Source organism: Tympanuchus pallidicinctus, unplaced genomic scaffold (genome assembly GCF_026119805.1).
Source record: "Tympanuchus pallidicinctus isolate F22 unplaced genomic scaffold, pur_lepc_1.0 scaffold5, whole genome shotgun sequence".
Taxonomy (NCBI): domain Eukaryota; kingdom Metazoa; phylum Chordata; class Aves; order Galliformes; family Phasianidae; genus Tympanuchus; species Tympanuchus pallidicinctus.
This window is the reverse complement of record NW_026294769.1, coordinates 28,466,105-28,969,079: the sequence shown is the minus strand read 5'-3', so window position 1 is coordinate 28,969,079 and position 502,975 is coordinate 28,466,105. Positions and strand designations below refer to the sequence as shown.

At 38.7% G+C, this 502,975-nt stretch overlaps 4 protein-coding genes and 2 long non-coding RNA genes across 10 annotated transcripts; 4 read left to right on the top strand and 2 right to left on the bottom strand.

Annotated features, from left to right (window-relative positions):
- The first annotated feature begins 18,357 nt into the window (after nucleotides 1–18,357).
- Nucleotides 18,358–26,590, top strand: LOC128090813 (myosin regulatory light chain 2, smooth muscle minor isoform). Of its 2 annotated transcripts, none has more exons than XM_052703480.1 (4): nucleotides 18,358–18,491; nucleotides 23,528–23,725; nucleotides 23,901–24,062; nucleotides 24,673–26,590. In XM_052703480.1, the coding sequence occupies exons 2-4, from the start codon at nucleotides 23,542–23,544 to the stop codon at nucleotides 24,843–24,845; spliced, it is 519 nt and encodes a 172-aa protein (XP_052559440.1). In that variant the 5' UTR covers nucleotides 18,358–18,491; nucleotides 23,528–23,541; the 3' UTR covers nucleotides 24,846–26,590. The 2 variants fall into 2 exon arrangements, with proteins under 2 accessions (XP_052559440.1, XP_052559439.1); XM_052703479.1 differs by lacking the exon at nucleotides 18,358–18,491 and adding an exon at nucleotides 21,850–21,934.
- A 97-nt stretch (nucleotides 26,591–26,687) lies between these two features.
- On the bottom strand, nucleotides 26,688–35,086 carry LOC128090817 (uncharacterized). Its single transcript, XR_008211098.1, has 2 exons — nucleotides 34,757–35,086; nucleotides 26,688–34,146 (listed from the first exon to the last, which is right to left on the bottom strand). It is a non-coding gene; the product is annotated as an uncharacterized LOC128090817 (long non-coding RNA).
- Nucleotides 35,087–35,265: 179 nt separating this feature from the next.
- Nucleotides 35,266–40,442, top strand: LOC128090814 (myosin regulatory light chain 2, smooth muscle minor isoform-like). The gene is made up of 5 exons (XM_052703481.1): nucleotides 35,266–35,402; nucleotides 35,751–35,830; nucleotides 36,047–36,245; nucleotides 36,421–36,582; nucleotides 39,505–40,442. Exons 3-5 carry the CDS (start codon nucleotides 36,062–36,064, stop codon nucleotides 39,675–39,677), a joined length of 519 nt encoding a protein of 172 aa, XP_052559441.1. The 5' UTR covers nucleotides 35,266–35,402; nucleotides 35,751–35,830; nucleotides 36,047–36,061; the 3' UTR covers nucleotides 39,678–40,442.
- Nucleotides 40,443–80,358: 39,916 nt separating this feature from the next.
- On the top strand, nucleotides 80,359–88,972 carry TGIF1 (TGFB induced factor homeobox 1). Of its 2 annotated transcripts, none has more exons than XM_052703477.1 (3): nucleotides 80,359–80,777; nucleotides 86,243–86,469; nucleotides 87,855–88,972. In XM_052703477.1, exons 1-3 carry the CDS (start codon nucleotides 80,762–80,764, stop codon nucleotides 88,419–88,421), a joined length of 810 nt encoding a protein of 269 aa, XP_052559437.1. In that variant the 5' UTR covers nucleotides 80,359–80,761; the 3' UTR covers nucleotides 88,422–88,972. The 2 variants fall into 2 exon arrangements, with proteins under 2 accessions (XP_052559437.1, XP_052559438.1); XM_052703478.1 differs by lacking the exon at nucleotides 80,359–80,777 and adding an exon at nucleotides 81,463–81,727.
- A 7,718-nt stretch (nucleotides 88,973–96,690) lies between these two features.
- On the top strand, nucleotides 96,691–104,408 carry LOC128090824 (uncharacterized). The gene is made up of 2 exons (XR_008211106.1): nucleotides 96,691–99,254; nucleotides 99,398–104,408. It is a non-coding gene; the product is annotated as an uncharacterized LOC128090824 (long non-coding RNA).
- Nucleotides 104,409–106,879: 2,471 nt separating this feature from the next.
- Nucleotides 106,880–475,670, bottom strand: DLGAP1 (DLG associated protein 1). Of its 3 annotated transcripts, none has more exons than XM_052703449.1 (13): nucleotides 475,397–475,670; nucleotides 403,707–403,856; nucleotides 335,757–335,867; nucleotides 236,496–237,518; nucleotides 222,700–222,914; nucleotides 194,003–194,180; nucleotides 191,531–191,771; nucleotides 130,505–130,878; nucleotides 127,865–127,956; nucleotides 119,856–120,274; nucleotides 112,896–112,987; nucleotides 110,445–110,597; nucleotides 106,880–107,656 (listed from the first exon to the last, which is right to left on the bottom strand). In XM_052703449.1, the coding sequence occupies exons 4-13, from the start codon at nucleotides 237,444–237,446 to the stop codon at nucleotides 107,447–107,449; spliced, it is 2,925 nt and encodes a 974-aa protein (XP_052559409.1). In that variant the 5' UTR covers nucleotides 237,447–237,518; nucleotides 335,757–335,867; nucleotides 403,707–403,856; nucleotides 475,397–475,670; the 3' UTR covers nucleotides 106,880–107,446. The 3 variants fall into 3 exon arrangements, with proteins under 3 accessions (XP_052559409.1, XP_052559410.1, XP_052559411.1); XM_052703450.1 differs by having other exon boundaries at nucleotides 335,757–335,862; XM_052703451.1 differs by lacking the exon at nucleotides 403,707–403,856.
- Between the last annotated feature and the right edge of the window lie 27,305 nt (nucleotides 475,671–502,975).

Below are 502,975 nucleotides of genomic sequence, written 5' to 3'. Positions count from 1 at the left end.
AGCTTTTAGGTAGTCTGGTTAAATTTTAAGGGCTCCAGCATCTTGTAGCTGTGAGTATTTACCTGAATTTCATAACATCTAAGCTCATCACTTTCAACAGAGTAGAGTTGTGAACAAAACTAGCAAAGCAGTTTTTCAGAAGGCAGAGTTTTGGAGCTTGCATATTGTCTTCTGGGATTCATTTTCAGACTGTTGCCCCCAAAAGACATTTCTCTCCAGAAAAAGAAAAAAATCCCTTCCAGAAGATGCATTATTCTCCTTTATAGAATTGTTAAGGTTGGAAAAGACCTCTGAGATCATCCAGTCCAACCATGCACATACCACCAATATTGCCCACTAAGCCATGCTCCTTAATACCACATCTGCACATTTCTTGAACACTAGCAGGGAGAGTGACACCACCACCTCTATAAGCATCTCATTCCAGCACCTGATCACTCTTTCAGAGAAGTTTTTCCTAATATATATCCTGAACTTCTGCTGGTGCCACTTGAGGCCATCTCCTCTCACCCTATCACTATTACTCAGGAGAAGAGGCTGACCCCCACCTCACCACAACCTCCCTTCAGATCACTGTAAAGAGCAATAAGTTCTCCGCAAGCCTCCTTTTCATCAGACTGAATAATCCCAGTTCTCTCAGCCACTTCTCATAAGACTTGTGCTCCTGACCCTCCAGAGATTCACTGCTCATCTCTGGACATGTTCCAGGGCCTCAGTGTCTTTCTTGCAGTGAAAGGCCTAAAACTGAATACGTTACTCAAGGTGTAGCCTCACCAGTGCTGAGTACGGGGGGATTATCATATCCCTGCTCCAGTTTGCTACACTATCTCTGATACAAGCCAGGATATTACCAGCCATCTTGGCTATCTGGGCACACTGGTGGCTCACATTCAGCCAAGTGTCAACCAACATCCCCTTTCCCTCCATGCATTGTACCCTAACTAGTGATCTTCATAACTGTAATGCAACGGAAAGCACAGCAATGATAGCAGGGCAGCAAAGCCCCAGGCTGAAGCAAGCAAGCTTTTGCTCAAGCATTAACAGCTTTACACACAACAGCTTTACAACGCACAAGCATTAACAGCTGGGCACAGAAATAAAGGAAAGAAGCTACTTATCTTCAGACTACCAGTATGCAAGGATCTCCAGCAAGATAACCTTGCTTCCACTGCCAGTCCTTAAATGAGGTCTGGGAAGGGGTGGATCCTGGCTCCACCTCTTCCAGTCATTCAGGGGCATTCCTTGCACCTGAGCTCCCCTGAGTTGGTCCTGCCTTCCCACCAGATACTCAATCACTGCCACAAGGCATGGCTTAGCGTTTCCTCTACAGTAACACACTGAGGACAAGGGATATCTGTGTTCATTTACCTTTAGCCATGAGAAGGTCTTAATCTCCAAGTAAAGTAAATTTCTGTTTCTGCTTATTCTCTGCATTATGCCTAGTTCATGCATTTCACACAGAATCAGACCTGCAACAGAAGGAAATAAGGCAGCTTGCTGCAGCTTGAGGATCTAGCATCACACCTGGAAACCCAAGTGCAAGACAGTTTCTTCTTGATGAAGATAGAAGTTAAAGCCAAAGTTTCCCATTGTGCTGATTTGAGTTTCCTCTCATATACCTCAAGACCAGACTGGACAGAGAGGAGAACATTGCTGTTTCCTCCACTCCTGAACAGTCTTGGACAGACTTGGACACATGACCATTAAAAGATCACTTTGACACGGGACATGAAGGACCAGAGAGACATTTCAAACACAGATAACCCAAACCCAGAAACTCAACTCAAGTGAGATATTTGAATTCTTGCCATTCAGTTACAGCTTTTTGTAGGTAATATATTTTAAAATATGAGCTAAGTAGCTTGGTTGGGATATTGGCCAAGCAGAGGGGCAGCAGGATGGAGGCTGACAGCCAGGATCCAGGTACCATGGCCCCAGGGAAAATCCAGCCCCCATAGCACCCTAACACTTAGACTTCAAACTGATCATCTTCCCCTTTCTTGTGATAAAAAGTCCTTATGGCCACCCAATTTCATTACAAAGAAAATGAATTGCAGATAATATGTTACTCAGGTTTAAGCCACTATTACAATCTTGTGTAGCAATTGCCTCAAGTATTAGAATGATTGCCACACTAGTTCAGCCATAGATAACAAAGATTTAACACCCAGCAGCATCAACTTTCATTTCTTCTGTCCTCACACTGATTGATGAAATAGCTTTGAATCAATCAAGTGTTCCCTGTAAAGGAAAGGATAGTGGCAGAGTCTTAACAGAAAAATAATGGTTTTATCTATCAACTTGGAAATAATTTCCAACATACTAACCAAGCTGAGCAAAATTTCAAGGAAAATTTGCATCAGAAGTTTACAAATTGTTTTATTCAGTGCTCCCTGAGGAACAGAGATGTGATTTAAAACGCCAAAATTAATTATGAATGAAAAAATCCTTTAGAAATTGAGAATGCAGTGGAAAAAGATGTAGTGAAGACAAAGAGAGTAAAATAGACTGGAGTATTTGAAGAACAGAGGATGAAAATTTCCTAAGAAAAGAAACTGAAATTATAAAGATTCACTGGGTGAAAGCACAAATCAGAAATAATTCTAGAAGTAATTTGCTTTGTGTAATCTAGTTTAGGATCAATATAATAAGTTGTAGAACAAAATGATTTTGAGACAACTGCCAAACCTAGTAGGCCTTTTTATAAATATTTAGACGGTTAATCAAATGATTAGAATTATTATTATTTTTTTTCAGTTGCAGAAATGGATCAATTCTGCTTTTAGCGTAATAGGCTCGTCTTGTTTCTCAACCCATGCTGTGGGATAGATTTCCTATATTTAAACAAGCTCAGGATTGGAGAATTAACGAAAGGTGTCCACATCAACTAAAATACAATACTTTGAAGACTGGAAAACGTATGAACTTTCTAGACAAGATTATTCCAGTTTTCCCACTGACAGTGGCCAGCACTACAGTTCAGGAAAAGATGCAGGATACCACATGCTGGAGAGTTTTGCAATATCCTTTCCAAGAGGATGTTTCTTCTCAGCATTTGTTGCTTAACAGAAGTTTTATGATCTTGTAATCATGGCCCCAAGGGATGAGGTTCAGTGACAGGCCTTGGTAGGTCAAGCTGACAACTGGACTCGATCTTGAAGGTCTTTTGCGACCTACATGAAGCTACAATTCTATGACCTACAGGAGAAATTGCAGTGTCTTAACAAAGTCCTTTATTAAAAATGTTAAGATTTGGAACAGCACTCTATGGTTTAGAGTAACACTTCAGCATGTGGTATAATGTTAGTGTTAAAATGAGAGTTTAAATTTTATTGGCCTTCTGAAAATCAGTCTGCATTTGATTACTTTATAAGCTGTCAAAAGTTACCAGTTCCCATCTGTGTCTTTCTTGCTAATGTTTTTCTTGCTCCTGGCTTTCTACCAGAGGCCTATGGCCTACTAGCACGTATGTGCCCGTTCCTTGGAAATATGCTCCAACAGAGCATGTCAGCCAGATGACAGCAGTCTTCCTCCAGAGTGTTTGAAAAGGAGCAGAGAACCACAGCCTCATCTCTAAGAACTGGGATTCAGAATTCAGCATTTTATAACTGAAGCAAGCCATAAGGCTGAACAACAAATTGGAATCCTAATCTAACAAATACAAGTCTTCCAAGTCATTTAGACACATTAAATTTTCAAAGTACTCCTCCAAAATACTGGACTTGTGGTGAAAAATAATTACTTCTGGATATGTGATCTACACCTCTTTTCCAACATCCGAGTTGCAGTGAGGTTGGGTGGAAGACATGCACCATACGGGTAGCAGATGTGCCCAAACCCCATGGGCTGCTGTGGCTCCTAAGGGAAGGACAGTGGAAAAAAAGAAAGAAATCTCTGTCACTAAAGGTGAGAGAAGTAGGAGGAGATACCAAAAAGCCCATATGGAAGGGAGCCTCAGCCTTCACAAGCAGCTGGCTTAGAAAGAACAATATCTCTTTTTTCTCATAATAGCTATCACAGAGTATAGATTAATTGAGGCAGGTTTCACTAACTAAATCCAGCATCAGTGATGGTGTAGCCCTAGCAACACACAGCTCAGCATAAGAACTTTTTACCCACTATGTACTGATCTAATCACTGTGGGGTGAATTTTTCAATCAGCACTTATCTCTATGATGCTACAGGCAGACAGCTAGCAGGTGAACCGGTTGCTCTAAGGCTCTTGCAGACATATTTCCAGATGATGGCCATGTGGATATAACCTTGACTAACCTGGTCAGCAAGTTGAGGGAGGTGATTCTGTCCCTCTACTCTGCTCTCATGAGACCCCATCTGGAGTTCTGCATCCAGTTGTGGGCCCTCAGTACAAGAAGAACATTGAGCTGATGGAGAAGGTCCAGAGGAGGGCCACAAAGATGACCTGAGGGCTGAAGCACCTCTACTGTGGGGACAGGCTGGGAGAGTTGGGGCTCTTCAGCGTGGAGAAGGCTCCAGGGGTACCTTCTAGTGGCCTTCCAGTACCTGAAGAAGGCCTACAGGAAAGATGGAGAGGGACTTTTTGGAAGGGCAGGTAATGACACAAGGGGAAATGCCTTTAAACTGGAAGAGGGAAAATTTAGACTAGATGTGAAGATCAAGTTACTTAGTGTGAGAGTGGTGAGAGATGAGCTCTGCAGAGAAGGACCTAGGGGTCCTGGTGGACAACAGGATGGCCATGAGCCAGAAGTGTGCTCTTGTGGCCAAGAAGGCCAATGGTATCCTGGGGTGCATTAAAAAGAGTGTGGCCAGCAGGTCGATGGAGGTGATCCTCTCCCTCTACTCTGCCCTCAGGAGGCCACATTTAGACTACTGTGTCCAGTTCTGAGCTCCCCAGTTCAAAAATGACAGGGCTCCCCTAGGAGGAGTTTAGTGGAAAGCCACAAAGATGATTAAGGACCTGGAGCATCTCCCATATGAGGAAAAGCTGAGTAACCTGGATCTGTTCAGTCTGAAGAAGACTGAGAGGGAATCTGATAACTGTTTTCAAATATCTAAAGGCAGATGGGATGCAAATGGATGAGGCCAGGCTCTCAATGGTGGTGTGTAGCAATAGGCCAAGGAGTAATGGCCTAAAACTTGAACATAGGAAATTCCATACTAACATGCAGAAGAGCTTCTTTACAGTAAGGGTGACAGAGCACTGGAACAGGTTTCCCAGAGAGGCTGCGGAGTCTCCTTCTATGGAGATATTCAAGACCCATCTGGATGACTACCTGTGCAACCTATCGCAGGGTACCTGCTTTAGCAGGGGGTTGGACTCAACGATCTCTTTAGTTCCCTTCCAAACCCTGTGATTCTGTGATTCTGTGGTGAGATGTTCCCCAGAGAGGTAGTGATTTCCTCTCCCTGGAAGTGTTTGAGGATAGGCTGGATGGGGCTTTGAGAACATGGTCTAGTGGGTGGTGTCCCCACCTATAGCAGGGGAGTTGGAACTAGATGATCTTAAAGGTCCTTTCCAACTCAAACTATTCTATGATTTTATGATTTTTCCAGTACAAGAGCTTGAGGTCATACTGCCAAACAGGTAAATGTTTCCTAGGGGCTCAATTTCTGAGACCTTAAAGAAGGTCTGAGATAGATCACAATACGACAAAAACAAGATACATAGCAACAGTTTTTGTTCTGCAAAGTACTGCTGAATGTACAGCCTGGCTCACCTAGTGTACTCAAATTCTCATCTACATTATATTTCATTTAGTATTTCAGTCACTTTAAATGGATGTTAAAAACAAGTTGTTGTCCAGTTAAAACAAAAATCTTTATGTTTAAAATCATTGGCCCATTGTACACCAATTATTTTGGTTCTTTTCTCCTCTTTATCACTACTGAACCTTTGTGTGGAGATATTTAAAGATTGCAAGCACATGCTTGTAATTTGAAAAGCACCTTTAATAAAATTGAATCAGAGTATGCAAATTGTTAAGTGGAAATATTCTCTTGCTCAGCCTCTTTCTTTTTCCCCTATCTCCGATGATGATTACTATTGCTTTGCATAAACCACTGCATAGTTGTAGGAGCTGTAGAAATAGAATACTCAAGTTCCTGTGTGAAGTCAATCAAAAATATGTCATATGCTGATGTGATATCAAAGAAGAACCACTTTAAGATATAAACATTTCCCAGTTGTGAATGTTTTAAACATTACCTATTTTCCCCTTTATTTATGATTCTGGATATTTCATTAATTGTATTTTCCTCTGTCAAAACTTTCCCAGGTATCATCTGTCACGGCCATCTCAGCTGAACTGGAATTCCTTGTATGTTTTAAATTGGAATCCTTTGCATTTGTACAGTCCTTTCCTTCCTTCCTTCCTTCCTCCCTCCCTCCCTGCCTCCCTCCCTCCCTTCTTCCCTTCTTCCCTTCTTTTTTTAACCCATCTTATGGTATTTTTACATTAAAAAGCCTGAATATTGGGCCATAATTTTTTTTTCTCCATGGGAGAACATGAAGGAAGGCTACAAATATAAATCAAGTTTATTTTGTATAATTTTTATTTTAAACAATCTTTTCTTCACAAACATCAAAGGTCAGTCCAGCAGACAAAGAAAACAACTTAATACGGAATCTAAAAGAAAACTCAGCTGGAACATGATGGCTTGCAAAAGGAAAAAAGGTATTCTTCATGCCTGTGGATCAAGCTCTTGCTGACTTTTCTGAAGTACTAAGTAAACATGGGTTGGAGGAGCCCTGCTGGCAGCTCTCACAGATGAGAAACTCAAGTACAGCTGGAGGGCTGAAGAAAGAGCATCCTGAGCATCAGATAAAAAATTGACCTTTGAGGATGTGGTTAACTTCCCAATCTTTCCTGCTTTCCAAAAATAAAATAAACTCACCTAATGACACCCCCATTTTGCTGCCCAGCTTGGTAATTCAGTACTGCTCCCATTGCCAAACCATAGGAATTATGGAAATATTCCCAGTCTGTAACCATCATCCCTCAATCAACCTGCTCTATTAGAATTCAACATTGTAATCAAAACACCTCAATTCATATTTCTTCTCTTTTTAGAGAGGTTTTTGTCATTATTCTGTGCTCTTCCTTTACTCTTGTTTCTCTTTTTCCTCTTTTCCAACAGTATTTTGCTCCTCAGGGGAATGTTGTGCTCTATTGCACAAAACACTGATTTCTAAATACTCCTTATACCACAGGGATCTCCTATTTAAAACAATGCACCACCAGTGGCAGAATTTCTAAATCCATCTCCGCTTCACTTGTGGTTTTCAATCACACTTGGCTCTACTGAGTCTGAATTGTGTGCTGTATAAGATCAGTCTTTCAAGTTACTCCAACTGGTTTGCTTTCCTGAACTAAAATAAAAGTGGTCACTACTTTTGTTGGACTACACTTAACATATTTGGAACAACAGACAGTTGCTGAGAAATTCATCACTTGTCTTAAGCAGAGAAAGTCTCTTTTGGAAGAAAAAGAAACCTAGCTTGCTTATAAGCAAAGAACTGCAGAAATTGGTCACGTATTTAATTAAGATGGGATTGCTTTTGCTAGACTGAGCATATGTCTCCTCATTCTATTGTGTTCTTTCTATTTGCCATTATTTCTGTATAATTAGACTTTTGTTTGTACAAATTTGCATACAGTAGAACACATCTGAATGGCAATTTAAATCTACAGTGATTTCAAAGGATCACAAAACAGTTCTTGTTGGAAGCACTCTTTGAGGTCTCTTGTTGAAGCTCCAGCCCAAAGCAGTGTTGGCTGTGAGATTTGGCTGTGAATGTGCAGGGCTTTGTTGAGTTGGATCTTGAAGCCCTTCAGCAATGAAGACCACACAATCTCCATGCACAGCGTGCCCTGGTCTTCGGCTGTTCTGGGAGGCAGCATCCAGAGGTGCTGTCTGACAGAATCTTTACTTAATGGTATCTGCAATTATCTTGGCCCAGCTAAAGACTGTTTAATACAGGCAGGGTGCTAGCAGCACAGACCACTTAGCAGCTGTTTAAGGGCAAGCTTGTACTTCTCAGATCTAAAAATTTGCATGTAATTATTTCTACCCCATTTCCAACCTCATTATTGGCCACAGATGTAGTTCCAGACTAGCCACGAGCCATTGCATCCCTTCCTTTGGCATCTGTCTGCTTCCCTGCAGCTCCACAAATCCTTTCTTGCCTTTGAGAATCCCACAAAAAGTCTGCAAGCTCTCTCAAGCTATAGGGGAAAGTCACATCTAACAGATTTTTACCCACCTTACTCTTCTTTCCCCTCCCAAGTCTACTACCACAAGATCTGAGGTAAACAGCCCCAGTCCGCCCTGCAGGAAACAGAAGGAGATCAGCACTGCTCTTTCATGCCTTAGTACCAGCTACGCAAACATCATGTCTGCATTCCTCTCACCTGCTGCTCCCATAGAACATCATCTGACATCATCTGTGAGTTCAGCTTGGCTGCTACTGCCAGAGGGGGGGCTTTCCTATGGCAAAAACTAACATCTGGGTTGCCGCCAGGAAGGAGGCCTGCTAGGCTGTCATGAGGCTCACAGAGTTACAAACACTGAATATTAGCAGGCATAGATGATGCCTGGAACCATGAGTAGGTCTTCAACTGCATGTCCAGATGGAGGATGAGGACGTGAGAAGGTGGCACTAATCATTCCATTAATTTTCAGAGTACTGCATCTCCTAATTATGTCTATAATTAATAGATCAGTATTCTGAATGTAAGCTAGCAAATGAAGCATGTTTATTTCCATATCTCAGTGAAAACTGCTGAAAGCAGTATCATTATTCACAGTCTTTAGCAAACACAGCAATGCCTTGTTTGTTTTTCTTTCCAAGTATCATATACAACTGTAATTTTATCGAAAATAACTTTACAGTAATGAGCAAACAGAAACCAACTATTCACAAAGCTGTTTAGTTTCAGTTCTTAGCACAAATTATTAAAACAAGCTTGCAATGTCAAAATTGATCTTGAAATTTAAGTAATTTTACCTAGGAGAAGCAATTACTCAGAAAAGACACCTCTTAAGAATCCCAAAATGTTTCAAGGAAGAAAGACTACAGATCAGTGTATTATTATTCAAGATATACTGTTATCATTTCTGTCCTTCAGCTTCACTGGCGAAGGTGGAGAGTGACAAGGAGATGCAATGTAAGAGGCAAGTATGTACAAGATTGACTCAAGAATATAATGAAGAAAATATATTTCAAACTCCAGTCGTCTGGTTTAGGGCAATTTTTCAAACCTTAAAATCCTGCCTCATTAATGATTTTGTAACTTTTCCTTTCTTTTGTCTTTCCTTTCCCTGTAAAAGAGTTAAGCTGAAACGTCTCCAAAGTGCATTTGCAAACTGTTTGGTGCTTAATGCTTTCAAGTCATGACCAATCTCCTGCTGCACACCTACTTTTTCTGGAAAGGCTTTTCTGGTAGTGTGTTCAATAGAACAGCTCTGTCCCTACTCAGTGCCAATGCTATTCTGATAGGGTAACACTGGACTGCAGCTGTTGCAGTCTAACCCTCTGCAACAAGTGGAAGGTTGGTAACCCCCTTGCTTTGTCTGAGTTGCTCCTGCTCAGCTAGCACATTCCTGCTTCTTGGATACAAAACGCCTTTGATTCCTTTATTCTAGTGTCTTCTCTTATGATTAGCACTAGCTGTCTCCAGTTTAAGAAGCTGGATAGATACCAGCGTCATGACTTTACTCTCTGAGTCCCTGAAATGTTCAGATAATTGCATTATAAATTCTCTGCCCGCATACGCCCTTACTATTTGAACTCCACTGCTGGAAGTAAGCTGGCAATGGGGCGGAAAACTCCCTTCTGCCCAAGTGTTTTCTGCTTTTGAACTGCTTACAATAACAGTTCTTCCAGCGCTCATATCCCCTGAATTAAAACAGGCTGGATAAGTAATTCCCTTCCAGAGATCGACACATGGAAGGCTGCGTCCTTTGTAGATAGGCACGCACAGTACATGATCCTAAAATGCCTGCTAACATAATTGCAACACAATCTCTTCACAAGAGATGCCTCACTCTGTGGTCTGTTAGGCTGCTAACTCTGACAGATACAATTCCTAATCTGTATATCTCTCCTGAGAAAAACAATGGAAGGGAGATAGTCTCTCAATTATTATCTCTCCGTACACACACTCTTAAGATGAATTAGAAACACTCTTATAGATAAAGGCATAATTATTGTAGGAATAATTAGAACGGTGATACAGACACACAATATGCAAAGTTATGAGGTAAAGTTAGAAGAATGTGGATCTGTTTTTGTTCGCGTGATTCACTGTTTTATAAAGCTGATGCTAACCCAAGGACTAAATGTGCATGGCAGAAAATGTAGGGTGTCTTTGTTTGCTATTCATAGCCACATGGAAAAATAGAGGAAGCATTTGTACGCTCGATGGGCTTTATTTCCTATGAGATGGTCCAAACTGGAGCCCATCTGTTGACCATCCATCACCTACTACCAGTTCTTTGAAGTTCAGCCACAGTTACTATATTTGCTCTTGCAAAAAGACTTCTTTTATACAAATGTCACTTTAGCTCTGGCCAAAGTCCAAAGAAAGTTAAAGTTAGACACAATGGAGAGTTCAAATGGAGTGGTTCAAGCACATTTCCATAATATGTGGTTTTAGGAACTAAAGCTTGGAGTTACTTAACTTGCAGAGCCTGCACAGTTTCAGTTCCTGTTGGAATTTTGGGAAAGATCTTTGCAATTAATCCACACTGAGAGGGAAATGGTGGTATTTTAGGACCAGGAAAATACTATTCTTACAGACTTTTACCATAATTTATTTGTATTCATCTATGTTTCATGCGGAAATAGTTTTTATCAAGCCATACAGAGGCACTTTGGAATTTTTAATACATTTATTGTCATTACCCCTGCATTATTGAAATAAAAAGCCTACGGAAAAATGTTAATTTATTAAGTGTATCACACCCCAATACGGTTTCCATCAAAAAGCAAAAAAAAAATGCCACCTAAAACCATGTGCTTGGGGTTGCTCCATGGAAATGTGCATGCTGCTCCAACAGCAGCAAGCTGAATCCTCAGCTGTAGGCTGGAGAAAAGCACTGGGCTTACCCAGGAACAGCCCTGCAAAATGTATTAGCAGCTTCCTGATTCAGGGACGATTTTCTGCTACCTTTCTGCATCTGCTTAAAATTTAACTCATTTGTAATGATTCTCTGGGGACTATTGTACTGGGTAAATGCAGTGAAAATATTCTCTCCCTTCATGCTAGCAGGGATTTGCAATCAAGTACAGCTGTGTAATGTCTGCTTGAGGGTTAATAGCAGCTGATGATGAGTCCCAGAAATTCCTAGTGGAGCAATTCAGTTTTTTGCTGCCATCTGGCCTCTTCAACCCACTGTTTGTCCCAGCAAGAAGGTACCTCTCCAGTCCAGTGTGGAGGAAACCCAGCCTTTCTAATTGTTCAACAAGGAAGAAGGAATTCCATGTTTCTCCCTGTAGCTGTTCATGCTGTGCAGCTAAGGCTGGGCTACAGGGGCTGATGGGAAGAGCCAGACAAAGCTTTCAGTGGGAAAAAGAGAGTCTGTCCTTTTCCATTCCTCAAAATGGTTATGGGGGAGGAAAAGGGAAAAGAAAAGAAAGAAATTAATTACTATCAGATATTCCAATGAAGCTTTTTTGGGGGTGTGATCTCAAGGGAGGATGATCTATTATTAGCTATTCTGCAATACCATAGAACCATTGAACAATCCAGGTTGGAATGGAGCTCAGAAAATCACCAGGTCTACCTTTTTGTGGGAGAAGGGAGCCTAGGTGAGGCTATCTAGCACCCTGTCCAACTGCATCTTGAGAACCTTGAGTAATGGGAGGCCTCACATCTCCGAGGAGGTTTTTCCCATCAACTGCTCTCACCGCAAAAAAAAACTTGTTTCAGGATGAAACACCCTGGTGGCACTTGTACTCATTGTCCCTTATCCTCTCTATGTAGCCTCTCGAGAAGAGAGAGTCTCTGTCCTTTTTGTAGCCACCATTTAAATACCGTATACTGTGGTGAGGTTCCCCCTGCACCCTGACACAACTCTTTCAGGCTTTCCTCACAGGGAAGTTCTCCAGCCTTTGAGCACTTTCCTGGCCTTTCTTTGGGCCCTCTCCAGTCTGTTTGGACACAGTACTCCACATGTGCTGAGTACAGCGGGATGATCATGTTTCCATCTGCTAGTAATGGATGCTTAGTGGATGCCGCCCAGGATCTGATTTGCCTTCCTTGCTGCAGAGGTACACAGCTCATTCAAGTTCGGAAACGAATGATACAAGAGCACTAAATTTCAATATCTGCATTTCTAGAGTGAATGCAAAGCAGTTTTTTTGATTTTGCTCTCCATTTGCAACCAGCTCCTGCTCATCACTATCACTCCAGAGCCACGGTGCACTGCGTCAGATTACAGTTTGGGGGGAGTGTTTGGAAAACGATTATCACTTACCCTCACATTCAGTTGGAACAGTTGGGTCATGTTACACATGCCATTTCACCTTATCACTTGGCTGCTGGTCCTAAGGCTGTGTTCAAGCATAAAATGGCCAGAGACTTAATACTTTGTTTTCTAAAGTGAGATTTCCTTTTAAAAGGCACAAAGCTGGTTCTCTAAATAATGGCTTTTGAGACGTTCTTCCAGCTCATCAATGGAAAAATCACATTTCATTTAACACTTGGCTATGGGCAGCTCAGTACCCTGGGCACAGGCAAAAATCCGGATCATGTTCATCAGGACAGGCTTACAAACACGATAATTTAAAAGTGCAAAAACATTTATGTCTTCCATCAACTTTTCACTGAAGCACAGTTATAACACAGTCTTTCAGGAACATATGTTAAATGAATGGGACAAAAATGAACAGAAGCTAGCCTGTTGGGAACAGGTAACACAGGAAGCAGGTTCTTTCTGAGGAGGACTTTTTAGTGCAGTGCTACTGTAAGAACAGTAACTGTGATGGCAGTGCCAATTAACAAAGTGAGATCCTAAAATGGCTCCTGCATGAACCATCTGCTTACTTTGCCTGCACCACACAAGAGAGAGGTGCAGATAGTCGTAACCCTAACATGAAAATTCACATGCACCTGCAGGGTATTCAGGTAGACATCAACTAGCAAGCAAGGCTTCAGAAAGAAGGTGAACCTAGAGCTTTGTGAAGCTGAGTTTAGTTGATGATGTTCATCTGCTCATTCTTTTCACTGTGGTTTTTTCATTTGTTTAATGCTGTCCATGTGTTCATTTCATCAATGCTTGCTGAAAAGGGTTCATAAACTATAATTCTCCTTTGGCCTTCAGTTTTAAATGAAACTCACCCCAAATCTCATTTTTTTCTCATGGTTTTTTCGTGTTTTGTTTTTTTTTTTTTTTCTTTTTTTTTTTCTTACTCTAGACTATTTGTTTTCATATACTTTCCAAGCACTTGGGCATTTTATTCAACCCAGATTTATTCAAAATTTCCTTCTGGCCAGCTCTAAATTCAACCCAGACTCACAGGAAGATTTGCAAACCTCATTTGAGTTGTAGGCCAGCTCTGACACATTGCACTTCCCTCCAGAAAACAACTAGATTAATTTTGTTAAACAAGAATAAAATATAATTAACAGAAGTGTTGTTGATTGCCACGATGTTGCTGCTGTATTTGTTTGAAATATCATAAAATCCATCCCAGAGAAAATACTGAGCAGTTCATAAAATCAAAATGTACTGACTCACCCAGCCCTTACTGAAACCAGAGATGTTGCTTAATGTTTCATTACAGATGAAAATGCGATGCCATGCTTCACACAGTGTTATAAAAACTGAGTTCTCAGAGAAGCTTCTGAGACATCCAGAGCTTGGAGACACTAGCTGTTTTTACTAAAAATTTGTTAACAGCACTGAAGCAGACCAAGGAGGCCCTACTACAATAAGGTAGATTATCATTTTGAGGAATTTATGGGGAAAAAAATGGTTGTTTCAGACATGTGAAGAACTCAGAAGCATTCTAAGCATCATTTCCAGGAGTCCACATAGGATCTTTCCCACTTACTTCAATAGAATCATAGAACCAGATTATGGTTTGGGTTGGACAGACCCAGAAGCCCACCCAGCCTCAACCCCCTGCAGGGCTGCCCCCCAGCAGCTCAGCTGCCCAGGGCCCCATCCAACCTGGCCCTGAGCCCTCCAGTGATGGGGCACCACAGCTTCTCTGGGCAGCTGTGCCAGCACCTCACTGCCCTCTGTGTGAAGAATTTCTTCCTAATATTTAGAATCATAGAATCACCAAGGTTGGAAAAGACCTCCAAGATCATCCCGTCCAACCGTCCAGCATATTTAAACAAAGTTTCCCTTCTTTTAGTTTATATCAATTCCCCCTCGTCCTATCGCTATTAGACCATGCAAAAAGTCGTCAGTCTCTTCTGTTTATAGGCTTCCTTTATGTACTTGAACATTGCAAAGAGCCTTCTCTTCTCCAGGCTGAACAAGCCCAGCTGCCTCAACCTCTCCTCGTAGCAGAGGTGCTCCAGCCCTGCACCGCAATACAATTTAGCCTAACGTGGACTAATTCCATTTCACCGTGTCCCTTCCCGTGTGCGTTCCAGCAGTTCCAGCAGTTCCAGCCTCCCGGCCTCCTGACCAACGCCGGGGCTCCCCTTGGTGGCGGCAGCCGGTATCGGCCGGAGCCCTGCAGAGAGGCAGACTGCCAGCACCAGGTTCTCTGCCGCCAGGTGTTCGGTGTGCGCACGGTGCTGCGTTTGCTGTGGTCTTTCCGTCCTGGGCTAGGCAAGGAGCAGAAAAGTAGCAGGCAGCTGCTTGAAGTAAAACACACATCCACCTCCTCCTTCAGTTACTTGCAGTTCTCAGGACATCGCTTGACGCATTAGGCTCAGCAACAGAACCAGGCCTTGTCCCCAGACAGAAAGACAAACCTCGTTCATGTGTAACGCAAGGGAAGAAAGTGAGAATGAGATGCCTTTGTGAGGTTGGAAAGAAACAAGCAGAGTCGCTCAAACTAAAAATGTTGATCATGGTGGTACGAAGGCTGCATGGTTGAATGAAGATAGAACTCAATGGAGAAAAAAACACAAGAAAGATAAATATAAGATCTGATGTTAGACATCATAACATAAATAGGCTGCATTTTTAACCACTATTTTGCAGTTACTTGCTTTTCAGCAAGATCAGAGGACTAAGGATATAGGTAGACATAGACCCAGACAAACACAGACATAGGATGCTGACGTTGTAGGAGAGAGACCAACTTTTTACATGATTTGGTAGTGATAGAACAAAGTGGAACAGTTTTATGACATAAAAGAGGAGAGACTGAGATTAGATGTTAGGTGGAATTTTCTTATTCAGAGGGTGGTGAGATGCTGGCACAGCTGCCCATGTAAGCTGTGGTGCCCCATCCCTGGAGGTGCTCAAGACCAGGTTGGATGGAGCCCTGGGCAGCTGAGCTGCTGGGTGGCAGCCCTGCCTATGGCACGGGGTGGGACTGGGCAGGCTTTAAGGTCCCTTCCAACCCAGGCTATTCTGTGATTCTATGATTCCATGTCATAGGCTGCATAAGTCTCTTTTTTGAACCCTTCTGACATCTTTCATGCTATCATTCATGGCCTCATGTTGTGCAAGAATGGCAGCTCAGGCTCAGCAGCTCTTACTCTTTCGTTTGTTTTCAAGTGCACTCATGTCACTTTCCATGTTCAAAATGTTTCTTTATTTCAGCTGTGGGATGGCAGTTGGGATGTCCCCCAAGACTGTGACTTCTAACTGAGTTGTGCAAGAAATAAGCAGGCAACAAGGACAAAGCAATCCTGCTTGCATCAAGAAAGCAGCAGTGCCTGAAGCTTCTCCACAGGCTCAGGTTCATAGGCCAGGGAGGTGGAGGGCCACGTTCTCACCTGGCCTCAGGTGGAGCTGCACTGCTTAACCACCTCATATTCTTCACTACAGTGTGCAAGATGTGCATCAATTGCTGAAATCTGTACCATGTCAGAACACATGCCTTCTTTCCTGAGCACTGGTGATTTTCAGAATGTAAGAAAGTCTAGTGTTTTTTTAGTGATTTTCTTTGTATGTAGCAAGAGACTAACTATGATACTGTTTATGTAAACTAATCCCATGCAAGCACATATTCTCCTGACCTGTGCTGCAACTGTATTCAGCTTTTTATTTACTAACTAATCTGGTAATTGTTTTGTTTCTAGACAGAGAAAAATACACTTGAGAAACTGATAAAAACAGATGATAAACTGATAAATACTAAATGCTAAATGCTTGAAGACCATGCTCAGCTTTTGTTTCTTTGAATGCCATGGATCTCACTGAATAACATTTAAATTTGCGGAGCCAGAGGTTCATTAAAGTATGCTTCTCCCCATAAAATGCATCCTCACAAGGGAGAAGACACACTGATAAGAAGATGAGAGATTCTGGCCCTTTACTTCCACAGGGCCAGAAAACTGCTGGCTGCAAACTCATCTTGATAAATTTATAGAATTCATTTAGGGCTGTAATTGCCAACCTGGACTGACACTAAGATCACTTCCATGGATGGGAATTGTGAGGCATTATTCAGTGTGAGAAGTTCCCAAAAAAGCAGCAAATGGAGACCATGTAACACTGGAGTGTGAAAAGATATGGAAGACGCAAAACATGATAGCTGTGATCAAGGAAGTCTAGGAAGCCAGAGCCTTGTCCATCAAAACCATCATGGGCATTCCCATGCTGATTGTCCACTACAGTTGTTCCATTCACACTGCACTCAGTGAGATTATTCACTGACATAGAAGTGAAAGCAACTTAGAAAGCTAAGTCTAGCACATATTCAAGACTAAGTTTACAAGCAGCCCTTGAAAACTTTCCCCTCTAGGGATCTCTAGGCTCTGAGAAAGCAGCAGATAAATAATTAGGTAGGTTTTGATGTTATTGAAGTACCCAGTACTGAAGTACAAAGATTGGAAGCTCACTGGACTTTTGCAAATGTGTAAGTTTCCAAATCTCACTGAAGTGGATTTGGGACCCTGAACTACCAACCTTAATGAAAGACTTTTTACCTTCCCACTTGCAGCTTTAGCCTTTATGCAGCACTAGCTGCCTTTCTCACTTGTTTCTGTAAAATGGAACTCATACAACCTTAGAGGCACAGAACCATTATGGTTGGAAGTGATCACTAAGATCATCTTGTCCAACTGTCCTCCTACCACCAATATTGCCCACTAACCATGCCCCTCAGTGCTTCATCCACACATTTCTTGAACACCTCCAGGGACAGCAAATCCACTACCTCCTGGGCAGCCTGTGCCATTTCCTGACCACTCTTTCTGAAAAGAAATTTTTCCTAACATCCAACTTGAATCTCCCCTGGCACCACTGGAGGTCATCACTTCTCCCCCTATCACTAATCACACAGGAGAAAAGTCCTCGCTGCAACCTCATTTCAGGTCACTATAGGGAGCAGTAAGACCTCCTATAACTTTTTATGCAGCTTCTATGCAATCTAAAGAAGTTCAGATGAGAGCTGTTGAGAATTTTACAAATAATGTATTTGTTTATAACTGGTTAATCAGTATTTGTGAAAACAATTGCCCTCCTTGAGTCAATACTGTTGCCGTCTGCATTTCTTAAAGATGTTTGAGATCTGGTGACTCTCTAAATTGCACTGTACTTGAAATTAAAGATTGCATGCATTTTCTCATTAAGATTTGTGAAAGGCCAACGGCAATGAAGCAAATATGGTTCTGGTAAGGCAGGCTACAGTCTGAAGTCCTCCGTGGTGTGTCTATTAGCTATTGCTCATGACGTTAACATTTAACGCAAGTATGAGTGCTGCATGGTGTAAGCACTACTCACACCCACACACTTTAGATATAGACCACAGGTACCCCTATATCTTTATACACGTGCTACTGCTAAGTGCAGGGTAAGCCGGTTGCCAGCCGTACCACACCACCCCGGGTATTCGGCTGAGAACATTGATTTTTTCGTCAGGAAGCAAGAACATCCGAGCTCCGCACCGCCCACGAGGCAGGCACCTCGCCTACCTCCCGCAGGAGGGGCCGCAGGGCGCGGCGGAGCGCTGTAGGGACATGGCGGCCCGCCCCGCCGGCAGGAAACTCCCGCCGTTGCCTTACAAGGGCAGGCGCTGCTCTGCCTCCGCCCCCCGCGCACTGGAATGCGGTGACCGCACCGCGCCGCACCAAGACTGCGCTCAACGTGGGGGGGTTGAGAGGATAGAGAAAGGGCTGTCGAACTTCAAAGGACCGCAGTGAGAGCGGCTAGAGGCCGAGCGGGAGAGCACAATGAGATCCCTTCGCGCTGTGCCGCGCCGCTTTGAAGCGACGAGCCTCGCGGGCCCTCTCCGCCCCGGCGGGGATGGTCTCGCCCGTTCTTTCCTTCCTGTGTACCGGTTGGGCGGCGGCCGCTCGCTGTCCGGAAGCGCCGCAGCCGCCGCTTCGCATCGCCACGCTCTGACCCGGACCTCGTGCCGTCATCGCCAGGTGAGGCCACAAGGGCGCGGGGGCTTCGGGCAGCCCGTGAGGGGCGGCTGGGAGCGGGGCCTGCCGCCAGGCTGCGGGCTGAGGCTGAACGCGGAGCAGCGGGACCTTCTGCCTGTAAGGGTGGTGAGCTGCTGCTGCTGCTGCGGGCGCGGCTGCGGGAGGACGGCGGCCTCTCTGCCCCGCAGCCCTTCTCCAGCCGTTTCCTCGTCGCTCTTGCGAGCTCGCGAAGCTGGAAAAGCTTGGGATATCTGAAGGAGGCCGTTTTTGCTTTCGTGCTTATGTTTTGGAGTAATTATGGCTATAACGAATTTGTTAAGGGCAGTCTCCCACAGCGTTCTCATAGGTGAGCTTAGGGGATGCAGGGAGAGAGCAGACAGTGAGGTGGACTGAGGAGTGGCTGCCTGGCAGAGCTCGGAGGGCTGTGATCAGCATCACAGAGTGGTTGGAGGCCATTGGTGTTCTCCAGGGGTCAGTGCTGGGGCTGGTCTCATTTAACTTCGGCTTCGTTTGTTACCTGGATGAGAAGATAAGAGTGCACTTTGCTGATGATGTGATGCTGGGAGGAGAGGCTGACACATCGGAAGGCTGTGCTGCCATTCAGCGGAGCAGAACCTGAGGAGGATCAACGAGGGCAAGCCCAAAGTCCTGTGTCTGGAGAGGAATAACTGTATGCATCAGAACAAGTTGGGGGCTGACCTGCTGGAAAGGAGCTGTGCAGAGAAGGAGCTGTGTACGTAATGGTAGACAGTGGGATGGCTGTGAGCCAGCAGTACGCTTTTGTGGATAAGAAGGACAATGGGATCCTGGGGTGCAGTAACAAGAGTGTGGCCAGCAGGTCGAGGGAAGTGATCCTCCCCCTCTCCTCTGCCCTAGTGAGGCGACATCTGGAGTGCCCTGTCTGGCTCTGGGCTCCTCAGTTCAAGAAAGACAAGGAATTTCTAGAGAGAGTCTGGTGGAAGGCCACAGGGATGATGAGGAGCCTAGAGCATCTTATGAGAAAAGGCTGAGAGCCCTGAGGCTGTTCAGCCTGGACAAGAAATGGCTAAGGTGAATCTTACCACTGCTTATAAATATCTAAAGGGTGGGAGTCAAGTGGATGGGGCCAGACTCTTTTTGGTGGTGCCCATCAACAGGACAAGAGGCAGTGGGCACAAACTGGAATACAGGAACTTCCACCTGAACGTGAGAAAAATCTCCTTTATTGTAAGAGTGACAGAGTGCTGGAACAGGCTGTCCAGAGAGACTGTGCAGTCTTCTTCTCTGGAGGTATTTAAAATCCACCTGGATGCTTTCCTTTGCAATCTGCTGTGAGGGAACCTGCTTTAATGGTGGTTCAGACTGAATGATTTCCAGAGGTCCCTTCAAACTCCTATGATTCTGTGATTTTTTTTATTTATTTTTTTTTTTATGACAGATCACTGCTGTTTTCACTCTACCCTGCAAATGGAGGGTTTGGTCAGTCATGAAATCAAAGTATCATAGCAGGTTTTACAACCTATGCAAGACGTGGTCAGGAATTCTTATTAACAAAGAAAATATTGAGATAGCCTTCAAGACTACGTGAGCTAACAAAGTGCTTTGGACAAGTGCAGTCTGGTGTGCATGGAGCTTTTACACAGAGCTGCTGTGGAGTGTGCTGGGCATTTTGGCTCTTCCAGACTCCCCCCCCCCCCAAGCCCTGAGAGCTGACAGGCTGTACCTGATGCTGTAACCAACTGCATGGTGAGAACTTGGGAGCCAGCTTCGAAGATGACTTTTGAGCTTGGTGATTGAAGAGAAGGTGGCTGTTATATCCTAGTGTAATAATGTTCTGAAATAAGTGTTACAATAAAAGTCAGCAGTAAGTTTTAAAATGAGACTTCATTAGTGACTGTGATTGGTTTTATTTTGAATGATAGGCATTCATCATTATTATAAAGAAAATGTTGAAGACACTAGGCTGTTTTCTGCAGCAAAACATTTGGTCAGTCTCTCAACAGATCCAGCCTCTGTTGCCATTAATGGGATGTCAAGTTTTATTATTGCCTGTCTCAAGCTGTTTACTTGTTCAGCTTTATCTCCTTCTGGGGTTTATCTTTTCCCCAGAGGGGAGGAGCATAAGATGAGTTCCTTTATTTCTGTAGCTTGTTATCCATTGCCTGCCTAATCATGTGCATGTGCAAGTAGCACAAAGCACCACTGTGCTGCTACTGTCTCTCTAGTCCAGTGTCTGCAATGTAGTGACTTATTTAGGAAGATTTTTACACGTGAAGAAAAGTTTTTGGAAATATCTTGTTTGAAGTATATTAGAAGTTTCTCTGTTTCCAAAACAAGGCCCAGACAGATCGATGCTCTGTATTAAACAGATGAAATTATGTGTGTCCTAAATTGTGCTATCCAGTGTGAAGTACTTCCATTCGTTTTATCTACTGATATATTTTGTTTTCAGTCTGAACTTATGCTATCTCAATTCCAGTGGTATGATTTATTTTATCTTTTATTTTTAATAAATGATCCGGTGAATTTGTCAGATGAAGTCCCATCCTCTCCCAGATTAGTGAATCCTGTGCTTGACTCCAATGAAGTTCTCATTCACTGTCATTCACTGCTGTACACACAGAGATAAGCACGAGCGCTTGGAACCTTTTCCATCGCAAGTTGATCTTTTTGGCTGGCTGAATTGGTGGCCTTGTTTTTTCTGAACATGTTCCAATTTATTGCCCTGTTTCTAATGGAATTTCCCAGAGCTGCATGCGGATCTATTTCAGGCATAGCTGCACCAGTCCTATGAGATGTTTCTCCATACACAGACTAACACTCAAAGGTCTCTGAGTGCAAGAGTTGTGTTCTCTGCATTCTCTGTGGCTGCCTCCCAAATCTGGTTTAGAGAAACTTAAAAAAATAGCATATAAGTAAAATGTGCTTTTTGTTTACTTGTTGTAGCTTTGAGGATATTGCCCACTCTTTATTTTCAGAAAACAGTCACGGGTGAATGTTGCTTTGCACAGTGGAACTTATTGGTTGTTCAGAGCTTAGCAGTAACTATAGGTGTTTTTAAAAGACTGAAGCTGCACACAGCTCTTCATTACAGCTTGAAAGTGAACTCCCTTTATTGTCAGCTGCCTTCACTGGTATCTAGATGTCAGGAGTTCATATTTATTTGCTGAAACGTTGCTGGAGGCCAGGCGTTTCAGATAGCTTGCGGTCAGCGAGTGTAATGCAGACAACCTCAGTGCTGCCGACTGATGCACAGTTGCATTTCATCAGCTATTTTTGGTTTGGGACATAATGGTTTGTTTTATACGTCAGAAGGACGTTTTTTGTATCAAGGTTTAAAAGGGTGGAAGTAGCAGAGGAGGTCAGTAACGCTCATTGTAGTCGTGTGGGGAAGGACATAACTATGGAATATCCTTTTCTGATCCAGACAGCTGGTACTGCATGCCACGTACCTGACAGGAAGCAAGGTAAAATGGCTTTCTTTTAAAAACAAAGCAAAATCCAAAGGTAACTGCATTGTGTCTATGTGTTAGATTGATTGACCACATAAGAGTGCTGCTCTGCTTATTGTACTTCTTACGGATGAAGTCAGTTTAGTGAGTTCAGGCTTGCTTTTCAGGAGTCTAGCAGGAAAATGTAGTAACTTGCGAGCAAACTCCTCGAAGCCATTAGAACTACACTGTGACTCTAATTAGAACTGCATTTCCAACAAGATAATTTTGAAAAGGAAGTTATAAAATCAATACTTCGTGGTACATTGTCACAAGAATGCCAACACTCTGAAATTTACTGGAAGTGATGCTTAAATTCCTTCTCTCTCAGGACAGCTGTTGCAAGTACTTTATGTAAAATCCAAAATCAAGGAGGGGTGGTGTCTGGTTAAGGTAAAACTTAGCTGTGTGGATTATTTGCATTAAATAAACACATGGTCTTTTATTATGCCTAAACTAAGGCCTAGATGTGTGCTGTACTTCCAGAAACAGTAGTAAACCAAGCTTACCATATTCTGGTCCCTAGCAATACTGAGGTCTTTGTGTTCACTTCTCATTGTTTGAGTCACTTTTTCATATTTGTATTATCAGTAATAGCTGGCTGCTAGATGTGTATTTTTCCACCTAAATAGAGGCAGTTAGCCTGAAAGCCTCATTTCTATCCAGATGATATGAATGCACTCAGAGGCAAGATACTACTTCTTCATTTGACAGCTCAAGGGAGACAGTGACATTCATATATTTGTGGTAGATAGAGCTGCTTAAAGATCTGTGCAAATACTGAAATGTTCCTAGATGTTGATACCTTAGAAGAAACAATCTTTGAACTTGAACTATTAAGTCATTAATTTCAAAAAGAAGAAAGTATCCTGGCATTTGCATACGTATTCTGTAATAGTTGAACTGAATAAGGGATTAGCAATGCAGGGCTTTTGAACCAAGTCAGTATCCTTTTTCCAACATGATCCTCTAGCTCATTTGGAAAGAACTCCAGTAGAACTGGCTTGGCTGATCTTTGTTTCAGCACCCTGACCCCAGTGTTGGTCAACAGCCTTCCCAAAAACATTGCTCTTTCATCAGGGTCATTCAGCATCGTGAGACCTTACTGCTCCTTCCACAGCAGTTATTTTAGAGTCTGAGTAATATTTTATTAGAATACATTTTTGCCTCCTAAATGTTAGTTTATCTTGCTTGCTTGATATATTTAACTGCTAAATACTATGTTGAGGGTAGCAGACCCCTATGTCCTTCTTTGTTGTAGGTCAGTGATACCTCCTAACCTGCTAAATAGGTCATCTTAATTTGTATAAGAGGCAGATGGGGTAGTGAACCAGAAATAGAAGCACTAGGTGAGCTTGGTTTCAATAACTACGACTTGCTTTATTTAAAATGTACCATGCTGTTGATTTGAAGTATTATCTCTCCAAGTCCTGAAATATAGCAGGAGACAGTTGCATTTCTTGTTATTTCACTACAGTGTGGGTTTCAATTTCCCTTTATTCATCTTTCTCCCTAAGATCTTTTAGTGTGATTTATTAAGTCCAAATTTTGGTTGTGTTTTCTCCCTAGAGCCAACAGCCAACATGTCCAGCAAAAGGGCAAAGACGAAGACCACCAAGAAGCGCCCTCAGCGCGCCACCTCCAATGTATTTGCCATGTTTGATCAGTCCCAGATTCAGGAATTCAAGGAAGCCTTCAACATGATTGATCAGAACAGGGATGGCTTCATTGACAAGGAGGACCTGCACGACATGCTTGCCTCCCTCGGTAATGTCTCTCTTCTGTTTACAGCTGCCAAACGTATTTGTGCTATTGTGATTAAAACGCTGAGTTTGGGATGGCTTATGAGAGGTGTCCCACTTTGTATCACAATATTCAGGTGACTTTTATCCATTCTTTTATTTTAGTTTAAAAGCTAAAGCAGCAATCCTTTTATTTGTAGGAAAGAACCCAACAGATGAATACCTGGATGCCATGATGAACGAGGCTCCAGGCCCCATCAACTTCACAATGTTCCTCACAATGTTTGGTGAGAAGCTCAACGGCACTGATCCAGAAGATGTCATCAGGAATGCTTTTGCTTGCTTTGACGAAGAAGCAACAGGTATGTGGGTGATAATTAGTGACAAATACTTGTGTTCATAAAAGCAGTGATCAATTTTTACAATGGAATTTCTGACTTCTGCCAGCTAAAAATTAAGCTGTGTTTCCTCAGCAGCTGAAATTGCCTTCTTAAGCACTGTAACACTTCAAATCCCAAACTTCTGCTTCTTCAGATTTGTTGTTCAAGACGAAGAAAATGATAGTTGGGAACCGTGGTCTTAATTTCTGAACTTCTAACTTCAGTTTAGCAGCAGCTTTTGTTAGGGGATATCCTTGTTTTCAAAGCTGGGATGCTTTTATGAAAACTGTGTTCTCTGTTAATAACATGTATCCATATTCTCCCTGTTCTCTTGCACTTAATGGAGAACAAAATTAATTCAAGAGAAAGCTGGTAAATGGAGTGTTGATAAAATAATGGAATCTCAGCTTATATGAAGCTGCTTGTTTAATAAACAGCGCCAAAGTTGTTTTCTTTGTAACCTGTCTGGTGAACGTGAGTTTGGTGTCCAGTGTTTAAAGATCAATTTGAAATGTTTCAAACATTGTCATCCAACTCTTAGGAGATAAATGTCAAAACATTCTTTCTTGTTCCCCCTTACATCACATTCTAGGGTTCATTCAAGAAGACTACCTGCGGGAGCTGCTGACCACGATGGGAGACAGGTTCACAGATGAAGAGGTAGATGAGCTCTACAGAGAGGCACCAATTGACAAAAAGGGCAATTTCAACTACATTGAATTTACACGCATCCTTAAACATGGAGCAAAAGACAAGGATGACTGAGCAAATCCCTGGACATCTGCAGATTCTCTCTATACTTACGTTTATTTTTGAGGGGGTTTTCCTGGTAGAACTTGTTGCATGCATTTAGCTTTACAACTTTTGCCTTTCTTAATGTATTTATCTATTCCAGGCCATTTAGGTTCAACTGCACCTATATAATCAGACTGGAAGTGGGGAAAATATTGTAAGGAGAAGGAGATAGGGGCAAAGATCAGTGAACTTTTAAGTCCAGGAAAATAATCTCAATGTTTCTGGTTTAGCTGGATTTTTACATTTTTTGTAATAAATGCCATTTTGAAATAAAGATTGCTATATAGATTAAAAAACAACAAAAAAAAACCCCACCTCATTCTTTTGTCAAGAGAGAAATTTCTGTTATGCATTTACAAATGCAAGTGTGTTAATCATATTTTATTTGCAGTTGCAAATCGAGCTGGAAAACCTGACAGCTTTGCTGTCGTTGCATAGTTATGAGATGTGTGCAGCAGTATATATGCTGATATTTGAAAATTCAGCTGTTTAAATGTTATCTCAGGTTTTCATAGTGGATCTGACTGATGTGAGTAGTTAATCAAAGATGTGTTTAGGGAAGACTATTACAATTGCCAGCAGAGAGCACTTGGGATTCCTAGGATCCTATTCCTTAGGATTCCTAGGAAATCAATGAGGCAGTGCCTGTGCTGGCAGTAGTAAACAGCAGTGCTTGTCCAGAAAACCTACGTAAAGCCTTATTGTTCCGCACATTAATGCCTTTGAGAATGACAGTGCTGAGAATTAACTTGGCAAAACCATATCCAAGATAAAGCCCTTTCACTTCTTAAATGATCATAAATTTTCTTCATTTACCCTGATACTGATAAAATGGCTTTCAGGCAAGCAAGATTCATTCAAACAGAAACAGCTGACTTCAATACCAAGAAAACAGAGTTCATTCTCTCAGGTCTCCAGATGACCACATCCTTTCATTTGTCTCTTTTTTTCCTGGCAACTTCAAGCTAAAAGGTGGAAGGGGAATTTATCTTGCCAACATATTTACCAATTGAAGTTAAGATCTCTTATCAAAGAAACTATTCCCTGAACTGTTTCACATTATTTAAGTGACCCAAAAGAATAGGAACTTTAGCTTAGGGGCTTGTAAAGGCTGGGCCAGCATGAAATGCCCCAGAGTGCAAATGTTTGTCCAGTTTCCCTTGTGGTATGGAAGGCTTGCCTTCTGCTCTGGTTTGCATTGGGATGGTGGCAGTTCTTGAAAATGCTCTGGCTCTGTTAGTATTCCTAACTAAATAAGTCAGTATTACAAAGTACGTTCAGTGAAAATACTTTGATGTTCATTCCTGGGTGGTTTCTTCCGCTTCTGTGCTTAATTATAATTGGTTTGTAACTACTGCTTTCCTATTTCCATTTTATCTACCTGTCACTTTGCCTCAGTTTGTTTCTTCCTCCTACCCAGACCATGTGCTTCACTATACTACCTTAGAGTGCCACAGCTGCTCTTTTCCTCAAAAGATTGTCTTTATACTATTTCCTTCCTCTTGAGTATGGTTGCTATGGTGTTTCTCCGTGGAATGCCTGAATGAGTCTACCAAAACTGACTTATTTTCAGTTTTCTTTTATTCAGAGGCAGTTTTGTGTCAAAATTTTCACCCGCAGTGCTCCTGTCACAGAGGAAGTGTTGAGATGAAGGAAACATTGTATTGTTGAAATGTTGCTATATAATATTAAACTGAGGAGCAGTTAGGCTGTCACTTTGGTCCAATCTTGTCATTCAATATTATGTGTATGTACAGAAGCTTGCATTAAGGATATACCTTCATTTTGTTGGCGTTTGTTGTTGTTTGTTTGTTTGTTTTTAATTCTGGCCAAATGGTTTAAGATTTGGAAGATGTTTTCTCTTCTATTAGAAACAGCAAGTCTCTGAGCCATTATTTTCCTCATCTCATCATCTTAGTAAATTTTAGGTGTTGGTATGCTGGGCTCAGTAAGCAGCAAACAAACCACTTGAATTTTTCTGCTGGAAATAAGTTTTGAAATAGTGATTTTACAATTCTAAATAAAATCTATGTAAAAGGGAACCTTGTATCCTCCTTGAGAGGAAGTTGTTAACCTTAAGTCTGCTGCTGTTAATTTCTCAAGAGCCAGGCTAACAGGAGAGCATAGCTGTTTAGTTCCTTGTTGCAGTGTGTGGGTGTTGTGCTGTTGGCCAGTTTCTCTGATGGGGGTGGCCACAGGAAAATGTATTGTGAGAATACTTGCTTAGGAAGACGTGTTATTGAGGGAGAATTTCCAAGCATTTTCAAGTACAGCTACTGCTGACCATCCACAGCCACATTTCCCTACAATTCTTGTTGTACTATAGGAGACCAGTCAACTTGCAACTGGGTGCAAAATTCTTAACCACTGGGAGGCCATGAATAAATCCAGCCAAGAGACCATATAAGAGCATCAGATGCATTTTGTAGTTAGGCAGCAAGGAATGTTGAGACAGCTGAGGTTGCATGCCTAGGGCTGGAGGGATGTGTCATCAATAATCCGCTTCCAAAAATAAAAATAACTTTGGTCGTTGAAGTAGCTTAAGACTCTGATGACTTAAACTTAACATTTTGCAGTCAAAATCTTGGAATCCAGTCATTTCTCCATTGTGGCTCATATATAATGTGTTTCCAACCTCTATGCCAGACTAAGCTGATGATGAAAAATTATTTTCTTAAGCTGATGCACAGAATTAATAGTCTCAAATCTAATATATGGTACCCTGTGAAGCACTACTGAAAAGCAGTGATTTCTTACGTGGTCTGTTTATACTGCTCTAAGGCTATATCCACAAGGGTCAAACGGAAGTTAAGGACTGATAGCTGCATGAGAAAAAGCCAAAAAGAACTCTGTGTGTTGGAGCTGCCTGTGCTTGCTTTTCTTCCTCTCTGTTGCTGAGATACTTGTAATATGCAGCATTTTGACCGCTCAGGATATGCTTGTTTCTGTTCTTTTATTATACTTCTAAGTAAGGTATGTATTAGCACAGTCATCACATAGCAAGCATTCCCAAAACGAAGTCAGCTGAAAAGACTAGCTTAGCAACAGACTGATGTCACAGAGGTAGTATACTTACACAGGGAGGTAAGGATCTGTTTCATTACTGATCTAAGAACTATCTTTAGATAGCATTCTCGTTTCTAGGATCACTGGTGTATGTTAAAGAATGAAATGGGCCCCGTCCTGGAACAGGCCTTTAGTGACACTATGCTTTAGTATCCTACCCATTACATTTGTTCTGAAAGCTGGAAAATACTTGAAATCTTGTAAAATGTTTCTCATGTCAACAGCCTTTTCTTGTTAGTAATGTTACTGAAGTATTATCTGATACATTCCTGCGGTGTTTCAAAAGGCAATGAGTAGCTCTTACTACACTGAAGGCATTAAGACAGTCTAAGTCCAAATAACGTGTGAGTAACAATGAAAGCAGAGGCAAGGACATTTTAGATAGCAGCAGTTAATCTGCCATTGCTACAGCTTGTGTGCCCAAGCTCCTATTTTGGTGTGCTCACTTAATTTTTCAAACTCCACTGTCATTTTTGGATATCCTCCTACTTGAGAGAAATGATTCAGCACGATGGTAGCAAACAGCGTGAACTTAGGAACAGGATTACAGGCGCCAGTGCAGAGGCAAAGAGAAACCAGTAAATTGACTCAAATAGAAATCACTGTTTTCCTGACGTTCCTTTTGATATTAGATTAGATTAGAAAACTTGTTGTGTGGACTAGAAGTAGCAGCACATGGCTATCTTCCAGTTTTCTCCTCTAGTTTGTAGGCTGTATGAGTTCCCAGTTCCCTGGGACTGCTTAGCTCTGCTAGGAGCAAGATCAGTTGCTGAGGGCAGACAAAGCACACAGCCTGCTGGGGCAGCACATCCTTTGGGAATCCCTGTGCTAAATCTTGTAAAAAATAATTACTACTGTAAATTCTAGAGCCATTTCTCTTTAGTGTTTTCATCAATGATCCGGATGCAGAATTTGAATGCACACTAAGTTGGCAGATAATGCTACATTAACAGCTGTTGACCCCTTGAGCCTGGAGAGGCCTTGACAGAGGCAGGGAGATCTTGAAAATGGGAGGGCTGGGCAATTGCCAATTACATGAAGTTCAACAAGAGCAAGTGCTGGATTCTGTACATGGGATGGATGGGGCAATCCTGGATATATATATATATATATACAAATTGGGGGATGAGAGACTGGAGAGCAACCCGGCAGGAAGGGATCTGGGGATTCTGGTTGATAAGAAGTTGAACAAAAGTCAGCAGTGTGACTCAGAAGCCAAAAGGGCTGAAACAGGTGCATCCCACCCAGCACTGCCAGCTGGGCGACGGAAAGGATTGTCCTGCTGTGCTCTGCACGCCGTGGGCCCACCTCAAGCACGTGTGCAGCTCTGGGTGCCACAGCATGAGAAGGATATGAAACTGTTAGAAAGCGTCCAAAGGAGGGCTACAAAAAGGGTCTAGAAAGGAAACGTCTATGTGGAGAGGCTGCAATCCCTGTGTTTGCTCAGCGCAGAGCAGAGGAGCTGAGGGGAAGCCTGATGGTGGCTGCAGCTCCTCATGCGGAGGGGCAGCGCTCAGCTTTGCTGTTTGAGAGCGACAGGGCCCGAGGGAATGGCATGGAGCTGTGTGAGGGGAGGGCTGCTGGGGGTTAGGGAAAGGGTCTGCACCAGAGGGCAGTGGCTACCCAGGGCTCAGACATAAGGTTTGAATTCTGACTGCTGCTTTGTGAACCAGAAGTTAAAGTCCATGGTCCTTGTGGTCCCTTCCAACTCAGGATACTCATATCCTAGCAGCTCTAGCAGATGTTCAAGTGTTTCTTTGAAGCATGTGATTAACAGCAGGATAGGAAATCAAAACGCCTCCTGGAAAATCCCAACAGTCTCCTTTACCATATGGTGGTGATTCGTTTCCTTTGTAAGTCAGTGGTGTCTTTGGATCAAGCCTGAAGTGCAGTTACAAATACTACAGGATGAAGCAAGTGAAGTCTAACTTGAATATGGACGCCTCAGGAGACAGACAGTTTGTGGCTGCAGCATTCCTTTCAGCATTCTGGTCAGCATCTCTGCTCACCTTTGCAAAACTTATTTAATCTTTATTTGTAAGTTCCTTGTTTTCACTATTTTAAGATATCAGTGTGTGCAACCTCACAAAATATTGAACTACTCCTTTTGTTGTTTTGGTTTGGGTTTTTTTGCTGGTGTTTTTTTGACTTGTGAAAGTTGCAGATTTTTCTTTGGGAATTACAGTAAGTTACAGCCTTTGTCTAAAGTTGGCAAGTGAGTGGGTGTAGAACGAGGACGGCAAGCCTGGTCTTAGTATTTGCTAAAACAGAGCTGGCATCAGACAAGAGTAACTTAAGCCTTGACTTTGCATTGTATCTAACAGGTATATTTGTTTTTTCCCTCTGTGAAATTCCTTCTCCTTAGTCATGAGCTAATCATCTCTAAAGCAACAGGTCTTACACTGTCAACACATCATCAGCCCACAAGAAGCATGTTAACTCTGAAATTGGAACACCAGCCAACAAAGCTTTATAAGCATCAGCTAATAAGAACACTTGATAACAATTTACTTTTTAAGGCAAACAGCCAACTAAATGTGCTCCTTCTTGTTTTCTGGGTGCTTTAAAATACCATTCTAGGACTTTGGCCAAGCATCGAACAAATTTCATTTTCTTCCTTATTTGTACATGCAGTTCGTCAAATAGACACGCGCTGATTTAACATGAGAAGCCACACAGGCATGTGCTTTGGTTTAGCAGAAGCCATTACACGTGTCTGAAAGACTGGAGTTGTCAATCTCTTCACACTAATACCTTAACAACACTTGTTTATTTTTGCATTTCATGTACAAACACTGTGGAATCGTGGTGCCTGGCAATACTTCTATTGATAACAAGTGCAAAAAAGCATAGAAAGAGCACAAGAATATGGCTTAATTATTGCATCTTGCCAGCTGGGATAAAAAACAAGGGACATACAGAAGAAAAAGCAATACAGAGAATTCTTTATCATAGAGAACAGGTAAGAAGGGACAATCATATACAGGCATCACAGCCCACATTGTACTTTCAACTTTTTTTTTTTTTTTTTCCTATTGCCTATACATATAAAGGACTTTGAACTTGTGAATGTAAAACTGGCAACGCATTCAGTTCTGCTGAGTTCATTCCCCCCACATTCTATCAGCTACACTTCAGTCCTCACTCATACAGTGATCAAACCACAGTCTTAATTTTTTCTCTCCTGTTTTACAACTCTTAACAAAGATTGACTGCATTTTATATATGTTCTATTACATTTCTCTGCTTTGTCCTTCGCCTTGGTGCTACACTGTCATATGATGCTCTCCAGACTTTCCATTCTCACCTTCTCCTAAGTTGGGTTCACTGAAAATTACCAGAAAATCAAAACAGAGCTATTTCTCATTCACGTTATGAAGAAATAATACAAATATATTTTTTTTTTCCTACAGGCTACAGCACATTCTCTGAGAGCCTTTATTTTTCCTGCAGCAGAATCTGTACTGATGCAGGGAACACCTGGGAAAGCAGTCGAGCATTATTTTTATTCGTGAGGTTTCTCAAAAAAGGGAATACATATCTAGAAATTGGCTAGAAGCCTTGCTGTGAAGCTCCCTGAGAGATCCAAGGAAAGTCATGTATTCAGACTCCCTTCCTTCATTTAAAACGTCTCAAATGTTTTCCCTTTAGATCACAGGACAGGATCTATTTTTGGAGATATTTCAGAACAATTCTGGGACACACTGACTGCCAAGAGAAGAATTACCATCACTCTGACCGATACAACACTGCACTTAGGACAGCTTTACATAGAGAACAGAGACCAGCTGGAATCAGGGAAAGGATAGAAAGGGAGAGGAATGAGCCAAAATACCAGGCGAAGGAACTTAGTCAAAATGCATTTGTTAAATGACTCTTTTGACCTTAGATCAAAGTTTGTGTTTATTCTTTTCATTTCACGTAAAAAGGTGTAACTTTGCAACAGAATCCCAAAACGCTCATAAAGGATATTGTGGATGCTAAATTTATATCAATTCAAGGATTACATACTAGGCAGGCTCATTACATAGATCATCAAGGGCTACTAAAGAGCACATCTGGCTCAGGGTATCTTACCTCCCCATGAACCAAAAATAGAAGAGCTTGGGAAAGGGTTCAGGGAGGATATCATATACTTCCTCAGTTCTTCACTAAATATCCGCATATGAGCATCGGTTCTGGCCCTCCCCTGAACACAGGCTAAAAACATCCCCTGCTCTCTCCCCTCCAGAGAGGAGAGTATAGAGAAAGGAATTTTAAAAACAGAAACAAAATGAACAAATGAACTGATAATTCCAATTTTCAGAGGAGGAAAAAAAAAAAAAAGAGGCATGGGGTGATGGTAAGAACAGAAAATAAAAGAAAAAGCAACAACAACAACAATAAAAAGACAAAAGTCCTTCCAAGAGACCTAGTGGGGAGACCTCACAAATGTCTATTGTTTATTGAAGGCATTCAAGGAAGCAGTAAATACATCCCAGTGGTGTTCCCCTTTAATATAGGAAGAAGCAGAAGAACACAAGCTGCAAGGCTGTCCCCTCCCCTCTTTGAGGGACAATTTTGACTTGCCAAAAAAATCAGGTTGAGACTTAGATAACCTCTTTTAATTTCAGCTTCATGGTTTTCACCCTCTTAGGAGGCAGCAAAGTCTGAATATCAAACAGAACTCCAGCCTGAGCAGTCCTAACAAGCTTGCTCTGCTGTTATGTATGGCCAACTGCAGGTCTCACATTTCCTTCTATCCTTGCAACAGGCATGTTTATCACCATTACTGTAAACAAGTGGACAGGCTCCATGGCTCCCACTAACTCGATGCAACTGCCTCCGTGGAGCAGGTAGAATCAAAGAACTGCTCAGGTTGGAAAAGATCTTAAAGATCATCGAATCCAACTACAATCTAACCATACTATCCTAACTCTAACAACCTCCACTAAATCATGTCCCTGAGCACCACAACTAGATGGTTTTTAAACACATCCAGGGATGGTGACTCAACCACCACCCTGGGGAGCCTATTCCAGTGCTTAACAACCCTTTCTGTAAAGAAGTGTTTCCTGATATCCAACCTAAACTTGAGGCCATTTCCCCTCATCCTGTCACCTGTCACCAGTGAGAAGAGACCAACTCCGCTGTAGAACACACACAGCCAAAGGATGTCCAAAACTACTCCCTGCTATCCACAGCCAGACCCTGCAGCCCTTCAAAGATAGTGCACTGAGGGACGTGGTTAGTGGGCATGGTGGTGATGGGCTGATGGTTGGACTAGATGATCTTAGAAGTCTCTTCCAATCTTAATGATTCTACGATTTTCTGGTTCTGGGGGAGACTGGAGCTTCTACAGTGAGCCAGCACAGCTGTTCCTGTAATATTCAGTAGATTTAAGAAGCAGCACCAAATAATCCTGACCGATTCATTAAGCAGAAGAGTTAGAAGAAAATTGAAGGAGCATCAAAAAAAAGTTTTAAGAAAGGGTTAATTAATTCTTCTTCTACATGCTTCTCCGGGAAAATATGCGGTACTGAGAACCAAACAAGCTGCTGGCATACTTTTTTGGAGGAGGCAGCGTTTGCGCTTTCTCTGCAGCCCACAGACACGCGGTTTGAAAGCAAAGCTGGTCACGAGGTGGCGCTGCTTCTCGGGGCCGCGCTCGGCTACACCGCCATCCTCCCATCACCAGCCCTGCTACCTCTAACTCGAGGGGAGGCCTGATGGCTGCTGCAGCTCCTCGCAGGAAGCGGAGGGGCAGCGCTGAGCTCTGCTCTGTGTGACAACGACAGGGCCCGAGGGAGCGGCATGGAGCTGTGTGAGGGGAGGGCAGCTGGGGTTGGGGACAGGTGCTGCATGGTGGGCATGGAACGGGTTGCACAGGGCCCTGAGTGCCGGAGTTCAAGGAGTGTTTGAACAAATCCAGTACAGAGCAGTACATTTGCAACTGGTTCAACTTAACCGATGGCAGGATTTTAGATTAAGATCTGAAATAACTACCTTCATAATCAAATTTCAACACACAGTTCAGTTGTTCAGGATTGTCCCGGATTACTTTAATAACTCTGGTATTGTCTTAGTGTCTCTTACCTCTTTTCTGCCCACTTGCACTTTGCATATAATTACTGTGAAACTATGAGCCATACCTGGTGAGCAAAGGGCATTTTTTCCACAATCGTGTTCTTGATTCAACAAAGTTGAGTACCACTGCATCTTCATGCTAGTTTTGGAAAAGGGATGTTAGAATTCGCCAGGGAAGTAGTCTTAGTAATTAACTAGGCAACTTCTCAGACCTCATGACCTTAGCTCTTCTGAGAAGGAGTAAAAATTTGGGCCTTCCAGCAATTAATGTCTCTGCCTCCAAATCTGGAACCATAGCTTCCAGAGGACGCATTACAGAATCACAGAATTGTTAGAGTTGGAAGGGATCCTTTAAGGCCACCCAGTCCAAATGCCCTGCAGTGAACAGGGACACCTACAGCTGCATCAGATTGCTCAGAGCCCCTCCAGCCTGACCTTGAACGCTTCCAGGGATGGGGCATCCACCACCTCTCTGGGCAACCTGTTCCAGTGCCTCACCAACCTTATTGTTAAAAACTTCTTTCTTATATCCAATCTAAATCTCCTGTTTTAGTTGGAAACCATTCCCCCTCGTCCTCTCACAACAGACCCTGGCAAAGAGCACGTCACCTTCTTTCTCATAGCCCCGTTTAGGTATTAACTTCAACATGTACAGTGCCCAAACTTAACCCATCAACATTAGGTGCAATTGGAAACTGCAGAGAAACCTGTTCATCTTATTTTTTTTCCCCCTTTTCATTTTTACTTACCATTTTACTCAGGCACTGGCTGTATACCGGTGAAGCTGACAGCAGTAGGAAAAGGGATAAAGGAGAGGCAAGCTGACAGCACAGCTCTCCAAACTGACAACATTTCAGTTTTTTATGTCTTTAAACAACGATATCACGGAGTCCAAGCGACTGCAAGGACCTCAACCCCGCAGAATGCGCCTAAGCACCCTGCTTAGGAAGGTTTAAAAACCAAAGGAGCACCTGAACCAGAGAAGCAGCTGACTCAGGTACTAGAGGTGAATTTTGAAGCCCTCAGGGTGAGCCGGCACACCAGCACGCAGGCACAACGCACCCCCACAGCCACCTCCTGCCCCGGCCGCCCCCACCCTGGAACGGCGGCGCCCCGCCCCGGCTGCACCACCGCGCCGCTCCCGGGGGGGAACGGGAGGCTGCAGAGCCGCCCCGAGGCGGCCGTCCCAGTGTCTGCGATCGCTCCGGCAACCCTGCTGCTCCGCGCTCTCCCCTGGCGGCCCCTCAGCCCCTCCCCTGGCCGCCCGGCCCCGGTCCCGGCCCGCCGCCCTCTTCCACCCACCGCCGGGAGGGCGGTGGTTTCTCCAGGAAGCGCCTGAGCTGCTGCCGCTTCCTCCACTTGCCGTCGCACCGAGGCTCCGCGGCAGCCGCTGAGGTGAGGCTGGGGATCGGGGGCGGCCGCTGGGGCAGCCGCGGTGTGAGGCGGCGGAAGCGTCGCAACTGCTGCTGTCTGCAGAACAGCCTGCACCGTTTCTCTAACGTCGCAAAATGGGGGGGTAGTTTGCTTTTTTTTTTTTTAAATAATAGAAGGCAAGGCAAAGACCCGCTGTTATATAGAACAGTAATCCTTGCTGCTGTCAGGTGCCACGCGTTGGCACTTCAGACTTTGCTCAGGTGAACCGAGCTCGAGTTCTCTTTCCACTGCTCTCGAATATTACACATATCCATAGAGTTATTTCGTGAGCTCAGCAACAGCTTTCTGAACCTCACTTTTCTCGCTTAGGGTTGAGACCGGAGTTCCGTTCTTGTAGACAGATCTAAGGAGGGAATCCAGACAAAAGCTGTGCCTTCTCAGAGTGAAAGGTACGTGCAACTTTATATGTTGATGACTTTTTTCTTTGTTTTGGTCTGTCCCGTCCTATTTCCTGCTTCTCTTTTGCCCTTCTTCATTAAGGAAATATGTTCTGATGAGAGGAAGCAGAAGGGCGGTAGAGGTGCTTTCTGACTCTGAAAGCCTAAAACTTAATACGTTCTTCTCAAGTCCTAACTCTGGCCTTATTCTATTTACTTTTCTCTCAGTATCCCAAAATCAACATGTCTAGCAAAAAAGCAAAGACGAAGACCACCAAGAAGCGCCCTCAGCGCGCCACCTCCAATGTATTTGCCATGTTTGATCAGTCCCAGATTCAGGAATTCAAGGAAGCCTTCAACATGATTGATCAGAACAGGGATGGCTTCATTGACAAGGAGGACCTGCACGACATGCTTGCCTCCCTCGGTAATGTCTCTCTTCTGTTTACAGCTGCCAAACGTATTTGTGCTATTGTGATTAAAACGCTGAGTTTGGGATGGCTTATGAGAGGTGTCCCACTTTGTATCACAATATTCAGGTGACTTTTATCCATTCTTTTATTTTAGTTTAAAAGCTAAAGCAGCAATCCTTTTATTTGTAGGAAAGAACCCAACAGATGAATACCTGGATGCCATGATGAACGAGGCTCCAGGCCCCATCAACTTCACAATGTTCCTCACAATGTTTGGTGAGAAGCTCAACGGCACTGATCCAGAAGATGTCATCAGGAATGCTTTTGCTTGCTTTGACGAAGAAGCAACAGGTATGTGGGCGAAACTCAACTGCTTTGGGGTATTTGTATTGATCGTATGGGACGTTTCTGTGGCATTTAAAAGGAGTAGATGTGAAACCTATAATGCCACTGAGTTTGTCCTTCCCCTGTGGTAGGCTTGAGATATATATGAATATGTGATGTATTCAATATTTGAAGATAGGTGATCCAGAGTATGCAAACCTTTTCTTCTGACTCTTCATCTTGCCTACCGTGTCTTAGGCTATGATAACAAATAGCCTATGTCATGCCCTCACATTCAGCTCAGTTGTTTCAAGGAGGCAGGAAGGACTGTAGTGATTTACAGATATAATCAGGGTGGGGTCTAGAAGACAGAAATGGCATTGAATAGATTGGCATAATGAGGGAGGAGGAAGAATGAAATGCAGAGTTCACTTCTACTGTATCAAGCTTTCAAGGTTGTGTCTGTAATCATGAAGTTAGAGTTTATGCTTTTATTTATTTATTAATACAGGAAAACATTCTGGAGAACTGTGTAGCAGGCAGAGATTAATCCTAAGGTTATTCTACGGAAACGCAATATCAGGGCTTTGACACGTTGTGAACCTGCCATACCAGTGTACACAGAAATCACATAGCCTCTGCACTATAGATAGCACTGCACCTATTACTTTTCTCACAGTGGTCTACCACAGTGCTGCCATCTAATTTGTGGATGTGCGCTCTGAACCTTTCAAAGGATATTAGTCCATTTCAAGCACCTGTTTTCTGTCTTTGTATTTTTAGCACCTTTTGCCTTTTCAAAGTGCTTTCCCTTCCTGTTGGGATGTAGGTAAACAGGCTTTCTGTTGGTAAAGGCTTTTCAAATGTTAATTGACTTCCTCCCTCTCAAGGGAAATCTCTTTACCATCTCCTGGAGAAGGAAGTCTTTTTAGTCGGTTATTTTCTCTCCACAGGTAGTCTGACTCACTGTGCTGCAAGGCTTTTTTTGTGTGCACCAGAACATGAGCCTGTGAATTAGGATATACAGTGACAGAGCTACCAGTTCTTTTGAACAGTTACTTTCTGTGTCTACATAGATAGTACGTTATTAGGTCAGGCCCCCATTTTCTGATAAGATTGAATTTTGTCATCTTTAAACTCAATGATGAACCTCTTAGTCTAGTCCTAGGATAATGTGAAGATAATGATTCCACAGTATTTTTTCTGCCTTATGCCATGCTCACACTTTCACCGGGAAACATGTTAAATATCTATGCTGTCCTATTTATTAACAGTAATCAAGATGCAGTTTTCAAAATAACATGCATTCTACATTACTTTTTATTTTTGCTCCTTATTCATTTTATCCTCAGGTTTAGCTCTTCCAGCTATGTTGAACCCTTGTGCTTTTATTTTCTTTTTATTTTTCCTTCTTTCAATTTTAATCATCTCCATGTGTCTGTGTTATGTGCCTGATTTCCTATTCTACTTCAGTGCAGTTCTTCTGAGGCAGAAGGATACAAATCAGACCCACTTGGTGAAGATAAAGGAGCTGGACTTGGTTTTATTTACTTTTCCTATATTTTCAATGTTGCTGTTGATATTACTTCAGCATTACTGTCCCATAAAACAGTAGTACCATGAAATTAGCATAAAGGCTTATATCTGTCTTCATTTAGTAGAACTTTTTTTCTGCTCTTTGATCCTGCTCTGTCATCTGTTTTGTGCTGTCTGCCAAACGTTATATCTTGCATTTTGCTTCACTAATTAGATTACTCCCTGTCTATACTGAAACTGTGCGAGAGCTTGTTTTAGGGGGAGTGGGACAACTATTTACTTTATGATTCTGTGCTGCTAAAACTTTTAGTGTATGCTCTTCTGGTAACCCAGTGCGGTGTTTCAACATCTAACCTACTCAGACAAAAGCAATTAAGTCCTTGAGGCTAAACTTGCTGCACCAAAGGCCTTGCATTCTTTGTATACTAATCCTTATGTCATCTCTCATCACTGTTTGGTCTCTGTGGTGCTGTTGAAGTACAAAGACTTAATGCCTTTAGCTTTTTTGTTGTTTGTTCTTTTTCCCCTTTCTTTACTCACACCTGCAAAGAGACAACTGCAAAATCTGACCCACTAATTGAACATTCTCCTCCTGGTTTTAAAGGAGAACATTGTTGTTAGCCTTCTTCATTTGGATTCATTAATCAAGGGCTGGTCTACCTATGCTAGGATGATGCTGTTTTAACATATTTAACATGTGTTGTAATGTGTTTGTGTTGTTTTTTTCCTGTGCTGCTTCCCCACGGCACGGACCAGCCTCATAGCAATTTATCATGCTCACTGACTGCCTTTTGATTCCTTGACTCCCTATTTGGTTTGCTCTCTAAAGAACTTTGTTTGCTTAAGTTTTATGACTCTGTTTCCAAAGCAGAATTTATTTTTATCACATCCCAACTGATTCTAAATAAGTCCTTGTTGATGTCTACTAATGATTTCCAACAGTACTGCCTAGTTTACTTTTTCTTGGTATATTCCTCTATCTCTCTTCTTTTACTGCTTTGACAAGGCATGGGAGGTCTTATTTCTGCTCCTGCCTCTCCACGGTACACATTCTTCCTCTTTCCTAGATTAATTTACTCAATCCTGCCTTAAAGTCTGTTCTGTTATAAACTCCTTCCTTGGACGCTTGCCTGCAGCACGCTGATCCACACATGTCAGCTCCAGTGACATCATCATAGAATGGCATGGGTTGAAAAGGACCATAATGCTCATGCGGCACTGAAGAGCCAACCAGTGGTTGTTTGGTCCCCACGGGAAACTAGTTAATAAAGGCTGCACGAATCTATCTAAGTCCATCAAGAAAAAATATTATTCAATTAAAAGAATTGGGCTGTTTTAATGTTCAGCGCACTGCTTTCGAAGACCTGCTGGAGACAACTTCCATTTTGTGTTTCTCTTTACATTGCATTCTAGGGTTCATTCAAGAAGACTACCTGCGGGAGCTGCTGACCACGATGGGAGACAGGTTCACAGATGAAGAGGTAGATGAGCTCTACAGAGAGGCACCAATTGACAAAAAGGGCAATTTCAACTACATTGAATTTACACGCATCCTTAAACATGGAGCAAAAGACAAGGATGACTGAGCAAATCCCTGAACACCTGTAGCTTTTATTTCCCCCCCCCCTTTTTTTTTTTTTTTCCTTTCTTTCCCTTCAGATTCTTTCTTTTTTCTTGTTGGGACCCTTTGCATACATTTTTGGCATTTCTGCTTTTGCCTCTGAAGACTCTGGGGCTGCTCAGGCACGCCTGCGCTTTTGCATTAAGACTGAAAATGTGTAGGGAGAGAGGATGGCTTAGAGTGACAGAGGTTTAGGAACAAAGATTTGGGGTGGGGAGGCACTTGAAAGTGTCAGTGTTACTCATTCTTACTAGATTTTTGCAACTTATGGTAACTTTTTCAATAAAACACCGCTTTATTAAATACGTCATTAAACAGTTTCATACTAGAGGTAGGCTGCTTATCTAATCATTTCTGTAAATACTTTTGCAGCTTATGCAGTCATGGTATTACCTATTTTTGCCTTAATGAAGCATAAGTCACTTATGCATACTGAATTTGTACGTCAGTGACTGAGCGCTTCCCAGTGGCTGAGTACTTCATTTCCTACTGTGAGCATATACAATGAAGAAATTCACATCCTTCACATGTTAGCACATTAGAAATTAATGAGTTTTGTCCTGCACTTGCACGCTAAGATTTTAAAATCCTATGGGTGTAATGGAGGTGGTATTTCACTCTTATCGTAACTGCTTTATTTCTGGATGCTGAGTACAACGTTAATACTGCTTTTCTAAACTTACATGGTAAATCCTAGTGCTTTCTGTAAAATAAAAAAGGCTGTGTATGAGCAGAGTGTTTGAGTGATGCCTCTTACCACACCCACAGCACCGACAGTATAGAATCCATTTTATTTAATTGCAACCATTTTTTTTTTCCTTCTTCCTTCTATCTTTTCTCAAATAGGGGTGGAGGAAGAAGGAATGTGTGCTGCTTCTGTGCTTTTTCTACGTTATTCTTGCATTCCAAATGAAACAATATATATTTTTATGGCTTCTTCTGACCATAGTACTTTGTGTGAAGCAAAGGCATTATTTTCTGTTCCATTTCTCATACCCTATAGGTCATAGCAGACTTAGCACAACACTCTGAAGCAGCTTTGCCATAATCTAAGAATTGTGGTTCTGGATTTTTTTGATCTTGAGAGGAGTTGTGACCGAAGAGATCACATGACAGTGCATCTGTTACTTCTAGGAGTTCACTTGTTATCCCTTTTGAATTTAGGTTACAAACTCAAGAAATATCATTTGGCTGGGAGCGTTTTGCCGTTTCGTCGTAGGCTGCTTTTGTAAAGTGAATTTCATTAGAGGGCAATGACTGGGTAGGCTGCTTTTGTAAAGTGAAGAGGACAATGACTGGGTTAGAAATACGCTGTACTTCCACAAATAACCTGCCAGAATCATCTTCACCTTTTAGCTTATCCTGGTGAAATTATGAATGTAAAAGACAGGATGGAAACGATGTTCCCATAGCATGTTTGATTCATTATGGCTTATTAAAGATATTTACTAGCCTTGTTCCTTGTACAATTCCAGCACAATTAAGGAAAAGTCTCTTGGTGTTATAAAGCCATGTGAAAACCTGTGTGCTTATGCATGTATTTTTATTACAATAAATACATCTTGAACTAGTCAAAACTTTACTAGTAGGAATGCAGCTGCGATATGGGGTTTGTCCAAAGACATGTGCTGCCCTCATGTGGCTTGAGGTGCCTTGAGTTCAGACTTAGTAGTTTTCCAACCTATTTTCCCCAAGAGCACTGGAAGGTCTGTGTAGCTCCAGGACTTCTGTCAGCAGTGTTACAACAAATGCGTTGCCTCTCACAATGCTTACTTGTTCACTTGATCAGTTTTAAGTGGGATTCCTTTAATAACCTTTGAGTGGTTATTAAAATGATAGCTCTTCCTTTACTGATGTTTTTGGTCATTTAAAATGGTGGTGGCTGTAGATCCACAGCACAAGGAGGACATTGTAGAAACAATGTTGTTTCCACATTTTCTATGCTTGGCTGTTAAAAAGTGCACTGGTAGAATGACTGTGTCCTTGGCACAGCTCTTGGTGTAAAAGGGCAGATAAAATACTATGAGAGAGGACTTTGTGGGGTTTTGTGGGGTTTTGGGGTTTTTTGCTTTTTTTCAGAAAATGACTTTGTAACTTTGTAGATGGGTGGGTTTATTTTGACCTAAAACATCATTCGTTATCATACCAGTATCTTCTTCTAATCTATGAACTACAAATAATGTGTTCAGCATTATGAAATGCCCTGGCTTCGGTTCTGTCTAGAAGAAACTGTTCTATGGATGTGTATCGATTTGCATGGAGATAGGAAACCTGGGATTCATCATTCTCTGCAGGTATGAGAAAGGTGTGCTCCTTTTGCCACATATTTTTTAATGGACCTTGCAACCCCTTTGAGAAGATGCTTCAGAGCTTCTTCTACCTTCGTCCCAACTTTACAAATAACGGGAACTACTGGACAACACAGGGTTGCTGTCTTTCTACCGAAAATGTTTTCATTTGAATGAGCGGAGATAGCAAACTAGAGAAAGAACTTTTGTAAATGATGAGCGCAACCAACGTGCCGGGCGTGCAGCTGCCCCCGGCTGCGAACAGCTGCATCCCCCGCGCTCCTCAGGGAAGGAGGCGGGCCGGGAACTTGCGGCCAATATCCAAATCCATCAGTAGGTGGCATTGCAGCCCCTAGCACCGGCTCAGCTAAAGGCCGAGCGGCCCGTGGGACAATTTCTTTTAATTGGTTTGGGTTTCGTTTGTTTGTTTTTCTGTCCTAAACAGCTTTTACATTCAAAAGAAAACATGGTCAGTTCCCGCAGAAGCTCTGCTCCTAGCACGAGAAGGACTGACGCTGCTGGGGTCCCATATTCCACTTGGTCCTGCAACAATGAACTACAAATCACTAGTGCTATTGTTTATAGCCTTTACAAGAATCTTTTTAGGCTCTTAAGGGAGCATATGAACAGAAGGAAGAATGGCTGCTTACAAGGGTGGATAGTGATAAGACAAGGGAGAATGGTTTTAAACTGAGACAGGGAAGGTTTAGGTTAGATATTAGGAGGAAGTTTTTCACACAGAGGTTGGTCATGCACTGGAACAGGTTGCCCAAGGAGGTTGTGGATGCCCCATCCCTGGAGGCATTCAAGGCCAGGCTGGATGTGGCTCTGGGCAGCCTGGTCTGGAGGTTGGCGACCCTGCACATAGCAGGGGGTTGAAACTGGATGATCATTGTGGTCCTTTTTAACCCAGGCCATTCTGTGAAGTTTTATGGCATTTAACTCTCTGATCAAACAAGTCCCAGAGCTGGCAAAATGAACTTTGGTGGGTAATTCAGACACCTGGGATTTCTCTTGCAAAGAAATTCTAAACCCCCCCACTCATCTCTGATGCAGAAGGAGCCTTCAAGTCTGTGTCTGCTGGAACTAGTCACTCTGGTTTTGTAGAATACCTGTAGTTTTCAATCGTGGCAAACTCATTCTCAGTAAGAGCCACAGAATCTCCCAGTATCTTTACCAGAGGACACAGAGGTGTTTATGCCTTTCCCCATTTGTCTATTTTATTTTTTTTAATTCAGTTGTTTCTAGTTAGGTCGCTTGAGCGGAGAGCTGGAACAATGTGGCCTCGCACTGTCCCAGCTAGAAGAAACAATTAAAAGTAAGCCTACAACATTCACACTGAGTAGAAAACCACTGAACCATTGAATAAGGGAGGGTTGAACCATCACAAGCTGCCTTTCATATTGTGCTGGTTTTTGTTTTTTTTTTTTCTGGCAACGAAGGAGCTTAGGCAACTATTTCAGCTGAAAGGATTACGGAGATCAATTGTACCTGAAGACAGACTCTTTCTGCTCTCCAAGGTGAAGCTCCCAAAAGCTGTGATTCACAAGTGGGGTTGGTACGCTTGTTTCCTGTGGTTGCAAGGGCAACAGGCAACGGAGCTGAACACTAAATGAGTTTTAGCTTATAAACTGTTTCCTTTTCAGGACTGTTTGTGAGAAGCTGTGCCTCACCAGGGAACCGTCTCACACATCCTGTATCTGGCCTAACGCCCACCCCCTCCTTCCCATGAACGTAGGTAATAACTTTCGCAGGTCGTCACTGACCTTACCCTTTAAAGCTGTGTGCTGTTCGCTGCTGTGCTCAGCTCCTGATGCCCTCCTGCAACTCCCTGTGTACTGGGGACAGGGATTTTGTATGCTGTCCAGAGCTGTGCTGTCCCTCCTTGTGAATTACAGCCCTAACTCCTGTAGAAAGAGCAATCATGACTCCTTCCTTTCCCTTTAGTATTTCTGTTGATGAGATTCAGCAGACGCTTGTTTTGATAGTTACTAATTTTAGTGCCTAACTCCCCTAGACATAGAGAAGCATCTGCCAGTGCGACAGGCATAGTACAAACGATGCCAAGCATTCTTCCCTGTCATCCAGACACCGAGTGGCAAGTATTTAGTATGCCAACAACCAAATGTCAGCTAGAATGATGACTGGTCTAAGAAGCATGAGAGTTTGAAGAGAATTCGTATCATCGGGGTGATTGAATCTAAATACTAGGCACTCAGTATGACCTTTGCCGACTATCTCCTAGCGGCAGGCACGGTTTGTATTGCTATTCAAACAACCTTAGCTGGCTGCTGACTCATCGCTGCTTCCACTCCACGCATCCTGGGGCTTAAGTACAAAAATTGTTTTAGTGGCGCTCATTAGCTGGGAAAAGCAAACCTAACTGGAATTCCTATGTAATCACCATGAGATCAGAGGGGTCACATGAAGTGAGTATTTAAAAATATACGTTTGGAGAAGGAAAAAAAAAAAATCATTCACACAACTTTACCAGGGACGCATACCAGTCCCAGCAGGCTTCTTTCAGTGAGCAGATGAGAGCTGCAAATTAAAGATACTTGCAGCTGAGATTTTCCTTTTCAAATAACTGCAGGTCACTATGACATTTGAAATGGTTGCAAGAAGCTACAATGAGCCCACAATCACTGCATGTTGCCCTCCCCCACCTCCCGACCACATACACAGTATTTCCTTGAGAAATCTGCACAGCTTTATGCCCCACAGCCCTAGCAAGCTTCAAAGCTCCAGGGCTGGAGTCAGTTAAAAGAGGCGCTGCGAAGTTTTACTTTAGCAAGATAAACTTGTGAACTTTGTGATACATTTTTGGAAGAGAATGAAATGGAATGGAATCACTTGTAGTTAGCGCTTGCCTGATTCTACTGATTTAATGGCTAAGATATTGCATATTTATTAGAACTTGAGATCTATGTTGTGCAAAACAAGTTATAAGACTGACTGTTATTGCTATTTTACTGGCAAAATGGGGAATTCAGCCATGAATCTAAACTCTACTACTTTGCCTGTCCCTACCCTCTGATTCTTATATGAAAATTAAAACGGTAGCATTGCTATTTCCAACTGACAGAAGGCAGCATTTCTTTCAGATTTTCTCTGACTTTTTTCACAACTAATTGAACACACTCTTATGATTTAAATACATTAACTAGTTCTTCTGCTGTAACAAACGTAGGTGTGCCAACTGCACATCTTTCTGTTGTTTAGGATCTGAGGAAACAGTATGGAGTTGAACAGGGGAGATCAGGTTTGGGATTACGAAAAGCTTTTTCACCAGAAGAGGTCAGGCACTGGAACAGGCTGCCCAGGGCAGTGGTCATGGCCCCAAGCTGCCTGAGTGCAAGGAGCATCTGGACAAAGGTCTCAAACGTAGGATTGAAAATTGAGTGGTCCTGTGCGGAGCCAGGGGTTGGACTCGATGATCCATCTTGGTGTCTTCCAGCTGGAGATATTCTGTGATGCCACTGTTTGTTACTGGTGCTATTTAGCACATCCATCTATTCATGTCCTCTTTGTCTACGTGAGGCAGAGAACAGCGGAGCTGTTATTTATTTAGACAGAGTAGCTGTCTAAGTAAAGACTAAAATATCAGAAAGAGAAAATAGGGGCTGAGACTGAAGCCTTTCCCAGTGCAGTTGGTCAAAAAGATGTCTCCCTCCTCAAGATCCCAGTGGCCAGTCTTCTGCAAATGCTGGATACCAATGCCTCAGCAACTGTATAGGCTGCTCCTTCAGCAACCCAAAGCAACTCTGTTCCTCTCCTACCACTCCATTTCAGAGCAAGCACTCAAATGTCTTAAGTCAGTGGCCTGCACCTTTTTGTTCCATGTTTTATACATGCCTAAGGGCTGAGGCCCTCAAGCAATAAAGGTACTCCTTTTCCTATTCTGTGTACCACAGCCTGGGCCCCACCTTGAGACAAGATTCAAAGCAGCTAATGAACTGCCAGGCTTTGCAAATTTTGGAGAATAAAAATTCAAGCACTTCCAGGATTAAGTGGTAATTTACCTAATGGCAGATTAGAAAATGATGTCAGTATCTAAACGGTATGTTAGTACCACAGATATTTAAGGCTCCTGGCTGAAACATCAAATCAGATTCTTGTAGCCACCCGTGGATGCCCAGCAATGGGATAACACAACAGAAGTGTCATTTGGGGGCAGTGTGCTATGGAACTAGGAGAATACTTTGGCTGATATTTTTATTAGCAAGGTCTGAAAGATCTTATCCTATACTAGATTTTCAGAGCTGGTAATTATGCTATCCCTCATCTCAAGTATTGCTAAGAAAGAACAAATATTGGACAAGGGGGTGCTGGCTGCTTATTTTCACAGCCACTTTCAAGAATAGAAGGATAATTTACACCTATGTGGCTGATTCTGGATTATTCTTACCTGTGATAGATTCAATGCTTGCACACGCCCTTTGCAGGAATGTTTTTGTTATCGGTGGTTTTAAAAGAGACTTATAAAAGCAAGGAAAGCATTTGGGAGATACCGTAATTATGAACAGGTGAGGGTATGTTTGCTTGAGTTATTTCTTCTCCTTCCAATCCTTCCGTGCTTTCCCTAAGCATTTTTACAGGTTTTCTTTTGACAGAGAAATTGTACTGAATTTAGTGAGGATCACTTCATGAGGTCGTTTCAACAACATCATGCGAGTTTCCAATATTTATGTTTACATACTGATACGTAATTCTGACTCACTTCCTGACTTCGCTGTTCAGGTTGTTGGGCTTTTTGGGGGGGTTTTTTTGGTTTTTTTTTTTTAGTATTTGCTTTTAAAAAAGGTAGAGTTGGCTTTAGTTTCAGCCTGCAATCAATAGCAAATTATTGACTTTTCTATACAATTTCCTCCACTTTATTTCTGTGGCAGTTGAAATTTTTACCTGGTGAATCTCCTTGCATTTATCTCCTGTATGTGGCTGACATCAGATGCATATCCAGGCATGTTCTTAAACAATCCACAAAGGTTTGTTTCAACCTTTTGTCCCCAGAAGCTATGGAGAAAAGGACTCTATAAAATCTATTTAGAACAGAAGTTGGTTGGGGTGAGAAGTTTTATCCCTGTAAGTAAAAGCAGTGTGGCACAAAGGTATTTGTAACATGGGTTCTTTTAATGAATCTTAGCCACTTAGTTGACTAAAGACATGAGATTGGTCTTACTCAAAAGTAAGTAATTAACTTTCAACACAGAAAATTAAATTACTTAAAATTGTTACCCAGCTATCTGAACAATACTTACACTGTCTTGTTGCTTTTATTGCTTTTTTTTTTTTTTTTTTTTTGGCCCCTGGCATTTTGTATGTAACAATCCAGACACCATGAAACATGTTTATTAAATACACTGGGGCCCTCTGCATAGTACAATCTTGTTTTATATAATTTTATACAATACACTGTTACTGTAGCCAAGTAATAAATAAGAACAGAATTCAGAAAGAGACTTTGGGGAAAGTGGGTATGTTCCGCATCCCATACTTAAAAGTAGTTTGGACTCCTGAAATAAGCTACATCCTTACTGGGGAAGAAATGCAGGCTGCTGAGGTGACTTCAGTGGATATTTTGCTGTTGGGCTGAGGATAGTTCCTCTTGCTGTGCTGGAAAAAAAAGAAAAAAAAGCCAGCTGAAGAGCAGCTTCCATGCCAATGCTCTTAGAGCTCCAGACTTTGAGCTCCTCAGCGAGGTGACTCCCTTCCGTGTTTGTACAGTGTCTACTTAAATAGGGGTGAGGGTTGAAAACAATGTCAAATGGCATTTCCATAATAGAAGTAATAAATACTTTCTCAGCAGAGGTGATAAATGCTGTGTTTGAAAAGCTTCCCGCCTCTAATTCATCAGAACATCATTTCCACCTCTGTCTCTGCACGGGCTGATTTAACAGCTTTCTGTTAGCAGTATTCTAGATAAGAAGTAGCAACCAAAATGCTCCAAGACTTTCTTATCTCACAGCCTAACGACAAAAGGAGACAATTGTCCTTTATTTACTAACTACAGACTGTGCTTTTATCTTGCATTTTGGCTTATGTTATCATCAAGTTGCTAATCATCATTCTGTGACACTGTCTGCACAGCTCCTCCATGCAGCTCTTGGCTGCTGTACATGGGCATGGTATCATAAAGCAGCAAACGATGCACTGGCACTTCCTGATAACTGTCAGTAAGAGGGAAGATGCTCCTTTTGCCAGCCAGTGGAACATGAGATATTCAAAATAAATGCCATTATACATCATCTAGCCACCATATAGTCTGCATGTTTCTGGCTATCACTGAGCCACAAGCCCCCTTCAGTCAGGTGAGAAAGCTAGCTTCCAGTCTCAGAAACTATGTACTTTTGCAGCAGTAAGGCTTCCACATTTTGTGCTACAGAATGAAAAGAATTGGGAAAAGCCCTTCATAAAGTACTAGAAGGATTTTATTTCCTTGTTGATGTACTGAACTTTTTGCTGGTTCTTCCAAGCATGAAAGAATAAGTAATCTGCCCATTTAACTTCAGATGTCCTGCCCAGCCTACAGGCCTGCACTCTGGTAATATCTGCAGCTCTAAAGCACCCTCAGAGACCTCGTGTTGTATTCAGATGTCAGAAACTTAAATGAGCTCATTTTTTCTTATGCAGCTTTTATTATATTCTGCTACCGCACCTACAAAAGCGGTCCATTTTATCATAGAATCACAGAATATCTTGGGTTGGAAGGAATCTTAACACCCACCCAGTCCCTCCCTGTGCCATGGGCAGGGCTGCCCCTCAGCAGCTCACCTGCCCAGGGCCCCATCCAACTGGCCTTGAGCACCTCCAGGGATGGGGCACCACAGCTTACATGGGCAGCTGTGCCAGCACCTCATTGCCCTCTGAATGAAAAAATTCCACCCAACATCTAATCTAAATCTCCCCTCTTTGAGTTTAAAGCCATTCCCCCTTGTCCTATCACAATCAGACTGCACAAACAGTTGGTCTCCCTCCTGTTTATAACCTCCTCTCGAGTACTGAAAGGCCATACTGAGGTCAACCCAGAGCCTTCTCCAACCTAAATAAGCCCAACCTTTCTATGTAGGAATGGTGCTCCAGCCCTTGATCATCTTTGTGGCCCCTTCTGGATCTGCTCTATGTTTTTCCTGTGCTGGGAACCCCAGGTCTGGACACAGTATTCCAGATGGGGCCTTACAGCGACAGAGTAGAGGGGAACAATCACCTCCCTCACCTTGCTGGTCACCCCTCTTTTGATGCAGCCCAGACTGCCATTGGCCTTCCAGGCTGCAAGTGCACACTGCCAGGACCCTCAAGACCTTCTCAGCATGGCTGCTCTGAATGAGTTCATCTCCCAGTCCGCACACATACCTGGGATTGTCCTGACCAAAGTGCAACACCTCGCTGTTGGCCTTGTAGAACGTCAGTTGTAGGCCCACTTTTCAAGCCTGTCCAGGTCCCTCTGGATGGCATCCCAGCACATGCCTGCAGCAGGAGATGACTTGGTTAAATGCATCAGCAGGCTATGACCTTCCACAGGAAATAAGGTCTGCATCAATTCCTACAGCAGCACAAATAAATGAGCTGCTAAGAGCCCACAGAGAAGTTCCCAAGAAAACTTTACACTTAACCCAGATAATTACAGCTGCAGGTGGCATGTAAGCATGAATCACATGAGTGAAAGCAGTGCTGAAACGTCAGCAAGCATGGTTTTAGATGCCTATGAACCGAGTCCAACTACATTTTATTGACCTTAATGCCAAGATGCCCTTAATCCTTGCACTAACCGCTAGCTGGAGTACAGCATGTTATTATCCTTTAAAATACGCAGAGAAACAGCACTGGCCATATGCTAATTTACATCCATTCAGGTAAATGCAGCAGTAATACCAGTTTAACAGGCACATTTTGGTTCTCTGCCCACAGCTCACCTTCTAACAAGTGCAGATATATTTCCATCCTATTGTGCTTGAAAGAAACTTCTGTTTTTGAGACCATGAGGAGACATAACTAAGGTAACAAACAACAATCTGCTGATGTCCCAAAAGCAAAAGCACACAGGTTTTGCAAAGGAACTTAAAACATTCACTTTTCATTCCATATTGAGCTTAGGCTTTGAACTCTTAACAGACTGAACCATACTTTTCTTGTTCTAACTGCTTGATTGCATGCAGTGGGCTTTTTTATTTTTTACAGAAGATTGATAATATATCTAATAGTCTGGGCTGAGCTGAACAGCGTTGCTGTTATTTTCAATGTAAAACCTTGTGACAATGCCTTAGGGCCTAACTCATGTCTTACAGCTTCCTGGGCTGAATGTGTTTAGTAAGGATGAACAGCATAAAGTTAAATCCAAGCACAATGGCATCTCATGAAAAAATAATGAGTGGTAAGAATAACGTCTTTTGCATTTTAGTTTGGCACCTAGCGCTTACGTATGAGTAGAGAACTGAGAGTAACTTAATCTAGAGCCTGAGAAGGATCACGGCTATTAACTCAATGTTGCTTTAGAATGAAATCTTTTCCTATTTAAGCTAGGCTGTTAAAAGAGGCTAACATTCACAGGGGTGCAAGGGAAGACAGAAGGAGACAGCATACATGCCTGGCTCTGTAGCTCCTGAATTCCTCAAGAACTCGACATTGGGCTCCCTCACTGTGAGGTCCAACAGTCGCACATTTTCTTCAAAGCAAAGAATTCCTTAGGACAACATAGGTTTGCCTTCCCTCCTAAGAAATGTCATTGTAAAAGTGGGCTTGAATTTGCTTTTTCCTTTTTTCTCCATCTCCTATTCTACTTTATATATGCTCTTATTATTAGCATTTTGTGAATTCAATTAAGAAGTTTCTTGATATTTTGATTAGTTTAGATACCCTATTCTGCAAGGATATAGGGAGAGAAAAGCAGCTATTTTCAGTCTATACTTCCACTTAGGTCTATAATTCTAGCCTTTCTCTAGGTTTTGAGAACACATAGGCAATAAGGACTAGACTGAAAGATGTTCTTCCCTGCTCTTATCTACCATCTTCTCCACTAAACATCGAGTGCTGCTTAAGTGAAACCTCCACCTCAGCTTCAGATGAGAGTGAATGAGGCCGATGTGTGGTGCAGGCAAGGGAAGAATTCCTATACCACATAACTCAGGAAGCAACTGCACATCAAAAATTCCCCCAGCTGGGGAAAGGTTACAGGGCAAATCTGGACCTGCCATTCCTGGTAGAACAACTGAAACATACAGATATTACACATTCTTTCTCTTGACTGGCCCCCTCTTCAAACAGACCTTAAATATTCAACAGAAGGATAGCCAAAGACCTACACAGCACATATATCCTAGGCCTATATGTGTGAAACCATGGAAGAGCTACTCAAATACTTGGAATAATCTTCAGTGCCAAAGCACCTGAAGCAGTGTTTCAAGCTTTAAGCTCAACTTGAATGGCTATCATTTGTCAAGCCCAAGTAACTTGAAACAATGGTGGTAGCAGGAGGCACAGGGACATATCAATTCTGTGCTACGCATTAGCCCTGCTTCTGCTCAAGTTATTATCAAACCCTACCCGCAGACTAAAGTCTTGCCACTTCTTAGCTCCCTCTCAGCAGAGTAGTTACACCACAGCACAAACATACCAACATGCAGAACTGCAATGCCCTTAAATCATGCTGGTTTTCCATGCACAGATGTTCCCCGCCTCAGCGTCCCATCCAGAGTGCCTCTCTAATGCAGGATTAATTTGAGGTAGGGAGATCTCGAGTACAATGTACAAGCCTACCATGAAGGAGAATTATTGAGTAATGGTGGAGCACTGAGTGGGCTGGGAAGGGGGGTGTGCAAGTGCCTGCAGGAATGAAGTCATGCTGTTCAGTTTTTTCAGATGTGGTGCTTGAGATTTCTAACAGTCCAATAAGTTGTGGAGCACTGACAATGTTTTTGTAGCATGCTGTGGGAGAATTCATCTGTCCCCTCTCCAGATCCTGGCAGAACTAGCATTGGTATGGCAAGTCATGAAAGTAAACTAATTCTGGCTCCAAATTTGTCATTCTATTGGTGGCAAGGCATTAATCCAGTATTTTATTCTCTGATGTATGTCTGCGTCATGCAAGAGGCAGGCTTGTTCACAATTCTCCTTATGTTCTTTGGCGTGAGGACTCACAGCCTATTCCATTGTCCAGATATGTCTGTTTTCAGCTAACCCAGACAGCCCTCTGCCTATCTGCTGTGTCCCAAGATGTCCTATTACCTTCGGTGCTACGTAGTAGGCACATTCTGTTCTGGCATATATCTGTGCTACACACCAAGCTTGCTTCTTCTCAGCCTTCTAAACCAATTTAAGTGATGTCTGTGTAACATTCCAAGCATTTCCAGCCCCTGTTTTTTATCTATGGTCTATAAATCCACAAAGTAGCACAAGATAATTTGTTCATGGTTCCTGACCCGGTCCAAGCAGCCTGAATACAATTGAAATATCTTTTGCTGTAAGCTGACGTGATCACAGAGGAGAAAGAACTACGACTAAACATTACAGTGTGGTGTGAGTTTTCTAGGCTGCTATGGAAAAGAAACCATGGTAAGGAAGGGGAATCTCTACAGACTACGGGAAGTAGGTGTGTTATCTTAACAAGAAAGAAAAACAGATGCCTGCATAACTAGTACATAAGCGGTAATGAGCACAGAAGGCAATACCAAGCTCAAGAACACAAAAACTATCAAGAGAAAGGAAAACATTTGTAATACTGCTATTAGTTACCCACTGAGATTAACAAAGATTAAAATGAGTTTCAAACATATCTGGTGAAAAACCTAGAAAGATGAAACAAAGGTGCTTTCATGATTTCTCTGCTGAAAAAGGAGCTTTTGAGATTGAACAGGAAGCAGTTAGAATGTCAACATGAAAGGAACGATTGATCAGAGGAGAATGGAGAGGGGCTCCCGCAAAAGAGCTAGTTCAGGAAATCTTTGCGATAGGCAACAATAATAGCGACAAAGAGCTCAGACTAAATGTTACAGGGGGTTTCTTAAGTGATCAGAAGGAATAAGTACCTACTGTTAAGAGTCAGAAGGAGAAAAGCTGGTAGTTTAAGTTGGTAGGGAGTTTTTGAAGGAAGCTGGGAGTTTAGATTAATAAAAGGATCAAAATTCTTTGCATGTGGCTCAGGAAAAATGTCAAAAGGGGATGATAAACTGAGTGGAGAGATGAAAGCTGCTGGTATTGAAAAGGGAGCCATGATTATTACTGTCTTGTAGTAGTGAATGACAGAAATTAGCATGCTGCTGAGAGCACTGCATGATAGTGTAACATCAGTATATTTGATAGATGAGAAAAGCTATTGTTTTTGTCTTTGCTGTTTGAGAATCCCCAATTACTTTGTATACTGCAGTATCTCGAGGAAAAAGTTCCTGGTCTTGAAAGCAGATACCAATAGGCCAAATATGGTGAAATCTGTCTGGAACAGTATGTTTAGACAGGCCCTGGCCGGTTGTTTTCTGAGTGGTGAAATGATAGAAAAAGTACCCATGCAGAACAAAGGAGCATTAGGTAGCGTGTGTCCAGGAGCAATGTTGGCAGAAAAGCAGGAGACTCATTCCCAGTGAGAGCAAGAACAGAACTGACTATATGGAGTGCAATCCAAGTAAAACAAAAGAAACCGCAAAGGAGAAGTCGGATCAAGCCACATGTCAGTTTTGCTGATTTGCTTCTGTGATAAGTTTACTTAGTATTTCATATGGAAATCAAGAATTTGCATTTCATCAGCTCCTCTGTGGTCAGTTTTAAAAATGCAGTCCCAGGACTCTGACTGCCATTTTAAAACAAAAGTAGGAAATTTCCTGGAAATCAGAAGTCTTGCTAGGCATACAGCTGGCACAATGCATTCAGGTACATACACAATTTATATGCACAAAAAATAGTAGAATAACATCATTGAATTAAAATTGTATCAAGTTTTCCACTCCATCACTTTTTTTTTTTTTTTTTTTTTCTTCCTGAGAAAACATGAGCACATATACAGAGTGTCCTCTTTTCCAACCAGCAAAGTGCTTTCTTCATCTGCTGGCCCTAGGACAGAAGACGGAGAATGGGCAAACTAAAAGCAAAAGTTTCAGGGGGGGTAGGAAAGGGTGCGTGGGATATTAACCATAGGGTGCTTCCAAATAGAGAGAGGTATGGTTGGAAAAGCAGCCTGTGGAGCTCATGGGCCAGCACTGGAAGTGGCAACAGCTGCAATAGCAGTGGCTGCACCCAGGGCAAGTCCTGGGGAGTGAGCAGCCGGTAAGCACAGCACGTGGACTGTGGTCAGCACAGCTGCAAAATGCAGCAACTGGTTTGGTCACAGACTTAGTGGCAGGGGCAGTGCCTGTTTCCAACCTCCTCTCATTTTGCCTTGAATATTTTTGAGACAATTGCCATCCTTACTTAAGCAGATTTGTGCATGAGTTACGTTGTAAGCGACCCTACAAATTTCAATTCAGACATTAACTTTTCAGACAATTAATGTGTTACACACAGCATATAATGGTAAAATTCTGACCTAAAAGCAACATGCAGCACAAATATTTGCTACACCAAATAGTTCCTTGTATACACATTTTGTTGTCAAATACTGCGTTGTGACATCACTGCATGACTAAGACTGGTACTTTGGGCTGGCTCGGACCATTTTGCTATCCTCTGTGATCTTTCAAAGGCAGAGAGACCTATACTTCCAGCAAGGCAGCAAATGGCTACTGAGTAAACTGGCAGACCTTAGGAGATGACAAATGCTTCTACCAAGGTGGAAAATGTTCAACGTGTCTGAGATCTACTCACCATCAAGTAGATCCAGTGGAGATATTGGTGTAGAAATCCTCCCACATTCACACAATGCATAACCAAGTCCAGAATGTAGTAATGCTGAGGTAGAACCCAGATCATAGTTAGGTTCCCCCTGTCTGCATTCATTTGTAATGAACCTAACACTGAGGCTATGGCAGAGCAGTTCCTCCTCCTTTCCATATAGCTGACCAAGTACTGGACCAAGAGACATCTGCTGGTTCCCTACTCCCTTTCACCCTCTAGACAAGAACAAGGACTAATCCTAAGAAGAGTTACTTGGGCAGCTACTGCTACCCTTCAGAGAAACGAAATAAACCAAAAAGCCACACAAGGGCTGAGATTAAAACTGATGTTTCTGGCTTCATGCCCTTTGGAGGTCACTCCAAACTCTTTCTGATTAGAAAGAAAAATATTTGATTTATACAGAAATATTTCTGGTAAGAACAGTGAAGAGACATGCTATGTGATGGATATGGTTTTGATTACACTTTGAAAGTTTGCCTGAATGAAGTAGTAGTAGCTGAATAGTTTGCTATTTAACCTTCCCTTCCAAACTTACAATAGCGCTGGACTGCTTGGCCAAATATGAAAATGGGATTTCAGTACTAGTTACCTCCCTAAGTTTCCAAGAAAACTTTTGCCTTGCACATTAAAACAGTGAAAGGTACAAGTAATCTTGATCAATCATTCACGGATAATCTCTTTCAGTTCACTCAAACTGTTTACACAGTATCTTTTTCCATTACATCCCTCATTTTAACAGCTGAATTATATGAGGTCTACTCCAAAAATAATGCCTCCTATTTTTATCACATTGGCCCACGATGGCAGAGGCGAATTTTGGTGCTACAGCAGTAGAGGCTGAACCTTCCCACCAATATTCTGTTAAATGATGTTGTTGTGATGGCAGCAGAGAGGCAGTCTGACAGAACAGTGTCTGACATGGAAGTGCATATGAAGCAAAAGTGTGTCACTGAACTCTCCCATGCAGAAAAAAATTGCACCACTGATATTCATCACTGCTTGCTGAATGTTTGTGGAGACAAAACAGTGGATGTCAGCACAGTGAGGTGATGGACAGAACATTTCAACAGTGACCACAGTGGATGGTCTCCACTGGTCCAGATTTTTAGAAGCGTGGCATGCAAGCTCTTGTTTATCACTGGCAAAAATGCATATCTAATAGTGGTGACTATGTTGGGAAAAAAAAGTGTTTTGTAGCTTAGAATTTGCTCTATCAAATAGTGTTATTGTGCTCTTTGTACCTGTTGTATTTTCCATGAAAATAAATTGGAGGCATTCCTTTTGGAGCAAGCTACGTATTTTGTGTCAAAGAAGTCCCTTAATTACAACTGGTAAATAAGACCAGAGAGGTGTCTTTTCCAAGTAATCACTGCAGAGTACTACTGCTACAGTAAGCACACTGTGTTAGAATGTATGCAGCAAAAGCCATCTAGCAGAAATTATTTACAGATCTCAACTTTCAGCTGTCTAACAGCATGTACTTGGGAGACACCATTTGTGATCTAAACTGAGAAGAGAAATGTTTCTCTTCCTTTTGTTGAAAAATTATTAGCATTGCAGACTGGAGGTACTTTGTTGTTGGCAGTGTTCTTGCAGTCCTCTTATCTATGGACACTGCAGAGGACATGCCAGAACAGACCTTGGGATAACCATTTATTTCAGTGCAGACTTCTCCACATTAGGAAAAGCTCATTAGAAAAGGCAAAATGGGAATCCAGATTCTGTATCTGGACTGACTGATTTGGTTAAGATTTAGTAAAGAGTTCTCTCATTTTCATACTTAAATAGGGGTGCTGTTCATTAGCCATTTTCTTATACGGACATCACAAAAAATGCGTATCACCATATTACTCTGACTTCCTGATCTCTTCAGTACAAGGTCTCATCTATTACATATTTGGCCAGTCTTACTGGAGTCCTATTTCATGGCATAGCCCAAAGCTCTGCCTTCATTTTAAATAACGACTACGGCACTAGTGCAACAGCATAATTTGGCTATCTGGATTTCCTGATAAAATTGCTAATAGAATCTTACAGCTATGTGTACACATTTTTTTTCCAAACTGGAGAAAATCATTTTCAAGATAAATATTAATGTTGCTGGATACATTATACAGCAAAGGCCAAGGAACTGAACACAGAATTTGCTTCTCTTTCCAAAGATATCTAGTTTAACAACTACGAGCACAAAAGTGATCTTTAATGTACTGAGAAATCCTGGGCAAAATTTCTTTTAATATATTGCCATTCTTCTAAAGTAGCATTCTGACCCACAACCTCTATTTAAAATTGTTTAATCAAAATCCTGTTGGTGGTGGGCAGCTATTAAATTTTTAAGCAGACTAGATAATAAAGGACAAGTTTAATAAAGGACAAGTTCATCACATAGAACTGGAAATGAAAGTAGCCAGATCTGGTACCTGGAGAACAGATCCGATTAATTTAGAAGCCTACTTTGCAAGTGCCATTTTTTGATCTGAAAATGCCTTGCATCCATATTTCAGTACATGCCAAATCAGAAAAGGTACTCCATGTGGAGACCAAGCTCTCCCTTGCTGGGGCCCCAAGGGCCTCCTGGCTTGGTCCTTGGACCACCAAAAGCACCGTCCTTTCTGTAGCCTGATGTGGTCACAAACTTCATCTTGCACCCTGAAGACTGCTGACTCCAAGAGCAGGGAAAACCCAACTACAGAACAGGAAACTCAAGGCAATTGATTTCTTGAATTTGTTCCAGTGCCACAGTCCTGGACTCATTTCACAAGCTGAAGTGCTGACAAGATTTGCATTGGGCAGAGGGGACACACCACTCAAACAGGATGCTGTTGGATTTGTTGCCTTCCTTACCCAGGTAGAAGCTCCCACACTACAAATGCATGCATCCCACCAAGAAAGGCCAGGTTTTTCCACACTCACCAGCCCAGACATGGAACGTGGGTCTGTAGGAGCAGGTGTAAAACCATGCCCACAACACTTGTCAGGTAAGCTCTCTTCATGCGAATAAGACCTGTTGTTCAGGCCCTGTTATTCTCTCCCCTCTGCCAAGTAGAGAAAATTTTCCCTGCTGAGATACTGCCGTGCTTTACCCTTCTCACAGAGGGGGATCCACTACATCTTATGGAGGAAAGCTCAGTGTTCTAAAGAGCAGCCCTTGCTCTCCAGGTTTCTCCCCTGCCTGTTCCCTCTACTGGTAGATACAGAACCTCATCAGGCTGCATGTGAGGTATTTCCACATGCAGCCAAAGCACAGACTTCCCTTACTTCCACAGAGCAGGGCTAGCACACTTCTTTTCTGTCTTGCATGCAAGAGCTATTGTGTTGGTTCATAACATCTTTGGCCCCTGTTACCTAAATGCCTTCTCAAGGAACACCCAACCTTATTGATTTCCCTCTGGAAAACAGTCCTTGCTCAGAAACACTGATACTGAGACCCTTCTCAAAGGCTACAACTGCAAACATGACCACTACTTGCCCAGAGCACAAATCAAGGATGCTGTAGGGCCCTTTGGAAGATTTCAAGGAAAGCTCAACTGGCTTTGCACACCAATTGGGAATACTGATATATTAGAGCAGTTTGGCTGTGTAGTCACACTGAACGAAAGTGAATGTGGGGACTGCTTACGAGTCTTCATGATAAAAACAGTGATAAATTAATATGCATCAGCATATCAAGGGGCAGCATGCAGTATCTTCCCAGAAGAGTGACAGTGATTTATTTTACATCCAATTATGTATCATTATCCTGTCCTTCCTCTACTGTACTGTTGCTCAGGCAAAGGAAACTCCTGAAACTCCAATCATTAAATAAAGCCTAAGTGTCAACCATACTTATTATTATTATTAATAATAATAATAATAAAAGAAGCAGAAAAAGCTTAGAAAAAAAATTAAACTGAAATAAGCATTGAAAAGGGAACTCCAGAAAAATGTTGTACTTGGTACGGTTTGGGCCACATCCTGATTTCACATCGTGATTTAATTCAGCGTTGAGTCTGAACCGATGCCAATATATCCACTTTACATTTACCCCAGGTAACTGAGCAAACAAAGACCTGGAATGAGATTAAACTTGGTGTTAAATTAACAGTTAAGCATACTAGCAGAGATGGAAGTTTAATCCCTAAAACTGTTCTTCCTGTTTCTTCATGTCACATAGCATTTTTAACATATCCAGACACCAACTGTTGCAGACTTGATCGGTTCCTTGGTTACAGCAACAATTTTCAAAGGCATTTATGATTTGACTTTGCAAGGTTTGATTATTTAATAGCAGACTGAATTCAAGCAGTTGGTTTTGCTATAGCAAGCTCTGAGCTATCCTTGGATCTATCAGGTCACATTAGCCTTTGAAGTGAGCAGTCTGGCAGCTTTCTCCAAAAAGTTTGCTGTTTCCTACTGCCTACAGAGACTAAAATGAGCCAACAGCTTTGCTGCAAAGCCTATACATTTTCCAGATTCTACGAAAATGCTCATGGGAACAACAAAAAAAGATGTAAATGTTTCCTTTTAAATGGGAAACGGTAGGTGGTGTTCCCTAAAGCATACTATGTGTTATGTCTTCAGTTGAAATGCAGTCGTTTATTATTTTTAGTCACATTTTCAGATGTGTCAAGCAACACCTAGAAACAAGAGTAGTTATTGCCAAGGCAAAAAAAAAAAAGTTAAAAATATACAAATAGTTACTTAGATCTATTGTTCCCCAAGATATAAATTGAGATATTTCCATGAATGCTTCAAGGCTACTTTTACATTTTTATTTCTTAGTTTTCACTCTAAAATGGCAATACTGGGACATATATAAATTCTTTTCTGTATCAGTAGCGCCAACCTAAGTAAAATAAACAAGAAAAGCTCCAACATCAAGCTACTACATACTACCAGACAGCTATGAGCACAACTGATTTCTGCAGAAGCTACTCTTAATCCCTGTGAGTGGTTATACTTTTGAGACTGTGTGTCCGCAAATGCATTCTGCATCACCTAATAGGTATGTGACTGACTGACCCCTGTAGTATCAAAGCAGAATTCTTCAACCAGACTTGTCCTCTAGAGTGCTCACTAGAATAACTTGAGTGTATAGGTCAGCTCTGAACATCTCTAAGCTATATACACTGCTTGCAAAAGCCAAAACAAGATGCTTTTCTTGTGTGTTTAGTATTTATCTTATTAGTTTTTTGATTATTTACAGGTAATATGGAAGATGTGGTTTCATGTCATTAAGCTGGACTTCAACCCAGGGATTTATAATACTACGTCTATGCTGTAAGGCTGCAGGTTGTTTTGGGGTAAGTCTGTACAAGGGAAGCTGTTTAAACAACTTTATGAAATTTTGTATAAATAACTACACAGCCATTAAAGCAAAGATATGAACCATATTCAGTGATAACACAGTTCAGTAAGAGAGGAAGCAATTCTCTCTAATTTGATAAATATTTAGTTACAAGAGCCTGGAAAAGATCTCTTACAGAGCACCCTGGAATCCAGGAGCTGGAACATTCCCTTAGGATGTGTGTCACATCATGACTAAGCAGCATATGTTTGTTCTAGCTAATTCTAGCAAATGACTTGCATTACCTTTGAATGACTTGCCAGATTTAAAGATCACAGCTAAAAAAAATTTTCCACAGAAGAAGAGCTCCAGGAGAAAATGAAAACAGAAGAAACCTACAACCTCCTTAAGGAGGACTTGAACATTCATTACAGTAGGAAACCACAGCTACTGTGGTTCCTTCTGTTTGTACGGTCAAGTGAATTTAGTGATTTGCAAGAACAACAATTCTTCCAGAAGAGGTTTTAAATGCAAGAGCAATGCAAGACTAGCTACCTACTTCCCACAAGTGTAGTTACCTGATGGTCTGAGTTGAAGCTGGAATTCCGAAGAATCTCACAGCATTATGTTTGAGTAGAGGAAACCAGTAAAATGGTCTGAAAACATAAAAGCTTCTAAGAACAAAGAAGCTTTTTTTCTTCCCTGTCAGGGGAAATATAAACTAATGAAACAATGAATTCTTCCTCTGGAAAACATAAAAATCAACTTCTCCCAGTTCTGGTCCTTTCAAATATGACTCCTAGGCCTCAGATCAAGGAGAAAATAAGATACTGCACAACAGCAGGGTTGACCCAGACCTCCAGATTGTTGATTTTTGTCAACTGATCTGTGGATGAGAGTTGATCACATTATATCAGAAATGGTACTAAACACAATCTAAGTAGCTTTCAGCAAATAGACATGGGGAAATAAAAAAAATAAATAGAATGTGTATGTGTGTAAGATAGTTCAGCTGTGCTTTTAATGTGGTTGTAAACGGATAAACATTTCCAGAAAAGCTGCATAAAACTGCTCCTGAATCTTCTTTTTTTTTTTTTTTTTTTTTTTTTCTTCCCCTCCTCCTTTGAAGGTTGTGAACTTTGGAGACTATTCAGATTACTATGTGTGCTGAGGACACATTCATGGGGCACTGTGTCCTAGCAGGGCAAGATCTGACATGAATCAGCATTTACTATGCCTTTCCTTCCATGTGGGACAGTAGTGCATATACGGGCCAGACAGGAGTTTGTAAACACGCTGTCCAGTTTCCCAGCTGGTATGAATGAAGGAAGAGGACACAGAGTGCCAGCGTATCACAGCATGCATTCATTCCTTAAAGTAAATTCAGCCCAAGTTTTCCTTCGACAGTCAGTGTTAGGGATTAAGCCAAGGGCTGACTGCCTAGTCAAACAAATGCCATTTACAAAGCTAGACTTTGCACTCCAGTGAATGCAGCGCTGACCAGCGCTAAGAACTCAGATCATTAGTCCCAAAATACTTTTAAAGTTGCATAATCACTCTAATGAGGTAACTAGATCTAACTGAAACCCTTCCCACTTAATTCCCTATTTTGAAAACAAACAGTACTGGCACCAAACAAGAAACACTGCAGATACAGGTTTTAATTACTTCAGCAAAGCAATTCCACCTAAGGATGCTGATAGATGACCAAATTATGACAATTCAGAGGATGCTACAGGAATACAGTATGTGGCTGCTTTTAGCCTGTCACTAAGAGGAGATAGAATGACTTAATTAAACCTTTTCCCTGGAGGTTCATGCTAATACTTTTTACCTTAGGCTTCCTATAACCTAACAGCACATATACAGTCGCAGTTACTACAACACAGCACACAATAACTCTCTGAGAAATTTAAATGTGCCTAAGCCTTTATTGAAGGCCTTTACTTAGATCTCCAAACTTTCAGTGTGTTACACAGGACATTTCTCAGAAATACAGAAATTATTTATTCAGTAGAGATTTTTCCTTTTTATCCTCTTTTCCTACTTGGTTCATGAATTTTTATTTCACCACTTAAGAAGGGGGGAAAAGGCAAAACAAGTACTTATCTGTTGCATGATCATTATACCCTTATAATGCTTTAACACTGAGTTTATTTGGCTGGATGCGTCTGCAAAGGCATTCTGCTAATTGCAGAAAAAGGGAGTGATGAACTGAACTATGGCAACTAATTCAATGTGTTAGTAGGTGCTACTGAGGAAGCTGTATTACAGATCCAGAAGTATTTCAGTGCTGTTACTGAGAGGCAGTGGTACACAGAGCCAAGGCAGACTACATTCGACATCAAGGAATACCAACAGTTTAAGGAAATAAAGCAGCTAAATTCCTCTGCTTCTGAGAATAAGAAAAATTAAGTAGTAACTTCACTGATAGCAAAGGTAAACTTGTGATACATACTATCAGATTGGGAACAGGTCTAAGGCATTTTTAATGAATATATGTCAACTCTGGGTCAAGCACCAAGAAAGAATATATAGTAGCTAAATATAGCCTCTGTAACATACTGCTCCAACTCCCCCATAAGCATCTCCATCTTCTGTTCTTAAATGAGGATCATAGCTTACCCACAGTAGCATAGAAAATGAGGGCTTGCAAAGAACCACAGCATCACATTGTTCTCATTCCATGAATGCTACCAGACTAGAAGCGCCCAAAAACTGCCACAGAAGACAATAGCAGCTTCTTCTGCAGCTTCTGCTCTTCTGGATATCGTGATTATTCACGGCATTAAGAGCTGCAGAATCAAAGCTTACTACAACCTTTCACAGAGAACTAAGGTTCTGTCCCAAGGCCTGGAATAACAGCTGACCTTCCAGAAGAGTCAGCTGAATCCAAAGCTGACTCCCTTTAAACCGACTGTTGATTCTAGCTCTGGATCAGCTTTGCTCTCACTCAGGCCCAGATTCCTAGTATAAATCCTCCTGTGTCAGAGCTTCATGACCCAGCTATCACAGAGCTTTGAACTGCAGCTTTACATATCCAGGACTCTCATTTCTCTTTTAGTAATCTACTTATATTTTCTCAGAACTCCTCCTTCACGTTGTAATTCTAGTTTGACACCTCCTGGCACCATCTCACACACGCATTTAAAAAAAAAAAAAAAAAAAAAAAAGTTCAACCCAAAACACATGGTACTCAGGCTTAGCAAAGGAATTTCTCAACCAGTTGCTTTATTAAGTGCTGCAGAGTCACAGACTTCTGTAAAGTAACACCAGTACTGGGACTTCCTCACTTCACGGACTTGGCATTGCCTCCAAGTCAGCCTCAGTTTTGTCAGTGTTTCAAGCTGGTCAGAATTTTTTCTGCTTCCCCTCTCACCAAGCACTCTTATTTACAGGGAATCATGTTCAACCTCCACACTTTTGTTCAGCCACACATGCTCTCTCCTCCTCTTGTTACGGGCTCCTCTCACTGAGAAGCAGCAGACCTACTGGTCATGCAGGTTCCCTTGTGTAAAAGTAAAGGGAAAAAAAATAATTAAAACAAAACAACAAACAAACAAAACCCTCCAATCCAAGGCCATAGTCCAGCAGTTTTGAGATTGATCCCAAGCCTGTCCTATAGTGGATATTCTCCAAGGTGCCTAAACACTTTCTCTGGGAAGACAGCTCATAATCAAAAATGGATATCCTAATGCAGTCTCTATTTAGGAGAGTGCAAAATTCTCAAGCACAGTGATGGTAGAAATCTACTAGGTGTGGTGATGAAGAAAATGTAAATTAATAGATACTTTTTATAGAACTATCTTCATAATTTTTATGATACTTTTACCCTGGTGCACGTGACGTATTAGCACTGTTTACACTCTCTGAGGGCAAAAAGGAAATTCCAATATAATAGTTTATTTCTCCAATAATCACAAGTGGAAAAGTGCTAATTAATGAATTATTCCCTCAAGGGTCCTGTTTTCATGGTTCATATCAGGTTCTATTAAAAAAACTGACCAGTGATAGCTGCAGCAAAATAGGAAAAAAAATATAAATTCTTGCAATGCCTGATGCGTGCTTCATTTTTTCATTAAAAAAATAAATCACTCAGTGCCTACAATAATTTCAGTACAGACCATCATGAACTGAATTAAAGTTGAACAGAAACATAAGCTTTCAGGATCTAGAGGACAAACTGAGGTTATCACTTCAGATGCTTTAAAAGATGAATGTACAATTTGACCTGAATCAAACTTCAAAGTCAGCGAGGGCCAAATAAAGATAAAAAGAAAAATGAAAAAGATTTCAGCAATTACTTAGCATGGAAATTTCAGTTATAAGAAACACGTACTTAAAGTAGTTTCTACGCCCCTTATGAACAACTTGATGCTTAAAAAAAAAACAAAAACAAACAGCTAAATGTATGACTGTAAATGTAAATGTATGTAATTTGTTATTTTCATGTTATAGTATAAATAGCATTGTTGTCAAATTCTTTTAACGCAGATATACCCCAAATATATTATAGCAAGGGGAAAAATTTCTTATTCCACCCTACCACTAACCTGGAGACCTACTGAGCCAAAAAATGTGGGGGGGAGGGAGGGTGGCAGATAATTTCTTCCTTCCCCCCCCCCCCTCCCCCCCCCCCCCAAACAAACCTACTTTCCAAAGAATCCATAGCAATTTTATTGGCTCACATCCATCTCTGCAGATTTTTACTGCTTCAAAATAGTGTAACGTTTCCTAAAAGAACTGCTCAAGTTCCTCATAGTATGTTAGAGAATTCTGAGGTATCTCAAGATCATCGCTCATTGCAACAACTACAAGAGCTTGGAAACTACTGCTAAAGATATAAGTAGTACACTGGAATCCTTGCCAAAACTCCATATCAACTTACCTCCTGCCACTCCTTTCTCCAGCTGCAGTGAAGCACAGTGTGGAAAACAGACATTCAGGTGAGTAGCACATCTTCACATCTGCACTGTGTTTTTAGATGCTCATTCTACAATCAGTTTTAAATGAATTTTAGAGTAGATGCTGGTGGCACGATCAAAACATATGAATGGTTTTGGCCCAACAAATGCTCTACCAGCAAGAGCTGCCCCAGTCTCCTTGTCACATTCAAGAGGAAATTAACTAGCAATTTTTTTTGGCAGATTACTTACAACAAAGAGGTATTTCCAACTGATCATTATTTTATATGAAACATGCTCATGATCTCAGGATGGTTCTGGCTGTAAGGTGGCATTACATCATTCACAATCACTGTTGACACTGAGGCTTTTGGCACAATTAGGCAGACAACACCTGCCTTGCTAGAATTCAGATATGTAATTCATTACCAGTTCAGCTCTCCTGATACAGTAATCAGTGCAAGTGCAGCTCAGATAAGCACAGGGTTCTTTTTGTATTATTGCAGATGTTCTAGCCAGTACAAATCTGACTCACGGAAACACCAGATAGCACAATCAGAAAAAAAAAAAGTTCCACTCTTGTTTTCGCAGTGGCTGCTACTTTCACTGTCAACTGCAAATGCATTTCCGTAAGCCCTATTTTAGCCACTTCAGGGAAGGTACACTAGCAGAGAGATCAAAATTACAACTGATAGTAGGCAGCAAATCTAGAATCACAGCACACCCACATTAGCTGACCATCCATGGTAAACCCGTGCCAATACTCATTTCCTAGGGCCCACTCTATGCTGCAACCAGATATACTTTGGCCTTTTAATATTTTTTTTCCCTTTGTAGTCCATCTGAAAACCACTCAGCTTAAAGGAAGGATTTCTAATCTCTCTCTACTCCTCTCTTTGCCCACTCTTCCTGTGCTCCTCAGAGTCTGGAAAGTGCTTGATAGTTTCTTTTTTAGCCTTTAACTCTTTGCTGCCCACATGAAGAGATCACAGTGGCAAGCACAGGCATCACCATTCTATTCAATGCAGTCGCTTGTGAGACCCAACATAACCACTTGTACCACTGTGGGGTACTGAGCACCATTTCACTGCTACTGTATAAATGCACAGCTGGCTGGATGTCATCCTGTCAGAAAATATTAAACATGTACAATAGCTTTATATGAAGGCAGAAGATGCAGATCAAATATCACAAAGTAATTGTGTGAGCTTGGTCATATTTGTGACAATGCAAATGGCATCGCATAAAGAGGAAATAACCATTTCCCTGATCTTTGCCCAAGAGCAGTTCTAGTTTTACGGATACAGAAAGACCACTACTGGATTCCTTGGCTAAATCCTGCAGTATCAGACACCAGAGTCAGGTCTCCTGACTTAGTTCTCCTATTCTAATGACAGATATCCACTTACTTAAGGTGTATTTCAAGCATTTCACAAACTATCAAGTTTGCAAGCTCACAGTGCACATACCAGCCAAAGCCTAGAATCAGGTTAACATTTGAGCTCTGCACACCAGTGGTTGTGTTGTGTCTTTGAGGCTGGACGTAATCTTCTTCAAGCTCTATCTGCTGTGACAGAGCACTGCTACTGCTAAAACAGTATCACTCATCCTATAAGCTCTGATAGCAACGTGAGTATGAGTTAACAAATTGAGACCTGTTCTATTATAAAAGAATATAGAAATCATGATGTCATTGAAGACATCTAAAATAACCCTCCTGGGTTTTGTAAAGCAACATAAAAAAGTAAATTTCTTAATTACCTCCTGTGAATTTTACAATAGCTCAAAACAATCCCCTCAGCAATCTCAAGAGATGTGATTTCCTCCATTCTCAGCAGCAAGGCAAAAGGCAAACTAGGCTCCTGAATTGACAGCACCAGAGGTTCAGAAATAATCTGTGTCTTGGATATTATGGTTTAATATGGTTCTGTGCTCTGAATTTCCAGTTTGTAACGGTAAGCAGCACAATTTCGACTTTACAAACACAAAGAGTCTATCAAATCTTTGAAAAGAACAAATAGTTCCAGAGAGAGTAAAATGCTTTTCAAAGTTACCTGTAGCTTTGCAGCTCACATTTGTATCATCCCATTTCAACTAGAATGCAAACTTTGAACAAAGTTTTTCTTGTACATGGCATTCAAAATTTCCCCCTTATTGGTTTGTCACTAAGAACTTACCTGAATTCCTGTCAAACTCTTTCCTTCTGTGGGGAGATTCACCTTCACCCACTCAATTATCTTCATTAAGAACAATAAGCCTCTTCCATTCTGCAAAATGTATCTGAAGCTGGCCTATAGCTTTTAAAATTATGGAGATATTTTGCAGACCAGTAGACAAAGGCAACACAATTGTGTAAAAGTTCTTGCCCTAGGAATCTCAACTAATATCCCTGATGTGGTTCTACTACAGCATTATGGCTGCAGCATTTCATAGTTCATTCAGTGCCACCTGGTATCCCTTTACTGCCTTACTCCTTAGAGGAGAAGCATTTGTTTGTTCTTAGGATGTCTTGATGACAAAAAAGCATCTGACAGTACCAATCTCTGCCCCAACTCTCTAAAGCTTTTGCTTTGCTTTTTCATCAAATCTCAGGGGTACAGCTTCTGGAGAGAGGACATTGAGGCAGAGAGCACTAAGATTTTGGATACACCTCTGTTCAGCATAACCTCCATGAAGCTCATGATTCCTACCACTTTATTAGCTTTTACTTGCAGTACATGATACTAAAGAACAGTTGACTAGACAATCCTGAAGTAGCTCTAACTAATCTTGTCTGTAAGGATGAGTATTCCCTCATTCCTCTGCCCCACATTCACTGAAATCCCCGAGTTCCAATGACATTAGATGATCTTTCAGAACAGTATTAGGCTCACTCGAGGCCCATTCAAATAACAAAAAAAGCACAGCCATGATTTACAGTGCATCAGGCAGTGACTCGCATAACTGCCTCTCCTGAGAGCTCTTTTGAAGTGTACATGAGTCAACAGACTGACAGCAAAGCACAATATGCCATCATCAGGCATTCAAGGGCAGCCTCACTTTCTTCTGCAGCATGTCTCATTCTCCTTTCACCAGTGTATTTCTTTTATGTCTCCCTCTGGCTCCGTCAGAGCAAGTTACATTTTATTAATTTGCTGATCAGGTCAATTTACAGAAATTATATTAGTGACAAACGCAGGATCTTTGAACACTAGTGAACCACAAGTTAGAAGTTCCTGCCTAACTTATGCAGAGTTTTCCTGTAACTCTGGACCACGCCAAAGTCTTACTTCCAAACTCTGAGACATTAGACACTGAAGCGTGGGTATTTGAGTCATGCTGAATACCCCACTCAACAAAGCTTACTTGTCTACGCAGTCCTGCAACGCCAAGGTGGTCTTGTATTTATCTCTACCAACATCTGCTTGTCTTTTTGTCTGCTTTAAACTCCTCCTGACGCTGGCCTATCAGTATAAATTGGACACTAATTTCTAAAAAGCAATCAACAAATTGTTTGATCATTTCACTGCACAGCTGGAAACAATCAATAGTATGACTCTTTCTTCACAGTTGTCATGCATAACAGTTTAGAGGGGAGACTTCGGTTAGATATTAAGAAGAAATAGAAGAAGGTGATTGCCCAGAGAGGTTGTGGATGCCCCGTCTCTGAAGGTGTTCAACACCTTGGTTGGTTGGTAGGTTGAGTGGGATTCTGGGCAGCCTGATTTAGAGACTGGCAATCCTGCTCATGGCAGGGGGTTTGGATCTAGACAATCTTTAAGGTTCCCTCCAACCTACGCCATTCTATGATTCTACGATAACAGTTATACAGACATGAAAATATGAAGTTGGGTTTGAGAATAAAAAGTAATATGGTTGTAGTGTAGTGTTTCATCAAAAATAAGTACCTCAGTTAATCAATGAAGCAGGAATACCACAATGACAAGATCATACTGCTACCAGTGCTCAGAGTTAATTTAGCATGATGTGTGTCATTTGGACAAGATAAATTTTGGCTGGTCTACAAAGAAATTCTACAGAGGCGTCTCACTTCCCAGCAGATGTGGACATAACACACACACCAGAGCAGTCATTTCTGATAGGCATTTCATTCAATAAGCATTCCAAAAATAACACGATTCCCAAACTTGCAAAAGAGCACCTTCTATCAACACATATATGATTATTCTTATGGTAGTAAGACAACAAGGAACAGTGATAAAATGCCATTGTGAAAGAATAGAGATGTATAACTAACAGCACTGTGTGCATATTTACACATAGGGATATACGCATACAGTGTTAGAAGTTCAGGTCAGGACAGGTTACTATGTTTACATACAGGAGGTTTAGGTTAGACATGAGGAAAAACTTTTTCCTCTCAGAGAGTGATCAGGCACTGGAATGGCTGCCCAGGGAGGTGGTGGAGTCGCCGTCCCTGGCAGTGTTCAAGAGATGTCTGGATGACGAGCTATGAGATATGGTTTAGTTTGTGATAGCAATGGTAATGAGAAGACAGTTGGACTAGATCTTACAGGTCGTTTCCAACCTTGTGATTCTATGATAATTTGCTTTTGCATCATCCTATATAATTAATGTAACCAAGTCATTTATAAAAACAATAAAGATAAGTCATGGTCTAATTCTCTAGCATCAGTGAGACACACTGGTTTATACATGTGCTCCAGACTAAGACAGGTATGGAAATATATTTTGAACTAACATTTTACCTGATGATATTCTGAGCTCTCAGAACCTTCTGAACAGAACATACACACAGAAGCCCAGGACATATCCCTACAAATAGAACGGTGCAGCATTCTAAATAGCTCTGTTGAATGAACATGAAGCAGCAAAATAGATTAGATCAATATACTTGGCAAAAAATATATTATACACATTAAGGTGTCAATTTTTGGAAGATAACACCAGATAAATTACAAAACAACACATGATGCCTTATGTAACCCTTACCTCCATCTCTCTCAAACATATGGTTCAGCATCTGTGCTAAAGAATCAGATAAAAAGTTCTGCTTAAAGGGGAAATCTAAGGATGAAAAAAAGAGGGGTACATTCATTTCAGGAGTTTCAGACATCTGTAACACCACACAGATTGAAAGTCTATACATCGTATAAACTAACAACCCTCCTCATTCTCATCAAATCTTCCTAAGAGTCAGTGAGGGTATTTCTTGCCACTTGGGCCACAAATTTTGACACAGTTCAGTGTTTCACATGACTTACCATGTAGTGTCTATTTAGTTACCAGCTAAATATCAGCTAAATTGACTAAAAGGCTCTTTATTCTAAAACAAGTAAGATTTGTCACCAGCAGCCAATGCTCTACAGCCCTCCAGCTTAGCACTACTCAGGACAACACAGTTTCTGCTAACCACCTGAAAATCACTCGTGACTGGGCACTTACGTATTTTAGTGTGAGTGGGACACGTTAACTATGAATAGAAACAGACAGGTTGACCATTTCACAGTACAGAGGCTACTTCTTTGTGTCCAATAGGATTAACTGCAAGTATCTAGTATTAACACCAGCAGCAGTTTCTTTCCACGGAAATGAGAACACACTGCTAACACACATATTTCATAGAATCATAGAATCATTAAGGTTGTAAAAGACCTCTAAGATTATCTAGTCCAGCCATCCATCCACCAACACCATTACCCACTAAACTATGTTCCATAGTACTACATTCACACGTTTCTTGAACACCTCCAGGAGGATGGTGGCTCTACCATCTCCTTGGGCAGCCTGTGCCAGTGCCCAACCATTCTTTTAGAGAAGTTCTTCCTAATATCCAACCTGAACCTCCCTTGGCACAATCTGAGGTCATTCCCTCCTGTCCTATTCTACTTATATGAGAGAAGAAGCTGAAACCCACCCCAGCACAGCTTCCTTTCAGGTCATTGTAGGAGGCAATAAAGTTTCCCCTTAGTCTCCTCTTCTCCGGACTAAACAATCCCAGCTCCCTCAGCTTTCCCTCATAAGACTTGTGCTCCAGTCCCACCACCAGTTTTGCTGTCCTTCCCTGGACACGCTCCTGGGCCTCAATGTCTTTTTTGAAGTGAAGGATCCAAAACTGAACACAGCACTCAAGATGCAGCCTCACCACGGCTGAGTACAGGGGATGATCACCTTCCTGTTCCTGCTGGCTACGCTATTTCTGATACATGCCAGGATGCCACTGGCCTTCTGGCCACCTGGGCACACTGCTGGCTCACGTTCAGCTGAGCATCAGGTAACACACCCAGATTGTTTTCCTCTGCAATTTATTCAATACTAATTAGCTTTCAGTTATTAAGTCAGAACTAAGTATAACTTATTTATTTTTTTGCAGCTTTTAATGGTTTTAACATTTAAGGCCAAGAAGTTCTGTCTTCAAAGGGGAGATTACTCAGTCAATTAAAATATTTCAACTTAAGAAGATTTTTGCACAGAAACACTAACAAGGACCAGCAATATGCAGTTTGCTTTGATTTTGTGTCTTCAGACTCACTCGCACAAAAATTGAGAGAGATAGATGTCAATAACCTGCCTTAAGTGCACACAAGTAGAAGACAAATAGCTCCTTGAAAAGTTGTAAACAGATCAGCATATGTCACTTAAACATGTAGTCTTCCAATACACTTTTCAGGACAAACCAGTTAATCAGACAGCTCCACACCTGTGTTTCTCTCTGAACAGCTGATGTCAGATCCTCTGCCATTTGAGCATCCCACACAAAACTGTTAGCATTCAAGTGATTCAATTCCAACTCAAGAGACTAATGAACTTAGACTCGTCAGGTTTTGTCACACCTCAGTAAGTGATAGAGGGGTGGGGTAGGTATAAGAGAGCCTAATACTTGCTGCTTTTAAGATGTTTTCCTCTTACCATGCTTCTTAACTGCAAGAGATGGATGGATGACGTAGATTTCAGGATCTTAACACCTATCAGGTCAACATATGATTAACAGCTATGTAAAGATTTGCATTTGCTCAGTAAGGATACAGTTTGTTCACCCAGCTTCACTTCTTTCTTAAGGGTCCCCTTCTTATCAAGGCATGAAGTACATACACCACTAATCCAATATTCAGTCCAAGGTTGCTTTCAGTCAGGCTGAAAATGAACTCACATTGAGGATCCCAACTCAAGTGCTTACATGTTCAGTGTCTCCTAATCCATCACCATCATCTCCTTAAGTTCAGGGCAGTTACCCCACACTTCTAAAAAAAATCAGCCTGGTTCTGCCTACTGTAGGACAAAGAACACTTATCTATGGGTCTTAACACTTAACTAATTATGCAGGCCACAGAGCACCAATGAAATACCAAGAATGTCCTCTGGTATGATTTCTTGCATTTGAGATGACTGTGTCCCCAAAGAAGATCCTGATAATGAAGATTATCTTTAAAAACAATAACAACAAATCCTCAGATCACTTACATGAAGAAAGCTTGAGCACTTGCTCTCTAAAAACATCAGAAGGAACAAACCTTACACAAGTAAATGCTTAGAATATACTCGGCGCAATTCCATGGCACAATTCACTTAATGTAAATTTTCTCACACCTTATAGCGTTGTCACAAGTCTCATATGGTCCATGGGATAGATATCCATGGAATCATTGCATCTTGGGATCCATGTGACCACAAGTGCATTTTTGACACTTGCTGACAGGTTGCCCTAGAGAAAAGAAGCTATCTGTCCCAAGTTGCTTAATGACCACTGACTATACAGAATATTGCTAAATACCATGTTCCAGGAATCCAGATCCATGGATGATTCTGGCTTACAGTCTAGCCTTCACCAAATCATCACGATTAAAAAAAGACTAAACCATTTTACTTAGAACAGCGAGGCACTGGACAGAACAGGCTACCCACAGAAGTTGTGGATACCCCATCCCTGGAGGCGTTCAAGGCCAGGCTTGATGGGTTCCTGGACAGTCTGATCTAGTGGTTGGCAACTCTGCCCATGGCAGGGTGGTTGGAACTAGAAGATCTTTCAGGTCTCTCCCAACCCAAGCCATTCTATGATAGTTCAGCATTCACAAGAAATATCCTGTAAAATGCCTTCATATATATAATTTTTCCTCATAGTGTCTAGATTATTATTAGCTAAATGGGCTTATTTCACTGGGTGGTAGCCCTTCTCATCTATCAGGCTGGCCCTAGTACATCCAAAATTTGTCCTAAAAAGTGCTGGGCACTGGATTTGATGAACACACGTAGGAAGGGCACACTACATAGACCCTGTAAACACCATTCACCATGCTGGCTGTAGATAACCTACATTCCTATTTCTCTCCCCCATTCAGTCCTCCTTTATCTGCAACCCTTCAGCATTTGTGTTTTAAAGTTAAGTACAAACACCTGGCTCATTTCCTCCAGTATAAAAGTACTGAGGCTTAGTAGGAGTAGGAGCCCAGTTGCTGCAATCTTCTCTGAAAAAAGAAAAAAAGAGAGAAGAGAAAAAAGAAAAAAAATCAGCAAAGCCTTGGTCATGGTCAAATTCATTTCCTTGGACTGCAGCTCTTTCATTGTTTCCTTGCCTTGGCCACATGCAGGTTTAGACATTCTAAATCATAACTCCAGACAGGAACTGTCCCAAATCATCACGATGTGCATTTGCCTTCAGAAGACTTAGAGCCTCAGGCCATGTCTAGGATTTTACAGAAAGGTGGCCAACACCCATTACCTATCGCTTTAAAAGCCCAACACGCCCTTTCAGCACTGAAAAGAAACTCTTTTCTCTAGACATAAAATATCCTTTTCATGACTCCACCCAGCTGAAAGTAGCAGTTCATCAGTATAACCTGCAAGATAGAAGCAGTAGTACCTAATTCTATAAATTTGTTCACGTTTGCTGGGCCTCTCAAGCAGGAAATGAATCTTTTCATCAAGTACTTTGTATATAAATCGTTAGTGAACAAAATAGCTTGCTTTTATCTTAAACGGATGCCACCACGCTATAAATCTGACTGGTTGCTGAAGAGAATTTATTCTCTCTACAATATCAGTAACATTGAAAGAATATTCTGATTGCACTAAATGCATGGAAATTCTAGCTAACGATAATAATAGTATAATCGTGGTATAATAATGAATATTAATAAAATTATCACAGCAGAAAAGTAAATGCAACACCAGTAGAGGTACAAAGCTGACAACTTTGAAAGTAAAGCTTCCAGCATTCAGAGCAGGCATAGGGTAGAGACAGCAATAAAAGCTTTTCTAAGTGCAATATATAGTGTTTAATTGCAGCCTGTCATAAAGTCTCACTATTTTTTAATTAGGCTACATCCTTTCAATCCTTGTTCAGCACAAAGTAACACATCCAAATAGGTCTTTCTATACTATTGTATCCAATACAGAATATCCATGCTTATATTCTACTAAAAAGACATGGAAAATATGAAGTCTCAGGGGGTATTCTTATTTTCTCAGTAAGCCTACCACTCTAAAGATGGAATGGCAACTGTGCACCTAGCAAATAACTTTCTTTTTCCCAAGCATAAAGCTGACTTTCAAGATGTCCATCTTCTGAAGCTTTTATTCTCTAGCACTCACGTTGCTTCTATTAGATGCTGGTACCATCGCTTTGCTAATTAACAGATCATATCAAGTACTTCAAGTTAGATTTTTATTATGAAGAAAATCAATCACATTGGTTATTTTGTTATACCAAATATTTAGTATAATTCACTCATTATAACTGCAGTCTTGTGCTTATGCAAAGCAAATTTTACTTTGTTGTGTATCAGTAATGTTTCTGAAATAATTAAAATAAAAACCACGCAAAAAAAAGGCAAATTTTTAGTGCAGAAGCTAACCAAGCACTTGGCTTATCCATTAAGTTATTTTGTTAAGACTAGACAATAGTAAACAGAATGGAAGAGTGCAGAGGCAAACTTACTCAGAGTTATTTCCAATTAAATAAAGCATTCTAACCCTCCCAAAATATCAGCTACCAAGTGCAGACATCCCTTAGGCTTTGTTTTCATTGGCTTTATTGGCAGATTTTCATACAGTTAGATACAGTTTGTCGATTAAAAAACTTAAGTGGAGATAGGCATTCAAGTATTTATTTCAAAAAGGTCAGCTAAGCAAAGTCACTCCTGCTTGGGGCACTTTTGCAGAAGCATTCTGCCTGGTCCTTACTACGCACTAACCAGTTTGTGGTAAAAGCATCCTAGCTATCCACAAAATAAGAAAAAGTATTCCCAAACAACATTTTTTTTTTGGTCAGCCATACCCACTTTACTTGCTTAATATCTTACAGATAAGCAAAAACTGATCACATAAATAGCGAAATTGCACCCACAATATCAAATTTCAGGAAAGGATCTGTTTCCTTGCATGCCTCAAGTTCTTAGGCTAGCTTGAAACTGTCAATCATGTCATTTGTCATGTTGATTATGATATGCTACAAAGGAGAACACAGCATGAGCTCCATCCCACCTTAGATGAGAAGGTAAAGCAGGTGATGAGATGTGCCTGTGGTGGACAACAATGATAATTGCTTCACAGATAGTGAGAATACACACCTGAGGTCTTATTCCAAGCAAGACTGAACCTATATTTCAGTTCTAAATTTTAATCTTAAACAGTGGTCTGACTTCAAACTATACACTTACACACTAATCAAGCTTCACAGACCACTCCCCAGAGGATCTATGCAGCTTCTAGTCTCAGAGTTGAAGGGATTATGCCACTGATGAAGTTTCAGAACTGTCTCATAACTAACATTACTATAGAGGCAGCTTAAGTATGTGCAGTAATCTTGCTAATATTCTACTTTCATATGCTTCTATACTGAGGCACAGATGCTGGGGAGACTCTGCAGAGATGAGGGAGCAAGGGCTGCCACAGGGAAGAGTTTAAAGAGGCCTCAGAGAAAGTACTGCACAAAAATCTGCTACAGAAGGCACTATTCCTCTTTGCCACTCTATATCTGAAACTTGCCAGCAAGCATGGTATCACTCTAGTGGCTAATCCTCATCAAGAACTACTGCCTGTTACCTTGAATCCATACTAAAGTCCATTCTGAGAACCAAAATGTTACAAACTTGATGCCATATAAAACAGGAATCAGTGCAATTCTACATACGAGATTCTTGATTTTTTTTTTTTTCTTGTTTCATCTTTTACAAGCACAAAAGTTCACACAAAGCAAAAAGCATATTCAGGTTGCAAAGTCTACCACCTGTAAGTTCTGAAGCATTAAAGATTGTCTTCACAACTTTGACTTACCCATTTTTGCCTTTACAGAGATAGCAAAGTGCACTCCAGTTATAGGAGCATGGCTGGCTGGTATAATTGAGATTTCCAAAAGATTTTCATGAGTAGCAGCAAGCTACTGCACAAAGAAAAGGATGAGGGAAAAGGCAAATAATAGCCATGAATAAAATGTGGTTGGAGCAAGAGAAACAGTGCAAGACCAAATGGCTTATGTCTTATTACAACAAAAACTGAGTTCAGGTCCTTACTCAAAGTTTTATTTTAGTATATTAACTCTGATCAGTGAGACAGAGAAATCAGGGCAGGTAAAGAAAAGTGAAGTGCCAAAGTCTGCAACTAACAAAAATGTTTTGGGAAAAGGGAGTTTTGTGGTGATTTCAGTTGCACGAACAGTGCAATGACAAAAGCACCTCAGCGTCAAGACAAAAATAAAGCCGTGTACAAGAGAAACCTCAAACAAGCTACGTACTCTCCCAGGTTGTTAAGATCCTCTGCTTAGTGTGTAACAGAAGCCAAAAGTAAAGCCCAATTTTCTGGATAGCGTATGAAATAGGTCAAGAAGCAATTTCAAAGACATATATTGTAACCAGAGACATAACTGTGCTGCACACTGTATACTAAGCATCAGTTACTTTTACTGAAAAATGGGATACTGTAATACTAAATAGACTTGGGAAAGAACCAAGACAACAATCAAAGGTTGGGAGTAATTCTCATAGGAAAAGAGATTGAAAAGACTGAAAAAATTTTATCTCAGAAAGCAGAGATGATGAAAGCATATGTGAATGGTACAGAGAAGGTAAAAAACAGGAACTTCTGTTTTCTTTGTTTCAAAGCACAAGAGGATATTCAATGAAGTAAATAGATAAGAAAAAAAATTGAAAGTCCCTTTTATGTAATTCACATTTCAACATGGTACCCTGCCACTGACCTTCATTTCAGAGTTTAAATACTACACTATACAGATACTGAACATTTATACTACTATACAAACCATCCACCATGATACAAGTTATATTAAATGATTGCTTCAAGGCTTCTATCTATTACAGATTAGGATGGAACGTTTGTGGGAAAATATTACCTCACTTCTGCCTTCTGCAGCCTCTCCTTTTCCTCCAGAACATCTGAGATTAGTCAATGTCAAGGATAAGAAAAGGTGAAGGTTGGGTGTGCCCGATAGCAACTCCTGCTTTTTTGTACACAGGACAGATATATTCACTGAAAGAACAGTTATTTGTTGCATCATTTTATTTGCCTCGTCAATGAAATACTTGCTTAACTTACTGAATACTACTTAATTCTAATATTCTAATTTAAAGTAAAGTATAAAACTTTCTAACAAACATTACAATGGCATTTCAATGTTCCACAAAGATCTGTGGATTAATTTTCTTAAGGTCTTATGAATTGGGAAGATGTAACACCCTCCATTTTATGAATGGGAAATGGGAACAGCGATAAAAAATACCCATAAGGCTATGATGCCTAGGTCTTGGCTGTCTGTAGGAGTTTGATATCAAAACACAGTTTTGGAGACTTCAGGGGTAGTAGTTAGGCACACACAGGACCTCACAGCAAAACACTTGCAAGTCAGAAGCATGTAAGATATCACATGTGACAGCATGACATGGCAGAAACAAGCATGCATCACCACAGAACACAGATAAACCTCTGATACAGAGGGTTATTGCACAGTACAAAATCTAACCCCTCCAATTTTACTCCTCTCCTTTGAATAAGTTCTACAAATACCTACACCATGTCTACGCAGACAGATCCAGACAGAGCTGAACTTGCTCACACTAAACCAGGCTGTTCAAACCTGTTGGTACAGAGCTATCTTGACGCGTATGCATACAGCGCTGCTTACCCAAGGAGCTGCTCAGAAGCCAAAGTTGTTCAGGAAGAAGCACGAGATATGATTATTAGTGCTGATACAGCTCCAGCAGATTAAGTAATGCTAAAATCACAGCTCTGCCAACCCGTGAAGGGAAAAGAAAAACTGTAGAAAGTTATGTGTTTTCTTACGTATCAACAGCTTCTGCCTGCAAACACCGAAACCCATCATCAACTTATGGAGCACCAGCTGACTGAACTCAGAAAAAAATCAGGTTGCTCCCTCTCCTTAGATTCCAGCTCAGAACAGGCAATGATCTCACCTGCTACCTCTTTAGATACAATCTTCTTTCAGGTGTGTCAAAGCTTTACTGTCAGAAAAGGCTACAGCAGTTTGCTTCCAACCACCCTACTTATTAGCAAGCTTTACCCGCTCTATCACTTCAACACCCACCAGAGCCTTCATGTGCTAGAATAAACTAGATTCTGTAGACAAGCCCCAGCCACTGCTCCAACCTTGTCCTGGGGGCTGCAAACTGCACAGTGCCCTGGACACTATCTGTCTCTCCCTGCAGCTCCAGATACGGGCACACTCTCTCAACACTTACATCTGCAGAGCAAGTTAGAAAAAAGAAAAAGAAAAAAAAGAAAAAAAAGAAAAAAAAAGAAAAAAAAAGAAAAAAAAAAAAAGAAAAAAAAAAGAAAAAAAAAGAAGAAAAAAAAAGCCTCTCTGGGTACGTTGTACCTGGAATGGAGCTAGGAATGAGTGCTCAGTGCTCTGCTGCGTTCTACTACTAGCAGCCCGACCCTCCTAGTCTTTACAGCCTATCTGCTTCATAAGCTGCCATATGCTAAGTCAAAAATCAATTTTGCCTTTGGAGAAAATTCCAGCAGTTAGGAGTATTAACTAACACTATTAAAAACAAGCTTCAGCTCGGTGCGAGAGGAAAGCATTATTTTTCCCCTCCTAAAGACGACAGAAGAAAAAGGGAAGAGTTTGGTTCACCACTCGTCAGCAGCCCCAGGGACAGCGAGCTACGCGGGCATCTCCTGGGATCCTTGACATATCTTTTGTTCACTTCCCGTCGTTACTTTTTTGGCACGACCAAGCGTGGACGCTGAAAGCGCCGGTTTGAAGAGTCAGCTCTCACAGCTGGGGAGTCGGACTTTAAGAGAAAAAAAAAAAAAGAGAGAAACAAAAACACAAGCGGTGGCAGGGGAGCGGCGGGAGCAGGCTGCGGGGCGCGGGTACTCAGGGCGGGCGGTTGGGCGGGTAACGGCCCGGCTCGCACCGCCGCCGCTCAGTCAGCGCTCCCCCCTTTCTCTCCTCCCGCCAGGCACAGCCGCGGGCCACGCAGCCCCGCGGGCGGCGGAGAAGCGGCCTCGTTGGCCGGAATTGCTCAACAGCCGCCCGCCGCGTGCGTCCCTCGCGCAGGATGTAACAGCTGTTTTATCTCCGGCAAGGTCGCTGTAATGACGCTATGTAAAAATAGTTACGAGGTGCTTGGGAGGGTTTGCTGTTGAAACGCGGCTGCTTCCCGCTCGGAGGTGAATGCTCGTCTTTGTGGACGTACAAGCCAGGAGGCGGAGGGGAGGAGAAAGGGGGGGAAGGAGCGCTGTTTTGCCGTAGGACTCCGTGATTTCATCAGCCGCCAGCAGCGCTGCCCCGCAGCACGTGGCCCTGCAGCAGTACAACAAACACACGCGGTAGTGCAGCGCTGAGCAGCGCGTGGCTCTCCACGCGCGAACCGTCCCCCATCCCTTTCCTTCCCCCCCTCGGTTCTGCGGGCAGCCCCGGGCACCGGGAGAGCGAAGCGGAGCCGCTGGCGGGTCGCGTTTGTCTCATCTCGGGAGGAAAATAAACTGTTGCTGCACCACGTGCTTGCCCGAGAGGGATGAGTCAAGCCGAGAGACTTTTTCTCTCTCTACAAGCGTGTGTCACAGCAACATCCACCGAGGGGCGAGGGGGGGGGAACAGCCCGGTGTAAAAATAACCCCGAAAAGGACGCGCCTGCCCTGGGAGGGGGGCGGCGGTGACACCGGAGGGGCACTGCGGAGCCGGGCGGGGTGTGGGGCTCCTCGGAGGGCTCCGCACACACTCTCCTTTCTTCTCGGCGGAGGAGTGGGTGGTTCATCCGGCAGCAACAGGAGGAGGCGAGTCAAGGGCAGCTGTCAAAACCTCCCCCCTTTCGCTCGGCCCCTTCTCCTTCCAGTTTAACGATCAAACAAACGCCTGCTTGCCTGTCTGGAAGAAAGGCGGGCGGGCTGCCGAGTGAGTGAGTGTGTGTGTGTGTGTGTGTGTGTGTGTGTGCAGGAGCAGCAGCAGCGTGCCCCCCGGCCCTCCCTCCCTCTCGCCGCGCCTGGGAGGGGAGGGGAGGGGAGAGGCGGCGGGAGGAGGGAGGAGGCAGCGCCGCGAGTGCGAGCGTAGCTCCGGGTGACTCTGTCTCAGTCACTGCGGGAAGGGGGAGGGCGGCCGCGCGCACCTTTCCCTCCCGTGCTTTCTCCCACTTCCACGAGGAAGGAACAAAGGCGAAGCGAGCCCGCGGCCGTCGGAAAGCCCCCAGGGAGGCGGAATCCCGCGGCTCCCTGACAGCAACGCGGCCCCGGGCCGGCCGCCTAGCCGCTCTTCTTCGCCGTCCTCCTCCTCGTCGCCGAGTTGAGAATCCGGGGAGCAGCGTCCCGCTTCGCCTCCCGGAGCGCGGCGGTCGTCGCCGACACGATGAAAAGTAAAAAAGGTACGTGCGGGGCGCCGCTCGGATGCGGCGTGACAGCGAAGGCGGCGCGCTCTTCCCGCCCGCGTTCCCCGCAGGGCCGCAGTGGCCGTTGGCGCCGCAAGCGGCCGTTGCTCGGCGGTCGCTGTCCGCCCTCCCCGTCCCGCTGCCCCGGTGCGAGGTCGGCGCGCAGCCCCGCTCTTTGTCTGCGGCGCGGGGACCGGAACGCGATCGCTGCTAAACTGCCGCTTTCCCCTGCCCTCGTAGTTCTGAAAAGAGGAGAAGAGTCGGAAAGTTTCCCTGCGCTTAGGGTTAAAAGGAGAAGGAAGACTGCTTCCCCCCCCACCCTCCCGCCGCAGCGGGTTTTCTTTGTGTGTGGGTGTACAGACTGCAAACTTTCAGCTGGCGGCCGTGCTTGTAAGTGCTTTAAATCAGAGCGCGGCCGGAGCCGCGCGCAAGAAGTTCCCAACTTGCGCGTCCCTGCCGTTGTGAGGCGGCGGCGGAGCAGCTCCGCTCGGCGCCCCTGGGCCGTGCAGTCGTCTCGGGCTGTGCGGGCAGCCGAGCACAAAGGGACCCGGGGCACAAAGAACCAAGTTTCGGCGGTTCGCAGCCCTCGACCTCCTTCCCCCCCCCCTTCACTCCCCTGTGCAGTGATTTGAGGGCACGGCGCTGACTCCTCATGTCGCAGCCCTGAGGTAGGCTGCGATTCGTCCCCTCGTTTTAGGCACGGTGTGTTTTTCTCCTGTATGATTTCGCTGAATTAATTTAGCCCGGTTATTTTTAGGACATTCCTATGCTCCCTATTTGCACAGCAGTGGTGAGCTGGTTTCCTGTCTGCTGTTGCTTCCATTGTTCAGACCTCTCCCCGAGGGCAGCTGCTGGTTGCCGAAATACCAAACTCCCCACACTTTCGACTGTTGTTCTTGCCACCCCCCGAAATAAATGCGTGTGAAAAGTGCTGACGTCGTTTCTAGGTATGCATGTGTAGGTCTTTGTGCGAGCGAGCCGCTCCGAGGGCTGGAAGTTGTGGGCTGGAACAATGGGGACAATGGGAGGTGACGTGCCGGAGGGGCAGCTCCGCAAAGGGGCCGGGGGCTCTGCTGGCACCGAGCGGGAGGAGGGGAGAGGGACGGGGCTGTACGAAGTGTTGGGGATGGGGCCTTTGTTGTGTTCTGCCAGGGGCCGCCCGGCGTCGGAACCTCGCTCAGAAGTTTCAAAGAATGACTTTGTTTCGGATTTCTTGCTCTCAGCCCTAGAGAAGTCCCGTTTAAAGAAGGAAAACAAACGTACAGCGTAGCCAAGTGTGGCTGCTTTAAGAGCGGCGGAGCTCAAGCTGTGAAACGCGAAGGGAAGCAAACGAGCTGGTTCCTCAATTATGAAACGTACTCAAAGGAAAAGTTTTTTGTTTTTTCTTTTTTTTTTTTTTACAGTGGAAATTCCCTCGTACATCCCTCATGCAGTTCGTGGTTACTTCTGAATAATTTTAAGTTGATTTATTTTTGTTGTTGGCTTTTAAATTCACATTAAACTTTAGTTAGCTTCCTTTTTTTCCTTTTTTTCCTTTTTGTTTTTTGTTTTTGTTTTTTTTTTCTTTCCCTTTTCGCTATCGGACTACCCCGAGGACTGCTCGGTGGATGGTTTCATTTGCAAATAATAAGCTGATAGCGATCACACGGAACATACTCGGTTAGTTAATTACCTTTCGAATACACTCTTGCGAAGAGCCAGGCATGTGCTCAAGTTGATACATGTGAGGAATCCTACCGAGCTTGGTTACGACAGGACCGAAGCCGTAGATGGGACCCGTCCTGTTTATCTGCCCTCATAACAATCCCGTTTAAATTCGCTCAACCCCGCCGGGTGGGGTGGGAGGCTTTCCAGAAGGTGATTGTTTTGTCTGCTGCCTCTCTGGAGGGCAGAGATTGTTTCTTGTGGTAACTTTGTCCTGTTTTGAATAACAATTGGCCTGTGCCACTTCCTCTGCGAAGCTCTTCCTCGACACAATGGGACGGTGATGTTTTTTTTTCCTAATAGCTCGAATTTGCTTAACTCCCGCTTCATCTTTCGAATACTTCGTCCTCCCCCTCGAGTGTTTCGACGTGCCTTCTTAAGGAGCAGTGGTCCATTCTGAAATCAGCTTTAGTTATCGCTGTTCTTCTCAAGTTGTGTATCAGAGCTGTTGGCGATTAGGTGCTGAGCCCAGGGTTATCCCTGGAAGCAGTCTGCTCTGCTGTTTCCAGGCGTCTCAGGGCCCTGACAGCATTCAGTATCCAACCAGCTATATATATGGCTGCAACTGGGGAGCTGGGAGGATAAAGTAATGTGATAAGAAGAGATGGTGGTCGTGCAGCCCTTAGCCTGTTGCTGAAGCCCCTTGGTGGACACGTACTGCTCATCTGTGGGGTGGTGGTGGGGATGGAGCCCTGGGGTGTTGGGCTCGTCCCCAGCCCTCTGCCGGCATGCCCAGGCTGCTTTGGCTTAGTCATGTGAAAGCAGCGTTTCTGTTTAGTTGAACGTGTTGGAGAGAAGGCAGAAAGTAACCTGACACTGGCTTGTTTTTAAGATGGAATGAATTAGTGGGTCAGCTGGGGCTGCTCGGCATGTCCACTAGTCTTTATTCGGGGTGTAAATAGCAGTAAGCCAACGGTCTGGCAGTGGATCCCGGCCAGAAACCTTTTCAGTTTGGCCCTGTTAAAACAGGAAACCAGCAGCGAATAGCCTGATTACTAACAAGAAGGCAAAACAAAGCTGGGTTGTAATCAGCAAGAATGCTTTAATGAAAACAGAGCCTTGACAGCAACAACGTGGCTCCCGCTCTAGTAAAAAATATCAGCTGGGGCCGTGCGAGATTTCTCGCCAGGACTTCCTGTCGCCGCGCCGAGCGGAGCTATCTGCGCAAAGTTCAGAGGGCTGCTGCTCTATTTAAATGAGCTCATTTAAATGAGGAGAAGTTGTAACACACTGGGTTTCCTGCTCACCCTGACCTGCTCTGTGTCACTGACTTGCTCTGTCAATTCATATGACACGCCGAGCGAGCCGGCCAAAGGGCAGGCTCCGCGTTGACTCATTCCTTGCTAGGTAGGCTGTGGTTAGTCAGACGGCAACTTTTACTTCAGAAGTGCCATGGCAGAAGAACGGGTTTGCAAAACACAGAAGCGTTTTCACACTGCTGGCTTTTAGTGTTTTGCCGCATATATATATATATATATATATTTTTTTTCCCAGGTGAAAAAGAGCAACAGTTTTGAAACAAGTTTTGCTGCCGAGGCAGTTTTCTCAAATTCAGAGGCTCCGGTGGAGTGCTTCAGCTGTATTACTAGGTCCTGGGGAAGTTAGGCCAAGTGGGGCGGTGGTGTGTCTGGAGGACTTGTGTTATTCCATTTAAATATGGCTCACAGACTGTTAGACACCTAATTTTCTCACAGGAGTAGTTTCTTTGACTCCTTATTTCCAGCTTTCACTGTTTGCCTCTCCCTGTTTTCCAGAGTCCTGTCTTGCCTATTACATTTAAAAACAAACAAAAAACCCAACCCACTGAAGTGCTTCAAGACTTCTAGTTTCTGACAAACAAGGGCAGCACACTTGAAAACATTGTCTGAATAATGAAGACTAGTTTTAGCTAGTTTTTAAATTCAGTTTGGGAGGTGTGAGTTGCTTTGCAGAGCCATCATGCTGTCTGTGCATGATCTTTGTTCCAAGAACTGCTACTTATGGCTCCAGAGGACCCCATTGTGCAAGACATGTTCTCAGGTTAGATTGCAAGCATGACAGCACTTTGCATGAAGCTATTACAAATAGAGAAGCGATTGCTCAGAATCATTTTAAAGCAAACTTGACATACTTTCTACATGAGTTAAGAACTTGTTTACATAATTTGGGATTTATCTCTTATAGGCCATTTAAATATTATCCTATTGTTCTTGTGCCATGACTGGATAATTTATGTGGCAAATCATCCCAGGAAAAGTTTGGTATGTCAGTTGGGTGTTTGACGGTTCCATAAATCAGCAGTTTAGAGAAGGAAAACAATACTAAGTGAATTACTGAAGTAACGATGCCAGACACTTTGCAGATTGATGGTTCTCCTGGGAATGCTTGCGTCTCAAAAATATGCATTGAGATCTGAGCAACTTAAACTGAATTTAAGGATATTGAAGCTTCTCATAAATAAGAGGAAGAAAGAGAACGATTTGCAGTATCAGCTTTGGCTACGGTTTGAAGGTATGGGGGGAAATCCTACGCTCCACATGCTCTGGGAAGTAATGAGCAACAGTTGCGCACACCCTTTTCTTTTTTTCTTATTGCTTTATATAGTTTATGCTTTCACATGCACATGTATTAAATTTCAGGGCTAACTCTTTCCTTAAACAGAATCTTTGAATTATGGGTAGTAGCCCACATAATTTTTTTTTTTTTTTTTTTTTTACTTCTGACATTTAACTTGGCTTTTACTGTTCATGTTTTTAATTTTGATGTCATAAATGAGCAAGTTCCTTTTTCTTTCCCCCACCCCCAACATGACATACAAATTTCATGTTCATGGGAAGAGTTTATGGGCTTCTTTTTCTTGACTTTTTTTTTTTTTCTAGAAGACACTTCTGCAAGTCAGTATGTTTTCACTTGAAATTAGTACTGTGTTATGTTATAGTAGTTTGCTTCCTCAGTGCCTTGTATATTCTACAGAAGCAGGAAATTGTAGCCTTCCTAGTTGTTGACTATTAAATCTTTATTTATTTTTATTTACCTAACATAGCATCAAGTAGTGTGGTATATAGAAAAGGACAATTAATTGTGTTTTTTAAATGATTCTAATGATTCTCTAATACTGAAATGCAATTACATTTTAGAAGTCTATCACCTATCATGCTGATATACACGAGTAAGGCACCTGGTTCTTACCTTATCCTGCACCTTTTACTAAGTAAATGTCCACTTGAGAGTGAAGGCAGGCACAGTTTTCCCTTTTTTCTTTTCTTTCTCTGTAGATCCAAGATGAACTATTAATTTATAAAAATCTACAAGCTATCTCTCTCATGAGGGAAGCATCAGCATTTTAAGGGGTAATTAAGTAACCCATTGCTGGAGTTGGGTATATGGCTTCTCAGTTCTTGTCTATTGGCTCTTTGCCCAGCCCCTGGTTATCCTTGAAGAGTGCTGAATGCATACATACCATGGCAAGCAAATTGGGCCAATATTGGCATTAGATAGAAGCTATCTGATAACAAGCAGTAGATAAAAGGTTGTTAGGGGAACGAAAAATGAGGGTTTACAGAGAATTCCCTTAGGAACAGCTCATTGGTGCTACTTTGTGTTCAACTGACAGTAAAGCTGCAGCTTGACCAGTTACAGGACAAATCCCCCATAAAGCAGGCTGTGCCACATTCATGGTAAAAGTGCTTACTATAAAACAAGTCTGAACCATGGAGTGCTGGAGCTAAGTAGTTTCCTGAGGTGGGAGGCTGATTGTACTTGTCCTCTTGTAATTGCAGGTGTAGTTGCAATATCAGGCAGTGAAACAGAAGATGATGACACTATGGATGTCCCACTGGATCTTTCCTCATCTGCTGGCTCGGGCAAACGGAGGAGACGTGGCAACCTACCCAAAGAGTCTGTGCAGATTCTTCGGGACTGGCTTTATGAGCACCGATACAATGCTTATCCTTCAGAGCAAGAAAAAGTGCTGTTATCCCGGCAAACACACCTTTCCACACTACAGGTATGCAAATAAAGCAGTTCTTTTTGTTTAGTTTAAAGGAACTGTTTTCTGATTTCTTCTTAATTTACCTGTAGTCTAGTCACTGATGTAATGTTTGCACTGCATGTGATGTTTTTGCTTTTTTTTTCCTTTCCTGTTTTTCTTTTTTTAATCATTACTTATTCCATTTCTGATGGCAGCTTTAAAGGAAAATTCAGATGAGTGGTGTGTTATGATGATGATCTTTGTTTACTGGGAATAAAATGACATATTCAAGAGAACAGACAGTTGTGAATTTGAACATGCATGCTAATTTTTTGCAGAATTGGGGCCCAAAAGACATAAAGTATCAGTATGAGGTAATTTATTGTGAGGAGAAAGGATTCATTTGTCAACAGAAGCTTTATGGTGATAGATGCAGAGCTGAGCATATAACTGCCTCTAAAACTGCAACTTGAGGCCCATTCCCATAGAACGTGAACATCTATAATTATGTGTACGGCGAGTTCCATTAAGATCAGTGAAACAACTGATAGATATAGATAGAGCTACTCAAGTGCATTAGCATGGGTGTGATCAGGCTTTTATGTGGCTAGTTTTGGATTCCCACCCAGTAGCAGCTGCAAGGTCTCCCTGGTCTCGTCATTCTTACCTTTCTTGATCATCTTTGGTGGGAGAACTGTGAGCAATTGCTTATTCCCACTTGATGGAAGGTGGCTGCAGGAAAGCTTATGCAAAACCTGGTTTTGAGAGATGCTAAATATAGTGTTCCTGTTGGCTTCTGGGCTTTTTTTTTCTTCCCTGATTGATTCGTTAGTATAAAATCCACAATTGGCTGTAAAGTAGAATTCTCTTTGTGTAACACTGTAAAGAAAACCTTCTTCATGTAGTAAACGTAAAGAAAAAAAAAAAAAAAAGACGTTAAACTATAAACTATCGTGTATTGTCCAGGAAACTGGTTTGATATTTAAACAAGGACAAACTTAAGTGAGGTAATTCATGTTATGTCTGTCGACACAGTCAGTTGAACAAGGAAAATCAGTAACTATTTGTGGGAGGAGTGGCCCTCTTCAGAGAGAAAAGGTTTTCCTGTTGTTAATTAACCTAAGCACAGGGAACAATGGCTAATAGATTAATGTGTGTGCACAGGGTTAAAAGCTAAACCTCTGGGCTCAGGCTGGCCGACTTCAGATGTCCTGGGGCTTTCTGTAGAAGGAGCAGGAGCTGGGGGCAGAGAGAGGACAAGGGAAAAGGCCTTAGCCAGGCTTGTCAGAGCTTGTCCTGGAGTCTCTTTTGTTCGATTAAGGAAACTGCTTGGAGGGAGTCATCAATCTAACCCAACGACTCTAATGGCACATAGTTGGAAGTGAACGAAGGTAGAAATTAAGATCTTGTTGTATTCTCAGGTCTGCAATTGGTTTATCAACGCGCGCCGCAGGCTCTTACCTGATATGCTGAGGAAGGACGGCAAAGACCCAAACCAGTTCACCATCTCACGGCGGGGGACCAAGCTTCCTGAAGGCAGCATGATGGAGTCCTCCATGGGCACAAAGAACTTCCTTCCCTTGCTGGAGGAGAGCCCCTTCCTTCCCACCTCTGCCACGCTCAGCAAGACTGTGTCCTCTTCCAAGCCTGTGTCCCCGGGGTCTGTCCTGGCTCGGCCCTCGGTGATTTGCCACACGACTGTGACTGCGTTGAAAGATGCCCCTTTCCATTTTTGTCAGCCAGCTGATGTGGGCCAGACCACGGACCTGCAGCAGCCCCCGGCCAACGCCTTCACAGACAGCTCCCTCTCCTACCACGAGGATGCCTCTAAACTGGGACCTGGTGCGAATGCGCAAAGCGGGCTCTTTAACACTCCTCCTCCAACCCCACCAGACCTCAACCAGGATTTTAGTGGATTCCAGCTACTGGTGGATGTTGCACTCAAAAGGGCGGCAGAGATGGAGTTGCAGGCAAAACTCATGGCCTAAATCCCCTTCCTTCTCTTTCCCCATTTTGGTTGTTTGGGTTTTGTTTTTTTTTTTCCAGGCAGGGATCTAACAGCTGTGTGGTTATTGCCACCCACACAATATCAAAAGACTTAACTGCATTATTATTATTTTTTTTTTTATTAATCTTATTTGCACAAGGGATTGCTGAAATGAAGCTTCCTGTCACTGAGATGGTCTTCAGTGGAATATGGTCATTCCAAGAATTATAAACTTTAAAGCTACTGTAGAAAGAAAGGATTGTGTGTTTTTTTTTTTGTTGTTGTTGGTTTTTTTGTTGTTTTTTTTTTTAATATTTTCTTTGTAGGTTTTTCATAATGTGATATGGTTCCCAAGATCATGTGATTTGTTTTTTTTTCTATCAGACTGTGCAATATCTAGTAATGATATAGAGTCTTCTTATCATTCCCATGTGGAACAGAATATACCGACACGCTGTCTAAAATAAATTTTCAATTTTTTTAACAATATGAACTTTGGATGATTATGCTTTTTTTCCCACAATGTAATAAAATATTTTCTTTAAAAATGGATGCATGAGGAGTATTTTGTTGCATACAAACTTTTCAGAAAACACAGCTTTACTCTCAAAATACACTGGAGTGAGAGAAATATTTTTGACCTAATACTGGCTTTGTTTGGTTTAGAGAGCTGCACTAGCAGCTGTTGTTAACCAGATGTTCAAAGGAATGCTGAAAAGTGGACCTGAAGTACCTGACTGTGTTCTGCTGTGTTGACCTTTTCAAAGAGGCCAAAGAGAGCAGTGTAGTCAGCTTGCATTAAGTTTCGGGAGGGGTGTCTTAGGCCCCTCTCAGAGCTGGAGTATTCTGGCTCCTAGAAATACCTTAGGGCTTAGAGTAGGGGGCCATGGGGAGGTTTTTCTGAGGATGAAACAAAGAGGCCAGAAAAGGGTTGGGGTGAATATTTCTTTGTAAGTCATTGTGGTACAGCTTCTAGACGTCTTTAAAGACTAATTTTGATGGGGTCAGGAAGGGCAACACAACTTCTGATTTTCTTGGGCTAGCAATGGTAAGATTTTGGCTCTAAATCCAGTAGACTGTGAAATAGGAGAGTGTCAGGTTGAAAGCTGTGTTTTGGGAGCCAGATTATTTGTGATACTTTAAACACCAAAGGGATAGGTGACAAAGATATAGAAGAGATCTCTGCTGTATTTGTGTGTATTCTGGCCAGTGGAATTTTCTCAAAAGTTACTTTTCAGAGGAGGACTCTGGCTGTCAGAATGAATTACTACTAAAAAACACAAAGTTGCAGCTCACATTTCAACTTTTTTGGATGTCTGTCACCCACCCTCATCTTTCTAACAACAGTGAAACAGGAGACCCTCAGGGAGAAAAATCAGTTCTGGCTAATCCTTAAACCAGTTGTCTGCTTGGTGATTGGGGGAGGGTTTTGTGGAGCAGGAGGGCAGGCAGATGTAAGAGTATTCTTAGGAGTAGGCACAGTGTGTGCTGTTTTGTTTTTTTTCTCTTTTTCCTTGTGGTTTTTCTTTTTGTAGGCAACAGAAAGCTGTTTGTTCTCTGGAGTACTCTTTGAAATTTTGCTTGGTGTAGGACTTCTTTAAACCTTTAAAGTCAGTGTTAATACGCTCAAGGAAAAAAAAAAATCATAGGAGCTTGCTTATGTGAGCATCAGCTTTGGTAACAATAGAAACAATGCAGGGTTGTCCTCATATGCTGTGCGATTATAGAATCAGGTTTTTAATTTTTACAATACATTTTTAGCTGAAATAAAGCTACCAATAAAATTGTTCTGAGCATAGCCAGGTGTGGCTGTGGGTTTTATCTTCAAGTAATAGCATACAAGTCTAGAAAAGAGACTTGAGTACTGTCCCTTTGTCTGGACATACTATTCTTCATGCTCCTAGGCTATTTTCCTTTGGGATACCTTGGCACTTTTTTTTAACCTATTTAGAAGGAAGTTCTTCACTCAGAGGATGGTGACGCACTGGAACAGGTTGCCCAAGGAGGTTGTGGATGCCCCATCTCTGGATGCATTCAAGGCCAGGCTGGATGTGGCTCTCGGCAGCCTGGTCTGGTGGTTGGCAACCCTGCATATGGTGGAGGAGTTGAAACTAGATGATCACTGTGGTCCTTTTCAACACAGGCCATTGTATGATTCTGTTTCTATGATCTACTTGGAATAGGCTTTTGTGTATGAATGAGGTCAATGTTGAGCAAAAAGAGGGGGAAGTTGAAGAAAATCCCTTTGTGGCATAGATGTTTGCTCTCAACGGATGCTAGGCACCCAGAAAGAAGTCTTGTCTTTGCTAAGAGGTTCATAAGATACTTTCTTATCCACATAAGTGTTCTATTGCAACATTCCTTATGCCTGTACTTCAGGTGCTGCCCAAGAAAAAACCATCTCAGGCAAATGTTTTTTCCTTGTTTGAGTAGTTGGACTTTTTCCTTATTCTTTTTTTTTTTTTCAAAGAAGGTTGCCAGTGTGCTGAGTGGTAGAGAAAATGTAGGGGATCGTATCATCAAAGGGTACTCTCAGATCCTTACTCTCCATTAATCTGCCCTTAAAATAAAAAAAAATGTCAACAAGTTTAGGAAAAAAAAGTTTTGCTTGCTGAGCTGATCAGTTCTGTAATTCCGCCAGAGCATCTGCAGTAATTAAACGAAGAGAGGAGGAGGAGGAAGAAAACTTGTCATTCAGGTTAACAGTTTCCATTGAAAGTAAAAGCCTGTGGTCTCTGCTGTTGCCATTTGCCGCTCTGCCACACAAGGTGACACTGGCCTAACAACCAGTGCCCTGCCCTTGTGATGAGCACTGCGTTTCCATCATGCTGACACCTATCCATGAGACTTTACTTGTGACCAATTTTGCTTGAGGCTGATTATTGGTTGTTGTTGTTGTTGTTGTTTTTTTTTTTTAATTATTATTTGGGTTAAGGCTACACCTAGAAGTTCAACTGCAGCCATAAGCCGAAGGAGTAACACCTGGTGCATAGTGGAATGGCTTTCCCCTCTCTGCAGGTGTTAGTTTACTTGGAGGAATGAAAATGACTCACTGAGTATCCACTACAATAAAATCAAAGGCAGTTTCTGCTTAGTGACACTTTGGTTCCGACTGCTAAAGTTTGCCCTAATCTATTCTTTCAGAGCAAAAACTTGTAGTTAACTCCAGATAAAATTATCAAAGATACATTTCGGGCATCAAACGGAACTAGGGTCCAGAATGAGGAAGAGTCCCAATGACTAACAAGTGCAAGGCTGTTCCTGCCAGCAACTCATCCCTGTGAGAACAAAGGGAAAGTTTATTTCTGGAAGCTTGTTTGGCTGTAGAATAGGAAAAAAAGAAGAAAGCAGTGAAAAGAAACAACGAGACAACATTTTGCTGCTCTTGCTGCAGCGACAAACCTAATTGTGAGGCAGCTGTCAAAACCCAAGCTCTGCCTGCATGCACCAACTGGGATTGGCTGCTAATGCAGGACCAGCAGTGCTGTGCCGTGCCGTGCCATACGGAGAGCGTGCTGCTGGCCAGAGCCCGAGTGACCCAGGAGGAGCAACAAATATGAGACAGTTCGCCAGCAGACGTGTTTTCATGGCAGTTGTGTCTTGTAAACAACTTGTGGCAGCTGCACATGATAAATCCCAGTGCAAAGCAAGGATAATTACAATAGGGACGGGATCTTGGGACTGGCAACTGTGTGTGTGAGTGCATGGGAGGGGGCATCCCATGGGATGCTGGGGGGATGTGGCATCCCACACATTTACTGGCTTTTGCCATGAGGTCAGCGTCTGTAATGCACTCGAACAGCTGGGGCATTTGCAGTGGTGCATGTCAAGGTGTGTTTTTTCCAGCCGTTTTTCTTGTTAGCACTTGAGAGCTGCTCCCGCACTACTTCCTAACTCTTTTAAAGCTCATTTGGGTTTTCTGTTTTTTTCTTCCTCTTCTTGGCATATTGCATTTGTCAACTTTCCCTGTGCCTTTTGCCAAGTAGGGATTATTGGCGCAGACACAGCTCTTGTTTGCTGCTCAGGACACGACTTTTTTTAAGTCTTGTTCAGCAGCTGCCAGAGACCTTACGTCTGTCCCGTTTCCCTGTGTTAGCCGGCTCTTCTCTGTGAGCTCCAGTGTTCAGACTAAAGGAAAAGAGCTTAGATGAGCCACTCACTCTAGCAAAGCGTCACTTTGAGCTGTTGCTATTCCAGACGTAGTAATTGCATCCACATGTGCTGTGTGCCGTTTGGCGTCTGCTCTGCTGCCTGCCATGGCAATGAGTTCGAACACAGTCGCAAGAAGCAGACCTGGCTACACTACAGAGTCAAAATTCAGACTGTCTTCTGTGTCCAAGTTTTGCACCCATCTCTGCCGACAGCTCACAGCCATGGCATGCACTTAGCAGTTTTGCTCACCTTTCCCTCTGTGGCTTCCCTTGCTCTACAGTTCACATTCCTGAAGCTCTCTTGGCTCTGAGGAATGGGGTCTGTGACTACCACTGGCAGATCTCACGAGGCTGCACAGATTGCAGCCTGGGGCAGCTCCCCACAGCAAAGTAACCGCACACCCCTGGGCAGTGCTGCAATGTGTGATGTTAACCCCAGCTCCCACAGCTGGTGAGATATGAGTTGGTCACAACCACCTCCCAGCTCATCCCTGTTTCACTGGATAGCATGGTTTTGGCTGGAATTCATGCCAGTGTTGTACTTTCAGCTGCTTACATAAATGCGTAACGAACCTACAGATGTGCACACAGGTAGCAGCACTTTGAAATGCTGATTTAAAGGAAGGCAAGTGGTGGCTTGTGAGCATGGGCTGACTGTGTGCAGCTGGACAGCTGGCAGTTTTCTGTCCCTGATTGTGTTTGGGCAGCTTCCTTTGGACCACAGAGCAAGGCAGGGGCTGCTTCCCCTGCCTGAAAATGTGCAGTGGCATCAGCCTCATAAGGAAGAATTCTCACTTGTGCATTTACGAACTGCAAGTATTATGTTGTCAACTTCTGTCAAATTGTTTGGCAGAGAGAGCAGCTCAGCCCTGGTGCTGTGGGTTTTGCAGCACAAACTTATGTTTTTCATGGCTTCCCTGAGTCTTTTCCCCTCAGTATTTTTGCTGTGCTGCTGGATAAACACAGCCCTGTTGGTGTATTTTACCCAAGCTTCTTTGTCAGTGGCATTTCATGGGTTGGAAGGGTTCAGCTACTTTAGGACAATGTTAGTCTCTGTCATTATTAAGTAAATAACTCCCAATTGTGAGACCCCTGACTACAAAAATCACTTGACTGGTTGTGGGAAGAATGTCATATCCACCACCTTCCATCTGTATAGCTTGCCTTGGAAATAGGTCTGGATCCCAGACACAGAACTGATGGTGAAGATCACAAGAGTTTTGTAATTCAAGCGAGTAAGCATTCAGTTGTTTTGCCAGAGCCTGTAATTTCACTTCCTTTTCCAGCCTGCAATGTTCTGATTGCATGACCTTGTGCTCAATGTCTTACTTTGTTTCCTTCTGGGCTTGTGGTATCATTCCTTGTTTGAACTCTCCCTCTATCTTCTCTCTGCCTGTTAGACTGCTGAGTGCTTACATCATGCTGCACGTAGCCCCTTTAACTAGGTGAGAGATTATTTTGTCTGGTTTTATGCTGTTGGAAAAGATCCTTGCTACCCCACTAAACTAACCACAACAACAAATCTTGCTCTGATGCAAATAGACCAGCTTCTGGTCATGAGAGTAAGCACATCTTCCCTGTGTAGCGAGATTTTTTTCCTAGCTTCTGCTTTCTGTGCTGTGACAGAGATGAACCTAAAAGAGGAGCAGTGAGTAATAAAACTCAGAGGTATTTCTAAAAACCCTGTTTTCAGGGGCTGACTTCAGTTTTGGCCTTTCTGGTTGCAGCACACTGTTTTGATGGACTACCCATGCAAAGGCCTTCCCCTGCCAACCTCAAACAAGAGGTGAATTCAGGTTATCACATTAAACACTAGTTAGGCGCTTGCTGCTGTAACTCATTCTTCATGTTCAGTGCAGCTGGCTTGCGTTCAGCTGAGGTATTTTCAGTGAAATGCTGCCAACTTTCTGCAAAGGCTTCCTCAAAAGTTTTTCTTCCTTAGCTGGAGATACATGGAAAAACCTCCTGGAAATATTTCCGGTTGGTTTATAGGTTCACATCTGCGTGTACTGTCTGCAGTAAAGCTACCACCTTGACTCATTTGTCCCTACACAAGCAGCTTCAGACAGTGCCATCTCCTTGACTGCTGGCACTTGTTCCCACATTGGCTGCCTGGGCCCAGTGACTGTCCCTAACCTTCTGGAGGAATGATGTGGAAGGCTTCTTTCCTTGCCTGGTCAGTGGCATGATAGATATGTGCTGAATCTTTAGGAGACACCACCTGGCTTTGCTTCACTCCTGCTGTGTTTGGGAAACCTTGGGGCAGAGGGGAAGGGCCCAGTCACCCTCACAGCCAGTGCCATTCTCCATGCTCTCTTAGGTCATAGAATTATAGAATATCTTGTGCTGGAACGGACCTCATGCCCACCTGGTCTCATCCCGTGCTGTGGGCAGCACTGCCTCCCAGCAGCTCAGCTGCCCAGGGCCCCATCCAAGCTGGCCTTGAGTGCCTCCAAGGATGGGGCACCACAGCTTACATGGCAGCTGTGCCAGCACCTCATTGGCCTCTATGCGAAGAATTTCTGCCTAAATACAATCTAAATCTCCCCTCTTATTTTAAAACCGTTCCCTCTTGTCCTATCACTGTTTGCCAATGTAAAAGTCAGTCCTCTTGTTTATAAGTCGTCTTCGGGTATTGGAAGGACATAATGAGGTTCCCCTTCCCCCCTCAGAGCCTTCTCTTCTCCAGATTGAGCCAGACCAGCTGCCTCAGCCTTTCTTCATAGGAGAGATTCTCCAGATGCGGTGCACTGAGCAGTATCCATGGCGGCCAGTGGTGGGCATGCATCATTTTCTCTCCTGTTTATAGCTATATGTGACAGGTATTTCAGTTGTGAGGAATCTCCTTTCAACAGCAGTGATAGGCTCAGATTTCCTCCCTTGGGACTGACCAAGCGAGGTGGGCAGTGCAGCTCACTGTTACTCAGACTCTGCATCTGCCTCAGGAGTGACTCGCTTGTGACTCTGCCTAGGCAGGAAACGTGACCTCACTGGCTGCTTCATGATGCTTGCTCAGCCCAGAGGGAACTTGTCTTCAGACCCTCTGCTTCCCACAGATCTGCCTTTCATCCTTGCTTTGGCCTGGCCCTCATTCGCAAGGGAGACCTACTGTTGTTGGGAAAGCCCTGGAAAAGAGACAAACCTTTCAGCTATGACTAAGGAAAACACACTCCAGAGCTCTGTGGTTTGTCTGAACTCACTTCCTTGGGAAACATCAGGTTTTGATCTTTAAAAAGTGGTATCTTAAAAGCCCACGTGTAAATCTTAACAGTTCCGGTGATAGCAGCGTAATCTGCCTTTGATCAAGTAAAGCAACAAAGCACAGATGTATCTGCTGCCCAAAGACTGCAGGAAATGTGCCCGTGCTTGCACAAATGCACAGAGGAAGGGATGCTGGCAGGGCAGGGGGAAGATAATTTGCTGTTCTCCAAACCATCACAGAGATGGCAGGGTTCATATTTTGCCTCTACATCCCCGTGACTTTTGCCAGCTAGGGGAAATCTGCACGTAGGTCTGTGAATCTGACAGCTAGAGACAGAACAATGTGTTTGAGAATCTTGAGCAGAGCCAGAGCTGCGATGGAGCCTGGCCTATGTAGAAAGTGGAGCAGTGCAGATGACTGTCAGGCAGGGCTTCAATTCTGTGCAAAATGGGATTTTTCCTCATCCCTAGACTTGCAAAAAAATTTGCAAACCCTTCTGAGAGGCAGCTTGGGTTCAGCATGGGAGTCCTTCCATGGCTGTGTTCACAACAACTGCTCTTTACACTGGCTATGGCAAACACTTTCCCTTGCCTTTATTATTTTTGTTGTGCAGGAGGAATGAAGTGACACTGGACTTTGGTACCTCACCTGATTCTCTTTACTTTGAATGCTAAGGGACCTGCAGGAAGCTGTCAGGAGAGCAGGGTGAGCTGTCTGTCACTCAGTTACTCCTTGGGCAGACGTGCCCAGCGAAGCTGGCAGGCTCCGCCTTGCTTTCAGAGCGGGCTCCAAGACTTTCTGTAAGCTGCAGGTGCTGTGCAGGTGCAGAATGTGGGGCAGCGCTATGGAAACTGGGTGCAGGTTTGTTGTGCTGGCTTTCTTTGTTGTTTTTTTTTTTTACCTCGGCGATAATTCTTAACCAGCCTGCAATCTCTGTTCTATGTACTTTACTACTCCTCGTGATTTACTGGGATAATCGAAAACTTAAAACAGAAGCGTGGCCCTGAACCTTTTCACTACAAGGAAAACAAGACCTTTGTCCCGTCGGCTGAGCTCAGAGCCTGCAGCATGGCTCACCTGCAAAGAGTCCTGAAATCAAAGTCACACTGATGGCAGTCATAACTGGATTTGTACTGAAGTGGGTGGAGATCAAGAGCTCCGATTGACATGAGCTCTCTCGTGTAACAGAGAGGAGGCTGGTGGAAGCCAGCCTGCAAACACCAGGATCGCCAATAACGTGCTGCCCGCGGCTCAAAGTACGGGCCGTGGTGAGCCGGGGCTGAAATATTAACCAGGCTTTGGGGCAGGAAGGCTCTGTAGTTGCCGCTGTGTATGTGTGTGGTGATGGGGCTGGAATAAGGAGCTGATTGAATGAACTACGGGCTTTGGGGAGGACTGATCATTTATGGAACTGAGAGCTGTAGTGGCAGGGGAAAAAAGGATCGCAAGGAGTTCTTTTTGCCCCACACCTCAGATGGTTTGGATCCGGGTAGTGTTTTCAGTCTGTATTTGTTTATTTTCTATTTCTATCGCTGGAGATGGAGAGGAGAGATAGGACAGGGCAGCAGTGGGAGTGTTGTAATCGCGTTACTGAGCCCAGCTGACACCAGGTGCAGGTAAACATCTCTGCTTGCCCAGATGGGTGACAGCCCATAAATCCTGGGAGCAGCCTGATGAAAAACAAGGCTTTTGCAACTGTGCCTTTGTACTTGGAAGAAGTTGTGTGTGCATGACTGATGGGTGACAGCATGGCCTCGGCCTGGCTGCTGAGGGACATGGCTGAGCCAGAAAGGGCCTGACCCTCATGGCTGTAAAACTGCTGTCTTCTTCCCAAGAGCCAACACCACCAGCATGCAGCATTTTCTGAAGCTTGGTGCAGGGCCAAAAGCCATTTCCCTACTCCCTGCCCATCCCATGTATGTGTGTATTATTAGTTTACCCACTGTGGGTCGCTCCCCAGCTGCCAATGCATGTCTGCATGTTATGTATTGCATTACGTTAAGTTTAAAGAAGAGCATGTCCCTGTTTGAGGAAGAACAGTAGTGATGTTCCACCCTGCTCCTGTTGAATCACTACGACACGGTAAGGGCCTGGAGCACGGCAGGGCTCTGTTGTGTTGTCCTGTGTTGCAGCTGAGGTAAAGTGTTGGATCTGGGCTTTGTATCATAAGACTGGTTTCTGATCAGGATGATGGAATTTTAGAGACAAGACTTTGCCTTCACATCTCGTTGTGAAGTCTGGGTAAAAGGAAAAATGTGCTTGTTTATGATGCTTTAAAACACACGACTCATTTTCAAAGATGAACAATGAGACCATAGCAAGTAGATCTAGAACAGACCACAGCAGTTAATTCTGGTGCAGGGCTCTGTCTTGGATTGTAAACTCTGTGAGATGCAAACATCAACATTCACATGATGTTTAGCCTGCACAACACAGCATCTCCAACCAGGCTTTCAGATCACTCTACAGGAATGTTTATCTCACTGAATGCCTTCTTGTGACAGTCACATTTTACAACAGCCATGCACATGGGTGACCAGCATTGCAGGCAGTGTCTGTGTGGCATTGGAGCCAGTACACACCAGTGCGGCTGAGGCTGTGCCAAGCCCCTGCTTTGCTATGCTTGCTTTACAGTGGTTGGAACCCTTTTGGGTGCTGTGAATACTCATCTCAGTCATGGAATCACAGAATGGTTTGGATTGGAAGAGACCTCAAAGCCCATCCAGTCCCACCCCATGCCATGGGCAGGGCTGCCACCCAGCAGCTCAGCTGCTCAAGGCCCCATCCAACCTGGCCTTGAGTGCCTGCAGGTATGGGGCACCACAGCTTCTCTGAGCAAATCAGCTTCTTGGAAGGAGTAACGTGAGAAGAGTAAAAGTAAGTGCATTGCTGTGTGACCAGTCAGCAGACGCGCAAAGGATTTTGTATTGAAAAGGCAAAAAGAAAAAAAAAAAAAGCATTAAAATTACCATTGCCATGCTGCCCTCTGGGTTTACACAAATGCGGTGCAGGGAAGAATTAGGCTTTTGCAGTTTCATGTTTCCTTGACCTTTTGAGAGAAGAATGAAAAATCTGATCCAACTGCTGCTCCCTGTTACAATGCTGAAAGAGCAATGCAAACTTAATGTGCTGACTCCCGAGGAGCAGAATTTCAACTTGCCTATTGAAAAACCTGGGAGAGAACTGAGGTCTGTAGAGATCTGAATGAAGCTGGATAATCTGAATGCCAAACCTCTCTCCCAGGTGGGTGCAATTACTGGTGCCAAAGCAGATTCCTTCACCCCGCTCCAGTGGTGACTGGCTTAAGATAAGAGCAAGGCAGGGAGAAAACACACAGCTCCTCTGGTGCAATGTCTCCCTGCTGTACAATGGGCAGCACCTCCCCTGTGCTGCAGCTGCTGCAGCTGGGTGCAGTAGCTGTGTCGTGCTTCCACTCGCATTGCCCTCACTTGGTGCTTGGGAAACTCTCATACCATTAATGGTAAGCTCACATGTTCTGCTTGACATGAAATTGTTTCCAGTAAAAAATCATTTCAGACTATTGCTGTATTGGCTGATGCAACTGTTGACAAACAAAATCTGCATGGATTGTGTTCTAATGGCAGGCTTTGCATGCTTCAACAGGTTTGCTTTGCTTTGGCTCAGTTTCCTGGTTTTATTTTCATCCTACCAGCTTGCTGAGGACAAGCACAGAGGATGGATTGCTTCTTACTGAGTCTCAGCGCTGCCTGGGAGATGCTGGTGGACGCCAATCACTGCAGTGAAATGCTGCATAGCAATACACACGCAGCTTTTTTCCCTTTTAGAGATGAGCACGTGTCAATTGAACAAAGGGTAGAAGTGAGGGAGTACACTGCAATTTGCTAACGTGTGGCTGGCTTCCCAGTTCCCTGCGCATTCCCTCAGCCAGACTGCAGTCGTCATGATGCTATTGCCAGGAAATATGTAAACAAAAGGGAACTCTCCCTCTCAGCTGAAGCATTAGGTTGGTTGTGCAAAAAGCCACTCAGATTGATCCATGGTACCTAGTTATCAAAGGTACTATTTGTTATATGTATAGGCGTACAGCACTGTTGACAAAGATCACTTGTTATTATATCTGTATTTATTGTGTGATGAGTCAGAGCTTTAGGACCCTTTCACACATGATTGTGATTTAAAATTCAGGTGCTCAGGCATTGCTCTTCTGGAGTCACTTGGAGATTGGCAAGCAGGCATTTTTCCATGGAAATAACTGATCTTTATGTCTCAGCCAAATTACACAACTGACAGTTAATGCTGGGGTGAAGTCTCCTTTCTTTTCTAACACTGCAAATTCAACTGTGTAAACTTCACGGGGAAGATGTGATTTTGCCAGAACTATCTACAAGTTGAAGAAGTCTCCGTACTGTTGTTTTTTTGTTGTTTTTTTTTTTTTTTGTTCTTTGTTTCTTTTTTTTTTTTCCCAGATGATAGGAAAGTTTTCTTCCAAAGGCAAGCAAAACAATGAGCACAGTAAGTGATTACCACAAACACTTATTCCCCAGCCCCCTTAAAAAAGAAAAAATGGACACCCTAGGAGATGACAAATAGCATAGCCCAGCTCAGTGTTTGCTATACATTGGCATCTCAATGCTACACAATTTTTACATAACAAAAGAAGGAACAATTACCGTTCTTGTTCAAGGACCACAGCAATCCAATGCTGAACATGCAACATGCACTTGTGAAGCAATTCCAAGTGGCAGTTTTGAGCACTGATAGCCAATACAACAGGAAAAATAAGCCACACTGTATTAAGGATTTGTCTTTGATAGTCCTTTCGGTACAGCTAAGAGCTAGAGATAGCTGGTAGGCTTGGCATCCCCATGGGGATGCAGGATAGTTGCATGGAGAGGAGTTGCCTTTTAGTGGCTCACATCTGTGATCCGTTCTGTCCTCCAACACCAGCTGTGAGCCTCAGCATGCAGCTGTCTGCATTTGCAACATAGAAAGATCTTTGCTGTCAGAGTGATGGCACACTGGAACAGGTTGTCCAGAGAGGTTGTGGACCTCTTTCTCTGAAGGTATTCAAGACCTGTCTCACGCCTTTCTATGTGACCTTGCCTCCTATGGGATCCTGCTTTAGCAGGGGGTTGGACTTGATCTCTAGAGGTCCCTTCCAAACCCTACAATTCTGTGTGATTCTGTAATGTCTCACCCCCATGAAACACCTGACAGACAGAAACATCCTTCTCACTCTGCCCTACTGCTTTTCCCCTTAGCTCTGAACAAAGACTCTCCCGTTCCATGAAGCTTTGGCAGCTATAAAACATCACAGAGCAGCAGCTTCCCAGGGATGCTCTGGGACTGAGCAACCTCTGGATTTCCCAGCGGTGCTGAAGAACTCCAACATTTCTCTGCTTTGAATAGAGCTGGCAAAATTCATAATTGCTTCCATTCTGCTTGGCTGGAAAATAGCAAAATCCAGGCACACTGCCATAGGACTGCTGGGTGCAGAGTGGGTATGACAGAGAGCTCTGCACCAAGGCTTACCCAACAGAAGTGAAGGCATCCCACAGCTCGGCCTGGCTTTTGTGTATCTTTTAATATATATATATTTTTTTTTTTTTTTCCTTTTGTGTGTTTTTTTTTCTCTTCCCCTTAAGTGTAGCAGCAGCAGTGAGGTGATGACTTACCTGCTGCAGCTTGGGAGATAGCAATCTGAAAGGGATGGTTGTCACACAATGCCCAAGCAGAACTTTTCTGGCCCAAATTTCTCTGATTATGTTGTTACCTGATCAGTGAAGAGAACCATGAAAAACACAATTACCAGGAAGCACTGCTCCTTTCCTTGTCTCTTTGTCTTGCTGCAGACGGGGCACGTGACTCTCAGAGAAATAGAAGAGCTGCCATTTTCATTCACGTGACCCAAAGAGGTGCTGCATGCCAGTCACACCTAAGTGTGGGAAAGCTCAGCCACTGGCTGACAAACCTGAACACATCATGTTTGCAGCTGGAATTTAGATGTATCTGGTGGACCAGAGCATGGCATGAAGAACTGGAAAACCCCTACCCTGAAGACAGCACACGGAAGGGAGGATAAAGGTTCGAGTGAGCTTGGTGTGGTGGGACAGAAAATTTTTGGCCATTGATACAGTATCAGACTAGAAGGAAAGGGGACAAGCAATTTCTAACTGTGGGTGTTGATGCCAAACTTCCTCAGTGCAAGCCCATGTGTGCATCCTGGGCTGCACGGGAAGACCTGGCTGTGTCTTCAGGGGATGCACAAGAGCGAAGGGAAACCTCACCAGTGGAACAAAGGATAGTGTCCTAAGTGGACTGGATGATAACCTGATGGACTGAAGGAGAACCTTCTCTACTGACTGCCATTCCAAAGCCCTATTTGAAGTATACACCAAAGACTACAATGACAAATGCCACCGAGTGACCAACATTTGTATCATGAATTGCAATCAAAAAGAACTGGCTCCAAGTCAGCACAGACTCCCAGTGAACTTGATGGATAAGCATGCTTCAAAGTGATGGTTAAAATGTATTGTTTGCCTATTGCATACTGCAAATATAAGTATCCAAAACAGGAGAGAACAGACTTTGGCAAGCAAACTGATAACAAGCCATGCTCTTGAGGAAGGCTCATGATTTGGAGGGAACACTGAGCTGGAAGGGAATGCTGAATATAAATAAGAATCAAGTTTACTTTAAGCAGCACAAATGGCAGGGCTGTGAGCCACAGCTCAGACTTTATCATTCTTCTGCTGAGGGAATAGTTTGAAGCATATTTGCTGTTTTATACTCTGATGTGTTCTCATTGCAGGAAAATATCAGCCACTGCAGAAAGGTCTTTAAATATTTAAGCATGTTTTGGCCATCTCTGGTTTGTCAGTTTATGAGTGACCAGGGAGGACGTAAGTTCCAGCAGAGGAAACGAAATCCCACTGTTAGGTCTTGGTGGCTGTCAAACTGTAAGAAGTTTCCCTGCCTCTAGAACATAAATCTTCCTGATTTCTCTGTGTTGAGGGTGTAATAGTAGATAAATGGTACATGGTACAACTCTGGTGTGCAGTTCGTGTAAACTGTTGGGCTTATAAACTGAAATGTGTTAAATCTGTTACACGAACAACACCATCCAGAAAATAGAATACAGTCACAGAATCGTAGAATCATTAAGGTTGGAAAAGACCTCAAAGATCATCATGTCCAACTATCCATCTACCACCAAAATTGCACACTAACCCATGTCCCTCAGTACTACATCCACACAGCTCTTGAACACCTCTAGGGGCAGTGACTCCACCACTTTCCTGGGCAGCCTGTGCCACTCCCTCACCACTCTTTCTGAGAAGAAATTTCTCCTAATATCCAACCTGATATTACAATCTCCCCTTGTACAACTTGAGGCCATTCACTTTCATCCATTGCTGTCACCTGGGAGCAGAGGCTGATCCCCAACTTGCCACAACCTCCTTTTAGGCTGTTGTAGAGAGCGACAAGGTCTCTACATCTCTATATCTCCTCCAGATTAAACAATCCCAGTTCAAGATTTGATGGCTGTCATGATTTCCCAGACTGGGAGAAACCCTGCCTGCAGGCAGGGCCCTGGGGAAGGGAAGCTACCACTGCTGGGCCCTGCTCAGCGCTCTCTTGGAAAGAAGCACATGGGATAGTGTGCGCTGAAATGAAATAGCTCAGTGATGCCACCAGCCCAACCCCTGACACTTCTGTGGGGTCTGGCTCCTTGTAGAAGTGCCTGTGAGGGTTCTGCTGGGGATCCAGGAAGGTATCACAGAGGGGTTTGCTCCAGTGAGAAGTTCTGCAAGTGGGAGGCTCTGTGGAATCAGTCTCAAGCAACGGTTGTTCAAGAGAAACACGCTGCTGGTCATGCTTTTATCCTGGACCACATCAAGCGAAGCATTCTGGTGGTTCTGGAAGAGTGAATTTACATTGAAAACCCACAGCTCTTACAAGCAGTGCATTAATTATTTTATTAATTTGCTCTTTTTACATTATGGGAAACATTCATCTATTTACATTTTCCTGTCCACACACCCATCTAGGTAGATAATCCTATGGAAATCCAAATCGTTATGCCATAAAACCACTCTCCTCTGTCTAAAGGCTTTCAATTTTTATTTTTTTTTGCCATTTGTTTCATATTAGAAACATTTTCAAAATAACATTTGGGAATGCAGGTAGGCCATCAAATTACATCCCGATTACTTAAAACGCGCTTTTGACCTTTTTCCTTAAAAAAACAAAACCAAAAAACAAAACCAAAATGAAAAGCCCCAAAAACTTCACAAAGATTCTGTTCAAATTAAAGTGATAGTGCACATAAAAGCATTAAGGGAACATGAATAAATAAACTGAACTATATTACAAATAAGTTATTTCTATTTACCTTTTCAAATATTAAAAATCTTTAATCCATTTCTTCATCTTTCTTTACAAAAAAAGATTATGAGAATTTGATGGAAACATCTGCAAAAAATATAATAAATACTGATTTTTTTCTTTTCCTTTTTCTTTTTTTTTTTAACTTCTGAAGCAGGAGACAAAAGCAACCTTTTCTAAAATTTCTCCCAAGCCAAAAAAAAAAAAAAAAAAAAAAAAAATGAAAGAAAGAAAGAAGGAAAGAAAGAGAGAGAGAAAGAAAGACTTTAGTACCAAAGTGAAATAACATATAGGAATTCTGAATATACACCGGGCAGGTTAGACTGAAACAAGTAGTTACAAATTGTACTAAAACAGATGATACAGCAAATATACTAGTTGTATATTCGTGTCAGTAAATGAGTCAAGTGGTTAACTAGTGGCATTCTAGGGGCAGAAGTATTATCTTCTATATTTACTGGTCTTGGGCGTATTCTTAAAACTTTGCTAAAAACCAAAGCAAACATTATAATTCTCTCCCTGGAGCCAAATGTGCCAACAGGCATTCACCTAAGAATAGATTCATTTAAAATATATATGAAAATATTCTGTGATATACAAATACAATAATTCATCACGTACAAGACTAGCCAGTTTTCCCTTCTCTGCTTTGTAAGGGGGGGCTTTTGCTAGATAGGAATTTCTGTAGCCACTTGTCAACCAAAATCTTAACTCATCTTTCATAAAACATCCATGAAACTAAATAATCTGAGACACGGCTGTGAATGCAGACTCTCACCTGAATACAGCTTTGTATACTTCGGTACAAATGAGTTCCAAAAAATTAATGCTTAACGTGACGATATGCTCAAAGTGGCAGTTGGCACTATTGCATACTGCAAACACGGTGTTATTTCATTACTGCTCAAAGTCAGATGGAGTGTTTCAAAACTAGCAAACACACAGGTATTTGGGTGCTGAGAGGGTCAAGCCTTTCCAAGCTCCTATAACACAAAGCACTCTAGGGTTACACTGGATTTCCAATTACTCTAGTTAAAAGTCTTTTATATATTAAATTATTAGCCCTTATCTTGTAAACCACAGCAGTAAGTAGTTGTGCCCTGTTTATAAAGACATAGCTCAGATATCAATGGCTTTGAGAGGTAGCAAATTCTCTAGTGGTTTTAGTATGCTTTTGTGAAAATACCTGGTGCCAGAACCTATTACCTCTCTTATTTTCTTCAATAAAATTAAATTAGCACCTGGCTATGATGTCGTAGGAAAAGAAGCTGTCTGGCATGACCTCAAAGAATACTTTTAGCAAGAGCTTTGCTCATCGACGACAATTTTCAGTGCTCTGAAGCGCAAGTGGCAGAATGATGCCAGCACTATGGTGAGACCTGGTCAGGCCAGCCCAGCTGTTACAGTGAAGGGCACAGGCAGCCCGCACTGGTCTGGGGCCACCATGCACACCATGCTGCACCACCAGGGCAGCTGTCCCTAGGCCTATCCCCAGCGGGAGTGGAGAGCCACCACCTTCCTTCGTGGGTTCCCTCATGGAGGCAAAGATAGTGCAGGGTCATGAGAACTTTGCTCCTGGGACCCTGGGCACAGTTGCACTGGCCAAACCCTCTGTTACCAGCAGAAAGCAGGGAGGCACGAGTCGCACCCAGCCACCCACCCACACGTGTGCCCAACGTGCTGTGTGCAGCTTGCCTGGCTTTCCTGCTGTTGGCACAAGGCCTTCCTGGGGTGGTGTGCCCAGCGCCTGACCACCAGTATGCAGGAGCAGCAGCCCCCGCCTGGGCTGGAGGAGGCCAGGCTGACAGCCTCGCTCCTCTCCAGCCCTATTGTCTATGATTTACCCCCAGTATTAATGGACTACTTGGGATGCATATTTTTTGTGACTGTGAAACAATGGCAGAAGCAGGGGAAGGAAGGCTTGTCATGGAACAAAATTAAGTTCATACCGATCCCATAACTTGTGAAAAATACTTTATTGTTCTTGGTCGGGTGGTACTTTATACTATCAGGAGGAGACTGTTTTAGAACCTTACACCTAGATACGGACTGCATGGTGAGGAGCAGTCTGCACGGTAGCATAAACTGGCTGTGGATAATACAACGCCTCGCCTAGAAGAGCACGGCAGGCTCAGCGTACAACTGGCTGACAGGTGTTGGTGTGTGGCTGTGTGTATGTGTGAGATCGGATCATCCCACCAAGAGTAAGACATCAATGAAACAAGTTTTTTTTTTTTGTTTTTTTTTTTTTTAACCAATATAATCCATACAATACAATACAAGAGGAATTGACAATACAGTACAATTTTAAAAATTCTTAATACTTGGACAAGAAAATCCTTCTTTTATATTATCTTCAACTGTCCTTGCTTCTTATTTCCTTCCTTTTCACTCTTTTATTGCCTTTCAAAATAGATTATTTCCCTGGAAGATCGAATTTACAATCTTCTGCTGATTGAAATGTTTAAGTAGTGATTGATGAAATAAAAATGAGGCAGTTTGTGCAGCTGTGAGTGTGCAGGCATCTTTCCTTGGGATCTTTCTATCCCTCACCATCCCATCTGTGGGATACGCTTTCATTTCTCACCCCCAGGTCTGTGTTTTTACCCTCCTCCCTGCTCCCACCCCGACTGCTCTCCCCCCTTGGTGACTCCTTAAAATCAGGTGACAAGGTGTGATTTGGAGGTTTAGAATAAAGTGCGCCATCTGCTTTTTTTTTAAAAAAAAAAAAAAAAAAAAAAAGCAATAAAAAAAAGGGGAATCCGAGTCATAGCTCCTTTCATCTTTTAGAGGAAGACGGCAGAGTCCAAAAGGATCACCCTGCGTGACTGAAATTTCCAAAATCCCCTGCGGTTGGGTATTGCTGTACACTAGGTAACAGGCTAGCTTTAGATCGACTAAAGGTCATGGGTGGGTTAAATGGAGCCTACTGTACAGGTGCGCATGTGCATGGGGATCCGAGCGCCGCATTTATTCACTTCAAACAGAAAAAGGATCGTACTCGTTTACATGAGGCGAGGTGGCAGCATCAGTACATGTGACAAAGCATCATGGTGACATGGGCAAACCTTCAGGAAGCAAGGGTGGTTAGAGGACATCTCTCGGAGAACCGACAACTACGGCACGGTGGTGGGATTCATCAGGGTCACCGGGACTGCGTACAGAGAGCAGGGAGAGGGGGGGAGCAGAGGGAGGAGGAGGTACAAGTACTTGGTGGCGGTGACCTGGAGCAGGAGCCTAGAGGGGCAGATTGTACAGGAGACTTGTCTTGCCAGAGAGAGTCCTCCTGGTCGGATCCCTTCATAGCCTGGTCTGGGCTTCGGGGATGTATATCTCAATGCTCTCGGCGCTTTCGGTGGCTGAGTTCTGCCGGACGGACGCCGCGCGCTTGGCAGCCATCAGCCGCTTGCGGGCCTCCTGACGCTGCGAGCTCTCCAGAGAGCGTTCCCGGATGAGCGGCACCTGACCTTTCGATGGCTTCTTTGGCACTGGAGGAGGGACCCTTCTCTCCTGATCAAAGCAGAAGGTTAATGGCATTATAGAGCTTCTCAGGGAAAGGGGGGAAAAACTAGGACGCGTCAATAGTTAGAACACACATTTTACCTATGGTCTGTTAGCTCCTATCTGCCCTTTAGTCTTCAGTCAACTGGCTAGAAACTGAGCTAGAGAGGAGAGCATCTCAGGCGCGGCCTCGTACCACTGGCACCGCTCCACGCGGCTGAGGAATAAATCCCGCTCTCGGCAGCGTGGCCCCGGCAGCCTGGCTCCTGCGGCTGGTAACAACCTCGGCTGAGGGCCGTCCTTGGACGGGGCCGGGACGTGTGCGTCACCTCGGCCCTTAAAAACGGCACGCGTGTGGCACAAGGTGGGCCTGTGGCAGCGCTGAGATGCACTGGGCTCGGCATCCCAACCACTAGCTGCCTGCGGCTGGTGCATCGGAACAATAACCATCCAAAACATGAAACATATAGTCAGGCACATATTTCATATAGCTTAGTAACTTGCCCCCCACATCCCCCTCTTTGAGTCTGACTGTGCAAACGCATAAACCCCAGCCTCCTGCTAAATAGACATGCCACCCTACAGTCAGCTCTAGCTTGAAAAACCGGTAGGAAAAAATTAAAAGCCATGAAGAGAACATGCATTAATCATCACAGTGGCGGCTAGCTCCAGCTACGCGAGTGACAAGGAGGACTATTATGTACAGCCTGGTGTGTGCATACAAAAAAAAAAAAAATCAGAGCGGGATCTCTCCTGGAAAAGAAAAGTGTATTCAGGTCTGAATTTCAGGCAGCCACAAAGACTTTGTCAAGTTAATTAGATTGTCTTTTAAGTTACATCCCCTTCCAACTGTGAACACGGCCTCTGAGCGGAGGGATTTTATCACACTACAAAGGTCCCATTCTGCCCTTGCGTTTTCTCTTATGCTGATCACAACAGCGTCCACGGCTCGAAAGATAAAGGTGCTTAGTTACACTTATTCATACTTTGCTCTTTCTCTCCATCCAAGGATTAATCTGTGCTGCTTTAATAGGGACCAGTGGCAAAGGCCAAAGGCAACTGCAAATATCAATTCCACAGAAAGTTCTTTCTTCTTCTTCTTTTTTTTTTTTTTTTTTTAAGTATTTAAGAAAGGAGATGATCTCTTTCATTTAAAATCATAGACAAATGCTAATTGAACCAGGGACACAGTCAGTGTAATTATTTAAAAAGCAAAATCTCTACCTGCTTACCATAGGTCCATTTATTCAACACAACTTCCTTTAACCCGTTATATTCTTTTTGTTAGAAACTCCTTGAAATCTTTTTCAGAAGCAAACAAAAAGCACGTTTTTGCAAGGAAAGCTCTCATTTCTTACTCTGCAATGAAAAACACTTGGCCTTCCTGCTTGACTAGATAAACTAATGAAAGACCATACATCGGCATTTCTGTGCATGCATGTTTGACATTTATAACTTCCTTTTCTGACAGATGTTGAAAAGAAAAAAAAAAAAAAAAGAAGATAAATAATAAAATGACTTGCCTTCAGTACCTTGGTCTAGGAAAACACATTCCCACACATCCCTTTACAAAACACTAGGTGTGCACAAATGGTGTGAGCATGGCACTCCTAATGAACTAGTATTTAGTGTTGATCAGAGGAGGGACAGTTCTACCAGCATTACCTTTGCAAACTTCCTGCTGCAAGATTAATGGGATTCAATACTGTTATTATCTGCCTAAAAGAAAATGCCACTTTGGTCATCAGAAATGAGCTGACAATGAGTGTGGACACCTAGCAGAGCCACTAGAGGTTTTGTCCCCTCCTTCTTGTTTTCCTACATGCTTGCTCTACTCACTGATATCAGACTGGTCACAATCAGTCTAAAGGAGATTCAGTCATCATATTACATACCTATAGGAGCATGACAGGACATGGGACCCATGGTTCCTCTAGGAATGGGTCTGACTTTAAAGTATTGGATGAAACATTTGTGTGTTTTGGCTTACTCCGGTGCTGTTTGTCTTGATGTAGATAGTGAGGAGAAAAATAAGGCAATGGAGCCGAATGAGAGTGAAAAGTGAAAGGTGACTCACACTTGGATATGTTGTAGTTTTTCATGGTGACACAAGACTACTACATTTTTTAAGAAGCCCAACACTCGAGATGATTTTTATGCTCTCTTGGGTAAACAGCGCTACCAGCAAAGTGGACCCATTTATGAAACCACCCCATTACAAAACAAACAAACAAACAAAAAACCCACAAAACAAAACAAAAAACAACAAAAAAGGAACAACAAATGAACAACAACAACAACAAAAAAGATGTAAGAGTTCCTTCATGTGATATTTTGGAAGGCATATTTTTGATATCGCTCTGTTTGTAATACGGTTATCAAGTCAGCGATGGTTACAGTGCTTCCCTCATTTTTTTCAGTAACACAACCTAGAACTCTTGCTATATGCAATAATGTGAACCGTAAATGTGATTTATTTAATTTTAAGAATCAATATATAAGGCAGTTGCTTCCAACGATTGATCGTCTAATATGATTAAATGTAAAACTTAACAAAGTACTACATTCCCATTATCCGATTCACAAAGACAGATTTGGTTTAAAAATATGCCTGAAACATATTACAGATAATATCCCAGATGATTATTATGTAAACATTGTTATTACAATGAAATTAATTTGATATGAGCTTCATTTCACATTTTTAACGTCAACGCTGTAACACAGAGGCCTATTTAATTTGTCCAGTGTTTGTGCAGGGTTTTAAATGAAGCATACAAAATCTACAATGTTCTACCTTCTTGTCATGAGGATCCATCTGTTTCCAATTATTGGCCTTTAACTGATGAAGTTCATCAAATTTCATACTAATATTTTCTATGGATAACTGCAGCATATCCCAAAACCCTGCTAAATCCTGGGAGGTTGGCCGTGGATGTGCATTAGGATTCTGTACAAGAGAAGAAGGGAAAAAAAAAACAACAGTTTGGCTTTAGTATCTCTTAATGTAAAGCATTTGTGTAAATGATAGCAAATCTTGCTAGCAAAGCAGTTTCAGCAGATCCAAACCATCAGAGAGACACAAACAACAGAGACCTCTTGCCAGAGCCAGAGGGCAGCGCCAAGACACTGTGCCCCCATGGGTCCCAGGCACCACCAGTGGGTTCAAAGGTGGCAACCTGAAAACACTGAATTTAATTGCCAGCTTCCTCTTCTTTAATGAGGTAGGGTTCCCTGCAATATTTATGCTGGTAGGATGACTGATACCTGTGCAAGCGTATAGTTGCTGTGTATGCAGATAGTGACAAACAAGTGAATGAGCACTTTTTCCATACTCTGAATCTTAGAGCTAGAAAAACATACAATTTCAGGTAAAGTTACCTGTCAGACACGTAGGGCCAGTTTTGTGGGTTTTTTTTTTTTTTTTTTTTTTTTTTTTTTTTGACAAAAGTAATATCTACAGGGTGAAAAACTTACAATAATCCCGTTTTTTCAGGCATGTTTTTGGAAAGAGAGATGTGCTGACCCACAGCTGTCCCAGGACCACAGAGAAGCTGGATAGCTGGGTGTCTATCAAATACATCAGGAGCACTACATCAAACTGAGGGTTTTCAAGCAGATGCGGCTTATCCTCACTTTCAAACTCATGGACCTCAGCATGTAGGTTTGTCCCGCATATGCAAGGTGATAACTCAATGAAACGCAGTGCAGTGAGGCTGCTCGGCATTGTGCAAACTCAGTTCACTTCATCATAGAATCATAGAATATTCCAAGCTGGAAGAGACCCACAAGGATCATTCAATCTGAGAGTATCCTCAGAAGAACACGTCTGGGACCATCAGCATCCCTAAAGCAGCATGGCTAGAAGTCCTCTTCTGTCCTATGTCCCTTTGATGTAGCTTAGCTCTGGAAGTTTTGCGTGAGCATACATGAATTGTATAAATGCAAAAATAAATTATTATTAGGCCCTGTGTGTTGTTTTATATGGCTCGAATGTTACTCTGTGCTTAAGTCTTCTCCCTCACCTCAGGAACAACAAATCCACCAGTCAGTTGCCTTTTGTAGGACATTTCCAACTATTTGTGTTTTTCACCTCAACACTGACTTTGACTGGATGGTTATACTATAAAAGCAGCAACTGTAGAAAACAATAAAGCATTTCATTTCAGATTCATAAGGACAACAGAGATTATACATGCATTCCTATTTTTTGTTAGTGTTTGACATCAGCATGTTGCCCAGTTGCAGGATTTTATTTACAATGTTGCATGACCTGATAGCTTTTTCAATTTTTCCTATTAAGAATTGGAAGGCTCATTCAGACAGAAATGATTTCTGTTGCATTTGCCTACTGCAGGCAGATTTTGGTACGGGTCTGGATTTTCAGGAATGTATTAAGTGGAGTAGAAGATGGTCACTATGATGAGTGTCCCAGGGTGTGCCTTCCCTGCTCTGTGATGACAGAATACAACACTGTGCTTTTTGGGCTTCTAGGAACTTGGGTCAAAATTGGGAATTAAATCCATGTAATGTGCAAGGATGGATTGTTAACTTAAAGGTCTGACTTTTTTTTGTAAGCATTGCCATTTTAGAGAATACTGTTTTAGACACATAATATAAGATACATTTCTATTTATTGTAACGAATATCATTTTGATGCTGCCACTATTAACAGCATAAAAATAGTAAATATATTGATAGTAATAGTAGGGGCATACACAAATTATATATGGTTATCATGATTATAACACACTGTCTTTTTGCCTCTTTGCCTTTTTACAACTTGTGGAATTACTTTTTTCTCTTTTGCTGTTCAGGCATTGAAAGACATGGCACCAGCATTCAGGATCTGACTTCCTGCTATTTCTGTCTTGCTGAATAGAGGTGGCATTGGTATTGTGTGGGAAAGCCCCACTCATGAGACCTCTGGTCTACCTTGGAATACCCTGAGAAGGAACCCACCTATCTCTGTGCCATACAAACTGAGCTCAGATATGAAAGGATAGACAGAACTTCAGTGATATCTCACCAAGATTTTTTTTCCCTTTCTTTATTTTCAGGATCTTTAACTATTAGCAAAACTCCCATCAATGTCACCAATTCTGATAGACTTACTCCTAAGTTTCATAAGAAGGCCTCTACTGGCAAAAGTTGCTGGTCAGACAATGGTCTACTTTAAGGTAAGATTGTTCATAGCTCTTCAGTTAGTAAGAGAAACGCAACAGTATTTATCAGAAAAGTTACATACCAGGTTTTCTTCACAAAGTTCTCTGAACTGGTAAAATTTCTGGGCCATTAGGAGCTGGGCACTGCCCACTGCAGTTCGGATTTTCCCTAGAACTAAGAGAAAAAAGAAGCATAAGTCATAATGCTCTCCTTGCTGCAGGCAACCAAAAGCCTACAAAATGAGAGGTAAAGCCACACAGGAGGCAGTGCTGGTTTTCCAACACAGGTTATGGGGAAGCTGAGGAACTTGAGGATGGATCTGCATCGGGCCAAGGCAGGCTGTAAGGTTTCTCAGGGCATCACACATTGGTTAAATGTTAATCTGTTGCTACAGCTGCTTCTTGTTCTGAAATTAAGCAACTCTTAACTACCACAGGGCTCTTTCACGATAGGACAGATACAAGTAGTCACTATCTTTTGAACCCTGTGTGGAAAGCACTCAAAAAGACTACACCTCTAACTAACACTGGACACAAATTGTGAACACAAACCTAGCTTTCTGCACGATGGCACACAGCTGCAGTCTACCATCTCATGCAGCAAATGATGCTGTGTTTTCAGGCTGCTCAGTTGGAATGCGAGAAAGGGATTGGGGATTGTAGAGCACACTGATGAATCTCATCCAGGCTTTTTTTTTTTTCATGAGCACTATTGGAAGTGACTTCTGCCTTTAAATGCAGAACAGCACTGTCCAGGGCTGCTCTGTACTGAAGGCAGGTGTTTCCTTCCCAGCTGAAGCAACTTATTATCCCTTAACTCTTTGTTTAAAGAGTGATTTAAAAATTAACACCACATAATCAAAAAATAATTACCACCTCATTAGTGAAAACCATGAACAACAACAACTTTCACCATCAGTTTTACTCATCAACATCAACATTACCCACTATCCCAGGCATCATGTAACCAGAGCAGCTTCTCCAAGACAATTTTCCAGTGATGAGGGAAGGGCAGGAAAGAGAGAAATGGAGTGGACTGCTCAGGGAGGTGAATTGTTGACATAAATGGAAGATATATACTGCTCCACAGCTCTGCACCGTTCCTTGAGTAGTCAATTGTGTGCAAAACCAAATGCAAAGTTGGCAGAGCTCCACTGGGAAAGTACTGCTAAATGTTTTGACTTACTACAAAGAAAAAAAGAAAAGAAAAAAAAAGTGGGGGGGGAGTGGAAGAGGCAACTTTGACCTACTTTGACCTAGCCCTTCTAACAATATGTTAGGAGTCTCGCAGTCCTACAAGCAGCCGCAGCACGTGTTTGCAGAGTGTGATCAGAATGTGGCCATGCAATGCTTGCTAAGAGAAAGGCATCTCCAAGGGATTCACCCGCGGATCACATGCTGGGTAAGCTGGCATCAACACCCACCACCAACCCAAACCAGATGCACAGCAGTGCATCAATAGCCTTAAAGCTCCATCCTTAAGAAAAAGTGGGGTGCAGAGTTCATTTCCACTCTAGACATACAAAGGAAAGAAAAAAAAGGGGGGAGAGATTCCTTTCACATCTTTTAGAGGACTAAAGGAGAGGGCTCTGTGAACACACACAGAGCCCAGACTTTCATTTTGTTCCCAGAACTCTGCTCTGAGCTGCCAGGAAATTGCCGTGAGCTGGAAGATCCACTGTGCAGAATATTTTCAGCATATTGCGCAGGGAGTTTTGCACACAACTCTCATTATTGTTAGCAAGGCTTGCGTGTCTAATTCTATGCGCACAGTGCTGAAAATGGACCCCTTGGTGTGTCTAGTCATTTATGCAACCCAATATGCAAACCACTCAACTGAAAGGGCTCTTCAATAGTGGGAGGAGCTTCTCTGCCAGCTTTCATGTGGTTCCCATTGTTATGAAAACTCTTCCCACTGAGTATATTTGGGAACAGCTGCCTCATCTGGAGCTCCGCCACTCCGATGCTTCCCAGGACTTGAGCAGAGGAGAAAAAATGGTCTCTGGGCTTCTTGGGAGGAGAAAGCAGATGAGACGGGCTGCTCCTGGATGCCTGTGTTAACCAAGCGGCGGTCACGTCCTGAGCAGCAGTGGATATAAACACACCTTGCTGGCTCCTTTTTCTGGGGGAAGAAGAGCTTAATATTCAGAGATCTCAGCAGAGGGAGAAGGAAGCCCTTGTCCTTGGCTGCCTAGCGACTGGCTGTTTGCCGAAAAGCCATCATCCCAGCTGACTGTGGGATGCATGCTGATGCTGTTCCCTATTGTTGCCATTTCTGCTGTGGCGGCGGCTGTATCTAGTCAAGTGTCACTGATTCCTCGCCCCTCCAGTGCAAGCAGCCTGTTAATGTGCAACCAGTCAACAACCAACTCGGTCACGGGAGTTAGGGGGAAAAAAAAAAAAAAGACAAAGCATGCAAAAGACTGAAAGGAAGGAGTCCCTTCACAAGGTGCAAAGCCTTATCAAAGCCTTAGCTCTGCTTCCAAACTCGTGTTGCTTTTAGTGTTTCTCGTTTCTTTTGCTTAGTCAAAGCCTCCATCGCCAAAGAGAAAGACTAAAGAGTAGCAAAGTAACAAAGACTCAGAACAGCCCGACACTTTCTTTGCAGAAAATAATTAAAGCCATATCCTGAAAAAAATAAACGGAATTGCGAAGATAGATAATATGCATTAGAAAAGAACCAGAGAAAGCAAGGGGTACAGGACAAAAACATATAAACATTCAAATTGATGTTTTCAGCTAATGCGATGCAAACAAAATATACGAAACCAAGTAACAACAAAGCATACCAACCCATTAAGATGCAATCATAACAGAGATAAACACCTATATAATGTCATTCATGCCTGCTTTCTATTCTATACAGGGTTATACAGCACACTCAGCACTGTTGGATCTGAATGCCTTCCAGTAATGCATTAAGCAATGTTATTAACATCCATCATATGCTTTGTTGTCACCCCATCCCCGGGGGGAGAAGTGTGTACTGCAGTGTTTTTGTTTGCCTGTCTGTTGCTCTTTTTTTTTTTTTTTTTTTTTTTTTTTCTGCTTTGACTTCCTTCCATGTAAATCCAGTTATCTCCTGTAGCAACTTTTAAGAAATAGGAAGATGTATCTGTTCTGTAAGAACAGCTTTGTTACTTTGATACGGCTATTTTAACACAATTCAGTCTCCTCACCATTGTTATTCCAGATCAGGGGTCTCAGAACGTGATTCTGGGACAGACACATGCCAGGGAATTTCCTGATGTCTCTCAGTCCCTTGCCTGTTGCTCTTTGAAAGCATAATGAAGTACAAGCTCGGACTATGTGCTGTTTAAGCAACATGTGATTACTTCTCATAGTTCCAAAAATGGGATAGGACCCACTGGGGGCTTTTTGTGGGAAAAGAAATGAAATGACAGTAAAATCATTTCAGCCATAAGCAAATAAATGGTGATATTGTCACCCTCCTTACCCTGAGAGGAGACTGCATGTAATGACGGTGACAAAACACAAGAAAACAAGATAAAACTATCAGACTGATGTGATGCAATAAGCCATAACAGATAATGCAGGGAGTTTTGAGGAACAGATGCATTATTGGGTCTTAGCACACCAACTGGTAGCATTTCAGCTTTGCCAATGTGTACCAGAGCGACAAAGGAAGAGCTTTGGGCTGCAGCTTGATGATGACCTTATGTGCCAACACTTTGCCAGTAGGCAGCAAGGAGCTAAGATGTGCCAACACTTGGTTGGCAGGCAGCAAGCAGCCCAGATGTGCCAACACCTGGCCGGCAAGCATCAAGGAGCCAAGATGAGCCAGCACCTGGCTGGCAGGCTGCAAAGAGTCTAGATGTGCCAGCGGCGGGCTGGTGGGTAGCAAAGAGTCCAGATGAGCCAACAGCTGGTCGGCAGGTAGCAAGGAGCAAGGCTCCCAGCCCTGTCCCAGGACCCAGGGGCAGGAACAGAAGCAGAGTGGCAGGCGCCTGGGATGACATTTGCCTTGCAGATGTCAGCTGCACACTGTGCATATGAAGCAATCCTGCCATAGAGCTGTCACAACCCATTCCCAAGCAAGGATGGGCCAGTGTTTTAGCCTATTCATCCTGACAGATCTACATTTAAATGACTCCAAGCATGACAAAAGCCAGGAAATTCAAAGTTAAAGCTATTGCTCAGGTCTTAAGCTGAGCTATTAAGGAGAAAATAGCCATGGAACAAACTTCGGAGCAGGCAGGCTTTGCTTAGAACCATATTTACTTATAGCAGTGATCTCATTTAAATTAATAGGGCAGTCTGCATGAGTAAATGCTATTTACTGGGAGTACAGAAATTTCCATGTGTTCTCTGACTTGGCTTTTACTAGCACGCTTCACATCTTTTCCCTAACTTCTTTCACTGTTTGTGGATTTCTCTCTTTCTTTCTCCACCACCCAGCATGGCTGCCATCTCAGAGATACTTTTCCTCAGAAAAGCACTCGTGTAGGTAAGGCCCTTCCGGGAAGAAATGAAGATGGGAGTGGATGGGGACAAAGGTGCACAGCCAGTGTCTGCAGGTTGGCAGAGAGCACCCAAACAGCTTCATTTGCCAATACTGGCTGCATTTCTGGAGACACCGGTTTGGAGACTTTAACAGATTTGGGGTCCGTCTTTGTTGTCAGACCAGCCCAGAGGAGAACAACCTACACACAAGGCAGCTAGCAACACATCTGGTCAGAGCCTTGATTTCCCATTTTAACTGGTATATCATCAGCATGACTTGCTTCACAACTATCTCCATACTGCACAGATTTGTGGAGCACCAGGCCCCGCCGTCCGCTTTCAATGGATGTCTCAGAGCAGGAGTTACGTTACAACCCAGATGGGAAGCATCTGACACTGTGCAGAATGCAGTCCTGTGGCTCTTACAGCTACAAACACCCACATGTGTCAAACACAGCAGCAATAATCCAGCAAAAGGCAGAGTGAGCCATGGGGCTGATCCTTAGCTTTAGTCAGTTCTTACAGCATGTTTAGCCTCACATGTCAAATAGCATTTTTATTATCAATTTATTTTAAGGAGAGCAGTAGAGCTAGTAGCTAACACCCCCATGCCAATAAAATATGGAGAAGCCTTATCGGGTACCCCAGCCTGAAGTGTGAGTGCAATTCATCCGCCTGTTATGCATGCTACAGTTTTATCAGAAAATGATTTCAGATAAGACCAGAGCATACCAGCCAATAAATAATTCATGGCACAAGGGGAGCTATCTTCCTTTCTATATAGGCATTTCACCGGGCAGCCACCACCCCAGCACTTGTTCCCATACACAGCAGCACACTCCATTCTGGGCTCGGAGCACTGGGCCCATTGGTGGGTTCCCTCCCAGCCCAACAGCGCCTGCGACCCCCTGCAGCACACCCTTCTCCTGGCAGGCCGCGGTGGGCTGGTCCCTGGCAGCTGTTTTGCACAAGGGCTGCATTGTCTGTGGGCAACGGAATTGCTTTACGGGCAGTGCTGGGGGAGCGAGCCCTCTGTCAGCTGCTGCCGTGTCCAAGGAGCCTCACTCATCGCATGCTCTCATTACTCAGTTATCTGGCCAAACACGCGCTGCTGATGTCAGGTTGGAACAAAGGATGCACTCCTTGCTCCACTTGCACTTTTTCCAGCAAAACCAAACCACATACTTCTGTCCTCTCCCTCTCTTCAAAGTTTGTAGGTGTATAAAATGCCATAATTTGGGGCTGCCTTTGGAACGAGTGAGTTTTTGTTTGTTTGAGTGGGCAGTGTGTAGCCCTACCATATGTTTTCCCTTGGCACCAGGTAGAGCAGGACATGTCAAACCCTCACTGGAGGCAGCTGCCCTGTGCCTGAGTGGCCAGCAGCATCAGAGCCTTGATGACCCCTCTCCTCCTGCTTTCACAGGAAGAGCTGGCTTGAAAAATCCAAAGGTGAAACAACCCACATGACACACCACAAATAACCCATAGGACATGCCACGTATGCTACAAAGAGTGCTGGGGACAGCCAGCCCAGCTTCACCTGTCTCCCCCACAACTGGCTTCTCCCACCACTACCTAGAAGAAGAGCCTTCCAAACTATCATATATCAGAGAGAGAAAATTCTGCATACAGATGTACGCATTTTGCATGCACCAGCTCCATAAAATTCACACATCCTTTCTTTAAGGTGAGTGGCTGCTTTGGTGGACAAATCAAATACATATCACTTTTCACGCTGGTTGTTGCGGCAAACAGAAAGCAAGTGTGTTTTTCTGACTTAGACTTACAAATGTTTGATATTAGCTATTTATGATGTGCTCACACATCGTTTTCAATCTATACCTTTTTTTTTTTTTTTGCTTTATTTCTTGTGTATTAACAAATTGAAACCCTTGTATTCTGATACATGCTCAATGACATTTTGAATTTGTTGATGATATAAATTAAAAATGAGATTCAAATACTCTAAAACTTGGGGATTCTGGATACGCTTTGAAGGTTAATCCTTCCATATTTTCCCTCAGAGGAAATAGCTAATCAATTATATAATAGAATTTTGTAGAAATAGAAAACCTGAATGTACATGCTAATGTAAATGCTAAAGCTATCTAATATTTTCCATTATTAGTCAATTTCCAGTTACTTACAGTACTGTGTAACTGATCAAATCTCTCTACGGTCATTTCTTACTCTGGGCTGAATGGAAAGTTCCAACAGAAACAGTTTATCCATTTCTAATAAGTTTGAGAGTAGAGTTTTTTCTATTATTAATTCATTTCCTTTTTCCTTTCATTTCAAATAAATAAGAAGAGTTAAGAAATCTTCACACTGCAAGATCCCTAACCACAATCTCCTAACTGCAATCCCAAAATATCTATTGAGTTTCAGAAGCGTCAAGCATTTGCTCTATCAAATTTAATAAGTATTACTGCATATGCACACACAGTCCTTTTGAGAATGATGACCATAGCTTCACTGGGTAAATAAGAAAGGGCACTGTAATGAATTAATAGGAGTCAGTTTGACCTGTATTAAACAATTTTTTCCAAGTTGCAATATTACTGTAGTCAGTTACTTACTGTCCTCAGGTAAGTTGTTTTCCCGTTCTTCTCTCTCCATCTGTTGGCACCAGCCCTCCATACGGTCTCTCTCTGCCTGCAGTAGCTTCAGAAACCAGTGGCCATCTCGTGGGCACACTGACCTTTGAACAGCTTCCAGAGGATCTTCAGTGATAGAGTCAATCCAGGGGTCAGGAGGAGGTAAAATAGACGGGTCAAAATCTGTCTCAAAGTCATCATCCACTGCACACGCATGGTAATGGTTTCCTGACCCTTGTATGCTAACGGTAGAGGTGCTTGCATCTCGTGAAAATTGTCTTGATATTTGTCCAGAACACAAATTGTCCTCTTGAGGGTCGATTATTTCAAAGTTCTCATGGAAATCCAGGTCTGCTTGCACAGCTGTTGTTACACTATTAGATCGTGTAAACCTGCGAAAGCTTTGAAGAGCACAAACACAAAATGTTTAGAAAGCTTTTGCTAGGTGGCATGAGAAAAGTTAGGTAAGAAAGGGTCTCTTAAGATTCTGCTTCTCCTCCTAAGACTGGCAGTCATGGCTTTCAGTGCTACACTCCGTTTTTCTTTCTGAAAATGATTGCCATAAACTTTGTTTCGCATTGTGAGCCAATAGACACCTCTCTACCTTTTAATGAGGGAAGCACCAATGACAGTGTTGTTTAAAGAAGCCAGCCCATGTGGCATCTAATAGCATTGGTGTCACAGGATTTCAGGTCATCAGTTCATGAAAGGTTAAAGAGGTCCAGTTTTAGGTAATGACTGATCATAGAATCATAGAATGGCTTGGGATGGAAGGGACCTTTACGTCATCCAGCTCCAACCCCATGCCGTGGGCAGAGTTGCCACCTACCAGATCAAGCTGCCCAAGGTCTTTCAACTTTTATAACTCATACCCTATTAAAGTTGCACACTTGAACTCAGTAGTCATGTTTTAAAAATCATGTACGTGAGATTGATAAGAAACTAGTATCAATGAGTTCACTATTTCTGTAGTATTATACCTTGCACCCATGAAGAAGATAAGTATTTCAAGCCCAGCCAAGTATTTCATATTGCTTCCTTGTAACTGCTCGTCATAACAATGTATCTACTAATTTCCTGCTTTTCCAAGTACCATTGGCAGCACTCACACCTTTAGCACTCATTCCCAGCATTAAGACACGTTGTTTTACACATTCAAACCTTGGTCTCACAACAGTCTCTTTTACACAAATGTTAATGTTCTGCCTGTGTTACTCTCATCATGATGGCTGCTACAGTATAGATAACTTCCTTTCATCTTGCATTGCTTCCATATGTTTGGAGTCTCTGAGAGGAGGGAGCAAACCCTGTCAGAATGTAGGAAAGCCAGGAAGGGAGAAGATATAAGCATGGGAAAATGGAGGTTTGGGTGTTAGTCTCTTTTATCTTTAAGTAAGCAAGACTTCAAATTTTGCAGTCCATGGAAGCTGAGGTGAAGAGGAAGATACAGACGAAGCACAGAGATCTATGAGGAGTAAGAGACACCTAATGTGTTATAGGGGATAGTAAGTGAGAGCAAATATGATAGCAGTAAATTATGAAGGGAATGATTGGGAAATTTTCAGGCAAATGTACAGGTAAGGTAGCTCTAGAAACTCATGTGCTGAGAACAAAGGAAAAATACAAGTGAGGCAGATACTTGTTTTGCCCCATGACAGATGGAGAAGGTGGAAGGAGGTGAAACTATCAAGTAATTAATGTCGATGCTACTGAACTCAGTAATATTTATCACAGAATGGCCTGGCTTGAAAAGGATCACAATGATCATCTAGTTTCAACCCCCTGTTATGTGCAGAGTGGCCAACCACCAAACCAGGCTGCCCAGAGACACATCCAGCCTGGCCTTGAATGCCTCCAGGGATGGGGCATCCACAACCTCCTTGGGCAACTGTTCCAGTGTGTCACCAGCCTCTGTGTGAAAAACTTCCTCCTAATATCTAACCTAAACCTCCCCTGTCTCAGTTTAAAACCATTCCCCCTTGTCCTATCACTATCCACCCTTGTGGATTTAGCCTTCAGAATTAACATAGCTTTTAATTAAGTAGGGATTCCTTAATAATTTAAGATGCCATCACACTTAGGCAGCTGGTACTTCAGTCCTAACTTGCTCACAGTCTCATATTTACTCCTGAAACCAGTGTTAGGACCTGCTTCCCTGGGACATTTTGGCTACTTTGTCCTCAACAGTTTGGGCTTGAGCAGCAATGAAAATCTCAGTGACAATGGAGCTGGATGCCGAAGACCATTTTACTTCCCTTAATTTCTACTCCATCTTCCACTGAAAAGCAACAGCTGATCAGATAAGAGCAACTTACAGTGTCTTCAGTTTGCAGCTGGGGAAGGAGCAGATGGAAAGAAAATTTCAGGTACCCAATACAACCAGATACTTAAGGAACCATAATGCAAAACTCAAGGAGAGCTGTATCAATTCCTGCTGGTAGAAGAAATTACTGGGTGGCTGTTGTGGGACTTTGGGAGGACTGGGGCAAAGTAGTATTCGAGTCAGGAATGGTTCTCCAATTAAAAAAAACAAAAAACAAAAACAACTAATTGCTCTGCAGAAAAAAGTTTGAAGTAGTTTCACAGCCAAACCAGACCCTGAAAAACTTTAATAATAGATTGTGTAGATTTTTTTTTTAATATGGTGGGCTAGAACACAAAAAGATACAAAAAGATGGTTACAGCACTGCAGTTTTGCATGACGTGCACCAGCGAGCTGAAAAATATGGAGCTAGCAGAACTCTTCAGCTTGACAGTATTTATCCTTCAACAAACAGAGCAAAGCATTTTCCTATAGACTGATATGGCAGAAAAAATTGCAGAAGGGAGGACAAGGATAAGTGGAGAAATGGTATGGCTTCCATGGGAGGAAAGCCTTTTCTTGGTTTAGAAAGCAGATGGCTGAGGAAGGCCATGAGAATCTTATGGCATCCCGACTAGGTGACACCTCACCACACTCAGAAGGCAAGAGCTGCGGGGAGGAAGGCAGCCAGCTGTAAGCCTGAGAGGCCTACAGATTTAAATTTAGCAAAAGGAAGTGCTTCTTCACACAATGCGTAATTAAACTGCTGCAGGATCCTGGGAAAGTCAAAGGTAGAAATATGTTCAAAGAGAAGCTGAACAAATTCACAGGAGACAGATCCAGAGGATCTGGACTGTTACACTTGGGTTTCCGAAGTCCCTAACAGCCAGCAGCTGAGCAGGGAGGTCTGTGGGGAGAAGCACTGCCCTGTACGCACCCTTCACACTTTGCTTTTGCACACATTCCTTTAGACTTGTTTGGAGGATCTGCTCCTGGCCCCTGGCAGAGAAAGCAGTTCGACTGGTATCAATGGTTAGAAAGATTTTAGCTTTAGGCTGATTTGACAGTGAACATTTTTTGGGTCCAGTTTATGCTGTTTTTTTTTTTTTTGTTGTTGTTGTTTTTCTTAAACTGCTTTAATTTGGCCACCAACCTGACAAAACCTTATCTGAACTGAAATGCATTGCCTGCATACACACACCTACTGATATACAATCACTGTGCTTACACATCAGTTTTTCAGTCACTTAGGTTGGGTTCACTGAGAGCCAAAGCATCCTCCAAAGTACACAAGCATCCTCCACATCTTCCAGAATAATGGAGAAAAGCAATGCTCCTAAGCCAACCTCATTCTTCTCCATACCCCTACCTCCATATCATTCCTACTTTTGCTTTCTGCAGTGTCCTAGACTCTGATTTGCTTCTGGTTTGGATGGCCATTTACAGTTTCAGATAACACCCTCGATTTTCAGTTTACATTGAATCTCAAATGTGGAAACATCAAGGTATACTTGCCAAGAGAATGCATTGCTGGAGGCATTACATTTCAAAGCTTTCAGGACTATATTCTTACTGGGTTCAATATAGGCTAGTACCACCAAAAGCCAGACTCTGCTCAACAAATAAAACGTAATGACCTACTTTCTTTTGCTTTTGTTTTATCTATATAATAGTATGCTACAGGCTTGCTTGACAGCTTCTTGGCACTGGATTGTGTAACCTATCTGTTTTCAAAAGAAAAACAAGTTGGCAATAGAATATAGCATCAGTTCAAAATTAAAAAAATACTCCCAAGGAAATGTATGTTGAATGACACGGAAATACAGGAAGACAACCACTATCTGCCTACCTCCAGCACATCTAAAAGAGCTGCCTAATAGATGGTAATCTTAGTCTCTGACATCGCTTCCTCACTCATTTCCAGGATGTTTTACTCTTGCAAAATACCATTTGTGTTCCATGTGTCTTTTTTCTTCTTTTTTTTTTTTTTTTTTGCTCTGCTTTCATTTAAAACAGGAGAGTGGTTGAGCTTAAGTTTTCATTGTTTTCTACACACACAAAACATTCATAGCTTTACCTAAAATATAACAAAACAAGAAGAAGGTTCAGAAATCGCTGGTAATTTTTTTTAGCAGAGACTTCCTTCTTCCTCTTCTTTCAGGCTTGGCCCTTTTGTATTCAGTTGTGCCTTGAAGGCACAAGGTGTAATAATTACAGCTTCAGAGAACTACAGCAGATACCTGGCCTGCGGTGCAGAAAGCCATGAAACCTCAGACTGGATAAACCTGTATGGAGAGCAACAGTAGATGTGTTTTGAACAGCAACAACAGCATCACCTGTTAGCATTTGACTCTCTACTCCTAAACGTTCTTTTGAAAAACATGTTTACATTTCAACTCAGAGAACTTATTTCTTTCCTAAAGAAACAAACAAAAAACAAAACCCCGGAACAGATGCTGATTCCAAACCAACTGATGTCAGACTCTCATATATTAGATTAGATTAGACTTGCCTCTCTTTACCTATTGGCTGACTCTTTCTTGCTGTGTATTTCTCTGTTAAAGTTGCAGCAACCATCAGCAAAACAGAGCAAACAGGGGACTTTATATGGCAGCCCTGACATGGAGGACTTTGGATGGCAGGATCTTCTGCCATATGTCGTCAAGGTACATGATGTTAAGTTCTTTGCCCTATCCATCCCCCTCTCCCACTGACATAATCTTTTTTTTCATCACTAGGAGTCTTAACAGGGAAACTAATCCTCTATTATTGTTTCATGTCACCAAAATCCCCTAGAATTTCTCAATGGAATGGCTTCCACTGTGGAGAACACATGAAGCCAGATAATGCTGCAGACCAAAATCAAGGAAATCTCAGTCCCATCTCAGCTTAGCTAACATACAGTTTTGAAGGATACGTTCTAGGAACTGAGGAGTTCAGAAGTTTGAGTGAGAGCATACGACTGGCAGGTTGTGCAGGGGAGAACCTAAAACCTGAGTTTTCCTTTTTTTTTTTTTCTTTTGTCAGGATAAGAAGTTGTCAAACCCAAAAGACTAAATAAATAAAAAAAAAAGAAAGTGGTTGTTGTTCCTTGAAGACCATAGAAAAGTATATTTTTTCTAATATTACCACATCACCACTTCAAGCCATTTCACTTTATGTGGTACCACATACCAGACACTGCACTACGCCAAAAGGTGGGGAGAGCTTCCTTTATCACCATAGAAGCTAGAGAAGAAGGATATGAGGAATATGCATACATGTGCCTATGGCCCTACTCTCCTGTGGCAATGTCCTTAGACCATAATCTACCACTGTGTCAGCATTCAAAATTTCTTTTGATGGCAGACCAAGTACAATAACCACTTGACAGTATAACTAGGAGCAATGAGCAAGATAATTTTTGGGTGAAGATGTAAGAGGAGGAAATCCAGGGGCACACATAATAAAATGCAACAAACTGAAAGTAGTTACTGAGTTATGAGACAAAGAGCAATAAAAGACATAGCCTTTATTCAATAAAGGTGTCATAGTTGGCCTGGCACAATATATAGATTCTCCTTTTCTGGTCCAGTAGAACTGGCTAACTTCCAACAATTCAATCATCTTCTGTAGGTGAGGAAGACAAGGTGGTCCCTTGAAGAAGAATCCTTGAAGAAGGACTCAAAGGTAAAGAGAAAAGACAATCTGAAGAAGTTTAAACTGAAAATGTCAGCTGCATTAGCAATACTTTTCAAACTTGTCTCTGGAAGGAATAAGTCATGTTAAGAAAGAGGAGGAATATGTTATCTGGGGTTTTGTTATCACCATGAGGGAGATCAGATGAGAGATAAGAGAGAAACAGCAGGAAGATTATGAAGTCATTGTTGAAAGAAATGTATACTTTTTTTATTCTTCCTTCCCTAAGAGAAGGACTTGAGAATGGTACTCAGTAAAATCTAAAAATTGGAGTTAAACGTGGGGAATGGGTACGAAAGGAGTTGAGAGCAGGTGGTATAAAAAACTGAGGATAAGTGATGGATCAAGTTGTAATGTGGTCAGAGAGCGTTAGGCACGTTTATCCCTTGAGCAGTGCAAGAGGAGGAGGATTCAGAGTCATTTGTCTTGGCAGGAAGCCCAGGTTGCGGAGACTGAAGGGCTAATGAAAGGTCTAAGCCAAAGAGAAAGAAGGGATAGCTCTGCTCCTGTGATGCTCTGGTTTTGAGACACTTGGATCAACATGGAGGCAAACATTTTTTGCTCACTTGGTCCAAGTGCAGAAGCAGGAATATTTAAAAGGGTGTGTGAGGAAGTAAGACTCCTTATGGTGAGAATGGTCATCATGTGAGGTGAGGGAAAGGGAGAGGAAAGAGTAGGAAACTAAGGAGTGTAACAAATTTTGTACAGTAGGCTTTTGGTGCATTAAGCAAAGAGCTTTCCTAGTGCACACTACAGCACGCTTAATAACTTAGATTGGCACAGAAACACAATCAATTTGCTGTTATTTATATTTTTTGCTGTCTCATTCTTTTCATTTTATTTGATGTTCATTTAATATTTCTGAATCCTGAGAGGTTTTGGTTTTTTTTAACTTTCATCATGGATTCATCTCGGTAGGGCTTTTCTGAGGTTCTGCACATGTTTTGGTGCAGGGGAAGGGAAGAAGGTGTCATATTTACAGTTCTATTCCTGTAACAGATAATCAATACAGTGTACTTTGGTATGCTTAAAAAAGAAATAAATAATCATAAAAAAAAAGAATGTGAGTGCCAAATTGTGATGATAAGCCCTTTGTTTCCTGAGTACACTCATTTTCTGAGGATTAAGGGCTGTTCTTTATCAGCCTGTTCACTTCTGAAAGTCCATGATGGATTGCTGCTTGTCCATCTGCTCTCAGTAGCAGCAACCTCAACCTGATCTGCAAGAAATCCCTCAAAACACAGCTGTGATCAGGCAACGCAGAGATAATGCTTCCTCAGGGCAGATATTTGCAGGCAAATCTTACCTTTTTTTCCTGGAGCAATATGAGCAGCAATAGAAAGAGGACTTTGGAAATAAGGTATTTACAAAACAGCCATCTCTTTATTTCCTTCCCATTCCTTTTATTTTTTTTTCTCCTTTTATTTTCCATGGGAGAAGGGAGGTGAGGGAGAGTTGGCTTTTTGGGGTAGTTACTGCCTTTGTGCTCGGGCTGAAGGGACATGGCTCTTCAGCACCTATTCTAACGTGCTCATTTATCTAGAGCTAGAAGAGCTGTGGGTAAACGGGGCTGAAGTTTCAGGCATAAAGAAATGTCTGCCAGAAGGAGATGTTTTAGCAGGTTAATGGTGAACTTGGTAACAGTCTGACAGAGTCGCTGCATAACACATTTCTTTTTGCTGATATCACCTTAGCCTTTTGAAACTATAGGAAAATACAAAATGTGGTCAACTCATATTCCATACATTTTTCTCAGGAGAGGCTGTGAGGACAACCTTCTTCTTGCTGCAGAGCAATGATGTGCCCCGTGCCATGCTCTGGCCAGGTACAAACCAAAATTCAGGTCTCCTACTGCTCCTGGAAAATGCCCTCTGAGCAACAACAGCCCAATGACCTAACGACTCAGACAGGAAGCACATTTATGTTGCCATGTGAGCAGGAACTGGAATTCATAGAAATAAGTTGTAGTACAACTACTTGCTTTAGAAAAACAGTATTATCTTTTACTCACCACTTCTCCTCCTCAACTTGCACTCCTATGGACTGGAACTTACTGGTTGCTTTATTTTCACCTAGTTTGGCAGTTTCTTCAGCACCATCAACCTTAAAAAGATTAGTAGCTCATTAGAATATATTTTGGCTGAGATATCGCCTGGGTACTTAGAATTTCTATTCATGATCTCTACTAAGTGCTGCACATATGGCTTGTACCATAGCTACCTTCATCCACTTGGATGGTTTACCTCTGGTACGCCCACTGCTGATGTTATTCATGAATATTCATCATTCTTGTTAATCTCTAAGGCATCTCTGTTAAGATGACATTAAGCCTAAGACATGCAAGTGGAGTTTGTCCAGTATGTTGTAGAGGTTGGATGCTGAGATTTGCCAGAGCCTCTGAGCAGCTGCAAATCCAATTCCTGCACTGCACCATTCTGTAGGTTTTACCTGTTACTTTGTACATTGCATACATGGTTATGTTAAAATGGCATATTTACTTTTAGTAATGGTAAATTAGTAAAATTTTAGTGACTGGCTCCAGTCACTGTAGCTGTTAAGTCCCAATGCTACATAAGGGATTGTTAGTCAAAAAAAACCCAACCAACCAAACAAACAACCCAAACATGGCAGCAAACAGCATTTTTGGACCACAGTGCATCCACTCTGACCCTGGCTATACAAGAACCTTGGGTGCAGCGAGCATGTCTCCCACCAGCTTGCTATTGAGAGCAAATATAACAGCCTTGTGCAGGAAAAGTGATCAGAAAGATAGGAGTTTCAGAACAAGACAGTGAAGCAAGGTAATTACCAAACAGTAAGGTTTTAGGGTGATAATTCCACCTTAAATTACAAAACTAATAGAGAGAAGTAACTGTTTTGGCAGCTTTACTTTGCTTGTTTGTTAAACAGGTTTACAGCAAAGACTGCTGGTGATCTAGGAGCAACTGAGGGGTGCAAGGCACACAGCAGGAGTTCTTACCACATGTGCATTTCATGTTTATTATAGAAGGAAGCAAACTCCTGGCTAATATGGCTTACACTGCTCTAGGCCAAATTACAAGGAAGGTGTTCACCTGCTCTGAGCTCTGTGTAAGTCTGAACTTGGCTTCTATTGCAGTCAGTGGAGGGAGGTTGGCATATGGATGGTGATTAAGCTACTCAGCTGTAATTTTTACGGTTTCAGCAGGAGATTTTCAGGGGCTTGAGCAGCATTTGGGCCTCTGTTTTCCTCAGATTTCAGCAAACTGGGGCTCCTGTTTCTCCTAAAAGCCCTGTTCTTTACTTGCACCAATGCTACCTTCAGAAAAGAAAGATGGGAGATGGTGTCTTGGGAACCATGGTTCATGTTACTGCTATTCATATGGAATGCTGCAAACACAGACTTTATTTCTTTCTACCCATTACTTTGTCTGCAAAGGTCTTTGTTGCTTTGTTCAGTGAAAGGAGGGATCACAACAATAAAACAGCAGCACCTTAGCCTTGACTGGGTTTGGCAATAAGTAATAGGGTGTTCCTTTATCCCTGTCCAATCTGGGTCTTGCTCCTGCATTTAACACTAAATATATCCCTTCTTTCAGAATATATCCAAACCAAACAGCTGTGAAGCAGAGAAAGGGTACAAGAAAGGCAGCAGACCCACGGGCTGTAGTAACTCTTGGCCTTCAAAGAAGAAGCACAAGGTGAGTAAAGTCACTGCTTGTCTGGCAGCTGCCTCTGGGGATGGCATGCTCAGCACCTCCAATCTCGTCAGGCGGATGCAGTGATTTCACGGTAAGTTCTTAGGCTCTGCTAATCAGATAAGCCTGTCCAGGCACAGAGGAGGTTGTAAACACAACCTCCATCTGCAGGGAAAAAAAATCATGTTTTCTTGGGAAGGCAGATAAGCTGTGGATTGCTGTTCTGTTTGCTCGGGATTCATCTCCCATCAAAACTTGTGCTGATTTTCAGTTGATTGCAAGTTCAAGTACTTTGTTGCAAGAGCTAATCCTGCAAGCAGATAGTTGGCCTTCCATGCACATTCTTGTGGGGGGATATGGGAAAAATTAATTAAGATAGCAGATTAAATTGGCCTAGTTTATTTGCTCTTCTCCTTTCTGTAAATACAAGTGAACTTTGGCAGGGTTAGTTTTCTTGTTTCATTCCACTAGAGGTAACAAAATGCAAGTCAGAAGGAACTTATCCTCTGCTCTTGAGGCTGGGATGGAAACAATGCTGCCTCATTCGAGCGGCCACCAGTCATTATGAAATGCATGAATAAGCAGTGACAATTAATTCAGTGAGGCTGGATGAAAATATTTTTTGGGTGATAGTGTAATGTAAATCATTGTTTTACACATTCCCTTTCAATGATTTAATTCATGCCTTTCTGACCCCCGCTGTGTTATGATTCATAGATTAGTGCTCATGTGTGTAATTTAACAGAGCTGAATAACAAGCAGCAAGGAGACTTAAATTCTCTAATCTGATGTTTTTATGATAAATTAGTAAAACATCATTAGTACCATGTAGCATTATAAAGCTGCTGGAAATTCTAATAGGTATCTGAAAGAAAAAGAAGAAAAAAATATACAAAACATTGCATAATGAGCAGTAAAATAAACGTAGAAACCCAAAACAATGGCACACATATAACCTAAATCCTGTACTGTACCTGTATTCCGATAGATAAGCATCTGTTTTTCTTGAAGTGGTCCTTCTTTCTATCTTCTACTGCAACGGTGGCAATGGTTGTGGTGGTGGTGACAGTGGCAGTGTTGTTCCCTACATGTTGACTTGCTGGGCCGTGGATCTGTGCATTAGCAGCTTCAATAGCTGCTGTTAGTGCCTTCATACTGTCCAAACTCTCTGTGGAGTTGCTAAGTCCAGACTGACTGATGATATCTCCCCTCTGTCCATGCCCATCCATATACGCATCTTGGGCAGACTCTGTGCTGCTCTGGGCTGTGATAGAGATAAATGGTTTGGTGGTAGTTCTTGGTGGGACTGGAGGTGGTGTCTTCTTATAGGTAGTAATGCAGGATGACACTGGAAAAAACATGAAAGTTCTTGATTTATTGAAAGGAAAATGTATGTATACCATCTTAAGACACCATGAGCATGGACAGAGCAGAGGCAAGGAGAGTGCTGTTAGCCAAAGAATCCCCAAAAGCTCCGATAACTGTGCTAGGGAAATACCTTGCTTATCAGCGTCTTCTGTTCGTACTGATGTGTATGCCAGAGCAGCTTTATTGCAATTGTTTTCTCTTTCTTCGCCCTGCCCCACTCTATTAACTTATACTTTTTAAGCTGCATTTCTTTGTTCAGATAGAGATCATAAACCCATCTGAGATCCAAGACTTGATGTTCATCATGCTTCAACTTGTGTATTTCTTGTTATAAATTGTTACAATTTTTGCACAGCCTGTTCAGATATTTTAAAAAGTCTTGTAAGCTGTGGAGGGCATGTTTAAGATAACGTTTTGCTGCTCATATTTCTCACAATAAACATATATGTGTATTTTTTGAAAAATGCTTAATTTTGCACAAATAGAGTTAATGTAACGTAGTCAATGTCTAAAGCCTGGCAGCTGGTGGAACTTCTTAAAGGAAAGCGTAAGAATAAATGTTTGCAACAAGACTTCAAAAGTTTATGAGGACTCCTTTTCACATGTTGATGGCCGTGCTCTCATCATAAGTGCTTCTATATAGATGCAGAAGCTTATCTTGAGGTTCTCAGATTAGGAACTATTGGCTGATGTATACAGAATTACATGCAGAATGCAGTTCATGGAGAAAAAAAACCTCCTTTAAGGGATAGTTGGCAGCTCTGCTTTGCTGAAATCCTGGAATGCTCTCAAATGAAGGAAAAAAAGTCCATTAAGAATAAAAAACAATCATGATATGCTCTATTTTTTAAGCAAATAAATGCAGGCATTAACCTGTGCAAAGTTCAGACACAAACACGTTAACATGAATTCTTTTTAACAATAATCATATGGCAAGAAATGATTCATTTTAATTGGCAGACGTCTGTGCCACCCACATGAAAGGTAAGTCTGCTACAGCTGTTCTGCTCCCTCTTTGCACTGTATGTGCTTGTAGAGCCAGAAGCCATTCTGGCATTAATTTGACTAGCTCAGATCCACACGCCTCATATCTCCCAATAGTTGCAGGAATAGTTGCAGCGTAAAAGGTGTTTCCAGGGCATGAAATCACATGGGATTTTTTTAAGAAGTCTGGTCTGAGTTTCTGATAACATGCCTGAACCCATGTTAAACTCTTTAAATGCTAATGGAAAAAGAGCATTTTGTGAAGGTTGTGTGAGTTTTGAAACTGATTCACTTCTGAAGAATCAAACAGAAACCACAGCATCTTGGAGAGAAGAGATAGATGAAAATGAACTTGTCAAATTTTAACTCCCAGGAAGTGAAGTTTATAAGGGTTAAAGGTGCTTTTTAAAACTGCTTACGACAAGACAAACCTATGAAACTAACAGGAAAGATGACAAATTTACAAAGAGGCATGTGAATTTTGCACAGTTCTTCATTGGTTTTGATGCTGACAAAAAAGCATTTGTTGTGACTGTGGACACTCAGGGAAATTGGCTGCTCTTGCTGCAGCACAAGCAGACTTACATAGAATTCTGGAGGCTGCTGCTGAGGTGATGGGATCCCAGAAATAACCTAAGTGGCTCATGGCCTGCAGAAATGCTCTCCAAGTGGTGGAAATGCAAAATGAAATTTACCACTGAAGAATTTAAAGCATATACATTCACTCATATATCCAGGTAATGCTTTGGCAAGCCTGTTCCAAGCTCATCTAATAGAGGTTTGTGTGCCATGCTACCTTGCAATTCAGCAATGTATAAAATGCCCAATTTAAAATATGCTGAGTAAGGGCATTGTGGAACTCCTGGGCAGACAGCAGCACCTTCAGGACATCCTTGCAAGGCACACAGGTGTCACTCTTCTACTTAGCAGATAACAACACACTCCAAAAGTGCTCTTAATGAGGAGAAAAAGACTGTAAAATAAAAAGAAAGCTCCAACGTGACTGGTCTGCATGTCACTGATCATCCTTGAAGGGACAGAGAGTCAACAACAACTGTCTGTTGACAGCTACCGGCACTCTGGTCAGTGCAGGACAAATACAGAGACCCTTGATTGAGATGTCTTCCATTCTGCTGGTAAATGCACTCAACGAGGAGCCTAATCCACTCCACAGTGAAAGATGTTTGCACTCAGCTAATTAAATGTGAAGTTATTAAGAGGGGGAGAGGATTGACAAGTCATACGGTGAAATTGTAAAGAGAAACAGCAAACGTTGTTTCAGCAAGTCAAAACAAATCCTTGGTTTCCTGGAGTCATGCAGCATGCACTGTACAGCTCCGGAGAAGCAAAGCGTACAAGTCATAAAAGATCCCCAGGCGCTCCATTACTGGAAATGATGCAAGCTCCCACCACTCCTGTGCAGAAATGACAGCAAACCGTGCTCTGGCTGCAACTGTTTGCTCAGCGCTGGAGCTGCCTGAGCCCTCCCAGTGGCTGAAGTATGACAGTAAAAGGGATTTGGTGCACTGGGTTTCTCTAGGCACTTTTCAAGAACCGAGCAACGAGTGATATGGCAACCTGAAGGACCTGTCTGAATTTCACTGGGTGATTTTCAATGCAAAGGTGCTCAAAGAATAAAAGGAACACTCCCTAAGAGAAAGGAGCTGGAGCTGTTCTTGTGCAGCATTGGGTAGGTGAAGGAAGATGCTGTGTTGTGGGCAAGAGGAAATCGTGGCCACCCAGTGCTGGAGGTGGAGAACAGCACAGGTTCACAGGGTACATGGAAAAAACACAGAAATCTTCACACAGGGGACATTCAGACAGTTTTGCACTTGAGAGTTTGTTTAATTCACATCAGGAAGTGAATTTAAAAGGACTCCATAATTCCTAATAAATGCATTCTTGGATATGGATCAAGGAGTGAACTTCTATACTCAAAATGATCTGACTGGAGAGTCAAATCAAAGCAGATTCATTTGTCATTGTTTAGGCACGGAGTTAATCAGAAATAACTTTTTCTGAACATTAAGTGTGTGTATAAACGCACAGTTTGTCATAATATAGAGTAGTTTTCTGTATTACTTTACATAGCACCAAGAGCGGCCTGATCAGTGGGTGGCAGCCCTGCCCACAGCATGGGGATGGAACTGGCTGGCCTTGGAGGTCCGTTCCAAACTAAGCCATTCTGTGATTCTGATACAGCAGATAAACATTCTTGTGCTGCAGCATTATCAAGGTTTGGTTGAAGAATAAGTTAAATCATGTGCAAGGAAACCCTGGCTCCCAAAGCACCTTGAGTCAGCCCCTCATTCCCAGCCATATCCATCCTCACTGCTCTCCTCCTCGTTTTGATCTTGATTCCATTTATGTAGCTATGCCTTTGGGTTACAATTTAATCATGGATACTGAGAGAAAAAGAACTTTCCCCAACAAAAAAAATTTAACGAAAAATAGTCACGGTGTTTGTCCTCCTAGCTAGTATTTCCGAACAACTAGCTCATGGGACAGGAATTTGAAACAGGGAGTGTCAACCACCCAGTTCAGAAGGAAGTCTAATGATGAAAAAAAAATAAAAATCCGAGATTGCATAATAATAAAGACTTGAATTTGAATGTTTCATTGTAAGAGCACTTCAGTTGTTTAAACACGCTCACTAGGGAGATGAGCCCTTGGGAGCAAACATCAGCACTCAAACCCAGAGTTTTAGCTCAGTGAATGGGTGCTCAAGAGAACCCCAAGGCAGATCAACACTTGTGAAGGGATCAGTTTCACACAGTGAGCAGCTGAGCAGTTCAGGATGAGATAGGTGAGCAACATCTTCCCCTGTCTGACTTGGTAGTCCCAGGTGATCTTAGTTAACAAATGCAGGGATACATAAGGGTGCAAATTTAAAGTCAACTAAAATAATGGTGCTTCTCTTGAGAAAAAGGAGCAGCAAAATACACAGCATGTACACGATTAACTATTAATGAGGCAAGAGCTCCTCCACCCTGCACTGATGGACTTCCTCCTTATGATTTAACTCCCGTGTAAAGGTATGCTGCACCAATACTCCCACATATCTGCACAATGAGGTAGGATTGGAGTGGGGGGGATGCAGGCACATCCATGCAGAGCTGAGACTTCAGAGCTGCAGCCCCTGAGCTCTCCATGCAGAAGTGCAGGGCATGATTTGCCATGGTACGTTCCAACAGAGCTGATGTTCTCTTTACTGTGCATGTATTTCCCTGCTTTGTTGAGGTTTGGAGGGGGGTGGTGGTGGAGTAAATACTTAGAAATGGAGTTTTAGATCCTGTATTTTTGTTTTCTTGTGCAAAAAGTAGGTAAGAAAATGGAGCATGCATAAAAACAACTATTCTCAAAGCACAGATGGCTTCTGAGGAAACAGAGACCATTAAAAAAAAACCTGAAATAAAGATTTTCCTAAGAAGTTCTAGACTGCTTGAGGGAATAATACCAGAGTGAGTTATGGATGTCATTATCCCAAAAGAGAACTACAGAAATCTCTGTACTGTGCCATCAGGACTTCTGCCAATGCCATGTTTTTTCTGTGTCCCCACCACTGCCAAGTCATAAATCTCAGCCAACGAAAGCCGGAGATACACCAAAGGTAGAAACAGGCACAACTGACAACTATACAGAGTATGTAAACATAGTAACATCTAATGTACCCTGAGGTCTAAAAGCCTGTGCTGCTGTCCATTTTGCAAGTTTGGAATGGTTAGCTTGCAGCTTTCCAGCTGGATGCACTAAGGGGCTCCTGAAACCCAAGCCTGACCATGGCTTATCCTGTATCTCACATGAGAATGAGTTACAAAATCTGCATGAGTGCTGTCAATGGATGACAGGTGAGTATTTCTCTACCAGATTTATTTTTTTCTTTTAACGGCTGCTGCTGGAAGCTGCTGATGCCAGTCAGAAGTTTAATTGCAGTCCCAGGAAAGCTGAATTAGTGTACAGAGAACAAGTGAGACAGATGAAGGTGTCTTCTAAATGTTATTTATCATTGTAATATCACTGCAAATTATGGATGCGCAGAGAAAAATTCATTGCATGTAGGCTTCCTATGAGACCCACTTCACCTTTTCTACTGTGTAACCATAGCTGAACTTCTCTATATATTAAAATTTGCCCTTACACTAAGAGTGCACAGCTTCAGCTGATTCGGCCTCAAAGCAGACAAGTCTATAAGAAGCTGAAGCTCAAGGAAAATATTTCACATAAACTGATAGTTATTACCCAAGTGAATAGTTGCTAGGTTGGCTTATTACATTTTGCTCTTAAAAAAACATGATCTGCACTGGTCTTGAGCAGTCGAGGGCTTGGCTTTATATTTTCTGAAGACAGAACATGGCCATACGCACAGCCCAGATCTTATTATGCATGTGGTGATGGTGCTTTTCTGAAGGGCTTTATTCCAGCCTTGGCCCATAAGATGTGATGGTGTGCTTGTTTTTTCTTTTTTTTTTTTTTTCTGAGAAAACACCAAGAAACATTACCTGATTAATAGCTTAAATGAAGCGTACAGTACTACTCTGATGTTTTCTGCACCTAAGTGCTTCACCAATTCCCTCATGCTCCTCACTGTCAGAGCAGTGATAGAAAACAAGAAACATTAGACCTTAGATCAAAAACAGCCGTCTAAAAATATTGTGTTTCAGAACTTACATACCATCAAATCACCACAGTAAGAAATTCACAATCTTTCTGAATACCAGTGCATTCATGTTATAAAAAGCATTTATGGAAAGCAGAGCAAACAATGTGAAATATAACAGCTTATCCCACTAAGACCAAGGGAGTGTAACAGTAAATAAATGTAGTAATATCAGCATGATCCTTTTCCCATGTATTTTCCAGGAAGCAACTTCACTGGCACTTTGATATAACATTTTGTTATGTGTTGCTGCAGCACACTCAAATTCTAGAATTTGCATCCCTTTCCCTCTGGCAATACTGTTAGTAAAGCAAAAAAAAATTTTTTTTAATGTGGTGTTGCACTAACCCAAACCAGACACATAAATGTAAGCAGCTACCTAAGTAAAAACACAATGCATGACCCATTGTCTGGATTTTGGGAAGCATGGAGGGCTGAAATTCCTACAAGTACTTGGCCAGGTGAGTTAGGCAGATTCAAATCAAAAGCTTTAAACTCAAACATACCCAGAAAAACTTACCACTCTTTTTTTTTCTTTTTTATTTCTTTGACGACTGAAGAACAGTTGAATGTAAAGACTTGGGCTGCACACTGTGTGCTCTTGGGGCTAATCACATAAAAAACACTCTCTTATTTCTGAATTGGATCTGGATTCTTAAAAATTTGACCTGAGGAGCAAATGCACAATCTCATTTTCAGGCTATGCCTGTAGCTCATTCAGCACACAGTCATGCAATGAGTCTGGCAAAGTGGAGCCCATGTTTGCCATTCTGCTTGGGTATGACAGTGTAAGTGTTGCCTCTTAAAATGGTCACATAGTTGAAAAATGGTCACATACTTGAAACTTCTGGACATATTAATGTACTCTTGTATATATGATTTCCCTTTACTTACAAATCGGATATTTAATATCTGAGCAGCCAACACACTGGAGACTTGCATCCTGTCAAACCTGGAGGCGTATGGTCAGGACCAAGCCCATACAGTAATAAACCTCCCATGACTGTGTGTTTTACCCTCCTTAATTCATTTAGAAACACTGCTTTGCAGAATCATTAAGGCTGGAAAAGACCACTAGGATAATCTAGTCCAACATCAGCTCACCCCCACCATGCCCACTGACCATATCCCTCAGTGCCAGATCCACATAGCTCTTGAACACCTCCGGGGTTGGTGACTCCACCATCTCCCTGGGCAGCCTGTTAAGTCCTTATTGATCCTCTGCTTTCCATCCTCTATCTTTGACAATGGAGCCAAGTGATGACAAAGAGGTTCAGCAGTCCCTCATTTTAGGAGGAGCTTGTCATGACCTTCATGGGAAAACTGCAAGGTGCAATTGCTCAACTTTAGCCACGTAGGACATAGGACTGGAGAATAACTAGATTCTCCTTCTCTTTTCCAAATCTGTGAATCTCAGTAACTAGTCTGTGAACCTTGAGTAGATTTAAGCAGGCCAATTATCTCCAAGTAATCTGATCAAACCAAGTAATCTGATTGGCAATGAAACTGGTGAGGGGTCTGAAGCACAAATCTTATGAGGAGTGGCTGAGGGAGCTGGGATTGTTCAGCCTGGAGAACAGGAGGCTCAGAGGAGACCTCATTGCACTCTACAACTTCCTGAAGGGATGTTGTGATGAAAAAGGGTCTGGCCTCTTCTCCCAGGCAAATAGTAGGACCCGAGGAAATGGCCAGAAGTTATACCAGAGGAGGTTTAGGTTGGACATTAGGAGAAACTTCTTCTCTCAGAGGGTGGTCAGGCACTGGAATGGCTGCACAGGGAGGTGGTGGAGTCACCATCCCTGGCAGTGTTCAAGAGGCGCCTGGATGAGGAGCGACGAGATATAGTTTAGTAGCTTGTGGTACTAATAGGAATGGGAGGGTGGTTGGACTAGATGATCTTGAAGGTTGTTTCTAACCTTGCGATTCTATGATTCTATGATCATGCAGAATTTAAGCTACGTATTAATATAGCTGGATATCCCTGTTTTCAACATTACTGACACATCAACATGCGATTCCTGTCCAGTGAAAAATGACTGTAAAAGTTGTTTCCAGCTCCTCAGTCTGGAAACACACTTCTTGGTTTGATGCTGATGTTAGCATGAAAGCAAGCTTCTACTGGTTCTTACTCCCAGTGGTTTTCTGAATAGTTAATAAATGTAAGGTAGAGTAAGCAGAATTCTGTACAATTGCACACATTGGCATCAAGCTGCTCGCACAAAATTTGATTACTGATGCATCTAAATTGGCTTAGAAATCCATTAGTTTAAACTGCTGCAAATCCACTCCTGATGTGGACAAGTATAGACGTGGATATGACTGATAAGGTCTTTAAAAAAAAAAAAGCTTAAGTGAAAATGCAGTGGAAGTAATAGTGATTCATTCAAAGAGTTTATCCAAATTAACTCATCAGTTCAGTGATTTAAAACTGATTTCCTTTTATGCCACAGTGTGTGAACAAGATACACACTGTTAGCAGTTACATTTATTTGAATGCACTGGAAATTGTACAGGTAAAATTAAGTTGATGAAAATCTGTGAAGATTAAAAGTCCTCTTTAATTTTCTCAGTCAAAATCAGTTCTCAGGTCTGTTTGAATTCATTTGTGCCTGCATGGTTCACTTACTTTTATATCTGGTATTATTTTAAAAGATGCAGTAAATCACAGAACACAGTGATCAGCACTTTTACTAACAAACTTTTCTATAGTGACCCACAATGGGAAACTTCTGCACTACAAGGCAGGTTTATACATAGAGAACAGTTATATTCCTTTGGTCATTATGGGACTGGTAAATATAGCAAGTAAAAAAATGTGGGTACACCAGTTTTTCATGTTACTCAACACCAAGGCTGTTCAGAAGCTTTTAAGCAACACAGAAAGACATTGCTCTGACAAAGGCTATTCAAACAGGGTTAAAACAACCCATATGAAATAGAATTTACTATTTTGATACAGTAACCATCTCCATTATTAAGCAAACTACCTCACAGTGTGATATGTGTTGGTTTTGCTTCCTCACCATCCAGCAATTGACTTAAAGAACCCAACTTAAAAAAGTGAATACACAAACCTCTGTTGCCACCAAAGCTTCAGTGCTCTCATATTGTTTCTAAAGTCCACCTCTCAATTTGGTTCGAGAACTTTATGTTATGCTGCTTGACTCGTAAATTTGTTTTAGTTTGGCTAAGAGGTAAAATTCAGATGACATCAATGGTGAAGGGCTGCTGTGCTAAAATCAGATGTAAGTTGGAAAGAAACTGCACAAACACCAAAGACAAGAAAATAAGAGCTGCTACAAACTATAAGAAGAATGTGATTGCTAAAAGCAACATGAACAACTTTTTAGCTGCTTTAAATTTCCAGGAAGCACCATGGGAATTGATTTATACCCTTTTATTTTCTGTTGCATGCAGTTTGCTATGACTCATACAAGTCATGCAGGTTTAAGATCACACTATATTTTCTCATAAAGAATTACTAATAAACGTAAAAAAAAAAACAGAGTTCAGGAAAGAAAGTATCACGTGGGCATTGAGCAAGAACATCTGTTCACCAGGGAAATACTGAGTTGTTTTTATGTAATCAGTACTACATTCTTACTGTTCCAGTCCAAGTGGGAATGTCTAAAACAAGCAAGTTATCCAAAAACAAACGCAAAAGCTACTTGAAGCAGGAACAAGGAAGGGAAGAACTATTAGCAAAACCATGCTTCAGGCACAAGATTAATTTGCTGCTTGAGTCAGAGTTATGGCCCAGCTGAGAAATTCTGCCTGTCTGGAGGTCAAGGCATAGTTATCAGGCTGGAAGACACCTGTCTGGGACAATCCAGTCCATTCTCAAATGACAAGGAAATGTAGATAAGAAGTTTATACAAGAAATTATACCTGTCTTTGGCATAATTTCAGGTAAACTAGAAAAACTGAATCAAGCCTGTAGACATTAAGTTTTTCCAAAACCTAGGGGAAGAAAAACAATTTGGTAAACAAGGCATGTTAGGAACATATGTCAGATATGTATTCGGTGTTGATAGGAAGTAAAATTTAAACCAAAACCTCGTTCCCATCTTTCCATTCTGTGTTCAGATTAAGAAATCATGGCCTTGCTCTGGGGCAGGATTAAGGTCACTGTGGATGACCTCATTATTTTACGTTTTTCATTTTTTTTCACAAAAATAATCTTACCTATATTTCAATAAACTAGTTCAAAATACTGGATTGGCATGAGCAATTCCTGTTGATCAGGAATTGAGTGTCAACACAAAATATATTGACATCTCAGGTGCCGTGCACCTCAGTACACAGATAATTTATAGTATAGAGATGTAGAGATATGATTTAGTAGTTATGATGTTGATGGGCTGACAGTCAGACTAGATGATCTTAGTGGTATTTTCCAATCATAATGTTTCTGTGATTCAATGTATTTCAGTACATCCGAGGACAACAATCATGTCTTGTTGGGAGCCTTGAGCCAGCACCAATTCCCAGATTAAGACAGAGGAGGACAGTAATCCTGCCACACATGCATGAGGACAGAGCAAGCTTCAAGTCACAAGACTGGAGTGAGAGACACCCCCATCATTCCACATACTTTTGCACTTATTAAATGAATGCATATAAAAGAGGCCTTGAAGAAGTTCAGATTCACAATTTGCAGGGGATGTCAAGCACAACTTCCATGGAGACATCATAGAATCTTAGAATCACTCAGGTTAGAAAAGGCCTTAAAGATCAGTGAGTCCAACCACAACCTAACCATACTTCCCTAACTCTAACAACCCACCACTAAATCATGTCCCTGAGCACCACATCCAAACAGTTTTGAAACACATCCAGGGATGGTGACTCAACCAGCTTCCTGGGGAGCCTATTCCAGTGCTTAACAACCTCTTCTGTAAATAAGTGTTTCCTAATATCCAACCTAAACTTGGCGCAACTTGAGGCCATTTCCCCTCATCCTGTCACCTGTCACCAGTGAGAAGAGACCAACCCTATTCTCTCTGTAAGCACCTTTCAGATATTGGAAGAGAGCAATAAGGCCTCTCCTCAGCTTTCTTTTCCCCCAGCTGAACATTCCCAATTCCTTCAGTCTCTCCTCATAGGGCATATTCTCCAAGCCTTTCACAAGCCTCGTTGCCCTTCTTTGGACCTGCTCCAGCACCTCAATGTACTTTCTGTACTAAGTGCCTTTTTTTTTTTTCTTTTTTCTTTCTACCCTCCTCATTACAATTTATTTTAAAATAAGTCAGTTTAGTGACAGTGGGAGTTTTAAAACTTGTCAACAGGATCCCAAAACCCTGATGATGGTATTTATGTTATACTATACTAATGGAAAAAAGTCAGAGCTCATTATACATAATTTTAACAAGGACAAAGTGGCATTGCCACAGTGAAGGGTGAACGTGAGTAAAGTTTTCTCTCCCAGACATATGTAGGATTTCTCTTTCAATTACAATTTTGTTTAGCTAAAAATTTCCAAATTAGTGTTCATGATCTCAGACTGGGATAGCACTCCCTTCTCCTAGCTCCTAGATTACACAATAATTCTAGCATTTCTTACATTTACATAATTGTAAAAAATTAAAGATGCATTTTGTGCTGGCTTAGTTAAAAGGTAAACCCAGACATTTTATGCAGGCTTAGTTAAAAGGTAAATCCAGGCCACCTACTTAACACACAGAAAGAGAAATTAAACAAACTAACATGAGTTTTGACACTTCAAAGTACTCAGACCTTTTGAATCTCTCCACTACAGAAATGCTTTCTGAAGATCACAAGGCCAATACCAGATCTCTGCAAATGCCGACAAAGCTAATCCACAAATCCATACAATCTCACATGCACATAGCAAATCCTCTACAACTCTAAGTGTACAAGATGAAGGAAAGAGGCTGGGTCAAGTTTTTAACCAATGATCCAATTTTTATGTTCTCTCCCTACCATTTTCTGCCCAAGCCTAAAATGTCTTCTTTAATTATCCTCCTAATAAGTCCCATATATTGCACATACCCATTCCTCCTTTATACAACATTTCTTTTGCAATCAAAATCTCAGCCTCAGAGACTTCGCTGGCTCACTGTGAATCAGAAGGTCACCCAAATCTCTGATGGAACATGCCCCTGAAGACATATGGGATGCAAAAGAAAGGGACAGAATCAGGTCTGAATCCTCATGACCAAAGTGACTGGTGGAGAAAAGAGACGAACTGATGCAAATAACTGTGCATGTTGTGTAAAAACAAGGATGCTCAGCAGAGCAACAGGCAACCTGTTATAGAATCATAGAATTGCTCAGGTTGGAAAATACTATAATGGCTCAGTCTGCTCTGTTCAGCTATACCCCTATTACTTTGCTTGCAAAACTTTGCACAATCTCAATTTCTCTTTGCATGGATGTTTTAAGAATAGCTGTCTTAACAGTACAGTTTTATCAGAGTGGATAACTTTGTTGAGAATGTGTTTTATTCATTAACTGTTATTCACATCAAAATATTCACATCAAAATCCAAACAGAATCACTGTCAAACACCAATCACCCAGCACAAAAAAACCCCAAGTAATTAAAAGGTACAGATGATGAATTATCCACATGCCAATGTCTGCTTTTCATGAATTGTCTGTTAACAAATGATAAACACATGCATGTGCAAAAATGAAGAGTGTACATAAGCACCTTGGGAACTGGGAAAATTATATATTTGAGATTAATATCAGTTCTGGTGATAAAATCAGTCATCCCTTACTTCTAGCAATATAAATATTCTTTACTTTTTTTACCATAAGGGATCTAAGAGGCTATGCAGGCTGTGCCTAGCTGTAGGTCACAGTAGTACCATCTACAGCTAAACTGTGCCCAAAGAAACATTTCAGGTTACTTGGACATTTCTCATAAGAGCTACCATTCCACAATAATTTTGCATTTTGGAAGTGTTTTAAGCTGAATCAATGCATCCCGCTTCGATTTGGGACTAAGGTTATCCACGTTAAGAGTTATTCTGGAAAAACAACTCAGTACTTCTGTACTTCTAAGTTGGAAACTTAGAGAAAACTGGTGTAGAGAGAAGGTTGCTGCACACTGAGCCTGAAGCCTCCTTCCATGACTTTTTTTTTGCTTTGGAGTCTATCAAGGTGTCAGGTCGGTCTCTTCAGCCATTAAAGACTAGCAAGGGTGTTAAAAGACTATTCAAGGTGTTTTTGTTGAATAACTTGGTTGAAGAAAACAGCAACAAAATGTATGCATGAACTCATCTTGGCCTAACAAGTCTCAGGGCACAGCCTTCCTTTCCTGCAGAACTATTAGCAAAATGTCAACAATAAGATTTTAATAATTTCAAAGGCAGCTTATTACATCTATAATGTCATTCTTTTGTGTATAAAATTGCTGCCCAAAGTATGTACACTAGGAGTGAGATCTACTCATAAAATAAAGTCTTACAATTTTCCTAAATTTAGCACTTAGGACAGTGACTGAGTCCTATTTTCTTTGTTACCCCATTCAGTTGACTTTTCTATACACGCCTTGAACGTGCTATTTATTAACAGCCAAGTAGGCCACTGCAGCAGTTTTCTTTGAGACTGGGAACCTGCTGGCTTGACCTGTTTCTCAAGAGAGAAGTGTCATCTGAACAGGACAAAATTGTTTTTTTATTTTTCCTCCCTACTTTCCTCTTCTGAGCACTCTTCTTATAATCCCATAAAGCAAAAATGTCACTGTTCTAGAGAATCTTTTTTCCTAAAAAAAGAACTGTACATAATTAAAGAAAAGAATGTAGAAACATTTTTCTTTATATTATTACACTGCTAATGTTCTTCATTTCATACCTTGCCAGAATGGCCTCTAGTCCTTCAAGATGAAAAGCAACAGTTGTTGTAATTGCTTAGCATTTCACGCAAAGAGCTTTTGAGTTTAAAAGTGTCCTGCTCTGAAACGCTCAAGACTGCTTTTTTTCATCACTTCCATTGGTGCATGGTAAAAATAAGACCTTCTAGATCACTGTATTGAGCCTTACTAAGGAGAAGTGAGCCAGTTATATCCCTTCCCCCCTCTCTGCAAATTAGATGTTATCAAAAGAAAAAAATGATTTTAAAAAGATATTTTTCATATCCTTCAAGACTGCTGCATGCCACTTACAGATCTTCGTGGAGAACTTGGCTTGGAGTGAGCTTCCACAGCCTATCATGTGTAAAATTCATCCTACACAATGACTTAAGCATCAGTTGCATCATTAACGCATTCCTGTCTGCAGAATGTGTTTTTGCACTTTGCCAGATGAGACAGAAACAAGATGAATTGTTACTGTGCATATGCAGTTCTCTAATAAAAACAACATTGGCGTTATTATTCTTGGAAATGCATTTGGAAAATCTTACTCTACCTGTGTCGTATGCAATAGGATGACAGGTAGGCAAGGCACTGCAAAGTGTATGTGGTGTAAGAATGTGTAGTCAACAGGTACAATAAATACCTGTGTGCACATTCTTGTCTGAACACATAAATAGAGCCACCCACGCATACACATACAAAGCTATGTCTTATGAGGAGTGGCTGAGGGAACTGGGATTGTTCAGTCTGGAGAAGAGGAGGTTCCAGGGAGACCTTATTGCCCTCTACAACTGCCTGAAAGGAGGTTGTAGTGTGGTGGGGATTGGCCTCTTCTCACAGGTAACTGCAAAAGAACAAGAGGTAATAGCCTTAACTTGTGCCAGGGAGGTTCAGGTTGGATATTAAGAAAAATTTCTTCTCAGTAAGAGTGGTTGGGCACTGACACAGGCTACCCAGGGAGGTGGTGGAATCATCATCCCTGGAATGTTCAAGAATCATGTAGATGTGCCACTGAGGAACATGAATTAGTAGGTGTGGTGGGGATGGGTTGATGGTTGGACTAGGTGATCTTATTAGTCTTTCTGACCGTAATGATTCTATGATTTTATGTTCAAATGAACAGGTAGTGGAAGGAGGGATAGGTGACCAGGGAGAAGTATAGAGATGCTGCTAGGCTGTAGAGGGATGGGGTCAAGAAGGACAAGATCCAACTGAAACTCAACAGAGCGAGGGGTGAAAAGAAAGATAAGAAAGGCTTTTATAGTTAACAGCACCAGGTGTCCTACAGCTTTGTCAAAGACAAGAATCTTCAGCTTGCCTTGCTCGCACAAACCTGCTTGCTAAAAAAATCCTTCTTATGAACAAACTAATATGCATTATTTCACTGCTCATTCTAGAACCATCGTTATAATTACTTCACTCTCAGCAGCCTCCCACATCCCTCTTGAGCTGTGAATTACAAGCTTACAACATAAGGGATACTAGTCTTGTGGCATGATTAGAATACATTTCCACAGGTTGCCAATGCAGAAGAATAGCTCATCTAAGGATGAATAGGTTCATTTACTTGAAGATAATTTTCTTTACCTTTCAGACTATCATCTATGTCTAACAGATGAAAAAGAACAGAAATTCTGTGCAGGTCAGCTTCCCTTAGAAAATAAACCCAAACATCTGTTTTTTCTGCCCTGGAATTTGAAGGTATGTAGGCTTGGAGTTTAGTCTGCCTGTTCAAAAGAAAGCTGTTGTTTGCAGAGTGCAGATACAGACCTGTTCTCTGCAGAAGATTGAATGTGTTAGTCACTAAGAAGCATAATGAAAAGTAACCATTTTCTGTTCTTCATAGCGCAGTCTTGGAGAGGAGAAGCGCACCCACATATGTCATTTTTTGATGTGCTATCAAATAGAATCCAAAGATTTTAAATATTATATTAAGCAGTTAGAGATTAAAAAGGCAATTTGCATGGAGTAAATATTTCCCTTTGGAATTCAGGAGAACATAATAGCTTTGAATGGGCAGCCTAGTCTGGTGGTTGGCGACCCTGCACATAGCAGGCAGCTTGAAACTAAATGATCATTGTTCTTTTCAACCCAGGCCATTCTATGATTCTATGATTCTATGATATGTTTGTCATCTGCAGATTATGCATAGTGTGAAAACGTTAACTATGAATGTTCAGAAATGCACAGAGCTGGATCAGCAGTGCTCCAGCAACATCTGTCTTTGGTAATGCAGAGCATCCTTTGCCTGCTCAATGGGTTTCACAGTTGCCTTATGACCCACAGAAAACTCCAAAGAAGTTGGGGGAAATTCGTGATTCCTTCTGTTCTCATGTTTGTAGATGAAATTCCTACCATTCATTTGTAGCCTACTCGGTGCTCTTATCATCAGTGTTTTAACTCTCTGGTTTATGACTTCATTACTTTAATACGGTCTCTGAACCATCTGCAAACCACCTACCAGGCCTGGCAGCTCACACAGTTTGGGAAATGTACTCCTCTTTAGTTATTACATTAAAACCTTACTAAAGAGGCGAATCTAAACAACTTCGGAGATGTTCAAGGAGAACCACAGATTTCTTCTTGATATGCATCATTATGCAGTAAAAGAACATTCAGTGAAACATGGGGATATTTATTATTCAACAGATTACACTCCATTACAGCTTAAACTAGTTGAAAAGAAAAAGGACGGTGTTATTTAATTAATGATGGTTTGCAAATTGCATCTAGGGAGAGAACTGCTGCCTTTTCAGCTATTGTCAGACCACACGCCACGTGAGCACTGCTCATAGAAATGCCTCTCCCTGCTCTCACTCACACACGTCTTTCTCCTGACTTTGTACTGACTGCTCCTGAATGGTTTTGCATTCAAACAAGCATCTAGGCAAGCAAAAACATGCTGCCTGCAGAAAAAAGAAACCCTTTACCTCAAAGTGCCCACGTCTCTCTCTGCATAGGACAACTATTCACTACATCTTCTCCCACTGCTTTTCTCCAGACTTCCTGCCTACTCTCTAGTTCTGCTTCATATTGCAGCCCTTCTGATGCTCTTTCCTACTCACTCAGCATCCCACAAGCTGTACAATCACAGCTGAGTTCATCCTTCCTTACAAACTCCTGGGACACCATATTTCTGTCTGAGAGCTCAGTATATACCCCTTTCTTCCGGCTCTGATTTTCTCAGAGTTAAAAGCAGAAATTGACCTTATGGGATCACTGCAGTACGTTGTGAATGATGTATTGAATGCTATTTCCCTGTCTGCTGTGGCAAGTTCAACTGTGCTGCTTGCAACATCCATTGTCAGAGGGCTTGCACTATTTGCAGAGCCAGCCACCATGATCCAATTGACTAGAAAGAAGCTATTCAGTTTCAGTGAAAAATAATGATTTCTCATTTTTTAAAATCCCCCTGGCAAAAAGCTTATGGTAGCTCCTGTCTCACCTCCTACCGTGCCTCAAAACTTCTTAAAAGCACGTTTTATATTCCTTCGTGGGTTCAACGTGTGCTTAAAGTGCGATGCTGAGAACCAAGGGATATTCAAAAGTATGCCCAACTAGTGAGCCTACAGTCAACAAACAGACCACTATAGCCTACCTATTCTTTTTTTCCATCCACCAAAATGTACTTCATTAAAGATGACACTAAATGAGTGATCTCAGACAATAAGTACTGTCACCTGTAGGCTGGCATGTGCTGGTCCCCTGCTGGCATGCTTCTTTGCCCTCTGGCTTAGCCATCAGAGAACTGCAATGTTTATGTGCCTAGTCTCAGGGAGCAAGGTAGAATTTGAGCTGTCTGACACAGTTCTCAATGTTTTGCAGCCCACCATCAGTTCGGAAAGAATCAGGTCATTTATTGGTGTAGAAAAAAATTTTTTGGTATCCAGCTCCACTGTTATTTTTCTGAGACTCAGGGACTTTTTGGGAGGTACAAACTATGCCAATATTTGAGTTACTAACATAGGTAGAGGCAGAAAATGTAAGCAAGGTACCTTTAGTTGCTGACTGTGTGAGCAAATCAGATAGACATTCAAGCAATTAGATTTGTGTCAACAGATCCTTTTGCTGATGCAAGGGCAGTTCTCTTAGCTGCATCCAAAAACAAGCAAAGTTGGTTTTGAATGTTTACTTCTGAAAATTAATCATAAAATGGGCCAAATGCACCAAATCTTAATTTCCTTATGGATTTGAATAATTTGCACAGACAAAATGTAGAAGGCTACTTTTCTTCTGCTCTCAAGCAATTAAAAGTGAAACTTCTGATATTTGCATGCAGTGGATTCCCTGTTCCCTCACATTGTCATGTCCTGTTTATACACTACCCATCCAAGGATTATATACTTCATGCACATAATTGCTTTTGATTCTGTGGTGGAAACAAATTTCATAAGGCAGCCAAACTTCTCCTAACCAGGTATACATCTGCAGCCTACCAGAAGCTCACTGACAGTTAATTCACATATTCTGCAGCTGCACAAGGGGTACCATTCCTTGTGAGGTTACAGGCTGCTCCCACCCCACACAACTAAATCAAAGCATTCCAAGAAACCAAAGGGACAGTCAAGTCTCTGGAATTTCAAAGCAAACATTTCTGCATGTCTGGTGCTTCAGCATCAGCCAAGTAATTTCTCCTGGTAATCACATGCTTGGTTTAGCACAACTGGCTCACTTCTGCCTTCCATCTGATGATAGAACAGAGCCTTGCTCCTGGCTGACCCACATCTAGGGAAGGCTGTAGAGATCAACAGAGCTGCACAGGTACAAGTTGAAAAGGACCCAGATCTGGGTTGTGTACATAAAATCATTTCAGTTGGGAGGGACCCTTAAAGGCCATCTATTCCAACTCCCATGCAGTGAACAGGGACAACTACAGCTACATCAGGTTGCTAAGAGCCCCATCCACCGTGACCCTGAGTGTCTCCAAGGACAGGGCATCCACCACCTCTCTGTGCAACCTGGTCAGTGTCACATTACCCTGATTGTAAACAACTTCTTCCTTATATTCAATCTAAATCTTCTCTCCTTTAGTATGAAATCATAACCACGTACTAAGAAGGCACAGTTATTCTTCTAGTGAAGTTCTTCAGTCTTCTGAGGAGCGTGCCTGCCGTTTGGAGGTGCACTGCTGGCAGTGGGAAACCACTCCATGGGCCTTAAACAGCCCGGTCCACAAAATACCTGAGTACTAACAGAAGACAACTCTAATATAGATCTTTTACTCAAAGAATGCTAAAGCTCTTAGGAACATGATAATCATAATTGACATAGCCAACATTTAATTTACTAGCTGCAAAGACTCGCAAAACGCTGCCCTGTCCACAGTTTGTACCAAACCTCTGACTCACAGCTGTGACAGCTGAAGCTGCTAAGAGATAAGTAGTTAGGCCCAGCTGTTCTGCAGTTAAATGCACCTTCTCTTGGCCCTCTCAGGGAAGGCACCACCTATGATGGGCATGGGATGTATCACTGTACAGTTACAATGCAATACAATATTCTGTGGACAGCTGCCAGTTGAGATAGCAAGACATGATGGCTCTTGATGAGGCTGTTCTAATTTCCAAAGCAATGGTTCATTGGAACCTCTCCTGTGTTCCCAACCCAGTTCAGCCTGGGTTCATAGCACTTCTTTTTTTTTTTTTTTTTTTAAACAGATACAAATCTAAAAAGACTCCTTAAGAATCAATGGAAGGGGGTTTTTTTTGTTTGTTTGGTTTTGGTTTTTTAATTAATTAATTAATTAATTTAAATATGGTGTCTGCAGGACAATGACTGAGAGAAGAGGAAGGAAGGAAGGAAAGAATGAAAGCAGGTCTAAACCTGATACCAGGGTTCGCGACTCCACTCACCACAAAACCTAAGGACAGTTGTATTCCAAAGAATCAGAATGGCTTGGGTTGAAGGGACCTCAAGGATCATCGGGTTCTGTTCCTCCTGCTGTTGTCAGGGCTGCCAACCACTAGATCAAGTTCTAGATCAAGTTGCCCAGGGTCCCACGCAACCTGGCCTTGAGCAATTCCAAGGATGGGGAATCTACAGCCTCTCTGGGCAGCCCATGCATCTCACCACTCTCTCAGTGAAAAAGATCCCCCTCACATCTAATTATTCTCTCACTTTAGTCATATGAGAAAGTGAAACTGCTTTTCATGTACTGTGCTCACAGTCTTTATTTCTCTATTCCTAATGCTCTCAGATATTTCTACTCTTGGTTGGTCATCTTTATTCTAAGCTTCTTTAATTATCACCTCCCCGGTTCTGGGGAACCCTCTATTGGAGTAGTTCCTGAGGATAAAGCCACAATCCAATGACATTAAGAGATGTTAAATTAATAAAGGATTGACTAAGGATACGAGTTGTTTGTAGTAGGAATACTGTATTACTGGAAACCACTTTTAATTAAATCTGTAACAAATACATTTGCTTGTGCATCCACATTCCAGCGTCTTTTTTTTTTTTTTTTTTTTTAATTTGGTAACATTCCGAATCTGAATTTTGCAATCTGTAAATTTGGATTTAAAGGAGCACAGCTTCTGCACTTCCTGCACCCTTAGAAATCCCAAATGTGTGGGCACCATTTGAACCAATTCCCCCAACGCCACTTCATTTTTGCACTCTCTAGATGTACGTGTGGCTCCTAGACACATACAAAAACCCTTGACATAACAATATATATATCATCCTGCAGTAAATGCAAACAGGAGGCTGCTTTATCTCCTGGGTTTTCAGTCTTTTCTCTCTCTGACCTGAGCCACATCACATAACCTTATTTGCTTTAAAGAATAATCCTAAAAATACTTCTCAGGAACCTGGCTAATCTGGCATCACTTATGTTTCAGATATTTCAAGGAAGACCTTCAAACAACATTTAGCTAACAGGCAGTGTGTAGCTATGGGCATAATTATTCCTGAGGTAAAGACCTTGAACTGAACGTGGACACAGTTTACATATATATATATATATATATATTTTTTTTTTTTTTTCAGATGAGTCCCTAATGAAGCACCTTTCCCATCCCACAAGGTGTAACAGTCTGCAAAAAATGGTGAAGACTTTGGCTTCCCATTAATAATTAAGTATTTTTTCCTACCACAGCGGTAAGCATTGAGCAATTACTTTTTGTTTTCTGAGCTGTTTGCTAAGATAGATAGGTTTACAAATAACCCCCTGCTTTTGTGGGTCTGATATATTAAAAACAAACAAATAAATAAATAGCAAGCTATCTCTTGTTCTAGAAGATGCCAAGGATAACTGCAAAACATTACGGATTCTGCAACAACCATCACAGGTGTTTTGTCTGCATTTTAACCACGATATTTGATATATGTCAATAAGCAATGATATCCATTACTATTCATTTCAAAATCAAGCAGTGGATGTTCTGGGAAAAGTTTATAAACTCTGAGTCAATGCAAGAGGTTATTAAGGCCACTACCGCCCAATAGATGAAGAGCTCAGGATCACTTCTGTGCTTGAGAAGCACAGTTTATGTGGCTCAGCCAGAGTTTATATTGCACTGATAACAGGTCTTTCTAGTAGCAACAAACATGGTTCAGCATTGGGACCTCAGGCATGAGGGTCTCAGAGAAGAGGCAGAATACAGGTTTAGATATTTTGAGGATGCTGTTCCTGCCACAACCAAAGGGGAGAGAGACAACAGCTGCTGCAAAGTGCTCTCATCAAATGAGACAATCAGCTCACCAGTGCTGCCCCTTCCTTCTGACAGCATCCCTAGAAGTTTTGAGTTTTGCTTCCCAGGCTGCTGGGCCAGCTGTGGACAATCAGCTTCCACACAGATGTTTGCAGCACCTACAATTTACATTTTCACCTTTTCTCAATATTATCTCAACCCACACCAAAACCCAACAAGAATGCGCTGGTTTTCTTTTTCTGTGAGTTTTCCAAACCAGTAATATGTTCACGGTGCTGCTTCTTTTTCCTTTCTTTTTACTTACTATCATCAAAAACACATTTTTGTGGTAAGAAGGAATGAGGATGGCTCCATATTTTGGATCGTGGAAGGCTATGACTGTGCCAGTGAAACTATATGAAACTATACTAAGAAGAAGCTTGGGATAAAGTGTGTCACAGAATCACAGAATGGCCCAGGTTGGAAGAGACCTCAAAGATCATGAATCTCCAACCCCCGTGCCACATGCAGGGCCACCAACCTCCACATTTAACACTAGACCAGGCTGCCCAGGGCCCCATCCAGTCTGGTCTTGAACACCTCTAGGGATGGGGCATCCACAACTTCTCTGGGCAGCCTGTTCCAGCACCTCACCACTCTCATAGTAAAGAACTTGCTTATAATGAATTTACCCACTGCCTACTCTATGTTCAAAGTATGCAAAAAGCTGATGTGTTTTTGTGATGCAGCATCACTCTATAATAGCTCTAAGATCTAGGTCAGGTTTCAGCACCTGTTTATAAACTGCTCACCTTCAACAACATCTTGGAATATTCAGTGTTCCTGGTGCGTCGCTGAGCATTTGTACCACAGCTGCCTCTTACTGCTCTCTGTTTGCTAATGAAAACTTCTGTGAAAGGCAGAAAGATTGATGACTTCAAAACACCTGCAAAAACCATCTGAATACCTAAGAACAGAATGCTGCTCTTTGAACTCTCTATGGAAAACATTTAGAAAAAGGAGAGGATGCTGCTCAAAGAGACGTTATGTTACTTTTCAGACAAAAGAGTATGCAGTGGAGATGACATTAAAGTCCCTGTTGTCAGGTTAGAATTATAGAACTTATTCTGAAGTCAAACATTATACAAGGTGGAATTCAATGGTGAAGTTAAATATGAAATAAATCCAGCATGATTACAGAAGGGCAATATAACCCTGTCCCTGCAGTGACCCATGTAATAGCTCTGTGCTGGTGCTGTGATGACATGTCAGCAATCTCATGTTAAACATCCTTTAAGGGCACATTAGGTTCTACTTTTCTCTGTGCTTCCAGGAATTTCCCTCACTCCTTGATGAACAAATTTCAGTGCCTTCTGCCCTCTCTCCCCATGTTACCTGCAAACAGCTCTGTGCCGTCCTCATCTGACCTTCCTCCTCAGCTGACCCCTCTGGTCAGTGAAGGAACCCTTGCTATTTCAAGATATCAGTTCACTTCTTCCTGTTTTTCTTTCTCTTTTTAGCAGCAATTCCTTCACTTGTTCAATACAGTCACTGCATGCAAGTGCTTTTGGAGAGATGGAGTCCCACACTGAGGTTCGCTGCCTCCCCAACCCTCACTGCCTCCCCTGGGACTGTGGAAGTCCTTATTACGGCAATGGGGCTCAGCTGGTTTCAAAAGACAGCTGCAGCCTAATCCATGCAACAAAATTCTTTGTCCACCTTGGAAAGGAGATGCTTGGGTCTGCTGCCTATGCTCACAATTGAAGAAAATCCCACTTTTGCTCCTTTTTTTTCTTCTGGGGACATCACTGCAGCTCAGCTAGCTTTCAGCTCTATTTCAACTCCTGCAAGAAACACAGCCAAAGTGGCCACAGGAAAGAAGCCTAGCCCTGATCCTTCCCTAGATGTCATTTGTTTTAATCATGGCCAACACCAGACTCTATCTTCATGAGATAAAAAAGTAAAAGGAAGAGAAGACTCCCTCAGAGCCACAGCACGAGCAAAGATGAGTAAGTGCATGTGGAGCACATGCCTCCCTGCCCTCCTCCCCCCACCTTCTTGTCTTTAGAAGCATGTCATACTTCAGGATTTGGAGTTGATGCTGCACAGAAATAGTAGTGTGTTGTCTGGGACACGCTAGAACAGGAAAACCTTGCAACTGATGAACACAAGTTACTTTCTTTCAGAAACCATCTACTATGCTCTTAGATTTTCTGGGAATTTATGGGCTGGGAGAATAGAACTTGCACAGCTCCTCCTTTCATCTCTTTTTCCCCTTTAATATTTGCAAATCAGAAACTTTCAGACTACACCTCTGCTGTAAGCCAGCAAAGTCCATTCAATCAATTTACAAGAAATAAAATAAAATGAAAAAAAAAAAAAAACAAAACTTGTCTGTCTTTATTCATTCAAAAAAGGAAAAAAAGGTGGCGCATTGTGAATTTTTATTATGATATTTGGGATTTCTTATCAAGTATAAAAGATATAAAACACTTGAAATTAAGGTTAAATGAGAAATTAACAGCCTCACAATCCTGAACAATTCACTAAATCTTTTTTTTTTTTTCTTTTCCCTGCACAGGAAAGAGAAATTTCCAAACCCTCGCTCTGTTCAACAGCAACTGTACCACCCTGATACTACAGCCTCCTTTTTAGATCCAGAAAGCATAAACACTGACTAATATTACCTCTGGGAGACTTTACTTAGCATACTTTGTGTGGGAGTTTTCTAAAAGGTTACCCCAATAAATGATTTACTGGGACTGTAAAAAGATGAAGAAAGCACTGAGCTGGCTTCTCAAGACAAATGAATTTCTTCACCCACTCCCTGAAACCCTTTAAAAACTCCTCATAATGATTAACTTTCCAGAATTTTAAAATCCGCTCAAGATCAGGGCCAGCAACTCCCACATGCATCTCCCAGGATAAAGATCTTGTGCAGTCTGAGGCTGAATCTCACTTGGTGCATGCACGTTTGGTTTTGGGATACAGTTTTACCTGGGTTTTCCTGCAGCATCCTCATAACGCAGACTCAAAATTTTATAATGCAACATATATACTTTTTAACTAAACAAAACACAGAATAATGTTTTGCCTGCCTTTGTATATTTGTTTCATTAAAGCAGTTTATTTCAGGCAAAGCAGAGATGAAACCAGACTGGCAGTGAGGGAGAAAGAGGCAAATGCGAAGATGTCAGCATCAGCAGAGAGCAGAGATAAGGCAGACAGAAAGAAATGGCTTTGCACACCCGGAGGGTCCCTGCCTTCTTGAAATGACAGTGCCTCACTAGGACCCCCAAGGGATTTCACAATGTATGCAATAAAGGAATGGTGGTAAGGAAGGAAAACAAATGAGAACAACAAAAAGAAAAAAATATCATGGGTATCACTACACCTCGTTAGAGGTGCTTTATGGCAATAAACAATGCTATGCATTCCTGGTGATAATGATTCTTCGGTTCACTCTGTGCCTATCCTAATTTCACCTACTGTGCTGCTGCTGTCTAAAATAGGATATTTAAATGAAAGATGAGTTAGGAAATTAGATTCCATTATAACAACATCAGGTATAATAAGCAAAGCTGTGGAAAACAGCATCGTTCTTCCTTTGTTGCTTCTACATCTAGCATTCCCAGTGGTGTCCAGCACCTATCTTCAGACATCAATAAGAAGCATTCTTTCCTATTCTATTTTTTTTCCTGAAGGGGAAATTGAGGCACATAACACCTTGCCTAAAGACACAGACTAAGCAAGCAGGTGTGCCAGTCTGCACTTGCATGCTTTAACCATTTCTGATGAGTCTATACAGGACATTATTAATTAATTGCAATTTGAAGCAGACAAACCCAAACGAAGGCCTCACTTCTGTATGCACTGTATGTACACAGGAGAGTTTCTGCTCCCCTCAGCAGCTCCTGGAATGCTTGCAGCTTTAATAGCCCACAAAAGCTCACACTGGGAACCAAGGTCTTTTAAAACATTGCTCCCATAGCAATTTTAATTGTGGCAGATCATTAGTCAGTAAACCAACACTCTGGGGCCTCTTACTGAGCGGTGAAGCCCTGGTATCCTCAGCTGCAGCTGCCACTCTGGGCTGGAGCAGCTCACCATGCTCACAAAAGCAATCACAGAAACATTCTAAGAGCCGTAGCAGAGGCAGGGCATGTCCTCCACCTATTCTCAAGGGGCCAAACAGCTAGCAGCTTCCCTCCTCTGAAAGAGAAGACCTTCTGGAGTTGTGGTCACTGCCACAGGTCCCTTGTAGCACTCATTTGGTACCTCAGGGCTGCACATGACTTTGATATGCAGTATGGTCATTTTGAAAGGCTCTCATCCACCATCCCATCCTGTAGCTTATGGAGGTCTACTGTGACCTTCCAGATCCTAATGTGCCTGCCGCAGGGACTGCTGTTTCCCAGCGGGTCTCCTAGGTGTTCCTGCAGTCGCCAGTTCACACGGCTGGCGCAGAGCAGCATTAACAGGCAGCAGCTCTGAAGGAAGGGAGTCATGGCTTTGAGAAAAAAAAAAAACCTCGCCAACCAGCCTCAAAAAAGAGCCATGCTATTTATTTTCCTGGGAGGTGAGTGGGAAGGCGTTCAAAGCATGGCTGTTATGCTGTTCTGGCACAGAAAGTGCTTTTCCAAATTGAAATCTTCCATTGGAGTGTCTTGGAAAACAGTGTGTGGTTTCTAACCATGGCTCTTTCCTTTACTCTGGGAGGAGTGTGGGCCACATCCCCAAGCGTCTGTGCTGGCTGACCCCGAGGCATGCAGGTAGCAAACCCAGACACCCTCCAAAAAGGATCTCAGGGACTGGGAGAGCACAAGGAGAGGCTTTCTGAGGTGGGGAGTGAGAAGAAGTTGTTATTTGCTGGCACAGGGGGAAGGAACGAAGGATGCTGAAATGGTACTGGGCAGCTGCTTTTCCTGTTGCTGTGGGAGCCAAGAGAAGAGCCTTTGATCTACTGAGCAGGCCTGGGCTGCCTGCCAGGGCCTGTATCCTTTCTCCAGCAGCGACAGCAGGCTTCCTTGCTTGTTCATCTCCCACCGCTGAGTCAAAAAACAAGTGACGTAACTCATACAGGGACCTCACTGCAACACTGCTGTTATCACTGGATCTGCAGAAAACATATGCCACAGAAGCCTCAATCTGGAATAATCTTCTTGCCCGAGACAAGGGAAAAAAATAAAGAAATAGTCCAGAGGTCCTCTGAAATAAACCCATTGGCTCCACAGTTGTATCACTATGTCAGCATAGCACCTTGGCCAAGCAAGTCCTTCTCCAAATTTTTTTATGCTTTAACTCTAGTGACAAGGAGCTGCAAATAGGAATATGGCTTTCTGATCTTTATCTTGAAAGATGCCAACAATACAGCACTTTTTGAAGACTTATGTCCGTATAGAGTGACTAAGATCAGCCTGCATGATCTGTGGTGCTGCCTAAGAAAGGGGAACATGACAGCAGACAGGTTTTTCAACTCTGACCAGAACATAAACCATAGAATAAAAACTGAGTTTAGAAATCATTGACTACTTTTGTCTTTTGGTGAACACAACAAATTTTTTTAGAGCTCTTTTTCAACTAATGCTCCTAAAACCCTCCCTCTTTCTTCCACTACAGACGCTTCCTCAGTAGTGTATAATTACTTGGAAACACGCCAGTGTGTGTTGCGGGATCTCCTAGCTGGAGTAAACCTGTGCTGACAATGAGAACTGCCATCAATATTAGAGAAGTTGTTTTGCTCACTGCAATACTGCAGGAGCAGCCAAAACTCAATCAAGTCTCCACTGCCACCTCCGACGGTGGTGATGTCAGTGATGTCAGTCTGCTTGCTACTAGAACAAGGCAAATCACTCTCTCTCTTTTAGCTACTCTCCAACTGCCAGCGACCTCTATCTTAGCCATTTCCCTAGTCTGATATGGTGTTCTTTGGAATTAATAACCCTTAGTGAAGTTTTCTTTTCTCACTTGTACAGTTGCTTCTTGAACCAATACAGTAACATAAAAGCATCTAAGTAACTTTGCATGTGTTTTGTAAAAACAGTGAATGCTCTTCCCTAGCCATGTGCAATTCAATTTTAGTCTTCTTGGCACACAAACATGCTGCCTTGTGTGTGATTCTCTCATGGCATTTTTCTTACCTGCAAAGTGTAAGAAGTAAGGAAACACTTGCAGATGGAAAACATAGTGATGTAAAATGTTTGTCAAACAGAAAAGAGCAACGTGGATGTTTTCCATCTTTTAAGCTATCCACTTTGATAAAAGAAAGTGCAAAATTTGTTAAAAAAGACAGTTGACACTTCACTTTTTAGGGGAACCGAAAGATGAGGCTTTCCCAATACACTAATGCTGGAGGCTTCATTTTAACTTTGTCATCAGTTACACAGACACAAGCTGTAGAAACGTCAGTTGAGTTTATAGGAAATTAACACAAACATAACTAGAGATAGCTCTGAAGACCAACTGGAATGATACAGCAGACAATTCCTCTTTGCTTTCTTCACAGCTACATAGAAGGTTAAGCTGTGAGAAGTCATTGTGAAGATACATCAAGTTTATCATGTCAGAAGGTGTTAATAACCTGGAATTTGGCCCAACTGGGTAACAGAAAAACCATTTTGTTGTGACACATTTTGCTCACCATTAACATTCTGAACCTGAAGCAAGTGATGACTTGGTCTTTCCTTGCCTATGAAATGCACGGTAATGGCCTCCAACAACCACTCACCTTCTTGAAAAGGCACTGGCAAGATGTATAAGGACCTTCCTTCTAAAATACAGAGCCAAGCAGCCCAAATTTGGAGTTCAGAGGGAGACAATGCCAGCAGTTCTCCAGCTAGTAGCTCTTCTTCCTTTCCTTTTACTATGCCCATGGCTCTGGCAAATGACTTGCATGCATGGAAAAGTTCCTAAATTGGTACCAGCCAGATCTTACTTAGCATAGTGGGCTCCTGGGATGTAGAGCTGGGGCTCAGCCTGATGGAAAACCAGCTCAGGATATAATGCTTTAGCAATCTGGTGGTAATAAAAACCAGCAGCATATCTCCTAAGCCTCTTTCCTCAGACTGCTGACAGTTCTATATGTCTACATGCAACTGGCAGCAGACAAAGGGAGGTAAACCTATATAGTCTAAAGTAAAAAAAACCAAAAACCTCACTAAACCAGATGTATTGCAGCTATCATAGTTTCCACTGATTTTTTTGCACATCTTTGAGAATTGCCACTCTGAAATGCGATCAGCTGACTGGCTATAATATCTAACAAATATGTTCATGTTTATATACATCCCTAGCTTCATTTCCCACATGCATGCACTTGAAAAGCCTCATGTTTTGCAGCCTTCACCCAAACATCTGCAATCATTTAGGGAATAAAGCGGTCTGCCATCTCAGCCTAGCTTGTTCAGCACACACTACAGCTGATGTCATTTTGGTATGCTGGCTTTTCAAAAGAAACAAATAGGTTTCCAGGCAAACCACATCACAGAACATGTCACAGTTATCAGTTATAAGAGCCTCACTGGCTCAGCTGCTAGCACTGGGTTTCATCACATCTTCCTGAGGTCAGGCAGGGAAATGCTAGGCCAGCAGTACACATCTGTGTGTGTACAAATAGCCTCAGATTGTTGTTCTCGCCTCAGCTGCCCCCCAAAATAATCCTCCGCAAAACAAGAGAACTGTCAAGCAGAGGCTTGGCTGAGGACAGACTTTAATAAGAATCATGCTATGTTCTTGAGTTTTGTGTGTCATTTTGGGAGTGAAAGAAAACAGACTGAATGAAACAGAGGTTGCTGCTGCACTACCACCATATTATGAAAAGGCTCCTCAAACTTATTTACAGTAGTGCATTCAGATGCTTTTTGTCTCTACTCTGGCCCACACCAGAGCAAAGGTGGAAAATTAACTCCCAGAAGATCCTACAGAGTGAGAGTAGGACTGGATGCAGGAAGAACTGCTTAGACCTTCACTTCTCTAATCCTGCAAACAAGGCTAGACATATTTTGGGTCTCCATAAGATCCTGTATGGATCTGAGTGCCAGTGAGTGGACAGATTAGACTGGACACAACAGAGACAAAGCAGAACCACCTGCGGGGCTGCTCTCAGCTTGCCTGGATGTACTTTCGGTTAGCAGCTTTCGGTGCATCCTAGGCTGGTGCTTATGCAACTTTTCTGATGTAAATTCTGATGCAAAAATGAAATGAGAGAGTTCTAGTAGCAAGGCTGAGAGCATGCTTACAGCTCAGCATTGGAGAGTATTGATTAAACGCTTTGCTGACTAGGCCTGACAAGGCAGCAGTGATAAAATTACATCAGGCTCTAAGTCAGTCTCCAGACAAGTAAACTTTCCACCCAAACATCCTTCATTAAAATTAGAGAAACAAACTTTGGCGACATGAAGGAATGCTGAGTTTGGGATTAATATGTAAACTGTTGGGAATAAGATGCCACACTACCTTGAAAATGGTTTTGAACCTAGCTGAGTTAGGGAAAATATGGTGTAAGAGATTATTTGATGCAGATGAGAGAGGCAACATTTTTGAAAGGCCACAATATCAAATCAAGTGTCCTAAGAGCTCTATTTAAAAAGGTATGACATAAATAAAGGAAATGTTGGCTGCAGAGATACATGTGATTCGAGAGTTTCACCCTACAAGAGCAATCTTCCTTGTCTGCACTCTGTAGTCATGCCACATGCTGCTAAAACTGAGGTTTGTTCTATTGTAGAAAATGAGCTCTTAGTGTTGTTCAAAGTAGGAAATCAAAACCATGGATTTCTAAAGATCTGTTATTCAAAAGGAAATGTAAGAGCATCTCAAGCCACATTTTCACAAGAGAACTCCAACCTTTTTATCCTTGTTCTTATCGCTCTTGTCCCCATGTAAGATTTCTTTTCACAGATACAGATCCTGAAAGATCCTAGTGAAAAATGATTCTTCACATTATGAATGCCTAGCTTGCTGTCTGTACCTGCTGCCTGAAAAAACCTTCTAAGATGTAATGATCATTAATTGCGATGATTACATTTGAATGTAAGACCTTCTTGGCACTGCAAATAACTGCATGTAGTGCCTTCGTTTTAAAAAGAAACAATTGCCCCAACAGTTCAGAAGCCTTGTCCTTTCTGCAAGTATGCTTATCTGATGAATAAATTCACATATATGTGCATGTAACTTCCCTCTGCTCCTGCCTCATCCAACAGTATCATATCACTGTTCCTTTCTGACTTGAGATGCTGTCAGCTGTGGGCGAGATGGTTGTCATTGCTGAGGGCTGTGGTGATGGAGTAAGCATCAACTTTTGTATCTGTTAACAAAGAATAAAGGGAGTCTGGCTTCCTTCAAGCCTGGAAGAATCAGACAATATGAGAAAGATTTCTGTCTTGCAAATCTAAGCTGTTAATAGCACATATTTTAACCAAAAATAGTCACTCCATACTGCTCCCCCCTCCCTAGTGCCATGTCTGGAGGTTTTCTGTGCTATGTCTTTTGATTTTTTAATGTACCTATGAGCATTTCTGTTGTTTATGTCATACACCAAGGGATACAGCTTACAGACCAGTGCCCTGGCTCCTGTGTCTGCTGTTTACCACATTTTTATGTTTTGGGTGATGTCAGTATATTGCTTTCAGCTTGTTTTGAATATCAGTACCCAACATGGCTAAACCCATGATCTCCTGTGCAGATTTTCCCTATTCCTCAGCAAATTGATATCCATCAAACTGGGCAGAAGGATTCATCATAAAAGATAATTTACAAATGTATTATTTCTCTTCACCACAGTGTTACAGTACTGCTGCAGAAGAAACGCCTGCCCTATTGAGGAATTGTGGGCAAATCACACAGAATTGTTTTAATCTCACATGGAAATGTCAAATAGAAACGTTTAAATGTCGGTGGCGATGAAGTCCCCGATGAAAGATTTGTTTACTCATTTCACGCCTTCTCAGAACATGTCCTAAGGCCAAGGTTTGATGATAATTGTAATCCATGGTAGCACTAGTGCAGCTACTGGAACCACTTCCTGCCCATTCTGCACTACAACATCCCTACTGGTACCAAAGCACATCTGTGGGATGTTGCCATCAGCCAGATCAGGTACATGACTCACATGACTGATTTTACATTCAGACTGTTTTCCTTTCCCTTCCCTGATTTTTTTTTTTTTTTTTTAAAGCCAGATTAATGGCTCTGCTTTAGAGAATAGCCATATCAGCAGAACTGGAGGGAACAATAAGCTGTGAAACAGGGACATGGTATGACAGTGCTGCTTCTGAAGATAGTGTGCTGTCAGTACAAACTAACTTGAGGAGTATGGAGCAGCCCCTGTCTCTCACTGGCTACAAAAACAACCTCAGGAAATTTACTTTCCTAAGGTGAAGTTGGCCTTTATGTACAATCCTCACTTCTTTCCATATTCTGTGTAGACTGAAGTCTCTATGCTGATGTATATCTTCAGAATTAGGAGCAATGTATTACTTTATAACTAGAGAATCAGCCCCAAAGTCCCAGTAACGCCAGTATTTAAACAGATTTACATAAGCAAACCTACTTAAACATCTGGTCTGCAAAAAGGTTTCTGTGATTTTTACCAGGCATCCATCCACACCATTAATTGCCCAAATACATTTCTCCTCCTGTGTGTTTGTGTTGGTGTAATTAAGATGAGAATTTGATTATATTTCTCTCAGGGTTCTTTTTACCTATTGAAAGAAAAAGATTTACTGCCTGCTAATTTGTGTATGGGTCTGGTTTAATGAAACAACAATTAAACATCCACCTCTACTAACATCCACCGCTAATAATCTTTTAACAAGATCTCCACAGTGCAAGTCAACAACCTGAACGTATGTTCTTCTGCATTCACCGTCATAACAGTTCCAAGAGACTCTTTTTATGATGGTGAGCTCTATAAAGCTGACACACCTGAAAAGAAAATAGGTTGGTCTCTGTAACAGCTCACACAGTTGCAATAAAACTGTCAAAATTATTAACCATGTTGTGGAATCCTTCAGTGTGGCAGCATCTTGGGAGCAGGGGAATACAACTGGACTTCAGGCTCCATCTGGATTTACTTGATATTTGTTAATGAAGTATCTTCTCAAAAGCAACTTTTATAGAATACCCTTTTCAGAATAGAACGGAACTTTGAAATCTTCTCTGTTGAAGAGACAGCAGGATTGTGTAAGGAACTTCTCTTTGCTTTCTAATCTACAGGTGAAACTCGGTGTACTGGCTATGCAAAGTGAAGCACCATGTAAATAATAGAAACTGAGAGCTGCCAGTGCAGAAGCATTAATTACATGAGGAGAAAAAGCAGTGAGTGAGGCTCAGTTTTAGTCCATTGTCCTGGAAGTTTAGCTGCAAACTGCAGAAGCTTCCCATCTGCCCCAGCATTGTGCAGATTATAATGGAGTTCAGTTGGTTTGTTTACTGAAATGCTTTTCTAAAAAATACTGGCAGAGATTCACCTCGGAGCAGTCTGTTTTCTTCGTATCAATTACTGAAAATCAAGGTGCTGTGAGAGCCTCTACACGAACAGCCCAGTGGATTCATCTTTCCTGCCCTGGGCCAGCTGAGGTTTTGTGGGCTCCTGTCTTGCAGCAGTCACACAGACAGAACACAGGCTTAGCTGCTGGGAGAGCAGAGGTGTAGCCATGGCATGCTGCAGGTGAAGTGCAGGGGATGCTGACAGTCACCTGGAGGCTCACAGAGAGGTATGCGTCAGCTCTGTGCCTTCTGGGTTAAGATTTACCTGGTGTAAGGATCCTTTGAGGACATGGGACAAAGCTGAAGAACAGTGGTTGTTCCTCAACTGTTTGAGATCTACCTGTAAGATCAAGAACTGTGACTTGTTGCAGAGAACAGCTCTCCTAGCAAATTATTCTTTTTTTTTTTTTATTCCTAGGAAGAAATATATAGGATGCTTGATAGAAACATCTATGGTACCATTAAAGTCCTAAAACTTTAGAATTCCAATGAAAAGATATTCCACTGGCTTCTTTCCCACCTGCATGCCTTCCAAAGCAAGTCAAGGCAGCTGAAGAAATGGCTGCATCCTGGCCCTTTCCAGCTACAAAGAACTTCTCAGGACATGACATGGACACTGCGTATGAGGTGGGACACGTGTAGATGAATGGCAGGAAAAGACCCATTTAATAAGCTGGTGAAAATGCTAATTTCTTATTTCCTGCTCATCTGGCTCTGGGTTCTGAAACTTCGCACTGAAAAGTTATTAGGCTGTGGGTGTGGGGAAGTTGTGATATCACCGTTTCTGGAGGTGTTCGAGAAATGTGTGGATGTGGCACTGAGGGACATGGTTAGTGGTTGTGGTTGGACATGATGATCTTACTGATCTTTTCTAACCTTAATGATTCTGTGATTCTACCTGTAGGAACTTCCTGGTACAAAACGTATGTTAGAATAAACACAGAAAAAAGATGAGGAATGCAGACTCTTCCAAATATCACTAGAATTAATAGTTTCACCATTTACAATTTTGTAAGTCATATCATCTGCACTTTTTCTTCTGCTTAGGAACAGTTGTGTTATTTGAAAGCGCTGCCTCGAGAGGCATTCCTCTGGCAGCTCTGCAGTAGAGCAATAACTCCCTCTGGTGTTTGCCTGTTCTTGTTACTTCTTCAGCTACAGCATCCTGCCAGATTGCGTGTGTGCTGCATGTAGTGTTTCCTCGTTACTTCACACTGTGACCAGGAAGGATGGTGCATGCCTGCCAGGCAGACACTGGTCCCACGCCACTCCCATTTACAGGTGAATATCACCTGGATACAGAAAAGTGAACTGCCAAAGTGCTGCTGAGTGACTTGCTCTGCCAAAGGCTCGTTAACGAACTCCCTGCCTTTATTTAATTACACTAACAGTAGGCTTATTGCAACGTGTCTAGACGCTTTATTTGGTGAATACTAGAACGACACGATCCTGAGTGAGCCAGGCTGCATATAAGGAATATGGCAAATTGCTGGCTGTGAGATCAGAGTTAATGAATTACTGCACTCTGCTCTTGGGACAGACAATGTGGGACTGTCATTCAGTTGCAATGTGTTTACAGGACTGCTTTCACAGCTTCAAAGCTTAAACCTGACCTACAAGTGAGTTTCAAGCTGAATCTGCAGGCAGAGGAAGCAAAATGAGATGCAAGACAAATTCTTGTCCTTAAGGTTAAACCTCTACCCGTCCAATTCCACAGTAATTCTGATTGTTGATTTTTAATACAAAATTTAGAAGAAAATATAAACTGTTACTTTTAAAAATATCATATAATAATTTATAAATAAACTTCCAATTTTTTTTTTTTTTTTCTTTTTTTTTCCTGGAGTTTTGTTGTAATCAGCTGAAGAAAGCAAATCTACAAGATGTGAGGAAGGAAATGAAATGTTTGAGATATGCCTTTTGCAAAAAAGAAGAGGCTATTTTGTTGGGTAGTTTAATAGGAGCTATTTCTGGAGAATCATAGAATCATTCAGCTGGATGTTCCCCCAACCAACACTGAGGCTTTTTACATTTGACCTAAATGTCCAGAGGGATTTTTGTTTTCTTCAGCATATCACAGAACAGGATTCTATAAGCTGATTATTGTTGATGTTAATTCACTTCCGAATGCAAACACATCTTTGCACATTCCAAGCACAACGTGGAGCTGAGATCAGAAAAATTAAGACAGTATGTCTTTAGAAAGCTCCCACTAAATCCTGGCTGTCTGGCACCCTGATCCTTGTTACAAATAACTCTGTGGCAGAAGGCTCCCCAGCCTTGTATTACACAAAATGTATAACTATAGTACACCTTTCGTGTAAAGCAACTCCCTTTTAATGTGCAGTAATCTCTTATTCTCTTTGTCTCTCAGATAGTAATCCACTTGCACATGGTAATCCTCAAAATGACATATGCTCTTTAAAGCTCTTCTTTTGGAAATTATTCATATCCATTTTTTTTTTTTCCTTTTTTCTGGGCATTGGCAACAAAATACCCAAAGCTTTTTCATCTGTCTCAGATCAATGCAGCCAGAATTTTTTGTGTTCTGGCTCCATTGCTAGGCAAGAAGTGGGTCAACAAATAAGCAGTTTCTAGTCATCCAGCAGAACTGTAGCATGCCCACTTTTCGTTTGGCTAAGACAGAGGCACAAGACTCACTTATGAGAGAGTTAACAGGAAACAAGTGAAATAACATTTTCTATTTGGGTCAGAGAACAGAGAATTAGAGAAAAAAATAGATTTAGTTATCTAGAATGATTTAAAAATACATCCTCTTGTTCTACAGAAACAAGCTGATAACAAAGAAAATTCTCACCTCAGCAGTAACAATCCAGCCCACTTGCACCTGGACATTTACAAGCACACTAACAGCTACTCAGAGCTTCATTATTGCAAGATGAAGCCTTCTCAGATATTGCTACCTTAAGTCAGAGGCAGGGCATTTATAACAAGGTTTTAATGAGAGAAGCATGTTTATTTAAATGACTTCATCATGAAAGTAGGTGAATCTCATCAGGGTAAATGTAAGATCTTAAGTGATATAAGTTGCATTAATCACAGGACATGAAGAGTTCAAAAGATCCTCTTCTTTGCTAATAAATGTGCCATAAGCAATTGATAGCAATCTAGATAGAGTACAGCTTTCAGTGATACAGCAGCACAACTTGCTGATCTGATCATCTCATCTTGCTTGTCCAAGCCAAACTGGCTTGTGTTACTGAAAAGGCCAAGCTCTGAAATTTCTCCAAGTTTGTCTTTTACAGAGGTCAGAGTCTACTGCCAGCAGGGCAGATCCTGGATGCACTGCTGAGGCTTAAGGGTTTTGGAGTGGATCCAAAGGAGACCATGAAGGTAATCAGAGGGCTGGAGCACCTCTTCTATGAAGAAAGGCTGTGGGAGCTGGGCTTGTTCAGCCTGAAGAAAAGACTTCAGGGAGACCTCGTTGTGGCTTTCCTGTACTTGAAGGGTGCTTATACAGGGCATGGATTGACTTTTTACATGGTCTGATAGTGACAGGACAAATAATGGCTTAAAACTAAAAGAGTGGAGATTTAGATTAGATGTTAGAAGGAAATTCTTTACTCAGAGGGTGGTGAGGCACTAGCACAGCTGCCCATGTAAGCTGTGATGCCCCATCTCTGCAGGTGCTCAAGGCCAGGTTGGATGGGGCCCTGGGCAGCTGAGCTGCTGGGGGGCAGCCCTGCCCATGGCACGGGTGGGACTGGGTGGGCTTTAAGGTTCCTCCAAACTAAGCCATTCTATGATTCCATGATTATTAATTTTGCCCTTGATGGGAGGTACTCCCTGCTGATCTCAGGGAAGGGGATGACCATCCACAACACTTCTGTATTGGTCTGTCCTAGAAAGCCATGTCATCTCTCCCTCTTCTGAGTCACTGGGCAGAGCAAGGGATCAACTTTGGGCTCTAGGTCAGCTGCTGACTCGCACAGCAGCTGCACTGAAAGCGGTGGATAAATCCCAGAGCTAAGTTAATGTTTCACTATGCCATTTTAGCCACCACTAAAAGAAGCTTAAGGTTTCTCCTGAAGTTCTGTGAAGTTCATCCTCATACAAAATCAAAATTACTTTGTATTTACTTCTTTCAGATGATTCGTAAACCTGCATCTGAGCTCCCTAGTTTCAAGAATTTGAGGAAAGGGATCTTAGTGGTATCCCAGCTTAACCTGCTCTGGATGTAGTTTGAAGTTTAGGAATCCCACTGCAGCCCTCTTTGCAGTGAAGTAGGGTAGCACGTGTGCCAGAGCTCAAAGCCTGCCTCCCAGGCACAACAGGAATGATAAATGGGACTGATAAACACTCAAGCTGAAGTATGCTGCACGTGGGAATCAGGCAGTACTATTTCTAAAAGAAAGACAGGAAATTAGGCTCTCTTATGTCTTTTCAAATGTTTACAGTAAATCAGCAAAATTAATGGTTCTAGCAGAGAGAAATTCTACTCTCACTGAGAAACACACTGTACTCCAAGCAAACTAGCCAAATATTAATTTCCTTACAGCTGTTTTTGCCATTTATTTCCCTCATTTGCCAAAATTAAGCTGAATTTTCTCATGAGTGCAAACATTTGTGTTGCAAAAAAATAAGGAAGTCAGTGATTTCATCAATTTTTAGGAAATAAAGTTAACTATAAGGGCTAATCTTCCTGTCTCACATAAAGACCAGAAAGTCCAGATAGATACGAAACATTTGAATAATTTAACTGGTTGCAAGGAGTCTTAGATTCTAAACACTGGAGGCAAACACTTGCTAAAATGATCTATTTTAATTTGTTGAGCAGAAAAAAAAGTGAGGTAAACTACCAAGCTTACAAGTGAGACTGTTGGGAAGATGCTGAACCAAATTTTTCATGTAGAAGCCTCAAGCATATAAAAAAGAGGTCACCTCAGTTCCTCCATTCCCCTCTAAGGAGGATTAGAAGTCCAGCTGTCATGGGAATGTGCTTGATTCTGCTTTAGTCCTCTTCTAGTTGACAAGAAGCAACTTTTCCTTGACAAAACTTAAGTAATCACCTCGCCAAACTTCTTTAGCAGTATATTGATTAGAAAAACACAACTTTTTAATTATGAAATATATTGTCACAGTTTCTGAATATTTACAATCAGCATAATCATTCCCAAATCACTGCTTTCATATCTGTTGAATGAAAGCCAAATTATTGAGGTGTAAACTAATGTTTATAGTTAATACTGCTTCTGGTTCATCGTAATTCTTAACTGAAATGAAATTAAATTAATAGGAATTAAAATAGAAGCCAAGTAAATCCACTTCATATATATTATTAGTATGAGGGGAAGAAATGTTCAGTATTTAAACAAAAAGCTTAAAGTTATCAGCACCTACAAGACTTGAATCAGAAAGTCCAGATTAAAATTCAGGCTCTAATTCCCTTTATTTTTCAGCTTTCTCATCAGTGATGCAGAAATAATAACCTTTATTTTTTTCATTCATGGACTGCTTCAAGGATGAACAATACAATGTCAATGTTGAGTATTACCACAATTTGTTTTAAAAACACGAATGAAATCACAGTGATTTGTTATAAAAGACAGATATTTGAAAACATGAATACTGAAAAGTGAATTCAGCGGGAAATAAAAATGGTCTGATGAGGAAATGAAATGTCTTTTTTTTTTTTCCTCCAGTGAAAAGAGAACAAATATTTCAGAAATCACTGCATGACGTTTTCTTTGCATAATTTCCACTTGAAAGACCCATTCTGAAAATATTTATGGAACCTGTATAGGCGCAACCATATTTTGACTTATATGTGAGTAGATTGTCATGGACATCACCTAACTACCTCCTCCTTGCAGTGTTTTTTCCAGGATTCACTCCATTGATAAACACAGGAACAAAATGTTTTGGAAAATTTGGCACTTTAACTTCATTACTCATTACATTATTGGCAAAATTTCATGCCAACAAATAACTGTTTATCACTCATATAACGTTGCTTGGTGGACATTAGCAGATTTCCTCTCAGAAAAGACAATCAAAACTCAAGCCTCGCATTTACACCTATGACAGAAAGACAGAAATTCCAACCCACTTCACATTATGAATTTCTAAATCAATATGATGACATAAGTACTAGTGTGATTTTTCGTATAAATGCATGTATTTGACTGGCAGGACCAGGAATTGATATAGTCATCCTTGCGAAGACAAACTCAAAACCATCCTATACTAGTTTATAGAAAACCTTCAGGACCAATTAAGTGAATTAAAGATATAGCATGGATAAACCCTGGAAAGGTGTGTGCAAAGGTCCTGCTGTGTACTGTTGTTTGGTATGGATTTTTATCAATGTTTTTATGGTGAGGAATCATCTGTTTGTTGTACAGTATAGGGGGAGAAATGAAATAATTTTAAAAGTGACTGTAAAATCATCAAATTTTGCATGCTGATACACTCATCTGCATGGTCATAGGCCACTTCTATCCTGATTGATTCCACCTGGAATAGCACTGAAATGACCTCATATGACATATAGTCTGCAACACTAAGATACCATAAGTATATTCTGCAGAAAGTGAACACTTTATAAATTGCATTTGCAGTTAATATGACAGTTATTTGAAGAGAAAACAGCATAATGATAGACATTGGTCTAGGTAATTAATTTCCACAGAAAAACGAGGTAGAACATATGATATCATTTAGTTGTCATAAGATCTATGAAGATATCATCCTTTGTCACTTCAAAGTAGCTTTAAAACCTTAATTTAAGAATGTGGGTCTATCATTATATCAAATCCCAAGCTTTTAAGACCAAACACATGATTAGTGTTGTCAGACCTGTCAAAACTCAGCAACTTTGGCAGATACTAAATGCAGTAACTCCAACTTGCTTGTTGGCAACTGTGTTAGCTGCAGGTGGGTTTTCTGTGGGACATGTTGGGATGCTTCTCTGGGGCAGTTTCAGGGTCTCCTGCTCCTTCTGCTCCTGGCAGCCCATTGGGGTGACTTTCTGCGTTTTCATCTACTCTAAAAGACTCTGGGAAAGCCTGAGAATGCAAAGAGGTTTCTAGATGATGGAGGGACAGTGAAGGGATTGAACAGGTGGCTGGTTGCTTGACTTTCTGTTTAATTGGCCATCCTTAATGTTGCTGAGATCAAATTATACTGTTTACAGTATGTTATGAAACCTGACTTTGGACAGCACATTTTTCTTTATTATTGAAATCAAGTTACTGAAAGCAAAGGGCAGCTGTGCAACAAACCTGTTTTGAAGCCAACACTGTATTGTGTTACATTCTACTACAAAAGTACACGAGCAATGTCAGAGGGTGTAAGTTTTAGAGTCTATCCTGAATGTAGAAATACTTCTAAAAAACATTTTAGCTTTTCAGTTTTCAAAGACTGATTTCTTGTACAGATGTTATGTGCCCAAATCAGTATGGCTCAAGTTTTGAAACCATAAAAACAAATATATGTATAAAACTTATGAAGGCTTTTTCATGCCATAAATTGATAATTTCAACTTTGATACATCGGGTCCTTATAGGATTTGAAAGAAGCAGCTGCTCAGAACAATTAGGCAGCTGGAGATCAACCCTCTGCAGCGATAAAAAGCTCCAGTTTCTGAGCCTGCAGGGATATGAGCTATCAGATTTTAACCAGTGACGTCTTAACTTGCAGAAGAGCTGTCACTGCTGTTTTGGGTTTCAAGAAAAGGAATTATTTCTGGGGCTAAATGGAAAGTTATGAAGGAAACATTCTGGGGATGTATTAAGACTCCTTGAAATAAGACCCATTTGAAATACCTGGATGTGACTCTTTTTTAAAAGATTCATTATCAATACAATTACCTTTTCTAAAATGCTTGATTTTTAGCCTTGCCAATAGCATATTCTAGTGCATTTATGTGCAATACATCTTACAAACCAAAGGCAAAATTATAGCAGCCTCCAGGATCACTTTGTTCTGGACCTTTTTAGTTTCTGCCAGTTTATTTTTAATAGTAGCTTTTCAACTTTTCAACTGGGGAAACAGGAGGGGAATCAACTCTTTGAAAGGGTAGATAACAGCAGAACAAGGGGAAATGATTTTAAGTTGAGGGAAGGAAGATTTAAGTTGGATGTCAGGGGGAAGTTCTTTACAGAGAGAGTGGTGAAGAGCTGAAACAGGCTGCCCAGAGAGGTTGTGGATGCCCCGTCCCTGGAGGTGTTCAAGGCCAGACTGGATGGGCCCTGGGCAGCCTGGTCTAGTATTAAATGGGGAGGTTGGTGGGGGGGTTAGAGGTTCATGATCCTTGAGGTCCCTTCCCACTCAGGCCATTCTGTGATTCTGTGTGTGATTCTGGGGAAACCTCTCTCAGAGCCAGCCAGGTCCCACAGGACTCCCCAGCACTCCTTAGCTCTCCTTGCACCTTCTGCTGATGAAAGAACACTGTATGATTGCTGAAATGACTTATGCAGGAAACAGCAATTCTCATTAGGAGAAGAACTGATAACAAAATACATGTCCAGGAGGTCCTACCAAAAATGTGCACACAAGGACATGAAGCTACACTTCAAACTAAATTTGGATGGGGGAGAAAACAGCAAAAAGATTAGGTATAAAATATGCATTAAATATTTTGCTATATAATCTATATAGCTACAACATATAAGCCTCCTAGAGGATGTTATAAGAACAATGGAAGCATTGTACTCAACATTTAAAAATTTGCAGCCCCCATAAGACTAAGCTTGGCCTCCTTGGCTGTTTCCATGCAAAATGGCTACTGACTTGGTGCAAAGAATAAGCAATGCTCATCTGACCAGCAGCTATCATTTGTTGGCTTTTCCTGCTTACTCAACATACAGTCCCATCATAGATCTACTAAATACAGCTAACACTACACCCAAAAGACAGAATGACTGTTTTCCTTGGTGGCTAATGTTTACTTTCAGAATGACTGTACTTCAGAGGCATTCTTCTAAGAAAAAGGGAGGCTAGTTGCTCCCATTTCAGAGATAGGGAAATAAGAAGGAATTAAATTTAAGATTACTTAGAATTTTGACTGCTCAATGTCAGATGCTACCTAATCTTGAGCATTACATCACTCCTTATATGCAAGACAGAACTCCCTGTGACTTCAGTTCTACCTGAGAACCTCCATGAATTAAGTCTGCACCTCAAGCCAGAAACCTAAAATATAAGAACTCAAAGCAAGCAGACATCAGAGGGAAATGACTTGTTTCACATCACACAGGAGCTTTGTGCCAGAAGTGGGACAGCTTTCCATGGATTTGACTATGAGATCATCATTATTTCTGCAAGTCCCAGGTCTCCTGTAGTACGAACCTTCTGACTTCTGTAACAAATGAACCCTGGGCTCAGCAGACAGCAGATTCCTTTATTTCTTATCCCCAGACAACCTCTGATTATCTCCCGAACATGGTCCAGCCTATCCACTAAGGGAGGAAGGCAAGCACTTTCTGGGAAACATAGAACAAGACCTGTAATCAAAGACTGTGACATTGAACAGGTGTAGGACTGAATCAAAATAAATCTAAATTTAAGTCTAGGGTTTTCTACTTTAAGAATGAATCATGTGATGACTTTAACTGTGCTCTTTTAAAATCGTTTCAGTTGCATGATTTCCTCTGTTTACAAAAAGCAACATGAGAAAACAAAGAAAACAAAGAAAAACTTTCACTGTGAAGCATCACATTAAAAATTATGAGCATCCTTAAAAGACTGAAACCCACCTCACTGCTGGCTGAAGCACATGAGTAATGGATAGTTGTGGCTGTCACTCCAGGGAGACTTACATGAGATGCTTGTGAACATTTGCCAATGAAGGATGAGATACCTCAGGAAGGAGACCCAGGCTCTGAAGGCAAGTGTGCCATGAGGGAACAAACACTTCCACCTCTCCTCACCAATTAATGGCTCTTCCACTTTATTCCCATTTATTTTCCACTAGCACTTCTGTGCAACTCCAGGCTCACTCTCCTGTTCCATCAGCTGCTCCTCAGGCATCCTTCCCAAGTCAAGACACTTTCTGGCCATCCAAATCATGGTTTTCCCTCCAATGGTTCCTGCTCGCAGCATCTGCTTTTGGTCTCCGGCTCCTTAGCAGTTCCTCCAGCTTCTTATGTACCCCTGCTATGACTACCAAAGGCTTTTTCACCTTCTGTCTGCCCCATCTCCCACTTCTGTCTGATCCAACCACATTTCCTTGGCAGGGATGGTAGGCACTTGCCATGCTTGGTCCTTGTTTGGACACCACATTCCTTCCAGAGTGTGATTGCAACAGGGGATGAGGGAATGCTCTGGTGGAGGCTGCTGTGCCAGGGCTCAGGATGGATCAGAGAAAAACTGCCTGGAGGCAGAGCAGACTGAGCAACTCAATTCTATATGTTTCTATGCCACTCAGAAAGACATAAGGCTGCACAAAGTCAGGTCTGGAAGCAAGGATGCCTTGGGCAGGTGGCAATTTACTTCTCAGCATTTTTCTTTTTTTTTTTTTTTTTAAATTTGTGTTGTCTTACTAAGTCACTTTGAGATTCCTGTATTTAAAAAAACTACTTGAGATTACAGTCTGATAAAACATATCTTCCTGAATTTAAAAGCTTTTCTGGGTCTTTCTGGGAAACTCGCTATAAGGAATAGGTTGAGGCTGATCTACCTCAAATCAACAATGGACTTGAGGTCCTATCCCAGCTGATTCTCTCTCTGGCCATGGCAGGTAATCTTAGGGATCTCAATTTAACACTTTCCATTCTGTGGCTTCTCACCTCATTCATCTCACCTCACCAAGTCACCACACTCCTAACATCTACCACAGTTCTATCATCATGCTTCCTCATCCATCTCAGAGTCTGGCAGTCTATAGGTAATCTCATCTGCTTTGTCTACCTGGAATGTTGCTCCTGCAGCTCCCCAGAGTAGTTTCTCCAGGCAAAAACTTGGCCCTTTGTTTGAACATCTGTCTTCCAAGGTTTCAGAAAAGAATGGCAACTTTTATTTTTTTCTTTTTTTTTTTCTTTTTTTTTAATGAAGAACATTGTCATGGTGTAGTATTTTAAAGGTTTTTCGAGGAATCTTCGGCTTCTGAAGTAAAAACATCTTCCTGAACATGCTATGTATTAAAGATGACTGTGGAAGACAGTAAATATTTGCATTCTGCTTCAGTCTCTTCACTAGGAAGCAATGCTGGCTACAAAACAACTTTGAGGGAAGCAGATATTCATACATAGCTCCAGCATTGCATGGTAGGGCTTATTGCTGATGCTAATGCAGAATGTTGGAGGAGGAAGAATCCATTTTGGTCACTGGTCTTTAGGAAAGATATGACCTAGATTTGCATTTTCCTCCAATGCAGTCCTTGTTTATTTCAGTTTGAAATGATCCTCTGTCAAAACCACAAGCATGTATACTTCAGGGGAATTTCAATGCAGACTGGAATTTTCTGCCTGGAACTAATTTGCACCCTAAATTAGCAGTAAAAACAATGGAATTGATTGATGCAAGTAATGAAAACAGGAAAATTCATGAAAAAAAGTCTTTCAAGATTGAATAAAGCTGACAAACTAAAAATTGCCAAAACTGGGGCACAACAGCAGCATTCAAGAAAACAAACATTGCTTAGTAATAAATTTGCAAATCTCTGCAATAGAATGGGCACATTTCAAGTAGAGCACCTGTTGAAGGATTTTATTAGCCTTCTAAATCTAAAATATCATTTTACATTCCTTGTTTCCAGGATCAGATGTCAGTCTCCTTGGAAGCAGGAGGTGCAGCAGATAATGACCTCTGTTGTGTTTTCTATGCTGCTTGCTACTTTCCAGGCATGTCTTTCTCTCTCTCTAAATGTGATGAGAGCAGTTTTCATTTTAGCAAGTGAGGGGAATGATGGTATTATGGAGTTTTAGGAGCATGAAAAATAAAGGCCACCCAGATGAACTTCTCTCCTTGGGACTGCTTATTCTCAGCACTTGCTACAGCTGTGAAATTCAGAGCTGTGCCTTGGCTGCTGTGAGCTACAGCATCACACAGTCATGCATCACAGCCCGTGAAGCACTCGGGCTGTGAAGGAGGTAGCACTAAGCACACCTGCACCATTTTTTTTGTGAGTGTGATTTTCAGATATCCTTGGCTCAGCTTCAATAGACATGAAGTAATGGCCTTACTTCTGATATCCAGTCAGGATGATCTAGGAAATCTTTATTTCAGAGCAAAACTCACTTTAGATACAGCGCTGCCTTCAGTGTTCAATAAGAATTCTTAATTATTCAGTCAGAATACATAAAAAGAGAAAAAAGAATTTTTTTTTTCATAACTCTTCAGATCATCTTAACTAGGCTTAATTCATTTTTTTTAGGGTAATTGTATTTTGTTTAAACACAGTTAGCAGTTTGGTACCTTGTGCAAGATTAGATTCTCAGTCCAATTCTGACCCATTAATGAAATGAGAGTTCCCTAAAGGCAATCAAATGAGACAAATCAGCACATACACATGCTGCTATTAAAAAACTTGAGCCTGTGACACACAACCCATGCATGCGAGTGAAATACATGCCTTCCCCAATTAAATTTAGATTTTTTTTGATTTACACATTGGAAGAACACAAGATACTGTAACTGTTATTGTACTGTATTTGTAACAATTTCTGCAAAAAGAGATTTTTGTGAAAGAATAATCATGAAAGGGAACCAAACCACTCAGATTACTGGCACAGCTTCCTGCTGAGTGCGATTAGATAAAGGGAAAAAGAAGATTGGAAAAAATTGATTCCCTCAGCAGAATTTGCCATAATTATATGCGGGATAAGATTTAGCTATTATTCCACTATTAAATTCATCAAGTGGCAAGAATGAACATTCTTGAATAATCTACTTGTTCAATCTAGGCTATACAGGGTGAAGATTCCATTTAAAAAAAAAATAGGGGAGATGTGGGTGATCAGGTTATACCAACCTGTTAATTTCAACCTCCTCTCAGTCAGACAGTGGAAGGATGCTCTGCGATTGCTTTACCAGCAATTCTGCAATAGCCCAGCAACTTCTGCTTAAAAGAAGTTTTCATTTTCAAAATGTGAAGTCATTAAATTTCACACATACACACATTTGTCCTTCGCTAGTTGCAAAAACCTTCTAAATCTCAAGAATTGTGCTTGCAAGCCATACTCTCTGCAATGGTTCTTTGCTGGCACAACCTGCCCTACTGTGGCATTCCTAGTCAGGTGAAATAATTCTGAGAGGATACACATGACTTACTAACTGAAAGGAGGAATAGGCTATGTAACCTAATGAGAATGGGGGACTGTCCTTAATGCTACTGAGTGCAGTGAATCAGCAACAATGAAATGGTGAAAGCCCATGGACTAACAGCTGACCCAGGTACTGAAGTCAAACATGAGTACAGCTACATGAGTATCTCAGTGTAAAACTTCCCAGAGCTCCTGGTTTCCAAAAATCAGAAACAGTTATGCAGTTATTCTAATTATCAACACAAGCCATATGAAAAGGAAACAAAAGCAAGGCACTATGGAAAGGAACATTCTTATCTGAGAGATAACTTATACTGTTCAAAGAAGCGAGAGAAAAAAATGCTGTGTTTAGCATATGATTGGTACCCATTTTTCCTATTACAGATGTTGTAGACAGAATGATCTCACAGTTCATGCCTGGGTGGGGGATCTTAGCTGCAGTACTACCATGAGCCACACAGATCCAGTCTGCTGAGACGACCTCAACTGTTATTCTAAATGATAAAATAACTGTTAAGTGAACCAGAGAAAAGAAGGAGAAAGAAAATGATCCTGGGGTTCTGGACGACCTCTTGAGTTGGCAGAGCTGTGACACATCATCTCCACTTTGCTCCCTGACACCTTCCATGGAACATGCCCTCATGGCTGGCAATGGCACCTGAGTGAGGAAGTTGCCTAGTTTGTCCAACTGCCAATCTGATTGGAATGCACAGAAGGGTGAAATGGAGAGAAACCAGAAAATTATCATATAGGCAAAATTTAGAGGAAATAATTATTGTTGCAGCCATGATTGATTAGAACATATGTGAATAGCTGAGAGAGATGCAGTCCAGTAGTATTATGATATGAGATTGCATTTAGAAGACACAAAATATGAATGTAACAGATACGAATCCAGAGGAGGCAGCTGTATTTGAAAGGTGGCTGTAGAGATAGAAATTCACAATTAAATGTCTTGTGACAACACCATCTCCAGATATCTGTATGCTGTAATTAATTGATGTGCCTTGGGCATCTAGGTCACCATCCACGTGATGTAAAATAAATACTTTAATTTTTTCTCTACATGCCACAGAACCCAATGCAGCGAGCACTTTTATGATATGTAATTTTTATATTCTGGTTTACATCTTTTAGACAAAAGCAGATGCTAATCTGCCTCTCTCTGTAGCATTATATTACAAAAATGTTAGGAAAAAATAATTCTCTGATAGAGTGGAGAGGCAGTGGCACAGCCTCTCCAGGGAGGTGGTGGAATCACCATCTGTGGAGGTGCTCAAGAAACACTTAGATGTTGTACTGAGGGACATGGTTTAGTGGGAAAATTTTGGTGGTAGGTGGGTGGTTGGACTGGATGATCTTGGAGTTCTTTTCAACTTTAGTGATTCTGTGATTCTAAACATCCTAAATTTGCTTCATAATATATAGTTATGCACTACTGGTTGGTAGTCCCTGAGTTTTGGTGAAACTGTCAACTGCATACAGCTGGTTCAAGGAGAAGTCAGTTGTGTGCTGGAAGTGTTGCTGTCTGATAAACTCAAACATATCTGAATTTTTCATAGTCAGGAAAAGATGGAAAAATAAAAATATATGTGATAAAAATGAGTACAGATACATTACTGTTTTTTTTCCTCCAAAACAGTGTTATGTAATGGCTGGAGAACTGTTGTCTATAAAAATCAGAATAAATGGCCTGGGAGAAGTGAGGTGACTGACAAGAGTGTCATGAGGTCATCAGATATAGTTTACTAAACAGCAGTGTTTATTGAGTGAATGAGTTATCCTATTAGCTTCTGCTTGTCTCCAAACAAATCTTCATTAACCAGCCCCTTCTGCCAAGCGTAGCAAACAGCTAAGGCTTGATTACTGCAGGGAGTCAGCATGGGCTGAGCCAGAGAAACCACAATGTAAATACAAATCTAGGGGAAGACATGCCAGTTGCCTTCAACGTCAGCCAAGTACTAAAATATGGATTCAGTAGAGACAGCACCAGAAAGCTGCAGTGAGAGTAAAGAAAAATCAAAGTGCATGAAATTCAAAGTTCCTTACAGAAACATGTTTTAGGCAGACAAACTGACAAGAATCAGCAAAGCAGCTAAAGTGCAAAGTGGAAAGCTGACTGGCAGATATCTGGTGCATCAGCAGCACATGAAACATTTGCAGCCCTCATTCTACAAAGTAGTTTAACTTTTACCACTTTTGCAACGTGAGTCTTTTTTCACTTCAGCTGGTTTGAAAAATGCAAAACGTTCCCCCATGTTGAAGAAAAACCATTTCTGTGTGACTTACTGCACTCTGAGAAAGATACATGTTAATTTGTTTTTTGCAAAATCTCTATAAAATGCCCCAGTAAAAAGATGCCTGCTTCTTCCTGCTTACAGAAAGCAAACGTGCACCAGTTTTATTTCAAAAGTAAAACGTTTTTCATAACAATATGAATGAGCTAGATATTGCTGACAGCTTGAATTAATAATTTCCCTAGGCTTCTTCTCTCTCCTAAGAAGAACAATGTCATGCTCCAATAACAATAATAGATTTTTCAAGAGGAAAATGTAGATGTAAAAGATGCTGCCAGATGCTGCCAAATGAAGCCAGTACACTTCAGTGTCAGAAGTTGACAGTGCCTTGAGCCCCACAGAAGTTAACTTCACTTTGAAAGCGAGAAAAAGAAATGTGGTTTTGAAAGTGGAAATTCAGACCAATGGATATGCCTAATCCTTTACCTATAATTAATATCCTAAGTCCAGAATTACTATACTGAAGTTACTGGATAACCACACTGCTTATTTCTGGAGATTACCTATAGTTATTGGCGACAGTTTGCAATTACACAGGTTCTAACTTGGGATAAATAAAGACCTCTATGCTTCTGTTTTTGCATAGGTATTGGTCAGGATGCCAACCTGAAAGGGTCCCTGACTCCTCCCCACGCATGCTGAAGATGGAGTAAAGCTTCCTTTCCTCCTCCTCCTTCTCCTCAGCTGACAAAGGTAGCCAGTTTTTCTAAAGTGATGCAAAGGAGGTATGTGTACCAATCAACACACTGAGGAGAAGACACGGATGGCTGGTAGTTAGTGCATGTTGTTGGAGTACAAGTAGGAAGAATCTCTTTAATAGGGACCTGTTGGTTGATTGGTCACTGTTTAGCAGACATACATGAAATACGGTGTCAGTAGTCAGTTCACATCATAATTTTATGAGGAACAAATGAAAGGTACCTGGGATTGTTCCACCTCATCTTGCTAAACACAATATCCTTGCTAATTTTGGGGGTAAAAAGAAAGAGACAGAGACTCTTCCTACCTCTTCTATTTATAAGTATAGCAGAAACAATCTTGATATTAGTTAAAAATCAGTTTTTCTTGTGCTACAACTTGGTCCATTTTTATATGACAGAGAAAAGATAATATTTACACCACTGCCATTCCTTAGAATTTCATCTTTTCTAGGAAAGCAAAATCTCACCTTTTCTAATGGAAAACAAAAACCAGCACTTGAAATCATTGCTCAGAAACTATGTTTTACAAGATATTTCTACACTACTCCCTAGGATCTCTTTGCAAGATTTGAGTTTTTGTCAGAAGAAGTCTAGACATTCTTACAACTGTATCTTTAACTAAATATCATAAACTGGATTCCAACAGATTCATACCCTTGATCTGGATTCTTCCAGTTGTTAAGGCTCTTGCACTGAAACAGAAGAGCCAGATGTTTCTGAGACATCAGGCATATGGAAATTATGAGCCAATTCTATGATGCTGGCAGCTAAGGACACTCAGCACCTTTCACAATTAGACCCTCAATTAACAAAGTTTACAGTCTCACTTCTGCAGACTTATAACACACTGTTCAGATCTGCAATATTGTATTTAAAGTATTAAAAAATGTATCTAGAAAGCAGATGGAGAAAGAGTTAGCATCCACTTGATGAAATTACAACACTTGTGCTCCCGCCCCACTAATTTCCAAAGTTCTTTAAGCTGTCCAGTGCCTACTCTAATCTATCATGTTTGTTACTTTCCATTCACTGGTTACATCAGCCTTATAAAGGCACCGAAGGGATTCTGGAAGCAATTACTTCAATGACCATCTAATATTCTTCTCTATCTCCTGCCTGTAGAGGAATTGGAGACTCATCACAACCAGAAAACGTGCTCTAAAATGTATCAACAACTGGCTACTCTGGTGGATCAAATGGTACCAACATAATGTGTGGGTAGCACATCTCCATCTTGCCTACATAGTAATTAATATAGGATGAAGGAATAAAGAGAAGTAGAAGCATTTTGGAAAAACTCAAAAGAGCTGTGCAAGGAAAGATGTTACCGATTCTACATTTTGTTGAATGAGTGGTTTTTGAAATACAGGACATATTTCTGTTTTATGAAACAATTCTAGACCCTCTTTGCTGCTGAAAGTTAGTTCCTTCCTTGCTCTTCTCCCACATCTCTTTTCTTACCCTTCAGACTCATCACCTTCCAATGAAAGGAGGTCTATCCAACTAGGAAAAGATATTATGTTGAAAGATATCTCCAGCTCATATTTATTTTCAGACATGTTTTCTCCATTGGTACATGTCACCTGAAATCTGTGGGGGTAGGCTATTATATTTTATTAGATTTATTGCATTAAAAAACCACATGCTTTCAGACTCAGAACATCTTTACCCTACATCTATTACTCAACAACCTCACCAGAGATCACAAGATGCGAGACCCAGATCTACACTTAGTGTGAGCCTCCTTAACTAATTTTCAGACACTGATCATAAAAGAGACACAAATTTTCATTCTCAGCAAGCTTTGACAGAAACAGCAAACGGCTTTCAGGACTGCTGCATATATACGTGAAGTCCAGAAAAGGGAATGGCTGGGGAAGTAAGTCAGATGAGTTGAGGGCATTTTGATTTACAATGCCAGGTCTGATATGTGGAAGTATACTGCACCCAAACAGATGTCAATGGCCCACAGGTAGCTGAAGCGAGTTTAAACACAACCATTCTTTTACACTGAATGATGCTCTATACTTTATGCTAATGCAACTTGGTTCTTCAGCTGTGGATGAAGTCCGAGAGGAAGGTTTGGGAAAGGAGGATGTTGGAAATCTTAACTAATTTCTTGTCCTTATTTGTTCTCCTTTTTCTGAACAGAGAACAAATATTAGCTCTGCATTAACATCACTTTTAACATGATCTAGCTTTTCTGTAGCAGTGTCCCAAAGAAAGAAAGAGCTGGTACAAAGAGATGTGAATAAAGACAAAGGCAGCTCCCTTGGAATTAAACATCAAGATAATGGGCTTCACCTAAATGAGGGCATGCAACCTTGCAAAAGGTATTATCAGAGCTTCCGACACAGATTCAATACTTTCCCTAACTCTACCTCCTTCACTCTGAATACCTTCTTCCTCTGTTTTCATGTTTATTTGAAGGGGCAAATGATAAAAATCATGTCAGAGTTCAGAGAACTATGTGAGATAAGACAGTGTATGACTGTGGGATGGAGCAAAAGTTAATTCTTTCACTTGTGTGTAAAATACACTTTACACAAAATGGAAAGCTGCAGATTCTCTGTAGAATTCCTGAGGCAATCAGACTGGGGCTAGTCATTCCTGGATGGGTTTGAATATACTGCAGTTTGTGTATTTTTGATTTGCTAAAACCATAGCTTTGTTTCACCCACAAATGTGCTTAACTGTATTCCACTCTTAGCAAAATTCAGGATTACAGGTAACACCCTGTGCAAAGAGGGTTTAGTAAAAGCAAGCAGGAGCAAGGAATTTCAAAGCAGAAATAGCCTGCTTTGTTTAAACAAAAAGCCTGCCAGTCTTTATTTTGTTATGCTATTACAGCATTCTAACTTCCATCTAAGCCTTCCCAGAGGGATGTAGTCTACACTTTACTTTCGCTAAGCACAGAATTTATTTGAAGTCATTACAGAAAAAAAAAAATAAAAAAAATCAAGTTATCGTTGTCTTGAATGTACAGAGACGAAGAATAGGTGTCTTTTTCAGTAGAACAAGTAAGAGGTCTGTCACAGCAGAGAATTTTCTAACATTATTTATAGTTGCTTTTTCTTTTTTCCTCTCCTCCGACAGTTCAGCTCAACTCCTTGATCAGAGCACTGAGAATTGTTCTGCTCAGATGGCTTACTGCATTTTGAGTGGAATGCAATTTAGTGCTCTCCCATCTGACCACAGCCAAATTCAGTAAGGGAGGACAATTTCCAAAGACCAACAGACCTATTCTTCTCTGCTGGAGGCCAGACAAAGATTGCAGCATTAGAACAGATTACCTGCATCTGCCTACAGCTGCCTTTGATAAAAGGGACTGTTAGGCTGTAATGGCAGCTGGACTGTCATGTCTGCAAGATAACATCAGGTGCTTTCCAAATTGAGCATCTGAGTGGTGCTTTGAAATTGAGCATTGTACAAAGCAGTGCAGTAAGAACAATGTACCAGCACAAAAGAGTTCATTACATCTCTGCACACACTTCAGAGCTTCTGATTTTTTTTTTTTTTTTAATGCACAGATTTCTTCACTGCTACATTTCCTTTGAGTTTATCTATGGCATTACTAAAGAAAAAAGGCAGGGTTTGTTTCAAAAAGTGGTTAACCATATATATGCCCCATAGTCCATAATAGTTTCTCAGAGCCAATTACTGTTAGACTACTGCATAAACATGTATTTAGGAAGCATGAAATATGTAATTATTTACCCAATCTGGTACCTAATATATCTGAGCATTCAAATGGGAATTACTGACATGATGGAATACAACATTCCACGCAAATTGCTCTGGCACAAGAGGAGCCCTGCAGAATTGTACTCATTACACCTAGTTATTAAAAATTACCTGTTTCTTTTTTTTTTTTTTTTTTTTAATTCCAAAATCAGTAACTTTAAGAAGTTATCATCATCACTAATTATCTCATCTTTTTTTTTTTTATCACTTCTTGGAATACACTGTGGTCCAAGAGAACTTTGTAAATATTATCTGAGGACAACAAAAAAATATTAATTCCTAAATGAACTATTTGAAGCTTACTTCAGATGAGTGCAATGCACTCTGAGGACTGGGCAGTAGCACATGCTAAGAACAACCTGTGTTATTTTTATCCCCTAGATGGATTAATTAAGCATAGCCCCTTCAGGAAAGAGGCCTAAGTCTTGCTTTCCTAAAGAACAGCAGTTAAAACTGATCACATTCGTATTATTTTCCTAAAATAGACTAATTATTACTGAAAATGTGATTGCATTATATAAATTGGGTCATGTCTTCAGATTACTAATCCATCTCATTTCTGTCACCACCGTCACAAAAACATTGCACTTAAAATAATTCAAATCAAAGAAAAGATTCACATCTTTGTTGCTCTGTTAAGTGACAACTCAATGATTTGCCCTTCATTAGTTATTGACATTTCAGCTAAAGGACAACGTACATCTAATGCTCAGGGTTCTGTTGTTTTGGAGTGATGACCAGCCCTCCAAGCACAGCACTTTGGATAAAGGTTATATTATCTTTAAGTGGAAACAGACTGTGGGTTTATTTTATATTCTGCTCCACATTTTACCTATTATGTGTAATTATAACTCAATGCTGCTTTGGGAAATCTGCTTCCTTGCAATGTAATTCCAGGCATACTTCAAAGACATATGTAATTCCAGACATATTTCATATACCCTACTCCTGCTTGCAAGTCAGAAAACATTATCCCCCAGAACACAAGGCCACCAATGAGATCTACTGCTAGAACCACGTGCCATGAAGTCACATCAACATGGCCCAGCACCTGAGTTTCCTGGTGATAGAGATGTAGAGGGAGACATTCAGCCAGCCCAGGCTTCTCAACACAAGGCAAACAAGTCTGGCAGAAACAAGGAGAGACAGTTGATTTAACCACTGCTTTTCAGATTGTGGCAAAGTCATTAAGGTTTCATGTTTGTTTATAGGTTTAAAAAAAAGTCTCAGTTAATGAGATTTTAGACATGGGTTACTTAGACAACACAGCAACTTTCAAATTACTATATGACTTGTAATACCTTTTGGTGTGTTTTGTGAACGCTCAGACACTTCAATATACTGGGATGAGCATGGCTGCTGGCTCCAGGTCAGGTGCCTATAGCACCTACATACCAGTAGTAGTGAGGGGCAATATGGTGGGACAGAATTGTCTCTCTGGAGTCATTCAACAGAAGTCTCCATCCAACTGGGCCTCTGGACCCTTCTATGACAACCCAGATAGTCATACACCTTATAACACCCATGCAGAACTCAAACCCTTATTCAATCATCCATACTGCTAAAGGGAGAACAATGCAAATTGAGTCATGTCATCATATCATTAAGGTTGGAAAAGACCACTAAGATCATCTAGTCAAACCATCCATTTACCACCAATGCTGTCCACCAATCCAAGTCCTTCAGTGCCACATTTATAATGTTTTTTGAAGATCTTCAGGGATGGTGACTCCACCACCTCCCTGGGCAGCCTGTTCCAGTGTCCAATCATTCTTTCTGAGAAGAAATGTTTCCTCATATCCAACTGCAACCTCCCCTGGTGCAACTTAAAGCCATTAACTTTTGTCCTACTGCCCTTACCCAGGAGAAGAGGCCAACCCCCAACCTCACTACAACATCCTTTGAGGGAGTTGTAGGGTGCAACAAGGCCTCCTCTGAGCCTCCTCCTCTCCAGATAGAACAATCCCAGTTCCCTCAGCTGCTCCCCATAAGTCTCGTGCTCCAGAACTGTCACAGCTTTGTTGCCCTTCTCCGAACACACTCCAGAGCCATGATGTCTTTCTTGCAGTGAGGGGCCCAAAAATGAACACAGTTCTTGAGGTGTGCCCTCACCATTGCTGAGTAAAAGGTTGAAATGACGTGAAATGATTATCAATTTTGTGTATGCAACATAATCAAGAAATATTGATAAGTTGCAGAATATACTAGGCACTATATTTAGGCACATTCCACTCAGAAATATGCAAAGGATATCCAAAGTATTTTTCATGTTGGTACAATTGTTAAAACAATACCAATAAATAACGAAACATTTCACGTAACTAATCACTGCATTTTCCTCTATTTGTGCTGTCAATAGGTTTCCTCCTTAAAAGTTCTTTTGATCGAATGACAGATTTCTCTTAACTATCTCCTTCTTTTGAAAAAAAAAAACCACTATGCTTTTTTCAGCTTCAGTGGACACTGTCAAACCTACAAGTCTGATGGCTGTTCTATTCCCAGCATCAGAAAAAGCTGGCAGGGTCCCATAGCACAGCAGGCTGAAGGACGATCAGCATTATATCCTTGTGCAAAGGATATCTGATGTGCAATCTTGGCCAAAGCACAGCCTGCAGTCTGAGGGAGGCTGAGTGCTGGTGAGAACACATCTGTGGTCTGTGCCCAGTATGGCACTCTCAGTACAAGAGTCCCAGCACAAAGAGGACATTGACAGAGGTAGGAGGTCTGGAGCACGATGTACCCATACAGGTTGAAAGGTAGATTTGTCAGTCTGGAGGCTCTGGATGAGTGGTTATGGAGAAGGCTGAATCATGCATTTGTCAGATATGCACTAAAAATGGACAGGAGATAATGGGCACAAGTTGCACAAGGGAAATTCTAGTTATTTTTAAGAAAAAGAAATTCACACTGCAATGTAGTTCAGTGCTGGAAGAGGCAGCCTGGAAACACTGTGCAACTTTTATCTTTGGAGATACACAAGGGCAACTGGAGAAGTCAACCACATGGATGTTATCTGAACAAAAGCAGAATTGTCTTTTGCTTCTGGAGATGTCCATAAAGTAAGACCAACACAGTCCTTCATGACATTTTAAGATCACAGTTTTAAATGCTTAAGGCTGTCTTTCTAAGTCCTAGGAATGTCTCAACACAAGTCCAAGCAACTTAAGAGTTTTAAAGATTAAATTCAGTGTTTATAGTCAGAGAAAAGAGCCAAAATGAGGAAGGAAGTTGAAAAATTGGTATAATACATCCCATTATATTATAGTATACTATAGTATACTAATAGTATATATTATACATCCATTAAATGGCAAACAGCTGTAACTACCAAGCATTTCTCAAGTAGGGACCCATATAATATTTATTCCAGTAGTCCCATCTTCCAGGTCACAGAGTTCTGTATGCCCAAAAGGTAAAACAGAATTTATCAGACTTATTTCAGTTCCTAACCTCAGCATAAAATTACACAGCACACAAACCAACCTGCCAAGTGTTGAGTACAGCTAACATTTCCAGGGCTGACTCTCATATCTCAACCCTGCCCCTGTCTCAGGCAATTTTCATCAGAACAGTTTCCATGAGTGCCAGCATCATGCTTCAAGTCAGTTAGAAATTTTTCAGCACGAGCTGTGGTCTCAGCTTTTCTCATTAAAAACCTCCACCAGCTTCAAAAACATTTTGTGTGTATGCATGTATGTGCACGGGTGATGTGGATCTTAAAATTCATAAAGCCAACTTTTGGGATAGAGAAGATGAAACTTGCTCAAGCTACAGTCAGATGCCTCTGAAATTAGAAACAGTGTTCTCCTCCAAGGTCAGCTCCTCATTAGTAAAGGAAAACATTCTTAAGTGCTGGTTTAAGCAATCTGATAGTGGATCCAAAGGCACACTGCATGTCAGGATTACTCAGGGAAACAGAGGAAATGAACCGTATAAATTCTTTGTCAAACAGTTTTCTAACACTCCAAATCTATTTTTAGGTTCAGCATCTGCAGAAGGTCTTAATTTCATTGTATTTCTTCAAGCTTTCTGCAGAGATACTTTCATTTTTGGTACAAATCCAGAAAACAACCCTGGTTTCATTTGGAAACCAAATTTGAAATCCTTATTCCTTGTTTCTTTTTGGACAGAACGGTCTTTGAAAGGACAGTCCTGAAGAGTCCCAAAGAGCTTGGACACAGCTGGGGTACAATCAGTTCCAGCATCCTTCTCCACTGACTTTGATTTTATTCTTGAATTCCACCTGGCTCAAGTCTATTTTTAATGCCATTTGCTTTTTTTTCCCCAATTGGCTAGGCAGCCCCTTAGAGATTTTCCACAAAGTACCTGACCCCTCTTGGTCAGATGTTCCAGAGAACGGAAGGAGAACAGCTTGCTCAGCTGAAGCCCCATAATTAGCATAAACTGCGATAACTCTCAGTCCTTCTCTAACCTGCTGGCTGCACAGCATGATTTCCTTGGGATTTTTGTTTGCTTTGCTTTTAATATGAAGTGTAATATTACTGAGAATCACCAGATGGCATTGCTGCAGATAATTCTGATATTTCTGTTTATCTAAGTGTACGTAAGTTAGATATTGAAAAACGCCTAATGCAATCCATGCAGATTATTTCCTGATATTATTGCTTGAGCTCAGCTACAGAGGTGACATTTTCAATGTAAACATATCCAGTCTTAATCATGTATTTGCATCCACATATGCTAATGCTTGAGCCCTCACAACACCACATGATTTATCTGTGCTGCAAAGGAGAGTGCATGGCCGCACAGGCATGCTTTAGAAACAGGATATACAAGGTTTTCCTACATTGTACAAGTCAGACAGGAGATATTCTTTAGACTACCTTAAAATGTTATTGTTTCTTAATCACTATATTCTTTAGGCACACTGAAATGATTTAAAAGCATTTTAAATTCTTAAAATGTTGCCTGTTTAGTGTCTGAATCTGCTGGCCGAAGAGTTTCAGCTACAATGGTGGCATCTGTAAATAACCAGGGATCAAATTATGTACTAATTCACACCTCATTAAGCTCCTCTGAAGAGCCCAAATGATATGGGTAGTAACTTTTAGCGCAGGCTATGCTGCACAACATATGCTAGCACCCTGGGACTGCGGGAGCTTTCAGCCTGCACAGCCCAGCTCTGAGGCCAGCCAGGGTGGCTGGACCTCTTCAACCTCCTAGCCCTCCAGCATGGTAATGCTGTGATGGGGCACTTCTTTCCCAGGCATTTCTACCACCACATTAAACGGTAAACTCACATTTTCTCTTCTCATTTCGTAGTCCTTCTCTTAAAACCAAGAATAAAACAATACCTAGCCTACAAGACTGCCTTATGAATGAAGTACTCTCTTCCCAGATGCACACAGAAGCCAGGTGCAGTCACCTCACCATGCTGCTGCAGCTGCATGAAGATCAGAGCAGGCCACAGAGGTGACCAGGAACCCAAAAGATGGTGTGCCAATAATTTTAGAACCTATGTGGTAAAAGGAAATTAGAACCTAAGGCAGCTACCGCTGTAGCATACATTTATTTCAATATTTTTATTCAGATGCCCTGGAAGTCTGTGGGCCATTTCTTTGGAGGAATAGTTTTGAATGCAGTTGGCATTTTTTCTCTTCAGTTGCCACCGTGCTGGCATTTTCTTGTACTATCAGCAGCCAAACAAATTCCCACTATTAGTGTATGATCACAGCTTTGAGCATTAGTGAATGAGAAGTCAAGTCCCTGAGGAAAGATCTATTGCTGATGAAAGAAACCTCCCTCAGCTGAACAGGCAGAGGTGTTTCTGGAGCAGAAGGACAGCTCTCTCATTAGGGTATGCTAAATCCATACTTTAGATCATAGCTATCCCCTATGTCTCCCACAAAAGCATTTGAAACATCACCTTAGTAGAGGTAAGACAGTTCTCTTCCTTCTTTCTTTTTATCTGCCTCACTGCCATATCATTTGTTATTTTATTGAGGCCAGTATTATTAGAAATCAAAGAAGTCTTTCCTAGGATTGCTTTCCCAGTCAAGGCAACAGCAAGGTAGTCAATACAGATTTTTTCGGATGGAGTTAATTCAGCACTAATCCTCATTAAATGGATGAAGGAATGTAAGTAAGGTAATAAAAGATGTCTGAAATACCAACACAAAGCATGGACCTTTGGGAGTCCAAGAATTAAAAAAATGAGAAACATAACTCAGTAAAACTCCCACAACAGAAAATGTATCTGCAGCAGTCTCTTAATGCCTCAATGGATGTCCAAGGAGAGAGCTGCAAATCACTTATCTCTCTGGGTTTGAAGGGGCTGTCTACAGAAGCAGTAACGCGAGATAGACCCAGTGGATTACATTTTTCAATAACAAAGCCTTGTTCCTAAGATTTTTTAATAAAGCCAGCTACCCAGAGAAGAGATCAGAACTCTGTAATTGTGTTACAAAACAGCAGCAAGAACCAGAGACAATTTACAATAAATATTTTCGTCTTATGGGTTTTCCAAGTACATTTGGTTGGTGCATACAGCCCCCTTCTCCACTTACGCACCCCTTTTATACCACCCATGCATCCCCAAACAGGAGTACTGTTATTCTAAGTGACAGAAACAAACTCTTAAATAAAGGTTAAAGTTATTGTCTCACGGATTAATGAACAGTTATTTTATTAAAAAAAAACCCCAAAAACTAATAAAATTATTCACAAATAAATGAAGAGATGGCCATGGTGATCCACAGATAGAAATACTCAAAAATCCGCATCCTTCAGCTTTTGCCTCAAAACATTTGACACAAGCTAAAGCCCTGCAATGAAGTAACACACACCCTATGTAAATCCTGTCTTTGTAGTGTGGTGCAAACCCCTCATGCACTACTTTTGCAGAAGAAATTTTGTCAGACGAACGCTATTTCTTAATGGTGAGTGAATTAGACGAGAACTCCTCTGAGGCATTTGTTAAGAATGCTTTGATGCCTGTCATGTATTGCCAATGTATTTCCAACAGTACTTAGACTTGTTACTTTTAGAAGAATCATGAATTAAGCTGAACATTTTTGGTTAAAAGGATTGAAGGCATCCTTTGATGACATAAACCAATTGACAAGAGGCTTTATAAAAAAGACTTGAATGAGAGATTAGGAACCTGCAATGTACAAAAAACTGCAGCTGGAAGACAGGAGATAAAAAAACAAAAGTTGAGAATACCGAAAACAGAAGCTACAGAACCTGGAAGACAGATAGTGGGCACAGTGAAAAACTGTAACAGTAAATATTAGTTATAAATATGAAGAGTATGTGAATAGTAAATGAAGTTTGTGTAAAGCAGAGGAGCTGGAAGAAAGATGCCGTCCCTTATTCTCTGACAAAGAGCACATGCATGCAATGGTTCCTGCCTCTTGCTGTTCTGAATACAAGAGATGGATTAGGATTTTGGTTTCTGACTTGCATTTCTTTCCACAAAGCACTAATTCTGTCATCAGTATCTGGAATTCATCGTGGTTATTTCCAAAAGAAAAGCAACCCTGAGAAGTGCTTGTATCTCTCATATTTAGATCCAAACCTCTCCTTGAGTCATTTTTGCTGTAGAAGGAGTAACAACAATCTGTGAACATGCATGTTTTATCTTGCAGACTTCTCCTTCATTCCCAACCCTATAATACAGCTGAAGAGTTGTACCAGCTGCTAATCAGCACATCCAGTAACTTCCAACTTACAGAAAGCACAACATCTCTCAAAGCAAAATTCAGCTGAGGAATCCTCCTTTGCTGGTGAAAGCCAGCAGAGCTGCTAGCCCACAGCCTTCTTACTCAGCCTCGCTAAATTGCAATTGCTCTTCTGGGAATGAGAGCAGGAGGAGATACGACCTTGGACTTCCCTTCTGTGTGCCCTGAGCACAGAATAAATTAGCTTGGACACAGTAAACAACACAACTGCATCAGTCTGGGTCTGTGTCTAGTTTCAAGCTGATTACTCAGTCCAGCTCCCTGCTGAAATGGACTCAAGGGTTTGGGTCTGGAAGAGATCTGATGGCTGAGCTGATGGAGCTGCACAGAAAGGTACCTTCATTTTTGTCACCCCTGTGCATTTCCCATCTTGTTACTCACCAGTACTGCTCTGGATGGTCCTCACTGTAGTGGTTGTTCGCGGGGGAGAAGACGACCGCAGTGATATGCACTCATCATCTTGGGAGCAGCCCTTCTCAATGGCTCTCACATAGCTGTGGCTCCTCATACGGAAGCAGCCCGGCATTGGCAGGTCCAGGGCCTCCACTGCCTGAGACTCAAGCTCACTGAACACTGATTCGCAGACGGACTCAAACTGACCATTCACCTCCATCTCACTCACCTGTGGGCAAAGATAATCAGGTTCAGCATGCGAAAAGTAGAGGTTTTATGCAGAGATTTTTATTTCAGCCCTTGATTCCAGCTAAGACCAGTGGGAAGCTGTGAGTCTCCATAAAAGCGCCTGGTTTTCCTCACCTCAGGAAGATGAAGCTCTGACAATTACGACCATTACACTGAAAAACAAAAATCACACTTTCTTTGATGGTTGAAAAAAATAAAGGTCAGCTTAACCTTGGGACAATCAATGCAAGCCAAAGGCAGTGACAGTGACAGAGCTGAGGGGCTGGAAGCTTAAGTGCAGACACAGTAATAAACAGTGGGAAAGAGGAGGCTGGTATGGGAAGGAGCTGTGCTGCAGGGAGGAAATCTTTGTATAACTACATATTCTGGCTGACTCCTTTGAGAGCTGAAATGTGCCAGGGAAACTTTAGACCCTTTGTGGAGCATACACTAGGTGGTGACAAAGACTTCCACTCCACATAAGTTCAAGAACAGTTAAAGATATGCAGCTTTGCTGCAGATCTTGCGAACCTGAAAATCACTTATCTGTGCTTATATATGAATGGATGCTTATATTTCTAAACTCATAACTGAATCCTGAGCTTGGCATTAAAGCATAAAGATTATCACTGTAGGAAATACACACACACACAAAACATCACTTAAGGGTTTTGCTGTTTTTCAGGCATGCAAAAAGCCAACATTCTAGAACGTAAGACTTAGAGTGAAAGAAAAAAAATAGGATGGCTCTTAATAAGGAAAGCATTATGCCAAGTAATTTGTACACATAAACGAAAAAGGAAATCTTAAAAAGTAGAACATATTGTTTTATCACTGGGAAGTTGCTTAAAATAGTATGGAAAGATTGTTTTGTACAGAGAGTACATGATATGGAACAGTTCTAAAATGGTGGAGGACAGTGATATTCCTGCATAAACATTTCTGAATTAAGACTTTAAAAAATATTTTCTTATTCACACTTACAAATGGCACTAATTCTTTGGCAGACAGCTTTTTCTAAGAGCTATGTGTCTAGCTAAACAAGTAAGCTAACCTAATATTCACATAGTTTCCTTTGAGGCGTTCATTCCCATGCTGCTTCTCTTAGATACATCCTAACCCTTCTGCTAGAGCATCAACCCTTATGCAAAGTGCTTCACTATATTATACACAGGTGAATAACCTCAAGCTACAATGTCCAAAGATAGAATATCACAGAAACTCAAACTACAGATTCATACTGAATGGCTCATACATTTGTTACAGCTGAAGTCTTACTATCAATAACATCACTTGCTTTTTTTTGACATTTGGTAATCTGACATTCCAATGTTAAAGGGAATCACAGCATCACAAATCCTGTCTGCTATGCTTCTTGACCTGTTTAACAAAGTTATTTTATCCAAGAGATTGATCGGAATGATGCGCTTAAGCAAACAAGCCAGAAGTCACACCAAGGAGCTACAGGATTCAGCAGATGAACTACTGGCCCACTGCCTTGTGAAATGCTGGCACTTTTGCACTTCTTTCAGATTTGTCCCTGGCCAAATTAACTGCACAAGCATATTGTAGGCAAGGAGAGACTACTTTATGATGTAAAAATTCATAAACTGAATAAGTGGGACTTTCTGTTCTTCTAGATTAGAATGAACACAGAAGAGTCTAACAGAACTTCTAGTCAATAAGATAAGCAGACCTCTGCACTTAATATATTCTGTGATACTTGTACTATGAAGGTGAAAAGTTCAGAGGCACTCAGGATGTATACAACTCTGATGTATACAACAGGATAACAAAAGCTTTGAAAATATAGTAATATTCTTGTAAGAATTGTAAAACACAAAATACTGTGGAATTCATTTTCCTTCAGCATTACAATCAGCTTCTATATGACTTTTTGAGGGATGTTTAGAGAATTTGATTTCAGACCAGATCCTTAAGGCATACGTATAAAGACACTGCTAATGAGCACTTGCTTTTGGAAAAGGTAAATAAAAGATCAGACTGCTTCTCCTTCAAACAAACTGCATATTGTCCCACTTATCTTTTTGCAAAAGGCAGGCTATGGCATTAACAGATGTTGCATTCTCACAAACAAAACTGCGTGAAAATATTAAAAAAGAAAATAAATGTTTTGAAAGCATGTAGCATGCAATAGCTTGAGTCTATTTTAAGCAAAACAGAGTTTCTACTTGGTTTGGTGAGAATGATGCCCTGGATGCATGCACCCACCTGACTGATGGTACTCATGGCTCTCATGTAGCTCTCATTGCGTGAGCGGAACTTGGGGGATGTCAGCAACCCTGCAGGGTCCAGGCTGTCCAAGCTCCTGTTGATTGAGACTTCGCTCACTGCCCTCAGGTAACTGTGGCTCCGGATCTGAAGCTTTGGCGAGTGTTCACTGGATATCCTGAGAGGTTTGCAAGAAAAAAAAAGAAAGAGAGAAAGAGAGAAAGAGAGAAAGAAAGAGAGAAAGAGAGAAAGAGAGAAAGAGAGAGAGAAGAGAGAGAAAGAGAGAAAGAGAGAAGAGAAAGAGAGAAAGAGAGAAAGAGAGAAAGAGAGAGAAAGAGAGAAAGAGAGAAAGAGAGAGAAAGAGAGAGAAAGAGAGAAAGAGAGAAAGAGAGAAAGAGAGAAAGAGAGAAAGAGAGAAAGAGAGAAAGAGAGAGAAAGAGAGAAAGAGAGAAAGAGAGAAGAGAGAAAGAGAGAAAGAGAGAAAGAATGAATATTTCATCAAACAAAAATAGCCTCATCAGAAGTGGGTATAAGCAAGTGCTTTTCACTGGGACAGCAGTACTTGAACAGGTTGTTATCCTTATTTCATAAATATACAAATACTGTGTAATGTCAGCACTTTCATTTGGATTAATCTCTTTCATTTGGTGGAAAGAGAGAAGTAATGTGTAAACCATGCCTAAGCAGAATGGTAACATAACTTTTATTTTATTTACTGAGAGCAGCACAGCAAAATTTTATGTTGTGTTTATGGTGGCAGCTACCCATTCCAATAAAAACTTCACCACGTGAGAGGAGCAGTGACATTGAAACAACTTATGTGTAGGTTTTAAAAGACCAAATGGAGCCATTGAGGTGAGAGCAACAGAAGAAAGTGCTTAGAGGTGAATGCTGCAACCATCAAAATCAGACAGAGAGCGTGGTGAGGAAAGGAGTGGCCTGAGACTAAATCTGTGTGTAGTAACCTCAACACACCTGCAAAACACTTCTTGATGTGGCCAGAGGTTCTATTTTTTTTTTTTTAAAGTGCTTGTTCCTTTCTCAAAAAGGCTGGTATTGATCAGACCTGTCTCTGTGACTCATGCATGTTCCTGTTAAATAGGAATGGAGTCTTCAAGGGCATATGAGCAAATAGTGCAGGCAAACCATCCACAACACGCAAAATGACTTCACAGCATAGCTTAACTCATGAAATTACTCCAACAATCATGGTTGAATTTGATGTGCATAACATTTAAATACAATTTTCTATTTGTGAGATGTTTTACCCTCTGAAAATGCTCAGTAAGTGTTGTCTTTGCAATCTGAGGTACCCATAAAAATGTGAGTCACAAAAAAACTGATTTATGTCTTTTTTACGATACAAAATTTTGGGATATATCTTTTTAAACAGTGAACAGATAATGTATTGAAATGGTATTTGTACTGAAACATCTTCAATATTCTCCAAGTATTGCAAAGCCAACACACTAAATTGACAAAATTTTACATTTTGAAAGGCATATCTTACATGGATATTTGCATGTATATGAATAAAATATCTGTAACCTAATTAAAGGCTTAAACTTGGTTAACTGATGTTTAGAAATGCATACCCAGTTGACCTGAAAGAAGAGAATCCATTTTATGTTTAATTCGTCGAGCATTTGCAGATATTTTGCATTCAAGTAGCTAATGATGGCTAGAAGTATAAACAATTTCCCAGTGACATGCACACTTCTGTCAATGCATTTTTAGGAGGACAAGTCCGTTGTGTAATTGCACACCTAAGTAGTTCAGCAACTGGGCCTATTTCTGAATGGCTCAACACAGTAATAAAATCTAGGCCATCTCTGAAATACTGCATTGTCTGGCTGCTAATTACCTGCCTAATAAAAATATGTAAACTTATACTAATTACTAGGTATTTTTATCACAAAGACATATCCTTTGCTTGCCATTTTCAGTGGGTGCGCAGTGCAATACTCACAGGAGCCGTTTTCATGTGCTCTGACTCCTAAGTCATTTGATTCCACATGTAAAAAACAGAAAGCTTTTCAGATGTCAGAATTAGTAATGTTTCAAATGACTCAAAAGAACGAAGAGAAAATGATGAAAAAACGACCATTACAAAACGCTGCCAGCTACAGCATTTTTATAACTAACACTAACCATAGATCTCTTGGAAAAACAAAGAATCCTGTCTGTTGGTTGATAGAAATATAGAAATAAAAAGAATAAAGCAATTAAAAAGACAGAATGAATAATTCAACAGACATTATTTTTTCAGATGCAAGCAAGCTTCCTCACTCCTTGCAAATCTGTAAACTGATCAGCGTTGCCTGAAATGCATTTCTTAAATTAATTCAAAATGTACTTCATGAATATGTTGTGAACAGTTTGCTGCCAGTATGTGACATGCAAAATTCAAATATGCTTGATTAGCTGCCAGTTAGTCAAACGTGTCACCTGGGGCTGTTGCTGTTCACTGATTAGCTGAGCTCACAAGAATAAACTGCAGTACACTGCAAAATTCAGTGCACAGATAGTGCCAGACAGAAATTTGCAAGTGCTGAGGCAGGTGCCCTTTAAAAACTGGAAGCAGTATATCAAGGTGCAGGCATGCAGGGCAGCAAGGTTTTGCTGTTGCACCCAGGGCACAGATGCTACCACCACTGTCATGGAAATACATACCCACAAAAGTTATAGAAATTCATTTTTTACATGTATTTACATTGCTCAAGAATGTTTTCCCAACTTTGCAGAAAACAAGGGCATGCATCCATGACAGAAAACACTTTCCTGATATTTCAGATGTAGGTGGTCAGCACAGCTACCTCCTTTCTCTCGGTACTCTTCTTCCAGAATATATGACCTGCCAGTTTGGCACATATCAAGAACAATATCTAGAACAACGTTTTACAGGAGACCACTAATTTTAGCCTGTGCATACCTCCCATCTGTTGTTTAAACCTGACTAGGAACTGGCAGCTCCTGGAGGAGGTGGCTTCCTGCTTACTGATTGCTACAACCACTCCTTCACTAGATGTAGCAATGGGGAAGAGATAAAATTTAAAGCACAGACGAAGAAACATCCACAGGTTTCCATTTATGATGATTAATATTATCTTCATAGCTGTGTAATAAATTGTCACTGTAGTCTCTATAATACACTCCAATGAAAATCTGAAAGGCCACTGAATTTTGAAATCATTCTGTTCAGTCAGGAATATGGCTGTGTACAATAGGAAAACATCTGAATGTCTAATTTATTGTTTTCAGAGTTTCTATAACATGCAAATTAAAATAATCTGTATTTTCTTATGGGTTCAACTCCATATCCTGTTTATTGTGCATTACCTAAACTCTTTTTTGATGCCATCCACATTTCCACAACATAGTGTAATGGTCAAGGGACTCAGACTTTGGGATGCATTAGATATATTAATTGGCAGGAGGATGTGAGTTATTGAACCTCTTCAATGACCTCCTTTAGTGCGCTGCATCATTTCTGTGCTGCAGTGCTTGCCTGGGTAATGTGGGACAAGCATGCAAGAGTGGTCCTGAACTCAGAGCCCAGGCCCTTTCCCAGGACCTTACACTCTGCTTGTCCCTACTGTGGAGCCCAAGGGGACTGACTGAAAAAGTTGTGCTGAGGGGGGGTGGAAATGAGGTTTCACAGGATCACCAAAGTTGGAAAAGACCTCCAAGGTCATCCAGTCCAACTGTCCACCCACCACCAGTATTTCTCCACTCACCATGCCCCTCAGTGCAACATCTACATGTTTCTTGGACAGCTTCAGAGATGGTGACTCCACCACATCCCTGGGCAGCCTGTGCCACTGCCTGATTGCTATTTGGAGATGTTTTTTCTAACACCAAACCTATATGTTTACTGAGTCCTGGTGAGAAACATAGGCTCCCCTGAGCGAAGGAAGGCCAAAATCTCTGACTGACACCGTACCTCAAGAAAGTATTCCACCTGTGAAAGCAAAACACTACTGAAAGCCTGTGAGGTGGTCTCACAAGGAGAAGAGCACTAATTTAAGCAGAAAATAAGTTTTGGCGAATCATCTAAAACAGATGTGCAAAGGAAATATTTAAGCTGCCTCTGCATACTGCCCTTTGATTTCTGCTCTATACCTTTCAGACATACTGAGATTGAGTCTCTCATTTTCATTCAGGTGTAGAAATGAAAGGACTTAAAATGCACAGATAATCACCTCTAACACTGCTGCAACATACATTCTTTCAATCACCTTCTCAGATGATCACCAGGATTAGCGACGAGTGAAGAATAGCCATAAATTCTCTTTACAAACTGCCTTGTTGTTTCTGACTCATATTCTGTCTAGGATTTAGCTAATTCACATATATATTAAAAGCTATAAAATAATCTTAGCAGGTTAAAAAGGAAATGGCTTAAATGTATTCCTTGAAGAATTTCTTTGCTTTGAAAATGGCTTTGAAATGACAAAGTGGACAAGAAAGATTTCCCTGTTTACAAGAATCGGCAAGTTTAGCTTTTAATATTTTCTTTTCATTTAGGAAGGCTGTCATAGATGTGCTTTTTGAGAAAAACACTTTCATTTGCAACACTTCATTTCTGAATGAAGACAGGGAGAGACTAGACTGACAGTGGCTGCATCCCCTTAGCTTAGATGTATAACATAACAGGAAAAGTGCTGTAAAGAAAAATATTCCTGAGACCGGATTCTCTTCCCCCAGATCAGCATTCAGATTCATAGTACAAAGCACAGGGTTGTGCCAGCTGGGTATGGTGCTATGCCAACACAAAATGACAAAGCAGAATAAAGGAAAAGTCATAGAATCATAGAACAGTTTGGATTGGACAGGACTTTTAAGATCATCTAGTTCCACCCTCCCCTCCCCTTGCTATAAGCAGGGGTAGAAATATGTCCTCAATACTCCTGGAAGCCAGCAAAGGAGTGTACTAAAACCAGCCTTTAAGCAAACAAGAAGTCCCCAGAAGCACAGCACACACACCAAGCCAAACAACAAGAAAACCAGCCCAACTGTACAACCCGCCACTACTCAGTTTCTCAGCTCAATGGACAGCCTGGTTCCTGGAGGCTTGATTACCGTAGGCTGAACACCCCACCTCCAGCCTGACTACTGGGTCTGCCCAGTATACATCTCTGTGATTTGTTTCATTTGCATTTTGGTTCTGCCAGAAGGAAGAATAACTGCAGTCTGACACAGAGCAAACACTGAAGGACATCAGGGAAGAACATGTACAGAACAAAGTCATTCAAGTGCATCCGTCCGACTCCAGCCATGACATGGATCAGCAGCCTGGGGTAATTTAATCATGTTGGCACCCATGTTCTGTTGCATTTTCAGTGCAGTGTACAAAAGGCTGTCATGCTACTGACAGAGACAACAGCAGTACAAAAACACTTTTGAGCATCTTCTCCCCTCGCCAGAGATTTTTTTTTTTCTGAGTTTTGAAGATCTCTGGTTCTGTTTTTGTTTAGGATCAAGTGAATCTCCTCATGGGAATTTTCTATCTTGAAGCTACAAAAATAAGTAACCCTCTCAAGTCCTTAGTGGGTGGAGCCAAGTGGGAGAAAGAAAAGTTTAAAACTTGGAGACAACTGGAAAAAGAACATCTGCTGAAGAGCAAGTCAGCATTATCTACCCCAAACTGGCATCTGCTTCAATATTATAAGAGATGCCATTAATAAGGCATCCTTACTGCATGGACCAATATGCGCATATCACAAAGATATGTGGGACATGCAGAGGATATACCACCAGGTGAGAAGAGGTAGAAACTGTGGGACTGTGAAGTTGTCTTTCTGCCTGATTTTACAGAAGCTGGGAGGGCTAAAGAAGAAAGCAATTTAGGAAAAAAAAACAACCAACTATTCAGAAGTCCCTAAGTGTAGCATCACACAGCTCTCTAACGTGTCTATATCCAGCTGTTGCAGCTTTTTGAGTAAGCATATGGTGTTCTGCCAGAGATCTTCTGTTTGTTTCACACAGGACAGCAGGAACTGGATCCACTTTTTTTTTTTTTTTTTTTTTCTTCCTCCTCCCCCCATCAAGCACTTGCTTCTGCCAAGCACAGTTGCCTTTCAAACTCTCCATGTTGAGCTTCAGAATCAGCCATGATACCACTTCTTCTGGATTTAATGAGAGGGAAACCCATTTCTCTCAAGAGACATTGAAGCTTGGGATTCAGAATTGGTTCTTTTTTTACTGAAGATAGGGGATGATGTTGTATAACCATATTCACTCCTTTGTAAGGGCTAAAATGTTACCAAACAAAGCTGACTGCTGCATAAAAACTATCAACACACATCAAAACAAGGATCCTCCTTTAATTCAAAGGTCCTTTCAGATACTGTATAAAGTCAAAAGAACAGGCTGATGAACTGAAGGATCCTTTCACTTGCCACTGACATGCTGAATCATCCCTGTGCATTCTAGACATGGTCAAAGAGTAGAGCGTAGCACGAAAATGACACATCGTGCCATATGCAACTGAGTTGGCAAGAGCAGATGGAAGATGATGCAGACAGACATTATACAATTCTCTTTAATCAGAAATCTGGTCTACATACTGGTGTTGATTCCCATGTGGGGGTGTGTGTGGGAGTAACAGTTGCAAGTATTCTCTTCCACTCTGGAAGGTGAGAAGAGGTGCTGTAGTGTAGAAACAGCTCAACCCAATGAACCAGATCAACTCAGTGATGCCAGGGTAAGCTGCTACTGTACAACATGCAGTTTTTATTTACACTAGAGGAGATATGCCACACCTAGCATGGTAAGATTTAACAACTCTGAGAGAGCTCACCTTGACAAGAGCAGCTTTCCTCTCAGAAGACCCACAGAGAAAAGCTGTGGGCTTCATTTTCCTATTACCAACCTTACCAAATCTACGCTCAAACAGATTTTAAAGACCTTTTCTTCTGGAAAAGATCTCTGAACCTACATCAAACATAACATCAGGATCTTCTGTGGGTTTCTCAGGGATCCTTCTCTGGCGGCACAGATGCTTTATCTGCACCAGAGCCTGCTCTTCCAAATCCCCTCCAACAGCCCAGCCCCTCTTTCCATTAAACTCCTACAGCAGTATCTTGAAGAACTCTCCACTCTATTTTCTGTCACAAAAGACACTGTCATCTCCTCTCAGCTCACCCCTCTGATCCCACATCACACCATGTTCCTGGTGACTTGTGCCACCACTCCCCTCTAGTGAGATTTCAGTTATCTGCAGTCTGTGAACTCTAATTTTTTGAGTCAAGCACTTTTTTTTACCAGCCAAACCCACAAATGTATGAAGGCAGTCTCTCCAAGAAGTAGGGCAGGTGATGACACCAGGTCTGCACAGGCACAGCTTTTGGCATTGGACGTGGACCACTTCACTCTAATATTTTAATTGCAGCTATTATCATAAGTGCATCAAATCATTCTGTCATTTCTCTCCTTCTCTCAGGTGACTGCTAACACAGGCAAAACATCTTGCACACCTGTAGATCTGTACTTTGGGGCAAACAGTAAAGTTTTAATTTCTTAAGTAGTTCCTAGTTAGAACATTGATAGAAGGCTGTCCATGGTAACTGGAACCAAGATATTTCCCATCTCAATCCTTGTGTTATTCTATAAAAATCCTGGTCTCCATACGCTCAGACCATACATCCTAATTTAGTTTTTAGGTCTCTCTCATTCTTCCATTGAAAGTCTGATTAATTCTGCCACTGGGAAAACCCAAGAAGTGCAGCTCTCTGCCAAACCATAACAGGAAATCTGTTGCTTTTCAGGAATGTCACCCAGGCTCCTGCAGAGCTAGCTGCATACCCAGCCCTCTGCTTAGCACCATGGCTTCTGCATAAGGACCAGCTTGCTCCCAGGAGTGGGAGGATAGCATCCTGCTCAGCTCAGAGATCTTCTGGGCAGAATTCCCAAAACTGAACATATTCCTGTGCTGAACTGACATGATATTGGTTAGAGTTTACCTACAGGTGATGTTTTCCAGGAAAATAAAAAAAAAAAAAAAAAAAAAAAAAAAAAAAAGTATTTGCTGTTGAGTGTCAAAGTTTAGAGTATTCTTCAGTGCACATTTTCAGGGGTGATCATCCCCAGCTCCATGTGGAGCAGTAACCAGGCAATAGTCCCCTGTGTGTGGTCCCCACATGGCTTTGAGCCTGCAGGCATCTGCTCCAATACACCCTGATCAGAAAGACATTCCCCAACACCCAGGCTAGATCTGTATAAACATCTCCCACTGATAATAGAAACACATCTCAGTTTTGCAAGTCAGCACCATTTCAGCAACACCTTTACATGAATAAGCAGCCACCTGTGTTTTCCCAAAAATTCGTATTACAGAGACAGTTTTTCTCACTTCCTATTCAGTCTTCCGCTGTTTCAAAATTTTCAGATGCCTACTAAAAAAAATGCAGATTCAACACCAGCTGTACAGATGTGCTTCATAGAACAAAAGCATTGGAAAAACTCTGAAAAGCAAGGACATCTCAAAGCAACGAGGAAGGAAAAATACCAAATACAACTAAGCAATGAGGCTGAGCTAACCCTCATATATCATTGAGTAACAGCACAGTCTCCAACACAGTGTTTGAGGAAGGAAGATTCAATCCAGGGACAAGCTCACTATGTGACTATTTTGGTAACACCTGCAAACTGCTGAATTGCACTATAATATATACAGGTGCTTGTTGTGGGTTTTATCTTCACTTTTCTGTTGATGGCATTTACAAAAGTTATACGTGCACTCTCACTAAATGTCTGTTTTGGTATCCTCTATTTTAGCTGGTTTTTATTTGAAGAGCACTAAGCAGTTTAAAGTGCCTGAAGATTGCTTTTTCTTATTTTCCAAGCAAGTAATTCTGACTTACTATGTTTTGTTTCTCTGCAGACACCTGGGAAGTGTTGACTTGAAATGCCAAGTCAACTCGATGTCTGGCTCGAATGCCAGCCTCTCCTGACAGCAGAGGGGTTTGCAAGGGGGGTGAGAAGACAGAGCAGTAACCTCCTGCATAACTTCACTGCGGGTTTCTCAAGCTGTGTCTGAATGAGCACAGCTCAGAGCTCAGGTGTGACCTGCAGCTGTCTTTTCCTGTTAAAAAAGTCTGTCAGGGGAGAAACTATTCAGATGGGTGTTACCATTGCCTAAGAAAAAACCCTGCAGCTTCTCTTGTCATACCAAAGAAGCTAGAAGTATTTTTCTCTACATTTTTTACCACAAGTAATATCTAGAATGCAAGTAAATTAAAAGAATAATGGTGTGAAGTAGGGCTTCTAACAAATCCTCTGCTGATTATCTGGGCTGCAGTCTTTCCTGCTCTAGGAGATTTTCCCTTTTACTCCAATCATCACAGCCATAGCAGTACCCCAGGAGCAGGGAGACTTTCCCTCCACAGAACTTTACCAAAGCTATTCCTCAGCAAAGAGAAGCTGCTACCACTTTCCCTTCAGCTGCTTTTACTTCAAAAGAAATCCCTTGAAAGAAACCCAGATAATACAAGAAATCTAGCTGTCTATATTTATTTCATAATTCACTATTTCCATTCCAAAGTCTTTGTAGTGGCTAAGGAAAGATCCATCTGCTGTACTGAGATGCAGCATGAAGTGGTAACTGAATATTTCAGGTACATGTGAAATATATCACTATCTGGACAACTTGGTTCATAATTGTGCTTATAAACAGGCTCAAACCACTGCAAGCCTCCAGCAGGAAGTCTACAGTTTATATCCATTAGAAAAACTTTTCTTATAAGAAAAATGTTCAAAAGATTTAAAATGCTGCTTAAGATGTATTTTTATATGTATTAGTATTAAAAAAAACAACAACAAAACAGAGCCCTTATGTGTTATAAGCTATTCTTTGGCCAAGCTTTTTCCACAGTGTATCCCAAGGAAGCAGAATTAATTACATTTTGGGCTATGAGAGGAAAAAAAAGGAATAAAAATACCTTGAGAAGCTTGCATAATTATGCTAAATCCTGGAGATTGAAAGGGACTTTTCCCCACTTTTCCTCAATTATTTAAAATGGTTATCTTTTAATTCAATGAAAATTTAAATACTCTGAAACATTTATTTGTCTGAGATTAAGAAATAGAGAACCAGTTATGGCACTGCTAATCATGCTATTAATGTCAAGGGTGGTGATTCAGATGGAGTCGATGAGAATGAAAAAATATTTCTGAAAAGTGGATCCTCTTCAGGGTGGAAGATATTCAAAGGGCTTATGCACCTCATTTTAAAGGAGGAAAATATGTGAGGAAGTCAGATGGCATCTTGACCTGTAACAACTGGCATTCTGAAGTATTTCCAAATACATATTTAATTGTCAGAATTAAAAAGTGTGCCTGCTTAATTGGAACACTGCTCTTTTCCAATGAAAAGTTCAAAAAAAAATTAAGTCCTCTGAAGTCAGATAAAAGAAAAGCACACAAATTTCTGTGTTTGCTTAGGAAAAATGAATAAAATTTGTTCGTCACAAAGGACTGACAGTGTGCACTTATCCCATATAAATCAGAATCCTGTTGACCATTTGCGAAGGAGATAAACACCTTTTCCTTTCCAGTATACAATGACAGGTTACATGGTGAAGGTGAAGATGGCCCTCTACACTGATCAAGTGAAAACAAGCAGATACCTTTGCTTTTGTTTAAAACACCATAACAAAAAACTCTAAAAACTAAAATTTCCAGAATAAGTAAACTCTTCTTGGCACTTAAAACTATGGACAATGGACTATGATTCACGAGTTCAGATGTTGATGCTGACAGAAATTTGCTGTGACCTGGAGGGAAAGTCATATAAACTCCCAGGCTTAGCAAACAGGTACGGTAATACTTCCCTACAGCACCTCTCAGGTGGGTTCGTGATGTTGAATTAAAGTTAGCAAACACGACTGAGGTTCTCTGATGGAAAAAGTAGCAGCATCATGTTTTTATTGCATTACTGGAGGCAAAGGAGACAGAATGACTGAGAAAATAAAGTTCAACTCCAGAGACAGAGACAGCTACTCCATGCAAAGCAATGTAGCTGAACAATAAAGAGTAAAGAATGCTCAGTGTGATGGTCAAAAGGTACTTTAGAAGAAATGAATTTTTAAATGAGAACAATTTCTGATTTTACGACAATTTACGCACATCTCAAGTCAATGGTTTCGCTGAGAAAACACAGAACTCTTTGAAAAATCCCTGCAGCCTACTGAAGCTACAGAAAAGTTTAATGCATAAAATGCCCATTCTAAGCAAAGGAAGATGGAACCTACATTACTTTCTTGAGCCTCACAGTTCATATGAGGGGAGGCTGCAATTTTGCTGTGAAGTTACTTAATTTAATTGAGCTTCATTAGTAGGTGCTTTCTTCCTCAAACAAGCTCTTCCTTGAATGTTTGTTGTATGTACAGCAACTATTTTTACCACTCAGATTTTTTTCATCTTGATTAGGAAAAAACCTAAGTTTCAGTAATTTATACGAATCCCATTTCTTCTTGTCAGAGCAACAGGCAGAAGACCTGTCTGACAGAGTCAGAACACCATCATGTCTCTGTGTTACACTCGGGGTCCACTTCAGCAGCACTGATCAGTTACAAGTCTTGGGCTTCTCCTGTGATGCGCCAATTTGACAACCCACTCAATTTTGTTTGTTGGACTATGTAGGTAGGGCATTCCATGTCTGCAGCACCTTTCTGTTTTCCTGAACTACCCACAAGGGAATATAGGATTTTTCTTAATGACATGTATATAGTAAGCTGCCTATTGGCATACAGAAATACATAGGCACACCTTGATAGACAGAGAAAGCACTGATACCCAGCTTGTTATTTGAACAGTTCCCAGTACCAGACCATGATCGGACAAATAAAGCTGCTTCAAATTTACTTGTTCAGTTTAACATGCATCAGAGATCAGCTGTGTTAAATTGCTTGGATTTGGTGCAGTGTATCATGTGGAACCACAGAAATGCTAAAGAAGTGGGGTCATCTTCCGTACGTGACCGCTACTGGAAATCATGTGATGTACAAATGGGACTGGAAAAGCTTGAGAACACCACAGAAAAGTGGCCTTGAAAAATCGCAAGGCTGATCATGGCACACAGTCATGGCCACCTACACAGGGGCACCAACAATTACCAAGTGGGCAGGGCATTGGAGGATGTTAGTCTGAAAAACATAAGTTCCCAGTAGCTAAGCTAATGGAATAATTCAATGAGATGTTAATAAAGAGCTCTGGTTATTCTCTCTGTAGCCAGCCAGCCACTAGAGGGAGGAATAATGTAGTGCTGCCACAGATAGCAATTTATTACACTTTTGCAATACATTCTTTTTTTTTCCTTTTTTTTTTTTTTTTTTAAAGCTCCCCTCAAGAGGCTTGAAAAATCTTTTCAGTTAAAGGTAAAACCCTCTAGTTTTCACAGTTAGTGAAGAAAGCTCACAAAGTTCAAGGGCTCAAGAAACAGAAAGGATATAAAAAATGCGACACATCTATTACTCCCTAGAATATATTCTGATTTTTACAGCCCAGATGAATTGTGGACCTGACTTCCAATTAATTAGGATCCATAGAGCAATTTGCTTTCACAGCATTCGTCACATCATTACAGAAGTGGTAGGATTTAAAGCTTTTTAACGCGCTTTTCATGAAAGAAAGCACTTTCTTTGGTGACTGGAAAGGACAGGTCAGCATTGCAGTTGAAAAGAATTGTCCTTCTCTACAGCAACAGGCAACTTGCTAAAAAATAGTTACTTTCACATTTTTTAAGAGTGAAGATATTTGAAAGCAGAAAACAAAGAAAAGCCCAGCACAGTAATGCACTTACACTATACAATGCTTGTATTACCAATCTTACTTGTTTCACTACAGATAACTATGCTAAATATCCATTTATAGCAGTAAGGAAACAATTCTGGCATCAGAAGGCAGATTTTTGTGTGTACAGCTATTCACTATTCACTGGTGAGAACAACTCAGTAATGAGAAAATAATAAAAAGTTGTTTTTATCTGAAGACAGGCAAGGAAATAATTAGGCATTTGCTACACATTCAGTTGATCAGATCCTGAGTTTTGCTGAAGGTCTGTCAAGGGGAAAAATCTGAGCTGCATTTTCTCCCCTCAATTTAGGCAAATTCTGCTTACATTAATGAGCTCGTTCCCCTCCCCCCTTCTAAGTACTAGCTTTAGCCTCAGCAGGAGAAGATTAATCAATGATTACTCATAAAATACTATGGAAAACTCAGAAATTCTCTCTGTTATGAGCTCTGAGGTCTCACTAAAATCTTGGGGCTGTAAGCAGTTCCTATGGTAAGATCAGATGGGTTTTTCTGTCCATGACTCTCAGTGGATTAGGTTGCCATTAGTATAGGACTGTCAGTGCCACTGTCTCTTCTCCTCTTTAAAGGAGAGATTTAGATTGGATACAAGCAAGGTTTATTTATTTATTTATTTATTTATTTTACAGTAAGAGCAGTGAAACACAGGAACGTATTGGCTGGAGAAGTGGTGGATGCCCCATCCTTGAAGACACTCAAGGTAAGGCTGGAGAGGTCTTTGAGCTATCTGATCTAGCTGTAGGTATCCCTGATTGTTACAAGGAAGTTGGACAAGACAGCCTTTTAGGGTTCCTTCTAACTCAATCCTATTATTTGATTCTCCAAAGAGGAGAAATGAGACCTGAACAGAGACAAGTGTTCCTCACAGCCTTCCAAATGGCTTTCCATCAGCAAATTCACAGGTTTTCCAGGAATAGGCTTGCACAGAGGATGCAGTGGAAACCCCCGCTACCCAGCCAGACTGTAATTGTCAGCCTATGAGCTCACTTCTCTATGCAGCCTATTCCATGGCACCTCTGTCTCTAAGATATTAAAATATCTTTCCCTAGCCCTGAAGGCCTTCCCTATGGGATTAAAAAAAAAATAAAAAATTTTAAGATTTCCTTCTGCTATGGTGTGAAGGGTAACAAATTCCCTTTATAGAGAAGTGAGTGGGAAGCAATGTGTTAGCATGCATGGGTAGCGCACAGAGGAATGGGGAGAGGTAGGATTAGCTGGAGAGATGGCTGACTAGCTGTCATCTATCCCCTGTGAAAGCATCTGAGCCACCTCTGGGACATATGTTAGCAATGGGTGTGGGCTGGATGGCAGGAAGAGAGGGGGAGAGGTGTCAAGGAATGGGACAGTTGTAGGTATGGATTTAAACAGCAAAATGCAACATGAGTTACTGCTACTCCAAAGAGCAGCATTCACAAGTTGTGGGGAGCACCAGTGGAGAAATACATAGAAGATGCAGCTTCTGCCTTGTGCAGTGTGATGGGGCTCTCCCCAAGCACCTCGATGAGTACAGGGCAATGCACTTGCTTGACTCTTCTCACACCTACATGAACATTGCAAGCCTAGTTCTCACTCCAGGTGCACTGCTCATGCTCTTCTTGTACCCAAGCAGCCAAATAGTACCTTAGTGTGTTCCAGAACTATAATTAACCTTAGTGTATCATTTCAAGGCAGAAGCAGCTGTTAGATCTGCCTGAGTTGAAAAAAAAAAAAAAAAACCAACAAAAAACTTGGAAGAATGCTGGCAAGATAATGTTTTTAACAAGCAGCTTGATTAATTCATGGCTAAGGTTATCATCCAGTTGTGTTGGGTAGGAGGCCGACATTTAAAACTTCACATGTACTTTCTCAGAGGAAAAAAATAACAGCCAGCACACCCTCCAGAGCTCAGATTCTGTATGCTATGCTTGAGACTTGTAAATAGCACACTGAAAATTCAGATCCTAGTTGCCTAGCATTCCCAAGAACCTTAAGAGAAACAGCCTCATAATCATTTTTCTGTGCCATCTTCCTATTAAGCCTCATGCCTTAGAATATAAAAACAAACAAACAAACAAGCATCAAGCATAGTGTAGATTTGGAGGAGTCCAGGAGTGAGATGCTCTCCAAAGCTCTGTCTCAGGCCTGTGCTGGGTCATTGAGCAACACAGTCTTAGAGCAGAGGACTGGCATCCATCTCAGGTCTATTTTGTTTCACCCTACTCTTTAAAGATATTTCTTACAAATACAGATTCTTTATTTGTGTTATTTACTGTTTACTACATACATCATCTAAGAAAATACATTACAAAACAAAATCTGAAAACCTACCCCAAAGACAATTTCTGCAACATCAACATCAAAACTACTGCCCTGTTTTTTTTTTTAAAAAACAGCTTTTCAGTTGATTGATTTTTTGTATGACTTTGAAATTGATCATTTTGCTGTTCTTTGGGTTGTTGCCTTTATGGGAATTAATTACTTTAAGTAACTGGCTACCCTTCTATGGACATCCTGCTTGCAAGAACAGTGGCAGGAAATACAGCTGTAACTTGTAATTTCACTGGAACACAAGGGCTAGTGAATCTTTTGCCAAAGGCAAAACACACAGGCAGACATCATAGTCCTCACAAAGGTATAATGAATCTGAAGAAAGGAGACAATTAGAGATGATAGGAGAGAGGCATGCTGTTGTACCGGGGTCCATGCACAAGGATGGCCTGGCCATCGGTCATGAGAAGGGCAGTAGACCCAGTTACCCAAAAAATAACTCCAAAGATAGCTGACTGAGCGAAACTAATGACTGCATGTAAAGCCATGAAATAAAGACAGGCAGAGCCATTTTTTTCAGTGCAAACTGCATACTTCTGGGCAATAAATGCATGCAGTGAGAAGACCACAGGAGTGTTAGCAGCAGAGCAGCTCTGGTTGGGGCCTGGAAACTGCAGGACTTAAGACCCTTGGAAGACTATCAGTAGTGATATTAGTAACAGGACAAGTGAAAAAGGTTAATAATTAAATCACTAGTGAAGAAAATCTTAGCAGGAGTAGGACCAGAAATATAATATAATATATGGACCAGATAATATAATAATAGGACCAGAAATATATTATATGCTATGCCATTTCCAAAGGTATGAAATTCATTGAAAAAAAGAAATAATCAGTATGAAGCTGGGAATAGAGAAGTGGTTCATAGTCAGAAAGTTGTTTTCTTGTGTGAGGGGACAATGAGTCTAAATACAGTATACTTCCTGCCCACCTTGGCTCATAATTGAGAGTGGACACTTATCTCAGAACTGAGGATCATAATTCAGAATTATTAAGGAATTACTTAAAAACAGGAGTAAAGAAAAGGAGGACAACGGAAATAATATCACAATACTAACATTCATTCCAACTCTTATCAGTCTAACATGAATATGGCATCATACACTCCTTATCAGTTCAAATTCCTTTGTTATTCACAAGCAAACAGCAATCAATTTGTGCCACAAATCAAACAATCTCAGAAAAGTAAAGGAATAGGCAGAGTTATTGCTATGCCAGAAATTACATTCTATCCAGCAGTTGATGACTGAACAACTGCAGTGGCACAGCCTGACTCACCAGAATTTCAAGCAAGTCTGAGCAACAAATCTCTGCCAAAACACTGTTGTCTCACAGCTCTTAGAGCCATGTGACTGATATGAGGCCAAAAGATTCTGCAACAGTCAAATTAATGACCAGACATTTAGATTGGGCTCCTCTAACTAGTCAATGCCAACATTTCTGAAATTTTTAACATCTTTGATTATTACTTCAGGAGAATGGGGGAATGACACGTTGGCTACACATCACCAGAATAAGGAAAATGACCTTTTCAAAGTCAAAAAGTGACACCTCCACCACTGAAATTCCAGCTTTTATAAATACAATTTCTATCACCACTACAGAAATAAATACTGTAAGATGAAGTCTTGACTCTTTCAACCTCATTGTTTGACATCATTTCACCTAGAGCAGAGCAGTTTAAAAAAAAAATAAAATAAAAATCAGTGTTACCTGAGGTTTTGAGACTTATGCCATGTTTAGAAGTGATTTTTTTCTCTATGATTAAATGTGATTAAAATATAGTAGTATTTTTAAGTTTTGAAAAGCAAGGAGCATAAATAATAAATGAAGTGACACTCTTGTATTACTTTGCATTCTATTACCTTTTTAAATTTTTGTCATGTAGACCATAACAAACATTAACTATTAAAGGAATTTTAACAAACTTCTGTCTTTTCAATCTATTGATTTATGCCTATTTTGGTGTGATAAACCCATAAGTAATAACTAAGAATATTCTGGGGACTGACCCACAGAGGAGTATCTTTCGAAGGGAGATTTTCAGTTTCAACTGTAAAAGTAATGAAGGTTTAGCGCAGATTTGCAATAGCAATTGCCAGATGTAAAACAGAAGAGATTTATGGACTAGCCCTGAAAGATCCTGAGCTTGCCTTCATCATGATTCATCACTGTCACAGAGCAGAGCTGCGCAGGCACAACCCGAGCATGGCTGCCGTGGAAATGGAAGGAAGGATTTGGGTGCTCTGGATTTTGCTGCAGGCATTCATGGGTGACAGAACAAGTTAGTGCTTTCTGCAGTCTCTGGCATTGCTGCAGGCCAAGCTGCTGGCAGCTGGGGCACATGCTGCTAGGGTAGCAGAGGGGAGCTGGGAATTGCCATGCAAGTCAGCTGCCATCGTAGAAATCCCTCACAGGAACTTGCTAGCTGCTGAAAAGATGTTTTCAAGAAAAATAATTTTTCACACCAGCAAAGGGCAGTAGCAGCAATCATATGATGTTTGGTATCTTTGTGGCAAGCAATGATTAAGAGACAAGCACAACATAAGAAAGCCTTTAAGCATTTTCCCTAATTTATCCCCTCTGGAAAAGATTGGCAACTTAGTAAGGAGGAGGGATTTAAAAAGGTCACATCCCATTGGGGGAGCTTTTATTCATGTGGGAGCAGAGTGGTATTTGATAGTGCCCTGCTTCAGCACCTGGGCTGCTAGGGGCCAATGGGCTGCATCTAGCCTTTCCCCACACTGCTCCCAAACTAGCAGAACACTACTGAAATGAGCTGAAAGTTGCTTCATCCTAGCAGTAAAACAAACACAAAAAAAATGTGAGAAACAAATGGCTGGCAATTGGCATGACTTAGTTTCTTCTATTTGTGAGGACCGGACCATTACACGCTTCCATGTCTCTCTCTCACCTCAACATGATGCAAGCTGGCAGAATATACCAAAAGCATTAATCGGCAGAAGAAATATGCTACTGTTTCTCTTGCAATTTCACATGAAAACTAAACCAAAAATACACTCTTAACTTGTTCTATTTTTAATCTCAAGTGGCTCCAACATTTCGTGGTAGAAGAACAGCGCACTTCTAGCTGATCAAAACAGAAAATTATCATGAATAATTGACTTCATTATTGTTGTCTGTTTACTTGTTATGTCGGACATTAAGGACTCCACACTGAATTCTGTGCAAGTGCACATCTCTTTTTATGCCTGTGCATTTTCTGCATGGCAGGTTTAATACATCAGCTGAGCTCCCCTTAGTAAACTAAAACAGACAGTACAAGATCACATACAGAGATTCAAGCATGGTATGGCTGGCAGCATGTACAACATGATTTCAAAATGCTAACAATGAAATAACGTTTAGAATGCATTAAAGAATTGTGGAGTGCTGCTGTGGGTGGGATATCTATATTTACTATTCAACAGTAGGCCAGCAGGAATAATTTAGTCCTGATGAGAGTTTCATTTTTACGTTCAAAAATGAAGTTAGAGAAAGGAAGTAAGAATGGTTAATACTGGACATATTCAGTAGCCTGAGAAAAACAGAATGATATAAGATTGGTCTGGAGGGAACTTCTTGGGATCATTTGGTCCCTCCTCCTACCCCAGAGCAAGATTAGCAATATCTAAATTATTCCTGACAGACGTTTTCTGTCCTATTCTTCAAGGCATCCAGTGAAGCAATTTCTCTTGGCAATCCACTCCAGTTCTTAACTATCATTACCATTATAAAAATTTTTCTAACATCTAGCTTGTTTATGTCTTTGCTGTCTGAGGCAGCATTCCTTCTCCTATCCCCACTGGATATGATTTTCTTTCTGAGGCAGCTTTTTCAGTAGGTGGGCAGAAGTAGGGCGGAAAATAAACAAAACCTATTTTGTGCATCTACATGGAGTGTACATAAAAACTACACCCTGAAAGAGATGACTGAAAAGCACATCTTGGTTCACTGATTGTAATTGTTTCATAAAGTAAGCCCTCAAGGTGCCCATTATACCCATAAAGTATAGCAAGACATTGCCTTATGAAACAGATGAAGGGATAGACTTGAATCATTTGCTCTAAAATGAACAAAATCTTAGAGAAGTTAACTAAAAGAAGCTAAAAAATTGGAAGTTCTCTTTTTAACTGTAACCACACTTAGAATAAAGCAAAATGTTGCATGAAGCTGTTGTGCTCATAAAGAAGCAAAATCAGTTCTAACAGCAATACCAGGTAAAGTATTTGCAGGCAGGCTATTAGTTATACGTAGAAAAAAAGAGTAGCACTCACTCCACTGGTGAAAAAAGGCTCTCCATACAGTACTCCTTCTCAGAAAGCAGCCTGCGCCCAAGAAATGTCCTCCTTCCAGTGTCGGGTCCTTATATGAGCCCAGTATGGGTCTACCCTAGGTCCACCCCTTCTGGGCACACAGGAGCACAGGTGCAAACAATGTGCCTGTGCTCCCTAGTCCAGGCACACCCTTTCACCAGGTGCTCCGTCACCAGCTCAAGCCGTGACGTAACAGTTCCTGTACAGAAGCTGAGCCAGATGAACAGATACAGAGCAAAGATTTTTGTTTCTGTAAGTAAGGTGATCATCAGGAAAAGGCTGAGGTTATCAATACCTTCTTTACATCTATCATTAAGAGTCAGATCAGTTATCCTCAGTGACTGTTTATGAGTGGTGTTCCCCAGGGGTTAGTACTGCGTCCCATCCTGTTCAGTTTCTTTATTGATGACCTGGAAGAGGGGATCCTCAGTAAGTTTGCAGATGATATCAAGTTGAGGGGAACTGTCAATATGCCTGAGGACAGGAAGGCCGCACAGAGGGTCAGGACAGATTGCTGGGCTGAGGCCAATGGGATGATATTCAACAAGGCCAAGTGTCGGGTCCTGCACTTTGTTCACAGCAACCTCAGGCAAGCTACAGACTTGGGGCAGAGTGGCTCAAGATTGTGTGGAAGAAGCAGACCTGAAGGTATTGGTCAGTGCTCAGCTGAACATGAGCCAGCAGTGTGCCAAAGTGGCCAGGAAGGCCAAAGGCACCCTGGCTTTGCCAGAAATAGCGTGGCCAGCAATAGCAGGGAAGTGATTATTCCTCTCTACAGGGATCTGTGAGAAAGAAGCACTTTCCAACAACTGGCAACAACCATACAAGCTTTATGGTGAATCTAAACAGGGAACCAACACTTATCTTAGAAAAACAGGCTACAAAATTTCAACAGGAATTTGGATTTGAGGAAGAGTTTGAGACTTTTCCTCTCTTATTTCAACTGCTCTTAAGGCAGATGGGAATATTAAGTGATAATCCCCGAAGAAGCTGTAAGTGCCCTTTCACTAGAACTAAGTGAATAGTGTAAATTTGGTTATCCAAATGTTTACAGATATTTAATATATTTATAATTTAAATTTATTGAATATTAATTTTCTTGTTGTATGGATTAATCACAAAGCTTTTGTTTCAAATGAAAAATATTGTACACATAGGCTGTTCTCCAAAAGTAATGCTTCCTATTTATTTCCATGGAAAGTACAACAGATACAAAAAGCACAATAATGCTATTTGATAGAACAAATTCTGGGCTAAAAAACACCATTTTCCAACATAATCACTACCATTAGCTGTGCATTTTCACCAGTAATTACCAAGAGCCTGCATGCCATGCTTGTAGATATCTGAATCAGCAGAGGTGACCCATGCTGATGTTGCCACTGCTGAAATGCACCACCCACTGCCTCACTGTGCTTACATCAACTGGTTGGTCTGCGTAAATGTTCATCAAGCACTGATGAATGTCACTGGGTGCCAATTTTTCCATATGGAGGAATTCAGTGGCACTCCTTTGTTTCATGCACACTTCCATTCTGTCACACTGCCCCTCTGCTGCTATCTGTCACACAGCAATAAAATGTGATGGCATACTGGAAGATTCAACCTCAACTGCCATACTACCAAAATCCACCTGTGATGTCATGGGTCAACATAATAACATAGGAAGTGTTACTTTCACAGCAGCCCTCATATTAGTGTTGGAATTGAGGTGCTCACTAGTTTTTCAGACAAGTCAGACACTATGTGTTATGTTCTCTAATTTGAACAAGCATTCTCATAGTACATAGTTCTACACAATCCCTCATGTGTATGCACCAACTTGCTTTACACGTTTTCTGGAAGCTTGTTCAGACACTTACTGAAAGGAAATTCAAAGCCAAGATGGGAAAAAATGGAACTTATTTATTAAAAAAATTTCCACCTGATATTCTTGTAAATGATGTGACATCATTCCCTAAGCTCCTCCAGCCTGGAGAGCCATGACGACAGTAACAAAGTGACTACATCAGCCTCCTGATCGGCAATACCTTACCTGAAGCACCAGTTAAATAAATTCTATTTCTTTTGTTTCTAGGAGGTGTGGTTTGTGTGAGAGGACACAAAGCCCAGAAAGGACGCTGCTCTGGAGCACAAGCAATTTCACATACCCATCACTGATACTAAGTTTTAACCAACTGAACAGGCTTTATATATCCATCAGTTGAAAGTTATTGCTGTTGGCATTGCCAAAACTCCAACATTTCTCTGAGTTCCTTCAATAAAAGTGCAGTTTCCATCATTATCCTCTGCTTTTTAAATATACAGAAAACAGACATCAGATGCCATAAGAAAATCACTGGATCTAGAACTATGCCCACCTGCTACTTTTAAATAAGTGCATTTTTAAAAAATCATCTTACCTTCAAATTTTCTTCTGACTTATAAATTATTCAGTGATCTTAATCTTACCTGATGCATGAGCATGAAAAGCAAGAAAGCATCCCCTTAGCTTCTGGAGAGATGAGAGAAAAGATTGCAATAACACTTACAAAAAGCTAAGTAGTATTTCATACATCTGTGACAGTGGGCTGCGGATGTTGCTACCTAGAGCAACAGTATTTCCAGAATACTGTTACTTCAGCTGAGCATCCAGAGCTTGTGGAGCTCTTTCTATCACTTTCACGGGAAATCCCAAAAATTCATGCTTCAAGCAAGCAAATATAAATAACACCTGAAGGAAAACAGTTTTTTCCTAGCTAAAAGTCTGATGAAAATGAAAGAGATTGCAACATGAAACAATGAAACATACTTTACTGGAAACATATTGTAAAACACTAATAAAAACATTCATCAGTCTTATTGGACTAATTAGGAAACTCATTGTTCCCTAATTGGACATTATTCAACAGGAAAGAAAATTAACAAGCTTCCCTGTGTGTGTCTAAAAATACCAATCGTAAGGAAGATGGAGATATTGCATCCCCTCACATTTTCTCTCTTGTCTCCCTTTTCTTTGTGATCTGGACCACTGAAGTTAATGAGATATTTTCATTATTTTAGCAGAATGAGGACAGCTCCTCTGTTTAAAGAAAAAAAAAAGAAAAAAGAAAAAAGTATGCTTTTGTTTATATGACACTTATTTTTTTCCTAGGTGTATTTTTGAGTGTGTTAAAATAATACAGAAACACCCTAAAGCAAACGTGACTTAGTTCTGAAGATCAAGATGCTTGTCATACCTAAGGATGCATGTGATGCTGTATATTGTAGTGTAGTGTATGGACATGAGACACAACTTCAATTTGTTTGAATGCCAGAATAACTTAGCCAGTGTGTCAGGCTACAATTATCCTCACATTCTATTTCATTACTCTCAGTACAGACACTTCCAAAGGCAGCATTTTAGTAAAGTCGAGAAAGTGGGATAATCACCTTCAAAGTTTATGTTATTCTATAGTTTCCTGAGAGCTGTATATTTCATTTTATGAAGCCATGAAGACATCTACATTTGTTGTATTACAAGGAAAATCAAAGCTAGAATGATCTCTAGCTTTGAGCTCAACATTTAACAAAATCCTTGCCATGAGTCATTCCACTTGCAGGGTCTGTAGTATAAAAATCTTTTTGACCTTTTCTCATCCTCTCATTCAGATTAGTCCTAGTATCGTGTGTGAATACAGACATTACGCAATTTCACCTTTATTTCACCCAGTGCAGATGATGCACTCTACCTTCCCATCAGACTGAATGAATATGCCCATATGTGCATATCACCTCCCTCCTAACCTCAATAAATTACCACAGAGGCAAAAGTATCCATGAGCTTTGAGACTATAAAATGTTTTATACACACACACACAAGGGCTACTCTGAAAGTCATGCCTCTTACATTATTATGCTGGACCATCATATCAGAGGCAGATGTTGGTGGTATGGCAGTAAGGGTTGAACCTTCCTGCCAATACTGTATTACATTTTGTCATCATGTGACAGATAGCAGCAGAAAGACAGTCTGACAGAATGGTGTCTGACAAGGAAGAGTGTATGAAGCAAAAGTGTGGAATTAAACTTCTCCATGAAGAAAAAATTGCACTCATTAATTGACACTTGCTGAATGTTTTATGGAGACCAACCAGTTGGCCTGAGCACAGTGAAGCAGTGGCTGTAGTGTGTTTCAGCGGTGTGAAAGACAAGCCATATTCTGTCACATCACAAAGCAATGAACGTCTCGATCAGCTCATCTGTATGAATCAGGAGATTGAGACCAGGGTGCTGTTCAGAGCTGAACACCAGCTTCAGTGTGTTGGTTGGTCAATGATGGTGGCAGCATTGGAATATTGAAAAGTTTGCACCAAGTATGTCTCAATGTGCTCACACAAGAACAGAAAGAATGCTGTATGCAAGTTTTTCAGGTTTTATTGAACCAATACAAGGCCGAGAGTGAAGTTCCTTTGATCACATCATTATTGGTAATGACATGTGGTGTTAGTGCTATGAGCCAGAGTCAAAATAGCAATCCATGGAGAAGTGACATGTCAATTCCCCATCAAAGAAAAGGCTCAAGATGCAGCCCTCAGCAATTAAAGTGATGTACGTTGTCTTTGGAACAGGAAAGGGGTGATCATTCTGGAATTCCTGCAACCTAGACAAAATATTAATTCTGGTTAATGTTAGTCATGATGTTGACTAAGCTGAAGGCTCAAATTTATACAGTCAGGCCATCCTATTTTCCTGCAACAGGATCAGGATAACAATGTCAGCCCTATATCACTTTGAAGACCATGGAACACAGTCAGAGTCTTAGCTGGACTATTCCACCACACCCAATGTATCGTTCAGATTTGGCACCTTCTGACTTCCATCTGCTCAGGATGATGAAAGAAGGACTGTGTGGACAACGTTTTCCTAGAAATAGCACTATTTAGCAGCTGTAATACACTGGGTCACCTCCATTGGTGCAGAAATTTTGAGTGTGGCATGCAGGCTCTTGTACATTGCTGGTAAAGTGCATAGCTAATGGTGATACCTATACTGAAAAACAGCAGTTTATATCTGAGAATTTGCTCTATCAAACAATGTTATTTTGCTTTTTGTATCTATTGTAGTTTCCATGGAAACAAATATAAGACGTTACTTTCAGAGTGACCTATGCATATATGCACACTTTTTTTGTTGTATATCGGCTTTGGAAAGTTTCTGATCAGCTTTAAAGTCAGGAATTGGTTGGCTTATTCTAAGTATCACTCGTTTATGAGGGAATAAGACATAAGAAGAGAGGCAGCTACAATGGAATTTACACAGACAAGTTCTGCACCACAGGGGAAAAAAAAGGATATAGCCATAAAGACTCATAGAATCATTGAAGTTGGAAAAGACCTCTAAGAACATCAAGTCCAACCCTCCATTAACCACCAATATCACCCACTAAATCAAGTCACTAAGTACCACATCTGCCCTTTCATTCATCCCCTCCAGGGATGCTGACTCCACCACCTTCCTGCCAACTTCTCCAGAAGAATACTGTGGGAGACAGTGTCACAGTCTGCTAAAATCTAGGCAGACTACATCAATAGCCTTTCCCTCATCTATCAGATGGGTCACTCAATCATAGATGGCAGAATGAAGCAGGAAAACTATGGTAATAAGATACATCTCTTAGACCTTTTACCCTCAGAGTTTTCCAGTTCTTTACTTATCTCTCATCTTTTAATGTAAGAAAGTGCTACCATCCATCTTTGTGTTGGGCTGACTCACCAGCTACTACTAGTACCTTACACTTTTGGGTGATTCTAGGTCTTCATCTTAATCAGCTACAAATCTTTATAAAGTTTACTGAAACTTCCTATCCTCATTCTTTAGTAAACTTGACTAAGGTTAGCCAACGGATTCAAGAGGCGCTGGAAAGTGGGAAGGAGACATTGACTTGTAGAGAGGTAATGTGATTGCATATCTTTTTTTTCCCCCTGCTGAAAACTGGGCTAAACATGACCAAGGTACATAAAGATTGTGCAGCAGTAAGTCCTGAATGAAGCTCAACTGTAATAGAAAAGTCAGTTATCCACTGACTGAATCTTCTTGAGAAGTTAGCAAACTGTTCTACTTTCTATCTGCCTACAAATGCAAGATAAATTTCTGCTGTCTTTCAGGAATAGGCAAGAAAATGGCACTTTCTTTTTTTTCCCTCGCAACTGTATCAGTTTATCTGGACTGTGAAAGATTAAACTCTAGGAGGATACTGCCAGCAGAGAGAGAAAAGACTGCTTGCTTCCTGGTAGGATAATGAGAGTGCAGCAGCGGAGGTGTGCATTTCAAGATCATAGCAAGCTGTGCTTTATTCAGAATGGTACCATAGCATTTGATTTGTGCTGTAACCACATGGAAACCATGGCATGGGAAGAATATTGTAGGAGGGAGATTGGAAAGTGTAGGAAGAAAAAAACCTCAGTGAAAAACAGGAAAATAAATTTGTATTATGTAAAGGGGATATGACCTGATTGTTCTGTTCAGAAGTTATTCCTTATATAAAAAGAAACATTGGTAGTAATGAAAATCCTTTCTAAGAAGAGTAGGCACACGAGCAACGGTAGGTAGGTAGGTGGGAGGAACAGCGTGGGTTGTGAGAGCAATATTAGTCTCAGAGAGAAGTCCCACAAGATGAAAAATCCTTTCAAAAACAACAGTGAAAGCAAAAGAGGACACGTTCTTCAGTCATTTTCCTGCCAAACATGAGTGCAGCTTGCTACCTGTTATACAGGAGACTGCAATATATAGAATAGCAGAAAGAAATGCAGACAAATTATCACAATTATCACTGAAAATACTTCCAGTTTAACAAGGCAGAAGAAATGTGAAAATACTGAATACCACTCAACTTTTAATTGTTAATAACATCTTGCAGGACAAATAGAAAGTCTACTAGTGTCAATAAGTGTCTGTTCGAGTGTCTGCTGAATAGAGTAACTTTCAGCTCATTTCCATTAAGCTATAATTCAGGTGCTAATTGAGCTCTGCTCAACAGTAAGTCAAATAAGTAACTTGTTATTGCACATGATACAATTGCTTGATGCCTATATTCAGCGAATTAGGGACCCTAATTTAGACTGTGGCAGACAAGATAGCACAACTCTATCATAACTCCCAGAGTAATCAACATAGCCCTGGTATGAATAAGCAAGCCTCTCCAGGACAAGGTCAAGTCATGCAACTAGGAAGGTGTGAAGAAGTCTGCAAAAAATTAAAAAAAAAAAAATATCTAGACTTCAATTCCCAGATAGTGTTCTTGGCTACTACTCACATAAAGAAAATATAAAACAAAATAACAACAAGAACACCCTGTTCAGCAGAAAGGAATAAAAGCAATGCATAATTATATATCATACAATTTATCGCTAAAAGTAGAAAGAGTCCCAAAAAACATTTCTATAAATTATCAGATTAAAAGAAATAATTATACTTCATGCCAATTAATGTTGAAAAGTCATTGAAAAAGAGAAGTTACTTCCTGTTTTGTCCTCTTTTTTGCTTTACCACCATTTTCCATTTTCTCCTTAGCTCCACTGTCCTGAAATTTACATTGTCGTTTCTTTAAACTTACACAATTTTTACTAAGTGCAGCTTAAATTAAAGCACATTCCTAAAAGCTTTCCTGAATAGGAATGGATTAAAGTGCACAGAAGCACTTTGCAGAATTACAATGACTTCAAGCTAAATGCAAACCTGCTTGCCTAGCTAGCCCCTCTGACCTAACATCCTTTGTGGGTGAACACTGACATGCAAGACTTTTTTTTTAAATACTTGCATATAGAACAGGAACGATCAGGAGCAAATCACTCTAATTTATTGTACTACAATAAGGAACTATGGAACATATTTTTCTGCGGTCTCAGGATGGGTAAGCTCCAATCCTCATGGCATTTCTGTGTATAAAGCAAGGTTTTGTGGAGTTTGTGCTACCTAATGTTTATATTCACCTTTCTAGGTGACTCTGTGCTGGCTGCTGTAACTAATCACAGAGGGGCAATTTTGGCTCAGGAAATGGTAAGATGAAGTCTGTTGGATGATGAGAGGAATTGCTGGATTCCTTGAGCAACCTCTGGCAAGTTCATGAAAATCCCTGCAGAAAATGAGACCACATTTTCCTCTCAACACTAGTGAAAAACACAGAGCAGACAATTACCATCTTCCCCAAATAGGCAGGCTCCTGCAGGGAGTTGGAATAAGTTTGGCGTGGTCTTCTGGTCTATTCATCACTGACATTCTTAATAAGGATCAAATGTTTTCCTCTACAATCTTTTACTCAGATAAGATTTAGGAAAAAATATGGGGTAGAGGAGAACAAGGAAGGAGAGGAAATTAATGAGGGAAGTACAGAAGGAGTCTTTTGTCTGTAATCACGAATACTAGAAGAGATACAGCTCTTTTTGTTTCCATTTTAAAGATACAGCCTTAGGCATGTTGTACTAAAATTAGGTTATTTTTGGTTCAGTGAACTATGATTCACTGCAAATTTTTGCAGATGACAGACAGAAACAATTGCTGCTTTAAAACCACACTTTTTTTTAAACTGGATGTAATTTATTTTATTGCTTTAGGGTAGCTCTCCATTTTAGAATCATTTAAAAGAAAACACTAATACCAAAACTGTCGATTCATGCAATTTTCATGAGAATTTGGATTCTTTTGAAAGGATTCAATGACATAAAGTACAACATGACGTAAAACCCATAAATTATTCTTTGATGTTGACTAAAGCTTTTATAAATAATTTAAGACATTTCAGTGTTGTTTATGTTTTTCCACCAAATAAACAGTGCAATTCCAAATGGACTGAAGTGGAAACTACGGATTTATCTATTTTCAGAAAGCCATTGTTCTTTTTAATTAACTGTCAGATACCCTCTGATGAGTTGCAAAGACTAGCTTTGAGCTAATTTTACATGTGGTATTCATGTAGAGTATATATAAACACACAGTTACATAAAGCTTCTGCAGGTGTAAGCTGTAATTCAGCAACGTGTTCAAAGAACAGATCTGTTGTAAACACTTGAGCATCTTCAGTTAGCACTAACAGGCTGAAATACTTCGCAAAGTCAAAGTGCAGGCAGTTGGGTCCCTTTGCAAAATAACACTGAAATACATGGCCGAGTCTACCCTCAAACCGAAAGTAATTATGATCACATTTTTTCCTTAACTGGTGTCCAAAAGTGAATAGCAGTCAAAGATGAGCAGACAATATAGGTCTTATTGAAGAGTTTTAAATGATGTAGAAAAAGATTGACTTACTTGAGGGTGGTGAGCTCTGTAAGGGATGGCTGGGTGGCCTTGAGATAGCTCTCTCTCCGTGCAGCAATCTTTGGAGATGGCTTCGGACTTGTGTCTGAGTCTCCACTGTCATCATCCCCCATGGCTTTGATGTAACTGCCACTACGCATCCGCCGGCAGGGAATCTCATCATCTTTGCCTCGTGGAGTGTATCCAGACCATTCATCTTGAGGAACCTGCAGTTACAAACCCAATACTTTTATTAATATACTTCTCTGCGATGCGGTTTCACAGCACGATTTGATCATGCTAAGATGTCATGGAAACATCACAAAAATTCACACGGGCAGTGGCCCATCTTCAGTCCCACTTAACTGAAGAATGCCATTTGCAGTGGAGGATCCCTATTTTTCTTTGGCAACTACCATTTTCATTCAAAGGATTTACAAACTAGATCAGGGTATTCTTGACGAGGCACAAAAAGATGAAATATGAATTTAAATTGCAGTCTTTTCAGATGTGAATCCAAACATGCCACACTGATTTTTGGTTCAAGACACACTTAAAGTCACTATGTCTCAAGAATCACAAAATCAGGTTTGCAAATGTGAAGTTATAATACTATCACTTGTATAGCATAATTAGATTAACTAAACCCTCATCAGTGCGTACAGATCCTCTTTTTGAATTACTTTAGCCTGAATATCTGAGTCATAGAACTCTCTATTCTTTTCTTTACTTATATTCAATATTCCTCTTAATCTGAAGTTTGTATTGCCCATTCTTTGCTGTGGAAATCTGAAACACTGGGAATGTGTGTTCACGAGATTTAGGGACACAGCAGGGGACAACCCAAGAGTGCACTTCTCTTGCCCACCTATCTTCTCCCTTCCATTGCTTTTGGGGCTTCTGACCATCATAGACCAACACCTTTCTCTTTTCTGCAACAGCAGAAAGAACGTACTTTAGAGCAAGGCTCCTGAAAATTTGTCCTGAAGTTATTTCACAGAATCCTTTTAAAAAGAAAAGGTGAAACTGAAAAAGCACTTCTTAGGTAAATATATTTTACGTTTGATTTATATAATACCGGTTATGACTTTAAATTTGTTTGCCACTTTGCTGATAATCCATATTAAACAACCTCAAATCTGGGTTTTTAAAATTTGTCCTACAGTTTATAAATACCAGCACTTACCAAGATAATCACTAAATGTTTCCTTTCTATGAGCAGCAACATTTAACTCCTAGTGAATATCTTGTGTATCCATTGCTTCATAAACTTCAGCCATAGCATTTACACACCAGCATGTTTATAACTGGAATACTGAACTGTTTGCTAACAGCTTGGTTGTTGATACCCAATGCAAAAATAAATCCAGAGGCTGTAATTACTTTCACATTTTATTGGCAATGTAGGTCATATTTTATGGCATCAAATTCAAACTATTCTCACACAAACTATAATCCAAAAAAACTCTGTAAACAACAACAAAAAAAAGGATGGCTCTAAGTATTCATGGGCTTATTAATGATTATAATTGACCAAATAAGTTACACCATTGCTTTGTTCCCGTCTGATGACAAGCTCAAGACCTCCCCAAAATTCTTCCTTTGTTGGCTGTTTTCTGCTGCTGATATCAGGTTTTACAGCCTTCCAGAACGTCCAGAATTCTTTCAGCCCTCTTCTTTTCTGCCAAATCTCTCTTGGTCACAGCTGGCCCTGCTAAACTCACTTGAATATCTAACTTTTTCCCTTGATTCCTCAAGATTTAATCCTGAAAGTGTAATCTAGTTTATATCTTTATCAACATGATTCTGTGTTCTGTTTCAGGACTCAGACTTCTCAACTACTCCTATTTTTATTTAACCAGATATTTTCCTTGTATTTTTTTAAAACCAAAATGCCTCTTTTTTTTCCCCCTCAAATACCATTTAGTTAATTATTCTGGAAACACTACTTCTGTGAAGAATTTACATTCTTACATTCCAGCAACATGCAGTTTGTTACTATTTTTTTCCCTTTTTGTTCCTTCTGTGGATTTCTTTCCTCTCTTCTCTCCCGTATCCTCCCCTTCACCCCCTCTCCCTCCCCAAATATATTTCCATGGTCTTCAATAATATATGTTCTGTAAGGCAAGAATATATGTTCAGTCAAGCTCATTTCTTACTGAGCAAATGTATACAGAGTTCTGTATTTATAGGAAATAATTGAATAAATACACTTAAGAACATCTAAAATATCCTTCTGGTTAAGAGAAGACTGAAAACTCTAAAGTCTACAGACTGAGAGCAAGAAGTGTTTTCAGAACACATCGGAGGACTGAATATACAGCCTTGATAAATTTCCTTTTCAGGTAAAAAGACATATGCAGTGTTTTACCTCTAGGGACTTCTGAGTTTACGTCTAGGCCTCAGATCAGGAAAGCTGATGATACCCTTGTTTGATGTGCTCATCTTTGCAATGTGCAAATTGAATATAGTACTTGGTAGTGGTTTTGATTATTGACATACAAGAGCGTGGAACATTTTGCACTCCTCCTCTAGCACTGATTCTTGCATTAGTTCTAGGTCTACAGCATCAGTATACAAAGAACTTCAATCTTTATTTGTAACAGCCCCCATGTACACTCAGGAGCCTACAGCTCCTGCTTGTCAGCCTTGACTTTTCAGGTCACTCATACAAGAAATGAGTTAAGAGAGAAAAACCAAGCTTCGCTGACATTTTGATGAAATGATTGGCCTTCACTCGGGATTTGAAATCCAGTCACTTTTCAGGAAGGTATTTCATGGCCAAGTAAAAGCATAATGGAGAATCCATGACTGCTCAGAGGACATGTACTTCTATCTGTTTAAGGTTTTATTCATTATGCTTTAGGTAAAGATTTGTGCTATTTCTCATTAAAAGAAATTTTGAATCAGTGTGTTTAGCTGGCAAATAAAACATGTTAGTATGACAGTAGGATTGGTGTCCTTAACTGAGCAAAAGCCAGAGGAAGTAAAGTTGTAGTGCTCACACAGCACCCGTAATTCAGGCAAGGTGAACACTTGTAGCTGTATTACATTATAGACAACCAAATAAATTTAGTGCTGTAGTTTATAGCTGCAGTACTGAGGAGATATAGCTTCTGTGGGCACGATAACTCTGAAATTCCTAAATTCTGTTATCAATAATCCCATAGAAAAGTACATTACTTTTAATCCCAAAGCTTCTCAAACGGATTTAGATACAACAGGCCATGTTTTGAAAGCTGTTTGCAATGAATTTGCCACAAAAATTTACACATGCACACACTGGAGATAGATAGAAGTGCCCTGGGATGAGCTTTAAAGCCCCTAGCTGCACAAATTGTATGAGATGATCAGGAGGAAGTCTCCAGTTCAAGCTCTGCTTGCTCAGGGAAGTAGGGCAGCTTATAAATAACAGCACACTATCATTTCAGTAGCTCTTTTGCCTTTTAAAGGTGCAGCAAAACACAGTAATGGAAACTTGATTCCAAATGTGGAGGGAATGAGGGGGTCTGCTATGTCAGTTAAACAGTTCACCCAGTGTTACTGCAGATATGAGGATATTTAAGGTTCAGCATTTCTTGTTTATTTTCTTTTTCCCCTGATAAGGTTTCACTATTTAAAGAAATAATAGGGAAAGAAATGTGGACCCAATTCCTCTTTTATTTCGGTTTCACAAGAGCTGGAAACCCTGATTTCAGAAGATGGATTAGGAGGAAACAGTGAGCCATCGTGTAACTGTATGAGAGCACTTGCAAGGTAAAGAAATGCAAGTTTTACAAGTAGTTGATCTTTGCTTCGACTGTGCTTTGTATGAAAGGATCTTAAAGCACTATCTGCGTAGTTCATGGGTAGGACAAACAATCCTTAAAGCTCAGCATTTCTTAATATAGTTATTTCTCTGAATAGAAAATAGAGACATAAAATAACGCAAATGTTTTTATATTTGTGTCTACGTATAAATACCTTGAGCAATACCTGATGAAAGAACTGACCTGATTTTCAGAGCTGCTTTCATTGGTGGCAATATGAATGGCTGCAGCAGCTTACAGTAGGCAATGCAATTTACTGTCAACAGTAAAGCACTTGCATTATGGGAAAGAAGAAAAACATAAAACCCTCTTTAAAATACTAATTAAGAAAAATAATTGATCATATTATTTCTTGCATTCAGTTTCAGTATGTATGGTACTAAACATAGCACATTTCGTTCTGCTGAGCTAGAAAAACACTGGGGGAATTACTCATGTCAACCTCCTTTTCATTTTTTTCACTCAGGAGGTTTGCTGAGATTTTCCCACAGGCTCTTACTTCATTTGAATGGCCACAATTCTATCTTGCAAGGTCACACACTATGCTGCATGCAAGTGCATATGCATGGTAACAGCTGCCTCAGAAGATTAATGGCATTAAGATTGACACACCTGAGATAAAGCTGTTTCATGCTTTTAAGAAAATTGTGTTATCCAATTACCTTGGCAATCTCATTTTTTCAGTATCAGAATATCAAACAGAACTCACTTGTATGATTGTTTCTACTCTTATGAAAAAGGGGAAAGAACTAAACTCAGATCTAACAATGAACATCATTGTTTTTTATTAAAATAGAACTATTATTATTCACACTATTGAAGTAAAAAAGATCTTGGAAACATTTCATTCTGGTCTTTAAGATCATATACAGTTCTTTACAAATCTAAAAATCAAGAGTGTGCTTTAATTATACAAAACAGCCCAGTGAAACAGAAAAAGCGTATTACTTGAAATACACACAAAATATACAGCAATAGCCACTGAGCCAGACAACCTACTGAAAATTATGACTTCAGTTCTTCAATAGGCACTTTGAAATAAAATGGTTGTTACAAATATGAAGACTGAGTTGGACTCTATATTCTTTTAATTCAATGACATACAAGTTTTGTAAACAGAAGAGTATGCAGATAACATGCTGCCATCAGCAAATCTCATGAATCCAGCAAACCTGGATTCAGCCTCATTCAGTGTACTGGTTATCTGTCCTGCTGTTTAACTGAATTTATGGTCCTCTGGAAGTGGTCATACTTCGTCATTAGCCAGACTAGAGTGAAAAATCAACTCTGTCCCTTTGAAATCACTGACCAACTTCTTTAAGCATTTTATTTTATTTTATTTTATTTTATTTTTTCTTTCCCTAATAGCTAATCTAAGTCCCTGAATAAAGAAACTAAGCAAATAGGTACAGGGGCTTCACAGTTTTTGGACATTCATTGCAGAAGCTCGCACTTGGCAGCATGTGAAATAAACCTACCATGCAAGGACAAAGATAAAGAAAACATGTTATATTCAAGCTCTAAAGAATAAGAATACCTAGTTTCCTTTCCCCCCTTCCCCCCCAGAATTGTTATTAGCTTACCTTATTGGATGAAATAGCAAAGAGACTGTCTCTATAGCAAATTAAGTTCATTATTGATTTGTAGTTTGATTTGGTTTATTGCAGCTGAAAACATTAAGGCTTCTCCCTGTGCTATGCCAAAGCAATGGGGATGACTACAGAAGTAAACACAAGGACTGGAAGGGAGTGGCTAACAATCACTCACAGCAGTAGACTTGTAACTTTAGCTTTCTATTAGTATGCAAATACTTAATGAAATGAAATCACACGACTAAAGAACAATGCTTAATGACTGTTCAGTGCAGATTTTCAAACTCATGCAATTTAGTTTCCTTAGCTGTTATTATGCCTCTTCTGTGCCTTGTTATGGAAGTGTCAATTGCCATCTTCCTCTTACTAAGCCTATTCCCAGCACCCATGGAATTAATCAGACCAATAAAGGTAAGCAGTATTTCAGTCTATCAGTGTGCATGCATTAAAAATAACTGAAGTACACAAAATAAAAAGGAAGTCTTGCAAGCCTTAAATAACAATATGTGTTTACCGAGTTTCAAGACTTTTCCAAAAGGAAGACAGGAAGGATGCTTCCATTTAGGATAAATTTAATATTTTCAGTATCTGCAGCAGCTCTTGATTTAGTTTGTATGATTTCAGCAGTAGAGTTCTAAATTCCTGTCTTAGGAAATGTGTCTCCTGCACAAAACAACCACCACTGGACTCCAAAAATTAATTTTCTCCTCCTGTTTTACATGTAAAAATCCAATCTACAGGAAAGAGAGCCACTTGGTCACTCTGACTACAGCCAAGGACTTTCCAAGTTTGCCTGCCTCAAACAGATTCTGCAGAAAGAAAGCCAAACAACAGCTATAGACTCTATTACCTAAGGGAAACTGAAGTTCATACAGACTGAGTTTAGGTTCTGAATTAAAACTACTTCAGTGATACTCATACTTCATCTTTCTCAAAACCCCTGAAGCTTTCAGTTGCAGCTTCCAGCAGCCTTTTGAGGGCAATTGGCTATAATGAGGTATTCCTCCTCTCCCAAGGACAGCAGGAACCTGCAGAATGACTGCTAACATTAATTTCAGTCTTTGAAGGGACACTTTTCACGACTAGAACGGAGAACTGTTCTTTCATCACTAGATACCTTCTTTGGGATGAATCACTTCTCTTTCCAGTCACTTCAGCATCTGCATACACTGACTAGCTTGCATAAAAAAAAAAAAATAAAATTGTTAAATGAGATGAAATTTTACCTTTCTTTTGCAACATATGATTACAAGCCCACTATCACCTGGCAAGAAATTGGCTCATAGATGGAAGGATGTGTTGCTGAATCTGAATCCTTGGAAGAGAAACAGATGTGATAAAGAGAGTGTTTTGAGAGAAAAAGCCCTGCTGCTGTTTCTGTTGCTTGACTAGATTTGGAACATCTCTGATGCTTTGCTAACATTATGCTCTCACAAGCAACAACTGTAAGTAATGCAGTTAACCTACCATCATCAGCTGACTATTAGCTTCTGTCCCATATTAGTATACAGAGGCCAGACTTCACTGAAACTTCCACGGTGTTTTCTTTTGGATTACTGCAATGAAATATATTTGGCTAAGAAGCTGTTGATCAGTTCTAGGGAAATATTACTGGTTTCAGGTCTTAATAGTACATCTTCTAAATAACACCAAACTGTCACCTCTGCTCTGCAGCACAGTCTCGGTGGATACTGAATCAATGTCATGGCCTTGACTCATATCTGATGGGAAGTGAATTGATAGAGTCCAAGATATCTAGAAGATTTCCCCTCAAAAAATCATAAACAGGTTGAGGTTATGTCATTAAGGCAAAATTAGACAGAAATTTATTTGCATGAAATATTCAGCAACAATTTAAAGACTATCTCTGGATGCCCTGAGCTATCAAAGCTCTCACACTGTCTTATACACACTGCATATTGCTTAGCCTTTGGTAAGGCAAATATATGTATCTCTCAGAAGTCACTGTGATAGGACAAGAGGAAATGGCTTCAAACTAAAAGAGTGAAGATTTAGATAGAATATATGGAAGAAGTTTTTTTACAATAAAGGTGCTGAGGCACTGGAAGAGGTTGCCCACAGAGGTGTGGATGCCCTGTCCCAGGAGTCACACAAAGTGGGGCTGGACAGAGCTCTGAGCAACCTGATCTAACTGTGGGTGTCCTTATTCACTGTAGGAAAGTTGGACTAAATGGCCTTTGAGGGTCCCTTTCAATTCAAACAGTTCTATGATTCTACAATTTTAAGTCATAAAATCACTTTGCCCTCCGCCCAAACAAAACAGTCAATTACCTTAACCCAGGGTATGTGCATGAAAGTAGAAACAGGGTACAACAGATTCATGTTCACATTGTTTAATTCACTACTAGATAGAAGCTTAGCTGAACAACAGATACAGTGCAGGAGTCTTTGCTGAGCAGGACAGAAACCATGGCCAGCTGGCCATACATCAAACCACCCTCCTGACATGGTGGCATTCCCCACTCAAGATCTGTGCTACAAATTCCACTCTTGAAAAGGAGAAATAAACAAAATCAACAACTATATGTAGAAGAAATACGCCTTATTATTTCACACTGAATAAGGCAGGCATGTCACCACTCAGTGCTTTTTTTCCCACCCACTCAGCAAGTCCCTGCAGGAAACGTTAGGAATTTTGAATTCGGATGTAGATTGAAATGATCCTCTTTGCTTGACTGGATTTGTCTTGAAGGTTTTTGTAAACATTTTTATTTTCTTTTTATCTTTTTTTTCTTCCAGTAAAACTAATGAAAATAATCAAATTAGAACACTCCAGATATTTTGTACTACAAGAAGTCAAATCAATGACTGAATCAAATCTTATCTATGTTTATACCATGAGGAACTGAAATAGATAACAAGTGCTCACTTAGCTGAAACTGTAGCTTTCAAATATTTTCTATAATAACAGTATATATAACATGGTGTCACCCAAGTATGTTAAATCCTCTATAGTGCCAACAATATAAAAAAGGAACTGAATTATTTTCTTTGGTGAATGAGCTATGAGAACATAAGAATGCTAACAGGATGAACTGAGAATCATTCTTCAAGTTAATCTGGAAAAAATAACATTAGTGCCAGTATATTCAATATAAAGAAGTTACAGGATGAGGATAAAGCCAAGGGATAGAAAATGACAACCTAAGAAGCATGGGCAGATAAAATCACAGCTACACGTGATGTACTGACATTGTGCTCTCTTAGTACTTAGATGGCCTCCATTACCGCATTACTCAGAAGCCAAAGGTCAGTCCAGATTTTAATTAACTGAATGAGAACACAGCAGTATTTAAGGTGAAATATACAGCAATATTATTCTCTCCATTCTTTCAGCTGACACTTTTTTGGAAAGGCAAATTCATGCACTGTGAGGATGAAGAAGATAGCTGCACTGAAACATTCTCCTTACTTTATCTATCAGTATAGTAAAGGCATCTTAGCAACATTTGCAGGTAGGCTAAAACCAATGTGTTTATTGGAATTATTTTTATTAAAGTATTTTTTAAAAAATAAGCAATTTTTCCCCTTTATTTATAACCTCCAAGTGCCCCCAAATTCCGTAACTTTATTCATTAGTCATGCTTACCATCCCTTAGCATTTTTCAAAGGGAAATAAATTAGCTTTGTGTGAACAATACTTTTTTTTTTCCTCTTTTTTTTTTTTTTTTTTTTTTTTCCAGTTTTAATGTAGCTAGTTTGTAATTTGTTTAAAAATCACAGCCATTTAACAATTCCTATATGTTTATTATTCCTTTACCTGGTACATGCCCTAGACTATGTTATAACATGTGGCATTTTATTTCAAAATTGCTTGTTTAAATTGTTTCGCTCACTTTATTGCAAAAACTATGTACTATATGAGTTGAATAAAATCATCATAAAAACTTGCACCTGATATACTTTTTAAATCCAACTGGTAAATTGTAGGAGGAACCACAGACAATTTATTTTTAATTCAATGCAGATTAAGAGAGAAAAACACAGGTCTTCAGATGCATGAAAAATGGAAAATCATCATTAGTGGACATTAAAACACAACTTCCACATATATGCAAGGATATACTGAAAGATTAATTTGAATATGATAGTGGTGACAGAAATGCAGACCACACAAATGAAGCAAAAGTAGAGAACAGATGAAAATGCAGATTGACTTTCATAGATAACAGACCTAACGAACTTCTGTGTCTCAAGGACGAACACTGGAACTTAAACATGCCACATGAACAAATACTATGACAGATCCTGATCCTTATTAGTGTCCCGATTTACGATGAGGTCATACCGTATATTTGGCGACCCATGGACACAGACAGCAGAAAGAGACTCAGTACGAGCACCGTCTCCTGAGAAACAAGGGAAGTGCCTTTTCTAAGACTAGAAAGCAAGTAACTTTAACTATTTGGGTTTCTTAACACTACGGGACATCCTGCCTATTACCATCAGTCTTCTCATAGGAAACTGAGCACTGTTCCAACCAGAATCGTCCGCCACCAGATCCAGTCTTCGAAAAACCAGGAAATGGTTATCACATCCAGAAAGTTGGCTTACAGTTTTTATAGTATTTCCCATAGTCTCCCACCAAAGGATTTTGATGCAAATGCAGAGCTCAGATGATAGCACAGTCGTCCCCACCTACTGCACTTCAGCTTTCAGAAGTAAACGTCCTTGCTCAGCCCTGAATATCTGACACAACTCACTTCAGTCTCATCAAAGGGGGTCAAAAGAAAACACATGACTGACTCACATTGGAAGAAAAGAGGAATAATAAGAAAAATATAATCCTTTGAATTCTTCTCCATCTCTTAACAAATGGATCAAGGACAGAGGGAGCAGCAATCACAGGGCATAATGAATAGCAAAATTATAATTAGAGACAAACTATGCCATGTATTTGATACTCTTACTTCAATACTTCAATAATCATCAATTCATAGCGAAACAAAAGTGTCAAAAATATCTACTAGTGCATTTAGACTCTATTGTTTGCAGAAAAAGATGACTGTTATATTTTGTCTTCTTTTGCTTAATCTTAGTTATTACAAATGAGAAGCTACTAGAAAAGTGGAAGCTGTCCACTGCTTTGTATATTATTATCTCAAGTTAGGAAAACAGTTTTGAATAATAGCTAAGAGAAAAAAAAAAAGAGTTCCTTCTCACCTTACTTCAAATCAGTCCAACCTCTATTAAATAAAAACACTTTTTCTGAATTAAAAAGTAGCTCAGTAAAGGATCTCATCTTTCTACTGTACAGCTCCTCATTCTTGAAAGGAGAAATAGAGAGAAGAGAGAAAAAGTATTCCAACACTTAAACTTCACTGAGAAGAAAAATCTGTGTGAACATTTTAAACCATCCCATGAGCCAGTACCCCTTTCTGAAATCACAAAGGCACAGACTGGAGCCAAGCCTCCCTGGTTGCTCCTTCCCCTCAAACTCAGAGGCTGGACACTGCACTTCAAAAGCAAGATGGGAGCAGAGCCTGCTGGGGTAAGGGAAGGCTGCGATGCAGGAGGATGCTGCACACAGTCCAAATTCCAAGTTATGAGAAATAAGCCCATCTGTAACATGAGCAACTGCCAGCGCCTTTCACAGAATGGCTTTGTGGAAAATATCACACTAAGTGAGATAATTGTTATTGCCATGTCTTTTCACTGAGAATTCATCCAGATACTTTTGTGGTAAAAACTGTTTCAGGCAGAAACGCACGTGATTTTATCCATGACTTTTGACATAGTCAAAGCTACAGGGATCAAGAATTATTTCTGTATTTATTTATTTGTACTATGACTTTGAGAAAGCATCACTACTTCAGTGAATCCAGTTACTGTCACAAGAACAGTTTGCATGGACAAAATAGTTGCCTTCATTCAAGCATCAGAGAGTTTATGTCCTGGGCAATAAACAATGGCTTAAATTACAAGTGAGTTGATAAGAGCATCTATTTAACATAGTTAAATAACTATGAGTTAAATAAAGCAACAAAGAGGCATTATTTAATTAAAATCATTATCAGAGTTGTCCAGTACCGACATGAATTTGCAGCTAAGTTCCTTTTATCTCATTTAGTGCATTCCTCATTGTTCTAACAACACAGGACGTCAGTCCTTTGGTACAATGATTAGAAGGTCATCGGAAAAGAACAGATATTCAGAATGCTTCTAACAGCCCATGGACAGAGGGATATTCTACCATTGTTAATATATATTTACATTACAGGACAGCCAAAAGGCCTCAGTTATATTCTGCCCTCCATTGTGATGGGCACTAGGGAAACACAAAAGGAAACAGAGTCCAAGTCCCAGAGGGCTTGAAGCGTAAAAAGATGAGTGATGCAGCGAAGGCAATGGGATGAATTCAACAACACAGAATGAGTTTTCACTGTCTGTATCCATTCGTTATCTTTTTAAGCTCCCAGGGGAGAAGAATAATCCCAGTCTACTCCGTTAAATCCATCATGTTCTGTTTGAATATTTCCAATGCTAATCAGAATCTGGTAAGATTATAATTTTTTTTTTTTTTTTTTTTTTTTAGCAGTTTCAATTCAGTTATACTTCCCTGACCTTTTTTAAACAAGCACAGAATTGGAAAAAATGAAATGAAATGGAAAACCACAACAATACAGTTGTACATAACATGAGTACATAATCAGGATAAGAAACAAAGTGAGGATTTAGTTATTCTGATTTCTGCTCTTGACAGCTGTTGGACATCTATTTCATGCAGAAAAAGATAATATCCTCTAATTCCACTTCAGAGTCTATTCCCATCAGTTAAACATTGTCTGAAAGTCCCTATGGAGGTGTTCGTTTAAAGCTAATGCTGGCACAGTTTTTTGCTCTTTTCCTGCCATCTGGTCACATACTGAGTTTTCAGCTATTTTATCAAAACTGGAGAGGAAAAATTGAAAGAGTAAACAAAAACATCAATAAAAGAAATCTGAAGGTCCGAAGTAATCACAACAATCAAGTCTAAAATAACAATTTCTTTTCCTTACAGAATTCAGACAAAAGAGACTTAATGCAATAAATCTCAAAAAATTGCAACCTTATTGTAATATTCTGATGCTATTCGGAAACCTACCCAGTCCCTATTAACAGCTATAAACATACTGAGTGTTCATATTACCCCCTTTTCCCACACCCCAATCCCCCAGAGATTAACAGAAAATACACTGATCCTCTTCTTTACATTTAAAGCTTAGAATCCCAGAAGCTGGCATTTAGAATTATTTTACATGCCATTCATTAATACTTTTCATGATAATTTTTTAGAATGTGGATGCCTCAGTCCTACGCTTTCTCTGCATACTGACTTAAACAACAGAATGTGGAAGACATTAAAGGACCCATATGAGAAAACTCGTTACAGTTTCTATATAAATAGACAACAGTCCCACTACAGTAAAATGAAACCAAATTGTCTTAGCAAACCTCTTTTTTCCTCATGGTCTTCTCTCTTCTCTCTGCAACGTTGCTCCATCGTACACACACACTTAGATGTGCCATAAGTGCTCTGTTTAAAGTGCATAAAAGCTATCCACAGCTCTTCTAGGAATGAAACTGTTTTAATATTTTCTGATCCATGTTCCTGCCACAAACATTCACCAGCAGTATGATAGCTCCAAGAGCAGACATCTGATTCTTGACATTTAAAGATACAATACTGGTGAAAAATAGTGACGCTGTATTAACTGCAAACAGCTTGTGAGGGAGTAGGTGATGTACTCCTAAAATGTATAATCAGAACAAGCAATCATTTCAACCTTTTGGTTTTGTATTTTTGACTCAAAGCCATGGAAAACAGGGGTAGCCAGATAAACAAATCTGGACACTTTGCAATAAGTATTTTATGAGAATTTATATTCAGTGGCAAAAAGGAACACAGGTTTTTCCTGATGCAGAAAGTATTAAGGTTCCTCAAAGTTCCTCAAAAGGGTCTCAAAAGCTTTCATAATAAAACAAGCAGTAAATGGAGTCAAATCCTGAAATTACAGAAATCAAAGAATTTGTATCCTGGTAACATTCAGTTAATTGACATTGTAATGCTAACTACAAGCACTACAAGATCACATTCTCTGTACCCCTACTGTGACTGCTTTATAAATGCAAAAAGTACACAAAATGGTCTTATTTTTCCCACATGAAAAAAATTAAGCCTGTACCAACACAAACTGTTTCTTTGAAATGCTGAATGCTGATAAAAATAAAATGAAATAAAAAGGAGAAAGAAAAAGAAAATAATTCATTTTCAGCCATATCACCCCTTGTTTGGTGATCAGATACCTCTCAGGAAAGCTGAAATATCAGAGCTAACCTCCATCCCCCACAAACACCTGTAACATGGCAGAGCACAATTAACAGCAATCAGCTCTCCACACTGTACCTGGAGGTACTGACATGACCGTTCCTGTTGACACGTCTCTGCCTTCACCACTGTCTGATCCATGTTAACTGATGCTTTCTGGTAAACTTCACGGGCTCTGCTCACGGTTAATGTAGAGGACCAAGAGCTTTTCTTCATTAACTGGGAGTCCAAATTCACAGGCAGGTTAGCACAGGTAGAGCATTTGACATCATTATTGCTTCTGGATGACTTCACAGTATGTTCACTAATAGTGTTATAGGCTTCCATAAAGTATTGGGAAGAAGAACGATCAGGGCATCTTCCCATGGTCATTACCCCACTGGGACCATGATAAATGCAAACATCATTGTCCAAGTTGTCATCTGAACTCCACCATCCTGACGCATTGGATCTGGGCTTACCTTCTGATCGCCTTTCTTTACTCTTGCTGCGCTTCCCATACCTCATCGTTTGTGACTCCTCTGGACTCGCTTTACTCCCATTGACACTCCCCTTGGATGGTCCTTCCAGTGAATGGGACTTGGTAAAGAGCTTTTGGACAGAATGAACCAGGTGCCGGATCCTCCCTGGGCTGTCACTGCGGTGCTCCATGGCAGTCCGCTTGTACTGCAGAGTATGGTAGCCATCCCGATTCAGAGGCAGCTGCCGCTCAAACTGGTCCAAAAGGTTGGCAGGAATGCGGTTAGTCTTGTTGGCAGTGCCATGGGGAACCAGAGCACACTCGTCCTTGAGTTCGTGGTGGGAGTTATAGTGTCTCCGAGGGAACGTGCTGCTGGCAATCTGATCATTGTAGGGCACCATGCACTCTGCCTGAAAAGAGTTCCTTTGAGTGTAGTAGGGGTGGTCTGCAGGATGGGGGTCCACCGGGTTTAACAAATATGGCTTCCTGTCCGAGTGATGTGGCAGGCTGTCACACGGAGGGTCACAGGTAACCCCATGATGACTACGGCTGCTAGATAAACCCTTCATCGCTGATGTAATGCAAGTCCCAAAGTCATCTAATAAGTATGGCTATGCAGCAGGCAGATCTCAGGGAAAGGCCTAAAAGAATGAAATACAACAATGTACGTTTAGCCTTTACTGTTTTTAATTACAAAAATAATTGGAACAAATATTCTCTGATTCTTTCTACATCTTTTTTTTTTTCCCCATACCAATAGTGATATGGGATACCTAAGTAACACATAAGCAAAATGATCTTACTTCACCAGCTAGAAAACAGATGCAAGAACCTTTTCTGATATGAAACTAACCATTGCTCACTAATCCACGGCAAGATAAGTATCACTGTCCATACTCTAAGACTTCAGTCCTGAAAGCATTCATGGACAGGGACCTCTGAAGAGCCCTTAATTGCTCACCTGCTTATTTTTGTGACCAAATGAATGCACTAAGAGAGATCATCTCCTTAATGGAGTGTTTTGTGTTTACTCTGGGCTAAATACAAAGCAAGGTGCAACTTCTGGGAAATATTCTTCTGGCCCCAGTGCATATCTGTTCAGGTGCAGTTTTATATCCATGTTGCCTGCCTGTGCTGTAAATATTTACAGACAATACCAACATTTTATTTCTGCAATATCTTTTCAAATTAATTGTAAAATAATTAAACATTTCTATGCTCATCAAAATGAAGCCAAACTATCTGCTTACTTTTGGGTTAATTTGTTTTAACTACTGTTTACTTACTCCTATTTGTAAAAATACAATCTTACTCTTACAATGCATAGTTTGAGTGTATTTTCCATAATTTTTCAGAGTGCTAAGCAGTATTTAAATACCAATACACTCTCTACCATCAGGAGAATTAGTATAGACAACATGCGTACATTGCTTTAACAGTTTAAGGGATTTCAACGCTCAATACCCAGTTTCAGTTGTTTGTCCCACAGTGTTACAGACTACTGATTACAATGTGAAAAAGCAAATCTTCATCACAAGTGATATAATAAGGACTCGGTTTGAAGTCAGATGTCCTCATTCCAGCTCAACCACTAGCAAAAGGCTGTACACAAATGCTACTGAAATCTCTGAGCTATTAATGTATAAATTACAGGGTTTCAGATGTGGCAAAACATCCTTGTGGTGCTATCTCATCTCCTCACGGGCCTATGGAAGACTTTAGAGGGTGCCCTATTAGATTACACACAACTGGAATGTGAGTCACTCAGCTGTTTTATTCCCTTCCAGCATGGCTCATCAAGTCATACATCCAGAAACGTCACTCTTAAGATCTTTCCTGGAGTATGGATACATGGAGTGCAAACAGTTTTCACCTTGTTCCTTCAATGTTCTTTCAGATAAACTTCATTATTTAACAGATCGTATGCATTGTACCTACTGGCAAATTACCAACTATTAAGTTTTCTAAAATAGTTTCAGTTGATAGAAGTCTGAAAAAGCATATTCTGCATTTCATCAGAACATTTTTAAATGTTCTCCTGAAACTGTAGTGAGCTTTTTCAACATGTTTCAAAGCTAGAATGTCCTTCATTTCACTCTTCCTCACTGTATTCCTGCAATGCAGAAAATTTTCATTCTCAGGAGATCCTGAATTCCAAAATCCAGCTTTTAAAATACCACAAAAAGGCACTTCAAATACTCCAAATGGATGAGTTCACTGGCTTACTTGAAGAGAACTGTGGTCTAAGGCTCTTTTAAAGGAACAAAAATAATTTATGCAGAGAGCTGACCTTGTCAGTTTGACTATACTGACAGACTCAGTTCTAAAGAACATTTTATATCCTTACCAACTTCCTTAAAAATGTAATCTATTAGACTGTGTAACAGAGAACATCCAAAGAGATGTAGTAGCAGATCATTAAAAATGTGAATTGACCAAGAATATCCCATTAAAAAAATACCAGCAATGGATATAAAGACAAGTAGAAATAGAAGGTCTCTGTGAATAGATATCTATAACTCATACTTCGAGGATTATGAAAATAAGGCTTTAGCCAGTTAATTTTTATTTTAATCCATTAACAATCATGCATCAGTCAGAGATGATTAATCTTGATTATCTTAAGGTTAACAATAGAAAAGTGTGCTATATAAGAAGTGCAGTAAAGTGAAACATCCCCAGAACTACTGATGTATTTTCCTTTTTTTTTTTTTTTTTTAAATCTGTATGGCTATTAATTTTTCATTTTCTTTTTTTTTTTCTTTTTTCTTTTTCGCACTGTGGAAAATGAGCGTATGTAGACAAGGAATTGAAAGGATCAATAATTCACAGAATAGTGAAGTCATGACAGGTACAAGGGACGTAATAGAATAATTAAGAATACGCAATCCTAATACATTATTGGAGTAGAATGGTTGGGTTGAGGAAACACAAAGAACAATCTGATTTATGGGCGGGGGCCTGGCACATCTTGAAGGTAAAGATGAGTTTTAAAAATATGAATATGGTTTGACTTATGAGAGTAGCAATGTCACCAGCTGCGTTTTGGACAGACTGGAATATGGATGCTAAGGAGATTGGGCAAGAATTCTTAAAAATTGAAAATGTTTATGAAAAATGGCATTTGTCTGTTACAGAGAGAAAGAGATGCGCTTTCCATAAATTGTGGAGGAAGATACAACAAGCTTGGCTAAGCAGTGCTGTGTGAGCTTGGATGGCATGTAGGATGGTGGAAAAGTTTAAGAGAAAAGATAAAATTCAATTCTATGCTCATTTTGAGTCTTGGCTGTCAATAAATGACAAAGTGCTGGAGAAATAAGGAAAAAATAGATAAAATGATCTGCCCAAAAGGAATCAAGGGAACAGATAGGGAAAAACAAAGGAGGTACGCTTAGAAAGGAAAAGATCAAAAGATTACAATAAAAAAAGGGGGAAGATAAAGCTTTCCAGGAATAGCAGATTGAAAAATGAAGGAAAAAAAAGGACATTACCTGAGCCACAGAGTGATGGACAAACCAAATCAAAAAAGAAATGGGAGCCACCAATCTGTGTGAGAAGGGGTGATGGTAAAGTTTCTAAAAAGTGAGAGAAATTGTAATTCAGAGTAAAAACTATTTATTCCCAACTCTTAGACGTAGATAGTATGCATTATAAGAGCCTTTCTGCCGCAATCGCAGTAGAAACATTTACAGGGACAGACCCTGAATTTTTTTTTTATCATGTACAATTGTGATTAAAGACCATAAGAACTAGCTATTTCTTGTCCAAACTAGGAACATTAAATTACTCATGAAATTAGACAAGATAATTGATGAACATATTGCATATTAATAAACAGTGAAATAGCAGTTTTAAGACAGCAAACCAGAAACACCTATTGACATGGAATAAAGAATAAAAATTTATGCAGAAATGTAAGGTTGAAGAATGCTTATTATTTCCATCAATCACATTATATTTGCTTCTGTTTTCATGAGGATGCCTCAAGTAAGAAGTACAAAAATATATTAATCTTTGCTGCCATTACAGTGTCCCTAACACACAATAACTCATTGAATAGTGGTAGAATAAGGGGGAATGGTTTTAAACTGAGACAGGTGAGATTTAGGTTAGATATTAGGAGGAAGTTTTTTACTCAGAGGGTGGTGACACACTGAAACAGGTTGTCCAGAGAGGTTGTGGATACCCCTTCCTTGGAGGCATTCAAGGCCAGGCTAGATGTGGCTCTGGGCAGCCTGGTCTGGTGGTTAGTGACCTTGCACATAGCAGGGGGTTGAAACTGGATGATCATTGTGGTCCTTTTCAATCCAGGCCAGTCTATGATTCTATGATTTGCAGTGATATGTAAGTCAGTTTATGCAGCTTTGTAGCTTAAATAGAAAACATGCACGTGATATATAGTAATATCTGAAAAGTGATTAACATAACTACTTCATGTGCAACATGCCAACAGAAATGCCCTAATTAATGCCATTAGGATAACAGCATCTTAACCAGTGCCTGTTCAGAAACTAAGGAAATTTTTATTCAGTGAATGCAGTTCTTGTAAGACATCATTCAATGAGTTAGATGGAGCTTCTGAATCCTCAGCTTTGTACCAACTCCAGAAAATGAAGGGCTGATATGCAGTAGAATGGCACTCAGCATACAACATCCTGTATGTACGGCTCTGAGTTGAGGAATGCATTTAATCACATGCAGAAATCGAAATCTACATTTAGACCTCTAACTCAGATCACAGCAGACTCTCCAAAAAGTGCTGGGTTATTGTTTGAAGTGGGAGGATGTGAAATACCCTTTTTAGCAATACTATTTGTAGAGTTGCACCCATTTTATGAACTATAGCAAACAAAGAGATTCCCATTTCCGTATTTCCATGAGCAGCAAATTTTCCTCAGCATTTGATTATTTATTTTCTTGCACGCTAGGAGATGTTCCCAGGGAAATTCCTTTCCCATCTTCTCAGACTGTTACACACACTGGGAACATATGTTTATGCTGAGCGTCAGTCTTCCACGTGCTCCTCACTTAGCAGTACATCACTTTATCCCAAAGGTCTTGATATTTTGCAGCCATCCTGTGTGGCTTTTCTGTTAAATTACACCACAGTAATGAAAATCTAGATTCCAATAAAAGGATGCATCTTCTAAAATGCATCCATATACATTTACAGATCAGGAAGTGGGAGTAAAAAGGTAACTAAACTCTAGCTAATCTCTGAGAAGTCCCATTGGAAAGGCATGCACACACAAAAAACAAGAGATGACCCCTTTCCCCTGAACTGGATTTAATGAGAACAGATGCCTCTATTTTATTTTCCTGTCTGTATCCAAACACCCTTTTGCTTGCGTATACTTATGGTGAAAAGTTTCACATTTACATTTGATTATTCTTTTCATCCATGTGCTTTTGGTGAGCAGCTGTGGCAATCAATAACATGGTGTTACTTGCGTGGAAGGTCTAGGCTTGGGTTTCTTTTCTTCATCTCTGTGGCTAATAGTAAGTTGATTCTTCACTGGGAGTGTCACAAAAGCTATAGTCATTAAAGGAACCTAGCATGTAATTAATCTGAGTCATTTCTAAATACATCATATTGCTGCTGAAATTCTTGCAGACCTTATGTCAGTATTTTGACACACACACTTCTCCTTCCCCCCCTCCCCCCCACCCATTCCCTTAGAAGTGTGACTGGCAATGGGCAGGATTGCATACAAAAATCTTGGCTCTACAAATAGAAATCCTTAACTGTGATCATCTGCACTTCCACTCTTTTGATTTGCACACACAGTACTTAGCTTCTTAGAAATTCTGTTATGCTCCAGTGAGTACTGATATAATGTATAATTAGACTGCTCATGCATTTTCCGCATTACAGAACACAGAGCCACTCTGACACAGAAAGGTACAGCACATCACTTGGAGAACTCGTGGAGAATTTGGAACTGCTAATCAATATTTTCTTCTCTCAGAAAGAAAGTTATCAGGAGGTTGTCTGTATGACATGCATGCAAGAGAATATACTAAACCGAATCATTCAGTAAGTAGTATGCAGGCAGCATTGAAGAGTATACCACAAATACATTTAGATGTTGCATTTTATCCTTTTTATTCTGTAGGATGATTAAATTTATGACCTTAATCCCTATGGAGATTTCAGGTGTATAGATCCCTGTAAGACAACGGTCTTATAAATATTGAAGACTCAGTTCTACTAGTTGGAATGGAATACGCAGCGGATAAAACCTATATTCAATGTATGCAACGTATAGTATCTTTCTTGTTAAGATAAAGTAATTTCATGCTCTGCAATTTGGCCACATAGGGAAAATGGACACCTTGCTCTAAAAAAAGCATCTGATCCTCATGGTAAGGATGATAAGGTGTCCAAGTTAAGGAACAACTATAGAATCTAGTGTCTATTTGCCAGAGATCTAATGGAAGCTGCCAGTTATGCAGCAGAATGTTCAACAGCACGGCTCACTAACGCATTTTCTACAACATAATTAACTGCTGTGCAAGTCAGTAACACAGCACTTTGCAACAGAAATTGTAGCTAAATTATTGCCTGAGCTTTTCATGATCTCAAGAGCTTTTTTGCCTCTACGTTGAAAACGGAATAATCACTGACAAGCCAGACAAAACTTTTTTTTTTTTTTAGTCCTATGCACTACAGTCCAATCCAAGTATATGCAACCAGAAGACCCACGCCTACGGCAGCAGTGACACTAAGGTTGTGTGGCTTTACTTGTTTTGAGCAGCAAACTGTTTCTAAACTTTGCATTCCTTACTATTTAGAAACCAAGCTAAATATTTATTTCCCCACAGAAGAGCACCCAACTCATTTAATTTAATGAAGCTTCATTTTATAAGACATATTCTATAGCTGCAATCTTACTCATAGACCTTGATCCCATTTAACAGAATTAAAGATTGATTTCCTTTAAAAATATTTTTCCAAGTCTGTTGTACTCTTTTAAGAAGAGGAAAAAGTGAATTCTACAAAAACATAGAAGCATTAGAGTATCTATGTTTGCAGATGGTCACCCAGCTTGGTTTTCAATTGGTAGCTCAAAGCCTCAGAAAATACACACAATTGCAACTACCAGTAACAGTGATCAGTAGGAAGTTGTTGTAAAACTTACTTCATAGCCATATTGTTACTTTGGAACTTGTCAGTCAAGAAATGTCACCAGTATGATTACTCCAACTTGTTGTGAACATGTTTCAGGTCTTCCCAGATCAAGAATCCTCACCATCACATTTTGATACTTGCCAGCTGCATTCCCTACCCAGGTTTCTGTAGTGATGGAGTAGGGAGAGATATGAAGGAATCATCACTAAGAACATTCTGCTCATACCCAAAGCCAATGAACTTCTGTGTGGTAGAAAACATATGGAATAAACAAGAGACCTCTCTGAAGTTATGAAATAAGTCAGCTCAGAAAGTGAAGCTGAAAGCTCATTGGGTTGGAAGAAAACACACATGCTTAGATCAAAATTCAGTCCTCCTTATTTTAACCTGTCCCTTCCAACTCAGTCTAGAAAAGAAAAAAAAAAAAAAAAAAAAAAAGAAGGAAATGTTAACACAGTTAACAGTATGAAGCCTCTGACCTAAAGGCAGAGTGTAACAGGACCGTAACACTGAACAATAGAGCTACTCCATTTTCTTTTTCCTGTCACGATTTTGTGCATGTAAATTGTTTCCAATCTGCTCATGCTCTTCTGCTTCTTAAGTGGATTTTTTTAAATGACTTTTTTGGGGGGAACATAGATTCAATTAAAAAAAAAACAAAACATATCTGGAAGCAAGTTTAAAGATTAAACAATATTTCTGCAAAATTTGTTTTGAACCAGTATATTGAGGTATGTAGACAAATGCCACCTGACAAGAATTACTGTAGGAGTTATTCAATTAAGAACCAGGAAATAATTTCAGTAATATGCAGGTAAAATAAAAATAAAGCTTATTTTCTGAATACAAAATGCTTCTAATGAAGCCCTGCAAACATCCTGGAAGTAATTCATAGAAATCATTTTTTTCAGAACAATGAACATACATTAAACATTTCAGAAATTGCTTTAAGAATAACTTTTAAATCAGGAAGAAGCAAAAATCATTGAACAAGTTACCTGATGAAATTACCCATTATGTATACCTGTCTGATGTTAGATAACTGAATAAGAAAGATGAATATACATACTACAGCTTGAATTATACAGTTCAGCTTTCTAATGTCATGGAATTAAACTGTCATTTGTACATGACTGACCAAATGATCTTTACTTGATTTGTGAGTGATCTTTTGTCAATTTGGTGGAGTCACACAGGATTCTCTCTGAAGCTTCTACAATGGGATGAATATGGTGATACCCTGAATTTAGATGCCATGTATCCTGGTTGTACAGATACTTCCAGGTACTCCATGTATATAGCCATAGGAAAACCAATTCTGATATTGAGTTTATCATCACTGTATGCACTCTATCCATAATGTCATCACAATTCACTATGCTGAGACATGGAAAACAATAAAAGAACACCTGTAGCAATTAGAAAGATCAATATGACAGGGAAGGCATTACAACAAAGATATAATGACAGAAGGACCAGCATGACAGAGAGATGCTATAAAGGAAGGGAAGAAGATTGCTCACCTGTATCAGAAGATTCTAAGCTCACAAGGGAAAGCTTCACCAAGAAGGCATCTCTAGAAGAGATTCTTCTCCAGTGACAGTCACCCCTTAAATGAAGTCTAAGAGAGGTGGAGCCAGGCTGCACCCCTTCAGGTCACACAAGTGAATTGCCTTCAGCTGTGCTCCCAGGGCTGACTGAGTCCTTTCCCCAGGTGCTCAATCAGTTCAGGCCATGACTCAGTATTTACTCAATATTTCAACATCTTACTGTTGAAATATGCCTGCTTTCAATATACAAAAGTTGCTCCCAAAGTAATGACTTCTATTTTAAAGATGTTGGCCCATGACATCAGAAGCGGATATTGGTGGTATGGCTGAAGAGGCTGAGACGAGCCACCAGTATTCCATTACATTTTGTTGCTGTGTGACAGATGGCAGCAGAGGGGCAGTCTGACAAAATGGAAGTGTGCATGAGGCAAAGGAGTGTCACTGAATTTCTCTTTGAGGAAAAATGGCAGCCATTGACATTCACTGACACTTACTGAATGTTGATAGAGACTAAACAGTGAGTGTGAGCACAGGGAGGTGGTGGGTGGTACGCTCAGCGGTGGCAATGGTGACTGCAGATCACCTTCACTGGTACAGTGAAGAGATACACAGATATTTATGTGTGCAGCATGCAGGCTCATGTACATTGCTGGTGAAAATGCATAGCTAATGGTGGTGACTATGTTGAAAGATAGTGTTTTGTAGCTGAGAATTTGCTCTACCAAACAGTTATTGTGCTCTTTGTATCTGTTGTATTTTCCATGAAAATAAATAGGAGGCATTACTTTCAGAGAGACATTGTATATTACAATTGAGGGCTCAAATACCAAAGCCCTCAAACACAAGACTATGCTGTTTTGTAATAGCCTTTGCAGAACCTCAGGCACTGCTGACATTAAATGCAGTAAAAATAATTTAAATGAAAACTTTATGTATATGCATTTTGTCAGTAAGTCTAAATCAGCTAAAATATGGTCAAGAATATTTCTACCTCACTTGAACTTCTTAATATTAATAAGTTTTCCTGAAAACAGGGAATCAAAGTCAAGGAGCGAGAGAGTAGAAAGGAGCAGAGAAAATTAAAAGAAGGAAAAAGAATTGAGTTCAATTCCTTTTTATAATACTATTTTTAGCAGTGCTCCAATTGATACAACTTTATAGATCTCAGTGGGAGAATTAAACAATTACTTCTGATAATCTCATGAGCATCATGAGCATGAAAGTGAATGGAATGAACTTACTTAATCTCCACTTTTAATACATGCTAGTTTAAAGCAGTAATAAGGAATAAGTGCTTTCTCTGTTATTTAGTATGTACAGTTTAAAAACCATTGATAGTATACAACAAAAGATAATGGTATTGGCAAGTCATTGTTTTATTTATGGAACTACCATAAATGAAATGCCCAATAAGTAGCTCATGAAATTTAGTTTATAACAAATGCCAAGTGATAAACTATTCACACACTGGAATAATGTACTCTTTAAGATGAAAAGCTTTTTTTTTCCTGAGTTCTACACCAAAGAATCTTGTCATAAATATGTTAAAAAATGAGTTAGGTAAGAGATTTTAAACTATTTTTGATTTAATTAAGCTTTACATTCTGAAGAACTGCCTGCAGAATAATAGGTGTGTTAAACATTTCCAATAGTTCAGGAAAGTAGTACTTTAAAAGATATGCCACATAAGCTGACCACTATAGATATCAAGCTGTTGGTAAATATGCAGAAGATCATAATAATTCTTTGTTACTTCTGCCACCCAATTTCTTTTTTTTTTTCTTTTTTTCTTTTTTTTTTTTCATGCTTTTGGTATAAGCAGAATGGATCTATGTAGTCTACTTCAAATTGTGATAAAGAGCTGTGATCCCTTAAACCTCAACAGAAATACACAGCATTTTCACTTTACTACATTTTAGCTATTCAACAAAAATCTCATCTTTACTTTCAAAGCATGAGGTTCATTGTGTGTTAAATGTCAGCATTATTGCTCAAACTTGAAACAAGCCATGATCACTAGAGTTTGTCCCTATACATAAACAATGGCTATAAAAGGGCTATAAAAACCATCCATAACAATGGATACAATGCAACCAAAATTTGTCACTGACACAGAGCACAACCTGCAGTCATTCAGCTTTTAAAGGTATAAAGCAACAGAATTCACGCATCTCCAAGCAAATTGTTCTGGTATTTTAACCACACATACGTAGCCACATGTAAATGTATCTGGTTTCCTGGTGTGGAATTTTTGAAACACTTTTTCAGATAGACATTACTATGAGACATTTTCCCTCATCATGGTATCAAGCAGAACTATTTCATAAACTGAAATGCATTTCTTTTTCTTATGTAACAACAGAACACAAGTTTTTAGGCTTTTGGTCACTTCTGAAACTGCCTTCCATCCAGACATTGGATAATTGCCCAGAGAAGCTGTGGTGCCCCATTCCCACAGGTGCTCAAGGCCAGGTTGGATGGGGCCCTGAGCAGCTGAGCTGCTGGGTGGCAGTCCTGCCCACAGCATGGGGAGGGACCAGGTGGGCTTTGAGGTCCCTTCCAGCCCAAGCCATTATAAGATTCTATGAAAATTGAATGCTGGTAAGATATGCAAAATGTTATGTTGTGTCACTAAATACAAATTTGTTCTTACAAGTTTCTCTTCCTACAAAGAACTTGACTGAAAACATCCTGGAACCTTGTCAAAGCACGGCTTGTGTCTTTCCCTGCTTTTCCGGATGAAGTTCCTAGCTTGGACTGTAAACAGAGGACATAAAAAGTACAAGACACTTATTCACAGCTGTTTTCAGTTCACTTCAATATATATTTAACTCTCAAGTTCTTGAAATTATGCTCTCACAGAAATCCAGAATTTCATTTTACCAGTAATTATATAAATCAAAATTACTTCTCCTGAGACCAGTCCCATTAGCCTGCTTTTTCACAACTGCAACTCAGGATCATATCCAATGTCCCACTAATCCAATTTTATTTTCCATTCATATTTTGAGTCACTGCAATTTTAAATCTTTTCTACAAAGAGAAAAACAAACAAAATGACACAAGACCCCAAAAATGTCCCACCCTCAGTATGTGATGTAAAGTTTCATGTTTGTCTTCTTTCTTGAGAAGCTCACAGGAAAGCCAGACCTAGTGATTGCTATGGACTCTGACAGTCAGGCTAACCCATGCTGAAACAGCAACAGTGTGAGTACTAGCAAAGAAATGCCAGGTGCCATTGTTGCAAAACTTGCATTACTGTAAGTGTGTGTAACAAAATCCAATTTTTTTCAGAACATACTGCATAACGCACTGAGAGGAGGTCCAGTGAAGGAATTCTGGATAACTTGTGTGGTTGCAGACAGAAATGTATGGTTTCCCTAGATTGTCCTTCTGGCAGATAAATGAAGTGTTTTCAAAAACTGCCCATTTTGAAAGTCGATTTTGAGCATGTGTGATGCTGTGTGATCACAGAGAGTTTGACCATTTGCACTTTGAATTCCTGTGTTTTCTACATAAGGATAGCGATACGGAATAAGGTGGGTTCCAGTAATACTGGGATATATATCTCTTTTATCAAGTCTCTTCTTTTTTATTTCAGGTTTCAGAACAAATGCAGCTAAGCTGAGATGAGAAGGCTCATGATTTTATTTCATCATTCTTTGTATCAGATTTTTGTACAGCAGTGTGAAACAGGAAGACAAAATAAACCACTTATGTTCCACACTGAAAACACACCGAATAAGAACGCACCAGTGAATCAAGTGATGGCTGTTATTCTTTTTATGAGTGAATAAGTAGAATGCTAAGAAATGATTTATTTTAATTTTTAATTTTTAATTTTTATTTTTTTAGAATAAATAACATATAGGTTGATAGTTCAGGGTCTGAATATGTAAGGCAGTTCAGAAGAGCCTTACATATTCAAAAATCATTCCTCTCTTTTCCAGAATAGAAAGAAACTAGCAGATCTGTGACTTCTGCAGGGAAGACTCAAACTAAAACATCTGAGACAGTATGAAGTGATCTATGATCTGTCCTAAATGAAAAGGAAAAAGGTGCTGAGCTTGCTAAGGCTCTTAACATTGGGTCAGTTCTATAAGATTTGTCTAAAGAGAATTTTTTATGATCTTAATACCGCTGTTGAGTGTAATTGCAGACAATTACAGCATATATTTGAAGTCTACAGGAGATGAAGGATAGCTATAAAAACGACTTGTTAATCATTACTTGGCATGTTTCCCACAGCAATAAGGTTGATACAATCCCACCAAACTGTGTGCTGGTGCTCATTCTTTTACCCATTGCCCTGCATGCTGCATTTCAAATTTAAGGTATGAGGGACTGAAATACACAAGACTCCTGTCTCCCTGAAAATTTTGGGTAAAAAGAGGCAAACACCACCTCTTTCTTTACAGCAAGGGAAAAAAAAAACAACAACAAAACAACAAAAAACAAAAAGCCCATAAAATCTTGAATCCTAGAAATAAAAGAATCTGCAATCTTTGGGCTCCAATGAAAATGAAGCAGGGAAATCCTCCACAGACAGGACCTTTACAGGATAGTGCAGTGGCATCTGAAGATCAAAGAATAAGATAAAAAAGCACAGAGGATATCACAAACCCTCCACTCTCTCTCCTCATTTCTTCAGAAAGCACTGACTTCCCAAGTACACTGCCTGCCAAGGAAAGCCAATGAGCCCATGGACAGATCTCTCCTCATGTTTTGCACAGTCAACCTTCAAGGACTGTCTGATGCAGGAGCTTCTGTTAAGCTCAGATTGCCAGCTATTTTGTTCTCTTTGGCCCTTCAGTTTTAAACCTCTTAGATGACTGAGCATCTCCTCTTGTACTCCTCCTGTTTTTAGCAGACTTGAGATGTTTCATCTATTTGCTGAGGTTGACTTCTATTAATTCTCTCACACTGTGTAGAAAAGAGTGTATTTCTCCTTTATTGCTAAAGGGCTATGTAACAATTTGGAATGAATATGCGGCTGGTTTTTTTTGTCACTTTTTCATAAATTTTTGAACTCAGATCTGACAGAGGCAATCACAGTGGCTGCATAGATAATTGCATTCTTACAGGTTGTCATTAATAAAAAGAAAAAGAAAAAGAAAAAAAAGAAAAAAAAGAAAGAAAAAGGAACTCACACCAGTACTGAACATTTACAACTTCACTTCTTGTAACTTCTTATTCCAGTGTTTGACTACTCTTATTGAAGAAAACAGCTAGACTGCTGCTGCGAAAACAATTCTATGTGAAAGAATTAAAGATACATATAGAGTAACAAACCACCATGGCTCAGTTAGCTAGGCATTCAGTCAAGAAACACAAAGCTCTAAAAAGACACATTTTCCAATTGACACCCATGCATTATTCACACAGCTACTGGCTTTGTTATGATAAAGAACATGTTAACATCAGCATATTTAATGTTTTTTATAAACTAGACTTGATATTTATTATTTATACTCCTCTTTTTGACACAACTTCCAAGAAGGCCAAAAAAGTTAATTAAAAAAAGTAAAATTTTCAAGTCTTGTAACACTATTTTAAAGATTGGACTGGGAAAATTAATCAAAATAAAAGGTGTAAGACTCAACTTTTTTACACATAATGGGGGTAGCTTACAAGGATTCCAGCACTTGCTAGTCCAAAAGACAAGACAATCAATTTAATATGAATCAGAAATTGTTCTGCTGCTTTACATCTAACTTGGATGCACAGAGCATTTTTGAAAAAAGTAATTAAGCAGAATGATAAATAGAAAATTATGGCAATTGTAAAAACATATCTGTTTCCTTTTCTTGATGGTTCATCTGTCATAGAGCAAGAAATATGCTATAGTAGGAAGATTTTAGATTTGAATTCAGCAGTGAAGATTTTTTAATGAATGCGCTAAATCCAAAATGATATCAGTAGAAACATTTCTAATAATGTGAACAATAAGCTTCGTTATTGTAGTGAGTGTTTCTGCCTTGGCTGATGCCTCTGTTTCACAGCACAACCCCAGTCCTCTGCCTGGAGGACATGCCATCACCTTGGCACGAGGGCAGGCTTTGCAGTGGTGTCCTTCTCAGATTAGTGAGGTATGACTGTCAACTTTCAAAAGGCAGCCTGTGAAAATCTTAAAAGTAAATATTCACAGGCTTCTGCATACTCCTTCTGGCACTGCCAATGAACGTCTGGTGTTACCATATTTAGTGATCAATATTCTCCAATGGCCTGAAGCACTCAGCTATTGTTCTTCCTCAACACTAGCTCAACAGACAACAGGATGTGAACAAGAATTACAAAAAAGTTTTGGTTAAAATGTGCTGAAAAAGAAAGTTCTATTTACTTCATTTAGCTGCCAATTTTCATACCATTGGTATGAATAGCATAGCTAAAACCAAGATGTTGTGGACAAAAATTACCCAGAATACAATAACAACACAGGAACATTTAGTGATGGAGTTAACTTACGGCTTCTGTCTCAAACCTCTTCTAATGACAAACTGGATACCTTTTGTGAAGTTAGAATAATAGGCAACTTAATTGTTAGTTGTCAGTAACCAAATATTTTTTGATAAATACTTAATTGTATGATTTCTTTTCAAGCTAGTTTCAGTCCTACTGAATTCCACAATGATTTTCTTTTTTTTTTTGTTTTTTTTGTTTTGTTTTGTTTTTTTTCCTTTATAGCAAAAGGGACAATTTTCTTTCTTCTGTTTCAGTAGATAACTTCAGCACACAGCTAACTTCCCTGTGCTTTAAGGTGATTTGCCTTTAGAAATACATGCTCAGGGGCATACAAGCAGCGTTACAATACTACAGAGTAATGGTCTAGTTGAAAAAGATATAATGAAGTACGATAAAAAACATGAAAAGCAGTGAGAAATGAAATGTATGGCTAGGAGAGCTTGCCTACTTCAGAGGAAGAGGGGACAGTAATAAGGAAAGAAATTGGCTGATGTTAAAATATCAGCCTGAGAAAAGCTTTTCTGTTTCATCTCCCAGTCAGCTACACCTTGTGGTACATATTTCTTGACTTCTTGGAGTTCAGAATATGCAATGGCATTCTCTATGAAGCATGAAGAAACAGAATGTACACAACTTCCCAGAACATCATATGATACTAGAGAGATGAAGCGAAACAGGAATGTCTCAGTGACGCCCACAGGAACAGTCACAATCGCCAAACTGTCAGCATGCCTCTGCAATTCCAGACCACGGCGAGCATATGGATAGTTTAGGCTTCCTGCCATTAGACTAGATTAACTAAGTACACAGCCCATGCACATTTAGTCTAGATTTTTTCATTTTTTTATTATTTCTACTACAAGTAGCCTCCTGGACTCAGGCAAGAAAGGCAACTTCCACTAAAAAGTCCCCTGCTGCCTTGTGCACCTGTAAGGTTCTGCTACTTCCCTAGCAAAAACTTTCATGCGATCTGTGATTACACATGTAAGACCATGATGTGAGAAGCAGAATACCTTTCCCTTCTGTGAAAAAAACTGACAGTTCTAGGAAATTCCTGCAATAGATGACACTGCTGAGGCTTTTCATTCTGTTACAACTCAGGCAGGCAGCACGGCAGCAGCGCGCTCCACAACCTTCCCAGGAGAAAAGTAGATGCTGCCCTTTGCAAAAAATTGCTCTAAATCTTTTGGAAGAGAAAACTTCAGCTCTGTCTGAATTGGATCTTTCAAGTTTTGTTTTCTTTAGAGGAACATCAATCTCAAGCCCATACAAAACCCACAACAAATGATCTAACTTTACAAAGCACAACAAATGATCTAACTTTGGTCTCTTCAGAAACATTCTAGATTCTGGTATATTCTGCTCTGCCAATATCTACTTGCAAAATGACTGAGCCATGTAATGACTTATTGTGTATTTTCCTTCTGGAAAATTATTTCAGCTGCCATTTAGTATTTGCAGTTGCTGTATGTTGATGAAAATATGAAAACCAGAATACAATGTCCTGTGCTACTGACAAAGTTGCTAACTTTTGTCAGCCCTGAATGAACAAAAAATGTGGTATGTAATATATTTATGCTTTTAAAGCTGACCTGATTATTTATATCCCAATATGTAACCTATATTATAACTCTGAACGTTTCCAAATAATATGCTATGATGGCAATCAGGTACATGTACATTTGTTCCACTTTGAGAGTCAGAATATAAGATGGGACAAAAATTAAATGCCAAGTCAAACACTGTTAACATATACATACATCATTCTGCAAACACGATGAACTTTACTACCTTGAATAATACTATGCAAATTAATCTATTTGCAAATGTAAGTTCCTAAAAATAAATATTTGTGAAATAGAGGACAAAATGTTCATGCTTATCTCAAAGAACTTAAAACATTCTTCTAGTGTTTATCTTCCTTTTATTGGCAGATGAATTGAATTTTGTTTTGCACTGGCAGCACACAAGAACAATTTGATTAAGAACTTTTTCGTTATTAACAGTAAGCCAGAGGAATCTCAGAGGAAAGAATTTTGCTAGCTGCAACGTAAAGGGCAAACATATGCAATGTTTATTTCTGGCAAACTACTACTGTGGTCTGTCTTATAGGCTAAAAGCCTTATTATACAGCATGCTTTAAGTAGATATCAATTAATATAGAAAAATGTTCTTGAAAGCCCAATCATAGTCATGTCAGGTACCAAAGTAATTTTTTTGATGCTTAAATGTTCTGTAAAGATGAAAATTAGCTCTGTACAGTTTCAGTAAAAGAGTACTTCCAACTATCTTATAAACCTTCATTATACAATTTTACACCACATCACTGTATAAGCTTATTCTTAAGCAAAAATTACCATGTACAGCATTCAGCAAGACCAATCACAGTCTTTCCTACAAACATCATTCAGCGCTGACAACTGTTAATAATTTTATATAATAAAATTTTCAAAGCAAAATATCTTTCAAATATATACTGGAAACATTCTCAATATTATCTACAATTCAGAAAACAAATATTCAGGATTTAACATATTAATTATAGGAACCAAAGTGTTCTGGCAGGTCTTCACATCCCTTTTGCTTGTTCCTACACACAAAAGTTAGTCACTGCTTGCACATGGAAATATTGGAATGAAGATCACTCCAGACTGGGTACACAAAAATAGGCATGTTTAAAGAGGTCATAGCAGAACTCTGTTGGGAGCAGCTGAGCAACCACTTTTAAAAACTCTTAACTTTGGACACAGGTATTTTCTTTACAAATCTTGGTTGCACTGAGCATCATGCTCTCAAGGATAATCTTATAATTTGTAGTAAAGGTACTGTTATGATGCTTCACTAATGAAAGCAGACCTTGGAAGGAACATGATTAATACTGTCAGTATCTCTGAGGCTCACTAACACTTATCTTCAGCTGTACTGGATGAAGTTTGTAAGCCAATGACATTGACACCATGATGAATTTAGTGCATGGCAAGCTGCAAAATATCAGAAGAACTACAAAAATATTCCTGAACATCTTCTAACACTGCAATAATTAAGTTTAAGAATGCACACATACAATGTATTCCCACAAGGCAGAGATGTTTGTGATTTATGCATCACATTATCTCAAATAAGTCTGTTTGCTATATTCATGACACTGCAAACACATTCACACATGTCCTTACTCATCACCTTCATGATTATTCATGTACCTAACAGATTTGGAAGCATTGGTTTTCTAAGTATTAGATAATCCTACAGAGAATTTTGCAGTCTGAAATGGAAACATTCTTTTTACACCTTTCAGTCCTCAGTGGTTAGAAGAATTTGAAACTTGCAATTTTACCCTTCATTAAGACCACCTTAGCTTATTCCTAAGAAGAATGAAATGAAATTTGCGGTCAGCACTCTTTAATTGAAATTTAGCATTTGTTGAAGTATGTTATTGTTCGTTTATGTAGGATTTTTTTAGTAAGAAAGTACTACTCAACTAATTTGTTTCCCGATTCCCAAGTTATGTATGGAATGCGAGGTCCCTTCAATGGTTTGAAAGACAAAAAGGGACTCCTAAGTATTTAACGATGGCATGCAGACTGAAAATGATGAATCAGTTTCTCATGTGCTTTCATGGCATTCCTCCCTGCCCATCTGTCCTCCTGCTAACCTTAACTTAGCAACTTTCAAAGAGCAGTGGTGCAACACAGCCACAAGGAATTCCATATGACCTTCTGGGAATCAAATCCTGACATCCACGGGGAAACATCCACATCAGCAGGAAGTTAAATGAAACTGGCAGCTGGATTTTTAAAGGATACTTTAGAACTGCCATTTCTTACACAATAAGGAATAAAATAAGAAAAAAACCACAGTCTTAAAAGACATCCATTATTGGAGTATGACTATTTGTTCAGCAAAATGTGCCATTGCCTGTAATTTCCTATTGCATTTCAACAGTTGGAATGTGCAATAAGAATGAATTTGCAGTATAAAAAGTCAGATATAACAAAAAATTGAAAAAAGAATTGTTTTCAGCCTCTTTCCACTTCTCACAATTACAATTAGTGTGGTTTTGGGAAGGAATTCAATAGACAAATTCTTTGTCTACTGAAAAGAAAAAGAAAAAACCCACAGCTATACTTATCTAGTGAAGCAACAAAACATACTGGAAAACGCTTATATCACTAATACATTTGTATAACTGTTACCAATTGCGCTAAAAATAAATATATTTATCATCTTATAATAGTAGAATCTGTAGAAAAATTGCATTAGCATGTAAATTTCTGCAACACCTACACTTACTTACACTTTCACCGTACAGAAAATGACAGACTTCCATAAATGTATTTATAATGGCTGTAACCAGCTTAGTGTTTTACACAGAACCAAGGGCCAAATCAATACTGATACAAATCATACAAACCTCTGTCATTTTTTCTTTCTTCCCCAAGTTTTCGTTAATTCCATGGATTTAAATTGAAGGGCCAGCAGGCTTGAAGCTTCTATTTTATTATCTCATGCTGTAGCCCTTTGGTTTCCTCATTTTGGCCAAATGAATGTGGGGTCCAGAATAAACCCTTGCAAGCCCATGCTGCTCTCCTAGTTTTCATCCTTTTTCAAGAATAAGTCAATTTCTTTTTACAAAGCCTTAAGCACTGAACCTGAAGCATATGTCTGAAATTAAAAAGTAGCAAAGCAGATTAGAGCAAGATTTACTGTTACCACAGAAGTACCTATGGATTGCCACTAGCACAATAAGTACCACAAGAAAATATACATCATCAGCAGCGACCAAGGAATAAATAAAAAGGAGGGAGAACTGAAGTGTGACAGATGATAACAGCAGGTTGCTGAATTTTTCTGTTACTTGCAGACCGCTTGTGGGAAGAGTTCAAAGCGATGTGCTCTGAACTGTGCTTTATTCGCCTGGTGGCGGCATTCACAAAACATTCTCAGATTTACAGAAATAAAAGAAATCTCTTGCTAGAGCCGCCACTTTCCCTTCTCTCCTTGTCTACGCTCAGATGTATCCTTAAAAACTAAAATAAACTTGAAATTTGGTAGCTTAAATGCTGCATTTTTCACAAAGGTGAAATCAAGATCTCAGTGAGGAAGAAACCCTCTTCCATAGCATGCATTTGCTGCTGTTAGAGACATGTAATTGCTCTTAAATATATTTTAAGAATGAGAGATTCAGAATAACTTTCCAATTTAAGCAACAACTTTGTGAAAGGTGCTTGTAAGCAGAGGGCTCAGTTTTTTGATTCCTACCCATCCATTTATAGTCCCAGTTCTAGCTGTGTCTGACCAGGCGAGCACTGAGCTAAGAGCATCATTAGACTTGAAGGCATTGAATGTGGGGAGAATTGACAGGAGTCCCTGCTGTGCCCTGACTTGCACACTGCTAGAGAACTCATTGGAAATACTGGAAAAAAAAACAAACAACTTGATGACATGATCGTGTCATCATATCAAACAGGATTACAGGATTTACGAAAATTCTGTGCCGTGCAAATGTGCTTACTGTACGCATTTACCTGGGCTTACTCACACTTGCAAATGTAATGCAAATGCTTTGGACACACAAAACTATGCAACTACAGCTTTTAAAAATATGTATCTTGAATATTTGGATGCTTTATATACATTGTTGAACTTTTTCACATACACTATTTGTAAATACTGTCTATAATGTTTCAAAAATAGCCTACGTGTACAAATGAAAAACCATCTCAAGAAAGCTGCATTGCTTTATGAAAAGAATTATTCTGCTACCAGATTCTTAGACAGATAAAGAATTGCAGAAAAGATGAATGATCCTCATCTCAAAAAAGTCGAAGTGATTAATATTTACTGTGAAACAGTTTCTGGGAAGTATCTGAAAGCCATTCAGCCTTGGTAATTCTGTAAATATTTCAGAGCATCCACTAAGCGTCAGTATAAAACAAAGTGCCTACAATGTAAGTGATGGAGGGCACTCAGCAGGTATGCTACCTACCATATGGTAAAAAGGACAGTGAGCAATTGTGGAGAGTTATACTCTCCTGTCCTATTGCGGGCTGCTCTCCACAGGCTGCAGTTCTGGCCTACGCTGTGCTCTCCATGTACTGTACCTCTTTCAGGCCTCTTCTACTGCTACACTCCTCGATGGCTGCATGGGGAGATATGCTCTGCATGGTGCCTGTGAGCTGCAGAGGGATAGATTGCTTCTCTGTGGGCCTCTTCTGGGCTGCATGGAACTTCTGGAGCATGGAGCAACATTTACATCAGTAAAGGTTGAACCTTCCCACTATATGCTGTTACCTGTTGTTGCCACGTGACAGATGGAAGCAGAGAGGCAGAGTGACAGAATGGCATCTGACATGGAAGTGTGGATGAAGCAAAGGAGTGTCATTGAATTCCTCCATGAGGAAAAAAAGGCAGCCACTGACATTCATTGATGCTTTCTGAATATTTATGGAGAATGAATGTGAGCACAGTGAGTGGTTGGTGGTGTATTTCAGAAGTGGTGACAGCAGTGCAAAAGACAAACAATCTGGATGACCATGTAGACTTTTACATGCAAGGCATGCAGGCTTTTGCTCATTGCTGGTGAAAATGCATAGCTAATGATGGTGACTGTGAAAAATAGAGTTCTATAGTTGAGAATTCTATCAGTGTTTTTGTGCTCTTTGTTTTAGTTTCCATGGAAATAAAAAGATGACCTATGTACTCGTCAAAATGCAAACCACATCCCTTCTATCTCAGCATATTTCACTTCATTGTCTACTACCAAAATGCTACCTTTATATTTGGAGGCACTAAGACAATTTAGATACTCTTTCTGTATCTAAAGAGGATCTGCAGGAAAGGAGGGGATAGACTCTTTAGCAGGGTCTCTGGTGACTGGATAAGGGGAAATGGCTTCAAACTTAGCAGAGATTTAGGTTGGACATAAGGAAAAAGTGTTCTACAGTGAGGTAGCCATGCACTGGAACAAGTTGCCCAGAGAAGTGGTGGATGCCCCATCCCTGGAGGCACTCAAGACCAGTCTGGATGGGCTCTGAGCAACCTGGACTAGCTGTGGACTAGCTCAACCCTCATCTTTCTTAAATATGTTCTCAGCCTCATCTGCTCTGGGAGTGTTTACAGAAGGCAATATATTCTACTCTTAATGGAAAACTTAGAGCACTCCTTGAAAACACACATGCTAAATTTTGCCCTGCCTTGTCTCTGTCTTGCCCTCTGTGCAATTCACTAATTCAGTACTACCTGTTTCCCACAGCTTTCATCTGCACAAATGTCCCAATATTCCCATTTTTGCCATTAGACTAAACAAAAAAATAAAGCACCACCTAATACATTCTTCGTGCTATATGTTGTGAAACCACCTCCCCAGTGTCCTACATGATGATCCTTGTGCCCAAATTCTCTGATCCATTTTTCAGATTCAACGTTGTTTCAGTTTGAATTTAGTTGTTCTGGTAACTATTCCTAAACTGTAGAATGATTCAGGACAAGTTGGCAACAGAACTTTGCTCAACCTCTTTAACATCATGTGAAGGATTTATTCAGTACAGGTTTTATGATTATTTATCACAAGAACCTGACTTTACCTAACACAGAAGAATATCACTTGCTCTGCCCTTTTCTTGCAATAGGACCATGGTGTTTTAATAAAATCACCTATTAAAATGAAGATGACTACACTGTGACCACAAGGCCTGCGCAGTACTCTCTTCCTTCATTTATATAACTAAAAAGATTATAAAATGGACCAATTCATTAAATAGGGAATTGAACTCCCATTGCTGTTGTTCTCTTTTTTAATCCTGGCTTGCTTCTCAGCATTTCCCACAGAGTAACATCCTATGCTCTACCAGAAATATTCTTGTTCTCATGTCTTAGCCAATTCACTGACACTGAGTTGAGAGACTGCTCTAGTAACAGGTAGTGAAAATCACCACATGGACTTAAATACATGCAACACATTTACACAAATATTTATGTTGACTCTAATAATGTGCAGACACTTCAAGTTTTCACTTTTTGCATACAGTCACTTGATGAAATTTTCTTTGTTAACAGTCTCAAAAGTAATATGAGCATGAATACTTCTAGAAAGCATATTTTTAGAATGTGAACATATGGGGATTTGTATTAAAATTGATGTATTTTATTTAGTATTTGAGGGACAGGACCTGAAGCCTGAGCTTAGTTTTACAGAAAGGCAACTGAAAGCCATCAAACATCTAAGAACTTGGCCAAAGCTTTACCTTCTCTTTTCTTTAAAAGCCAAATTAAACACTTACCAATTCATCTCAGAAGTTGCTCTTGGCCTTCTCAGCATTTCATAAACGGGAGCCACTGTAATGGGCCGTAACATTTTCTTTGGGGATATATGGTAGTAGATATATTTGATGATCATGCCTGACTACTCTGGTGGCCTTCACTGATGGAAAGACGGCATCAATAAACAAAGGAAGAGTGACTGATGCAATCTATCCAGCCTTATGCATGGTCTTCGATGGTGTCACATCACATTCTTATTTCTAAACTGTGCCCAGTTCTGGGGCCCTCAAAATAAGAAAGATGTGGAGAAGTTGGGGCAGGTCCAGAGGACGACCACAAAGATGTTCAGATGATTGTAGCACTTCTCCTGTGAAGAAAGGCTGAGAGACCTGGGCTTCTTCAGTACAGAGAAGAGAAGGCTCCAGGGACACATCACTGCAGCCTTACAGTGAATGAAAGGAGCTTATAATCAAGAGGAAAACCAATTTTTTACACAGTCCGATAATGATAGAACAATGGAGAATGGTTTTAAAGTAAATGAGGGGGGATTTTGATTAGATATTAGGATTAATTTTTTTATTCATAGGGCAGTGAGGCACTGGCAACTGCCCAGAGAAGATGTGGTGCCCCATCCCTGCAGGCTCTCAAACCCAGGTTGGATGGGGCCCCCCTGGGCAGCTGAGCTGCTGGATGGTAGCCCTGCCCATGGTATGGGGTGGGGCTGAGTGGCCTTAATGGTCCCTTAAAACCTTTATATGGCTCCTTGACTCTGTGAATTGTATTACACTGCATACATTATTGCAGTAATCTTGGCATAGGAAGAGGTGAGGAGGAAAGAAGCAAAAATAAAAGACTTATCAAAAGCTAAGTTATGATATTAAAACACAGTAATCTCTCTTTTCATGGCAGTAAGCAATAAAACTTTTTCTCAATTCCTGATGTGCAGCACTCATCCCACAGCCCCCACAGAATGTTGCTGCTTCTCCTCCACAACTGAATGAACATTACTCTTGAATTCAAGCTTCTAACATGAATGCTCATAAAAAGCTAGTGTGAACTGCCAGAGAAACTAAAGGACAAGCACAGAACCTGAAAATAGTTTAGCTGTGTTTTTTTTTTTTTTTTTCCTTACAAATTGATTAGATTTTAAATGCCCTTTTACATCCTTTATTTTGTTGCCAGAGCATTTCTGCACGGCTACCAATGGGCAGTTATTTTTTTGCATGATTTCCAAGTTAATTCTTTGGTCTCAAAAAGAAGTGCTGTTATTTGCTTTCCTCTAGGGAAAAAAAAATCACAGTATAAGGGGTGAGATGATAGGGATAATTAGACTAAATGGTGGTATAGAATACAATGGGAAAACTATCTTTTATGGAGACCACCTGTCTACTCAGTTTTGTAGCCCAAATGATGTTTTGTTTTGTTCAGAGAAACAAATTCACTTAATAAAATCCAAAACACAGATGGCAGCTGCTAGGGAAAAAAAAAAAAAAAAAAGCAACAAAAAACAAAACCCAAGATTTTGTTGCAAAGGGTTTTGAAGTGATCTGAGCGGAAGACAGAAAAATTTCCTCTTTCTCTGTCAATGGAGCTGTTTTCCAAGAGCTCAATATGATGCAGTCTAGAATTAAGTTAGAGCAGCAATTCTAATCCTGAATGTTGGGAATAAAGCTTTCTTTTATCTCATGATAATTTTGTAAATTCTTTTAGGCACCTTCATTGTTTTACTGTAAATTATTTGAAAAACAATGCTTCTAACTACATGGCATTTATTCAGAGTGGCTTAAAATGGATAAAGAGAAAATAATTATTTTTTCATTCCTCCTATAGTTTCAAAAGCATATTTTAATGCATATATATTTAATTTAAGAAAAGATGGCAGATTTATTTACTTATTTATTTAGCAATTACTGCCCTTTATCCTAAGTTCCTAGGATGGTTTAAATATGAATCTACAACATCTACGAAAGTGTATTGTGAGCTATCTACGTAGTACCAGAACCAAGAGTCATTAAGAGAACTATTTAACAAAATGGTTATTTAATATATTCACAATATCTTCTTGGAAAGCCCACAAAACCAGGAAAATAGTAATGATTTGTTATTAATTCAGAGTCTGTCTCCGCTCAGGAGTTGAGGAAGACAGGCTGTTGACTGGGGACATATCTAGATGGCAGGTCAGAGGCATGTGCAGTGTCACATTCTGGCCTAAGTCCAACATTTTTAACCAAATATGCCGCTAAGTTGGGAGAATAAAACAAGGACTGTGAACAGCTAATGATTTTTATGCTTTAGATACCAAAATAACTCTTTCTTTAAGAATAGAATCTTCTAAGGAATGAAAAAATTAAGTTACACAGGGGACCTATTTCATCATTTCCCTGAGAAAGGGGACATCTCTCATGAGAATCTTTTCTCTGTTTATAGAGGGGAGACACATGCTGAAAGCACCACTATCCCCCCAGAAAAGTGGAATCCCATTTCCCATGCAGTTCAAATAGCATCATGATCTGTGCAGACGTCTAATATCAAATTGAGAAGTTCTCCAATGAAAAAGCCAAGAGAATAGCAATCTCTGAATAGATTAGCTTGTCTGTAGCTAGTCTTTGGATAGGACCAGTGTCTGGCACATGTATCTTGGCTCAGCATCAGAAGGGTCGCTGCTGATACAGCTTGTGGGAGTGGTTGATCTGGAAGAGTTAGTCAATTAGAACATTTCCTATTTGCTCCTCTTTCACAAATATGAGCATTACTCTGAAAGTAATGCCTCTTATTTTATGGAGACCAAACAGTGGATGTGAGCACAGTGAGATTACAGATAATGCATTTCAGCAGTGGCAATAGAGATGCTAACGACAAGCCACATTCCAGGCAGCCATTGAGATTCTATATGAGTACAGCATGCAGACTCTCGTTCATCAACTGTGAATATGCACATCTAATGGCGTCAACTATGTTGAAAAGAAGTGCTTTGTATCTGAGAAGCTGCTCTATCAAATAGCGTTAATGTGCTCTTTGTATCTGTTGTAGTTTCCATGCAAATAGATAGGAGGCATCACTTTAGAAGTGACATACGTATTATTTCAAAAGATTTTATGTTTTGTTGCCTAAGAATCTGTTAACTAACAACTTAACATAACTGCAATTTGTTTTGATATTCCCATTTTGCTAATGTCGTGAGAAACAAATTTTGCACTCTATGCAAGCCATCCTGGGAAAGATCTTGTAATAGTGTTTTTGTTGTTGTTTTTTAATAAACATACTATTGGGAAAGGAACAAGTAAGTTCATTAACCTCCTCCCAAAGTATTTGCATGTGTACTTTTCCAAAATGATTTTGCTTATTGTAAGCAATATGAAAATCAAGCATTAGGATTAAGTCTGTACAAACATATGTCATTTGAAAACTTTTAAATGAAGTCTTATGCTCCACAAAGCTTACTCTTGCTGAAGTAATGCTGGCTGCCTTGTACTTGAAATAAGCATGCAAAGAGGCTGCTTGAAGCTATAGATAAATAATAAATAAAGCTCTTCCCAATGGAAGAGAGCATTAAGTGCTTTAAAAACATAGCAAAATGAAGAAAATCTGTGCTAAGAAGTCAAAGGAAGCTAGGATTTCACATTAAAAGTAAGTGGTATTCTGTTTTTAATTTGTAAATGATCACCGGATTTCTGGGTCAGTGCTCATTCCTGAGTTAGAGTAACTTTTGACACATTTTGAAGTGTTACACTACATCAAAAAGAATGCAGGAAAAAGAAAGGAAGCTTTCAGTACATGAAAATAATAATAATAAAAAATAATTACTTTCTCAAGTTTAACATTGAATGGAAAGTCTCTGTACACTTTAAATTGTGAAAGATGTGGCAACAATATATTAACGGTTTAGATTTTACTCCATTACAGAGGAAATTATTTTATGTCCTGATTAGCTTTTAAATAAAGTCACAAAATGCAGTAACTATTCTCCCGAGTCAAGGCAAAGACTTCCTTTGTAAGCACAAGAGAAAAATCTGCCTCATCCTCAGCCTAGAGAGGCTAAAAAATGAGGCCCTAACTTTTATGGATCTCATGAATAAGAGTAAATTTTTTTGTTTGTTTTCTCTTTTCTCCAGTGCTTTCATGCTTCGTTTTTTTTAATAAAGATATCTTTGCATTCAAGAGTGGAAGGCTAGGAACCACATAGATTAGTCAAGCAGGAAATAATAAACAAAGGATTCTGGTTACTTCACCCCTCCTGGAGAGTAAGCCAGAAAGCTGTTTTGGTTTCCATCAAGAGCCCATATCAGCACACTACTGAAGAACCTCATGAGTGGTAAGGAATATTTTGTAAGAAATCCACTTCTCTCATGGTAACTGAGCTCTATCTCAGAGCAGAAAATGCTCTCTCATCAGCAGTTAAGAATGACCTAACAGAGAATTGTTTTTCTCTGAAAGAGCAACTTTCAGGAAAAGTCATGGCCAAATCTTTTCCAATTTGCTCTTCAGACAGTCTGAAAACAGGCAGCCTGTGGTCTGCTTCAAGAGGCTGTATCCATCATCTCTCACATAACTGGCTTTGCTTTTGAGAGGTTCTCTCCAATCCTGAGATTTCATGTAGAAATTTTGAACTGAAAGAGTAGATTCAGGACATACCAAGGCACTACCCGCATCCTTCCCAATCCCCTCATTTTATGCTCATACATGAGGACATGCATGTGCAGGAAACAAAGAGGAAGAAGAAGCAATCTCCCCAGTCTTATTCTACATATATGCTAACACTGCTCCTATTTCAGTCATACGGCTTTTGTTGTCTTTATTAGGAGGTGCATAATCTGGCAGATTTGGATAGGCTTAGCAGTGCTACCATGTCACAGACCACCAGGAGTGTTGCTGCAATATGGTGCTACAGCCAAACTTCTCCATGGAGCAACACTGTTGAAACTGTTCAGCGCATCACATTTTAAGTACCTGAGAACCATTTTGCATTTTACCTTTTGTTTAGCAGAATGAAGTAACTTTGAATGCCCAGCCTCTTCACTGACAGCAAAGAATGGATTATACAATTCCAAGATACTGCCTTATCCTTGAAGAAGTACTGGAATATATGGACATTGCTTCATAATTTTCAGCTCAGTACCAAAGCTGCTGTCACATTAACTTCCAGAATTTACTTTCATTGCGGTGAGCTCCATATACTAGCTACTGTTTTCACATGTAACTGGATGCATTGGAAACATTGTGTCAACTCAGGATATGAATTTATCTCAAAATGGAAAAGATTTGTAAGTTCACCTACACACTGTAATATATACATTTTAAAAAAACACTATTTCCAAATTCACGATTTCCAACAATTCATGCCATAAATATGCATTTTTCATTAAAAGTGTAGATATAGTTCTCAACACACAGGAGAATGGAAATGACATATAAACCTTAGCTTTTGTGCACTCTTACACATCAGGTACTACATTTTTTCTTCCCCAAAATTTGGAAAACACAATCTTGTGCCTGAATACTGAACTAAATGCAAACACGTGGCTTGAATATTAGACTTCCTACCCCACAGAATTTCATTGACAGCATCAAATTACTAACAGGTTCTATGAAAAATATAAACTTTTCCTTAAAAAAGCACTTTGCCCAAACCCTCAAATAACTTCATGCTGAAATGCTGATCCAGCAGGCCTTTGCATTACAAAATGTATTCCTAAAAGAGTATGACATGTTCTTATCCTCACTGAAGATTTAAATCATAATTAAATCTATATGCAAGTGGAATGTAATGGCAAAAATTATGGAGTGTACAGAAGGTTCTTACGTCTTCCAAAGGCTGATCAAACTCTCACCCTTGCACTGCTGTGATATGCTGGGAGCTTACCTAGTGCTAATAGTGTTTGAAACAATGGAAAAATGCACAGTCCAGAAAGAATAGATATTTGAAGTAGCAGAGCAACCACACCAAAATAATCCAGTAACCAGAGAATTTTTGGCATGCCTGCATGTACTTGCCCAGCATTATTTCTGCTTCAGTAGAGTTTCAATGCTGCAAAAAACCTGCATGCAGAAGGAAATTGGAGTGTCATTTTCTAGTTTCCTACCAAACTAAATTTTCTACCTACTAAATTTGTCTTATTCTCTTTAAATTAGAAACACAACTGACCAAGCCACTTGCTGGAAGAAAATAGCAAGGAATTGTATATTCACTGCCCAGTGCACACAACTGCTGCTTTTGACTCAATGCTTGCAGTTTAATTAGTTCTCAGATGAATTTTAGCTGTACTACGTAAGGCACAAGCAGGAAAATATTTCAATATGTTAAGGATTATAAATTAAAGAATTGATATAATAAAGAACCTTGAGCAATGTTTTATTTGTTCCAGTTCATTAAAAATGATGTGGTCAATCACCTGAGTCTGGATCTCCATTGAGACTGTGCTTGTTGCAAGTGGGATGCACCTTCAGCTGAACTGTTTTCATGCACGAAGGAAGCAAAGAGCTCAAAAATGAGTGGGTTCACTATTTCCATTGAAGCCAGAGCTATGAAGTGACCTGATCCACTCTTCTGCTGCTCCCAGTGATGCCTGGGATCCACTGCACAGCATTTGCTCCTGCATTCCCTTCATTTCCCTCTACAGATGGGCTCAAAGGAAGATTCTTGTTATCAAAAGATGAATATTTACAAGGGCCTTTCACTTGAATATGATATGAACTACACTCAGGCTAAAAATGGTTGAATTCTCAGTATTCCTGTATGTTGCTAGTTTTTTTTGCAACTATTTGTTACTCTCCTGCAAGTATGCAGTTTTGAACAGTGCTAATGAAGAAGCATCCTGAGATGTCAAATGCTGTTATGCATTCTACGGCTGTTAACATTCTATACTCCTTAAGGCGAAAGAAACTATTTACATATAGAATGTAAGATTTGACACATATTTAAATTTATGACTTTGAAAATTCCAGATCTGGTTTTACCTCTGTGGGAAAAACCACTTAGATAGAAATGCAGATGGAAGCTTCATTTTTCATTTGAAACTTATATTTCCTAGTGATATAAAAGATCAAGGTCTGGCCTTAACAGTCAGCTCTACAAAAGCCTGAGAAGTTTCCAGCTGAACAACTCATCATAACAGAGGAGATGAAACAGGTTGGACCTACCGTGTTTCGCTGCTTTAACTCAAGCTACGTTTGAATGCACATCAAATTCATTCTGCTGTTTTGACCCTTGAAGTCAAAGTGTGGCAACTACAGTAGAGCCAGAAGGGCTTAGACTGATGATATCTGCATGATTAAAATGGGGTTTGAAAAACTTTTGAGTGGAGTTGGAGAGAGACACCCATTAACACTTAAGAAATGCAAGATACCTTGAGGAATAACACAACAACGCTGTGTTGATTCCAAAAGTGCAATTTTCTTATCCTGGCAGATGCGACTTCATAAATAATTTAAGCAAAAATATGCGCAAGAAGATAAACATCTCATAATCTAAATTCATATTTCTTTTCATGAAAAATGACCACTTGGTAAAATACCATAGTTGAGTCTGAGTATTGCTTTTAGTAAGATTCAGTGCATTTAAAAACAAAATATGTATCCATTCCAAATTTAGAATTTTTTAAGCATTCAGGAAAAGTGAAGGTGCTTGTGCTGAAGCACTTTATTTCTCTCTGCATTAAAATGATAAATTTATTTCAAAGGCATATTTTATTTGGAAACTATAAAGTTTGTTTCTTGGCATGAACTGAGTGTATCATCTGGAGTTTTGTACAAAGCCAGAGTGTGAAATAAAGCCTAGCTATTTTCCCCAAGATATATAGTTAACTTGAATCAGACACTTAGAAACACTGCAAAATTAAATGTCAGTGAGGAACAGCACATTTTATTGTCTACTTTTTAGGCTAGATGCAATTCGTTTTCCAAGCCAGGCTGTGCACAACAAATTGTGAATAACAAAACAGGAAGCTGGAGCCTTTCCTATGCTTTTGTGCCTAATACAGGTTGCACAGGAATGGAGATGGGGTCTAATTCCACTTTTAAAATACTCCCTATGGCATTCTGGGCCACGAATTTCATGGATATACATACTAAGAAGCTAACCTTAATGACAGCTGTGGCTTGGAACCATTTATTTACCCTCTGTGACCTACATGGCAGATAGAAGCAGAAAATAAAGGCTCAATAAAAGTATAGTTACCTTCACAGTGCCCTCTGGGATAAAATTAAGAAAGTGAAATCTGCTCAGTAATACTTTTCACAAAGTCAACAAGTGGCAAATAAGGAATTGGGAAAAAAAAAAATCAACCAAATCTTCCTTTGCAACTTGCCTCAGCTAATTTAGGGAACCTTGGTAAGTCTGTTTTAGAGAAGGATAAACTGACAGGGAGGAATAAGAAACATAAAAAAAAACTCATGAAAGCTTAAGAGAAAAAACGGAGAGTTCGAAACATTTGGCTTTCTTCCCTCTTTTGAAGACAATAATACATAAAAATTCAAAAAATAAGCATTCAATTTGAAAAAGACTTAAAAAAATGCCCACTGGAAGAATTTACATGGACAAAGTATTTATATGGAAAGAAGTACCATAAGAAAAAAACAATTGTAGCAAAACTGGCCAGAGTCCATATAAAAATGCTAAATGATTATCCATGTGATGGCTTGGTCAAATTTGCAGCTAACTGCTAGAAACTTGACTTGCTAAACAGAAAAAGTACAAAACAGAGGAAGACCAATGATCTCTTGATCAGACTAAGGTAACAGAGCTGGTTTCAGCTGACTTCTCTCTATTGTACCCATGTTGTAAAGAGTAGATTGTTATCCCCTTCAACCAAAACCAAAATTTCCTTCTGGTTTTAGGACATAAGAAAGAACAGACACTAGCACTTGTGTTTATTCTATTGAGTTTTAAACTCATGAGATTTAGTTGGAGTCGCCAATGATGTGCCAACTACTTGGTGTGTTGCTCAATTTGCCAGCTCTACTTCCAGGTCTACAAAATTTTTTTTCTTTCTTTCTTAGGGTCTGAATTGTGGCCTCACGGATGTGAGTTTTAACCTTATGAACCCTAGATTGAGTTGTGGAGAATTTATCTGCTTTCTCAGGTTGGTAAGAACTTCTCTGGATTTGATGTGCTCGACTAGGAATTGCACTCACTCTACTAAGTGCACATAGGGGAATTCACCTCACAGCACCTCTTAAACTCTACTTGCATTACGGATTCATACAAATTGTGTTTCGCTCCAGTTGTGTAAGCACTGTTTTGCTCTCAGCAGCACTTGGGCTCTTTTGAGTGTTCACTCCTATGAGGGCTCTGATGGAAATCAAATGAAAGTTCTGCTCCTTTCACATGAAAAATACCAACAGTACAGAGATTACAAGGCAAAGCTAATTTTACTGTGGAAAACAAAGCAGATCATAGAATCATAGAACTGTTTGGGTTGGAAGAGACCTATAAGTTCATCTAGATCCAATTCCTTTATTACAGGCAAGGGCACCTCCCTCTAGACTTTGCTCACAGCCTCATCCAGCCTGGCCTTGAATGCTTCCAGGGAAGGGCATCCACAGCCTCTGTGGGCTGTGTCTCACCACTCTCACAGTAAAGAATTTCTTCCTAAAATCCTAATATAGATATGAAAAAGTTTTACCAGCTGCCATGTTTTAGACCATTGAGCATCCTAACTATATCAAAAGTTGTCCTTTTATCTTTAGAAGAAATAATTGAATTTACTGATATGTATAAGACATTGACATAATGATATTGACAAAAGTAAAGCTAGCAAGGCTTCAAAATCTTAGTAATACAGCCATGGCCAAAGAAACAACTTGTATTTAAGCAGTCTTTAAGGATGTGTTCTTGGAGTTCTTTGTACAGCGATGACAGTATGCCATTTGCAACACAAACAGAAAGGACACTGCAGCTTTGATTTTAGGGATAAATAAGATTATCTTTCTACTGGTTTCTTCTAAAGTGAGTTAGCTGCTTTATCCAGCACTTTTGATGAGACTTTGATTGGTCAAAACACATCTCAGTGAAAATGGTTGCTAATTTGACATGATCAAATTTCTAATGGAGAAGACCAATTTTGAAATTTGTTTATTCATTCAGAAATTCAGGAAAAGCATAAGGATATTTGTCTTTTCGTGAGATGTGTCTCTAGTCTTTTGTAAGTGATCAGTACAGTGATAGAACACTTACTAAATTTAAAACAGTATTATGGATGAATGAGTATACAATTTTTTTCCTATATCTAATTTTTCAACAAATTAGGAATTCTGTGTGTGCCATATGGAGAGAGATGTGTCCAAAATTAATTTTTAAGTTTGTTCTAATAAAATTGATTGTATGAAAAAGTAATATCTCAGACAATATCTCTGTTCAAAGGGTCTGGCCCAGCAACAGTTGAATTCAGCAATGAGTTTTCTGAATGATTTTGAAATATGTTTTATTAGCTGCTTGAATACTTCTCTTCTGGAGGCTAAAAGGCAGCACTTTAAATTCAATTAGAAAATTACCAGCAGCTTTATTTTATTCAGAATGAAATTCGTATGAGATTTGTTCTCATTTCTGTCAGATAACATGCTACATAAGAACAAGGTCATATACTTGGCAGATATTACTTAAGATGTAATAAAAGCAACGTGCTCTGCATGAGATATAATACATTCAGAGATGCTTCTACTCTTGTCAAAAATACAAAATGTACAGATTTAAGCTATACACATGCAAAACATAGTTCAACCATATCAAATGTTTTTCCTGTAGACTCACTTTCACTGTGTAGTAGATAGCTAATAACTGATTTTCTACATGTGGATATCAAATCTTCTAGGAATGGCATGGCTTTGGTTTTTTTTTTTTTTTTTTTTTTTTTTTTTTTTTTTTTTTTTTTTTTGTGAAGGTGCAGGGACTGGTGCAGGTCTCTATTTTCTTCCTCTGTCTTAGAAGAGGATTGAAAAAGACAATTAGGCACATATTTTGCACTGGAATGAATGGGCTATGATTATTTTTTCTAAAGGGAATTTTATTTCCCAAATACAGGCTTATTATTTATGTAGAACTTGGAAATCTTAGCTTAAGCATAGAACATAGATCTAGAAACATCAAAAGAGCCTGCAGCCATAGAATTCTGGAGGACCCAACTGCCATGACAAAAGAGCCTCCTGGGCTTTAGCATAATTTCATAAATGCATCAAATTCATTGTTTTTAGAGTGAATCAGCAACTCATCCAACAAAAGAAGAGCTTTCCTCCAAATAGTCTTTGAATGACACACAGGTGCATATAAGGTTGTATTTCTTCCCACAGAAAATATATTTTCTTTTTGCAAAGCAGTGCGGGAAATACTTAAACATATGATAACATATATTCACTGAGTATGACAAACAGAATCCAATGTAGACATGTGCTAAGGTCCCTACTTAACAGAAGGGACTAGTGGCCTTTTTGACTAATAGGTCCTGGCTCAGTACAAGTGCAGTTTATTCAACAAAGAAGTCAGCCTGTCTTTAAAATCTCTCTTGGCAGACCTTAACAAAACACATATGTTATCCTGCCTGCCAACCCCATCAGGCTGGGGAACCCTGAACAACTCATTTCCCACCTCCCCACAGCCTGGGTTCAAGGCTCTTTTAAATCTTCACTTCCCACTATTTGCTCTTGAACAAAAGGGAATTACTCACAGTTCATAAGCTCTAATGCTTGTTGAAATAGTACAGCCCTCTGTGCATGTTTGGGAGAGACATAACCTATTGCCAACAACGTATAATAATTTATCTTCTCAGACTGATAGTTCAGTTACAGTAGATGTCCAAAGGGGAACAAAAAAAATGCATTTAAAGTCTAAGAAAATTTGATTTTTATTCAGCAAAAGATTGCAAAAATTGTTACAATTTATTTTGAAAGGAGAAAAACGGATTTACCCTTAACATGCAGAAGCACACAACCAACGTGTAGGTTCTGCAGCAACACCTACAGGTAAGTTGTACAGAACTCACCTTCTTTTCCTATCATAAAAGTAACAGAAGGATTTAATGAAAAACAACAGAATCCAATTTTTCATATGTAGCAGAGACAAAAAGGAAACATAATCTACTCAGTTACCATTCAAGCCATGGAGATGAGACACATGTATCCCTGCAGCATTTTAAAACCTCACAAAAAATATGCTTATGGATATTTATCAAGCAAAACTATCATCATGTATTTAGATTAAAGTAAATCCTACAGTTTTGCTGGAACTTTGGCCAACAGCTTGAAATTGTGCTGCATCATTTGCTCCCAGGAATTGCTTTGAAGGTCAGTCAGAAAAGCAAATGTAACTCTTCCCATTTTGTATTTCCTTCAATTTTTCCAAGCAGGCACTAAGAGGCAATGTTGCCACTTGTATTGAAGCTTTCCTCTGGGAAGAGCCATTTCAGGTTATTGTTTACTTTCCACGTACTCACATGTGGTAAAGGTATTGAAAAGAAACAATGTGAGGCAGTCCCAGCCCCATTGATTTCTGGCAACTGGGCATTTTCAACACAGCATTCAGCTGGTAGCTCTCCAGAGTCTTTCCTCTACAGACAAGTGAAATTAAAGCTGCTTTCCATTGCAGATAACTACAAGAATAAAGCCTCTGTTACCAAACTCTTAAACCTGTGTAACAGTTCTCTCACTAATGGCAGCACTAATGGTCTGTATAACAGGAGCAATCACTGCGGGTAATCAGCACTGTTCAAATTGGTTTTTGGGAAATTATCCTTTCCTATGAAAAATTCTGCCACCTATCAGCAAAAACTTGCAGCATCTCCTTCACACATCAGAGGTGTAACAGCTCTGCCTCAAATTTCGGCAAGAGTCATGCATGCCTGCCAGCATCCTTCAAGCTGTTTTGAGATTGCCTCATGTAGACAGGCTGCATATCACCAAGAAATTTTTTCAGTTCATTTTGTCACGAATTACGCTCAGAGAGATCTGAGCACTATATTAACTGTGGTTTATATATTATGTGTGTGTGTGTGTATATATATATATATATATATATATATATATATATATATATATGTATGTATAACCTGGGATATCAGGTACATAAAAATAGTTGCTTTCTGCTTGCCTGGCATACATTGCTTCATAGCAAACCTAGTGTATCAATTACTATTCATATACTAAATATTTTTTTTCTTCTGGCCTATAAATAAATAAATAAACTTTTCCATGTCATTACACCTAGAAGACTTCTCTTCAGATCCAGTGGTGAAAGATTGGGATTCTTAAAAGCAAAGATAATGTTTCGCAGACAGGAAGCCACATGGCTTTCACCTTACTGTTTCTCAACTGAGCAATTTCACTGGAAATGGACAATTTCATGGAGTTCTTCTATAAAGAACAAGAATAACGATACTGAGGATTCATAGAATGGAATCAGTAATTTTATATTTCATTTTTATCAAATCCATTAACATCACAAAGAAAGAAGTCCAGTAGGCTTCTCAAATAATCTCTGTGTATTCAGTCTTATTATCATCCTCATTTTATTTTTATCTCATATTTAGGCTATATCTACTTATCCCAGATGTCTTTCAATTCTATCTAACAGGACACTATTTCTCCTCTTTAAATCCTTTCACCCCACATTCTCACCATCTCCTTATGTGTAAAACATCAGAATCTCAGTCTTTTGTTAGCAAAGCTACTCATCACTGTCATGTTTGTATGCTTTTTTTTTTTATTAAATCTAGGTTTACTTGCTGAACAGATGCTTTCAGTTCACCGCTAATATAAAATAAATAATAAAATAATTAGTTTAATTCCTTTTTTCCTCTTCTGAACTACTATATTTTTGGCTTTCTACTCTCACCATACTTTTTACATGGTCTGCTTGGATTCAAATCTATTTTGACAAATGGTTTTTCACAAAATATTTTTTTGTTTTTATTTTTGACAAAAAATGATATTTCAAAAGACTTGTGAACTTAAATTCATGATCTCAAATGTACCTTTTGTACTGTCTAGGTGGTTTTTATTTTGCTTGTATCAGTAAGAACATGCCTTCTAGAAACAAACAAACAAACAACAAAACAGCAATAAAGTTAACCAGCAATCACTGTGTTTGTCACAAAAAGCCAAATACCAGATATTTATTTTCAAAATAAAGTTTTTGCTGCTAAAAAAAATCTGTCCCTTAATATTTTTAGATATAGTAACGGAGCAACAGAACACAACAGCTGAAAGTACACTCCTTCCAAAACTCAATCTAGGATCATTAATAATGCAAGTTTATCAGAGAAAGCTGCTCCCCAGCACTCTGTGTGCTGCCAGCTTACCATAAATGCATACCTGAACTGCATAAAGGCAGTACAGTTGAACTAAGCTGGAAAAAATATTCCTTTTTTTCCTCTCAGTTTTATCATTTATACCTCTAGAAAAGAGCATGAAGTTATACCCATTATAAGGAATTAGGAAGAAAAAATTCTACTTCTGTGTTTTAAAGGGGATGTAGTATACCAAATTAAATTCTAGATATTTAATAAGTTTCTATTAAAAAATATGTACAGGCTATGTCAGAAAAATTTCCTGGTGAATAGAACAGGACTTTTCTGTTACTCTTATTAAAGATTGGCCACTTCTACAAGACAATGCAAGTCACCACAATATTCTGACTATATATATGAAGAAAATAATATAAAATGTGATGGGCTATTAACTACTCATCTAAGGTGCATTGATAGGACTTCAAACAAACATATCATACCATTACACTAGGAAGATATTTTGATATGTACACTCCAGTTTCAGTACTACCACAAAGTATTTTCTATCCATCGCTGTCTCGATACATATTTTCACACAAGTTTTGAATAGTTTGTTTTCCTGCAGCATTATAAATTTACTACCTACAACAGCGTTATTATATCTGCTAAGAACAGTTGACTATGGTAACTTACCTGATCATATTTCCAATTGAATTTATTTTGCATTTTTTAGTTCAACTAGTGCATAATTTCTGGTGATCTTCTAAGTCAATTCGCATTAAGAGGAATAAGACAGCAAATGTTTACTCAACTGCAACTTCAATTTTGCATTTTACATGAAGTTTCCATGGTTTTAAACTGATCTTTTATATTACCTTTTACAAGTTCCTGAGATCTTGTTCTGTATAGGATATATCTTTATACTTCAAATGTATTACAGAATAACCACTACAACAGCCATAAAGTCTTTCTCAGGGAATTGTTCCAAAGCTGTTGAGAGTTGGAGTGCTGAAAAGGGAAGTCTTAAAATACACTCAGGCTGGGGAGGTTGTTCTACTTCTGAAGACTGCTAGTTTAGCTCAAGATTTTATCTTGAAAACTACATGTGCTTCTCCAACTTTTTGCTGTTCTCTTTCTACCCTTTTATTTAGTATAAAGTAGACATTTTATATCGCAAGGTAACTAAACATAATAAAGTCAGCTATGATTGCAAATTTATAAAATAGATAGTAAAATGGGTGATAAAAGATTAACTAACCTCCAAATCTGTTACATAAACCTAAACTTGACATATTTTTCTATACCATCTTGGTTTACCTCCTGTTTCAAAAGTGTACCAGAACATATTTTTACCAGATTACTCATTACATTAAGTATATAACACTAAAGCATGGTACAGTAGTCCCAGTTTACATAGGATTGAACAGATAGGTTACAATTTCTTGGTGGTTTCTAATGATTATCAGATCAGCAGCAAATCTAGCTGAAATAGTTTTTGATGAATAAGAAAAAAATACAAATGAATCTTAAATCTTGCTATATATTAATCTAGAGTCACACCATACTGATCCAGTCCAGCTTCCTATTTAAAGACATAATCATTAAGAGAGCATCTATACTACAATGACTCTGTTCCCCTTCCTAAAGATGAGATTTAAAGACTTTAAAAGATTTTCTATTATTCCCCTCATTTATACAAGAAAGAAGACCAAACCATTTCAGAATTAGCTAAACTTTCTTGTTACTGAGCTTGAAGTATATTTTAACCATCAGCTTTTTAGAAGAACTTGAAAGCAGAGTGCAGGAGTACATTAACACAAAAATCCATATTCTTTATTCACAAAGAAAGGAAAGAAACCATTCACTAGTCTAACCTACCATAGCGCTACTATCTCAGAAATCTTGTATTTCTGGAACTGCCTAGCTTTATGAGAGGAAGAGAGAAGAAGAGCACAGAAATCGTGTCTTTTACATTTTCTCTTTGCTCAGAATAGATTTTGTATGATAACTGAACTAAAGTTCAATGACCCTAACATCTAGAGAAAAGCACACACTAAGGTAGGCAGAGTAACTGCAGAAGAGTTCTCAACAGAGAGAGAAAACAGTTGAACGCCTGGCAAAAATACCAAAAAAACCCAATCCATTCCCAAAACATGAGGATCAGGTCTTCAGTTCTGAGGCAACCAGTTCATATGGAGAAACATGGGGAAAAGGTGGTCTTCATAAGGAATACTCAAGCCATTCAATGCCAAATGCTCAAATCTATTATCACCCAAAGAAGATGAAAGATCAAAGGAAACAGCCATCTAACTGAACAAAAAAAGCTGCAGATACGATTTTTTTTTTTTAATTCTAGCAAGACTTTCAATACTGTGTCTCAGATTGTCTTTCTGGACACAATGTCCAGCATTTACCTGGGTAAATACACAATACAATGAGTGATCAGCTGGCTGATGCACTTGGAATGGGGTAACCCTGAATCTATGTACAGACTAGGGGGACAAGAGGCTGGAGAGCAGCCCTGAGGAAAGGGATCTGGGGCTTCAGTGTCTCATTAACCAGTTATTTTTACAACAGCTGTCTACTGGACTATAAAAAGTAGATGTTGCTTTAACCTCCCACGTCCAAATCGTATATTGGTGATTTCCACCAATAAGATTTCTAACACAAACTTTTTGATACTGTATATACAAGGTTATCATTAGAGTTAACCTTTTATTACTGTTTCTTACTCACAGATTTTGCAGAGCTCTATTTTAGGTCCAGTTCTCCTCTACTTTTTCACAAATCATGTGGACACAGGAGTTGAAGGCACGTGGACAAGCAGAGTGAAGAAGCAGCATTGATCTCTGCTCTCCGGTAACAGCAACAGGACCCAGGGGAATGGCATGAAACAGCATCAAGGGAGGGTCAGGTTGGTGGTTAGGAAAATGTTCTGCACCAGAGGGTGGTGGGCATGGAACAGGCTGTTCAGTAGTCACAGCCCTAAGCTGCCTGAGTTCAAGAAGTGTTTGGACAATGCTTTCAGAACTATGGTTTGGATTTTGGGTAGTCAGGGGTAGGACTTGATAATCCTTGTAGATCCCTTCCAATCCAGAATATTCTGTGGCTCTAAGTATTTTACTACTCAAATGCTATTTGAAAATGGAAGCTGTTTGATGTTCATGGGGTTCTATATTTTTCAATTTGTAGATCAACTAATTTTATAGAGAGGTGTTTTGTAATATGAAGTCAAAGAACTAAATAGGCAAGCTGCAGACTCCTGTACTCTAAATTAATCGACTCTATGCTTATCATAAACTCTGAAGCCTCTTCATGTGTTTGAGCATTCATTTTACATGTTGAATTCACACAAATACTGGAAATAAATTACACTCAAATGAATATTTTCTTTACAATGCTATCTCATTATTTTTAGAAGATATTAATTAAAAACTGGGTTATAAGTTTATCAATAAGGTCTGAGAAAAATGTCATGAAACAAAAGCAGCAGTTTTCACAGCATTTTCATGGATACTGAAGCATAAACATCTGTTTTCATGTCTTTTTTTTTTTTTTTTTTTTTTTTAAGTTTCTCCAGGCTTGAAAAATAGTTTTGCACCATAAATATCCCTCTATGAGTCATTTACTTAAGTGAACAGCTGCCTGCTAATTAGCCAAATGCTCTCCATTTTAAATCATACACTTAAATGAACACACTGCAAGAGGCACAAGAATGAAGTGCAGGAATGTTTCTAAAATGATGAAATGGCAGAAACTTGATATTTCCGCAGCAAAGAAAAACAAGTCATTGCTTTTATGTGCAACTGTGGCCTGACAGCCATAATGATCATTTGCAGTAGACTGTGGGTATGAATACAGAAACAAGGCAAGTAATGCAGTATTTTGGTTAAAGATATGAAACAATACAGCATATAGGCTACCACTATATTCTTCTAATTTAATAATACTACCTTTGTTTTGTCTCAGAGAACAGAGAAACAGCACTAACATCTGAAGAGTCAGATTAATAGCCATTAGCAAGGATGGCTGTTCACATTTACTGGAAAACTCCTCTGTTCTGCAGAGATTTAGAAACCTAATCAAATCTACACTAGTAATGAAGTAGGAATACCTTCCTGGAAGAAGTGAAAACAAGACAAAATGAAACAAAACAAAGCTTCTTTTTCTCACGACCATTCTCCTCTATCACTAATTTTTCTTTGTTGTTGTTAGCATAATTGTTGACAATGGAAAAAAAAAAAATTGTATGAATAAAGATCTCCCTTCGAGCCTGTTATCCCATAGAAGTTCTTTAGCCTTAAATACAAAAAAAACAATAACATAGATCCAAAGCTCTCAAATTAAACTCAAGCCTTACAAAAAGACCTTTTAAAAATCTCCAACAGATTACCACTACAATGTATGAATGGGAAAACTGAGAACAAAGCATCCAATCTATCTGATTCTAAGTAATGGAACACGGGTACACCTTCTAAGGCCAACAGGCTTTGGGCATGCTTTTGCAAAGTTACTTTGGGATAGGTTTTGAAAGATTTTCACAGCTATCTGCATCATTAAGCAATCAAGGTAATTCATTTGATACAGGAGCCACAGGATCCAAGACATCAAAATTTGAAATTTCTGCTCAAAGTATGTTTTTCATTAAATTTTCAATTCAGATTAAGGAGAATTAAAAAAAAAAATAATGGAAAGGGTACTCAACTATTTTTTCCCAACAATTTCTGTTTTTTCACAGAAAACTGACAGTTTAAAGAGAAGGTTATTGTACTTTGTTGGAAGCATTGGATCTGATTTCACTAGGAAGAATAATGTACACATTCCTTCCTATTCTCTATTCATTAAAATTGAGGAGTATAGATAAACAATTAATTAATCTTTAATACAACAGTGACATCCACTGAAAGATAACTGTAAAATTAATAATTCACTAATAGAAAAGATATAATGTGGAGCTTTAAAAATGGTGTTACAGTATTTCTCATTTTTCAAATTCATTTCATGAACATTCATTAGACAGACAAGCTATGAAAACTCTAAGAACAGAGTTTCAGCAATCCAGTATTCTACATCTTTGATTACACTACCAAAATCATTTCCAAAATGGGGAGAGCTACATTTAAGATATAATTTTCTGAGATGCAATTGCTTGCAATAGAAAAAGTTGACACATCAGCCCCCAAGATAATTGAAAGTCCTACATTCATTCTGATAATAAACACAGAAAAGTTCCAAGGGCTACAAATAATTTCTGTTACTGTATAATGATCCTCAATAACTCTTTTCTACTATCAGTTACCAATCAGACTCCAAGTTCTCATTTGATTGACCTTAGGTTACTGTTTTTTTTTTTAATTTATTTTATTTTCTTCATTTTCTCATAAGTCTATGACAGTTAGGGGCTTAAAGGGACATGCAATTACATACACCTATCTTCTTGATGGTCTATCAGTTCCATAGTGATCCATCCACTAATCGAGTCTCACAATCCTGTAAAGCCTGTCCAGTAAACTAGGCAAAACCAAAATAAAAAATGCATTCCCATACATAGAGGTTGGATGTCAGTCATTCAAAAGGTGACTTTTCCAAGAAGATGAGTGCCCACTGATTCTGCTGGTTTCCATTTCAAAAGCATGTCTATGAACTTTTGAATTTTGGATTTACAGTTGCTATTCTATTCTTTCATAAGATGTGAATGACTTTTCTCAAAGACCAGAGTCTATGAAATGTGGACAAACAACTTTCCCTAATCTGTGTTGCCACTTAGGCACTAATGATTTTAAAGGAAGGTGTTTTCTAATATGCTTCTTTCATTCTGTTTGCCTCTGTATTTGCAAGAAGAGGCAATATACTGCAGTAGCTAGAAATGATTTTATCTCAAATGAATTGTCAAAAATTGAAAACCTTTGCACAGAAGCCCAATTGTTTTACCAAGGAGGCAGAGGACAGAATTTGCTATTAAAAAGCTGTAGAAGCCATCTGTTAATTGGGACAATAAACTGTATCACTCACCTAGTATCTCCCTTATTCTTGCCAACATGCATGATTCAAACATAAGTCATATTTTAACCAAAATTATTCATAATGCACACTTTGCATGAATACTTCATTTTCTTAAGCATATACATTCCTTTTCCTTTCCTAGCGACTCCTCCTAGTGAAGGAGCCCTGCATTAAAAAGTGACTGAATCCTCATAAACTACATCAACCTCTCACCTAGCCAGTAATCTCCTTCCTGCTCTATTACACAGAATCACAGAATGGTCAGGGTTGGAAGGGACCTCAAGGATCGTGCATCTGCAACTCCCCTGCCACATGCAGGGCCACCAACCTCCACATTTAATACTAGACCAGGCTGCCCATGGCCCCAGTCTGATTTTGAACACCTCCAGGGATGGGGCATTCATGACCTCTCTGGGCAGCCTGTTCCAGCATCTCACCACTCTCTCTGTAAAGAATTTTCCCAACATCCAAACTAAATCTTCCCTCCCTATTGACAGTGCCATGTGCCAAATAGGCAAATATTTTAGCAGTGAAACAGCCACAGGTATAAAATCATAGAATCACCAAGGTTGGAGAAGACCTACATGATCATCCAGTCCAACTATCCACCTGTTACCAATATCTTTCACGCTACCATATCCCTCAACACAATGTGTAAATATTCCTTGCATACCTCCAGGGTCAGTGACTCCAGCACCTCTTTGGGCAGCCTATTCCAGCTGTCTTTGAAAGTATTTCCTACACCCAGCCCAAATCTCCCCTGGCACAGCTTGAAGCCGTTCCCTCTGGTCCTATCAACAGTTACATGAGAGAAGAAGCTGACCCCCAGCTCACTGCAACCTCCTTTAACGTAGTTACAGAGAGTGAGGTCATGTCTCCCTTGAGCTCCTTTTCTCCAGACTGAACAATCCCAGTTCCCTCAGCTGCTTCCCATTAGATGTGTGCTTCAGATCCCTCACCAGCTTTGTTGTCCTTCTCTGGAAAAGCTCCAGAGCCATGATGTCTTTCCTGCAGTGAGGGGCCAAAAGCTGGGGGTCACAGCTGAATGCCTTTTTAGCTTGAATTGCACAAGACTGCTGCATGCACACAGATGTATACAAGGACACCAATATCCACAGACAGATGGATACTGGAAGACTTCCTAACTAATTGCAACCAAAAACTGTAAGCCATCATCAGAAATTATGAACCTACATAGTCAATTATTTTAAATCAACAGTTTTTTACAAAGAAAAATAAATAACAAGACACAGGAAGTAGAAGTTAGACTTTAAATTGATAGCTTCATTATTTCTACAAAGTGATTACACTTCTATTTCATCTTAAATGCTCTAAAAAATGTTCTAAAATGCAGAAATTCATCTGAGATGATTGTCTCTACAGAGTTTAGTGACAATTGGATTTTTTTCTTTGTTCAGAACACTTTCAACCTGAATCAAAGTCACCCTGAACTTCTGTGCACTAGTTACACGTAAGGAAGACACATCCCAAAGCAAATGAAAATCAGACAAGATGTTTGAAAACAAAAACCCTGAAGCAGTGAAATGAAACTTATTTCTGTTCCCAGATGAAGGGGTAGAAAAATCACAAATATCTTCCCTTCCTCCTACTTTCATTTCTCACTCTCTAACATTACATATATATTCCCTGGCACAGTATCAAGCTTACTTGCCTGGAGTAAGGTGTCCATGCATGTTACTGGCAGCTTCAACTGTAGGTCGAAAGTCTGCGTACAGCTGAAACTCTTCTTAGCATAACTTGCACAACTGGATTTTGTGCCCAGAGAACAATATCCAGAGACATTCTATCTATATAATTCCAAAAGTGGTATTCACAATTTTGCAGCCTTCAGCTTTATACTTCTTCACTGTGGGTGCTTTAATATGCTTACTGGGCTGGGTGTCTCAAAAGGGTATATCAGTCATTTAAAAGTCTTTATATACGGTCTCGCAGACAGAGGTGAATAACATTTGGATAGCAGAAAAGTTACTATACTCAGCTGCTAGTTCTATTTTTTTTCCAAAAGTTTACCACCCCTACCGGGCAAATCATACACAAAATGTATCTTGAAACCATTGCAGTTAACAGCCGGATGCTTTCAAGCAAACCAAAATTGATTCTGGGCTGTAAACTGCAGCAGGAGATGCTTTAATAAAAAACTCAGTGGTTTACGTAGTACGCTCAGAACAGCTGTTTAATCAAATACCTTAAAATTTGTCCCTCTCTAGAATGGATGTAAACACTTTGAAACCCTGAAATCATGAAAACACTAAAAAGTTGTCTTTTTCTTTCTTTCTTTCTTTCTTTCTTTCTTTCTTTCTTTCTTTCTTTCTTTCTTTCTTTCTTTCTTTCTTTCTTTCTTTCTTTCTTTCTTTCTTTCTTTCTTTCTTTCTTTCTTTCTTTCTTTCTTTCTTTCTTTCTTTCTTTCTTTCTTTCTTTCTTTCTTTCTTTTTAGCAACATGGTTGCATATTTCCTTTTGCATGTAATATAGGTATTTCTGTTAATCTCTTACTTTGCTGTCTCAAAGAAAAATAAATAAATAAAAGAAAGTTCTGTCAGTATCAAACACTCATGGTGCCTAATGAGAGTGTGGAGCTCCTCCTGGGAGTGATTCATCCCCTTCTAAGAGTTACCAGAGAATGAATGAATGAATGGCCTTCTGGTAATACTCAACTCTGACCATTCCTTGACTACAAACCCACAAGATGATTGGGCAACACCAGGGAACACACCTAACATTTATACACTCTGCTGGATGTCTCCTATATGATCAAACTTCAGCTGTGATTCACATTTCTTTTTACCATGTATTTTGTCTTAGAAAAAAAAAGGCATTTCAGCCACTTCCTTTACTAGATTACTACGTCACTTCTCAATTTTGACATTAGAACATTCCCCTAGTGCTTGATATAGGTCTCTTCTCTTTTAATACTATCATATACTTTTATTCCCTCTTTCTTCTATGCCAAATGGATCAACCATTACCATTTATGGAAGTTAGAAGTGATATTTCCATGTCCATGAACTTCCAAAAAAATGTGCTATTGGATTTGATAACTGAGTAGATATACCAGAGCAGAGGAAATAACACAGCTGGGAGGACATGCTTGACTTTACTTTGTCAAATTGTCCACATGACTCACTTAAATATTAACTATTCTCTGTGGGACTGGCAGGATATTTGCCAAATCTGAGACTGAGGTTCACAAAAGGTCATTCCAGGTTGGGAAGTACTGCTCGGTATATATCACTTATTACTGATGAAAACAAGCAGCTGTGGATTGTTATTAATAATAGTAATAATGTGAGCTGAAGGATAGGAAAGATAGGACTTTGAAATACTTTGAAATCTCTGCGTGGATTCTGTTGTGAATGGTTTTTTGTTCTTTTCCCCCCCATCAAGTAACCTTACCTTATCCTTGAAAAGAGGAATAAGAGAAAGCTGTCATTCAGCCTGAATTAGATCTTTTTCTAAATTCTATCCAGACAAGGTTATTTTCTCTTTACCACCAAATACTTTACTGGATCCTAAGATCATACTCAGCAGATTCCACACACCTCAGAATATGAAAACCATCCTAAGAAACTTCAGCTAGGAATATATATCTGAAATAAATTGTTTTTGTTTATATACCATGGAATTTCTTAAGAACTTTCCTAGGACAAAGAAAATAAATTAGAAATAAAGGTTGATGTTGAAGACGAAGTGATAAATGATATTTATACAGAAAAAAATCCCAAACTGTTTTGTGGAGATGATAGATATTATAAGAAAAAATCATATAAAATCTCTGAAAGAAATTCTGGTACTAATTTCTAAGGCTAACAGAAAATATCATCTGTTACTATTTGTTTTTGTACTATTCACATGGTTAATTCATGCAACAACCTGTACTTTTTCATAATGTGACAATATTGCATCTGGACTGATTACTCTTTTTCTAAATTGCAAGGTCTTTGCAAGAGAGTCATTTGTAAAGTCCATATGTTTTTACAGTAGCTTATACAATAGAGGCCTAAATTACTAGGGCCCTGCATGCTCAAAACTTATAAATAGATATCCATACATTGTTCTTAGAAAGACTGAGATTTGATTAGAGATACATACTGAGATTGTTTTTCCTTTTTTCCTTTCTGCTTTTTTGCTGTAGTGCATATGCCTTTTTGTGGAGGGGAATATATAAAAAAAAAAGTTTGTAGATACTTAATAACATATTCTACAATATTAATTCAGTATGAAGACAAATAATAGTATGTTGTCGCAGGCATTCAACATATTGGCATTTACTTCATTAAAATCCATGAGAGTTGTTTAAAGTTGCATGGATTATTTTGTAGTCTTTGAAGAATGAAAGCAAAAAATCCATACTAAGTATACAAAAACACATACTATGATTTATGAACATATTAAAATTTCTTCTCAGAAAGAGCAGTCAGGCAGTGGCACAGGCTGCCCAGGGAGGTGATGGAGTCACCATGCCTGAAGCTGTTCCAGAAATAGTTAGATATTGTAATATGGGAGATGGGTTAATGGGCATGGTGGGGATGAGCTAACAGTTGGGTGTGATGATCTTAGAGGTCTTTTCCAACCATAATGATTCTATGATTCTATTTTCAATATGGAAGAAGAGGTTAAGAAAAAAAAAACACAAAAAACAACAAACAGAATGAAAAAGAGATTTAATTCCACTATAAATATATATCCATTACTCTATTTCTCAGCCTTAAAGAGAGGGAAGGAAGAACTACTACTGGAGAACACAACATATACTGAAACAAATTAGGTTTTAAGTCACACAAAGAAAAAAAAAAAAGCTCCAAACATGAGTCATTTGTAAGGGTTTCTTCTCTCCTAATTACAGATATTTGATCTGACATTAAATGATTAAGAGGACCAGATTGTCAGTTTTCATCAGCAGATACTTCAACAAGACGACAACAAGGATATTTTGAAGAAATTGCTGTAAGTGAGAGGGGACATATTTGCAAAAAAAATCCCTTGCTATTAGAAAATGGAAATTTTTATCTAAAATCCTCTCTAGGTCAGTGCTGTGTAATAATACTTCAGTATGATGAGAAAAATAGCAAGAAAAAGGCAAAGGCTACTTACTCTGGAAGACTACAACAAGATTTCTCATGATAAAATATTTTTAGAAGCATCTATTTAAATATCTTGATTTTGATGCCTACTCTGCGACATGGTCCTCAGGACACTGAAGGAAGACATTGTAAAAATCCCAGATCTATTCTTCTTTCTTCTGCATCATTGTGCTTCAATGAGGCACTAACAGCAATGGGGTTCTGTGTAGATTAAAGAGTCAAAGTACAAAAACACCTTTAATTTGTGAAGTGCACCTTAAAAACTTAAGTCCAGGTTGGGATAAACCCAGGTGGCTCACTGAGATGGCATCACAGCACCTGCATTCAGTTAAGCCTTTCTGAGGTGGAAAACAACCCTATAACTGCATTATTCCTTTCCTCCAGTATCTCAAAACCTTCAATTATGCTGCATTTGATGAACTTTAAATTGGTTCATGAAGTCTGCTGATAGTACCTGGTAGATTCACCTAAATAATTAGCACAAGGCCCTGTATAATCAATTCAAACATATTTGCTTATATCGAGACTGTGTAACTCTGTTACACTTCTATAATACCCACTTCCTTGGATTTTGCTCACTGTCCTTAAAACAGTGACTCAAGTAGAAGACTTACCAATGTTTTTCTATTAACTGCTCTTTTACCTTAATGAGTTACTCCACAGGTAATTTTAAACATCTCCATTAAGGTGTTATGAAAGAAAAAGTATTCAACTTCCTGCATTAAATGTCACGCCACCTAATCACTCTAGTTAAAACATCCTTCCTTTGAAGGAGCTGCAGCATTTCTGTTCACCTACACTGCTTGTTCTAGCTGCTTCTGTTTTCAATATTTAAATACGATCCTGCTGTCAGCTTTGATCACTACGACTGCATCCCAGGTTTTGTTCTCCCCTGAAATATAAACCTTAAAGTTAACTTAGATGAATTGCATTTAGTCATAATAACACCTTGACAATTTCCCTATCAGACGAAATGGACAATTTAGGCAGCATGTGGTATTTAAATCCTTTGTGCTCACTTCCCTTTTTCCAAAGGATGTCTAAGGCTTCTTGCTTGTATTTCAGAGCAGTCATTTTAAGTAGTGCTTCTTAATGAGAATACTCTATGATAGTAATCTCTCTGCCATGGAGAAATGTACTTTCAAACAAAAATAGAAGAGATTACGTGATTCAAGCTTTTGTTTGAGTGACCTGTATGTTCTATTTTTTTTTCTTCTTAAAGTTCAGGTTTGATAATTGTTGTTGTGTAATGTGAATTTAATAGGGTTTAATAGATTCACAGAGCCTTAAAAACAGGTGGAAGGAGGAGAGGGGAGTGGAAGGGAGTGAAGTGGGAAGGAGAGGAGCAAAGAGGAGAGGAAAAGAGAAGCTGGAAGTAACTCCTAGATGGTCAGCTAGCAGTTGCCTAGTTGTCATTTCTTCATGTTTCAGCTAAGATTACCCCTTACTATTTCATTCTTTCATTTCTGCAACACGTTATTCCTCCGATGCTGATAATTCTACAGACAACATCAGTCCTCACACAAATGAGGTTAACTTCAAAACAGCAAGGCATGGAAATAAATTTAGTCTGGGAGATTTACACAGTCACCCAGGAAATCTCTTGCAGGGCATGAAAAAACACCAAAGACATTCACCCAATATCTTGATGTCATTTTGATGATAAAGTGACCAAAACTAAGCACAAGGAATTGGTTTAATACCACAAATGGAAGGACCCCAGGCCCTGAATGAGCTCCATGAAATATTTATTTTGCGAGTCTTTTGTTCCGTTGGCTGTGCTAGAAATATTTTGCATAACACTGCAAGTAAGCAGCATAGAACACAGAGTATCAGAGCAGGCAGTAAGAGTGGCAGGAGAAAGCAAAGAAACAGCAAGGCTTATGATCTGTGTACTAATTCCATCTACCCAAGTGGAGTTCCCCTGTAAAGACCTCCTGCCTAGAAAATGTTCTCCACAGTCTCAGAAAACAATATTCAGTGCCTGTGATGAATAATTGTAAACCAGGAGATTGTCAGAATCTAGAGAAAGAGCACTGCTGAAGGTGAGCTACTGCAGCTTAATGTTATTGTGTGCATCATTATCACCCACACACACTATTTGATGGATGGATGAATAATTCCTGTGTGTGGGAAAGTAACACCAAGTGATGGATTTCACCAGCATAAATATCATCAGCAATTAGTTGGAACAGTAAAAAAAAAAAAAAAAAAAGAGACAATACAGTCAACACTTGTATTTGGAAATATATTAATTTTTGAATAATTCTAATTAAAACTTATTTATAGCAAGACTTATTTATAAAAGAGCTTTCAGAATGGGATGAAGTTTGCTGTTGTACCTTCATAATGACTGCACAGAGAATGCACAAATGATGAGACATCTTTCAAAGGACAATGCAAAAGTACTTCTGTTTAGTTTTCCATCTTTTCTGCTGCTATAAAATAATGAATTTTTGTGTGTATATGATCCACATATAGACAGTCTTACACAAGTCATAAAATGAAATTCTCCATGTCTGTTATTTGGCCAGCAAGTACTTAATATTATTATGAATAAAATCACTTTTGGTCATAACCAATACCGTAGATAGCTGTAATACAGGGAAGATCAATATGCGTCAACCACATGCAGAAGGCAAGGACAAGTCTGCTCTCGGAAGTGCAGCCACTTCTGAGAGACAGATAATCCTAACAACCAAATTGCACCCATTGTTATTTAAAAATATTGTCTTTTCAAGAGGATTAAGTACTGTTGTTTTCAAATTAATCACTCCAACTCTCCATCCTTGTATGCATCATGCTCTGTGAGAAAACACTAAGTAATTTCTTAAATTTTACCAATATCTTTCAGATTTATATGCATTCTGTAGCATAAGATACATGTTCAGATCACTTGCCTCTCTGTGAAGAATTGCTCTACTTGCAGATACTTGAAGATGACAAAATAAGCAGCCAGACAATAAAAGCAGAAAACTGAAATTGCCAATGGAGGATCTCCGTGTCACTGGAGCACAGGAGTGCTTTCTAGAGATAGAACATAAGAGTTGGTAAATCACGAGCAATATTAAGTGGAGCCTCCTAAGATGGATGCTAAGTAGAGCCTGCAATCAAGGGCTAAGTAATAATGCATCACAGTGGGCCAAACTGGCTTGAGGAGGACTTCAAGAGACCTACTTGAAAGATGGAATTGCCTTTAAACACATTCAGTACTTAATCCTTATGTACACACACAAGAGATTGAAGCTTTTGGAAGTAAAAATAAAGAAACGTGTTTGAAGCAAAGTTCAGCACCTGCAAGTATTTTGAAGGCCTTTTTTGGTATAAAATCAGAGAACTGGAAAAGAAAATCAAATTTTAGGAACTTCATGGGATTTAATTGATTGATGTTACATGGCATATACTTCTAAATAGTTGGAAGTTGATAGAGAGGAATAAATAAGAGCATCATATCACTGCTTAGGTTGTACAAGTTTAAGATTAAACATTCCCCATTGCCTTCAAGGCTTCATGCTCCCTCCAATGCAATCTATGTAGTGCCAAAATTCTTTAATTATAAAGAAAAATAAATAAAGAAAAAAAAAAAAACATTTCTGGGACAAAACCTAACCTGTATTCAAGTCTGCTACAAGGTCTTCATAAGACAATACACAAGAAGATATGTGTTTACTTGGTTTTATCTTAAGTACATGTGTTAGCTAGTTGTTTCAGTGGCATTAGGTATGACACTGTTAAATGAGGGCTGGGAATCCCTTAAGCAATGTACTGAAAGTTCTGAACCACATTTAGTGGGACATGTAGGAGGTACTATGCAGAGTCCAGATGGCTGCAACATGCCATCTTCTGGGAAAAGGTGCTTGAAGATACTGTTTCCACAGGCACATTAGTTTTTGACTTTTTTTAAAACTCAGGATTTTTCCTGGCTCTATTCCTGCAGTTTATATGGGACATACAGATTCTTTCCATCAGTTTTGAGAATAGCAAAACTCGAGCTCTTTAATTCCTGTTGCTTGCTCCACATCCCTTGCACTTACCTGCTGTCCTTAAAACTGTGAAGACCCTTGAGATCAAGACAGATGGCAAGGCCTATTTAGTTACCAAATGTTCTTCTGAGAAGACAAATTCAGTTGTTGAGGAGGGATTGCACACAGCCAGACCTAGATTTTAACAGACTACTAACTATAATGGTAATACTGTTTCAAATTATATTTTATGGATTTGTATTTTTAAAAGATCCATTATTTATAACTTTTGGGGCAAGGAAAGGGAAATAAATCTCTAATCTCATTATGCATTCTGACTTGTATTTTTCTGAAGGAAGCTGGACATTTTTAAGACTGTTCCTGTTATTCCAGTATGGGCTAGCAGAACCATGTTTTCAGTAGTAACTGTGCTTTTTGATGCTTCATTTATAATCCAAAATGCAATTTGGCTAGGGAAATATGCATATGCACTGATACACTCTTTGTATATTGTCTACTTACATCGTATGTGGCAAGCAGTTTGAAGCAGTACATGCAGTATTGTGACAAAAAATTGAAGCACAACTTAATATTCGGATATCAAATAGTCCTGCTATTTATTTTCAGATATGTGCTGTATTCTGTTAATTTCCTTTTGACTATACGGTTTTCTTTCTTTTCTTACTCTTAAAAGTTCACTGCCTTTATGTTCTCTTCCTTTTTTCTTAGGTGTGGAAGAAATTTGCCTCCCCTTACCTTTCTCTTCTGAGTCAGTTCCCCAAAGGTATATACTGCTTATGTATTTTTAATGATCTTATCACTACGGTAGCTAAACACCAGAATTAAACATTTATGTGCCATGCTTTGTAGATCAGAGATTCTTTTCTGTGTCTACACAATAGATGGGTTCTAAATTTAAAAGGTGAATTGGAGTAGAGCCATTTTTTTCCCAACTGTTTATGGACCTGGTCATGGAATCTGAAAGTCAGCAACATTTAAAAAGCACTTCTTTATGGTAGAATTTAGACTGGCACTTCCAGACTTGGGATTTTACATGTCATTCCAGAGCCTGGTATTTCAAATGCCAGACCCTTTCTTGCATGTTTTCATAACTTTTATTTTAAACCTGATCTAGCTGATGGAATTGCAGCCATTATATGAACTAGCTCACTGTTATCTGTCTTACAGACAAAGTTACCTCTGTTTCATTGGAAAGAAGACATATTTGTATTAAACTGCAAAAGAAGATGGTGAGCAAAAGGAAGATTCTGCATTAATGACACTGTCTCCAAAACAATGCAAGTTAAGGAAAAAGTCTCCTTTTGGAGACCAAATCTAAACCAAGTTCAGCATATCAGTATATGGTTAAGATAGAAACATCATTGCAGCAGGTGGCCACAGGTAGTTTCACCTTCATTTTCCACAATTTATTCCCAAGGAAAGAAATGAGAAAAAAAGTGAAAGTATTAGATTATGTATACTTTTGATAGCAGGACATAATCAAAATTCTTATCTCTCCATTGACCTTCATTGTCCAGAAATATCCTGAAGGACAGAAAGGAAAATATTCTTGTGTTGTCTGCCAGCTCATTCCAGAGAAAGCTGAATGACTGGGCTTTACCTTGTGCTGAGCTGCCAGGTTGCTGTGTCACTCCAAGTTCACCCTTCATGTAGCTCATCACTCAATTTATTGATCTCCTATAAATGGTATAATTACACTTATCCACTCACAAAAGGGTCTCTCAAGCAAGTTATGTATTTCTTCCACTATTCTTCAATATTCTTGAGATTTTTGGTTCCCCTTCAGGCATTTCATTATCTACATATGTTTATTTTTTTAAGAAGTGAAATTAACAGTTAAATTTCACAGAACATATTGGCTGAACTTAATGAGTCTTAAAAATTAATGAAGAGAATGGAATTTACTTTAAGAAGCAGGAAAAATAGAAAAGCAGGCTAAAGAAACAATTTGAGCCATGACTTCAGTGGGATAGTTAATGATTCAAATTACCTTGGGAAAGGAATTTGAAATAGACAATCAATGCTTTGATGTTTTTAATCACAGTAAACAGTAACCTTATCTCAAGCTGCACAGTTGAAAGGAAGCCTTAGGGAAAGTAGACCACTGGGCCCATCAGATGTGCTGGGCCAGAGAACATTTTAAAATCCCTTTAAAAATATAATTTAAACTACATTAATGGGCAAAAATAATTTATGCTATGTATTTTACAAATAGAAAGGCTATGCAGGCCTAAGTTGTGGATGGCATCTCACCTGAAAATGACACTGTATTCTACCTTAATACATACATGCTTTTCTTGATTCACAGGCTGAATGTGATTTGGGATGTATGCAGAGTGAAATCTCTTCGCACACAAATGAAAATTAACTTTAAAAACTCTTAATTCCGGGAGTTCTGCCAAACGTGAGAGACATTTGAAGTGATACAATGCTACTCATAGTTTGACTCTAAACCACGTACTTGATCTATGTCCAATAAACACTGTAAAAGCTTTCCCAGAAAGTATTCGGATAGCAATGGAAGGTATGCATAAGCATTAGTAAGAATAGCCCTGAAACTAAATTATTGTTTTTTTTCCTGTAAGTAGAAAGTAATAGAACACACTTCCTGAACTGTTTGCACCCACTAAAGATGGCAAGTGTTTCAGTGGGAATATTTCATAATGCTACAACCTAGGAACATTTAAAGTTATAGGGTGTAGTTACTCCTCTAAAGTCATTTTTTTTTTTTTTTTTTTTTTTCCATTTTGGGGAGAAAATTTATTGTTCTTCTCATTAAACATCTCTCAGTGACTTATGTTAAGAAGTGAAGTGTCATAACTTCTGGTTCTCTATATCCAGCATGCAGGAAAATGTACTAAATGCAGCAACAAAAGAAATACAAAGATTGGAGAAGAAAAAAATATTCAGAAAAGGAATGGCAGATAAAGAGAGGACCACTGAATGAGAAGTTAGGAAAATGAATGCAAGGAGTATACAGTGAGGTAAATATTCATGAAAGGAAAATATTACATTCTGTATGTTGGCGCTATCGTGACACGCATATGTATGCGTGTGTATTTGAGCAGTGACTTCAGTGGAATAATTAATAACTCAAATTACCTTCACACATTCCTCTAATGCTGTTTATAAATTCACATTGATGTGGCTTAATTTTTTATATGATAATAAATAAGGGATTCTTGGTGGTGATTTGGTGGCAGCTTATAGACTTTACAGCGATCCTGAGATTCACACCACATTTAATTCATAGTTTCACTGTAAGAATTACTCATTATTTTGGCCACAGTATATAGCAAATATTTATTGGTGCACTAAGAAGTATTAATATTTCACTGGTGACAGGTGACAGGACAGGGGGAAATAGTCTTAAGTTGCGCCAGGGTACGTGTAGGTTGGATATCAGGAAAAACTTCTCTTCAGAAAGGGTTGTTAAGTACTGTAGGGAGGTGGTTGGATGTGCTTAAAAACCATTTGGATGTGGTGCTCAGGGACATGATTTAGGGGAGGGTTGTTAGAATCAGGGTAGTATGGTCAGGTCATGGTTGGACTTGATGATCTTTAAGGTCTTTTCCAACCTGAGCAATTCTATGATTCTATAAATGAATTTAACAAAATCAGATGTCACACACTTAATAAAGATGAAAGCCATTTTAGTTACCACTGAAAAGATAAGATTTGTGCATGTATATGCATCATCACAAATGGTGACAAGCATTGCTAATAATACACTAAAAGCATTTCCATGCTTTTACTAACATTTCATTTCTTTTTACTGAAAAAAAGATGAAGTGATGTGATTTCTAATCAGAAGTTGAAAGAAATAACATAGAGGTAGATTAGAAATTTATCAAAGTAGTCAACCTTAACAAATTGAATGGCAAATTTTTGGAAGTATGAACTGCATGTTAGCAATACTATTATTCTTAATGCGTACGTTACAGCAATATTTTCAAATTTTCCTTCCTTTTTTTTTGAAAGTTTTGTTTATGAATAATATTGAGTAACAAGCAGTTTTGATGATTTAGTGATTTAATTTACCAATAGGTGTTTCAATCCTTGGTTGTTATTTAATCCTTGAAATAGCTGAAATGAAACACTGTCTTTCCAATAACTCCCATGAATTTGGAAGCCTGCAAAAGCTCAGTGACTGATTATTTCTTCATTATAACTTAAACCAAAGACAAATGCAGTATGCAGTATTGTTTTTGTATACACTGCTTTCACGGTGGTTTTCAGCACTGGATTTATCAGCAGCCGTCTAGTCTGAAGTTGCTGAGGATAACACACAAGATTCAAAACATTCTGTCAATGAAGGCATTTAAAAAAGTGTTAACACTCTACTTGCATTTGATGTGTAAGAACAGTTGCACTGAACTTTTTCATGAGAAACTGAGCAGCAGCTTTAGAATGAATCTTGTGCACTCTAACGGTACTCCTGTAGCACAGAATTGATTTCCAAGTGTTCTAATCTCCATACAGGTGCACATTTTTGACTGTTTTCATCAAATTGATCAGTTTTGACTTTTTTAATTTAAGCTGAATATCTGATATTTTATCTAGACTGAGAAACACATTTGTCTCTCTCTGTTGGTTTATTCCTCCTAGAGATGCTACAGAATCTTTCCAATTAATAAAACCTGCACACTTTGTCAGCATACATTTGAATTTCTGTCCTCAAGACTAAATTAAATCCTAATGAAATTGGATCAAATCCTACCTCTATGTTTTCTATTTAAGATACCTTCACAACATCAGTTGTTGCAATTTGAAATGGTCAATTAACAAGGTTTCAGTCTCAGGACAGAATAGGATTCTAATTCCATACAGTATATACTTAGAAATATTACAGTAGATAGTTAGTAGATAGGTCTAAAAGAAGAATATTGAACTGAAGACTACCATTTTAAATTCCCTTCCCTACAAATATGAATTATCAGATCTGCAGATCACACTCAAGTCACTCAGTGTGACTTGAATGTCAGAACGTGTACTGACTATTTGTAGATAAACCAAAGCATTTAACATTGCTGAGAACTGATCCCAAAATCCCAAATGTGGGAATATTATCCGCTCTAAGACTAATATGACTTACATTTCTACTGGTATAAAATATTCTTAGGGATTCATTTCCACTGTTTCATACACTGGAGATGCAATTATGTTCTGTTAGTATCACTGCATTTATACTTTCCAAGCAAGAGTCTGTACCCACAGTGTTGTGCTGTTTAGTAATACAAGTTACCATTGAACATTTTGGTGCATTTCAGCAGACAAAATCATTGGTACAGCTGAAGCGAGGTGAAATATAGGGGGCTTTATTCCACTTTTACAACTTGCCCTTTCAGTGCTGCTGACATCCACTCTCCCTATATTATTATACCAGTTGCAGTTAAGATCATGCAGAAGTTACTAGCCACAGAGTGAATGTGAGGAAATAATTACAGCAGTTCATTTTGTGACAAATATATGTCATAGTTTCGTCAGTGTTACACTTCCTTTGTGAGAAAACATTTTGTCCAACTCGCTGAAGGCACAAAACAGAATGGAAAAAAAAAAAAAAATCCACACATTGAAACTGAGAAGCTTTGGGTGGGCAAAACAAAAACAAAACAAATCCCCAAAGAGAAGACTTTAATGGCTTGCATTCAAATGTGCATTTTGTCTTTTTCGGTCCTGAAGAAATTACAATCTGAGCTTTGAAAAGGCATTTTGTTCAGACAATATCATAATAACGTGTACTTGCTGAGGTTTTAATTAGAAGTGACTGTATATTTAGAACTGTCTTTTCAGTGTTTTCCAGTAAGTGAATATGTAGATTCAGTGATATTTTGAAAAAGTCAGAAATGGCAACACTGGACTACTTTTGGATGGTTAATAGTGTTCCACATCCCAGTGCAACTACATTACTAATCTTTCCAAAATCATCTTCTTTGTATTATGAGAAGAGAGTAACTCACATGTAATTTTTATGTGCAGAATTCTCACATAAATTTTTCAATGCTGTTTCCCTTGTATGATGGGCTCCAGTACCATCCTGTATTTGTCTCATTTTGGAGCTGTCTGGAACCAGCAGTGTCTGCACAGAGTAGACTCTGGGCTCTTCTCATGGCTCCTCATTAGCTTTACTTATCTCATTAAAAAGTCAGTTCATTTGAACAGAAATAAGTTGAGATACTTGACAATTAATAATAATAAAAAAACCCAACCAACAACAAAAACAAAACAAACAAACAAACAAAAAAAACAAAACACAAGTTTTGAGGAAAAAAACAGACAGAAATGGTAGAAATAATGTGCACAGTTCACAACATCTACCACTCTATGATGCCATTTTATTAGATGGTATCATAATCTCAGAATTTCATTTGAATGGCAGAGAAACAGAAACCGAACAAGTGGGGCATGTAGATAGACAAGATTAAAAAGGATTCAAAAAGGCTATTAAGCATCCCCTAGACCACAAAATTAACTTCCTTACAGCTTTTCTTCCAGAGTAACTTGAAAGCAAGAATTAACTTAGACCTATCAATGAAAGGTAATTTTATTTTAATTTATTTTCAGCTGGGGTCTGTGCTGAACAATTAGAATCAACAAAGACTGAAAAATTCTGCACAGACTATAAAAACAGTTGGGTGCTGGTGGAGGCTACACATAGCGTAGCTGGAACATAATCTCAAAAGGTAAAATTTAATTTCTAGCAGGATTTCAATGATATAGGTAAGGACTGATGTGTCTAAGGCAAGAGCATGCTTCTCATGTTAGACATCTCTCTTGAGTATTATTTTCATGCTGTAAATTGATTTGGCACTAATTGGACCTGACCTTGTTTTTGATTCTTGATAAAAGTCGAATGAAAGTCAAAGTAACAATTGGTTGTCACGCTCAGCAGAACAAGCTTATATTTGTTTATTTATGTTCTAGAGAAAAGAATCTTAAGTGTTGGAAGGGATCTCTAAAGATCATCCCACCTGCTAAAGCAGGTTACTATCAGCAGGTTCCATAGAAAGCATCTTGGCAGGTCTTGAATATCTCCAGAGAAGGAGACTGCACAATCTCTCTGGACAACCTGTTCCAGTATTCTGTCTTGTGTAACTCAAATATGTTACATGCCCCACCTGGGCCAAGAAGACAGCAATGTTAATTACCTATTGGTATTTAAAGATAAATTTTGATTTATTCAAAGATATTGGTATTCTTGTTAGACACATATAGAAGTTATTTAGAAGATAATTATTTAAAATATATCTTCTGAGGAGGAATCTTCCAGAAGTCTAGGCAATACTAACATCTTAATTATGTTTGGAAGATGCAGTGATAATGTAAATCTGTCAGGGAAAAAGTCATTTATTAAATAATTTAAATTATTATAATGTAATATTAAATGTAAATGGATTTTTCTTGTTCATGATCAGGTCTATTCTGAGCTGTAAAAGAGCAAAACATTTAATTAAAATGTATTGTGAACCTTGACCCACAGCTGATGAACCGATACATGATTATATGGCGCAAGCTTTGAAGGAAATCTTAATTCAAAATGTATGGTATCTGTTGCACTTTCACATCAAATGCTTCTGTACTTATTATCATCCTAGCTTGACATATATTGTGCTACTGTTGGAAGAAAAATAAATACAGAGGCCAATAATAGCTCTCGGGCAATAACCTGATTTCCTTCTCAGCCTCCTGTAGCTCAGATCTTAACTGAAACCCCAGGTTATAAAGTATAAAATTTAGAGTAACACTGTTTTCTCTGTATGCTGAGAACTGCCTTCAATATATCTTGGATCTAATTTTGAAAAAATCTCACATCTCCCAGCAACTCGGAATCAAAAGAGTACCTTTAAAGGATTACAGTAGAATTTTAGAGGTATGTTTCTGTAGACAGAGATTCTATCTTTTATTAGACAAGCCAAATGACAACCGAGTGGAAGGAAGTAAGAGTTGTTCTCATACAAGCTCTTTTTCATCTAAATGCCATCACTCTTTATTAGTGACAGTACAGAAGCAGATGTGGACAATAAGAGAGATTTAAAGGTCTATCAGTGTGAAGCTAAGTCAGCTGAGATTTCCAGCTGTGCAGTTTCCAATAACCTTTGTGAAGACCAATTTATGTAAATATAACTGCCTCTCAACTGTAAAGGAACAAGCAGCATCCATGCTGAAAGTTCAGGGTACTTGTACCCAAATGGGTACAACTCTGCACTCTGCAAAAACTGGGTGAGCTAGGTGAAGGAGGCTGCTCTTCTCCAGTGATGCTTTGCAGTAATGCAACCTCTGAAAACAAAACATAGCAGCACTTTGACCTCAGTCAGGCACTACGAAGTTTAGAAGAAAACTCATTTAAAAATATTTGTGTGTTTCTGAGTCTAAATATAATTCAGAAGAAAATGAATGGAAGATCTAATCAAGTTGGCTTGAAGATAACACTGAACATGCACATTTAAAGAAAGTACTGAAGAGTAAGAAAGAAATAGTCCAACATAAATTTTAGATACCAAAAGATGAAAAGATGAAAAATCTGGAATCTGAAATTCATACTTTTATGAAAAAGATGAAGGATGTCAAGGAATACGAATGGTGAAACCCTTATATTAGTTTCTTTAGGTGATTATTTTCTTCAAACATCAATGATGTTGTGTACTGTTTTCCATTTCCAAGATATTATCTTTGAAAAAGCCAACAAGTTATTTCCAAATTTAACTTTTTGAAGATGGAATGAAATTTGAAAAGTAAGAATGACGTTCTCTAATTTATAAGCTACTGTACAGCTGTAAGCACTGTTATGTCTTCAATTCTATTTAATATTTTGTTACATATAGTAAGAATGTGGCATACATGAATCCCATTGTGTAACTCAGCAGAAGAAAACTAAAAAAGGAAAAAGTAATAGCAACTAGAAAAAAAAACAGGAAGTGTATTTCTACTCTCAGTTACTATTAGAAGTCATAGCTGGAGCTTCATGGTAAGCTGAGGGCCTGGCACCTTATCATAGAATTATAGAAAATTGTAGAACAGCTTGGGTTGGAAGGGACCTCAAATCACCTCATCAGCTTCTTAAGAAGTTTCACGCTGCTGTCTTTAAGGCAGTCATTTCACAGCCTTAAAAATTGAAAAAGTATCCCTGAAAAGCCAAACGTTTATTTGAGAGCATGGGAAAAGCCCTGGTTGGTGCAAAGGCCCAGACTACTCCACTCACCATTTGTAACAACATAGGTGACTACATCTGAAGAGTGCATGCTTCTACTAATCAGCAGGCCTGCAACATCTTTGCACATCAAAGAGATACTTTCCTTATAGCAGGATTTAGTGGTCTCCCAGAGATCCTAACTCTCCTGCCCCCACTCACAACGCCAAGCACACTATCAGCATCCTATTCATATGTTACTGCCTCCTGTTAAATGATGTCTGATCTCGTTTCACTTGCAACTTTCTAATATGTTGTTCTTGGCTTGAGAGATAAGAAGGATGCAGATTTGATCTGAAAAATCTATGTTCATACCTAAATTACTCTTCTGGCAAGTATGAAATGAAAAAAAAAAAAGATCAAGTGCAGGATCTCTCCACTTTCCTTCAGCTGCGTAGCTGGGCTTCTGGAACAGACTTTCATCCACTCAAATAAATTCCATTTTGAAACGTAAAAATAACATTTACTGCAAATGATCTTCCTTGTTTATCTTGTTTTAGCATTTTAACATCAGAATAAAACCAATGAGATTCCTCTGAATTAAAACTGTAAACACCTGTGTCCCAGAAAGATGAGAACTCCATCTGTGAGCAGTGTATTACTGGCATATTGATAGATTATGGTAACCTGGACAGTTCAGGAAAGCATTATTGTCCAGGGTACTTTTACCACACCACCTAGGATTAAATACTCTATCTAACAGTGGGGTTCACCATTCATGCATTAACTTGCAATCCAGAGCTTCTGTGTACCATTCTACTGCACTGTGGGCTAAAAGTATTTTCACAGCTTGTCACACTGCCATCGCACCACTGACTTACTTGACACTATAAAAGCTGCTAATGGCTATGTCAGAAGATTTGATGTTTTCAACCCTTAATCACCAAAGGCCTAGGTAAGTTTGTCCATCAGCTCTGTGGAAAGCCCAGGGAAGCAGCAGTTTGCTTTTCTCTTGGTTATGGAATGGTAGCTGCAACTACAGTGTTCTGCCTGTGGACACTGCATGCTTGCCTGAGAGCTGCTACTGTAGATTCTGCACAGCTGAAGTATCTTCACCCACACCTTCCTTCCACACTGGTTTCCACCTGTGTGGAGTAGTTTCACACATGCAAGATGACCAGAGGGCTGGAGCTCTTCTCCTATGAAGAAAAGCTGGAAAAGGCTCTGGGGAGATCTCACTGTGATTTCCAGTATTTCAGTCAGGGCCTTAAAAAAAGATGCAGACCAACTTGTATGTGGTCTGACAGTGATAGGACAAAGGGCAAAGGTTTTAAACTAAAAGATGGAAGTTTTAGGTTAGATGTTGGGAGTAAATTATTTATTCAAGAGGTGGTGAGGCACTGGCATAGCTGCCCAGAGAAGCTGTGGTGCTCCATCCCTGGAGGGATTCAAGGTCAGTTTGGATGGGGCCCTGGGCAGCTGAGCTGCTGGGGGCAGCTCTCCCACAGCACAAGGTTGGAACTAGATGTGCTTTGAGGTCCCTTCCACTCAGTGATAAGAAACTTGGTGCTCAGCTGAGCACCACAAAGGTCAAGTCCCCAGGTCCTATCTTCTCTGATTTTTAGCGAAAGGACCACAAGTGACCATTAAAAAACAGCAGCTGGATTTGTCTCATGCAGGTATTAAACTATATTAATATTTTCCAAAGGATGTAAGAATATATAAACTTAAAAGGAAATACTTTAAAAATCTGAACTGGTACTTAAGAGGGCCTTCGCAATTTAAATGGCATTTTATACATTAGCAAAATGTGAGTTTATATTTTGTATTAATTAAATACTGTCAAGTGTAATCTAAACAATTTAATGGTTGGCTGGGTTAATTAGCATTTTTAAAAGACTGATAATTAGTATTTTTTTTATAACCTCAAGGTCACAGCTCAGATCCAAGATCTTTCCAGTTAGAATACTGACATTAATTAAGAGAATGAACGTAACATTTTCATCCAAGGATCTTAGCATGCTTTACTTCTGTCTGTATTTCCTCTAAACACCAGAAGAAAAATAACAACTGATAAGTCTTAGGTTACCACGGAGTGTGCTGAGACACTGACAGAAAAAAAAAAAAAGTATTTTCTTCAATTATCGTAGTAGAACACAGGCAAAAAGATTTTGCACATAGACTTGTAAATTGTCTCAACAACTCTGCAAGGCTGATACAAATATATGTCCTCTTTTATCTTCTGAAATGGAAATACTACTGTTGAGCTGACACAAAGCGTCATACAAATACATAAAAGTACTTTCAGCAAGGGTAATATGGTCTAAATGTCCAGGATCAATAAGACCACTGAAAATTTCCTCTAAAGTTACCTTTAATAGAAATTCATGGTCTATTAAGTACAACACTACTTGTTTTGTGTTTGGCAATACTGAACCACTTTTCCTACAAAAGCAACTGATCTGTTGTTTCTAACACTATTAATATGAATTATCACATAGAACTCCTACATATGGTGTACTGTCATTTATAGTTTAGGGTAGTTTATAGGCAGGGTAAATCCCAAGACATTCATCTACAAATAGTGGAGCAAAGAGCTTCCTTCCCAAACCGTTCATCAGCTTTTCACTATTTGTGAAAAAGTTGGCATGAGACTTAGGCAGAAGAGACTCCTGTTTGAAATAATGGCTTAGTTGAGGTAAGTGCTGGCCTGAGATCTTGCCAAAGAAATCTTTGAATTGATTTATCCCAGAGCGATGAACAGGAGGAACAAAAAAAGCATGATGTCCTGTTAAGGAAATGGAGTGAGACTACAAAGATAATGAAAGGACTTTGCCTATAATCAAACAGAAACCTGAAGTTAAAACATATTTTAGTGCATTAGAAATAAGGCCCTTGAAGTGGGACCACAACAGGCAGCCTGTCTGGAGGCCCCAAACACCTGAAGTTTCTCAGGCATTTGCATGGGGCTGGAAGATACAAATTAGGAGTGGAAACTGAGCTGTTACTGCTCAGTTATAAAATACCTGCATGAGCCTATTGGAGCAATGGCTTCAAGTATCTACAATGGCAATAGATGCCTTGTTTCATGTAACTGAGTCCAACCTTTGATGGCTCATGCACGAGACAAAGCAGAAATAGGGAACTGCTAACAGATCTACATCCTCAAGTTTCAATTTTGTTTGATTTTGAGCTGTAATAAGCAATGTAAAGCTGGTATGCTGCCAGAATCAGATCATCATTAGAAATTTTTTCTTTAAATTTTTCTATTTTCTTTTATACAAAGAGCTGCAAACATAATGTAATGTTAATTATTCAATTTCTACTTTCCTGATTTTCCTTTGTAGACTGGTGACCGGTACAGTCACCTCAACTCATTATTTTTGAAATTGTAATTAATTGTAATTAATATTTAGCAAAATCTGGAAAAGGAAGCCTGTTGAAAATGAATGCAGAAAGGAAGACCTCTCTTTTTAACTATACGCCTTCATAGAAAAGATGACAAGACTTTACATTATTCTTTTCAGGTTGTCTCTCATCTATGAAACCAATCAAATAAATACATGAAATAAAAACATGAAGTAGATGAGGCATAAACTAATAATATCCCCAGGTACTGACTACTTCTGCATGTGCACTTTTAAATCTTAAACATACTGTGCTATACATCATGCGGAAAACAGTTATCAAACAAATTCTCACCCCTTCTTCAATGAGTTTCAAACTGCCATTTTCTATTGCTTTATTCCCTGATCAGGAGGGACCCACACAGTGACTTTACAACATTAAAAATACCACTGATTACAAGTATAGGACTAGAAAGAAAAACATTCCACCTTGCCAAAGTGGTTAAAGTGATAAAAAGAGTGCAGCTGTGCTCTCCTGTATGCATATATATATGTGTGTGTGTACATACTATATATATACGTGTATGCATATCTGTCCCTGTCAGCTTCAGCACCCTTTTTGTTTGGATCAAATTAAATATTTGCAATGGTGCTCAAATCCAAATCTACTGGCTTGACACTGCAACATATTTGGAGCGGAAATCAAAGTCTGCCCTGCTTTATGAAGCAGAGGTACCCTGTGATGTGTCACACAGGCCCCGCATTTCTGGGTAGAAGCCTTAAATCATTCTGCTGACAGGTGTGCTTGGGGAGAAAGAAGGGTTGTTTGTCTTAATGTCTTTCTCTATTTTCTGCAGCCTATTCACACTAAATGCAACAAAGCATCTTGGAAAACACGCTATTGACGTAATTCTCTGCTGTGGCTGAAAAACATTAAACAAAAATCATGTAGCCTTTGAAGTCCAACCTTTTTGTTCTCCATTCTAAATAGTAAAATGAAGAAAAATTGAGGCTTTCATGTTAGCTCTACCATCCTTATCTCTATTTTCTCCAGCAAACACAAAGCAAAAAAATTGTCCTACCATGTGGACAACTCTATATCACACAGAACTACACATCTTTTGTAAAATTTGATGCTGCAATAGAAAAATAAACCAGAACTTCGTGCAACTGTTTACAATTTTTTTTTCTATCCTTGCATTTTAAACTTTGCATTTTGCCAAGTTCTGCAGCTGTTCCTACTCAGTTCTCTGCAGCCCAGAATGCAGAATCCTGCTTCACACTGCAACTAGTTGTTTGACACAGAGGAACAGCTCAATACTGGAAGCATCTGTAGTTTCTCCCAGTTTTTTAAGCCTTTATGTATACTCACATAAGTAAATTGCCACGTCACATTTGAATAAAGTGAAGCATTCCTCACAAACATTCTGAATATTTCTGGTTAAGATCTACTTAATAAAGTGCATATCACCTCCTATAATAGCCTCACACAGATTAACAAACAGACTGTATGGATTTACATGCTTCTATTAATATGTGCATTTAAAAAGTGCCTGAGCACCTTCTGGCTTCTAGACTGAGCCATTTTTGTCAGGTGTTTTAAAATAAACTATCAATGTATTTTCAAGCAAAAGATCAAAGTCCCTTTGATGATTTAAAGGCATAAGGAGACAAAAGTGGCTGTGCCACAGCACTGACAGTAGCACAGGAACACAAGGGTATCGCCGTTCAAGTGGCATGTGCTCTTCTCATCCACACTTTCTAAAATATCCTGAGAGTCTAACATAAGCCAGTAGCCCAGGATGGGCAAAAGTAGGTCTGCATGGTACAGCAGCAGCTCCTCTTTGGCTGTTGTGCAGCCATGCTGTTCCGAGTCAGGCAGGCTCAAAGGACAGAGGCACCAAACAACCATGGCTGGCAGGGACCTCTGAAAGTCATGTGGTCCAATCCTTTGGTCAAAACAAGTCCAACTGCATTGCAAAAGCTTGTCTATAAAGACTGCATGTGAAACGGAAGGCACTTGGGCTCCTGAACTATCCACTTAGGATAACTGAAAGTTAACTTATCCCAAAGGTATACTGAGAGATAGATTGGTGCTTATGTAAAGCAATAGCAAATACCAGACTGAACCAAACCTGGGAAACAATGGTGTAATAAATGTCTATGGTATCAATGGCATCAAAACCTCTGTGTGAATATATATACGTTTTTTTCAAAAAAGAATAGCCAAAACAGTATTATTAAAGTGTAAGTAAAACCAAAATCTGGGGGAAAAATAATTATCAAGACTTTAAAGAAGGGCAAGCCAGATTTTTTCTAATTCTTCACCTCAATTCAGATGCAAGTATAATAACTGCCCTCCTTATATGTGCACTCCGCATACTATGTTTCTCACTCCATGAAGTCTTACTACAAAGAAAGGATTGCACTGTGAGGGGCTGTGCACCCAGCAAATGCCAGAGGATTCTGCAGCACTGAAGAGCTAAGAAAGCTGCTTGGACACTGAACTGAAACCCAAATTCACTAAAAGTTCATTACAAAGAAATGTCAAATCTGTCTCAAACGAAAACAGTAATTAAAGCCTGCTGAACTGTGCAGGATTCAAACCGAACCTGTAATGGAAAGGCTGTAAGGGTGGCTTGTAAGTAAGTATCTTGAGACACCCCATATCATTAAAGTACTTAGGTTACACCTTTAAGAGTGAGATCCATTGTCGGAAAAACAAGCTTATTAACTCAGATTCTGATATTTTTGCAGCTGACATTAGCAGATGTTTATAAGAAATAGGCAAAATACACTATAACAGTCTCTGACTGTACACATTAGAATGTGGATTAGGATAGAAAACTGTTTTCAGCGGAATAGTTTTTCTCAGCCGAAAACATAAAAATGAACATTATCACACCATCCAAATTCACTTCTAAGTGCAAATGTTTTGCAATATAAAAATTATTTTTCATAATCCTGTTGAAAGACTGGCAAAGCAGATGAGACTCAGTGCCAATGTAATGGAAATCTGAAGTCTGTTCCCAGTTCTACTTAAAGTGACCTTGAAGAAGCTGTCCAATATTTTATTTGTGAAAATGAACCACTGAGAGATACACTGAAAGGTAGAAATATGAACTACGTGCGTTGTGAAAGCAATAGAAATATTAATAACAATTAGCAGAAGAACTGGAACAGAAAATTATGGTTTCTAGGCTTTCTATCAAATGTATCTCTTAACATGGCAGGACAACAACAGGGACTGTCTGTGTCTCTTCCACAGTTGTGATGGTTCAGATAAAATCACACAATCTGGAGTTGTGTTTATCTTTAGGCTGTATGTGACATAAATGTGAGTAACTGAAAATATTCACTAGTGGAAATGTGAAGATCCATGCCACAATCATCACCACATAGTTCTTCTTTGGATACCCGACTCAGCTCTGGAAATAAAGACAAGATGTGGCATTCCATTTGTAATTCCAAGTTGTAGACTTGAGACACAACACAGAGCACAACAAAGCTAATTTCACTGCATCTTTTGAGTGTAAACTAGGCCTAAAAATAATGGTTTAGACTTTTCACAGTATCAGAATAATGACAAAAGTATTGAAATTTTCCTTCAACTAGAGTATGGAAACGTGACAATTGTCAGGACATCTGCTATTTCCTCAGACATCTAAACTTTATATCAGCATAATATTTCATTATATGGTTTGACTTCAAGTTTCATAATACTGCAATGGTTTTAAAATTTTATATGGAATCAAATTTATTAATGGTGAATTTTGTCAGAATTATGCTGAATTATTATCAGCAATAAATGTGTTTAAGAGCATGCCTTACGAGACTCCATAGAGTTGTTTAGTTAAAAGGAACTGAAAGCACTGAGAATTAAATCAAACTCTGAATTGTCATTTTCTGAAAGTAGGTTAAAGAAAGTTAGCACATATCAAAGTGATCAGTCCTATCAGCTCTCGAGTGGAATTCTCCAGGCCACATTCTGTCAACCCTATGTGCCTTTAGAGCATCATCAGAAACGATGCCTGATCCTTTCACTTGAAGGCACTTAAGTCATCAGCAGCTTGCAGGACTGACAGGAACCACTTTGATATAAAGCAAACAGAAGAAGAAAATTGTATCTAATGTTTGTAAAATCCCCCAACAGTATGACTATTGTTTGCTTATGGAGCCAAAGTACAGGTATCATAGCATTGGGCTAACATCTTCAAAGACATGGAGAAACAGCAAGAAAACAACTACTCCATACAATCATGGGAGATGGCATTTCTGTTTTCCAAACCCTTATCCTGATCTTAAGGCACGAGTCTAATTTTTTCAATTTTTCCTTTCGTCAATAACTATTTTCTTCCTGTGATATGACAGGTTCAGGTCATTGCTTGATGACATATCAAATACCACATTTCTGCCCGCAGAAAAATAATATATCCACATTCCTGTATCTGTAAAATATTGTACCTTCTGTCTACATAGACTACATGAAGAAACTTCTCCCTGTGTAATTTCTAATTTTTAAATTTTTCTTCTCTTGTTGTGGGTTAACTCTCTCCTCTTCACATATCAATTCCATTTTTCAATGTTTCCTGCACAAATGGTGCATATACTGATTTGTTTAGAGTTCTACCAAGAGTTGTTTTTTAATTATAGAGGATGGATTTGAAAAAAAAAATATTAAAGGAAATTTGTTTTTTTCTAGCTTAGAAGTATCACTCCTATCAATTTTATGAAGAATATTTTTATTGAAGAACTTGACAAAAAGACTCAATAAAAGCTCAACGAGGTAATTAATTCAGGTTTTTTAAAAGTAACATCACCTTACATATATCAATATTGCATTTGCCATTCCCTGTCATGAATCAGGCCATTAGCTCCAAGACATCTTCGAATGAACTTTACGTTTACTGTACTACAATATCACATTTCATTCACTAGACATATTTAGCTTCTCCAGGCTGCACACAGGAAAACTCCAGTTTGTGTTAGCAGTACAGCTATATTTTATAGTATGTGACAAAGAATGTGAGAAACTCTCTTGTTGCATTAAAAATAAAGTAAGTTTCTAATCCTCAGATGTGTGAAAACAAGATTCAAGGGAGCGCTAAAATCTCAGAAACCCGGAGATGAATAAAAGGAAACATAAATCAACAATTTCTGGAGCTTGATGGATGTTTTTGAACATCTGGAGCTGACATTACTGACTTTATTACACATATAAAACATGATAGGTCCACTGTGACCATCTTGTGTTGTATATACAGCTTACTTAGCTGCCTGGAAAAATTGTATGTTATGCTTAGGAGTATCAATGATGACACATATTCCTACTCTTACTAGGCAAATTAAGTTGGAAGATATATGTAGATCTCTCGGAAAGAAATGCCTCTTATTTTTTCCCATGCAAACTACAAGCTAAACGATGCTATTTGATAGAGCAAATTCTCAGCTACAAAATATTATTTTTCAACGTAGACACCACCATTATCTGTGCATTTTCACCAGTGATGAACAAGAGCGTGCATGCTGCTCCCATAACAATCTTCTGAAGAGATACAAAGTTATGCAGAAACGTGTCCTGTCCTTTGCTTTCTTACAAGAGATCCTGACTATCGCTCCTGTGAAACAGCAGCATGTCATTCACATTCACTGGAGGAAAACATATGAAGGCTCTCAAATCGTGACCTCTCATCACCCGAAAGGATTGCCAAAACATAAAAGTTTACTGTTTATTTTTGCAGAGCAAATGAAACATTGAATGATCTAGATGTATCTCTGCAGACTTAAAAGACTGCTGTTCAATGCTGCTGATAGGAGTGGCATACTTCAGTGTTGCTAAAGATTTTTTAAATATGTATTACAAGTTCATATAAAAGTTTCTATCAAAATTGTATGGCACTAACTAAACGCAAGTTACACTAAATGTTATTATTTCTTGAGCTGTGTTTTTCAGAGATGCTTGTAACAAGTAAATCTACTGACAGACACAGACAATCACATTCAAATACTTTATATCTGAGTGCACACAGAAATTTTGTCCAAATTAGCATGATTACTCTTACCGTAAGCTATTTCTTTATTGTTAGCACATAGTAGGCCTTGCCTCTTTTTCCCTCAGGAGAAAGCCACTGGCTGGAGAATGCCATATCTAGTATTGCATCTTCTATAATTATCACAGAGATTTCTAATATTAGCTGCATTTATTTCCTAATTTTGAAGGAAAGCTTTCTTGCTAGCAAAGTTATGGCTTTCAAACTAACTTCTTCCTAGATGGACTACCAACTAAGAACACCCAGTTCTCAGTAATGGTCAATTGGATTCTGCTTTATACTTTCCTCCCTCATAATCATAGGGAAGATACAGAAAGAAACCTGGGCTGAATTTAAGATGATCATTTTATCAGTCCTCCTAGCAAAACAGAGATTGAATATATCTACATACTTTTGAATATTCCCTCTGAAAACCAAATCTGTTAGTTTTTTCATACCTTTCATAGAATGGAAAAATAAATTCCCTTCCTTTCTACAATGGCCTTTTGGTTAAGTAAACACTATAGAAACATTACATTATCCTTTCTTCATATAATTCTTTTTCTTTTTCTAATTCCTAAATAACCATTTTTAATGAAGTCCTTCCTCTTAGTAATAAGTTTGCTAGATTTGTGGCATTTCAATTCCTTTTCCTGAAGTTTATCCTACAGGTCTTCATCTTTCTTTAAGTACAGTATATAAGACCAGAAACAGTACAACATCTATAAGCCTCCAATGCCACCTCTTTCTCTCTTGCTAGTAGTCCCACAAAAAAAAAAAAGTCTTTTCAAAACAGCAAATAAATCTAAGTAATTGTCATAAAAACAAATAATGCAAGTAGAATAAAGATGTGGTGAATTCTGTCCTTATTCACCAAACTTTGCTTTGTTTTCAGATCACCAAAAAGGAGGTTTCTAGTTCACATGGACTAAAAAAGATCTGAGAAACTTGGAAGGACTGTGAAATTAATGTTTCATGTCGGATGAAAGCAGAGATGAAAAACTCCTCTTCCTTTTTATGCAAATGGAAAACCATATTCTCCACAGACCCCAAAATGAACAGGAAGAAAGAACAACATTTTGGAAAGTCATGCTATCAAATCCATAGAATAATGGAATGGCCCATTGGAGAGCAATTAAAACTTCAAGAAAATAAGATGTAACATTTTATCATGTTCTTGATTTTATTACTACATCTTTCAATATCAACTCAGCAGTCACAGATAAACATAGTTGATGCAACTGCACTATAGCACCTTTTATCTTTTAAGTGTGAAAACACTCACCCATAGTTGTTTTATCTGACAAGAGCATACTTGCTTAGCACCTCTGATTTCAGTATATTTGTAGCTCAGTGGCCAGCTTCTCCTTCTAATGCACTATTTTAATGTAGCTCTCTAGTTTTCACAATAAGACTTCTACCTGTATGTGCTCCTGCAGTTCTCTTCTGATCCACTTTATTATTTCAGACAGGAAAGTTAACAACATTAATCTCTCTTATTCAAAAAGGACTTACTGTGCGATAACTTTTACAGTTATTTACAGTATTTTACATTGGTCTGTGAACTAAAGTTTAGGCAAGGCCTATAAGAAACAAGAGAAAGAGTAGATGAAAATGTTCCTACTTCACAGCACAGGTGAAGTCCAACTGCCCTTCTTACACAGCTTTTTAAAGGCTTTCATAGGACCTGTCACAGCAATTGTAGTATATCAGCATACAGTTACATAAGAAGTATAGAAGTCAATATTATTTCTAGGTGAAGCTTTCAGTATTAACTGCCTTCTATCTCAGGAATCAATATAGATGACACCTATGTAGGAAACAGCCATTTCCCAAATAGCTAATTAGAATACTCCTCAGAATAAGCAAGCACAACAACCAGTCATTATTGTAATTATTCATTCCTCTGCCAGTCACTTTGCCTCCTTTCAGTGTACATTAATGTACTTCAGAGATGGCAGGCACAGTTGAACAAACATCATATTGCACCTGAAACTGCTGAAGCACAAAAAATGAAGACAGTATATTGATGATTCTGATGTAGAGTTATGAAGTCATTACCAAATGACAACAAACTAGATGCTGTCATATGTCAATGTCTTTGGAAAGACATTCATACTGAATATAAACAGCAATTACATATCTAGAGAATAAATGCACCATTTGCTATGCAAGTTCAAACAACTGGTCCATGTGCAAATAGGCAAACACCCAAGAATTGATGACATATATATTCTAGCCAGAACAGAAACATCCGTGATTAAGCTGTTTCAAGTATTGACTGCAGCTCTACTTAATTAGCATGCCAAGTTTCTGATATGTGTAGGGTTTATGAAGAAGCACGGAAATCTAAGTTGTTTCTTTTTTTAAAGTTCTAGACTCATCAGTGTAAGAAAACCCCATCTGAGTTTTATTCATTATATTACACATTCACTATACCACTCCAGGAACAGTTTTCAGGGATCTCATTGACCAGGTATTTTTAACCACAGCTGTCTTAGGACTATAACAAATTGCTCTTGCTTGAACCTCCTACAGCCAAATCAAGTGATTACCACCAATAAGATTTCTAACTCAAATTTTTGATGTTGTATATAGAAGGACAACATTAGATCTAACCTTTTCCTACTGTTTCTTACCCCCAGGTATCCCAGGGCTCTATTTTAGGGCCAGTTCTCTTCTGATTTTTTTTTAAATCATCTGGACACAGGAATTGAAGGCTCACTGATGAAGGGAGCGGAGGGGCAGCGCTGAGCTCTGCTTTGTGTGACAGCGACAGGGCCTGAGGGAACGGCATGGAGCTGTGTCAAGAGAGGGGCAGCTGGGGGTTAGGGACAGGTGCTGCACCACAGGGCGGTGGGCACGGAATGGGCTGCACAGGGCTGTGGGTACGGCCCTGAGTGCTGGAGTTCCAGGAGCATCTGGACAGTGCTCTCAGACATAGAGGTTGGATTTTGAGTGGTCCTGTGTCAAGTCAGGAGCTGTACCTAACGATCCTTATGGATCCCTTCCAACTCAGGATGTTCTGTGATCCTATATTTGTAACACTAGAGATTTTACACCCGCTCACATAATAAACTAAGTAGATACTGCACTACCTGTGAAAATAGGGTACTGATAAATGTTAACTTCAAATCTCAGTTACTCTAGCATTTGAACAAAGTGGTATAGGCAAAAATGCACCTGCACTGAAGGATATAAAATGTGATTTGATTCCAGAAAATTGTTAGAGAATGAGGAAGAAAAGCAACATAAATGTTTTTACATTAAAGAAAGTGTCATAATAAATATTTTTCACAAGTCTTTTATCACTTCTCCTTTGACAGTGTAACTGAGAAGCAGTTGCATAACATCAGCAGATCCGTAAAAAACAAACGTGTTATGTCAACAAATGGCAGCCACCCACCAGCAAACACTGCAATAGGTCAGAAATAATACAAGAGTAGGATGAATCCCTGTGGTATTCCCAAATTAAAAAGATCAAATATTGACTGGAAGTTATTTGAAACAGTTACAGTAAGACTTTCAAATTTGATCATAGCTGATCAGTGCAATAAGTTGCACAGTGGTATCCATATTTGATAATTAAACTTCAAAAGGGATTTACTAATTCTTAACAGGAATTTTTGCAATGTTGGAAATAATGGCAGTATTACAGTAAACGTTTCACCCCTTCAATTCTGATAAGATTTTCACTGTATTCTCGTTTTCACATTAAGAAGACAATTCACTGCCTAACAGTTCATGAAAGAGGATGAATTTCAAGATCAGGGTAAAGACACTAGAGCATGAATGCAATATGACTTCAAGTTTCTGAAATTTCCAATACTCATCTGGAAATATCTCCTCTAACTCCATTAAGTACAAACTTATATATATTTGTATCAAAGGCAGTTCATGCAGTTTCATCCAAATAATAATGTAGAGGAGGAAGATGAAAATAATGTTTTTCACTTAAAACTACCAGGCAAACTATCAGGTGATCTTTCATTATGCAACTAAAAAGTAAAACGTCTGGCTTACATTGCAAGAACTGAAGCCTGGTTTGGCCTATCCTGAAATTCCAATTAGTTTCTTCTGTCTCATGCAGGAGATGGACACAAAATCCAATTAATTTCACAAGATGCTTGTTGAAAAGCATAATATTTGGCATTTTTACAACTTTGAAGGAGGCATACATCTACCTTTATCCATGACAGATCACAGGAAGCTGTCACTGAAATAAGTGGATACAAAAGCTCACCAAACATCTTGTTAATCTAATATGGAGAGGAAAGCCACTTCAGTAAGTCTCCTGCAGACCACAAAGCACCCTTCCATGAGGACAGTCCCCAGCAGCAAGGACGACTATTTCTCATCAGGAGATTAATGGGTAAGGAAGCAAATTTATGATAATAGGCTGAGGTCAGGGCTCAGCTTCACCTCCATGTCCATCCCACACTTGCACAGACATGTAGAAGAAGAAAACCTCTCACAGGCCCAGCCAAAGTAGGTGACAATATTAACAACACTGCATATCCAAAGCTTACTATATAGTTCCACTTCATACATACATGCTGTGTTTCCACTGGAAATAAATGAAAGAAGTCTTGAGAACAAGGCAGTTGTTTAGTTTGTTGCCTAATGTTTGTAATTTCTCTGAAGCTTTTTTTAGTTCCTTAAAATAAATTCCTCCACATATCCTGCCCAAGCTGCTCTGTCACTCAGGATCAAGTATGCCATTAGCTTTTCTTTACTAGTCATGAAACAGTTCAGCTAAACCTCCATGCTGGCATGGGAAGAAGAGCCTGCTCTCAGGTCTACCTGCTTGCTCCTCACTGTCACAAGCTTGTAAACCAATGCTGGTTTTCCCTTGGGAGGCAAAAGCGTTCCTACGTTGTGTGATAGGCTACTAAGCCTACCCAGGGTGCTGCAAGGAGCTGACAGAGAGTGCCAAGCTTATCAACTGGATATGTTTCCCCTTTCACACTAAATCTGCTGTGAATTCACACGTCAAACTCCAACTGAAAAGCAGGGAATGTGCAAAGCTGCGATACTTCACAGGGAAGTCCAAGCCCAAGAGATGGATGTACTAACTGATACAAAAAGTTTTTTTAATAATATAGTATTAGGCAACTATGTTAACTCTTTGTGTTAACAACCCAGCAAACAGTTACTATAGCGGTTTTACTTAATCTAAATGAGTGCTTTTCTATAAATTTGTGGTTCATACATTTTTTTAAGGAAAGAAACTGCAGACGTTTGATGTGTGGGTGTACCTTTTGACACTGACAGTTGTGCTTAATCTCTGCAAAATCACATTCTGCAGCCTATATTGCTTCTCATCCTTTGCTATCTTACAATTACTATTTCTAGGCAATCAACCATATTTCAAGATGAGCTACTGCATCTTCTGCTTGAATCAACATTCATTTGCTTAGACTGTGAAAATCTCTCCTCTTTTTTCTTCTTTGACTAAGCACTGCCAACTCCAAAATGGATTATCCAGGAACATCTTTTCATATATTTAGTCATTTATGTTGATTGCAACAGGGCTAAATTATGTTACTGGTACTCTATCTATCACTGCTTGTTGCTCAAGTAATAGAATTTCAATATTTTCTGTTGTATTGGAAGTAAAGCCTGACATTAAATGCTGGTTTTGCAGATACATGCCATGAGCACAAATCTTGAAAACATAAAAATCATTTTTAGTGTTATGAGTTTCAAAAACAAGTAATAGAAATTCTGTAAATGTCCTAATTTGCTTGTTTTATGCTTCAGTTTTATTTCCAAGAAGCACGAGTATTCTTTTGCTTTTATCCTAACATTTATGTAAGAAATTGGGTAACATCTCTGAAGTATGTTAGTATCATGTCATAAAATTAGAAGATGTGAAATAATGACAGTATAAACTCTGTGAAAATCAAGTTCCTTGATTTATTTTTTCTTATTTGTTGACTTGTATAAAGTATGGAGGAAAGACTTCAAAAATATTCTGAAATTCTTATAAAAAATATGGCAATTGGTCACAAGAAAAAAACAGAGCTACTATCTGCTAGAAGACTTGTAACCTGTATACAGAATACACTGAAATACACTAGGATCCAGGCAGTCCATTACTTTCCCCAAAAGATGCAGAGCTGAAGAATATATTTTGCAAGCAAAGCTCAGCTACATTTTTCTTTCAACAGAATAAGAGGTTGGTCATCTTCAAGCTAGATGTAAACCTTTAAACCAACCCAGATGCATGATAGTGTTCCCCAACAAGATTAGGTAAATATACAGGATTTTTTGATCCTTTATTATAGGACTTTTAATCCTGTTCTCCATTCCATCACACAATGCCACCACACTTTGCAAGGGCTTTTGTTCCAAATCCTCTATCTCAAAAAGCGACTTGAGAACATCATGTTTTTTTTTCTTGCTCACTGTAATATATGAACAGTAATCCCTCAAAACTTCATATTTGATACACATCAGAATTGTTGCCTTACTGGCAATATTTCCTCAAATGGAAAGAGCTAACACAGGCCACTGTAGTGTTTATAAACCCCAAAATAATGACTTTTGCCCAAGAGTTAAAATGGCAAATAATAATATAATTTCAAATGCAAGGTAAAGCAAAAGCTGCTTCTAGACTGATGTTTCCAATCGGGACATTTAAAAATCCTACCTTGAGAGTAGAAAAGCTTATTTGAGAATAAAAACACAGATTCCAGATGAAAAATAATCTGCTAGTACACAAGAGTGTAAAATGTCTATAGATAGGAAAAAAGATGGGGAAACCTTTCTAGAGAAGCACCATGGTGTATACCAGAGCATAGTATAACAGTAGGTACAAAGAAACCTACAATAGCATAATAGTGCTGGGATCTGCAAAGATGGAGTAAGAATGTTACCACTTAAAATCGTGTTCATGATGTGCCTCCCCCAGCAATATAATTACAGGGAAGTTTCTGGGCACCAAGATACTAATATCTTGGCTACACTATTAGTTACTAGTGGTTCAGTTTGCTTGAACCACTTAAACTTTACATACACTTCTGGATTAATGATGAGCTAATATTATAATTTGATCACAATCGTGCAATTTTATTTTTTTTAAATGTAAGACTTGACACCACCAAAACTAAATTCCCTCCTACACTGTAAAACTGCTCTAGTTCATCATACTAAGCCAAAATTAGCCTTGAATGAACTTGCACTAAACAGTAACAGCTGCTAGAAATGCAGTTTTGTAATTTGTTTTACTCACAGATTCTAATTCTACCTAAATACATTAATTCTTCAAAAGTTCAGCTATGTATATATTAAGAATTATAAAATTAATGTACAATCTATCTGTCAATTTCAAATTTAAATGCACTGAACATGCTGGAGAACCACTGTGTTCATCCGAATATCACACAGGATCAATAAAGAATTACCAGTTGTTTATGTCAGAAAAAGCCAATCTAGGTCTACTCAATAGGAACTACTTTTTTTTTTTTAAATGATAGTAGACTTTCTCATAAAACTGGTTTATATTTTCTATGTAGTAAGCAGTACACAGCTCGTACATTTTAATTATTGCAATTTCCTTTTCTTAAATGAACTTTTTTGTTTAATTCACATTTTAGTAGCACAAGCAATTAGGAAATTTCTGTTCAATAAGTCGACTCTATAGTTTTAGTGTCATAAATCTCTGAAGACCCATTTATGATACCATGGCACCCTACCTAAATATTGAAAGCCTCTAAAGCATCCAGAATGTGTAATACGTAATTTGGATCTACTTAAAAACAATTGTTCATAAAAGAGAATTCTAAGAGCTTTTCACTATCCCTTATCATTGTGTGGAGCAGTACAAGGCTTTGAACAATACTAAATCCTATAGATATCATTATTACCTACCATAGTATTCTATAAAAACAGAAATGAACAGATACCTGTGATTTGCTAGCTACTTCACTCTGCAATCCAGATATTTTTCAAGCCACTGCACATAAGCTGGTGGAAAGAGAGTATATTCTGAGAAGTCTTTTGACCCATGTTTTGTATCCACTGCTGTTATAAACACATTTATAAAATCCAAGGCAGAAATCTACTTAGTACCTTGTAATCAAGAAAATCTCTATTAAAAATGTATGGGGAGAAGAGGAAACAGCTTCCTGCCTGAAATCCACTTTGACTTCAGTCACTTGATATTTGTTCTCTGTGTGCTGTACAAAATTACTGAAGCACACAGAAATGACACTTTGCCCTTGGGTGCAATGGAATGACAGATTAAATGAGTAAATAGAAGACTTGGAGCTTTGTCCAAATGGAAAAAAAATAAGCTACTTAAATACTTTCAAAGCCTTTTCATGTGTCAGCTTTTCTCTTTTTTCTTCAAATCAAGAGTTTAATTATTTAATTAACCAACCTGAGTCTCAAAATACTAGGAAGTATGAGGGAAATAGGTGAGATGTGCAACTTGATAGTTTACCACAGCTATGACCGCCTTCTTAAGCACCTGATGTTAACCTAAAGGTACATAAATCTCTTGCTTAAGGGAGGACCAGCTGTATCACCAGCTGATACATCTGAATGTTTTTTTCTTCCTACTGCATCAAAGTTCAAACCTAATTGTGCTTCACCTCCAGAAACTAAACTTCTGATATATATTTAGACCCTTCACCGCATATCTTAAGGGATGCTTTTTAAAGCACAATGAAAAAAGAACAACATTTTGGTTAAATTTTTGGCATCTTCTTACCACTTTACGATTTCTGTAGGAACTAAGAAAAAAATTACAACAGTTCAACACTAATGCAGGTTTTTATTGCAGTCAAGTAACTTACCAGCAACAGCATAGAGACTCAGCCTCATCACTAAACTAAAGAGCCTCCTTTGAGCAATTTTAACATTTCAGAAGGGACGCTTTACAAAATCTGTAATCCTGTGGCAGTTGCCATTCCTTATGGCTGATGATAGGAAACAGCGCATGAGGCTAAACAGACTTTTAATCTTGTAAGATAGGGCTGTCATACTCACAGCAACATCAAGACACATTTAGACAATATAGAGCTCCTCCGCATTTAAGTCAACTGAAGGAGTTCCTTATCCTACCCACTCTGTCCATCTCAGGCATTCACCTCAGTGCTCTGTCACAGAGAGGTCAATTATTAGTTGCAATGAAAAACTATGGCTTCATGATGGAATAGGCAGAAATTCCTTTAACTACACCATTACTGAAGACCTTGTATTATGAAGCTTTAGAATTCACTACTTGCCAAATGCCAAGAGTCAGGCAGCAGGAAAGTAGAGGAGAAGTTGTGAATGCGTGTCCTTGCACAGAGGTTAAAAAATAAATCCATGGTACACAGGGCAGGCTAAAAAGGCAGTGATGATATTAGAGGCAAGGAAATTGTCTGCTATTTGTACTTCCTGCATTCAGAAAAAAATATGCTTTCTGTATCCTCTTTGTTAATAAACAGAAGATCATTAAAGCAGTGGTTGACTCATATAATCCATTTCACCTCTTAGCAGAAGCAGCTTGGCAAGAATCCAGATGGGGCCTGAGTAATTTTGCCAAGAGGCAGCAGAACTTTCCAGAATATGAACAGTGATTTAGATCTGGTCCTCCATTAGAAGAAAGGCCTTAACAATTTTTAATAATCATATAGTGGTGAGAAAAAAAAAAACACCATGAAGAGATCATCTTTTTTTTTTTTTTTTTTTTTTTTCCCCCCCCTTATTTTTCCTCCTCATTTTTTGAGCCATGATTTCTAATGTTTTTTAATCCTTCACAGCTTTCTGGAAAAGTACAACCCTCCAAGTAGTAAATATAAGTATACTGACAGGAAGCTTGTTTATCTGTCTCCCTTTCTAGATTCCTTGTTGTCTGTTGATTCTCAGTAACTCCTGGAAAACACAGGACTGGTTGGTTGATTTCCATCAGGCAGTAAATTACTGGAGAAACACTTAACATCACACAAAAAGATCTGAATTTAAATTACTAAGAGTCTATTACTTTTCAGATTTGTAGTTCAACTGCTAATAGAAAAGCTCACTAGCAAAACAATTGACAGAATTATTGCAGCCCTGTCTCATCATAATTAACTAATCAAATCTTTGCTCACTCATTGGTCAATATTTTTCTTCTTGCAATGATGGCATGGCTAAAACAATATGCACACAAGCTTCCTTGTCCTACCTGCTAACAAAAACATAATAAACTATGGATATTAGTTTGGACTTCAGATTCACACAAGTTCTCTGGAAGTCAGCTGAAGATTCAGAACCATTACATGAGCAACATGTAAGAACGTTTCTCGACTCCAAACACCAGAACCTAAGTGGGACACTAGAAATCCTAAACAGATAAACACTATGAGAGGATTTTGACGAATTAATTGAAGAGAAAAAAAACAAATCAACAGACAAACAAACCATATTGTAAAAATTACTGTAAAAATACAATGAAAAACAAGTTAATGGTTTGTCTTTGACAGCCTTTGTAGTATGTTATTCTCTGAGCTTGCTACAGATGTGTAACTGCACAGACATATCTGCTCAACATGAAAATGAATAACAGATCTACTACAGAAGCTTCTTCCATTCTCAACTGCACCAGCTTATGGGATAAGGTACAATTCAGCAGAAACACAGCATCAATTTGACATTTTAAGAATCTTATGTCAAGAATAGTAACAAAAGCATTTTCCTGTGATATTCCCATAGGTCATAACACGTGACAAAGCTGCATGTATTTGTAATTTTTTGAAAATTTCTGTAATTTTACAATTTTTAGTAAAAGCTTAATTCTAATATCAGAAATGATGTTTCTGGGGACTATTAATTAAAAGTATTCTATTAGAGATTCTAATTAACAGTAAAAAAAATTGAAAGCTTTTACTGCATGCAAATTTGTGGTTTTTTTTTTTTTTTTTTTTTGAAATCTAGATAATCTCTACTGAATTGTAGAGAGATTATGTATTATTGTGGTTTTCAAAACCAACTACTGTCTCAAAGATCCTTAAACACTTCAACAGAAATTATACCTATATAAGAGTACCATAAAGAGATGAACAGGGGGGGAAACAGAGCTAGCATAAAGATTAAAGAAATGAAATGATTTGGAGTTCAAAGAAAAATGAATACAGTGGACTGACTGCACAAAAATTGGTAACTGAGATATTACTGCAGGGGAAAAGACAATGTAGGAGTTTTTAAGAGTAAGGAAGAGGGGAAGTGTGTTCTATCATCAGATTATACACTTATGGAACCGATATTTTTTTGAAACCAAAGGAAATTTATCTACAGCCTCACATTTACAAAGTTCAATGGAAAGGAATCTGTTTCAGTTTCATAATGAGAATCAGGGGAAATAAAGAGGTGCGTTCTTTCAGCTATAGACAGGACCTCTGGCACAGCACCTGCACTGCAGATTAGTAGAAATGTACTGTGGCCTCAAGAATGCCTCAAGAAATACTTACATCACAGTGTGTGACAGAACAATGTTGCCAAAAGTCCCCTCAAGAGAGGTGCTCCTAGTGATTTATGAAAAATCAACTTTTCTCCTCGCGTAAGCTGGATCAAAAACTTAACAGCAAGAGCTGGCATGAGTGAGAAACATACAAAAACACCACTAATACACCCTAACAAGGGGTCAAAGCAAGATATTATCAAAATATGTGTTCTCTTGTGATACTTCAGGTGCTTTCAGGACAACTACTGATGCCATGTCATAGACACAGCTAGTTACTTCTGATGCTAAGGCAGCAGGCGTGCTTTCCAAAACAGAAGTGGCAGAGAGAAAGCGTCTTCACACTCAGCTTATTGTCCACTCACGCGCTGCAGGTGAGGAGAACAGTCCTCATTTTCAACAGAACTCTGTGCTCTACAAGAGCAGTTATGAGAGCTCTTAGAGGAATTTCCTGCAGATGGCTACTGAATGTTTCACTTTCAGGTTACCTTTTAAGGAAAGCTGGGCACAGGAAGGCAAGCTGCCATGACCAGAGATCACTGAGACCAAAAGCAAAGCAGCTATCAGTGCAGACATCTCCCCAACCTTAGGTACTTTTTCCAAAAGAGCCTAGCTTACTCCTCTCACAATACCAGTTTGTCGATGGGTTGGACACGCCAGGACAAAAGATATACTAACAGGATTGGATGGAGGGAACTGGGCTTGTTTATCTTGGAGAAGAGAAGGCTCTGGGAAGACCTCACTGTGACCTTCCAGTACTTGAAGGGAGCATATAAACAGGAGGGGGAATGGCTGTTTGTGTAGGTGGATAGCAACAGGACAAGGGGGAGTGTTTTTAAACTAAGACAGGGGAGATTTAGGTTAGATATTAGGAGGAGGGTGGTGACACACTGGAACAGGTTGCTCAAGGAAGTTGTGGATGCCCCATCACTGGAGGCATTCAAGGCCAGGCTGGATGTGGCTCTGGGCAGCCTGGTCTGGTGGTTGGTGACCCTGCACATAGCAGGGGAGTTGAAACTGGATGATATTTGAGGTCCTTCTCAACCCAGGCCTTTCTATGATTATATTCCTCTTACCACACAGGATCGTCTATTTTTTTATTATTTTAGGGCAGAAGGGAATACAAATGTAAAAGCACAAGCAGAAAAAGTGGAAAAATATTCAGAGTATTTTTAAACAGAATTTGTCATTTCTGTCAACATGTGTTGTCTTCCATTCTGAAAGAAATGAATTGAGCTCAAAGTGGTTTTCAGTTTTGTGTTTTGAAATGAAAACACTTTAGCAAAGGTAGTTTTTTTCTTGAAATTTCTGTTTCTCTCTACTGCTTTTGACAACTATACTGCATATCAAAAGCAAGTGGAAAGCCATTCACGATATTTATAAGGTTTTCACTGGTATTTCTCATTAAAAGTCAAATGTATGTTATTAATGCTTAATCCACATTACAACTGCATGGTAAGAGTACCCTTCAGTTCTTGGTTTTTTTTTTTTTTTTTTTTTTTAAATTTAAATTTAATGCAACATTTATATCCTGTTTTACTGAAGAATAAATCACTATGAAGAGAGACAATCTTAAATGTACAAAGACCAGATGGCCTTAATTCATAAATGATAAGAGCACAAGGAACTGTCGGATTCATCTCACTCAGGCTCACATGACTATGTTCTGAACAGCTTTCATTGGATTTCCCCAGGCCAGCCAGCCTTATGAAAAACAAACTATGGTTCAGAGTTTCTGTTAGAAAGTTTCTTCTAAATTATGCACAGCTTTCAGTCTTGATACACAACAATTAAAGGAGTTTCCAAAAGTTTATATAAGCAAAAACGACCTCTCACTGTGTTTCCTCCACTACTTTTCTGAAATTCTGCATCTACCTGAAAAGAGCAGAGTGGGCTGCTTGCATAGAGGGCTTTCCTCAAATTGGCAGCAGCAGGTGCTGATTAAGTGCTAAGGGACATGAAAATCACCTGCCTCTGACCTTTCAACAACTACTGAGCTTACATCATTTTAAATCCCTCAACAACACCCTACTGTGGAGGCTTTAAACAGCTGAATAGTAAAAGAAACACTAAAATGAGAGAGATCCTGAAATTAATGACAGTTTAAAAGGATGAAACATTGATACCATGTAACACCAAAAGGGATGGAAGTTGAGGAAATGAATTTTTGTGTATTTTACAATCAGAAGGGTTACTGCAATGCAAAAATTGTAAGATTTTTAAAGTGCCCAGAATTTCGTATACAATTTGTGCCTCTGTTACTGATTTCTGATGTACTAGTATTTTCCTCTTGAAAAATATCGAAGATGCACTAAATTTATCATGGCCTTCACTTACTCTTTTATTTTAGGCAATGAAAGCATAGAAAAAAATGTACTGACATGGAATGACATTCATGCCTTAGCAAAATGTCAGCACATGGCTTTTATAATGCCCAAGCAAGAGAGACTGCTATTTAAAAGCAATGTATTTAATACCCTGCTAATGAAAGTACTAAACCATGATGACTGACTATTTTATTAAGTGATCCTGATAAGGACTTGTGTCAATCAGTGTTCAGACCATACATTGGACATTTACTGCAATGATTACGCTCTTGACATGAGAATCTAGGATTGTTGTCTCATGGTTCCAGATGTTAGGATCCTTAAGTTCCTTCTTTTCTTGTTGAAATGGGCTCTCTTAACCAGTTTTCAGTTTGCAGAGATAATTATGAATAATGAAAAACTACCACCTAAATTTTGTAGACAGTAACATTAACGATCTCAAGGAAGTTAATTCTGTCAATATGTTAGCGTCCCACCTAACAAACGTTAACATTAAACAAGCCACTTTTCACTAAAACAGAAGTTGAGTGCCTAATGAGGACTAAAGGTTAAAAAACAACTTGTCAGTGAGGTAAGAAGTATTTTTATTTTTTCAACTCCCCTATTTATCCAGAGCTTTCCTATTTCTGTCTATGGTAATGTGTTACTCAACCTACTCTATTTTCACAGTGTGTTCCAGATTATGTTTCCCTATATACTGTAATTTGTAGTTAGAATAACATTATTAATTAATAATTACCCATGTAAGAAGATATTATCTAATACTTTCTTAATTGATTAATCACAATATAGGATCTATGAAGTGAAAACAAAGTAGTAGTGCTCTGGAAAAGCTCTCCATTTTCTTATAAAGCAAGGCATTCTTTACTTGCATAAATGTTTTTGATTATTAACTTTCATGACACGTGCCCACTCTGCACGTTTAGCAGCTGTAAATTTTAACAGATGCTTTAGATAGAACCTTGGTAAGGAAACGCTTTTAAAATATGAAGTCCATGAAGTGGAGGAATTGGAACTGATTCTTTGATTGAGGCATTTTATCAGAAACGTGATATGTATCAAAAAAGTCCATAAAAATTTACCTACAATTAAAATATACTTACTATTAATAACCTTCAAATAACCTTTAAATTATTATCTCTGGTTGCTCAGAGATGTGGTGGATGCCCTGGCCATGGAGACTTTCAAGCAAGACTGGACCAGGCTCTGGACGACCTGATCTAACTGTGCATATTCCTGTTCACTGCAGGGGAGTTGGACTAGGTGACCGTTAAAGGTCCCTTCCAACTCTAAGGATGCTGTGACTCTATGATTTGAAGCTTTCATAGAATGATAATAAAATATGGATGATCAATAGAATTTACCTTAATAGTTCTCAGAAGGCTTTACCCTGCAAGGGAATGTTACCAGTTTGTCCAATGAATTTCCCATAGACTACCAAAGCGTATCTTTCAATGCGTTAAAACCTAGGACTAGTTAGAAGTTCTTATTTTCACTGCCAATTGAGCAGTCAAACAATAAAGGTTACACACTTAACACATAATCTGACAGAAAGTCAATACAACAAGGCTGTGCACAACTCCTACGATTCAGTTCATTTATTCAGTTACCCAGTCACTATTTTCACTTGCTTTCTTTTTTTTTTTTTTTTTTTTAATTTAAAATAAATACATTATAAAACTACATATGTAACTTCAGACCTGTGAAAGTGCTAAATACAGCAGCAGGCATGTTGCCTCTCTTAGATATCTAAGCGATGGCAACACTGAAAATAGGAAGGATAGGATGGATTACAAAGGATTAGGTACTATAAATTAAACAGGACACTATATATAATATAGCAGTATACATTGCAGGTGTACATTGTATAATATCTGTAAATCAATGTTTTTTTTCCCTTACTATTCTGCCATTTAGGAGTTTACAAAAACAGACAAAAAACTGGGCATAAGTTGTCCTTCAAAAATAGGTGCAAACAAAATAAACAGCAAATTAAAATTGAAAATGGAGGATGCCTCTACTCATGCAGAAAAATTATTTTGGGGTGGTTATTTACTAACTGTAGTATGAGTAGCCATTTGTTGTGGTCAGAAACTATTAAGGTGTCTTGCTTTTACATCTAAATTTTATGTTACTTTGAATTTATCCTTAGTAAATACATACATGAGAGCTCAAGTATGCCGTGACATAGCTATTGCTCTTTAAGGGAACTAGAAAAAAACAACAGTGAGAAAAATCCCAGTAGAAAGAATTTTAATAATGAAATTCTCACTCTGCAGTATATTTTTCAAGTCAGAGGTGAATTTCTCTGAGACCACAGTGTAACATTTTTCAAATTAATTTGTCCAAGCATTTACATGCCTCAGCTTTCCTACAAAGAAAGTCCAGGAAGAAAGAAACCTGCTAAGCACAAGCAGGGCAAACTTCATGGACTACTACAATCGCCCAATTCCACTTCAGCTATTATCTGAATAACACATTCTGTTAAGTTGTACAATTTTCAAAACAAATCATACATCATAAACTTGAAAGTAACATTTCCTGCTAGAAATTAACGTGATTTTCAATCTTATAATTAATTACACAAATGTTATGAAAACTGGATAACAGTTTTTCAATCTGACATTATATATGAGTTATATGAATATGAAATTATGGGTTATTTCACTTCAAAAATTGAAACAGAGATTATTACTGACAACCAGAAGTGCATACACTGCTTTGCAGCTTCTCAAATAGCTGTAGAAACTATCAGTAACTATCGCACATGTTTTTCCACCAATACTTTTCAATTATTCTAATCAAGAAGGATCTCTCATGATGTATCAAAATTGTTATGAAGAACCACAATACAATAACATTTTACATACAATTAGTAAAGCAAATGGAACTGTATGTGAGGCAGAACAGCAGTAACATAGGAAATAAGTCACCTACTGAATCAATAGACTACTTTTATCATTCTTAATTTGTTTTATCATCTGGATTTTAATTACAAATCAAGTATCTAATGTAAGCTGAAAGCGGGTAATTCAATTCATGCCAGGTACGTGAGTCCAGAACGTAATCAATTTCACATTTTTGAAAGAGGAAGAAAAAGGTTTTCCTTCAGTTTGTTATGACTAATTTATTTAAATATGAAGAAAGCACTGGGAAAATAAATGTAATCAAAACAAAATAGCCACACAGAGTTGTATACTCAAGGAGAGCTACTTAATGCGTGAAACAATTGATTTAGAAGAGCTAAAAAAGTATTGATATTATCGATTTTTTCTTCTTTCCCTGGCAGCTAACCAGTTACTCAGAGAGAACATGCTACAGGCGCTCAATCTTACCATAATATCATGCAATAGAGTTTAGTAATTGAAAATACAAAACCCACCGTACTGAAGGGTCAGGCAGTCAGGAAGCGTAGGACAAATAAATTCTTGTAATACAAGGATATCAGGATGCAACACTTTTCTGTTTTCTCAGAAATTCAGGCTACTGATATCTCAAGAGATCAATCCACTATCCAAACAGATTCAATACATGAATTTCTCTAACCTTAAAACAGATGCTCTGTCACAGCTGGTAATTTCTAAAATTATGCTGTTCTATATCTGGTTCTGTCAGGCTTTTCCTACAGTCTGTGCATCTTTGTTTATTGTTGCTCTAAGACACTAACTCTTCTCATGATACTTTAAGAAATCTGACTGGTGTCACCAAATATCATGGAGTCAAAGCTAGATCAGAAATCTTGCTTCAGGATAAAGTCCATCCTTGTTATAACCTTCCACCCAAAAAAAAATGATCCAACATCTAATAATTAGCATCTGTTTGGAAGTGCTGGTTTTAGTAACACAGCCCTCTTCTACCCAGTGAACTAAAACTGTTGCATTTCCTACAAAATTTCTTAGATCTTATATTGGGCTGCTACTGATCTTAAATCTGAGAAACTCTTCTATTACTTTAGATCACATTTCAACCCAATTGTGTAATTTTCTTCTTGATGTCATACTGACTTGCCCTCAGTCCTGCCTAGCATTATTTTCCTTATGGGCAGATTCCATGTCAAATATTAAGGAAAATATGTTTTGATCTAATCAGTCCAATTTGTACCTTATGTGACAGCTAGATTCCCTCATCTTTTTGACATATTTTTGAATTACATTTTCAAATTGGATAGAAAGATAAAATTATATTTATTGTTACTTTCACAAAATATTTTAGAAAACTATATATATATGTGCAAAAATAAACATGCTTATATATAATGTAACATGTAAAGTCATTTAATGATTAGATTACTAATCATTTGCAAATATTTCTCAGAATCATTTAGCCAAACCAAGAACTATACTTACTTGGCTTATCTATGTTCAAAACTTTATCTGGGTCTACCAATATGGAAGCAGCACACCTTCCTTACCTGCTACAGATCACAGAGTATCTTCAGATAGCAATATGAAACTCAAATCATAACAGACTTACTGGAAAGACACTTCCGTGTGGCACAGGACAAAAGCAGAGTATATAGTATATATAAGAATAGCTGCATTATAAGGCTATTGAAATAAGCAAGAACGTTACCTTTTGGACTTACTCCCTTACAGAAATAACAAATACTAACATTTGTACTTACATTCTTTCTGTCAGTCAGAAATGTAAAACTACTGTAACTGGGCACCTTCAACTCAAATGTCTTTATATGGAAAACATAATATATTCTAGAACTGTCTTACATTTCTTTTTTTTTTTTTTTTTTCTTTTTTTTTTTTTTTGCCCCCAACATTAAGATACCACAAAAGCTGTGGAAAGAATACACACAGCAGTTTTGGTGAATAACTTGTCCAGAATACATACTGCTGCATCCCCTTGTTGGACTTCATCTTTCATGTGGAGGTTCTACAGGACAACGATAGGAACTGCAGCAATCTAATCAGCAGACTTTTTATTGTGATAATGACATATAGCTCATAAAATACAGGTTTTGTATACCAATACAACCCCAACAACCTAATATATGTTTGTTGTCACATTGATGTCTTGGATAAACAGATTTCCAAAATATGTTCAATATATCAACCATTATAGTCTTTGTATGTTACACTATCAACACTATTAACATGTGTTACACTATTATTGTATTATTACACAACTATATTCACTTTTATAGAAAAAAAAAATGCAACCACTTATACCCTGAGATTTTAACATTGAGCTAATATAAGCCTGTTTTCTTATGCAACAAAAAGCAAGTCTTAAAGCAGTCTAGCAATAGCAGGAAATAAAGTCATAATTTCATTAAATGTTAATAACCACAAGCAGATGAGCCTTTTTGTACTAAATTTTCTAATTGCTTCCACGTTGTTAATTTTTGCACTCTTGCAAAAACTCTCAAGGAAAAAAAAACACACTAAAACTGTAATGTTCTAGACTACTGAGTCACACTTACAGTTTATGAGGCAGAATTCAGATTACTAGGGTTTCACAAAAGCCACCTTTGTGAGTAAATCAAACTCAGGACAAAATCTAACTCTGATTCAATAGATACAGCAGTTTTTTTCATCCATAGCTGATCTTTACTTTGTTTCTAATGAGCACAATATTTCAGACGTGCATCTCTGCATCTGATAGTGAAGTAGTAGGAAACTGACTTGCAAATATTACCTGTACTGCTTACAAATCTGTCACTAATGTTTCAAGGACCACTGGCTCTTAGCCATTCAGAACCTAGTCAGTTAACTGTAAAAACTGAAGAAAATAGATCAGTTCTACTGTAACAGTTGTCATGTCCAGTGACAGTGAAATTATTACTTGTACTGGTGCGTGATTGGATGTTCACTATATCTATGTGGCCCCTAATTCAGTGCAACTCTCACTAAGGTGAAATTGAGACAACCAGACTCATTTACTGAAGATCAACGTTTTCCTGGTGGTAGTCAATAGTCTTAAATGAATTATTTCTACAGACAACATGACAGTAAAACAATAAATGCATTGTTAATTTGCTTATCTTGTCATATTTTGGCACCTACTTTGGAGGTGCTCACATCCCAGGTAGATTTTCAAAAGCCCATTTATGCTTTGGCAATCAAAGAAGATGCTTGAAAGTCCAAGAGAAAAAGAGGAACAGTTGCTAAGCTGCTGATGCTACCAGTGCACCCAGTGCACACAGACTTTTTTTTTTTTTTTTTCCTCCCTACCAGTGGCAGAAGAATGGAGATGAATTAGCATTCTGTTACTATAATGAGTGAATCAGAACCTTGTTAAACAGATGCGGTGCAAGAAAACACTTTGAAAATACAGTAGCATCAATCTCAGTAGTTTCCTATTAGGTCAAAATAGGTTTTAGCTATTTTCACTTACAAAACAAATACGCTGACTGTTGGCAGGAGATGCCATTGTCACAATGCAGTCTAACTGTCTTTGTAACATATCACAGAACACCTCGCACTACTACACAACACCTTCTGTCAAGTTCCACAGTCTGTGACTGAAAAAACAGAGCACTGCTTTCAGCTTTGCTGCATTTCTAAAAATTTCTTATGAACCCATGAGATCTTGGAGAATTTAATGAACACATTTCAAGGATGCTTGAGCATCTAATTCCCCAAACTGTTTCAGCAATCTTAGCACAAATATCAAATGAAATCTTTTAAGTTACAAGAATGTACAGAACTGCTTAGTGGATTTTTCCAATGTTTATCTACTCCTGTCTAAAAATATACTTTTTCTTCCATTTGTAGATTTAACTTCAATGCACTGGATCTCTTTTTGTAATTGGATATGAGTCCCAGAACCTTACTGGTTTGCTGTCTTCCACAGAGACAAAAGTTTTCCATCTCCCCCTCCACTGAACCTAACAGGCTGTGTATCTTTTATCTCATCACAGCAATCAAAGCCTGAACTGATCTTGAGCTTCTCCCGAAGTCTCTCTAGTTTTCAACAACTTTTTCAAATGTATGTAACATAAGAAGGGAGCCTTGGAGTGGCTGTACTTGTGAAAGGGACAATGTTCTCTTGCTCCTAAGCCCAAGCAGTGTATTAACCTTCCAGCTACAGAATTTACGGAATTTCAACTAGTAACATATGCCCTCAAAACATCTTTTACAGAATTTTTATTTATGGTACTTCACCCCCATTTTGCACTCTTTTCACACTACTTTTTATCCACTACATCTATCCATATTGATACAGAACACATAAGACAGCAGTTTAAAAACTCACAGGTTGCTCCAAAAGTAACGCTTCCCATTTTATTCCCATTGCAGCTACAACAGATACAAGAAGAGAGAAAGAAAGAACAAAATAACACTAGCTGATAGAGAAAACTCTCATCTGTGAAACAAAAGTTTTCAACACAGTCACCACCATTAGCTATACATTTTCACCAGCAATGGGCAAGAGCCTGCAGACTGCCTTTGTAAAATTTGCAACAAAGATGACCCACTGTCAATGCTACTTAAACACATCACCCACCACCTCACTGTACTCACACCCACTGTTTGGTCTTCACAAACATTCAGCAAACATCAATGAATGTAAACAGGTGCAATCTTTTCCTCATGGAGGAATGCACTTTCGTGTCAGATGCCATTCTATTAGACTGCCCCTCTGCTGCCATCTGTCATACAGCAACACGTAACAGAATATTGGTGGAAAGGTTCATCCTCTACTGCTGTACCACCACCAGCCTCTGATTTTGTGGGCAAATACCACAAAGTAGGAGGCATTGCTTTCAAAGCAGCCATCATAAAAATACATTCAAAATACTTAAGTAACTTACTCTTCCCACCACATCACCAATATTTGAACTTGCAGACTTTGATTTCTTATGATTTCTTATTTTCTTCCACTTCTTGATATTGTTCTTTTATTTCAAGATCATAATGACCCAAATTTTAGTTGCTAGAACTTCCTAGCCAGCTCTCAAACCCCTAAGCATGAATTTCATTGTGCTGACTTTATAAAACTGATTTTTTCCCCCTCTTCTAAAATGAAACAGTAAAATGAATATTTGTGGCAAAGCGCTCATGTAAATTCATGAGTTAGGAGCAAAATCAATGATGATACTTTTTTTTCTTTATGAATGCTAATTTGTTAAGAAATTGTCCTTGTTTTTTCATTTGATCTTGAGAATTTGGTCACTGCACCCAACCAAAATTGTGGTCTCTTTTGACCATTCAGCTCTTGAACAGAATAACTTTTTTCTCATTGTTATCCTGCCACTTCCTCAAATCAATAACCAGTTTTTAAAATGGTGCCTGCTATACATAAAAAGAAGCTAATGGAGCTGACAGGAAAGGGAAGAAAAGGTCTATACAAAAGAAGTAAAAGTGAATGCAGAAACAGTTTAAAATAATAACAACGTGGCAGAGAGAGTTTCACATAAAATAAGGCTTTTTTTGTATTTTGTATTACCCTATGAGTTGGAAGAGTGCTAATGTACCTTTTTCCAGACTCTAACTGCTCAATAAAGACAATTCTCTTTTCATTTTTTCATAATGTGATTTTCCTGCTTGAACACTGAACAGAAATTATTATCTGAATTGGATTTTTGCTGATGTTATCACTTTAGCTGTTACAATCATATAAAAATACAAATTCAAACAACACTTAGACAGATTTTGCTGGCTGTGATCTTTGCAGTACGAGGATGCATGAGAATCCCCCTGATTCCATCAAGGCATTACGAGGTTGTGAGATACTTACCATCATGCCTGTGACTATTTATGACATGGAATTGAAACCTAAGACATCTCTCCCAGCATCAGCAGCCTAGAAGCAGTAATAGCTATGTAGATCAGTTTGTTTCTAAGACAGGTGAATCATTTCAGAGACATGATTTTACACAATGGGAGTAAGTAGGATTTCCTGTTGTGCTCAATTTGAAATTTGTACTAGAAGAGAATGATGGGGAATAAAACAAATGTTCCCTTTCTCAAAGTTAATGGTGTCATTAGATTTACCCACTACAAACTTCTTACAGGCATCTACTTCCAGCGGTATGCACTTAAGAGAAGAACCATGCTGGGTGAATTCAAATGCCTACTGAGCTATTGACATAAACCATGGTGGAAGTAGATGCCCAAGAAAGAATATAGAAAAATATTTAAGTTGAATTTTTTACTTCCTGAGTGATGTTCTCTTACTAACCTTACAATACTGTCACATATCTGTAATACTGTGTCCCTTGGCTGTAGGACTACCTGTCATGCATTCACAAACAAGCGAGTCTTGTTAGGTTGTGCCTTTCACTCTAAGATAAGTCAAGGAAAAGCTTTTAAAACTAACATTAGCATTCCGTAGGACATAAAATAAGAAGAAAATGAGTTAAAAAAAAAAAAAAAAAAAAAAGACTAGATGGTTCCTTACTTATCTGGGTATTTTTTACCTCTTCCACAATCCCATACACACCAAGGAAATAGAGGTAGGTTGAGTAGAAGGCAACATTGCCTTGAAGTTACTTTCTCTGCCTTTTCATGGAATCATAAAGTACCCTGAATTGGAAGGGATTCACAAAGAACGTTCAGCCTAACTCATGAGCCTCCTCTGAGTTTGCCAACTTGGTTATTTTCTCATTTTTGAAATAAAATATTATGATTTTGTACCTTGACATATTTTATGCATATAAAGGTTTATATTATTAAAAATGTCTATAGATGTTAGTCTTTAATGATTGTTTCATTTCTTACTTATCATTAGAAATGTAACTTCTGATACTTTTGAGCTGTTTCTGTATCCACCTCACCCCAAAAGGTTATGGATATTCCCTGGAGTTCTAACTGTCACTGGATGCAAAAATGCATTTGGCACTTTACAACTAAATTCATGAGTACTTTTTTTTATGAAGGCTGACTGTACAACTACTATTTTTCATACGGCAAAAAAATCCAGAATCTATAGCATCTCACCACATATCTCTCATGGCCTGCATACTCTTGCTTGAAAGAATTATCTCTGTTTTTTATTTTGCTGATACATTTTACATAATTAGAGAAGGGAATGAATTATCTAGTGCATTTTCATATGAAATTTTGTATTTTATCTAATAGACAATATGATTTGCCTGTTTATAGCACTCTTTAAATTTATATTTTCTGATTCACAGGGAACTGCCATTCAAGTTATAATGGAAAGTGTTGCCTATATTTAAAAAACAACAAAAAACACAAAAACAACAACAAAAAACAACAAAACCCAACAACCATAATTAGCCCCTGAAAGCTGATTTTATTTGTACTTGATTTCATTACCTTTGCCTAATTCTAAGCTTTTCTGCCTTCTCAGTGTACTTTACCTGAAGCAGTACTTCTAATTTTTTTCCTCGTTACAGCTGTTACATTTAAACTGGCATCATTAGTAAAATACCTCATACCTTCTGTTATACTGCATCAAAGACCATCATATCTTTCAACTGGTAATTTGTTCTCAATGTCATGTGTTTCTTTTTTCCTAAGGAAGAGTATTTTGAAGAGCCTAAGACAACTGCATAATTAACAACAAAGCATCCTACACACTATCTTTCAGTAAGACAAGAAGACCTTAAGATTCACATCTTTCATGAATTCTTTCTGTAGATGATCAATTATATTCATTTTGTTCTGTCTCATTACAGTTTGTTCTGTGTTCTTCAAATATTTCATTTAAATTCTCTTCCTCTATTTTTTTTCAAAGCCTATCCATCCTCTTGCTGCTGACAAACACGTTGCCATTTAATGGTATATTTAATTCCCATTTAATTTCTTTTAAACAAATTTCACAGACGTAGAGTAACATATATCAGTAATATGTTCCTTATGAAAGTAAATGGACCACCTCCCTGTTCTTTCTAATTAATGTGTCATTAGTCAAAATACATTCTTCAGTAACTTACAGCTTTATTGCCTATTCCTCTGTTAAAGCAAAGCAAAAAGGCTTGATTCACAAAGTGCAGTGAACTGATATGCGCTCCCCAAGAAGCCCACGGGTACTAAGGTGAACTTCAAGTAAAACAGTGAGGAAAAAAAAAGTTGTTAGAAAGAAACTTGTCATGGTGTGCATGAACTGCCAACGTGTATTCTGGCATTTTCTAATTTTCACAGAGGTAACTATACAGCTTTAATACTGTTTTTAGAGCATCATTTAAAATTGTTTCACCCCTTAGAAAAGGCGTATGCTCAAATGTAGGTGCAAAGTTAAGCACAATCCTAAGAAACACTGAACAATGTGAATCACAGAATATTGAGAGTTGGAAGGGACCCATAAGAATAATCAAATCCAACTCCTGGCTCCACACACGACCACTCTAACATTAAACCCCACCCCCGAGAGCAGTATCCCAATGCTCCTTGAGTTCTGGCAGCTAAGGGCTGTACCCACTGCCCTGTTCCATGCCATACTTCTTTCACTCAATCAGTACTACAAAACAATGAAAACAGAGTGCCATCAGCCCTTCTGGCTGCCAGGGCATGTTGCTCACTAGATTCAACTTGCTGTTGATCAGAACTCCCACATCTCTTTCTGCAAGCTGCTCTCCAGCCTCTCATCCTCAAGTCTCTACACAGAGTCAGGGTTGTCAGGTACAGAATCTAGCACTTGTTTTTATTCAACTTCATACAATCGGCGATTGCAAAGTCCTTTGATTTGCCAACATCTCTTGGCAGAGCCTCTCTACTCTTGAGGAATTCAAGAACTCCTCCCAGTTTATTGGCATCTGCAAATTTATTTACTAAGTGCTCAAATTCTGTACCAAAGTAATATATGAAAACACTGAAGAGAACTGGCCCTAAAATGGGGCTCAAAGAAACCCCACCAGCTTGATGGAACCACATTTACTGTAACCCTTCGGGCCCTACTCATTGCATTATGTTCTTGACAACATGAGGAACACATCATTGTCACATACTAGATTCCAGTACTTAAAAGAACTTCAACTGGATGCAGGACTTTATTTTGTTAAAGCCACAAGGAACTAAGGGGAAAGACTTTTTTTTGAGGGTGTGTGTGTCTAATTATGTCCAGCAATTTATATAAATACATGTAAGTAATAAGTTAATGGATTATTGTAAAGAAATCCCTAAGCTAAGAATAATGCAACTTCCGCTTAAAGAAAAATCATATAATTTCAGATATTATAAAATCATTTCAACAGAATTCTAGATTTTTAGTAAGAACAAAATGAGGCAAATGTAGATCAACTGACCTAATTAGCCTAGATAGTCAGAAAAATGCATGCTAATTCCAAGTCCTATTATCCAAAGAATACGCTCAATATTCTTTAGCTTATTGACTTTTTATAAATACATGCATGTAATACAGAAATACATACATATATGCTACATATATACCATAGAATTGTATGTACATGTATATTTTTATTATGTACAATAAATCATAATGTATAGAGTTTTGTGGTTTTAGAAATGCAGCAGCATCAGTGTTTTTTCCTCTTACAGCAAGCTTACTAAAATAAAATGTAATAGTTATTGCTGCATAATTAGATTAGAAAACAGTTGTAATTTTTCTTTTCTAGGTAAGTTTCCTTTGAAATTTGTTAAATGCATGGAAAACAGTGAGTAAATATCATTCTTGAGTGAAGCAAAGGATATTTCAGAGATGTAGAACACTACGTTTAATGACTTAAATTTACTGTCCACTCAAGGAAATTAAAAAATAAGAATATCATAATATAACTAATCCTGATATATTCATAATAAAGTATATAATAAAATATGCATGAAAATAATAGTAAAATAAATTGATGTCTTAGTTTCCACTGCAACTAAATTATTTTCCTTAGAATGTCTGGTATGGTGCTATGTTTTGGTTCTAGGAGAAAGACAATGTTAGTAACACACCAATGTTCATAGCAGCTCCTCCTAAGCCTTGTAGAGCCAAGGCAATTCTTAGTGAAGAGCCCAAGGAATTGGTAAGGAACAGAGTTAGGACAGCTGACTTAAACTGGCTAAAGAGATATTCTGTAACATATCACATCAAGCAAAAGCGGTTTTGAAGGGAATGAGAGTTCATCTTTCTGTCTCCTGCTTCTGAGGGGCTATCTGAGCATCGGCGGTGGGATGGTGAGCAACTGTCTACACATCACTTGTTATACACACATTATATATTTATATATGTATGCACACACAAATATACTTGTCATAATTATTATACTCTTTTTCCTTTTCTCTATCTTTGTAAATAGTTTTATCTCAATCCACAACCCTTTTTTAAAAAAAAAAAAAAAAAAAAACACAACAAAAAAGACCAAAACAACTGTGTAGTGCTCAGCCACCTCCAGAGTTAAACCACATCTGGTAGTTACTGAAGTGCAAATAGTTAAATAGCTTCAGAATGTCTACCAGATCAGTAACGTCTAGCTTGCAGCAGGTTGTAGTGTTACAAAATAAAATAAAATAAAAAGCTGTTGAAGACATGAAAAAAAGTCTCTACTAGAGCTTCCCTAGGCCATTTCTACATTGCTTCCAAGCTGCTATAAGTCCCTATGGTGCCATTTTTTTTTTTTTTTTTTTTTGCTCTGATTCTCTTTATATTCCCCCAGACCAAATCAATCCCGCTCTTATACTCCTTAAACTCGTTCCATAACTCATACATCTATCCATATGGGGCCCTATTAAACCTTTTAGTTTGTATGTTACATTTTTCTGTTAATGTCAGACTCGCGAAAATGCAGTTTACAAAGGCACCACAACATTCCAATACACCGGATATTAACTCTGTCCAGCCTGCAGATCTCCATGTGTACAAAGGTGGGTTATCATGCATGTGGTTTTCTAAGCCAAAATATCAAGTTATGAAGCTATCTTCATCTCCATTAATACAGTTCACAATTTGCAATCATTTGGCCTCTTGTCTTTTACAAGCAAATCTGGAGAACAGTGAATAAATGATGCAGACAGATCAAGAACTATCAGAGTAAGAAGAAAAGACTCACCTCCTTTAGTCAGATTTCCATTTTCGTTTGTTTCAATAGTTAAAGAGGGAAGAGAATTTTTGCACACTCTTTAATTCAGACGTCAGTTTCAATATTTGATGCTCGACTGTTCTGAAACATAATCAAAGTGTAGCAGTTAAAACTACTAGCCTGAGACAACATGAAATTATTAACATTGCAAGAAGCTCTGCATTCAATAAAAATCACAGCAGTGTTGAGAGGCTTTTATATTGATGCACTGTGGCAAAATTTTTACTTGGCACCAATCTTCCTTACAAAGAAAAGAATGAATAAAAAGGAGTATTTACAATGCATGATGCTGCATTTGTGGTGCCATCTCGTGCTCTTTTCTCCTTGCACAACATATACATACTTCGCTGACTCTGACAGGAAAAGACAAGACTAGATACATGCGTTTGCCCTCCAAAATCTCACTCTGTAAGAATACCTCCCCCTAGTCTATCACAGCCTTTCTAACAGTATAACTACACCATGGAGTTCTGCTACCTCTATCGGGGAGAGAATGTTGTTCTAACACCCCACAGCATGCAACTATATACATGGCACTGCTTCAACAGCATTCTTTGGGTGGCTGACAAAACTGCAACAACAAATTACTGCACATTTAAATATATACATTTTTGAAAATGATATACATTGAAAATACTTATTTCCAAGCCATTTTAATTCTCTGGTAAAGAAAGTGATATAAATATTTTTCCCTTCTAAATTCTCAAGTACTACTCATTGAAACTAACAGAAATAAACGTGCTCTGTGTTTGAGTTCTATGAATGATGGCACTATTTCAAGTTTTCTCATCATTTAAAGGTCTAGCCTGTCTTAGTTTGAGCAATTCAAAAGTACAAGTCAGAATAAGAATAAATCCCTTTTATTATAAATGCAGTGAAAAGCACCAATGAAACTTTTACTGGAAAATAATCTTAAGGAGAGAATAAACATATTGCTAAGCATGCAATTGACACAAACTTCTAAGCTGAAGTTTGATCGGTATAATTTATTCAACATGCTGAAAACTCCTATGCTATTTTACACTCTATGTGCTCATTCAAAGAAACACCTTTACACACATTGGGAATGGCTGTCAGAAAAGCAAGTAAGAAAAATAACCTGTGAGTATTATAAACTCACATTTATAAATTCAGAAAAGATCAGCCCAATCAGAGCGTGTGAAGATTCACTTCCCATAGTCCATAAAATTTTCTCAAATCAACTCCTTTAGAAATGGGATGATCATCTTAGAAAATCAACTAAATTTGGACTGAAGTTCTTCCAAAAAATCACTAAGAGAATAAGATAAGTAACCTCCTTTTGACTTGCCTGGGCAACACTGTGTGAAGAGGAATTGTCTTGGGTTGCATGTAAAGTATAATTAAAGTATATAAGAAGGAAAACTTATTTCTTTAAAAACAATTTTTTTTTATTAAAACATAAAAAACCTTGTTTTTTTGTGAAACTAATGAATGTGTTAACTTATTAACTTATTTTAGAAAACTATCACGAGCCCAAGTTTAATTATTAAATAATATATCTGCAAAAACCACATCTCTTCACAGACACACACATGTAGGTGGGTTGAAAACTTACTGCTAATCACTAGATTTTACTTGCCCTGTGGTACAAGCACATGTAATGTACGACACATGCGGGTTTTGATTCAACTGACTGTGTGTGGCAAGAGGCACGTAGATTTAGTGCTGCACTGCACCCTCCCTTCCACAGTATTCTTGTCTATCCAGTCCATGCTTGAGCTACATGTAACTAGCTCATGAAAAATCTCTCTAAAATCTGCAAAACCAACTTAAAATCACAGAATCACAGAATTGCAGAGGTTGGAAGGGACCTCCAAAGATCATTGAGTCCAACCCCCCTGCCAAAGCAGGTTCCCTACAGCAGGTCGCACAGGTAGGCATCCAGGCAGGTCTTGAACATCTCCAGAGAAGGAGACTCCACCACCTCCCTGGGCAGCCTGTTCCAGTGCTCCGTCACCTCACTGTAAAGAAGTTCTTGCGCACATTTGTGCAGGACTTCCTATGCTGCAGTTTCCGGCCGTTTCCCCTTGTCCTGTCTCCACTCACCACTGAAAAGAGTCTGGCCTCGCCATTCTGCCCCCCACACCTCAGATACTTATAGACCTGGATCAGGTCCCCTCTCAGTCTTCTTTTCTCAAGGCTGAACAGACTCAGTTCACTCAGCCTTTCCTCATAGGAGAGATGCTCGAGGCCCTTCACCATCTTTGTGGCCCTCCGCTGGACTCTTTCCTAGAGATCCCTGTCTTTTTTGTACTGGGGAGCCCAGAACTGGACACAGTACTCCAGATGAGGTCTTACCAGGGCAGAGTAGAGGGGGAGGATCACCTCCTTCAACCTGCTGGACACGATCTTTTTAATGCACCCCAGGATACCATTGGCCCTCTTGGCCACAAGGGCACACTGCTGGCTCATGGCCAACCTGTCGTCCACCAGGACACCCAGGTCCCTTTCCGCAGAGCTTCCCTCCAGCAGGTCATCCCCCATCCTGTACTTGCATGGAATTATTCCTCCCTAGATGCAAGACTCCACACTTGCTTTTGTTAAACCTCATCCAGTTTTTTCTGCCCAGCTCTCCAGCCTATCCAGGTCTTGCTGAATGGCAACACAGCCTTCAGGCGTGTCAGCCAATCCTCCCAACTTCGTATCATCAGCAAACTTGCTAAGGGTGGCCATTATCCCCTCATCAAGGTCATTGATGAAGATGTTGAACAAGACCGGACCCAGCACAGACCCCTGAGGAACACCGCTGGTTACAGGCCTCCAATCGGACTCTGCATCACCAACAACGACCCTCTGTGCTCTGCCAGTCAGCCAGTTTTCAACCCACCTCACTGTCCAAAGTTTATGATCGTGTGGCTCTACACTACTGGCTGTCCAGGGCTGCATGTGATCCATGGGCCACGAGTTGGACATGTATGTTCTATTCAAAAGATAAGTTTATTTCTGGGGATGCCTTAACATCAAAAGCAGAAAATAATGATGAGGCCAGAAGCCTGAACTTTGCTACTTCCTTTTTATTCACCATAAGACTCATTTCCAAGAGACAAAAATTTCTGACACTGGTTCAGTCTCTATAATACGCCAGAATAGAAACACTTTTCACTAATTCTTCAATGACAGCACTTTGTGTATAGTTGGCTTTGAGGGAAGGTCTCTCCCTTGAGGCATATAACCATTTTCTGTGTATTTTTATAAGCCTAAAGCTAACTTTCCAGCTCTCTATGTACAGTTTGTCTTAAAGGTATTTTTCTTTCTTGGCTGCAGAGGTTTGCATGTCAGAAGGGAGAAAAGAATATGTTTTAAACAGGAAAACGTGATGGTAAAACCAGTCAGAAGGGCAACAGGATCATAGGGAGGTGCAGAATCAGAAATTACTTTTAAATCATTTCAGAAATGCATTGATTTCCAGTCAACAGAATATCTTTAGAGAGAGGACTTTAATTTAACTATGCTATTGACTACATCATAATAATTCTAGATTTTCCCTGAGGGTATAAAATTGACAGAGTATATTTAATTGTAACAAGTAAATCATATTGATTTTTCCATAAAAAAGTCCCCTTGGGGAGCTTTCTAAGATTAAGCAGTTGTTCAAGAGGTGTTTATGTGGATCCTTCAGTTGTATGGACTACAGTGAACACATGGAAACTCCCATGTTTGAAGACGTGTATGAGAACCTTACTCAGATGCGTTTCTCTTGTCTGAAAACACACTCCTGGGTAAACAAATTTTTTACTTGTTGGTACATTTAGTGTTAACAGAGAGAATGAGGCCAGGAAACGGAATCACCTGCATTACACAGGCGCCAGCGGAACTATAAGTTATTGGCTAAACTGCAAAAGAAGCAAAGTACAAGAAGTTTCTGCAAATACAGGTGCATTCTAAACATGATCAGAGGTGGTCACAGAGCAGCGTATTTCTGTATTAAATGCAGTACTATCCAAGTCCACTGCCCAAGCTAAATCAATACTGCCTTCATAGTTTTAAAATTTGCTTAATTTGTCATCTCACTTGTGTATACCTATGTATGTTAGTCTTCCTTGCCCACCTTCCCCATTTATTTGTATTTCAGTCAGAGAGATACAACTAGAAAAGGCTCACAGAGAATAAGATGATGCAGCAATACACAGAATGACCCCTGCACAAGGGACAAACAAGACTCAGATTATTTGTTTAATCAAAGAGAGAAGTGAATTGCGGAAGACTATAAAGACTATAAAACCATAACTATCTATAAGAAGGATGTGTTTTTCACTGCCTTGTTCTGCGCAGTGCACCAGATGAAACTGACAAGATCATATTTGCAAAATGAAGAAAACAAAACAAATGAACAAAGGGAGGTGGTTCTTCCTGCAATGTATATTTATACCACACCCGGATGTCATGGACATCAAATAATGAATTCAAGATCAGCCTGGACAGATGGGGGAATTTATCTAAATGTAAATGTTAACAACATCCAACTCACATAGACCTGTAGTTTGAGAAGAATGGGTGTTTAGAACATACATTTACCATGTTCTTATATTCCTTAATTTGGTTTTTGAAACACTGTAAGAAATAGGACATGGAACAAATAGACCCCTGACCTTGATATTACAGTCATTTTCATGATCTTTTTATGGTACAACAAACAGGTTGTGCACACTGACTTCTCCATCTGGCATACAGGAAAAAGAAAGTCACTGAAATAGAAGGTGGAGAGTATTCACACATTGATTTTTAGATAGAATGATCAAAGAATCATAGAACCATTTACGTTGGAAAAGACCACTAAAATCATCTAGCTCATCAACCTGACTTACTGAGTTGCATCACTAAAACATACCCTTATTACCACGTCCATACTTAAAGTACTTCCAAGCGATGGAGAATCCACCGCTTCCCTTGGCATCCCATTCCAATGCTAAACCATCTTCTCTGTGAAAAAAATCTTTCAGTCTAAAGCTACCCTGACACAACTTGAGGCCATTTCTTTACATTCTATCACCTGAAAAAAGAGACCAACACCCTTCTTGCATCAATGTCCTTTCAGACAGCTGGAGAGAGTGATGAGGGCAAAACTCAGCCTCCTCTTCTCCAGACTAAACATCTCAAATTCCCTCAGTTACTCTTTATACATTTTGTTTACTACTCCTTCACCTGTTTTGTTGCTCTTCTCAGTGCATATTCAAGAAACTCAGTAACTGTCTTGTACTGACGGGCCCAAAACAGAACAAATATTCAAGGTTTGGTCTCACCGGTGCCACCTATAGGGGAACACTTTCTAGTCCTGCTGGACACAATGCATCCTGCAGGCCAGGATGGCATCGTCCTTTTTTGGCCATATGTACACTGCCAGCTTATGTTTATCCAGATGCTGATCATCTTTTTCTACTATATTATTCTTTTTGGCTGTAGGCTATACTACTGTATAGGGTTTTTATGACCCAAGTACAAGACCTAGCATTTTGGCCTTACTGAATGTCATATGATTGGACTCTGTTCACTGATCCAGACTATTCAGATACTTCTGCAGAGCCGTTCATACCCTCAGGCAGATTAACAGTGCTGCCTAACTTGGAATCATCCTCAAAACTGCTGAACTTGCATTGGATCCTCTCACTGATAAAAATGTTAACCAAAATTGGCTTCAATGCTGAGCTTTGGGGAATGACACTTGACCCTCGCCATCAATTGGATTGAACTCCATTCACTATGCCTTTGAACCTGCACATCCAGCTGAGTTCTTCAACCAGAAAAATTTATCCAAGCCACAAGCAGCTAGTTTCTCCAGGAAAATACTGCTGGAAACAATGTCAAAATCTTTACTAAAAACCAGGTGTATAACATCTACAGCCTTTCTCTCATCTACTAAGTGGGTCTTTTTGTCATAGAAGATCAGGTTAGTCAGTATGAATCCACCTTTCATAAAGCCATGCTGGCTTCTTCTGATGTTTAACTGAAATAGCGCAATTCAAACTGTAGGTTACCTGATCGCTTCTGACTTTTTTTTAAAAGAAGAGAATATTACAAATTGACTTTTTACTCAAGAGATTGACCTGAAGCTGCTTCAAAGCATGCAGTCACCACCACAGCAGGAATTAGATGTATTCTAAATCCATGAGTTTCTGGTTCAATGTCAGCACATAATGAGTTAAGTGGCCGAGTTATAATACACAATATTTACAGAAAGAAGACTAAAACCATGACAAATTCAACTTCCACTACATGGCTCTAGCAAGCCTTGTCCAGAAAGGACCTGGAAAAAGTACAAAGCACAGGAATAAAGGCAAACGTAGCGAAGGTGGTCAGGAAGGCTAGAGTATCTCTATCCCCAGTGCTATTGAACACTCAGTTGAACAAGATATTCTGCAGCTCGATCTAATTTTGATGCTAGTCCTGCTTGAGCAAGGGATTCAACTAAATGGCCCTTTGTGAACCCTTCTTACATAAATTATGCTGTTTCCGTAATTCTAAAAAATAGCATCTAATCACTTCTGTACCACTCCTCTGAAGAATATCAGTTTGCAGTGCTACCATTATCACTAAGCTAATACTCAGTACGGAAATGAAGGGCAGGCCTTCAACTTCTTATTACACGGAAAGCCACTTGGTTTCTTTTCCACATGACACCTTTTTATGTTCCTAGGGTCCTGCTGCTACACATCATTTTTAATTAACAAGGATATACTGTAGAGGAAATGAATCAAGTTTTTACCTGATTTTTTTTCCCCTTGCTGTATTTATTTATTTCAGTTCTCTTATTTTTATTAAGGAATTCCTAGTGAAAATGCTTGCATAACTATTTTTATATGAGAAAGATCAGGACACCAACTAACAGTTACAGCCTAAATCTGTTCCACTACCAACATCTACTTAGAGAAATTTCATACATAGTGCATCCTTTCAGTGAGGATACCCAGGATAGCAAGTGTCAGATAACTTCAGATGTTCATTGGAGGCCTCTTTCACAACATAATTTAGAGCATATTAAGGCACTAGTACAAACAATTATTATTTTTCATATTTTAACTGCTGGGCAGGAACCTCATATATTTGCTACACAAACTATATAAGTATATATATATAATGTAATATAAAGAAACAGGGACTGCACAATCAGCTACAGGCAAGTGAACTTCTAAAATTTTAATTAGAACCATACTTGTGAGCTAGTAATGGGAATACCATAAAGCTTAGCAATGAACGAAGAAATCAGCCTTCTTCCATAAAGCCAATATTACACACACTTACTCCACCTCATTTGTAAAATTAACAGTCTCCCTCAGACAATTAAAAATCATGCTGAGTACTGAGGCCCAGTAAATTACGAATATAATTAAGTAAATAATATGAAAGCTGAACTCCTTATTTCAATATACTGCCAATTCAGCTAATTCAAGCACAGCAAATATTAATGCAATACTTCAGTGTCTGCAGCTTAGCTAGTGATGTGCAGTAATAATAACACATTAAGCTTTTGTCCATAGTCAGAGCAAACTGCTTATTTTCCCCAGGACAACTGGAGCACTGAGTTACCAATAATAAGTTGCTCATATCTTCAGTCATCCTGCTACATTTTACCTGATTTTTTTTGCCACCAATTACACACATGTGGTCTTCCAAATATACTTCACTCTAAACTGAAGTCAATCTGAAAGACTTAACAATAAGGGATTAAAATCAATGCCAATTAAAGGGCTCTGAAAAGTGTGAGTTTTAATTACGTTCTTTTAGGAAGTCAATAGATAATTACTATTAGTATCCACTGGTTTCTGCATCCAAAGCAGAAATGATTCATATCCTGAGAAAACCTTCTGATTTCAGTAGCCAGTAAAACAACAATAAAAAGTTAAAAAGCCTGAATGACTGATAACTTCAGATAAGAGCTATGCAAGAAATGAAATGTCTAAAATTATGCTGACAGCACATCACCTGCCAGTAATGTATGCTAGTGCTGGCATGCACTGGTATCTCTTTACAAGCTCACAGAGAAAGGATTAAATACAATTTAATTCATTCAAATTCAAATATGTATTTATACTACTATATAGCAGCATGAGAATGCAGACATTTTGCTGTCTCACAGCAGTTCTATTATTCTCAGCCTAACCTCATAAATATTAATTGCCTTTGAAACTGAGTTTTAAGTTTGTACATGACATAAAGGAAAAAACCCAAGCACAGGCTTTCCCCTCAACATCCATCCACATAAGGAATAAAATATTCTCTACGAAATGTTCCTGCATCAGCACCAGTGGGAAGTGTTGCAATCTCTTCTGGCTGGAGGTAAATGGTTTTAATTTTCTCTTTAGTGTAAGTGAAAGAATCACTTATATAAAGCCTTAATATGTTCAAAGCTGTTTTGCAAGGAGAAAAGGCTTCCATGGCTGTTCAGCCAAGAATGCCCTACTCTGAGATTTTTTACAGCATGTGTTTGAAGTAGCTAGCTCAAAAGCGAGAGGAAATATAAAACAAAGGCCAATAAATAAATATACATATATGTGTATATATATATATATATATATAATATACATTCTTGTGTAACAGAACCACCCACACTAACATCTTTATATTTTAAACAGGAATAGTTACAAAGCAGAAAACTAACTGTTCTATAGGAGTGAAAGAAAAAATCAGAGCACAAGTGCAAGAACGGGGAAAGAAAGACCATATGCAACACAAATGATGATACTCCAGACAGCTGCTGCATTAATTGCACTGTGATGTCCCTGTCTTGCCTTGCTCCCACCTGGTAGACACCAAGACTTCCAGTGAAGTGAAACTCTCACCGCACACTGCGTATGCAGGAAAAGCAGCTAACCACCCCAGCATCGAGTCTGCCACTCAAAAATGCTAATGAAATGCAAGAGATCTATTGACTTGGCATCTGGCATGCATTCAGTACGATCCCACTTGCAACTGTATTAATGACATGAGCAATAGAAGAAAATACATAAAATAGCTTCATGAAATTTTTATGATATGTTAACAGTCAAGCTCCATCAGCTTGCTTCTTTCTCCCAAGGAAGGAAGCTATAAAGAGAAATTTTAGGACGTAATCAAAGAATAATGTAAAAAACACTGTATGAAGACTGGCCATTCCATCTCTCCTTATCAATTTACAAGTATGTAGCTATATATATATTTTTTTTCATGTGTACCTCCAGAGTCAAGTGAAATGTTACAAAAAGCTTTCTTTCTTTCATGTGCTGATGCAATTTCTGTCCAAAATATCTGCAGAGAGCAAAAATGCTAACACAATTCTTCCAATTTTTAAAAGCTGGTGTTCCTCAAATGACATTTCCACAAACATATAATGCTCCTTCCCAAATCATACTTGTCTCCATATTCCTCACAGTTGCATCAAATTGCTCTTACTGCTGGGAATGTGCATAGAAGCAAATATGTCAGAGGCACTGAAAGAATTGCTGTATTTTTGAATCACTTGAAGTTTTCAGCCCTCTCTTCCTCAAAGATAGGCAGTAAAAAAAAAACCACACAGGAAACAGAACCCAAGGTGTACTGTTTTTCACAGTACTGTGAGTGAAATCTTCATAATATATTATCCAGGATCTGAATTTGAAATGATTCCAGCTCTTATTTGCACTCTGTGAAGACCTACTCGCTTTAACAAATTTTCTCTAGCAAATATGGATCAACTCAATGCCACATTATATGAAGTGCCTTTCGAAAGAATTATTTTTAGCTTTTTCTTGAGTCTAGTTTTTATCATATTATTGTATTTTGAACATACTGAATTCAATTTTAATAAGCTTCACTGCAAGTAAAAATGCATACCATATAAACAACAGTTATTTTATGTGATCTATCTGTACCTTACATAATCCAGTTTGATTAATGAAGCTTTTTGCTAGGACAAAGAATTAACATCTATTTTTACACCAATATCATTGTGCTCGAGCAATTCTTAAGATTTAACCAGAGACAACACATGGTAAAGTCTCTATCACTTCTTGTGATTAATTACACCTTTCCCTCTGTTATGATGGAAAAACGACATAATCACTGAAACTTCCTTCACTTCGAAATGTCAGAAAATTGTTCTCAACCTTGATAGCAAACACACTGCATCAAAACCTGGTTAAACACGCCATGTCCATAAAACTGCATAAAGTTTTTCCAGAGAGAAATTCTTAGTTTCATGCTTGGTTGAAATGTATTTTAAAGGACTGTACTTGTGCAACTTATTTAGAGATCTGCAAATTACAATGTTTACATACTCTAGTAATAGTATTTTATAACACAAATCAATCGTTGTAACAGATAAAATAGCAAAATATTTCAAAATGCATTTATTTATCTTCACCATTTCCTGATGAAAAAAAAAGGTTCTGTTTTTAATTTCCTTTGGTCCATTCCATTCCATGCCTGCTTTGGGGCCAAAGCTAAGCCCCATTTTGAGCATATGGTTAAAACTATCCTTGCAAATTTCCATGGTTATGATATCTGGCTAGGTAGTGGTTTTTCCATACAATGTGCAATGACATTTTGCTCAATCATCATCAATTGGCTGTAGGTATAATCTCAAACATTCAAACTTGCCAAACTAGACTCCAGGTATTACACAGACACTACATGGAAAAAAAAAATCCATCAATACAAAGCTCATTATCTTTCCATACACGGGGTGGTAAAATGAAGAAACTTTACTGCTGCATGAATTCTTACCAAACTGAACCATCTCATTTATCAAGACACATTAGGGATCACATGTTCTTTCGTGCAAATTGCACATTCCTTTTGTTAAGAGATAATTTGCTACTTTTTTCTTCTTTCAGATCTGGATAAACCAAGTACATTTGTTCTCAGTTTACTGGTTAAAAAAAAAAAAAAAAAGAGAGAGAGAGAGAGAGACCCAAAGAAGTTCTAACCATCTTGTCAACAAAACTTATTTGTCTAAAAAATAATTTCATGCTTCTGGTATAAAGCTTACATATAAAGTTCCTGATACATACACGTTTATTACCTATAAATTAGATTTTTTTTTTTTAAATGAAGCAACAAAAAACATTTGTTGATAAGGAACTAATTTTTCTCAGTGTGAACAAAGTATTGAAAGAGCTCTAAGTATCTTTAAACTGCTGGTACACTTGAGACAGAGACTGTCCTGACCATATTGCTGCATTGACCACAACAAAGTTTTTTTTCTTATAAACAAGATCAATCTTATAATCAAGACAATCTTACAGACTCATGACAGTAGTGCAGTGTGGCCAGCAGGAGCAGGGAGGTGATCATCCCTCTATTCTTGGCCCAAGTTAGGCTGCATCTTGAGAACTGTGTTCAATTTTGGGCCCCTCACTACAAAAAAGACACTGAGGCTCTGGAGCGTGTCCAGAGAAGGACAGCGAAGCTGTGAGGGGTCTAGAGCACAAGTCTTTTAGGAGCGGCTGAGAGAGCTGGGATTGTTCAGTGGGGAGAACAGGAAGCTCAGGGGAGACCTTAACACTCTCTACAACTACCTGAAAGGAGACTGTAGCAAGGTGGAAGTCAGACTCTTCTCCCAGATAGCAGCAATAAGACAAGAGGGTATTGTTTTAAGTTATGCTGTGGGAGAGGTGAGACACATTCAGGTTGAACATTAGGGAAAATTCCTTCTCAGAAGGAGGTGTTGTGCACTGGAAGTGGTGGAGTCACCATGTGGATGTGGCACCCAGGAACATGGTTAGTGGGCACGGTGGTGATGAGCTGATGGTCGGAATAGATGATCTTAGTGGTCTTTTCCAGCCTCAGTGATTCTATATTTCTGCTGATGGCCTATCTCTGCTCACCCTGGCTGCCATTTTTACTGTAGATTTGAATGAACATCAGATGAACTAAAAACCTTTTTAAATTTCCACGCTGTAATCAGGTTCATTATATCTACCTACGCAAACACTGTTTTTAAACTATATTTTTCTTTATGAAAATTAAGGAATTCAGCTAATCAGAGAACTTTTAGACATATTGTTGATTGTAGACTTCACAGCACAACAGCCTACAAGAGGACTGCACAAGGGTGAAGAGGGAATGTAACTCCTATAACTGTTAGTTTTACTGGATTAGTTTGTTAACTGCTTGATTAACTAGTTTGTGCAGTACTCACGAAATGTAACAAGAGTTAATTAATCACATTGCTTGTGCACATTTTAAAGTTCTGGTTGAATATAACATAAGTAACAGAACTTCTAACATGAAATGCGTAATGTGGAGAAACAAGTTGATAGTGAACTTCTTTCACTGGGAAAAAAAAAAAGAATTGCAAAGCAGTCACAGGTAGCAAACAGTAGGCTGGTGCTAAAGAAAGCAGATTTCACTGTGAGTGACAGAAGCAAGAGATGAGGTGGTTGAATGATACCAAGAGTGCTGCCCAACTGGTTATATTAAGGAGAACATATGGTGGAAAAGAAGCAGACCAGCAAGGAAAAATGACAGTTTCATTGAATTGCAAATGAGAGGTAATAATTTGAACATCCACTGTGACAGAATACTTCTCTGTGTGTTATAAGCTCTGCTGAATGCTATCCTAGAACAGTTCACAAACTGTATCCTTTGATGCCACAGCACTTACTGTAGTAAGGCTAGAGGTGTAAAAACGCTTCTGCTTTCTGAGGACCTAATGAACCTGCTCTGACTGGAACAGAAGTTTCTAGTGTAAGAATGATCTAACAACTGAGTGATAAAAGAGGGACAATATCACGTTTACCAAGTCAAAGTCGTGAATAAATGGATGGAACGAATGGAACAAAGTACCTTCTAATAGAAAAAAAAAAAAAAAACAACACAAAAAACAGGAGAAAGAGATTAATGGTGAAATGAATGAATGAAATGAAACATACGTAGCTCAGAAGGTAGAGATATATCTACTACTCTGTGAACAGTATTAGAGTCCTACAAATGAATGGAGAGAAAAAGAAATGTCATATCGTTTATTCCTGAAGTCAAACATTTGACAGTGAATTTCAAAAGAAAACAAATACCTGAAGTATTCTGCGAGTGACAAATAAAACCTTTCCAAAATAATTCTGGCACAACTGTCATTGGTTATAATGAATGAGAATGAGAATGTAAACGTGCAGCTATTCAAATGTATAGCAAGTTTATGGGACAAAAGATGAAAAGTAAAATTAACATATTCATTACTATAAATAAAATTATTCAAACTCATAAACAGTATAATTTCTACAATACCAGAAGTTTTTCATCGAATACCAATGAAACCTTTATGAAGGGATGGATTTATGTAGCTTATTTTTTGATTGGTTTACTTTCTTCAGTCTGCCAGTGTATGTTAAGCAGCCTGCAAAGGTGATTTAGTAGCACAGCATGTAAAGTTCTGTTCTACGTTGCTTTAAATACTAAGAATAATGAAAAAAAATGGATGCACACATTAAAAGAAAGGACCCAGAGATTTTGCTAACGCTTTAAAAAAGTTGCCTAAAAGGAAATCCAAGCGTGTTTGTTCGTAAAATTTGATTTGACATATTATTAACCATTTTTAATATTTTATTTCAGTGATGATGTTCGTACTCTTCCTCTCACTAGTTTTCAATATTCATTATTCCTAAAATTCTCGTTAAGACAGAACACTAGGACAAACATAGATGAACCTTGCTATGTACTCTGTATTTAATGCTTACAGTAATGAAGGACAAGAACTTAGGAATGTGAGTTTTATTACTCTTAAAGGCATGAACATACTTTCTCCCTGGAGAAAGTGAGATGTAAATCAGAGTTTTAGCAATAACAGTCATCACAGATTATAGGAAAATCTAGTTGAGTCACCGAACTCTACCAGTGAAAGTTCCAAGTCCTCAGCATCAACAGCTGCGGTATACTGACCGCATCTTCTCATGCTCCATTACTTTCTAAACAGGTACAGATACTGTGATGCTGGCAGTGAAAATTCAAACTCTCAACTCACCATTACTTGCATTTTTTAGTACTTGTACTACCTTACTAACAAGTTACGTAATCCAAATATAAGAATGACAATCAAGTAACACTGAAGTTAAGGCTCCAGGAGACATTCCTCACTGAATTTATGCTTATGGTGTATCTAAGTCCCATTAATAAAAAAAAGAGCACGAGGCTTATCAGACCCTCATATTTTGAGCAAAAGGAAAATATGCTTTCAATGGTAGCTCATTCCAGCCTCAAAGGAAATGCATCTGAGCATTATGGGCTGCTTAGCGTATTTCACAATCCTGGCAGAAGATAGCACCACACAACAAAATGCACAGCTTCTGTTTCCTCCCACTTTATAAATTCATTTTATTCAAGCCAAAACCTTTCTGCAGATATCCCAAGTTCTGTAAATAGATTGCAATTGCACCTGTATGTCAGTGAAAAAGATGTTTTTGTTAAAGATTAAATATTTTTGTTACTATCTGATGGAATTCCACAGTCAATACACCTTTTTTATTAATTGAACATATCCATTACATGTACTAAAACTTGACCACGTGGTGCATGAACTGACCACTATATGATCAAAATGAAGACTTTACAACGTAACTCACAGCATCTAAGTTATACCCCTCTGTTTTGGCAGATCATTCAGTAAATTTTCCATTATTGGTAGATAATAGGCTTAGGAAGGAAAACCAGCCTCAAAACATGATTAAGAATATCACTGATTTCATCACATCACTCTTGACCTTTTTTCGGTTTTTAAACAGTTAAGTATGGAGTCTTTTCCATTTTCATGTTCCTAACATATGCAAATACACTTCCCAATCCTTTAGAAAAAAAAATGTTCACCTATTTGAAACTTTGTTGTACTGACTTTATCTGATTCTTTTTTTAGCATAAGTTTCTCTGAAATCATGCTATTTAAAATGTAATAGTATTTATCCAGTGACATCTCTCAATTATCCATCTCAGAATATATTTTTAACACAAGCTCTGGAGGAAAATAGGGAAATATGCAATAATTGCTGTCTCCATATAGATTTGTCAGAATGTTTGAATATGTTCATTTTGCTCATTTATGGTCTAAACTCTTGGTGTCATAACACTGGATTCCATCAGGTAGACCACAGTAAAAGACATCATACGCCTGCCTGTGCATCCTGATGTAGGGAGCCTGCTTTGGTGGGGGGATGGACTCGATCTCTGGAGATCCCTTCCAACCTTACAATCCTGTGATCAGATAAGAAATGCTTTCGTTCCAGGTTAGTGAATATAAGCTAATAGAACAATACAGTTCTCCACAACATGAATAAATTCCTGTTGGAGCAGTCACTTGCTGTACATCAAATGCACATGTTTGCTTTCAGTAAATGCTTTTTTTGTGTGTGTGTGTTCTGAACTCCTAGTTAAACCATTGCCATCTTGGTATTTAGCAGCTGACTGCCATGCAGAATCCTTTGATGAATTATAGCTTTTAGTTCAGTATCCTGGCACTCAGTGCTTCTCACATTATAGACGTGATTCTGTGTGTTATAGATGTGGTTTTAGTAATAAGAGTGGCTATCCATAAAATTTAGCCTGCAGTTTGCAAGAAAGTCTGCAGACTAGAAAAAACTTCATTTATTCATTTGACAGACTTCTCCACTGAAGCTTCTCCTATTGGAAAGTTAAAAACAAAGGATCATTCAAATGTAAAAACTTGAAGAAACAAAACTCTATTGTGAAAATCAAAATCACTACATTAAATGATGAATTGTACTAATACTTTGTGAATTGTACTTCTGGTCTGATGATATTGAACTACTTTGCTCAGTACTGAACAATGTTTTGACAGATTTATAAAAGAATGAGGTTTCTAAAGAAAAAAACATGGTACTTGTTCTTTTGAAATAATGTTAGGAAGATAACTTTGAGAAAAAAAAATGTTGATAATCCATTTAACGTCAATCAGTATTAGTTTTCTACACAGGAAACAAGTATAATTTTATAGCTTCTTAAAAAGTACATTCCTAGCATATTTCTGATTAGCCACTCACATGACAGTTGTGAACCTGATTTTGCATTTGCAACAAGAATGTCTCACTAGTAAGGACTTCTAATACAATCTTTTTACAAGGCACAGCATCATGAAATTGCTGCGTAAAATTTGCATTTGTTTCTGTTCACAATTATAAAGAAGTAGCTTTTAGAATTGCATAAACCTTGGAGAAACAGAATTTTGCCAAATGACTTCAACACAGTTTGTTTAAAACCTGATATTTTTTTTTCCCCACTATTACATTAATAGTAGTTAAGCTTGTTACTTGAGTATTTTCTGGCTTTCTGGAAATGCAGCATTTCCAGTTTAAGTTCCTAAATACAGCATGAAGGATCTAATCAAATCACTAAACTGGAGTTTAAGGGCCTGACTATAGCATGTATTCTGTTTACTGAATTCAGACAAGAGTCTTTCTACACCTTACAGAGAATTCTCATAGTGCATATCTTACCTGAATTTGAATTGTAAGTGTGATATGTTAAGGTCCGACAAACAGAGATTATGCAATAGCCCTTGTGATTCACCAAATATGGTTGCAACAGTAATCATAATTCCTTCCTACAGAAAACCTAGGAAATAGATCGAGAATTCCCAGGAGAGGTGTTCCATAGCGAATCTGGTAGATCTGACCAGCAGGCAAAATATCCTAGTACCACAGATGCAACAGAAATCAAAGCCAGGGAAATCAAAGAAAACCTAGGTAAGAGACTTGCCACCATGCGCCCTTCAATAGATGGACTGATGCACCCCATTCTACACCATCTATGTGAGTTGTTTTGACTCCTACCTCCTTCACTCACTACCAAATTAAAAACCTCTTACTTTCTAGTTACTGTTCTTCACCAATCCTTTCATTTTGAAAGGAAAAAATACACAGCTGACAAATTTCAGTGTGGGATGTTCAGAAACCATCTATATATCCCTTGATACCTCAAGCCATTCAATTTAAAACACAGAAATCCTAGCAGATGAATTTTCTATGTAAAGTATTGAACTGGTATCACATCTATTTTCAAATCAATTCATTAATGTATCATTCCATACAGACAGATGAATTGAAATGTTATAATTGGCAATTTCATCTGCAGTATTGAAGTGGAAGCTATTAAGACAGTAATCAAAATCCGTGGGAATGATTTACAGTGACAAGGAGGATGGTTTTTGTAAGGCTGTCTCTTATGTCACAGGTTGCTTACCAGAAGGGCAAGCAAGCTTGCTATATTTATAACACACTTGATAGAGGTAACTTGACAGAGATAACTGTCAAGTTGCGGATCTCCAATGCAAAAAAAGAAAGTATATAAAGAACTTCTGTTGTGCACTTTTCCACTCTTGTGCACTCTTGTTCTGAAACACTGCCATGCTTATTCACATTTACAAGCATATCAACAATGTTAAAAGTTTTCTAATGAAGTAAATTAAAAATTTCCCAAATGAAATATCAACATAAATCTTGAAAATGAAAGTTGAAAATAAATAAATAAATAAATGATGCAAAATATCATTTTTCTTTTCCTGAAACACAGATATATCAACATATTTTCCTTATTCAACCATCTACATGAACAGTGATGCTGTGAATCATTTTAGGATTTGCTTTAGACAAAGAATCACTGAAATACTTGTTTAATTGTGCCTAGAAGTCTCTAGAAGGCTACTTTGAAATAATATGCTTTTTTTTTTTTTTTAAAATGCTTTGAACAGGTGTAACATTTTGTAAAAGCTGAAAAAACTTACAACTTACCAAAGTATATAAAAAAAAAAACAAAAAACACAAAAACATTTATCAATAGGATAGTTCACATTCTCATAATTTCTTTTTAACACTTAGATTCTCTTGCACTTAGGATGAAAACCAACATGCTTAATTTAGCTCAAGTTATCTCTCTGTAATAAAGTAAGAAATGTCTCTTCCGTGCTTGTTTTTCAAATATTGAGGTCCGGAATCCATTTTAAATAAATGCGCGTATTGATGTTTAAAAATATTTTAAAATATATTTATATTAGAGATGTAATTAAGGATCTTAAAAATTACAGATTAATATTTGCATAAGCTGCTCATTTTGAAGTAATACATTTAGAAAAAGTCATGTCAGGGAACATATAAAAATATGTTATGATTTCATAAACAGAATTTTTGGATATATTTCATGACAATTGTATTCTCTGAAATGAATATGAAATACTTCGGAATTGCCATCCTCTTGAATGATGGCTACAGTTTTCTAATAAACTGTCTTCTGTATAAAAATGGTTGCTGAAACCATCTTTTAAAATTTAGTGATGTTACTGTAGTTTATGGTCCAGATCTGAATGCATATGAAAAGTAAATGACTTTCCTAATAAGTCCTATTCCAAAGCTATCAATTTTTTTTTCTTATTTCATTGATTTTTCTGTGTATGAAAAACAACAACATGATACAGACATGACTGAAAATGCATTTTTGAACTCCTTTTTCAAATAAATGAAACAAACTCTTTAGTTCTTTACTCTTAGTGTATGCACTTCAGAGAAATATTTCCTAAAATTTAAATGGAAGCAAGACTTACATTAAAAAAATCTGAGTTTGAACTTGTAAGGGTTCTGTAACATCTCCAGTGTTAGAAAATAAGGCCAAGGTTCCTAAATATCTCATACCAGCATGGATGCTGGGAATATGGAGCCAGACAAGCCTTTGCAATACATTATCACAGTTGACACATTTAAGCACTTTTGACAGTCTTTGTTAGTTCCAAAGATATTTGTCATTGAAAATGCAAAGAAACTCTCGGCCTCTGGAGGGAACAGACTCCTTCCTCTAAACCCAGGTGAGGGAACATATCCTTCTACAGGCCATCCTTATAGGAGGGAGAATAGAGGAAATTTGTGCAACATCAAGACCATAAGCTCTAATATGTCCTAAAGATTTATAAATGCAACAGTTTAAAGGCAGTTGAAAATAAAATGGAGATGGAGAAGGAAAAAACATTGCTGCCAAAGCATTCCGTTCAGTAAATTTGTATTTCCGAGAGTTGTACTATGTTGAGATTTGATAAAGAGAGGAGAAAAGGGCAAACATGAACGTTGCAGCTATAAGCATACTTCTTTGTGTTTATGTACCCTAAGTCACCTTTAGAAGACCTTTTATAATTTTTTTTTAAAATACAGGTACTTATCTCAAGTGTGTCTTGAGGCTGTGAAACGATGAAACCTCTTTTATTTAAATAGACAGCAACTAAACCTGCTATCAACTAATTAGTTCACCAAGTTTTTCTTTTAGAGAAAAATATTTTAAAGAATAAAGTAATGAATATTACCAGTGAAAATAAAAACGTTCCAGCGGAAGATTAGCCTATCAGTGAAACCATGACAAGCTGAACGGCACATGCTTGGTTGACAGAAAATGACACAAAATATCTGTAATAAGAAATCATGAATTTTCACTAGTGGCACAAACATGTTTTCCTTTAGTCCAATACACGATACATATTTATTTTATTAACCACAAATGACCTGACCAAAATGCACTCAAATAATTTGTTTGACACAACAGCAACATCAAAGGATCATGGTGACCCAGTTCTTCAATAACCACTGAGGGAACTGAAATGATATTCCCCCTTTCACCAGCAGTAATTTTGCGGCTATGACAAAGAAACCACTTTTTTGCTTTTGAGAATTCTTACAGAGAGCAGACTTTTTATTATGATTGTTATCACAGCTGCAAGTGTATCTTTGCTCTACAAAGAAAACAGGCACAGCAGTGCTCAATGTTTATTCTCATGTAGCAAAGTCCAAAATAGATAACTGCTATTGATTTCCTCTCCCACCACAACCATCTGTCATCAAACTGGATACGCACTTTAATGAGCCATGTTAGGCTTTTTCTGTCTTGCCTACCACCATCAGCCTTGCTCATGCAAAATGACCACAGTATAATTGAGCTTGCTTAAATGTAGACCACAAAATTCAATTACCACACATGAAGGAGCTTTGTATAACTGAGTGTCCTTCCTAACATAGGCTTAGACACTGCAGACAAAATAAAATCTTGTTTTTTCCCCCACTCAGAATCAAAGGGAAGAAAACCTGTTTTATAAATAGCTCTATTTTTATATGAATACCAACAGTAAAGCCACTGTTGACAAGTTGTAACAGTGAAATCAGTGTGACATGTAACACAGAAGACTTGCAACATGCAGAACAGACTATTATTCTAGTATTTGTGAAAGGCAAATTTTTGCATGCTTTCTGGAAGGCAGGTGACTACTAGGAAGATGAAAAATGATTGATTTCACAAAATACTTTGGGAGAATGAAATATAAAACAAAGGTTACTGTCTCGGTACTGTGCCTGGAAGATGGTGCATGCAACAACAAATTGTAAAGATTGCATGAGAATTTTACAGACCTGTAAGAGGAGATGAACACAAAGATAAAAAATAATGTACTGGGAACAGTCAACCCAGGCATTGCAACATAGTCACGTTTTACTAGCAAACATGTCTTTTTGAATGTGTCTATGATTATGTGGATAAGAAAAATCCATTAATCTACTTGACTGAATTTCTACTTGGATTCTCAAAATGATTCCTAAAACGTTCATCGTGAAAGAAAAATGAAGTAGGATAAAATGGAAGATTCTTGCACAGATACAGCATTAGTTAAAAAGCAGCAAAAGGAAAATTTCTCACACTGGAATAATAAATATTAGGGCAACCAGCAGAAATATTTTACCACACTACAAAGTATTATGATTGTAAAATACATAAAATGTGACACAAGTCAGGAAAAAACTTTTTCACATATGTAGAACAAATTACTACCACTTAGCAGCTGTTGCTTTAAGCTGTTACAGACCTTCCCAGGTAAATACATGCTTAGCAACCGGCTGTATTAAGAATTATAAGGAACCGAATGAAGATCAAGACAGAACATCATTAGATCACTAAGAAAAGAATTAAACAGCCCCTTTGAATCTAGTACTGCGCATATAGCTTTGCTCTGCCATATCAGAATGAAATGGTTAGAACGAAGAAAGAACTGTGAGGATGATCAGTATTCTGGAAAGTTTTCTAAAGAAGAAGTTATTGAACAGTCTGAGAATTGTCAATCTAGAAAAGTGACTCTTGGAGGGAGCTATGATGCCCAAAATGATGGCACGAGGAATGTGAAAATAGGTCATTTCTTCACATTCTGATACAGTGACAGGAATATCAAAAGAAGCTGTCAGTGTATGGGCTTCAAAGAAACATGGTGTGTTTTTTCATGTAACATCTTGTTAAACTGTAGGCATCCTTCCATCCTGTGTACGGTACAGTTTGTATGGTTCACAGAGTAATGGAAAAAAAACGTCCATAAGTGAAAATGCAGCTTTTCACTGAACACAGAGAACTTCTGTCAAATGCAGTCCTTGTCCAGGGACCTAGTCTAAAGGAGGCAGTTAGAAGCTGAGGGAATACAATGGAAAGCGGAATTGTGAATGCTTTACTTTTTTTATACGTTTTCCTAGGCTTCCAATTTTTAGTCATTGTTGGAGACAGGATAATGATATAGTGCAACTGACCTTATTAATTTTCATTAATAGAGAATTAATGATTTCACACAAGCCAACAATAATGTTTGTAGCTATATACCATTTTAGAACGTATTTTTACTATTATTATAATTCCAATACTTGCTGGACTATTTGGGCCAGCAAGTTTGGACTATCATGTTCAAGAGATTGACCGACTTTTGGAGAGCGTACCAGGATAGCCTTCTGTCTAAACCATTACAGTCCTAAGGTATCTGAAATGCAGATTTGACCTACAAATGCTTAGATTCTTCTTTATGTCATTTAGAAAGTCCTCATATGAGATTTTCACAATTTGTTGACTTTGTTTTGTTTGTTGAATGTATCCAGTCTATCAAATATTCTACTCTGCTCATGGAATTAACAAGGAAGATTATTCAAGTTTTTTGAAACAGCGATTGCAATTTCTCTCTGGGCTAGGGTTGAACTTACCACTGGCAGCCAGAGACTAATAAAATAACAGTGCTGACTCCATGCACAGGGCAAAATCTGCTCATGAATTGAGCCTTGAACAATAAAATATCAATGAGTCAAGATACCAGTTATCCAAAACCAGCAGAACACTGTTGGGTTCTACTAATATACATCATCTCACAAGGATTGCATTTAAATAACAGCCACATATCTTAAATAACAGCTGAATACTTTTATTAGGGCCAGCACGACCAGTCATCCAGGACTGGAATAACCCCAAAAGTGTCCCAATTTCACAGTTTACCTCCAATTTTTTTTTTTATTTTATTTTTTTCCCCCATGGCGCTCAAAGGTTTTTATTAGATTTGCACATGCTGCCTAACATGATTCCCCAAACTTTGGAGTGAACTGAGAAGTTAGTCTCTACAGGCTCTCCCTGCAGTTAGCAGAGAAACATAGGCAAGTGGTTCAAATTACACCATCTTAATATGTGAACTATATCCTAGTACCCAGGCTCAGAAACGATGACTACAGAAGTTCTCATTTGAATAAACCCTTCCTATTAATTAAGACATCACCTCACATTCAGTGTTACTATTTTCAGTGATTGATGGGAACACTGTCCATTGGCAACTTCACACAAATGTGTCATCATTACTACGAGATTTTCTGGGCAGTAAGCACAGTGCCACAGCTGTTTCCTGCATTCCAGACTGCTATGAGAAACTCCATCAGACAAAGGTGTTAGTGGGCCTCTTCCTCACAGTTTTCACTTCACATATGCCCCTCAAAGAAGGTGAAAATAAAAGGACAAGCTTTCATTTAGAATAGTGAGCAGCTTCTTATAGGAAGAAGAAACTGTAAGTTTACTTATTCTAATTTTCACTAATGTAAGAGAATTTTGTTAGATGACTGAACTCATGGCTGGAAAAAAAAAAAACTTGTACATTTTTTGCAGAAAATCATTATCATTTGTTTATCTCAATAAGATTCTACTTTATTTTATAGCTCAGCATCTTCAAAATAATTTCTAGCCATACACTTGGAATTCAGGATGACATGATGGGATGTGGATTTTTCAGCATGAATAGTTATTTGTTAATACTTTAAAATAATTCAAGAATCAGTTGCTTCATAAATAATATCAAATTATCTTTGCCATCTGAAAGTGCAAGAAATTTAATATTAATCTTGTGAATTTATCAGTGAGAATTTTATTCACCTTTGAAGGGCTACTAGAAGCTTGAAATGAAGGGTTGATTTTCTTAAGCCTTCATTTTTATGATGCTTCCAATAAATAGTCTTCCATTTATCATTCAAAACTGTTATGGAAAAATGCATATGTTCATATGTTCTGCTAACCCATTATAATCTACCTATTTCATAAATAAATTACTGAAATTGTTCTTTTTAGGCTTCAATAATGGAAGAAATGGCTAAACAACTGTAGAAGAAAATAATATTGATTTATATTTGTTTTCCCTCAGTCTATAAGATGGTGTCATGTTTTGTTTTGTTTTGTTTTCCATCACCCTTCCATCTATCTGTTATAGACTGCAGACCAGGTAAAACACCTGAATAAATGACCAAACTTTCACTAATACTCAAAAGTGATAAATTTCACAGTGAAGTAGCTTCAAAATCTAGATTGAAAAAGAACGTTACACTTGCTGTGACATAATGTTTACCTGTTAGGAAGGACAAAAGGTTATTAAAATCTTTTTGCCGTTTGCTTAATGACATATTTCCCAGACTACAACCAAGTTCTTTATTAAGAACAATAACCTTTTCCCTAAGATCAGAGACATTGTTTTAATACAGAACACCTTTTTAAGTGATTTGCTTTCTTTGTCTTAGTCTAGAAAACCAAATCTACTATAGCAGTGTTGAAATAAAATCAACTCCCAGTCATAAAATATTACTGCAACAATCATTCAAACAAATTATCTGTAAATTTGCCAAGAATCACAGTCACAGTGCTTGGTCAGAAGAACGTACAGTTTTTTCATCACATTGCGATGGGTGTCTTAAACACAAAATGATTAAGGAGTGAGAGAATGGACATGAAGAACAATAAAGTCACAGAGCTATCATGCAGAATTTTTCGTCAGTCTTGATGATTTGGACAGTTATTTGCCCAAGGAGGTTGTGGATGCCCCATCTCTGGAGGCATTCAAGGCCAGACTGGATGTGGCTCTGGGCAGCCTGGTCTGGTGGTTGGCGACCCTGCACTTAGCAAGGGGGTTGAAACTAGAGGATTTTTGTGGTCCTTTTCAACCCAGGCCATTCTATGATTCCCTTGTTTCTTACAGTTAGGAAAGTAGAAAAGAGGAAAAGTTTATCATACTTGTTTTACAAAACTTTGGTGAGTATCGATATAGTAGAGTTTCTGCAAACTCTGTAACTATTTTTCAATCAGAATCGTAGGAAAAGAAAAGATATTTAAGATTAAAATGTATTAATGTATTGAAGCTGGAAGTAAGAGTAGAAGATAGAAAGCACAAGATTTGCAAGAGACATATGTATGACCACTTCTTTTATTTTGTCAGCATTATCTCACTTTCAAGAGTTTCCCTTCTGATTGAGCTTTCTGGCAGGCCTTTCTATTTGCCCACTATCAACTCATTCCTGATTAATGACATGAAATACCATATTAACAACATACTACTGGGCCACAGCTTAATTTAGCTGATGTGTCACAGCAAATCAATCTTGAAACTCTTTTCAAGATGTCAACAGGCATTTACAACAGCTCTAGAGCATTTGTAGAAGGCATGAGACCCCAATGTAGGAATATCTTTATTTTTTCCCCACTTTTAATAGCAGTAATAGGAAACATTTTCAGTAAAGCTATTTGGCACCTGTACTACCCATACTCAAAGCTGTGCTACCATTCTCGAACATACATTTTTCTTTATATTTAATTAATTGTGCTACTTTGCTTCCTTTACAGTTTTTCTTCTCCTAACCAAATTTATATCTATAGCTGAGTGCTTCAGAAAAAAAAACTCTGTCCCTGCTGTGCCATTTTGTCCTGTAAAAAGAAATCTGATGATGAATGTATCTATTTAATGCAAATCTTCCTGAAGTAACAGATTTCTGATTGATCTTCTCCTTGTTTAGCAGGAAGCCGAGCAATGCTTCTTGTAATCTCCCTTCTCTCCAAACCCAGAGTTCTAACTTCCAAATTGAGAGGTTCCCTCTAGTTGCTAACAAGGTTACAAGCCAGGACCTTATTTTTTGCATGCAGGAATAAAGATTAGTTCGGTCTGCCTATGCAGGCAAACAGTGGTCAGGGTTTTCGCATAAACTCCTGTGACGTGAATGAAGAAACACAATAAGTTAGCTGTGTAGAACGATTGAATGACTACAGCTGAATGATTAAATGCAAGCATGGAACTGCCATGGAAAGCCCCTAATGAGACTTTTCTGCTTTACTGAATCAGTTACTTTGCCTTTCAGTTTCTTTTTTCTTTTCTTTATCTTAAAATACTGTTAAGAAGCAAGAACTAAATTCATGTGGAAAAAATTAAAAAAAAATGCACTTTTCCTGTTTATTAACTTTTAAAATAGATTTTTTTTGCAATAGATACTAAGAGTTCATATTATGCACATGTTTCAAATTGCATCAGAAAACTGGATAATTTGCTGTTAATTTACAGGGGTAGCTGCTTGCAAAGCTGCTTTTCAATTTTACATTACTACAGAACAAATAAAACAAGCTTTTGTTTAATAGTGTAGAATTCAAGTACTTGAAAGTGCTTCTAGACAAATAAGCAAAGATGCTAAAATAAGCTGCATTTAATTCCAAATGCTAAAGTTTTGAACAGGGGTATAAAATCAACTCAGACTTCCAAAATAGAAGGTTATATGTTGAAACATTTAGAATTAGATCTTGTATCCTTGATAAAATGTTGGATAGTAAAGCCTTTACTACAAAATTTGGCCATGCAAAAAGTGAAGCAACTCACAAGCCTAGAACACTTTATAAAATCATGGCTAGCTAATATTTTCAATCACCAGGGTGATATAGCCTAAAGGATCTATTTTTATTTGATTACCTGGAAGAAAAGTTGTTTCCCTCCCTTACTTTTTAAAAATTTTTATTACATACTCCAAAGTATTATAAATACAGCTGTAAACAATTCATTGCATTTTTCAAGTTGATACACTCTCTCTGTAAATATCTTAAATATCTTCCTTACTGAATTTCTTCTGAACATTGATTGAAATAAGTAACATAAAAAGTGTTCTTCATTTAGAAACATCAGATATGAGGACAAAGCGTGTTGTGCTAAATGTTCATGACATGAAAACAACATTTAAATGCCATCCTTGAAGACATATCTGATTTTCTTTTTCTTTAACTGAAGAGCTAGTAACTGGGAAATCTTCTTGCTTAGAATACTGGAATTTAAATGATCCAATAAATCCCTTTCACCACTGGGTAGGCCAGAGTTTGCATGACATTGAACTACAGCTTAAATACAAAATGAAATTCAGTTCAATCTGGAACAGAGAAGATACTATATACTACAACACAGAAAACTGAATAGAAAGACTTCAAATCTGAAAATCTTTAAATGTAAGTGTATTATCAGGTGTGCAGTGGCGCAAGAACCTGACAGGATCTAGGCTGGTTCAGGGAGAGCAGTCTGAAGATAATTTTATAACATCAGATCCCAACTTCTGTGGCAAATGGGCATGACAGGTCCTATCTGCTTTCTACTGATTGAGAGCTCCTTAGTGTGGCATTACTCATGAACTCTACTAAATTTAATTTCCATTTCCATCTAACAACAGCCAGGAAGCCATCCTGTCAGTCAGCTTTTAATAGCCGTTACCTTCTACCTTTCAAAAAGCCATTCTAGACTTTAATTTCTTTTTCAAGGCTATTTCAGGAAGCTTTCAAGATTAAATACATTGAGCGGAACAGCATCCCAGAGTTGCATGTGAAGTGAGGTAGGAAAAGGTAATTGGTGCCAGCACAGGAAATCAGTCACACTTCCTGTTTTTGCAGGAGGTGACTTAGGAAATCAGAAAGTAAATTTCTATTTGCCCCTTTTTGAGTTCCTGCTTCTATATGTTATTACCAGAAGCAGTGGCTCCAATTAACATGAACACTTGCGTAGTGTCTCTTCTATGAGAAGCAGGACATAGCAGGCAAGGCAGAAAACACTGCTGTGCTGGTTGCAGGTTTTAGGGACACAGTTGGAACACCATCACATATAGAAGAAATGCAGGAACATTTCTGCAGCTTATCAATTTCATGATACCACAGCCACTTATCAACATTCATAGTATAATCCGATGTATTAACTGCTCAAGGGGTAACTATTTTTGATTCAGTTGGTCTATGTAAACAGAGATAACAAATATTCTCAGTTTTAGAATACATGAGTACTATTATGTTACTTCAAGACCTCTCTGAGTTTATTTCCAGAAGAAACTCAAGCACAATGTCATAAGCTTGGATACTCTCAGTACTTGTTTCAAATTAAGCTCTATACAGGTGAAGCATATCAGTATCCAAAAATAGTCCTTGCCTATCCTTGAAATACTGTTGAACACGATGCTGTATGCAAATAAATCCATAAAACCAATATTTGCCAAAAGAGAAAAAAAATCAAATTAGAGTTCAGGATTTTATTGTAAGATTCTAGAGGATTTACAAAACAATTAGAACTAGACAAATCCAATGCCTTCTAAGAAAGAAAATGCATTGAGTTGTTACATTAAAGGAATTGAATTGACATAATCTGGATTAATAGCCTATTTTTGTGAAGGTCTTACTTTATATGACTTTATACATTACTCCTCATCTCTTTAGTCTACTGTTGCCCTCTATAAAATGAGATTATCACATTTTGAAAAAAAAATAAAATACAAGTATTGAGCCATAATTTTATCAAAAAAGCACACATTGCCTTAAAGAACATTCTGTGAAGTAATCTTCCCTTTCTTTTTGAATAGGAATACAAGAATGCTTTTCAATGAGGGCTGTTCTGAAAGTAATGCCTTCTATTTTATGATTTTGGACCATGACATTAGAGTTGTATGTTGGCAGTATGGCAGTAGAGTATGAACCTTCCCATCAATATTCTATTACATATTATAGCCATGTGACAGATGGCAGCAGAGGGGCCATCTGAAATGGAAGTGTGTATGAAATAGAGGTATAACTGGTGTTTTACGAGCTGTTTCAGTAGCAGCAACAGTGGGTCACCTCCAGGTGTAGATTTTCACAAGTACAGTATGCACGTATGCTCATCACTGGCAAAAATGCATAGCTAATGGTGATGACTACATTGAAAAATAGTGTTCTGTAGTTGAAAATTTGCTCTATCAAATAGTGATATTGTGCTGTTTGTATCTGTTGTCATTTCCATGGAAATAAATAAGGGGCATGACTTTTAGAATGACCCACATACATTATAACCTTGAGAATCTTATGAAACCTTACTCTAGCACGCACTTAATCTGATCGTACTTACATTTGGAGATCTTATCAGAGAAAAGAGATTAGCAGCTTTGCAACATAAGCTTATTTATGTAAAATAATCTTTATGGATTAAACCTACAGTTTTGCTGAGTTTGTGGACTACATAGCACAAACTGATATAGCACATCTAGGATTCTATGATCTTCTGTTGGAAACGTAGACAAAGGTGAACAGTTCAGACTGCAAATATTGGTAACGTGTATTAACTGCATACCTACTTTAGAGTAACAGTGTAAATATAGGAACATCTGAAGAAGTGACCGTAATTACAAATGATGGGTGCTAACAATGTAGCTCTTTCCTAGTAACTCTGCACTATATTATTTCATAGCTTAAGGCAGCTGAAAAGTGAATGTTCTGCAGGGAACTCTGAGTATTTTCTTCCTTTCTTATTCTGCACATAATGAAGTTTTCTTTAAAACAAATGCTGCTTGATTCTATTCTTGTATCATTAAGTTGTAACAGGGTCCAGTGCTCTTAACTGCAGACATATCAACTCAGCTGTTATACACACAAAGTCTCAGTTTTAATAAATAACTATTAACCACTCTTGAACTCTCACAAATAAATGAACAGTCTTGTTCCCTATATAAGAAAGTAAATCAAACAACACAACTTGGAGTGCTACCATGACCTAGAACAAGGGAATTCCTGCCTTAGCCTGTCAAGCAGATGGATTTGAAACTCTTAACTATTTTGAATGACTTTTCTTTCCACCCATATTGAAAACATGGAGAACATACACACAAGTTACAACCTTGGTGAGAGCACAGGTGTGCATAGTTCAGTTAACATTGGTTCCTAGCCACCGCTTAGCAGGATCTGCTGTGATAGGACAAGGGAAAATGGTTTCAAACTAAAAGAGGGGAAATTTGATTGGATATAAGAGGAAATGTGGATTTCTCAGAGAAATTATGTTAATTCAATCAATCTTTTTGATCTATTCCATACAAACCTGCTCTGTTTTATACAAATTGAAAGGATAACCTCATTTCTCTTACAGAACCAACAGAGCAAACAACCAAGAACTGTGCCAGGAAAAAAAAAAGGTAATCACATTTCCATTTCACATCCAATTGTTTAAGAGCTATTTCTACAGTTGTATTCACACTGCATTTTACATTGGAGTGTGCTCACAGTTACCACTCATGGCAGTCTTTCTTTAAAGGCACAGTAGAATACCAATAGCTCTGAAAAACTCAGACCTGAGTTTTCATATATTTGAAACACGGTACTTGTGACATCATGATCTCTGTTGCTCCTTGGCAATATCTAACATAACATTTTTGTATGTAAATCACTTGCATACAGTGATGACACTACACCCAGAGAACCATATCTGATTTTGGACTTTTCAGAAAGGCACAGATACTCTGAATCCAGCTTGAGTTCAGCCAATTACATTTTTGGAATAACCAAGTCACTGTGGATACTGCATATCAAAATTAGGTTTGAGTGGGCCAGAAAGGCTGTAAAACCAGCATCCTCACCCTCCTAGACAAAGCAACTTGGATGTTGGCTCCCTGTGAGGTTTGACTTGCTTTGAGGACAAGATTACCTTCAGAGACCTTCCCCTACCTGACTTATTCTCTGATTTTACTGATTTGAAATTAGAGTTAGACCTACAGGACTAGAATAGCCATAGACTTCTGACAATGTAAAATGAAGGATCCCAAGACACTTCTGCAGCCAAATGCCTGCAAAACTCAGTGAAAAAACGTGTCTCATTCCCCCTCTAGTGGCTGGTACACAAAGGACAACTAACCACTGCAACCAATTCGTAAACTAACAGCAAGTACCAGAGGAGTAAAAGAGAATTACTGCATTTCAGTGGGCTATGTTTATGAAGAGTTTCCAAGATCCATTTATTCAAACAAAATTTCCTAAAGTAATCTTTTGCATTCATAAATCAATAAAACTGTCCAGGAGTGAAAGATAATTGGTAAATGTATGACACAAATATGTCAAGAAGTTTATGTATTCAAATCAAAGAAAAGACCTCAGCTCTTCCAAGACAAAGCCTGAAAGGAGATATTTAAATATATAAAAAAAATTTAAATGTTTTGGCCAAGAATTCTAAGAAATGTTAGGGTTACTACAGCCTGAAAAGAAAAGAAAAAAGAGAAAAGAGAAAAGAGAAAAGAGAAAAGAGAAAAGAGAAAAGAGAAAAGAGAAAAGAGAAAAGAGAAAAGAGAAAAGAGAAAAGAGAAAAGAGAAAAGAGAAAAGAGAAAAGAGAAAAGAGAAAAGAAGAAAAAAAGAAAAAAGAAAAAGAAAAAAAGAAAAAAAAAAGAAAAAAGAAAAAAGAAAAAAGAAAAAAAAAAAACAATATTAACATTAAACTTTGCTTACAGAGGTGAAAACATCAAATACTTACTTGCACAACTACTTGCTAACTGGTGCATACTATGTCAAACAGCAAAGAAAAAATAAACAACTGATATTAATGATGGCAACATGATTCACATAACAAGGTTAAATGAAGAAATAAGACACTTTAAATATGCTTCAGAAAAAAAAAAAAAGCACATTTAGCTACCAGTCAGAAGGAAGCAAACTTTGACATACATGAGATATTCAGAGACTATTTACCAAGTATTTTAAGTGATAGAGTAAATGAAGTAAACACATTTCATAAAAAAATAAAGTTTTCTATTGAGTAAGCAAGCATGATTGTTTTTACCATAGTTTTAGCTATGGTATGAGACAACCAATTTTCTCAGACTGCTCAACCTCTAGTGTACCAACATCTTTGTTTTCAATAGTAAGATGATATTTGATGAGCACTGAAGACACACCTGAACAACAGCAATAAGACAGCACCTAGCGTAAAGGATATTAAATACTAGTTTCCCGCTCAATAAGCTAGACAAGCCTTATTGCAGCTCTCTTGTCCAGGTAGGTGATGAATGGCCTGCAGCTTCTAGAAATAAATGCACATGCAAAAGATTAACAAGCCTTCTCACATGGTTTTCCTAACATCCTCGTGTATTCACAGCCAGGCAATTTTAATTTAGATACCAATCTGTCAAATGGTTCTGCATGTAAATGATCTAATAACTTCAGTGTGGCAAATCACCTGCTTAAAGCTAATATGCACCAGCTACGCGTGGAGTGGGGACATGAACATTTCACCATCAGCACAGTGAGACAACCTGTCATAGTCAAGGGGACCAAAACCACTTGTTTCCATAGCAGGGACTGAAAAACTAACCATCTTCTAGTGCTGATAGCCCTACCCTCCTACCTCCAGCAGCTGCTATTAATATTTCACAGTACCAAGAGATGTGCCAGGCATTACAGATAAAACAGTAAAAGCTGCAGCTACTGTCCATAGTTATTATCAACCCAAGTTACATCTCAACTACAGATAGCGTCATTTAATAACAGAGTGGAAAAAAGCTGCAGGTAGATACAATTTAGAAGCATAAGGTTTGGGCAGCATATTTATCAGATTGCTTTCGAAACTACATATATTAACCAATTATTCTAAACGTAACTAGGTTCTTTCTTCAGTAGAGGGAAACAAAATATACCACTTTTGGTCAATCAGACAGTAATGACTTCTGCATTTTCTATGATTCAATCTTCTACACCTGAACAAAACACAGAAATACAGAAGTGAGTGGTATCACTGATATTTGAAGTAGGCCTCCCTCAGCTGGTGTCTCTACATCCTCTCAATTATCAAAGTACTTTAAAGACAGGAATGCCCATTTCTTACCATAGTCTACAAGAGACAGCTTAAACAATTAGCTTTGACTGGACAAAAAGCTCTTAGTTCAATTTAATAAAATTTCAGTTTTCAGATGTAAGATTTAAATTCTGATATTGGACTAATCAAAATAGAGCTGGCCAGCACCAGTTTAAAAAAAAAAAAAAAAGGGGGGTGGGAGAAGGGGGACAAATACACTATGCTAGGAGGTAAGAATTTCCACAATTCTGTGGAGAGCTCCAGTTTCAAAACTGGTGGGTTTTTAGGAATGCCAGTGCAATGTTGGTGATTGCCAATGAACAAGAGACCTTTTTTTTTTTAAAAAAAATCATATTCCTACAAGTTCTAGGAAAAGAGCTTGACTACGACAAAAAGAAAAGGAACAAGAATCCGGAGAATAATTACTAATTTCACCAGAACAAAAACATTTTCTGAGCCATAAGGCATTCTGAATATCATCAAGCAACTCAGAAGACGTAATACCTGAAATTTTTTTAGGCGTGCTATGAAAAAAAGCAGACCAATCTTTAAGACAAAAAGTTATGCTATGGGGCATACAATGAAGAGGCACATTCCACAAAGAACAACTTCCTGTAAGATTTGATCTTGCTTTTTTCTTCTAAAATAGTCCAGTTTTCCAGCATACACAATGAAACAAAATGATTCAGATGATAATTAGATGAGTCACCAGTTGCTAAATAATTGAAATGATATGAAAATGGTTCTTTTCCATGAAGGATGATGGCCAAAATAAATACAATATTTTTAAGTTTTGAAATACAATTCCTTATTCAGAGAACATCATCAGAGCTGGTAATGCTGAAGACATTGAGTTGTCCAGTCTGGAGAAGAGGCCGAGAGGCAGCTCCTCTAGGAGGGAAAGTAGACACTTCTGGGAACCGATGGCACAGAGCTGCCAGGGGAGGGTCAGGCAAGGAGTTAGGGAAAAATTTATTGAGCATAACAGTGGTCACAAGCACCAGAATGGGTTTCCTAGAGAGGTGATTGATGCTAAAGCATGTCAGTATTGAAGAGGCATTTGGGCAATGTCCTCAATAACATGCTTTAGCATTTGCTTAGCTCTGAAATGGTCAGAGAGATGATCACTATTCTGGTTTACTAACAATAGTTAATTGAAAACAATGCATGCTACTCCATGAAAAAAAAGAACTATTCATAATATATAGTTGAGGATCTGCTTGGTCGTAAAAACAAGACAGACTTGCTAAATCAACCTCTAGCATCTGAAATATCACTGGACTCTCAGTGAGAACTGATTAGGCTAATTAGAACTGCACTGGATACTATTTATCAAGTATTTCAGTAAAATGAGGTTTTCTGTTCAAGTCATAGAAAACAAAAAAACAAGTGTGGTGAATCAGTACATGACTTTCTTCTGAAGTATTGTTTTAGGAAATATAAGTGAAAAAAGCAATCTGTGAAGTCACACCATTACATTAGTAAGTTTTGAGAATGTGCTAGCAATACACATTCTGTGATGGCTTACTGTTTATTTCCCCTCCCCCCCCACACACACACTTTAAGCATCCAATGAAGAACTTGAGAAATATGATGTAACTATCAGCAAAATTTTGTCCAGTAAAGGAGTTGAACTGAAGTATGATGCTCTTCTTGGTAAAAATGAATCAAAGGAAAAAGCAAAGCACACAGCATGGAAAAGATAACTCATTTCCAAGCATAACTTAATGAACAAAAATTCTGAAAAAATCCTCTTAAACAGTGAAATTTAAGATGATGACAAAAAAACAACCAACAATCTGGATTTCATTTCATTGTGTTCTGTATTGATGAATAATTCTGAGTTACCCTTGTGGAAAAATGATGAAACTCTAATAAAATGATTCATACTACTAAAACATTTTTCTTAGCAAATATCTTGTATATGTTAACAGGACTTCTAGAGAGAAAAATGTGCTATTTTGGAAGATTTATTATTCTGAGATTATGCTAGGATGATCTGGATGGTTCAATGTGTGAAATCTTATCATCCTGGCAGAAGTACTTTGTTCTTTCAAGAGGCAGACACACATTTGAGAGCCAACAATAAATCTCAGATTCTGAAGGTGCACAGACAGAGTCTGCACAGGCTTACACTGACTTGGCAATAAACAATAAAACATCAATAAGTGTGCACCATTAACCCCACACCAAGCAGTACACGACCAGCATAAGCAGTGAAAGAGATCCACTTAACCACTGAACTGAAGGAGGCACTGCAACAGCAACAGAAAAACATATGTAAGGGGAGGTATGGGAAGGGAAAAAAAGAATTCGCTCTGACCTTCCTACTGCAGCTGTTAAAGGTTTGTTTACCATGAGAAATTTCTTCCTATGTCTAGTATCACTTCACCAGAAAATAACTACAGGTAAAGCAATCCCACTGAGCAAATTGCACACAAGTTACAAAGCACATGAACTTCAAAATAAGGTTTTTGAACATCAGATTCTCAAATTACCCCCTGAGAGTGTTTTGAATCAAATTTCTTGAAACAGATGTTTTAAAAAAACAGTAGTGTAAGATATAACATAATGGCATTGGTCAGAATTGCAAAGACACTAGAATAGGACATATGAACAATTACATATGTAGCTTCTGAGTCACATCATCATAAGAAAAACATAAAAGTTATCAGGAAGACCAGCATGCAATAAACGTTATTACACGACCCCCGAGCAAACAAGAAGGCTTAATGACTTCATCGGTGAGCCTACCTCTAAGACAATGAGTAGCTCAAAGAATATACAGAAATAGGCCTCTAGCCAAAGAGGTTCACAGGGACCAGCTGCTGCTCTCCAGCCTAGCCTCTGCTTTTCCCTTCTCCCCCAAAGACTCACTGTATGAAGCAGGATTGACATGGCAGACAAACATCCAACTGCAGGCAGATAAGGATTTTGGTGTACTGAAGGACAGTCAGCTGAATACGAGCCAGCAGTGTGCCCAGGTGGCCAAGAAGGCCAATGGCATCCTGACTTGTATCAAGAATGGTGTGGTGAGCAGGACTAGGGAAGTAATCCTGCCCCTGTAGTTGGCACTGGTGAGGCTTCACCTCAAGTACTGTGTTCAGTTTTGGGCATCTCAGTACAGAAAGGAGACTGAGATGTTGGAGCAGGTCCAAAGAAGGTCAACAAGGTTTGTGAAGGGCTTGGAGAATATGCCCTATGAAGATTGACTGAAGGAACTGCGGCTGTTCAGTCTTGGGAAAAGGAGGCTGAGGGGAGACTTTATTGTTCTCTTCCAGTACCTGAAAGGTGCTTACAGTGAGAGCAGGGCTTGTCTCTTCTCACTGGTGACAGAATGATGGGAAACAGCCTCAAGTTGCAACAGGGTAAGTTTAGGTTGGATATTAGGAAAAACTTCTCAACAGAAAGAGTTGTTAAGCACTGGGAATAGGCTCCTCAGGGAGGTGATTGAGTCACCATCCCTGGATGTGCTTAAAAATCACTTGGATCTGGTGCTCAGGGATATGATTTAGTGGTGGGTTGTTAGAATTAGGGAAGTATGGTTAGGTCATGGTTGGACTCAATGATCATCAAGGTCCTATCCAACTGGAGTGATTCTATGACTTTATGATAAGGCAACCTGAAAAATGCAGAAGCAGAGAGCCATGGCACAGTTTGCTGTGAGTGCACTTCTAGCAGGGTCAAGGTTGAGCAATTGCATGGGTGGCAGTAAAGAGCATTTCTGGAGGACTGGCAACCCAGTATGGGCACAGCTTCTGTACTGAGGTGTGAAGCAGGGAAGGGAGGGCAGGCAACACAGAGTTACAGCAGGCAGACAGTAGAAGGACATGGATTTGGTTGAACAAGAAATATGGAATAAAGGGGTGGGGACTTTCAGCAGGAATTGAGGAAGATCCTATTTTGGATAGTTATAGGGAAGCAAGAAGGAAGGCAAAGGTTTTGAACGTTTTGCAGCATGGCCTCAGGGCCCTGAAATTTTGGGAACCCCTACTCTGTACACTGACATTCTAACATTACATTTTTCTCCACTACTCTCCACCTCCCCATCCTGCTTCATATCCCACACTTTCCCCCAACCCCACTACAGTTGAAACCATCTTTGGTCAACTAAGATTCCAAAACAGGTATGCAAATTCAAACTGTGTTGAAGGATTCAGAACTTGCAGGAACCCCTGAGAAGCTTGTTATCATCCTGGAAGGTGGCAGGGGAACACCACCCTAAAGCAGAACTACATACTTGGGCGACATCACTCCTTGAATGTATGTGAATCACACAGGTCCAAATCCAGCAGACAGTTCTATCAGATAATTTAATTAATTTCAAGGGGATTTAAGTGAATATTTTCCATTAGTCTGTCATCTGTGCTTCTGGAATTATCCACGTATACCACAGGGTAACAACGAAGCCCAGAACACCAGTATGCTTAAATGACTGGTGCTATCTTAATTACTGCTATTAAAGCCAGTGCAACATCACAGTGGTAGCCTTCCTATACAGTTAAGAGAAATACAGGCTAAACCCCAAGTGTCTAGGATTACTTTTTGTCTGCGAGGGGTGTAATGATTAAAAGCCTTTTGAAGATCACCATCAAAGCCTATTTTGCTATTGATTTATACCAAATGTTAATAATTAAATAGCTGGCATATTTCTCAGCTTCCTCACATTGAGACCAATAAAAGGTAACCTATTCATATTCTACTCAAGATCTCTAGTGATTCTTTACTGACTCAGTAGCCAGTAAATATTCACTAAGCTTATTATATGACTAGAAACTAATATTTCACTTGAATTGATAGGAAAATGACTTCCTTAGCTCCCAATAACAGCTGTCACTTGATCTGTGAATTGGAAAGGAGTTTCATTGTGCATAATGTGAAGAAACTACCTAGTCCCTTAACCAGCTTTCTTTAAACAGAAGTTGGACCCAATTCATGGAAAAAAAAGAGTGCATGTTCAGTGGATTGTAACTTTGATGTATTTCTTTGCTAATCCTTATATACATAAGAGTGTCTGAATAAAACAGGAAGCCAATCTGCTTTTATGCAGGCTTAGCATCATGTGGGCTGGATGTGAAAAACAGAAATGGTATATGAAACGCAATTCAGAGAAGAGACTCTTTTTCTTGTTAGCTGAAATTATGGCAAAAGGAACCCAGCTGAAATGTATAAGACAATGATAGGAATTGGTGATGACTGTAAATGTGGCTCTTAGAACGAAACTTTTTTTCTTATAGACAGCTATCTCAGCAACACATTTTTCTACCACTTCATGGAAAAGCTGGAAAACACCTGTGAGAAAATCACCTGATCCCCAGTGGTATTCCATCCTTTCCTTAGTAATCTGATAATTTAAAGAACTAACATGATTGTGATATTTAAAATAAACTATGTTTGATATCAGAGATGTGTTCCTCATTCAGCTTGTATTTCCTTATTTTTCCTTATTTGGGGGATATAATGTCAGGGGACCAATTGCAGTAGGAAATTCATGTACTTATCGAAGATGAAATTTACATTTGTAACTCACAAGACATCTCATAAAAGGAGCAGCTGTTTAAAACTGAAAAAAAAAACAACCCACCATCAGTCTCTGCCAGATTACCAAAAAAAAAAAAAAAAAAAAAAGCAATTTAATTCACATTTGAAGTTCATGAGGGTTATTGCATTTCATTAAAAATAGCCCAGTATGAAGCACTTTTTTTTTTTTTTTTTTTTTGGTTAAAAATCTCTTGCTGCGAAAGAAGGAACATTACCACAAGGACATGATATCAGAACAGCTTCCTGATCATTTTGTAATTGGATTTGTAGAAAAACACCACTGAAAAGGACCAGAGAACCTAAGGACTCTTGTCCAAATTATTGTTTCCTGTTCCCATGAAAAAGCAGAAAAGAAGAAGGCCACCATAAAGAAGTGGTCTTCATAAATCAGTCAGCCCTGCATCAATTAGAACACTGAACTCTCTTTCAGTGTTTTCATCTTTCAAACGCCTTCTGTAAATCTTTGCCTGTACCATAATTAACAAAGCAGCTTGTACGACAAAAGCGTCTGAAAAAATACTAAACAGGAAACAATTTTAGTATGATTAAGAAAGGGTCAAGTATCTGCAGAAAAACAGGTCAACAATTTACGCCTGTACAAGTACATTGCCAGAATCATAAACATGGTGTAGTCTGTTACATGAATGTCCGGTGGATTTGGGGAATTCGAAGTCTAACCTGAGCACAAAACTGCAATCCAGCAGCTCGAACTTGCTTGGTTTTCCAATAGCTGCATAGTCTGTACCAAATGTGGAGACAAATTTCATCTGTAATTTGTAACCGCTGAACTCATAGCCAAACATGGTCCACCACAGGCTTTTTAGGGCCAGTCACAATTCAGAGTGCTTACGCAAGATCTCCAGTCTGCACTGCAACTTGTCATGTTCAGAGCTGGCAACTTACCTAATTAATTTTATCCTACACATACCTACACCAACAGCTTCCCACCCCACACTAGACAGAAACGTAGACAGGCAGGACTTTCAAGATGGTTGTCAAAATGGCAAAAAAGTAGAACTAATCCAGTAACCCTAGCATTAATCTTGATTTTCATGGAAATCTGAAGTTGTTAGACTTTGTTTTATTCACCCCATATTTACACTCTAGTGTAGCACTCTAAACTAGCAATGGAGCCAAGGCAAGCCGTATAATTCTTAAACAGCTACAGCATAAAAGTTGCAAGCTAAAGCAAAACAACTACCAGCTTGAGTGTTCATACTGAAATTGTTTCAGTTTATATCCACCAGCTTCTCAAGTTTATTACTGTGGACGATTCTCTCTTAGGACCATTAAGCATGCCTTCTGCCCCATAACTAGCTGATTTATCCTGTCACAAGGCAATCTTAACAATGTTCACAACCCTACTGTCAATATCAGAAATTCTAGTAAGCAGAAATGTAGGAGATAAATAATAACTATAACATGATATTTGAGACCTATAAAGCAATCCTACAGCACTGTAGTTCCACATCAGCAAATTCCTCTATTCCATTTTGACAGATCAAAATTACACTGCTAAAAGCTCTTGATCAAATCAGCTGTCACAAGTTATTCTAAAAAAAAAACAAAAAACAAAAAACAAAACAAACACACAAAATAAAACAACAGAAAAAAACCCACACAACACAAATCTAAGCAAGCAAAAAAACCCTACAAAGCAAAATCTAAATGGACATTATATTTCTATTTCATCAAAGCCCATAATAGTTCCCTTGAAAGAGTCCTGTTGGCACATGGCATTTCTGGGAAGAGTCATGGAGGAAGAAATTTCTCTCCAGACCCCCTAAATCTCTCCCTCCACTAAGATTTACTTAGGCCAGAGACAATTAAGGCTTTTTACGTGGAAAGACAATGCTTATGTATCATCTCCCAGTTTTTATGACACACTTTTTATGGCACAACTCCTATAAGAACATTCCTCTCCAAGCTTACTAGCATCCCCACATATTCTTAAACCATTCCCATAGCAGTGATTTTCTTCCCCAGATGTGCTAGATCACGTGGATTAATGTGGTATCAGTGGAGGTGACCCTGCTTCCTCGTGGCTGCTCTGCTGCCTTGTACCAATTCCCTCACCAGGCCTGCCATATGAACAGAAGGAAGAGAAAGCTGTGCCAAAGAGCACGCACTCCTTTTATGCCCTGCTGTTTTCTCCTCCTCAGAGCGAACTGAAAAATCCATCACCCAGAAAATTAAGATATAAAAGACTGAAATCACTTCTGTCTTCACTGTTGTTAAGCTTATGCAACAGAAACATTTCCTAGATAATGGGATTTGTCAGCGTCAGTTGAAGAAAAATGCCTACTGTGTGATAATATTAAGAAGCCAACTATCCCTATAAACAGGGAAGTGGCTGACATTTTCCAGTTAATGCAATGCCTAAAGCTAAACTATATATTATTGTTAACCATATAAATCACCAGAGTGCTTACGCAAAATTTACTTAAATTTTAGTTCGCAATTAAGCTGTTTGTTTTACGTATACACCTCTTTAATTTTTTTTTTTTTTTTTTTAATGTTATCTCATTCATAAGAGGGATATTAAGATTTGCATGTTACTACTGGAACATCCAATTACGGCCAATAAAAGAGAATAACAGTATCAGAATGTATCTGTATGCATCAAGTATGTTACTTCAATTAAAAGTCCAATAGGAACGATATTTTTATAGGGTGAACAAAAACCCACTTAGGATAAGAAAAGTCTTTTTTTTTTTTTTTTTTTTTAAATGAAATTTAAGTAACCCGTCACTATATGACAGTACTCCCTTCTGATTCTGACAGAACTTTGGATTGGCAGGAAAGCTGGAAGTTTTGATTAAGGACCTACTGGAGCTCTTGGCAACATGCCTGAGTATTTCAGTTCTCTGCTGCTATAGAAACTCCCCTGAGTGACTGCACTGCTTTTCTCTTTCCTTGCATTTCTAAAATTCAGGATCAACAATTTTTTTTTTTTTTTTTTGGTTCTTTTGCAGTTTGCTCCACTCAGTGACAACTGCTGCACTAGCCTTGCTTACAGAAAAGCACTGCTCCATGCAAACAGCTATCATTACCGATAACAGGCATCATAGAGGACCTTGCCATATGCCTTGTCAGCTGGCCAAACTGATGACACAATTCTTTTACAGCATTCAGAGCAGTTCTTAGGAAGTATATACATTTTGGGAAACTGGCAGTTAATTAGCATTTCTAGCTAGAAAATCCACACAAAAAAAGAGTTTATTTTCACAAGACATTCCTTTCTTTCCGTTCAAATTTTATCCTTTCTTACCCTTCTCCCAGTAATCCAAGCAACAGAAACATGGTGAATGGGCTCTTTTTTTTCAGCATCACTAACAGTCTTTAGCAGGAGAAGCACCAAAAACACTTTCCCAACTCAATGGAGTAGAACATGAAATTATGAAATGAAATAGAGCTCAGGATCATACTGCTGTCCTGACCGGCATGCCAAAATTCATTCCAGCTACACCAAGAGGCTGTTTAGGCCCTCACTGCAAAAGCAACTATGATTTTGCACAAATATTTTTTGCACACTATGCACAAACACACAGCTACAACCACTACAACCACTGTTCTGAGAACCACAGGTGCAGCAAAGATAAACACCTACACAGAGCTCAGTCCATAGACACTTCCCATACAAGAGGGCAGCTACTGCTAGGTGAATGCCTACAAATCTTTCTTATTGCCTTGCCTACCAGAAACCACTTGGAAAGCAAACAAGCTGTACACTGGATAAGCTGTTTCAACAGAGAAAATACATTTCTTGGCATCTTACCTGTGGACATAAAGAAAAAACACGACTTGCTTCAGCATAGTAGAACTGCATGACTTCTATACGAAGAGATCAGAGGAAGAACTGTCACTGCCAGAATAACTCATTCAGCTCAGAACTTTCCCTCAGGTCTCCCAGGATAAAAGGGCTACCAGATTACTGCAGGTGGAATGAACTACCCTTAATTGAGTGCAGGTGGAATGGACTGTCCTAGATTTAGTGCAGGTGAGACGCTGAGCACCTTTCCTGAAATGAGAGACCCAAACATGCTGACATAAAGCAGTAAATAAACCATTTGTGTTAGACGTCTAAGTCATACTGTTACAACCGAATTTTTGCTTAAGAAACTTTTTGTTAACTGGACTGTTGCCCAGGCTGATGGCCTCAAAGCAGGTAAACTGCTAAGCAACTCCCACTCTCAAGAAAGTCAATAAAAGCAGCCTCCTGAGGACAGAATAACATCTTGCAAATGGGTTCAAAGCAAGTAAATGATTTTAAAAATAAAACTACATAAAATGCACTTTTTCTCATTCTTCTTCCAAAGTAATACCATCAGAGACTGGATTATATTGAGATTCAGCTATTTGGAACACCAGTTACTCTTCATCTTGCACTGCATAGCTTAAAATTAATACATTATGATTCTAGAACCTGTTTTTTTTAGTTTTGAACAGAGGCTTCTAAAGACTACTATAATCTCTGATATCCATTTCATATCTGTCTAAATTTGCAGAGAGCCTGAAGCAGAACTGAGACAGATAAATGTAAATCAATTCTACTACATACAGACAGTGTACAAGCTAAGCCCAAAAGAGAATAATTCAGAAATTGATTTTGTTATCTACTTCAACTGATCAAAGCTTACAAAGAAATGGTGCACTGTATCATTAAGGTCCTTATCAGTTTCTACAGTTATTATAAGAACAGAAGTTGTATAGTTATAACTCTGGTAAATACACAAATAATCCAAACATCTTAAAATGAGAAACCGTAGACTGGTCCTCAAGTTAGTCAAGGCAAAAGACTCAGAATTGTTTCAGAAATAAAATAATAAAATAAAATATGCACCCATAAAATTCTAACCGAAGAGGTGCTTCCTATGCTACATAATTGTGTTGGAAAATCCAGTTTACCTCCCTCTTGTCAATTCACTAGTACACACAGAGCCATTTAAATTGGCAGCAGTCTATGTCCAAGGCTCAAAGCAAGTCCAGTCGAGTTTGGCCTGCTTCCAAGGATGAAGATTCCATAGCCTCTCAGGACATCTGCTCCAGGCACTTTATCTTTGCAATTCCACCCCCCTTCCAGGCATTTTGTTCAAATTTCCTGTGTTTCACTTTTGTCTGGCTTTCATGGACCCCTAAGCAGAATTTGAGAATGCCCCAGATAGAAGAAGAGAGCAGTAAGACTTCCTATCAACAACCTTTTTTTAGTGCTGAACAAAACCCAGGGCCATGGCCTCTCCTTTCACATCCTCATAGGTACTTCAGCTCTCCAGCCTTCTTGGTAGCACTCTGCTGGGCTCAGTCCAGCATGTCAATGTCTTTTCTTTATGGAGAGCCTCAAACAGGTCATGGTTCTCCTCATGCAATCTCATGAGTGCCAAATAGAGGGGAAGGATCTGCTGGCTGCACCTGCAAACATTGACTGTGACTGTTTTTATTGTGAGATGTATAGCTGAGATGCACAAGTTATTGTTTGTGAATACCTCTAATGTCCCCAATGCCTACAATGCTGTTATCTATTCAGATGGCCTCCCAGTCTGATCTGCTGCATCGTTATCCCATCTCAGATGCTGGACTCTGCATTTGCTTCTGCAGAAAATCAAGGAAGAGGTAGCACTCACAGACATTGAGTGGAATCAGGGTTAATTCATTCTCCTCCATACCACTCAGCTTTGAATTTTTGCAGTCTTTACTCATTACATCTATTCTTTTACAGCACAAGGGGGAAACATGAGCAGAAAAAAACTAAGTATATTTACTGCAATCACTAATACAAACTATAGAAGAAAGTCACCAAGTTTCAAACATATAATATAAAACACTGTAAAATAACATGAGGAAATATGCATTACTTTTAAAATATCCTACTGTGTTGCATTTATGGCCAGAACATTTAAAATGGCAGCCAATGTAATACCTAGCAGCTGTAATTTCCAAGAAGAAAATACTGATTTTTTAAAATATACAGGAAAAAAACACTGAAATTTATTTTCATGCAGAAAAAAGCAATAGCCATCAAGAATGGATTCAGACAGCTGTTGGAGTCTTGGGTCTTTCTGTTTTTCTGCCTTTGAATTTCTACTGCCCAAGTAATATCATATCACAGCTCAGTTCTTTTGAAGCAGAAGAAGATGAGGGAATTAATCTTAGGATTGATTCTTTCCACTGCAGCTGAGGTCTATCATTTGTACAAATGTGAAGAAAATGTACAGTATCAGCACATCAGGACCTAAACATGCTGTTAACCCACACCATTCACAATACCAATAATCTGATGATCAAGGAAAGAGGAATGACAAGTAAGAATCAGCTGCTGTACCACCATCTTTCATTGCAAGGAATCTGTCCTTCCCAATGCTCAATCACAAGGAACAGAACTATATACATGAGACTAGAAAGTACTAACAAAACTGAGAGATATAACCTTATAGTGAATAACGGACTAGAAAGAGTAATAGCCTAGTATTCAGAAGGTCTGTAGGAAATTTATGGGACAACCGTCCACAAGATATTAACACCTCCAGCAGAGATGATGCCCTCCTCTTCATCTCCCATATCTGATTAACCATTTCAAATGTTGCAGTGGTGTCTCTTCTTCATACCCAGAGTCACCAATGCATCACGGAAACACTGTATGTACACATATTCCTGATGTACTTGTGCCTCTCTGCTCCCTTTTGCATGAGAACTGTGGCTACAGAATAGCACTTTACCCCTTCACTTTTAGCTTCCCTTTTCCTTCTTTTCCCTCCACCCTCCAATCTGGTTATTTTTGGACTGCCAGTTGGGATTATTGCTCTTTTTCCCTGCTAAAATAAAAACAAACAACAGTTACACTTCAGATTCTGTGCTGAAGCACAAGATCTGTCTCCAGCATTAAAGTCACATTTTCTTGCCCGAGGTGCAATGCTATCTCCTATGACACCAACTGAAGGAAGCCTTGCAAGAAAGGGAAAATTCTGCATCTGTATTCAGTTGTGCAGTTTTCTGACTGCACTGGTGACTACCTAACCATTCAGAGTGCTGCCATGAGAACTAGCAGGGGCTGACATTTGCCTTGTCTTAGAGCATGAAAAATAAGCCTTTCCGAGGTGAACTACAATGGCTATTCAGAATACACACAGCTAAATTAGAAGACTTGTATTAAAAAACTGCCTTCCTGATAAATCTTAATTTCAGACCACTTTTTACTACATTTTGCTTTTTCCCAAATTCCTTGAAGCTTACTTCCTCCAGGTGGTACTTTCTAAGGAACCCATGAAACATTACACAATATAACAGTGTAAGCTCCTCACCTCTAAATATCAGTTTGAAGGATACTTTCGCAGGAAGCAAAGAGAAGGACTTCCACCTTCCCTAATGTCATGAAAACCCAGCTGAAGTCAATATCAAGGTTTCTTAATATGGGTAATATCATTTTTTTTCCCCCATATCAAAATACTCTTGTCTATAAAAGATTTCCAGTGTGTGAAAAAAAAAACAAACATCATTTTTTAGAACTTCAATGTGGCAAAGAGCATCCAGGAAGGAGAAGAGCATCCAGAAAGGAGAAGAGACTAAGCATTTCAATGAAAATCACTGCTTTCCTACTCTGGAGAATAAGGCAATGTGTGTATTTGCTAGTTTTCCTACTTTTCTATATGCTGGTTATAAAGAGATAAGATGGGTCAAGTCAAAATTGCCCAGGATGCAAACTGAGTGTGTTGTCTTTCTTTCTGCAAGGCCACGCTGAACTTCCAGAAGTGGCATGGGCTATGACCTGATAAAACAGTTTTAATTTTCAGGATGGTAGGTGAAATGCAATCAACATACAATAGATTATCAGCAGAGTGAGGATGAGGGGCACTGCAGGAATGAGAATTTCTTAAGAAGAAAGTGATGAACACAAACATCCAGATAACACTGAGAGAGAAAAAAAAAAAAAGCCAATCAACTCCATGAAGTATTGCAATAACCATCCAGTCTTTCTGAAAGAGATTTTCCAAATAATGCACCTGACTCAGAAAATACATTTCAGGGAATAGGAATTCACAAGTTATGCATAAAAATAGCCCAAACGCAGCAGGATCTCCTAATAATGGAGATGTGACAACTTTCTGATACAGCATAACAAGAAGCCCAACAGCTCAAGGGAGACAAGTGGCAGCTGCTAACCTGAAATTATCTGCAGTGCTGATGGAAACAGTTATATTTTAAACAAACATTGTAATCACATGTAAATGAACAACAGTATGTAATCTATACTGTTTGACTTAAAATTCTCCTGGAAAACAAATGCCATTTTATGCACATAGCCATTAGTGAGCACATTAGGAAGGAATTATCACAATTTTAATGAATTTGAGCACCATGTTTAAAGGACTATCTCTTAAGAATACAGGTAATTCTTTTTCACAGGCATTTTGTGTGCTCTTAGAAATAACACAGCCTTATTGATCACAGAATCACAGAATCACAGAATTGTAGGGGTTGGAAGGGACCTCCAGAGATCATCGAGTCCAACCCCCCTGCCAAAGCAGGTTCCCTACACCAGGTCGCACAGGTAGGCATCCAGGCAGGTCTTGAACATCTCCAGAGAAGGAGACTCCACCACCTCCCTGGGCAGCCTGTTCCAGTGCTCCGTCACCTCACTGTAAAGTTCTTGCACACATTTGTGTGGAACTTCCTATGCTGCAATTTCCAGCCGTTTCCCCTTGTCCTGTCTCCACTCACCAATGATACATGATTGATACATGCATCATTTCAGCAACTACATTTTGACCCACAATTTTGCATAAATGAACGCCTGCAGATTTCAACATGTACTAAAACATTTTGCTGGCTAAGTTTATTTATTCCTGGCATACAAATACCAACCGCATACTTAGTGACTTCCTCTCCTCTCCCTGGACTGGACGGCAGTTATGTTACACTGAAGTTAGAGCCATACTACAATGAGGAATTCTGCCTAAGTAGTTGACATGGTATACCAGCTTGACAGCATCAGCTCCATGTTCTCATGCTGTACTTTCTGAGGATCACTTATACAAAATGTCATACAGCCCTTTATCCTATTTAACATTCATTAAAATTTTGTTTCTCCATTTAAACTAATACACAGATTTTCATTTGTTAACAAGATTTGGATATAGCCAAGACACTTAAAGCTCAGTTATGGGCCCCTCACTACAAGAAAGACAATGAGGCTCTGGAGCATGTCCAGAGGAAAGGAAACCAAGGGGTTTGGAGCACAAGTCATATGAGGAGCAACTGAGGGAACTTTAATTGTTCAGTCTGGAGGAGACACAGGGGAGCCCTTATTCCTCTTGACAACCACCAGAAGGGAGGTTGTGGTGAGGTGGGTGTCAGCCTCATCTCCTGCATAACTACCAATAGAGGGAATGGCCCCAAGTTGTGCCATGGGAGATTCAGAGTGGATGTTAGTAGAAATTTCTTCTACAAAAGAGTGGTTAGGCATGGAAATAGGCTGCTAAGGATGTGATTCAGTCACTTCCCCTGGAGGAGTTCTAGATATTTTGACATCTTACTGATGGACATAGTTTAGTGGAGAAATATTGGTGGTAGGTGGACAGTTGGACTGGATGATCAAGCAAGTATTTTCCAGCCTTAGCGATTCTATGATTCTATGATAACCAGAACTGAGGGTGTGCCTCTGTCATATAATGGGGCAGTTATCTGCAATGTGAGTAAGAAGTCCACATAGCACAGTGCAGGACTACTGTACACACAATGGCTGAAGTCTCTGGAAGCCACATGGCTGTGTTGGGCAGACTTGTTAACTCAGACACCATGCTGCACAAGAGAAGTCATATCTCATCATGTCTCACATTACAAGCATCTGGTCCATTAGTATTCGTAACTCCACTTCTGAAATGTTAATCAGTCTCTTGTTATTCTCCAACTCTTTTAGGGTTAAGCAAAAGAGAGAGCTGACTCAGCTTCAGATACTAAGACTTTTTCTGGTAGTGAAGAGCAAGAAAAAGATTGTTTAATTATTATCAATTAAATTCTCAAACAGACACCTGTGTGTAACAAACAAGAGAACCAATGAAAAAGCAATGTATATATCCATCACTGCTATACTACAATAAAATGCCCAAATTTAGGGATCAAAAACACTTCAAAAGCCAAACATGAAGCTTATTAAGATTAATAAATGATTTAAACTCCCTAAATAACTTCCTTCCATAAGCTTACTGTGCCCTCTGTTCATCAGCATAATACGCTTTATAACTAGGTGACAACACATGTAAAGGGCTACAATGCCCTTTATTTTATTATGAGTTTGAAAATAAAGCAGAGTGAATAGGACAACAGGTTACAGGAGAAAAAAAGAAAAAGAAATAAAAAGGAAAAAGACAGTTTTATGGCTTAAAACAGCTGAATACTTCCCTGAAAGCCTGCTTTCCCCCTCAACTACAGAATTCCTATGAGATACCAAATTAGAACAAATAATATCAACCACATTTTTCGTAATCAGTCACTACACTAGCATTTCTCATATTAATGATGATCTGAACTAGTCTTTTGGTATAGTTTTTCAACCTCAGAGCTCAGGACGCCATGGAAATGGTGGCAGTGGCACTTTGACTATGTAATGCCGAATAATTTGAAATATACTGGGCCTACAAATTAATTTACCCATGCAATCCAATCTTATTACAGAAATACTAGTGGAATATAATGCTTATGCTTCAGATCCATAGGCCTAAATAACAGGATCACTTATCTCCATAGTATCCATTTGAACTTTACATTTATACTCCAGGGTGCATTTGCTCCAATTGCTTTTTCATGAACATCTCTCTTGTTTTTGTTGAGTCAGCATTCCCTGAGACTGTCTTCTGTCTAATGCTGCCATCTTGCAGAGATTTATTGGCAGTTACTTGAATTTCCAAATTTGCTATAGCTTCTGCTGAGTCCAAATTGATGATAAAAGGTGCTTCCTTTGCCAATGCTCTTTCCTGGCTCCTATCAGACTTTAACAATCAGATGGCAACTCATACCCTTTCAAAATACTACAGACACAAACGATTTTTTTTTTTCCCTATAATTTTAGCTTTTTTAGCTGTAATGTTCTTTTTGCTTATAAACGTTCATTAAGGTATTCCTAGCTTTGCTAGGAATAATGTAATGAGTAAGCTGCTTCCTCCAGAAATTCCTTATTTTGTCTTCCTCATGACTGCAACACAAGAACCCTTACTGCCTTGAAAACCTTAAAGCAAAAAGATACATAGAAACACTTCCACTATCTCAAAGCCCTGTAATTTACTGCCATTCATGCAAGAACAAAAAAATTACTTTGAAAACAATAAAAAAGCCAATTTCAGAAAATAATTTACTGAACTAGATCACCACTGAAGACTGGAGTGACAGTAATGTACAGAGTAACTTCATTCCCAGGGTACAGTTTATTCAAAAGGACTTTGAAATGAGATAGCAAAAATCTGAACACTTAAATCATATATGATAAAAACAAACAAACAAACAAACAGGATTAAAGTATCCAGTTTCTTTAAAAAATATAATTCTAAAAAGCCTATATAGGATTTGGAATGTATGTCATACTATTATGAGAGCTTCTGGCCATCATTACAATTAAATCTCATTATCAAAGAAATGTTTTCATGAAATGTATTTAGTTCAGCCATGTGCTTCTATAAACTAATAGATGATAATAAATATTTCAAGGTGCCCATTCACAACTTATATCTGAATAGAAATTTGTACACAAATAATGGGTACATTACTGGTGCAGCAATAACAGCCCCATACAGATTCCAAGAGATCCAGAAGTATTTGCATGATTTTCCTCATGTACTGAGAGGTTTGAGGATAAATTGATCCTGATTCCATTTAAATAATGCCAAACACATTAAAGATATATCTCAGTTTGGAAACTGGAAGACCTTACAAAACCACAGCTGCAACTTTCATAATGAAAATTAATGTATTACTTCCAAGTCCAGAGTTGACAGCTTAACTTTAAGAAGTGTATAACAGAGTCTTCTGCAAACCCATCTCCGCACTGCATTGGCAGTTTGATCAATATGTATTCCAAAGTACATCATGTCACTTTAACCTAGAGAGAAATATCAGCCCTTTGGACATAGAATCTGAGCACGCTGTTGTCCTAATACTGTGATTAATGTTGTGAGCTACACCCTGCCTAGCCCCTAATCTCCGGGCTTTCTAATTTATAGCAGAGATGGATAGGCTATCAGTGGGGAATTACAAGGATTACTAGCTGTTTATCTCTCCTTTGCAGAGACACTTTGCTGCTTATGGAATTACCATAAACCTTCCAGCTACAGTGCCGCTTCTGTACTTACCAGAAGTCTAGCTACCCTATTGGGTGCAAAATATTTTGGTAGCCAAATTGTTAGAAATTGTTAGAAAACACTATCAATGGATATATTTCTATTTTTCGTAAATGATTTGAACATACTGTCAAGACCTGTAATGTCACTTTTGTGATAATTTTTCTGCAGGTTATCTTAGTTATCTTACATTCCCTTGAAATCCAGTGCTGTGATCCTGTCCACACTAATTAGAGTTTACTACTAAGGCTTGGAGGATGCCCTCAAGCATCACCACAGGTGAATCCATTAAACTTGTATGCCAAGACATTTCTATACTAGCATCAAGTTATGTAAACCTCTTTCAAAATATTTCATTTTTATGGACACTAGAAATGTTACTAACCTTCCTACAATCTGAAAATCAAGGGTTTCCTCAATGCTTTGACAAAATGTCCTTATGTTTGGGACAGAATTTTTGCTCTCGAGTGAAACAAATACAAGATTTTGAGGGAGAATACATATGATATTTGTTTTACTTTCCTAAAGAAGGCAGAAAGAAAAGGATATTGTTAAATTTTTATTGTACTGACTTTCGAAGATCTAAGTCTTTACAGAATAACTTTGCTCATTTTGAGACAAGTTTGAGAAGCAGAACCATCAAGGAGACAAATATTAGACCTTATAATTATGCTACACAAGCATCTTCCAGCAACTTTTAAATACAAACTGTGTTTATAGCCAGAGAATTCATAGTCAGGGCACTTCTACTACCATAGTTTAATTAAGTGATTGTTTCAGCACTAATAATTAGCCAGTTTGCAAGTACTTAATACTGCTTAGATATAAATTTTAGCCCAAGCTTACATATAAAGGGGTTATTTAAACCCCAGCATTTACCACTGAGCTCAAACTCTGTCTTTATTACTTAATCAGCCTGGGAAATAGGAGACAGTAAGAACAGTTAACGTAAAACAGTTAATTTAAAAGTTCTAAGTCAATGCATCAGAACAGGTACGTGCATATTTTTGAACATAAGAAGACGTTCAACATATACCCAAAGTCACAACGTATTACCTTTGATTGTCATTGCAGTGTCATGCATTTATCTATGATTACCTTACGTTCAAGGACTGTAACAGAAGAAAATTCTTAAAAATAATTGTTAAACTAAGAACATGCTGCATTATCTTCACTCACTTCTGTTTCTTGTATCTGTACAAACCTGTTAAAATACTTCATTTTTTAAGACTTAACAAAAAACCCCCCAAAGCCAAACTACTTCATGTCTGAATTTCTCTCAGAATGTTATAAAATGTCTTAACACAAAGAACACACAGGAGTATCCATCCATATTTTTCCTTCAAAGTCTTGTAATAAGGGACAAAAATACAATCATTGAAAGGGAGAATCCCCACCTACGATTTAGATATTCTGCCAGCGCAGTCTAACTTGCATTTGCGTGACACCATAATGTCAGCTTCTATGATTCCATGAGTAAGCCATTCTTGTATCACTGAGCTATGAAAGACCATGCCTTGGTGAGCTGTTATATTCTATCAGCAGGACAAAATCACCTCTTTTTGCTTTTTTTTTTTTTTTTTTTTCTCCTTCCGTCTTGGGTTTGATTGGTTTTCTGACAGGGAATGCTGAAAACACACCAGTTTGTTTGGATTTATTTGGCAAAATATATACATGCAGAATCAGGAACTTTTCCAAGATGTTATTGAGATCTTACACTACATCATTTAATATGTTATTTGCTGAGTTATTGATAAGGATATCATTAATCCAATACATCGGATTATAATCGGATACATCTTAAGCACCCATCACACTAGTCCACTAAAATTGTACTTTTCAGTCCTAATGTGCATGTCCAGCACTTTTCATATTTCTGTACTGATGGCTCCAATCAGGCTTCATTCCAGGTATGAAGCCTGTGCTGGCAAGAGACATCAGCATTGCTTCAGCACTGAGAAACAAGCCACAGCTCATCTCTCAGTCCTTTGTATGCTGCTGACAGGTGCAGCAAAACAATTTCCAGCCTTGAAAGCTCTGCTGTTCTAGTAAATACATGGGCAAGTGTGAAATCATTCACATCCCTTCCAGATCACTTCTCTGCTGTGGATGATTAAGTGAGCAATACACACAGAATATGTATATATGAGAACTCGATGAGTAGATAGTGAGGAGAAAGGTGTAAAGCTAGCTACTCTAGCCTCCATGCCCACATTATTCGTGGTTTTTTTTTGTTTATTTGTTTGTTTGTTTCCCCTCTTGGTCCTGTATTAGAATCCTTCTACATATTCTTTCAATTGTAAGTTTGAGAGTTTCTTCACTCTCCTTAAATTTTAAAACAAACAAACAAGCAAACAAAAACCACAAATTACAGGGATAATCAAGAAATATGGATTCTAAAAGAATAATACGGGTTCTATATCACATTCCAATAAAAGAACCTATGCAATGTATTTCATTATAGAGGAAGTATTAGGTAAGCTTTCCTGGTCTGCGTTGGGAGGCAGTTAATTTTACAATAGAACTATTCACCCATTTTATTCACTTTTGGTATAGTAACATTGATCAACTGTTCAGTGCAACCAACTTTGTCAGTATTCTTTGTATTTCAAATAGATTCCATTTTTTTTTTTTTTTTTCTTTTAAATCTCTTATTAAAATTTAGTAGTTTAAATTCCTGGTAATATATACCTACATACAAGGAGTAAGTTCTAGATAGACAGGTTGACAAATGATCAGTAGGAGACTTGTGAGTTACCAAATTATTTTTTTCAAATTATTCAACTTTTAGGATAGGAGGGTTAAGCTCTATTGAGGGACAGTCCTGTAAACAACATGTGTATTAGTCAACACACATTTTGTTTGTTTTGGCACAGTTCAGTGGAATTTTTACAGCAAGATTTACTGGAGAGATGAATTCACTTGCTCTCCTGATTAAGCAGAACTGTTCTTGCTTGCACCTACAACATAAATATATGATCTCAAACAGTGTTAAGAAGGCTCATGTGGTTTAAGGGGATGTAGCACATGCTTAATTTACAGTAGTGGTAGTATGTTCAATTAGGAGAAAATAGAATAGAGTAGATCAGATGGAAGGGACCTGCAAAGATCATTTAGCCCAATTGCCTCACCACTTCAGGGAAAATCAAAAATTAAAATGTATTATTATACATGTGCCAATATCTGACTTCACTCATGGTAAAGAATTTTTTCCTAATGTCCAGTCTGAAAACCAGTTAAAACCTGATGTAAATAAAAATATATTCTGTGATATTTTTTGAAAGGATGACTTACTCTCCTGACTCATTAGTATGTACTAGAAATGGCTGCTATTCTGCTGAACTAGAAAACAGAAAAAAAAAAAATTAGAAAATACTTGATTTCTCCAATTTTCTATAGAACAATTTGTACTATTATTTCTACTCTTCTAGATACTCACAGATTACTTAAAGTTCATGCTCTTCTTCCACACTGAAGTGTTCTGTTTAGCAATTAAGAACCACCAGTACTGTCTTCACTGCAATCAATTTGTTATAGAAAAGTAATTATGCTGTATTTTGGAAACTCTGTAAAAGTGAAATAAATACAGTTACATAAGAAGAGCTAAGGAAGAGCTAAGTATCTAATAACAAATTAAGGAAGTAAAGATGCCACCCTGGCAGGGATACAAACTCCTATGGTATTGTAATATGTTTACCAGCAATATTCTACTTTGAAGCATGACTGACATTACTAATTTTTTCACATTATTTGCACAAAATTGGAAATGAAGCACTGTCAATATGAAAGGAATTCAAAGAGACACCTTCCTATTATCCTGCTAGCCCTTGCCACAGCGCTGTCTGTTTTATTTATTACTTCACTGAGCTGGGCTTCCCAAAACAAGTAAGCAGATAGAATTACCACCAAGAAGTTGCCAAAATGATGATAAATATTATTACAAACTAGTGCTTCTCATAAAACACAGACACAAAACAGATTACCTTTGACATGAGTAGCAAAAATCCTTCCTTGGCTCAGATGCTAGCCACTGCTTGAAGAATGCTTCCTGCCTCTGAAGATAAAGATCATGCACTGATTCTTTCCAGCTGAGGCCACCATATTATTACCTTTGTATTACCAAAGAATGTTGGCGTTGAGGATATCTTTCTAGAAAGACATGCCTCCTGCTAAATTAGACTCAACACATCTCATTTGTGACTGTTACTTCCTTCATATCCTTCTCTTCCCTGACACTCTGGCAATGGTAACTCTTCCTCCCCACTCATTTTATGGGATTTAATTAAAAGTTTATAGAAAGAATATAACTTTAACATCATATACTTAAACTGAAAGATCCACTGTTGCAGAGTATCACAGACTTGTAATGGACGGATGAATGGAAGGAAGGAAGGAAGTTGCAATTTCTCCCTCAAATCTTACAGGAGAATGTTGAAAATGGAAAACATGAATTCGAAAGGCTATTCTGTTCAGAAAAGAATGACATGATAATTATGGAAGAAAATATTATAAAAAATGCCTGTGGTAAAATAGTCAGAATAGTGAGGTTAAATGAAGTATAAACTGTAATCAAAATTGCGCACAACAAGCAGGAATGATTGGCAAAGAAAACTAAGACATGAGCTATCTTCTTGGGTGAGAATAACGCAATACTGAACACAGCAGTACTGAGAAGGCTAAAAACTATCTAATGTAGATTATACAATGCTCTATAGTCAATCATAAAGAGCTTTCTTAAAGTTAGAAGCATCAGCATTCATGCAAGCTCTCTATTACTCACAGGACTTGTACAGTGGAATTAGCAGCTGGACCAACCTCTGGCACCATTTAGGAAGAGAGATAAGTAAGAGTCTTTGCTGGAAATGGAAGTGGTACTTGCAAGAATAAGCCTAGAAGGCTTTTATTTTATTTGACCGCTCAGCTATGCCTGGTGTCACTCACCAAGGTAATAAAGGTGAACAAACATTTTCTTCCAAGCTGTTCAGCTTTATACTTGCACTCAGTCAAAATTTTTGTGCCAAGTGGATTCCTTTACAGAAGAATTTTGCCTCAGAGCTATTTTTAATCAATTGGGAAAAAATAAATCAATGGACTACACTCAGAATGACAAAATATCAGATTTTTCTTGGGATATCACCTTCAAGTATGGATAGCACCTAGCAAGAACATCAGCTATTGAATACCCAATCATGCTTAAAAATAATCACAATGAATTTAGATTTGTTACACTAAGGCAATAGAATTGGAAGACAAAAAATCCTTTTTTTCCCTATATATAATCATATATATACTATACTATACTATAATATAATATATATATATATATATAATATAATCAAAAGGGATAGTTTATGTTTGCAAATGACACACTGCAAGACAATGACACTGCATGTACCGCAAGGACATGTTGTTGCGTTCTGTGCTATTCATGTTTCTGTATAACTTAGCTAATCCATCAACAAATTAATAGTAACTGCTAATACTCGGGAGGCATTCACTCAGAAAGCTGGAGTAGCCTAGGTTGTTACAGTTCATTAAAGGAAAAAGCATCTTATAATTCTTCCCTTTACACAGCAACCTATGCACTGTACTTTCTCGGGATGACAGAGGCTGCTTTACACTGCTGTAGTGACAAAAATCATACATTCAATTATGCGATAACTAGTAATTACTCATATCACGGAAAGAAAAGCAAAGAAATACAGAACAGGAGCAATGAACTGGCCCTTGTCCTCCTCCCTTTTGCATTTCTGGGACTGGAAAACAGCTGCTGGGAAGCACGTAGTCATAGGCAGAGCACAGAGAAGACCTCTAAAGTGCTCCTCTAAGGTGTCACATGGGATTTTGTGGTTGTTCAGCAGTTCAGAGTAACAGAATCACAAAACCGGCTCACCTTTGTCATCCTGCTGTCCACTAAAAACATTAACATTTAAAGAAAAGACTGATCTGGACGACTTGTGGTATATTACATTGCTCTAATTTACATACAGCTTCCCTTTCTGTGTGTCAGAAAAGATGCCCATTAATCAATATGAAAATTTTGATAGCAGGGAAGCACAGAGTCATTAAGAGGGGCTGTTTATCTTTGATATACGAACAAATTTCTAGAAGAAACAGTGATGGAGCTTTTGATGTAACTTTTATTTCTCCAAATTTCCTTGGTTTAGACAGGAAGATTATGGAAGATCTTTGATTTAGATCAGACCTATTTAGAAACTGACAGCTTTATGGGAAGTCTGGCAGAACTATTCAACTAAAAAAACCACCTCAAAAAGCTTTTCTATAGTCTCAGTAACACAAGAAATACAAAATTATTTCTGGTATAAGTGCAGAAAATAACTTCAACTAAGGAATGATGTTTTATGACAAGCTGACTGAATTTCCCATTTCATACAGCTGTTTTACACCTTGTTGTTCCTGAAAGTACAAAAGGAAATCAGTAGTCAGTCAAGTCTGCTGCTGCTTATTGTTGAGAATAGGCTGCCTGCATGATATGCATCTGCACAGGCCAAGAAAAAGACTGTAATTTGGTTGGACTAGATAAATAAGAACTTCCCATAATAATTCTGTAGGACCAATTTATGCTCTGATGGTCAATTTGGGCATTTTATATTTTCTCTCTCTACAGTTTGCTTTGGATGTTTTTTCTTCTGGGAGGTCAATTTGGTTAGCATTGCTAATTTCTAGTGAATATTACATTAAAACATTTTCAAAAGCATCTAGGAAAATGTGTAGAAGTCATCTGAAATTAGCCGCAACAGATGCTCAATTGCAATTCATTTTTCTACAACTGCATCATGTGCAATCTGAAAGAGCAGGAAGGCTCTTTTTAAATACTCCAATATGTAGGAAGGAGTTACAAGTATGCACATTATTAAGAATAGTCTGGAGGCCCCTCATCATAATTAATGTTAATTTCCTAACTGGGCTTCAGACTGTTAAGATGAATTTCTAACAGCAAGCAGGAATAAGTGTGAAGATGACTGAAAATGCAGAGGAAGTACAGGTAGACTAGATTTTAATTTTGTATATGTTCTCTGCACCTCATTATGTATTCTCACTGCTTTCTCATTGCATTATTCGGTCTAAGACAAAGCTATACCTATTGTACAGTCCCAATATTCTCAAGATTGCTGAGAGGTTCAGCACTGATAAAGGGAACGAGCTCACTGAAAAGGGAGTCAGCATCAAAAGAAGTACTGCAACTTCCCTTGGGTCTAGTCCAGTCCCTTAAATTAAGCTACAAAATTGCCAAAAATATTTCAAAAGATGTGTGCAGTAAGATTATAAATCTCAGGTGTTGTTATATTAATGATAGAACTAATAATGAAGACGAAGCAAAAAAGACCCTACTTCTTTTTTCAGAATACAGAAATAAAGAAGAATACAATGACAATAATAATTATTTACTATATAATTAATTTCACAGGTAAAAGATTTCTTACGGGCCAGCAAAAATCATACTGATATTGCTTACTAAAAGTAGACTGATTGTACTTTCTGATGTTTCTTCCAGTCTGAACAGAAGAACTTGCAGTGGCAAAGCTGTGGGCCAGATGACATTTCTCTGGTGAACAGAATTTCAAACCTACTGGGGTTCAGTTTTAACAGAAAACAAAACTGAAAAGAAACATATTTCATGTTCACATTTTCATTTGTGAATCTGGGTTTTCAGCACCCTTATCTGTCTGAACTAAAACTGCTTTTTTTTTTTTTTTTTTATACTTAATTCTAGCTACACTTGAAAGTCCATAGCTACAATAGAGACTACCAAAATGTCCAGCAAACATAAATCACCACACTGCAAACAACATGAATAGTTGAAAAGAAGCAAGCTTCTGCTGCGCATTCATTGCATGCTTTTGCTTGAGAAGAAGATTCTTGTTCCTGATATTCATCTATTAAAGTATGTAGCAGTTGAAGCAGTTAAGGAAAACTCATTCTATAATTAAAGAACTTCTTAGTTTATACATTCTCTTAGTCTTTCCAAGATTTCTTTTTAGAATTTTCCACAGTGCTATTAATCCAGAAGCATACAAATACATCCTTAATTAAAGAAAAAATATATTCATTTTGTAAAAAGATCTTTTTTGAAAGGGAGAACCACAGTTAACCAAAGTACTTTACACTATTACCGTTAAAAGTTGTTTAAGCATACTGATACTTCAGTAAACAGATCACAAGCAAAACCACTACAAAATTCAGCAGAGTAAAAATTGGCATAGTTTAAATTAAGGAATTCATGTTGCACAGTTCCTCAAGGAATTAAGCACGTCCACTATATTTAACACATTTTCTATTTAACGAATGCTTTTAAGAACTAACAGGAAAAGTGATTTGTAGCAGATGACTTTCAGCTACCTTACAGTCCCCAGTAATAACGCATTCAGCCTGAACTTTGCATAGTTCAAGACATTCACAGTATATTAGTTTGTAGCCAAAATAGTATCTGCTGATGTGAAAAGATGATAATAGGCACTTCTGATGCTCATATTTCCTCTGGGAAGTAAAATATCTAGTCATCAGAAAAAACTCAAATTATTTTCTATCATCATGCATTACACAGAGGAAAGAAGTTATAAGGAATAAAATTTATATACATATAGGGCACAAACAGCCCTGGGCAGCCTGATCTAGTATTAAATGGAGAGGTTGGTGGCCCTGCATGTGGCAGGGGGGTTGGAGATTCATGATCCTTGAGGTCCCTTCCAACCTTAGCCATTCTGTGAATCTGTGAAACAGCACCTTTTTTTTTTCTTCTTATTTTAGTAATGGTATTGACTGAAAGAGGAAACAGTTCTCTTTCTCTTCCCATCTGCCTGCTGCAGCACTGTAAAGTAATACTGAGAACCAGAAGTAAAAAAGAATCATGAAAATGAGCAAATGATCAACTGTGCTCAGCATCAAATGTTCACTGAAAAAAAAACACTGAAAAGATAACCTTGTCTCAGTATATGGATACCAATATGGATTTCAAATAAAGGGAACATGCTTTTAGTAGTTGGAACAATTTGTCAACTGTTGTCTGTAGTGTTCCTTTAATATGTCTAAATCCAGGATATAAAATGCTTAAGAGGACAGTCTTATCTAAACTCGTTACCTCAACTACTGTAAAGGATTCAGGCCTACATTCTCAGGTTATACAGCTTTTTTTTTTTTTTTTTCTTTAAACTAACTTAGCATTTTTAAACATTTCAGATTTTAAGAATTTCATTAATTATATTCCACTATCAGATTTTTTAATTGCTCACTGCCCCCCCCCCCCCCCCCCCCCTCCAGTGATCAGGTAGCCCTCCCAAGCAGCAGAAGAGAGCCAGATGAACTCCCACTCCATTCAAAACTTCATCTGTGTGATGTCATATGGTACAGAATATCCCTTTGGCTGTCCCAATTCCATTCCCTCCCAAGTCCTTGGGCCCTATGCTGCCAAAGGCCTTGGCTACAAAAAAACACTTCTAAGCAGCATATATAAGCAGTGGTGTGTTAGCAATGTTATTTTTCTCCTAGAACCAAAACATAGCATCGTACCAGACACTGAAGAAAACAACTGTTGTAGCTGAAACTAAGACACAACTGTAAATGTACTACAAATTGTTTGTAATTCTGATTTTATCATCTACATTTCCGAAACAAATTGAATGTCAAATAAAACACATAAAACCACTATATACGAGTAAGTAAGCAATGAAGACAAAAAGACAAAGCAAAGGTTTGCCAACAAACTTTGTGTACTTATCACACAAAGAACAGAATTGCTCAGAACATTTCAGGAACTAGGTATTTTCTGATCAAAAAGAGATGAACTAGAAAGTCATTTTTCTTCATGTGACACATTTTGGTGGGGAGAGAATGAGTTTCAATGCATTTTGAAGAGAGGCAAATCTGATTTCCAAGCCTACCTGTCATAAGAGTTCTTGTGATGATTGCTGAAAAACAAAAAAAATGAAAAAAAAACCGACCACCATCAAACTACTAAATTCCACTATGCCTCTCTGTCTAGAAGGTTTATGTATGCCAGCAATTTCAGCATAGTTAGGCATGCCTCTTTTCCCTGCTATAGGCAAGAACACTTCTCCCTAGACCAGGTTTCTCACAGCCCTATCCAGTCTGGCCTTGAATGCTTCCAGGGAGGGGGCATCCACAACCTCACTGGGCAATATGTTGCAGTGTCTCACCATCCTCATAGTGAAGAATTTCTTCCTGATATCTAGTTTAATCTACTCTCTTCCAGTTTAAAGCCATTTCCCCTCATGCTGTAATGACATGCCCTTGTAAAAAGTCCCTCCTCAGCTTTCCTGTAAGCTCTCTTCAGATACTGGGAGGCCACAATAAGGTCTCCATAGAGTCTTCTCCAGGCTGAAGAGCCCCAATTCTCTCAGCCCATCATTTGTTAAATGAAGTAAGTTTCTATGTGAAGTCAGTCTCAGAAAAGAGTTTGTATGAATAAAAGGGAGAAAAAGTCTACTTAAATATTACTAAACATAACACAGAGCTGTTAATTTACTGTCGATTATTATTAGTTCATTCTATTACCTTTATTTACAATACTCACACACCTAGATACATTAAGTTCCATTGATGGAGGTGACTGAAGAAACTTTAACTATGTATTAAGCTAAAGACATTGAACACGAGAACCAGAAAGTGTGATAAATAAGCCTTGGAAAGTTTGTTAAGTGCCTTTAACAGATCAAAATTCCAAAGCAATATTAGATTTTTATTATTTTAACTTGTGCAATATATATTATGATTTACATGTATCCACAGTCTCGGACGAGAGTCTCATTCTATTGTGATTCATCAGTACCTACAACTCCCATTTGAAGAAACAAGTATATCTGACTTTCTTTCTAAATAATATTCATTCACAATCAACTTTATGAGAGATAATATAAGCACTGAACATGAAAAAAGGGGAAGGAAAAGCCTCTGTTTCAGCTCAACAGGAATTGAGAGAAGAATTGAATGCTTCCAGGGATGCGGCACCTGCAATCTCACTGGGCAATCTGTTCCAGTGTCTCATCACCCTCACAGCAAACATTCTACTTGGGAGTAGACTGCTATTTTTCTGAGATGCTTTGCAGGAGTAATTCTGTAGCATATTTACATTGTATGGGAAAATAAACAAACACCACCATACATAAAAAGACTACTGACTGTTACTCTGTTTAATAAGCCATACCCTACAGTCCTTTTGACTGAATAAGCTCAAATAACGTACATCATAATATAGCATCACTCATTAATTCCTACACAAGGAAAGGAAGGAAGTGGAAGAGGAAATCATATCAAGCCCCTGTCACTGAAAGGGACTTTGCATTAGACCAGGTTGCCCAAAGACCCATCCAGCCTGTCTTCAAATGCTTCCAGGGATGGAGAATCCATAACTTCTCTTGGCAAGCTGTTCCAGTGCCTTGCCATCCTTTGAATTAAAAAAAAAAATAATTCTAAGATCTAAGCTAAATCTACCATCTTTCATTTTAATGCTATCACTACACTCCCTGAGAAATAATTATCCTCCCCATCTTTCCTGCAAGCCCCTAGGCTGTAAGGTCTCCCTGGATCCCAATCTCCAGGCAAAACAATCCCCATTCTCTTAACCTCTGTTAGAGGAGCTGCTCCAGCCCTCTAATCATTTTTATGGCTCTTCTGGTCTCTCCTCAAGAATTCAATGCCATTTTGCTGGGAGCCTCAGAGCCAAATTCAGTGCTCCAGGTGGGATCCCATGAGAGCAGAACAGAAGTAGAGAATTCACTTCCCTTGATCAGCTAGCTACACTTTGATGCAGCCCATGAAACGGTTGGCTTTCCAAGTACACATTGCTGCCTCACATTCAGTTTTTTGCCCACCATTTTATAATATAAAAGGAGGATTAATCTATATTAATATTTGGTGGTTAACCACTACACTAAAACTGCCTAAAAAATAGCTGTTTCATTTGCAAAGAGTATAGGTTATGAAACAGATAATATTACATCAGCATGGTAAAGTTCACTAAATAATTTAATTCAAGATTTCTAGACTTCATTAGCATAGTGTAACTTTCAGTTATATCAGCCTTATCTGTCATCAACCTAGTTATTTCATAATGCCCTAAAATCCTTTGCACTTCTCCCTTGTACACTCCCATACATATTACATTCCTCTACGATTCTTGTGATAAGGTATTGTTGTAGAACAAATTCTATTTCAACATTGAAAATACTATTGCCTATAATTTCAACACTTTGTCATGTTTTTTCTTTTTTTTTCTTATTTCATTGTATTGTGCACTGATCACTGATTCACAAGAAGTGTTAATTCCAAATCTCATATTTTCATATACAGCAGAAGTTTCAGTTTCAAGACATCACCACTCCTAAAGACATGATATACCAGTTTTGCTGACCTAATTTTCTTCTAGTTAGAGCCATCAGAAATATTTAATGACTTGATTTTAAGTGCTGAAATGGAAGAATGCCAAAAGTATATCAAAAAGCTCTTTCCCTCCCCCCCAAAAAAAATTAACATAAGTCAAATAAATTGATGTTGAAGTAAAGGATCTCATGCCCACTTTAACGTAAAAGCCTGCAAGTGAACACTGTGAAGACTTGTGTCTTACTTATAAACAAGTGTGAAAGCATGGCGTTTTCTGACTGTGAGGTTTACTTGTAAAGCTTTATTAAGAAAACTCCTTTTTTTTTTTTTTTTTTTTTTTTTTAAACTCCAAAAGCAAATAATGCATATTGGAAACCATTGACCATGATTCAGAGAGATGCAAATGAGAACTCTGAGAATGACTGAACTATGAAAGCACTAACAACCTAAATTAATAATACTAATAAAAGTTTGTAAGCTTTACTATATTATTTCCAAGCAAGAGGTCAAAAACTAGCAGCCACATTTTCCCACGTGTCGCATCTAAAAAATAACTGCTTTGAAGCTAACAAGGTACAAAATACACTTTCAGCATCTAGCACTATAGAATAAATTACAGTATAAAAAATTTAAGGTATTCTGTCTAATAAACAGAATGCAAATATTAGCAACATTATTTTTATTTTATATTTACAAACATCTGTTTTTTAATTAGGAATTCAGAAATATACTCTCACAATACTGTTCAGATAGGAAGAATACCTTTCCTAAGCATCATATTTTCAGCTGAAACATTACTATAACACGGTGTCTCTATGTATTGATTTAAAGCTTTGAAAAAGCCTTTTTTTTTTTTTTTTTTACAAGTTAGTCTAATTGCTATTTTATACTTTTCTTTTTATTTTTACCTACTATTTAATACCACTGACAAAAAGAATAGTAATTCAGTGTATTTTCTTTCATAAAGCAGCTTGCTTTCAGCCTATTCAAATCTGTCACTTTTCTAAAGTGTTTATTTTTGCATAAGCATAGCTAGCAGTATATGCACAGGGTTATCTGTAATACATGCTGTGTGATTAAAAAAATAAAGTATAGATTTAATTAGCAGGTAAGAAAATCTATTTCAGTGTTTCATTAAATATACAGAAAAGTTTTTGCTTCTCTGTGATGAGAGAGAAAAAAATATCCTAGAAGAACATGATTTTTTTTTTTTCATGGGCTTTTCTAATTTTGAAGAAATTTATATTTCTGGTTGTAAGTCAAACTTACATTTAATTCCTCCTAGTAGCGTGCTTGCCTTGTTTCCTTTATGAGGTAAGTAAATACAAAAATATTCCAAAATTTTCACAGCAAATAAAGCATAGTAAGAAACCCAAAGCCTAAATTGTGCAGCATTTCCTTTTTCTTCTTCTGTGCCTTCAGTAGAGTTTTACAGTTTTTTAATGCTTTAATTTCTAACCTTTTTTTTTTTTTTTTTTAATAATAGGGTTAACTCTGTGATGTAATTAACTCTGTGGTGACATTTTTGCCATAAGAAAAGGAAAGGGTTTGTTTTTTATACCTAAGTTAAGGGGAAACTGTTCTAAGTCTAATCAGACTCGAAGAAAGAAGTTTCTCATGTCACATCCTGAAATAATACATTTTAAGATTACAGGAAAATTCAGATAGAAAAGGAAATTGTGTGGTCTCAAGTCCAAGGTTCCTGCCCCAAGGAAGGTCAGCTGTGAAATCAGACTTAGTTGCTTGGGTTCTTGAACAGATCTCCACCTGGGTCTGTAGCACTTCAGAGAAGGGAGCTAGCACAGCATCTTTGGGCAACCCAATGCATCACTGGGCAAGGGTGAAAACCATTCTTTTGATGGTCAGTCTTAACTTCTTGTGATTGTTCCCCTCTACTTTACCCTTGTAAGGTGTCATCTGAGGACTCCACCACAAGAAGAACATGGAGCTGTTGGAGAGGGTCCACAGGAGGGCCACAGAGATGCTAAGAAAAGCACCTCTCTTATGAGGAAAGGTTGAGGGAGTTCAGCTTGTTTAGCTGGGAGAAGGTTCCAGGGTGACCGCATGGTGGCGTTTCTTGAAGGGAGCTTCCAAGCAGAAAGGGGACCTACTTTATGGTCTGATAGTGATAGGACAAGTAGGGATGATTTTAAACTAAAAGAGATGAAGTTAGATGTTAAAAAAACTCTTTACTCAGAAGGTGGTGTGGTACTAGCACAGGTTGTCCAGAGAAGCTGTGGGTGCCCCATCCCTGGCTCTGTTCAAGGCCGGTTTGGATGGGGTCCTGAGCAGCCTCATTTAGTGAGTGGCAACCCTACCCACAGCAGAGAGTTGGATGATCTCTAGGGTCCCTTCAAGCATGTGCTTCGATTCTATGATTCTGTTATCTCTTGTCTTCCCACCATGCACAACTACGGCTCTGTAACCTCCCTGCAGGTATCAGGGGCTGCTTTAGTATGCCCCAAAGACACTATGCCTCCAGACTGCATCTGTCAATGTTCCTCACCTTCTCTTTCTCCGAAAAATGCTACTATTCTTACCGATCTGATGGCCCTTTGCTTAACATGCCACAGTTTATTAATTTCTTTCCTGTACTGGGGTAGGAAGGGTTGGCAAGCAAGACTGTGTGCCGCTGTGCATAATGAAGACAGATAATCCCTTCCCTTGATATGCTTGTTGCATATTTCATAATGCAGACCAGGACTGCTACCTAACCTACTGTGCTGCTAGAAACACTGCTGGCTTATGTTCATCTTGATGTCCTCCATAACCCCTAGGGCCTTTTTCAGCAGAACTACTCTGAGGGCAGCAAATCTTCAATCTTGTCTTGCTGCCAAGGGCTTCTCCTCCCCATGTGCAGGACTTCACTTCTGTCTCTTATTGAATTTCACAAGGCTCCTGTCAGTCCACTCCCTCCTGTCTAGGCCCTTTTGGACAGCAGCCCTGTACTACAGTGCATTGACTGATTCCTTCAATTTGGTATCATCAGCAGTCCTGGTGAGTTTCCAGCACCCTTGCACGGACCACCTGCTTTTGTTGATCTTGCTACTGATCACAAGCAACTGGCGAGGCAGATATGCAGTTCAGTCCCTAACACTCTCAGAACTGAAACTTTCTGACTGGGAGCCTCCTCTTGAAAGCTGCTCTTTGGTAAAATCATAGTAATGTTATATTCCTACAAAGGACCACAATACTCAAACAAGGCAAAACCTGGGTAACTTTCAATATTCTAATTCTTTAAGTAGATCTGTTTGCAGAAAATATGATAAATTAACAATTATATATGATTGACTTCACCTTTTAGATTAACACATCCAAATTCTGTCATCTACAAGCAAGTAAGACACTTATGTCTGCCACATACGGCTTATTTCAGCTGTCCTCTGAGATGTCCTGCATTTATTCTGGCCTCCTAGTATCACTTCAGGAGGCTGTAGGCCCTCTGTGACATGCATCAATTCCAAGTAGATGTCTCACATACCCTGGAACATTTCATATGGTATTCACTGCATACAAAGGTATACATGATTTGGACCTAGAAGAGTTTTGTCTTTTGTATCATCCTTTTGATTTAACTATGACAGAGACCTATAGTCCATCGATTACATATTAGCATATAAACACCTAACACATATTTAGATGCCTACAGCTGCTTGCACTCACTGCAAAGAGAAAGCCAGCCACAGCTTGAGATCATGGCAGATGACAGCAGATAATTACAGCTTATGAAATGAGAAATTCATGAATTATTCACTTGACTCTAAAAGCCAAATGATTAATTTAAACAATATCACAAAATTATTTGAATAAACTATTCCATAATATTCAAACATCATTCTGAAGGCATCCAGATGAATTTCTAGATGTCTTTCTAGATTATCCCAGATATTTCTTCATGAAAAACTTTGTTGCATTAATTTGTCCTATAATTATCCTATATTATTTTTCATAATAATATCTGGGATATTATTATCCCAGATAATTCTGGGGTATTATTAATCTCAAACAAGTTTACTGATGGAGACTAAACCCATAGTATTATGACACCTGTAGTTCATCCCAATCTACCTACACAAATTAATGATGTTTGTACAATTTAAAGTGCTGTAGGATCCCTTTATTTGATCAAGTGTCCATAAACAAATGAAGACCTTTTCCTTTCTGATATCTTGCAAAATACGTGTTTATAGCAAACTAACACTTTTATTCAGATTTAGAACTAAAAAGTACAGCGATGGGTTTTTAAAAATGCTTAAAATAGATAAAATAGATTGACTGATTGCATATCCCTTTGAATTATTGTGAAAGCACCAGAACTATCTAAATCGTGCCATGAAAAAGTGGAGTTAGAAGTTATATAACTTGAAGTTGCTATAAATTGCTTCTTGTTGAAAGCTATATAAAACATTCTCAAATCTGTCATGTTCCACCTCTTCTCCTTTAAAAAAATCTAAGTGAAAACGTCCAAGAAAAACATGAATCAGGTGTGCGTTATTAAACTAGAGCAAAATATACACCACCATAATGACAGAACACTCTCTCACAGCTTAATGTGAAAACCTGTTCCCTCTGTTTTACGTCCAGAGTGCATTTATTGCAACAAAATATGCCTTATTAGGTTAGCTAAACTGATACAGCTAATTCAGCAACAAAACTTCTTTCCCCTCACACAGTATCTCCATTGCCACTTTAATACAAGTTTATTTGTTGAATACAAATTATGTTTATCTTCTCCTCTGCTGCTGATATTCATATGCTCCCTCAAAACACACTATCTGAAAACGCAGACAGGAAAACACATTTTCTGTTTCTCCTCTCAATGAGGCACGTATCATGCCAGCACAGCTACAGCTTCCCAGAGACCATGCTCTACAATGTCTGGTCTCACTCTGGACCTTAGCAAAAGGACATTCTCAAAATTTGGACTAGTTTGACCTACAATGATTTGGGAGGAATGGAATATAAAGAGTAAGGGAGCATGAAGGAGACAGCAATTGCTTTATTTGTAGTGGTTGGAACTGAAGAAATTAGATGGCAGAAGATAATAGAGGTTAAAGCTGCAGTTTCCATTTTGATTTAGAAAGGAACCTCAATTTCTTAGCTGCTTAATAAAAAATAGATATAAATAGATAAAAATATGACAATTTATTTAAAAAATATATTTATAATAGCAAAGGTGCATTTCTAATGAAAAAGGTACGGACGGGCCAAACAAAGTAACAAAGGGATCAAGGCAGAATTGCATTTGAAATGTCAAAAGTGTGCATCACCAAGCACTGAATACTGCTCATGACTATATCCTGTTTTGTACTCTGAAAGACAACAGCCTCCTACAACAAAGACAATTATAAGACAGCTACCATTTGTCCCAGAAAAGCTCTTTGCTACTTAGAAAAATACTAGAAGGGAAAAACAGCCCCTTGTTAGTTCAAATTAGCTGAAATTAGCTCCTCTGATTATCTACTCTTTAAATTGGAAAAAGAGGGGTTTTTTTTTGTTCAGCGTGAGTTATTTTTAGACTGGCAAAGAGACAATGGTAAACAGAACTGAAGCTCCATGGGCACCTTCTGAGGTTAAATTACCTTTCATGCCATTTGCACAGAAGATTGTTCTCAAGCAGCTTGAGCAGATGGTCGGGACACCATTGTCCGTTTACTTGTATCCGCAAAGGTAAATGATGGCTCTTCGAAATCCTGAACAATATGACCCTCGTGATGTTTTATGAACTTTGGCTGCCAAGGGGAAAAACAAAACAAAACAAATAACATAAATAAATATAAAGTTAATTGAAGAGGAGAAAGATCTAACTGATGAAATCTCATTTTAAACTATTGCCCCCTACTTAACCCTTCCCCTTAACAAATATATATATATATGCAATCTGAAACTATTTCTCTAAAAGGAATGAATAATGAATATATTCCAGCATACTCAGCAAAGTGGGCGAAAACAAATCATACAAATCATTCATTCATTCATTGAAATAAGAATCAATCATCCCTGAGTGTTTCTACTACACATGGCATTTTCAGAAGCATACTGCCAAATAATAACCAGTTCTGCGTATGGGGCCACAGAGATGGTCACAGATTTCCCGGACCACACTGGAGCAGACAGCTGCCCGAACTTGGGGTCTACCCACCCAGACAAGTATTAGAAGAGAGAAGGTCATGAGAGAAGCAGAATATGCTGAATGTACTTTTTAGATTTTTAAAAATTTCCCAAATTTCTTTGGAAACAGACCTGGTCAAACATCTTCAATGCAAGCCTTTTGCAACAAGCAACCACTTTTATTTAAGCAAAGTACTGATAAGAAAGAATGAATTTAAAGATTTGAGAGGGCATGTAGAGTCATGAAGAAAACCCTTAAGTTTTATGAACAATCCTTGGGATGTCAGAGGTAAATGAGAAGACACTGGTCTTTCGACTTGCAATTAATACTTGCGTAACCTGTCACTCTAAAAATATTCTGAAAGAAAAAAAAAAACAAAATTGTTGAATATGGAAAGAATTGGATGAAATCAGTGAAGGGGCCACTATGCCAATTTCAATACACACAGCAAAATAGGACAGAACTGGAACTTAAAATAACATGGAAATAGATAACTGTGACTGACTCATCAGCCTCTCCACTTTCTAAAGCCAGCAGGCACTGCAAAACATTTGGTTAACTGAAGTTGCATATGACAATAGTTGTTTTTTTGATAACTGCTTGCTTAAAGTGACACAACAAATAAAATTCATATCCTTTATCTAATATCGCACCCTCAACAGCAACAGTGGATGAACACTGAATACATTTCCTTCACTTGCATTTCAGTGATTGATTGGCTTCATGTTACTTGTCTTTGCTCTTTTGTTGTCGTATTCAACATGCATTAGAACAAATGTGCAACTTAAACATTTAAGATCCTTGACAAATTTTTAGGAATTGTTAATACTCACTGGAATAATGGAAAAGAGGAAAGAAGAAGTGTGAAATAACATAATTCTGAATGAGAACTTCACAAAACGTCATTTTAAGAGATTGGGAAAATAGAACAAACTTATGTTCATTTGAGAATATGAGAGAAATCTTAGATTAGGAGATTTTTCAAATTCTCCTCTCTGCCCCAGAAAAAGCAGAAGCTTCAGCTACGTTTGGTATAAGTATCAACATTTCATGAAAATTTTCATTAAAAAAAAACCAAAAAACAAAACAAAAAAAACCAATAAAAAATAGTTTTTCTGTGCCATGAGAAAACTGTTTCTCTTCCCCTCTTTATTCAAGAAAAAAGGAATGGAGTTTTGTTGTCCCTCATCTGTTTATCTGCACTTAACATTCCTGGCTATATCTGCCTACTTGCAAATATATAATAATGAAAGTAATAAATATGCTCATGAACATGTTCAATATGAACTGAATGGCTGAGAGAATCCAACTCTCAGCAAATCCAGTCTTCCAACATCAGCAGACTTCACACAGAAGATCAGTATTACTACATCTGGACATTCTGGACATGATTTTTTTTTTTTTTTTTTTTTGCATAAATAACCTGATAATTTTTTTTTTTTTTTAAACATCATTTTATTATAAAAAAAACAATAGGTAATAAATTGGTGCCACAAAAACCTAAGTGCCCCCATCCTCGGAACCAACAAATTCTCATTGGAAGCAGCAAAGTGTACATTTTGGTTTCCCAGTAGAAGGGCATCTGAATAGCATTAAGGCCCATGTGTTCTCTCATCAGATACTCAATGTCACCAGCATTAAAGAACTGGATATTTTTAATAGAAAATACAGCAAACCAGTAGTATTCACAAATGTGCTTTTTGAAAGAAGTGCGAAATAACTTCTATACTGAAAGAACTGGAATGACTATAAACATTTTAGCCTTCTGCCTACCTCCCTTCAGAGGTCAAATTGTCCAGAAGACTAACAACAAAATTAATTTGAAAACAATGAGAATAAAATTTCAGCAAATCAAATGAAATTTCACTTTTTTTTCCCCTCTTACTTCGAGCAAAGAACACCACAAACGTCTGACCAAATTACTAGTTCATCCTGTAAGGTGGGTCACAGTTAATGTGCACTAATGAGTTGTCAGCTAACTCAGCTGCTGCAAGCACAGGCTGTTTTTCCCTTTATACAACTGAGCATTAGTATGTTTTCCGATGACTAAAGCTAGTTTCCTTTCTGCACGTTTAGAGAGGCATAAAGGGCCCCAACGGGAAGGTTGGAATGCTGTTCCCATCTCTCCAATATACAGTAAGTTAATTCAATCAATCATTTATGGAGGGAGAATATACTGAACACTCTCAGGAAAGAGACTCACTAAAAATAAGGAGATGAATAACAAATTCAGATTTAGCAGTGTGGTTGTACAGCAGTTGATTCCAGAAAGAATTCCTCAGCAATTAACTCCTTTCAGACTACACCTAGTTGGTGAGTCCACATAAATGGAGCAGATTATAGTGAGATTACTGAAATCTTATATATGGATATCTCCCAATTAGCAGAATACATACAAAGCATTGTTCCACAACAACAGAAGGAAGGGAACACAAAAATGGAGAAATAGTCCTTAACCTCAGTAATAGGAGTGAAAAGCTGGAACATATTTTGTACAGACAGCTATTCTGAATGAGGCACTTCAGAGGTAAAAGAGCTGATCAGGAAATCAGAAAACTGAAAATTTGGTGTTAAAATCATTAAAACATACCTTCTAAATCTTTTCTTGCTGCATATATATTACCAAGCTTGTAGGTTAAGACATTTTTATGATTAAATCTCCAATTTAACATAGATGTGTGCGTTGGAAAGACTACTTGAAATTACATACTCTAAAAATGGTAAAACCTCATGTCTTTCAAGAACTACCAAAAACATATAAAATTCTGCAGCATTACAAGCTCTGTTAAATATGAGTTTTAGGATGCCTTTTCCAAGCATTCATTTCTAAAATTTTAGCTGCACTTCCAAGGCATTAGTTTCATGTGCTTCCAAGAATTAGTTTCAGAATTTCTGTTATTTCTGCATGTCCCAAGTCTATTGCAATTCTTATCAGAATAAAGGACTGTTTCCTAGTAAAAGCATCGCTGCCTCTCCGACACTTGTAAGCAAAGACTTGAAGAGCCACCAATAACAGGGTTCTACCAATGTTCTGGACCTCTGAAAATCTCTGTGGAGATAAATGGTGACTATCTGGAGTCCCTAGAACTTCTGTAGGCCACCAAAGCCATAGTGGCTACGTTCCTATTACTTCGTTTGCCTGGAAGTAGTATCCAATTATAACTTATCTGGGGCAAGGGGAAGCAACTTTGTTCTACTGGGACAAAGCAACTGAAAATACTTCCTTCCTTCATTGTAGTAGTGGCCAAAATGAGCTACAGAGCTCTTTTGGAGTAATTCAAAAGTTGATGAGACACAGCTGAGTTATCTGATCTAGATTTGAAGTTGGCTTGCAGTCCAGAAGTCCCTTTCAACCTATCATTTGAGTCTATGCGAAACTACTGTGGTTCATCTGAAGAAACAATGTAATCGCCAGGAGAAAAGGTATGAATTTTATCTGCTTCAGACACTTTAAAAAAAAAAAAAAAAAGTGAATCTGAGCCAGGGAGTTCCAAATCACCAGAGTTGCTTTGCAATAGCCATAAGAGAATAGCAGCTCAGCTTTTATGTTCCAGAAAGACATAAACTATTCTAGTACTATAAAGTCTCTAATTCCCAGCTTACCCACAGATCAGCAATGATTCCAAAGGGTTACTAACAGCCAAAAGTCACCAGCGTAGTTACCTGCCACATCTGTGTCTTCCTTTGAGGTCTCCCCTATCACTAATAAAGAGGCTGACTTTGCTAAATCTCGTAAGGGAAGCCAAGAAACAGCCTGAAGTGGTACTGAAGTGGAAAACAGAACAAATTAAACTAGTTGTCTTCCTGCTTCACAGCCAACTGCAATTACTTTACTGGAGAGATATTATCCAAAGAAAACACTGAATCACACAAACAGGAACCATTTCATTAGCATCCCCAGAGTGAACCTTTCCTCAGGTGTAATTTGAGGAGCCCTTAAAATATGCAATTCTATCTACAACTTTCAGTCCTCAATAGTTTCCTACTGTAATTCTAGTTTCCCTCTACAAGAAATCCTGCAGTTAAATCTACTTTCAGAATGACTTCCCTGATTAATTAGTCTATAATGGCGGTACTCTCTGTTGGATTAAAGCATTTCTTTGTTTAAAAGTAATCCTTTTCCTCTGAATGCTGGCAATTTAGGAGCTGAGGGAATGAATCACCACCACTTGGTACTGCCATTCACATTACTGGGATGTGTACTCATGTAAAGTCACTCTGAGCCATAATTGCTTGTTCTCCTCAGTCAGCTGTAGATTTTAAGAGTGGAAGAAATATAGAGTGGAAGTGAAAAACTCGTAGGCCATCCAACGTTTCTGTCAAAAAGACTAGAGTGACTTCCAAGATACTGGAGATACATGAATTGCGAACAAATCCAACTCTGAATCTTGAATGCTAACTTGAGCAAGTCTAATGTTTGCTGAAAAATGTCCCACAGGTAATAAGCAAAAAGGCAGAACACAGAAATACAGAGTGCAATTCCCATAAGGAAATAGAAAGAAAATAATGCTTTGTCCCGTGGTAAGCTTCGCTGCAAAGCGAAGGGAGGCACTGGAACAGGTTGCCCCAAGAGGTGGTGGATGCCCTGTCCTTGAAGATGTTCAAGGTCAGCCTGAATCAAGCTCTGGGTAACCTGACGTAGCTGTAGGTGTCCCTGTTCATTGCAGGGGAGTTCGACTACATGGCCTTTAAACATCCCTTCCAACTCAGATGATTCTATGATTTTATAGCTTTCTGAAAGACAAATTCACTTGGCAGACCTGATCAGTGTTTTGATTTTCACTCTATATGAAAAAGGAAGTAATGACTCTTGAGTTTTCACACAAAAATGACAGAGGTACTCCTTACAGTGGACAGCAGAACGTTCAGTGGCATTATTTGAGATTCAAGTATCACTAAGCATCATTTAGTTTTCAAGAGATCTGAGCAAGAGTCAGTGATACCTCCAGCTATTAACTCCACTAAACACCAGCTAACTACAGGTGCCTATGGGTTTTGAAAGGTTATTTTATTTGGATGTAGGAGAGTAAAATCTTAGAAAAAATGTTTCCACAATATAAAAACTTTTTTTCCTGACTGCTTCTGTTAGGAAAAAATAAAACAAACTAAAATCAAAATAAAACCACCTTTGAATAAATAAAGTAAAAATTAAAAAAGCAATTTAATTAACAAATTTTACAAGGATGCTATGCAACAAAGTATTAACATAGTAATAAATTCATATTGATGACTGAAGGGCAGTGCTTATTTCACCAGCTTCACAGGGGCCCATTTCACCTGAATTTAAACGATTTCAGTAAAATTATGCAGTGAGTCAGCACAGAGACCAAAAGAGAACTAGGGAATTGTGGCTCTTTGTCTTTCACCATTAATTCACACTCCCACATGGAGAAAATGGATGTTTCTACCTTATTAAGTCCCACAGTATATTTAAATCATACCAACACACAACCATATTTTAGAAAAAATACCTACAAATCAATAACTCACAAACCTAACTACAAACTGTGATGTAAGTCTAACATTCATGGTAACCCAAGTTTCAGGATGGATACAAGTAGAATAGATGCAATACTTGTACAAGCTGATGGAATTAACAGCTTTAGCTTCAAATCCCCTAGCTTTGACAGCTTTGAGTTCTCTTATGACTAAAATATATCAGTCTCACTTTAAAAGCAAAACAAAAAGATCACAGAAGTTTCTAACCTCAAAGAAGCTCCTTAGGTTCAGCCAATCTTTAATAAATATTAAAAACTCTCTGTTTGGATCTCCTTTAAAATCACATACAACTACAGAACTGCCTATGAAGTGTTTCAATAAACAGAGCATTGGAAATCTGTCACCTAACACCAAATCTCTCAGTTCTTCTAACAGATAGAGGGGCATAGCCAATGTGTTTTCATCCCTGCTCTCCCAGTTGCTCACATCTAATAGCAAGTAATTACTTATCATTCTCTTTTCTGCGGTGAGTATCTTGGGTTGAGCACTGCTGAGTTAAGGAGGAATGACTCTCCTAAATCTGCTAAAGCAAGAGACACTGTTTTATAGAAAGTTTCATAATCTGAAAATGCAATGTCTTAAAGACCTCTGCAAAATTTTTAAGAGAATGTTGGAGCATCTTATAAAATTTCACATGTAGACAGGTCTTTATGATATACACGAGTTTGTTTCTCGTCCCAGAGGCCGTTAGGAAAGAAACCTCTGATGCCTATGTAGCACAAAACTGAAAAAAATTCAATTAGAGATGTTTCAACATATGTAATAAGGAACGAAACAGAAAAGGGAGCTGAAAAGCCAACACGAAGATGAAAGAACCTGAATGATATAATTACTGTGAGCTAGGTGAAATTTTCTTGAAAGATACAAACAGACATGAGTGACAAATATTATCAGTGAATTACAATCATGTGGCCTAATTAAAATAGATTTCTAAGCTATATATCTCTCTTCCAAGTGGAAGAGAAAAGTTTCACAAAGTCTGATTCTGATGTCATGGGCTAACATGGTAAAATAGGTGTTATTTTCAGAGCAGCCCTCATATCTCATGGGTTGGCACTTCTCAACAATACTGAAGAGTCTACAGGCAAAGCCATCTGAAAGGTGTAATCAGCTAAAAGTAAATTCAGAATGCAGTGAAGTTATCAGTAACAGTAAACAGCAATAGCCATATTCCTGCACAAACACCCCAAACTACTTGGTTCTGGATTCCCTTAGTATTTGCTGGAGTATTTGTTTCTTTTGTGGGAACAGTCTAGGCATTGAATTAAGAGATTAAAATGAGAAGCAAGTTTTGAATTTCAAAACTTCATTACAGTGATGTTTGAGGCTGGCTTAATTTCATGCATCTTATGTGAGAGAGTAAGGGACTGCTGGGAAAAGCATTACAATCTGAGGCAGTAGACCTTTGTTTGGTTCTGAGAAACAACAATACAGTCTGGCAAACTGTTACTTCACAGTGAATGGCAGATAGAAGCATTAATTGTCTTTGACATTTACTGCTGTATCATTGCTACCTACTGAGCATGAAATCCCAAGCCATTTCTTTGTTGTATTCTAATAGTCATCAGAAAACTGATATGTAAAAATGGTGCGGTAGCCCTAAAAAAGTGGTATCACCTGCACAAGAAAGAAACATCTTGTTTGCATAGCTTTCAAAATCTACCTTCAATTCCAGGGCAAAAACATGGCAGGAGGTTTTTTTTGTTGTTGTTGTTTTTGTGTTTTTATTTATTAATTTTTTTTATTATTATTATTATTATTATTATTTTGTAACGTTTATTTCAGTATCATTTAATTATTCAATTACTGGTATGAAAAAGTGTCCAAGTTCTGGCAAATTTCTATTCTGTACTATAAATAAACACATCCTTCACAGTGCTCTCTGCTTTCTTGTGTACTTTAAGTCTTCTAAATATGATTTTAGAGATGTAATCGGCTGCTTGAAAAAAATGTAACCTATTGAAGTAGTATTCTGAAGAGCATTATTTCTATGATTACAACTTCCCTAATGCATAGCTGTAAACAGGAAGAACGTCCTAGATAAATGTGTCCTCATAGCTGTCACTCCTTAGTCTTGACCTTCTGACACTGTTCCAGCTGTGCAATGATGGACTCAGAATTAAGGAGGGACAATCTCAGGCTCATTCTATTCCTGGCAAACTCCTAGTATTTCTCTAAAAAAAAAAAAAACAAAAAACAAACAACTAAACTCCACACACATAATGTCAAGTGTAGTGAGCTACAATAAATTTCTAACATATAATCAAAGAAATACTGAACCTTCCTACAGCTTCTCATTTCTCACTATTAAAATACATTATAAAAATAAAATAGTTCTAAATTAAATGTCATGCTTTTCTTACAGCTAGTTGGATGGTTTTTTTTGTGTGTGCTTTTATTTTGAACTGTATAATTCAGAAAGCACCAGTTTCATCAACCTCATTTCTAAGAAATCCTATTTCCAGTGTTTCTGGTTTTTTTTTTTTTTTTTTTTTTTTTTTGTAAACAGCAGAAAGGAAGATAATTCTGACTTAATGTATTTAGAATTGTAATCTATATTCTGTGTAACTCAGTGCACAATGGTAATTCACCCAAGAAATGTTTTCCTGCAAAAACAAATTATAATTAAAAAAAAAAAAATCTGAAGTAATGAGAGAAAATGCAAAATAGGATGTGAAACTATGACCACTGCAAAATCCCAGTGCAACTAGAGAACAATATGTATCTTATAAAATATATGCTGTACTATACATAGAGTATTCATAGATAGAGTTCGCCTAAGAAATCTGTTTTATGATATTGGTGATACCTGCATACAGTATTATCTTGCAGCCAGGAAAACTAATACAAGGTCATATATCATATATATATATATATATATATATTCACCTCCTTTAAGTCAATGGGAAAAAAAAGACCTTAAGGTTGTCACAAGGAAAGCAAAGTAAATCAGACACTACAAAGAAAGATGGGGTGAAAGTTTATTTATTTCCCCTATAAATTCAAACTGCTCCAGCAGCATCTTTTTTTCCTGTGGCTTTATGTATCAACCTTGATCCTGGAAGATCCTAATATATAAATGCTTAATGAATATTCTGGATCTAAAAAGAAATACCACAGAAAGATGACCTACAAGAATACTTAATGGATTCTAGATAAAACATCAATGTTATTTGTTGCATTCTTTGCTGCTTTAAGCCCCTAACATAACTGGTGAGTGTCACTTAAATATTCTAGGCTCCTCAGGAACTTGACCTTAAATACCTGGACATTTTTAATATTGAATTCATAAATCTGTTCCAGTACCTCTCATTTCTGTACATGGTGTTACACCTATAGATAATGTACTGAGCAATGCAATGAGGGGCACTCTGTCCCAAAGAGCATAAACTTGAAAGGGCTAAGCAGGTTCTGTATAGAATACTGCAGTTCAAATAGTGACTTCCTCCTACACCAAAATAGAGATAAAATGATAACGTGCGTATTTTTAGAGAAAAAGAAGCCAAGTTCTTCTACATCAGCAAAATGCATCAAGATTTTAACAGCTACCTTATTTCCACTGACAGACACACAGGTAATGAAGTTCACAACAGAGATCCACCCAGAGAACTCTGCAGTGAATACAATAGGATTTTATTTTTTTTTTCCCTTCCCCAGAGCAACCTAAGCATCCATATAATCAGAAACCATCACACTGTATTATCCTGGAGCACAGACAAATAGTCTCTTCCCTAGCCTATAGATAGGCACTGAGATTCATTATAATATCTAGCAGTGTATATTTGACAAGATCATAATAGTTATCATTTACATTTTGTAAATTAAAACTTTATCTGACCTAAGTATTTCAGCGAAGAAGCATAAATTGCTCTGCAGACTATATGAAAGTCTTACTCATTAAGATTATACATTCTCAGCAAACAGCAGAGTAACGAGAGCTCTTGCTCTCTTTTAAGAAAAGCAGACTTCAGACACAGAAATTTTATTGGATCTCTACACCACCACAAAGGATCTCTAGGAACACTTACCACTTACCCTGTGTGTTAAAGGTCACTACCTGACCAGCAGCCTCTAGTAAAATCATAGATCTGTTTTAAATGAAAGAAACAACTGACGGCTAACCTTCCTGTGCACTGACTCTTTCAATCACAGTACCTGAAGTGTATCAAAATCACAGTATTTTCAAAATTTGAAATGAGTTTAGAACAAATATATGCATTTTGCCTGTGGAAGTTATCATACCTTGGATGTAAAAAATTAGTAGAAGATATAATTACTTAGAGAGAATAGTCCAACAGAACAGGAAGCACTATCACAGGTTAATTTTTAGGCTTAAACATAAATCATACATACATAAATTGTGAATGAGTTAACTTGTGGGAATAAATGGAACAGAAAAATACGCTGTAACACTGTCCAGCAATGTTCTCCATTTGAATACACATAAGTAGAAGAAAAACATTTTTTGAAGGGAAGTCACATCATCACAACTGCTAGTTCTAAAGTTCTAACTTTTTCTATAGAAAGGAGACTCTGCTTCCTCCCTAGAGTCCCTTGTCAGAAGATCTTACAAGAGAAAAAAATGAGATCACATTCCAAAACCACAAGATGTAAAGCCTTGCAAACAAATAAGGATTGCAATTGATCATCTCGATGAGAAAGTACAACAGAGGATAGGGGAAAAAAAAAAAAAAAAAAAAAACACAGAAAAAAAGCTATATTTTAACTTCTATGTGACACTTCTAAGAGGGAAAAAAAAATCCACTCCAATTAAGAAAATATCAACACCTCAAGAGTGAGGGTAACTTTGATCTTATTATTTGCCAGATAAATTTCATCTCTTTAAAGCTTCAACTCAATAGAACCAAGTTATTAAGGAGTAAGAAAACTGAAATAAGAGTCTTTTAGAGAAACCAAGGGCAAATTAACAGGTATAATATCTAGACTGATTGGCTACCTCAGAGGAATTAAAATAATAATATATCCTTATTGGTAAAACAGTAGTCACGCATATTCGGTTGAGTGCTGAGTAGCATTTTCATAAAAAGAAGCAAAATTTCTTATCAGCTTCAACCTTTTCCATTTAGATTTGCAGGTTCTCTAAAACAAATACTTGTCATCACTTAATATTAAAAAGTATTTTAAAAGTATATTATTAAATTCTGCCACTGAATTCTGAAATTGCATTTAATATTCATTTACAACATTATACTGACAGGCACAGAAACTCAGATCACATGTTTATCACTGAAATAAATTACTAGCCAATCTGAAGCAGCATGAGCTTTTTCCCGTAGTCTACATGTCATCCTTAACTCAGAAGCAATCTTCTGTTGTCATACCACTTAGTATTGACCTCTCCTAAAAAGAGAGGCACAGACCTCTCCTGAAAGTGCTATGGCAGGTGCCTCCCAAGGTGGTCCCCAGTTAAATAACTAGGAAGACTTTCCTACGGCAGCAGAGTGACAATTCCCATTGCTCTTGGTGACTGAGCACTATGCAGTAGTGCTCAGAACTCTCCAAAACGACATCTCACTCCAGAGTTACGTCCTAAATAACTGCAAACTTTTCCATCCTACTAGAGTTCAACAATCGTTAAACAAACTACAAGAATAGACTGAAAAACTCCAGAGGTGAAAGGCTTACCTAGAGCAAACCTGAGTTAAAACCAAAAGGGTGTTTAACCTTTCATACGCTAGATGTAAGTTGTCAGTTCAAGTGGTAAGCCCAGTTTTGCCATCTGCATGACCACGTCAGTTTGAATGCAGAAAACGGGCAACAGTCATAGATTTCAGCATCAGCTCTCTATCCTCCACACCATTCAAACAGAAAGGGCTTAAAAGAAACAGTTAATCCTAATAGTAAGTGCCAGCAGAAAAGACAAACAAGAATAAAATATGTATAGACCCTCCAATATCCAATTACACCTGTATCTAGAAGTTTAATTTGAAGATCAGGAGCTTCATTCAAGTGTGTTCAATTCTGAGCTGATAGATCCAGAAGTGGCTTTGCATGCTTGAATTCTAGTACCCCAACTCCATCATATTTCCATGAAACACCCTTAATATATACAAGCTGGAGTCAATGTAAAATTAACGAACAAAGGAATCTCTTGCTTATTGCAAGTATACAGTTTGGGCAGCATCTTATCTCAAGATGGGGCAGGACATTGTTCTCAGCTGTTCCTTCATGTCTCTGGCCTCTCCACTGGTATTAGGTATTTGTTTTTATTCTTATGTACTATTCTGAGGTGTGCACTGGCATTTTACCAGACACAAATAATCAGCAGCATGGACCACTGCTAAGTCGACAACATTATGATGCCTGTTATACAATATATATACATATATATATATATGTGTGTGTGTATATATAAGTTTATGTATATATATATATATACACATATACATATGTTTTTAAATATGTATATGTACATATATATACAAAACTTTTAAATGCTTGTTTGCTATTTATTTGGAAAATCTCAGTAAGGCAATGGGATTAAGCCAAATAGGATGACGTTAGTCATTCTCTGGTGAGACCTAGGGTTTAGATTATTAAAAATATTTTCTACAGACAACAGAAGCAAAAAATGCATGAATTCTCACACTGTGAAATCATCAGTTATGACTTTTATATTATTAAATCCCTCTTGTAGACAAACTAACACTTATGGACTTAGTCACTCTATAAGCTAATCAGCACCTAAAATATTTTTCATCTGACTTTGAATGATATTTTAACAACTTAATATCAGCTCATATTGAAAGCTTGATTAACAGACCAGTGACAACAGCAATGAATTCCAGTGTGTGTGTGGGACCATTACCATGCTATTAAAATACAAAAGGAAAATATTACCTCCCACAGCTCTTGCTTTTGAAGTTGAGGAAGAGCTCATGCAAAGAAGTTTTATATGGAATCCAGTTGCACGAACCTTCTGACACCTATAATCTGCACCTGCATCAAGTGAATTAAAACTTTTCACTTCCCCATCTTATGGCCTAAATCCGTATTCACTACAGATGTATGCATGCTGAATCTTAAATAAACAAAAAGGCTTGCTATATAATCTATCTCATTTATAATGTAAATATTGTCTTCAGAGGAGTGCTTCATTTGGATGTTAAGTTTTAACTGTCCCATTAACCATGAGAGAATAATGTGTATATTTCAGGACATTTCTCTATTTTGAAAGTCTTTCACCTGTCAGAGAATTTACACCAGTGCTGTTCTGCAGAACACAGAACACTAATTATGTACTTTTTGTGGGAACAAAAATAACTGATAAGGACAAACTGCTCTTCACAAACTGAAGAGCATCAGCCTGTCCCTTCCTCTGATGTTGAAGCTGAACTGCTCTTGATGATAGTGGTATAAACAAAACTCAGTGGAGAAGACTCCTTAGGTCACTAATTTCAGTATGTATCATCACACTGCCATATTGACAGGATAAACAGTACCAAGATACTTACATGGAAAATTTAAATTATTTTTCAAAAGTAAGAATGCTTACTTCTTTACAGCAAACAGTGAATAGAACCATTATGCAAGATGTCCAGAACACAACTTACTAATTAAGGGTGTCCTGACGTTAAGGTGCATTTTAAGGCTACCTGTATCTGCTAGACTGCAATGTATAAATATATATATATGTGTGTGCTTTTCCTTATGCAGATACTGTCAATTAAAAGGTAATCTGATTTTTTTCATTTCTATTCCCTCTACATATGTGCTATGCCTCTAGTCATTACCACACTCATTAAAGCACAGCAGTATTTTGTCCCTTGTCAGCATTTAAATGAAGTATAAGGAGATATAACAATACAATTATCAGAAGTATTCCCAGTGAATGGGGCCTTGAAAAACAAAGAGAAGCCTTGATGGAAATGGTTCTGCACTTGAGGCCTATGTGCAGAAATCACTAGAGCTTTTCATCTTTCTTTTTTAGAAAAGAAAATTGACAAGCCTAATAGAAGGAGAAAAAGAGAAAAAGTACAATTTTAAAGCTTCATTTTTATTCAAGACATCGCACAAGGACATCCAGAAAGGCAGCCTAACAAAATCAAGACGCGGTCAGAAATGAAGCCTAAGTTAGAAGAATTTATTCTTTTTGAGATTTCTGCATAGCGCTTACCAAAAGAACCTCTCTCATGACTCACGTTTTTTCAAACTTCACAGATAAAAATAGCATGTTCATCTGAACAAGAGTGTCCCAAAAGACAAAACAAGAAATCAGGTTATATCTTACATTAAAATTTGTGTATTTTGTGCTCTAAATGCCTGTGTGTATTTCTTTATCTTGGACAAGATGAAAGGTCGCTCTTTATGCGCATAAGAGGTAATCTCAACTGTAATTACACTACAGAATAAAACTCTTCACTTGAAGGTTAACTAGATTCAGAATAACCCAGTTCTCACCAGAGTGTTGCGCTTATTTCAATTAAGTCAATCAACTTAACAAGGATTTAATTAAAAACAAGTTAGCAAGTCAGAAGAAGTATTTGAAATGTAATTAATAAATACTTTAAATAAGCAAGATATAGCTAAATCAAATATGTAATTGTAAATGCGCTAGCCTATTATTTCTTTTGAGACTTCTACTACTAGTCAACAGCAGAAAGCTTCACATGGGGATACTACCATGCAACTCATCCTGGCTTTCTACAAAGACAAGCTAGCCCAGAAGCTATAATACTGAGATTTCAGAGAATTAGGTAAAGAAATGAGTACCTATTTCCATTTATTTTAACTGGAAGGAGAATTCAAAGTTTGTTCACACTTTCTTTGCTCTATTTCACTCATTGACATTAGTATAAAACAGCTGTTCAAGACCATTAAACAAAACAAAGAGTCTTTTCACTGAATTACCATGCTTTGTTAATTGTGTTTCCCCCATGAGCACTCTGCAATCTGGTGAGCAGGAAGCACAATGCTAAAGGAAAAAAAACAGACAACTGTTAATATGAAGGTACATCAGACTTTCCCAATATGTGCCTTTCCACAGTCTTTTGTAAAATTATGCATCTCATTTCTAGCTTTGGAGTTTCACAACAATGCTTAGATCTCTGCCCTTCACAGTGCCATTCAGCATTTTTCTTGCATCTCTCTCCTATGTAATATTATTCTTTCTCTTTCTTGTTTCTGACATTCCAGCAGGAAAACAAAACAAAAACACCAACCCATGCAAGACAACCATCTACCTCTTACAATACAACCAACACTGCCCACAAACAAGATTCCTTTTCTTCTTATGACACCATTAAAAAAAAAAACCAACAACTTTATTCTCTTGTCACCAAAGACTGATTTAATTACGATACCACAGATCTAAACATATTTCGAGTAAACACACTTCAATGTTAAAGGCTAATACATACCAGAATGAAAGTTTCTGTCTACTTCCATTCTTTACAAATGACTGAGCACATTTGCATTTCATCTTTCATCCTGCTGTGTATCTGACACATTGAGAACAGGAGCACAAAGATTAAGACAAGAATGATCAAAAGTGTCAGCCCCTTTTGGGCAACTAAGTTTGAGAAGCCCATGCCTGATTTTTCAGATTACTTCACTTTATATTACACTTTTCACCTTCAAACCACGGTTCCTGTTGAATTGGCCATTGCTACAGCTGAAGTGCTCCAAAATTAAATTGGCCACTGCTACAGCTAAATGCTCCAAAATTAAATTAATCTATCCTAAGTTTTTAGTGTTAAAACTTCAGCAAATAAGTAACATGGAGTAAAAAGTTATGCTTGAGAGCATTTAGCTATGTTATTTGCCCAATATGATTAAAGAACTCTGGTACAGAGGCAAAGCTGAAACAGAATTAGCCATACCATGTCCACAGTCCTCTTGCAGTCCTCTACTTTATGCACTGTGAGTTGACATCTCTATGTACAATTCTGTACAAAACTTTTGCACCCATGTCCCTGTCTACAGCCCTGCTCAACTCTTTCTGCTAGATCATGAACTTTGTTCAGCTTCAGTGAAATTACATAATCCTTTTCTGCAGTACATACCGGATGGGAAGGGAAACATTCTTTGAGAGATGTAAAGTTTTTGGATGATTCACTTCAAATAATCTGAAGAATGAGCCAGAACATGGTATTTTTATGATACTGATACTCCAGTATCTGACAAGCCGCAGAGAACAAGATCTCTCTGCAACTACGACCACTAATCTGTTTCTTACACCTTTTAATCCACATCACTTTGGGACCCAGGTATCAGAAACTGACAATAACAATTCATATTAAAATCTTACTGTTTCAGCTCTACTGCAGATCCTCTGCTGGAAGTAGTGAGAAAAAAAACAAACAAAACAACACACCAAAAAATTTTGTCATTCGCAACAAATGACATCTATGCATTTAAAATGCCATTTAAAATACATACAGTAATCCTCCAGACTGAAATCTAATGTTCTGAAAATTTTGGTATCTGTTTATACTTGAAACTGGACAATATGCTATGAACTTTTCAAGAATTTAAGAAAAAATGCTTCCAGAATAATTAATTAATTAGTGCATGAAACAAAGAAACAAACAACAAAAAAAACACAAATGGAGAACCCAATACTACCTTGATAAATACAGAGACAGCACCAGGAAAGCCAAGGCGCAGATGGAACTGAACTTGACAAAGAATTGGTCGGACAGCTGCAGCCAGATGAGCGTGGTCAACAGTCTTACTTGCAGGTGGAAGCCAGTCACAAGTGACATCCTCCAGTGTTCTGTCTCTGATTGAACGCTCTTCAACATCTTTATCAGTGACACAGTCAGTTGGATCAACGGCACTGTCAGCAAGTTTGCTGATGACACCAGGCTCAGTGGTGCAGTTGATTCAACAGAAGGGATACCATTGAAAAGGACCTGGAAAGGCTCAAAAATTGGGCCCACATGAACCCAATGAGGTTCGACAAGACAAAGGGCAAGGTGTTGCACTTGGATAGAGGCAATCCCAGATATGTGTACAGACTGGAAGAAAAACTCCTTGAGAACAGCCCTACACAGAAGGAGACTTCGGGGTTCTCGTGAACAAAAAGCAGAACATGAGCCAGCACTGAGCACCTGTCATTCAGAATGGAAAGAGTATTCTGTACTCAAAAGAGGGGTGCAAGCAGGGGGAGGGAAGAGATTGTCCCTCTCTATTCTGCCCTTGTGAGGCCCCATCTGAAGTACTGTGTCCAGGCCTGAGGCCCCTAGTGCAAGAAAAAAGTGGTGCTGTTGGCATGAGTCCGGAGGACAGCGAGAAAGAAGCTCAGAGGGCTGGAGCACCTCTTCTATGAAGAATGGTGGAGGGAGTTGGGCTTGTTTTGTATGGAGAAGAAAAGGCTCCAGGAGACCTCATCATGGCCTTCCAGTACTTGAGGAGAGCTTATAAACTGGAGGCAAACAGACTTTTTATGAGGTCTTATAGTGATAGGACAAAAAGGGAATGCTTTTAAACTAAAAGAAGAGAGATTAAGATTAGATGTTAGGAAGAAATTATTTACACAAAAGGTGGTGGAGCACTAGAACAGGATACCCAGTGAAGCGGATGCCCCATCCCTGTAGGCATTCAAGGCCAGGGTAGATGGGGCTCTGGGCAGACTGATCCAGTGGGTGGCAACTATACTAATGGCAGGAAAGGGTTGAACTAAATGATCTTTAAGGTTCCTTTCAACCTAAGCCATTCTGTGGTTCTATGTATTATGCAGAGGGCATTCTGCTATTTCTGGGAAGAAAAACAGAGCACCAAATACCTTCTGTTCCCACCCCAGCTTAATCATCTGGACATAACTGGTATTGTTGTTTGATTTCTTCCTTGCCTTGTAGCAGAAAGGAACATACTGCCTTGAATAATACACAGAGCAATCAAAGATGTCTGGATGCAGCATGGAATGTGATTATTTTTCCTTTTACCTGTGATTCAATTTACTGCTGCCTAGCTTCTTTTTCTTTAGGAAAAAATAACCATAGCCATCCTCCTTTAACCAAGACAGTATACCACAACGCAATATAGAGTAGATCTAATACAATTTGCGTAGTGAAATATGCAGTGTTTTTATTTGAGTTATAGCTATCAATCACCAAATCTCTACAGGAAAATTAGCTGAGATTTAACCTAGCTTTTTTTCTATCTTCTATTAGTCTCCATGATGACATCACAATTTCTATTTTGAAGCAACTTGATGAAAAAATGTTGAATGAGAACAAGCTAAATGAAGGGAGTGGATGTTTGATGGACTGATGCCATATTTAGTTTTAATGTTCACTTTACTTCCAGCTGTCAAATGTAGTTAAAAGATGCAGTAAAACAAAGCTCTGCTTCTCATACAGAGATAATTAAAAATATCCCTAGTACTATGTCCTTATCATCCACAGAAATCCCCAACACTCATGAAAACTCTCTGAAGTACAATATATTTTTATCTGACCTTATGTTCTGTTCACTCTGCCTAAGAAGATTAGTGAAGTTTGCATTAAACACTTCCTCATGTCTTTCTCTGAAACTTGCAGCTCAGCCTCTTTACAAGAGGACATAAATATCATGTAAAGCTTTTTCAGTAAAATGTTATCAAGTAGTAAGGAGGCTTTTAAGACAAGGGAAAAATATTTTCTTGTAAGGAACCTCTTAGAAAGCAGGAGGAGATTTTAAGTAAAAAGGATGCCAAAATAAAACACAAAGAGGACATTAAGAAATCTGGAGGATTTATATGTAGATCATCTTTGATAAAAGGTTTTTCTAATCTGATGTTTACAATTTCCAGTAAGGAAGACTGCCTTCTTTTTAGCAATATTTTATGTAAGGAAATACACTGAATGGACTCAACAGTTTAATCCTTTTTAAATTAAATTCTAAATAAATTCATTCTTCCTTTCTCCACAGCTAAATTTCCAAACCTCTAACAAATGTTGTGATCCAAAAGATTTTGTTCAACCAATGAATAAAGTGCAGTGTTCACAACTAGACACAACAGTATATCTCAGACCTGAGTGATGCTTGTTTAGTTGAGAGGTAATTGTTCTACTCAACTGTAACTGTATCACATTGCTCTTCAGCCTGAGATACAAACAAATAGATTCTGCTATACTGGCAGTACAGCTTGTTATTCCCCATGATGCATTTGTGAAATCTCATGATTCCTAAGAGCAGCACTTCATGCTCACGTTGCAAGTATACAAAATTTAATCCTGTTTCCATTTCAATAAACACATCTATTTCTTTATCAAGAACTATCCTGTCCCTGCTAGATGCCACACAGAGATACTGCAGTGTCTGGGAGAGGAGCTGATCTCCTAGATTCCTACTTACTGCAATGAAGCATAACAGTGTCTGCTCTTGATGGGCTGCAGAAATATTTATTTTACTATGTTAAAGTCAACAAATCTAACAGAGCAAAAGCAGTACTGGTTCCTTATCTATTTTTAGCTAATGAAGCTGACTAAACAGGAAAGAGTATAACATGGCACTTTAAGAGACATAGCAACAGCTGCACAACGATAGCACCCCAGCTTCTAAGCAAAATTTCTTTTGATCATTTCCCCAGTAGCAAGAACATTCACAAACACCACTGAACAGGACTGTACAGGCACCACATGTTTGGACACTAAACATGGTGTCCATCACAAAACATGGAGGTGAAGGAAGAACTTGCTAACAGTTTCAGTTGAAAACGTGAATTAAAAAGCAAACAAACCAAACCACACTCCGCTATGTCATGAAAAATAAAGCTGCCACTCAACAGGAAATAAAAATGTATTCATCAAATATTTCCTCTCTACTTCTCATTTTCATTTCAACTTGAAGTGAGAAGGATGCCAGTGACAAGCACACCATAACCATCCATTAACTCTGACTCTCAGATCATTTACAGTATATTAACAGGAACTGCTCTGGCACTTCTATATGCTGGTGTCAACCTAAATTGCTAATATGCACTGAACAGCTCTCCTAAACATAGGAACAATTTACATTTTGAAAACAAATGAAAACCACAAACAGGTGGAAACACTCCATCGTGTCACATGAGATCGTTGTTCCTCCAGCTATTGCTCATGATGAAAGTACATCCACTAAAATACCAGCTTGAGAGTACAAGGAAGCAAAAACCATGCTAAATTATCTGAGTCCAAAAAGAATGCATGCTTCATTCAAGCAACAATAACAAGAAAACAAAAAACAAAAAACAAACAATATTCTTAGAAAAGACTTTTATAGGCTAGTATGGCATGCAAAAATAAGCCACAGATAGTATATGTTACACTCATAGCCAAACTAAAGAAACAAGATCTAGTGCAAAACACAGTGAAATAAGCTTATAGGTCTTGATAACAACATCTAAATGCCGACTAATGCGAGAATTACTTGGATGAAGTTTACAAGAACTGATGTTCAGTAGGGTATTATTTAATATTTTTATTAGTGAGTTAGACGATGGAACAAGAAGCCTGTTTTATTTAATTCAGAGATCATGCTAAGCTGGAAGGGATTACAAACATTTTAGAGACCATGATTAAAATTCAAGAGGTACTCAAAAAAACAAAGAAAATATCCAAAAGCAAGAGCTCTCTTAGGAATGAATACAACTCTCTGCAGTAATACAAGAACACTTACGACGTATTTGCACAAATTCAGGGCAGAAACTTAAAGGTACGACTGTCAGAGATTTCACAAAACAATTTATCATAAAACAAACATATATAGGCAGTCATAATATTAAGTAACAAAAAACAATCCAACCAATCATCTCACTGGGATGTATGATCATTCTTCTGCAATTGAGACACAAAATACCTTTGCTTTCCTAAATCCAAATTTCATCCCAACCACCTAAAATTTTGTGAGTGATTAGTAGTCTTTGAGGCAAGGGCTGTGCTGGTCTTCTTAGGACAGCAATGAAGCTGTCTGGAAAATACCAAAGATGGTGGCTAGCAAACTTGATTCTTCTGTGGCTTAGGTAATTCTCATAACACTTTGCAAGATTCCTTTTAACCTTAGATAAATGGTAGAACTGGGGAAATGTAACTGGAAAGCATAAGCAGCCAACATCTCCACTGTTTCAGGTTGGGAAAATCAAACTATAGCAATGTTGCATTATAAAACCTCAAGAAAAAACAATGGGACTAAAGAAATAAGAAGTGGTTGAGCCCTTCTTCTTCAAAATAAATAGAGGAAAGGAAGGTTCCAGTTGGATACTTCTGTATCTTTTCTAAAAGGACTGAAACTGCACTGGGACTGCAAAGAAACATGTCTGATGAGAAGAGCACAGCAAGAGTAGAAATGAACAGATGGAAGATAAATGGAATACAGCAGACAAGCTGACAGAGTAAAGCAGCAAATAGAGACAGCAAGAACAACTGGCAATTAGCAGAGAAGCCAGCCAGTGGAAGAAGTCCACAAAGAGCTTTGCTGGCAGAGAATGGCTGGAAGTGAGTGGTACAGACATCAAGGTCAAAAGCACTGCTACTGAGAAGTGTCTCTGTGCAAAGGATAAACAGCAGTCCATCAGGATGCTCCAAAGAGCTTCAAAGTTCTCAATCCCATTTTTAGCAGGAAGAGAAAATCCACACCTAAATACATTATCCTGACTGAGGATTATTCAAACTTATTCATTCCACAGACTCTGTAGGCAGTGTCAGAGTAATCTACTCCAAAAGCAGTGCCTCCTTTTTTATTATGTTGCTCCAATGCCAGAGGTGGATGTTGGTGGTAGGTCAGTAGAGGCTTAACTTTCCTGCTAATATTCCATTACTTTTTGTTGTCATATGACAGACAGCAGCAAAGAGACATTCTGACAAAACGGTATCTGACATAGAAATGCATATGAAGCAAAGCGGTATAATCAAATTCCTTCATGTGGAAAAAATTGCATCTGTTGACATTCATTGACACTTGCTGAACACTTCTAGAGACCAAAGAGCAGATGTGAGCACAGTGAGGTGGTGGATGGTGCTTTCCAGCAGTGGTGACAACAATGTGAAAGACAAAACACATTCCAGATGGCCATATACAGCTGTCACAACACAAAATGAAGAGTTTGTCAATAATCTCACCTACATGAATAGGCAGACAAGGACCACAAAACTGTGTGGAGTTGAATATCGCCAATGCCCATGAATGCAACAGGCTTGGGACAGAGGCTGGAAAACTAGAAGAAATGGACCTGGGGGCGTTTGTCAACACTTGGCTGAACATGAGCCAGCAGTGCACCCAGCTGGCCAAGGAGATCAATAGCATACATGATCGCATCAGAAATTGTGTTGTCAGCAGGAACAGGTCTCACTCTGGTAAGGCTGCACCTCAAATACTGTGCTCAGCTGTGGGTCCCTCACTACAGAAATACATTAAGGCCCTGGAACATATCCAGACAAGGGCAACAAAGAAAGCGAGGGGGGTGGAGCACAAATCTTATGTAGAACAAGGTGGAGGTTGGCCTCTTCTCTCACATAACTAGCTAATGGGACTAGAGGGAATGGCCTCAAGTTGCACCAGGAGAGATTGAGGTTAGGTGTCAGGAAGTTTCTTCTCCGAAAGCAGTCAGGCACTGGAAGGGGCTGCCTAAGGAGGTAGTTGAACCGCTGTCCCTGAATGCATTCAAGAAACACCTAGATGTTGTACTAAGGGACATGATTTAATGGGAAATATTGGTGGTAGGTGGATAGCTGGACTTAATGATCTTGAAGGTCTTTTCCAACATTGGTGATTCTACGATTCTATGAATGCTCACATAGGAACAAAGAGCACCCTACGCACGTTGGTCAGGACTTGATGAACCAATATGAGGCTGACAGTGACAGTTTCCTAGACAGCACCATTATCAGCAATGAGACATGGTGTTATCTCTATGAGCTGGGGTGAAAATGGCAGACCATGGAGTGGAAACATGCGAATTCCCTATTGAAATAAAAGCTCAAGATACAGCTCTCATCACACAGTGATGTGCACTGTCTTTTGGAATAGGAAATGGGTGATCCCGCTGGACTTCCTGGTAGCCAGACAAACTATCAAGTCTGACTTCAGCATTGTGACACTGACTAAGCTGAAGATTCAAACTTCCATTCATGCCAGAGAAGAAAAAAATGAGCTTTTTCTTACAAGACAGTAATACCAGGCCTCGTACCAGCTAGACGACCATAGACCACATTGCCAATCTTAGCCAGACTGTCCTACCCCACTCACGCAACCCAGATTTTGTGCCTTCTGATTTTCCTCTGTTCAATCTGATTAAAGATGGACTGCATGAGTAGCATTTTCCTAGCCATGACACCATCATAGCAGCTGTGAAACAGTGGGTCATCTTCACTGGTGCACAGCATGCAGGCTCTTGCTCAACAGTGGAAAAAATGCATAGCTAATGGTGTTGATTACACTGAAAAACTGTGTTTGATAGAGCAAATTCTCAGCTATAAAGTAGTATTATTGTGCTCTTCGTATCTGTGGTCATTTCCATGGAAATAAATAGGAAGCATACTATATCACACCACTTTGATGACATTGCACAGTAATCAAGTGTTTGGTGCCCATAGTGTACATGGAACAAGGTTGATTTGTTCATCAGCATTGCATCTCAAATGCACAGAATAAGTGCTCCAGGAATGAAAAAATGTGCAGTTACACAGAAGATCTCTCCTCTTGGACATTTGATACACAGCAAGGGAGAAACAGCCTACAGCTGTCAGGTAACAAACAACAAATAACAGCCTGAAAATGGGCCTTCATAAACAGCCTAAAAAAAACCTGGTAGATGTCTGTAACAAAGGAACATTTTCTTAGCTATTTCCTCAAAATTTCACAGGCAAATTAAAGATGCACTAAACTGTGATGCAATTCAAATATACAGACTCAGACTCAATACACAAACTTCTGTCACGCTGTGGTGCAGAATCAGATTGGAGAATGACCACATTCTGCTCTCATAAACTGGCTTTAACCATATAGCTGAATGAACATTTTCATACTGCCATCACATCATAGTTTCTTGGCACTTCCTAGTTGCATACTAAGTACCATGACTAATATCTGCCTCATACTACTCATTTTTTCTGATTCTACTCCAAAGGGAGAATTCCGCATGAAGAGTATCATGCGCTTTGGCAAGCAGCAGTACTGGGAATTTCTGGTTTGCATTTAAACAGCAAATACAGTCAGATGTTCTTACTGCTCTTTTGATGGTAAGTCATTCTCATTCTACTTGGAGACTTGTATTGGAGAACATACACTGCTAACTTGAAATACAAAGTAAAACTCCATAATGAATGAAATAGGTTTTAAGAAAGTTTTTTTGTCCTGCATGGATAAGACATATGTGTTTTGTTTCAATGTTTGTTTTCAGGGGACAACGAGGACGGAAATAAAAGGGAGAAAGAAGATAAGCACAGATTCACAATATAGAAAAATTCACAATTTAAAAGAGATTCAGAAACTCTTGATCAGCAGAGAGCAAGATTAAGCAAAAAGCTACCCTTCCAGATGTCACAGCTAAAACCACCCGGATGGCATCTCTAAATCTTCTCATTATTACACAGCAGAATGGGGTAGCGAATATCGCTGTTTCTTATTTTCATAAAGGCTTAGAAGTATTTGTCCTTGATGTATTCTTGAAGGCTGTTAGCAGGGATTTCCATGCCATCTGTACCTCAATAATAGGTTTTTCAGGTTGTTTTTTGTTGTTGTTGTTTTGTTTGTTTTACAAAGAGAATGAAATAGTAAAGGGAAGAGGATGATACTTCCAAGACCTCTTAAATAATTGTTACTGTTCTCAGCCATATGAATATCATTCATAAAAAAATAGATTTTGTAAGGCCACAAAGACGAATAAATAGGAGTCAGCAATTGAAACAACTGCAAAAATGTATTCAATGTTAGACTTGGGTAGCAGTGACTCTAAAATAATCTAACCTTCTAGAGAAGGTAATTTTTCTGTTATCGTAATTGCTATACTTCAGACTGTCACGGTAAGTTTATCTTTCATTCCAGTCTACTGGAATCATCTAAATCCAATAAGCTTTAGAAGATTATTTTGAAGTGAATGCATTTCCACTAAAAGAAATATTGTGGAAAGCAAGGATTGAACACAGTGCATGGGTGATCATCCAATTCTGTGGTGTGGTTGCTGAACACTAGCTGTAAGTACATGACATCCATCAAAAATGCTTTTTCCACTGCTGGTCATAATGTTAATTTTAAGGAGAAATCTCAGAGTTCAGCTCCAGAGCTGAAGTGACTAACAAAGAACTGACCTGGTAAAGTAGCCAAGGCTTTTAACTCCAAGTACTTGTTCAGAGTTGCTAACTCCATTCCTCCACTCCCCACAAATCAGTGTAAAACATCGGGGGCAAGGGGAAAAAAAAAAAAAAAAAAAAAAAAAAAGAACATAAAAAGAAGGAAGGTGGCAAGTATCAAAAGCACAAACAGAATCAGAATCCCACATTATTAAGCTGACATTTTCATTAGATGTGCACTTTTTTCCCCCTAAGTTTTCATCATTTCATAGAGCAAAGTAAACTACTAGGGCCAATTAAAGAACGCATTACATAATTCTTCAAATTCATATAATCTATATGTTCAGCAATACATATTAATAGCCAGAGAGATTATGGATAGTCTTTAATAAAATTTTCTGGATAATGTCAAGAGTAACTAAATTGAAACTACTATCCTAGTCTCTGCTGATTCTACCTGCCTGAATAAAGAAGAGTACATGGACTCAATTTATTTCAAAGAAGCCTCCTCCAGTCCTTAGTTAAAAACAAAACAAAAAACCAACACCCAACAACTATAAAGAGGTTGCACAGAAGCATTGAAATCAACACCATAGTTGAAAGTTACCTTTCAAAACTTTGGAAAAAAACCATCCTGGTCTACTACACCACAGACAAACTATCAACCCATTACTGACAGCTTCCTACAAGGCCACAGTCAAAATATAACAACATTAGAGGCCTTTTCTTCAGAGAAGCACATTCACTTACATATTTATCATCACCTCACATCTATCAGCCCACTAGAAAAAACTCAGTTAAGAATGCATTAATAATAAAACAAGAACAAGTCCAGGCAAATCAAATGTCATCCCCCTATTCTCAGAATCTCCTACTGACATTTCAGCTGCAATCACCAAGCTGCAGCAAGCTCAGATGCAAAATCAAGACTGACAATTTAATATGGTTGTAATGAATAAGTCACAAATTCTGCACTTATTCCAATGAATTGAAAAAAATTCTCAACTGTATCGAGGTAGAATCATACTACCTGTGCTCATAATGAACATAAACATCATTCCAATGGCAATTATATTTCAGCTATGCAGTTTGTTGATAGGAGGGATTAGTTAGTATCCTGTATCACTTCAGCAATATTACATATCTTTCATTCAGAAGAGCCATAAAGTTATTCATTACTTTGTCATCAGAATCTGTACATATATTGCCACTATCTTAGAACTCAGTTATTCAAAAATATTCCAGATAAGCAATTTTAAAACACTACAACACTAGTAAATTAATTTCACAAATTTTGAAATCAATACATTCAAAAAATTCTGAACTGAAACTCAAATGTGAGCTTTGATGAAAATCAGTATTTGAATAATCCTTGCATAGTACCAGGTACACCTCTGAAGAGTCAAACATATGCCAAGCTTGGCATCATTATACCTTGCGACCCTACCTGAACTCTCTAACACACTCCAGTGCAAAGATGTTCTTTTCCCACAGTGGAAGCAAATGGTATTCTGCTACTAACAAATCCATGCAAGGAGCATGTTGAAGCCCCTATCTAGGTGGCACTGCAAATCTTGCTCAAAACTCTTACAATTATCTCTATCTTTACATAGTGCTAACATCAGCAATACAGTTAAAATAGAAAAAAAAAAAAAAAAAGAAAAAAAAAGAAAGCAGAACAAAGCAGACATTAACAAACAAAATTCCCACACCAAGCAACGCACTGCATTCCTAATTCGTTATCACCCCTGCTCCCATTGCTTTTTCATAACAGTTCTCCACTTCATAAGCAAGGACAGAGGGTTCATGGCTTATAGACATCCTTTTGGAATATTTCTTCACTTTCAAATGCCAAAAAAAGAAAATATTTTCTATTTACTTAATAGACCTAATAGACCTTAATAGACTTAATAGCATTTGAAGAAAAACAAACACCTGCACGAAGGCTGAAAGCGTATGTGCCAATTTTCATCCAGAAGCAAATTATTCATTCAAATGATTAAAGTTCTACAAATAATACTGTTACGGAAGAACTTGTGACAAACTGTTATAGTTGGGATTAAAACCTTTCTATATGATTTTGAATTATTTTTTGTCCTTTTTGATCCAAGATTTAACAAAGAACTCTACCAACATCACAGAGCATTCCTTTTACCATTGTTGATTCTTTCAACTACAGATTTTTTTCAAAAGGAAATGGTTCCATTCACAGCTGTGATGAAGCAACATTAAAATTCCTTCTCCTGTTTTCTGAGTGCATACTGACTGGGGGAAATGATAAAGAGATGTCTATACATGAACTAATAGCAGCGCCACGGGATTATTAATCAGATAGGAAGATATTTTTATGAGGTAATTTACTTATTTGTAGCTTGTCTACCTAATGAAAGAGAGAAGATACCCAAGCTTGTATTGTATGTGCACACATTATTTCACATTACTACAGATGCTCGGTCAATTTTCTTCCAAATCCAAAGCACAGCCCTAAGAACTGACAAGAGGTAAAATCCTGAAATAGCGCAACTAGACTTCATCATTAAACATATGTATGTTAATTACACTATTCAGATGCACACCTGCCACAGAAGTGACAAAATGGGTTACGAGAATTGCACTGCAATTTATTGACCTTATACACAATCTAATAAGATAATACTTTGACTGAGGCTTCATTGATCCTGAGAGTCTACCCATTATATATATTTACATGCAACTCATAACTAACCTATTACCATCTACATTGATATATATGTGTATATACATATATGTATAACTGAAAATTATTCCTTTTAATTAAAATAAGGTATTATTTTAGTTAGAAACATGAAAATTTTGTAACATTTCAGGCAGTTTTCTTTCCATGAGTCAGGTTTCATGCAAGAGACAGTTTGTAAATAATAAAGGCTATGTGATAGCAAGTCACAAAAAAAAAAATCACACAGAAAGAAAATAGATCACAGATCTGAATGCCAGGGGAAAAAAAAAAACAAAACAAACAAGTACTTGCTTAATCATCACAGCAATATGGAGACTTCATTCCACCTTGTCACAGACCATCTATTAAACTCAAAAACAACACATTGGGATTCACCATCCTAAGGGATACAAGCACAACCGAAAGACAAACATTTCACCAAATCAAGCCTCCAGGACTCGTTCTTGTCGACATATGACCCTCCTTACATATGGCCAGAATCAACATGCTTTTTTATAGATTTCTTCACTGACAGACAAGAATGATGATGCATATTAATACCACTCCAGCCCTCAAATAAAAAACTGCCTGCTGTAGACAACATTTGGACCATTGTGAAGAATTTAGTTTGATGCACATAAACCTGTTTAAACCTGTTATGAACCTATCTAACACAGATTCTGTGTATTGATATGCATATATGCTGTATTTTGCACTTCATAGCGCTATCCTGAGAACACTCTGTAATTATGTATTTTTTCTGCTGACTCAGAGAACAGGTACAACAGCATGGGGAACAGCTGTGCAGATATCCTTACTACAATATTTCATATGTAAAATTACACTGATTAACAAATTGCACTGACTAAACTGCGTTATAGATCTTCATCAGTGTATCTCTCATCTCCTACTCCAAAAGTCTTAATTGCTCAACCATGGAAAAATATCCAGGGACTGGATAGAAAAGTAAAAGCACGATTAAAGAACTGTGTAGAAAGGAGTTGTGTCCAGAATTGATCTAGAAATAAATTATCTGGAAAAAAATAAAGGGAATGAGCATATATATATCTGCTGCGGTGCTAGGGATCTACAATACTGGCCACGATAGGGCCAGGGCCAAATCACTGGACATGCACACCAATATGGTGAACAGCAAAATGGCGTTTATTACAAGTGAACTCTAGCTTATATGCCCTATGTGCTTTGTCTACGCCCCTAAAGCATGTGTCATACAACCATCACAGAGCAGGGGAGGTCCTGCCACGTCACATCCCGAAATCAACTTGTTAACGCCTACTCCTGACATGTCACACTCTGATTTCGATGCTAGATGCCTAATACAATATATGCAACAGTCTGTGTTTTTATACATAAATATATATATTAGGTATATAATAGGTATATATTAATATAAAATTCTATAGAATTGATATATATGTAAAAATAAAAATATATTTATATATAAATACACAGATACATATTCAGTTTAAATAAATAGATTTTTTCTATTGCTTCATATAAAGATGACCTTCTTCTTTGTGTGGACATGAGAAGGTCTTTTCTATTTACTACAGTTTATAGTAGCTTGCAAAACATCAACTGCCCTGTAAAGGCTCCTATACCAGAAATCCTAGACTACAATCTAATTTAGGCACAGGCACACAAGTGAGAAAACAAGACATAAAAAGATTATGCAACAAGTCCAAAGCTATACACAGAGGCTGTAGCAGAATTAAAAAGAGATTACAAGATCCCAACTCCCACATATCCTATATGATTATTTATTTCAGACTACAACAAAAAAGCTCACTTCCACCTAGTGGAATATTAACAAACATATCAGCTCAACATATTTCTGGAGCCAGTCTCATTGCTTAGCCAAAGAGGTCACTTTAGTTCTTTGCTTTGAAAGAGAATTAACAAATAAATTGTTGTAGATGAATATTGTGTAACAAAAACAAACAAACAAACAAACAACCACCACCACCACCAAGAACATTTTTCTCTGGACCATAATCCAAGTTTTGTTTTGTTTTGTTTTTCTTTCCTGGTGACATGAAATTTGAGTCTGGAGTTACAATAGGACAAAATAGTATTTTTCATAAAGTTAAGCATTTAGAAAAATAATTTATAAGGTTACTTTTGTGTGGTTGACTGCAAAAATAAAAAACTGTATAATAAATGAAGGTAGCCTCAATGCTAATATATTTATAGTGATACTTTATTCTTATTTCTTTTGTAGCTCTGTCACAAAGAATGGAATCAACTACATTGCTGTAGGTACCCCATCCTCAGAGGCAGTCAAGGCCAGGCTGGATGTGGCTCTGGGCAGCTTGGCCTGGTGGTTGGCGACCCTGCACATAGCAAGAGGGTTAAAACTAGGTATCTTTGAGGTCCTTTTCAACTCAGGCCATTCTGTGATTCTGTGATACACAGAACTTAGTCCTTTGACTGCTAGTTTTGCAACACAAATGCTTTCGGATTGCAATAAAGCAAAATGAAATATATTTTATGTTTGTGCTAAAGTGATTAACATGACACGTACAGCTACTTTTCAGCAGAAATGCACACAGCTAGAACTTTGCCATACATACTAAAGATTTCCAGATTGTTCAACAACTTCACACATCTGTGCTAAAGCATCTAGTCCTACCATACTTAATCTCAGCAGATAGAGGAGTTTTGTGATAATTCTAATTAAAGGCAAGAACATATTGTAGATCTGAACATTTCCACCCCTTAGCACTGGAGGTTTTAATTGCTTCATTCAAAAAGATAAAAACCGCAAACAAGCCACACCTCTGTTTCCATCGTTCCTTTCTATCCTCGTTTCAAGCTTACTGTGGAGATATATGTGAACAGAAAAATAATAATAATAATAATATATATCCATATCAAATGAAATGAAGAATCAAAAGTGAAATTTATCTTCAGAATAAATGAAGTTTGGAATCGAAGGTGTTTTCAAACTTTCTGGCAAAGCAACTTGCCAGCAGCTACGGATTGTGACAATCCGATGCCATATGAAAAAGCACACAGTAGTGAGGACTTCAAATTCAAAGGCTTTCAAACATCTGCAAACAAAACTCCAAAACTTCTTAGAAAAAGGAAGTAAAAGACTAACTCGCAAAATTATATATACTCTTACATAATACTCTGATAATACTCTTACACTTTAGTAACAGGAAAACGAAAACAGGACACAAATGCCGTTGTAATTAGAAAACAAACTCCAGAAATGTTATGCTCTGCCACTCCAGGAAAGACATGAAATGACCTATTACAAAGCTTATCTCCCCCTGCATAAATACAGCAATACTCAAAAACCAAAAACATAACAGCAAAAAAATATTTCAGAATGTTTAGACAACTTTGCTTGTATTTGTGTGCAAATTTGAGACCACCAAGAACCTGCAGTTTTATGTATAAATTGAGGATTTGGAGGGGGTACAGCATGGAGAGAAGGGAGCAACCATTGGAAGACAAATGTTACAAATTGTCCTGGAAACACTAATAGAATACCTAGTCATATACCATTTGTGTCAATGGTATGTTTGTCTTCAATTTCAAAAGGTGCTGGCAAACACTAGAATCATAGAATGGCCCATGTTAAAAAGGGTCACAATGATCATCTAGTTCTACCCCCCTGCTATGAGAGCAGGGTTGCCAACCACCAGACCATGTTGCCCAGACCTGTTCTTCTCCCATCTGTCCTCTCTGTTCTCCTGCCCACCTCCATTTTGGAAGGACTCTGTAGCCTCTTCTGATTTTGAGAGGGAGGCAGAAGATAATAGCTCTACTCCTGCACGAACTAAAAACACAACAAATGCACAACAGAAATATAGCTTGGACTTAGAAAACTTTCCACCTTTATTATTTCTATACATCACTTTGCATATAGGGAAATTCTAAAATTCAGAGCAAATCCCAGTGACTCAAGAGGTTTAGGAGATTCTGTGTAGGATGAGTGCCATCAGCCCTGCATTGCAGGCAGCTGAGTGTTTGGCCCCATGGTCTTCTATGATCTACTGGAGAGTCCAGGGACTGTCTCCATGTTCCAGTACCTGGCCCAAAAATCTCTCCGTAAAAGCAAGCAGTCAGGTTAGTTCCATATCAAAGGAATTGAGTATAAAACCTGTGGCTTTGGTGGCATAAAGGGAATCATTAATTCTCTACAAGAGTAACATAAAATTAAGATCCCTTAGAAACAGAAGAAATCACCACTTTAACTCATGTTAGATGCTGCTATAGTGCTGTTATGTGATGCAAGAAAAGGATTCTCCTGATGGCTAAAAGTAATTTTGAAATTGCTGGCACTACTGTGCATGTAGAAAGAAAGTATCACAGATGTGGCCAGAAAAGGCAAGGGGAAACACAGAAATATCAGAGGAACACTTGTAACACAAGAGTAAAAGAAAGCACAGAGAGCATCTCAAGCCCAATTTTGACACTAAGGAGAATTTCAGTAAGTGACTGCTTCCTTTATTATTCTTTTTTATTATTTAGGAAGATACAATTTTATGAAGTTCGTTTTTTGCAATCAAAATCCTTCAAAGAATATAGTTAATTCATTCATCACTTTTTCTTCCCAGTAGAATAACCCAAAGACTTTGAACACTCACCATATAAAAGAGAGTATGGTATATATTCCCTTCTGGATATAGCTAAAACAGAGCCAAATATGATACTGATCCTAAATATGCTTCTGATATTAAAGAAGCGTGAAGAAAATATGATACCTGAACCACATATCAGTATTGAAGACAACCTTTAAGATAGCTAATAAAAGCTCTGTCAAATGCACATCAAGAATGTCTCTGCAAAGGTGTTCTGAAAGCTCTAAAGAAAGAACTAGGAAGAGGGAAATATGCATCCCATCCTCTCAACCAGTTGCCAGTGAATTTGCTGTGGATTCATCTAATGCCACAGCATTCTGGCACCTGGCAGTATGCACAGTGTAAAATGTCATTCAGCTTCACTGTCTCAATCGCTCTGCTCCACAGAGCAGAAAATTAAGTTCGACAGATTTGAAGGAGATTCCTGCAATTTGCTATCTTTTATATAAATCATTATACATACAGCTTCAAAATCTCATCTCTTACTTCTGAAGATCTACGGGGTCCGTGGGGTTATTTTACGATATAATAGGAAAAAAACAACAAATTACGAGTTTAGACAATATACACATTTTATTTTCTCTGGACAGAATCAGTGTTATCAACTCCGTCTTCAAACTAATTTTTGGAGGAATATCATCCAGCCTCAAATAAGATTCTACTGACTTGTAATCTTTTATTTTATACTGAAATTGGGTGAGACATTTCTGCTGGAACTCCTCTTTATTGGCTGCTCCTGATTTTAGGCAACTTTTCAGTATGAAATAACTGTCAGTATTCATGAATGCCTCCTCCCTGTCATCACAAACCACCAAATAAGCCACAGCAAGCAGTGTTTGGATTCACCCCGTTGAAAGATCAAAGCCAAGTCTCCCCAGCACCTTTGGTACACAAATTGCCCAAAATCTGAAAAATCCAGAACAACCTACCATGGAAAGCACTATCCTTCCAGAGTTTCCAGGGCTGCAGAACACTTTATCTGGGACAGTCTTCAACAAATGTGACAATTCATTATGGATCCAAGTTGAAGGAGGGAAGATTTAGGTTGGATGTTAGGGGGAAGTTCTTCACAAGGAGAGTAGTTAGGCCCTGGAACGGGCTGCCCAGGGAGGTTGTGGATGCCCCGTCCTTGGACGTGTTCAAGGCCAGGTTGGACGGGGTCCTGGGCAACCTGATCTGAATGTGTACGTTTGGTGGCCCTGCTAGGCAGGGGGGTTGGAACTACATGATCCTTGAGGTCCCTTTCAACCCGGGTGATTCTGTGATTCTGTGTAATTCCAGTCTACAGTATCAAATCATTCCACTTTCAGCCCTTGGCCTCTTAGTGTTCGTACTGTATACATACTAATTTGCATATAGACTACAACTTAGAGCAATACAAGCAGCTTCCTTGGCAAGGAAATAGGAACACAGAAGAAAAGATCACATGCTCCAAAACTGTACCCTCTGAATACCACAGACACAAGCCAATTTGCATCCATTACTGTCTTGTTTCTTGCCTCAAATCCAGACTGTGGAATCTCCTTCCCTGGAAATCTTTGGAATCCATCTGGAGATGGTTCTAGGCAATCTGCTTGAACAGAAAGTAGATCAGGACTCTAAAGGTGCCATCCAATCCTGACCATTCTGTGATTCTATAAAACAAGTGCTTCCCAAGAGCAGCGCATCCCTATTTTCAGCTGGCCATTCAGAAGCAGAGACTTCGTAACTCCAAAATATTCCATTATGTGAACATACTAATTCTAAACCTCTGCTCATTTGCAATAAATAATTGTGTCTGGATGCAAGGACTGTGATAATGCACTGTGCCTTTTAGGCCCTGCTTATATATCTATGTAGGTTGCTCTGAAAGGAATGAGTCCCATTTATTTCTGTAGAAATTTATTTCTAAATTTCTATATTTATTTCTACAACAAATAAATCACAATAATATTGACAGAGCAGATTCTCAGCTACAAAAGAGTATTTTTCAACACTATCACCACCATTATCTATACACTTTTACCAGTCACAAACAAGAGCTGCATGCCACACTCATAAAGATCTGAATGAGTGGAGGTGATCCACTACTGAGATACTCTCAGACCTACTCATCTTTCAAATTTCAGTCACGGGTTTGAATGATGTTGGCATCAGGCATCTAGTTCTGCTTGTGTGCCCTCCTGGTGCCCTACTGTTCATTTCACTACTCGAAATGAAAACAAAATATTTCATAGTCACATCATACTCAGTTTCTGTCAATGCAGTGTCTGATTTTTGAACAAAGAATGCAGAAATCAGACTCTTTGGAAAACATTCTGAAAAGCGACCTGTTCTACATTTTCTTATTCGTTTTTGTACAATTGAATGCAAACTACATACCCAACTTGATTAGTCTTGCTGTGTAAACAGGGTACTGTAATAGGTAAAGATGCAAACCAGAGAGCCTCTTCTGTGGTTTGTCTAAGTTCACGAATGTTTTCCTAAACTGAGGAAAAAAAGCAGAACCATCCAGTGTTATGGGATTCCATACCAGTTTCCCGAAAATAAAAGACTAAACCCAGAAGCAGCTGATCATTGATCACCCCAAGTGAGGTCAAAAGGAAGCCAAGAAGCAGCCTTCCTTGCCTCTAGGTGTCATAATTTTGGAGGAACATGAAAAAGAAAACATACAGAACAATGGAAAAATGAAAACACAAGTAAGGACTGTTACTTCTCTAATAGCACTTTCCTCTTTCCTTGAACTTTGGCCTTTAAAACCTCAGATTTCAGGAATTTGAGAAAAACTTCTGGCTGCACAGAAACATGAAAACAGACAACAATCTGTTTTTTACCACTTCTGGTATTACTACTACTACAAAAAAAATTGAAAACCATTCACAGCCATGTACTGAGGAACATTTGTCTGGAACTTTTAGACATGCTTGCTTTCTCCAGGTGAAGAGGTAGTATGTTCTCTCTCATCTTCTAATCAGTCAATCCACTGCTTCTGCTTACAATTATCTGTGAAATTCTTCCCAAAAAACATGTCCTCTCTTTCAGGCTGCAACCTATTTCTCATATCTCTGATGGCACATGTAAACTAAACATGTCTTCAATCCTGCAGCAACATTTTGTGTATTTTTCAAGCAGAAATAAATACATTTGCTTGGCTGCCTGACAGGTTTGAAAGTTGTTTGTGCATTGATACTAATTTCATTTCAGCCTTCTGTATGCACTAAATACAGACACCTTTTTCTTTAAAAACACCAATACCTCCATCTGGGATCTGGTAGTCATGTTGAGACTCATCTCACTTTGCGCTATCGCTTAGCAATTAGTTTGTGCAAGCGTTCACAGATTTGCATAGCAACAGCATATACAAGATGTTGCAGTTTGCTTATGTTGAATCCACTAGTTGCAAAAGACTATTAGGCTATTGGTTATTTTTAATAGGTACTATACACTTAAACATCCCTACGTTAAAAAATGGAGGTGGGAAAGTCACTCATTCAAATGTTTGGAAATGCTCAAATTAATTGCTGTTGTGTTCACCCTTATGTTTCAGTGCAGCTGAGACTACTTGGTGCTTCTGTAAATTTAAACTATTTTTCTTTACTCAACAAGCAACCAACTACAAAAAAATTCAATTAACTGTTACGATACACCATCACCTTCCCAAAGTTAGACATAAGACACCCCTGAAAATCCATTTTCTCATTCTAGTCATGCATTAGTTCTTTTCCTTCCTCAAGCATCTTGCCTCACTCCATACATGTTCTATTTCTGTATAAGTAGCTTCTCTGCCTCTGCCAAAAACCTTGACTGGAGAATCACCACTTCTATTTTCCGTACAGCAAGCAAATCCTTTGCACAAGTCCTGACAAGTTCCCAAGCCATCTGTATCATCCTACCATCCTGCCACCACTGCAGCTTCAATTCTATCAGCTTGAAAACTCTAGTGCCTTCCTGGACTTTGTCTGGGCCTTTCCTAGAACCATTACACAGCTGCCCCCCCCACCAGCAGCTCAGCTGCCCAGGACCCCATCCAATCCAACCTTGATTGCTTCCAAGGATGGGACATCCGCAGTTTCTCTGGGCAGTTGTGCCAGTGCTTCACCATCCTCCGAGTAAAAAATCCTCCTCCATGTAAATTAAATCTTTCTTCACTTTAAAGCCGTTCTCCCTTGTTCTATCACTATCACAGACCACATAAAAAGTCAGTCCCCTTCCTGCTTATACACTGCCCTTCAAATACTGGAAGGACTTTGAGATTCCCCTTAATGTCATATAACAGATTAATCTGTGCATTCCAAAGAAGAGAAAACATAACCATCAGTCAAGCAGAAAAATGAAAGATATTCATCATTTGATGTCATCATCAGTAGCACATGTGCACACATGATTAAGAAATGATGGAGGAGAACCATACGTACCTATTTGCAATGCAGACCTAGTCAAATTTTCCAAATTAGGTCACAAATGAAAAGAGTATCAATATAACACATATGCATACATGTTTTTATCATCCTGGGAGAGATGAAATTATACTATGACTGTCTGGACACAATACACATTTTCGTAAGACAGATAACAAGCAATAAGAAAAAACAACAATAACAAAATGAAAAACCCACCAAAAATGTTATTTCAATTCTACCACTTAGACTAGGTCTGAATTGGAGCTATTCATATCATGGAATCATAGAATGGCCTGGGTTGAAAAGGACCACAATGACCATCTAGTTTCAACCAACCCAGCTATGTGCAGGCTCCCCAGCCACCAGACCAGGCTGCCCAGAGCCACATCCAGCCTGGCTTGAATGCCTCCAGGGATGGGGCGCCCACAACCTCCTTGGGCAACCTGTTCCAGTGCGTCACCACCTTTTGTGTGAAGTCAATTTCTTCTTTTTGAGCAACTATCAATAAACAATGAAAAGTGTTTGCTTCCACCTACATTCAGTTGATAAGCTGCCAGCTTTTTTTTTAGAAATGTTATAGAGGTTAGTCACTTTTTCATATCTTCCTCTTGGATTACTGTAATCCACTGTGAATTTAGAAGTGTTTGGAAAAAAAAAATAATCAGTTAGTAGATAATATGCAATATTTTAGAAGCAAAACCTTTTGGAAACTGAAATCTGTGCTTGATAATGCTTGCAAGATATGCATAAAAGTCTATTTCTTTTCTCTCAAAATTTTGCCTGAATTCTTTTTATTTTTTTATTATTATTTTTTTTTTTATCTAGCTTTACTCAATTTAGCTTAACTGCAGAGGATTATTCTTAAGTACTAGTTGTGGGAAAAACAAAGAGATGTAGAGACAAATTTGCTGTGACACACAATGCTATTTCATTAATCTCAACCAGAGGCACTGGCATATCTTTGCTCTTTCATGACCCTTTCCTATTAGATATGCCATCTTTTCTAACTCCTCATTCCAATATCTCCCTTTATCTTATTTTTCTTCCTCCTATTTGTCTCCATTATTGAGATCCAAGCAGTCAAGAAGCCAATGTCTTGGTTAGGGTAGGATACAGTTTTTACTGTCTTCCACCAAAATCTACTTCAGTAAAGTAAATGATTCCTCCCTCATTCTGATAGAGGGTGAATTTTCTGCCTATTCAGTGAAGCACAAGCCTTCTTGCAGGTTTTTGAGGACAACAATTTACCATTAAGTAAATGCATATTACACAAATTTATAATATGGATTTATAATTTCCAGAGTTTTTTTCAATGAACATGTGTTTACTATGGATACACAGGTGCCCCAGCTGGACTATTTAAACGAAGAAAGCAAAAGTGATTTGCGTGAAAGTTCTTCCTTCCAGTCTGATGATAGTCTGCATCCAGGCAGAACAGTTTTCTCTGCATTGTTCTCTGTGCTGTAAATTCAAGTCGTTTGTTTATTCTTTAACGTTTTGAAGCTTTTATTTGAAGAGAGGTAACCATTATACATAAATGAAAAAATGATACATTTTTACTTTTTGATATCAATTAATCTTTCTAGATTAAAGTGATGAAACTATAAGACTGAGCATTTACATATTTCATGGTAATTGTGTTACTGGCAGCCTCTTCTCATACTCCTTAGAGCTTCTTTCAACTGATAGCTTAAGTAGTAAATAGTTCCAAACATTCAAATACTAAATACCCATTTCAGATTTGAAAGATATGATCAAATGACTCACACACTATAGCTATTTCACATAAGATGAAGTGTACACTGAATATTTTACTCCCTTTCTTCTACTCAACTCCTTCAAAATATTTAAACAATATTAGCAAGTCCTGTTTGCAGCCTCAGCTGGAGCTGAGAAAGCTGTTAGTTCAATGAACATGTATTCCCTCCACTGACCTAAATTGTAAGAGACCAACTTCAAAACCACTTACTGAAAACTAATCTCAAGCATGGAGCAAATGTAACAGATCCTGAAACTATACCTCCAGTAGAAATGCACTGGATGCACTAGAAAAAAGAAATCCTGCCACAAAATAGCTACAGAATCATTAGGTGTCAGGTTAACTCAAACACGCTCCTATTTTTGCAGGCAAATAGCCTCAAGCAGGTTCCTCTCTGATGCACCATATTAATCACAGAGGTCAGCAATGCCAGATCTCCCTGGCATGCAGCAAGATCCCAGCAGGGCAATGGCAATCCTGTCTCTCAGGACAATGGTGCTTTGATTCAACTACAAGCCCGGCACCAAGGAAATTACTCCTGTTCTTTCTCTGCCATGGACATGCTTTGGTGGATAAGGAGAAATAGGACCTGGTTCACTTGAATCCAGCTGTCCCTCCTTAAAAGCTCTAAGTTCCCAGTTGAAATCCCACTATTTTCTGATGTCCAGATGCAATCTGCAGGGCAATCCATTATTTCCAGACACTGGACACTGACCATCCATCCACCCTGAAACCTGCTTAGACTACAAATTGAAGACAGTAGGAAAACAGACATTTAGGGTTACTGACCCCAGATAGTAATACAGTGGGAAAATAAAAACCTTTTTCGGGCTTTGAAAGTCTGTCCTTTCTGAGGAAAAAAAAATAAAAAAAAATAAAAAAAAATCCCTCTTCTTCTCTAACACGCGATCAATTAGCATGCATAACTTTAAGTCCACTGATCTACCTGAGAGCAGAATGGTAGGAGCAGGTGTGACCTGTTTCTGAATCTGGACAAAGCTGATGCAATCCAAGTGCCTCCCAGGCAGTCAGTTTTGCTGGTTAAAATCATCTGTTGCTTGTTATCTTTGTATCACATTGATACAAGCATTTGCTCTACATTTGGTTAAGTCCTTTATTCTGTTAGCTGCCATTTGTCTTCTGGATTTAAAACAGTTTACTGAAGTAAAGAGAAAGGCAAATGCATCTCTACAGTGAGCATCTCCAAAGTACTTCAAGTACGTACAACACAGCAGGCATGCATCTTAGGGCAAAAAGATGGCAAGTCATTCCATCTCTAGCTCTATGTTGTTTGCAGTCATGGATTTGGCTCGAAACAACTGCACCCTGTTGGTGCCATTTTGTCATGATCCAGCATGAGAGGAACATGGCCTCAGTAGGCTCCATAAAGACAGAGGGAAAAATGGTAGTTTTCCTCACAGCAAACTTGAATTTCCTGCCTATTCAAGAAAGTACAAGCCTTCTTGCAGGTTTTTAAAGACAATATTTATTGCTATGTAAATATGTACGTTACATGTAATATGAATGGCCTGGGTTGAAAAGGACCACAATGATCACCTAGTTTCAACCCCTTTCCTCCCTCCCTCCCCCCCACTCCACGTGCAGGGTTGCCAGTCACTACACCAGGCTGCCCAGAGCCACATCCAGCCTGCCCTTGAATGAACAAGAACATGCATTTACTGTGGTTATACGGGTGTCCCAGCTGGACTACTTAAATGAACAAAGCAAAAGTGATCTTGCATGAAAACTCTTATGTCCAAAAAAGTTCTGCCTCTCGGTGTATACATGTCTGTGTATATGTATGTATACATATACTTACATCACACATACACACACCACTCACTGTCTATGTATATACATTATGTGTTGGTTTTTTTTTTAGCATTATGAACAACTCAAGGGAAAGTAATTGGTTTGACAATACATATTCTGCATGACTTCTAACTAGTTCACTAGTTGCCACGCTTCAGTTTCATGATTTATCCCATCATTATATCAATATTGGGTTAAAAAAAAAAAGATAACTTGAAATGCTGTCTGCCACTCCCCTGAGTGTGGTTCTGTTTGCTCCTGCCTGACAGAACAGAGTGCATCAAAAGAAAGCAATAACGTATTTTGGCAGAGCTAATAAAAAAAAGAACACCACCACCGCACGAAAAGTAACAAATGTGCCTACCTTAAGATGTGAAGACAGCAGGCTAAGGTTAACTTCATTGTGTCCTAGACAAGAAAACCCATAGAGTCACACAGTAAAAGCAAAGTTGGAGGCTTAGCTTTTTCACAAATTTCAGTTACCAACAAAGCAAAACTCCACAACAGAGAAAAGGAATTCCTAAATAAGCTTTGTAATCATTCAGAAACAAGTCAGAAATAACCACTCATCTGTGAGCTGTGTCACAGGTACCAGTTTTATGCATGTCAATCCACAAACAACAAATTATTTTAAGAGGGTCTTACAGTCTACTTCAGTCATTCAGGATCAGCCTGAATCGTTGAGGTTCAGTAACTCTTTTTTAGCTTGAGAGCACTCACAAAAGGACTGTCTTTGTGTCTGAATTATCTGGGTACAAATCATAACAATGAGAAAAGGAGAGGGGATTTTCTCATGTTGCAAGGAAATCTCTCCTTTGACTGACATAACAGAATCATTAAAGCACAGGAAGCATTTCAGATATGTCATCTCAGGTCTCTTATGTGAAATTGCAAGTTCTTTCCCTCAAATCAAAACTGAAGTAGGATTCTTGACACATTCTGGCTTCCATCTGGGCTCCAGTATACTTCAACATTTACAATGAACACTGTCCAATCTTTTCCACAGTAAGAGCAGAGCATTAAGATGTAGGGATGAAGTTCTTTAAAGCTCTTCTCCCTAAAGCCACATGCCTTACTGCTTTGTTGCCCAAGAGCTAGTGACAACTTGCATGCATTAATCTGTCAGGAACATCCCCAGCAGCTCAGAGGCAATCTCAGCATGGAGGATTTTGCTCCCTATGGACTGCTGTTCACACCTTTCAGTGTGCACCAAGAATCTTTGAACCTGCTTTATAGGTTCACTTCTCAATCCTTTACTGTTATTTTTATATTAACACCTCCCTCTCTCTCAAAAACAACAAACTCAACAAGCAACAACAAAGACCCATACAAAATAAAACAAACACAACCAAACCAAAAAGCAGCAGCAACAAAAAATAAAAAAACAATCACAAAAAATTACCCTAATTAAGTGAAATCCCGTTGAAGACATATGATACTTCATGTCTGCATTTAAGAACATGCAGAATTATTGTCTGCTGCCTGAATATAAATTATCCCAAATCTGATTGAAAACAAAACATTAAAGCTTTTATTCTCAACAACCACCTTTAGGAATAACTGAAGATTATCTGAAATCACCTGTATTTTCCCTTGATAGAATCTGGAGGATTTTCTAAAGTGCTGAACATCCTTACTAGTTCTTCTAATTCTGAAATCAAGAACTCTGATTCAACCTGGGCTAATGAGAAAAAATACTTTATTTGCCTATGGTCTTGAGAAAAAAAAAATTGATTCCTCGTCACAGAACCACAGAATGGCCTGGGTTGGAAAAGACCTCAAGGATCATGAATCTCCAACTCCCTTGGCTTAGGCAGGGTCACCAACCTCCACATTTAATACTAGACCAGGCTAGTCGATTATAGATACAAGTATGTTTACAGCCAGTTAGCTAACTCCAATCAAGAAGCTGTAAAAACTTTAAAAACTATAAATTCTACATCCTCAATACTGTATATGTCATGTTACACAAAGTGTACTGTACTCAGTACCTGAGAACTCACACAATAAATTGTATGTAGGCTTATGTACTTCAGCTATATAGTCTAAACTGTAAACAGCAAAAAACCATCAAACAACTCTCTCAATGCATGAAAAAAATCTCAGTGCACACAGCGAAGTTATTTTAAACACAGCATGTGGGCACAAGCAATAACTAGCTGTTAACATACTGATGCTCCTGCAGGACATTTCAAAACATATTTTCTCCTGCATTGTTAGTAGTTATTTCTGGCACACACACTTACATTGTAAACCTGTTCTCCTCTGTTGTCTCCATTGTTATCTCGACCCAGTGGTTTTGGTTTTATTTTTTTTCCCAGTAAAAAAATGTTCTCTGAAGACAGACAAAACCACAATCCAGTATCTGATAATCAAAATCAGTGACTATGAATGTAGCTGGAGTTATTGGAGTTATGCAAACCCAGAGTTACTCAGCATGAAGCTCCTTTGGATTTGCCTCATATGGGAGGTAAGAATTTGACTAAGCCATAGTAAGAACCACATTAACAATGTTTTACGTATGTCACACACTTCTTAGTTAATTATTTTTTATTTTTAATGTATTCTCAAGTGAAAAGAGTATTAGAAGTCTATTCCAAAGCTCAATAAATTTAACATTATCCTAGTACATCTGTACCTGAATCCATAAGCATGTGAGAACTATCCATGCAGTTGTGTTTTAGTCAAGCTGAAAATAAGACATCAGAAGGCATCATAAAAATGCCAACTCACATAACAAAAAGCATATACTCCACAACTGTCCAGCCACAGCTAACTCCTACCTCATTTGAATGAGAGGTACACCAAGCTCCAGAACAAGGGGAGACAGCTACCTTTCTAGAACATGGGCCTCTCAGAAGGATCATGCTCTCACAAGTCTGACATTTTCAAATTCAGTAAAATAACTTCAAAATGTACTTTAATAAAGTGCAAGTAAGACACCTGTGACACATTTTTATGTATAAAACTTTGTGAGATACAAATTATACCATTTGAAAAGAAAGACTCACAAGGAAAAAGAGTCCTCTATGAGATCTATGGAAACTACAAAGACCAAAAGAGCAAAACAAAGTGATTTGATAGAGCAAATTCTCAGCAACAAAACAGTAGTTCTTAACACAAATGCCACCAATAGCTGTCCAGTTTTTGCCAGCAATGAACAAGAGTCTGCATGCTGTGCTCATAAAAACCTGCATCAGCAGAAGAGACCCACCATCACTGTTACCACCACTGAAACGCACCACCCACTGCCTCACTGTGCTCATACCCACTGTCTGGACTCAATGGATTTCAACGGGTGACAATTTTTTTTCCTTGCATGGAAGAATCCAGTGACACAGCTTCACTTCATATGCACTTCCACATCAGACACCATTCTATCAGACTGCCCCTCTGCCACCATCTGTCACTCGGCAACTACATGTAATGGAACATTGGTGAGAAGGTTCAACCTCTACTGCCATACTACCAGCATCTGCTTCTGACTTTGTGGGCCAAAATCATGAAATAGGTGTTACTTTCAGAGCAGCCCTTGTACAGCTAGCAATTTCCAGTTAAAAAGATGATAGTTAATAGCTGATAAATATCTGTTCATAATGTTTTGTAATCACTATTAATTTCACTCACAAAAAAAAAGGATCGCTTGGAATAATTTTCAACAATATCCTTTGCTAACTTGAAAAAACATTTTTATAAAATGCACTTCACAAGATTTAAAGAGGAAATAAAAGATCAGAATGTTTGCCTTCACATACAATTTGATCAAATAGCATGTAATAGAGGTGACAAAGCCCTTTGAAGTTTCCTTTGAGACTTCCTTTTTCAGTTAATTTTCTTATGCAAATAAGGACTAGCTAGTTACTTTTAAAATTTTAGCTCTTTTGACTACAAAACCTCTAAACAGATTATTTGTAGTTCTCGTGTCTAAGAAGTTTTGAGTATATTCTCATCTCGTTGCACAGACAGCTATGCATAAGCTTCTCATTAAGGATAAATTAACTCTCACTGGAAGAAAAATACACCCTTAAGGGTTTCTAAATTAAATTTGTGTTCAAGTTATTCATCCAAAATATTTCATATTTTCACAGCACATTTATATAGTCACTAAAACTTCACGGTGAAGACAGATATTAGTCATATAACCTGAATGAGAATGGGAAAACATGTAAGACTATACATTATTAGCACACCCATTAAAAGGCTATGGGTTGGAAGCTGAATCTGGCGAGACTTTTTTCTTTTTAACATATCAAGACTTCAGTCACGCTCCAAGGGTTGTTTACTGTTTGTCAGATTTTTTGTTTTTCAGTCATCCAGACTGAAAACATGCTTGAGATTGTTGCATTAGACAAAATAAATGGAATACCTGATAAAAGCCCTGATGAAAGGGAAACAGAAAAAGTACAGAAAGCTTAGACTTCAGGTTTTCTCAAACTTGACTTTGTTCTACTGCTAAGTCTATCACCACTTAGAAATATATTGTATCTAGAACATGATTTTCATGCTTTTTTTTTTTTTTTTTTTTTTTTTTTTCTTATTCCTATGGTAAAAATAAGGGAGAAATTAGCAAAACAACTTCTCTACAGACCATCAAGAAACATCTCTCTTTAAAACTTCCACTGAGTAACAACAGTGTCAAACAAATTATTTAAAAATCTTTTCATGTTGATTTCAAATTGATTTAAAACAAATTTTCCACAAAGAATTTGACTCAGAATACCTCTAAATTAGCTCAGACTCTTTTGGTGATGAAGGTTTCAGATCCTGATAGAGCAGCTCTCTACAATTCAAGACAAGACACTGAGCTAAACACTCTCAGGTACTGAAAACTCTCAATTCCCACAAACATCAGCTTGGGAATATTCTACCATTCTATTAGTCCCTTTTGAAAGAGAATCAAAACACTACATCTTCATATGCTACATTAAACATCATTTTTCTTAAAAGCTTAGAAAACCTCTGCAATTAACACTGCAGTCCAATTTTTACAAACAAATTATAGTTCAGAAGCTAATTATCGTCTCACTAGACGTGCTAGATGCCCCAGGACTTACTGAGATACCATTTCCAGTACAGCCAACAAATAAGCTGACCAAGAGAAAAGTATTACTCTGGATATCCAGGATCTATTTATCCTAATGAGCAGTGGAGGAAATTCACAGTTAAAATAGTTTATGCCTAAGATTACAAATGGCTCAATTTCCTCATTTACACTCTCTAACTACTGATGTCAGGGAGTTCTGAATACAGAGTAATTGCAGCCCTTAGGATGCTGTGTGCTTCCAGTACATGCACAGTGGTATTTACCATACATGCACATTCACGCTCAAACTGTAGCTGGAGTCTGGAAGCAAGTATGTTATGATCACTTAGATACTCTCAAGAAAGGTCCAGCAGGCAGGATAATAGGAAGAGAAACAGATTTGCACATGGTAACCTTTGTCGGTGTTTACTTTGCTAGCATGAATCAGAAGAGATATGTTGTGCACTGAAGCTTTTCAGAGTTCATGTTCTATAAGGACGAGCGTTTCACTGAACAGGAGCACAGTCTCACTGTGGAAGAAGGTTTCTTTCCAACATAAATTTTTCTACCTTTAGTCTTAGATCAGGAGATTTTTTCTAATCCGATTCCCTCTAGATGCTTTAAAGCAGAGACTATTTTAAGCGTAAAATTAAAAAAAGAACCAACTCTAACATACAATATAAAATACCCCACAAATTCAAACGAGCTGACTTATTACACATCATGTTATTCAAAGGACTTATTCTGATTGACTTCTGTTGCTCATTGAAATGTCAGAAATAAGCAAATCTGAATGCGATGGCAGAAAAGAAGCTCACAGCAACTGAATTACAATAAAGCAAATAAAAACTTACTAAAGAATGTTCATAATGAGAAAATGTTTTGATAGACTAGCACTAAATTCTGGAAAGAGCTCGATTCAGACTGTAGAGTGGAAGCCCTTTTTTAATGGAACATACAAATAATTGTTAAAGCTTAATGTATGTGTAGACTCAGTGGCTTTTAGGAGCAAACCCCATGGCATTTATCCAAACAAACCTCTCAGTGAAGTAAATGAGTATTTTTCCCTAAGACTGCAATGTTTGGCCCTTAGGTATGAAAAACATTCAACAATAAATTATTTGAATTACATAAGTTTAATAGCAAATTATTCTAAACAAATGCTAAAGAAAAAAATCCTCTTTTGATTATCTAATTAAAGTTTATATATATATATATACACACACACACAGAGAGATATAAACACACACTAAACTTCTATAGACATATTAACTAATAAATTATGCGTTTATGGTACGAAAGTCATAACTTAGCACTTAGAAACCCAGATCAAATTCATACTACCTACTGGCACAACCTAATTAAACTGGAGATCCTGCAGCTCACAGTCTGTAAGTTGGTTGCAGATAGTCACTCATGGATGGTAAGCTGCATAAGGCATTCTTGAATTGGTGAATGTAGAATGAGATCTAATTGAATTCAATCTTTAGGAAAGATACCACAGTGACAAAGTTGGTATATGGGTTTCAAATACTATGGATATCTAACTAAACTGGTTTATGTTAATCTCCAGTTAAAAATAGTTAAAACAGTTAAAAATATGATAATCACAGTTCCACAACCAAATTCGAGCTGAAAAAAGTGGAAGCTTGACTTTCAATTAAGCCAAAGTAACAAGCAATTTGTTACACATTTAATCTTATTATTCAAGGTAAGCCCTATATGAAATCTTTGTGCTTGTACCTCAAAAATTCTGTACCTACAGAGAATAAATATGAGAATATTTAGAATCTTGGTTCACACATGCACTGAAAAGATTTAGGTACTTCTCTACAAAAGATCAGATTTCACTTTTTCACTGACTTTTCTGTAGTTCTTTATTCACTTATTTCATAATCCATCCTCTACATCATCATCTTCCTTCATTTCTGCCCATACTGCAACAAGTCAAGCATGTTTATATTTTATAATGCATCACACAATGGACATCCGAAAAAAATTACCTTTAAACCTTTTACACATTGTAAAAAGGCAATTTACAAAGTAAAGAAAAACATAGAAAACCGTATGAATTTTCCAGAAATTTACACAGAATAAGGAAATCAGTTCCACTCTGAAGGATGCTCTTGAGACAAAGAACTAGTTATAAAATCAATAACTTACTCGAACGTATTATAAGAAGTTTGTGTCTAATAGATTGGAAAAGTCCTCCAGGTTCAGAAAGATTTCTTCCATTATCACACAATCTTTGTGTTTGGATTCTGTGAATAAGATGGTATAGACAGAGCACTTCCCTGTGAATACAGAGGCAAGAATGCCATAGAGTGTTGCAGCCTTCTCCAAGACCTGGATAACTAGATTTCCAATTTCCTGCAGCTTGTGTCCTACATTTTTCCTAGCCTTCTTTCTATCCCTGACACACAGGCAGAAGCCCATCACGTTGTCTTTAATGTTTCCGGTCAGACTGAATTCTATTTGGCTTTCAGCTTTTTTAATTAATTCCCTGGCTGCATGGTTTCTCTCTATTCATTCCAGACTATCTGTCCTTAACTGCTGTAGCCTTCCTTTTTGTATTTGATCTTGGCTGGGAAAACTTATTGAAAACATGAAGTCTTAAAATGCCTCTATGTCTACATCTCCTTTTAAAATAACTCCACACCTGCATCTCTGCAATGAAAATCCTATTTACTTCTTTTTAAGTATTTAGAATTGTTTTGGCTGAAGAGCTGATTGTTAAAATGGCCTCTATAATATCCAAAACACCTTTGCTTTTTCATTCTGTCCCTCAATGGTTTCCTTGCCACTTGGTGTAGAAGGAATGGAACAAAAATAATAGTTTCTAGAGAAAGATCTTTTCACCTAGTTAAACAAGAAAATCCATTTTGTAGGATTTTTTTGTGTGTGTGTGTGCTTGGGACACTAGTTTCAGATTCCTTTTTCACGGTGGTCCTTCTCTTCCACACAACAAATTCTGAATTCACCTGCCTAGAAACACCCCTTTCCGCTTTTCTCAGTTCACTAGTTTTTCTTTGTTTTGTTGTTGTACCTGAAGACTTGAAATGCATCACTGGTATGTATTCATTTATGTTTATATTAAGTCAGAACGGATCAGCTTGTTAACACTCAATTTAAGGTGGACTTTTTCAGCTTTTTTCCCCCCCTTTTAAATAATAAAATTAATTTCTCTAGTAATCACAACTTGCCTACTACACAGCAAAGTACTCAAGGCTGTCGTATTAACAGCAGTATTTATTTTCCCCTCAATCTCCACCTCTGAATTTCTGTGAGTTTTATCTTCTCTTACAGAGCTACAAAAACCCTTATGCCATCTCAGTTTTCTCCAGAGTATCCAGGTAAGTCTCTCTTTACCAGCCAGTGTAACTCCTTTTATCTTCCTTCTCCACAAGATTTTGATCTAACAGCATATTTTTACATATGCTACTGCTTCTTGTAAGTCTATAACATGATTAATTAATCATTTTCTCTTTAAGGAGCTATCATTTTGTTTAATGAAGATATTGCATATTATTGCCATGGGCAGAAAGAAAATTTAGCTACGCAAATGACTATGGATGAAATATCAAGCAGAATCTGGATTTTTTTAAAAGGAGATGAGTCTCAGAAGATTAAAAATAGTTACTGACATGCTGAACTCTACAATAATAAAAAAAAGAAGAAATTTAGAAACACGTTCCAGTATCCCGTAACTCTCTTTTTTTTTTTTTTTTTGCTTTGATATCCTAACTTCACTTATTGATGTCACAATTGTTTCTTCATTAACAAATTTTCTTTCAAATGAAACACAGATCCAAGCTTCTGAGCTTGAGGTAGTTTTAAATGGTAAATTTAAAATTTAAATACAAACTATTACATTTTTAAAGGCATCTGGTTAAAACACTAGCTATTTCTCACCCATAAAACACATGTAAAACACCTCTCAATTGGATTTAACCATGTGAACAAAGAGGAGACTAGAAAAATTACAATTTGTCACATCACTATTTCCTTGTGTAAAGCAATAATGCAATGGACAGTAGAGTGATAGCAGCAGAGTGGCAAAGATTGGCTGCAGCTAATGAGGGCAAGCCCAAAAGCAGCAACCATGGGCACAGAAACAAAGAAAAAAAGTTGCTTACCTCTGGAAGACAGGGACCACCAACAAGAGATGCCCTCACCTCCACTGCCAACCCTAAATGAGATCTGGGAAGGGCTGGATCCTGACCTCGCCCTTTCTGCTCAATCAGGGGCATTGCATGCACCTGAGCTCCCCTGGGTTGGCCCTGCCTTCCTACCACGTGCTCTATCACTGGTTCAGGCCTTCTTCTCAAAGCGCTTTCTAGGAAAATATTTGCAAAAGATGGGACTATGATATTCCTAGAAAACATGTAAATAAATAAATAAACAAAAAGAAGCAAAACAAAAGCGTCAAAATAACAGAATCATAAAACAGCCTGGGTTGGGAGGGACCCACAAGTAACATGAAGTCCAACCCACGGATTCTCACAGTACCATCAAACATTCAAATCCTATGTCTGAGTGTTGTTCAAACTCTGCATTCCCTCGGGCCCTGTCGCTGTCACACAGAGCAGAGCTCAGCGCTGCACCTCTGTTCCATACGAGGAGCTGCAGCCACCATCAGGCCTCCACTCAGCTCCTCTGCTCTGGGTTGAACAACAGTTCCCTCAGTGAAGTTGCTATATAGTCAATCACTACTAAACTCATCTGGAGTCCAAAGAATTACACTGTGGGAAAAAAATAAAATTACACATATACAAAAACAAATACAAGTCTAGAATATTTATCTCTCAAAATAATACCTACTGACTTAAAAACAAAACCCACAAAGATAGAAGTTAGCTACTTTCATCAGCTGTATTCACTTGGTGTTAATATGATATAAAATATTTCCACATATATTCTTTTCCTTTTCTAGTAACACAACCAAAAAAGTAAAATTCATATATATGCATGACTTGGGAATTCACATGACAATTCACTTCTGTTTTTTAGACTCCTCAGAGGTCAACAATATTCAGATTGGGGACAGTGTTAACTAATGAGATCATAATTGCACATGACTTCATACTGTTTAGCTTCTCTGAAGATGATAATAGGTTTCCACAAACACATGTTATATCCAATCTGATCACAAACACAAATTCAATTTTGAAGTCCAGACTGGTTTGCTAAGATTTCAGGAGTTCATTAACAAACTCTGGGTAAAATTTACTATCTGGCTCTAAGAATCTTTCTGATAGCCATAACATGAAAGCAACAGGTCAAGGTAACTGCCCACAAATTCAGAATCTACCTATGAGGAATTTAGAGATCCCAAAGTGTCAGCTCAGAGATCTGGTGTACAACATTTTCTGTTTGTAACACTCAGATTCAGAGCCAAGTTTGCAGAAACTAAAGCTTTTGGTTTAAGTGGTATATGGCAAAAGCTTTATCTTCACTGTCTTGCCTTGACGTTTTGCTGAGCAACACAGTTTATTTTTGCTTTACTTAAATAGTGAAGTAGATTATTCTTCAGTCAGCATAAACCTTTAGGTCAACATATTGTAATGTATGTCTCTTCTAATTCATGAAGTCATAACTGATTATTACTCAGAAGGGAGTGGAAATTTCTTGTTCAGCACTTCATAAAGGCCTTTAGGGAGCAGTTTCTCTAGCAGAGAAGTATACCAGATCAGATTCAGCCAGTTACACAGGGGAGAAATTCAGCTTCACCAATCTTATGATGATCTGATTCATGCATAAATATCCTTTACAAGACCACTGCATTCCATAGACATACACAGAATTTTTCAAAAATATCACAAAAGAAAATATGTTCTTTAAGAAGACATTCATTAAACAACACTGATGCAACATAATGTAACACAGAAGACTTATCTGAGTGTAACTGATTGTCAGGAACCCTAACTGGACAGAAATTTTCGATAAATTGATAAAGTAACGTTTTTACATCTCAAAGTCATAACTTGCAGAAAGGTCACCAATGGTCTTACACTGACCAAGAACTTCATAACTTTCCTTGCATTTCTTCCATGTAGGAGCAACTTGAGCAACTGCACTGAGGGAGATAACCTTCAGATTATTGCAAACGTCCACAGAGAGCACACAACTTCTCCAATAAGGAACGCTAACATATTTGAAAAGATTTGGACACTGTTGTTATTGTGCTAACATCAAAGCTTTTAGAAAAATACACTATTTTCTAAACATTAGCCTAATAAGCCTAGAAAATCTAAGCGGTGTGGTTGGGCAAATAATAAAACCCAACAAAACAAAAACCCAACAATTAACTACATCCTTTTATATGATCATGCATTCTTTTGAATTTTTTTTCCAAGTATATAAACATATACCTACTAAAAAATTGTTGCTTCTTATTTTTATAAAAAAAAAAAAAACAAAAAAACAACCCTAAGTTATAACTTCAAAGGGTAGCAATAATAGAGGGCAAGAGGCATGATCATTTTCTACAAGACGGCACCAATATAAATCAGACTTCAGAATTAATACTGCAATGACATAAACATCAACTAAAATAAGATATAATTCACAGAAGTGCAAAGAAAACAAAGACAGACACATTAGCCCTTTCATCCTTGAACAGAAATAGGTGGAGTGGCATGAAAACCTCCACTAATTTTTTTGATCCAAAATAATCCTAAAATATCCAAATAAAAGTTTACAGATATTGAGACTGTCTTTATGTATGTGGATTTTGTTACTTCAGTTTATGTAGGTATACACAGATTTGTTATGTAATTTGAAGCTGCAAAATTTGCATGCTTCATTTTCTATATTAAAAGGCTTCAGATGGTCTAATAAGGAATGAATTTAGAGGGCCACCAAAATCAGTGTCAAACACTGAGTTTCTTGTTCTTTGTACATATCAAGTCACATACTATTGCGCTTACTTTAAAATAATCTGATCTGTACATATATCCCTTATAGTCTGAACCCAGATCTCCTCTCCAAATGAGCAGTGTAACTGTGGTTATATTCTATTTTGGTATTTCATCCACGAAATCACCAGACAAACTTCTCTTGCTATGTCAAAGAAAAAAGCCTTACAGCAATGTGCCTTGGGAGCATAAGAAATCAAAATTTTCATATCTAGAATGAGAGAAAGGAGAGAACTAATGAACTCCAGGCTATCAAACGCAGTGTTATCCATGCAGTATCCTATGGCCGCTACAGCCTACACCTAAAATGATATTGCTCTGGCATGTTTTATGCTAGCTTAAGCTGACAAGAAAAATCTGCATTACCAACTCTAAAAGTACAAGCCACATAATACAAAATCATCATCAACAGTCAAATACTTACAGAAGAAAACAATACTACCACATTTGATAACAAGCATTTGTTTTTGTTTTTTTTTTAAAAAAATGTACATATATATATTTTGGTTAATACTCCAGGATGTTGGTGTGCTTGTTGTTTGTTTGTTTTTTTAATCTTTACTGACCTCCATACTGAAACATTAAGCTTCTTTGTGATTCTGCACTCAGTAGATGGAAGCCTCAAGCCATTATTCTACTTGAAGCGTTCCTAGAAAACATTTACAGGATGAAATGCAAAATATAATCACTTCAAGGGGTAGACTGGTTTGGAACCACAGAACTTCAGCAAATCTCTCAAGCTTTCATGTACCAGTTTTCCCTCAAGGCATATCATTACACAGCTACTGTAATAATAAACTGTAATAAACCATTTTCCTATTATTGTTCCAAACAGGTTTTCCTATCTTATCATTTGCTTTTAAAAAGATGAGAAAATAGGTCATAATTTCCAAATACTATTTGCAGAATTCCCTTGTATTTTCCCATATGAGAATCACAGAAGTCTTCAAAGTGTATTTTGATATGAAATGATCAATGTTAACTTATTTATGGACCTTAACAAGATGTAATTAAGGAAAGACAATAATTTCAATGCCGCAAAGGAACCACCAGAACAATACACAGAGATACTTGATTTGGGTGTTTGGTTCCTATTTTTTTTTTTTTTTTTTGAAACCCATGTTAGCATCTGTCAAATTAAATTAATTTTTCATTAATTGCTGAAGCATAAAATTCATTTATTCTCAACAAGAGTGTAGTCTAATCCTCCGTAAATCACTTCATAAGCAAATAATACTGTTAAAATATCAGCTTATTGGTGCAACATTTTTAACATCAAGGAAAACAAAGCTAAACGATTTCCTTCTGTTGCTAGGACAAGCTTTTTCCATGCTCATGGCTAATAAAAATAGACATATTAAGAGGTAAACTCTGAGCAGTAAAAAAGGTACAGTAAGAAACTTAAACGAACAGCACATTGCAAAGCTGTAATTAAGATAGGATTCTTTGGAATATCTACTTCAATTGCATGTTTAATGGGACACAAACATACGTGAACATTGCATGTTTAATGTCACAGAAGTAAGATACTCATATCCACTCCTGCACCACAGAAAACAGAAATCCAAGTAAAGCCTAAACAAAAAGATCTAATTTAATCTTCTTTTCTTCTTTAATCTTACAGATAGCACTTGTATGTTAGTGTCTGAGTTAATAATAAAAAGCTTTAGTGTTACCATTATAATAGTATTTTCATTGTAAATATGATTTGAGAAATATGGTGATGCTGAAGATTTTATAGGGCAGATGGAAGAAAAACAGTTTATTATTAGCAGCAGAATCAACTCCATTCTCTATCAGGAGACCTCTAAAACAAGAGCAAACTAATTTCATACAAAAAAATCTAACAAAAAAAAGTAGAAGCTAAATCAATAGAAAAAAATACATATTATGTGTGTGAAAAAACAATCTCTGTATATTGTTACTCTCTTTAAAGAAGCTGAAATTATAATACAACTGATATATTTACATTAAGGAGTAAAGATCAGGTAAAATCAGGTGAATGAATGCTTTTATCCAGCTACTAACAATGGTTAAAGAAGAAGGTAATCTTTGAATTCTTTCTTGAGATGGTTTTAAAGCAGATTACAGATACATATTTTTAAAGCTCAAACTGCTGAAAATTGCACTGAGGGCTACAAAAATAAGATTTAAACTGAAAAGGAGGGAATCTATTGGGACATGAGGCTACTGACAGCTACAGCCTTAAGACCGGGTTATTTACAGTTCTAACAGGAATTAAAACAAAAAGACTATTCATCTGCATCAAAAAAAACTAAAGAAATTGGAAGCTGTAATACCACCCAATGACTAATGCACACAGCACATTCAAGTCTACCATAAATCACACAACCTTTAAGAATATTTAAGTTGCTTCTTTAACCATTTTAGGCACTATTACAGTCTCTGCAATCCATTTCCATTAAGAAATGACAGTATTTAGTAGCATTTATACTTTTTCTTGAGGAGAATCCATCTGCTGTATGCTTTTCAAATTACAAACATTTTCATCACAAGGTCAGTTTAACAATGTATCCAGTACAGTTTCCTCCCAGTATCTCATGGAGTAAATGTACATGAATTGAAAGCAACACCTTATTTGCTGCTGGGAATACTCGCTGGAGCATACAAATCAGCACATCAGTTGATTTCTTAGTTCATCTCTGTTCCTCTGATTAATAACCCTTTTGAGAGCAACTATGTGTTCTCTCCCCAAAACAATATCCACTACCTTTCTGTTTAAGATTCACACCTCTTGGTTCACTCCCATACAGTTTTCTTGCATCAAAAATCCTGTGACTCCTGTTCACAAAAACCTGAAAAGATCTGCCCTTTCTAGCCAAGTTTCTTCCTTCTGCCATATCTATCAAAGTTGTTCCTCAGGAGTGTGTGTAGCTAGCACCATCCACCTCTAGCTTTAGACTGTCGTTTAGAGTAGGACAGTGACACTGACATTGCCATCGCATATAATATCCTACTAATCTCTCCAGCCAACAACAAACTCACTTTAATGGCAATAACCCTTAACTCTTTTCTACAGGCAGACCAGATCTTAGATCTAGTTTGATTTTTTCATCCAAATTTGTTCAAATTTGAAAAGTGAAATAATTTGAGTTACAAACAGTGGAAAAAAAAGCCTTCAGGCAGTTCTTAAAAGCTTAGAGAAAAGCCACCAGGATACTTTGGGGAATAAAAGTTAGAAAAGTTATTTTGTTAAATTAAATGCATAAAAACATTTCACTGGAAAGCTACAGGGGTCCCAATTTTAAACATATAACACTAGGGCTATTCTGGTTTAAACACTATACAAGCTACCAGAAGGTGCACTTTCAAAAGTGCCATTTTTATCTCAAGTATGTATGAAAGAAGCTTGAAGACAAATTCTCTTGATGTTTTATTTCTCCAGAGAATCCACTCCCAGCATGAACCACTGAACATGCCTCAGTCTGCAGGTGGGCAAAAGCCCTCTTCTCCTTGCCTGTGGCTGTTCAATAGGACACCATGGCACAGATTTCAAAAATAAGATATACATTAGTCGCTCTGAAAGTAATGCCTTCTCTGTCTATCCACAGAAACTGCAACAAAGAGCACAATAACACTGTTCAATAGAGCAAATTCTCAGCTACAAAGCACTACCACTCAACATAGTTACCATCTCTAGCTATGCTTTTTTTTTTTTTTTTTTTTTTTTTTTTTTTTTTTTTTCCAGTGATGAACACCAGCCTGCAGGCTGCACTCGTAAATACCTGCACCAGAGAAGATGACCCTCTGCCACAGCTGAAACACACCGCCCACTACCTCACTGTGCTCACATCCACTGCTTGGTCTCCATCAATCTTTCAGGGATCTTTAAGGGACCCTTCCAATTTATGTGATTCTACAGCAAACAGGGAAGAAAAAAAAAAGCAATGGTACTACGTAACATGATTCAAGAGGAAAAAAAAAAAAAAAAAAAGGTAGAAGAGGGAGAAAGAAAGTGCAGTGCACACATAGAAGGAACACGAGTCAAGATGAGGAGACAAAGTAGTCAAGCTAGGGGAGACAGATGAGAAGAGGGCAGGCAGATATGCAGTCACTGAAGTATATTTTATTCCAAATTTTGGAGTGGAGCCCAGAAAACTCAAGCCTCAAAATCCTCCTCTGCTGTCAGTTAGTATTTACAAAGGCTAATTGCAAAGCTCTTCTACATTTGCAGCAGGACTACTGAATGGATAACACAGGCCACTCCAGTTACTTGTCCTTGTGTACTGCAAGAGGTGGTCAGCTTTGCACTATAGTTCTTAACTTCTTTGCATTTGTATCATTTATATGATACTATTAAAACAGAAAATGAATCATTTGTTCTATTGAAAAACACAATACTTAATTCTGTAACAACATTTCAAGAAGAGAAGTGTTGGAAAATAAAGATTATTGATTTTAAGTGCATAATGAATTAAACATTCAAATATTGCAATTTATCCTGTACACACTGTAGCATGTGCATACACAGTTGGCATATGCTTCCTTTCCAACCATGGGTAATTAACACATGGCCCACATGGGCATGTATGCCAACACCAGTTAGGTTTCCTTTCTTCAACTGTGGAAGAAAACTTCATCCTTATTCTGTGACACATGGTTTCAACCATATGCAAAAGCCACAATACAAAGCAAATAGTCTTCTGAGCTAGTTTGAATGAGAGACAATGCAAGGAAAAAAAAAAGAAAAGAGCTTCAATTGTGTATACACAGACCCTGTGTGCTATTCCAGTACTCTTCTATGCAATTTGCATGCAATCCTTACAATTTTTTTTCTCTTCTCTCTTCATACACCTCCTGTATCAAAGCATTCACTATCAGCACTTAGTTCCAGACCTGCTTTAGAAGGTGAAGATCATGAAGTTCATAAGGAAGCACTGTAAATGCCCAGGTCTCAAAGTTGAGCTAAATTACCCTCAGGGAATTGTATTAAATTAACTCTAGGATTCTGAGTACTAATAGCATAGATCACTACGATACCTATGGAAACACCTAAGGAAATGTTTTTGATCTACAAGATGTACATTTTCCACTGTATTTCTCTGAAGTTACCACATTTCCCAATTTGTTTGCCCACCATTAGTACAACAGGATTTTCCCTACGTGTAATATTTCCTGAATACTGAAGCTGCTCCCTAGCTAACAAATGTAGAAGCATAGAACCCTAGTGAAATGTTAAACAAAGCAAGTAATACGCAGTGACCCACACAGTTAACATATACCAATGTTTTAACAGGCTTACAGACAAAATGTATTTCTGAAATATTACAGTATTCATGTGCATAAAGCTGACTGTTGACAGGAATCAAAGCTGACAAAGGCATAACAACATAAAAATGCATCTGTGATCTCTGTATGCGACTGAAAGTGACAGCCCATCAGTGTACAATTACCATACATTACTAATGTCATATTAATAAAATATTCATTGCTATAATTAGAAAAACTTGTCTTGAAAGACAGCTTGACTTTTCACCTCTGGAGCTGTAATTTACAGAGAAACAAATCTGTCAGTCTTAACTACTATAAAACCATAGAGGGAGAAAAGGTGTCTTAATCTTTCAGCATTGGGCCTAACAACCAGCTTTCACTCTCTGTGGGTAAAATTCCAGTCAGCTTAGATGGTCTCAAGCACTGTTTCAATCTTTGTTAAATCCTAAAATTACACCTGAGCCAAAGATAATATGTCTTATAGGCCATGTGCAAGTTTATTGGGTGGGAATTCACTTTTTCCTTTGAAAGAAGCTTGGCATAACAGTCTAGAAAGAAGTCCAACCTGAAGTGGGATCTTAGTTATCTACATACATTTACATATCTTTGAACCTGTGTAACTTTTCTTCTTCTTCAAAAGCATAATTTCTATGCATGTACTTGACACAATGTGAAGAAAACCCAAGATAATAACCATACTCACAAAGGAGACCAGGTAACAGTCTGGCCTTTCTGACCAGGTTTCCCTTTCCAGCAATACATGAAAAAAAATCAGTATCGCATTTAGAAGGTAATATTTTGAACCACTAATAACCCAGCAGGCCTCAAAGAAAAAAGGTATGATCTTTGTACTTCTGTACTAACACAATCCAATGCCTGCTTAAAGCAATGATAGGCATTACATTCACAGTGTGAGCCACTGATTTCAGGTAAGGACTGGATCAGGATCCTTGCTACAATTCAACCATGAGGAATACAATTAAAATTATATACGTACACTTTAGAGGCTCCATTAACCCATACTGACTTACTGACACACATTTTTTTTTTTTTTTTTTTCTTTTTTAACATCTTATTCAAAGTGTTGAAGCCTGAACCCTGGACTCATTTAAGTTATACTGTACTCTGCTAAACCAGATCATGATTCTATCTGATGTGAAAAACACCACTCTACTTTCTAAAAACTGCTTGATTTTACGGGATACTTGGCACAATTAATACAAATAAATTGAAACGTAGACTGTTGACAAAAACACAGAATTCATTTAGAATTACTACAGTATTTGACTGTCTCTGGACTTAATCTGTAAGAAAATTATTTACAGAATATAAATACTGCCAGGATTTTCTTAGCATTAATTTATATTACCATTTTAAATGACTGTATTTCCATTTATATTATCAGACATGGTCTGAAATTGTAGAAAAATTCCAATGGAAATGACTTTGAAATTGATATCATTAAAATTAAATATTTAAAAAGGGCAAGTATATCCATTTAATTTTTATTTTTGTCCTTGGTTATATATCTTCATTATTTTGTGTAATAAAATTCATTTGAACTGAACATTCATTTGTAACTAAGCTAGCAAAGAAATCTCAGAAACTGTTTGTACTTCTTCCATGTGATGTGATCTTCAGTTTCTTAAAACAGTAATTTGTTTATGAACTCTCTCTCTTTTTTTTTTTTTTTTGCTAACGTCTCATTTCAATTTCATTACCTTGACAACAACATACTACAGATAAGCAGTGACATTTTTCCTTTACAACAAGAGGGATATTAGTCACTGAGAAGACAATAAATATCTTATTTATTACTACAGTCAGCACTATACAAATGATTTGCTGATTATGGCATTCATTACACAAGACATTTCTTCCAAACATTCTCTTCTTGTTTTACTTACAGTCTAAGACTTAATGTCATACGCACTACACATTAATGCATTACAATTCAAATTCTTTCATGAATTGGCTATCAAAGCTTCAGAACTATGAATTCAGTCTTTTTTTTTTCCCCAGCTGTCATATATTCCACTACTGAAATGATAAACTCCTACTTCCAAAAAATAAAATTAAAAAGCGGTAGTGGGCAAGGCAAAAATTTACAGTTTCTAGTTACAAAGAGCTAGAAGTGGTAATTATGTAACAAAAACAGGTGGTTTTTTTTTTTTTTTTTTTTTTTTTTTCCTGTGTTTGTTTGTTTTGGTTTTGCATATTTATATCTACTTGAATTTAGTATTAAATCAAATCCATGTCTGTTTTTACCCCACTTACTCCCTGTGGACATACCAGTCAGAAGCACATTCTCCAGCATTTTGCATCTGCTGAGCTCAATTCCAATGTAAATATGTATCTGGTTCCTGATGGTGAATAGAATGGCACAGTATCTGGTCTACTGTGATAAAATACACCTTTTTGTCTTGTTTTGTTTGTTTTAATACAGAGCATTATCTTCATATTAATTTCCCATTTATTATGCACAAGTAGATTTATTTAAAAATAGGTATTAAATAAAGCATGACTAATTTCAACCTGCTTTCAAAAAGTATTTGACCCAACAATAAATACAACAAAATTAATCTCACTGCTTAAAATACCTCCAGATAAACCCTAAAAAACGCTTATCAAAATAATAGCTAATATATTTGCCACACTTAATTTTCCAGCATATACACAATCTTAGCTCCAGTGAGACTCCACTGAATTAATTTCCTTACTTTAGCCAGTATATTATAAAGATTATAATGGAATCTATTAAGAAAGAACCACTTCCATAAAGTCGTGGGCAACAATCCATGACTAATCAGCAAATTCAAAGAGGAAAGCAAAATTATTTTCTTTACCTTAATTAACTATTTTAAATAGATAAGATGCACAGTGTACATACTGATCAATCCATTTAAGCAATTTGTTTGCAATACTGCGGCTGTACTTTGTCTTCCACAAAACACACAGCAAGCAGCTCACCTTAGAACAATTCATACTAAAGACAAACAAACTGGAAAATGACTGAGTGTTTGGGTTACAGAGCAGACAAGTTTCAATATCTAATGTAGGAGCCCGGTTTGGCTCCAGACAGTAACAATGGATGATTTGTGAGTGAAGCTCTAATGGATCAAGAACCATTTACTCCATTGCTGAATTAAAATTTGGCTGATGATTGTTCAAATAGCATGTGCTCTGAAAGATTTATTTATATGTATTTAGGAAAGAAAAATAACTAAACATTTTATTCTGCAACATTTCAGGTATCTCAGTATCACATAAAATATGCATTCAACTTTGAATAAAGCTTAATACATAAATTTCTTTACATCCACTAAAACAGAATGAATCATATCCATATCAAATTGTAGCAGTAAATTACTGAGCTCTGCTAGCAGTGGAAAAAGCTTTATTGTATTAGATCTGATAGTACAGCTCTATTATTGTCAATTTTTATGTATTTTTTCAGCCATACATCATGATACATTAAATAACTTATTGGTTATTTACAGTCTGTATAGGGCACTCATCCACCTACTGTTAACTGTTTAAAAATATCGTTTCCTTTGCAATGGCTAAAGTGCTGTTCAGTAAAAACAAAATTATGAGGGTACAGTTTGCTGCTGGTATCCAAGAATTCTGGACAGTCACAGTGATTGTACAAAAAAAAAAAAGCTAAAAAAAAAATAATACATCAAGTCATTTCTTCTTGAGAAATGGGCTAAGCACAACTACTACACTCAGGTAACTAATCTGAGTATATGCTGTAGATCTGACACAGAGTTTGTGGAATTCACTACCTATCTGAGTTAGCAGATCTATAAATTATTGTTTTCAAGGTCATCCAGTGCAAATAAAAGCAGCAGATTCAGCCTTGCAGTGTGAGTGAAGGATGCTGTCTTCCAGGGGAATTCACAATTCCTCCTTCAGGTCCTCACTGATCCACTAGAAAGAAAAACATAAACCTTAAATTTCTCCATGTGCCAGAAGAGCTAATTCTGGCTTCTCCTCAGCCTTTTCTACAACACTGAGGAGTTTCCAAGGAGTAGGAGAGACCAGTATCAAGAATAATGGAATTTAAAGGGAAATCACTTCAAACTCCCTGTGGTTGAGGAAAAAATTCCTCTCAAAAGATTAATCCTGACGCAAATATAAATTCAAAGCATGTGCAAGCTATGAGAGATAGCCCACATTTATCAAGCATGTTACTAAAATACAGCCAGCAGACACCATAAACTGGATATGGAAGATGAGTACAAACCACTATTGTTAGAGTAAATCTTAAGGCAAAAAAAAAAAAAAAAAAGCTAAAATAATACAGGTGATACAGCAGCACAAAGTTAATATCTAACTACAAGACTATTGCTTCCAAACTATTTAATGTTTACTAAACATTACATAGTTTCGAATGCCAAGGATTAAAATAAAAAAAGTATATAAAGAAAAGTACACAAAACCAGGACAGTGCTTCATTCAAACCAATGCCTAAGTCAGTGGCAGAGACTCTGTACACTTTGGATATGTAAGACAAGAGAAAGACTGAATGAGATCTGATGACTCACATCACTAATTAACTACACTTTAAATAATCAATGTATTTTGGCAGTTTCATATATTAAAATGAAGAAAAATAATATCACAGTTGAACAAAGTCAAAATCCACACCCAATCTATTAATTATTTCCACTTAGCCTGAACTTGATGGAAAAAAAAATAAAAATAAAAATAAAAAAAAAAAAAAATCAAGCCTTTCTGCAGTAATTTTAGTTTCAAGCACCACTTCTTCTATCAGGGACCTATTTCACACAGATCACTCAGAGCTGCACACTCTTTTCTTTAGTCCTAGAACAATTCAGGTAGGGAACTATAGACTAGTTTGAATAGCAAAAAGTAAATTAGAGCTTTCATAGCTGTACAAAGTCTGCCAGAAATCTGAGTATTCAGAAGTCCCCAATTTTCTTCTCATTGTGCATATAATTTCTTTTTTTAGTTGACAGAGAAACTGAAATTGGCACCAAGATGAACCTTCTTTCACTCACCATGCTCTGCTATGCTTTGTCATGGGCACACTAGTACTTCAGAATAAAGGAACATGATATAACTAAATTTCTCTTAAATCCCATAGAAACACCGCTATCCTTCTTTCATCCCTTGCCAAATATATGTCTTTGGAATTAGTCTACAGGTATAACACAGAAAAGTTGCCACCACATTCCAACATTTCTTCTCAGGAAAATTTTCTAACTCAGCCCTGATCAACTGCTGCTCAGCATTACATTAAACACTCATACAGCTTCTTACAAGGCAAGCACCCTGCTCCCGCAGTTCACATTTGAAATATGAGTCAGTTGAAAGACGAAAAGATCAGGTCAGGAACTTTTGTACACTCTCATGTTTTGACTTGGTTTGTCAGAAACAGCCTCTAGAAGGTACAGTCATTATTTTGCAGCATGTGACATTGATTTTAAAAGTATTTTACATAATTTTTGGTTTACAAATGGCAACGTTCAAATACTTTGGTCATGTTTCCTTGTGTTTAGCTTTTCTTCACATGTACTTCAGGCCTCATCACTAATAGTGCAAGTTTTATTCATACAAATGTGTAAAAATCGGACTGACATTTACTTATATTTTGCCTCAGTCTACCAGTGATAACTATTAAGATTGTTTTTAAAAAATGTGCAAAGTATTCCCTTAGCCCTCACTCTCCTCTCTCCGCCCATGTCTTGATTTCTAAAGATGTTTTACACTCGAAGACAACCAGAATGCAACAACTTAACCATACACACTGAATAGTGAACATCCTTTTGATTGAGCTCATTATATTATTTGTGATGTACAAGAGGTCTCACAGGCTTCCTGCTGTTGGTTTTGTCCCTTAACTGAGTAATTATTAGCATACGACACAGCAAACCAATGATCCTTTCCATGCATAAATACCTTTGTTCATATATAATTCTCCTGAACAACTCTCTCTCTGCAAAATAGAGCATGGAGACTCTCAGAGGGTAAATTTATAACACGTATTGGCTACAGAGATGTAAAACACCATGTAAGTATTCTGCAAGGCAGACCACACACAATCAAATTAAGTACCACCACATAGATTGGCATGTTTAAGAAAATGAAAAAACGTGGTGGCAACTTTCACATCCACCCTACGTAAAATGAACTGCTCTTTAACCATCATGCCACTTCAGTTCTGTAAATGACATGGGCATTCTAACAGAGACATGATAACCTTGGAAGTGTCTTTATAAACTAATGAGAGAACAAAATCCTGAAGTGGAAGAGGTAACCACTGTTTTCACATAAATGAGCTTGTAACATCTCAGGAAACAGACATAGCTTTCTAAGATAAAAGATCAGAGACCTGTTTTGAACACCAAGGGTAAGCTTACTTATTTATTTTGGAGGGAAAACTCCCTGCACTGGTTCCTTTCCCTAGACAGGTTGAGATCTAAATATGTCAGAAATTAGATTTCATCTTCAATTTTTAATTCCACTTGACTAAATTGACAGCCAACCTCTTGAACATTTGCCACAACATTTTTATTTTTGTTTTTAAAAACAGAAAGAATAAAAGAAATTCATATTTTTCACTGAAAGTGACAATGCTTACCAAACTCCGTATCATTGCATCTTTTCTTCTGAAGTCTTTCATTTCATGAATTAATACATACTAGGGATTGGGGAAGAAGATCCCTTCCCACTGCAAGTGAGGAGCAGTTTTGTGACTTCCTGAGGACCCTGAACATGCACAAGTCTATGGTACCCAATAAGATGCATCCCAATCCTGAGGGAGCTGGCTGATAAAGTCACCAAGCCACTCTCTATGACATCTGAAAAGTTCAGGCAATCAGGTGAAGACTGAGAAAAAGTAACATCACGCTCATTCTCATAAAGGGTAAAAAGGATGGCCTCAGGAACTACCATCCTATAAATCTCACCTCTGTGCTGGGAAAGATCATGGAACATATCCTCCTGGAAGCTATGCTAAGGCACATGAAAGGCGGGGAGGTGATATGAGAGAAACGGTATAGCTTCAGCAAGGGCAAATTCTGTCTTATCAACCTAATGGCCTTTTATGATGGTGTCACTGCATCAATGGACAAGGGAAGAGCCACTGATGTCATCTATCTTGACTTCAGTAAGGCTCAATGTCTGGATGGAGATTGGTGATGAGTGGTATCCCCCAGGGTCAGAGCAGAAACCATTACTCTTACATATCTTCATCAGTGACATTGACAGTGAGATTGAGTGCACACTCAGCAAATTTGCTAATGACACCAAGCTATGGTGTGCAGTTGACACACTAGAGGGATGTGATGCCATCCACAGGCTTGAGCAGCAGGCCCAGCCTGCACAGCCCAGGAAGCCAGTTCTATCCTAGACTGCATCAAAAGAAGCATGGCCAGCAGATGAAGGGAGGTGTTCCTGCCTCTCTACTCTGAGCTGGTGAGGTCTCACCTGGAGTACTGTGTCCAGATGTGAAAGATGTGAACAGAAGAGACACAGACCTGGAGGAGCACATCCAGAGGAGGGCCATAAAAATGATCCAAGGGATGGAACACCTATAAGGATAGGCTGAGAGAGCTGTGGCTGATCAGCCTGGAAAAGAGAAGGCTGCAAGGTGACCTGATAGTGACCTTTCAGTATCTAAAGGAGAGCTACAGGAAGGAAGGTGATAAACTCTTTAGCAGTCTGTTGTGACAGAACAAGGGGACATGGCTTCAAGCTTCAGAAGGTAGATTTATGTAGGATATAAGGAAGAAGTCTTTTACAGTGAGGGTGGCGAGGCACTGGAACAGGTTGCCCAGAGATGTGGTTGATACACCATCCCTGGAGACATTCAAGGCAAGGCTGGATCAGACCCCAAACATCCTGATTTAGCTGGGCACATCCATGTTCACTGCAGGGGAGTTGGACACTAAATGACCTTTAAAGGTCCCTTCCAACTCTAACAATGCTATGATTCTATATAGGCTTTAGTTTTCAAAGCACCACCAGTCTCATAGTTGTCAGCGCTATTTCACTCTCATTAGTAAATGATCCATTTACAATGAACATACTTAAGAGTTCTATAAATCAATACATCTGGAAACATTTTCATTTTGAAAAGTTCTTCCATGTACAGAATTGACTTTCATTTTTTATAAATAAATATTGCAGGCATCATGATGTCAAAACAATTAATTTCTAGAAAACAGCTCTAAATTCAAACAAATCCACTTAATCCAACCCCTTTCAGTCACTGCTGCAGTGATTTTTTTCCTGTTTATTCTAGTTTACCACCCACTTGCTACTGAAAAGCTACATCTGAACATCCATCAATAATGTTTACAAAACTACACATAAGTTCAACAATAAGCACTACTCTGCAAAGAAAAGATATTTGTTAGAAGGAACAACTAGGTAGATGTTCTGCCACCAAGTAGGATCCTGTAATAGTATTACCAAGATTCTAAAGGATAGTCCTCTCCCAGCACCCCCACCCCAAGAAAAACAGAGAAGACTGGAAAAAAAAATCATGGAAGCAAACAACCAGCTGTAAACTGTTGACAACTCTGAGAACTAAACCATGCCTGAGCATTGTACCTGAAGAATGAAAAGGCAGAAGACGCAAAACAAAGAGAAAAAGGAATCTCCTTTGATATTCTTATAACACATTTACACCAATACAGCAGAACCTGAGAAATGAGGAGCTGCATTTTCATACAATCTGCTAAACCAAGCTCACGTTATGCGAGCAGTATACTGCAAGTACTCCAAGATTCTTTCAACCATGAGATGGAAAGAAAATGAAGATTCTTGTGTACTGTTCACACATCCGAGACACTGCACATCCCAGGAACATGTTGGTTTTCAATACTTCTGTTGAAGAAAGACAACCACTGCCTGTCTATATGCATGGAAAGATAACACTGAGAGCACAAGAAGAATCCAGAGACCTGGATTTCATCTCCTTCTCTTTATTTTGTTGCTGATGAAAGAAGAAAAAAATTTATACAGAAAGACAGTAGAAAAGACAGTAGTGACTGATTCTCAATGCTGACTTTCAACACTGTATGCACATTGCTGTAACTGATGTTATGACGACAAAGGTAATTGAGACAACAAATAACCATTTCTTACTGTTACTGTCCACCAATCAGGTAGATACATCATCACGTTTCACTTGGAAATCATACAGACACATCAGACAAGTGCATCAACAAGTATGGAATTAGCAACAAATAACACTCAGGAAGTTGGCTGGCCACTGTTTATTATTTAAAAAAAAAAAAAAAAAAAAAAAAAAAAATTAAATTAAATTTTAATTTAATTTAAATTAAGTTTTAATTTTATCAACATACCCCTTGAAAGCAGTTATCTTCAGGTGTAATTCATGCCGGTTGCATGAAACTGAAATTTCATCACTATTCTTACACTAATGTTTTGGGCTTCCCTAACATTTTCGCTCCTCCTTTTCACAAAATAGAGGAAAACTCAAGGAATCCTTGCCAAGATTCAGCACAGTTATTACATTGGCATATCAGACAGTTAATAAGTTGAAACCTCTAAGTTGTTACACATTAGCACAAGTTATTGCAATCTACACTCAATGCTAAGAAAAAAAAAAAAAAAACCACCCCCCAAAAACCACAAAAAACAACCTCTCCTCCTAGATCCAATACATTGCCTAGAACTGTTGAGATTTTTGACTATAAGCTGGTCATACATTTTTGCCACCTAAAACACTGAGATTAAAAACCTGGTTCTAGCTGCCTGTAATTGTACATTTCCTTCATGCTGTTAGAAGTCCATTCCCCAAAATCCTAGTTTCTTCGGCATTAAAATAAATAAATGAATAAATAAAATTAATCAGAAGATGGAAAACTTTGGGTTATTTAAAAGCAATGGTAAAATTTTCAAAGCTAAGTGAACGAGCTGAATGATAGCCATTGAAATACTACCAATATATGGACAAAACATCATGCGGAAAGGTAACGGAAGTTGCTTGTATACAAAGAATAAAGAAAGAAGCTACACAGACTACTCTTGTAAAATTATCCATGTCTAGTAGAAGACACTGAAAATATGCATTAAATCAGATTTACACAACAAGCCAGATTATGAGCGTACTAGCCCTCAAATAGCATATTTGGCAATTCTTTCAGAAACAGGGATACAGAAAGGTAGAAATATATTGCATGATTTCCAAGCACAATGAAGTGTTTCTGTAGACAATTTGCCAATGAGACAAGTTAAGAAGGCTAAAATCAGCATTAGCATCTGTCTTCCAATTACAGTCACAAATGACATACTGCCCAGCAATAAATGATGTCTGCTGTCTTATATTAAGATGGTTGTTTTCAAATTATCCCAAGCTATGTCACTGGGAAAGGCAAAATAACTGGAAATATGCCCAGAGAGACCTGGTGCATCAGCAGCCTAAGGGAACCATTTAAAAAGTCATTTGGTATCCTCTCATGAGATCTTAGCTACGATAACTGAATATAGAAAGGAACAGAAGAAGAGAAAATATGCTCTATTCCTTAGTGAAAGTTATAACTACCCATTCCTGATGCTCCCGTTGTCAGAAAGCATCCACATTTACCTTACCTTGCACTGAGACATAGCATATGCAGACTATTCTTCAAATAACATAAAATAGAAAGAACAATAAAAAAAAACCAACTACATGTCATCTAAAAATTAAAAAAGAAAAAGCTACCATAGAAAGCAATGTTCTCTATTACTGATCTATGATGACAGTCAGTGCAAAATCAAGACTTTTTTTTTTTTTTTTTTTTTTAAATCATGAGCATTTCCACACAGGAATCTTTGTATCACATAGTGGCTTGCAAAATAACGCTACTCCCTGGTAGGATTTGCTGCCACAAAACCTCTGCAGACACCAAGAGAAAAACTGTTCAAAAAAGAACACAGGCAAATAAAAGACACAAAAAGGAGATGACTGCCCTTCATTCTGAAACTGTCTGAGAAGTAAGATTATGCCTTACATACAGTGAGAGCCAAAACAGGCCTTTGAGTAAAAAGCCTCAGTGAAAACAGGTTATTTCCTCAAATTCCATAACCAAATCATACAGGCATGGGAACCTGAAGTGTGAGGCAAGTGGAAGGGAAGGATGAGAGTGGGAGAGACACAGGAACTGTGCACTGCACTGGTGTAACACTGTTCTGAAGAGCCATGCTCTGGGAGCAGGAGCCAACAGTAAAAACACACCCCAGCAAAGTCACCACAAAGAGAAAGGTGCCAACGAATGCTGCCACAAGTTAACAAATGGGTAGGCGTCTCATCCTGACCTATGGTGAGGAAGGAAAATCTCTCTCTCTCTTGTTACCATGGAGATCCCTTTTTCAGGTTTCTTTGGATGAGCTTCGTGCACGAGTGCAAATTTTGGAATAAGAGGAGAACAAGTATTAGTTCTGTGCCCCCAACAAAAATAGCCTTCTTAAATCTTGAGAGATAATACAGCAGCAGAGGATGTAAAAATTAAGTTTGGTTACAGAGATTAAAGGCTGAATAAACTTTGCGCCTTGAGCTCCATCTTCTTAAAACAGCAATGCCCATTTGAGATCATTGTGCCTATCTTCCACAGCTTGAGTGGAAACTTGAGTTACTGGCTGGTATGAGCCAGGAGTGAGAACTGCAACAAAATGAGAACACAGCATGGTGGCTCCTTACTACTGCCTTGTGGTACAGGATCGACTCTGGATTTTACTAGGTCATTCATTATTCATGATGTTCTTTTTGTATTTCCATGTAGCAATGCTGCTAGTTAAGACTACACTGAAAGGCACCACCTACCTCTACATGAAGGACAGCATAGCAACATCTAACAGAGATCATGCTGACGTGCATACAAGTGTTAACTCCCTAAGAAACAGACCAGAAAGCTCCTTCTGAGCATGTATATTCAATGTAGTTAGCTGTGGTGAGAAAGACAAATTTAGTTCAGGAGGATACATACAGTAGAACATTGTTGTACCCTTCACTGTAAAAATATTTGATGACCTCCTCCCACTCATTTTCATTAACTTACAACATCTACTTTCAGTAGTTCTGAAATACATATTATCAGACAGATAAGTAGGCTACACAGAAGAAAATAAGGAACTCTGTTGTTAGCATTAAAAAAAAACCTCATAATTGTTATTACTATCAATACATTTATCTCAGAATATCACTTGGACTTTTGGATCCATAGTGATTACTCGGATGAGGGAATGCCGATCAAACCCACCTCTTTTAAGAGAGGAGGAAATACCTGCACTGGATCCCCACACTAATTGAAATTAGCGTTGCCTTTTTAAAGGCGCATTAAAATTGAAATACAACCCGACATAACCAGCTGAGCACATGCCGTGCCTACAAGCACACCTACCTTATGTTTATAAGTAGGCTAAAAGGTTAAACAACTGTTTTATATAATTAATTTCACAGATGAGCAATGTTTCTCACTATTTTCACCTCTATTACTTTTTTATTATTTATTTTTGCTTTCTGTCCTTAACACAGTGTTTACGTATCTCTGACAGGTGTACAAAACAACTTGAATGAAATGGGATTACCCGAAATCAATCATGCGCAACACCAAAGTACTTCCTGTTAAATATTAATCACTCCATAATTTTTCTCCCAGCTCTCGCACGAACACCAGCCTGCTACAGAAACGGGCATGCTACAACACTTGCTTTCCCGGCATCCCGAGCCGGCTGTAATAAAAATGACACTACAAAGACGCAATTATATAACAGACCTTGCCAAACGCCTCGTTTCCCGGAGGAACTGAAAAAAGCGGGGCTGCTCGCGCCCCCATCCCTACACTCCGATCTCAGCGCTCGTAGAGCAGTGCCCAGGGAGCCGGGGCTCCCCAGGGAGCGCTTTAACCCCTCCCGAGCTGCTGCCGCTGCTGTCATCGCCTCTCTCGGCAGCTAAACGCCTACACCTGCGCCTCAGTACTTCCGCGGGCCGCCGGCTCTGCGCTAAGCACCCACCGGGCTGCCCGCCACCTCGGGAGCGCCGGCTGAGGCATAGCAGCGGCCCAGCTGTAAGGCTGACCCTATTCCTCCTCCCTGCCATCCTCATGGAGGCGGCAGGACATCGCGGGCTCCTCTATGCCGCCTGCATCCCTTCCCTTCTTGACATGCAGTGAGCCCCCTGAACGGAAGCCAGGCTTGTCGCTGCCGCAACCCGGCTTTGGGCGAGACTCGCGGTTCTTTGGCCGGAGCTGCCCCGCACAGCACCGCCTCTCGGCTTGGCTGGGGGGGGGGGAGAGAGGCAAAAATTCATCCTGCTTCTCTTCTTCTGCCAAGGAGGGGCGCGGGGCAACTCGGCCGCAACAACAGGCGGCAAGTAGTTGTCAGCCCGTCCGGCGTCCGGGGGCTCTAAGGTACGGAGCCCGCACACCGCCGGTCGCGGCAGCGCTGCCTGCCCGCGCCTCGCTCCCCCTCCGGGACCTGGAGAAGGATCGCCCCTATCGGCGCTACCTCCGGCGTCTGCCGAAATCCCCGCCGTAGGGTTAGTCGGAAAAAAGCCCCACGACGCGAGGCCAGCTAGAAATTACTCTGTTGAATGATGCAGCAAACGGTAGACTGGGGGAGAGTCGGTGTAGGGCTGGTGCTCCTTTGCCACTCGCCAGCCCTGATTAATAATGCACGGGTTCCCCGCCGAAACTAAAAGAGCTCTCTCTCCTTCGCGCACCCGGCGATTAATAACAACCTTCATCCCGCGCAACCTTTCGCTCGGCACTCCCCCACACTGCCAGGCTGAGGTGGCAAGCGCTCAGGAGCACGGCAGAGGTAACCTCTGCCTCCCCGTCCGGGGGGGGGGGGGACTGGGGAAGCAACACCTCTCGCAGCCAACGCGATCCCCCCGGGAGGAGAGTCCCGGGGAGCGGCAGCCGCCGGCGCGGCAGGAGGGCAGGCTGCTGCCTGGGAGCGGAGCCGCGCAGCGCGCTGCCAGGGAGCGATCACCCGTCGCTATTGTCAGCAAACAGCACGCACGCACGCAAGCATTTACCTTTTTTCTGCCCGCCGTCCGTTAGTCAAGCGTTTGTGGGAAAGGAGAAAGGGAAGGAAAAGGAGAAGAAAGAGAGGAGGGAGGCAGGCGGCTGCTAATCCCTATGTAGAAAGACTTCCAGCGGCGGCAGCAGCAGCAGCAGCGTGTATCTGTGTGTGTGTGTGTGCGTGCCAGGAGTGGAAGCACAGCCCTCCTGGCGATGCACCGGCTCTCGCGCCGAAGTACTGTCATGTGCGAGTCTCAGTGTGTATACCCATGGAAAAGAAAGACACGGGGGGAGACTAGTCAGCCACATACCCGGCTGTGCACGGCTTGGGGGGGAAGAGGAGGAGGAGCCCAGCGCTCCCCAGCCCAACCACCGAAGGAGCCGCTCGCTACTACGGCGGCCGGGCACCGCGAGCCGCCAGCGTGCTGCCTCGCGGCTCCGCAGCCGCTGCTCTTCGCTCCCACTCCCGATCTCAAGGACGCGCCTTCAGAAAAGACTCCTTTGGGTATTTATTCCCGGGGACATCATTGCACCCTTGTCGGAGCGACACTTGGGAGAGCAACTCGAGAGAAACAACAAAAAAACACCGATCCTCTCTCCCCCCCCCTAAAAACCAACATTGAAACCCTGCGTTTCTGCCCAAAAAAATGCCGCCCAAAGGGCTCCCCCCGCCCTCACGGCGTTCCACGGGGACGTGCCTGCGGCGCTTCCCTAGGGAAAGGCCGGCGCGCTGCCCTCCGCGCAGTGCCGCACAGCGCTGCCCGGAGCCGTTCGCTGCCGCCCGGGAGCGGAGGGCGCCGCCCGCAGCGTCTCGGCCTTTCGAGAGCCGGGCGTCTGGAGAGAGCGCGGAGCCGGTGGGAGAGCTCTGGCAGTGGGGCTCCCCAAAGCTTGCGGGTCGTGGTGCCAGTGAAATAACTCGTTGTTCCTCTGTGGGGGTGAACAGTAGCATGTAGGGTGTAAAGGATGACAGGCTTGAGTGCTGGGGAGAATCCCTGTGTGAGTTGTGTTCCGCTGTATTCTTTATAGCTCATAAAAAGCTAGAAGTGAAAAAGATATTCACAAAAATATACATGCATTTATGTATGAAACTGAAAGCGTGGTGAAAGGCTGTTCTATTCCGTGACATTGCACGACAGAAGGATACTTTTACATCCAGTCATGTAAACTCAAATTTCAAGTTTGCCATATGAGCCAATAAAAGGGTCTTGAACAACAGCAATATGTTCAAATCAATTATTTGCTAAATAATAAATATTATATCTGTATGCTGGAGACATACCTACATCTACATATAAATGATTTTTGACATACAATTAATTGAAGAGCAAATTATTCTTATAGTAATTCTTTTAGGGTCAACTATAAGGTCAACAGTGGGTCATGCCGGCAAGTTTCAAGATGTGATTACATTAAGCCTTAAATGAGGAAAACTTTGTGGGAAATGGCCTTGATATTTTATTATTTGTAGTAGAAAAAGGGTTATTTTTAGACTTTTAGGCAGAGAAGAAAAGAAGTTTTCATAGGGATGTCTTATACATGGCTTATATGAGTTTCTGTTTCTTTACAGTGAATGATGTAGATCTAATGTCTTCAGGGCATCCAGAGGAGGAAGTGTTGACATTTTTAATTACATATGTAGGTCATATCTAGGCTAGGAAATTCTGATGACTGATAATTATGTTAATTAGGAAGCAACCAACTGACAAAGCAAGAGAAAGATGTCAGTCTTTTAATTTATTATTATTATTATTATTGTTGTTACTATTACTATTATTATTGTTGTTTTGTTGTTGCTGTAAACACAATAGGTGATGTAAAGAGGGAATAATTAGAAAGTTTGTATTAGAATTTAGCTTTGAATACTTTGTGACTTCCCACAGGTCCTGCAAGAAAATCCAGACAAAATGTATTCTTACTAAAGGTGTAGAAATTGAGTCAGTATGACACAGTTAATAAATTACATTAAAAAAAAATAACGTAAAGATTGCATGTCCTTTTGGTTCTTCAACTGAAACATGGATGCTGAATCTGAGCTAACTCAGATAATTAAGTTAAATGGTACAGGATTAATTACTTTGTTCTGTTTGTATGTAAAACAGTATCGTCTGCAATAGATTAGTTCAGGCCTTAGGAAGATTTTTTTGACTTGTTGTCATGAAGTTTATTTTCAAACTAGCTTCAAATCCAGCATAATCTGATGTTTAAAATACAAGGATTTGTGAACACCTTGTACAAGAAGGTATTTAGTTTTTCTGTGTAATTTTGTGAAGATTTAGCCTGCCCTCATTGGCCTGTGAAGTCATAAGGAAGATTTAGTCATATTGAGTGTGATAGTTGTACAAAAATATTTATATTTAATGTGTTGATGAAGTTAGTTAGTAGAACTAGGTAGTAATGAAAATGTGGAATATATTTTTTTAGCTCCGTACAAATTTCCAGTAGTGAAATAGAGCCAGATTCTTTTGAAGGTTGAAGAAATAGAGAGAAACAGTACACATTTTTGCATTAGCTTATCACAACTCAAAATACAGTGAGGCGTAGAAATTTTCTTTCTTTTTACTAACCCTCCTTACTGTGAATCAGTTTGTTGTTTGTTTGGGTCAAGGGGATGGGAGAAGGCAGTTTTGGTACTAATTCACTTCCCAACTGATCTAGAGGAATCCGTATCTTCAAGTAGTAAGAAATTGAAGATGCACTTCATAACGTAGGTGGTCTTTGTGGGCTGCCCATCCTTTTAGTTTTATGAAAAACATTCATCTGTACTGGTCGTCCTTGTACCCACAGGTGTCTCAGAAAACATGTAACTTGGGGAGATTTCCAAGATCAGAGTAAAAATTCTTTATAGGGTTGTGTGAAAGATGGCACTTGGAGAGAAAACTGAGAACAGGTTGTGAAACAGAGGGTTCCAGTACAGACAGTAAACAAATGTAGGTGAACAAGGAACAAACGAAGAAAGCAAAGCCTGGAAGAAAAATGTTCAGAAATGGTTCTCAGATCAGACACATGGGAATTGGAAAGGAAACATTTTAAAAGGCCTGGGTAGCTGAGATAGTTCAATGTTAATATCTTCAACCATCTGTAGTTTAAGAAACTCAAAATGCAAATACCCTTATTATGTATTACACTCATGCTTTCAGGATCTTTTTCTTCCTGGAGGAAATTCTCTTTGCTTTGAATGATTGTGAAAGGGGTCATTATATGAGCTGTCATCACTAGATAATTAAATTAGATACATGCTTACATGATCTTCTTGAAAATGCTGATATTTACCATGTTACAAAAATTTAAGTTTGAAAATACAGTTAGTTTTTGTGTATCGCTGCCCTCTACTGGAGAGAAGGTCAGAACCACTTGATCAGCTGGCTCTTAGCAAGGCTCAGAGTCTCTACAGGTGTTTGGCATTCCTCATCTGTTGCTGAATTACCTTTTTATGACCAAGGCTTATAAGTGTGAACTTATGGATGGCTAGCATCCATAAGAAGATTTCTTTTTCCCTTGTGAGTTCAAATAACTGATCATACAATTTGCTGTCTGCAGCCTGCTGTCACAGATAAAATGATTAAGATTTTAGGATACAGCTTCCATTAACGTCTGGGAAAGAGGCATCTAAATTCATCACAGGGACTCTGCAAATCTCAGGCAATGCTGCTTTCTTCATATTTGCCTGCAACTTTGCAGATAATCTCATTGCCTTCTACATCCATGTCTAAACTTCCTAGTTGATTCTTCATTGCATTTCAGAAAGATTTCCCTCCATCCTCTTCCAATTCTATACTGTCATGCCTTCATACTTGCCATTCACTGTACTGACACTGCCACAGTACCACATTTTTGTTCTATTTTCATTTTCCTTGCAGACTGGGCATCAGCAGACCAACTGGAAAATGGAGAGCACAGTAGTGATATTTTCTCCTGTTCCGTGTCTTATTTTTTCCACCTCCTGTCAAAACAACTCTTGCATGTCAAGAGCAATTTCTGTAGGAACACACAAAGTTTTCCCGATAAGGTGGCACACACATAGCCATGGCACAATGAGAGCATGGAGAGATGAAGCCTACTCAGAGTGTGCAAGAAAGTTTCATTGTCATACTCAAGATATGTCTTCTACCCACACAGTAGATGCTAGCAATTTCTTTGTTATGTTTAGCTTTGCCACATCAAGGCTAGTTTTACAAAGATGCCTTCCCATATCAACTGTTGCTTCAAGGCAGGAAGGCATTCTGAAGGTAGAGTATTTTCAACATGGGCAAAAGAACAGCTTCAGTGTCTTTTGCCTCTAATATGATGAATAGTAGAACATGTTGACCTGAAATTCTAGTTTTATTCTCTTTCTCTCTCTGTAACCAGACATTTGCCTAGAAAATTTTATTTGAAGTGTTTTCAATTTCCTAGTATTATAAATGTCTATTACAGAACAGACCTCGAATCTACTATACCCATAGTAGGGTTGTTTGTTGCATTTTATTGTTTTGCACTAAAACTGCTGACATTCTAGATAGATGAGTTGTGTGGTTTATCTCACTTACTGTTATCTAATTACTTTCTATTAAAAAAACAAACAAACATAACAATTTTCTCTCCCTAGCCTAATGGATAACCTGGAGGAATTAGTAGGGCATGGAACAGAGCAGCTATTCCCAGTCAGTGACTCCTAAGCGACAGGTATCCCTCCAAGGGAAAGGTAAGCAGGCACTAGTTCATCTTGCAGAACCACATTGACTACCAGGTGTTCACAGTTAAGGGTAGATGCTTAAGAAGCCCTGATGAGCCACTGGTTACTCATCCATAACATGTGGAACAGAGTATCAACATATCTAAATACTATGTTAGTTCAGCATAACTACTTAGTGCAGAGGGGAAAAACGCTTCAAATTTAGCAGTATGATTGATGTGTGTTATTTTACGATGAAGAAGTAAAACAAATACTTCATTAAAGGTATTATTCTTGTGACCTTTAGGCTATTGAAGAGACGTTTAATTCCACAAACCTGCAATTTTCAACCTCTATCAAGAATTAAGGAAGAAACTGTCTTATGAGTGGTGTCTCTGTTTTGGAAGATACAAAATAAAAGACTGGAGAGTGACATTCCTTCCCGCCCCTAAAATCTTTGTTCAGTATTAGCAACAACCAAGTTAATGGTTTTCAATCACCAGAATGCATTTCAATGATATCAACAGCAATCTTATTTTGAATAACACCAGTAGAAGAGGAAAAAAAAAATTGTTCAAACAAGCCCATGAAAATCCCCTTGTAGGAGTATTTCTCCAGATATTTTGATACAACAAAGCTCTGAGAAAGCTGTAAAGTGGAAATCAGTTTATAAACATCTGCATCAAAGAGCTACACTCAATGTCCTTATTAAGGGAGACTATAATAACTTATGGCATCGTGTTTTTAAAGTAAAGTGTGTAATTCTTAAAAAAAAAAAAAAAAAAAAAAAAAAAAAAAAAGGAGTGCAACAGAACTATAGGAATATTTTTATTCCTTTTGACAGAACTCCTTTTTTTGGAGAAACAGGGAGAGCTTTATAGGAACTTCATATGAATGAGAAGACTAGTAATCAGGCAGAAATTTGTCTCTCACTTAGGATTCCAAGGAAGGTATTTTTAGATAGAATAATATTTTACGTTTGCATTCATTCCTGAACAGGCAGCACAAACAACACTAATAATTGAAGCCAGCAACAGTACCATGACTAGTTTGTCCAGAAAACACCTTCCTCTATCACATGAGCTAGGATTATTCTTTTCTGCAACAAGTAACAGTAGGAGATGCTCTTTAACTGCTCAGACCAGCTGCACATCAAACAGCCTGGAACAATCAATTGAAATCCAAACTGAGAGCTAGGTTTCATTTTTCTAGTCACACTATCTATTCAAACATACTTGAATAATTAAAAATTTAATCACATATAGAATGAACCATGATGAGAAGAAGAAAACCTGCTACTTTTATTTTGGAGGTGGAGAGTTGCATACAAAGAGAAGTGAAAACTATCCAGCTTCCTGTATTCTGATTGCAGCTTTTAAAAAGTTGGGTTATCATTTGGACATAGCTTAGCATGTTCAAACTATCAAAAGATTCTTAAAGGCATACCACAGCACTATAGATATTGATATTGCACTATTGTGCAATAATCTTGTCATATGTATAGAGATTGAGTTAAGGAAATAGATGTTTGTCTGACTTCTTTTTAAGCCTATCACAGAGCAGAAACTGAATTAAAGCGGAAAGATGTCTTAAGCTCTAGAGATGAGATTGTTTATTCTGAATTTTTTACAGTCTAGGAAAAAGAGGCAATGATTTGGTCTACTCACTGTTCTCATCATGCTTTCATGCCATTGCTACTTGATATACTAAATCAGAAAGCCCCATATTCAAAATTAAATTCACATTTTTATTAAATGTTCAATTGCCTTCTACTTTATGCCTAGAATATATACTGATATCTCACAGTAAGTTCTTTCTGAGAAGAGTTTTTAACAGGAAATTCTAACAGAATAAGACTCCAGAAAGACCAATAATTAAGACTTATATCAATAAAGGTGTCAATCAAGTATGGGAAAGGAATTATTTTAAGGCACATTAAAGAGCTGATAACATCAGTAAAGGGTAGCAGAGGTGGATATTTCAGACTTGCTTCTTCTTCCATGTAAGTCAACAGGAATTTTACAATGAAGGTAGTATCAGAGTAGGATAATCACCATCACTTTATAAGAAGTATTATTTCCTATTTTCCATCAATAATCTATAAAGTATCCCAAACTGACATGCATATAGTAGTGTAACTGTAATTAAGACTGATCCTTCATTGGAGGCCTGTAGTTAAACTAGTGAAAAACAAGAAACAATACAGGAAGAAGGTACCAAAGACATTTTTAAGGCTGTTTTGAGAATACATTCCAATGCATTTTTGTCTCAGGAAAGAAAAAATGTTTTCAGGTAGAGTTACAATTCTGCATCTGTTCACAAAACAGGGCCCTAGCATGGAAGTCCATGCTAAAAGTCTAGTATTAGCAACTGAATAAGTAAAGGCTTCTCAGATCACTTGAAATCTCCAACTTTTGCATTTCAACAAAACTGTTCCTGCATTATCCCAAAGAAGCCCTTTGTTGTTAAAGCATTCATACAGTGGTGTTTCTGCTTCTACAAGAGCTGTGAAAATAACACACACAGCTTTTTCAAATGTTTTCTATTAATGATTGAGGAAAAAAATTGTGCATTAATGAGTGACTTTTTTCTGCATTTTTGATGGCAGGTACTTAGGGCATTTTTTTTTTTTTAACCCTCCAAGAGCAGAGAGGACAGTTTGTTCAAAATGAGTCAGCACTATCCTTTTCTACATGACCAAGATTCTGCCAGCATCATTTCCATTCCTAGCAGTCATCCAATGCTAGTTTGCTCAGTGCTCTTCTGCTATTGCATCCTCACTTCCTAATAGGTGAAACAGCCTTCAGAACTCTCTCTCAAAAAAAACACCCAAACAAAACCAACAACAAAAAACAACCCACTCCAGAAAAAAAAAAAAAAAACAGAACTCCCCAGAATTCTAATATACAAAATTTATACAAAGTTTCCAACTCCTATAAAAGGAAATCTTTATGGATTTCTTCCAATATCCTAGCTACATACTATCCAGAAATTTTTATTTTCTAATAACTAGTAAACTAATCTGTAATTATCTTCAGTTGAAGATAATTTCTGGCAAGCACAGGTGTGGAAATCTGCAGGAATCTGTGAAGTGCAGTGTATGCAGTTCTGCATATTTTATAGTTTTTTGAAAGTTTTTTATTCAGTAAAACATATCTGACAGCAATCTCATATAAATCTTTCCCTGCACAACAGAGCTCTGCCACCAAAGGCTTTGATCTGACCTGGTAACATTTCACTCCAAGAGTCTTGTAAATAAAAAACAAACAAACAAACAAACAAAAACAAACAAAAAACACCACCAACTTCTTAGCTCTTTTTTTCCTTTTTTGAACACAAGTTCAAAAGTTTTATTTTAATGTTAGAATGGAATTCAGTAAAGGACACCAAACTAGCGTGAATAAATCACTGTGCATATGTAAGACACTGTCTCCGAAGGCTTAAATATTTGGCAGGAGCAAGCTTAACATATTCCAAAATGTTCAACATCATGGTACAAGGAAAAAGAATTTGGTCCATGACAAGTGATCAGATTCTCCTATCTGTTAAAAGTTCGACAGTACAACATAGTCAGCAGTTTAGTGATTGGTTGCACTTTGAAGAAAAGCTCCTAGTATATAGCTTCTCTGTACTTCTTCAGTGACACAGAAAGACTATAAAGCTGACATAATTGACTGCCATGGAGGGAAGATGAAGGCAAGAAAAAGGTCAGGTTTGAACTTTTTCACAAAGGAATCACAATATGTATGAGAGTTGGATTTGTCCGGTAAAATTCCTTTGATATTTGATGAAGAAGATGCAACAGACACCAGGATGATCAGAGAGTAACAAAAGAAGCAGAATATTTTAAGTGCAGATAAAATGTAAAAACACATTATTAAAATTGCATGGCAGGGTCATGTGTTAATTTCTTCACAATTATTCCTACATTTACTATTCAAAGAGTTTTTTAAACTGTCATACTTGAAAACTCAAGCTGGGGTTGAAAACTAGCTGCTATTCTTTTTACACTGTTGAAGGGCAGAAAGTCTCACAAGTATGCTATTGACTTAGGTCGTGATAATGTTCTTTAAGCAGCAGATAAACCAGTTCTACCTTGCACTATTACAGTGTTTCAGCACAGTTAAGAAGAATAAAACCTAGTAAAATATGCTTATTTCATAAAAAAAAAATAACAAATATAGTTTGAAGAAGAAATGCTTATGCTACAAATGCCTTTTTCATTGTATTATATTTTATTTTCTACCAAAAAATGCCATGGAAACATGCATGGGAAAGCAAGGAAAGAAATCCCACCTAAAAAGAGCTTAGATCAAGTGCCTTAGTTTCCTTGAAGTTACCAACCTGACCCATTAATTCATCTGTTTCTGTTATCTATTAGTCTCTGGAGCAGGCTCCAGAGGGAAACTGTGAATGTCCTATTTCTTCATCATTAAGTACTGTTTTGGAAGAGTACTTCAGGGTATACTCTTGTTCTGCCAAGTAGCTAAACAGGACTATTCAAACATAAAGAACTTTTTAATTGATTTTCATGAATATTTAAATTGATAAATTCACAGTCTTTAAGAATTAAATTCTAGAGATTGATAAATGTTATTGTCAATATCAACCTGTCACAGACAACCATGGTATTTCACCTTCTTGAAAATTAAGAATTTTTTCTCCCTACAGTTTGACTATTATCCAATATTCTTTGATAGAAAGTAGCAGAATATGGGAAGCAAAAAAAGAAAAAAGGCCATCTTTAACTCTGAGATGAAACTGTTCGTTGTAGGTAAGATGTTTTAACTCCCAAGGAACTTTGAACATAAGACCAGCGACCAGATTTTTACCTTCACAAATAGAAGTAAATGGTCTATTTTAAGTGGACAAATTTTCATTCAGGGGTGAAGTTCGTACAGTTTCAGGTCAAAAGGAATAATTGGCTGGTCTACTATTTATTATATTTATTATTTTTATATCACAGTCCAATAATTTGATTTACTTGTTATTTAAATCAACCTAACCTGAAACATGCTCAGAAAATGAACAATTCTCATTTTCCAAGAAAATAAGCTAATCTATCCAGCATCAAATAAACCAGCTTTGAATGCTTATAACCCAGTACCAAATGAGGCTCATAGAGGAGTTAGCCAAAGGCCAATTACAAGCTGATCTAGGTAAAGCCAGTGTATTCTGGACCTAGGACAATCTGGATGTAGGCCAAGACCTAGGATGGAAAGAGCTTTAGTGGATGATGAATTATCTCTCACTGTCAGCAGACAGTAGGAAGACATACATTCTCATCCTCCTGGATATCTTAACATGGAATTACACACTGTAAGAGAAGATAACAAGTGCCCCTTAAAGATAGTACGAATCCAGACAAATACATTCTCAAATACCTGAGATGCTTACTTTCAAACATTTCTGTGAACATAATCTGGCCTATATTTTGCAAATTTTATTCCTCAGCACCTCATGCAACCAAAACAGCTTTCAGCACATAAAGGATATACCCAATATCCTGGCTTTCAACAGAAAAAAGTGTTTAATATTCATATTGTTTTAATTTCTAGGAACCAGGAATAAGATTCTCCTGCATCAAGTACTTTGCAAACACAGAACAAGAATATCCTCCAGACAGATCATAAATTGAGAACAAAACTAGAATCACAAAACGCACACAAACAAGCAGGAGAATGCAAGGAAAGAAAAAGGTTGAAGCTAGCCAAGGTAGCAAAAGCCTGGCTCTGCAACTGGCTGTGTACACAAGTAGAAAGACTGTAGGTTTCAGGCCAACTTATTCATTCAGCATTAGCTGAATGTTTTGATAGAAGAATGTTTTGATATCAGACATGCTATTGACATTTTCACTGAGGATTTGTTAACTGAGTTCAGGGCATCCATTCCAAGTTTTAAATTTAAGCAAAAACATACAGAGTTCACTTACAGAATACAATTATAAAATGCATTGGCTGAAAAAGTATCAAAATTGTTCACCTTTCACATCTCAGGCCTTCCTCTATACTGGCCAGCAGTTTCATCTGAGTAAGGGACTGTATAAAAGTTCAGTCACATGATTCTCTCAAAACTTTACCACCTCTTTGTGTCTGAGAAGGTTGCAGTGAGTCATGGTCAGCTACATTTTATAGAACAGTTCTAAACACAAGCACAGGGCCAATTAGGTTTAAAAGTTAAAGACATGCTTGCAGTGCAATAAAAGTTAATCAGAACTAATGCTTGCATATGTTCTTACAGGCATCACATTAATCAAATGTAAAGCAAATGGAAAGTGGTATATATAGCCAAATATATTCTTATGTGGAAAGATTTTTCTGGAGAGGCCCCATGTGTTGTGAGGAGGGAACTTTCCACATCTTCAAATATTGTACTGTTCAGGTAAAACTATACTGCAGTCTAACTGCCCATGCCCCAACCCCTCCCCCAGTGAAAGAAAGAAAAATGTGATGCTGATTTTTATATACCAAAGTATATGACTGTGTGAGCAAGTACTGCGCTCCATTTCAGTCCAACAGGATTCTTGTAAGGTCCAGCATTCTTCTAAAACCTGAGTTCTTATTGCCATGGGCTTGTACTTGTTTTGCCCATCAACAGTGAAGGACCTTATGAAACATGCAGTACACATGATGATGAAGGTTAAAATCACACAATCTCAAGAGTGAGATTGTTAGGCAGGAGAGGAAAAAAACCTGTTTAAGACTTTAAAGATAACCTTAATATCCTAAGCTGAAGTGTTTTCTTCATTGCCTTACTAAAACGATAAAAGCACTTTTTCCCATGTGATAAAAGGATGTGTGTTCTTTCTACACTGAAGTTGATAGATACAAATCTCTCTCCTGGATTGCCACTAACATAGCATAATCTGTAAGGTCGTATTAACTCCTATTCATTTCTGTAAGAGTTTGAAGCGCTGAGCCCTTGATGCTCAAAGTTACCAATGTAGGTTCCCAGTTCATTCACAGCCAGCAAGGCTACTCTTAAGGTGGAACAGATATATAAACATTTATCATATTAGGTTTTTGGCCTCTGTTCTGAAGCATACACATTCCATTTAGTCTATGCAGTTTTATATATTGCTCTCTGAGAAGCTCCCTGTACCATCATTCAAAATGCAGTTATCAGCTTTGCCTTTCTCTAGCTGGCTCCTCTGAAGCTTTTTTAGCTCTATTTTCTCTTAGGCAAGGATGCATAACTTTGCATCAAAGAGCTGTGTCAGAAGAAGTGAATACATGCCCATTCAATGCTTAACCTTAAATTAAACAATTTCTACGGATATTATTGAACAAGTAAGATGAAAGTAGAAAGTTAATAAATGCATATTTTCTAAGTAACATCAGGTGTATTTACATCTATTAGAAAATACAGTAGGACAGCCTTTCCACCATATGTTGACAGTGCTCCAGGTTCCTAGCTTCCCAGGTTCTATAGCCAGTGTTCTAAGTGCTTAGCTAGTTTAACATTAATTTTTCTCCTCACCTATGCACTTACTCATAAATGGCTTAATGCGTGGGTCATCCTGAAAGTCATGACACCTATTTATTTTCATGGAAACTATAACAAAAAAGCACAATAATATTGTTTGATAGATCAAATTCTCAGCTACAAAACACTATTTTTCAACACAGTCACCACTGTTAGCTATGCAATTTCAGCAATGATGGAGACCAAACAGTGGTTGTAACTGATGATGAAGACAGTGGGTCACCACAGCTGGTGCAGATGTTTACAAGCGCAGCATGCAGGCACTTGTTCATCACTGGCAAAAATGCATAACTAATTGTGGTGACTGTGTTGAGAAGTAGTGATTTATAGCTGAGAATTTGCTCTATGAAAAGTATTATTGTGCTCTTCCTTGCAGTTTTTCTGTGGAAATAAATTGGAGGTATTACTTTCAGAGTGATCTACAAATAAAATGTGTCAATTTTCTTAGACTGTAGATGATATGACAAGGGATAATTAATTTGAACTAAAGGTTAGATTGGATACAAGGGAGAATTTCTTTACTCAGAAGGCACTGATGAGGTGCTGGCACAGCTGTCCAGAGAAGCTGTGGTGCTCCACCACTGGAAGTGCTTAAGGCCAGGTTGGATGGGGCCCTGGGCAGCTGAGCTGCTGCGGGGCAGCTATGGGTGGTCTCTTTTGAATCCAAACCATTACGTGATTTTGTTATTCTAAACCCTTAGTGCTGAAACCTCAGTACTAAAGTACTAATTCCTACAGTACTAAAGCACTGTAAAGCCCTCAAATACTGTGCAGACACTTGGAGTCCCTGACCAAATCTCTTACCTTCCTTTGAAACACAGCACTTTGATATTAAATTTAAAACTCCTGACCTATTTTACAAAGAAAGAAATTGTATCCTCAGAAGAGGTAACTTTAGAACTCACACCAGTTCTTCCAATGGCCTTCTTCAACTTCAGACTCTGTTCTAACCTTCTTGGATTTTATTTCTATCAGTTAACTCTAACTCAAATCTCAGTCTCTTTTAAATACTAGAGAATTCATTGCATTGCATATTCAGGACCAGAAAAGACAGAGAATAATTATGCATAAGGATACAGATAACAATGCTTGAGTCTATGTATGTAAAAAAATATTTTATACAGAAAGAAATATATATGATACAAGAGCAAATAAAGAATATAGGTTCTCACAGATTTATTTTCTGTGAAAGACATGCTTCCTATCACCAGTGACCTCGAACCATTTTTTTAATCCAACAAACAAGTAGGGAGAGTTAAAGTAGAATTCCCATTATAAAACTATTTAAGAAATCATCCTTTATGATATTTCTGCAATTCCTTTTTCACTGAAAAAATGATAAATAATTACAGTTGTCTTTGAAATGTATAAAAATAAACATAACTATTTATTAATCCATTTATGTAAAATCTGTTAAACACAGAGAAAGAGAACATGATAAAATGTCTTTGTGTTCACGTAGTCAAAGATGTAGCCTTACGATTTCTTGGCATTTTGAGAAGTTCACACTGCTAACCTCAGAAAACATTTTCTGTATAACAGTTTTGTTGTTCAAACAGTAGCACATACCCAGCACGCTGCTTGAAAGCAAATGTAATAGGGTCATGCAAATAGAAGCAAGGGCAGCCAGAGGTAATTTAGAAGAGCCATCCATGGTCATTTATGTAGTTTATTGGGACCTCTCTATTCAGGACAGGTGGGTAATGAATATTCAGGATATACAAAAAACCAATAGGTTAAGAACAACTGTTTAAATCATTCAGAGTTTAGTAGCATTCTCCAATTCTGTAAGCATCTGGAAAAAAAGAAAAAAAAAAAAAAAAGAGGCATGCAATATTCTATGTTCTTTTTTTCTTTTCCATGAAATTAAGCACAGGGAATAATTTTTATGACTGCAGAAACATTTCAGTTATCTCATAGGGAAGAGGCTTCTAACTTTACTGGTTAAACTGAAAGATGCCACTGCAAATTGTCATTAGTGTTCTCGCTAAATTTGAAAATCAAAAACAAATGGGCACAAAACAATCGCAGTAGACTCATTAGAACCTTGCTATTCTGCAACAGAGAGATGAAAAATGTAATTATTTCCTTTGCATGCTGCATTTCTATTATAATCAAATGCAGTTACCTTTTTCAGTTCTACTATTAGAATATTCAGCAGTGATAGATGGGAAAGACGTACTGTGCAATGAAAGAAAATAAGCATTTAACTTTATACTATTTACAAAAAGCATATTAAAAACAGAAATGAAGACAGCTGGCAATGAAAAACAGAGCTACAGCATGAGAGAAATTGGAGAATTAGTCTAAACTAGTAAAACTGTACACCTCAGCTTTCTCTATTAGTGCATCTATACACGTACACATTTTAGAAGTACTTTTTCACATTGGAAAAGTATGAATCAGTAACAATGATGTGATGATATCTTCCAAAGTATTCATAACCTGATTATAAGGTGGATTGCTAACTGTTAAATTAAAAATAAAATAAAATTACTTAGTGGTAAAAACTAAACTAGACAATAAACATAGTAAAAATAAGCAAAATGTCATACTGAACATTTATTAATTTCTAAACTTTCTAGACCATTTTATTAATGTATCTCAATGTTGAATTGATGTTTAGCTTTTCATAAGCTATTTTAGGAGCAGTGTATTTGAAAGAATGTAGCAAAAAGAGAAACTGATATCTAATATAAGTAGAAAAATTGGAAAGCCTATGACACATGTGATGCTGAGTGTGGTAGGACAGTCCAGACAAGATTGCTGATGGGCTCCACGGTCTTCAGAATGGTATGGGGTCTGGCATTATCATGTTGCAAGAGAAAGGCTTTCTCCTCTGGCCTGACTCTGAAAGTTCAGCCTTCAGCTTAGTTGTGTTGTAGTGGACAGAGTGGATGGTCTGAGTTACAGGAAATCCAGAAGGATCACCCCCTTCCTATTCCAAATGACAGTGCAATTACTGTACCCACTGAAGTCACCATCTTGCACTTTTTCTTCAGCATGGAATTGACATGTTGACACTCCATGGACTGCCATTTTCACTCCAGCTTGTAGCAGTAGCACCACATCTCATCACTGATAATGGTGTGATCCAGGAAACCTTCAGCCTTGTACTGATTCAATATGTCCTGAAAAATTTGCATGTGATGTTCTTTCTGATCTTGTTTGACTGTTTGTAGGACAAACTTTGCAATATTCCAGAATTGCCACAATTGTTTCCAGCACAATGATGCCAAATTGTCAGCTCTGTGCACAGTTTCTCTGTGCACAATCATAATCCAACAATTCATACAGGTACGTTGATTGAGATGCTTTTCATTACATGGTGTGACAGCTGTGCATGGCTGTCTGGAACATGGCTTGTCTTTCATGTTGCTGTCACCACTGCTAAAATGCACCACTTGTTTGGTCCACATAAACATTCAGCCAGTGTTGATGAATATCAGTGGGTGACATTTTTTCAGCATGGAGGAATTCAGTGACACACCTTTGCTTCATATATACTTCCATGTCAGATGGCATTCTGCCAGACTGTCCCTCTGCTGCCATCTGTCACACAGCAACAACATGTAACAGAATATTGGTTGGAAGGTTCAGCCCCTACTCTCATACTACCATCTGCATTTAACATTATGGGCCAACGTACTAAAATAGGAAGGATTGCTTTCAAGAGCAATCCTCATGGATGTACTTTTAACAAAAAATTTGAATATCCAAATATGACTGATTCCTTGAAATATCTCCTTTTCTTTTCCGACAGCATCACTGTATTATATCTGAAAGTGAAATTCCTAAATAGCTATTCATTATTTTTTTTTCCAGGTGTTAAGAAAATTCAAATGAGAGGACTTCCACTCTTCTGATTTCAGTATCCATTAATGTCCAAAACCATTTACAATTGTTGCAAACCAAAAAAAGACCTCAAAGTTTTCTAAGTGAGGAGTCTTTAAAAATACAATACTATTTTTTTTCTTCACCTTGTCCAAATCTTAATCAGTATTCTGACAAAGCATTATTTCATTAAGTAAATATAGCATGGGTAGTTTCATACTGGGCTAGCTTTATTCTTGGAGAAGTGAACATCATTTAGGACAGAGAGCTCTGAAAAAATTACTTTCCTCAGAGAAAAACATACTCTGACCTCTTCTGCCTCCACACACACAAAAAAAAAGATATTGGTGACAGTAAAAATGTGGACGTTTATGGAAGGAAAAACATGACAGTAAGCTCCTGGGGGAGAGATAGCATTGATATGTCAGCTCTAAAGTCTTTAGATGGCAGTGGAAAATGAATTGCCTTCACCTTCTGTTGTTTTCATGCTAGGTCTGCTTTCTAGGTCTTCATAGAGGAGCTAGTTGATTCAATATACTTGGCAAATCCAAGTTAAGTGCTTAAGTGTTATGAAAACTTTAAAGATAATCTAACGCTGGTTATGTCACTAATGAATATATATACCTTTATATATACACACACACACACACACGTAGCATTCAACTTTGTTTCTAGACCCAGATATTCAAATACAAGATTAAAACTTCCTTAGGCTAGAAATTGAAGAGTAATGGGGGGAGTGAAGTAGTTGAGGATATATTATACAGTGAATGCTACTATGATCAACAACCTCAATGGAAGAAAGGTGAAGTGAAGAAATCAGTCCTTATTCAGCAATGGTCTCCTGGATAGTAACTTTACATTATTTTCTGAGAACTATCTCTTCCTGTTCATTTATTTAGCTCAGTGATAATGCATTTCTTTGTTGCTGTCTTATACTAACTACTTCATTTACAGATGACTTACCTTGTCATCCTCTAAAAAAAGTTTGGGCTGTCAGTTTGTTTTTTCTTCAGTAAGAGTTAAGAATTGTTCTATCATAGATTGATATCAAAATTTAGAATTGGCCAATTTTCACACTTCTTTTTGGGCCAGCTTATATGTATAAACAGATTTTCAAAAATTAATGTATTTATTCATTATTATGTATTTATAAACATTATTTGAGATTCTTCAGTATGCTTCTATTCATTAGAATGGAAAAGTTAATTGTATTTTAGCTTCATGGGATTTTCTAGGAGGTGGCCTTTACAATATAAACCAATTAGGCTAGACAGACCATTCCTTTGCTCTTCTGAAAGCAAGGAAATCAGAGCATATCTTGTTAAAACTTTCTGGAAAAGATGGAAGACTGAAAAATTACAGCATGAAGTCCTCTCAGCTCCTCTTTACAAACAAGATATTTATGCATGATTAAGTTACATTCACAGTTTTAAAAGTTCAATTTCAATTCCTCTCCTAAAGTTTGTATTTTCTGTGATAGCTCTCTGGTAGGAAGGAGTCCATCGCTAACAATGAAGATGAATTCAGTGAATTCAGTACATTTCAAAGCTCAGTAATAGCTGTTTTAAGTTTCCAACCATTTTAAACACAAAACTACTTTTGCAGACTCTTAGGGTCATTCATGCATCAAGGAGAGAAAGTCCAGCCTTAAAAATTTTGTTTTATACTTCTATAAGAACTACGTCAAGAAACTTCCAAAAAGATAATTTTATCTGTATGAACACAGAAGCAGTAAGCTGATTTCAGATTTTCCAGAATTAATCAGTGAAGAAAACAGTTTGATTTAGAACTTTTTATACTACTGATTTTTCTTCAGCAAGCGCTTTTAATAGCTTGTAGTTGGCTGAAACAAAATCAGTGCAGGAATGCAGGTAGGCAGGAATGAAACTAATCACTATGGAATTTCCACTTACAGGTCATCACATTTGCTTCACTTACCATACTACAAATGGAGAAGAAATTTTTTAAGTTGAGAATGAATAATGGACTTAAAGAGGAAGAAAAGAAGAGTTAAAGTCCATGTGCCTAAAATAGTTTTTTATCTACTGATTTGTAACTATATCAGGACACCTATATTGTACCTACATTAGTGCATTTTAAAATACATTAGATTAAAAAGGCAGTTTGGTTGCAAATGAAAGTAGTAATCTAAATCAAGCCTATCACAAAAAACAGTAAAAGAAAGGTTAGCCTAACTCTTTTTTTTTTTTTACTTCATTCACATTCAGATATAGGGCAAAGAAATTTTATCTCAAATATATGATAGGAATAGTAATTTAATTTACAGTCATCTATTTTCTCTAAAAAATGGAATAATTTCCTTTCCAAATGTTATACCTAATTTTCTATCCAAATAGAATGACACAAAGCACTTACTGCTAATTTTCCTACCAGTTTCCTTTTCCCCCAGTTCAATAATACAGCTGAATTGCTCCTCTGAATAGTTGAAGGTTAGCTAGAGTGCAATATTTTTTTTGGAAAAAATTTCAATTCTATTTTAAAGAAGCATTTTTTTTTTTCATTGTGTATTATACTTTGTTTTCTAGACAGAATTATCTGCTTTGTGTCACTTTCAGATTAATTACTCCTTAATTTTCTGTTTCATAAGTTAAATTGCTTGAAGTTCTTGAATCACTACCTGCAATGTATAGCTTCCAACTCATTAACAATGTTCAGGGCTCCTCTCCAAATCCAAAATAGTTTCTCAACTCAGTTTCAAGTCCTTCTAGAAACATGAACTCCCAAATTACAAAATGTATTTCAGTAATGATCACATCAGTACTGTAATAGTTGCATTTTGAAGGACGATGTTAGGCTAAGTTTCTCATTGGCATTACAATTGGCTATCTCTATGATTATGTTCATTTGTTTGGAGTCATCACTCCCTTGGGTAGAATCTCCCATCGTATTTGGTTGTTGGCACCTTGGCTTTAGACATAAAACCAGATAACTTGCATCAGTCACCCACTGAATCACACAGTGGTTTATTGCATCTATAAATCAAGTTATCCATATTGCTTTGTATTAGCAATCTGTCCTTATCCTGATTTCCTTCTCCTTTATTAATATGTATATTTATACATTTTTCCCTTCATGTCATTAACAGAAACATTAAATTGCATACTTCAAAATTTGTTCAGAAAATTAAAATAATAAGTGGTTCAGAAAGCTCATTTTTACAGTTTGTTTTCAAGCTCACAGCTGCTAGCCAACTGTTTATTGAGAAATATAAATCTTCCTTACACTTTCTAGTTTCGTAGTTACTAGATTTCACTCTGTATTAGTAAAATTAACCTTACACTGGTTCGGTGTATATTCTGTAACTCATTATTTGGCTTAAGGCTTCTTCTCCTAGTTGATGATATTGATCCATACATCACTTTAATTAAATTTTAACTATTAACACCTGTTAAATCTTAATGAGTTTCTATTTAAGAAAGCAACCATGAATACCATACCAGTGTTCAAAAGTAGCACTAATACATAATCTCTATTTTAAAACATTGTATTATAACAAAAACATATGACTAGATTACTCACTTTAAAAAAATTAATCAAAGCTATTTGTGAATTCAAAGCTTACTTATCAGCTTCCATACTGCATGGTTCTGATTGTGCCATCTGCTTCTCTGAATACATTGTAAGAATCTCATTCACATCGAGCAATGGCTATCAGCAGTAAAATATGCCCAAATCCAAGGTGCCCCTAAAAAAGCAGTATACCCTATCTGATATTCCTCTCAAAATATCAGATCCCCTTTTACCAACTTCTGACTTTAATTGGTACAGCCTGCTTCTAGCTCTGGTGAAAACAGACAAAGCTGCCTGCAGGCAAAAACAAACAAAACAAAACAAACAAACAAAACCCCCACATTTTCTGAAACATTACAACAAAACAAAACAAACAAACAAACAAAAAATAGTGAAAAGCTGAGGGAACTAATTTAAAATAACCCTAATCTTGTATAGACTTCTTTGAAAGTTCTATTTGGTTTTTTTCCCATTAAGACTGAAAAAAAAAAACATATTAAAAACCACCTGCCAGGCAGTACTTACTTTTGGTGGAAAGTTTGTTTCTTAAAATGGCTTAAATGCAGCTGACTTAAATCAGTATTACCAGAGAAATGGGGAGGTTAATTGTAGTGATGAATAGCATCATCTGGGTGGGTTTCACAGATAATCTTGCTGGTAACAAACTTGGTGAAGTCTTCCTTACTATAGTCAATTTTATGGATAACAAGTCTGAATATGGTGTGGATCTCTAATACTTAGGGCTAGGAATTAGACTAGCTTTCATGACCTTTCACAAGTTGCTAGGATTTCTCTCAAAATGTCTCATAGTTTTTCAAATAAGGAATCTGAACTCAAAAATTGAATTTGGGATTTCTTTTGTGGGGAACAAAACTTTGTATCATCAGTGGATATAATGAACTGGAACTGCATGCATTCCCTTACTACTAGTTGACAATAACCTTGGTTTTGTATACCCAATTAGAGATCGTTATAAATTCATTCAGATTACATGAGTAGAAGTAGTAGGCTGCCATAGCCTCTTTTGTATGCTGATACTCTCAGGTATTACTTAAGCCATGCAGCTGACTTAAATTCCACTCAAGTGCCTCATCCAAATTGCTATGGTTGTTGCCTAAGATTGTGTCTTCTGGACTCTGTGAATAGCAACATAGTTTCAGGGGCTACTCTTTCTTTTCTGATATGAACACTTGTCTAATTTGGAAATTAGCTATTACATGAGCTTTTGCTCAAGAGTGAAATTAAAGATATTATTTAATTTGCTGAAGCAAAATATCTACAGAAAGCACAGCACTGTTTTGTCATTTGTTAGAGATGAAAGATATTCCTACCAATGAGCATTCTTTACACGTTCCAGCACAACATAAATTTATCTTCAGTTTTGTTCATATTATCTGAGACACTTCTGATAAATGTTAGGGTCAGTAAAATAATTAGAGTTCATCTGTAAAATAGCTTTGAGATTTGAGATGGTCATTCCTTAGTCTCTGTACTGATCTATTCCTCATCCCTGTTCCTCATTATACTTGCCATTTACAAGCCAAATCATTCTTTCTTCTTATGTGTGGTATTGTTGAGTTCTGTCTAAGATTAGATGCTGTGAATGACTAAGCAAATTAATTGAGATTCTCAGTGTGCAGAGTAAAGTCATGTTGTATTTATTTGGGAAATGAATATTAAGAACCGGTACATGAGAACTGAATACCCTTGAGTTACATGTGCTTTCAAAGGAAAGTGATGTTTTAAAAAGGAAAACAAGGGGGGGAAAAAGCAAATACAAAAATTCAAAACCTGTGAACATGTTTATCTTCATGGGTGTATTGTCGGAAGGGCAGAATAGAATACTGAAAATTCACTGTACTAAGTTTATCAGCTGATTAAAAAAAGAACTTTCTCAATATAGTTAAATTATTGGTAAAATATAAAAATTAAAAACAATGAGATATGCTACAGGTATGATACTATGGCCAGTACATGGAATACAGTAAAAATGTCTTCTCTGTATGGTCCAAGTCATAGCGTCATAAAAAAGCAAGAGTATCTTTCCTGTAGGGTAAATTCTGTAATTATTAACATTCCCAGTGACTCACAGTGTGTATTTTCTAAACAAAAATAAAAGCTGGGAAGCTAGGGCAAACACATAAATACTGCCACTTGAAGCTCTATTGCTTCCACTAGTTTTCATACAGACTCCTGTTTGATCATTGTAACTCAAGCAAAATATTTCACAAAAAATTAGTCTGTCTGATCCCCACATAGGAAAGCTCTGGCTGAGTAGTAATTCTGGAAAACTCTTGTAAGCTGGAAGCCATGCAAAGTATGTTGTAACCCATTAACCACCAAAATCATCAACTCATGGAGTTCCCCTAGATTAGGGCAGCTGGTGACTAAGTTTTCTGCAAAGATGATAGGATGCATCTTCCTATGCTCTTTATTAGAACAGGATTTTCAGAGCATAAACCCACATTAGTGGAGGCTGAAAGCTCTGGGAAAAACAAACAAACAAACAAATAACAACAGACTTTCTTGAAAATGTCCATTTAGATGAGCAACAAATGAAAGGCAGTTCAAAGAAAATGATAGAATGGAAGATTTTGCATTCTTCTGTATCCAAAGGAATCCCAGTGGCTGTAATGAAAGGTACAAATCTGAGTTTATCAGAAGTGAATTTAGGAGAGAACTATCAAAATTTAAGGCTATGTGTCAACGAGTAGAAATAAGAGTATATTTAGCAAAGGACAGGGAGACTGAAATGGATAGAGTTCAGGAAGCAACAAAAAAAGAAAGGGAAGTAGAAATAAAGTAGGCTCATCGCCATCAGGAAATTGATCTAAAAGTATCAACAGAGAAGTTAAAGGTTTAAAAATGAGAACTTTTAAGATATTTCCTACTTAAATTATTCTTGAATGAGGATGCTATGTAATAGCTGGTGAAACCCTCATCAGTGGAACTTTATAGGTTAAAATCACCATTATGAAAAGTATTATAAATTTGACCCAACAAACCAAGTTACCAGAGTATTTTAAATGTCCTTTTTTAATTTAAATCATATAAAGCTCATGCTCTGTTTTTTTAAGCGAGGGTGGGTTTTGGTAGCATTTTTAGACGAATGCAAGAGGAAGATATAGGCTGGTAAATTTGAAATAAAAATCTGATTGATCAATTCTTTTTATCACTGAAAATGTCATGGTTTTATGGTTTGTCATCATTATTCCACATCATAATTCTGGGAGTTAAAGAATTAATGCTATGGTTCTGTGGAATGGTGATTTTTCTGGTCTCCTGGTCTCAGAAGAGAAGAATGAACTACAACTCCCAGAAGACTTCATTTTTCCATTTCCATTTTCTGTTTGGTGGGAAAGATAAAACTGACTAGAGTCATGAGACTTTCTTTGCTCCCTGGCTGCTTCACCTACAGCTTTAGAATAAGGATTTTGGTTTTGGAAACTCATTTTATTTGATTTCTTAGCTTCAATTCTGATCATATTGTATTATACTGTACTATTGCTTCCCCCAGAGCCCCTTCCTAGGGTGTGGATCTGTGGGTCACTTTGCCTCCTGGTCATGGATACAGGCCGACACATGACAGAAAGCCAATAAACTCACCAACCACAGTGATGAGGGAATCCAGAAGAGAAGGAGTAGTCTTGGCCCATGGAAAATATTGACATGCTGTTTAAGAACATAAAAAAAAAAAAAAAAAAAAAAAAAAAAAAAAAAAAAATCTAATTGAAAAAAGAAATGATAAAAATAAATTTATAATTTGCTAAACATATGAGGATAATTGACAGTTGCATCTTAAAAACTTTGAAGATATAAAAAAAGTAAGAAAAACATTAAAAGTTCCAAACTATATTAAAGAATCCACTGGATAGCAAAGACAAGGAGAAGAAGACCTTCATTATGACATGTGGAAGCAAAGGTGTTAACATCCTTAATTAGTTTATTTCAGCAGATTTCATTCTGAGTCATTCTAATTAAGCAAGTGAAAAGAGAAGGTGAAGATGAGTTATTTAAAAATATTACTATGCCATGGAAATTTTCTCTTTTAAAAATATGTGTAAGAATATAGTTTGATTCCTTTAGCTTTTTATAAAATAACATTATTCCTAAGCCAATGTTGTTGAGTACTGAATTTTTCATCTAGTTAGACTGAATTGTAAAACAGTATTCATGTCCTTTAAGTGCAAAAAATCACTATGTAAGTGTGATAGGTACCTCAGGGAAATTCAGAAATAGAACTGCTATTTTAAACAAAAAATCTTCCTAAAATATTCCACATGTAAGAGTACAAATACCTGTAATGTCCATTCCGATGTATTCTGTTTTCAGTTCTTCCTGAGTGACCACAGCAGAATGGTTGTTCCCAATACTACTAACAACTTCATCCTTAAAGAAAGGCTTATTGCAGTCTTCTAATTTCATTATGCAAATCTGCACTGGAAAAAACAGAGAACTTCAATATAGAAAATTTCAGTATTTGGGAAATTCCCAAAGCTTGATTGACACAGTGACACTAATGCACACATGAAAAATTAGAAGATATCTAATAATACTAGATTTTGGCAAAGATCAAGAATTAATGCAATATGACATAAAACCCAGACAAATGTACAAAATATCTGTCTGTATTTTACCAGACATAAAGGTGTCTTCACTTTGGCATTTATTTTAAGTGATTTCAACAACAGTAATTTTAGAAAACGATATTACAAATGCCTTATGTCTGGACGTGATGAAATATTATTTTGTAGACAATTACAATTTGCCCAGATTTTCCAAGCATTATCATTATCTTTTCACCCATAATTAGTTTTATTTATGCATACTTTCTAGCCTATTGAGGTTGTACTTACTACCTTATTGAGGAAATACTGAAGAGAGTCCCTTGGAGGGCCAGAGAGGTGTTTGGGGGCCTGGACCACCTCCCTTATTAGGGAAGACCTGGGACTGTTCAGCCTGAAAAAGACTGAGGTGAGATCTTATCACTGTTTATAAGTATCTAAAAGGCAAATGTCAAGTGGACAGGTCAGTCTCTTCTTGGTGGTGTGCAGTGACAGAACAAGGGGAAATGCACAAAATGGACTGCAAAATTCCATGTAAACATGAGAGAAAAAATCTTTACTATGAGGGCTGCAGAGCACTGGAACAGGCTGCCCAGAGATGTTGTGGACTATCTTTGGAGATAATCAAGACCTGCTTGGTTGCTTTCCTGCAGTCTACTGTGGGAAACCTACAGAGGAGTTGAAATAGATGATGTCCAGAAATCCCTTAATCCCTTCCAACCCCTATGATTCTGTGATTCTGTTAGGAATTCTGCAGAGTAACTCTGTTGTTGTTTCAGTCAGGTATTGAGTAGCAACTTAATTTTATCTCCATGTGTCTTTAATACTTTTTTTTTTTTTTTTTTTTTTTTTTTTTGTTACCTTTAGTCATAGACAGTAAAATAATGTATTTTATCTTTTGGAGAAGTTAATCCTGTGACTTATCTTGCCTCTTTATGTTTGCATGACCCAAATCCTTCTTAAAATACTCAGTTTTCATCGGGCTTTGTTAAATTTTGTTGTAAGAAACTGGGATCTTCAACACAGTTGATTGTATAAACCTGAGATACTGAAAAAAGATAGAAGTTTAATGCTTGTCAAGTGTTGTTGAAACACCTTTGTTAGGAGGTATGAATTAAATGTGGCAGCTTTATTCAATTCTTGTAGATAAGGATAAAGTCAACCCTGTGTTGACATTCTGTATCTCAAGAGGCTCTTCTGTTGAAGACTACATATATCTTTGTAAGCTATTAAAAGGTAGAGAAACACTTCATATTAAGTGAATTTTATTCTAGAAACAGAAACTTTTTGTTGCCACTCAGCCAGTGTTAGATTTTGCTGTTCCTTCTTTCTAGTCATTAACATTAATCCTGAAGATGAATATAAAACTAATTGAAAATCACTTGTAGTATGTTAATAACTCATAGGCATTTTTCACTCTTGTTTCTTCTGGAAGGTCTCATGAGTAAAACAGACCCCTAAAGGAACTGTAGTTCAGTTGGCTCTTTCCCATTTGCTTAGAGGCAATGATGCAGGGAGAAACTCTCCTCAGAAGTTTGTTAATGCCATCAAATACCTTTGAAACTTCATCTGTGCTTCAGAAGCATTATAGTCTATTAAAAATAAATAATAAAAAATAGATTTGTGACTGTGGGATAGTTTAGTTTTATCAGCTGTGAATGATCATACAGATGGCAGCTCCCCCTTTTAACAAGATGAGAAGACATTAAAAAGCACATTTTGGTCTTGTTCTCCAAAGGGCCAATTTCCTTGCATCAAAAAGTTTGAAATTATATTCGTGAAAGCTATAAGAGAAAGTTGTCCTACCTAAAGTATAAGCTTGACTCACCATGGATGACAGAAATAAATATAATGAAAGTAATTTGAGTAGCTGCTAAGGTGATAGACTATAAACTTAATTATGACAGGTGCTAATCCCAGAGATAACAATGGTGTCTATTTTTATTGATTTTTATTTCAAGTAGCAGGTTGTCATTTAGTTACCACTGTGGTATTTCTGCAGGTTATCAATCATAAATCAGCTACTATGTCAGCCCAGAGACTGCTATAAGTCCACTGGATTATCTGTCCTTAGATGCAGTGGTTGACAGATTCTCAACCCTGTAGATTAATCTATCCTTCCCTGCCCCTGTAGTCACACATGGTTTTCCTTGGCCTCTCATATAGTGAACATTCTCTTATTCCATTGATAATGAAGCTGCTTGCACCAGAGAAAAGAGAGCAGAATTTATACCATGGTTGGAGTAGGAATACTGGCAGGGCAGTTTAAAAGCTGAAACATCCTTGACTGTACAGCACCGCTCAGCAAGAACTAAAATGTCACTATGTTATCAAATGTTACCATTTTTCTATTTAAGCCAAAACAGAATCATACTACACTCTATGAAGAAAATCAACTTTGTCCCAACTGAAGGAACAGGACAATTGGTACGCATAATTATATGTAATGTTTTCATGGAATAGTAGCTGATCTCGTAATAGCCTGAATTTCTCACATTCAATGATTCTGTGACCTTCTCTTGCTTCTAAGAAGTATTTTTCTTACCATTGGATATAAATGACCACAATGTATATGGGTGGCTTTTAAAAAAATCATCTTGAAGCAAAAAATCTAAAAAATCATTTAAAGTTCATATTCAGGAGCTTGAGTTTTCACTTTTCAATGCCTGTATTTGGCCATCACATGGCCTATTCTGGACTTCTGTGATCTGTTGGATCACAGAGCAAATACCTCATGTCAGCTGTTCTGGTTATCATAGTTATGCTGAAGGACTTTGGTTCACAGAAATTCAGAAAGAGAGGCTCCACTCATCCTTGTCTGGAAAGACATTCTGTTTCATTCCAGTAGGCAATGTTTCATCCTTAATTGTACACATCCTCACTACTTCCAGGCTGGACAGATGTCATCTGTCCTTAGGCAGTTGCAACAATTCATCAGTCATTTTGATGACTTTTGATGACATTTTGTTTCTTCCTTTCACCTGGTGTCTCACAAAAACTTTTGCTCTTGGTTTTATTGGATTTCTCAAACATTTTAGAATACCTCTGATGTAAAGACAGGGAGGGAATCACCTATAATGCTCTGTTTCCTTTTTTCTTCTGGAAGGTGGATGAACAAAAACGTGAGACACATGTGACATCTTAATGCATTGATTAATGCGCTTCTGGCAGCCACTTGTATGCTACAGCGATAAGGGTGGCAAAAGAATCTATATAGAAGAGATTAGCTAGGGATTTCGGAGAAAGAGAGCCAAGTGGCAATCAAAGAGGCTGAAGAAAATACAGAGAGCACAGAGAGGATTGTAGAAGCAGCACCTGCCTGTCAGAATACTCAGAGTATGTATTTATTTTCCTCTACTTATTTCCCATGAGTCAGACAGCACTGGTAGCTGCTAATTCAGGCTCTCTCAGAATCTTTGGCCATCAGCTTGGCCCTTAGATCCAAGAGTGCTCATTGTACGAGAGCATCTGAAATTTGCTTTTGTATAGCAAGAACAGTTTATGCTATGGCATAAAAGCAAAAT

What these genes read in the sequence shown, in the direction of transcription:
- LOC128090814 (XM_052703481.1), top strand. Translation starts at nt 36,062, where the DNA reads ATGTCTAGCAAAAAAGCAAAGACGAAGACCACCAAGAAGCGCCCTCAG. An exon ending in CGACATGCTTGCCTCCCTCG is followed by an intron (nt 36,246 to 36,420) that starts GTAATGTCTCTC and finishes TTTTATTTGTAG; the next exon opens with GAAAGAACCCAACAGATGAA. An exon ending in CTTTGACGAAGAAGCAACAG is followed by an intron (nt 36,583 to 39,504) that starts GTATGTGGGCGA and finishes ATTGCATTCTAG; the next exon opens with GGTTCATTCAAGAAGACTAC.
- LOC128090813 (XM_052703479.1), top strand. Translation starts at nt 21,871, where the DNA reads ATGGAATATCCTTTTCTGATCCAGACAGCTGGTACTGCATGCCACGTA. An exon ending in CGTACCTGACAGGAAGCAAG is followed by an intron (nt 21,935 to 23,527) that starts GTAAAATGGCTT and finishes TTTTCTCCCTAG; the next exon opens with AGCCAACAGCCAACATGTCC. An exon ending in CGACATGCTTGCCTCCCTCG is followed by an intron (nt 23,726 to 23,900) that starts GTAATGTCTCTC and finishes TTTTATTTGTAG; the next exon opens with GAAAGAACCCAACAGATGAA.
- DLGAP1 (XM_052703449.1), bottom strand. Translation starts at nt 237,446, where the DNA reads ATGAAGGGTTTATCTAGCAGCCGTAGTCATCATGGGGTTACCTGTGAC. An exon ending in GCTTATCTATCGGAATACAG is followed by an intron (nt 127,957 to 130,504) that starts GTACAGTACAGG and finishes AATCTTTTTAAG; the next exon opens with GTTGATGGTGCTGAAGAAAC. An exon ending in TGGATCCTCATGACAAGAAG is followed by an intron (nt 107,657 to 110,444) that starts GTAGAACATTGT and finishes TGCTTTGATCAG; the next exon opens with GAGAGAAGGGTCCCTCCTCC.
- TGIF1 (XM_052703477.1), top strand. An exon ending in CACACCTTTCCACACTACAG is followed by an intron (nt 86,470 to 87,854) that starts GTATGCAAATAA and finishes TTGTATTCTCAG; the next exon opens with GTCTGCAATTGGTTTATCAA.